Source organism: Bos indicus x Bos taurus, chromosome 5, assembly GCF_003369695.1.
Source record: "Bos indicus x Bos taurus breed Angus x Brahman F1 hybrid chromosome 5, Bos_hybrid_MaternalHap_v2.0, whole genome shotgun sequence".
NCBI lineage: Eukaryota > Metazoa > Chordata > Mammalia > Artiodactyla > Bovidae > Bos > Bos indicus x Bos taurus.
This window is the reverse complement of record NC_040080.1, coordinates 71,532,204-72,108,919: the sequence shown is the minus strand read 5'-3', so window position 1 is coordinate 72,108,919 and position 576,716 is coordinate 71,532,204. Positions and strand designations below refer to the sequence as shown.

The 576,716-nt window shown below is 39.9% G+C and overlaps 3 protein-coding genes, 1 long non-coding RNA gene, 1 other non-coding gene and 1 pseudogene across 8 annotated transcripts; 3 read left to right on the top strand and 3 right to left on the bottom strand.

Annotated features, from left to right (window-relative positions):
• Positions 1-3,128: 3,128 nt before the first annotated feature.
• Positions 3,129-11,573, top strand: LOC113892939. Its single transcript, XR_003511176.1, has 4 exons — positions 3,129-3,416; positions 5,913-6,028; positions 7,302-7,392; positions 10,489-11,573. It is a non-coding gene; the product is annotated as an uncharacterized LOC113892939 (long non-coding RNA).
• Positions 11,574-126,723: 115,150 nt separating this feature from the next.
• MSRB3 (methionine sulfoxide reductase B3) lies at positions 126,724-309,132 on the bottom strand. Of its 4 annotated transcripts, none has more exons than XM_027542452.1 (7): positions 308,956-309,132; positions 268,465-268,591; positions 249,007-249,115; positions 247,317-247,394; positions 204,971-204,999; positions 139,666-139,763; positions 126,724-129,773 (listed from the first exon to the last, which is right to left on the bottom strand). In XM_027542452.1, the coding sequence occupies exons 2-7, from the start codon at positions 268,538-268,540 to the stop codon at positions 129,609-129,611; spliced, it is 555 nt and encodes a 184-aa protein (XP_027398253.1). In that variant the 5' UTR covers positions 268,541-268,591; positions 308,956-309,132; the 3' UTR covers positions 126,724-129,608. The 4 variants fall into 4 exon arrangements, with proteins under 4 accessions (XP_027398253.1, XP_027398254.1, XP_027398255.1 ...); XM_027542453.1 differs by lacking the exon at positions 308,956-309,132 and adding an exon at positions 308,551-308,646; XM_027542454.1 differs by lacking the exon at positions 308,956-309,132 and adding an exon at positions 308,269-308,600.
• Positions 309,133-328,215: 19,083 nt separating this feature from the next.
• On the bottom strand, positions 328,216-331,635 carry LOC113892936 (annotated as a pseudogene).
• A 5,713-nt stretch (positions 331,636-337,348) lies between these two features.
• LEMD3 (LEM domain containing 3) lies at positions 337,349-410,946 on the bottom strand. Its single transcript, XM_027542449.1, has 13 exons — positions 409,381-410,946; positions 373,161-373,198; positions 369,044-369,110; positions 366,710-366,777; positions 349,003-349,082; positions 348,773-348,918; positions 347,555-347,656; positions 347,346-347,448; positions 346,490-346,668; positions 341,856-341,937; positions 339,937-340,042; positions 339,758-339,836; positions 337,349-339,540 (listed from the first exon to the last, which is right to left on the bottom strand). Exons 1-13 carry the CDS (start codon positions 410,906-410,908, stop codon positions 339,377-339,379), a joined length of 2,742 nt encoding a protein of 913 aa, XP_027398250.1. The 5' UTR covers positions 410,909-410,946; the 3' UTR covers positions 337,349-339,376.
• A 73,176-nt stretch (positions 410,947-484,122) lies between these two features.
• Positions 484,123-576,392, top strand: WIF1 (WNT inhibitory factor 1). The gene is made up of 10 exons (XM_027542447.1): positions 484,123-484,597; positions 485,148-485,287; positions 540,710-540,818; positions 553,395-553,535; positions 554,712-554,807; positions 560,656-560,751; positions 565,263-565,358; positions 571,187-571,282; positions 571,793-571,888; positions 575,544-576,392. Exons 1-10 carry the CDS (start codon positions 484,450-484,452, stop codon positions 575,663-575,665), a joined length of 1,140 nt encoding a protein of 379 aa, XP_027398248.1. The 5' UTR covers positions 484,123-484,449; the 3' UTR covers positions 575,666-576,392.
• On the top strand, positions 563,700-563,811 carry LOC113893813. Its single transcript, XR_003511344.1, has one exon. It is a non-coding gene; the product is annotated as a U6 spliceosomal RNA (small nuclear RNA).
• Positions 576,393-576,716: the final 324 nt, after the last annotated feature.

Below are 576,716 nucleotides of genomic sequence, written 5' to 3'. Positions count from 1 at the left end.
TTTATGATATTGTCTTTATCCATTTTACTTATACATATGCCATAAACCCCATAGCACATTACTGTAATTTTTGTTTAAATCATAAAATATTTTTAAGGAATTTAATAATAAAAAATAAGTCATATATTTTCTCATAATTTCCATGTATGGTTCTCTTCATTCTTTTTCAGTTCAGTTCAGTTGCTCTGACGTGTCCGACTCTTTGCAACCCCATGAATTGCAGCACGCCAGGCCTCCCTGTCCAACACCATCTCCCAGAGTTCACTCAAACTCACGTCCATCAAGTCAGTGATGCCATCCAGCCATCTTATATTCTGTCGTCCCCTTCTCCTCCTGCCCCCAATCCCTCCCAGCATCAGAGTCTTTTCCAGTGAGTCAACTCTTCTCATGAGGTGGCCAAAGTACTGGAGTTTCAGCTTTAGCATCATTCCTTCCAAAGAACACCCAGGACTGATCTCCTTTAGAATGGACTAGTTGGATCTCCTTGCAGTCCAAGGGACTCTCAAGAGTCTTCTCCAACACCACAGTTCAAAAGCATCAATTCTTTGGCACTCAGCTTTCTTTATAGTCCAACTCTCACATCCATACATGACCACAGGAAAAACCATAGCCTTGACTAGATGGACCTCTGTTGGCAAAGTAATGTCTCTGCTATCTAGGTTGGTCATAACTTTCCTTCCAAGGAGTAAGCGTCTTTTAATTTCATGGCTGCAATCACCATCCACAGTGATTTTGGAGCCCCCAAAAATAAATTTCTTTTTAGTAAATCCAAATTTTCATCTGGTAACATTTTCCTTCTGCTTGAAGACTGTCCTTTAGCATTTCTTATACTGAGGAGCTGCTGGTGATAAATTCCTTCAGCTTTTGTGTGATTGAAAAAGTTTTTTTCTCCCCTCCCCCACAGTCCTTCCATCTTGGCAGTCACAAATCTGTTCTCTGTGTTTGTGAGTGTTTTTGTTTCATAGATATGTTCATTTGTGTCATATTTTAGACTCCACATGTAAGTGATATCATATGGTATTTGTCTTTCTCTTTCTGACTTACTTTGCTTAGTACGATAATCTCTAGTTGTATCCATGTTGCAGCAAATGGCATTATTTTGTTCTTTTTTATGGCTGAGTAGTATTCCACTATATATAAGTACCACATCGTCTTTATCCATTCATCTGTTGATGGACATTTAGGTTGCTTCCATGTCTTGGCCATTGTAAGTAGTGCTGCTGTGAACATAGAGGTGCATGTATCTTTTCAAATTATATTTTTTATCTGGATATATGCCAAGGAGTGGGATTCCTAGGTCATATGGCAACTTGCTCTTTTGTTTTTTGAGGAACCTCCATACTGTTTTCCATAGTGGTTGCACCAATATACATTCTCACCAATAGTGTAAGAGGGTTTAGTTATTTCTCCTTCAGTATTTTGAAGATGTTTCTCTATTGTCATCTTGCTTCTACTGTGCCAGATAATTTGCTATCTTTCTTATTTTTGTTCTTCTGTATATAATGTGTAGTTTTTCTGGAGCTGTTTTTAAGATTTTTCTACTTATCATTGCTTTTGAGAAATTTGATTACCATATGTCTTGGTATAGTTTTCTTTTTTAATTTATTTTTAATTGGAGGATAACTGCTTTATAATATTTTTACCAATACAATTGGTAACAAATTACAATACAGTGGTACAGTACAATACAACAAATTACAATACAAACCAATTACAACATTGGTTTCTACCATACATCAACATGAATCAGCCATAGGGATACATATGTCCCCTCCCTCTTGAACCTCCCTCCCGCCTCCCACCCCATCCCACCCCTCTACGTTGTCACAGAGCACCAGATTTGAGCTCCCTGCATCAATACAGCAAATTCCCACTGGCTGTCTATTTTACGTATGGTAATGTATATGTTTCAATGCTACTCTCTCGATTCATCTCACCCTTTCCTTTCCCCAGGAAATGGTGAAGGACAGGGAAGCCTGGCAGGCTGCAGTACACGGGGTCGCAAAGAGTCAGACACCACTGAGTGACTGAACAACAACAACGCCTTCCCCCATTGTGTGTTTTCTTTATGTTTCTTGTGCTTGAAGTTCATTGGGATTTTCAGATAGGTAGTTTTCAGATGTCATCAAATTTGGAATTTTCCAGTCATTTCCTCAACTATATTTTTTCTCTCACCAACCTCTCATTTGGGGACTCAGGTTACAGTATATTAGGATGTTAAAAGTTGTCTCAAAGCTACTGAAGCTCATCATTTTCATTTTGCATTTCATCTCATATTGCTTCTATTGCTATGTTTACAAATTCACTAATTTTTTCATCTGTAATATCTAATCTACTATTAATTCTATCCAGTGAATTTTTTTATCTCAGACATTGTAGCTTTTAGCTTGAGTTATTCGATTTTTTGCATTGTTTTTCATATGTTCTATATCTCTATTTGGGGGCTTTCAGAATATAGCTAAAATAATTCTTTTCATGTCTGTTTCTGCTGATTCTAATATCTGTTTCAGTTCTATGTAGGTTTTCATTGATTGATTATTCTCCTTATTATAGGTTACATTTTTCTGCTTCTTAGGATAGTCTATTATTCTTTTATTGGATGCCAGACATTGTGAATTTTACCTTGCTGGCTCCTGCATATTTCTGTATACCTATAAATATTCTTCAGCTTTGTTCTCATATGCAGCTGAGTTTCTTGGAAAAATTTTGATCCTATTGGGCCTTGCTTTTTAAGACTTGTTAGCCTAGACTAGCGCTGCATTTAATCTTGCTCATGTGTCCCTTAGTACTGAGGCAAGACTCTTCTAAACACTCTATACCCAATATCTCATGAATTTTGACATTTTACAGTCGGCCTGGTGGGAACGGACACTACTGCTGGTCCTTTGTGAGTGCTGAATGCTGTGCTTAGTTGTTCAATCATGTCAGACTCTTTGTGACCCCATGAACTGTAGCCCGCCAGGCTCTATCCATGGGATTCTCCTGGCAGCAATACTGGAGTGGGTTGCCAGGCCCTCCTCCAGGGGATCTTCCCAACCCAAGAATCGAACCTGTCTGCCACATTGTAGGCAGATTCTTTACTGTCTGAGCCACCAGGGAAGCCCAAGAATACTGGAATGGGTAGCCTATCCCTTCTTCAGGGGATCTTCCTGACCCAGGAATCAAACTAGAGTCTCCTGCATTGCAGGCAGATCCTTTATTGGCTAAGCTACCAGGGTAGCCCAAGTGTTGAATACTTTTTTGTTAATGTTTTCTCCAACCTTGGACAGTTTTCTCATATACGTAAGCCGATCAGTCTCTGCTAAATGGTCAAAAGGAACCCTCCGCACATCTTCAGAGTTCGTCTGTATGCAGCTTTCTCCTCTGAACCAGGTACTTTGTCCTCCAAATTCAAGCTGCCTTGGCAGTTGTTTAAGGTAAGAAGGTAAATTTGATCCGTGTTATTCCATCTTGGTCACAAATAGAAGTCAACGGTTTATTTTTAAATTACTTCAAACATACAGAAACATTTCAAGACATGTATAGAGAACTCCCACATTCTCTTTACTCAGAGTTCCAAATTATTAATATTTTATCACCTTTATTCCGCCTCTCTCTTTACACACACATACATATCTAATTTTGTCATTATTCTTTTTTAAACCATTTAAGCAGTAACTGCAGAGCTGATGATTCATCACTCTCACTTCCCCCAGTTTCTATCTTTCCAAAACAAACAGTCTTCTACACAACCAAAGTACAGCCAAGCTCAGAAAGCAATATCAGTACAATACAATTCTATCAATACAAAACAATCAATACTATCATCCAGTTCATAGAACACTCTTAAGTTTTTCCAACTGTGCCAGTAACATCTGTTTTTTTATGGTCCAGTAGCCAAACCAAGATCATTTAATTGTCATAGATTTCCAATATCACTCAATCTGGAGTAGTGGTTTTTTTTTTTTTTTTTTTTTAGTCTTTCCATCTTTTCAGTCTGTATGTATTTCTCTACCTAAGTTTGTCTCACGTCCAGAATCAGGTCATGTTTTCTTTGCAGGAAAATGATATGATATTATGTTTTCTTGAGACTTCTCAGTTCAGTTCAGTCACTCAGTCATGTCCCACTCTTTGCCACCTCATGGACTACAACACGCCAGGCTTCCCTGTCCATCACCAACTCCCAGAGCTTGCTCAAACTCATGTCCGCCGAGTAGGTAATGCCACCCAACCATTTCATCCTCTGTCATCCCCTTCTCCTCCTGCCTTCAATCTTTCCCAGCATCTTCTCAGGAAACATAAAATTCACCATTTTCCCACTTGTAAGTGATCAGCATATTGTGGGGAAATATTTTGAGACTGCACCAATATAATTCTTAATCAAAATTTCACCCACCAGCCTTGCCCCCTATGGGTGACTCATGCTGAATCCATAGAACCTGGTCTTAACATGTAATTCATTTGGTTTTCCAAAGGCGTCAGCTATCCCGACAGAAGTTCAGATATTCCCGCAGTAACAGTTCTAATCTCTGTTGAAAACCGATATCAAAAGGGAAACCATACCTACCTTAGAGAAGTAGTTCTCTTCATTGAACAATCTATCCATCCAAGTACCAATCAATACATCACCCATTCATTGTATTGAGTGGGTATCGATGGTACTTTTACATGGTGCCAGGTTGTGGACATACACAACAACAAAAGCCCCAAACCATAAAACACAGTGCTAATATCTAATAAGTTCCTGGTTTTCATAGCAAAATAATGTCAACAAATAGTTACAACTCAGTGTGATTATAATACAAAAAAATACTTAGTATTATTCCCTTGTGGCTCAGTGATAAGGAATCTGCCTGCCAATGCAGGAGACATTGATTCAATCTCTGGGTTGGGAAGATTCCCTGGAAGAGGAAATGACAATCCACTCCAGTATTGTTGCCCGAAAAATCCCATGGACAGAGGATCCTGGTGGGTTACAGTCCATGAGGTCGCAAAAGAGTCAGAGATGACTGAGCAACTGAGTATGCAGGCAGGTATAAAATATGGTTTCCTAGAGAGGTCATATTGGTCCTTTAAGGTGAGTAGGCAATGGCACCCCACTCCAGTACTCCTGCCTGAAAAATCCCACGGACGGAGAAGCCTGGTGGGCCGCACTCCATGGGGTCGCTAAGAGTCGGACACGACTGAGAGACTTCACTTTCACTTTTCACTTTCATGCATTGGAGAAGGAAATGGCAAACTACTCCAGTGTTCTTGCCTGGAGAATCCTAGGGGTGGTGGAGCCTGGTGGGCTGCTCTCTATGAGGTCGCACAGAGTTGGACATGACTGAATCGACTTAGCAGCAGCAGCAAGGAGTCTAGATTTTATTCACTAGGGGTTCCCACTTTGAGTGCAGATTCCTGGAACCCATCCTCAAGTTATTTAAATTAGAATCTCTAAGGAAAATCTGGGAATCTGTATTTTAACAAGCACCTTAAGTTTGTAGGTCACTGCTATAAGTCAGAGGAAGCTACTGAATGCTTTAAAATAGAGTGAAATAATCAGATTTGTGTTCAGAAAGATCATTCTGGGACTCATGGATGATGTCTTGAAAAGGGGTGCAGGCTGAAAGGGTAATCCAGACACTAAGATGCTCCAAAGTGAATTGTTAGATTATAGTAGCCAACAAGACTTGTCAAAGTGTCCCATTCTTGTACACATTTATCACTCCATGTTAGGTTGCAGGAGTTGGGGGCATATGATTGCTTGGCACTTGACATCTATTCCATTCCCCTTTTAGTGTAGTGGCTTTCAAACTTATTTTAAACTCAACCCCCAGTGAGAAAATATTTTACTTTGCAATGCATACATCTGTGTGTATGGCACAAAACAGAAATTACCCTAGGTTGATGCCCTCTGAAAATGTTATTCTGCTGTATTTTATTTTTTTCAGTGCTTTCATGATTCACTAACGATGAGTCCTGATCCCCAAAGTGAAAGCCGTTGCTGTATAACAATGCTGGAAAGCGAAAGACTACATTTTCCCACCCACTTCAGCTGAAGTTCCAGGTATTTCCAGTTCTGCAAACCCAATGTCCTCGTGTTGCTTTTGCTATTTCTGCTGCCAAGCATGCCGTGGAAGTGTTTGGTCTTTCTTGGCAATGCCAGCAGAGGTTTAGTCACTAGCACAGGTGCCTTTCATTGGTATTATGAAGGGGAAAAAAAGGGTTATCAATTTTTGCTGGTGAAGTTTGTATCAGGCATAGAATGGTTCTGGGATCCGCAACATTCATGACTTTATAAGCATAAGTAAGTAAGTGTCAGTCATTCAGTCATGTCAAACTCTTTGCGACCCCACAGACTGTAGCCCACAAAGCTGCTCTGTCCATGGGATTCTGCAGGCAAGAATACTGGAGTGGGTAGTCCTTCCCTTCTCCAGGGATCAAACTTGAGTCTCCTACTTGCAGGCATATTCTTTACCATCTGAGCCACGAGGGAACCCCCTTATAAGCATGGGACCTTCTTAATTAGGACAATTTCTGATTACAGTGGCTTCAAGGTCAAGGCGGTGATGACGTAGGGTGGGAGGCTGAGAAGTTTTGAGTGGTAGGAGCTGCTTGGGTGCCCAGTACTGTGGTATGGCTGGAGAGAGGGGAGGGAGGTTTCTAAAAGGTCCCCCTAGAGACTGTTTTGTCTGCCCGTCAAGTGATCTATATGCTGCATAAAATCTGCAGTAAATCTCCACCTAGATAGGATTCTATTCTCTGCAACAGAACTCTGGACACAGTCTCACTGAGGTACTAGTGAAGTCCTAAGTCATGGAGTCTTAGGACTTGCCTAAATCTTCACCTGTCAAACTTAATCTGGGTCCAGCCACAAAAATGAATGAAGGACAATTACATCTAGCAGCATGGGCCAATCAGAAACATAAAGTTGAATAAAAATAGCAAAACACATAAGCCTATAGTTCTGTTTATACAAAATTTAGAAAATAGGCAACTTAAACCACAGTGCTTAGAGATGTGTATTTAAGGAACAGATCTCTAGAAAAAGATGTGTTTACCATAAAAATCAGATTGTTAGGTAATCAGTAAAGGTCATGGAGAGACTTCTGAGGTGCTGGCTATGTCCTATTTTTTACCTAAATGGTGATTTTGCATGTATTTGACTTATGTACCTTTTGGTATGCAAATTATATTTGCCATTCTCTCACACTTATAAAAATTGCAACAATAGCAAAGATTTTAATTGTAATGCATGCAATTTATGGTCATCCAGTCCATTCACACAATTTATGATCACCCAATCCATCTACTCATCTGATGCTTGAATGTCCCCACAGCCTTTTCTGTCCTCTGATTGACCCCTTCTGAAGAATTGGAGTCACGCAGTTGTCACTCATGAGAGAGGTAACACACTCAGGCAAATAACAGGTGAGCCTCTTAGCTTTATTGTCATGTTCCTGTGACTGTCCGCTATTGTTCCTCAGTTCCCAACTGCCGAGTCATTGAAGACCATATTTAAAGACTGCAAGAGGGTCCTCAAAACTAACATTGAATCTTAACATTCTCAGGATGTAACTTCCCTCTCTCTGACCCTTGGGTAACGTAGCTTGTTTTATTGTAAGAACCAAGACAGCAATGATCAATACCATAGCAGAAAAAGAGATACATTACATATGGGTTACCTTGAAGTATGAGTTGCTTTCTTTCTCAAATGGGCTGTTAAGTTTTGGGAAGGAGGATTGGGAGAGCAGAAATGACAGGTGAGACTGGAAAGAAAACTCCCCTGTAGCCTTATTTTATATTTTCGGGCTTTACAAGATGAACTGGTGAGTTTAGTAGATACAAGACAACTTGGTATTGGAGTGAAATGACCATCCTGTAAGGGAAAAGTCACAATATGAAGGTTTCCACTTCTCCAGTCTTCAAAGAGAGATACGGTATATCTGGGATGGAGGGTGGGGGACTAATGTTGTCAGGATTAAATGTTAATACCTGAAATCTTCTTCATCAAAAGATGTCATGTTGACTTCAAAGAATACACATGTCTTACAAGTTGAACTTTCTGTTTTTAAAGAAACATGGCCTCTGCAGAAAACTTTTCCAAAAGTTTTTCACCTTTTCCTGGTGCTTCATAACACTTTAAAGATTTTTCAGCTAAATGAGATTTCCAAACAAATGGACATGATACACAAGGATAATATGTCTTTTTGTTTGTCCAGTAAATATTTGTTGAGTTAGTCACAGTGAACAAATGAAAAGAAATTATAAAAGAATAAGTCACTATTACAAATTAGGTAGCTCTTTTTGATACAAAGTTACCCATTTTCAAGAGGATGATTTCTGAGAATTATAGGTAATGATTCTATTATGACAAAAATGTAGAGCTGCCTTTCTACTCTGCAGGCAAAGGAAAGTTGAAAAGTAAAGCCATTATCTGGATAATTCAGACAAGAAACTATTGAGGGAAAGGAGGCCCTTTTTTTCCTGGCCCAAATTCATTTGAGCCATCCAATAACATGACCCACTAGAGTGGAATTTGGCATTCGAGAGGCTTGTCTTGGCTCATGTCCAGTGGGGTTGAGTTACTGAATTCTTTAAAGGACATTGTTCAAACATGGTCTCCCGTGTAACTGGGTTCTAAGGCATGAGCTGAAAGAACCTTGACCCTATCACATGACTCCAGAGTATTCATCCATTGGATCAAATTATGCAGAAAATCACTCTCATTCCAGTTCACCTTTCCAGGTTAGACAGAAGCAAAGTGGATTGCCCAAGATTTGCTCCACAATAGTTACACGCGAATACTTGAAAGCTCTGCCTGAAAAGTGTGTTGATAAATATGATCCCTATTCCTAGATGGCATCAATAGAAGCAAATGGGTCAAAGGTGGCGGTTACTTGGCAATTCCCCATTCCCTACCCCTGCCTGCCACATTCTCAGTTCTTCGGAACACACCTTTGATTACTGAAAAAATTGTATCGATTTCATGAATGGTAGAAATCACAACAGTTGAGCTGCCTGCCCTTCCAACCTCCTTTCATGACTCTAATGTGCTCCCTAAACATTTAGTTAACAACTGGAAAAAAACAAAATATGAGGATGTCTCGCTGAGAGTGACTATGTTGCAGAAACAGCAACTGTGACCTTTTGCTTGCTTTCCTTTGCTGGCCATGTCTGAGCAAGGCTTTTTGTAAGATGACCTGGGGTTGGGCATTCTGCCCATGCGCACACCTGGCAGCTCGAATCCTCCTATCCTTGGGAACTTGGATACATGCTGAGTTCCCATTTTCTTTGACTGCAAAACAGACAAGGACCAGCTGGTTGATGCTGACACGGCTCACATGACTGGCGGGAACACTACTTAAGTGTTCGGTGTTTGCTCTCTATTTATCAATAGGGAGATATTTCTCTGAGAAAAGCGTATCCTTTGTCTTCTGATGGAAAGTTTGTCCTTCCAATGGGGAATGATCTAGAAAGCAAACAAACTGATCATTCATTTCCCATGTATGAGTCCCATGTGTAAGTTTTCATTTTAAAGGTTTGAATCCAAATATAAGAAATGAACTGTGGCCCTAGAAATACCAGATACTTAACTTCTTTCCCATAGCAATATGATTTTTAATAGCTGAATATGCCATCTCTCCTTGAGCAGGTTGCTTTTATCACCAGTTTAAAGTATACGTTATTGTTATAAATACTATTAATTATTTGAAGATAATATCACCCTGGAAATAATTTTTAACGTCCTCAGTCTCAAGGTATAAAATAATGCATTGCTGGGTTTAGTATGTTCTTTTAGGCAAAGTGCTTTCCTATGTGGCTACATGGACCTAGCTTGAGCCTGCAGACTCTGGGAGACAGAAAAGTGGAAAATCAGACACTAATAAAGTATAGAGAAGGGTCTTCTGATTTTCTAACATTATGTTGGATAATATAAAAAATGTAATTTTTTTATACCTCTACCTAAAATTAAAAACTCCCAAGCGCTCCTTATGCTCCTCCTGTTTTTTTCCTTCTTCTTTGCCTCCTTCTCTTCTCTTTTCTTATTCTTTTTGGTTTTGTTAGATCGAATGTCAGGAGCTCTTTGAATTATTCATGTTACTCTGGTTAATGCTGGATTCATATTCATCCAGAGAAGCTTATTTTTGCTTAAGTTTTCCAACCATGAAACTAATAGAGCATAATGGAAATGTAACTGATACTTAGCTATTGTCCTGGAAATAGATCCCATTACAATTATATGTAAGAAATATTTAAAAATAACTGTAAAACAGGAGGAATATTTATGCTCTTCTGAAGATGAATAGACTTATTTATAGGTGGAGAGACATTCCATAAGATAAGCTAAAATTAATCATATTGCTGAAGTTTTCAAAGAGGTCAGAGTCCAAATTAAATATAGAAGGGCAAACCGGTTTCTTCCTCTTGCGTATTTTAATGAAGACTAGAGAGGCTGGAGAAATATTTATATTCTTTTATTCATATTTTCAGGATTGCCTCATGTCTCGATTTTTTTTTTTCCAGATCTTTCATTTAAGTGACGGTACTTCAAAGTGAATATGGGTATTCTCAACTCCTCATATCTTAAAAAAGAAAAAAAAAGGAAGAATTAATGGGACTGGAAATTTTAAAACAACAGATGTACTAAAAGTGTGATTAGTGCCTGAGTTAGACATACGGGGGAGTGCCACCACTTTATGTAGCTTTGGCTGAGTGCTGATTGTATCATAGAGGAACTGGAGCCCCAGAGTCACGCTGAGACCATCTCTAGGAAATGACTGCTGATTTCCCTTGGAGTGCAAGAGATAAGGAGCTGTTTCTCTCTAAACATAGCTCTCTGACTGCTTTGTGGTTAACTAGATGCACTGCTAAGAATTGTGGGTAATTCATTGAAGGATGAATATTGAAACGTGCTGTGTGGTGAGGGAGGAAATCCTGCTCCCAAACCCTGGCTGCATTACTCTGAAGGAGCAGAGAAGTAGAGAGGGACCAGCTCTCTACATCCTCCACTAAGGGGCCGACACACGTAAGCTGAACTCCAGAATGCAAGGTCAGAAAGAGACTCCCAGTAGTACCACTTGGGCTAAAGTGACATTTCTTCCATCTGGCCCCAGTTATTGTTTTTTTTTTTTTTTGTCCTCCACAGAGCTACATACTTCAGTCATGACGCCTTAAGCAAGAAAACAACTTCTTCAGACAGTGGCTGAGATAAGAAAGACAAGGCAAAGCTTAGTCCCGAGTACAATGGTGTGCATGTTGATATCACTGAGTTATGAACTATTTCCTTTTAATCCAGTTTCAAAAGATAACTTCCTCCATATGCAATTAATTCCACATATAACTACAAGGAACTGCATATTTTCGAACAGTTGTGTCATCATTATGAATGTTTAAACAATCTCTGTGGTCTCTTTCCCACAAACTGATTTAACATGTATATAAAGAGGCTTTTGAAATGAGCACTTTACATTTGCTTCTCAAACTTCAGCGTCTGTTTTTAGTAAATATTGAAGATGAAACTTCCCCCATTCATGCCTGGAGCACTGGCCAATTGCAACTCAGGAATGCAGTTCTCGGGCTTTTCATGAATAAAATTCTCTGGTTGTGAACCTAGTCTTTCTCAAGCTGTGTCAACAGGACCAAAACTGAATGGATGTGGAATAAAGCACTCATGGCAGTTGGCTGAGCTGGCCACAGATTATCCTAATTAATATCAAGAGAGTATGAGCTACACAGACCTGTTCAAGTCCTGACTCTGTGCTGTAGATGGGGGACTATGCATCCCAAGGTGTGTCCAAAGCGGTCCCAGTTCACTCTTAGCGCTCCAGTGTAACTATAAATAGTGGCCCTTTCAAAAATGCCCCAGTTCGGGACATTCCTAGTGGTCCAGTGGTTGGGAATCCGCCTGCCGGTGCAGGGAAGATGGGTTTGATCCCTGGTCCGGGAAGATCCCAGATGCCGCAGGGCAACTAAGCCCTGCGTGGGCCACAACTGAAGTCTGAACACCCTAGAGCCTGTGCTCCGAGAGAGAAGCCACCGCAATGAGAAGCCTGCACATCTCAACTAGAGGGTAACCTCTTCTCATCACAACTAGAGAAAGTCTGCATAGAGCAACAAAGACATAAAAAAATGTCCAAGTTTAAACTAGAATGTACATGATCACCCTACTGTTGGAAACACCCGCTTTAGGTCTCTGTATTCTTGCTTTTCATGAGTGCAGCAATACGTGTTGGGGTTTCCCAAGAGCTGGTGGTAAAGAATCTCCCTGCCAATGAGAAGATACAAGAGACGTAGGCTCTATCCCTGGGTTAGGAAGATCCCCCAGAGTAGGAAATGGCAACCCCCTCCAGTATTCTTGCTTGGGAAATTCCATAAACAGAGGAACCTGGTGGCCTGCAGTCCACGGGGCCACAGGGAGTCGGACATGACTGAATGACTAAGCACAATATGTTTTGGGTCCTAGAGATCCATTTTATTGGCCAAAATCATCAAAACTGATCATGAAACTTACTTAGAGTTAATTAAAACACAACTATACATGTAACAATAATTTATTGGCAGATTAATGTGTCATTTTTCTCCCCACATATTTGTTTTGTCTTTTCTCATTTTAAGTAGGAACCAGTCCCTCGTGTGCTTCCTTGCCTCAGGGATTTTTGCAGGATGGAAGACAGAAGCCCCTGAGGAGTCTGCGGTTCTTCCTATCTTTTTGTAAATGCCTACAGCCGTTGAGAAAATAACACGTCCTCCAGACTCTGAGAAAGAGGACGAAGCACTGGATGACAGAGAGTCAGAGACAGAAGTTCTTCTTAAGGTGGTAGAGGGAAACAGGACGGCAGGCTGTGCTGAGAAGGTGAGCAGAGGAGGTGGTGACTTAAACCCACAGCAGGGTCAGCTATGTAATTTGGGGGATCCAGTGCAAAATGAAACATGGCGGTTCTTGTCCAAATATCAAGATGGCAACCACAGAGCATTAAAACAAATCCAGGGCTCTTCTGAGTTCAGGGCCCTGTGAAATGACACAGTCACATGGCCACCATGCAGCTAGCCCTTCCCAGAGGAGATGACTTCTTGATGTGCCTAGAGGGAGGTACCCGCTACAAAGCCCCCTACTCACAAATGGCACCACCAAAACCCAGGGCCCCAGTGTGAGCATCACAGAGTGATGCCAGTGATACCTTAAAAGACTGGAGATCAGAGGCTCTTCCTCAATTGTCTTCACTGCAAGTAAACCCGGGAGAAGGCAATGGCACCCCACTTCAGTACTCTTGCCTGGAAAATCCCATGGACGGAGGAGCCTGGTGGGCTGTGGTCCATGGGGTCGCTGAGAGTCGGACACTACTGAGCGACTTCACTTTCACTTTTCACTTTCATGCATTGGAGAAGGAAATGGCAACCCACTCCAGTGTTCTTGCCTGGAGAATCCCAGGGACAGGGGAGCCTGGTGGGCTGCCGTCTATGGAGTCACACAGAGTCCGACACGACTGAAGTGACTTAGCAGCAGCAGCAGCAAGTAAACCCTCTGGTTTCTGGTGTGACTCTTGAAAGGAGATGGGGTTCCTGACAAGGATGAGATGGACATTCTTGACATCTTAGAGAAGCATGGCAGTTGAGAGTCAGAAAACTAACCCAATTTAAAGAAAAAAAGAAACTGATATGTTTTGCACACGTCAGTTTGTGTACTAAAATTTATTTTACATATGCTTTTACAAATATTCAAGTTTATAAAACCAAATGTTTAATATAAGATCCACATTGTAAATATTCGTTTGGAAGTTTTTTCTGCATGGACTAGAATGACTGGGCTTCTTAAAATATAAGTCCATAAAGTGGAGAAAGATACCTACTTTCTTGGTGAACCTTCCTGAAATACCCACAGACTTCTTTCACCACAGCAAGGACCTTTGATCTGCATTTAAAATTCAGATTGTTTATCTCAGACATTTTCCTTATCCATTTCGTGTGCAAAAATGCTCTGAGTGTCACTGAAGGGTAGTTTCTATGGAATGAGAAGTTCATAGTTTGGGTTCACTGATAGCATATGTGCACATCTTATTTATGGCAGTAAATTTTTTTTTTCTAAAAAGTTGTGATTCTCTGTAATAGTGTGTGATATTTGAGCAAGTTACTTAATGTGCTGGCCTTATCTGTAAAATGAAAATCATACTCACCTCTTGGGATGCTGTCAGGACTCATGCCAGATGACAGAGCCAGCACCCAGCACAGATGAAATGCTAAACGGTTGCTGAATCTTGGACATGACTCTGCCATGTTAATCACATAATAGTCACCCAGTTTCTAGTTTATGGGTTACACCAAGCTTTTTATTGTCGTTGTTGCTGTTTTTTTCCTGGTTGTAAATTACAGAACTTCTATCCACCATGCTGCTGCTGCTAAGTCACTTCAGTCGTGTCTGACTCTGTGCAACCCCATAGACGGCAGCCCACCAGGCTCCCCCGTCCCTGGGATTCTCCAGGCAAGAACACTGGAGTGGGTTGCCATTTCCTTCTCCAATGCATGAAAGTGAAAAGTCAAAGTGAAGTCGCTCAGTTGTGGCCGACTCTTTGCAACCCCATGAACTGCAGCCTACCGGGCTCCTCCGTCCACGGGATTTTCCAGGGAAGAGTATTGGAGTGGGGTGCCATTGCCTTCTCCACCATGAAGTTCTGGAAATTTTTGTGTTTTAACATTAAGATAGTTGTCTTCTCCCCCAAAATACAAGTTAGCACCCATCTCCTTGGATGCCCGTGGACCACAGACTATTTCATGCCTCTGCCAGCTCCTTTTGGCCTTGGGCAGATATTGAATCATTGAGGATTAGAATCAAAAAGGATGAGAGATCATAGCCTTCAGGAGTGACTTACAAACTCCTGGGGGCGCCCAAGGGGCTCTCAAGTACATGTGGTCCCTGACACCACCTCCCTACTTGCCAGAGGAAACTCCAAATGTATCTGTTTTATATATTGTCCATCTAAGTAAGAGTTTATTTAACAAAAGGGCACAGCTAAAAAATAAAATAAAAAGACCCTTTGAAAATAGCAGATCTGGTCCAACCCCTGCAGTTTAGAGCTGATGGAATTTAGAACTAGAAGATTGTTTTAACCAATATCACACAGCCAGTTTGTGGTAGAGCCAGGAGTACACCGAGGTCAGCTCCCAAGCCCATGCAGTTTTCATTCTAGCAGGCTGCCTCTTGAGGAAAGATGGAGCTGACACCACAGATGTTGTAGGGTCAAGATTTACATCTTACAAATCAGATGTACCAAAACAGTAGCTTATTTGTTTTCTATAACTGATTTAATCTTACGCTGAAGCTCTCGGTCCTACAGACAGCAGAAATAAACTTGCTGAACAGCCTCTTCCAGGGTGAAAAAAAGAAGCGGTGCTGAATTCACACAGTTCAACCATTGAAATTCCCTATCAGAGCCAATTCTCTGCCTTCTAAGCTTCTCCCTCCTTTGTTCTCAAGATGGCATCTGGATGAAGGAGAAGTTTATGGGCCCTCATGGAGCCGAAGCAGGGATGTGTAACTCACAGGTTGTCTTTCTCTGTAGGCTCCTGATATTCTACAACTGAGGTATGAGTCCTCTCAGTATCTGGGCATCAGCCTCTTTGGGCATGTAACCTTCCTACATGTGCTGTGTAAGTGTTTGCAGCTGGTGTAATTTGCGGTCTGCTCTCTCCGCATGGGCAATCTATGGTGATAGCTCCCAGGGAGCTAGGCCATCCCTCCCTGGGAAAATTCTAACCAGGGTACCAGTGCCATGGGAAGGCCATCATCTGAGAGGAACTGACTGCTGTTCACGGAAGTTCTTCTTTATCAGACACCTAAACAACTGAAAATTAACTAGAGTTTTGAATACCTTCCTTCTTCTCTTAACTTTCTTGTTGAAGTAAAAAAATTTAAAGCAGACACAAAATTACTTTTAAACCTTGGTCTTCTTGTTAAAGACAGCAGGGTAAAAACACATTAGCCATTCCTCTTCCTAAAAAGCCAACCAAAACAATAAATGGAACAAAAATAGAAGGAAAAAAATCTTCCTATCATGAATGAAGCAAGGAAACAGCTACAGTCCCAAACCACAAACTATGAAGAACACCTGCCAAATATTATGGGCATGGATGGAGCCGAAGGAGGCCCTTAATGCTGACAAATACCTCCTTGGATCTCAGACAGGATCTATATTTCTCTAAAATTAAGTGAGGCAGCCCTAAGAAGTCAAACCAATGATCCTTTGCTTAGAGAGAGGAAGTTAAACATATGAATGAGAGGAGAAATGGGGATTGCCTAGAAGAGATACTGAGTTTTCAGGGCTACAAATTTTTCGCTTCTTTGCACTCTTCTGAATTTGGGGGCAAATTTTTATAAGTAGTTCTGACCAAAACAATAGCCATTCTAACACTAAGTAAAAGCTAAAAAGAAAACAACAAAAAACCAGTGCAACTGGTTATTGACTTTGTGTGAAAGGGTTCATGGATAATTAACTGCTACCTCAGAATTCTTCTTCGGGTATAGTCTTTATTGTACTATTTTAATAGGTTATTGAGTGTAAAAAGATAAATCAGATCCAGAGTCTGGAAGAAGAGGGGAATATAGAGTAAAGGCCAAATTGTTCTGCATTCAAATATGGGCATATTTAGTAGGGTCTGTTTGAGCCGATTACTCCTGAGAAGTAAGCAGGAAGAGAAGGAGTGAGGGTCCCAAGAAACAGTGGGAGGGGAGGAGGAAGTTAGTATTAGAACCTGAATTAGCCGAAATGGCCAAGTCTCTCTAGCCTTGAGAATGCTGAGGTTTTTAAGTTATTTACATTACTTTGAAAAAGACTTGGCTTCCCTCTGCCTTCTGTTACACCCACAAAGGTCTTGGTTTTTATTTACTTATTCGATTGAGTCAGTTGATTGGTTGGGTAGATATTAAGGGAACCAAAGGAATGAGACAGCTCTTCCGTGTTGGAGATGATCCCCAGAAGCAGAAGCTGTCAATCAGAGCTCATTAGGGAAACCACAAGCCCCTCCTACCTCCAACCCCAGCACATCACTGCCCAGTTCAACTCCTTCCCCACAGCTTCAAAGCGGATTGAGCCACTTTCATATGTACCTCAACTGTCCTCTAAATTAACTATGCCGTAAGATTTGGGTTAGAAAGGAAAAGGATGGGGCCACTTTGATAGAGTCCAAGTAGGAGGGCATGATAAGAAAGCAGCTGAGAGGGGCAAACAGAACAGAGAGATCAACATGGTTTCTGTTCACAGGTTACTATTCCACATCTTGAATGGCCACTCGTATCCTACCTACATGTGTGCATGCTCGGGCACTTCAGTTGTGTCCAACTCTTTGAGACCTTGTGGACTATAGCTCGCCAGGCTCCTCTGTCCATGGGATTCTCCAGACAAGAAAACTGGATTGGGTTGCCATGTCCTCCTCCAGAGGATCTTTTCAACCTGGGGACTGAACCCACATCTCCTGCATTGGCAGGCAATTCTTTTACCCACTGAGCCACCTGGGAATACTCATCTTATCTACAACCCACCCTAGTTCTCTCTAGACCACTTCTCTTCTCATCAACCACATGTTAAGCAAATCCAACAGAAGGCAAAGAGGATAACACAATGATTCTTACCATTAATATATCTGGAGCCCCTTCTAGAACTCAGTCCTTGTTAATATAACTGAACAATATTTTAAGTCCAGAACACATTCCTTCTCCTTCTAGGGTCTTTCTTCCTCTGATGAATCTTCTATTTAAAATAGTAAGGGCTTCTAATAATACTTTTTTTGAAAACTGTTATTTACTGAAATCTGAAGTCTCAAAGACAAGTCATCTTCCAACACACTTGTTTTACAATGGTGGAGAAGAAGAGACAGGATAACCAAGACTTATGAAACTTTCAGTTTAAAAAATAGAAGAATAAGAATTACTCAGAGGTCATTGCGTGCATGCTCACTCGCTTCAGTCGGGTCTGACTCTTTGCAACCCTATTGACTATAGCCTGCCAGGTCCTCTGTCTATGGGATTATCCAGGCAAGAATACTGGAGTGGGTTGCCATGCCTCTCCAGGGGATCTTACTGACCTAGAGATCAAAGCCACATCTCCAGCATCCTCTGCATCACAGGTGGATTCTTTACCACTGAGCCACCAGGGAAGACCTCAGTGGTCATTAAGCAGTAGCAAATACCAGATCCTGCTGAATAGAGAGAGCAATGGCTCCCAATCTAGGCACTTACTTGGTTGGTGGTCCTAGAAGCTGCCCTCTAGGGTAATCTTTTTGCAAATTATCCCACATGAATTCATCCTGGGTAAATAATAAAGGACTTCCCTGGTGGATCAGTGGTAAAGAATCCATCTGCCAATGCAGGAGACGCAGCTTCAAACCCTGGGTTAGGAAGATCCCTTGAAGAAGGAAATGGCAACCCACTACAGTATTCTTGCCTGGGAAATCCCATGGACAGAAGAATCTGGCAGGCTACAGTCCATGGGGTTGCAAAGAGTCAGACACGACTCAGCAACTGAACAGCAACAACAAGTAATAAAGAGCATAGCTTTCATGGGGGGTGTATAGATTTCATAGACTTCTTCCTGTTGGTGTGGACCTAGAGGCCTGGGATTTGTTTTCAAGATAAAATCATAGATGTTTGCCAGGCAGTCTTGAAGCATCTTTGACAATGTGGTTTCCTAAATATCTCAGTTGGCTTTTTTCTCCTTGTTCCTCATCAGTGGCAAGTACGTGTAGACAATGGCCAAAGATCCTGTGTGAACAGTCTTTAAACTCGAAGATTTCCTCCTTTTCCTTCTGACATTAGTCATCTGTCCTTTCCTAGTCCGTCTTCAATGCCCACTTCAAAACAATTTGAAATCATAGCTTCCTATGGTGAGACATCCCCTGAACTTGAAGTTTTCCAATGAGTCTCAACAAGGTGTCTTACAGAAAGCTGTTAATTAATGGGAGAAAAAGCATGGGTCTTACTAAGGTGACTACTTTGGAATCAGGGTTTCTAATTGCTTCTCTGGGGCATGAAGAAGCAGTTCTCTTTGTCACCTTTGAAAGCTCCACATCACAAGGCTCTATCTCGGTTGTGGTCACAGTTAGCGGGCCCCTAATCTTAGTCCTTGATGCATAACAAAGACACCTTGCTTCCTCTGCCCAATTGCACCCTCCACCCCTAAGCCCAATTCCACAATTTAGAGTCTGATAGATCCTGCTTTCATGGGCCAATTTTTTAAAATTCGTTTCCTTCTTTCTTTTCTCTTCTTTTGTTCTTTCTTTTTTTAAAGTTGCAAACTATAGAACCATTCACACTGGTTTAAGCAGCAATTATTAAGAGTTATTAGTAGCTCGGTGACTCTTTGGGAAGTCTGGAGGAAAAGAAGCACAAGGCTAGGCTCCTCAGAACACAGAAGTGACCTGGTGAGGATGCTCCTGCCGCCACTGCTCTTTGCTGCCACTTTCGCCGGCAGCATGGATGTACAGTGCTCAGAATCGACTGTTTCCTTCAGGGGCTGACATCCAAACCAGAGTTTAACGCGGGTGCTCTTGACTGGTGAATCTCAGCCGCATGCTTGCTCCCCAGCTGTGAGAGATGCTGGGAATTTCTTTCCTGGGAAAGTAAGACGAACAATCAGGGAAACTATGAACACCATAGAGCAAGGGTTTAACAGAATGACAGCTACCTGCAAAAGAAGACTTTTTCCTTTCCTTTTTTTTTTAATGGCTATGCTGGGTCTTCATTGCTGCACTCTGGCTTTCTCTAGTTGCAGCGAGTGGTGGCTACTCTCTGTGGCAGTGCATGGGCTTCTCACTGCGGTGGCTTCTCTTGCGGTGGTGCACAGGCCCTAGAGCACTCAGGCTTCAGCAGTTGTGGTGCCTAGGCTTAGTTGCCCTATGGTATGTGGGACCTTCCCAGAACAGGCATCAAACAACTGTCCCCCACACTGGCCCACAGATTCTTAACCAGTGGACCACCAGAGAAGCCCCAAGAAGACTTTTTTCCTAATGAGCAATTTGCTCCTAACAGTCCCTGAAAGAGTCAAGCTTTAGAGACACTACATACTATAGAAAGTGATGGTGGAGCCAGAGGCTGCAACAGGGTTTGGTTGAAGACAACTGGAGGGTAGATCTCTGGGTTTCCTCATCCACGCCTATGCAGCCAGGCATTTATACTTCCACCTGTTCCTCCCTCCGCTCTGCTTAGAGGACTAGAAGTTTCTTCTCTGTTAAAGCTCCAGACTCAGTATTCCAGGCCTCAGGGAGGGTAGGGACAAGGTGCTTGCCTAAAAAAAGAAATTAAATTCTGCTTGCTTTCTAAGTGTGGAAATAACCTGCTTTCAAAACCCCAAGTGATGCTTTCAATGATCTCTAACTATACCCTGGCAGCAGGCATTCTGGGAAACTTCACTCAGCCCCAGGTAGTTTTGTTGGGTCGGGAAAGGAGAATGGGTTGTGCTGACCATCTACTTCCGTGCTCAGACCATGTTGGGAAGGTGGTCTCATCCTCTTCTCTTCTCCCCAGAATCTTTGTGTTGTTGTTGTTAGTCCTGCTATCTTGTTCCTCAGCATCCTATGAGGCTCCCAAGAATGTCCTGGACAAGTTGAGGAACAGGGTGAGTCTTAATCATCTCTAGCTTAAGAAATGAGAGAGATGGTGTCTGAGTTATATTTGGTTTTGTTCCCATCACAGGTGACCTGGACATCATAGAAAGACACAGCTAGATGATCAAGCACCATATCTAATAGCTAAAACAAGCACATTTTTATTCCTAACTAAAATTTTGACTTTTATGATAGAGAAAAGATGGCTTTCCCAAGTTCAAGTGCCTGGGAGGCTGACGCCACATGCCATCTGCTGGTGTTACGCTGCATCGCTCCACAGTGACTCCAGAGGCCAAGAAAGAACAAAGGGAACCCTCGTCTCCTCTAGAGAGAGGGGCTTCCATGGGTCCCCTGCTACAGGCTTTTGACATGAACAAGTCCAGAACACAACCTTGAGAAGAATGAGGAAGATAAGGACTATTCTACCTTGGCTCGTATCTCAAAATTATCATCATTCATGTAAAGTTCACAACCACAAAGACATTCCTACTTATTTTCTCAGGTGTTGCAAAGCTTTGACATGGGATGAAAATATCACTCCTAGAGGTATAAACTAGACTGATTCAGAGTGCCCTGATTTTCTCAACAGCCCTCCTCTCGTACATTATGGCATCATCTTAAGGAATTGAGTCTCAGTCTCTGCACCAGCCCCAAGTGTGGCAAGATTTCATCCCACTTGACGATCTTCCTTGGGCTCCAGTCCCTGTTCACTGCCAGGGCTGGGGGGAGGCAGGATGCAACAGCTGCCAGAAAGCAGATAACGCAACTCACACCTTTTTCCATAGAAAATATCACGAAATAGTCTTAACTAATGGATGCCAATTCAATTTTACTTTTTCCCTTGTTCCTTGTATTAATCAAAGTTAGATTATTTGCACAACACAGGTCTGGCCATCTCCATGGTGTGCCTGGTATGGAGGCCCCCAGAAATGACCTTGAATAGTGACAGAAGATTTACTATCAGGGTTTACTCTTCACCTTTTATAAACCAAAACACACATAAACAAGTTTCCCTCACAGGGAACGCATTCATATTTGAGGCAACAATTCAGTCAAATGAGTGGCAGGCAAATAACACGGTTATCCTTACATATAAAATTATACTTAAGTGCAACCACTGTTTGAAAGTTGTAGCACCAAACAGTATTTTCATAGAGCCCATGATTCCAGAAGCCAGGTCCATCAGGCTAGAAATGAAGGACGTTTCTGAGTCTTACTCATCCAGGGCACTTTGACAGCGCGTGTGCACTGGCTGGTATAAAACTAAAATATCCAATGGACTCTTTCCCTGACATTTTGCACAATGAATACAGTGAGCTACTGATCAACGACACAGTTGACTTGGCACAGGCCTTGACTGTTCCCTGGAAGGACAGGCAGGTCTAGATAACACCACCAGAAGGCTTGGGAGTTGGTGGAGAGGGCGGTGGAATGCAGGTGGTGGAACATGGGTCGTTTCCAATCCTCCGCAAGGCACTGATGGAACATTCCACTGGCCAGCATCTTTGGTCCACGCTGAATATATGGCCACCCTAATAGCCAAGAAGCAGATCCCAAATTCTTAGGTCAGGTTTTACATTTACATTTCAGCCTCCAGGTACATGGAGAAGATAGGTGGGGTGGAGAGGTCTTGGAATGAGTTGGATATCCTGAAAGCTGAGTTCCAGACCCAGGGTTGCCAACAACTAGCTGAGAACTTTGAAAGTCAATCTACCTTCCCAAGCTCCCATTTTCTCATCTTCCACTCCCTACTCTTACTTTCTTCTCATTTCTCCCTGCCTACCCCTTTGTTCTTTATGAACTGGGTAAGGGAATGGCGAGCAGCCGCAGTTTTGTGAGCTCTCTCCTTGAGGGAGGGAGCCCTTAGCTCATGTTCCATGGAGCAACTTTGAAATACACATGCCTGGCCCTCCCCATCCCTGAGTTCTGGCCAGCTCATCATTTGTCCCCTCCTTTTTCATGGTTTTCCTTTCTGCCTCCCTTGTTTTCTTTCCTCTCCATCTCTGTCTATATCAGCAACCTCCTTTTCCTAGTATCTAACCAATCTTTCAATTCTGTTTCACTTCATTGGCCTAAGAGGCTATGCTCCCCTGGCAATGGGTGATTTCTTTTAAAAAATATTGTGTGTATGGGTAGCGAACTTACCACAGAAATTTTATAAGGTGTAGAAAAGCACATAATCATAATGACGACGAGGAGAAGGAAGACAGCTAAATTCACGAGCACTTGCTCTTCACCAGGCAAAATTGTGTATTCATTCATTCATTTAATACTTAACGAACCCTACAAGATAGGTACTATTATTATCTTCATTTTGCAGAAAAGGAAACAGTGGCACAGAGAGAAGTTAAGCGACATAAAAGAGAAAGCTAAGGGACTTCCCTTGTGGTCCAGTGATTAAGAATCTGCCCTGCAGTGCAGGGGACAAGGGTTCAATCCTTAGTCTGGGAACTAAGACCCCTCGTGCCGTGGAGCAATTAAGCCTGGGCACTGCAACTATGGAGCCCACGCACCACAAGGGAAGTTCCCACAACCAAACAAATGTTTTAAAAAGAGAGAGGGAGAAAGCTAAAAATTACCCGTAAGGTCATGCTGAGAATAACTATATATAACCAACATGGGATCCTTATTTCTGAATGAACAGAAGGCTACTTGCCTCATACATGCATTTATTCTTTCAAACACCATTTTGCTACAACTGCTGTGGGGCCAGGGGTGGATTGAAGGATTTTTCTGGTAACTGCTTTTGAGGTATGGCCTTTTGTCAAAGAATGCAGGGGAACTTCCGGCCAGTGGAAGAAGTAGGCTGAAATCCGCCACCCATCCTACATCCTTATTCCCAGATCCAGCCATACCAGAGACAAAAATGCAAACAAGAACCTCAGGTTTTGTCAAGAGCCAGCTTTGGAAGTGAGAGTATTAAAAATAAAACCCGCAAAGCAGCCGCTACTTCTGCTTGGAAGCAGTCATTTCAATGACTGACATATGTCCTAGAGGAACAAGTGTCATCTTACTAATGGGCTCTCATTAGTAGTGGCAGCAACTATAAAACACATACACACCATGCCCGTTTAATGACATGGGAAAGTGCTCATGATGTATTAGAGGAGAAAAGAAAACCACAAAACAGAACGTGTGTGTGGTGTGATGGCAAACATTGTTCCAAAAAAAAGGGGGGGCGCCATATGCATTGAAAAAGTACAGGAAATTTTTTTGGAAAACAAACAACTTAGTAATCCTGCCTAAAGAAAGTTTATAGGAGATTTTCTTTTCTTTCAAAGAGCATGTATAGAAAAGAAAGTCAATAATATTTTTTTAAAGCTGTACAAGTTGATTAACAGCTGAAAGTCAACAAATTATATTCAGGTGTAATTCAGAGTTTAAAAAGAACTCTTTAAACTCTGAATTGTATTTTAAAAGGGAAGAAAAATAATATTTACTTGCTAAGCATTGTGTCCTAACTTGCTTGGAGCAAGCTTCATAAGGCTTTGTAAAATCAGCAGTCTATTGTTTCGGGAACACTAAGTGACCAAGGTCATATGACTTTTATGGGGTAGAATGTCTAACTTCAGCTTACTCCCAAACTTGCACTGTTCTCTGGGACAATGGAGTTCCACCATCTCATTTTCTAACACAAGCATAATAACATACATTCATCTGTAGCTCTTTGAACCAATGGTGGAGAGTCCTAACAGGAAGGGAGGCAGGAGGTGCATCTCAGAATATGCTGAAGGCTCCGAGGTGATCAGGATATGTTCTTACTCCACCCTCTGTACTCCAAGAGTGCAGTATTATCAGGTGGTGTTGGGGCACTGAGTCAGCAACGTGATTACAGGATGGTGAGAAGGCCCATCACAGCAGCAGCATACCTCTCCAGAGACATCCTTTGGCTTAAGATTCTTTGTGCCTTTAACTAAAATTCAAATGTATCTGAGTACAAAATCACTTTACACCGTATTAATCCTGAGGATAAGTGGTTGTCCACTTCACTCCCAAGTGGACAAGAAAATGATTCTGAACACCCAGAGAAAGATACACAGAAAGCAGGAAGGGTATAGAAAAACCACTAGAATCTCCACGCCCTTCTTCATGGTCCTGCCTGCCAATGGCTGGCCTTGATTATAATATTTAGGTTTCTGTGTTTATAGCCTGTCAAGGGAAAGCAGAATATCACATTCTATCAAGTCACTTGAAAAGAACCACTGATTTACAACTCCAAGGCACTAACAGCGTGTTTGATTTAAAGGAGTGTATCTATGTAACTGTAATAAACACACCACACTCCAGAAAGTCTGCAGATAGCTTTTCTCTGAGTAAATGGCAAAGAAGAACCAGAACTTGTTTATATTTCTTCCCTTTCCTACGGGTTATCAGGGCCTTTTTCATCACCTTAGAGGAAAAACAAATGATCAAAAGATGGATGACCCCTCATCCCTTCCATATCTACTTCTTGGTATGTCAAAAAGCTTTCTAGCAAGTCACTGGCAAGCTAATTATTTTCCTCTAATCAATCAGCTATTTTAATGATGTGTGACACTCCTGATCTATCAGTACCATTAAGATAACGTCTGCTGTGTTGGTCTGCAGCTAGGTTACAGATGCTTCACTAGCCAGCATGGACCCTCCAAAAATCCAAACTTATGTTCTGGGTATACACTCCAGGGCCTCAAGAAGGAAGAAAATCAGACCCGGACTCAATGTCTAGGTGGAACTGATTTGAGGAATTACTGAAATGCAAGGCTGCCCCTAAAGCCGACCACAGAACTTGAAATTTCCACTCGTTCCTCTTGAGTTTTTTCTTGGTTTTCAGAAGTCATTGTTAAAATTTGAAAAACAAACTTCCTTGACCACAGCTAGGTGTTACCGTCAGAAATCTTTTGTCAGGACAATTGTCTATAGCAGAGAGCAAAGATGCAAGCAGAAAGCTCTGGAATAGTCTAGTGTCCCAGCTCCACCGCTGAAGGGAGATAAGAACAGACTGGGAGAACAGGAGGGTCCTTCGGAAGGGGGTGGGAGAGAGAGCATTAGAGGAAGCAGCGAAACCCTGACCTGAGTACATGAGAACAAACTGAGTTTGGCTGCTCAGGAGGCCTCCAGCCGGCCCTCCAGCCCCTCGGGTACTAAGCAGGGGCCGCCCCTCTTTCTCAAGGACCCGAGGTCACAGCTGTGGGCCGAGCATAGGTCTCCGCGTGGCAGGCAGGGGAGGAAGGAGGCTGGCTGCGGCCTTCCGACAGCCTCACCCCGGGTGGCCTCTCCTGCTTCTCACTTTCTCTGCGGCTTCCGAGGCACCTCCAGCAATCTCAAGGAATCAGATGGGGCAGTCGCTGGTCTCGGTCTCCCCAGCTGACAGTGGCCCCAGCCAGATGTTGCACCGGAAGCCTTCACACCCCTCTCCCATTAGGCAGTAATGGCGCCCGGGCTGCAGGGGGAGGGGCGCCGGGCAGCCGGGCCCCAGCTGGCAAGCAGCTTTTGTTCTGGATGACTTCAGCTTGAAAATCTGCCTTAAGAATGTTCTCCTCTCAAAGGAAGGGGAAACCCTAGCGAGGCATGGACACAGGCTGCTTTCACCTCTGAATGGGGCCGGTTGAGGGGTGGGGAATGGGGGAGGGGTATCCCATCCTCTCTGTTCATAGACAGCCCTTTGTTCAGCAGGAGAAACGGACTTCGGACATCACCACCAGCTCTGCCGCTTGGCAGGAGTCAGCAGGACTGGCCGGCTTTCTCCTCACCCCTTCTCTTTCTATGGAGTGTATAAAAATCTGTAGGTTCCTCACAAGTGTGTATCATGTGACTATGGCATTCCACATGCTGGTGCTGGAGATGCAAAGAGGAATAAACCCTGCTTCCTGTCCTCAGAGAGTTCCCTCTGGGGGAGAGGGGTCCAGAAATATAAACTTGCAATCACAGTGTGGTGTCATAAACACAAATAGAGATCTGTATGGGTAGCGAGGAGACACAAGAGAGACGAGAGATAGCATCACAGAAGAAGAAAGGGTGGTGTTGGATCTTGAAGCAGAATAAGTAGGAGCCTAGAGATCAGGTGAGGGTGAAAGGCCGTCCTAACAGAAGGACCTGAGTGTGCAAAGGCGCTGGGGCCCAGGGAAATTGTGGCCTAAATCATTGCCTGTGTGCTCAGTAAGAATTAAGAGGAAAAGAAATTTAAACACTAATTTATCCCTTTGATAGATATTTGTTAGTTGCCATCATATGTTTCTGTATAAGTGGTAAAGAGCCTGCCCACAATGCAGGAGAGGCAAGAAAAGCAGGTTCCATCCCTGGATGGGGAAGATCCCCTGGAGAAGGAAATGGCAACCTGTTTCAGTATTCTTGCCTGGACAATGTCATGGACAGAGGAGCCTGGTGGGCTGCAGTCCATGGGGTCACAAAGAGTCAGACATGACTTAGGGACTGAGCACACGCACATAGTATGTTTCAAGCAGTAGCACATGGTGAGTAAACATAAGTGGATTTGGTTCTCCTGGATTTTAAGGTTTAGTCGTGCAAATATGCAAGCACATAAATTACAAACAAGAACAGCAGCTTTGAAGAAAGTACCTAGAATGCTACAGGAGAGAAAAAGAAAACAGGAGTAGGTTTGCTTTAAGTGGGATGCTAGGGAGGACTCTTGGAGTTATGGGGGAGAATCATCCAGAGAGGAAAGAGCCTATGCAAAGGTCCTGTGGCAGAAAGAAGCTTGAGAATATGGGAAAGTCAACAAGGCCAGTATGAATGAAAGGCAGGGACAGAAGGAAAGGGTGGGAGACAACTTTGACGAGATCTGAGGGCCCAGATCATGAAGGGTCTTTTGGGTCAAAACAAAGGGTTTGTGGTTTCTTCCAAGTGCAAGAAGGCACAAAATAATAAACAGGAGAGAGACATAATCCTAATTTAGCTGGTAAAAAAAACGACAAAACAAAATCAAGAATGAAAATTAGGAGGTCAATAAGAAAGCCTTTGCCCATGGTCCAGTAAGTGTCTGGGAGAAATGGATGAACTTATGATATTAATTTGTCATTTTGGTTATCTTTCCTGTCTCACAATACTTCCTCTCTTTTGAATGGTAGAATTTAAGCACCTCTGAGAATAGTCTTATATTCCATTTGCCTTTATCATTCCATGTAACAAGTGTTTGACACATGTCCTTGATCTAGCAAAGAAAGAAGACTCCGGTCCAGTGGCCTTTCATCCTAGGAAACTGGGAGCTTCTCTGGCCTCCTTTGTCCATTGTCCATGTCCAGTCCTGTCCAGAATACCTACTTCAGGCTGATTTTAGAGAACTGGGCCTGGAGAAGAGAAGCTGAGGCCAGTCTCCCTCCTCCCAAACACAAAGTCTTCACTAAATCCTGTTCTTCATTAGTGTTTTCTTGCTTCCTGGGGTCTGGGGAGAAGATGCTCTCACGGCCAGTTTGTAGCAGGTATTTCTGCAGGTGACACCCTTGGCATCTTTCTGGCATATGTTACATTCCTTTGTCTCCATTTGTGACTTTGAGGTCTATCAGATTATCCCACTACTGCAGCTCCAGGAGTGGAAGGGCATGTGCACAGGAGAAGATAAAAATGCTCAGATTGGCTTATAGTTTAGAACCTGCCTGCTCCCAAAAATTCTTGAGAGAAGCCTAAGTCATACTCAGGATCCTTATTTAGTCTTTAAAAAGTCTCCATACAGCCTTCCCTTTTTAGAAATATGAAGATTTATGTCATAGTCTCTTTTACCAAACTTCTTCAGGCCTTCACTATGCTTTGCAGTAATTGGAACACAGTCGAGCCATGTGTGGGTATGTGTGGGGGTGTGTGTGTGCAATCTCCAATATGAAACAGTAGAATTTATAATGCACTTCCCCATGTATTTCTCAGTACTTACTGCAATCCCATTATACAGGTGAAAAACTTGAGTCTCAGAGAGGTCAAGCTATTTGGTGAAGGGCATTCAACTTATAAATTCCAAGAAAATAGAATCTGTGTCTGCACTGTTCTCTTTTAAATTTCCAGAACCTAGCACAGTGCCTGACACAGGGTAGATTTTTAATAAGTATTTGTTGAATTAATGATACCTTGACAAAGTTGAGATTAAAATTTGAAATTCCAGTGTCTCTATTTACTATGAATTGATTTCCTCTGATAACATATTGGGTTGACCTACAGAAATCTAAACAAACAAAAGCACTTACTGAACTCTGTCTTGCAGCTTAGAAGCATTTTTGTGTAACACACATCAAAGTCCTGCCACATATGAGTGAGTCTACCCATTTGGCATATTGTAAGCTGATTGAGGCCATGCAGCAAGAAATTCTCAGATTAGGGTTTCTCACTGTGTATTGACTCTATGACCCTTCAAGACTATTTGGTGGGCTTTTAATGCCAAAATGGAGGTTTAATGTAAGTAAGTGTCTCTGACTGGGCTTCCATGTGATGCTAGTAGTAATCTGCCTGCCAATGCAGGAAACACAAGAGGCTTGGGTTTGATGCCTGGGTCGGGAAGACCCCCTGGAGGAGGGAATGGCAATCCACTCCACTATTCTTGTCTGGAGAATCCCATGGACAGAGAAGACTACAGTCCATAGGATTGCAAAGAGTTGGACACGACTGAAGCAACTTTGCACACCAGCACAAGTGTCTCTGATAAGGGCTTCCCAGGTGGCACTAGTGGTAGAGAACCCACCTGCCAATGCAGGAGATGTAAGAGACACGAGTTCCAGCAAGGGTTAGAAAGATCCCCTGGAGAAGGGCATGGCAAACCCCTCCAGTATTCTTGCCTAGAGAATCCCAGGGATAGAGGAGCCTGGTGGTCTACAGTCCACAGGGTCACAAAGAGATACAACTGAAAGCAACTGAGCACACACACACACACACAAATGTGTGTGTGTGTCTGATAAGCTCTATGCCTCCACAGTCTACATGGCTTCCAAGCAAGAAAGGAAAGACAGGTCACAAGAAGTTGTGCTCCTCATTGCAGGGGAACAGCAAGAGCTTACTAGAATTTCTAACTGGCTTGGAATGTTAACAGGAAAACTTGGTCAAATAATTCTTTCAGATCTTTCTACTCAAGAAATCTCTGAGCAGCCTGCTGGTTAGTTGACTAGTTTTTTCATTTATTTCTGAGGGATGAGAGAAGGTTGACTGCACAGCTTTGCTGATGTGTGGCTGGGAGCTGTCAGACACACTGCATCCAAGCCTTGGCCTTTGGTATAAATATGATCTACTTCATGATTGAGTTGTCCTCAGAGAATTCTGAGTCCCAAGCCATCTTTTTGCCCCTTTCCCCCACTAATATTCTTGGTAAATACAAATAGAGTGGTTTTATAAACACTCTTTTAATAAACCAGAGAAATGGAGCCAAGACTAGCATCCACAATCCTGCTTTCGGGAACAGGCCCCCTTCCCTCAGATCATTATTCCTTGTGCAAATACCACAATCAGTTCAACAGACTTGCTGGTGTGGTCAAATAAAATGGTAAAATACAAAATAAAAAACCTTTTGTATGGAGGAATGAATGAAGTAAAATAATTCTTCTGCCAGCTCAAATACATCTAAACATTTCTAGAGTTCCATGACCTTCAAAATAAAGATGAATTTGTAAAGATCAGCAGTGACAGCCTTGGGAAGTAGAGAAGGATAGCAGAGCCCAGCCAAGCTTTTAATGAAGGAAAAAGAATTCAACCATTGAGAATTCAGGGGCCCCAAATCTTGTATATAGCAATTGAATATAATGTAAGTTTCCCATATCCTCTGGCTACCACTGTGCCCTCACTTGAAAAAGGCCAAGTTTATTCACGAGAATGAAAATCATATGCTAACTATGTAAATTATGAAATAAAATATATATAATTAATTTAAATTATGAAATAAAATATATAAAACAAATATATACACATGTAATGATAAAGATATTTAATGAGATAATATACAATAAAAATGTTAATGTATACATATACATATACATATATGTATAATAGTTAAACAAGAACTATTTTTTTTTCCTTTTTTTAAATTTATTTTATTTTTTACTTTACAATATTGTATTGGTTTTGCCATACATCAACAGGCATCTGCCACGGGTGTATACGTGTTCCCCATCCTGAACCCCCCTCCCAACCTCCCTCCCCATACCATCCCTCTGGATCATCCCAGTGCACCAGCCCCAAGCTTCCTGTATCCTGCATCGAACCTGGACTGGCGATTCGATTCTTATATGATATTATACATGTTTTAATGCCATTCTCCCAAATCATCCCCCCTCCCAACAGAGTCCAAAAGACTGTTCTATACATCTGTGTCTCTTTTGCTGTCTCCATACAGGGTTGTCGTTACCATCTTTCTAAATTCCATATATATGTGCTAGTATACTGTATTGGTGTTTTTCTTTCTGGCTTACTTCAATCTGTATAATAGGCTCCAGTTTCATCCACCTCATTAGAACTGATTCAAATGTATTCTTTTTAATGGCTGAGTAATACTCCATTGTGTATATGTACCACAGCTTTCTTATCCATTCATCTGCAGATGGACATCTAGGTTGCTTCCATGTCCTGGCTATTATAAACAGTGCTGTGATGAACATTGGGGTACACATGTCTCTTTCAATTCTGGTTTCCTCGGTGTGTATGCCCAGCAGTGGGATTGCTGGGTCACATAGGCAAAACACTCTCCAACATACATCACAGCAGGATCCTCTATGACCCACCTCCCAGAATATTGGAAATAAAAGCAAAAATAAACAAACGGGATCTAATTAAAATTAAAAGCTTCTGCACAACAAAGGAAACTATAAGCAAGGTGAAAAGACAGCCTTCAGAATGGGAGAAAATAATAGCAAATGAAGCAACTGACAAGCAACTAATCTCAAAAATATACAAGCAACTTCTGCAGCTCAATTCCAGAAAAATAAACGACCCAATCAAAAAATGGGCCAAAGAACTAAATAGACATTTCTCCAAAGAAGATATACAGATGGCTAACAAACACATGAAAAGATGCTCAACATCACTCATTATCAGAGAAATGCAAATCAAAACCACAATGAGGTACCATTTCATGCCAGTCAGAACAGCTGCGATCCAAAAGTCTACAAGCAATAAATGCTGGAGAGGATGTGGAGGAAAGGGAACCCTCTTACACTGTTGCTGGGAATGCAAACTAGTACAGCCACTATGGAGAACAGTGTGGAGATTCCTTAAAAAACTGGAAAAGAACTATTTTTTGAAAGCAAGAAATAATGATGGTAAATGTACATTTAACCCTTACTATGTGCCAGGCACTCCTCTCAGGATTTCATATATATTAACTTATTTGATGTTCACAAAATCTCTGTGAGGATACAATTATAATCCGTATTTTACAGTTGAGGAAACTAAGGCACAAAGAATTAAGTAACTTGCCCTGCAGCTAGTAAATGGCAGAGCTATTTTAATTTCAAGTTGTCAGGATCTAGACTACTCAAAAAAAAGAGCTCAAAGTAGAAGTTGAAGACAGAATTTTCCATGGGCATCAGTTCAGTTCAGTCACTCAGTTGTGTCTGACTCTTTGCAACCCCATGGACTGCAGCACACCAGGCTTCCCTGTCCATCAGCAACTCCCAGAGCCTACTCAAACTCATGTCCATTGTGTCGGTGATGCCATCCAACCATCTCATCCTCTGGCGTCCCCTTCTCCTCCTGCCCTCAATCCCTCCCAGCATCAGGCTCTTTTCCAATGAGTCAGTTCTTCACATCAGGTAGTCAAAGTATTGGAGTTTCAGCTTCAGAATCAGTCCTTCCAATGAATATTGGGACAGATTTCCTTTAGGATGGATTGGTTGGATCTCCTTGCAGTCCAAGGGACTCTCAAGAGTCTGCTCCAATACCACGGTTCAAAAGCATCAATTCTTTGGTGCTCAGCTTTCTTTATGGTCCAACTCTCATATCCATACATGACTACTGGAAAAACCATAGCTTTGACTAGATGCCTCTTTGTTGGTAAAGAAATGGGCATGTTGAGGCTGAAATATGCCAGGGCTTGAGGAAGTATTGGTTCTACAAGACAAGTGCTGAAATCACCCACCCCTCCCTTTGTCCTATAAAGCTGAATCCAAAATCATGCCTAGAGTCAGACACTGAGACATTTTGTCTTGATGTAGCACTAGGAAACTCTGCCTACTGGTTAGAGATATGGCACTAAAAGGGGGAGGGGCTTCCCAGGTGGTGCCAGAGGCAAAGACCCACCTGCCAATGCAGGAGACATGAGAGACTTGGGTTTAATGCCTGGGTTGGGAAGATCCCCTAGAGGAGGGCACGGCAACCCACTCCAGTATTCTTGCCTGAAGTATCCCCAAGGATAAAGGAACCTGGTGTGCTACAGTCCATAGGGTTGCATAGAGTCAGACACAACTGAAATGCCTTAGCATGCATGCACACACTAAAGAGGGGAGAAGTCACTTGAAAGAAACAGATCCAGGACCACTCTGTCCAGGAGAGAGCTCTGAGTCCACACTACTTGCATAAAATGGGAATGGGAAATTAACATAAAAACTAGTCTGCAAGCAAACTTTGGGCTTCCCCAGAGAGATGCCTCACATAAGACACAACTCTCTGTAAACATAAGCTTAGAAGCACATGGGAAATAAACTCCCATGAAAGACAGTGAGAAGATCTATAAGAAAAGTGACAGCTGAGCAAAATCTGAAAGAGGTTTTCAACCAGAATTTTTTCAAAATATTCAAGAGAACAGGAAAGAAACACGCAAAAAAGAAATATTTTGGATAAAATAATGGGAGAATTTCTAAAAAGAGGCAAATTTGTATTTTAGTTATGAAACACAAAGTCCTTTAAAAAGCCTTAATACATGAGTAAAACAGGAAAGTAGGGCTGAGAAGAAAATTAATACGTTACAGATAGATGTGAGGAAATCACTCAGGATACAGTTCAAAGAGATAAAGAGATGGAGTTCATAAAAGAAAAGATAAAGGAGATGGAGATAGAATGAGAAGCCCCACATGTGGAAGAGAGGTATGAGAGGAAAAGGTGGCAAAATATTTTTGTACATAAAGAAAATTGTGAATCCTTACGTTGAAAAAGAATATGGAGTCCAAATACAATAATTAAATAAAAATTCACACTTAAATGCATATTACTGAAATAACTTTACATAAAAATAAAGTCTCCCTAGAGAAAAGGCATATTACCTTAAAAGAAATGCTAATCAGTTTAACAGCTGATTTATCATCATCAATAATGGATTCCAGAAGACAATGGATTAATATCTTCTGTGTACTGATGGGACACAGTTGTTAATTCAGCTTTTTACAACCTGTTAAGATATCACTCTTTAATGATAGCAAAATAAACATCTTTTCAGACTTCCAAAAACGAAAAGAGTTTACTGCTAATACTTCACTGAAAGAATTGCCAAATGATATACTTCAGTAGGAAAAAAAAATTTTGAGTAAGACGCAAGAAGATTGGTAAATGAAGAAATAAGCAAAACATATCACAAAATTTAAATAAGTATTTTCAGTGAGAATACATTGCTCTGGATCACTTTGGAATTAGGGAGTTCTGAATGGCACCCTACTCCAGTACTCTTGCCTGGAGAATCCCATGGATGGGGGAGCCTGGTGGGCTGTAGTCCATGGGGTCGCTAAGAGTCGGACACGACTGAGCGACTTCACTTTCACTTTCACTTTCACTTTCACTTTCATGCACTGGAGAAGGAAATGGCAACCCACTTCAGTGTTCTTGCCTGGAGAATCCCAGGGACGGGGGAGCCTGGTGGGCTGCCATCTATGGGGTCGCACAGAGTCAGACACGACTGAAGCGACTTAGCAGCAACAGCAGAGGTCTAATTCAGGAGAAAAATAAACATTGATAAACTCTACACTTTGAAAATTGTGTCATAAATGTAACTATAAAGTATGCTAATTGAACAAGACGATATTTTCAAGTCAGTTTAGTAATTATTAAATCCCTTGAGATGTTTTTTAAAAGTACAGATTCTCAAGCTCCCTTCACAATTCTAGCAGTGTTTCTGGAGGGGAACCTTTGCTTCTGTATTTTTTCAAAGCTCCCCAGCTAATTTCTCTGGGGAATCATAGTTGTTTCTAACTAGCTCAGTAGGACACAGCCTCTAGGTTCTCGCTCCTTAGATTTCCAAGATGGAGAGACAAGCTATGAGCCAGAACTCATTGGAAAAACCAAAGTACCATAAGAAGAAACCCCTGAAAAATGTCCTGGGATCATAATGGGAAAAGTCTCTTTATTCTCCCTGGCATGTAATGTTTTTCCAGGTGATTGGTTTAAGGAGGTAATTTAGTAGATCCTGGTAATTGGAAACAAATTATTTTGAAGTGATGATTTAAATTGTACATTGGCAGGAATTGACTATTTAGGCATAATGAGTTTAATTGAGTGTCAGGAAGTGCTTTTTACAATGATGTAATAACTGTCCGCATTCTGTTTGCAAAGCAGGGAGCTTTAAATGTTTGAGGAGATTGAACAGTGCCACTTGTGAGAAAGTGCCTTTTAAAAGTGTGTAAACATTATTAGCACCTTCTTTAGCCTGGTAAATTCTGGCTGTGACTGAAATAGGATCTCACCAAAATCCTTGATTTGAGGTCTCATGATCTGTTTCTGGGTGCTTCCCAGATGATGCAGTGGTAAAGAATTTGCCTGCCAATGCAGGAGACGTGGGTTCGATCCCTGGGTCAGGAAGGTACTCTAGAGGAGAAAATGACAACCAACTCCAGAATTCTTTCCTGGAAAATTCTATCTACAGAGGAGCCTGGCAGGCCACAGTCCATGGGGTCGCAAAGAGTTGAACACAGCTGAGCACACACTACACACGCATTATCTGTTTCTGAAGAATATTCATCAGTGAGGCTCAGCTCCACAAACTCAGCAATGTGTATAAAAACCCAAAGTCTAGGGAAATAAAAATTCACTTCTTTTTCTAACACTTGCTATACTGAATTCGGGGGTTTTAAAAAAGGTGTGTTGTGTGTTATATCAAAGCCCTCCCGCTTTGTTTGAAGTCTTTAGGGTATGAGAACAGTTGGAATTTAGAAATCATGACCTTCACCAATAGAGTTTAGCACACCTGAGATTAAGCAGAATTCTCCCTCAGTTTTTCCCATTGACAGCAACCCTAAAAAGTATGATTCTGTATCTCAGTCATGTGGATTGCTGTCACTCCTCTGAGCCGCTTTCCTCTGTTAGCCTGTGAATGCCTCAAGAGCAAGGTCTGGCCAATCAGGCAATCTCCAGGTCTAGCCATGTCCTGGCACAAATAGGTACCCAGTATATTTTTGTTTTTAATTGACTGACTGAATGAATAAAAGAAGTCATTGAGGTCAGGGCACTTATCATCATCTCAGAAAAACATTTCCTCCCCTTTTCAGTGGCCCTCTGCCCCAGGTAACCTGGGCTAACTGAGGACTTGGTTCACATAGATCTGTACTTTCCAATATGGTAGCCACATGTGGCTATTTACATTTACATTGATTCAAATTAGATTAGATGGCAGTTCCTCAGACACACTAGCCACAGATTAAGTGCTCAATAACTTTTGAAGTGTGGTGTTGGAGAAGACTCTTGAGAGTCCCTTGGACTGCAAGGAGATCCAACCAGTCCATTCTGAAGGAGATCAGCCCTGGGATTTCTTTGGAAGGAATGATGCTGAAGCTGAAACTCCAGTACTTTGGCCACCTCATGCGAAGAGTTGACTCATTGGAAAAGACTCTGATGCTGGGAGGGATTGGGGGCAGGAGGAGAAGGGGACGCCAGTGGATGAGATGGCTGGATGGCATCACTGACTCGATGGATGTGAGTCTGAGTGAACTCGGGAGTTGGTGATGGACAGGGAGGCCTGGCGTGCTGCGATTCATGGGGTCGAAAAGAGTCAGACACGACTGAGCGACTGATCTGATCTGATCTGAACTTTATATGCCTAAAGGCTACCATCTCGGACAGCATAGCTATAGTGCTATCTGTCACTGTAGAAAGTTGAGCTGGACAGAGTTAGTATAGATGCACCCTTAGCTGGGGCCTCTGGAGCTCTATACCATCTCGTATTTAATGAGTTAACAGTGTGAACTGGGCAAACCACTCAGGTTCACATGAGCTCTCTACTGTCTTTGCTTGAAGCATCCTTCCCTTATGGGGTAGTCTAGTTAATTACTTCTCATCTTCCAGGTCTAATAGACCCAGCTAAGTCAAGGCCTCTCATGGTACTTGTGCAGTTTCTCATCAAGGTTAACATTTTATTATATTATGTTATATATATATAGGCATGCTGTTATTCATGGGGTCGCAAAGAGTCGGACACGACTGAGCGACTGAACTGAACTGATACATATACTAGTGAAAAAGTAGTGAAAGTGTTAGTCACTCATTCATGTCTAACTCTTTCGACCCCGTGGACTGTGGCCCACCAGGCTCCTCTGTCCATGGATTTCTCCAGGCAAGAATACTGGAATGGGTAGCCATTCCCTTTTCCAGGGGATCTTCCCGACCCAAGGATCAAACCCAAGTCTCCCACATTACAGGCAGATTCTTTTCTGTCTGAGCCATCAGAGAAGCCCTGTGCGTGTGCGTGTGTGTGTGCGTGTGTGTGTATGTGTACGCACACGTGTGTGTGCATGTGTGTATGTGTGTATATATATTTAATTCTTTTTATCACTTTTAAAACCCAAAACACTTTTACATTTTTGTGATTTCCCACATTAATTAATGAATACCTCTCACAACAAACTATCAGCTCTAGGAGGACAGAAACAAGTCTGAATTTGTTCAGCATTGTACCTTCAGTGCCTAGCAAAGTGAGTGACACATAGTAAGCATGTGATGTTCTTGGAACAAAATCAGTGAATGAACCATCAGTTTCACCACTGCAACTGGTCGGTGCTCTGTTGGCCTGGTACTCAGGTAAGAAGCACAGATATGGCCATGTCTGTTTTTCACAGCCATCATCCCTTTGATGGTAAAGGATATTCATTCTGGTTCATTGTTGGCTGGGCTAAATATTTTCATCATCACCTCTGGCGTTTCGCCAGCACAATTTAGACTTTTGAGGTGAATATACTGTACCAGTTGAATACCCATGAGCATTTCATTGAGGATTTGAGGCAGGCACTATCAACTTTTCTATAGAAAAGCCACTCACCCAGTGTCTCCATCAAGTTAAAAAACCCTGTACTGTTTTCTGGACAGTAACTCTTCTCTAGGAAAACTGCCACCTCCAGGGTTTAATATCCAGACCAACTCTCAGGATTATAGATAGGAAGTTAGAAAACACACAGGTCAATGCTCCAAAATTTTAGCCACATTTTCCCTAAGTGCTTCAAAGGTTTGCAACTGTCCGGGCAATCCTGAGCACCACCCTAGAACTCTTTCATCCACTGAACTGTTTCAGTGAAAACTTGAGGAAGTGGGGGCAGTTCCAGCTGAGTCTCCCCTGAAGTGGTTCAGGTCAACACAGACCACAGCCATCAAATACAGGCAGACCAAAACAGCAACAAAAGAGCCGCCCACTCGGGCTCCTGTGAGCCTTCACGTCTGAGTTCATGTGGCTTTCACTCAGAAACGGAAGTGGAAAACCAAATAAAGTCAACTCCATGGAGGTCCTGGGGACTTAACACTGAGCAGCCACACAAATACCAGAGTGATGCATCATGATTCATGTTCTTACAATAAATGCCTAAGAAAGTCATAAGGATTTGGCACTTACTATACAGCACTGGCAAGACAGCTCAAAGGTTTCTGCCTGTTGTAAAGTGTAGCCTGGGACATTTTCTCCCATTGAGCAATATGCATTAGCAATGTTATCTCTAGTAGCATAGGAGTTACTCATAAAGCTTTATTAAGTGATGTCAAGACTTTTTTTGTTCATGTTCTTTTCTGTCCTGGGAGAGGCTTTATAAAAGACACTAAGTTGTTGTTTTTCCCAATGAGTCCATACCAGCCCAATATTTGAAGATGAAACACATACCTAGAGGATTAACAATCAGGAATCATTGACCTAATACTGTTTATACTTATAGAATAGACTCTGGAGAAGAAACAAGTTAAAGCAAAGAGCATTCCTATAGAGTAAATTCCTATATTGCCCTTTAGGAAATCATGAAAAGAAGAAAGAAAAAAGACCAGGTGGTTCTCTGGGCCCTCACAAGTCTGGGAAAGGGTGTGATGCTTCACCAGGAAAGGGGATTTCCATTCAGAAAAACAAAATTAACAGCACTGCATCTCCATGGTGGCTCAGGCAGCTAGTGGCCCAGCCAGCACATCCACTGGGGTCAGCAATAAGGTGGGCACATCACTGTTGGCAAATCAGTTGTGTGATGATCTGTGTGGCTCATTAAGGCAGCTGAAATAGATAGGGAAGGTGCAGGCCATTTGTCTAGTACACCGAATGGACACCTTACTGGCGTGACGGTGGACAGAAGAGTAGGAAGGGACCTTGGGAAGAATTAGTCTCCTCTGCCCTCCTGTTTGATATGAAAGGAAGCCAGACAACATCTCCAATAATTTTCTATACCAATAGTCTCAAGCAACATGAGTCAGAGAGGAGATCAAGGGGACAAGGGACTCACTGGCAGGGCAACAGCTGCCCACAGCTGTGGAAGGCCTTCCAGCATCTCTCCTCAGGCCCCTCGACTTCCTTGTGGTTTCTCTTGCCTCTAGGTCCTTGCACAAGTGGTTCCTTTTGCTTAGGACCCTCTCCCTCCCCACCTCTCGTCAACCTGCCTAACTAACTCCTCCTTATCCTTGCAAGCACTTCCACCTGCCAAGAAGCCCTCCCTGACTAGGCAAGTTTAGGTTAGCTGCTTCTGCTCTGGCTTGCCCCACTGGGGTGACTGACCTCCACTGTTTTCCTGGGATGTGTGACTTTTAGTGCTGAAGTCAAGACATTCACCCTGCCTCCCATGCTCCCTGTGCTTACCTTCCCCACAGTGGGGAGCATTCTACTATAACTGTTTGCTTACTTGTAGCACTAGATGCTGTCAGTTCCCTGAAAGCAGGCATAGGGCTGTTCATCTCTGTAATCCTGCAGCATACCCAGCACAGGTCTGGCACATGGCAAATATTAAAAACCATAACTGGAATAGGTGCATGCATGTGTGCTAAGTCACTTCAGTCGTGTCCAACTCTTTGCAATCACATGGACTGTAGCCACCAGGCTTCTCTGTCCATGGGATTCTCCAGGCAAAAATACTGGAGTCAGTTGTCCTTCCCTTCTCCAGGGGATCTTCCTAACCCAGGGATGGAACCTGTGTCTCTTACCTGTCCTGCCTTGCAGGTGGGTTGTTTACCACTGAGCCCCTGGGGAAGCCCGAATGGACTAGGTACGTAGTGCTGAATGAATGAATGTAAAATCGACATTCTTTTTCATCTGTTTCCTGCAGGCTTCTCAACCCTTTCTTGAACCAGTGTGTGGATCCTGAGATTTGCTCTGCTGCCTCCACTGCCAGAACCCAGAGCAGCTAACGTATGTTTGGCGGAGGTTCCTGCATACAGATCAGGACACTTTTCCTTGCTGCTCCGGTCACCGTTTACCTTTAGTTACTGTCATAAAGGGGCTGCCCAGGTGGCTCGGTGATAAAGAATCTGCCTATCAATGCAAGAGACCCAAGAGACTTGGGTTTGATCCCTAAATCCAGAAGATCCCCTGGAGTAGGAAATGGCAACTTGCTCCAGTGTTCTTGTCTGGAAATTCCCATGGACAGAGGAGCCTGCCAGGCCCCAGTCCATGGGGTCACAAAGGGTCAGACGTGACTGAGTGACTGAGCATACACCCACTGACATAAAGACCCTAAGGCCTAGGAAATATATTTTTGTTATTGTTCATTTCATTGAGAGTTTACGTGTCAAGCACTATGCTTTGCTCTTTCATTCATTTTCAGAGTTAATATTCAAAATAGCCCTCAAGGTTTTAGCCCTACAAGCACTACAATTGCCACCATTTCCCAAATGAGGGCCTTGAAGCTCAGAGGAGTTAAGTAACTTGCCCCAAATGCCACAGTTGGTTACAGGTGACTTGAGGCTAGAACCCAAGTCAGGAGTTTTTGTTTTTAACCACTGCCTTATACTGCCAGAAGCTGTCTGCGGTATTGGAGGGAGGCAAGCTGGAGGACATTGCCATCAAGTTCATAGCACACAAACTGTAGCCAGGGACACATGGGGCTTTTGTCCCTTACCCACAAACCATCCTGAGCCTGGACGCTTCTGGGGGAAAGGAAGCATATGTCACTGAATTTCAGGGAAAACGGACCCAGTGGTTTTGTTAAAGGGCTGAAAATAGCTGATAAAAAAAGATGGCTTGCAAACTCTTTGTGGGATAAATGAAAAGCCAAGTTCAAGAGGGGCAGAACTATTGTACAAGGTAACAGAGCCAGACAGTGGCAACACCAGACCTGAAACCTTAATCTCTGACTTCCTGTCCGTGTCGGCTCCCCACTTTCTTCCCCCATTCTATGACTGTTAAAACACACAAGTCTCTCTCCACCACATTCCTTGGATTTTAAAGCCACTGCTCCTGCTGTCGTCCCTGCCCAATCCTAATACTTTTTTCTTTCTTTTTTAACATTTGAGGAAGAAAGTGTTATGGTTAACAGCATTTGAATTCCACAGTGTCACTGTAACATGTAATAAATACTTTTTATTATTTATTACCAAAATGCTTCAGGGCCGTGGAAGACTGAAAGCTCTTCTATTCCTTCTGACGCAGTTCCAACAAGTTTGCTCCAGTCACTGGCTGGGGTGGGGCTGACGCGGCTAGACTTGGTGATTTAATCTTCGCAGTGCCACAGGCTGTATCTGTACAATGATGCTAGAGCTGTAGGTGACTGGAAGCTTTATTTTAGCTCAATTTTTGCAGCCCTGAGAATGGCGGGTTCTTAGAAACATCTATGCAGCCACCCAGGACCACCTGAATGAACTCATGGGGAAACTATTCCAAGAGGCTGGGTCACCCCAGAGTCCACAGGAATCAGAGTTCTGTCCCAGGGTAAGGGCAGCAGAAAACACTGTATATTCAAAGCCAGTCAGGCAAACTAACTTTGGGGATATTTTAGGTACTTAAAAAAAACAGGCACAGAGTTTTTTTAAAAAAAGACCAGAGACTATAAGCCTTTCACACACCACCCCCACCATCTTCCATACCTGCAACCCAGGAATTTTGCTTGCACTAAAAAGACATCTTCCAAGAGGACCTATGAACTTAAAACAAATGCTGTTTAATTTGCTCTTCATTAGGGGTGTATCTGGATTGATTTATTGTGCCCTTCTGACCCTACGTCTTTGGAACAGCATTCCTTCACGATTAAACAGGGAAAGGATTCAGGCAGGACTTTCAGGGATCAGCGTAGAAGGCTACAAGGATACTTCAAATAGCTCCGTATCAGGTAACCCAAAGGAAACACTCTCGACCCAAGTCAGCATTGAATGCACGTGAGCCAGACAAGAGTTTGCAAGTTTTTTGACCCAGGTTTCCCTAGCCTTTCCTAAGGGATGTGGCCAGCACAGACCACTATTATCCAGATTATGGGCTTTTGAGTACTTCCACATTCAGGATATTCTGAGATTGCCTAACCACATACAATTGATCACAGAAATTGCAATCCCTTTTGATCCCAAGGAAGTCAGCTCTTCCTGGTAACTACTCAGCAGCAGAAAAAAAAAAAGGGGGTGGGGGGGAGAAGAAAGATAAAAAAGAGAGAGAGAAGGAAAAAGAAAAAGTAAAGGGGAGGGTGTCGTGCACCAGGAGAATAAATTTCTCCTGGCAGCTCAATAGGCCAGTGGTAATCAGAAAATGAGAAAAACCTTGTAAAGTGCTAAGAAGAGTGGGGCGACAGCAATTGCCCTTTAGAAATGAGATCAACAGCCTCTCTTGTGGGTGGCACAAGTATAATTACAGCAATTAAGAGGAAAGACTACAGTCCTTTTTTGCTCTTAATGTGTAAACAAACGATTTAGGAACTTGTAAGCCAGAGAGAATTGGTACATAGCTTAATTCTATCTACTACTGTGGCTCTCCTGGCTTTAATTGGCTTCCAGGAAAATTTCAAGGGCTGAGGCCTTTGTGGTTGTGGTTTTAAATGTACACATTTACCTGGAGCTGGGGTGGAGGAAGGGGGAGAGAAGGGCTTCCACTGGCTATGCAACTCCCTACCAGCCCGTGAACCCCCAGGCTACCCATCCAGAGTGTCCAGGATGTGTGAAGCCCTGGAGGGAAAGAGATCCAGGCTGAGGGCATCCTGTGTTCTGGACTTCTTGGGAGGCCCTGAAAACTGTGTACTCCCCTCTGGAGCAGCCACAGTGGCATCTGTTGGGTTGTTTAGCAAGCATCCTAATTCTGTTTTGTGTTCCTGTTGAAGCCCAAGGGCCACAGAAGAAATAAAGAGTCTGGAGCAGTGGGTTGGGCTGGGAAGTGGCTCATTTTCTGTGGTTTGGGGGCGACCAGGAAGCCTCAGAACCAGCCTCTTCAAGAAGGGGCTACCCTCCTACCATTTTGCGAGTAGCTGGTTTCCCTAAGGATTGCTTAGGATGGATTAATGCAGCTAAATAAATGAATCTCTGGCTATTGACCATGGAACTCAGCTACAAGGAATCACTGCTGTGAAAAGCAACTTGATTACAAATCAAGTCCTGACAATTCTGTGGAGGATGACTGCCTACCTCTCCCTAAAGAATTTGGTGCATGCTCCACAGTCTAACTGTAAGCCGGACCATCCTAAACATAGCCTCCAAATATACTGACAATCTAGCCAGCTGTTTTTTCATGATGCAATAATGGGCCAGCAGGCAGAAAATTAATTTTATTGATAGAGATTTAGTTCTTCGATTTAAGAATTGCTCTTTTGAAATAGAAATGGTTTTTCTCCAAAATTTAGTATACATGCAAAATGAGAGGATCTTTCCTCAAGTCTGATACAGAAAATGTACTGGGAGAGTGGAGCCCTCCTGCGAGCTCCTGTGGGCTATTTGGATCAAGAACCAGGAAGCTGCCTGCCTCTCTCTGTCTCATATACGTGGGTCAGAGCTCTCTTGTTATTCTGGGCTGCCTTCCATGATAGACAACAGGATGCTCTCACCCCTCCTTCATAACTTCACAGAGCCCACCTGAAGTTCCTCTTGATGATTTGAAAGGAACTACAGTCAACCACCCTGGAGGAGGCAATAGCAACCCACTCCAGTACTTTTGCCTGGAAAATCCCATTGGTGGAGGAGCCTGGTAGGCTGCAGTCCATGAGGTCATGAAGTGTCGGACACGACTGAGCGACTTCACTTTGACTTTTCACTTTCATGCATTGGAGAAGGAAATGGCAACCCTCTCCAGTGTTCTTGCCTGGACAATCCCAGGGATGGGGGAGCCTAGTTGGCTGCTGTCTATAGGGTCGCACAGAGATGGACATGACTGAAGCGACTTAGCAACAGCAGCAGCAGCAGAGTCAACCAGGGGCTTCCCTGGTGACTCAGCAGTAAAGAATCTGCCTACAGTGTAAAAGACCCGGGTTCGATCCCTGGGTCAGGAAGATCCCCTGGAGGAGGGTATGGCAACCCACTCCAGTATTCTTGCCTAGAGAATCCCATGGACAGAGGAGTCTGGTGGGCTGCAGTCCATAAAGTTGCCCAGAGTTGAACATGACCAAAGCAACTAAGCGGCAGCAGAGTCAACCAGGAGAGCTGGTGGAAGCTGGAAGACAGCTTTCTGGATTGAGTTTGAGGCCAAGTCAGCAGAGCCCACCAGAAGGTTCAGCAGAGTGGGTGTGACCATTTTGTCTCCACCATGGGACCATTTTTTACTGCTTCTGAAAGCCTAGGCCCAGAGTGAGGATGAGCAGCTCAGAGGAAAAAGAAACCAGAGGCCCTGTAGGAACTCACCCATAACAAGAAAGTTCTGTCTATGCGGTGGTTTTTCCCTCCATCACATTCATGAACACTCAGCTGTTTCCCTGACCAATCAGTTAATTATCATAGTTGTCACTCTCTGCCAGCAATGCCTCTGTGCTGGTGGGTGTGGTGGGAGATGTTGGAGGATATGGGCTTTGCATGCTCCTAGCTGCCCCATCCTACGCCCCCACCACTATTCCTTCTTTCTTTCCTGGCTGGTGTTACCCTCAGACTCTTGCCATTTAAGCCTTCCTGGCTTCATATTCTTTGTCGCATTTGTTCAGCATCATTCAGTTGAGAAGTCTTGATGTCTTTGAATGCTCAGTGTCCTTCCTCCATTGAAGCTTCCTAATTCTGTGACCGTGGAAATGTCCTTAACATCTCTCCACCTTGGTAAATGGTGCTAATTTACACCATGAGGATGCTAATAACCCTCGCTGGGTTATTGAGAGTCAAACTGAGGGTGTTAAATGAAATAATGTATATAAAACACAAGTCAATACAAGTTTAACACAAGTAAACACTCACTGCACGGTGGTTACTAGAATTCATATTAATTCATACTCGACTTTCTGTCTGTTTCTTCTGAAAATAATACATTTGTGGGAAGATTCTGGGATTATGATTACCCTAAAAAGAGACCATCCTTTTCCTTAAAAGATATTGAGCAGATCTGCCTTGATTTTTATCAGGTGCTTCCTCCAAGAGTCCTTTACATTTCTAACTGATTGAAGGCATTCACCTTATACAAACTGTAAGAAAGAAACAGAGCAGGTGGCGGGGAGGATATTTGTGAAAGGTCTCCACCAAGTGTTAGAAAGAAAAAGAGGTGGAAATAATAGAAGAAAGTGGGGTCGCTCAGTGGTGTTTGACTCTTTGTGACCCCATGGACTATTGCCTACCAGGCTCCTCCATCCATGGGATTTTCCAGGCAAGAGTACTGGAGTGGGTTGCCATTTCCTTCACCAGGGGATCTTCCTGACCCAGGGATCAAACCCGAGTATCCCAAATTGTAGGCAGACACTTTACCGTCTGAGCCACTGGGGACGTGACAATAGAAGGAAAGCAGAAGAAAATTGCAGATGCAGCTTAGAAGACATGTGGAGCCAAAGGGCTTTGAGTGGAGAGCCTATATAGGGGTTGGGGATCTCAGAAACCATCTACAGAACTTTTCTGTAGGATTGACCAGGGTCCATGCCCAAGGTGTGCTCTCTGCCCAGGAGTGGAGAGCCCAGTGGGAGGACTCTTGTCTTCAAAATTTACTCTGAGGTCTGGTGCAAAGCTGAGTTCCGTGACCTCCGGAGCACACTATAAGCTTTTGGCTTTAGGTTGACCTGCACTTCATCCAGCAGAAGAGTACTTAATACAATGTGATGGGACAAAGCTATTTAGTGTCAGGCTTTTGACAGATCTTTCCATTTTGAAGCCTGGGTTTGAGCCAGGGCCAGAAGAAAAAATAGTTGTTGGGTGGGGATCATGCGATGAGGGAGTGGGAACTGGGGCTGCAATTCTTGGTTCTACTACCAACTCCTTGTGGGAGAGTGAAACTCTCAGAGTCCCTATTTCTGATGGCAAAGCTAGAGAGAAAAATCTTTAACAGCCATTAAAAGCCTGACCATTCCAAATGGTTTATGATGATTTTTCTGGGAAAATAATGTACAATCAAAATAACATGAGAGAATCAATGGGAAAATGCAGAAGTACACAAGATTTCTACATCCCCAACACTGTATAATGTCACATCACATCATGGAGAAGAAAATAGAATAATGTGTCTCTGGAGAGTTTAACCACATCTCAAGCCTTTTTGTCCCATGAATACAAATGTTTATATTGTATAGTCAAAGTGCCATATTAGGAGATTGCTTTTCTGCAAGTTTTTCTCAACTGGGTTATTGGCAAATTGGTCCAAAATGATAAGAAAAAAATTATTTCCATGGTTCTCTGAAGTTTCCTTATGCCTCTGGGTTCCCATCTCCTTAATGTTCAGGCTAGATGGGGTATCTGAATAATGCTTAGCCTTTATGGGAACACAGTTGCAGGAGTAGCCATGGGACTAGCAAGCAATATCTGTGGCAGGTCTGGGCATAAAAGCTTCCAACCCGTTAGATGGAATGATCAAGCCACATAGTAGGGGGACACACAGGGAAAAGAGGCCTCTTGACACTGGCTTAAACAAGTCATCCATCCATGAGTTGGCCAGTGACTTAGGTCCCACTCAGGAACAAGCTCTACACAACATGCAGAATTTTCCAGTGAACATCTCAATGACCAGAAATTAAAAAGATTGTTCAGAGTCAATTAAGGAAAACCCTCCTCTGGGTTTAAACCATCTCCACTGTACATCAGCTGCATCATCTCTGACAAGTTACTAGGTCTCGGTTTCCCTGTATGTAAAATAGAGACTATGGTACTTATCTCATCAAGTTACTTTAAAGATTAAATGAGTTAATACATATTAATATAATGCGATCCCACTACTGGGCATATACCCTCAGGAAACCATAATTGAAAAAGACACATGTACTCCATTGTTCACTGCAGCACTATTTACAATTGCTAGGGCATGAAAGCAATCTACTAAAGGATGTCCAGTGACAGATAAATGGGTAAAGAAGTTGTGCTACATATATACAATGGAATATGGCTCAGCTAGAATAAGGAATGCATTTGAGTCAGTTCTAATGAGGTAGATGAACCTAGAGCCTATTATACAGAGTGAAGTAAGTCAGAAAGAAAACGACAAATATCATGTATGAATGCATATACATGGACTCTAGAAAGATGGTACTGGTGAGCCTATTTGCAGGGCAGCAAAGGAAACACAGACAAAAAGAACAGACTTTTGGTCACAGTGGGGGAGGGGGAGGGGGAGGGGTGAAGACTAGACAGGGTGGTATTGAAACATACGCATTACCATATATAAAACAGCTAGCCAGTGGGAATTTGCTGTATGATGCAGGGACCCCAAAGCTGGTGTTCTGTGATAATCTAGAGATGTGGGATGGGGAGGGAAATGGGAGGGAGGATTAAGAAGGAGGGGCCATGTGTATGCCTATGGCTGATTCACGTTGGTGTATAGCAGAAACCATCACTACGCTGTAAAGTAATTATCTTCCAATTAACAATAAAATAAAACAAGTACTTTTGTATGGTGAGAAATGGTTACTGGACTTGTGGTGGTGACCATTTCATATGTATTTGATTATTGAATCACTATATTGTACAACTGAACCTAATGTAATACTGGACATCAACTATACTTCAATGAAGTACTTCATTTAAGAAAAGAAAAAATATTTATATAAAGCACTGATAACAGTGACTATCCCTTGTAATGGTGACTTGCCCATAATAAACACTCCATAAATGTTAGGTATTGTTACTATTATTATTTTTACAATTAATATTAGTATTATTCTTACAAGAGAATATTGGCTTGTTTTCTAAAATGTCTAAAGGTATATGTTTAAGAACCTTAAATTGGGTAGTCTATTGCAAAACTGTGAAATAGGTGAAGGGCTCTCTGGGTCCCCTTCCTTGGGGCCAAGTTCTGTTATTCATCAGAGACCCTTGACAAGACTCTCAAATATCTTTAAGCCTCTCATGGCCCAGCGCGCTCCCTTCACCCTAATTTCACACTCTACCACCAACAACTACCACACACAAACACACACATGCACTTATTGACATAACCCCCAAGGCCTTGGGTCTTCACCTGACCTGACCAACTTTGGGATTCAAAGAATTAGGGCACTGTTCTTCATGGGACAGCCCCTGCATTCCTATGACTAAAGGCTGTTACATGTACAAACATCTCCCACCTTTCCAACCTCAAGGGGACAGAAGGGATGGACTGGCCTCCAGACTGTCTCACGGCTTAGGCTACAGCTGCTTTTCCTGGAAACTGCCACGTTTTCCTCTACTAATAGAGAACGAACAAGGTGAGTCAGGGCCATAGTCCTCAGCATGACAAAATCCCTGCTTCATCCTTCTGGTTCATTCCCCTTTGCTCCTTCGTACTTATGAGACTTTGCACACAATACTTCTTACACCCAGAACTGCTCTTCTCAGACTCCTCTGCCTGCCAAACTCTACTCAAAAGTCCCCTCATTTGCTGTACTTCCCTAGACTTCCTTGGATTAGAGATAGACACTTGCTTCAGTTGTGTCTGCCTCTTTGCACCCCCAGGTTCCTCTGTTCAGGGGATTTTCCAGGCAAGAATACTGGAGAGGGTTGCCTTGCCCTTCTCCAGGGGATCTCCCAACCCAGGGATGGAACCCACGTCTCCTACATCTCCTACATTGACAGGCAAGTCCTTTACCACTAGCACCATCTGGGAAGCCCTTTGCTCCCATAGCACTTATTCATCCCTGTGTTTGTTTTCCCAACCAGACCACTTCTCCATGCTGTTTTCAAAACCCCACATACCTACCAAAAGCATAGCAGATGCTTTCCAGGGGTTAATCCCTTTTTTGTTTTGTTTTGTTTTGAAACAGTTGTTTGGAGTTCAGAATTCAGATCTTCATTTTCGGCAGGATTATAATGTCTTCTAACCAGTCCCTCAGCTTCTAGTCCATGCTTGCCGCCCAATTGTGTTATTTCAGTGTTTAAAAAGCATCAGTGGCCCCACTTTGTCTACAGACTGAAGTCTGAACTCCACAGTTTTGGTGTTCAGAGCTTCACCCTATCTTTCTAGCCTCCCTCCCACCATTCCCCATGGGGCATCCTAAGCTTAAGCCATCTGGAATACTCGGCGGTTCTTTCCCCTCTGTGGATTCGCTTGTGCCTACTGACTACAATTGCCTGGTCTCTTTCCTCTACTGGGCCAGCTCCTATGCAGCCTTCAAAGCCCTAGTGGAATTTAATCTCCTATAAGAAATTTTCTCTTGCCCTCTCTCAGCAGCACCAGGTGCTTCCTCCTCTCGGTTTTTATGACCCGTTGTGCACACCTCAGTGATATGCAGTTGTGTCCGCTATTTATGCGCCCCAACTTCTTCAGGCTGGAGACCTTGAGGTCTCATTTTCATCCCTTTTCTCTGGGTTTTCAATTCTTGAGAAGCTCCTGGTCTCTATAAAGGGTGCCCACTGGAGCTGTGTGTGCCCAGCCTGTGTGATCATTTGCAGAAGCTCCTAGTAATAGGGGCCTTCCTGGCGCCTCCACAAGCATCACAAGGATGCACCTCTGCTTTGTGTAAGAGAGCTGATCTGTGCAGACTACAAGAACATAATGACATTCTGACCATCCAACTCTCACTTTCAAGTGACATGACATTTTAGTGACTACAGGCTGGAAATTAACTCAGCCAAATTAAACTTCTTCTACTCTTCCCTATTACGTGTTTTATTTTAAAAGTCTTTTACTCACTCACCATCTTACCCACCTCCAAATGACTTTGTCCTACACTTTTGGTGGAGTAGGGGAAGAATTTTTCCTTCATAAAAACGTATGTGCATCGATGACTCACTCATGGGCTGGTGAGTTCTGTCAGGTCAGGTGAATCTGTTGCTCTTTTGAGTTCATTCATTCAGAAAACCCAAATCCATGTAGGCAGGCACTATGCTGGGGGCTGGAGCCAGAGATGCAGACATCTTCCATTTCCTTGATGATCCTCACTGCTGTGGGTTTCCTTCTGGCTGCTGTAGATCCTCCCATCCCTTTAGGACAGCTGTGATGTTTAATGTATAGTAAGTGTCTCTGATAAGGGCTTCCCAGGTGGGGCTAGTAAAGAACCCGCTTGCCAATGTAGGAGATATAAGAGACATGGGTTTGATCCCTGGTCAGGAAGATTCCCTGGAGAAGGGCATGGCAACCCCCTCCAGTATTCTTGCCTGGGAAATCCCATGGACAGAGGAGGCTGGCAGGCTGCAGTCCATAGGGTCACAAACAGTCAGACACTACTGAGCTGACTTAGCATGCATGCATGCATAGAGCTCTCTGACACTGAAGAATACATCTGTGAACCTGGACCAGATGATCTTTAAGATGTTGTCCATTTCTCTGCATAAGTCTGTACTTTTGTGGGGTGATTCACAGAGCTAACTCCTCTACTGAGTCATAAACTCCTAGAAAGAAGAGATGTGTCTCAGACCTCTTTGACACTTTCAAGGTATTTTGTACATAGGATATACTCAGTAATTTTTGATTGAATGGAAATATAAATAGGCAATGACAGAGGAAATAATAAATAGGAAAATAGATTCACATTTGAATTTCATCTTTTTGCCAAGCTAGTGAAAGGACTGATGCTGAAGCTGAAGCTCTAATACTTTGGCCACCTGATATGAAGAGCCAACTCATTGAAAAAGACCCTGATGCTGGGAAAGATTGAGGGCAAGAGGAGAAGCGAATGACCGAAGAAGAGATGGTTGGATGGCATCATCGATTCAATGGACATGAGTTTGAGCAAACTCTAGGCATTAGTGAAGGACAGGGAAGCTTGGTGTGCTGCAGTACATTGGGTCACAAAGAGTCGGACACGACTTGGTGACTGAACAACAAGCACTATAATATTGACCATTCCACTCCACTTTTACAGTGGAGGATGCCAGCAGCCTTGGGAATGACAGGCTGACTCCTAATTGGCTATTGCAGGATCTAATTAGCTGAATGCCTAAGAGAGCCTTTACTTCCAATCAAGCTGACAGTGGTAGGAAGTGGTTTAAACAAAATTGACTGAAGAGTGGATTCAAAACACAAAAAATCCTGCTCTTGCCCATCAGGTCCTGCATAATGTGGGCTGTCCCTATCTCTTAAGCCCCATCTGAGCCACTTTCTCTCCACTTTGCTGTTCCTTCTGTCTGGAACTCTGTTCCCCCATCTCTGCTTAGACATCTCTCTATCCTCCAGGATGCTGTTTCAGTGTCTCTTCCATGGAACTTACTTGAGCCCCTCATTCTAAGTCTAGCTCCCATTACTCCCCCTCTTATATAGCATTTATTTACTTTAGTTTTTGAGATTGTTTAGGCTTCCCTGGTGGATCAGTGGTAAAGAACTCATCTGCTAATGCAGGAGACTCAAGAAATGCAGGTTTGATCCCTGGATCAGGAAGATCCCAGTAGGGCATGGCAACCCACTCCAGTATTCTTCCCTGGAAAATCCCATGGTCAACAGGGTCACAGTCAGTCAGACATGACTGAAGCTGTTGAGCACGGCTCAGCAATCTCTGTCTTTTCCACTAGACTATAATCTTCTTGAGGGCAGGAAGTGTATCTGTTTTGTCCAGGGTTATCTCTCTAGCACCTGGTACAATACCTGGTGAACACAGACACGAAACAAGTAAACAGCAATGGCTTTTATTTTAAAGTATTTCACGTGTGTCCAGCATCGTGTTAGCCACAAGCAATTGGTAAGTTTCTCAGGTCACTGAAGCAAAAAAAAAAAAAATCTTTCCCTGAAACGAATTTCTCTTTTAAACCCAGCAGCCGAGCCCCCGCTGCCTGTCAAACATGGCTGCATACGCCAGATTGACTAAAACCAGATGTCCTGCAGGGCCCTGTTTAACACCGTTTCCAATAGGATATGAATCAGACAAGATACCATCAACCAAGCATTCAGTCAGGAAACAGGACCCTGGTAAACCTTTCACAGTGACCCGCCTTACACCGCCAGGATCCAGCCCTACTGACAGCATCTATTATAAGGCTGAGGAATGGGACACACGAAAGCCCACAGAATGTGCGCCGGAGCCAGGCGGCAGGCAGCCACGGGAAGTGCGCTAAGTGTGGAAATTCCCTTCAAGCTTTTCAAGCAGCTCGAAACCATGAGCTAAGAAGGGACTTCAAAATGCCAAAGACAAATTCCACTTTCCTTTTACTCGGCTCTGAGTCTTTCCATTCCAAACACAGCCCCACCGGTTGGAGCCACTTCATGAATGTGGGATTGTTAGGGTCGGTCCAGAGCCTCGCCACTATTTTTCTTAGGTTAAAACACACCACACAATTTGGCATACATGTTCTCTTTCATTTGCCCTGAAGAAATCAATATCCCATTCTGGGGTTACCAGCTGTGGTTCCCATACACCCTTAAGCAGAGCTGCTTTATTTTATAGTTGCTGACATTCTTCTTTGGAGCCCGAAACTTTCTCTCTGGTCCAAGTTTGAAGATGGGCTTATTATGTCGGATGCTTTGATGAGGTTCTTCTTTATCTACACGGCTTCCCCAGTGACTCAGATGGTAAAGAATCCGCCTGCAATGCAGGAGACCCGGGTTCAATCCCTGGGTCAGAAAGATTCCCTGGAAAAGGGAATGGCAACCCAGTCCAATGTTCTTGCCTGGAGAATTCCATGGACAGAGGAGCTTGGTGGGCACAACTGAACAATTAATACACACTTTATTGATCTGCAGTTAACAAGGACTTATCATAGGAACCAAGCTTCCACCTCCACTCACTTTTTTCTGTCTTGAAACAAGTTCTATATAGGCAGAATACTGTTTGTTTTATAAATTTAAGGAAATTGAGGGGGTTTTTTTTGTTCCTGGCTCCGTGGTTAGCTATTGGCTCAAGGGGAAGTTACTTCTCAAAGTGTCAATTTCTTTATCTGGAAAATGGAAACAATATCTCTACATACTTCATAGAACTGTCATAAGATTAAAAAAACAAAAAGAATGGATATATGTATACATATAGCTGATTCACTTTGCTGTACAGCGGAAACTAACACAACATTTATAGCAACTATCTCTGATAAAAATTAATTTTAAAAAATAAGCTGCAAATAAGGTATTAGCTCACTGCCTACATGTAGTATGATAGATTAAAAATGGTTTCAGTTTTTTTTTTTTTTTTTTGCTATTCTTTCCATTGAGAGGTGGAATGTAATTGCTCTCTCTTTGGATATGGGCTGGTGTTAGGAACATGCTTGATGTGGTGGAATTGATATTCTAAAACTTGCGTGGTTGAATCATAAGAAACCTTCCAACTTCTGTCTAGCCTCTTGGAAAATGCATTCTGGGGGAAGCCAGCTCTCATGGAAGAGATCCAACTGCCCTAAGACCTCCATGCTGTAAGGAAACCCAAGCTAGCCTCCATGAAGTGGCTATGGAGAGAGTAAGATGCCTAGCCAGTCCCTGCTCTTTTCGCTAGTCTGGCCCTAGCACCTGTCATGAAAGTGAAAAATATTTCAGGTCCAGAAGATATAACTTGGAAAAATACCAAGGAACTCAGGCAAGTTTCAGAACAAACTTCCAGACGCATGGCCCCAGGCAAACCAACCGTTCTCTAGCCATTCGAGCCACCCTACTGAGGCCCCAGTCAACATGGAACAGAAACAAAAGCTATGGAGCTGCCTTCATAGAGCCCGGTCAAAATTCCTGATTTGTAAAATTGTGGGGCTTCATAGCACCAAGTTTGGGCATGATTTATTGGGCAATAATAGAAAATCAAGAAGAATTGACCCCAAGTTGCTCCAATAAATTCTGAATTTTGTAGGACACATGCTTCTTGAAGGTATATGGTGCTAGAAGGATTACAAAATAACAGGAAAGGATACACCCTAGAGAGACAGATACAATCCCAAATGCCCTGAAAGTACTTGGCATTTCACAAGTAGTCAATCAATATTCCCTTCCAGAATGAATGACAGACATCATATGTATATTCAGAATGTCTACTTCACCCCTAGATTATTTTTTCTAATAGATTTTGTTATGGAACAGAACAAAAGTCTTTAAAATTAGTAAGATAATACAGGAGACTTTCCTCCCAAATTAAACATTGGGTTGACTGTTCAAATACTTAAGCCATTTCCTGTAGTTAAGAAGTCCCTCTCCTTTGCCATTCAGTTCAGTTCAGTTCAGTTCAGTTTAGTAGTTCAGTCATGTCCGACTCTTTGCAACCCCATGAACCACAGCATGCCGGGCCTCCCTGTCCATCACCAATTCCCGGAGTCCACCCAAATCCATGTCCATTGAGTTGGTGATGCCATCCAACCATCTCATCCTCTGTCATCCCCTTCTCCTCCTGCCCTCAATCTTTCCCAGCATCAGGCTCTTTTCAAATGAGTCAGCTCTTTACATCAGGTAGCCAAAGTATTGGAGTTTCAGCTTCAACATCAGTCCTTCTAATGAACACCCAGGACAGGTCTCCTTTAGGATGGATTGGTTGGATCTCCTTGCAGTCCAAGGGACTCTCAAGAGTCTTCTCCAACACCACAGTTCAAAAGCATCAATTCTTCGGCGCTCAGCCTTCTTCACAGTCCAACTCCCACATCCATACATGACCACAGGAAAAACCATAGCCTTGACTAGACAAACCTTTGTTGGCAAAGTAATGTCTCTGCTTTTTAATATGCTATCTAGGTTGGTCATAACTTTCCTTCCAAGGAGTAAGCGGTTTTTAATTTCATGGCTACAATCACCATCTGCAGTGATTTTGGAGCCCAGAAAAATAAAGTTAGCCACTGTTTCCGCTGCTTCTCCATCTATTTGCCATGAAGTGATGGGACTGGATGCCACGATCTTAGTTTTCTGAACGTTGAGCTTTAAGCCAACTTTTTCACTCTCCTCTTTCACTTTGCCATTGGGAGTAGCTAATTAAATTAATGAGTGAAACTGAAAATGTTAGTCACACAGTCCTGTCTGACTCTTTTCGAGCCCATGGACTACAGCCCACCAGGCTCCTCTGTCCATGGAATTCTCCAGGTAAGCATACAGGATTGGGTAGCCATTTGCTTCTCCAGGGGATCTTCCTGACCCAAGGACTGAACCTGGGTCTCCAGCAGTACAGGCAGTTTCTTTACTATCTGAGCCACCAGGGAAGCTCAGTTAATGAATATGTGAATTTTTACTTTGTACCAGGCATGACTGTAGATGCTAGAGATACAGTAGTGAACAAACAAAAATTACTACCTGTCTCTTGGAGCTAACCTTCTAGCTGGGAGAAACAATGAATGAAAAAGTCTTGTGTGTGCTTCTGAGGGTTAGGGAGAAAAACAGTTCATGCAAGGAGGATAAGTGCTAAGAAGAGCTAAGAACTGCTCTTGTTAAAAGGCTGGAGAGTGAAAACCTCACAGATGGAAGGTGACATTTCAGCAGAGACTAAAGCCAGTGAGGGAGTGAGTCATGTGGCTACTCAAAGGGGAGGGTACCAGGCAGAGGGAACAGAGCATGTAAAGGTTTGTTTAAAAAAGGATCAGATGAGCCATGAGCCCAAAGTGCTGAGCATCTCAGGGAGAGGGCTAGGGATGAAGTCAGAGAGGTGACTGGGAATTGCCACACACCCTGAAGCACTTTATGGATCATTTTAAAGACTTGAGTTTTTATTCTGAAATATGGAGAACCATTAGAAGGTACTGGACAGGGAAACAATGGCTTTTGAATGTTTGTTTTAAGGGAATCCCTATGGATGCTGAGTGGAGAACAAGCTAGTGGGAAGTGGGCAAGAACAGAAGCAAAAAGTTCAGTTGGGAAACTCTTGCTATGATCTTGGTGAGAGCTGATGGTGACTTGGTGGTGAGAGAGTTGAGGAACAGAGGTCTGGACCATGGGAGCCCCAACTCTGACTCAGGTGAACTGAAACCAAGGGGAGCATCTCTGTCTTTGAAACACTTACCTCCTTGGAGTCTTAAAGATGGAGAAGAAGCAACGCTGCAGACACTTCCGCTTCCTTTGAGAGCTGTGCAAAATTATATAACACTCTCACACATCTCCCATCTTTGAAGCAGATACGGGTGTGATTGAGTTTTTTCTTTAACAACCCCTCAAGAACTTTTCACATGCCAGTAAGGAGAGTCCTATTCAAAGTCATCCTAGGAGGCTTCACAATTTCCAGTTACGTCTCTATCACTAAAAACATGTTGGACATGCATACTATTTTGAAATCCCCTTCTGGACTGATATATGAACCTCAAAGAAGTCAGCCTCATTACTATATAAATGATACTTTTTTAAAACTTAAAATAGAATTCCATAGTTTCATCACTCATCTCCCTTTTGAGACTTAGCTCCTTTTTTTTTGGTTTCCATCTGTTGCAAAAGCTTGCTTCCTCTGCTCTTTTCTACCACTTCAGCACATCCATATTTTTTTTAAGTTTTGAAAAATTGAGTTAATTGTCTCCCTATAACCTAGTGTAGTACCTGGTATAAAACCAGCATCTAAATGAATACTTAATGAATAAATGAGATAGCAAATGGATTTTTTTTTTATAGCATTTCATGTGTGTGCAACAGTGTGCTAGTTTTTAAAAATTAAGTTGGATCACATGGACAAATTCTGGGGAAAGTGGCTGGCTAGAAGGTGAGGAGAGAAGAAAGTGGAAAGTGGAGTACTAATGGGTGAAAAAGTAGGGGACTTGAATTTTCTGTCCTCTTAGATCTGGGGTGTGAAGCAAGGGAATTACCACCTGGACGGCCAAGGTTCTGGCAAAATATAGCCCCATCTTATAGTAAAAACAAACTCTTCTACTTCCTCCCACTGGTTGGGTTTTAGCTATAGAACAAGAATAAAGAAAAAATAGGAAAATGGTCATTTCTGGCAGGTAGTACAGATGGGCAAGCTATACAAGGGCCTCAGCTTCACCGCTTGATAGAGGTTACTTACCAAAGGGACTATCTGTGGGTGGGCTGCCTGAAGGAATGTCAGTATCAGTGACAGCAGGGCAGTGAGTCAAGACTGCTGGCCCAGGGCTGGCATAATAGGGATATGGGACATTCTGCTTCTCTACTGCTGCGTGACTAACGATCCCAAAATGCATAAGTTTAAAACAATAATACATGTTTCTCATGGTTTTGTGAGGCTGCTAGCTGCAGTTGGGTGGTTCTCACTTGGAGTATCTCACTCATGCTGGATGAGACTTCTTTAAAGTCTCAATGGACTGGACATCTGAGAAAGTCCATTCACATGGCTGGAATTGATGCAGGCCGTTGGCTGGAAGCTCAGTTGGGGACTGTCCACTGGAGTACGTGACCTCCACATGGCTTATACTTCTCATCAAGTGGTGGCTGAGTTCCTAGAAGAGACATCCTATGGGGAGGTAATCCAAGACGCAGAAGGTAGAAGCTGCCAGTTCTCTCAAAGCTAGGTACAGAATTAGTGCAATGTCACCTTTGATGTGTTCTGTTGGTCCAAGCAACCACAAGTCAGCCCAGATTTTAGCAGATGGAAGACAGACATTGCTTCTTTTTAAAAATTCCTTTAATTAATTGATTTATTTTGGCTGCACTGGGTCTTCGGTGCTGCACACAGGTTTTCTCTAGTTGCGGCGAGTGGAGGCTACTCTCTAGTTAGTGCATGGGCTTCTCATTGGTGGCTTCTCTTGCAGAGCACAGGCTCTAGGTGCACGAGCTTCAGCAGTTGGCAGCACACGGACTCAGTAGTTGTGGCACACAGGCTTAGTTGCCACATAGCATGTAGAATCTTTCTAGACCAGGGATGGAATCTGTATTCCCTGCATTGACAGGCGGATCTTAACCACTGGACCACCAGGGACGTCCGTAACTTCACTTCTTAATGGCGGAGTTGAAATAGCATAAAAGGAGAGAAGGAACTGATGGCATGGGTCTTGAATAAGCTACACATGGAGTATCTCCACAGAGTATCTTCTAGATTCAGTGAGACCCACTGGGCTACTGTTGAATGGATTAGAATTGGTTGCCAGACAACTCAAGAGTTATGGAGAAAAACATGGATGAATAATTAAAATAAGCCTATTTGTAAAAACTCATCTCCACTCTCCTGTCTCTCCACCCCAATGTTTCTCTTCACTTGCTAAATGGACACCTGGAGGCAGAATGTGGTGGTTCAGACTTCTAGCAAAGTGGCTGGTGGAGCTGAGCTATGGAGTAATGGGCTTATGTCATTGTCTTATCATTAAACTATTTCCCCAGGCTGGTAGGGCCTGGAAAATTACCCATTACACATAAGTAAAAATTCAGATTCAAATGATCAGGGTTTACCCATCATCAGGGCAATTCAAAAGAACATGCTGTAGGTTTGAAGACAATTTCCAGAGAGACCTGCATTCTCAGAATGCTTTCAGTAATGGCAAAATCACTTGAATAAGCGGCTGACCTCCTCCCCGGGGGACCATGCTCATTAAGATGTATGCGTCCAGGACTGTTAAAATTCCAACTCATTACCTAATAGTTGCACCTTATGCACTTGGATACCTCTGAAAATGCTTCCAGCCCTTCCACTTCAATCATAATAACCAACTGACAGTCTCTTATACCTTTGAGAAGCTTTAAGAGAATCCTGCTGCGGCCAAGTTTAAAATGAAAAGGAGAAAAAACAAGGACAAAATCTGGATAAGCCTCTCTATTCATTTTCTTTGAGTTAATCTAAGATGCATGATGAATGAATTCTTTCCAGCTTTGAGGTCAGTGCTCATGTCTTCATTATTATTTTCTCTCATTGATTTCTGCATTCACCAGGGAAAACTATAATCCAACCTCAGGAACAGTTCCAGAGCCCAAGCCAACAGTGCCTTGGAGGCAGCATCAACCAACATTCACTGGGGGCAAGAGGAGAAGGGGACGACAAAGGATGAGATGGCTGGATGGCATCACTGACTTGATGGACGTGAGTCTGGGTGAACTCTGGGAGTTGGTGATGGACAGGGAGGCCTGGTGTGCTGCAATTCATGGGGTCGAAAAGAGTCGGATACGACTGAGCGACTGGTCTGATCTGATCTGATCTGAATGCTATCCCTTCAGGATCAAACTCAAGCATCCTTTTCACTGAGTAAGTGAAAGTCGCTCAGTCATGTCTGACTCTTTGCAACCCCATGGACTATAGCCTGCCAGGCTCCTCTGTCCATGGAATTCTCTAGGTCAGAATACTGGAGTGGGTAACCATTTCCTTCTCCAGGAGATCTTCCCAACCCAGGGATCGAACCCAGGTCCCCTGCATTTCAGGTGGATTCTTTACCATCTGAACCACCAGGGAAGCCCCCTTTTCATTGAAATCTTCCTCTAATCCTTTTTTTCCTGTGGTAGAGTCAAATCTTTTGCATCAGCATGCTCCCTTTACTTTTCTATTAGAGCCTTTGACTCTTTCTTTTCCTTATATTTAACTCTTTGCTTTTTCTCTTTCTCTTTTACTAAATTTTGAGCATCTTGATATTAGGGACCACACTGCATTCATTTCCAAATAGGAAAAGGAGTACGTCAAAGCTGTATATTGTCACCCTGCTTATTTAACTTATATGCAGAGTACATCATGAGAAACGCTGGGCTGGCTGAAGCACAAGCTGGAATCAAGATTGCTGGGAGAAATATCAATAACCTCAAATATGCAGATGACACCACCTTTATGGCAGAAAGTGAAGAAGAACTAAAGAGTCTCTTGAGGAAAGTGAAAGAGGAGAGTGAAAAAGTTGGCTTAAAGCTCAACATTAAGAAAACTAAGATCATGGCATCTGATCCCATCACTTTATAGCAAATAGATGGGGAAACAGTGGAAACAGTGGCAGATTTTATTTTGGGGGACTCCAAAATCACTGCAGATGGTGACCGCAGCCATGAAATTAAAAGATGCTTACTCCTTGGAAGGAAAGTTATGACAAACTAGACAGCATATTAAAAAGCAGAGACATTACTTTGCCAACAAAGGTCCATCTAGTCAAGACTATGGTTTTTCCAGTAGTCATGTATGGATGTGAGAGTTGGACTATAAAGAAAGCTGAGAGGCGAAGAATTGATGCTTTTGAGCTGTGGTGTTGGACAAGACTCTTGAGAGTCCATTGGACTGCAAGAAGATCCAACCACTCCATCCTAAAGGAAATTAGTCCTGAATGTTCATTGGAAGGACAGATGTTGAAGCTGCAACTCCAATACTTTGGCCACCTGAGTTGACTCATTTGAAAAGAGCCTGATGCTGGGAAAGACTGAAGGTGGGAGGAGAAGGGGATGACAGAGGATGAGATGGTTGGATGGCATCACTGACTCAATGGACATGAGTTTGGGTAAACTCCAGGGGTTGGTGATGGACAGGGAGGACTAGCGTGCTACAGTCCATGAGGTTGCAAAGAGTCAGACACAACTGAGCAACTGAACTGAACTGAACTGAACTGCATTCATCTTTCGGTACTCAGAAACTAGCGCAGTGCCTGACATCTGGTGAAGCACTCAGTCAGTGTTTGCTGAGTAAATAAATGTGGGGGGTGGTTCTACAGTAAATTTGCCAACAAAGTGCATACAGAAGCTCCTTAAATGGAAAGGTGAGTTTAATTATAACTGGACTAAAACAGACCTGACTTTGAGGAGGTTGCACTCAAGAAGATAAGATTTGTATGCAAATAATTATCATCCTAAGCAGGGCAAGATATGCTATAGAGAAAGCAGGCTGGCTTGTGAGATTTGAATTTCAGGGCCAGTTCAGTGTCTGAGCAACGGGTAATACCTTCTGTTTTCCATTCAGTTATTTATTGATCACCTTCTATAAACATGTATACCCATCCCTTCCCTCACTAAAGAACTTGAATTTGTTTATGAAAACACTTCCATTAAATGAAAAACTGTTAAATGCCAAAATAGTTCCATTAATAGTAAAGGAGGGGACACCCCTGGTGATCTAGTGGCTAAGATTCCTCATTCCCAAGGCAGGGGGTTCAGGTTCCATTCCTGATCAGGGAACTAGATCCCACATGCTGCAATAAGGATAGAAGACCCCACATATGGCAACTGAGACCTGGCATAGCCAAATAAATACATAAATAAAAATAATTTTTAAAATATATTAGAGGGAAAAATTATTATGTCTTTTACTTCTATCAGATATACCAAAAATTTTGCCCAGATATTAATACTTGCAATTGAACAATGAAAAGACATGTTTATAAGTAATATAAGAAATAAAGGACATTTAATTTGAGGTGCTCGTAAGTTATCCAAGTGGAGAAGTGAAGTAAAATGTTGGATAGGTTTATACGGAGCACAGAGGGCATAATATAGAAACCTGGGAGGCATCTTCATGAACACAAGATAAGATACATTTTGGCTGTGTGGTTTGGAAAGAGGAAGAGCCCATAACTCACTGGGCATATTATGGAGAATTCATGGAGGAAACAGGGGCATTGGGGCTGCCATCTCAAAGGGAATTCCACCAGTGGGGATACTGGAGGAAGCTCAGAGTTACAGTTTGAAGAATCTCTTGGGAGTCCACAGCATTGATATATTGAAGGATGAGGATGAGGGGACAGTGATACTGACAGCTGAACTGGGAAAGAAAGTGCATCTCCTACATATCTTGTACAGGGAGCTGAAAAGAACATGGTAAACCGGACTGGGAGGAAGACAAAGGAGTCAAAGGAAATTGAAGCTTTGATTCCACAAGTGAAAAAGGGTGTGAGCTTCTGTTGGTTTGTGGAGGGGAGGGCAGAAGAGATGGGGAAAGGTGATGAGTATAAAGGGGTTTTCCCGGTGCCTCAGAGGTAAAGAATTTACCTGGAATGCACGAGACACAGGAGACATGGATTTGATCCCTGGGTTGCGAAGATCCCCTAGAGGAGGAAATGGCTGGATTTGATCCCTGGGTTGCGAAGATCCCCTAGAGGAGGAAATGGCAACCCACTCCAGTATTCTTGCCTGGAGAATCCCGAGGATAGAGAAGCCTGGCGGGCTACAGTCCATGGGGTTGCAAAGAGTTGGACACGACTGAGCGACTGAGCATGCGGGGCGCACATGTGACCATGGTGAGCATAGAATGCCAGCAAGATACCCAGAGAGAAATGCCCATTTCTGCTCCTCTAGAAAGAAAATTGAAGTTCAGATTAGGGCTTCTGTTACGTAAGGATATTCCTAATGGTAATTGGAAAAGACATGGTTAGGAGAAGAGCGAGAAGAAAAAGCATAGGTCTTCCCCAAGCTAGTGCTGAGGGGCAGGGCAGTCACTCAGACCCACAGAGCACAATGCACACCTCTCGGTGGGTCCCTGTTGCTCTCCATTCTCAGGACCTCGTTCTCCTCATGCCTATAAAGCACTCAGTGAACTAAAGAATTCCCCTGAAAGGTGACTGTGTCTCCCAGAGTCCTCCCTCCTTAGCTGTGGCTTCTGCTGTTGTCCCCCTGAAGACCCCAGGGTCGCCCTCTGCCCTTTCAGCATCACTGCTTCTCACAGTGGGTGTAGATTCTCTCTGAGTTGCTTCCCTCAGCATGAATGAGGGTGGGGACACTTGTTCTCTAATTTAGACCCCAATTCTCTCCTGTCTTTCATCTTGGCTATTTGTACTACTCCTGTAAGTACTGGCCATATAGGAGTGGGGTAGAGGAGGCTCCATAAATTATGGCGGGAGAGAGGCATAAGGTCATATGAGGTGCACTGGCCACATTGGTCTCCCCTCAGTTCAGTTCAGTTCAGTTCAGTCGCTCAGTTGTGTCCGACTCTTTGCAACCCCATGAATCGCAGCACGCCAGGCCTCCCTGTCCATCACCAACTCCTGGAGTTCACCCAGACTCACATCCATCGAGTCAGTGATGCCATCCAGCCATCTCATCCTCTGTCATCCCCTTCTCCTCCTGCCCCCAACCCCTCCCAGCATTAGAGTCTTTTCCAATGAGTCAACTCTTCGCATGAGGTGGCCAAAGTACTAGAGTTTCAGCTTTAGCATCATTCCTTCCAAAGAAATCCCAGGGCTGATCTCCTTCAGAATGGACTGGTTGGATCTCCTTGCAGTCCAAGGGACTCTCAAGAGTCTTCTCCAACACCACAGTTCAGAAGCATCAATTCTTCAGCGCTCAGCCTTTTCACAGTCCAACTCTCACATCCATACATGACCACAGGAAAAACCATAGCCTTGACTAGACGAACCTTTGTTGGCAAAGTAATGTCTCTGCTTTTGAATATGTTATCTAGGTTGGTCATAACTTTCCTTCCAAGGAGTGTCTTTTAATTTCATGGCTGCAGTCACCATCTGCAGTGATTTTGGAGCCCCAAAAAATAAAGTCTGACACTGTTTCCACTGTTTCCCCATCTATTTCCCATGAATTGATGGGACCGGATGCCATGATCTTTGTTTTCTGAATGTTGAGCTTTAAGCCAACTCAGGGACACTGAAAAGAGGCACGTGCAGTAAGTGTGTACATTTTGGGGAAAGATTTATGCTTAATAACCTCACACATTTCTTTTAAAAAAGAAGTTTTATTTAGTTACATATTTTAAAAATTTTGGCTACATGTGGCATGTGGGATCTTTGTTCCCCAAACAGGGATTGAACTTACACTGCCCTGCATTGGAAGGCAAAGTCTTCACCACTGGACCACTGGGGAAGTCCACCCCACACATTTCTGTTGCTTATGTTAAAATGAAAAAGAAAACGTTTTAGCAGGAAATGTGCCTGTTCAGTATGTCAAAAAACACCAGAGTGAATAAACTAATTCCAAGAAATGTTTCACTTAAGGGAGATGGTTTGGGCAGTAAGATACCATGGGCCCTGCCTTGGGCATTGGTTCACTCCCAGCAGACATGGTTTGCTGTAATGTAGTATCTGTCATGGTCTGACTGGATTTGTCCCCAGGAAAGTGACTGCATCGTCACATCACACCTTGCAAGTTAAAATTACTCGTGCTTCTTGCTTCTGACCCAGGGCCAGTGAAGCCTTCCTTTCCAGCCATGTCAAGATGTGAGTTTGAGGTATCATTCAGGCTTTTCTCACAAATTCCCATTTCAGGTTTCTCAAGGGGTAAAACCAAGGTTTCATATAAGTTGCTGTTTAGGTCATAGTCCTTAAGCACATCCCTCTTCTTGCCTCATTTTTCTTCCCTTTTGGACTGCAGTGCGACTGGTCTACTTTAATCCTTATCAGATGGCCTATCTTCATTTTCAGTTCCTGAGAAATAACTTGCCTCGTTCTCCAATAGCATTTGTGCCTTAAAATCGAAGGTGCAAAAGTGTATCTTTCTCAACCTTTGCGTGAGGCTCCTGGGACCTGCGTTCTTTGGACCATTCTTCCTCATCTTACATGACCATCTTGCATCGTGGTAAGCCCAGCTTTCTGCTTTTCCTCAGGCCTCACCTCCCCAGCTCTCTCTCCCACAGTCAGAGATTGATTCCCAGTTCTGGGAAAGAAAAACACCATCATTCCCTGCTCACCACTCTGTGCTACGGCTGAGAGCAGAGTGGGCCTTGATCCTTTCCCCAAGGAAGGGGGGAAGGAGGAGTCGCAATATTGTGCTCAGGCTGCCGTCTGGAGTATCACAGGTTGGCAGCCTCCACCAAGAGCAAATTATCGTCTCACAGTTCTGAGGCTAGGCATCCAAGATCAAGGCGTGGGCAGGGCTGTTTCCTTGTGAGGGTCTCGATGGAAGGCTCTGTTCCAGACCTCTCTCCCTAGTGTAGAGATGGTCATCTTGCCCCAGGACTCTTTGCATTGTCTTTTCTCTTGCCATGTCTTTATATCTAATTTCCTCTTTTCATAAGGACTCAGTCATACTAGATTGGGTCCCACCCAGATGACCTCCCTTTCACTTGATTTCCCCCATAAAGACCCTCACTCCAAATAAAGTCACATTTTGAGGTACTAGGGTTTAGGACTTCAGTGTATGAAGTTGGGGTGTTGAGGGAACACCATTCCATCCATAGCAGATCCCCATTTGACCATGAAGGCTGGATCTGGGGTCAGGCTGACCCTGAGTAAGAATCGATACCACCTCCAGGGTGAGCAACTCGAGTGTGGGTCGCTGTTCCCTGGTGGTCTCTCAAACTAGGCTCAAACTAGGCTTACTGGTCTGACAGTTGCCTTCCGGTATAGACAAGCTCAAGTCATAGTGTCTCTTTCAACTTGGCAAGGTGGAATATTTCTCAGCTCTGTGGAGAATTACTGCTACTTTACAGCCACTGTAAGAGGCAGTGAGAGAGGAGGGAGAAAACTCACAGAAGGATGTGATGCTGTACGTCTTTTGGGCTCCTGTTCTTCCTTCTCATTCACTCCTCGGGTCACACCACAGATAAAGGTGAGAGCATGGAGTGTGTGTCTTTCGCCTGAGTTTAATTATCCTTTAATGAAGACTTCCTTGTCGATCCCCATGCACTCCCACAACCTTGGCAGAATAAAGTACTTCCTCTCATGGATACCTGCATTTCTTTATTTGAATATTCACCATATTACTATGATTATTTGTGTATGTGTCTTTCAACACACACTGTCAGCCCATTCAGGACTCTATTACAAAAATTCCATAGACTGGATGGCTACAGAGATTTATTTCTCACAGTTCTGGAAAATTGGCAAATTCCAGATCAAGGCGCCAAGAGAGTCCATGTCTGGTGAGGACCCACTTCCTGGTTTGTAGATGACCTTCTTGTCACTGCATCCTCACTTGCAAAAGAAGCAAGGAGCTCCCTGGGATCTCTCTCTTTAAAAAAAATTTTTTTTTTTTTTTTACTTTTTTCTTTGGCTTTGCTGGGTCTTGGTTGCAGCACATGGGAATCTTCACTGTGTCACGTGGGTTATTTTGATGCAGTCCCTGCAGGCTCAGTAGTAGTGGCACACAGACCCAGTTGCCTTGAGGCATGTGCGATCTTAGTTCCCCTGCCAGGCATAGAACCTGTGTCCCCTGCACTGCAAGGTAGATTCTCAACCACTGGACCACCAGGCAAGTGGTCCCATGAGGTGGAGCCCTCATGACCTAATCACCGTATGCAAACACTGTCACACTGGGGATTAGGTTTCAACACAGGAACTGAGGGAGATACAAACATTCAGTTTACAGCACTCTTTGCCTACCTAGTCAATGTTTCTAAGGTTAAGTGACAAAGTGAAAAAATGTCCATAATCAGAGAAGTTGGCTTACTTGCAACTTCTATACTAGTACTGTGATGTAGAGCTTCAGACATGTAACATATTACTGCAGTTACTGGAGGAAACGTCTGTGGGAGAAAACAGGTTCAAGGGTGAGCAGAAAAGGCAGAGAGAACCTTCAGACCTAATGCAGGTCTGACCCCTGTGAGGGAGACCAGATGGGAGCATCTGAGGGAGCAGCCCCATTCCCAGGAAGACTGAGCCAGACTCAACTCCTGGGGCATCCTTGAGCTAAAGGTGCTGTTCAAGGAATCCCAGGCCTCTCAAGAGGAGGCTGTACCAGCATCTCTGCTAGGCTCCAACGACAGCTTGGAGGACCTGGGGGAAGTGTGGCCTTGGGGCCAGCCCAGCACCACCAAGGATTTAGAGCCCTGCAGCTGGGACTGTCCACTGTGTATACTTTAAACTTTCTGCATATGATATTTTAACATATTGAAAACCTTTTTCTGACTGGAGACAGACTGCTCCTCCAACGGCTAGGCAAGTCTAAGAGACAGTAAAGAACTAGGCCCTGACCTAGACAGTTCTTTCCATCCTGTCTTCGGTTGCTTGACCAGAAACCAGCTGTTCCCTGGGACACTTCGTGGCCTGCAATAACTCCCTTTCTAGGACCTGCTGTGTTCTCTTGTGCCTCTTCTGAGTCCTACTGGAATCTGCACCTGACTACCCGTCACACGAGAGAACACAGGACAGTCCATTGCTGTTGCAGGAGGTCTGAGAGGCACTGCTTCACGGCAGCCACAATACAGAGCAATCATAATTAGCAAGTATTGGCATGTGCTGTATGATCAGTCGAGTCCAACTCTTTGCGACCCCGTGGGATTCTCCAGGCCAGAATACTGAAGCGGGTTGCCTTTTCCTTCTCCAGTCAATCTTCCTGACCCAGGAATCCAGCCCAAGTCTGTTGTGTCTCCTGCATCGGCCGGCAGGCTCTTCACCACTGCACCACCGTGTCTCGGCACTGGGTTGTGTTTTCTGTGCTCTATCCCATTACTGCTGACAACAAGGCTGTGCGGTAACCTCAGTGCACAGAGGAGGAGGTAGGGGCCTTAGAGTTTACATCTTCCCTCCACGCTTACTCCACCGAGCTGGCCAGAACCCAGCTGGTATCCATGAGTCACTCAACTCCGATGCCAGAAACAAATACCCTGCATCGAGTTTCAGCGTCCCCCACAGCAGCAGCCCCGGCTCTGGACACACAGGATCCTTCAGTGGCTCAGCCTAGACCTGAAGGTGAGCACACATAACCTTCTGTGTCTGTGCACATTTGCTCTTTCCTCAGAACCAGCCTTCTGAAGTCTACCGACAGAGTGTGCGCTGCTGCCTGGGCTAACAGGAGTTAGCTTTATGTGACAGGAAGACTAATATCGGCCCCGAGCCATGTGCTGCTGGCGACCGAGTGTGGATGCTCTTTGTTAAGCTCCCGGGGTCTGGAAGGAAGCAGCTATGCTCTTGTTTAATTCCATATGAGCAGCTTTTTTATTTTTACAAATAGTCCTCTTGCTGTTAGGGAGTGAGTGAGCGACATAAATCATCATCATGTCTCTGGCAGCCAGAATTTCTTGGGCATGGTCCTCATTAAAGTCTTTAGTTGCAGGGTTCCTGGAGACCTTCCTTTGATACCTAAAAACATCAAACTGAAAAAACCATGGTGAGGAGGAGGAGGAAAGGGGTGTGGGGGGAGGACAGGGTGAAGCTCATGAGGACCCCAGAATTGCAGTCGGGAAATGGCACAGACAAACGAGAGTGATTCTTATTCATGGCTACAAAAAAAAAAAAAGAGGCAGGAGCAGAGCAGCAAAAGCAATAAAACTTCCCTGCTGAACAGAATCCAATATGCCCGTACAAAGAAGGGAGACAGCTACACAGGCGGGAAGGGTGGCTTCTCTGAGGCAATTCACGAAAAAAAAAAAAAAGGAAAGTTCTCCGAGCCTTTTCCTCCCCAGACTTCAGCCCAGCGGGCTGTGGCAATCAATGAACTAGCCTTTTCCTAAGGCCTTGTCTCCCTGCTGGGCGGGAATCCAATCCCCGGGCAAAGGTCACTGGGAATACCATCATGCTGTTGGCAGTGGCTGTTCATTCACAAAATGAGCTCCTTTGTGATAAAAGGAGGGAGAGCAGACCCGGGGTTTGTGTGCATTCCAAGCTGGTGGAGGAGAGCTGCCAGCACGCTAGGTCAGTGGGAACCCAGCAGCACACGCATCTCAGTTTACACGATTGATGTGGCCCTGCAGAACCATGCACATGGAATTCCTATAAATCAAGTCGCATTTTAAATGCACTCGGGGAGCTGGCCGTTTAAAGGGACCCTGCAGTGCATCTTTGGGAAAAGTGAAAAATCACTGCTGAACGGATCCATCTTGCCATGAGGTAACAAATATTTATTGAGTGCTTATCATGTGCCAGGCCTAGCTCTAGGTGCCATGAGATTTCTTTCAGTGGTGGTGGTTGGGGGTGTGAGTTGGGGGTGGTTGGGGGTGTGAGCTGGGGGTCCCTGAGCTTAAGAAAAACCTCTGGGAGGGTGGTTGTTGGTTTTGGTTAAAACGGTGGGAGCTGAGTACAGAAGGAGGAGGAGAGGTTGCAGCTGGAGCCACATCCTGTCCCTGCCGGAAGGCATCCACCAGGCAATCTCCCTTTGAGCGACTGGGCAATATTTCTCATTAATGAAGACAAGCCAAGCTCATTGTCTGTTTAAGGCCCAAAGCAAGAGGTTATGGCCAGAGGTTCAGTGAAAGGATCAGGGCTTCCTATTAGAAAATATAATCAGAAAATAGAATGAAGTTTCCAAATCAATATCTACCCATGTTAGAGACAGTCATCTGTCTCTATGGTTCTTTAAAAGAAACTCAGTGTCAAGCTTATTCATCCTAAGATCTTGTATATATCAAGTGTGGTGTTACAACCTGAGTCAAATCGTATCTCCAAGACATACAAGTAAGTTCTAGACTCAAACATTTGGGAAATATAATGTCCTTGCAAACAGAACCTAAAATAATTGAGGCTGGGGCGGGGAGGAGGGGAACATTTGCAGGAATGCAGATTCCACCTGGAGTTTAAAAGAGCATAAATTCCGGTGTTAGACAGCCCGCACTAGAATCCCAGTTCTAGCATGTAGTTATATGACCTTGGGAAAGTAATTTATCCACTCTATGTTTTGGTTTGCTTCTCTGTGAAATGAGGATAAAAAATAAAGTCTACTTCACAGGATATCTGTGAGGATGAAAGGAAAAGTGACTTTACCGACTCCTCTGGTGGCACAGTAGATAAGAATGTACCTGCCACTGCAGAAGACACGGGTTCAATCCCTGGTCCGGGAAGATCCCACAGGCCACAGGCTAACTAAGCCCGTGTGCCACAACTGCTGAGCCTGTGTGCTGCAAATACTGAAGCTCGCACACCTAGAACCTGTGCTCCACAAGAGAATCCACCACAATGAGAAAACTAAGTATCACAACGAAGAGTAGCCCCAACTCAGCGCAACTAGAGAAAGCCTGCACGAAGCAACAAAGGCCCAACGTAGTCAAAAATAAATAAAGTAAATAGATAAATAAAAGTGATATGCAAAAGAGAGAAGCATTTAAAGAAAAGGGACTTTATGTGTACAGACTTAGAAGAATACCTAATGTATAGTACATGCTCAATAAAGTTAGTTATTGTGATGTTGGAGTTCATTTAAAAAACAAACCCTGAACATATATTGCATGGTTTAATGCCGGGGTCCTGCCCCGGCTGATCCAGGGTATTCGAAGCGGGGACGGCGTCGGCGACCTATTTATTTAAATATTTTATCAAAGATATAAAGAGTAATAGGATGAGGATAGCTCAGTAGGAAAATTCAGTGGAGAAAAGAGGCTGAGTAGCTTGGTTTACGCGGGAGACCAATAAAACTTCAAGACAAGAAGCTTGCACCACTTACGTAGGCCGCAGGCGTCCTTCCATTCTCCCGAAGGAGAGGAGACACTGAGGCCTCCCCGGTCGGATCTTAGAAGCCCAGGCATAATTAGTAAGCATGGTGGGTTCCTCGCTCCAGATGGAGACTCAGCCAGAGTGAGAGAGAGAGAGTGACATGGGGAGACCAGTATTTCGAGAAACTGATCCCAATTCTTTATTTTCCATGGTCTACTTTTATACACTGAGATGTTATGCAAAAGTCACGTGGGGTCAGCAGTCCTGACTTTTATCAAAGTCAGGTGCTTCATACAAATGTATACAGAGGTCTTAGGGGTGTTACATCATCTTCTGGCCAGGGGGGCCTGCTGACAATTTACGACCCTCTCCTTGTGACAGCGGTCAGTCAACCAGGACACTTATTTCTCCAGGGCTGATTATTCTCAAAACAGACGCCACCCAAATAAAGTTACATTCCTACAGGGTGAGGGTGTAGTGGGTTTTAGTTAAGGAAAGAATTTACTTAGCCTAAGGTCTAACGTGATTAATATCAAAGGTTAATACTTATTTCTTCTATATATTCATTAATGTGTGTAAGGGCAGGGGATGTGGAGACTTAGCAACAAACTGGCTCAACAAATGAAAAACCCTTCACCAACACAATTTCTAATTAGCCCATTATACTTATACTAATAGTTTTCTAACTTTTCTAAGGAACCTGTTTTTAGAAGGTTTAAAGCATCTCGTGCCTCTCAAGGTTGGGAGGCTGTGAGGAATCACCTGTGGCCGGATGAGCCTGTCAGGCAGGCTAGAGAACCTTCAGAGGAGTTTGTAGGTTAAAACACTCTTATCACGCCCAGGAATTATTATTAACTGGAGCTCTAGATTAACTCCTTCTCCGAAAGAGGTGGTGGGGGACAGCCCCCCGTAAAGTCAGAGATGTAGGTGAGAGCACAAAGTAGTAAAGTAGGCAGGCTCTGGTTATGGGGGTAGATGCTTGAGGATTTCCAGGGGGACTCCTGAGGCTCGATCCCGCCTTTGCGTATGTCGAGCCTCCTTCCTCATGACCTTTGTCACGGGCGGAGTACCTCACTCTGGCCCCCAACAGTTTAAGAGATCCAACTTCTTGGCAGTAGCTGATTTTCAGAGGATGCGGCATCATTAAGAAGGGACTTTACATGCTCTAAAGTCTTACCACTATTAGGAGCACACTGTTTGCCTCCAAAGGGAAAGAACACTGAGCAAGCCATGTAGACCTTTGCAGACATTATTCTGAGAAGTATCCTTGGCATTTGGAATGGAAAGGGATCTTTGGGTCTAATCTCTTAATCTCTAAAGAGGAAAAGCAAAAAAAAAAAAAAAAAGACTCAGATGCAGCAAGAGGGTATACATCTTCTTGATTTAAAAAAAAAAAGAGAGACAAAAATTTGACTCTCTGACCTTCCCACCTAGGATGCATGCTTCCCAGTGGCAGTTTGAAACTTCTTAGAGAGCTTCCCAGGTGTAATCTATCAGCCCCCAGACTCACAGAGGGCAGATAGAGACCAAAGAAAGAGGCAGACCACTCCACGTTTGTATGTGACAGGTTTAACAAGAAAAGGAACTTATGAGACTTGTCTCACATGGCTGCAAAATGAATAGATCTCTGCATCTGCCCACCAAAATCTTAAAGGTTTATATAGAGGCCTTAACTGGACTCAGTCACGTAGACCATCCAGATGGTCTCAAAACCACATTTTTATGTCAAGGCTGTGTCCTTGGGGCAGCTTCTGGGAATAGGGAAGGTAAGAAGTACACATACTCCAAGGACAGAGGAGGGATTGGGGAACCACCAATTACCTACATCCAGCTTGTGGGTCAACCAGTGGTCATGTCTTCCAGATGACCTCCACCAATGCCCCGTAAGAAAGGAATATTATCACCTTTCTTGTGGTAAGTAGCATGGGGGAGGTGGGAGGAGAATCATAGTATACCTTGTCCAGATAGAAAGAAAGGCAGATAAGGTTTAGTGAGAGGGTTCTTGTTTTTATGGGTAAGAGTTTATTCCAAAGTTCTAAGGAGGGATAATGCATGCTCTAAAGTCTTACACTATTAGAAGCACATTATTTGCTTCTAAGGAGACAGTTGGCAGTAACCATGTCCTCATCTGACAAAAGCTGCGAAGAATACAGTGAGAAGTGTGGGTGCTGCTGACATGGTGCTGGCCTTTCCCACGCCTGGAGGAAACTTGTCACCGGACAGACCCAGCTAACACTCGTGGCGGTTATACCATACCGGGGGATGGTAATTAGCATGGATGAGAGATTCACTGTGGGACATGCCTGCAACGGCACACCAGCTCTCCTCGTACGGACCATTACAGAGGTGGGATTGTTGCAACTCAACCTGAGCCTCTTACCATGAGCAGGGAAGATTTAGGGGAAATAAATCTGCACTGCCAAGTGGTTGTGGATTTACCACGAGCGGAAAGAATTCTTTTTACCTATAGCAACTCTGTAGGCTGCACATGCTCCCCAGATGCCATCTCCTTAAATGTTCTTTATTAAAATGGAATGTACTGAGATAATGTCTCTTGGAACCTCTCAGGCAGAGCACAGATCCCAGGGAATTCCCAGAGACCTCCCCTTCCATCTGGGCAGGATCCATGCTCCCTCAAGGAATCTCCCTCTCAGGTTCTAAAACATGTCTTCCCCAGCTCTGAAGCAGAGACTTGACCTCATTCACAACCAATGGCAAAGTCATCTCTGTCCCAGGGCTCCCCCAGCATTTTTTCCAATCACGCCCCCTCTTAATGTCCTCCCCCTCCAATGGCCTAGGAGCCACTGGTGAAGTACCCCAGCTACCCGTAGCCACATTTGAAAGTTAAAGCCACAGCATTCAAGGTACAATAAGCCAAAAAAGCCATCTCAAGTGAAAATAGAAATAAATAAATAAGGCTTGGGCCACCTGATTTCAGAGTAAGATAAAATCAGAGTCCGGATGACAACATCAAGAATTGGATAGACAAAAGCACAGTGCAATTCAAAACTATAAGGGATAAAACTTCAAATGCCACAGAAGGCAAGCAGGAAAGCAGGGAGCCTCCGCTTATGGGACCACTAGGAGGTGGCCAGCGTAACAATGGAAACAGAGAGAGGGTAAATCATATTGATTTCCCTCCCCCCGCAGAATGATCCATGTAGGGAAGCTTTAAAGGTGGAAAAGTACAGCCACATATCTGAAAGATGCACTGGGCCAGGGAGGTAGTTTGGTAGTGAAATGTGGCTTTGAAATTCTTTGGGTTGATATTCAAAGAATGAAAGTCAAAGGCCAAGCTGCGGGGTGGGTGTCAGTCCTGACCTTCTTGTTAACCAGAAGCAGGAGGGCAAAACTTCCTGAGGTGCCCAGAGGGACCCTAGCATTCTGCAGAAGCATGGACATCCATGGATTGAATTCAAGGTTCCAAATTTCCAGAAAACCAGTCTGAGCCCTGCACTAGAAGGCGCATGGTTGTTCTCTGGATTCTTGTCTTCATTTTCACTCTGCCTGCAGGAAGAGCAATGAGCCCACTGGCCTGGTGACAAGGGACTCAGTGCCTCTTCTCTCTGCATGGAGAAGAAATCCTAAGAAGGAGTTTGGGTATCAAATGGGGTGGACTTGACTCAGGGAAGAAATACAAATGAGGTCTGGAAATACCACTGGACTGCAAACTTTTGAAAAATAAGGGTGATGTCATTCTCATTTTTTATGCCCTTGCTGGGCTTGGCTTAGAGTTCATATTCTGTGGGGAGCTATTAAATTGAATGGGTCTTAGAGACAGTCCCTCTAAGGTTGGAATCTATCTTTGCACTTATTCGTGGTTTAGGCACGCTTGTTCAAATCTCTGAGCCTCAACTTTCTCATCTTCAAAGTAACAACAATGATCACTGCACAGAGTCGCAATGAGGATGATACAGGATTTTGTAGTTTGGCACACGGAAAACTCAGCAAAAGGTAGCCTTCATTATCGTCATCCTCTCCTAGTTCTCAGCTCAAGTCTGTCAGGGATATATTTGTAGATAGTGACTGATATTTCTGTCCACCTGTTCCGTATGTAATAACAGCAGTGACTATCAAGCCTCACCCCATCTGCCCAGCTGAGTTCTAGAAAGGATTTCCTCCTCTCCCAGGCTGCTACTGTCTGAAATGCCCACGCCTTCTCCCTGTTCCTGTCTTGCCTTCTCTCTCCACCGTGGACTGTTGTCTGAAACATCCACGCCTTCTCCCTGTTGGTGTCTTGTCATCTCTCTCCACTGTGGACTGCAGAGCTGCCTAGGAGTCCTGCTCCTGCAGCCCACGCCCACTAGGGGGCAAGACTGGCTGCAAAGGGGAAGGGAGGGACGAAAAGTGCTGGGAGCCGTTAATCCCAGCCCAAGTCCCTCTTCCACACCTTCCATGTCAAAGAGCTTCCAGAGACTCCCAGGCCTGCGTGCTGGTTTCTCTCCCCCCTTCATGCCCACATGCCCATCCACTCCTATGAGGAAAAGCCCAGAAGTCAAGCCCATCTGGGTTTTCCCCTCCCCAGTCCTGCACACCACTGCATGCCTTCACACCTCTAGAACCCACTGTGATTCCCCAGGTAGCTTTCCTCCTTCCTGAGGGAATCTGGGTGAAAAAGAGAAGGGAGTGGGCTTGAGGAAGAAGGCTTCTTAAGCTTTGTCTGCTTCCTATTTTTGTTACAAAGGGTACAGGCTTAATTGCTTCAGTTCTATCTGACTCTTTGAGACCCCCTGGACTGTAGCCCACCAGGCTCCTCTGTCCATGGGATTCTCCAGGCAAGAATACTGGCGTGGGTAGCTAGCTGTTCTGTTCTCCAGAGGATCTTCCTGACTCAGGGATAGAACCCGCATCTCTTACAAACCCTTACAAGAGCTCATCAGTGAGTAGCATTGGCCTTGTCAGGGAGGAGAGACTGAGAGAAAGCAGGACACCAGCTTCTGTTTATCTTCGAGACAGAGTTGGTTGAGCAGCGCCAAGGATATCCTACCAGAGCAGCAGCTGGGGACAAAACAAAGAGGAGCAGGGGCTTCATTCCTTGTGATCTTGTTGCTGTTGTTGCTCAGTCACTCAGTCGTGTCCAACTCTTTGTGACCCCATGGACTGCAGCATGTCAGGCTTCCCAGTCCTTCCCCATCAGAGTTTGCTCAAACTCAAATCCATTGAGTCGATGATGCCATCCAACCATCTCATCCTCGGTCACAATATTGAGGAGAAGGGAAAGCAGAAGACAAGGACTGAGCAGGACATTCACTTAGGCAGAATTCTCCTCACCTCTCCCCACCCACCGCCATCTTTGCCCCATTGGAGTTCCACTAATCAAAGCCCTTACATTCACCACTTGTGGCCTCTGGGCTGACAGTCCCCAGTCTCATCATCCAGTGAGATGCATCAAGAAAGGAGAGAGAAAGGCTGTCCATCTCATTGCCTGGCCAAGGTTGGGAGGCTGCAAGGGTAAAACATACGTTTCTCTCACCCAGGTTGAGCTCAGGAACATATTTGCCAAGGAGTTATCGGGAGTCACAGTAATTAAGCTCAATGATTAGGATCCCAAGAGCCTAGAAACCTGAGTGTGCTTGAAACAGCATGTACCCTTAAGAACAAACAAAGCCCAGAAACCTGTGCGATATCATATTTTCTGTTATAATAGTAACAATCACATGGAAAAGAAGACCTATCTACCAAATTTGGGGTAAGACTAGAATGAACAATGTCTTTCATAAGAACAGACACAAAAATAAGCTCAAAATGGACTAAAGACCTAAATGTGAGACTGGACTCTTTCATCCCCTCATGTATGCAAAGTTATAACCAATCTTTCATTTACTCTGCACCAAGTGCTCTGAGTTCTTTGTAAAACACTGTTGTGCTGAAAGGACTGAACAATGTAACCTGGGCCATCATCTGCTTCTGGATAAGACTTTTCTCAAGTTATTCCAGCAATCAGTTCAGTTCAGCCACTCAGTGTGTCCAGCTCTTTGTGACCCCATGAACCGCAGCACGCTGGGCCTCCTTGTCCATCACCAATTCCCGGAGTTCACTCAAATTCATGTCCATTGAGTTGGTGATGCCATCCAACCATCTCATCCTCTGTCATCCCCTTCTCCTCCTGCCCTCAATCTTTCCCAGCATCAGGGTCTTTTCAAATGAGTCAGCTCTTCACATCAGGTGGCCAAAGTATTGGATTTTCAGCTTCAACATCAGTCCTTCCAATGAACTCGCAGGACTGATCTCCTTTAGGATGCAGTCCAAGGGACTCTCAAGAGTCTTCTCCAACACCACAGTTCAAAAGCATCAATTCTTCGGCGTTCAGCTTTCTTCACAGTCCAACTCTCACATCCATACATGACCAGTGGAAAAACCATAGCCTTGACTAGATGGACTTTTGTTGACAAAGTAATGTCTCTGCTTTTTAATATGCTGTCTAGGTTGGTCATTACTTTCCTTCCAAGGAGTAGAGTCTTTTAATTTCATGGCTGCAATCACCATCTGCAGTGATTTTGAAGCCCAGAAAAATAAAGTCAGCCACTGTTTCCACTGTTCCCCCATCTATTTCCCATGAAGTGATGGGACTGGATGCCATGATCTTAGTTTTCTGGATGTTGAGCTTTAAGCCAACTTTTTCACTCTCCCCTTTCACTTTCATTGAGAGGCACAGCGGCTGCCATGGCGCAGGAGTGTGGCCGAGAGGAGCTATCCCACATCAGAGGTAAGGAGCAGCGGCTGCGCTTTGCTGGAGCAGCCATGAGGAGAGACCCCATGTCCAAGGTAAGAGAAACCCAAGTAAGAAGGTAGGCACTGAGAGAGGGGATCAGAGGGCAGACGGACTGAAACTACAATCACAGACAACTAGCCAATCTGATCACATGGACCACAGCCTTGTCTAACTCAATGAAACTAAGCCATGCCATATGGGGCCACCCAAGATGGCTGGGTCATGGTGGAGAGGTCTGACAGAATGTGGTCCACTGGAGAAAGGAATGGCAAACCAGTATTCTTGCCTTGAGAACCCCATGAACAGTATGAAAAGACAGAAAGATAAGATATTGAAAGATGAACTGCCCAGGTCAGTAGGTGCCCAATATCCTACTGCAGATCAGTGGAGAAATAACTCCAGAAAGAATGAAGGGATGGAGCCAAAGCAAAAACAACACCCAGTTGTGAATGGGACTGGTGATGGAAGCAGGGTTTGATGCTGTAAAGAGCAATATTGCATAGGAACCTGGAATGTTAGGTCCATGAATCAAGGCAAATTGGAAGTGGTCAAACATGAGATGACAAGAGTGAACATCGACATTCTAGGAATCAGTGAAGTAAGATGGACTGGAATTGGTGAATTTAACTCAGATGACCATTATATCTACTACTGTGGGCAGGAATCCCTTAGGAGAAACAGAGTAGCCATCATAGTCAACAAGAGTCCAAAATACAGTACTTGGATGCAATCTTAAAAATGACAGAATGATCTCTGTTCGTTTCCAATGCAAACCATTCCAGCAATAGATTTATTTAAATCTTGCTCTAAATAGAAACATTCGATTGTGCTCAAGACTGTTGAAGCTGCAATGAAATATTTTAGGGCAGGGAAATGGATTCAAATCTGAGCTTTGCCATGTACCAGCTCTGTGATTCTGGGCAGTTTAGTCACCCACTCTGTGCCTCAGTTTCCTCAGCTGTCAAATAAGGCTCTGGTGAGGATTGAGGTATTGTATGTCAAGTTCTTAGAATAGTGTCTGGCTTAGTGATGATTAATACTACTAATTTACACTGTGTGTGTGTGTTAGTTACTCAGCTGTGTCCGACTCTTTGTGACCCCATGGACTGTAGCCCGCCAGGCTCCTCTGTCCTTGGAATTCCCCAGGCATAAATACTGGAGTGGGTTGCTATTCTCTTTTCCAGGGGCTATCTTACTCTACCCTGAAGGAAATGTAGTAGTCTCAGTATTTCCAGAAAGCAGTATAGCAATGTTTATCAAGAACCTTAAAGCTTACCATTTGTCACAATGATTCTAATTTCTAGAAATCCACCCTAAAAAAATAACTGGGGATGCAGGCACACACATAGATACGATAGCCATTGCAGTGTGAATTACCATACATAGCCAGATACCAGGAGTTGCTGTATACCAAGTCCAACACCGGGGAACCTGTTAAATAGAAGTATATCAATTGGATAGGTTATTTGCATAGTTACTAAATCTCATGTTTTCAAAGAATACTTATTTAATGTCATGGGAGATAATGATGAATTTAAAAAAGGAAAGAGCAAAATAAAAGATAGTTTCATTACATAACCTACAATGACAGACCTTGGTTATAGTTACCAGGCAAGGGCTAGTGGCCATATGTTTGTTTTTTTTGGACAGAGCTGAACTAATGGTCAGAGGAGAATTCTTTACAATATGTACATTCAGTCTAACAGAGTAGACAGAGGACTGGCAGATGACTGCAAGGATCATACTAACATACTCATGAGTCCTTAGCTAAGTCCATGCTCTTAGACAACAAGTAAAAGGTGTAGAGAGATCATACGATGTCCTCAGAGTAACTCTGAGACTCTCCTGGCTCGTGGGAAAACATGCTATGATCAACTAGTGAAGTCTGTCGTTGACTCAGGAGGGTGTGTGCAATACATATAATATTTGCCATCCCTGATACTGGTGATAAGGTGGCCAAGGAATCAAAGAATGATAATTTTATCCAAGAAAAATGTCAAAGAAGTTTCCAGATTCTTAATGAAATTGGTCTAGAATCTTTAACTTGAAAATATATAACATGTCACACCAAAACATGGGCAGCAACCAGAAAGGCTTGATTGAAAGAAAAACGGAAGAGCCAAGCAGGTTAGACTGGAGATAGGAAGTGGAGGACTAGACCACATAATTCACTCCATTTGTTGGGAGGTTGTGAAAAGCCAGGGCCTGCGGTGATGTTGGTCAGGGCTCAGGAGGGTGCTGATACCAGGAGTCAAAGCAAGGATTATCAAGCATTCTTCAGCACTGGGAGCATTTAATCTTCCCAACTCCCTTATATGGTAGAAACTGTGTTTCCTATTTTACCAATGAGGAAAGTGAGGCTCAAAGATTTTTAAGGTCACCCCGTTAGAAATTGCAGAACTCTCTTTAGTCACAGGTCTGTCAGATGCCAAGAACTAGGAGGTTTATCCAAGAAGCCCCTACCCCAGCTCTCTCTGACAGGAAGGTAAAACCTGCTACATTGTGGATTATGGAAGGATCTTTCCATGGGATAAAAACCAAGGAAAAAGATCAAAGATCAAAAATTCCCAGCTTGACTGTTTCTCCAATTTGCTCTCATACTGTATTTCTTTTCTTTTTTTTGGCTGTGCTGGGTCTTTGTTGCTGTGCACAGGCTTTCTCTAGTTGTGATGAGCGGGGGATACTCTGCTGCGGTGCATGGGCTTTTCTTGTTGAGGAGCCTGGGCTCTAAGTGTGCAGGCTTTGGTGGTTGCAGCCCTATAGCATGGGCTCAGTAGTCATGGCACACAATCATAGTTGCCCCTTGGCATGTGGTATCTTCCCAGACCAGGGACTGAATGCTTGTCCCCTGCATTGGCAGGTGGTTTCTTAACCACTGGACCACCAAGGAAGTCCCTCACATTGTATTTCATTATCAATTATCTAATTTGGCTGAATCAATTAAATAATAAATTTCAAATAGCCACACACGGATCTAAACAATATTTAATCTTCAAAACCACCCAAATAGGTATTGCCATTCTGTCAATTGTGCAAATGAGGAACACACATACAATAGTCTTTTGCAAAAGGCACTGGGGCGCAATGACGGTGAAGAATGTCCTGGAAGGGTTTATCCTCTAGGGTGGGAGGTGAAGTGTGTACTGAGAACGTCAGAGAGGGGGCGGGTGGTGGCGGGGGCGAGCCTTCTGTGCTTGCAGGTGCTAAACAAGCCGAGGATAGACCCAAGACCTGACCCAGCCCGAGGCTCTTCTCACCACGGACTCAGCAGCAGGGTCGCCAAAGGCCAAATCCAATTCAGTAAACACAGACTTCTGGGAAGCAAGTGCGCTTGCTTTCCTTCGGTGTCAGCTGGAGGTTGCATTTGCCTTGAGCACTAAAACATTCTGCAGAGAGGCCAAGTGCAGAAATCTGTGTCTGAGATTTTCTACTTTTACAAGAAGAATGACCATGTGGGGCGCTCAGCCAAGGTCAACCTAGAATTGGAAGGCTGAGCCCAGGCTCAGCAGAGCCAGAGCCAAGGTGGAAAGCTCCAGGCGCTGGGAGGGCAGGGACGGGGCGGCTAGAGTAAAGGGCCAAGTGTGGGAATGTTTATTGAAAAGAACGTGCTGGGGAGAACCCAGCCCTCACACCTCAGGGACTGGGGAGCTGGCCGTCTGGAGCGGAGAGCCCTGCCAGATAAGTTCAGCCATTTCCACTTCATAAAGTTCGTGGTACAAAAATGAATGGCAAACCCAGCTATGAATGTGATTTCTGAAAGGAGATTATTGAAAAGATAGTTTCAGTTTTTCAGATTTCTCTTCTGGTGGTCAGGAGCAGGGAAGTAGGGAGAAAATTTCCAGGACACTTGCAGACATCCCCGTCCCATTCCAGAAACCACGATGTCCTCACTGCAGGACGAGGGGGCACCACATCTTCCAAGGTTTTTCAAGAGAAGGAGAGGGCTGAAACCTGGGCCAAAATGAACCCACGAGTCTGGATCTGGTTGCCAGAAGACAGTGGGAAAATGGCAAGGGTGATCCTGAAATTATATGACCCCAATTTGCCCTCCGGGTGATGGAACTTCAAGGCTTACATTAGACAGGCAGCTCAAGGAAGAGATACACTGATTACATATCTAATTTGCTGTCACTATCCTCATGACATCACTGTGGCTTTCTCAGATTACTCTTGACCCTGAATACCCAAATCTATTTTCCCTGATGAGTTGGTTTGAATTTTTTTCTTGGCACTGGTTTCAGTTTCTTACTTCCTGTCAGCCTCACTTCTTAGATCTTTGCTGGTGTTTTTGGTGTCTCCGAAACTCCCAAATGTACAGAAACTTTTTCTAGACTGCAGTCTTCTGGTCTTCCTCTCTCCTGATCACTCAGATGATATATCAAATCGTCTGGCATGGCTGCTTCTGGATATATATAGCTCAGCTTTTCCCCCCTTGATCTTTCTCACTGTGTTCAGGGCTAGGGTAAAGTGAAGTCATCACAATTGCTCTTTCAAGCTTAAGGAATTTGATAAATGAAGTCGTGTGGGGTCCTGGCAGGCGATGTGCTTAAGCAAAGTACAATGACCATCTGTGGACCAGTCTCCTTATCCCTTTATTATGGCACATACTCAAGTTCAAGTTGCTTTGTGAAACTTCTTTGTGTGTCTCTCTCTTTTTGTATTTCAGCTTTATACAATTATTCCCAAATCTTGCAAACTGACAGTGAGGGAGAGTAATCTGAAAAGACTGCTCAACTTCAGTCTTTTGAACATTTGCACCATCGCTGCATTTTTCTAATTTCCTGGCATCTCCTCTATTCTCTTGGACTTTTCAAAAACAATTGTAAGAGGATGAATAAAGATAATAACGGTTTCCACCAATACTCTTGAACCATCCTTTGGATTTTCTATTTTCGGACATTTTAGATTTTAAAAATTCATACAACATCTAGCAATGTTTCCAAAAGAAAGACACACAAAGACCTAATGAAGAGCAAGAAACAGGTATAGATGCGTATATTGTTTCTAAATATAGAGGCTAATGACTGGAGGGAAAAAGAAAGTAAATTAATTAATTATCCTTATGTTTATAATTACAGAATTGATTTTGGCCACTACATCAGATTGAGAAACAAAATAAAGTCAAATGTTAAAATTTTTGTTTCAAAGAAAATGTCCTGTCTTATTATCTAGAGAGTACCCCTTTTTTCTCCATCCCTGAGGCCCTTTTCCCTCTTGTGATAAATATAAATCTGTTCTGATCTTAATTGCTCCAGCGAAGTCTGTTTCAATCAGCAGAGGAGACATAGGTTCCAGAGCTGCAGAAGGTGTCCTACTGCTTCATGGCATAACTGGTCACCAGCCAAGTTTGCTGCAGTGAGTGACTAAGACATGCATTGTCATCTCTGTGGAACTGTGCTCCTTTGAAGTGGCAGTTCTGCTACTACCCACAAAAGCTTTGTGGGCTCAAGTGCTGTTTTTATAAACTGAAACATTTTTCCCTTTGCCAGGGAAAGCCAGAACTGCTTTTTGTTTTCCACTGAAATTTCTCTGAATTAACAAGTTAATTTGGGGAGAATTAACATCTTTTCAATACTGAATCTTCCCATGGAAGAATATGATATTATCTCAATCTATTTAAGGTTTCTAATGCATGGAAAATCCCATGGACGGAGGAGCCTGGTAGGCTGCAGTCCATGGGGTCGCTAAGAGTCAGACACGACTGAGCGACTTCACTTTCACTTTTCACTTTCATGCATTGGAGAAGGAAATGGCAACCCACTCCAGTGTTCTTGCCTGGAGAATCCCAGGGACGGGGGAGCCTGGTGGGCTGCCGTCTGTGGGGTCACACAGACTCGGACATGACTGAAGTGACTTAGCAGCAGCAGCAGCAGTATATGCTTTAGTAAAGTATTATAGTTTTCTTCACGTAGGTCTTCTGCATTTATTGTTAGATTTGTTCCTATGTGCTTTGTTTTTGTTGCTTTTGTGAATATGGTCTTTGTTTCCTTTATAGTCTCTAAGTGAACATCACTATACATCAGATCTTTTATATCTGACTACCTTGCTGAGCTATTTTATTTTTAGTTCTAGTGGTTTTTCACTTGAACTTCTCAGATATTCTATATAGATAGTGTTCTCTTCATTTCCATCTCTCTACATTTTTTTTCTTATCTTATTGCAATAGCTGGGACCTTCACCACTATGTGGCATCTTGCAGTGATAGCTGGCATCATTGCCTTATTTCTGCATCTAGGGGTCTACTTTAGTATTTCACCAGCAACCATATTATTTGCTGTAGTTTTATGGTAAAAATTTTCTATGGGGTTTTGAGAGAGAGATTTTCTATCCCAAGTTTGTTAGGATTTCTTACCAGGAAATATGTTGAGATTTATTAAATGCAAAATCTCATGAAATACAGGGTTTTCATAACAATTGTTGATAATTCAAAATAAAGCTTATCTTACTACAGTTTTTTTAATGTTTTTACAACCTTTCCAAATTGATCAGTAATTGTAGCAAAATATCTATAAATTAATGTCCTTCTTGGGGAAAGTAGACCTTTTTAATCCTATTTTAGAGTTGTTAGCAGGGCATAATGAATAATATGAATCACTGTCTTATATGACATCCATGATAACAGAGTCATATTTTTAAGATAGTTAAAATTGTGAATACTAAAATTCAAATTATAGGTGTTATTTCATGTTCTGATGAAAACAATCTCAAATCCTATATTTAAAAATCTAATCAGTTTCTTCATTCTGAGTCTTGAAATTCTTTCTCCTTTCACAATATATCTTGTCTCCCTCAAACTCTTAACTCCCCAATTCCAAAAAAAGACCGGCTAGAAAGAAAATTTCAGTTCTCCTTTATACCTAAAAATCATACTTCACTTAAAACAAACAATTGGTAAAAATCCAGACCCAACGGGGATGGAACACTCAACAGCTTTGCCTTTCATGTGGAGAAGAGGGAAATAGGCTGTTACAGAATGGGGACCAATATTAGCCAATGTCTGGAAATGTCAAAACGATTAACATGAAATACTAAACTCATGTGAAATCAGTGGTCTAATGGTGTAACTCCTGAATGCTCTCTGTACCATATTGCACACCAGGATTAAGAAAACAGCCCTCGAGTGTTTCACAATAGTGCCCTCTTCACAGCTGACCCAGTGTGCTTTCCAAAGTCCTTAATTCTGCCACTTTCAGCATCCCTGTCTCTGAGGATTTATGATGTGTTGCCAATATTATTACTTTCCCTGCTTCCACCCCTTCCACCCCAAATATTTCAGGCATTGTAAGTAACACATTTCCACATAAGAGCGCTGAAAAGTCAAGAAGCAGAATTTCTCAGCAAGAAGAGCTGTAAGAAAAGGGGCTCCCCCTTTGCATTCTAAGCTGACATACACTATTCTAAGCTCTGTACACTATTGAGAAAGATGGAAGAGGGAACAAGGATATCCTAAGGAAAGATAAGGATGCTTAAGAGAGGAAACTGGCCTTCATTTCCCAATATGGTGAACATCAGGTCAGCTCTGGGAGCAACAGACCTCCCTTGATTGCCTTAGCAAGAACTGAATGTCTATACCTCTAGGCCTGTGGGATTCTCGGCAGCATGAAAGCTTTATTCCCAAACATCATCACTGTGAAGACTGTACACTGGAGAAGCAACCAGTCCTTCTAGTCTCCCATCACTTTGGTAAGAAGTAATGATTGACATTATGACATGGCTTTTCATGACAAATTTCCTCTGACTCTCCTAGAATTGAACTACTATTATCATATTATCACTTATTTTCTCTCTGAATACACGTGCGCATGCACACACACACATACCCACACCCCTCAGGCTCTTTTGTACCCTTTCCATATTAAACAAATGCTTGTTGGCTGGCTGACTTGTGACTCCCTTGTTGATAACGCAAAGCAAAAGTAGATCAAATAATGGCTGCTGGGTAATACTGTACTCTCACCTGTTAGATAATTTCAGCCAGAGACCATTCTAGTCCCTGCATCTAACTGTGGCCTTTGTAGTGGATGCTCTGTTGCCATACCCAATCATTGTTGTTCAATTACAAAGTCATGTCCGACTCTTTGTGACCCCATAAACTGCAGCATACCAAGCTTCCCTGTTCTTCACTATCTCCCAGAGTTTGCTCGAACTCATATTCATTGAGTCAGTGATGCCATCCTACCATCTTATCTTCTGTCACCTCCTTCTCCTCCTGCCCCCAATCTTTTCCAGCATCAGGGTCTTTTCCAACAAGTCAGCTCTTTGCATCAGGTGACCAAAGTATTGGAGCTTCAGCATCAGCCTTTCCAGTGAATATTCAGGGTTGATTTCCTTTAGGATTGATTGGGTTTGATCTCCTTGCAGTCCAAGAGACTCTCAGACTATCAGACTATCATCTATCCCCTTTAGGACCAAGCCTCTCAACCTCTCTGCTGCCACTCACAGCTGAGTGTCTCTCCAGGACCTGCATTCAGCTAAAGGGAACTGCCTCACTCAAGGTTACAATGCCTCTCTGAGGCCAGCACATATCCAATGCCTGGTCAATGGGGTGGATACAAAGGTCTGGCTCCCTCGCCTCCATGGGAACAAGTCTGAGAGGCCAGCCCAGCTCCAGGGCTCCCATGAGGCCTCCTGAGGTCTCTGCTGCAAGATGCATTGGAACTCAGTTTTTCCCTTTGCCTCATTCTGTTTCTCTTACTTCCTCCCAGATATTGATCCTGCAAATAAATTTCCCCACCATTCACCTGCATAAAAATCTCCGTTTCAGAATATGTGTTCCAAGAAACTAAGCCCCTTCCTCCATTTGTTATTTGATTTCTAATTTTCTATCTGCTTTTTGCTTCTTTCTATAAGCAGATATCTCTATGATACGTGTATATATTGTATGTTTGCGTTGTAAGGGCACTTAGGTCCTTTTAACATTTAGTATGTATCTAGTTGAATCAGGGGGTTTCCCAGGTGGTGCTAGTAGTAAAGAACCCACCTGACAGTACAGGAGACATAAGAGAGGCAGGTTCAATCCCTGGGTCGGGAGGATCCCTTGGAGGAGGGTATGGCAACCAATCCAGTATTCTTACCTGGAGAATCCTGTGAACAGAGAAGCCTGGTGGACTACAGTCCATAGGGTTGCAAAGAGTTGGGCATGACTGAAGCGATTTAGCAGCAGCAGTCAAATCAGGACCCAATTCCAATGACAAAAATCTGATCTGAGATAGCTTAAGCAAAAGAGGTATTTTGGGCTTACTGAATGGGAAAGTTTCAGAAGTCACCTGGATCTAGGAACAGCTTGATCAGGGATTTCAAATGAGGTTACCAGGACTCACTGTATTTTTCTCACTGTGTCTTTTAGCCCTGTCACTGCCATGTTGGCCTCTCTCTGACAAAGTCACTGTTGGTTAAGTATTATCACGAGGATGCTGCTGCACAGGCAACAACAAAATATCAAAGGCAGTCAGCAACAAGCATTTCCTTCTCACACATCCACAGGTCAGCTGATGTCACCTGGGCTTAGTCACCCCCTTCGCATGTCAGTTGAGTTAGATTCTAGAGGCTCTGCTTCACATGGAGTCCAGCTAAGCTTGGGTCCTCCATGCAGGCTGGGGATGTATATTGAGGCTGGGTTGAGAGGGCAGCCGCTACCTGGGAGATTCTTCTCGTGGCCACAGTGGATGCACCAAGAGCCAGCACAACCTCACAAGCCCATTTCAAGCCTCTGCTTGTGTTATCTCTGCTAACGTCTCATTGGCCAAAGCAAGTCACGTGGCTGAACCCAAATTCAAGGGCTGGCTACCCACTGTGAGGCAAGTCACCTGGCCAACCTGGACCTTACTGCTCTGAAGGAGTATACGCCTCTCATCAAATTCGGAGCGGTGAGAATTTGTACAAGTTTGTGTGCTCAATGCGCAGTGAGGCCAAACAAATCAGAATGTCAGTGTCTGGAGCAGGAAAAGGTTTATTACAGGGCCATGCAAGGAGACAGGTGGCTCATGCCCTAAAAAACCCAGAGCTCTCTGAAGGGCTTTGGCAAAGCATTTTTAAATGCCAGGTGAGGGAGGCAGGGTCCCAGTGCATGTAATCAGCTCCTGGACAATTTTCTGGCTGGTGGTGAGGGAACAGGGTGTTGTCAGTAGGGGTTAACTTTATCAGTCCTTAGGCTCCAGTGAACGTGAGGGCTGTGTGCTTATGGTCATCAAGTAGTTAACATCTTTCCATTTGGTGGGTTTTTTTCACATCTGTAAAACCACTCAGGAAATGTGCATCGGATACTGTTATCTAGATATTTCAGAGAGGGTATGAGGAAAGGCCTGTCCTGGGAAGGCCCGATATGGTCCTGCTTGGTTACAGGAGGAGTGTAAATGCTGGAATAATTATCAAGTAGAGTCTCCTTCCGCCATCACAGTCCCAACATAAATGCAATCTCTTCAGTATCATTCTTAAGTTCAGGTCCAAGGAGAAGAATGCCTTCCTCAAGTCCAACAAAAGTCTCCCCTTCTTACTGGCCCAGCTACATCCTCACCCATCCCAGTTACTGTGACAAACAGGATCACTTGCCTTGACTTGAGTTGGGAAGTGAATCACCTTGTTCAACTTGCACAGGATAAATTCTACAGCAAGAAACAAAGACAGTGTTATAAGAATGGGCATCAGAGGATCCTGGTCTGTAAGAAGCTACATGACCACTCTGGGGACCCTACCCCTCCCACCCCTCCCCACCCCCCAATTCTTTCTTCTCCTGCTCTTACTCTCAGTGCTGGGGCTTTTTCTCATGAGCTAGCATCCAGGACACTTCCTGTTTCTCTCTTGGGTTTCCTTTGGCCTCTGGAGTGCTGGATCCAGTCTCCATCAAGCTTGCCTTCCTGGCTGCCTTCTATAAACACGTTCAAAATTGCCCTTCCTCCTAGGCTTTCTCCCCCAGAGGATCAGTCTCAAAACACCTATTTCTCTATGGGTCCCTGCTCTGGCTGCTGCCCTCTCCCCGCACCCCAGGATCAAAGACCTCATTGGCATCACCCTCCTCTCCCTGGGTCATTTGACGCCCCCCTACCCTCCCGCCTCAGCCAGGGGATGCAACCTGCCAAGCCACAAGCTGGCCACCCTGACAGCCAAGTCATTGGACCTGATGGATCTCATGTGGCTGCCCTGGGGCCTCTCTCAGGTCTGTTCTACGGGGAAGAGATTTATTTCCCTGAAGTTTCAGGGCAGGAAAAGACTCACTTCCTGGAGGCATGCCAAGAAGGAGGCAATCCACCCAGGAAACAAACAAGACCCTTTTCTCTATAGTCTTTCCTTCTTCCCCGCGTCAAAACCTCCCTGCTCCCCCTGAGTGAAAGGAGAGCTGTCAGGATCAAAGCCCCGGTCTTTGTGATGAACTGCTGCTGGCAGGACTCCGCACAGGAAGGACTGTCAGTGCTTTTAACTCCTTCTTACCCACTGTGCGCTGGCTGCATTCACAAGACTTCTGGAGTCACGTTTCAGTCAATGAAACATCTTTTATGAGCAGAGAGCCATGCCAACTGGAAAGTTTGAAAGAATAATTAAGGATTCAAAAGGCAACAAAATCTGCCCTGGAGTATTTCTTGATCTCTTCAATTGCTTTATAGTAGATGATCTAACGTATTTGCCCCAGGAGAGTATAAAGACTAAGAACACGGGTTTTGGAGGCAGGCTGGTTGTGTTCTTTCTCTCTTCCATCTCTCTCTAGCTGGAAGACCTTGAATAAGCTATTGAGCCTTTCTGTACCTCGGTTTCCTTGTCTGTAAAATAGAGATAAGAATTACACAGATCTCATGATGTGGTTGGAAGGAATAAATCAGATAATACCTATGATTCACTTAACCTAGTGTCTAACATATAGTACAGGCATCAGGTGGCACAGTGGTAAGGAATCTGCCTACCAATGCAGGAGACTCAAGAGACAAAGACTTCGATTGCTAGGTCAGGTGGATCCCCTGGAGTAGGAAATGGCAACCCACTCCAGTATTCCTGCCTGGAAAACTCCATGGACAGAGGAGCCTAGCGGGCTATGGTCCATAGGGTTGCAAAGAGTTGGACACGACCAAGTATGCACACATGTACAGGTATCATTAACTTTCACTGTGGTTATCCCTATTACTAGTTTTATTATTCCAAAGGCAGAAAAGAGGCCATACTCACAGTTGCTGAGAGTCAAGTGTCTTAAGTTACAAGACATGCTCTGCATAATTAAAAGTCACACAGCCTCAGAGGCTCTGAATTTTCAGGTTCTATTAAATAAGCATGTCACAGAATCTTTGCCACACCTCCTAAGACAACAAAATGTTATCATTTTCCAAAGGAAAAGAAGCCACAGACTACAATTATTGAGCAATCTTATGGGCAGAACTGGGAGCAAGATTACATCATGGGGACTTCCCTAGTGGTCCAGCTGCTGAGACTTCACCTTCCAAAGCAGGGGTGCAGGTCCAACTCCTGATCAGGGAGCTAATATCCCACGTATTTTGTGGCCAGAAAACCAAAATGTAAAACAGGAGCAACACTGTAACCATTTCAATAAATACTTTAAAAAACAGTCCACATCATGGACCAGTCCCAGACCTTTTATTTTCTAAATACCTTCTAATACAACAGTGAACAATAGAGATTTGCAAACCCATGAAGGAAACCTTATCTATATGTCTATGTCTGTGGTGAGTGCTCAAAAATGTAACTAAAACACCCTGGAGAATTTTGCAACTCAGTGCTTGCTAGACTGGGCTTCCCCGGTGGCTTGGTGGTAGAGAATCCTGCATGGACAGAGGAGCTTGGCAATCTACAGTTCATAGAGTCACAAAAAATCAGACAGGACTGAAGCAACTTAGTACGCACGTACTTGTTAGACTCCATACTTCCTTATAGATCCTTTAAAGTCTTCATTATGGAACCCGTCTTAGGTTACTTCTAATGAATGGTGGAATTGTTGAGAAAACATCCAGTGCTTTTGAGATTCTAGATGATTCCAATGAATTATAAATAAGAATGGGTCTGACAGATCTCATGCAGCTGCCCTGGGGACTTTGGTAGTTCGGTCCTGGTGATTTTCAAGACAGTTCAGTTCAGTTCAGTTCAGTTGCTCAGTCGTGTCCGACTCTTTGCGACTCCATGAATCGCAGCACGCCAGGCCTCCCTGTCCATCACCATCTCCCGGAGTTCACTCAAACTCGTGTCCATCACTTCCGGTCAAATAAATTTTTATTATACTCAACTGGGGTTCTATCCATGAAAACTTCCTGATACCCACCGCCATCACCCAACCTGAATCTGGAGCCGCTGTAAATCCTAACACTCCAGCCAAGGATGGCCACAGTGCCTAAGGAAACTACAGTGAAGCCCATGTTACTTGTGGTTTATTTTCCTAGAGACATATTAAGGAGAAACAGGATGACTTCAAGAAATAAACGGTTAAATGTACAGAGTGAAAAAAAAAAAAAAAAAACTTAGTTTTAATTACAGTCTAGACTGCCTATCTTGGCAACCATCTCACCCAATACAGAGTAATTTGTGGAAAAGTGGCGTCTGGAAGATGGCAACAAATGAGAAGTAGCCTGTCTTACTGCCGTGTAGGAAACCCACTTCCTCTCCACTTACTGAGTAAAGCCAGGTAGACAGAAGATTTAAATACTGAGATAAGGCTCTTATCTAAAAATCCAGTAGAAAGGGCAATAATAGTACTTCCGTATTCTTTGTCCCTATGATATTTCTATGAAAGAGAGAACGTTGATCATTACTGGACTTAAAATGCTATCAACTGGAATAATAATCTTTGTTGGTTGTGAGGAAACACCAGATAACTATACTCTAAGACCTTCCAATTCTCTCTGATGCAAATGAGTTTTAAAATGTTAGAGAATAAAAACAGTTGGCCTATTTAAAGAATTTTGGCGGAAAGTCAGTTTCAAAAAAAATCTGTGATCTTTTAGGTTTGAGCCAAATCGGCATTGAGAAGAGGGACATGAGGAAAATGAATGATACCAATGGTTACCTAGAAAAGTCTTTTCTCACTAAAATGAAGGAAGAAGATGAGGTGGGGGAGGGAGGAGGAGGAGAGGGAAATGGAGTACAAGAAGAGAAAGAGAAGAGAGAAGGGGCAGAGGAGGACATAAGTAGCTTTCTTTCTCTGTCTGACTCTCACTGGGCATAACTTCCTAGGAACATTCATGTTACCACATGACTTTCTTCTTTCTTGTGGCTGAGTTATGTATCTATGTTTATTGATCTATCCCTATCTCCTTCTATATATCAGAGAACTTTCAAGAGATCAAAGTGCAAAATAATTTGTGACTTGTGAGGCATTTTCTAAATCCCAAAGCAGGACCATCTCACCTGTGTGTAAGAAAGGTTCAGTTCAAAATATACATGGACCCCAATGTTCATGGCAGCACTCTTCACAATAGCCAAGACATGGAAGCAACGTAAATGTCCATTGACAGGTGAATGGATAAAATATATATATGTATAATATATATACATTTTATGGCTGAGTAATATTTCATTAAATATGTAATGGAATATATATATATCAGATCAGATCAGATCCATCATTCAGTCATGTCCGACTCTTTGGGACCCCATGGACTGCAGTACATCAGGCTTCCTGTCCAATATATATAGAGAAAATGGAATATTACTTTATAAAATATTACATACATTACTCCATTATATAGGTAATGGGATATATATAATGGAATATATGTATAATGGGATATTACTACAATTGTATATATATTATAATTATATATATAATGGAATATTACTCAGTCATAAAAAATGAAACAATGCCATTTGTAGCAACATGGATGCACCTAGAGATTATCATGTTAATGAAGCAAGCCAGACAGAGACAGATATCATATCATTTATACATGGAATCTAAAAAAATGATACAAATGAACTTTTATACAAAATAGAAACAGACCCAAATAGAAAACAAATTTATGGTTACCAAAATGGAAAGAGGGGGAGGGATACATTAAGAATTTAGGATTGACATATATGAACTGCTGCTGCTGCTAAGTCGCTTCAGTCGTGTCTGACTCTGTGCGACCCCATAGACGGCGGCCCACCAGGCTCCCCCGTCCCTGGGATTCTCCAGGCAAGAACACTGGAGTGGGTTGCCATTTCCTTCTCCAATGCATGAAAGTGAAAAGTGAAAGTGAAGTCGCTCAGTCGTGTCTGACTCTTAGCGACCCCATGGACTGCAGCCCACCAGGCTCCTCTGTCCATGGGATTTTTCCAGGCAAGAGTACTGGAGTGGGTTGCCATTGCCTTCTCCATATATGAACTACTATATATAAAATAGATAACCAACCAGGACCTACTTGTATAGCACAGAGAACTCTACTCCATATATAGTAATAATCTATAACAGAAAAGAATCTGAAAAAGAATCACTTTGCTGTACACCTGACACTAACACAATTGTAAATCAACTACATTTCAATAAAAGTTAAAGTTTTAAAAAAGCCTTAGTTGTGGTTCATCCTTGAGACAAAAACGGAAGAAATTTGGGTCAGATTATAAAACTGTAAAGAGTAATACCAAAGCAACATACTGTGTCTATTCTTCTGCAGTTCTTTAACCTTTGTTCTTACTTGTTATTTTGTTTTTCCTTCATGTTTCCTAAGGTGAATGTGCATGGGTACTAAGTCACTTCAGTTGTATTTGATTCTTTGATATTCTATGGACTGTAGCCCACCATTCTCCTCCGTCCATGGGGATTCTCCAGGCAGAATACTGGAGTGGGTTGCTATTATCTCCTCCAGGGGATCTTCCTGACCCACAGATAGAACCCACAGCTGTTATGTCTCCTGCATTGGCAGGTGGGCTCATCACTACCAGCACCACTGGGAAGCCCCTCCTACAGTGAATAGCTAATATATGAAACAGTGGCCACTAGCATGAAACCTAGGGCCAGTCATTTCCCCTCTTTGTCATGTATCAGTTCATTTCAGTTCGGTTCAGTCGCTCAGTCACGTCCGACTCTTTGCAACCCCATGAATCACAGCACGCCAGGCCTCCCGGTCCATCACCAACTCCTGGAGTTCACCCAAACTCAGGTGCATCGAGTCGGTGATGCCATCCAGCCATCTCATCCTCTGTCGTCCCCTTTTCCTCCTGCCCCCAATCCCTCCCAGCATCAGAGTCTTTTCCAATGAGTCAACTCTTCACATGAGGTGGCCAAAGTATTGGAGTTTCAGTCTCAGCATCAGTCCTTCCAATGAACACCTAGGACTGGTCTCCTTTAGTATGGACTGGTTGGATCTCCTTGCAGTCCAAGGGACTCTCAAGAGTCTTTTCCAACACCACAGTTTAAAAGCATCAATTTTTCGGTGCTCAGCTTTTTTCACAGTCCAACTCTCACATCCATATATGATCACTGGAAAAACCATAGCCTTGACTAGACGGACCTTTGTTGGCAAAGTAATGTCTGTGCTTTTGAATATGCTATCTAGCTTGGTCATAAAACACAGAGGCAAATGGGTATGTCTCCCTTAACATGATGTAGTTCTCAAGTTGCTATCTTCTTGCTTAAGGAGAAGGAGGCTTTAGCGTAGGGGAAAGAGCAAAGACTCTGGAATCGGTGAGACCTGGTTAGCTCTGGGACTTGTGGCAAGGTACATAGTCTCTCTGGGCCTCAGTTTCTTCACCTGTGAGATGAAGACAATTATGTTGGCCTTATAGGATAGTGTTCAGGGTAAAATGAATGAATGCATATTAAGTTCCCAGCAGACTGCCTTTTGTACCAGAAACCTATATTGATCGCATAGAGCTAAACTCACATTCGGAAAAGGCAATGGCACCCTACTCCAGTACTCTTGCCTGAAAAATCCCATGGGTGGAGGAGCCTGGTAGGCTGCAGTCCATGGGGTCACGAAGAGTCAGATATGACTGAGCGACTTCACTTTCACTTTTCCCTTTCATGCATTGGAGAAGGAAATGGCAACCCACTCCAGTATTCTTGCCTGGAGAATCCCAGGGACGGGGGAGCCTAATGGGCTCCTGTCTATGGGGTCGCACAGAGTCGGACATGACTGAAGCGACTTAGCTGCAGCAAACTCACATTTAATGAAAGTCAAAGGAAACATGTACGTGTGTGCCCATGCACATGTGTGCAAATGTATGTGCCTGCATGTGCACACTTACTGGAAAAATCTAGGGTCTATAGCATGGGACCTGGCCTGGGAAAGAGGAGTAGTGGGTTGGAACACAGGGAGCCAGAAAAGAAATTGCTGATTTCTGAACTGCGTTTGGTAATTGGAGAAAATCAATTTCCGTAGATTTAAAAAATAAAGGGGAGGCATCTATTTTTGAAGCTATACTTTCTACTGAAGTGTAACATACACATAGAAAAGTTAATGATTCATGCCTACATGCATGCTCAGTCGCTTAGTTGTGTCCAACTTTCTGGGATCCCATGGACTGTAGCCCACCAGGTTCCTCTGCTCATGGGATTATCCTGGCAATAATACTGGAGTGGGTTGCTGATGTTTTCTTCTCCAGGGGATCTTCCTGACCCAGGGATCAAACCCATGTCTCCTGCATTACAGCTGAATTCTTTACCATTGAGCCACTGGGAAAATGATTCATAAGTCCTTGGTTCAAAGAATTTTCACAGACTAGGCATAACTATTTATGCAGCAAGCAACCAAGAAACAGCATTTTTAGCACCCACACAAGCTCCCTTGTGGCGGTTTAGTCGTTAAGTCGTGTCCAGCTCTTTGTGACCCCATGGATTGTTGCCCGCCAGGCTCCTCTATAGGATTTTCCAGGCAAGAATACTGGTGTGGGCTGCCATTTCCTTCTCCAGGGGATCTTCCCAACCCAGGGATAGAACCTGGGTCTCCTGCACCGTAGGCAGATTCTTTACCAACTGAGCCCAAGCTCCCTGTGACCCCCTCCTATTTGCTCACTAACCATCACCACACCCCCCACCAATGGGAACCTCCTGTATGATTCCTAGCACAAAGATTACTTGGCTTGTTTTTGAACTTTCTATAAATGAAATTGTGTAGTATGCACTCTGGCTTGTTTCTCTGAATATTGTATTTGGAAGGTTCATCTCTGTTGCTGTGTGCAGTTATGATTTGTTCATTCTCAGTACTGATTTGTTCATACTCACTGTATGGATATTCTTCAGTTTCTCTACTCATTCCACTCTTGCTGCTAGGAACGTGCCAGTCTTTTGGTGAACACCTCTGCCAAGGGTATAACTAAGAGTACAATAGCTGGGCCATAAGGTGTGCATCCGTTAAGCTCTTGTGTGTGCATGCTCAGTCCCTCAGTCGTGTCTGACTTTTTGCCACCCCATGGACTGTAGCCTGCCAGGCTCCTCTGTCCATGGAATTTTCCAGGCAAGAATAATGGAGTGGGTTGCCATGTCCTCCTATAGGGGATCTTTTTGACCCAGGGATCAAACCCACGTCTCTTATGTCTCCTGCACTGGCAAGGTGAATTCTCTACTCCTGAGCCACCTGGGAAGCCCTCAGGTCTTGTAGATACTGCTGGTTTCCTAAGGTGGCTGTACCAATTCACTCTTCCACTCGCAGCATAGGAAAGTTCCAGCACCTAATTTTAAGAAACCAAAACTGAAAAAAAACCCATACCTTGGCTTCTTGTGGTGTTGGATTTGGTGAGGAATTACAAACAACTTCTCTTCCCATTTTCCACTTTGCTCGCTGTGCAATGCGACAACACACAGACCTGCACCACAGATCTTCCCACACACCCTCTGGCGTACTCTCTGCCTGTGAGTGTTTCTGATGTGTCCCTCTCCGCTTTCCTAAAACTGAAAGCCCTTTTTGGCAACCAATGCAAGCTGATGATCCACACTGACAATCAGGTTTAAAACACCTTATACATACACAGGGGATCCCCTCATAGCTCAGTAGGTAAAGAATCTGAGGCCAAGCGGGAGACCCGGGTTTGATCCCTTGGGTTGGGAAGATCCCCTGGAGAAGGAAATGGCAAACCACTCCAGTATTCTTGCTTGGGAAATCCCATGCACAGAGGAGCCTGGTGGGCTACAGTCCATGAGGTCACAAAATTCGGACACGATTTAGCGACTAAACAACCACCATCATATATACACAGGGTGGAAATGACCTTGCACAAAGGCACTATTAATAAATATTTGTGGAATAAAGGCATTTACAGGACAATTTCACACCAAGTACAATGAACTTTACCAATGGAGAATGAATTTTTGGTTCAAAGTCTCCCCTCCCTCAGCCACAATTTCTGTTTATATAGAGAATCATGGGCTTTACTATTACTGTAGTCTCCACGGAGCTCAAGCACGACCCCAAATCTACTCCTTGTTGGCTGTGTAGGAAGTGCTGAAACAACCATCCCTCCCTCCCCCATCAGATTCTAGCTCCTGGAGAAATAGTGACGTCAAAGCATGAAGCTGACACTGCCTAATTGTCTCCGAGCAGGGAAGTCTGAATGGTCCCATTTGAATCTCTCACTTTCATGTGGCAATGGGAAAAGCAGGCCATTTGCGCATGACGGATAGAGTGCAAGGCTCGCTGTAAATGTTGTTTATATTGCCTGGGGCAGATCAAATGACTTGAAGGATTAACATATCAGAATAAAAAGACTCAGATGCATGAGGAAAAGCCAGAAAACCCCACTCCCCTCAACACTGAGTCATTTTTCGACAGATTCAACTTGGCAAAAAAAAAAAAAAATTATGTTGGTATATAGTCCCTGCTCTGTTATAGGAGACTTTGTTTGGAAGCAAAATGTAAAAAGGCAATTGTGGCACAAAACCATTAAAGCCCAGCTCTGATTCTCTTCCTCTGTCTACTCTTTCAGAGACCTCCAAGCCTGAGCGACTTTGCAGACAGAGTTGTGCCCAGAAGTAGGTCTTCTCCCAGCCTGTTTCTTTTCTTTTTCTGTTCTCAAGGAGGTAGGCACCCAGAGCTAGTACCAAGTCTTTCTAATTTTTAGCATCACATGCAGTGATGAATTCGTTACTGAGTAACTTATATATTCCTGCCATTTACACATCCTCAGATAACTACTGGGAGAATGCAAGGATCACCTGGGTGGATCATTTCTGGAAAATCGGCTTTATTTTATATATTCCACTTGTCTGCCATACCCAAGCAGTCAGTCCCAAGTCTAGTATTTATGTTCTCTTTCACATCCCCGTGTCATATTACAAGTAGCACTAAATTCCTATTGCTGCCTTTCGGGGTGGGAGTTATAGTATTTTTCCAGCACTGTTTATTTTAAATTTCAAGTTATTATTGTTATTTCTTCTTGGTGGTTAAAAGTCCAATTGGAAAGATTTTCCAAGAGCCTGAGAATTCCTGAGAAACCCTGACAATATTCAGCATTCATGATTACCTAGACAGACATATTTTATGAAAATTGCATTGCCTTTGAATGCCTTCCTGTGAATGAGCTCAAATGTTGGGATTCCGTTAGATTGGATTTCAGAACATATTTAACATATTTCCATCTGGTAACCTTGGGATGTCTCTCAATAAAAGTGATTATGGAAGGATTGTTATTTGGTATAAAAACATTTGCTCAGGATGGACTAGGCTTCCTGAAAATATGGCTGACCAATTTTTGTTGTTCTGAATTAGGTGGGTTTTTTTTTTCACCACCACTTTGAAATATTTCACTGTAAAACTCTTCCTATCCTAACTCAAATAAAGCTGGCAATTTTCCCTCAGAATTTTAAGAACTCAAATTAAGTCACATCTACAAAAATATTTTTATTAGTGGGAAGCCCAAGTTTCCCATATTCAATAAATATAGTGATGCTTGTATAGTTTCTTATTTCTTAGGCTGGTGATCCAAGGAGCCAAGACTGGGAACACTCCTTAAAATTTAATTTTTTTAATGATGGACTTCATCTTAAAAGGATATTAAGCTTTTTTCTTTCAAGTGCCCGTGAAATTTCTTAAATAATTTTTGACAGTTACATCAAAAAAGCACTTCAGTTCAGTTCAGTTCAGTCACTCAGTTGTGTCTGACTCTTTGCGACCCCATGAATCGCAGCATGCCAGGCCTCCCTGTCCATCACCAACTCCCGGAGTTCACTCAAACTCACGTCCATCGAGTCGGTGATGCCATCCAGCCATCTCATCCTCTGTCATCCCCTTCTCCTCCTGCCCCCAATCCCTCCCAGCATCAGAGTCTTTTCCAATGAGTCAACTCTTCGCATGAGGTGGCCAAAGTACTGGAGTTTCAGCTTTAGCATCATTCCCTCCAAAGAACACTCAGGTCTGATCTCCTTCAGAATGGACTGGTTGGATCTCCTTGCAGTCCAAGGGACTCTCAAGAGTCTTCTCCAACACCACAGTTCAAAAGCATCAATTCTTTGGTGTTCAGCCTTCTTCACAGTCCAACTCTCACATCCATACATGACCAGTGGAAAAATCATAGCCTTGACTAGACGGACCTTTTTTGGCAAAGTAATGTCTCTGCTTTTCAATACGCTATCTAGGTTGGTCATAACTTTCCTTCCAAGGAATAAGCGTCTTTTAATTTCATGGCTGCAGTCACCATCTGCAGTGGTTTTGGAGCCCAAAATAATAAAGTCTGACACCGTTTCCACTGTTTCCCCATCTATTTGCCATGAAATGATGGGACCAGATGCCATGATCTTCGTTTTCTGAATGTTGAGCTTTAAGCCAACTTTTTCACTCTCCTCTTTCACTTAGGAATAGGCAAAGGAAACAACACTAATGATTCAATCTTTTGTGCAAGGGGAGAAGCATTAACATGAAGAAGTAAAGTCAAATTCAAGGGCAAGACAAGGATAAATGGCATAAAATCCTGGAGAGATAAGAACTTATAGAAAGCATCAATATTCATTCAAGGCAAATGTGAAAATCTTTACCCACATGTATCTCTTTAGAGATGAAAAAAAAAAAAAAGTCATGAAGACAGTAATTGTAGAGTAATTCCATGAAGGACTGATGTTTGTTCTGGCTTCCTTTCTGAAGCTCTGTCTCCATTGGTGTCTAGTGTTGACTGGCGGAGAAGGCAATGGCACCCCACTTCAGTACTTTTGCCTAGAAAATCCCATGGACGGAGGAGCCTAGTAGGCTGCAGTCCATGGGGTCGATAGAGTCAGACACGACTGAGCGACTTCACTTTCACTTTTCCCTTTCATGCATTGGAGAAGGAAATGGTAACCCACTCCAGTGTTCTTGCCTGGAGAATCCCAGGGACGGGGGAGCCTGGTGGGCTGCCGTCTATGGGGTTGCACAGAGTCAGACACGACTGAAGTGACTCAGCAGCAGCAGCAGCAGCAGCAGCAGTGTTGACTGGCACTGGCAACCCACTTCAGTACTCTTGTCTGGAAAATCCCATGGACATAGGAGCCTGGTAGGTTGCAGTCCATTGGGTTACTAAGAGTCGGACAGGACTGAACGACTTCACTTTCACTTTTCACTTTCATGCATTGGAGAAGGAAATGGCATCCCACTCCAGTATTCTTGTCTGGAGAATCCCAGGGACGGGGGAGCCTAGTGGGCTGCCATCTATGGGGTCGCACAGAGTTGGACACGACTGAAGCGACTTAGCAGCAGCAGCAGCAGCAGTGTTGACTGCTGATCCAAAAGTATAAAATCTAATCTATGAAATCCAAAGCATCTCCTCTTATTTGACCAGCTACTTACCTCTCACTGGAAAGGATCCCAAAGTTGAAGATACTCTTTCAAAATATGAACTGTGTGGAAGTTATAATAATTCTTTTAAGCTATGTGAGCAATCAGTTTTAAAGGACTTTTTCGTTAAAGCAGAGTTTTGAAGATGGCAGAGTAATGCACATTCCACCTCTTCTTTGTCTTAAAAATTGCATTAAAAGGAAAAGAAAAACAAAACACAGGAAAACAAAGACTCCATCTTCAATGAACTAGAAGACATATGCAACCATAAATCACAATATATGAAGACTGAAAGTGGATGGAGAAAAGTTAAGTGACACAGTGAGTGGAAGAAAGTCAAACTTAAGGATCCTCAGAAAGAGATATTGATTAAAGCTGTCCTAAAAGAAAAGACACAGGAATTCAAAGTTCCAGGTACACCAGATGGGATTATTCTTACTCACAGAGGAGAATGGGGTGACAGGGAAATTGGTTAAGAGACTAAGCAGGAAGAGATTCCTGCTTCTAGCAGTATGGCAGACTTGATTATACAATACAGTTCCCTCCTGCCAAAATGCAATTAGAGCCTGGATAAACTACAACAAAGATCATTTTAACACATTTTGGGATTACTAAAAAGTAAGACAAATCTCCAGCTTCCTTCCCTGTACCTTCCTCTGAGGGAGAAATATAAAGGCTAGCTGAAATATGAGTACAGCACCACAAAAGTAAACTTCAATCAGTTTATTCCTGAGTTGTCTGCCTGGGATCGTGGCAGCAAAAGTGTCAGCACCTGAGTTGGGGTTGGGAGCCTCACCGTGGCCCCGTGTCAAGATGGGAGAGGTGAGCATAAGGTCTGTCGATTGATCCGGGACTGGGAAAGTACACACATGGCCCCAGCTTTGTGTAAATTCTCTCTGAAAGAAAGCATCCTGTAACTCCCAAAGAATACATTCTGTAAAAGGTATGAGTGCACAATCCAAAACGAACCAAACAAAATGGAAAGAAGCCACTTATAAGAGATGACTACAGGACTTCCCTAGCGACCCAGTGATAGACAGTCCGCCTGCCAATGAAGGGGACACAGTTTCAACCCCTAGTTCAAGAAAATTCCACATGCTGAGGGGCAACTAAGCCCATGCACCGCGACTACTGAAGCCCCCATGCCTAGAGCAGTGCTGCACACGAGACGTCCTTGCACCGCAGCTAGAGAGTAGCGCCTACTCATCAAAACTAAGGGAAGACCAAGCCCAGCAGCAAAGATCCAGCACACCCAAAGAAATAAATGAATTTAAAAAAGAGGTGGCTGAAGCAATCTCAGATTTAGACCCTAAGAATCTCAGATTTTGGAATTACCAGTTATAGAGTATGAAATAACCAAATAGACAAAATATGAAAGATTTTGAAATTTTTTTTCTGACTTTTTTGAAAAAAGTCAAGGATAAGAGACTACCAAATATTGCTGACCATGTTTGAAGAGTGAGCAAAAGAACTCTTGGAATTGAAATATAGAAGCATTGATATTTTAAACTAAGTGAATGAGTTTACCAACAAATGAGACTCAACTAAGCAAAGAATTAGAGAATGGAAAGATAAAGCTGAATCTATTACCCATAATGCAGCACAGAGGCAAGGAATTAGAAAATATAAAAGGATAATTAAGAAATATGGAGAGTCAGAAAGACTTATATATATATAATTGTAAACCAAGGTTAAAAAGTAATAGAGAGGGACCATGCAAACAGATAAAGGAGGAGAATGTTCCAGAACTGATGGAAGAGACCAATCCACAAATGTAAGAAAAATATTGTACAAGTAGGATTTGAAAAAAATGTAGTGGGGAAGAATTTTGAGGAAAAAAGAAATATTATAAGCACCCATAGGACTTTAGAGATTATCACATTAAGTGAAGTCAGAAAGGGAAAGACAAATACCATAGGATATCACTTATATGTAGAATCTGAAATATGACACAAGTGAACAGAACTACAAAACAAAAATAGACTCCCAGACATAAGAACAGACGTGTGGTTGCCAAGAAGGTTGGGTGGGGGAGGGATGGATTGGGAGTTTGGGGTTAGCTGATGCAAACTATTATGTATAGAACAGATAAACAACAAGGTCCTACTATATTGCCACACAAGGAACCATATCCAATATCCTATGATAAACCAAATGGAAAAGAATATTAAAAAGGATATATATATATATATATGTATAACAGAATCACTTTGCTCTACAACAGAAACTAACACAACATTGTAAATCAACTACAATTTAAAAAAAAGTTGTGGGGGGAGGGGTGTGGAAAGCACAGAATTAGGACAGCTAGTAACTCTTACCCTTAAAGCCCTGCACAGTGGTATAGAGTCAATTATCCTGTTTCTTTGTAGCTCATTGTGTCATGTGAATTCACTTAGGTGAGGCTTAGTAGGAAAGCTGATCATGGTCAAGGTCCAGGTTGTACTCTCTACTATATATTTACTGGAAATACAGCTGACCATTTGATAGTCCCAAAATAATAATAATAATAATAATTAGGACAGCTATAAAAGGGAAAATAATATGCCCAAAGTGCTGAGAGAAAATAACTGCTAAATTAAAATTGCATACCAGACTTCCTGGTGGTACAGTGGATAAGAATCCACTTACCAGTGCAGGGGACATGGGTTCGACCCCTGGTTGGGGAAGATCCTACATGCTAAGGAGCAACTAAGCCTATGCACCACAACTGCTGAGCACATGCTCTAGAGCCCATGAGCTGCAGCTGCGGAGCCCATGCACCCCAGCTACTGAAGCTTGTGCACCGTAGAGCCCATGCTCCACAACAAGAGAAGAAACTGCAGTGAGAAGCCTGCTCCAGTGCAGCAACCAAGACCCAGCACAGCCAAAAATAAATAAACAAAATAATTTTTTAAAAAAACTATGTATCAAGAGAAACAACTATAAAAAAAAGAGAGAAACAACTTGGAGAATGAGAATAATCATTTTTGTTTTTGTTTCAGATAAACAACAACAAAAAAGAGACAGGATTTATCTTCAAAAGACACTGACCAGAGAATCTTTTAAAGAATGAGCTTCAGGAATAAGAAAAAATTGGCTTGGAAGAAGAGTTGAGGAAATAAGAGAGAACTGTGAACAAAGAAATTTGTAAACATGTAGGCAAGTCATCATTACCTCTAGGTATAATCAGTAAGTCAGCATAAATAATAATATTGTGAGATGAACAAAGTGACAAAACTAAAATAATCTATCAAGGGTATCTAAGTTGGAAAGTGAACAATTAATGTCAAAGTAGACTAAAGTTGTTGAATTATTCAGATACTAAAAAACTTAGATGCTGTTAAGTTAACCATGCATGGTAAATTTCAATGGTAACATTTTATAAAGAGAGTTTATGACTTCCAAACTAATAGAAAAAGCAAGTGAAAAAAACAAACAAAAATCAATGTAAAGAGAAAAATAAAATCATAGAATAAGCAGGGAAAATAGCAAGCATAAGATGGGCATAAACAAATCCAAACACAGCAATAATTTCAATCTTTGTGTGTGTGTATGTGTGTGTATATATATATGTATAACGTATATATACATGTAAACTCACCAGTTAAAAGAGATTATAAGATTGTATTTTAAAAAAGAAAATTCCACTATATATTGTTTAAAAGAGAACCACTGAAACATAAAGTAACAAGATCAATGCAAAAATGCACATTCAAAATATATATGCTAAACAACGAAAGTTGGAGATGCTATACTTTTTTTTTATTCATAAAGCTCTATTTATTCATTTTATATTTACATAAACCATCCATTAAATGGTACTTTGGGGGAGCCTTTCTTGATTGCCTGCCCTTACCTTGTTTTATTTACCATAGGGCCTTATAGGAGATAGAAATTTTATTTATAGCACTTGTTCCACTTTATGTATTTACCTGCTTTGTAAATGTTACTCTCTATACAAAATTAGAAAATATAGTTAAATGAAAACAGAAAAAATTCTGTTCCCTCTTATAGAATGCTTTATTGTGTGGCACCCTTGAGCTAAAGGGTCACTTGGGGAGATTTCTGGTCCCTAGATTAGGTCTCTCTTTAAAATGTTTCTTTTTTTTTTTTTTGTATTTCTTAGGTACCCAATCTAATTTTATTTTATCTTTAAACTTTACAATATTGTATTAGTTTTGCCAAATATTGAAATGGATCCGCCACAGGTATAATGTGTTCCCCATCCTGAACCCTCCTCCCTCCTCCCTCCCCATACCCTCCCTCTGGGTCATCCCGATGCTATACTTTTTACCAAGCAAAATATATACTCATTAAAACCATTATTTGGGATCAAGAAGATCACTACATACTGATAATATTTAATTCATCTGGCAGAAATAATTATTCCAAACTTGCATTACCCAAAATTATCAAAATATACAAAATTCAAAAAGATTGAAGTACAGAGATATTGTCAAATCTGCAATTGCATTGGAGATTTCAAAGTATCTTTGTCCATTATTTTAGGTCAAGCAGACAAAAAACGTGGTGAAAATATAGAATTGAATGATGTAATTAATAACTTTCACACAACAGAACTAGCAGTTAGAAAGCACATGGTTTTCTCAGGCACACAGGAAACATTTATAAAAACTGGTCACATTCAAGGCTATAAAACACACCTCAGCAAATTTTAAAGAATAGTTATCATACAGGCTTTGGTTTCTGACCACAACAAAATTAAAATAAATGAGAAATAAATGATTCATAAATCAAAGAGGCAAACATAATAGAAATTTTTAAAATAGAAGTGAATGATAATAAACTTATTACACATAAAAAAATTGTAGGATTCAGGGAAAATACTATTTGGAGGGAAAATTATAATAGAAAAGCAGAAAGGAAATTAGAAAGTTAAGCATCCAATTTAAGAAGTTAGGAAAAAGCACCCATATAAAGCAGAATGAAAGAGATAATACAAAATAAGAGCAGGAATGTCATAAACAGAAAACAAAGATACAACACAGAAGATTGCCAAAACCAAAACTTGGTTGTTTCAAAACATAAAATCTTTCGTATTTTAGTCAAGAAAAAAAGAAGCCACAATTAAAATACAACAGGAGTGAAAAGGAATACATAAATACAGACAAGGCAGACACTAAAAGGATTAGTGAACATTATGAACAACTTGATATCTATAAATTTAAATACATAGTTACAATGAAGAGATTCTCAGAAAAATTGAGCTTAATAAAAATGAAATCAGGAAGTAGAAAGTCTGAAGGGTTCTATAACCACTGAAGAAATAAAATAAGTAGTTAAAACAATTCCACAAAGAAAACATTAGGCCCAAATGTTATTACAGGTGAACTCTACCAAACTATCACAGAACAAATCATTCCAATCTATTACAAACTCTTCTGGAAAAATTGAAAAGAATTGGAAATACCCTAACTGTATAAGATCTGTAAACTGTAATGCCCAAAGCAGTTAAGGACAGAATAAACAGGAAAAACTACAGGATACTTTCACACATAAACCCAGAGGTCAAAACCCCAAAATACTGAGGAACCAATTCTGTCAAACTGAGTTTATCTTAGAAACAAAAGAATGGTTTAATGTTGGAAATCCTATACATGTAAATTGCCAAAAGAGTATATTTAAAACCAAAAATGATACTATAATTTTAATAGATGCAGAAAAAGGATTGAATAAATTTCAGCACCAATTCATGATAAAAACTGGTAGCAAACAGAGTAGAAGAGAATATGCTTAACTTGACAATCACCAAAACCTACAACAGTAGCACTCTTAGAGAAGAAAAGTAGCAATCATTTACTTTTAAATCAGGATCAAGATGAAATTTCTCTAACACTATGAAGTTCAGTTATGTACTTGGCATTCTTATCAATACAGTAAAGTAAGAAAAGAAAAAAAAAGTGACGACATGGAAGAGAGACGGGCTAAGACCATGCTCACACCTGAACAATGTCTCCTTTCAGCTTCAGAATACAACAGCACACAAAGAAACGATAAGGAACTGAAAATAACTACCTGCATGTGCAGTTGGGGCAAATTATGAATAACAAGTTACAAAAAGGCCAAAACCCAACCACCACTTCTCAGGGGCCAGGAGCAGGATACTGGGCATGATCCCTGCACGCAGCTCCACCAAGGGAAGGGGGTGGCTGCAGACCACCTAAGCTGCCCCTCCTCTGGCCCAACCCACCAGGTGTCCCCACGCTCACCCCATTTAAGGGAGCAACTTGCTCCCCTCACGGAGCGAGCAAGTGAGCTGTTAACTTGTTTCCGATCCCTTGTGCCTTGTCTGAATTTCTCATCTGGCCTCTTATCAATTTCTACTAATTGAAGAGTCCAAGAACCAGGGTCTGTAACAGAAGAAAGGATTGATAAATCTGACTACATTAAAATTGATAATAACTGCTCACCAGAGAAAAATTTTAAAATTCACCATGAAGAAGGTGTAAAGATCAGCAACAAACTGGGAGGAAGATTGCCACACATATAAGAAAGAGATTAATATTTAAAATGCAGAAAAATACAAGTAAAATTTTTTTTTAATAGCCAAGGGAAAAATGATCAAACTTCATGGCCAAGTGTTTCTCCTGGCAGAGGAACCCATGGCCATCACATAAGAAACGAGGCTCTGCATCATCATTAATGAAGAAGCTTCAAATGTAACCTGTGACGATTTACACACACTAAAGAAGGCAATGGCACCCCACTCTAGTACGCTTGCCTGGAAAATCCCATGGATGGAGGAGCCTGGTGGGCTGCAGTCCATGGGGTCCCTAAGAGTCGGACATGACTGAGCCACTTCACTTTCACTTTTCACTTTCATGTGTTGGAGAAGGAAATGGCAACCCACTCCAGTGTTGTGGCCTGGAGAATCTCAAGGATGGGGGAGCCTGGTGGGCTGCCGTCTATGGGGTTGCACAGAGTAGAACACGACTGAAGTGACATAGCAGCAGCAGATTGGCAAAAAGGAAGAAGTTCAATCACACAAAGCATTGACAAGAGGACAGGGATTTCTATATATTGCTGGTGGAAGTATACATTGGTATAACTATGGAAAATTATTTTGCCATCTTCTTATAAAATTGAAAACGCACATATACTATGACTCAGAAGCTTCATTCCTAGGGATATGCCCTAGAGAAATTCTTGCACATTGTGGTAGACAAAATAATGGTCCCTCCTCGAAGATGTCCACCTCCTAATTTCCAGCACCTGCGAATATACTGTCTTACATGGCAAACAGGACTTGGCAGATGTGATTAGGGTTAAGGATCCTGAGATGGGGAGATTATCTTGGATTATCTGGATGAGCCCAGTGTAATGACACCGGGTCCCTTGGGAGCTGAGAGCCTTTCCCAGAAACTGTGGTCAAAGAAATGGCAGTATAAGAAATACATATAGAGTGGAGAAGTAAAAGTATTTTTTAATTAGCAGTGATTTTTCTTAGAGAAATGAGAAGATATTGCTTTTTTAAAACAACAAGAAAAGGATGCTATATTTTAAAAAAGCAACCAGAGAATAAGAGCTCTTAGAAATGAAATATATGAAAGGTAAATTTTTCAGTAAAGTGGTTGTAAAGAAATGTAAGAAAATTTCCTAGAAAGGAGAACAAAAGTGATGGAAAAGAGAAGAAAAAGAAATCAATCTAAGAAGTGCAACCTTTAACAGAAATTACAAAAAAGAAAGGAAAAATAAAAAATGAACACAGAGACACAACAAAGGACACAAGCAAAGGAATGAGGAGAAAATCTCTTGGAGCACAAGACACACCATTCTAGGCTGAAAAGACCCCTCAAATTCCCAGAAAGACGAGTGGGGGAAGACTCTCTCTGGGGCATATTATCTTTTTCAAACTCTAGAGGCAAAGCGCATATCCAAAAGATTAGAATCTCCATGGGATATCTCAACAGAAATCTTGGAATACAGAAGTCAACAGAGCAATGTCTCCAAATATAAAGAGAAAGTGACTTTCACCCTGAAAGTCTAGACTCTGCCAAAATACAAATAAAGTGTGAGAGCAGAAGAGGGCTATTTTCAAAACATACCGTGACTCAAAAGTTTAATGTTTTCATAGGAATACAGAGGAGATCTGCTCTACTGAAACAAGGACACAAATGAAAGGATTCAAAGGATGCGGCACAAGGAAAGGGTGATGGGCATCCTCAGGATGATGACAAAGTAAGGATCTAGGGCATCAGCAGTGCTGAAGATCGAGGGAGCAAGCAGTCCAAACTGGTACAGGGAATTCTAGAGTCGCATGTGCCTATACTTTGTGTGTGGGTGTTTGTGTGTATGGTGGACTCTAGTATTGATATTTCTAGGAGTAAAATGTACTATGTATTATCTGACATTCTTGGGAGAGACAAACATTATTTTAAAAGTCATTTTACAAAGTAGTTGGAAGACGTAGGAAGGCTTAACTAGAGTCTAAGTGAAAAAAGGACATAAATGAACATGTGAACACACGAGACAATGGTTAACTCCAAGGAAAACCAAGTCATACAGAAAAAGAAATACAATAATAGTATACTACTGGGCTCAACACTAAATAATTCTTTTCATTATTATAATAAAGAAGACCCTAAATGGCTATCACCAAAACTCATGATAAAACTACGTTGGATGGATGAGGAGAGAGAAAAGAGGGAAGTAAGAGAGTTAATATATCAATAAATGATGCCTAGAATTAATTAATTAATGGCAGCGTGGAATATTCCTGGAGGAGGGCATAACAACCCACTCCAGTATTCTCGCCTGGAGAATCCCATGGACAGAGGAACCTGACAGGCTACGGTCCATGAAGTTGCGAAGAGTTGGATACAACTGAAGAGACTTAGCACACACGCACAACATGGGATATTATTTCAAAACAGAGATACAATGTCAGGAGAAACAGCAAGCAGAGTTAAAACTGACTGTCTGTGGAATAGGATCCAACGGGAGGAAGGGTCACAGGCTCTTTTTGCTATGTCTTCGGCACTGTTTCACTTTTTAAATTTGTGCATATATTTCTTTAATTTGAAAAATATTTTAAAAATACATTATATAGAGGCTAAGTCACAATATAGTACAGACATACCTTGGAGATATTGTGCGTTTGGTTCTAGACTAACACAATAAAATGAATATGACGATAAAGTGAAGCTCAAGAATTTTTGGTTTCCTGGTGCATATAAAACCTGTGTTTATACTATACTGTAGTCTATTAAGTATGCAATAGCATTATGTCCAGAAAAACTAAATACCTTAAATAGGGTATTTAAAAATACCTTATTGCTTAAAAAATGCTAATCAGCATCTGAGCCTTCAGTGAGTTATGGTCTTTCTGCTGGGAGAGGGCTTGAAATACTGTGAGAATTACCAAAATGTGACATAGACACACACAGTGAACAAATACTGTAGAAAAATGGCGCTGATAGATTTTCTGTAGATTGCCATAAATACACGATTGCCATAAACCTTCAATTTGTGGGGGAAAAAATGCAGTATCTGCTAAGCATGATAAAGCAAAGCCAGATAAAATGAGGTATGCCTGTAATTAAGGTTCAGGGGTATTAAGCAACTTTCTTAAGATGATGGCCAGAAAACAGGATGGCCAGAACATACTGTGTCTTCTATTGGTCTTGACTGACTCTACTAATGGCTGGAATTTTTCGTGTTATCTTATACCCATTTCTTTTGGTAAGGCCTGCTCACACTGGTTCTAGCTGTGGTCATGTAACTTGCTTTTGCCAAAGGAATAGTAACAAATGACACAAGCAGAAGTTTGAAAAAGCACCTGCACATTTCTGCTTTTTCTCTTAAACCCCTGTCACCACCAGGAGAACATGCCAAGGCCAACCAATTGGAGATGAGAGATGCATGCAGGAGAGCCAAGGTGTCCCAGGAAGGGCCATGTTAGAGCAGCCAATCCTTAGCCAGCCCTCTAGTTGACCATGGATATGTGGCATAAGACTCAGGAAAGATGCTGAGTCTTAAGTTAAACAACGAGGAGGCAAGTGCTAACCAAACGACTCCAACTACTGAAAGTGAAACTTTCAGGGGCTTCCCAGATGGTGCTAGTGGTAAAGAACTCATCTGCTAAGGCAGGAGACATAGAGATGCGTGTTCAAAACCTGGAGGAGGGCATGGCAACCCACTCCAGTATCCTTGCCTGGAGAATCCCACAGACATGGGAACCTGGTGGGCTACAGTCCATAGGGTTGCAAAGAGTTGGACACGACTAAAGTGACTTAGAAGGCACATGCATGTGTACTCAATAAATATCTGTTTTACTTTTTTCCCTTTCTTCTCTACACTTAAAACAGCTTGTAAAAGAGCTTTTAATACTTTTACCAAACTTTCTGAGAGTCATAGAACAGTTGGAATTTTCCAATTAGTTATTAGGATCAATTTGCATGGTTTCCACTTGTTCGGTGATTTCTGTGGCCTCACGTTATCTCGGAAAGTAAGGACAACCTATCTGATGGAGGGACTGGTGCTGGTGTCCTCACTAGGTTCACAGGATCGATGGTCACGTGTCACACACAGTGTCAGGGGGAAATGGGCGGGGGAGGGCGGGGGTTTTCACCTCTAGAGTTCCTAGAGGCACACTCATGTGCTACTAGAAAATTTGTGGATAATCCATAGGTAAAGAAATGAGCCCTTGGAGTACTGACAAGTGCCTTCAGATAATTTCCGCAACTAAAGGGCAGACTGAAGATAATAAAAATGTAATGCCAAACGCACCACCAGTAAATGACAGAGATGCCAATTCTGATTGGAGCTCTGTGTCAGCCACATTTTGAGGTAAAAGCAAAGATGAGATCTATCAAGAAGTCAGCAAAAAATGAGAGGTGATGAGGCTGAGTAGACGAAATATCAGTTTATACCCACTGCGGTTATCAGTGAACTTGCTTTAGGTGGATATGGTGTCTTGAGTTAATAGCAGCTGATAGTATGAGACCATCACAGTGAGCTCAACATGAAGTTACCAAATGCTCAGAACAGGAAAGCAAATTTTACGATTTTTTTTCAGTGCTGTTTAGCAGCACATAATACTCAATACACTATCAATCTTCCGTAAATGTAATGATTCGTGTTAGTAAACCATGAAAGGCCACACACCAGTTGTTTTTCCTGCCTTGATGAAAGTACCCAAAGTAATATGAAAAGAAGATGGTAACAAACTAAAATATACTTACAGAAAGAAAAATGTCATTGGAAGATGCAGAGAAAATACGTTGAAAATGTGAAGAAACAAAAGTCATTAGACAAACTACATAGCTTTTGTAGTTTACTTTGTAGTAAAAAAAAAAATAGAATACTTTTACTGCAGTAAAAGTCTCAGTCACGTCTCAGGTTATGGTATTTGCTAGGTTTTGTTTCAATAATGGAGAACTACTGTCTTGGGAGTCCAAAAAGGAAAGATGGATATAACTGATTTAATAAACATAATGTTATGGTTGCAGCACTTGGATGCAATTTCAAAAACAACAGAATGATCTCTGCTCATTTCCAAGGCAAACCATTCAATATCACAGTAATCCAAGTCTATGCCCCAACCAGTAACGCTGAAGAAGCTGATGTTGAACGGTTCTATGAAGACCTATAAGACTTTTTAGAACTAACACCCAAAAAAGATGTCCTTTTCATTATAGGGGACTAGAATGCAAAAGTAGGAAGTCAAGAAACACCTGGAGTAACAGGCAAATTTGGCCTTGGAGTATGGAATGAAGCAGGACAAAGGCTAATAGAGTTTGCCAAGAGAACGCAGTGGTCATAGCAAACACCCTCTTCCAACAACACAAGAGAAGACTCTACATATGGACATCACCAGACGGTCAACACCGAAATCAGATTGATTATATTCTTTGCAGCCAAAGATGGAGAAGCTCTATAGAGTCAGCAAAAACAAGACAGGAGATGACTGTGGCTCAGATCAGGAACTCCTTATTGCCAAATTCAGACTTACATTGAAGAAAGTAGGGAAAACAACTAGACCATTCAGGTATGACCTAAATCAAATCCCTTATGATTATACAGTGGAAATGAGAAATAGATTTAAGGGACTAGACCTGATAGATAGAGTGCCTGATGAACTATGGATGGAGGTTCATGACATTGTACAGGAGACAGGGATCAAGACCATCCCCATGGAAAAGAAATGCAAAAAAGCAAAATGGCTGTCTGAGGAGGCTTTACAAATATCTGTGAAAAGAAGAGAAGTGAAAAGCAAAGGAGAAAAGGAAAGATATTCCCATTTGAATGCAGAGTTCCAAAGAATAGCAAGGAGAAATAAGAAAGCCTTCCTCAGTGATCAGTGCAAAGAAATAGAGGAAAACAACAGAATGGGAAAGACTAGAGATCTCTTAAAAAAAATTAGAGATACCAAGGGAAAATTTCATGCAAAGATGGGCTCGATAAAGGACAGAAATGGTATGGACCTAACAGAAGCAGAAGATATTAAGAAGAGGAGGCAAGAATACACAGAAGAACTGTACAAAAAAGATCTTCATGACCCAGATAATCACGATGGTGTGATCACTGACCTAGAGCTAGACATCCTGGAATGTGAAGTCAAGTGGGCCTTAGAAAGCATCACTATGAACAAAGCTAGTGGAGGTGATGGAATTCCAGTTGAGCTATTTCAAATCCTGACAGATGATGCTGTGAAAGTGCTGCACTCAATATGCCAGCAAATTTGGAAAACTCAGCAGTGGCCACAGGACTGGAAAAGGTCAGATTTCATTCTAATCCCAAAGAAGAAGAAGTCGCTCAGTTGTGTGACCCCATGGACTGTAGCCCACCAGGCTCCTCAGTCCATGGGATTTTCCAGGCATGAATACTGGAGGGGGTTGCCATTTCCTTCTCCAGGGGATCTTCCCGACCCAGGGATCAAACCCAAGTCTCCCGCATTGTAGGCAGACGTTTCACCGTCCAAGGTACCAGGGAAGCCCACATCCCAAAGAAAGGCACTGCCAAAGAATGCTCAAACTACCGCACAATTGGACTCATCTCACACACTAGTAAAGTAATGCTCAAAATTCTCCAAGCTAGGCTTTAGCAATACATGAGCCGTGAACTTCCAGATGTTCAAGCTGGTTTTAGAAAAGGCAGAGGAACCAGAGATCAAATTGCCAACATCTGCTGGATCATCGAAAAAGCAAGAGAGTTCCAGAAAAACATCTATTTCTGCTTTATTGACTATGCCAAAGCCTTTGACTGTGTGGATCACAATGAACTGTGGACAATTCCGAAAGAGATGGGAATACCAGACCACCTGACCTGCCTCTTGAGAAACCTATATGCAGGTCAGGAAGCTACAGTTAGAACTGGATATGGAACAACAGACTGGTTCCAAATAGGAAAAGGAGTACGTCAAGGCTGTATATTGTTATTTAACTTATATGCAGAGTATATCATGAGAAACACTGGGCTGGAAGAAGCACAAGCTGGAATCAAGATTGCCAGGAGAAATATCAATAACCTCAGATATGCAGATGACACCACCCTTATGGCAGAAAGTGAAGACGAACTAAAAAGCCTCTTGATCTATAGTGATGGATGTACATAATTTAAAAGTAAATGTAGGTATTTCCCTGGTGGTCTAGTGGTTAAGACTCTGCGCTCCCCATGCAGGGGAGGTTTGATCCCTGATCAGGGAATTAGATCCCACATGATACAGCTAAGAGTTTTCATGCCATGACTAAGTCCCAATGCAGCCAAATAAATACATAATTTTTTTAAAGTAAATGTATAAACTAGGTGTGAAAGCTCAAGGATTTTATTTGTAGAACTGCAGGATCAAAAAGTCTCCGTTTAAGAGGATGAATTTTGCAGTCAAATCGGGCTTCCCCAGGTGGCCATAGTGGTAAAGAACCCGCTTGCCAATGCAGGAGATGTAAGAGACTCGGGTTTGATCTCTGGGTCAGGAAGATCCTCTGGAGGAGTGTGCGGCAACCCACTCCAGTATTCTTGCCTGGAAAATCCAGTGGGCAGAGGAGCCTGGTAGCCTACAGTCCATGGGGCGCAAAGAGTTGTACACGACTGAAGTGACTTAGCACACATGCATGGCCTTGTCTTTGCCCTGATGCCCTGATGCTTCCTAGATGTATAATCATGGTGAAGTTATTCAACCTCCATTGCCTCAGTTTCCTCATTTGTAAAATAAAGATAAAAATATTACCTACTTCAAGGCGGGAGATAGGCATTGTGCTGTGCTCCGTCGCTCAGTCATGTCTGATTCTTTGCGACCCCAAGACTCTAGCCCACCAGGCTCCTCTGTCCATGGGATTTTCCAGGCAAGAATGTTGCAGTGGGTTGCCACTCCCTTCTTCAGACAGGAAATAGGTAAGTGAAAACAAAATGTCATGTTGCCTGCATAGTCTATATTTTATTTTCCTATTTGGAAGGAGACAGGAGTTCAAAACACATTTGTCTATTATAAGAAACAATAAAACAATATACACAGGACAATGAATGGGAGCTTGCAGGAAGCGGCAAGGTTTGCGGCCAACTGGAAATGTCATGCTGACTTCAAGTACTCAGCTGAGACTCAGCACTATCTGACAACTTCCCAGAATTGCCATTTGTCCCTCTATTCAAAAGCACAGTAAATGCTGAGTTTTTATGTGAGATCTCCTGATTTTAAATATTGGTGAAGATATATTTTTGTGTTTTATAAAGGTGTCGGCAAAGAAAACACACCTTCAGCCTCTCATCTGTGACTTCTCTCTTTCTCAGAAGATCAGGTGAGATAGTGAATTTTAACACTAAGTCAACCTCTAATAAATTCTGTGGGGGTGGGGTAGGCCGTTGCTGTTATCTGTCAGATTTAACTCCTAGAAGGATCATGACAAAAGAGGTTTGGTTGGTGACATGAGTATTGCCCAGAAGACAGACCTAGGTGGAGTGTTAGAAGAAAAGATGGGGAAAGGCAAATAAATCGAAGAGAAAAATAAAGAAGGAACTTAGCCATCTGTTTCACTTAGAGTGAGTCTAACTATCTTTTGTTCCAGGCATTGAAACTACTAAAATGATTTATCCAAAGCATCTGTCCTCAAGTGGAGCTCCAAATCTGGTGAGGGGACAATTATTCAATATGATGAACTCAAGAATCAAGATACAGACAAATGATAATGGGAATCCATTTGTGCTAATGGAGGAGAGGAAATTGGGAATGGACTTCATAAAAGAGATGCTATGCCTGGATTTGAAGGATGACTCAAGTCTACCACTCAGAAAAGGCAGGAAGGATATTTCAGGCAGAAAAATGAGTGCCACGCAAAAGTGGCAAGAAGTCGACAGTAGCTGTGGGTGGGAGTGAGGGAGGGGAGGTGAGAGAGGAGACGGAAGGGGCAGCTTGTACCCAGATTGTGAAGGGCTCTTTTAGGCGTTACTACAGAGTGTTTGCACTGCATTCTAGAGTGGATGCAGCCAGATGACCAGATTTACACTTTCCAAAGATCACCGGCTGCATTGTGGCATCTGGAAGGAAGGGAAGGAGCCTGGAGACAGGAAGCCACTTTGACAACTGCTGCAGTGGTTCAGATGAGCTCACGATGGTCTGCCCTCAAGCACGGGGAGTAGAACATAGGTGGAAGCAGATACAAAGACTTCGCAGGGGCTGTTTCCTCTTCACACGCTCTGGGCATGGAAGCAGTAGAAATGACAATAGAGATCTCTTTTAAGAACTCCTCCGTTTTAAAAAAAAATATTATTTTTATTTATTTATGTATGTGGCTATGCTGGGTCTTAGCTACAGCATGTGGGATCTTTAGTGGCAGCATATGAACTCTTCATTATTGTATATTGGATCTAGTTCACTGATCAGGGATGGAACCATGGCCCCTACATTGGGAGCTCAGGGTATTAGCCACTGGACTGCTCTCTTCCTCCTCTTCTTCCTTATGGTTTTCTCTCTCCGTATATAAATATATATGTATACATTTGATACATTTTATATATATATATATATATATATATATATATACACACACACACATATACATTTCATGGTTGGATGATTTCACAAACTCAAAGGACATGAGTTTGAGCAAGCTCCAGGAGACGGTGAAGGACAGGGAAGCCTGGCATGTTGCAGTCCATGGGGTCACAAAGAGTCGGACATGACTAAGCAACTGGAAAACAACAACAATACATATACATAACAGATATATCATGTACGTCATATATCACATATCATGTATCATATGTGTTATATACCATATATGAGCATTTGGATATATGAATTTTTACCAATGACAAATGTTTTTAAAAGAACAGGAGAGGTAAATGAAAAAGAATCATATCATGAAATGATCTTGGAAAACCACTACTTCTCAGTGGAAACAGAAGCTTGTATGAAAGAGTCAGAGCTCCTTTAAGTCCCTTACTAATTGTCTCATGTCCTCTTGTTTCTCTGGTTGACCTTGTTTTCTTCTTATCTATGCGAAATGCCACATATTTTTCAAAACTCAGCTTACGTTTCATGTCCAAATGAAGTTTTCCTTGACTGCCACCCACTCTGTTACATCCCTTTCAATGGCACAATTCATTCTTCTCCCAGAGGAGTTCTCACAATGTTTAATTCACACTTTCACCTTATGCAACATTCCAGTATGATGTGTAATTAGCTGCATGTCTGTTTTTCCAACTAACTGTAAGCATCACATCTTACTCAGTTTTAGGTTTCCTGGCACAGGGCTTGGTACCCCAGCAAGTGCTCAATCAAAATGTGTTGAGTGGATGAATCCTGTACAAGGGGGAGAAGCAGGAAACAGGAAAATAGTAAGGTTTTTTTGTGATGATGTTACTTGGTAAGAAAGTCTGTGAAAGTACCTAGTGGGGAAAAGATATTTGCAAAATTTTGACATGACCGGCAATACATATTAGGATTCTGGGATTTGATACTAAGAAAAAAATGTCAGTGGGAGACTTGAAGAAATCTTTAAATTTTTTCCTTAAAATCTCCTTGCCTTTTCCCTCAGGGCATAAATTGAAACTTTGGGTATAGAGAACCAGGAACCCAACTGGCCATGTGTGGGGAAAAGGCCCCTCCTATGTAATTGGATGTTAAAAAGAGGAAAATTTCTTTTCGTCAGGCACAGGATTTTGGCTGAAGTTCAGCCACATACCTATTCTAAGTTGAATTTGGGTATAGCCCTAATAATTACAGTTACTCTTTAGAAAAAGAGCCCAAGAGGTTTACCTGGAGATTTTTTCCAGATGTAAGCAGGTATGTGAGACACGCAATAATGAAGATGTAAACCGGATGAGGCCATTTTGTGCCCCACAGTCTTCTCTCCAATCGCACGAATGCTGAGAGATGTTCCCCAGCAATCACCAGGATGATGCAACGCAGCCATCTAACAAACACCAGATGCCTGACTCGCCTTACAAGCGGTAGTGTTAAAGCAAAGGTGGGGGGCAGGGGGGGGGTGGCGAAACACCAAGTTTGAATGCCTTTGCAGTTATCAATCTGTCATGAACTGTAATCAAACAGAAACAAACCTCTTGTTTCCGTCAGTTCTTGGGACAGGTCCATCATATGCCCTGCAGACCTGCTCTGGGTGTGGTTAGAGCACTCAGGAATCTGTCCCCCTCCTATACAGTCTCCAACTGCAGAGTCTCACTGACTCAGCGACATCAGTGAGGAAGTCCCATCTCCACTCCCCCATCCTGGGCTCCACATCTTTCTAGACGAGGAGAGATTAACTGGATCAGTGATGCCAGAAATGAAATATTTTGGTCAAATGCATCTTTAAAATCACCTGTATTCTTCCTTTTTTCCCATATGGATCCAAAGAGTGGTTTTTTTTTCTGAAGTAGTAAAAGATATGATTTGGACTATTAAGGGGGGAAAAAAAAGAAATTTTCCATCACTGAAGTGTAAAGAAAATTAAGGTGTACAATGTTATTTAGTTCTCTCTGAGATAAGGCAGTCACACAGCGGAATATATTTTGGAAGGGCAAATTTTACAATTAATTTAAAATAAATAAAAAATGATATAACCACACTTTTACCCTTGTGTAATACCTGCCTTATTGAACTGAACACTATCCAGGTGGCCAGGGTCTACAGTGGAGGCAGTTCAGTGCAGAGTAGGGAGCACAGCCTTGGAAGCTTTTGAACAAACTTGAACTTCAATTTGAGCTTGGTTGTGTAAGTTAGGGGCTTCCCAGGTGGTGCTAGTGGTAAAGAACCCACTTGCCAATGCAGGAGACTCAAGAGACATCGGTTGGATCCCTGAGTTGAGAAGATCTCCTGGAGGAGAGCATGGCAACCCACTGCAGTATTCTTGCATGGAGAATTCCATGACCCGAGGAGCCTGGTGGTCTACAGTCCATAGGGTCACAAAGAGTGTTGGAGAACACTCTTGAGAGTCCCTTAGACTGCAAGGAGATCCAAACAGTCAATCCTAAAGGAAATCAGCCCTAAACATTCATTGGAAGGACTGATGCTGAAGCTGAAACTCCAATACTCTGGCCACCTGATGCGAAGAACCAACTCATTGGAAAAGACCCTGATGCTGGGAAAGATTGAAGGTGGGAGGAGAAGGGGACAACAGAGGATAAGATGGTTGGATGGTATCACTGACTCGATGGACATGAGTTTGAGTAAACTCAGGGAGTTGGTGATGGACAGGGAGGCCTGGTGTGCTGCAGTCCATGGAGTCACAAAGTCAGATACAACTGAGCAACTGAACTGAACTGAACTTATAGAAATTGCTTAATATCTTTAAGGTAAAAAGAAGCCCCATGGTGAGATCAAAGGCCTTGGGAATAAAGCTTCAGGCAACCTCATCTTAACTCTTAAGACTCCCTTCTACCTCTCTGTAGTGAAAACCCTGACAGTGGCTTTTCTTTTTCTAATGCAAGTGCTGACAGAAGTTTCAATCACTAAGGCATCCAGTGTACTTGAAGGAAGGCTATCTCGAACAAACACACGCAGCCACACGAGGAGTCAGGACACAGGCACCTCCCTAATCCCCATCAGGAAGCACCTTTGTTTTAGACATCTTGGTGGATTTAGATAACTGGCCACTTGGGTCACTTTTTCTTTTTCTCTTTTTCCATGTTTTAAATTCCAGCTGTTACGTTTTAAACTTGCCAATAAAGAGAGAGCCCATCAAACACTAAGTTTCCATCCTCAACTCCAAGAAAAACAGAATCCCAGGCCATGCTCTCTCTCTCTCTCTCTCCCTTCAACACCAATGTGCATAAGTGTCCTCCATGCCTCAAGACCAAGGAAAGCTAAGGAGGGTGGTTGGATAACAAGGCTACGGTCACTGCCCCAAAAGAAGCTCTGGACTAAAGGCATGAGGAAAGGATTTCAGTAAGTAAGGAGGGCAGAAGACCTCTTCCTGCAACTGCTGAGTCAGTGAGTTGTTCCCAGATTGTCCTAACCTACAAGACTGAAACAGTCTTGGAACTGGAAACCAACGGCACCACCAGAGGGAAAATACCTCAGAGGCCTATGGTTTCTGTGCCCCTGCTTTACTTGCTGCTGTAATTTTTTGTCCCCATGACCCAATGGGATATCATGGTCCCTGATACCATATTGCTAAAAAATTAAATGGACAAATACAAGTGTTGTGAACATCTAGTGCCAGCACCTCCTAAGAACCCTGAGGCTCCAGGGTTGGAGAACACCAGCTCCTTGAAAAATGCAAAAAACCCATGGAAGCCTCGTGAGTGTTGCTCAGTGCTGGGGCACACCAACATGCCAAGACTCTGGTATTACACTCCAGAGGCCGAGAAGACTCTGTATGTTGTACTAGTGGGTATAGATTCAATCCTCGAGCCATGCATTGGGACATCCTGGTGAAGAGCGGCCACCTGCAAAGAGGTGGATTCCTGTGAAAGTGAAAGTCTCTCAGTTGTGTCCAACTCTTTGCAACCCCATGGACTATACAATTCATGGAATTCTCCAGGTCAGAATACTGGAGTGGGTAGCCGTTCCCTTCTCCAGGGGATCTTCCCAACCCAGGTTTCAAACCCAGGTATCCCGCATTGCAGGCGGATTCTTTACCAGCCAAGCCACCAGGTTTCCTGTACCAACACATAAGATTAAGGTGATGGGAGAAAACCAGGAAGTGGAAGCTGGAATCAGAAATTCTACCTCAACTGAAATGCAAAATTTCTTCAGACAGCAGGAAGGAGAGAGGGGTACTAATTGGCTACTGTGGGTTTTCTTATTTGTTTGCAATGGGCTCTGAATTGTTTGTTACTCATGGCTGCTGACAAAGGTCCGCATAGTCAAAGCTATGGTTTTTCCAGTAGTCGTGTACAGATGTGAGAGTTGGACCATAAAGAAGGCTGAGCGCTGAAGAATTGATGCTTTGGAACTGTGGTGCTAGAGAAGACTCTTGAGAGTCCCTTGGACAGCAAGGAGATCAATCCTAAAGGAAATCTCCTGAATGTTCATTGGAAGGACTGATGCTGAAGCTAAAGCTCCAATCCTTTGGCCACCTGATGTGAAGAGCCAACTCATTAGAAAAGACCCTGATGCTGGGAAAGATTGAAGGCAGGAGGAGAAGGGGCTGACAGAGGATGAAATGTTGGATGGCATCACCGACTCAGTGGACATGAGTTTGAGAAAACTCTGGGAGATAGTGAAAGACAAGGAAGCCTGGCGTGCTGCAGTCCAGGAGGTTGCAAAGAGTCGGACATGACTGAGCGACTGAACAATGAACAACAACAAGGCCTTGGTGCCCCCACTACCCACCTGCTTCTAGACAGGCACATGCACACTGCCACCCCCACACCCTCACTCACAACAACTGCCTGCCAAGCATCCTGCTCCTGGTTGTGACCACCATCAAATGTCACCCTGAAAAGCAGGCTGGGTGTTCATCTTCATCTTCCAACATGGCCCAGTTCCCACAAGCATGAGCAGACACTCTTCAGTGCCACACTTTTAAGGACTGAGAAGAGGAAAATCTTGATCAGAAAGGCACCCTGCGGCTTCCCTGGCGTCCAGTGGTTAAGTCTTCACCTTCCAATGCAGGGGGTAAGGGTTCCATTCCCGGTTGGGGAGCTAAGATCCCACATGCCTGGTGGCCAAAAAACCAAAACATAAAACAGAAGCAATATTGCAACAAATTCAATAAAAGACTTTAAAAAGATCCACACATATTAAAAAAAAAAATCTTAAAAAAAAAGGGGGAGAGGGCACCCAAAGTGCAGAAAGCGACTCTTCAGCTCTGAGCTGGAGCAGCCGAGGCCTCAGGGGCTCTGCCCTGTGCTCTGGAACATCCTGGAAAGTTGCTGGGGAGGCAAGGAGGCCACATCTGGCTCATCAGAGGGCGTGGTCACCACACTTCACACGCAGCCTCACCAAGAAACCAAGGATGCATGCTGCTGCCTCATCGCCTGTGACTTTTCTAAGGAGCCCCACTGGTGGCACCTGCTCACTGCACGTTTTCAGATAAAAATACCTGAACAAGCTGTCCAGCTGGTTCCAGAGCTCCCAGTCAAGCTAACACTCACAAAGGAGCTTGCAAAGTTCTCTGCAAGCTTCCCCTCATTCTTCCTTAGTTGTCCACTCCTCCCCTGGGCGCCTCATGAGATGCGGGGAGGAGCTTGAACTAGAAGCCAGGGCTCACGAGGTGTCCCTGTGCCTGTGGAGAAGCTGACAGGACTATCGAAGCCTCTAGTGAGAAGGAAGAGGGAAATTACAAGGCCAAGGCCCTAGAGCCATGATATCTGTGTCAGGGTCTTTCCTCTCCTCATTGGCATATTTACGGCCTGGGGCTGGGCCATCCTTGCATCAGTGATCATTGTTAAAGCTCACAGTTAATGGAAAACATTAAGACTTAGTGCAAAGTTGGCATGAGCCATTGGGTTCGCTGGGCTTCCTTGTGGCTCAGTGGTAAAAAATCGGTGTAATGCAGGAGACATTGGTTTCATCTCTGGGTAGGGAAGCTCTCCTGGAGGAAGGCACTGGCAACCCACTCCAGTATTCTTGCCTGGAGAATTCCATGGACAGAGAAGCCTGGCAGGCTATAGTCTATGGGGTTGCAAAGAGCTGGACAAGACTGAAGCGACGGCACCCACTTACCATGGGTTCATCATTTTCTTGGCCATACTGACCCAAATGATCCCCTTCTTCATTTCTGGTCTTGCAGGGGGGGTCCCCCTTGACCTTGAGTCCAGAGAATTACTATTACAAAGGACTCTCTAATTACAGGGCAGCAGTTGCTACATTTTATTGAGACTGCCATCACCATCCAAAAGGCAGTAAAACTCCTAGGAGAAAATTTATGATCTTTGTCTCCTGAAGACATATAGCTTACTGTGTCTTTGAAATGTAAACACCTCAGGAGGCAATTGCGACTCTGCACACAATCACCTGAGACTTAAGCAAAGTGGACTAGGTTTGGTGCGAGGAGAAATCGGCCTTTTAAAATACAAAATGCTGTAAAAGCTCTCTGTCCCAAACCTAGCCCACAGCCTCAAGATGACTTGTCAAGGACAAATATAAATCTTAAAAATCTTTTCCACAAATATTAGTAAAAACTTCAGCCATTGAAGCAGGTAACCTTAAATTGTTCTGCCAATTTGGATTCAACTATTATTTATGACCTAGTGAGTTTTATGTTGTTGTACATGATTCATGGCTAAAATCTTGGAACAGAAGTTACAGGGTCTCTGTATCTGTCTGCATGTTTATGTATGTCTACAGATGTATGTTATGTTTATATGATTTTTTCTCTTTCTATCTGCAGATGACATTGCCAACATTAATTTATAAAAGCGTGTATATGTGTGTGTGTGTGTGTGCTCAGTCATGTCCAGCTCTTTGAGACTCTTTGGACTCAGCCCACCAGGCTCCTCTGTCCACGGGATTCTGCGGGCAGGAATACTCGAGTGGGTTGCCATTTCCTCCTCCAGGGGATCTACCCCACCAAGGGATCAAACCCACACGTCTCCTGTGTCTCCTGCACTGACAGGCAGAGTCCTTACCACTGTGCCACCTGGGAAGCCCATAATTTGTAAAAGAGCTCTACTTAATTGGCTTAAAAATAGGCACTTATGAATTGAGTATTCCTAAAACTCAGTAATGGAGAAACTAACCAAAATGTTCTTCAAATTCACATGATCTGGAGTAATCTTTGATAAATAATTCTAGTTTAAATTTGCTCTAATTAAAATAGGTATATCTTTAGAGTTATCAGCATTAAATTTAATTCGGATAAACAACTTTTGTCCTACCAGGGTTTACGATTCAAACAAATTTATGTCAATGCTTACAAAATTTGTCAGCAAGAAATGTAGCTGGGTATAATGGCCATCTGTCTAATGAAAGTTCCTTAATAGTCTAAACATCATTGTTGGGAGAAAATAATTTAGATGTATGTAATTGAAATAAAAATGTAGGTCAACTTTTTAGCAATAATCATGTCTTATAGAATTTCTACTTAAAAATAACTTCCCAAATCTCTTTGGTAACTTGAAACTTCAGAGTTTTGCTAAGTTAAATGAAATGATGGGAATTCATTGAATGTCTTGATCATTTCCAAATAAGAAAAAATACTGAAACAATGTTAATTACTAACCAATTCTAAGGTTTACCTACTTTTGACCTCTTACTACAGTGGAACCAAAGATATTTGAGTCTCTTAGTAAACTTGGCTTTCATCACATTGAAAAATTGTTCTATGAGATAATGTATGCTTTTAAAGGGGCTTCCCTGTTGACTCATGGTAAAGAATCTGTCTGCAATGCAGGAGATCTGGGTTCGATCCCTAGGTTGAGAAGATCCTCCAGAGAAGGGAATGGCTACCCACTCCAGTATTCCTACCTGGAAGATTCTATGCACAGAGGAGCCTGACCTATTCTCAGGACTCAGAGACCTGGTTCAATGAGATATGGAGCAACCTACCAACTCAGGGCTTCTCTCATAGCTCAGTTGGTAAAGAATCCACCTGCAATGCAGGAGACCCCAGTTCAATTCCTGGGCTGGGAAGATCTGCTGGAGAAGGGCTATGCTACCCACTCCAGTATTCTGGCCTGGAGAATTCCAGGGACTATAGTCCAGGGGATTGCAAAGAGTCAGACGTGTCTGAGCGACTTTCACTTTCACCAACTCAGGACAGGCTCAAACTTTTTTACACCAGATGGCCCAAGATGTTAAAATATTCCACAATCTTACCAAATCTTTGAACAGATTTCCAGGGCTCCTGAGATCCCTGATCTATTTTCAGGACTGGACCTTTCAAGTTTAGGGCAACAGGTACCTACAGGATTTCACACTACTGCCTATATAATTATTCTAGTTTTTGCTACTATAATCCAATTTACATGTGCAATTTCTATTTACAACATGCCCTACACCTGAATTTTAGCATATCAGCTACCTAGGCCTTTAATGTCCTCACCGTTGACTAGAATGCCTGGAATCACGGGGTAGGTTGTAATATAAGCGCTGACAGTTGGCTTTTCTTTTGCAACGTAAATGTCTGATTTAAGCTTCCATTGCCAAGGCATCCACTTCAAAGAGGGCTGGGTTGAATAAACATTTTGGCAGTCACATGACTGAAGAGCCAGGACAGGGGAACTCTTCCTCCCCACCCCTTCCGTCATCTCCCTCCCCTTGCCCTGACCCAGGCTCCTTTGCTCTAGAGATCCTGATTGATTTAGATAACTGGCCACTTGGGCCACTTGTTTTTTCTTTTTTTTCCCATCTTTAAATTCTAGCTCTTACATTTTAAATTCACCAGTAAAGAGTGAGCCCATGAAGCCCTAGGGTTCCACCCTCAATCCAATATAAAAGCAGAACCCCAGGTTGTGCTCACTCATTCTTTCTCTACTGTCCCAGGGCATGCCTGGTATTCTCCAGGGCTCATAAATAATACACTTTTTGCTTCAAACTTTCCAGGCGGTTATTGCTGAGGGCGTCTTGTAACCATAATAAGAACCACAAGGGTCTGGCCAGGTTTGGAAAAGGGAGATGTCTGTGGGAAACTTACTAGGGCCCAGGTGAGTGACTCTAGGCATTTCCAGCTGATAGGATTATCACTGATAGCCCTGCCTTCGCAACATTCTCTTACTTTGCTTTCTAGTTATTTTGACACCTTTCTACTCCCTTATCTTTTCAGAACAGTGCTGAGGTAAGTACTTAAAAATTACTGACTTGTCCTGCTGTTCATTCCTGAAAATCTGTCTGGTTCCTGACCAGCCTGGATTGTAAGGGTGAGTGTGTGTGTTTGCTGGGAATGGTGGTGGTGGTGACCCTGCAGGGAGGGGAATTGCAAACCTTGAAATAAAAATGAGGTTCTCTAGCATCCAGAATTTGACAATGGTGTGATTCCGTAAACCAATCTAAAAATTAGGGTAAGTCTCAGGTAGGCCTGAGGATCTGATTTGGTTCCTAAATCTCTAGTCTCCTTATCCTATCATAGTTCCATAAATGCCCCTTACTTGCATGATGAATTTGTAGAGTAGCTTGGTTTAGAACCTATAATCACCTTTGGCCAATCCCTTTCCAGGTTGGTCCAGGACAAGGCTAGCCTCTGGGAGGTATTGGATAGGAAGAGTTCTTTCCAGACGATTCTTTTATGTGGCATTTCTTCAGGTCTCACATTAAAATGGTTAAATTTCTATCACTTATGTAATACACAATAAACACTGGTAAGATGTCATTACAGGATGCTTGTAAGCCTGTCCCAAGACTTTTTTTTTTAACCAGCATCTTCTAGAAATCATTTCATTGTTAAGATCTGGATAACAGCGGCAGTTTTCTGATAAAAAGGAGTCACAATTTGGGTATATGGCACTTTAGTAAAAATCTCCTCTAATGGATTAAAAAAGTGATGATGAAAGAAATGGGAACGGTCATGATGTAAATTTATGCAGTGACATCTGTCCTCTAGTTCTTGGAATTGCTGAGATGAACCCTGCCATGTTCTAAAGAGGCAGCGGTGAGCACCACTGGGCAGTCTAAGGTTAACTCAGATATGTGAACAAGAGCTAAGGTGGTGCTGATTGATGAGAACCAGTTAGTCTTCCAGAACAAGACAGATGAGCAGTGAAGAACAGGAATAGCAGAAAGACATGAAGTTTTGGGAAAAGTGACCCACTTCTACAGGGAGATAACCAGTGATGACAAAATAAGCCATTTTGGAGGGTCAGATAGAAATGCCTTTAGAATTAATGCTAAATGATGTTTTTTCATGGGAAGTTCCAAGGCAGTGGTTCTTAAACTTGAACAAACTCCAGAATAACAAGGACAGCTGCTAACGCATAGCTTGATAAGGCCCTACCAGAATTTCTGATGCAGTGAGCACGGGAGAAAGCCTGAAAACTCAGATTTATAGCAAGTTCCCAGGTGATGCTGATGCTGTCATCTGGGGACCACACTTCTCAGGACCACACCTGAGAAGTGTTGTTCTCAGGTACACTACATGAAATTGCTGGCCTGTGAATTTTAGGATCCCAGGAGTATGACTCTTAAAGAACTGGCTGAAAAACAAAAGTCCTCATCACCTCAATTCTCCTCTCAAAATGAACAAATCAACACAACGAACCAAAAAATTAAACTAAAAACTTTTAATAACAAATAATACTATATTAAAACTCTTCTGTTAGAGATATTTAAAAGTGAATCATCTGTGAGCAGTGGGGAAATACCCCTAATATATCTCCCTGGAAACCAGTCCTTGATGACAGGGTAAGTCTCCTGTCAATTTCTTTAACAGAAGCCCAGGCATCGACACGGTGTCATTCCTGCATTTTCAGCTATAGAGTTATCGTGATGCAACTTTCCAGAGTCCATGTCTTAAGCACAAAAATACATACAAGCCGCTGAAGATTCTGCAGAGGTGAGGTAAAGGCAGAATAATTCTGTAAATGTTTCCCTTCTCTCCAACCTTTTGGATCCCAGGAGGCCTCTCTTGGGGCCTGAGGTATGGAGAGCAGACTAGACCCTACTCTCAGAGCCCGCTTATGAAGGTCACACCAGATAAAGGCCCTCTCTACAAAGAGACACATCAGCTGGGTAAGAAGGTAAACAGAGCAGCCTGTGGCAAGCTCCAATGGGTGGTCTATGCATCTATGATAAAAATAAGAGAAGTCTTTAGGAATCAGAGTCGGACACGACTGAGCGAATTCACTTTCACTTCACTTTCACTTAGGAATCAGAGAGGAAAACATTTTTATAAAGAAATTTTATTGAATAATTTCCATATACAATAAACATAGGAAAATGGTTTTTAATGAAAATTTCATGTCATTTTTCAAAAGTTTTGAATTGCTTAGAGAAATATTATTACAAAGCTGTCTAAGGCAAAAGTAGTATTTGACTCTCAGAAAAAATGCTAATCCCTTTCATCATATTCTGTATTTTAAAGCAAGGCATATTCAATTCAATGAACATGGAGACTTTCAAATTGCTATGTCATTTGCATTTAGTTTAAATTTATCTATAAAGTGAAAAGTTTGAACACATAGAAATGTCCCCTAGTACAATATGAATTTTTGCCTTCTTCAGATCCATTCTACCTAAGTGTATGGACATAACTTTTTTGCACATCAGCAAAGAAACCTGCGTCTCCTAATGGTATAGGGAGGGTCTGAGTGCAGAGAGGGAAAGTCCCATGCATTTCCTATGTTAAATGGTATAACTCCTGCAGATCACATACACCTCACCATATTGACTCAGTTCATTGCACTCCATATCCTGCAAAAATAAATCTAGTGCTCGACAGCTGACATTATTGCTCACTTACATTTTAGTAATATATTTCTTTAACATAAGACAGAAATATACTGAAATTCGATACCACTTAAACTCAAAAGCAACCTGAAATTAAACCACAGGCATACACCCCACTTTCTTTTTGCAATGGAGGTTGCATTTTTCTTAAAGTTGATGCTGGAAAATGTGGTAGAAGAAAACTGGCTTTTCTTGAAACAAAGACCAAGCATTAGAAGATGAGCTTTTTGAGGGGAATGTTAAGCCCTACAATAAAACTGGAGGAACAATGAAAATCCAGAGTCTCTGTGGAGAGGGAGAAGCCCCTCGTTTATCTTCCTTGTCTACCCCAACACTGTGGCTTGTGTCCAGCAGACCCCAGGGCAGGCCACCACGTAAGGCAGGGAGCCAGTCAAGAAGTGCTGTGTGAGCCTCCAAAGGATGGACCACATGAGGGACAGACATCTCCTGGGAGACCTGTTTCTTTAGGGGTCCTTGGGTTGCTGGGAAAGCTGGGACTCTTCCTGTGAGGTCAGAAAAGACTTCTAGGATAGTCTAGACGCTGAGGCTTCAAGGGTTTTAAATTCAGTGTCTCAGGGGAGTGAAACCTGTGAACTCCAGAGTGACCCCAGGACCTGAGGTGCCACATCTGGGAGCCGAGGGAGGAAGAGCACGATGGGCCTGGAATGGCAAAGGTGTGGCCCGAGTGACAGTGAAGATCACAGGAGGTCAGGGCCTCACCAGGTGGCATGTGGAGACACAGAAGGATGTGGGCATGACCGCACTGACACTTGGATTGATCACAACTTTTCATTTTAGTTTCTCTTCATTTCTTTAAGATTGTCACGTGTTTCTGTTTCTTATTTTTGGTCTTGGTGCTGATAAGGAAAGATGTCAGTTTTCATAAGCTTTCAAAAATTTACAAAATATTATTTTTTAAAAGCTATACTTTGGGCTTAGCACTAAGGCTACAAACACAATATATATCAGTCATATACTGTACCTTCACACCTGGCGGCAATACCAGTGCGTATCACCATTGCTCAGAGCCATAAAAACCTTACTGTGCTCAATGACATCCATCCCACCAGACTCAATGTTATACAGCAACCGAGCCGAGCCAAGCTTCTTAGAGTAAAACCAGCCATCTTGCTACAAAGAAAAATTTCTGGCTCTTGGCCCAACTGTTTCCATACCAATCAGCTAAGTCAACCCCCTCTCTGCTTCTTTCCATTTCAAATGCCTGGGCTTCGGCCTTTGAGGCAATTAGAACCAGATCAGTTTAATTTTACAACACTGATCTTAATTGTACAGCAATACAGTAATTTTCCCCTGAGAGTGTCAATTATTTTACAAATATTCTAAGTCCGCATTTATACATAAAGAATAGACATGGAGAGGCTGAACAAATAGCTTGTCCCTTGTCACACAGCAGATTAGTGTCAAGGGTGGGACGTGAGCTCCCGGCTGTTTCTGTTTTAAGCCCCAACATCCTCTAGGAGGTCACCTGGCCCTGTGCACAAGGTCCCCACCCCCGCCCCTGCCAGGCTCTGCTGGTGACCTGTGGTCAGCTCTTCTGCAGGGCTCTGGACATCTAGCCCCCAGGCTTCCTCCTCAGCCTTCTCTGCTTTCGCTCTTATTCTGTTGCCTTAATGAAGTGTGTTGTTCCCAATATTTTATTTTACATGGGGAATTCACCAAAATGCTCTTCCAGCTGCAGCTGGTATTAGGTGTGGAGGAACAGACTTACAAAAGGCAATGGCAGGCATTCTTCTTTTGTGAACTTTGGACAAAATGGGGCTCAACATTTTACAGTTATCTTACATTCTGATGTTTTCAAGGAAAAAATAAAAATAAAGGCCTAATCATGAGGTAATGTTTACTTCTCTGCCACAACACTCAGGGCGCCCCCTCAGATCTGGCAACAATTTAACATAAGGAAAGACTTTAGACCTTCACACCCTTTTAGTGAGAATAAACGACCTTAGCTCAAACTTTCCACAAAGCTGAAAGGTCTCCTAAGACATCACTCCATCCTTATCTTAGGTGGATCTGCACAAATGCCTCCAGGCCATGTGTCTCGCAGGTCTCAACATCCCCATCACCCCTCAGCCCTGGTCTCAGCTTTGCAGAGCAGACCTTGATTTTCTTGTCTGAAGACCGAGTACCTTCTGCCTCTTAAGCAAGGGGGGGGGGGGGGGGGGGGGGGGCGGAAATAAAAGAAAGCAAAGGAAGCTATGTGGGCGAAGAAAATAATGCCAAATGCTACCCAAGTGGCTTGTAAAGAAGGTTCACGAAGCTATCTCTGAGTTCACTCAAGATCTGCAGTTCCCCATCTAGTCAACAGCAAAATGCATGGATGGCCAGGGCCTCTGTTTAAGCAAGAAGAAAAATACCAATAGCATAAAACTGCCCTTCTAGTTTTGAAAAAATAGATCTGAGAGTAACGCTATGGGATTCGCTTTAATAAGCTGTGCATTAAGTACACTTGTTTCTTCTGTCGCCGCCTCTGGCTGCATCTCTACAGCTCCGTCTTGTCACCGGGGGCCGGGCTGCCCCCCGCGCTGTCCCCCTGGGCGCCACTGCTCTCTGCAGGGCTGAAAGACAAGGATGCCGAGTTTATGCAGTATCTTTTGCCGGTTGGACGAGGTCCATCGTCGAAAATGTGCCCAAGGTGAGCACCGCACTGCAACAGAAGAGCAAACTGTAGGTCAGCAGTGTGTACAACGCAGGCTTTGAGGGAACTTGCAGTCAGCGGTTTAAATGGATGACCGGCCTGTAGAGAAATGATGGAAACCATCGTGGATGATTTCTAATCTGCCTGTCAATAGCTACAAAGATGGTTTCTGGCAGGCTTTGCACCACATGCTGAGAATAAAAAACACTAGAATTGTGCATATCAGAAATCATTTAGGAGCCACTGTATTTTTTGATCTGTGAAGCCGCTCAGCCAGCTGAAAAATGACTGCAGTAATTTTATGAATTGAGTTGACCCTTGATGTTCCCTTGTAAGAAACATGGCAGAATAAAATCTCCACCCGCTCCCACCCACCCACTCCACCTGCCCCCCGCCCCCGGCATTGCTTTTGGCTTTGGATGGGTGGGTTTCAGGTATGCAGAAGTCCACTGTAAAAGATACTGTGTAACTGGCCATGACGGAGGTGTTGTTTGCTTTCATGGGCAGTAAAACTTAACATCAGAAAAGCATTGGATGTTCTTGGAACCCAGTAAAGCAATGGCAGGGCGCAACAGATTTATGTTATGGTCGCCAGGACTGCAGAGTGGCGAATGGAAATGTCACTAGTCCTTGCAATCCTTTTTTCTGGCCTCGGATAGGTGGGTACCAGGCGGGTTGCTTTCCTGCACGAACTGGATCATGTGGAGAAGAAACAAGCTGTCGAGCTCAATCCATGCTACTGACTATCCCCAGAGGGGAAGGAGAAGAGGCGGAGAGTCCAGACAGAGGCAAAAGGAGGGATGGTTGGTTATGATGGCGCTTAGGAGAAATCCAGCCCAGAGAAAGTGTCTCCAAATAGGCTGGCTCACCAGTCTGCTGCTGAGTGCAGCTCCAGGAGACAAGTGCACAGGTCACACTAACTACCTCCCATCCTTCTCAGCAGGGACAGGGTAAAGGGTATGGAGATATTGGTGTTGCTGCTGCTAAGCTGCTTCAGTCGTGTCGGACTCTGTGTGACCCCATAGACGGCAGCCCACCAGGACGTTAGCACGCCACATTTAAAGAGGCTACAAAAACATATCGTTTGTCATGTAACAAAGAAATCAAAGCCTGGGGCAAGTGATCCCCATTTATTCATTCCACAAATATTTATGGAGCACCCACTTTATGTCAGGTACTGTCCCAGACTCCAGAGGTACAGGCAGTGGCCTCATGGAACTTACATTCCACTGGTAGAGACAGAAAACACAAAGGTAATAAGGAGCTGTAGGCATAGCAGGTGGAAATAAACACTAAGGAGCAAACAAACAGCAAACCAACCAACCCACAGAAACTAAGACAGAGAGAAAGCGATGCAGACTGTCAGACTGGGAGCTGGCGCTCCAGGTGAGGTGGTCAGCGGCAGTTCTCCCAGGGCAACTCTGGGATAAGAACCTGGAGGGAGTGAAGAAGCAGATCTAGGGGAGCACATTTCCAGCAGATGGAGGAGTCAAGATTTAGGGAAGAACATGCGAGAAGAGGCATAGAGACGATTTATTAATTCTTTTCACTGTGCTCATTTGGTGTATAAAACACTTATAAACTGCAGGGAAAGAAAGAAGGGCTTGACAAGGGAATGGGGTTTTCTGTCCCTCCATACCAAATGGAGACGATGAGAGAGAAGTGAAGGACGGGGCTTATTACAACGGAAAGGACTAGAATCTCAGTTTCCCCACTGAAAGCACTAAGCTCCATTCTCGAGGGCTCGCTATTATTAATAAACAGCACAAATAGCAACTTCGACTCTATGGCACTTCCATGTTAAAAGTGCATTCTTATTTTACTGCCAACATACTGTGTCAGCTTATTAAAGAACTAAAAATGAACCCTGAACTGATTTGATCTATTGCCTGGAAAATATGAAACAGGCCTAAAAAACAAATCTTGCATTATTTTTCCACATTTTATGCAGGTTTAGGTAATATCAAGGCTGACAGCTCAGATTGCTTTTCCTTTCTATAAACAATTGAGGCCAAATTTTCAGGCATCAGCAGCTAAGATGCACCAGTGAAAATACATATGCTTACCCAATGGACACAGGAAAGCACCTATTTCTGCCTGCCAGAACAGTCAGTGTGCAGGCCAACAGGAACCGGTGCTCTCGGCGACCAGTATGTGTGCACAATTACTGATCTCACGTGCAGCTCCAGCACTTTGATCACTTGGCATCTGAGAGGTGGAGTTTTCACATAAAAGCCTCAGATAGATTTTTTTTTTTTTTTAATGAGAGAATACAGTTATCTGGGCAAAAATAAATGATAGCACCTTTATTAATCATCTCAAGCATATTTAGCGAATGGTTCTATTTATCTTACTTCAAAAATAAAGCATAGCAACGGTATACTTAAAGCCATTTTGTAGTATTTAGTGCCCAGGTCATTCATCCCCCAAATTAGAGTAATTTAATCTATTGGATTTGAGTTCGTTATCAGCCTGCAGTTTCAGTTGCTAAATCTGACACTAGTCTTTTGGTTAAACAGTAAGAAAAATACAGATTCTAGATGTCCCTAATCCAGGCAAGAGAAAACGGGAGGGAGATGAGGAGGAGAAATTATAATTGGGAAAAGGCAACAAAAATCATTCGCAAACAACTGTATGGGTTGGCGATGGGATGGGGTAGGGAAATCCTCAGAAAAGATGTGGGTCCCCTAAAAACAAGAGTGATTGCTTCATCATGCTTGCACAAGATGTTCTGGAAGATTCACTCCAGGCTCACATAAGTGAGGGAGGAGCAGTACAGTGTGGTGTTAGTCGCTCAGTCGTGTCCAACTATTGGGAACCCATGGACTGTAGCCCACCAGGCTCCTCTAGCCATGGGATTCTCTAGGCAAGAATACTGGAGTGGGTCACCATTTCCTTCTCCAGAGGATCTTTCCAGCCCAGGGGTTGAACCCAGGTCTCCTGTACTCCAGGCAGATTTTTTACGGTTTGAGCCAGCTGGAGGGAAGAGCAAGGTGTTCATTTATATCTGTGCGACCACATACATGAGCCTTCCTGGTGGCTGAGTTTGTAAAGACTCTGCCTGCAATGCAGGAAACCTGGGTTAGATCCCTGGGTAGGGAAGATCCCCTGGAGAAGGAAATGGCAACCCACTCCAGTGTTCTTGCCTGGGAAAATCCCACAGACAGAGGAGCTTGGCGGGCTACAGTCCATGGGGTCATAAGAGTTGGACATGAATTAGAAACTGAACTACCACTGACCACACACGTGCCCATCTGGCTGCCTGTAAAGTTGTAAGACCACTTGTCTGGAAGAAGCCTAACCACACGGTACCATTTCTGCTTCCTCCCAGGAACACCCAGTCTCCCATAAATGTTTAGCTCAATTCAGTTGCTCAGTCGTGTCTGACTCTTTGTGACCCCATGGACTGCAGCATGCCAGGCCTCCCTGTCCATCACCTACTCCCGGAGCTTATTCAAACTCATGTCCATTGAGTCAGTGATGCCATCCAAACATCTTCATCCTCTGTCATCCCCTTTTCATTCTGCCTTCAATCTTTCCCAGCATCAGGGTTTTTTCCAATGAGTTGGATCTTCTCATCAGGTGGCCAAAGTATTGGAGCTTCAGCATCAGTCCTTCCAATGAATATTCAGGACTGATTTCCTTTAGGATTGATTGGTTTGATCTCCTTGCAGTCCAAAAGACTAGTACTCAATTTCTTTTAAAAGTGCACAAACCCTGAAGGCTCCTCCCTGAGGGGAACGCACATGGAGCCCATTCTTTCCACCTTCTACCCCTGGCGGAAGGCTGGGATGATGAATGAAAGTTGTCAGTGACGCACTGTTTCTTTAGCTGCCTGCGAGCTCTGCCTCCCCTGCCCCAGCCAACTGGCAATGTGTTGGGCTCTCTCAGCACACCTGGTTGTAACTGAAACAAACTGGTTGCCCGATGAAGAAATCTCTGAAACCTGCTGTTAATGATTTATTTCAGGGTAGAATCTTCGGCGTGCATTTTGAAAGTTGTTTTAAGGTAGTTATGTATTTCTTTCATTTATAGGTAAAATACAAACTATGGCAGAATATTCTAGCTCTCATTCTGAGGAAGCATGAGATAAGCATTGTTCAAAAGAAAAATTTTAAATTCCCACAGGAATCCTTTATCACCTAAGCCTCTCACTCAGAAAAACTGGCAACTAAAGAACCTGCAGAGAACAAAAGGAAAGGACGCCCACCCCACCCCCCACATCCAAAAAAAGTGATTGGGCATCAAATTTAACATAATTCCTTAAAATCTGACTGCAATTCTCAATTGTGTGCATAAGAAACACAAATAGTACATTGAACCCAGTTACATATTTCTGCACTGATGTATTTCCAACTGTCTTAGAGGGTTTTCTCCCAGCTATTCCTAGGATGTTTTAGGCTTTATTGTTGTCATTTTCTCTTAAGTGTTTGATCTACAAGATGAAGTGGTTTCAAAGCCGGGCTTTTACACTTGGGTGCATGGGGCAGGATGGGAAGGAGAAAAGAGTTTTAAGAAGAAAAGCAATTGACTTTGCCAGTAGTATCCTGTTTTCTCCCACTGTTATTGAAGACACTTGTGCGTAAGTAGGGCTCTTTTCTTCTGTGCTTGTGATATTAATCTTTTGCCAAGGAAAGGATTGTGAAGTCACCAGTTTAGCATTATGATTTTACTGAAAGATCAAGAAAAAGAGAGGGGGCTGTGAGTCTGAAACCCTATTGTAACACATGGGTATCTTTAATCATCAGCAATATATGAGTTGTCATCTGCAAAAGATTAATAAGGTTTGGAGTTTTACCCAAAACTGCTCAACTCTTGAAAAATACTTTGTGTTGGTGGATATTTACCTTTCTGTTGATTTGGCTGACTTAGAACAAATTAATACTGATCTAAAACAAACTAAGGGACTCTACTATAGATTCAAACAGTAATAGCTACAGTCATAAACAGAGTCCAGCTTGGGTAAACTCAGGGTTCTGGTGGTTTCCTCAAAGATTATTACAAAATGTTCAGTGATTTATTGGTCTCCCATTTGCTGCAGATGTAGAAATTCGATCTAAAGAAGGAAGAATTCCCCAAGTATTTCCAGGAGGGACTTATCTTGCTGAACTACAGTTTATATCATGCAAATCTTACCTCTTTCCACTGAATTTAAATTCCTGACAATGTTGCTAAACAGGCTGGGGTTGGAGGTTTAGGGAGAAGCTGTCAAGCAATTATTGATAGTCATCAGTGAAACTGGATTAGAAGCAACATATTTTTATCACTAGCTAAAAATGTAAGTTATATAAAATGGAGGAAAATTCTTTATAACTGAGAATTGTTAGGAAATTGTTACAGCCAGGGGGGAGATACCTACCTATGCCCACCCCAAAGTGGGCAGATTTAAGATAAAGTTCCACTTTGGAAGAGATAAGTGGAGTATAATTCCTTAACTTAGAAGATAGAATGGTGAAACAGAACAGGTATAGTTGCAATGAACATCAGAATATAAAGGATAACCAGTTTCCTTCAGAAGCAGGAATCCTGATGAAGGAAATAAAGAAGCTCTACTACCCTTGCTTATTTTCTGTGTTGTTAACTTAAAGATCAGGTCCTTCTAAAAAATCACTGAGAAGCACAGAGATTCTTTTAGAAGGACCTGACTGTATTATTTCTCTGGAAAGTGGTTACTGTACTGAATAAATCTTAATTTTCTCAATAAAAATTTTACTAAAATATCACAACCTAAGATGTCACTGGACACATGGAAAAGCCACAATGTAGTATAAAGAGGCGGGAGGCATGGCTCCCAATGTGTTTGTCATTTCTACCCAAATAGGGGGCTTTAGGGGAGCCTGGTGGGCTGCCGTCTATGGGGTGGCACAGAGTCGGACATGACTGAAATGACTTAGCAGCAGCACCAGCAGCTGCTGGCTCAGACGGTAAAGAATCTACCTGTAATTCAGGAGACCCAGGTTCAATCCCTGGGTCAGGAAGACTCCCCTGGAGAAGGGCACAGCAACCCACTCTAGTTTTCTTGGTTGGAGAATCCCAAGGACAGAGGGACCTGGCGGGCTACAGTCTATAGGGTCGCCAAGAGTCAGACACTACTGAAGCAACTTAACATGCATGCATGCACCCAAATATGAGGCTTAACTGCATGGTGTGATTCATATAACAATGAAGAAGGGAGAGGGGAGGAAGAGTAAGGAGGATGAGGGAGGGGAGAAAAAGGAGAAGAGGAAGAAGAATTCTAAGTACTAAAGCAAGAATTAGAGACCCATAGACCAAAAAAATCACCATATTGCCTTGCAGGCAAGTTGAATCTACTGGTTTTATCCACAGAAGCTCAGTTTATTGGTGTTAAGTTGGCAGTAAAAGGGTCTTCTTGTTTAGATGCTCCATCTTTACCATAAAGAAAGAAGCATTCCACATAACATGTCCAACTGAAAATGTCTCTAAGCTACTGAAAACAACTAACAGATTTGTCATAACACAAACTCCTTTGATGCAATTCAGTCCAGAGAAATGACAAGCCATGTAAACTCAAAACACAAGAGTTTTATTAAGAGGAGAAGCAAATTAGATAAGTTACCATGTCAACATCCAAAAGTTAAAAAAAAAAAAAATGGGATAAGTTGCAAGTAGAAGACTACATAAACTGAAAGAATAAAAGATAAAAGAAGATAAACCGATAGTGAAAAACAGTATTAAGGATGAGAAACCAGGAAGTAAAATACAAGCAGTTTCTCTAGTATGCTGCTGCTGCTGCTAAGTCGCTTCAGTCGTGTCCGACTTTGTGCGACCCCATAGACAGCAGCCCACCAGGCTCCGCCGTCCCTGGGATTCTCCAGGCAAGAACACTGGAGTAGGTTGCCATTTCCTTCTCCAATGCATGAAAGTGAAAAGTGAAAGTGAAGTCGCTCAGTCGTGTCCGACCCTTAGCGATCCCATGGACTGCAGCCTACCAGGCACCTCCGTCCATGGGAGTTTCCAGGCAAGAGTACTGGAGTGGGTTGCCATTGCCTTCTCCATTCTCTAGTAAGGAAAGCATTAAATCAGTTCCCCGCCCCCCTCCCCACCATGTCAAGATAAAAAGGATGAATGAGAAAATAGAAAAGAGAAAACTAAAGAAAAATGTAAAACAAAAGAAAAATAAATTTATGTGTCAAGCACAAATTAAAAGACAAAGAAACTGAAAGGAAAGATACACACTTTTGGCTTAGTGAGCTATTAGCCCAAAGTGGGGCAGACAGGCCCACTCTGTCCACATGGGGAAGATTCCAGCAAACATATTCTTTGGGGCTGGAACCTGATTATTTTCTATGTGGCACTTACTTCCCAAAGCATGCACTTTTGCACATGCATTAATGGAACAAATTTCCCTCCCTTTCTCTCCACATTTAAGAAAGAAACGGAACAAATATCCCTTGCTCTTTTCTGTAAATTTAAGACTTTTATTTAAGAAAGGGTCAAGCACTTTCTGGGCTTTCCAGGTGGCTCAGTGGTAAAGAATCCCCTTGCCAATGCAGGAAGCAAAAGAAACATGAGTTCGATCCCTGGGTCTGGAAGATCCCCAGGAGGAGGAAATAGTAACCCACTCCAGTATTCTTGCCTGGGACAATCCCATGGACAGAGGAGCCTGGCTACCATCTATGGGGTCATATAGAGTTGGACACAACTGACCACACACACATCACGCATCGTCAGCAAGATGCACTTTCTTACGTGAGAAATAAAGGTGGTGGAAAAAGAGGCTGAAAAGGAGTATCAGTGCTTTACCCAACTGCACCCAAAGAACAGTAACAGTCACTAGGCCTTTAACCAAGGGCTGAGAGCTATGCCCGGGTTAGTGTGGTGTCTGTTATGAGTGTTGCCTAATTTGGGCACAGTTTGTGGTTTCATTCCTCTTTGGTCCCTGCAAGACACCTTCCTAAGGGTCTTATCTTGACTCCTACTGATGTCACCTCAGTGGCTGGCACAGAGAAATGAGGAAGTGTATTCCAACTGTGAATTTTAAGAATTAGTCACAAAGACTTCAGAGAGTAGGCCCTGAAGGAAAGTTACTATCTTATGCCCCACTTTTTCTGTCCCTTTTCATATAATTTTCATAGAACTCAATGTTTGAAAATAGGTTCTGAGTGAAAAGAAAAGGAGCAGTCATACAACAGCCTTTAAGGCAGCTTAAAAATCTAAAGGGAAAAAAAAAAAAAAAACACCCACAACCATTAGCCTTAAGGGAGGTTTACTAAATACTATGTACCTAAGTTATAAATGACTATGTACCATCCCATCTCACTTTTTTGTCAAATGTTTTAGATTCCTGGGTAGATGTTTGCAATTTGCTTTTGTGGAAGTTATGAAAATAAACATTCAATTGAATCCAGAACTGAATTGAACTAACTGCTGGGGGATCATCGGATTTGTTTTTTTCTTATTTCAACATGACTTTTTATGGTGCTTGTATCTATCTACTTATCTATCCATTTGAGCACCATAAAAAGCTCTGGAGCTAAATGCCCACACTCAAATCTCAGTTCAATCTATGAATATTTATACAAGTGTAACTGTACTTCTTGTACCTCAGTTTCCTCCACTGTAAGAGAGACAGAAACATTATCTACTCAGAAGGTTACTGTGAGCATTTACCTGGGGAGCTTTTAAGAAGGTTGATGTTCAGACCTCACCCAGACCAATTAAATTAGAAATCTCTGAGGGTGAGACCCAGAATCAAAAAGTACCACTTTCTCACTTACACTCAGATCTGAGAAATGAGGGTGAATTGAAAATGTGACTTAGATAAGATATAAAGCCTACTTTTTCAAGGGAGAGAGTGGTCCTCATACTTAGAATACAGTTCACTTGCCAGCTTTACTTTAAAAAAAATAAAATAAAATAGAAATTCATCAGATGGTTAGGTTCAAACCAATCTTCCTCCCTACTTGGTAGTAAATATGCCACCTCCTCCCTAAAACTCCTGTGGCTGAAGAACAGGGTTAAAGGGCAGGTGGAAGAATGCTGAGGGAGGCTCACGTGGCAATCCCTCTGCCCTCACAGCTGCCTGACGGTGCCCCTCCACCTCTAATTTGTACAAGAGACAGCCCCCAGCAACGCACTCTAGCATCAGTGCGCTTCGGTACCACAGCACTCAGACTTTCCATTTCACTTATGTAAAGCAAAGTAGAGCAGGATGACCTACTCTGGACTAGAATGTGCAGTTGCTCTAGTTCTATGTACAAGAATGTTCTGGCCATGTCTTTGGGTTTAAGTTCAAGTTTCTTGATGACAGATTAACTATATTTTTCCCTCCTCCTCAACACATGTTCATTTCCCCCTTAGATCCGGCACTGATTCAGTCAGAGGAGAGTGAAAGGAACATCCTTAGAAATGAGGATAGGAGACTTATAGAAGAAATTATTTTCTCGCACGTTCTCTCTCTGCCCTCGCACAGCCTGCCACTAAACTTCCTCTTCCTACTGCTGTTCTCCAACTTCCCTCCTCACATCCATCCAAGGAGAGACGTTTTTGGGGTCTTTGTTGACCATGTTGGGATCGTTACCATTAGAGGTATGATGACTGAACAATGAGTACACATAGAGAGAAAATGTCAGGTCACGTGAAGTCACGTAATGAAATCTTCATTCAATTCCCCACTGTATTGAGTCAATGAGAAGAATTTTTCCTACCAATGATTTTGTTTACTAGCGTTGAAGCCAATGACTGACATTTAATAGGACTTGCTAAACTCCTCAAGACTGAGATATCATTAGGACTTGATAGAGACCTCATTGTGCTTGTCTGTCGCTTTTGTGATGGGTCAGTTGGCCTTAGTTACTACATTTAGCACAACCAGGAGTCTTGGCAGTGTTTGCAAAGCAGAATGAGCAACATTTGGGGTTTTTAGGTGGGGTACACTGACCTGAGAGCAGCTGGTCTCCACCCTGTGCATCCCATAGGAAAAGTCGTCTGTGAATGTGATCGCATCAGAATTGATCACGTCGTGGAATGAAGGCCAACCTGGGGCAGAGCACACACAAGAACCGAAACAGAGAGAGATACAACCATGGGTTAGAATGCCATTCTAAAAGGAATACTAAGCACAGAAAGGAAATCTTTAGTATATAAATCATGCTTAATTTTTTCAACCTGAGAAAAGAAAGGCCGAAGACTGAAGGTTAAAGTATTTTGCAAAAATGCAACTATTTTTAAGAATAACATTTTCCTCACATCCAGATTACAGTTGCATTGAGATTTATGTTTTGTGAGACTCTCTTAGAACACCCAGTAGTTTTGAGCACATCCCCAAACTTACAAAGCTCTCTTTCACCACTTCCACTTCTTGTTCTTATCTTCAGAGTCACTGGGCATAGCTCGGAAGCACTATGAGTTTTACAGTGTGATTTTTAAAATTTTTTTTCCAAAACACAATCCAACTGGTCTGGCTGTTAACTTTAACTATTCCATATTTCTTTAGGAACCGTACTTTTTTAGTACTTAGTTTGGATAGTTAAGGGCTTCCGTGGTGACTCAGATGGTAAAGAATCTGCCTGCAATGCAGGAGACCTAGATTTGATCCCTAGGTCAGGAAGATCCCCTGGAGAAGTGAATGACTTAACCACTCCAGTATTCTTGCCTGGAGAATTTCATGAACAGGAGTCTGGTGGGCTACAATCCATGGGGTCACAAAGAGTTGGACACAACTGAGCAACTAACACTTGGATAGTTAAAATATATGTTTTTTAAATTCTGTTGTTTCCATCTTAATATAATTTCTTAGGAGAAGACTCTTGAGAGTCCCTTGGACAGCAAGATGAAACCAGTCAATCCAAAAGGAAATCAACCCTGAATAATCACTGGAAGGACTGATGTTGAAGCTGAAGCTTTGAAGCCAATCCTTTGGCTACCTGATTCGAAGAGCTAACTCACTGGAAAAGACCCTAATCCTGGGAAATACTGAGGGCAGTAGGAGAAGGGGGCGACAGAGGATGAGATGGTTGGATGGCATCACCAACTCAACGGACATGAGTTTCAGCAAATTCCAGGAGGATAGTGAAGGACAGGGAAGCCTGGCATCCTGCAGTCCATGGGTTCAAAAAGAGTCAGGCATGACTTAGCGACTGAACAACAGGAAGTAGTCTGGAAAGCACAGGTGCTATCTATTGATGGGCAAGAGGCGTGCTCACTTCATAGGACAGTTACAGAGCAGTATTCCTCAGGAATCTCCAGGTAGCACCTTCTCTCAAACAGCATCTTGTTCCAATTTTCATTTATTCTAGTGATTTTTAAAATATGCACACAGCTTTAAAAAACTCAGTGGTAAGTAGACCTTAAGATTGTACACATGTTTATGGGTGTACCCAGGTTTTACGTTCAGTACTTATGGGCTTGTTTTTACATGTTTCCAGAAAATATGTCTGGAGTTACTGAGCTGAAGTCTGTATTCCTAAAATGATGAAAGAGGTGCAATGTTGCTGAATTGCTTGTGCAATTCTTTTCCAGAAGCGAAATTTTTCCTGTAGAAAGGAGGAAGCCCATTGAAAGCAGAGTACTTTGTGTTAATACACCTATTTAAAGAAAACAGAATGCAAGTTTCAACAATATGATTTCCAGTCTCAAAACAAATTAGCTCAGACCAGGTTTTTATACTAAATTCCCCCAAGCTCCCCACCCCGCACTCCCCTCATGCAACAGTACAGCTTTCATAGTGCTAGATTTAACACCTGGAGTTTAAACACTTTCCAATTCCTTGATTTTAATTCAAGATGGCTACAAATCACAAAGAAAACCTTAACTTAGTAGATATAGGCTAATAATCCATAAAACCTAATTATGCTAAGAAACATCAGTATCCTTAAGAAAACTCATTTCTCCCCATTTTCTAAATTCCAGAGGGACTCTCAACATATTCTGGGCTACACTATTTGGTTTTTAATGATTACTTGACGCATTTCAGTGCTCTTCTTTGTTTAACGACAGAAGCACCAATCAGTTCAGTTCAGTCGCTCAGTCATGACCGACTCTTTGCGACCCCATGTCTGCAGCACGCCAGGCCACCAATACTAAAGAGAAACTTAGTGGTAATGTTTTAAAGTGAAAGTGAAGTGGTGCCCAACTCTTTGCAACTCTATGGACTGTAGCCTGCCAGGCTCCTCCATCCATGGGATTTTCCAGGCAAGAATACTGGAGTGGGTTGCCATTTCCTTCTCCAGGGGATCTTCCCAACCCAGGGATTGACCTCGGGTCTCCTGCATTGCAGGCAGACTCAACCATCTTAACCACCAGAATCCCAAAGTTTTAAGACATTGAAAAATAATTTATCTATGAAAAGAAAGAGAACATTCTGGTTTTTGTTGAAAACCTTCCATGTCTTAACTTGTTTGATTCCAGTTTATAGCAAATAATATTATGAGGAGACATATTTGATTCAGCAATAAACAGGTAAAGATTCAGGAGGTTTTGTTTTTTTAAAGAATTTACCATAAAGCTACCACCCTCCCCCACTGCACACATTTTCCTATTTCTAGAATTTAAAATAGATCCAGGGAAATATATATGTATTTCCCATGCTTACCCCTGTGTTTTGTGTATACTTATCTTGTTCTACTCATCACACTAGATTTGTGATTTGTTTTCATGCTTTCTCCCTGCTTAGGTGGTGAGCATCTTGAAGGTAATTGACTTCAGTATATTCAGAGCTTCCCATGATATACAGTACAGAGGTACAGGTGAGATGTATATTAAACTGATTTTCAATTTGGCTTATAGAAGAAAGCGGAATGAATATTAATAGAACATCATAGAGTCCACAAGAGGAGAGAACATAATCATACTCCTTTACAAAAGCAGATTAAGGAATATCAGTTCTAATTTCTCACTGGACTATCCAATTTGGCTCAATTTCTATAATTAAGCCTCTCCATCCAGGTGAAATATCCTTATTATTTATTTAAGGTGGTAAAAACACATAACGATCATCTAGGTTACTTACTTTACTGGGTTGTGCAGGGAGAGGGTTGGGGAGCAGAAGGAATAGTTATTTGCCAACCTTACTCAGGCAGGAAGTGGCAAAGCCAAAACTAGAATCTGTCTTAATCTACAGCTGATTTAGTCTAGGCGCTCTACTTAAGCTCCACTTTCTTCCTCAGTGAAGGGCTGAGAGGTCAATCATTTAAACACTCTAGCAGGAAGGAAGTTGTAGGTTTTAAGAATTATGTTTACTACCAGTCTGGATTAGTTGATAGATACACTGTTGCACTTAAGAGCTGCTAGGTGGAAGGGAATAGTGAATGGGTACCCTGCTGCTGCTGCTGCTAAGTCACTTCAGTGGTGTCCGACTCTGTGTGACCCCATAGACGGCAGCCCACAAGGCTCCCCCATCCCTGGGATTCTCCAGGCAAGAACACTGGAGTGGGTTGCCATTTCCTTCTCCAATGCATGAAAGGGAAAAGTGAAAGTGAAGTCGCTCAGTCCTGTCCGACTCTTAGCGACCCCATGGACTGTGGCCCACCAGGCTCCTCCGTCCATGGGATTTTCCAGGCAAGAGTGCTGGAGTGGGGTGCCATTGCCTTCTCCGGGGTACCCTGCTAGACAATACCAATTCCCGCACCTTCTAAAGACCAAACTGTTTAAAGGGAAAGTCCAAGAGTAATGATGTAAATGATCTCATCTAGTTTGGGATATAGGTAAGATTTTTATTCATTTATCTAAAACAGCCAGGAAGACTTAAAAACTCACCTTTAGGCAATAATATGGAGAAAACGATATGCTTTATTTGGGGTTTATTCATTCCAATTTTTTTCTAATAATTGTGAATCACTGCCTACTAAAGATTTTGGGGAGGGGAGAGAACTGCTTTCAAATGAGCTATGAAACCATACAGCTATACATTTTGCTTTCATGAATTAAATATTTATAGAATTTTCCAAAAGACTATTTAAGAGTTGAGCAGGGTGATCTGGAGTGACATGGAGCACAGGTTCTCAAAAGACTTCAATGTTTCTGGGAACACTGTTGACACTTGAATAGTCTTTGTTATTTACCATGGTGCTATCTAAACATTGGAAAAGACACTAGACATCCTCAAACTCACAGTGTCCCTTTGCACTGTAGAAGAAATACAGCTTTCAAGCAGGAATATTGGACATGTCACCCACATCTTTATTGGTGGAGACTGACAGAGGCACGTTGAAGTCTGTAACTGTATATGATGGAACATATTTCAAAAGAGAATCACCAGTCAACTTCATCAGTAAGGTGAACAAAAGAGCACGTTGAGCCCTTTTGCTGTGTCTCTCAGAACAAGCAAGCTCTATAGAAAGAGAATCCATTAGAAAGGTAAGTCCTATTGACAATCAAACTAAGAAGGACCTTCACCCAAGAATAAATCGTCTTATGGCAGAGAAGCCACAGTGATGACAGCACTTTGAAAGCAGAATTCCCTCATCATGTGAAAGTATTTAAAGGAGGAACTCTTCATGCTGTAAAAATCCTCAAAGGAAACCCTGCCCCCACTCCTAATAATAAGGAGAGTGCTTCAAAGGGTGATAGGCAAAGACTGAAGCAATCTGGGTCTTGTTGAGAAAATTATCTTGAGCAAAAGAGGGGGGATGTGTTTTTGTCAGTTTTGACATTAAAGACAGATCATCCATCCTCCTTTCTCTAGGATTTCCCTTTTGGTCTTCTCATCTAACAAAACAGTATTTGTTTTGGATGCATTCCATATACTTTTTAAAAGAAAAGTCATGTGAAAACCTGTATAAACAGAGTTGACTCACCCTATCCCCAGTACATCCTTTTGTTTCTATTCAAAGCATTTGGATATGGGCTGATTATCATTTTATTTCCAAGACCATAAACTGTACCTTTTAGATATTAGCCTGTTAATATCAAGAACAACTTATATTCAATAAATAATGCTCCTTTCTAAGAATTCTCCTTTCTTAATAGCAAGTAACTACAAGTACTACACTTTATACCGACAAATTGGAATATGACAGTTCTGCTTCAATTTTATCCAAACATCAGGCCAAATTAATCTGCAGACATAACTTGGTGTCTATGGTATATGCTGGTATAATGTGATGCAAATCCAGGATATGTTCATTTACATCTCGAATGTAAGAGTAAGTGATCTAGTTTATTAACAGTAGGTCATTGGTGCTTGCTACCACCTACACTAGAGTGGATTTATTTTAGATTGCAGTAGGAAGAATGATTCCTGCTGACTCGTAATGTAACTTAACAAAGCTGCTTTAAGTCTACTTGAACCTGGAATTTTATAGTGATACAGCTCTCCAAAAGTAGTGTACTGTTCACAGATTTAAAATGTTTCATTCCAACTGCCCCCTGAGAAAAACTTCCTTAGCTCTCTCTTCCAACCTTTTCCTCCTTCCTCTCAAATATCTTCAAAACAAGTTGTTAAAACTAGCAACAGATTATAAACAAGCTGAAGCCAATTCCATCTGTACCATGTCTAGAAAAAGTGGCCCTCATTCCTTTACTGTTAATTTAACAAGGATAGCTATACAGCTTCCTCTTCCCCTACCCCCTCCCTCAACACCCAGATAAGATTAGAAACCTCAGTAAATTAGCTACATGACCCATCAGTAGAACACAGCAGAAACTATCCATGACCAAGGATACATTGAATTGAAATGTAATGACAAGTATTTTGTTATCTTCAAATGCAAAAATAAGGCCACTTGGGCTTGAGTGATAGTTTAATAATGATGATATATATTTGAGCATGGTTTTGGTGAGAAAAGTTGGAGATCTGGATATATAATTTTCTGTGGATAGCAATTCTCACAGCTCTATAATTGTAGGACCGTATTTCAAAACTTGTAGCTTTTAGTTTCTCTGAAACCAGAAACTATTAACCTCACTGACCAATATTTACCTTACTAGCTATCTCAAGCCAAATAATAAAACTCTCTATGGAGACCTCCTAATAACAAAAATTGTTTGAAGCTTAGAGTTCTGATTCTTGCCCAGTTATTCGCTTCAGTTGATACTTAAGGTATAACCTGAATAACATTTTTAAAAGGATGATTCTCTATTCCCCCTCAAAGACCCAAAAGTTTAATCAACCAAATGCATGCATGTAGCAGAAGATCAAAAGTGCAAGATGACTCAGTGAAATGTTCCCTTTAAATTCTCCCCACCTTGTAGACAATCATGTTTAACAGGCTTTCTATTTATTTCTACAAAATATGCATATGCTATCTGATCCCTTCATTTTAAATCTGTGCTGTCCAATACAGTAGTAGCCAGGAACATGTCACAAGTCAAATTACAATTAATTAAAATTAAATAAAATTTAAATTTCAGTTTCTTTGTCACACTAACCACAGTTCAAGTTCTCAACAGTTACATGTAGTTAATGGTGATGACACTGGACAACACAGATACAGATATAGAATAGTTCCACCATTATTTTCCACAAATAGAAAACATTTCACCATTGAACAGTGCTGTTTATGAACTATAAATGGATTTTCTTGTGAATTATGATTTAGTATTCATATTTACACTATCTCCCCTTCCTTCCCCCTTCTAATTTTTACAGTTACATTCCTTTTATTGATAATTCTTTTAAAACCTTGTTTGGTAACGTCTGCTTCTTGAACTAGAATGTAAATTGAATAAAGGCAGGGAGTTTGTTCACCTCTGTATTGCTAATTTGGAGAAGGCAGTGGCACCCCACTCCAGTACTCTTGCCTGGAAAATCCCATGGACGGAGGAGCCTGGTAGGCTGTAGTCCATGGGGTTGCTAAGAGTTGGACACAACTGAGTGACTTCACTTTCACTTTTCCCTTTCATGCATTGGAGAAGGAAATGGCAACCCACTCCAGTGTTCTTGCCTGGAGAATCCCAGGGACGGGGGAGCCTGGTGGGCTGCCGTCTATGGGGTCGCACAGAGTCGGACACGACTGAAGCGACTTAGCAGCAGCAGCAGTATTGCTAATTGGGCTTCCCAGCTGGCGCTAGTGGTAAAGAACCCGCCTGCCAGTGCAGGAGACACGGGTTTGATCCCTGTGTCGAGAAGATCCCCTGGAGAAGGGCACAGCAGCCTGCTTCTAGTATTCTTGCCTGGACAATCCCATGGATAGAGAAGCCTGGTGGGCTACAGTCCATAGGGTCCCAAAGAGTCGGACACGACTGAAGTGACTTAGCTGCCGCTGCTGCTGCTAAGTCACTTCAGTCGTGTCTGACTCTCTGCGACCCCATAGACAGCAGCCTACCAGGCTCCCCCGTCCCTGGGATTCTCCAGGCAAGAACACTGGAGTGGGTTGCCATTTCCTTCTCCAATGCGTGGAAGTGAAAAGTGAAAGTGAAGTCGCTCTGTTGTGTCCGACCCTCAGGGACCCCATGGACTGCAGCCTTCCAGGCTCCTCCATCCATGGTATTTTCCAGGCAAGAGTACTGGAGTGGGGTACCATTGCCTTCTCCAAAGAGACTTAGCACGTATTGCCAATTACTTAAAATAGTGCCTTCAACATAAGAATGTTAAATAAAAGCTATGTAACGATTGAATGAATGCACGACTAGCCTATAACTTAATACTGTTTGGTTCTCCTTAGTGCTCTGATCCTCCCTCCACCTACTCTTTCCTGCCTTTCCAGTGCCTAATCTTAATTAAGTCTTCCATGTTTTTATAGATTAATCCTAAGAGTTGAAAATAAGCAAGCAGTCTGTATATTATTAAGACTATACATGTATTGCTTACTGCAGAGCTGAAGTGTTGTGGAATTATCTTTCCTTCTGGATGGTCCAATTGTCATAATCTCAGAATACTTAAAATCAAACATTTTCCTGTTTTTACATTGCATTTAACGTTTTACATGTTAAAAGGCATGTCACGTTTTCTTCTTTCTTTTAGACTGTGATTTTCATTATACAATTGTACAAAATTTTTCTGTAATTCAGCATTTCAATTTTTGAATTTTTAATTACAAATATTTAAAACACATGCAAAAGTTTACAGAATATAGTAGGCATCCACGATTTAACAGATATTATCCAGATTTGATAGATAATAATAATAAAAAAATTTGCTTCAACTTTTCTCTTTTTCTAACAGAATGAAACGTTACAATTACAGCCAGATCTGCCTCCAACCTTCTTCCCTACTCCTATACATCTTGGTACCTGGAAAATACATGCCTGGAAAATTCCATGGACAGAGGGGCCTGGCAGGTACAGTCCAGGGGTTGCAAAGAGTCAGACACTACTGAGCCACTGAGCAGCCCCCCAACACATGTTCTGATTCATTTTCTGCAATGTAATATCCATAAACAATATACAACGTTCTAAATGTTTAATGATTTATATGCTGCTAAGTCACTTCAGTTGTGTCCGACTCTGTGCGACCCCATAGACGGCAGCCCACCAGGCTCCGCCGTCCCTGGGATTCTCCAGGCAAGAACACTGGAGTGGGTTGCCATTTCCTTCTCCAATGCATGAAAGTGAAAAGTGAAAGTGAAGTCTCTCAGTCGTGTCCAACTCTTAGCGACCCCATGGACTGCAGCCTACCAGGCTCCTCCACCCATGGGATTTTCCAGGCAAGAGTACTGGACTGGGGTGCCATTGCTTTCTCCGAATGATTTATATAAATGACATCAAATCATAGGTACCTTCTGGCAAATTATTTTTTCACATTTTCCTGGCCTCCAGTTATTTTGTTTGTTTTTACATTTTGTGTGTGTGTGTTTTTTTTTTAACAGCATCATCTTATTTTTATATATGAAGTATTTCAAATATCCCTGATAATATAAATTAGTGGGTTGTTTTATTTTAGCTTTTCTATTATTTTCTAAAATGTCTCTGCTTTCTCTAGGGTAATTGTTCTCTCTATCTTGGCTTTTGTCTTTCATGCTCTTGGTTTTCTTGGTATATTGATGGTGATCTTTGGCTGTTTCTCTGTGAGAATGGAGGTCTGGGTCAGTTATCTTCTGCAGCTATACTCTGCAAGGTCCTCTGCTTTTAGGTACACTACAGGTTTGTTTCCTTACTAGTCTTAACTCTGAATAGAAAAGCTGAGTGGGAGCTCTGTGAACATGGCTATCATTTGCTGATACCCAAGAATGTGTTAGTCCTAGGGTTCCCTTGAATAGCTGACTGAAGAATGATTCATTTTGGAGCACAACACCTCAACAACAGCACCAGTTCTCCCAGACAGGCTGTTTAATATCTGAAGAGAGGACTTTTCCAGGTTTTCTCTTTTTCCATGTGACTAACTGATAATCTGTCAGTCTAAATATGAAAGCGGGGAAGATGTGAAGCTGGTCTAGCTGTTCTTTAGACTTTCAGTTCAACATCTTGTTGTCAGTCCCGTTTGCCTCTTGATAATTCTGCCGGGCATCTCAAAACAACTCTAGCACATATTCTGGGTTGTATCTTTCTTTAATCAACCATACCCATTAATGCATTTCCTCCCATTTTTTTCCCCTTGGGAAAACTGGTTATAATTTCTTGTCTGCTCAAGATCCCGTTACTCCCCCACCCCCAATCTAACTCTCTTTGCAACAGGTTTCTTTTCCTATTTAACTTCTCCTCCCTCTTCTCCTCCTCCTCTTTCTTCTGTTTTTTAAAATTGTCACTTTAAAGAGGTTTCTTGGGAGACAGGAAAACAAACTTGTATGTTCAGTCTATCATCATGAACAAGAGGCTGAGATTCTTTTTAATAAACAAAATCACTGCAGATGGTGACTGGAGCCATGTAATTAAAAGATGCTTGCTCCTTGGAAGAAAAGCTATGACCAACCTAGACAGCATATTAAAAAGCAGAAACATCATTTTGCCAACAAAGGTCCATATAGTCAGAGCAATGGTTTTTCCAGTAGTCATGTACGGATGTGAGAGTTGGACCATAAAGAAGGCTGAGTGCCAAAGAACTGATGCTTTCAAACTGTGGTGCTGGAGAAGACTCTTGAGAGTCCCTTGGACAGCAAGGAGATCAAACCATTCAATCCTAAAGGAAATCAACCTTGAATATTCACTGGAAGGATTGAAGCTGAAGCTCCAATCCTTTGGCTACCTGATGTGAAGAGCTGACCCATTGGAAAAGGCCCTGATGCTGAGAAAGATTGAGGGTAGGAGGAGAAGTGGGTGACAGAGGATGAGATGGTTGGATGGCATTACTGACTCAATGGACATGAGTTTCAGCAAACTCTGAGAGATAGTGAAGGACAGGGAAACCTGGCATGCTACAGTCCAAGGGGTAGGAAAGAGTCAGACCTGACTTAGCGACTGAATAACAAATGCTCAGTCTATCATCAAGAAGCTGAGATTTTTTTTAATAGACTGCAGATTTTAGTGTCTTGATCTAATAGTTTATGGAAAGAAGCAACAGATTCCAGGCATTATAATTTTTTCCACTAATCACAATTATATTATTTTTTACCTTACTGATAAAAAAATACCAAAATTAATGTAAGGTTTAGCAGCTTTAACTGGTTCAGATTTGACTCTGGCTAAAATGTGATTATGGGCTAACTAGATGAGATTAGCACTTCCTTCATGACCTCTGCAGTGCCCTCTGGGTTTAGAATCAAGGCAGGCAGGATAGTCTCCTCCCTGACCAGTTCAGTGGAAAGAAATTTCTTAGACTACTTTTCAACTTTATATTTGCTTAATGTGGTTTGAGAATTTCTTGTGTTTTGGCCCTCCTGCCATAGCAAATTTAAGGACAAGCATCCCCCATATGCTGATGACATGATTTCATTATTGTAAACAAGCAATAGTCTCAAGAGGCAAACTCTCAAGTGGCAAACTCTCAAGTAAATGGTTTTAATAGTAAGTATGACAAAAATAAAACCATCGGTTTTGGCAAACATTTTCCCTATGCTTCATTCAGCTTTAATGAGTGGTACCTCAAGCAAAAATGATACTTAAAGCAAGGAGTTTAGAATATATATAAAATTAGAATCAATCTATAGATTCTAAAAATCAATGAAGATAATGATAAATGAAAGTGAAAATGTTAGTTGCTTAGTCGTGTCTGACTCATTGTGACCCCAGGGACTGTAGCCTGCCAGGCTCCTCTGTCCATGGGGTTCTCCAGGCAAGGACACTGGAGTGGGTAACCATTTCCTTCTCCAGGGGATCTTCCTAACCTAGGGATCAAACCCAGGTCTCTGGCATTGTTGGCAGATTCTTTACCGTGTGAGCCACCAGGGAAGCCCATGAATATAAATAATGCTAATAAAATGTAAACACAATGTACTATAGCTCAGCTGGTAAAGAACCAACCTGCTAATGCAGGAGACACAAGAGACATGAGTTTGATCCCTGGGTCAGGAAGATCCCCTGGAGAAGAAAATGGCAACCTACACCAGTATTCTTGCCTAGAAAATTCCATGGACAGAGGAGGCTGGCAGGCTATAGTCCATGGTGTCACAAAGAGTCAGACATGACTGAGTGTGCATGCACATATGCACACAAAGTACAGTTCAAACATGAATTTTATTTTTGTTACTAGTTACCTTGCTTTTCTGTCTTGTTGTCAAGTAACCCAATAGCTCTAAATGGCAGTGGCACTCTTGCTGGGACACTGAATGGCACGATGATGGGGAATCACATAAAGACTACATGATCAGATTTGTGTTTTAGGAAGATGGCTCTGAAAGCAGGCTGGATAAAAAGGAAGATGAAAGCAGGTCTCCCAGAAGAAGACTATGTACAGGAATAGAAGTTCTAAATGAAGACGATTGCAATGGGATTGGGGATCAGGAGAGCGATCATAGAGACTGAGATTGGGGATCAGGAGAGCGATCATAGAGAGACTGAGAGAGCACAGTTCTGATTGTGGTGACTGGGGTACCTGTGGGGGAGTGAAGGAGAAGGGCAGGGTCAGATTATGATTAGATTTCCAGCTTGTATGACCAGTTGGACCATGCCCATCATGCATGTTTTCAGGGAAAATAACAAAATCAGTCTAGTGTGAAACTACCTAGGAGGCAGAGAAATATGTGGGCTCAGAAGTGAGACCCTGGCTAAAGATACAGATGTGAAAGTCTGCAGAGCACAGAAGACAGTGAGACTAGAATGAGGTTTGGAAGAAGGAGAATAGGGTAGCCGTGGAGAACCACACAGGTATTTAAACGGTGAGCTGAAGAATGAGTCGGCAAAGGAAAATAGAAGAGGGTGTTCCAGAAAACAGGAGGAGGACAAGGGCACCAAGACAAAGTTAGATAATAAAGCGAAAACTGTTCAAGGCTGGAGGGCAGACAGTAGTGACAGAATCTACAGAAAGGACCAGTCAAGTAAAATCTGAGAGGAGATTGCTGAACTCAATAATTAGGAGGTCTGAGGAACTTGAGGAAGAGACATTTCAATGCGATGATGACAGAAGCTGAACTCCGTTGGGCTGAACAGCATATGTGAAGTGGAGAAAGTGAACAGACTGCTTTTTACAAAGCCTGGCAGGGAAGGAAGGTAAGCCAGGTTGATGGCTAGAGGAGAGCATAATGACATTTGTGCTAAAATATTTGGGTTCTTGGGGTCCCTCCTACTGATTCCACCTTTTTGTTTTTCTAAGGTGTTTAATATCTTACACTATTACTTTTTTATGGAGTTTTTGCAATAAAATAAGTGATATGAAAAATATTTAGACATGCTAAAAAATCTTAAGCATTACTCAACTGCTCCTTAGCTTTCTGAACAGAAGTTGTATTTGAAGAAAGGCTAAAAGACTAAAATAGAATTCCATCCCCAGAATTGTTTTATCTTTATTTTTCAAGTTGTCTGTTGTTGTTTCGCTCCTAATATCTTTTGGTCTACCAAACTGAAAGTTATAAGTTTGAGTTTTAAATGACCATGGCAATCTGTCCTGCTTTTCTGGCACAGTAGTAGGTACTCACTAAATATGGATGAATAAATGAATCCAGAGCTTTAATTCTAGGTCAAGTTTCACTGTCAAAGATGTTCACAGCACCCAGTACTTTTTCTTCAAAGCATGTATCATGGTTTGTGACTATTTATTTTTGTGTGGGTAATTTTTGATTACTGTTTACTTCTTCTACTAAGCTCCATGTGAATATGACCGCTTTCTTTACTATTATATCCTCAACACATAGCTCATAGAAATATCTGTTGAATGAATTAATAAAGAAAATATCAGCACAAATTCATTATTTAACAACAAAATTGGACTGAATTAAAGGATTATTACTTAGTGTGGACCTGCCTATCACTATGCTGATCAGAAAAAAAAAAAGATGAAGAGTTTCTACTATTTTGTTTTAGGCAATTTTTTTACAAATATCAAACTTAATATGATAATTTTCCTGCCTATCAATAGTGCATTTCCTCAAACTGATTACTAATAATCTCATATGTAGAAGCCACATAGCCTTGTCACCTGTAAGGATTTCAGGCATTGGCATCTGTGAAAGGACAACATGACTAAAAATTGTCAAGAACACTGAGGTGTCCTTTGGGCAGCATGAACATCTGGTATCTGTTCTCTTTGGAGATTAATAATGTAGCTGTACTGCAGCAGCCTTCACTAATTCCTTTGAGCCCCACACAGCATTTTTAAATGGTTCCAAACACACAAGATCTCTAATTGGTGTGGATTTCATCCACAGTTTCCTTACAGTCACAAAACATCTCAGAAACTCCTAAGCAGGAATTGACAGAGGAAGGCTTCCCTGTGCCCCTTTGTGAAGGCAGCTATTAATAATTTTTTTCAGGTTCAATAAAATTACTAAGCTCAAACCGTTTCAACCAAAAAACCGGGGAGAGGGACTTTTATTCTCCCTGGCCTGAACACTGTCTCTTGCTACTTTAAATCACAGTTAATGTTTTAAAAAATATATCTTACACATAAGTCAGTCGTCGACCTTTAGCATCAAAGGCTCTGAGCAACATGGCATGTAGCGGCCTGACCTTTAGCCATAATTTCTAAGTGCCATTAAAAAATGTCTCTCAAACTAGTTTTGAATTTAGTGTTGACCTAGTAACCTTGATCCCCAAACATTCAACTTTAGATGATTATTTTATTTTGTTCCAAAAGCTCTTCAGTCCAGTGAAGGCATCCATTAGGAAGCTTCACAAAGAGTTTCGAGTTTGCTTAGAATTTATTAGCTACATCGAACAGGAAGATGGTGATTTGGGTTGCTTGCTGAGTGAAGATTATTTACTGTGCTTAACTGACCTTAAGAATTCCAGGAGGGATACAGAATGGGGAAATTCAAAGAAATACAGATTCTATTCTCAGCGACAGGCAATCCAGACTAACAGTGAAATAATGTTCCATTCAACTGCGGTAGTGAATTGAGCCTATTCACTATATAGCATCTCTGGGGGCTGTCAGACTATCACTTACATTCTTCAGTTGGGTACCTATCCAAAATTTTAGACTATTTCCTCTAAATATATGTGCCTGATAAAAATGTAAGATTACTTCTAAGAGGAAGTTAGGTCTTGAACTTATTTTTCTTTTCTAACTTTTCTCCTGATGCTTTTCTCTAACTAAACTCTCTCTAAGCTTCTGAACAGGCTTTAGATCTTTATTCTATTATTACTTTTAGTAACAACAATATGAAATAAAATATTTCCTTGTTTTCATAAATCTATGATCCTTTGCTCCTCTATATCACCTTTTTATGACATGTCAAAACTCAGTTCACCTACCACAATTTAAATTTCTGACAACCCATCTTGAAAGAATATTTTGAAACAGAACAGATTGCTCAGAAAAGCTATTAAAGACAAATAATCCAGAACAAAATGATTACTTAGAGTTGTTTACATGACAAAAGATGTTTTTTCCTTTGTAGCAGACACATAGCAAAATTGAAACAATTTATCAAACACTGTATATTTCCTAACATATTAAAATTTTAAAATAAATAACATCAAAAAGACAGGAAGCAAAATACATCAAATCAAGACATACTCTGATAATTATTCATTCTTTTAAAAATTCTTTAAGGAAATCTTTTGCCAATACCAAATCCCCATTATCTAGCTTTTCCTTTTCTTATATTTAATCATGTTCCAAAAAACTATATAACTTACTCTTTATAATAAGTTTTGTTATGTTTTGTTTTTTTCTTGTCTGTATTCAGCCAGCTAGAATGTAAGCTCCCTATGTGTAAAGATAACTGTTTTGTTCCCAATGCATTCAAAGCTCCTAGAAGGATGCCTGAGATTTAATAAATTTTGGTTTAATGAACTTTCTATATATATTCTTGTTACTCTGAAAATCTTAGATTTAAAAATAATTCTTGCTTTGGTTTTAAAATACACAGCACCTGAAGTCTTTGTTATAGAATTAGTTATAGGGCTTCCCCAATAGCTCAGCAGGTGAAGAATCTGCCTGCAATGCAGGAGATACAGGTTCAATCCCTAGGTTGGGAAAATCCTCTAGAAGAGGAAATGGCTACCCACTCTTGCCTAAAAAATCCCACGGACAGGGGAACTTGGTGGGCTACAGTGCAAAGAGTCACAAAGAGTCAAACACTACTGAGTCCACACACAATACAAATACGTAGAATCTCTAGGTCACTTGATATGAGGCACAGTCAGCTCCTGGTCCTGTTTTTGCTGACTGTATAGAGCTTCTCCATCTTCAGCTGCAAAGAATATAATCAATCTGATTTCGGTATTGACTATCTGGTGATGTCCATGTGTAGAGTCTTCTCTTGTGTTGTTGGAAGAGGGTGTTTGCTATGACCAGTGCATTCTCTTGGCAGAACTCTATTAGCCTTTGCCCTGCTTCATTCTGTACGCCAAGGCCAAACTTGCCTGTTACTCCAGGTATCTCTTGACTTCCTACTTTTGCATTCCAGTCCCCTATAATGAAAAGGACATTTGTTTTTGGTGTTAGTTCTAGAAGGTCTTGTAAGTCATAAAACCGTTCAACTCCAGCTTCTTCAGCATTAGTGGTTGGGGCGTAGACTTGGATTATTGTGATACTGAATGGTTTGCCTTGGAAATGAACAGAGATCATTCTGTCATTTCTGAGATTGCACCCAAGTACCTCATTTTGGACTCTTTTGTTGACTATGAGGGCTACTCCATTTTCTTCTAAGGGATTCTTGCCCACAGTAGTAGATACTAGGGTCATCTGAATTAAATTTGCCCATTCCAGTCCATTTTAGTTCGCTGATTCCTAAAATGTCGACGTTCATTCTTGCCATCTCCTGTTTGACCACTTTCAATTTACCTTGATTCAGGGACCTAACATTCCAGGTTCCTATGCAATACTATTCTTCACAGCATCAGACTTTACTTTCATCACCAGTCACATCCACAACTGGGCATTGTTTCACTTTGGCTCCTTCTCTTCATTCTTTCTGGAGTTACATCTCCACTCTTCTCCAGTAGCATATTGGGCACCTACTGACCTGAGGAGTTCATCTTTCAGTGTCATATCATTTTGCCTTTTCATACTGTTCATAGGGTTCTCAAGGTAAGAGTACTGAAGTAGTTTGCCATTCCCTTCTCCAGTGGACCACATTTTTTTTCAGAACTCTCCACCATGACCATCAATCTTGGGTGGCCCTATATGCCATGGCTCATAATTTCATTGAGTTCATTCATTCTCCTTATTGCAAAATTCAGACTTACATTGAAGATAGTATGGAAAACCACCAGACCATTCAGGTATGACCTAAATCAATTCCTTTATGATTATACAGTAGAAGTGACTAATAGATTCAAGGCATTAGATCTGATAGACAGAGTGCCTGAATAACTATCAACAGAGGTTCCTGACATTGTACAGGAAGCAGAGATCAAGACCATCCCCAAGAAAAACAAAGGCAAAAAGGCAAAATGGTTGTCTGAGGAGGCCTTACAAATAGCTGTGAAAAGAAGAGAAGTGAAAGGCAAAGGAGAAAAGGAAAGATTTACCCATCTGAATGCAGAGTTCTGAAGAATAGCAAGGAGAGATAAGAAAACCTTCCTCAGCAAAATAGAGGAAAATAAAAAATGGGAAAGACTAGAGATCTCTTTCAGAAAATTAGAGATACCAAGGGAAAAGTTCATGCAAAGATGGGCACAATAAAGGACAGAAACAGTATTGACCTAACAGAAGTAGAAGATATTAAGAAGTGCCAAGAATACACAGAAGAACTATGCAAAAAATACCTTATTGACCCAGATCACACAATGGTGTGGTCACTCACCTAGAGCCAGACATCCTGGAATGTGAAGTCAAGTGGGCCTTAGGAAGCATCACTATGAACAAAGCTAGTGGAGGTGATGGAATTCCAGCTGAGCTATTTCAAATCCTAAAAGATGATACTGTGAAAGTGCTGCATTCAATATGCCAGCAAATTTTGGAAAACTTGGCAGTGGCCACAGGACTGGAAAAGGTCCGTTTTCATTCCAGTCCCAAAGAAAGGCAGTGTTAAAGAATGCTCAAACTACTACACAGTTGCACTCATCTCATACGCTAGTAACGTAATGCTCAAAATTCTCCAAGCCAGGCTTCAGCAATACATGAACCGTGAACTTCCAGATGTTCAAGCTGGATTTAGAAAAGGCAGAGGAACCAGAGATCAAATTGCCAACATGCATTGGATCATAGAAAAATCAAGAGTTCCAGAAAAGGCTTTGGACTATGCCAAAGCCTTTGACTGCATGGATCACAGCAAACTGTGGAAAATTCTTGAAGAGATGGGAATATAGACTACCTTACCTGCCTCCTGAGAAATCTGTGTGCAGGTCACAAAGCAACAGTTAGAATAAGACATTGAACAATGGACTGGTTCCAAATTAGGAAAGGAGTATGTCAAGGCTGTATATTTTCACCCTGCTTATTTAACTTATATGCAGAGTATATCATGCAAAATGCTGGGCTGGAAGAAGCACAAGCTGGAATCAAGAATGCTAGGAAAAATACAATAGCATCATATATGCAGATGATGCCACCCTTATGGCAGAAAGTGAAGAGGAACTGAAGAGCCTCTTGAATAAAGTGAAAGAGGAGAGTGAAAAAGTTGGCTTAAAGCTCAACATTCAAAAAGTGAAGATCATGGCATCAAGTCCCGTCACTTCATACTGAATAGATGGGGAAACAATGGAAACAGTGAGAGACTTCATTTTCTTGGGCTCCAAAATCACTGCAGATGGTGACTACAGCCATGAAATTAAAAGATGCTTGCTTCTTGGAAGGAAGACTATGACCAATCTAGACAGCCTATTAAAAAGCAGAGACATTACTTTGCTGACAAGGGTCTGTCTAGTCAAAGCTATGGTTTTTCCAGTAGTCATGTATGGATGTGACAGTTGGACTATAAAGAAAGCTGAGGGCCAAAGAATTGATGCTTTTGAACTGTGATGTTGGAGCATACTCTTGAGAGTCCCTTGGACTTCAAGGAGATCCAACCAGTCCATCCTAAAGGAAATCAGTCCTGAATATTCATTGGAAGGACTGATGCTGAAGCTGAAGCTCCAAAACTTTGGCCACCTGATGTGAAGAACCAACTCACTGGAAAAGACCCTGATACTGGGAAAGATTGAAGGCAGGAGGTGAAGGGGACGACAGAGGATGAGATGGTTGAATGGCATCACTGACTTGATGGACATGAGTTTGAGCAAGCTCCTGGAGTTGGTGATGGAAGGGAAGCCTGGCATGCTGCAGTCCATAGGGTCACAGGGTTGGACATGACTGAGTGACTAAACTGAACCGCACTAGGTCACTTACCAATGTTTAGTGAAGATTTTGATAACTGGCTGACAGTTTTCTCTCCACTCCCAACTGCTACCTATATTCTAGGGACCTCTATGAAGGCAACCCACCTAATAGTCCTCATATTAACAGCACGTTAGTATCTCAGAAAGCCGAAACTCATCTAGTCCATAGAGCCAAGATCCTATATTCAGCAAGAGCCATGGGTACAAATTGAAAACCTTCAGTGGCTTTGATTCTGACCATTGACAGGTTAATGCATTAAAAAATTAGAAGTCATCACATGAAGAATATTGAACTTCAGATACATGAATTTGGCTAGAAAGGATTGTGGTACTGCACACATATTTTAATTTGGCACTGGATCATCCTAACAAAAAAATAAATGGGGAAAATTCCATAAAGATACAAGCACATCCATAGTATATTCCAAGGGCTATAGGTTGATACAGCATTCTGTCAGCTGTGTGTGCAGTAACATTTAAGCCCTTCCTCACTAAACCAGTTGTAAATGATGCAAAGTGCAGTTGCAAAAGTTGGTTACTTAGTGTTGAACAAACATTACATAAATATTTGTTGAATAAGTGAACCAAATTGAAGATGAAGAAAGTATTAACAAAATTGTGAAAATGATATCACACTAAATCAATGTATATATTTATGACATTTTGATAAAGGTCATCTCTCACTTGTTTATTGTTGCTTATGTCCCTAAACCAGAATATAGCATTCCATGGATTACTATCTCGTGAGGGTATGTCATGGCAACCTATGTAATTTCTTTCGATTTTTTTCTGTTGCTGCTGCTGCTAAGTCACTTCAGTCGTGTCTGACTCTGTATGACCCCATAGACAGCAGCCACCAGGCTCCCCCGTCCCTGGGATTCTCCAGGCAAGAACACTGGAGTGGGTTGCCATTTCCTTCTCCAGTGAATGAAAGTGAAAAGTGAAAGTAAAGTCGCTTCAGTCGTGTCCGACTCTTAGCGACCCCATGGACTGTAGCTTACCAGGCTCCCCCGTCCCTGGGATTCTCCAGGCAAGAACAGGGTTGCCATTTCCTTCTCCAATGCATGAAAGTGAAAAGTGAAAGTAAAGTCGATTCAGTCGTGTCCGACTCTTTGCGATCCCATGGACTGCAGCCCACCAGGCTCTGCCATCCATGGGATTTCCAGGCAAAGTACTGGAGTGGGGTGCCATTGCCTTCTCCGCTTGGGTAGCATAATATTTTAGAAGGTGTGGTCGGCATCCAAAGACATAAAGCACTCAACCATGTACTACTAAAGTCTCAACCATGTATTATTAAATAATTACCAAAATTATGGTCTTAAAGGCTATATAAAAATAAATTTTAATTGGATTTCCTGTATTAGAAAACTCCCTTGGGAAATTTCGCCAAGGTCTGGTGCTATATAAAAGGTCTTTTAAAATCACCTCCTTTGATTTGAGGTTCAATCAAGAACCAGTATAATAGCTCCTTGACAATTAATAGTTTTTATTTTTGTGCTTTTTTATTTGTAATAGCTCTTCTACACAAATAATTTTTACCTCTCAATTTCAACTCTTTGCCTAATTCCAGGTATCGCCCTGGGTCTCTAGCCTCCAAGATATCTTAATGTTATTACTTTTTAATGCTTTGTTGCCTGGCTCCTATTACTTTTCTATTTTAATTTTTTTTGAAGTATAGTTGATTGACATGTTGTGTTAGTTTCAGGTGTACAGCAAAGTGAATCAGTTATACATACACACAGATCCACTCTTTTTTAGATTCTTTTACCACATAGGCCAGTACAGAGTTTTGAGCAGTGTCCCCTGTGCTATACAGTAGGTCCTTACTGCATATCTACTTTATACCTAGTAGCATGTCCTATTGGAGAAGGAAATGGCACCCCACTCCAGTGTTCTTGCCTGGAGAATCCCAGGGACGGGGAGCCTGGTGGGCTGCCGTCTATGGGGTCTCGAAGAGTCCGACACGACTGAAGTGATTCAGCAGCAGGAGCAGCGGCAGCAGTGTGTCCTACTGGGGCTTCTTGGGCGGTGCAGTGGTAAAGAATCACCTGCCAATGCAGGAGACGTAGGAGACATGGGTTTGATCCCTGGCTTGGGAAGATTCCCTGGAGTAGGAGAGTTCCATAGACAGAGGTGCCTAGAGGGCTACCATCTACAGGGTTGCAGAGTCAGACACGACTGAGGGACTGAGCATGCAGGTAGTGTGTCCTATTACTTTTTAAACATGTCATGCATACATTTATTAACCATATACAAATGCATAAATGTGAATATATCCTACATACTTTTAAGTGCAACCTTTTTCCCTCTATTTTCTTGGTCCCTTTCCTCATCCTGCAGGAAATCTATGTTAACAACCTAATAAGGATTGTGGCACAGTTTTGTCCATGTTCTTACAGCTTCACAAAATCATATCTACACACATAAACAGAAATGATCTAGTAGCTGCATCATATTCCACTTTGCAACCAGCCTGCAAATGACAAGAATGACTTTGCTTCCCACAAAGTCTACACCGAATTGTCTCTGAGGCAGCCTAGAGAGTTGTCGAGTTGAGACAGTCTGTGACAGAATATAACTAGTGATGAAAAGAAATAAAATAGTAAGAAGCTACAAACATTTCCTGAAAGCCAAATAGTCCACGTTCTACCAGATGATTAATGATTTTTGTAAATGTTTTTTTCAATAAGAAATATTATATGTGTAAAACCCAGAGCTGCATGTCACATGTGCAATGCACTTAAAAAAAAATAAAAACTTTGGAAATGATGAAATGATAATGTAACACCCAAAGCAGGGATTCTTATGCTTTTTTTTTTTGGTCCCATGGGCTTTTTGGAAGTCTGGTGAAGCTATGGACCATTCAGGATAATGTTTTTAAATGCATGAGAAGGAATACATGGGATTACAGAAAAGAAACCACTTTTAAACAGAATTATCAAAATACCAGGAAAAAAAAACAAATTTCCGATTTAGTAATAAATGTATCTTTTCATTAATGAGTAGAATTTTTTTCTTTCACTTGAAGTATAGTTGATTTATAATATTGTATTAGTTTCAGGTTGTACAGCAAAATGATAGAATCATTTTGACTAAGTAGGATGTATTAAGTAGAAAAAGCATGGAATTTGGTGTTTAATTTACACACACACACACACAAAATTGGGTTCAATCCTAGCTCTGCAATTAACTATCTGTGGAATCTCTGATAAGTAAATACAACCTCACTGAGCCTCATTTTCTTCTTCTGTAATTTGAAATAGGAATCTACTTCCTGAGATTTATTGGGGATTATTGAATAATGAATGAAATATCTGGATCCCCTCTAGAAAACGATTAATCTAAATGTACATACCAAAACTTCAGGATTTCACAGACCTTGAGTTACTAACCATGCTTTATCTTTTACTGCCACCTTGATAAATTGCTTTCTTATCAGAGACCTTTACCCTTTAGAGAAGGAATCTTGCCTGAAAGCCCATCAACACTTTCCTACAAACTTTCACAAATGTTACCAAAATCTTTCAAAGCACGTTGCAGGAAGCATAATGACCTGAACCTGGCTCATCATGTACTGTAACACTATACTTCTATGAATGGACTGGGGTAGACATTCGAAGAAACTTGACGTACTATTCCTTATTCAAAATCGATATTGTTCAGGCTGTAACTATAATGAAGTAGTATGACCAAATCTGAATTTACCATCCAGAGAAAGATGTGGATAAATGAAAAAGATTCAGAAGATAGTCACAAATACAAAAAAGAGTTTTTAAAAATGGCCTGTACAAATGGTTAAAGAAACAAGTACCTGGATTATGTTGTCTGGCAAAGAGAAAGCTAAAGAGTAAACACAAAATAGTCATGAAATATGTAAAAACATTTTAAAATATAGATTTGGTCTTGACAGAAGGATAAAGAAAAAAGCAACAAAAATTTTAAACAGGAAAGTGCAAAGAGTCAGAAAGAGTTCCTTACCTTATTTTATAAAATGAAAGTAACTGTATTGAAACAACAAATCAGAGGCTTGACTTACACATACTTTCCTGCCTCTGATGATGGCATCACCATTGTTGCGCTCCCACACCTGCTAAGTCGCTTCAGTCGTGTCTGACTCTGTGCGACCCCATAGATGGCAGCCCACCAGGCTCCCTGGTCCCTGGGATTCTCCAGGCAAGAACACTGGAGTGGGTTGCCATTTCCTTCTCCAATGCATTAAAGTGAAAAGTGAAAGTGAAGTCGCTCAGGCGTATCCGACTCTTAGTGACCCCATGGACTGCAGCCCACCAGGCTCCTCCGTCCATGGGATTTTCCAGGCAAGAGTACTGGAGTGCGGTGCCATTGCCTTCTCCGGCTCCCACATCTACTTAGTCATTAATGACCATGATTATTACGATTTTTAATTTCCATCCCTTCTTCTCCACCCCTCATTCACCATCAAAATATCTGTTTTCTATCTAGATAACATTTAATTGGACTACCAGACAGAAGACTCTCCCTGCCCAAATCACTTCCCAATTCAATTTGTTGTTACTCTATTTACTATCTCATTTATGGAAAAGATGAGGAGTATTTTCATGGTTGCATCAATACACCCAAGCTCATTACCACTTTTTTCTTTCATTCATACACTTTCACTTAACTGGAATTTTGCTATCTCTAAATCCCAACCATTTGCTAAAACCTTGTTGAAGTCCTGTATGTTCCCTGAAGGGTTATATAATTATTCCCCACTATTTCTGAATGTCTACAGTATTAGACAACCTGAAACCTACTCAATGACACTTTAAATTACTCTCTGTTGTTTTATTATGTTTAGGCTTATCTTCCCAACCAGATATTAAGCTACTTGCAGGGTAGGCTTCCCTGGTGGCTCAGATGGTAAAGAATCTGCCTGCGATGTGGGAGACCCGGCCTTGATCCCCAGGTTGGGAAGATCCTCTGGAGAAGGGAATGGCAACCCACTCCAGGATTCTTGCCTGGAGAATTTCATGGACAGAGGAGCAGAGTTGGACACGACTGAGAAGCTGACACACACACACACACACAGTAGACTACATTTTAAGTTTTCTGAATATTGGACAGAGGTTGTTCTAAAGAATATACTAGAATAGAGTCCAGAGGGCAGATCTAAGCCAAATCCGAGAGAAGATACCCAGAGTCAGGATAGAAAGATCACAGTAGGAATGCCAATTCCAAAGAAGCAGGATGGAAGTCAGAGGATAGAGCCAAGAGCTTGAAGTCAGATGTTGACATGGATGTATAGGTCCAGCTCCCAGGTGTACTAGACAGTAAGGATCCATTTGTCCAATTTTCGAAAAAGAAGAGTGGACCCCACACACTGTAAATATGTAGCCTTTAAACCAAAGAAGGTTCCACATGACTGGGCTGCAAGGTTAATTTGACCATACGTAGAAAAGTTAACACCTTAAAGAGCAATGATTCTCCACTACTGAAGATTTTCAGAAGAATATGTCAGACTTTGAAAGGAATGTAGGGAAATGATCAAGTTTCTCCCTGCAGATAAAGTAACCCAGAAAGCCTGAGATGCGGCATCTAGCTAGGCACCAGGGCAACACAAGTCTAGTGGATCTGCTGTTGGGCTGCAGTGTATGGATCCAAGAGAATGTCTTATAGAGAAACAAAAGCAAAGGCCACAAAGTAGACTCTGGTCAAGGAAGCAGCGTAGAGGCAGAAGAAGATTTCCTTCTGTAGAAATCCCGTGAAATAAGTTTATGAAAGAGCAAAGAGTATTTTTTCAGTCAGGAAAACTATCAGCATCATAGAACAACCTTTGAGAAGCATTATCAGTAAAGCAGCAGTGTGATAACATTCAGACATGCCTTCCAAAACACCCCAGAGACAGTGCCCAGGTCTACAGGCTGTGTGTGAGGGGTGGAAGTGTGCGGCCAGGATCTCGTTCAGCATACAATGGGTAAAGACAGGACCGACACCAGAACTACTGAAGTTTGACCTTAAAGACTTCTGCTGAGGGCAACTGCAACTCGGAGAACCATTCTATTACCAGGCCAGTAATCCAGCACGCTGAAGGAACAGGTGTTACAGGCTGTCCTCACTGGGGACATTTGACTCTGTATACCTTTCCCTGTGTTTGGCAAACGCCAAGGAATATCTTTTCCACATGTAATTTAATCTTTGGCCTGGCCTCCTTTCCAAGTATATGATGGAACAACGTCTGGCGTCCATCTGGTTACTATCTACCACCTGGCCCTGCAAGGACAAATCCAAATCCTGACCTATCTTGTGTGATGATAACTGCCTTTAGACTTCTCCACTCAATTGCTTCTCAATATAAATAGTTTTTCCACAGTGGTGACAGGATTTCCAAAATGGAAAGCTCCCCAACTGTCCCCAGCACTAGCCTGGCCTCTAAGCTCCAGACTCTCCAATGTCTGAAGTATTGGGTTCTGACAGGATCACCCTAACTTACAACTATACCACTTTCTCATGAGGGAGAATGACAAATCTTCCCTTAACAGCGTCCACAGTCACATCCTAATCTTCCTTATCTGGTAGTAATTCTCAGTGTTTAAAAACTTCTTTCACATTGCTTTGGTGATCTTAATTAGACTTTAGTAGAGTATAGGAGGAACGGATGTCTTTTCTTCTTGCCACTGTACCTTAAAGTCTAACTTTCTCCTCTTTAATCTCTAGTTATGATGGTTTGAAGAAAATTCTTGTATAGGACTTTGTAAAATAACTACTATTAAATAAAAGTTATGGCAAATTACATTAGATAATATGTATTAACACACTGTAATATTGTGATTTATAACAGTATAAATAACAATCCCATGTCTCCTGTGTCTCCTTCATTGCCACTGAGCCATCATGGAAGCTTGAAGTGTTAGCTGCTCTGTTGTGTCTGACTCTTTGCAACCCTATGGACTGAAGCCCTTCAGGCTACTTTGTCCAAGGAATTCTCCAGGCAAGAATACTGGAGTGGGTAGACATTCCCTTTTGCAGGAGATCTTCCCAACCCAGAGATCAAATGCAGGTGTCTTGCATTGTAGGCAGATTCTTTACCATCTGAGCCACCAGGGAGGCCCTATTAATATTTATAATAATATAAATATATGAACCTATGTGGCCTTTCCCTGCAACACATTCACATATGCTGTAGTGGTAGATTAGATAATTATTAACTGCACAATGGGACTCTAGCAATGTGTCAGTACCTTTTGACTTTTATAATCGTTTTTCTGTAAGGGGTCAATACATGAAGTGGGGGCTAGACTGTGATATTGTGAATTATACTTGGTCTTTGTTCCCTTCCTGGCAAACCTAAAACCCTTGGAATTTCCTAAGTGATCAGAGCAACAAAGGTGTCTTTTGTCATTCCTAACAAGCCCCTTTCGACCAACCACCCCTGAGTTTATGTTAATACCGTGACTTTTTAAGGCTGTGGGTTGGTTGCCAAGGGAAATCAACCACGTGATGAGAGGATTAGCCTCCTTCCCCAACCTCCTGGGGCTTCCCTGGTGGCTCAGATGGTAAAAGAATCTTCCTGCAAGGCAGGAGACACTGGTTCGAAACCTGGGTTGGGCAGATCCCCTGGAGTGGGCATGGCAACCTACTCCAGTATTCTTGCCTGGAGAATCCCATGGACAGAGGAGCCTGGCAGGCTACAGTCCAGAGGGTCGCAGAGTCAGACACAACTAAAGAACTTAGCATGCATGCACTCATGCACCCCAACCTCCTGGGTGAAAAGAGGGGCTGAAGATTGAGCTCCATAAAAAACCCAAAAGGATGGGATCAGAGAACTTACAAGTGATTAACAGGTAGAACTGCTAGGAGAGCGGTGCTTAAGGAGAAGGCATGGAAACCCTGTACCAACTTCCCACATAACTGCCATGTGCATCTCCTCCATCTAGCTGGACCTGAGTTATATCCTTTCACAGCAAACTGATAATCTACTCAGCAAATGGCTTTTCTGAACTGTGTGAGCTGCCCTAGCATATTAATCAAACCTGAGCGAGAAGTCTTGGGAACCTTCGATTTATAGTCATAGGTCAGTCATCAGTACAAATAACAACCCAGCCTTGCAACTGAAGTAGAAGGTGGATGCTTGTCTTGTGGGGCTGAGCCCTCAATGGGCCTGTGGGCTCTGACACTGTGTGTGTGTGTGTGTGTGTGTGTGTGTGTGTGTGTGTGTGTTAAGACATTTCAGTCGTGTCTGACTCTTTGCAACCCCATAAACTGTAGCCCACCAGGCTCCTCTGTCCATGGCATTCTTTAGGCAAGACCATTGGAGTGGGTTGCCATGTTCCCCTCCAGGGTATCTTCCCAACCCAGGGATCGAAACCATGCTTCTTATGTTTCCTGCATTGGCAGGCAGTTCTTTACCACTAGCGCCACCTGGAAAGCCCAAGCTCTGACACTACCTCCTGGTAAACACTGTTAGAATTGAGTTAAACTGTCGGACACCCAGCTGGTGTTTCAGAATTGCTTGATGTGTGGAAAACCCACACGCCTGGTATCAGAATTGAAGTAGTGCTATAATAGAATATTAAGAGTAGAGGACACACACACAGGAGTGTGTTTTTCCTCTACATTTATTTTGTTGTTCAGTCACTCAGTCATGTCTGACTCTTTGCAACCCCATGTGTTGCAGCATGCCAGACTTCCCTGTCCTTCACTATCTCCTGGAGTTTGCTCAAATTCATGTCCATTGAGTCAGTGATGCCATCCAACTGTCTCATCCTCTGCCACCCCCTTCTCCTCCTGCCCTCAGTCTTTCCCAACATCAAGGTCTTTTCCAGTGAGTCAGCTCTGTGCATCAGGGGGCCAAAGGATTGGAGTTTCAGCTTCAGCATCAGTCCTTCCAATGAATATTCAGGGTTGATCTCCTTTAGGACTGACTGGTTGGATCTCCTTGCTATCCAAGGGACTCTCAAGAGTCTTCTCCAGCACCACAGTTCCAAAGCATCAGTTCTTTGGTGCTCAGCCTTCTTCATGATCCAACTCTCACATCCATACATGACTACTGGAAAAACCATAGCTTTGACTATACAGACCTTTGTCGGCAATATGATGTCTCTGCTTTTTAATGTGCTGTCTAGATTTGTCATAGTTTTCCTTCCAAGGAGCAAGGGTCTTTTAATTTCATAGCTGCAGTGACCATGTGCAGAGATTTTGGAACTCAAGAAAATAATATTTTATATACATTTATATACACACAATTACTGAGATAAAATATACATAATATAAAATTTACCACTTTAATCATTTTTAGGTGTACAGTTCAGTGCCACTAAGTATATCCACATTGTTGAGCAATCATCACCACTGTCTGTCTCCCAGAACCTTTCCACTTCTCAGACTGAGACTCTGTACCATTTAAACAACTCCCCTCTCTCCCTGCTTGCCCATCTGTTAATCACCATTCTTTCTCTCTCTGTGACTCTAGGTCTTTGTGAATTTGACTATTCTAGGTACCTCGTATACGTGTAACCATATGTTTGTTCTTTTGTGTCCCCATTCTAAAAGAGATCAGTCCTCGGTGTTCATTGGAAGGACTGATGCTGAGGCTGAAACTCCATACTTTGGCCACCTCATGCAAAGAGTTGACTCATTGGAAAAGACTCTGATGCTGGGAGGGATTGGGGGCAGGAGGAGAAGGGGACGACAGAGGATGAGATGGCTGGATGGCATCACCGACTCAATGGACATGATTTTGGGTGAACTCCAGGAGCTGGTGATGGACAGGGAGGCCTGGTGTGCTGCAGTTTATGGGGTCGCAAAGAGTCGGACATGACTGAGCGACTGAACTGAACTGATAATGTATTTAAGATTTATCCATATTGTCGCATGTATCAGATTTCATTCCTCTTTAAGACTAAGATTCCAATTCGGGTATATACCACGTATATCCATTCTCCCTTCAGTGGACTTTTGAGTTGTTTCCTCCTTTTGGCTATTGTGAATAGTGCTGCTATGAACGTGGATGTACAAACATCTGTTCAATTCTCTGTTTTCAGTGCTTTTGAGTACATGCCCAGAAGTGGAATTGCTATGTTTAATCTTTGAGGAACTTCCATACAGTTTTCTACACTGGGTGCACCATTTTACATTCTCATCAACAATGTTCAGGCGTTCTAACTTCTCCACATCTTCTCCAACACTTGCTATTTTCTATTTTTTTTTTTTAATAATGGCCATCTTAATGCGCTCCAAATAGATTTTTTACTGAGTCATTCTCATATTCACCAATCTCCTTATCTCAAATTTATTTAAGAAAGGGTGAGGTGAGCAATAAATGTTTGGACAAAGCCCTTTTTCACGGTATGAAAATACCCACACTGGCCATCAAACATGTAGTCCTAGCATCGTTAGCAAAATACAACTGTTAAGCCAGCAAGCTCCAACCGAGGCATCACTGAGTGGCACAGATCTGCCTCTAACTGTTAGAGGAAACAGCTATTAAAGAGGCACAGATCTGCCTCTAACTGTTAGAGGAAACAGCTATTAAAGAAAGGCCACACAAGGGGGTGGGCAAGGGCTACAGTGCCAGACGTCTTTGTTCCTGTCCTTACCTGCTAAGAAAGGTGTGAGTCAGTTCAGTTACCTAAATCGGGGTCAGAAGAGCCAGAGGAAAATACAGATGAAGAAAGGAATTAACTGTTTTAAATGTCAGTTTGTGTTAACATACATCTCTAAAACCCCCATTTCAGTTCTCTTATTTTACTGTGGAAACATCAAGCTTTTAACCATTTTTTTTTTTTTGGAATCCATTCATCTTTCCTTACCACAAAACTGTCCTGTGCCAGAATCTGGTTCTTTTCTCATGGGTCTAACATTTCAGCTTGTTATAAACAGCATATGGATATAGATTATGCAATGATAATGTGTGCTACATTCCAAGGACTTATATTTTCACATATAGTGAACAGAAAGTAATTACTGCATTGACTTTTTTCTCTGCTCTAAAAATAAGTAATATACTAATCAACCAAGTAAAACATTTATCTGATTTGTATATTCTTTTATCTTCTTTTATTGATTTAAAAATTTTGAAAGCCCTTTGCTGAAAAATGAGAAAGTAGCCATAAAGCAAATATTATATAAGATCCTAACTTTTTGGATAAAATTCTAAATTTGTTTTAACGACACCAAACATACTGATATCTAATAAAAGACTTCCTAGTAATCAACTACTGAATAATTTATTTGTTAGAGTCAATGTTCTACAAGCCTTCCACTTTGTTTGTCCTAGGCTAGATGAATCTTGCCAAATGGTATATCCAGATGGACTTCAGTCTCCTCCGTGCTTGCTCAGCTGCCATTTATTATCAGAACGCAGTTAGGCATTATCTTTTAAAACACACAAAGACATGCACATGCAGATGAAGCTCTTCACATAAGCAAAGTGTGTATTAGCAATAATCAGTAAGGATTTCTAAAACTCACATGTCAAAAAGGATCATCTTCACTTCCCTGGACCTTTTAAATGGGAACACACAAGGATTCTGGCTTTCCACTATAACCTCACTTTCACCTTCTTCAAAAAGAGCTTAAAAAAAAAAAAAAAAAAAAAAGAGGAGGAAAAGGGATATCCAAAGGCATTTCTCATCAATTGCTAAATGGTCCTATATATTTGTAACCCTATCTCCTTTTCCTTTACACCAAGTGAGTGATGAAAACCTGATGGGACAGGCCAGCAACGCACTAATATCCAGTCGCTGGAGGAAATTCACGGAAAGAAACAAAAACAGGCCTGCGTGGGCACAAAAGGCTGGGAACCGACTGCATAAGCACAAGTGAAAGTATCTCCATCGTGAAAGGAAGAGGTTAAAAAATGTAAGGAAATTTCTGAATAAAATCACCAGAACTAAGGCAGTGAAAGGGATTCATTTTTCAATTTTCTTGAAAAACAGGACTCAATCTGTGACCCGGCGTCCCAGGTATTACATACAGACCTCAAGAACACAGTCATTTAGAAAGTAACTGCTTCAAGGAGTCCCGCTACAACTACAAAGACGCGAAATTCCAGGCAGACACAGGAAATTCTTTGGGGAATAAAAGAATTTTATGACTCATAAGATTAAAATCTCCTGAATACTCACTGAAGTAATCTAATGATGTACTGTCACCAGGAAAGGAGTTTGATAAATTTATGTGTTGCGCATGGAAATCTTAAGCAAGACAGAAAAGTGAACAAATTTGAACCTATATTCATTTATAATTTTTCCTTTCAGGGTAAAACTACTAATAAGTTCAAGGATACCAGAATTTCTTATAGGGTCTAACATTTTATAGAATGCCACATTTTTAAGTACTGGGATTTTTAAGCAAAATTTTATATCCTTTAAAAAAAAAAAATCTCTATCTTACTCAAGTCAGCCCAGAAATAGGCCCAGGATTCAAATGTGGGTCATTTGGAAGGTTCTTTGTCTTCAAATTTAATACAATTTGAAAGAAGTTGTAAGAGTTGAAGGTAAAGGCATGAGCCAGATGCCAGTGGGGAAGAAAGAAGGAGGTTGGGTTTTCCTGGGGAGATCAACAACTACAAAAACCAGACATGGCATTATTTCCCTGACTCTAGACAATCCTCAGGCACAGAAGAAAATCAGCCTCCAGGAGCCTATCCTTACCTTAAAACATTTTCCATTTTTTCCTAACTTTATTCTAACTCAAAATTTTGCCTGTTCTGTAGGAAATCCCCTTCTGGTAACAGGTTGTAAAAATAAAGCAAGCAATGAAAGCCCTCTGTTTAATCTTTCCCAGGGACAAACACAGTATAATGTACAATATGTAACTATGAGTTAGATTGCAAATTACTTTAATTTGGTCTCGTGTTTAGCTTCACCTCTGAAATATCAGTCTGCATCCTTCTATTTTGGTTTGATTCTATAGTCCACTTTAAGCAGTAAATGTTTACATTAAAAGGACAAGAGAATGTGTGATGTATTTTAACTGTCAAGAGTGTTGTGAACAGCGGCAGCTGGAAGAATGTGTAGTCCGCTTCACTACTATCCTGAAGCCTTTTAGAGACTTCAGATCAGCAGTTACTTCCTTCATTGCTCATTAATATGAGCAATTGTTTTAATAAAACAAAAACAATTCCATTGCCATCTCTGAAAAGTGTAGTAAGATTTCTAGAGTTCACGCGTGATCTCTGCACTGGCTTCTACACTAACTTTCTGCTAGGGTGGAGAGTGAACTGGTTACGGAGTTTTTCTTTCCTTTTCCATGTTGCTGGTTCAGATGAAGACAAAAGCCAGGAACAAATGCAAGGATCCCCATCCTTGGTATTACTTAGAAATCTCTGACCCGTGCTTGGTCCTGTTCCTCTGTAATCACTGTTAACATCATCCTGAATTCATTGTGATATGACTCCCATCAAAGGCCAGCTCAGAAGACGAAACATTGGAGCCAAGTTGATTCCTGTAATGTTTCCAGATCTGGTGAAATTCCATAAATAAAACCAAGGAGAGATATGTTTAACATGCTTATAGCAGTGATTTGGGGCCTGGTGGGAACAGTGCTGGGGAGAAGTGCATCCTAAGGCTATGTCGGAAAATGAAGAAGACCAATACAGTTGTTGTCCAGTCACTAAGTCATGTCCAACTCTTTGCAACCCCATGGACTGCAGCACTCCAGGCTTCCCTCTCCTCCACTCTCTCCTGGAGTTTGCTCAAATTCAAGTCCATCAAGTCTGTTGATGCTATCTAACCATCTCATCCTCTGCCGCCCCCCTCTCCAATACAGTGCCTGTGCATAATTAGACCAGACCTGACACATTCAATTAGAGATATTTCAAGGTAGACAAAAGTGTACATTATCCAACTCCCACCCACCTCTCTCTTTTTTTTGGCTGCACCGCACAGCTTATAGGAAGGCATTGAAAGCCCAGATTCCTCACCACTATGCCACCGGGGAACTCCAAACACATCTTGAACCACTCTCCACATTGTGTTCCAACCACATTGGTCTTCTTTCAGTTTCCCTAACATATCAAATTCATTGCTTATTATATTTGCTTTCTCCTCTGCTTAGAACATTCCCTTAAACTCTTTGTTTGGACTCTCATACTTCAGACCTTAGCTCAAATATCTCCTCCTTAGTGAGGCTTTCCTAGAAATCCTATTTAAATTAGTGCCTCCTTCCCTACATCACCATTCCCTACCATGTGATCCTTCCCATTTCCTCTGCTCTTCTTATCAGATGTCATCATGTTTATTGGTTTACTGGTTTAGTGCCAGACACATATACACACTAGAATGTAAATGCCTGAAGATCAGGAGCCCTGCCTGTCTGTTTACCACTCTTCCTCTTGTTGCTAAAGCAGTAAATATTTAGTGAATGGATGTGTTTACCACTTTACCAGAGGCTGAGGGTAAAATACCATGAAAAGACGTAGATTCATCCTCAAAAACCTTATAAAGAGACTGGAGACTGGCAAGTAATCATAATAAAGTAAGATAATGCTTTTATAGAAGCACAAAAGTCTAGTAGAAATAGCCTTCCTTCATATGCCTATCTTACTGGGAAATAAAAAGTCTATTCCAAGGGAGTGCAGTGGGTGTGCAAAGGCCCAGAAACAGCCATGTGCATGCGTGTGTGCTAAGTCCCTTCAGTTATGTGTAACTCTTTACAACCCCTGTGGACTGAAGCCTGCCAGGCTACTCTGTCCATATAGGATTCTCCAGACATGAATACTGCCTTCCTCCAGGGGATCTTCCTGACCCAGGGATCGAAACTGCGTCTCTTATATCTCCTGCAGTGGCAGGAGGGTTCTTTACCACTAGTGTCGCCTGGGAAGCCCAGAAACAGCCAAAACAGCACATAATTCCATTCTGTGAGAATCAGTTCAGGTTTTATAAGATATAAATTGTTAGGGGTGAGAGTGGGGAGAGAAGAATGTCACCTTGGACAGAGAGGGATCCAGGCCATGTAAGACCTTCCTTGTATGCACGGAAGAGAGATTTCATTCTACAGCCAGTGGAAAGCCATTGAATACTCTGCGCAGAGGGGTGACATGGCAGATTTACATTTTAGAAAAAATATCTGATAACACATTTAGGTGATTTAGAAAATCAAATTATGGACAGATAGGAAAGGGATAGCCAACAGAGTTCCACAATAAATAGGCACCAGAAATAGGAAGAGGGATTCAATGGCAGGAAAAGCTGAGACAAATCTTGCCGAATACTTAGCTTGTCTCTGAGTGGCTTTATAGGCTGTGACATTCATCCGCAGAGCAGCCCTCAATGCAGGTTCCGGATAATAGTGCCTATCTTAAGAAGGGTTATAGGGACTGAGCTAGACACTGGATAGGAAGCTCTTCTTTCATTTTCAGGTATTTAATGGTCCCAGACTTTCTCTCTCCTGAATACCAGCAGGATTTAGAGGCAGAATGCTGCTAACGAACAAGGAATTCTGTTTCACGGCTGTGTGGACATTCCTCATCTTTTAGACCCCAATTCTCTAGCTCCAGTGCCAGTGTATTCAGGTAGACTGCACAGCATCATGTATGCAGGGTCTAAACGTAGAGTCAAGAGGACTGAAGTATTACAAGGCCAAGCACAGGAAGACGAGCGAAACACAGGGTATGGCAGTGGCTTCAGGTAATTGAGTTTGCAAAACCATAGGGGGTTAAACGGAGAAGGCACTGGCACCCCACTCCAGTACTCTTGCCTGGAAAATCCCATGGACGGAGGAGCCTGGTAGGCTGCAGTCCATGGGGTCGGTAAGAGTCGGACACGACTGAGCAACTTAACTTTGACTTTTCACTTTCATGCATTGGAGAAGGCAATGGCAACCCACTCCAGTACTCTTGCCTGGAAAATCCCATGGACAGAGGAGCCTGGTAGGCTGCAGTCCATGGGGTCGCTAGGAGTCGGACACGACTGAGTGACTTCACTTTCACTTTTCACTTTCATGCATTGGAGAAGGAAATGGCAACCCACTCCAGTGTTCTTGCCTGGAGAATCCCAGGGAAGGGGGAGCCTGGTGGGCTGCCATCTATGGGGTCGCACAGAGTCGGACACGACTAAAGCAACTTAGCAGCAGCAACAGCAGGACCTTCACTGAGTCTCATTCTATTTCTTGGGAATATTCTCATTCAAGCCTTCCCCTCCCTTGCCTACATCTCTCCTACTCGTCCTCCAGGTTTCAGTTTAAAGCCAGAGACCTTCCTTGACCTGTTACTCTGAGCTTGCCTTAAATGTGGACAGAAAGAGGGCCAGATCATGAAAGCCTTTCCATTTTATGCCAAGATGGAAAGAGATGTCACCTTGTAGCCAAAGGGAAGCCATTGAAAACATCTGGGTAAAAGGATGATATAATCAGATTTGCTAGTTCCAAAAATCTCATATCTCCTCTTTGGAATCATATTTAAAGAACCCATCCAGTTAGGGCAGGGCCTGAGTCAACGTTCCACCATACATATTAAGTGCCCAATCCGTTAGAACATTTGATGTTTAAAAGAAAGAATTAATGTGTAAATAAAGCATGGTCTGATATTTGAACAAATGTGCCTAGTCTGGAAGGTAGGGAAAAGGGCATTTTAGAAATTTAAAGAGACATTTGTTATTGCTTCATCACTAAGTCATGTCCGACTCTTTGCAACCCCATGGACTGTAGCTTACCAGGTCCTCTGTTCATGAGATCTTCCAAAGCAAGACTATTGGACTGGGTTGTCATTTTCTTCTCCAAAAGAGACATCAATAGATGAGAAACTGTCAGGTGCTACTTAGCAGATACAGAGCACTAAATTCCTCAAAAGGAGTGGGTACCAGTATCAGTGTAATTAAACAGAGCTAGCTGTACTCTTAATAATGTCGCTTAATGAAAAGGCACAGTCATTGAAACATCATTTTCAATCCCATTAAGCCTATCCAGTTAATTAGGATGCTTTTGGGCTACCTGGGGGCTTCCCTTGTGGCTCAGCTGGTCAAGAATCCGTCTGCAATCCAGGAGACCCCGGTTTGATTCCTGGGTTGGGTAGATCTGCTGGAGAAGGGAAAGGCTACCCACTCCAGTATTCTTGCTTGGAGAATTCTATGAACTGTATAGTCCATGGGGTCGCAAAGAGTCAGACAGGACTGAGTGACTTTCACTTTCACTTTGGGCTACTTAGAAACCTTTGAACACAGCATACAATCTCAAAGCCCACAGTAAGCAGAACGAAGAACACAGGTAAAGGCAGAATCAAGTAACCACTTATTCTTCTACTGAGGCTGCAAGATGAAAAAACACATAACATATTTTAGGTACGAGGGAGGCTATTGAACATTTTCAGTGAGAGGAAACTCGCTAATTTTTTTTTTTTTTCTCATTAGCTTCAGTGATGTCTCATCGGCCTGCTCCTAAATTGATGACACTTGTTTAAAGGAAATCTGCCAAATTACTGGATAGGAATAAATGGAAAGGGCTGAGCCTCTCTCTCTCTCTCTCTCTCTCTCTCTCTCTCTCTCACACACACACACACACACACACACTAACAATAGTGACTATGACATTCAAATTAAAAGGCTTTGGAATTGAATGAAAATATGATTACAGTAATGGTATCATGAACACAGCCCCGAATTCTAAACTAGGTTCTTCCACATGAGATCTTGGGGAATCCACGTGCTGCCTCTCTAAGTGTGTAACGTTTTTAAATGAGTGTTGGATTACACCATCTTTAATGTTCCTTTTTCAGATGCTAACACTCTGTTCTTATAAAATCAAATCATGACAAATCACATCCTCTGTTTTATGTATATGTATATGCCCTGGTGGCTCAGATGATAAAGAATCCCACCTGCAATGTTGGAGACCTGGGTTCGATCCCTGGGTTGGGAAGATCCCCTGGAGAAGGGAAAGGCTACCCACTCCAGTATTCTTGCCTGGAGAATCCCCATGGACAGCGAAGCCTGACAGGCTACAGTCCATGGGGTCCCAAAGAGTCAGACACAACTGAGTGACTTTCACTCACTCATATGCATACATGTACTGTATATTACATATGTTATATATTTAGTGTATATTAACTATAAATGTGGGGCTTCCCAGGTGGCGCTAGTGGTAAAGAATCCACCTGTCAATGCAGGAGACACAAGAGACTCAGGTTCAATCCCTGGGTCAGGAAGTTCCCCTGGAGAAGGAAATGGCAACCCACTCCAGTATCCTTGCCTGGGAAATTCCATGGACACAGGAGCCTGGTAGGCTACAGACCAAGGGGCTGCAAAGAATCAGACACAACTGAGCAAGTGAACACACACAAATATAAATATACATGTAGACACAAAATATATATTATAAATAATCTAGTTTACAATGACATAAGCAATAGATTATGGTGTAGCAATAATTCTTTCTTCCCTTTCATTAATAATCATATACATATATTCTGCCTTTCTAAAAGGCATGTATGTTTGAATATTTGAAAACCAGAAATAGTTAAATATCTTTTAAGGGGAATTTTGTGAGAAGTTAAGCATTTGCTAATCTAATGATCAAAACGATATAGTGATCCTCACAAATTTTTCAAAGGTAAAAGAGTACAAAATTTGCACTCATTTGTGCATGTGGGATTTTAAGAAGGAGATCTGAGAATCACGGGTAGCATGTGTACAAAGGTTACACTGGTAACCATAGAGAGGACATATTTTATTTAACCACAGAATAGACAGTTACATAAAACTTATACTAAAAGAAACAATACAAGTAAGATTTCCCTGTGGAAAGCTCATGTTCCCATTCCTCCAAGCATTTGGGAGAGATTTTTTAAAACATCACTAATAAAAAAGAATTAAAGCCTCCATGGCATATCCAGAGCTAGGAACACCCATTTGTTCACTAGATATATCTTTTACTTGTATAAATGCCATTATTAGGTAAGTAGGAAAAACAGACTTAAACGCAGTATACACTGTATCTGAAAATAGTACTCTGTGTGGCTGAACTGTATTTATTTGAAAAGCCCAGTTAATTGAAAACCTACACAATGAGTAACCAAAAAATTCCCAAGTTGCTGAAACAAAATGAGAATGAGGTCTGAATATCAAATATGCTACAAAAGGGAGGGGAGGTCCCAATGGCAGCAGTTCTAACAAACAGGACCCAAATGCCACAGTGTAAAAAGGTCTCCAGCAAGTTCACCTGTGGGAAAGGTTAAAACCAGACAGGGCAGCAAATACAACTCTTACATTCATTCATTCCAAATTAATCTCTTTATCTCTACTTAGCTCATTTGTTAAAAAGGACACAAATAGTAACAGTTAGAAATGATCAGTGTTTAGTAAATTATGACAAGTATTAGCTAAGCTCTTTGGGTCATTTCCTGGCTTTCCTAGTGGCTCAGATGGTAAAGTGTCTGCCTGCAATGTGGGAGACCCAGGTTCAATCCCTGGATTGGGAAGATCCCCTGGAGAAGGAAACGGCAATCCACTCCAGTATTTTTGCCTGGGAAATCCCATAGATGGAGGAGCCTGGTAGGCTACAGTCATGGGGTCGCAAAGAGTCAGAATGAGTGACTTCACTTCATGCTTTAGTTTGAGCCACCAGGGAAGCCCCACCATAGTTTGGCCCCAGGTAAATAACAGGGAAAAGCAAAGGAGAAAAGGAAAGATATAAACATCTGAATGCAGAGTCCCAAAGAATAGCAAGAAGAGATAAGAAAGCCTTCTTCAGCGATCAATGCAAAGAAATAGAGGAAAACAACAGAATGGGAAAGATTAGAGATCTCTTCAAGAAAATCAGAGATACCAAAGGAACATTTCATGCAAAGATGGGCTTGATAAAGGACAGAAATGATATGGACCTAACAGAAACAGAAGATATTAAGAAGAGATGGCAAGAATACACAGAATAACTGTACAAAAAAGATCTTCACGACCAAGATAATCATGATGGTGTGATCACTGACCTAGAGCCAGACATCCTGGAATGTGAAGTCAAGTGGGCCTTAGAAAGCATCACTATGAACAAAGCTAGTGGAGGTGATGGAATTCCAGTTGAGCTATTCCAAATCCTGAAAGATGATGCTGTGAAAGAACTGCACTCAATATGCCAGCAAATTTGGAAAACTCAGCAGTGGCCACAGGACTGGAAAAGGTCAGTTTTCATTCCAATCCCAAAGAAAGGCAATGCCAAAGAATGCTCAAACTACCGCACAATTGCACTCATCTCACATGCTAGTAAAGTAATGCTCAAAATTCTCCAAGCCAGGCTTCAGCAATACGTGAACCGTGAACCTCCTGATGTTCAAGCTGGTTTTAGAAAAGGCAGAGGAACCAGAGATCAAATTGCCAACATTGGCTGGATCATGGAAAAAGCAAGAGAGTTCCAGAAAAACATCTATTTCTGCTTTATTGACTATGCCAAAGCCTTTGACTGTGTGGATCACAATAAACTGTGGAAAATTCTTCAAGAGATGGGAATACCAGACCACCTGATCTGCCTCTTGAGAAATTTGTATGCAGGTCAGGAAGCAGCAGTTAGAACTGGACATGGAACAACTTCCAAATCAGGAAAGGAGTATGTCAAGGCTGTATATTGTCACCCTGCTTATTTAACTTATATGCAGAGTACATCACGAGACATGCTGGACTGGAAGAAACACAAGCTGGAATCAAGATTGCTGGGAGAAATATCAGTCACCTCAGATATGCAGATGACACCACCCTTATGGCAGAAAGTGAAGAGGAACTCAAAAGCCTCTTGATGAAAGTGAAAGTGGAGAGTGAAAAAGTTGGCTTAAAGCTCAACATTCAGAAAACGAAGATCATGGCATCTGGTCCCATCACTTCACGGGAAATAGATGTGGAAACAGTGGAAACAGTGTCAGACTTTATTTTTCTGGGCTCCAAAATCACTGCAGATGGTGACTGCAGCCATAAAATTAAAAGACGCTTACTCCTTGGAAGGAAAGTTATGACCAACCTAGATAGCATATTGAAAAACAGAGACATTACTTTGCCAACAAAGGTTCGTCTAGTCAAGGCTATGGTTTTTCCTGTGGTCATGTATGGATGTGAGAGCTGGACTGTGAAGAAAGCTGAGCGCCGAAGAATTGATGCTTTTGAACTGTGGTGTTGCAGAAGACTCTTGAGAGTCCCTTGGACTGCAAGGAGATCCAACCAGTCCATTCTGAAGGAGATCAGCCCTGGGATTTCTTTGGAAGGAATGATGCTAAAGCTGAAACTCCAGTACTTTGGCCACCTCATGCGAAGAGTTGATTCATTGGAAAAGACTCTGATGCTGGGAGGGATTGGGGGCAAGAGGAGAAGGGGATGACAGAGGATGAGATGGCTGGATGGCATCACTGACTCGATGGACGTGAATCTCAGTGAACTCTGGGAGTTGGTGATGGACAGGGAGGCCTGGTGTGCTACGATTCGTGGGGTTGCAAAGACTGAGTGACTGATCTAATCTGATCTGATCTGAAATAACAGGGAGGGAACACAGCTCCATCCATCAACAGAAAATTGGATTAAAGAGTTACTGAGCATGGCCCCATCAATCAGGACAAGACACAGTTTCCCCCTCAGTCAGTCTCTCAGGAAGCTTCCGTAAGCCTCTTATCCTTATCCCTCAGAGGGCAGACAGACTGGAAACCACAATCACAGAAAACTAACCAATCTGATCACATGGACCACAGCCTTGTCTAACTCAATGAAACTATAACCCATGCCGTGTAGGGTCACCCAAGATGGATGGGTCATGGTGGAGAGTTCTGAAAAAATGTGGTCCACTGGAGAAGGGAATGGCAAACCATTTCAGTATTCTATCCTGGAGAACCCCATGAACAGTATGAAAAGGCAAAAAGATAGGACACTGAAAGATGAACTCCCCAGGTTGGTAGGTGCCCAACATGCTACTGGAGATCAGGGGAGAAATAACTCCATAAAGAATGAAGAGATGGAGCCAAAGCAAAAATAACACCCAGTTGTGGATGTGACTGGTGATAGAAGCAAATTCCGATGCAGTAAAGAGCAATATTGCTCTTTAGGTCCATGAATCAAGGCAAATTGAAAGTGGCCAAACAGGAGATGGCAAGAGGGAACATCGACATTTTAGGAATCAGCGAACTAAAATGGACTGGAATGCGTGAATTTAACTCAGATGACCATGAAATCTACTACTGTGGGCAAGAATCCCTTAGAAGAAATGGAGTAGCCATCATAGTCGACAAGAGTCCAAAATGCAGTACTTGGGTGCAATCTTAAAAATGACATAATGATCTCTGTTTGTTTCCAAGGCAACCCATTCAATATCAGAGCAATCCAAGTCTATGCGCAGACCAGTAATGCTGAAGAAGCTGAAGTTGAACAGTCTATGAAGACCTACAAGACCTTCTAGAACTAACACACAAAAAAGATGTCCTTTTCATTATAGGGGACTGGAATGCAAAAGTAGGAAGTCAGGAAACACCTGGAGTAACAGGCAAATTTGGCCTTGGAGTACAGAAAGAAGCAGGGCAAAGGCTAATAAAATTTTACACTGGTCATAGAAAAAACCCTCTTCCAACAACACAAGAGAAGACTCTACACATGGACATCACAGATGGTCAATACCAAAATCAGACTGATTATATTCTTTGCAGCCAAAGATGGAGAAGCTCTATACAGTTAGCAAAAATAAGACTGGGAGCTGGCTATGGCTCAGATTATGAACTCCTTATTGTCAAATTCAGACTTAAATTGAAGAAAGTAGAGAAAACCACTAGACCATTCAGGTATGACCTAAATCAAATCCCTTACAATTATACAGTGGAACTGAGAAATAGATTCAAGCGATTAGATCTGATAAAGTGCCTGATGAACTGTGGACAGAAGTTTGTGGCATTGTATAAGAGGTAGGGATCAAGACCATGCCCAAGAAAAAGAAATGCAAAAAAGCAAAATGGTTGTCTCAGGAGGCCTTACAAATAGCTGTGAAAAGAAGAGAAGTGAAAGGCAAAGGAAAAAAAGGAAAAATACACCCACTTGAATGCAGAGCTCCAAAGAATAGCAAGGACAGATAAGAAAGCCTTCCTCAGTGATCAATGCAAAGAACTAGAGGAAAACAATAGAAAGGGAAAGACTAGAGATCTCTTCCAGAAAATTAGAGATACCAAGGGAACATTTCATAAACAGATGGGCACAATAAAGGACAGAAATGGTAGGGACCTAACAGAAGCAGAAGATATTAAGAAGCAGCATATTGGCAAGAATACACAGAAGAACTATACAAAAACAATCTTCACGACCCAGATAATCACGATGGTATGATCACTCACCTAGAGCCAGACATCCTGGAATGTGAAGTCAAATGGGCCTTAGGAAGTATCTCTATGAACCAAGCTAGTGGAGGTGATGGAATTCCAGCTGAGCTATTTCAAATCCTAAAAGATGATGCTGTGAAAGTGCTGCACTCATTGTGTCAGCAAATTTGGAAAACTCAGCAGTGGCCATGGTACTGGAAAAGGCGCGTTTTCATTCCAATCCCAACGAAAGGCAATGCCAAAGGATGTTCAAACTACCACACAATTGCCCTTGTGTCACATGCTAGTAACATAACACTCAAAATTCTCTAAGCTAGGCTTCAACAGTATGTGAACCATGAACTTCCAGATGTTCAAGCTGGTTTTAGAAAAGGTAGAGGAACCAGAGATCAAATTGCCAACATCGGCTGGATCATCAAAAAAGCAAGAGAGTTCCAGAAAAACGTCTATTTCTGCTTTACTGACTATACCAAAGGCTTTGACTGTGTGGATCACAATAAACTGTGGAAAATTCTGAAAGAGATGGGAATACCAGACCACCTGACCTGCCTCCTGAGAAATCTGTATGCAGGTCAGGAAGCAACAGTTAGAACTGGACATGGAACAACAGACTGGTTCCAAATCGGGAAAGGAGTATGTCAAGGCTGAATATTGTCATCCTGATTATTTAACTTATATGCAGAGTACATCATGAGAAATGCTGGGCTGGATGAAGCACAAGCTGCAATCAAGATTGCCGGGAGAAATATCAATACCTTCAGATATGCCGATGACACCACCCTTATGGCAGAAATTGAAGAAGAACTAAAGAGCCTCTTGATGAAAGTGAAAGAGGGGAGTGAAAAAGTTGGCTTAAAACTCAACATTCAGAAAACGAAGATCATGGTATCTGGTCTCATCACTTCATGGCAAATAGATGAGGAAACAGTGACAGACTTTATTTGGGGGGGGGGGGGGCTCCAAAATCACTGCAGATGGTGATTGCAACCATGAAATTAAAAGGTGCTTGCTCCTTGGAAGAAAAGTTATGACCAACCAAGACAGCATATTAAAAAGCAGAGACATTATTTTGCCAACAAAGTTCCGTCTGGTCAAAGCATGTATGGATGTGAGAGTTGGACTATAAAGAAAGCTGAGCACCGAAGAATTTATGCTTTTGAACTGTGGTGTTGGAGCATACTCTTGAGAGTTCCTTGGACTGCAAGGAGGTCCAACCAGTCCATCCTAAAGGTGATCAGTCCTGAGTGTTCATTCGAAGGACTGATGTTGAAGCTGAAACTCCAATACTTTGGCCACCTGACGCAAAGAACTGACTCATTTGAAAAGACTCTGATACTGGGAAAGATTGAAGGCAGGAGGAGAAGGGGACGACAGAGGATGAGATGGTTAGATGGCATCACCGACTCAATGGACATGAGTTTGAATAAACTCCGGGAGCTGGTGATGGACAGCGAGGCCTGGCGTGCTACAGTCCATGGGATCACAAAGAGTCAGACACAATGAGTGACTGAATTGAACTGAACTGTGCGTTCTAAGTCACTGAATAAGATGGCAAACCTCAAAAGAGTTCTTAACATGAGAAAGAAAAACTGAAGCTTTGAAGAAGGTAATGAGGATTGTTACCTTCTGACATTGTTACAACTGACATTGCCTTGAGGGGTGGAGGAAAAACTGCAGTTGCAAGAAGAACCTTGGGACAGAGCCAAATCTCAAAGCAAGAAAATGAAGGAGACATTTTCTGAAGAGACTTGAAGATAAATTAGAATGTATTCATAATGGAATGAGAGTTCCAAAGAACAAAGTAAAAATGGTTACAAGGTTAGCAAGAAAGAATCATGAATAATAGGCTACAGAAGAATACAGAAGTAAGAGAGGAGCACCGTGGATGATTAAGCATAGTGAGAGGGTGAGACTTCTGCAAGGCACATTTTGCTGGAGACGCAACATCATACCTATCAATTTTCCCATAACAAGAAAAACATTCAAAAAGACATGGCCTCAGATGGGTCATTAACAACACTATTTACTGGGAGGAAGGAATCAACCCTTAAGAACACACTGAATTAATAATCAGGGTAGAAGAATAGAGGGCTGTATGCTTTGTGCTACTGCTCTCTTATTTTTTGCCCACAATATTCAAATAAAAAGGTTTTTCTTGTTTTTATAAAAGGTTACTCCATCCACTTAAATTATGCAAGTGGTTTTAGATAAATCAGTCATTAATTCCTCAAAATTAATCTGATTTCATTAATCTGAGCCATTTTATGATAACATGGAAATGGGCCATCAGATAACGTGGTAAAATCCAGGCAGTGCAAAAGGAATCTGGTGGAAGAGTCATGTGGAAACTCCAGCTCATGCCTCCCTCTCTCCCAAGCCTGTGTACTCACACTGACCCGGAAAAGTCACTCAGCTACAGTGAAGTAGAGGGTAGAGAAAGGGGCTTTATCTAATTCATTGACCTAAGGACAGCACCATTTTCTAATGGACGCAAAGGTATTGTATAAAGTAAATATACAAATAATCCAAAAGATAAAAACTAATAATAATCTGTTAAATATGTGAATTAATGTTTTCTGAATTTTTTCAACAAGAGTAAAAGTTAACATTTTCCCAGAGAAATGAAAAATCATATTATCAGTCTACCTTCTTAGTCTGAGTCACTAAAATTAATTATTCAATTTATAGCTCAGTCACATTCAAAAATACTTCCATTATATTTTTATAGGATAGGGTGTGAAGAACAATTTTCTTAACATAAGCCCAAAGTAAACATTATAAAAGAAAAGACTGACATGTTACTAATAAAATTTTTTAAATTTCTGTAGAGAAAAAAAATCTTAAACATCAAGCAATCAATTGGGAGAAATATTAAATGCATTACCCTTTTAATAATCAGCAATAGCATCACTAATGTGTACCTAACACTTGATGAGGGATTTAACTATATATTATTTTATTTAGTCTTCATAACATTGACATAGGTATTATAAGTATTCTTGTTTTACAAATGAAGAAACTAGGCTGAGAGAGATTATATTACTTGCCCCAAAATACACAAAGCTTAAAAGGCAAAGCCGGGATATAAATGATGGTCTGTCTGACTCAAGCCCTGCTCTTACTTCCAGCCATACACACAGACACACAGATACACACACACACACACAGTTAATAAACAATTCAGAAGAGAATTATAAATGATAAATAATACATAAGAAGAAGAATGTTCACTCTCTCTAGACATTAGAAATGTAAATTAAAACAATGAGATCCTACTTTTCACCTATCGGATTAGTAAAGAAAATAGGAAGATGGTAATACTCAAGAGTTGGCCAATGTAACCAGAAAAAGATAATACTTTATACAACTGGTGAGACTATAAACTGGTACAGTTTTTCTGGAAGGCTAGTTTCCAGGAAAACTAAGTCTTTAAAATGTGCAGACTATTCAGCCTTTATTTTCATGTATTTTATTTTTATTTATTCACACTGCCACATTTTTCCTCTACCTCCCTTTGTTCTTTGCCCTTCATTTTCAAACTATATTCTTTGTTGTGTCAAACTAACTCCCTGAATGCTTTTAAAATGAGATACCAATGCTGCACTATAATCCTGTCATCCATTAGCTCTACAGTAGCCTTACACAAATAAACCCAAAAGTAGGAACAATGAAATGAGGCTGAAAAATATCAGAAAATACAGTCTACATTAAAATCACATGTATCTGCAAAATAGATAGTTCCTTCACTTCCAACAAAACTGACGTGAAAGTTCTTTGCCACGTTAATCTTTGTGAAGTAAAAAACGCAAAGTGAAACCCTCTCGTCTCTTGAATTACTGTAACATGTTGTTAACTTAGCTAAGTTAACTTAGCTAAGTTGTTAACTTAGCTAACTCAAAAATAGATAATGGTATTTTAAAAGTTGTACAACTTGTGTTCCAATCTGATTAAAGATGATAATAACAGATCTTTAAATTTTACTTTACATATATTTAATTTTAAAATATTCTTAAAACAAAACTCCAGAGTTATAAAGGCAAATTTAAACTATAACATGAACAAATGCATATTTTAATACATTTTACCAAGTATTGTATGTAGTATGTTCCACATGGAACATCCTGGGTATTTGTTGGAAACATACTGGGTATCAATACTGCGTATTTGTTGCATAGAAAAGATGCTTATTAACTATTTATTGAAGTACATATTTTTAACTGTATGATATGTAACAAGTCCTTTTTTCCTCCAAGAGAAAAATTCTTAGCAAATAAGTTATAATTAATTTTAAATCACACCTTTAAAAACATTCAGCATATAAAAGAAAAATAAAAAGTCTACTCTTAATGGAAGCACACGCAAAGATCTTAGAACCACGTACATTCTCCTCATCAACTTCCTAACTTGAAAAACTGCACAATGCAGTCTCTGCCTTGAATCCTTTCTGATATCAGATGTGTGAATAAATAATCAACATATAAAGTACCTCACATAATTTGCTATCTAGAACCATTTCTGAAAGAATACCTAAAGGAGTTCTATAGCAAAATGAAAACAGATATAAGAAAGATCAGGACCCAAGAAACAGTAATGAGTAAAATAAACAGGTAAAATTAAATAGTTAATTCTAAATAGCAGTTCACAACATGGCTGTAACACTTAATAAAATTCTTCAGAAATGGTTTTTAAGAAAGTAAAGACATAATGAAAAATATTACAAAAATTCCAGATTGAAGGCAGCTTAAGGACACAGGTATGTGTGTTTGTGTGTTAGTTGCTTAGTCATGTCCAGTTCTTTGTGATCCCGTAAGTCGGTAGCCATTCCCTTCTCCAGGGGATCTTCCTGAACCAGGGATGAACCTGGGTTTCCCACAATGTAGGCAGATTCTTTACCATCTGAGCCACCAGGAAAGCTCCTAAGGGCACGGAGGTCAGAGACAAATCAAAAGTACTAAAGTACCTACATTGGGAGGACCAGATGGAGGTTTTAGAATTTAACACACTCCCTATATTAACAAAGAACACAAAGTCAAATAGGCTTCTTAAAGTTAACTGGTAGACAGATAAATATAAACTTACGTCTAACTTTTAACGAGAAGTTTTTTAAAAGGAGTAAAAATGTAGTTAATCCAACCAAAGAGGGAAAGGAGAGAAAAGGACAAGGACAATGGTGTAATAAAAAGAAGACAAGATGTCAGCAACAATACCAAATATATTGGTTTGCATAATAAATGTGGTCAGCCAAATATAAGCCATTAAAGACTAATCATTTGGCATTAGTTTAGTAGACATTTATTCAGTCATCACTTGTGACCTATTTGTGCTTTGTGCCGGGGATAAATATAACAGAAGAATTAAACAGGGGCTCTAACCCCAAAGACTCTATAGGATAGGAAGTTAAAGTTATTATATTCCATTTTGTGGAATTTCAAATTAGAAATAATTAAAACAAATTACCATATTTTTTCCTATATGGGATTATAAATTCATATACATGGTTTTAAAAAAAATTGTACTATGATATCGGATTAAAAATTAGCTTCAGATTTGATCAGAAATCAATGTATGTTTTTATAAAAATGGTATACCAGTGGTGACAGAAATTAAGAAACACAGAAACAGTGTAGGGATGGGGGTGACATGATTGCCTTAAGTAGACACAATCAGAAAAATTTATCCAGTTTTTAAGAGGACTTAATACTGGTTCATATAGCTTGCAACATATTTTTGCTTTGGTCTTATCCATCCTCCTCCTTTTCCCACCAAACACAACTTCTATCACTATGCTTTCAAAAGACAGACTGATGTGTTTGTTTAAGATGTATGGTATCTTTAGACCAAACAGACGTTTTTCCATTTGCCATTTTATGTAGTATTTACACATAACCTCAGTGAAGGAGCAAAATGAGGGATTAAAAAGACTTCCTCTAGGTAAATATGACAGAGGCTGAATACACATCATTATCTCTGGATAAAAAAGACAGAACAACTACAATCAATGGGCAAAACTCCAAAATTAATAGTTATATTTGCCACCTATTTATATACATAGAAAACATTTATAGTTAAACCCTCTAAAATAACTTATTTGCAAATGATGAAGGTCTGCCTAGTTGTAAAAGTAAACGCAAAAATTACATATTGACTGAAATGCTACCCTGCCTAACTGAAAACAAAAATCCTAGTTCTTTTATGCTGAACTTAACCTAATAAATATTAACACTTCAAAGGATGTATTCAAGAGTAGCACAAAAGCTATATTTTAGTTGAAATTTCTTTTTAATTTATGCTGTTTTGGCTAAAAAGCAAGTACAATTTGATAAGGTAAAACACAACTTCCAGTGGATTATATTATGAATGATATATTTTTCCTGTAATATTTTACTGGTTATAAATTTTAGAGTAGAAGCTTAAGATAGTGGTCATTAAAAACAGAATGTGAAAATATTTTAATCATATTCGGTCATTAATCATGTCATTTTTACCAGATTTCCCTGCTAAGTTATTTGAAACAGATTAAAACATTTGCTAAACCATAGCTTTCCTGTTTCTGAACATCCCATATACAACCATTCTATTAACTCAGTGAGAAATGCAGGTAACAGATAAATGTAGATGCTTTCATTTTTTGGTTACGTAGACCCATGACTTGTTTGCTGACACAACATATATATCAAAATTCATATGAATTGGGAAAATATCTTCTTGAAAAATCATGCCAAAAAAGAAAGATTATTAAATCTAGCAGTAAGAAGAATAAATCATAAGAGAAAGTTACCATCAATCATTTGATAAAAGTAAGACATGGTATCTTTCAGATTTCTAATAGATAAATCTGAAGTATTTTGAAAGAACAGAAAAAAGTTACTTTTTAATAAACTGGTTATAAGATAAAGATGAGAATTAGTTTAACTGCTTTTCAAACTGGGGAATTTCTAAAAGGTAATTAAAAAAAATAATAGCTAAGACAGGATTTCTACAAAACAAATTAGTCTTTTGAAAAACCATAAAAATATTTCCTTTAAAATTGGTTATAAAATAGAGAGTAGAATTAACCACGTGAAAATACGCATGGTTGTCTTTAAATGTTGTTTTTAAACGTCTTCCTCAAATCTAGTGTCATGCCTATTAAGTAATAAAATATTAAGCTGCATATCTTTAAATTTAAAATAATCCTACTAACAAAGCATCTTTGTTCATTTCTATAATTTCCTACTTCAGGAAAACACATACATTTATCATTACTTTGTTGTCACCCTTACCACTGAGAAGTTTACAAATACTAAAACATTGTGATCAGTAACTAGCTGTTGAATTAATAGTTAAATCAGTCGCATAATTAAACTGACACTGGGATCTGTGATTTTTTTTTCCTTAGGTATGTGCAGGCGCACAAACAAAATAATCAAAAGCCTCTCCCCCTTGGCCTTGTTAACTATAAAACAAACAGGTAGCAGAGAGAGGTGACTGTTGCCTGTTTATCATAGTCATGTAAGAATATCCTAACAGTAGTTTATAGTTAATTTCTACACTGAAAGTTGTTTCTGTTAGACACTAAATTATCTTGAAATAATTTACAAATAGCTTGGTTAAGGCAACATGAAAGCTTTATCTGAGTATAATCAACAATTTTGGAATCGAGTGTGGTTACATTAAACTTCCAAGGGAGGCTTCCCAGGTGGCGCTAGTGGTCAAGAATCCGCCTGCCAATGCAGGAGATACAAGACAGGCGTTAGATTCCTGGGTCAGAGAACCCCTGGAGGAGGGCATGGCAACCCACTCCAGAGAATCCCCGTGGACAGAGGAGTCTGGCAGGCTACAGTTCAGAGGGTCACAAAGAGTCAGACACGACTGAAGCAACTTAGCACGCATACACATTAAACTTCCAAACTGACAAAATGGTATTCACTTGACACTAATATTTTCCCTTTCATTCATTCATTCATTTACAAAAAAATACGAATCATTTTAACAAAACATTTATGAAATTTCTGTATTTTGACATGACTGTATTCTCATAAAATTTTATAAAATCCTCAGGTTACATAAAATGCATGCTAATTACCCAGAAAATTTGGGAAGGGGGAATTGTATTTCATCATGGATGAATTTCACATAATTTTAAAACTAGATTTGCGGGGAAATTTTAAATTCTTGTATATATAAACACACATACTTGAAACTAAAGGCAATTTTAAGTTGTAGTATGCAGTATTCTTCTACAATCTTAAAAAACATAAAATCATACAGCTAGAAAAATAAATATATTAGTACAATACTTAGAATTTAAAAACCAACAAATGTCTAAATGAATAAATCAGCAAAAGACACGTATCTAGACAATATTTTAAGAAGTACTGCTAACTAAGAAACAAGGCATGATAAAAAAATAAATTGAGTACATTTTCATATAGTATAATTTAAAAGGCAAAAATATAGATAAAAATTAACATAAAGCAAGCCACAAAATGTGACAAATTTGAAGAAATTCCTACGAAGTCAACTCTAATGTATCACATTTGAATGAGTTTCAATGCCCCTTTCATTTGTATAGTAAAAGTATCTTTTACTTTAGTATGCAGCAACCCAGGGGGAAATTGACTTCATTTTGATAAAATATTGTAGCATAGAAATGAATTTAAATCCAATATGTTATCAGGATAATATCTCAAACTCTATTTTTCATTGATTGGGGAGCCTGGGGCTTACTAATTTGATAAACTCTAAAACTTAAGTCTTTGCATTGCTGTTTTGTGTTGCTATGTTCTGTTGTAAAATATATTAGTTGCTAGCAAATTTTCTTGTTATTTACATCTCTCACCTTCTATATAATGGCCTTCCATCAATATCATGAATGATTTGGATGCAAGGTAGTTTATAGGTACATTTTTTGAAGAAAAATATGATTTTTATAAGTGGTAAATATTCTGCATTATCTTGTAAGTGACAAAAATACTTCCCTTTGCAAAACTCAACATTATTCCATTTATCATTCATTCATTCATCACTTATTCAACAAATCTTACCCCGTACTACTGTGTAAAAACATACTGTTGAATAAGTATATCTTTAGTGTATATCAATTAAATATCTTTAATTTCAACAAAGGGCCTCTCTGGTGGTTCAGATGGTAAAGATTCAGCCTGCAATGCGGGAGACCTGGGTTTGATCTCTGGGTTGGTAAGATCCCCTGGAGGAGGGCATGGCAACCCACTCCAGTATTGTTGCCTGGAGAATCCCCATGGACAGAGGAGCCTGGCAGGTTACAGTCCATGGGGTCGCCAAAAGTCAGACACGACTAAGCAACTAAGCACAGCACAGCACAATTTCAGCAAAAACAAAAAAGCAGTACAACTAAACTGGTAGGTTACTAATTTGCAGTATTTGAATACCAAATAGGCCATCTGACCACTTAAGTGATACATGTATTTGAATCTCCAAAATATATATATTGAAAATGCACTAAAATCCACTAAAAGTGGTCATCAAGCAAAAATTTACTTTTAATTTGTTCTTCTTTGATTTCTATCCAGGAAAATTAATTCAAAAATCAAAATAACCTCTTGGAAAATGTTCTTTCCTATAGTATAGTTCTATAATACAAAAGACAAGACCAAACATTTTTTGAGACATAAAAAGAACTAAAAAGTCATTGTCATTTTAAATTATTTTAATATCAATTTTGATATAATAAGCAAGTGATTTTAGCTTGCTTATTACTACATTTGTACTTATTCCTTAAAATATTTCATACTGTAAAATATCCAGTCTTTTGAACCTTAGTCTACTCATTTATAAAATGGAAATAATTATTAGAATTCTTATAGATTAAATAAGTTAGTAAATATAGAGCACTAAGTACAATGTGTCACACAGCAATATAAAAGCAGAGTTAGCAATTGTTACTATTATTATTATCCACATAATTCGGTCCAAATTCTTTAATCTAACAGACTCTCAAGTATACCATTAGACCTCAACAAAAGTCCTCCAGTTCTGGCAAGTTGGTTTACTTACTGTTCCTCAAATATATTTTGTACCTTCACTTCTGTGTCTGCCTTCAACTGACTTATTATTTAAAATGATCTCCCTCTTTATTTCATGGCAAACAGATGGGGAAACAGTGGAAACAGTGGCTGACTTTATTTTGGGGGGCTCCAAAATCACTGCAGATGGTGATTGTAGCCATGAAATTAAAAGACATTTACTCCTTGGAAGGAAAGTTATGACCAACCTAGATAGCATATTAAAAAGCAGAGACATTACTTTGCCAACAAAGTTCCATCTAGTCAAGGCTATGGTTTTTCCAGTGGTCATGTATGGATGTGAGAGTTGGACTGTGAAGAAAGCTGAGCACCGAAGAGTTGATGCTTTTGAACTGTGGTGTTGGAGAAGACTCTTGAGAGTCCCTTGGACTGCAAGAAGATCCAACCAGTCCATTCTGAAGGAGATCAGTCCTGGGTGTTCTTTGGAAGGAATGATGCTGAAGCTGAAACTCCAATACTTTGGCCACCTGATGCGAAGAGCTGACTCATTGGAAAAGACCCTGATGCTGGGAAAGATTGAGGGCAGGAGGAGAAGGGGACGACAGAGGATGAGATGGCTGGATGGTGATTCGATGGACATGAGTTTGGGTAAGCTCTGGGAGCTGGTGATGGACAAGGAAGCCTGGAATACTGCACCCATGGGGTTACAATGTGTTGGACACAACTGAGCAGCTGAATTGAGAACTTTGAGGGAGAACCATTCCCTCTGGGCAAGGCCTGAAAACAGAAATGGCAGGTCTGTGATCCGAGACCAAGAGGGCACCACGGGCCTGGCTGCCCAGACATGCGCGGGGCATGCAGCAGTCCAGCAACACTGATGATGAACGAGGCCCACTGCCCCACTATCTGCCCCTGCAGGTCACTTCCCATCCCACCTCTTGAATTGCACATCTGAAAAATGTGGATACTCTTTCTTCGCAAGGGCTCTTAGGAGCCACCATCTATGTAAACATTACTATGAAAACATCTATGTAAACATTACATGTGGAGAGCTGACTCATTTGAGAAGACCCTGATGTTGGGAAAGATTGAGGGCAGGAAGAGAAGGGGATGACAGAGGATGAGATGGTTGGATGGCATCACAGACTCAATGGACATGGGTTTGGGTAGACTCCGGCAGTTAGTGATGGACAGGGAAGCCTGATGTGCTGCGGTTCTTGGGGTCAAAAAGAGTCAGACACTACTGAGCGACTGAACTGACTGACTGGCTTTATTTCTATCTAAACTCTAGCCTTAAAGACCCAAGTCTTGCCTTCAACATGGAACCTCCCTGATCAATCACCATAGCCTAAAGTAATCCGCCTTCTTCTAAATTCTACTATGACTCTATTACTGGAACCACTCATATTGTCCTACACCTACAGATACCTTAGTGTGTGTGTATATGTATCTTATCTCTCCAGTTAGATTATAAGCTCCATGAGGGCAGGAACTGTCACACTCATATATCCGCCACCATGTCTTAGGTATAGTAAGTGCTCTACATGCACATATGATTTGACTGATGATGCAGAATCAATGCAAAAGCGTCTACATACTGGCTCAATGCATTAACAACAGTAATCTGGACCTGAGAATGTTTAGAAACAAGAGACTACACACAGCCAACACAACTGCATGAATGGTAGCCAGAACTGGGCCAAAATAAGCTTCCCAACTTATACTACTCGGTAATAGCTCCTGGTACTTAGAAATAACATGTAGGCATACATGCTCAGTGACTTAGACATGTCCAACTCTTTGCAACCCCACGGACTGCCAGGCTTCTCTGTCCATGGGATTTTCCCAGCAAGAATACTGGAGTGGGTTGCCATTTCCTTCTCCAGGGGATCTTCCCAACCCAGGGATCGAACCCATGTCTCCTGCGTCTCCTGCATTAGCAGGTGGATTCTTTACCACTGAGCCATATGGGAAGCCCATAGAAATAACATGGGTAAATCTCAAAAACATAGTATAGAGAAAAGATATCAATGGGCTTCCAAAGTGGTGCTAGTGGTAAAGAGCCCACCTGCTAAGCAGAAACATAAGAGATGAGGGTTCAGTTGCAAACAGTTGGACGTGACTGAAGCGACTTAGCACACATGCATGCATCACATGCAAGACTACGCACTGTATGATTCCATTTTATATGAAGCTAGAGAATAGACATCTAATCAATGATAACTGAAGTCAGAATAGTGGTTCCCTCTGGGGAGTAGTTACTGACTGAAGGAAAACATGAGGGAACATTCTAGGGTAAAGGAAATGGCCTCTATCTTGGCCTATATATTGACGTTGGTCTATATCTTTATTTTAGTATGCTGAAGTGGTGAGTTAAACCATTAAAATTTTAATATACGCTTCAATAGCTAAAAAACATTTAAATTGTAAATTTTAAGTTCTAAAGCTACTACCCATGGTCTCCTGCTCCAAGAACTTGGAAACAAAGTCTTAAGTAGCAGATTTGTAGTATGTTTGCCAAGTCTAATGGCAAAACTATCTTCTGTATGGATGCATGAGCAGATGGATGGATGAAGTTGAAGCCAATGAGAGCCAAATAAAGTCTCAATGGCCAGGACCATTCCTATTTTGAGACAGATAATTCATGGTACCTTTAACTCATAAAGCTAAACATTCAATTTGTCTGTTTTCAAACTTTGTTCTTGTCAACCACAAATTGGCACTTGCCATGAGTGCTTGCCACCTGCCTCCACAGGGATTAAATCATGTGCTGCTGCAGCTGCTGACGTTCAACACCCTTTGAAGGAGTTCAGGGTAAGAGCAGAAATGAGGCACTCTGTGCTCAGAGAAAAACTGGTAGGACAGGTCTTCAGAAAGTTAGATATTCTCAGGAGCTGATTTTATGAGCCCAATTCTTCATATCTAGAAAAGCACTAAAATCCTTCATGGTGACGACTATTTCTTGTGACTAGCAAAAGCTTCACAGGACCAGCAGAAACTTTCTACAAAACAAACAAACAAAAAGTGCTTGATTGCATGTATTTCCCCTTTACCAAAATCATAATATATATGTCCTTTCCCCCTAGGTCCTGGGAATAGTCTCTCAGAGCTATCTGAGCTATCTGTCTCCTGGGCTGCAGTCCTCATAGTGCCCCAAATAAAGCTTAACTCGCAACTCTTAGGTTGTGCATTGTTTTTAAGTTGACATTCTTCTGTGTGCAACAGGGTAACTTTCTGGACATGATCTGACTCCCTATGTAGGTCTGCCTTTAGGGTGATAATATATAATAGTAAGGAAATTTCAGGCCCAACATGAATGATTTATTTTGACAAATTGATAAAGTGAGTTCATATGGTAATTTTGCGAGTTATAGAGCTTGACTAGAGAAAAAAGGCAATGATCGTACAGATGTAAGTATTCTGAGCTATGTGAAAATTAGACTTCTCATTGTAAACAAATATATCTGAATTTTAGTTTCATTCATCCATCTTTGGGGTTTGTCCACATGAGTCCATCCCTGGGAGCTATTGAAATATCTACGTTTCTGAGTCTAAAATTTTAAGACTAGATACTGGAAAACAGAAAATTCACCAAGGCAACTGATACTAATATTTCAGGCCTCTTGGGAAACTGCCAGGAACATTTTCAGTGGCCTACTAATGGCCACATTGTAATCATTTATAAATCTGTACTATACTTGGTATTTTTAAGGTGTGTTTATAAACATATTATGTTTAATTTGAAAAAAGATTAAATTTGATAATATATAATAGTATACATAGTAATTATATAAAACAAAAAGCTAATAATAGAAAACTTTAAAACAAAAGTTGCTCATTAAAATAACTATCTTATGATCTAACAAAAAGGACACAGTTCTTGCAACTTGAAGACCTGAAGTTCAGTCCTAGATTAGCCAATTACCACTTATGTGGACTTAAGCAACTCAGTAAACCTTACTGTATCTCAGAAAGGTAAAAATATCCCTTTGTATCTTACAAAGATTTTTGTGAGTCTCAAACGATAAGATTAATTAGATGCTTTTCAAATGGTAAAGCATTATGTAATATAAATATTTCTATCATCATATATCCATTAATATCACATCTGAAGTTAGGTTACCAAATGATGCAACTACATAGAAGGAATTGGATTCACTTAAAAATATAATCACGCTAACTCTATAAAATATTTTTACTAAATAACTGATATGCAGATGACACCACCCTTATGGCAGAAAGTGAAGAGGAACTCAAAAGTCTCTTGATGAAAGTGAAAGAGGAGAGTGAAAAAGTTGGCTTAAAGTTCAACATTCAGAAAACGAAGATCATGGCATCTGGTCCCATCACTTCATGGGAAATAGATGGGGAAACAGAGGAAACAGTGTCAGACTTTATTTTGGGGGGCTCCAAAATCACTGCAGATGGTGATTGCAGCCATGAAATTAAAAGACACTTACTCCTTGGAAGGAAAGTTATGACCAACCTAGTAGCATATTCAAAAGCAGAGACATTACTTTGCCAACAAAGGTCCATCTAGTCAAGGCTATGGTTTTTCCTGTGGTCATGTATGGGTGTGAGAGTTGGACTGTGAAGAAGGCTGAGTGCCGAAGAATTGATGCTTTTGAACTGTGGTGTTGGAGAAGACTCTTGAGAGTCCCTTGGACTGCAAGGAGATCCAACCAGTCCATTCTGAAGGAGATAGACCTGGGATTTCTTTGGAAGGAATGATGCTAAAGCTGAAACTCCAGTACTTTGGCCACTTCATGCGAAGAGTTGACTCATTGGAAAAGACTCTGATGCTGGGAGGGATTGGGGGCGGGAGGATAAGGGGACGACAGAGGATGAGATGGCTGGATGGCATCACTGACTTGATGGACATGAGTCTGAGTGAACTCCAGGAGTTGGTGATGGACAGGGAGGCCTGGCGTGCTGTGATTCATGGGGTCGCAAAGAGTCGGACACGACTGAGCGACTGAACTGAACTGAACTGAAGGACATAAAGTTCTCCTGTGATAGATTCAATTTGGGGCCTCTATTATTCTTCCCTTCCTATCTCTACAGCCTTCACCATGTGATTCGACAGTTCTGCCCACTAGAGGGATGACAGAATACTTAACACCACATGACAAGTGAGAAGAACATGCTCTTTCCATTTCTTTCCTTTTGGCTTGAACATCCTCGTGCTTGGTCAATGGGATACTACCAGATCTGCTGCAGAGACTTGAAATGTGCTTGCACAGTGGGGCTTGCCTTCTCTTTTACCATTAATGATAAGACTTGTGAAGCAGACCTGAACCTAACCTGTGACTAGTTTATGTCAACCAACTCCCACCCAAGCCGTAGATGTGTGAGCACAAATAAACTACTGTTGCTTTAAGTCACTGCTTCTTATGGTATCCTTTCACACTTTGTTACTGTGACGATCACTAACTGACGGGCCCAGTGATCACACAGAACATAGTATACTATATTTGTAAGATCATTAGTTTAAAGGATCATCTTTAGGTTACTGGTGGCTCAGAGGTTAAAGCGTCTGCCTCCAATGTGGGAGACCTGGGTTCAATCCCTGGGTCAGGAGGATCCCCTGGAGAAGAAAATGGTAACCCACTCCAGTATTCTTGCCTGGAGAATCCCATGGACAGACAAGCCTGGTCGGCTACAGTCCACGGGGTTGCAAAGAGTCAGACACAACTGAGCGACTTCACTTTCTTTCTTTCTTTAGGTTATTAACAGATAATGTAATCCATAGCCATTAATTTTATCATTTAATCAGAAGTAATCAGTGACTACTAACTTTTACCAGGGAATATTCTAGGCACTGGGCTATTCAGGGTATGGAACATTAGCTTCCCGAATAAACAATGGCAAAATCTTAGTGGCCTATTACAGTAAAAGTTTATTTCCCTCTACATAAAGGCCAATGAAGATGTTCCTGGATGAAGAGCTCTCCTGAGTGGATCTCTTCCAAGTATGACTCAGGAACCAAGACTCTTTCCATACTGTGATGCCATCATGTTCAACATATACCCCTGATGTCACCTCAGAAGGGGAAGTGAGATGTGGGAAAGCTTATTGGATACTTAATCCACTTAGCCCAGAAATGACATATACTCCACTGGGAGAATTAGTCATATGTCCCCACACAGATGCAAAGGGGCTGGAAACTGTAATCTCTGGCTGAGAAGCCACTTTCCAGCAACAACTCTACACCATGAAAGGGGAGGATAAATCTTCGGTCGTTAGTTAAGCATTTCGATCACAGCTGGAAAACAGAACAAAGACTCCCAATCTCATTGCATTTTTGTTTATTAACTAATTATCTCACACCAGATACCAAATTTGTAAAGGTGAATAAGACATGATTCTTGCCTTCAAAAAAAGTCATAGACTTGGAGAGAAAGAGGGATCCACACAAATAATTATAGCAGATAATAAATGCTATAGTAAATATAAATACAAGATCCAGTGTTTGTACAGTGGAAGGGATGATGAATTTCTGGGGAGGTGTTAAGGAAGACTATATTTAATTGAGGGAGTGATGCCTGAGCTGAGCCTTAAAAGGCAAATAGAATCTTGCCAGACAGATGGAGAAGTAGGGGAGGATGCTAAGTGGAGAAAACAAAGGTTTGCATCATATAATGGGGCAGAGCCTTTTTCCTGATAAAGTTATGGTATCAAGGGCAAGAGGGAAGAGGAAAACACTTGTATTTACAATGGTAAAACAGCTTCTTGCTTCACATATAAATTTGGAATAACATAAGTTTCTTAACTGGGCTTCCTTGTTGGCTCAGCAGTAAAGAATCTGCCTGCCATTACAGGAGATATAAGAGATGCAGGTTCAATCCCTAGACTGTGAAGATCCTCTGGAGATGGAAATAGCAGCGCACTCCAGTATTCTTGCCTGGAGAATCCCATTGACAGAGGGGCCTAGTGGGCTACGGTCCATGGAGTTGCAAAGAGTCAGACACGACTTAGCAGCTGAACAACAACAAGAAGTTTACTAATTAGAGCAGCTTTCATTTCAACGAGCACTGCTCTGGAATAATGTTCTCTACAGAAGGACAAGTGCAATCTGTGACCTGAGCAAGATGGCAAGTACCAGAATATATAGAGTACCTAGAGCAGACAACACAGAGATGGTGATACTTAAGGAGGCAGAATTCAGGAGAAAAAACACTGAATGACAAATTATCTCTCCTCTCAAAGTCTTTGTCAGGTAGAATAAAACAAACAGATAATGGTAAAAATGATGAATTGGGTTGATCTAATAATTATGTATCACACTCCTTATGTTGCAGAGAATATAGTTTTCAAATCACCCACAGAAGAGTTATAAAAATTAAACACCAACTAGGCCCCAAGATAAAAATCTAGTAAGTACAGAACGATAAACTTAGTAAAAAAGTAATAAGGTCACATTCTTTGACCACCAAAGCAATGAAACTGAAAATTACTAAACAAAAGTAGCAAGTAGAAAGTTTGGAAGTTCAAAAAAACACTTTCCTAAATAATCAGTGTGTCCAAAAGAAAATCAAAACGGCAGCTACTTAAAATATGATTTAAAAAAATCTCGGAGTCAGTTAAAGCTTTGATGAAGGAAATTTATGGTTTTAAATGCTTTAATTGCAAATTAGAAGGAATGAAAGCACAAAATTTAAGTCTATGACATAATGATTATACATGAAATCCAAGAAAACCAATTGAAAATTATTAGAAGTAAAGAGAGATAAATCTTCACTCAGATTTATCTGCTCCAGCACCTCAGTACTTTGCCACCAGGCCCAACTGCTTCCTGGTCTCTAGTCTGTAAAAGGTAAATGAAGGGCTATGTCCCCTCTAAGTGATTCCACACAATCCCATGAGATTGTTACAGAGGAGGTTGCCTGATTTTCCAGGCCAACCTTGAATATGATCCAGTAAAAGAACGAATTAAAAAATAAATAAAAGTGAAGAGAATGGTATTCACAAACATTTGTCATTGTTCTCTTCTAAGTTAATCTCTCTTAATGATAATCAAATGTGAAATGTCACTCCTTATTAAAAGCTATAGAAAAACTAAACACTAGCCATTAGCATTATTAGGTTGTTCTCTTAAAAGTGTTTTCTTTAAGGTAGAAAGCAGTGAGATGCTTTGAACAAAGTAAAGAAAGGTAAATTTAACAAAATTTAAAATATATTAGCTTATATCTAAATATCAAGTGTTCTTTAGCACACCATCTGGATCTAAATTTAACCTCGGTAGCCCTTCTCAGCTAAATATGCAAAGAAATTCATGTGAATTTGTATAACAGACCAACCAGCTAAGAGTCTATGAGAGAAGGAATTGTATCCCCTCTGCTCAGAGGTAGAGTATCAGCATCTGGCATGTAGTATGCCTAATAAATATATGTTGAATGATGCCCAAAGACAGACTTCAATATTCTTACAGAGATTTATATTTTATTTCCTGGCTCTTCACTGTAAAGAGAACCTCAAAAATAAGAAATCTAAGATAACAAATAGATTTGTAGGAGTAAAATGATATTGTCAACATATTCTCATATTTATAAGATCTGAAAATGCTTTCCTTATTAATATTTCTTGAGAAAGGCTTACTATGTTAGGCAGATTGTCTCATTTGCTAATAAACTTTCAAAATTCTAGTTCTATATTCAAATTCCCTATTTTCCTTAATTTAGTGACCACTGTTAACAGCCCACTCTATTTTTCACCACCCATATGTTTTTGCCTCCAGCTTTAACTGCTTATATTCTTTGATTTCCTTTCCCTGGTGTAGACTCCTTTTCAACTACAGATCTTAAAAGCGACACTAGCCGCTTTGTGTTCCCTGGAGCTTTTGAGGGTTTTTGGGTTTTTTTTCCTCTCTCTCTCTTTCAGGATAATTATATTCTGTTGTGCCTTTTATTATCGTGTCTTTTAGGATCTCCTAACCTTGTACACTCTTGGACTTTATTTAATAGTGAGCTCTCTCCTCCACTCTCCACACTAAACCATGCTCATTAGGTTTCTTAACCCTCCACAATTTGCTTCCATGAAATCTTATACCTTTGAGTCGCTGTGTTCTATGAGCCCATTTCCTTAGTACTGCTATTCCGAGCAGTCCAGAATCAACAACCACTAAACATAAGCTTATTCACTTGCTCAGCCAACATGACTCTACAGGAAAAAAAAAAATCTTTGTTTTGAATGTTTATGGACCATGAAACTATACCATTTAACTTGGTATTTCATTTTCTCACCCAAACACTGCCTGAGAAGGTGAGGACCACAAAATGTAAGACTCTGGGAAGTCCTTACCATACAGTTTTTAACTTATAGGTTTCATGTTCTTCTTGGTCAAAAAACTATTTTAATAGAACAGAAATAACAATATCCTGATGTTATGTAGTAGCTAGTAAATTCTAACTATATCTTTTCCTCATACCCAGAATTCAGGAGATGAGAAAAAACATCTTTTTCCAGTTATTCTGCCAGAGCTCTGCTTTTCCAAACGGGTTGTTTTTTAAAAGACATGCTCACGTCACTGAAATTTGACTACACAGCCAACTTTGATCTTTTCAGCAATGCATTCTTTGCTTTGTCTTCGGTTCTGCTCATCACTGGCACCTTTGCTGATAGGTATGTACGGAAAGGCCAAGAGAGCATACAGTCTGGGTTTTGTTTTAAGAAGGACTTGGGTTAAATTTTTAAAAAACGACAACAACACACAAGACAAAACCCAACCAAACTTGGTAGTGAATTGAAAGAGTTAATGAAGTTTCCAAAGGTGCCTAGCTTATTCAAGCAAAGTTTACACTTCAGCCCTGTGCATGTTAACTTGTGATTCTCCCCATCCAGATGATAGAAAGCAAAGCCAGTAAGGTCTTTATTTAATTGGTTTGCATCCACACACTGACCTCCAGGGCTCTGTTGACATAGCCTATCACACAATATGCTCCACAGTTCTCTGCCTCTTTCAAAAGCATGTTTCTCCTGAGGTTTGATATATGGCTTTCATGTTTAATCACTACACGAAACTCAGTGTTCTGCTTCCTCCAGCATCAACTAACTTCCCTTCTTGGGAGGTGGGGAGAAGAGCACTGCCTCTTGCTACTTCTGAACATAAAAGGAAGTCTGTTTTACTCTATTAGTAAAATCACCAACTACTCAGGATCATAGACAAGCAACATTAGTACATTAACTAGGAAACAGTATTAAAATGGAACCCTTAAAACTCCTTTAGAAACAAGGTAGGCTGATTGTTCTCAATTGGCAAAGCTCACCTTTAGGTCACTGGGTTATAAACAGAAATGGGGGTTAAACAGGATACAACTCGGTACATAGAGGACACAGCTAGACGGTAGCTAAAGTTTGCATCAAATTAGTCTTGAGAACAGAACAATTCTGGGGTTCTCAGATTAGAATTAATTCAGCACCTTCTGATTTTTTCTTAACCTTCACCACATGAATAGAACTTCCAAAATCTCCAACTGAATGTGGACACGGTAATGTCAAGATCCTTTCCATAAGAATTCGTATGTGACTCAAATTTCTGAGATAAATGAAAACCTCAGAAAAATAACTGACTTATTTCAATAAGTCAACACAATTCATAATTTTCAGGTTTTAAAAATCACATGAAATGTATTTCACTTTAAGATAATTCAAGCAAAAACAGAAAACTGAAACAAAAGGCAAAGTATTGATAACAGTAAAAGCTAGATGATGAATGCGTATGTGCTTACTATACTATACCCTCTATTTTTATATACAGTTGAAACTTTTTCATTTAAAAATTTTTTAAACTTTAAATGTGCAAAGTTGTTTGTGAATCTGCTTTCATAGAAAAAATCTATACAACTTTGATAAGAAAAAATTAAAACACTTCCTAGGCTGATCATTTAAAAAGTGACATTTTATATATATATTTAAAAAGTGACATTTTTCACCATGTTCTGACAATGAAAACTTTCCTTCCTTCCTTCTGAATCTCACTCTACAGCCTGAAACTCATTTATACAAACTGCAAATATGCAGTAAGCTGCATAAGTTGGGTGCTTTACTTGAAGGACCCAAATAAACTGTACACACACACGCACACACACACATATATATATATATTTTTTTTTACTTTGAAATTCTTTCCTTTATGGCTAGTCATTGACCACACTATTTATTTTTTTAAGAGCTTTTCTTTTTCTTAGTAAGATCAGCATCTTCCTTCATTTAAAAATCTTACTTTGTCAGGAACACTGTTACAGTTGTATACAACATTAAACAGAGCTAGTTTACTTTCTGTATTTGATGAACAATAGAGAACCTGAACCTATTAAAGTCATATATTTAATTGTTCCAACATGCTACCTTATTCTAACCAAGGTTCGCATGTTATAGAATGCCAAAGAATACATTTCTAGCTTTCTTTGTCATGATCCCTTCTTTTGATATTAAGCTAAAAGAATTTATAAGAAAAAAAAGAATTACCTGATTCTTAACTTGAAACCATCTGAATTCTTTCCATGACATATTTAGATTCAAAATTAAAAGAAAAAATAAACATTTAATCATATTCCCTGTAAGATTTTTCAGAGCACAAAACTTTGGAGCTTTCAGAGACAGGCAGATGTTGTGCATGAAACATGTTTAAAAAAAATTAAGACTTAGAAAAAATAAGAATCATGAACAAAATCTTTGGTCACAAGAGTGAAAGATGTGTGCCTGTACAGATGTTATAACTATTTTCATGATAAATACTAACCTTCACTACAGGAATTTAGCAGCACACTTTAATTTGGATTTGAAAATTTAACATAAATTTTCTAACTTTGACAATAGCTGCCTAATATTTCAGTTTTATACACTATTTCCAGGTTTTGCCTTCAAAATGAACCTAGTGGACTTTTTCATTTTTAAAAGTTATATTCCAGATCCTGTAGGCTAAACCCAGTTTTTGACTTGATTTTTAAGGGATTTGACCATAATCAACGGGATTTTTAGTAAGTATTTGATGGCTGATTGGCAATGATAAAAAGGCAGTTTTATGTAAAAATTAATCCTCACTTTTTTCCATTTCTCTTTTATTATATTTGAATATTTAAACTATTTAAAAATGACAAAGACTTTTTACCCTATTTTGAATATTTTACCCTATTTTACTCCTATGAATCAATTAAAAAAAAGGTCAAAAGAATGGATACCATGCCATCATGCCTTTAGTCTCCACATCATCAACACTGTAAACCAGAAATGTTTACCTTCTATTATCACTGTCACATGTGACTCAGAAGCTCAAGAGCACACAGAATGGAAAGATTTCTGATATCACAGTTCTTAAATTGGGTGAAGTTGTTAACGCACACGTACAGATGTCATATTTAAAGGGTCTCACGCCAAGTTGAACAAATTCATTAAGCCATACAATAAAAGATACAGTTTTTGAAGAAGAAAAACATATCAGCTCCTTAACATCACCCTCAAAAAGTACAGTCCTTGGTTCCTTTGTGAACATAACAAACAAAAGCTTTTTTTAAAGTTAAAACATACTGGACTCAAACCAGAGTAAGAATGTTACTTTTAAATTCAATGAGTTATATATTTTTCTGCAAATTATTTTCTTCTGGAATTGAAAATTAATGTTTATCTATTAATACTTCGATAAAAGGCATAATTCCTTTGTACTGAACATGAGGTAATTTTGGTCCTTTAATCGTAAACACCGTCAGAAACTCTGGAGCACGAAAATCTCAGCTAGTGACATGAGGACACAGTCAAGTGTAAGGATTATATAGCTATATTCATGCTTAATGAGAAGAAAACACCCAGTGAGGCTGACATGCCACTGTTTGTGAGAATGTAAACTTTGTCTTGACAGAGCCGAAACGATGACTTAAGGTGACCTTCGTTTCCCATCACCCACATCCCTGGCAAAACAAATTTTAACAAATGAATAAGTCATAGACAAATCTCTATTTCTACTGGCTAAAACCCTTCACAGTTTGCTGGATTAAATGTATCTATTACCCATATGTGATGACAAGTCACTTGCAGAGAGCCTTCAAATTATTCAGGATTTTTGTCCACTGAGAGAATAACATTCTGTTTTTAGCAATGAGTATCTATGACCTTCACCTTTGCTTTTAAAACGAAACTCTGCAGATAGAGAGCCTTTAGTACTTATTTCAGAACCATCGAGAATCCCAAAGTGAACATCTTAATAACTTATGATTCCAAACAGTCAATAGTCCTGCTTTGAGGTGGGGTTCATGTTTTGAAAAGAGACTGCCTAGTCTGTTTAAAATCAAAATGGTTCTTGATCTGATGAATTACTCCTCAGAGAATAATGTAAATAAAATATACTCAGAATAACATTATTAATATAAACATACCTGAACCGGAGTCAAATTTGGTTTCTGACCTGCAAAGGGAAAGAAATTTTTTACAATATAAAACTTGCTTATTAAACAGTAACTTAAGAAGGGGGAAAGATGTAATAGTTACAGATTTCAGTACATTGGTCTACAAGTAAGATAGCTTTTTAAAATGTAAATACATATTTATTTTAACCATTTTAAGTGCATGTATAACCTTAGGTCCTCTAAACATGTATATATCCATAGAGATGGCACAGTATGGAAAAGATATTAACTTTTCAGCATTTTTTTGAGAGAGAAAGAGAATAAATTTTGTAAAACAAAAAAAAAAAGGCAGCTAACCTTTACAGATTAACTTTTCAGTAATATATAAAGCAACTTAAAAAACTCTCAAATTTTAAATTATTCTTTTTACTTATTATTAAAGATTTTCAATTATTCAAAATCAAGTAATTTTTCACTAAGTTCTTCACAGAGTAAATGAACCTAGTAACCCCATACATTTAATAAGAAGGAGAAAAAAAAATCTGAGCCCTTGTGGGAACATGATGTTTCAGATATAGGTTAATACTGGTTGTAAATTCAGAAGCCTTTGAAGCTCTCAGTCTGGCTGTGGGAAAACTTCTGTTGGGTAATTACTCTCAAGATGCTGCTGATGTGCTGTCAAGCAGAATTAACCCTGTGACTAGGCCTATCTACACAAGCTACTATAAGACAGCATTGTCTATATCTAGCTCTCAAACCAATTAGTGGGCATGCTCCAGTTGGATTTATATCACACATTAACAATCAATAGTATATATGTTCACAGCTGCCACAGCAAGATACAAGAACCGACCAGCAGGAGTCCTGTTAAAGGATGTTACATTGACAGAGAAGTTTTTTTTTTTTTTTCCTGAGGAAATGTAGTTAACTAAGTGGGAAAGGAGATTTCTTTGAAATTACGCCAGGGTACCAAAGCACTTTTGGAAGTGGTGGCTTTCTTTACCTAAATTAGCTTCAAGAAAAGTCATCAAAGGAGGAAAGGGGAAAGGATAAGCAAGAAGCAGGTTCCTTTGACATAAAAATTCGTTTTCTCAAGTATTCCCAAATAAAGTTTCAGCTGAGCCTTCAACAAAGTCAATAATCATAAACACAAAAAAAGGATTATTACAACCATGGTTATCAACAGCCACCGCTGTAATCCAGGCTCGTATCTGTCTCAAACCCTGGCCCCACTGTCGTCCTCAGCTCGATCCTTTTCTCAGGTGCCCCTGATTCCTGTTTCAGGTGCAAACCTTCTTTTACCTTTTGTCCTCTCCTCTTCTGGAAAGTCTGGCGTCATGCCCACTTTGTTTCCCACATCTCTGGGCATAACTCTAAACGGCAACACTCACCACACGTTGTCCTGCTGGTCTCCTTGCCTGTCTTCTCCACTAGACTATGCCTTACTAGAGTGCTCGGCCACAGCATCGGCCTACTGCCTGGTGCATATGCCTATAACGGGAAATGTCTGTATGTCAACAAATGTCTATAAAGGGAAATCCCTGCCTCCCCATGCATCCTGTGTAAGAGGTGCTCCTCCTGCTAACATTACCTACACTCATGTCCGAAAGGGCACTCTGTCATCTCCCCTGAAACCAGGCTACAGCAATTGCTCCTTCTTCCTGTTAAATCTTCAATATCTGAGTCTCCCCAGGTTCCTCCTCCCTTATGTATAGAAGAGCTCCAGAATTAACTTAAAACCCTCCTTCAAACCTGTGTCATATTCTTGTTATCCCTTTTTCTTCCTGGCTTTACAAGTGAGTATACTGAGAGGATAGACTCTAACCTTTACTGCACATCTTCTTTTCCTCACCTCCCAACATAGTTCCTCTGTGAACCACGAGGATCTGTCCTTGCTAAGTTTTCTCAATGGCTTCCTAATACCCAACAGCCCTGTTACAGTCCCCACTTTACTAAGCCTCTCTCCCACTAAAATCCTGCCTGAACATTGTGCTGTGACCTCAAATGCCACACATACTAAACTGAATTCATTTTCTTTTCCCACAAATATAATTCTCCTGCTCTATTTCCTATCCTTTTGAGCCAGAAATGATGATGCTATTCTAGTTTTCTTCTGTACCCCCAATATCTAACTAGTCACCCAAACCTGTTGATTGTACTACCTTCCCCCTCCTCTCTATCCTCATTCTTACCACCTTTAGGCCTATCTAGGGCTTCCCTGGTGGCTCAGAAGGTAAAGAATCTACCTGCCATGTGGGAGACCAGAGTTTGATCCCTGGGTCAGGAAGATCCCCTGGAGAAGAGAAAAGCAACCCACTCCAGTATTCTTGCCTGAAGAATTCCATGGACAGAGGAGTTTTGCCAGCTATAGTCCATCGGGTTGCAAACAGTCGGACACGACTGAGCAACCAACACTTTGGCTCAACAATCTCATAACCAGTATCCCGCCTCTCTTCCAACCCATCATCTAATCAGCTGCCAGGTGTTTTCCAAACATTAATCTGATCACATTATCACCACCACCCAACAACTGTGCAGAGTTTTTCCAAACTTAAATCACAAGTTGACCCATGAGTGGATTATACAATTAATTTAGTGGATTATGATTAGTATTTTTTTTAATGAAGTAGAACAGAGATAGATGCATCCCATATTGAGAGCATGTGCAGTTTTGTATAACTTTAAGGTAGAAGTGCATGCATTTGTGTGTGTGTGTGTGTGTGTGTGTGTGTGTGTTTTCACGCATATGCATACTAGCCAGTTACTAGCCTTACAAACAGAGAAGGCAATGGCACCCCACTCCAGTACTCTTGCCTGGAAAACCTCATGGACGGAGGAGCCTGGTAGGCTGCAGTCCATGGGGCCACTAAGTCGGACACGACTGAGCGACTTCACTTTCACTTTTCACTTTCATGCATTGGAGAAGGAAATGGCAACCCGCTCCAGTGTTCTTGCCTGGAGAATCCCAGGGACGGTGGAGCCTGATGGGCTGCCGTCATGGGGTTGCACAGAGTCGGACACGACTGAAGCGACTTGGCAGTAGCAGTAGCAGCCTTATAAATGAGCAAAGAACATCTGCTCTGGCCTTCCTCTGGCTGCACTCTCCTCTCCACCAGGCAAGGAGTCTCTTATTCCCCTGGAAGCTCCAAGTACCAAAGTCCTCAGCATTTTCGGCCCAAATCGCCCTGAGCTGACTTCTTCAGCCTATGTGGATCTTTTACAGCCAACTTGTGCTACTACTGTGTGTGTGTCTCCAGCTCAAGCAGAGGCCAAAGGCTGCTCCTTGAAGGATGGAGTTTGAACCTGAGGGCAGAAGGAAGGGGAAACAAAGAGGGCAGAGCAAAATGCTTTTCCTATTCTTCCACATTCCTGCTCAGAGAATTCTTCATTCAAACCCTCCTGTGAGAGTGGACAGCTGGGAGGATCAAGAAGCCAGGGGTTGCCCCTTAGGCCAGACTGTCACGGTCTTGATGGCCTTGGAACTGGGGGCCTGGCTGGTGGGAATGGAGAGTGGGGAGGAGTATAGACCCTGTGGCAGAAAAGAAAGAGTCTCTCCCTCAATGAAGAAGAAAAGAAAGGTTTTTCTCTTACGGATTGCATAACCATTGGAAGAGAAGGTTGAGGGAAGCTTCTCCTCCCCTCCCACTCGGCCTGGTTACCATTACCTCTGCATTTTCCCAGTCTGAATAACAGTCTTTTGGTGGAAGACAAGTTTATTTAAAATCTCCTCTATCCTAGGGCTTCCCTGCCAGTCCAGTGGTTAAAAACCCGCACTTCCATTGCTGAGGCACAGGTTCAATCCCTGGTCAGGGAACTAAGATCCTGCATGCCCCATAGCTATAAAATAAATAAATAAAAATAAACTTAGTAAAATAAAATTTTCACTTTTTTCAATTACTTGATATCAGTGATTCTACACACCGTTTTCACTGTTTTTGTTACAAGGTTTATCTGTCAAGGTAGGTTAGCAAACTTTTCTAACAGTTTATTTCCTTGACTTATAACTTTTAAATAATTAGCTGTATTGTATCCCCACTTGTTCTCCTGCCCAGACCCTGCATATGTTGGGGCCAGGCCTAGTAATGAGCCATCATGTAGAAAAGTATGTCTTACAATGGGTCACAGACAAAAACACTGAAAAACGACTGACCTAAGGACACCAAGTTCACCCTCCTCTGCATGGGGTATAAGGGGCCCACCATGACCTGGTTCTCCTGTCCCACCTGTAATCTTGCCTCAAATCCACCTCTAAACTGTAGCCTTCACTCTCACAGAATCCAACAATTGCCGTATTATTTCACAGCCTTCATCCAGTATCCTCAGTTTAGAACACCTTTCCTCCAGCTCATCACTGACAAATGTTTACTCCACAGACTCGCCTCAGTCCCGGCAGCAGCCTGCCTGCCTCTGTCTCCTCCCAGAGGTTCTTGCTTACCTTAGTAACTCCATGGTTTGGGTCCTGACATAGCAAACTGCGTGCCCCACCCCCCGCCCCCCCTGCTATGTGGCACTGACACCAAGCCCAGAAGGTTCTCTTCATGTTCCCAGCACTGAGCACAGCATCTGGTATTTAACAGTCATTAAATAGGTGTAGCAGGGGACTTCTCTGGTGGTCCAGTGGTTAGGACTCCATACTTCCACTGAAGGGACGCTGGTCTGATCCCTGGTCAGGGAACTAAGGTCTGCTATGCCAAAAAAAAAAAAAAATTCTTGAACTGAATAAAAATGAAAATACAACATATCAACTTTAAAATTATATGGGAAAAGTGACAATTTTTTAAATGTGTAGCAGGAATTAACACTTGAACAAATGAATCTGTAAATTAACAGAGGGCCAAAAACAAGATATAGTAACCAAAAACTCTATAAAATGCCTCATTTGCAATATGAAAAATCATGTCAGAAACTGTTATCTCCAGACCATTTTATCTCCTTCAGAGAAAGCTGGTCAACATGCAAAAAATACACATAATGTACAGAAACATTTTCACAAACTAATTAATGACTTTAAGTATCAGCTTAAAAAAATACTTTCAGAATTCTCAGGCACAGTACTGCACCTTCAAAAAGCCACAACTGGGACTTCCCTGGTGGTTCAATGGCTAAGACTTGAACTCCCAATGCAGTGGGCCTGGGTTCAATCCCTGGTCAGGGAACTAGATCCCACATTCCAAAACTTGAGATTCCGAGTTCTATAACTAAGACCTGACACAGCCAAATAAATAAATAAAAATAAATATTTTTAAAAATCCACAACTATTCTAATAATAATTAAAATATGATAATAAAAGTGACCACTATCAGTTTTGGGGTTAGAGAAAACTGGTTAATTTAATTTCTATTGAATTTTACATATACACATACATACACAGAGAAACAAAGCACTCCTCTATCATACTATGGACTCTGATCACCTCTACTCATAAATCCTCTTTAAGAAAGTAAATAAAATATAAACTGTGACATTGTACAGGAGACAGGGATCAAGACCATCCCCAAGAAAAAGAAATGCAAAAAAGCAAAATGGCTGTCTGAGGAGGCCTTACAAAGAGCTATGAAAAGAAGAGAAGCAAAAGGCAAAGGAAAAAAGGAAAGATACACCCATTTGAATGCAGAGTTCCAAAGAATAGCAAGAAAAGATAAGCCTTCCTCAGTGCTCAGTGCAAAGAAACAGAGGAAAACAAAAGAATGGGAAAGACTAGAGATCTCTTCATGAAAATTAGAGATATCAAGGGAACATTTCATGCAAAGATGGGCTTGATAAAGGACAGAAATGGTATGGACCTAACAGAAGCAGAAGATATTAAGAAGAGGTGGCAAGAATACACAGAACTATACAAAAAAGATCTTTACGACCCAGATAATCACGCTGGTGTGATCACTTACCTAGAGCCAGACATCCTGGAATGGGAAGTCAAGTGGGCCTCAGGAAATATCACTATGAACAAAGCTAGTCAAGGTGATGGAATTCCAGTTGAGCTATTTAAGATGATGCTGTGAAAGTGCTGCACCCAATATGTCAACAAATATGGAAAACTCAGCAGTGGCCACAGGACTGGAAAAGGTCCATTTTCATTTCAATCCCAAAGAAAGGCAATGCCAAAGAATGCTCAAGTTACCACAGAATTGCACTCATCTCACACGCTAGTAAAGTAATGCTCAAAATCCCCCAAGCCAGGCTTCAACAGTACGTGAACCGTGAACTTTCAGATGTTCAAGCTGGTTTTAGAAAAGGTAGAGGAACCAGAGATCAAATTGCCAACATCCGCTGGATCATCAAAAAAGCAAGAGAGTTCCAGAAAAACATCTATTTCTGCTTTATTGACTATGCTAAAGGCTTTGACTATGTGGATCACAACAAACTGTGGAAAATTCTTCAAGAGATGAGAATACCAGACCACCTGACCTGCCTCTTGAGAAATTTGTATGCAGGTCAGGAAGCAACAGTTAGAACTGGACATGGAACAACAGACTGGTTCCAAATAGGAAAAGGAGTATGTCAAGGCTATATATTATCACCCTGCTTATTTAACTTATATGCAGAGTACTTCATGAGAAACACTGGACTGGATGAAGCACAAGCTGGAATCAAAACTGCTGGGAGAAATATCAATAACCTCAGATAGATGACACCACCGTTATGGCAGAAAGCAAAGAACTAAAGAGCTTCTTGATAAAAGTGAAAGAAGAGAGTGAAAATGTTGGCTTAAAACACAACATTCAGAAAACTAAGATCATGGCATCTGGTCTCATCATTTCACGGCAAACAGATGGGGCAACAGTGGAAACAGTGACAGACTTTATTTTCTTGGGCTCCAAAATCACTGAAGATGGTGACTGCAGCCATGAAATTAAAAAAGATGCTTACTCCTTGGAAGGAAAGTTATGACCAACCTAGACAGCATATTCAAAAGCAGAGACATTATTTTGCCAACAAAGGTCTGTCTAGTCAAAGCTATGTTTTTTCCAGTAGTCATGTACAGATGTAAGAGTTGGACTATAAAGAAAGCTGAGTGCCGAAGAATTGATGCTTTTGAACTGTGGTGCTGGAGAAGACTCTTGAGAGTCCCTTGGACTGCAAGGAGAGCCAACCAGTCCATCCTAAAGGAGACCAGTCCTGAATATTTATTGGAAGGACAGATGCTGAAGCTGAAACTCCAATACTTTGGCCACCTGATGCAAACAACTGACTCATTTAAAAAGACCCTGATGCTGGGAAAGATTGAAGGTGGGAGGAGAAGGGTACAACAGCAAATGAGATGGTTGGATGGCATCACCGACTCAATGACATGAATTTGAGTAAACTCCAAGAGTTGGTGATGGACAGGGAGGCCTGGAGTGCTGTGATTCATGGGGTTGCAAAGAGTCAGACACGACTGAGTGTCTGAACTGACTGACTGACTGAAAATATAGATAGGAACAAAAAAATGGCAAGTGTGAAAAAAGAACTCACATAAATACATATAATACAGGAAAGACAAAGAGGGGTGTTCATTCATTCATTCCAAACACATTCCTTATGTGCTTATTTTCATTCATATACTATCCTGCATGGTAGGAATACAAAGATGTATAAAGTAAGGTTGTATGAGGTATAAGATACATGAATATAATCGTGTTTCCACAGAGACACATTTCACTCCTTGATACTCCTAAGTATCCTTAGATACTTATATCTAAGCTTAAAGCTATTCAACCAGAAAGACGGTGAATATAGCCCCAACGTTGCTATCATCCAGCATCCATTCTCCACTTTATTATTTTGGAAATAGAATCTCTGAGTTTTAGATGGGCACATGGCTACTGAGGTAAGACAATTTTTCTACACTATTTCCCACTTCTCTTATAGCTAGTTTTGACCATGGAACTAAGTTCGTGTCAAAAGATGCAAGGAGAAGAATTATGAGTTATGCCATTGAAGCGAAATTCTGCACCTCTTCCCACTGGCAGAAGCATCGATTGTTTCCTGGAGCTAAAGCAGCCATTCCTCGATCATGAGAGAAGCGGATAGTGGCGCACCAGCCTTTGGCTGATGGTACACACACTGGCAGCACCATATCAATCCCAAACGATTACCGTGTTTAAGCCATTATTATTTTGGAGTCTTGTCAGAGCAGTTGTAATAGTATCACACTAAAAAAAAACAAAAAAAAAAGCCTTAAACTAAAACTTTTGAATTTTTAAACCTAAAATGTTTTTATGAATTTTAAAACCATAAAAGGCAGATGCTAGGAAAATTTAAGTATCATTATTGTTTTTTAAATAATTAAAATAAATAACATATGCATTCTTTTGATAATAAAGTTGTAGATTTTCAAAAGAAGGCAGTTTTAGTCATAGATTAGAGCTCTATAGTCCTGAACAAGTTTATAAAATGACTGTTCTCTATTTACAGGAAATAACCCAGTATCTGGGCTTCCGTGGTGGCTCATTGTTAAAAAATTTGCCTGTAATGCAGGAGATGCAGGAGATGCCAGTTTGATCCCTGGGTCAGGAAGATCCCCTGGAGGAAGGCATGGTAACCCACTTCAAGACAATATACTCTTGCCTGGAGAATCCCAAGGACAGAGGAGCCTGGCAGGCCAAGGTCCATAGGGTTGCAAAGAGTTGGGCATGACTGAGTGACTGAGCACACACAACCCAGTATCTATGAAAGCTCTATGTGTATTGAAGTCAAGTTATTTTATTATTTAAAAATTTTTACTGTCTCTTATGAGGAATCCATCAAAGTCTCCACTGCTCTTTGCTTACTTTCAATTGTATTGAAAAAATTTAAATGGGACTCATGGAAGTATGAACTACAAGTTAATGAAGTCAATGTTTCAAAAGGTTTCAGACATGTAAAATGAGGATGCTGTTCATATTATTTTTAATGGGTGTCAACTAAAGATTGTAGCTGCAAAAGTTATTAGAGGGAAGGAATAGGAGGGGCACACTGATTTTTGCCTGGGTATTTTACACGGCAACTCCATACCAAGGATTTTCCAGGACAATCGAAGTCTAATAACCCATCCTGTTGTCCCTCATAAAATACAGACATCAGAAATTCCAATATTTCAGGATCCTACTTATAAGTCTAAGAATTTCTTCTTACCCCTACAAGTAATTCAAAGGCTTTCCTCAGACCAGAGGCTAGTAATAGTGGCAGTGAATATTTATGCTCCTCTTTCAGTTACATAAACACAGTATGCTTCCTCTCCTTGGAAAGCTCTCTCTTCCTCCCCCTCATCCACTCCAGTATCTCTTAACCCCTCCGCCTACTTAACTCCTAAAACTTTCTCCATTATTAGCTTAATTATCAGTTCTTTGAAGACAAGTGGCCAGACTAGATTAAATCCCTAGAGCTTCTATTTTTACAGCACCAGTCACTCCTTTGCACTCATCAGAGTTGTAATTCATTCTACCTTTGTTCATGGAGTTATTTGATCACACTAAAAGAGTTCGATAATTGTGGCGGACACAACCAGTTATGTATGTAATTGCCAGTCGCCCTCTTCTCTGATAACAGAGTTGAAGTTTTTGAAGGGTGCTAAAAATGTGACCACCTCAGGACTGAATCATTATTAGGTTTAGCCAACTGTGGCAATTCTAAACTCCTTCTGTCAGGGACTGGTTCAAGGACAGGCGTGGAGGCCAGCTGTGAGCAGTGACAGGTGCAGCGAAGCCTGCGCAGGATACTTCTTGGTTAGGTTTTCCCTCATGAGAAGGACTGGGGTGATTTAGGGAGAGAGCCCCTTTCCTACACTCTCCCTGCTTCCTGCCTTTGAAGTTATTATGTGAGGATATGACACTTAGAATTGCTGTAGCAACCCTGTAACCAGGAGGAAAAGACCAAGAAAATTGTAGAAATGCCAAGCCAGAACTCTGATGTCACTCCGATTTCAAAACAGTCTTTCTCTAGAGTTCCTGCTGAGTTAGAAAGCCAAGTTGGGCATTGCGAGGCCATTTTTGTGTGGGTATTTCTGTTACTTTTAACCCAACATATTCTAACTGATATTGCTACCATAGCAGTACTAGGTCATGAACTATCTACTTACTGTGTTTAAAGCTTAGGCCTCTATGTTATATTTTGATATATTTTTTTATATTTTGATAACAATGATGCTATAAAACACAAAAAACAGATAATATGCAGAAAGAAAACAAAATGAACTTAAATGTTTAAAGACATGTTAGCTACCACAACTAAAAACAAAGAGATAAAAATAAAAGGTACCCACTAACTACATGCCTAATTTTTTCAACTAAAAAAAATATAAATTAAGAAACCAGAAATTTAGAAATTAAACTTGTAATCATGAGCAGAAGGGTAAGATAGTTCCTCCTACCTTGTTGTTAGAAGATCTCTGATGTGAGCCTGTTACTGAGAATGCTCAGGCTGACTGCAGCTACAATTCTTCATTTATCACTCTCACTGAGCACTGTAATTACTGCAGACAACACAGCTGTATAAATTCCTACTCCCCATGACACAGTTCTGCTTCCACTGGTACTGTTTTTGTCTCTCATCTTAACCAGATCTTAGCATTTTCACTGGGATCACTGCCTCCTTGGTAACCTGGAGACTTTACAAAGCAGTAATATAGTCTATGAAGTGCTTAATACTGAGGTACCAATAATGGGAAAGGTAGCCAATGGAGACAGACAGATCAGAGCCCAGTTCCAGGTCTTCCACTTTCTATCGTATGTGATTTTCAAGAAGTTCATCACACTCTACATCTTGCTTTCACTAACTACAGAATGGCAGCAATGTATCTACACTTTAAAAAGTTTTGTATAGGTTAGATGGGGCTACCCTGGTGGCTCAGACAGTAAATAATCTGCCTGCAGATTCTGGAGGCAGGATACCTGGGTTTGATCCCTGGGTCTGGAAGATCCCTGGAGAAGGGAATGGCTACCCACTCCAGTATTCTTGCCTGCAGAATTCCATGGACAGAGGAGCCTGGTGGGCTACAATCCATGGGGTCACAAAGAGTTGGACATGACTGAGCAACTAACACATACATAGGTTAAATGATACGATACTATAAAATGCCTAGGTCAGGTCCTAGCATGTATGAAAATCTGAAAAAAGGTAGCAATAAGGGGCCTTTCCTGATGGTACAGTGGATAAGAATCTGCCTGCCAGTGTAGGCAGATCGAACACAAGTTCGATCCCTGGACCAGGAAGATCCCACGTGCTTTGGAGCAACTAAGCCCGTGAGCCACAACTACTGAGCCTGCATTCGAGCCTGTGTGCTGCAACTACTGAAGTCTGTGCACTTAGAGCCCATGCTCGCAACAAGAGAAGCCACCACAGTGAGACCAGGCACCACAACAAAGAGCAGCCCCACCACAGAGAAAGCCCATGCCCAGCAACAAAGACCCAGCGGAGCAAAAATAGAGTAAATAAAATTTTTTAAAAAAGAAGTCTAAATTTAAAACTTAAAAAATGGTAGCAATAGTATTAAAGCTTGTGGCTACAAGTACAAATAGTATTTTAACAAGTAAAAACAAAATACTATACTATAAAAAGAAAGAATGCATTATGCTGATAGATGGGCTTCCCTGGTGGCTCAGCAGTAAAGAATCTGCCTGCAATGCAATAGCCACAGGAGACAAGGGTTCGATCCCTGGGTTGGGAAGATCCCTTGGAGAAGGGATAGGCTCCCCATTCCAATATTCATGGGTTTCCCTAGTGGCTCATACAGTAAAGAATCTGCCTGCAATGCAGGAGACCGGTGTTTGATCCCTGGGTTGGGAAGACCCCCTGGAGGAGGGCATGGCAACCCACTCCAGTATTCTTGCCTGCAGAATCCCATGAACAGAAGAGCCTAGTGGGCTAAAGTCCATAGGGTTGCAAAGAGTCGGACACAACTAAAGCGACATAGTAGCACACACGTACTCTGATAGATATCTTACTTGGGATTTTAATATGAGTGCCAACACCATGTAGAAAAAAATGAGAAAACAGCAATAAAAATAACTGAAGAAACTGGAAATATTTAAGAGGAAAGATAATGGAAAATAATATAAATGACTTAATTACACAATATAGAAATTGTGTGTGTGTGTGTGTGTGTGTGTTTGCTCAGTCACTCAATCATGTTAACTCTTTGCAGTCCCATGGAGACTACAGCCTGCCAGGCTCCTCTGTCCATGGAATTTTCCATTAGCTGGAAATAAAGATGGGTTGCCATTTCCTACTCCAAGTGATCTTCCAGACCCAGGGATCAAATCCGCGTCTCTTGTATCTCCTTCACTGGCAGATGGGTTCTTTACCACTAGCACCACCTAGGAAGCCCTACAGAAATCTCGCATGCATGCATGCTAAGTCGCTTCAGTCGTGTCTGACTCTTGGCGATCTTATGGACCATAGCCTGCCAGGCTCCTCTGTCCATGGGATCTTCCAGGCAAGAATACTGGAATGGGTTGCCATGCCCTTCTCCAGGAGATCTTCCCGACCCAGCAATTGAACCTAAAATCGAACCTAAAATTGAATCTTCTGCGTTTCCTACACTAGCAGGTGGGTTCTTTACCACTAGCACCACCTGGGAAACCCTGTAGAAATCTTATTTGTCCTTAAAACACAAATACACCATTCTCTAACTAAAAGAGCTGCACAGTGCACTTGAGAGCATACTGGAATACGAATCAGTATTGGATGCTAGTTGGATGCTAGTTCAGCAACCAAGAGGTCATTTAACTTATGAGCTGTATTTTTTTTTTATTAGTAAAACAAGACATTTAAAATGAATCAATGCTGCTCCACACAAACTACCCCATGGAGAGGTAAGCTATCTAAATTTTCCTGCAGTTTCCAAGAATGAAAAAGAAAAGAAAAGGGAGAGAAGAGAGGGTGGAGGAAAAGTGAGTATGAGGTGATAAAAATTTACCTCTTAGAACTTGAACCTGCAGATGAATAAGACTGAAAAAAACAATTGTTAAGGTCGTTTTGGCTCCCCAGGTTCTATAATTTTCTCTAGGCCATATTGATAACTGCCTTATTTGAATTTCAATATCATTTCCTGTCTGTATGATTTCTAGTACTTAATCATTTAAAATAATCTGTTTCTTGTGTATATTTATATCTGTAGAGAGAACATTGGAGAAGGAAATGGCAACCCACTCCAGTGTTCTTGCCTGGAGAATCCCAGGGATGGGGGTGCCTGGTGGGCTGCCGTCTATGGGGTCACACAGAGTTGGACACGGCTGATGCGACTTAGCAACAGCAGCAGAGAGAACAAAGCTTTTAAAGTAAAGATCCTTTAGCTATTGAGAATAAATTCAAAACACTTAAAGTAATAATCAGGGTTAAGGAGAACAGAATATACTTTCACATTAGAAGCAGAATTGTGTCCTCCCAAATTTCATCTGTTGAAGTTTTAAATCCTAGTAATTCAGAATGTGAGTAAATTTGGAAATAGGGCTTTTAAAGAAGTAATTGAGTTAAAATGAAGTCATTCAAGTGGGCCCTAATCCAGTATGACTGGTGCTCTTATGAGAAAAGGAAATTAGGGCACAGGCACACACACAGGGAAGACCACGTGAAGACAGCCACCCACAAGTCAAAGAGAGGAACTGCAAGGGCACCAGCCCTTCTGACACCTGGATCGCAGACTTCTGGCCTCCAGGACAGTGAAACAATACATTTCTGTTGTTCAAACCTCCATCTGCGGTACTTTGTTATGGCAACACTAGCCAACTTCTACATCTCATTTCTTCTTCTGTCAGCCATTTAGCAACCCGAGACTTCCAATAAAAGCCCCAAACCCAGAAATCAGCTGGAAATAAAAGTGTCTACGGATTTTATACACTTTAACCCATTTCAGGTACAAAATATATTTGATTTACATATTCTTCCTTAGTATTTTTAACCATATTCTGCCAAAGTGTTTTACTGCATTGTGACCATTGGGCAGCTGCTTCTTCACATGAGCAGAGACCACCGGTAAGAACAGCAGAAGATGATAATCAATGGGCTCTTTGTCTTTTTATGTCACTGTGGAAGGATGATTCCAATGGTTCTGCTTGGTCCTTTGACACTGATGCTGTATACGTCCTTGTTATATGCTCTCTGGAGCATGAGGTAGACTTGGGGGGGTGGGTAGTAAAGTTTATTGCTCTACCTCAGTTTTACATATAATATTTGTTTTCTTAGTTTCCCTGGAAATTTTCTTTTCTATCCTAGGTTGTAATGAGAAAAAGAATGATAGAATTTTGTGGCTAGCAGATTAGTGACAGACACAATAACTGACAGATCCTAAAACTTTAGAGAGACAACAAAAGACACTCAAATAAGAGCAATCCACGGTTGACTTGTATAGAGGCAAAGACTCTAGACATATCAATGGCCTCTGAGAAGATCAACTGTAGATGGATGAAAAGACAAAAGGGGATCAACCTCTACACTTTACAGAATTCTATAGGAGTTCTTTATAGGCCAAGCTATATAGTTCATTAGAACCTAACTGCATTGTTGTTTTATAACAGCTTTAGTTATTAAAAATATTTTAAAATTTGAGTAATATTAAGTGATAGCTATAAGTCATAAAATAATCATTTAAATTTCTGTTTAGTAAGACATGTGAGTATGTTATTTCATAGAATTATATCTTAAAAATCACTAGTTAATAATCTCAGGTTTAAAATAGATGTTTTAGTTGTCTAAGCAATAAGTTAATCCAAAGCCCTTCATTTCTTAGATATCACTGTACACAAACAGAAGAAGCAACACAAAATTGGAAGAGAAAAACCTAAATTAAGAATAAAGAGATCATGGAGAAAAAGATCTGATTTCCAATCTTAAGTTTACTCCCTGTTTCTACAAAATTCTGAAATAAGTCATTAGAATTTAAAAAGTCAGTTATGTTTTCCATTTGTAAAGACAGTATCTGCTACTCAATTATTGGGTGTGAGATCAGCTACAAGGATGTATTGTACAACACAAAGAATATAACCAATATGTTGTATTAACTGTAAATGAAATGTAACCTTTAAAAATTGCATAATTTTATAAAGTAATAATACCTGCTACTCCATACAGTTCTTTGGAACCAAATTAATAATGTATGAAGCATAGGAAAATATTATAGGAATGAATTTTCCTTGAGGATTTTAGGATTACACAATTCAGTAACTAAACTGAGCATAGGAACTAATTTTCATTAAGAATCTTAAATTCATCCATCATTTCACTTTAAAAAAATTAGCATTTCTAGTTGGAGAAATTAAAACTCAAGGAAAACTTTCAAGGGAAAAATGGATGATAAAACCATTGATTCTTTTTTCCATTCATTCACTAAACGTATTTATTGAGCACTGACCATGTACAGGTATTGGTCTAGGCTCTGGGATACAGCAGAGACTAAGAGAGACAAAGTTCTTGCTCTCATGGAGCTCATATTCTGGTAAACAGAGTCAGATAGCAAACAACTACACAAGTTAGATAATTTTTCATACAGGCTGAAATAAAGTGTCTTCTGTAGTAAAATCTAGTGGGTGTGGGGTAGAGTTTAGGGGTGAGGTTGGGGGAACTATTTTAAATAAAGTGGTCAGACCTAGAGATTGTCATACTGAGGGAAATAAGTCAGACAGAGAAGAAATTTCAAATGACATTCCTTATATGTGGAATCTGAAAAGAAATGATACAGGTGAACTTACTTACAAAGCAGAAAGAGACTCATGGACTTAGAGAACAAACGTGGTTGCCAGGGACGGGGAAAGACAAGGGGAAGGGATAGATAGGGAGTTTGGGATGGACATGAACACACTGCTGTATTTAAAATGGATAACCAGCAAGGTCCTACTCTATAATACAAGGAACTCTGCTTAGTATTATGCGGCAGCCTGGATGGGAGAGGAGTTTAGGGGAGAATGGATACATGTATATGTATGGCTGAATTCCTTTGCTGTTCACCTAAAACTATCACAACATTGTTAATAGGCTATACCCCAATACAAAATCAAAAGCTTTTTAAAAACGAAAATGAAGTAATAAATAAAGTGGTCATAGATACGCTTTAGAAGGATAGGACATTTCTGCTGACACCTAAAGAATGACAAAGAGCCCACACACAATGGAGATGCAAAATGGAATCTTTAGTAGAGATTCCAAAGGAAAGGGCCAATGCAAAAACCAAGCTTGGCATGAAGAAGGAGAAGGAGAAGGAGGGGGAGAGAAAGAGGAATGGGAGGAGACTGTATCTAGAAAGAAGTGAATAAAAGAGAGAACAGCAAGAGAGGAAAGCAGAGTAGATGAGAGCCAGGTCACGACTTTAAAAGCCATTATAAGAAACTGATTTTTGAAGATACAATGATAAATCTTCTGCATTATAAAAGAACAAATTAAAATCTGATTTAAATTATTTAAATCCTCACCCTGCTATGTGAGGACTTCCCTGGTAGCTCAGCTGGTAAAGAATCCGCCTGCAATGCAGGAGACCCCAGTTCAATTCCTGGGTCAGGAAAATACCCTGGAGAAGGGATAGGCTACCCACTCCAGTATTCTTGGGCTTCTCTGGTGGCTCAGATGGTGAAGAATCCTCCTTTACCTCCTTTATGAACCCGGGAGACCTGGGTTCAATCCTGGCTTGGGAAGATCCCCTGGAGGAGGGCATGGCAACCCATTCCAGTATTCTTGCCTGGAGAATCCCATGGACAGAGGAGCCTGGCAGGCTACAGTCCATGGGGTGGCAAAGAGTTGGACACCACTGAGTGACTAAGCACACTGACATGAAGAATTAACAACAATGGAAAAACAACCAAAGCAGAGAATCCACCTAGCACCGAGATCTTGGTTTTTAATACCATTCTCTAATAAAAGGAACTAGGACCCCTTGGAGAAATGGCTGATTCTAGGACTGGGGCAGAAAATGTATAAGATAAGCCAGGAACATCAAGTAGTGCCAGAGAGGAAGGAAGGGCTTGAAAATAAACAAGCAAAGAAACAAAAAGCCCTACATTAATGGAGATATGTAAAAGGGATATAGAAGCCATCTCAAAGGCTCCCAATAGCCAAAATTGGAACAAAAATGAGCAACAAAATAACCCAAAGTATAAAATAAATATCCATGAGTCTATATTGATATAAACAAATGATTAAATAAAAAATTAGGGAAAAAGGTGCAGATCTCACTTGCAGGAGAATTCCAAATAATTTACCCATCAAGATGGGAAGCATAACTCTTTACTCTTTAACTGTGAGCTGTGCATAATGTCTTCCTTCCAAAGGGGACAATATGAGAAGGGGGAAACAAAGAGTAACTTCACATGGGGGGGAACCCCATAAATACTCCTCAGCCAAGTGACCAAGTTCAGTATAAAAAGAACAGTGTCATGTTGATAGTATGCACCCTTAAAATGAGGTAATGAAACTCTCTCTTCACTTCTGTGATCCTTCCCTAAACCCATAACCTCCATATAATCATTAGAAATGGAGACAGGAATGGCAACCTACTCCAGTATTCTTGCTTGGAGAACTCCATGGACAGAGGAGTCTGGTGGGCTACAGTTCATGGGATCGCAAAGAGTTGGACATGACTGAGTAACTAACACAACAACACAATCATTAGGAAAACATAAGAAAAACAAATCCCAACAGAGAGGCAGCCTACAAAAGACCTGACCAACAGTCCTTAAAATTATAAAAGTCACCATATGACCCAGCAATCCCACTACTGGGCATAAACCCTGAGAAAACCACAATTCTAAAAGACACATGTACTCCAATGTTCATTGCAGCACTATTTACAACAGCTAGGACATGGAAGCAACCTAGATGTTCATTAAAAGATGAATGGATAAAGAAGATGTGGCATAACTATACAATAGAATATTATTCAGCCATAAAAAGGTATAAATTTGAGTTAGTTGTAGTGAGGTGGATGAACCTAGAGCCTGAATATACAGAGTGAAGTCAGAAAAAGAAAAACAAATATCAGGTATTAATGCATATATATATGGAATCTAGAAAAATAGTACTGATGAATCTATTTGCAGGGAAGGAATGGAGGTACCCCGTGGAGGAAGGAGAGAGTAGAACAAATTGAGAAAATAGCATTGACATACGTACACTATCGTATAAAATAGGTAGCTAGTGGGAAGCTGCTATACAACAGACAGCCCAGCTTGGCACTCTGTGATGATCTAGACGGCTGGGAAGAAGTCGGAGAGGGAGGCTCAAGAGGAAGGAGATATATATAATTACAACTGACTCACATTGTTGTATGGCAGAAACCAACATAACAATGTAAAACAATTATCTTCAATGTAAAAAAGTACAAATCCTGCAAAAAATGAATAAATAACAATAAAATTTTGAAGGTCATCAAAAATAAGGAAAGTCTGAGAAACTATCAGAGTAAAAGGAAGCCTAAGGAGACCTGATAACTAAGTGTTATGTAGTACCTTAATAGGATCCTGAAACAGACAAAGAACATAAGGGGCAAAATAAAGAAATCTGAATAAAATTAGCTAATAAAAATATATCAGTATTAGTTCATGTATTATAACAAGCATACTAAACAAATGTGAGATATCCATAGGGGAAACTGAATAAGGGAGTACATGGGAACTCCATACAATCGCCTCAATTTTTCTGCAAATCTAAAACTGTTCAAATTTGGCAAAACTAATACAATTATGTAAAGTTTAAAAATTAAATAAAATTTTAAAAAAAAGTCTATTTAGGAAAAAAAAAGCAAAGAGACCATCACATTAATTTAGGTCAAAGATTATAAAGATGATGATGAAGCAGTGGATATGGTGAGGGGTCAGATTCAGAACACATTTTGAAAGTGCACAGCACAAAATATGTCGATAGATTAGATATGGGGGTGAGGAAAAGAGGAATCAGGAATGACTCTTGGGTTTTTTGCTCAAGTATGTATGGATGTGAGAGTTGGACTATAAAGAAAGCTGAGCGCCAGAAAATTGATGCTTTTGAATGGTGGTGTTGGAGAAGACTCTTGAGAGTCCCTTGGACTGCAAGGAGATCCAACCAGTCCATCCTTAAGAAAATCAGTCCTGAGTGTTCATTAGAAGGACTGATGTTGAAGCTGAAACTCCAATACTTTGGCCACCTGATGCAAAGAACTGACTCATTTGAAAAGACTCTGATGCTGGGAAAGATTGAGGGCCCGAGGAGACAGGGACGACAGAGGATGAGATGGTTGGATGGCATCACCGACTCAATGGACATGAGTTTGGGTTAACTCCGGGAGTTGGTTAGGGACAGGGAGGCCTGGCGTGCTGCGGTTCAGGGGGTCTCAAAGAATCAGACACGACTGAGCGACTGAACTGAACTGATCTGGATAATGAATAGTACCTTTACTTAGCATATGGGGGGAAATGAAAGAAAAATAGATTGTGCTGCTTCTGAGTCATTTTGCTACCTCAATTTTTTGCTAATTAATTCCCGATTTATTCTTGTGAGGTGGTTGAATCAATAAGAAAATTTCAAGCTGTATGGTCCTACATGGGATCCCAGATTAGTATAATTTTTTAATATTTTTTAATCTCAAAGATACTACAAGAATGCTTTATAATAGAAAAGTATATAACTGCCTTAAAAAGAGATGATGCAAAATATTTCTTGACCTTATTTGGAGACAAAAATTCATATTAAATCACCAGTTCCCAAAGTCCACAGCGATGAGTCTGGAAAATGTATGATTATATCAAGCTTTTAAATAGCACAGGTTAATCTGGAAATCTATACTCTCAAATTCTCCAGATAATTGTGACAACCACTGACCTGGATGGCATAAAATAAAGAAAAAGTTTTCCTATTTAAAATAACAAAGCATCCCAAGTTCCTAATTATGTAGAATTGTGTCTATTAGTAATTTCCAAAAAAAGTTTTTGCCCAATAAGGAAGTAAAAAAAAATCCCCATCACATTGTGTAAACTCCCACCTTCCACCTTCCAGATTGTTGTGCATCACTTTATAAAGTTATCTGTGAAGCACTGAAGTAAGTGCCAAACAAGTAAAAGATCTGTCAGAAAAGATCTAATCCCACAGCAAAAAATGACACATTAACCACTTTCTTGGTGAACTTCTTAAAAACATTTGATGTCAAAGCTATTGTTTCTGGCCAGATGAATCAAATGATAAAACTTTCGGTTGTATGGTTTACTCAGACTAGCCTAGCAAATCATCTAGAAAGATTAAACACTAAAAAGATGTGTCTTGTGTGGTCAGTAAGTTTACATTCCATTAAACCCCCCAAGCAAAAATAATACGAAAGACAAAGATTCAATATCAAGAAGCTTTCCTTTGAGTCCGGAAACCATGAACTGAAGTTTACTAGAAGATCTGAATTTTCATTCAGTCATAGTCAAGAGTATTTATGGAGTGCTCACTATGTGCAAAGCACTCTATTTGAAGGAAGAGGTCTCGTTTAAAGTAGCCATAATTCAGCCCATAAAGCCCTTTATAGCTAAAGATCAACAGTTGGAACCTCAAGCAGGAGCAAGTGCGTAGCTGGTTCATACTGAAGGATGCAAATGTAATTTGGTCAGTGCTGCTCAGTTTAAGTTGAATGGGCCTTTGCAGTTTGTGTAAATTCCACTTTCTGGGTGGTCTTCCAGAGCAATCTCAAAGAGGGCACACCACAGAGGTACTGGAGTTAATTTATGCTTATGTAGACTATGAGTCATGCAACAGCCATTAACACTATATACTTAAGTGAGTACATAGAAGTAAAATGTGCAAATCTCCAGCAACATAAGGCCGACTTTCCTTAGGGCAAAAAAATAATTGCAACTGGAATGACCACTAAAAAACAAATCTAGACACAAACGAACAAAAGTATAGTTTGTTCCAAGTACAATACGAGATAATAAAGACAGAAATAGCAGAAGGAATCTTAGGTTACAGCCAGCTAATCCATGATCATGAAATAAAGGAATAATAAGTCAACGTCTGTTTTGATGTTGACTCTCCCTTCCTTTGTCCACTCACTGGTGGTGGCGCAATGCAGTAAGTGTTCAAAGAGTGGAAACAACAGCAACAGTAATAAGAACTGCCATGAGTGGAGCTCTGACTCCACGGCAAGCATGGTTAACACTTACACACAAGCAAAGAACCCAGCTACTCCCCAAAATTGAACACTAAAAACTTATCTCATAGATGGATATTAATCTAAAAATTTTTATTTTACTTCTTGCCCAGAAATAGAAGGGGAAAAGTTAATCTTTTCTAAAGTTTATTCTACCTGTTCTTTAAATCTTTTTCCCTTGTTTCTAATACCTTAAATAGATCCCACTTTACAACTTTATGCAATTTATAAAAAAAAAAAAAATTTCCCTTCAGTTTGTTTTCCATCCAGTCACAAGAGATTGGCCTCAAATTCCTATTTTAACTATAATGACACAGCTATGATGACTGTGTTTTGGGGGATTATTCCAACTTCAAAAATTTTGCTGTATCTCCACGTCAGCTTGTGGTTTGAAAACACCAGATTGCATCCTAAAATCTTCACAATCTTCTTTTCATTACCAGGTCTACCAAACTTGTTTTCTAATACCACCAAACCCCAAGGGAACTCTCCTCAATACTCTGTAATGGCCTACATGGGACAAGAATCTTTAAAAAGTAGAGTGGACATTGGTGTGTGTGTGTATATACGTACATACATACATATATATACATATATGATTCACTTTGCTCTACACCTGAAACTAACACACCAAGAATTTTTTTTTTTTAATTGCCAAACCCAATGACTAATTCGTATTCTTCTGAGTCTCAGCACTACTTCACAGTCTAGTTCATGTCTCCTATAATATCTATATATCCAACTTTGGCCTGCATACTAAACTTAAACATCTTCTTATCTACTTTGGCATTTCCCTGTGTGTGTTATCAGTAATGTTGGCCTCACTGTAAGTTTCTCAATTAAGAAAAGATTTCGTGGTCAGAAGTTTTCAAAAAATACTACATACAACATTCTACTCCTAAAGCTCTACAATGAACACGAGTGAATTGAGCACTCCTTGATTTTTATAGTAAAGCAACCATTTGACTCATTTTCACTCAGTGTTTTCCAATAAGCAATCTTGTTTCACTCATCAAAAGAACTCTCTTAAAAATTTTTTTCATTGAACACATTAACATATCGTGGAGCTCCTATAATGTAGGAATAGTATTCTGATTAAACAGATACTCTGTAGAACATACTTTGGGGAATACTGATGCACCTGAAATTATAGATTAAAACCTGAAATCCATCAGGCTTCCAAAACTGCATTCATCATCTTTCTTCCCAAGCCAGGTGTTAAACATCAAATTAATCTTTCAGTTCAGTTCAGTTCAGTTGCTCAGTCCTGTCCGACTCTGCGACCCCATGAATCGCGGCACGCCAGGCCTCCCTGTCCATCACCAACTCCCGGAGTTCACTCAGACTCACGTCCATCGAGTCAGTGATGCCATCCAGCCATCTCATCTTCTGTTGTCCCCTTCTCCTCCTGCCCCCAATCCCTCCCAGCATCAGAGTCTTTTCCAATGAGTCAACTCTTCGCATGAGGTGGCCAAAGTACTGGAGTTTCAGCTTTAGCATCATTCCTTCCAAGGAAATCCCAGGGCTGATCTCCTTCAGAATGGACTGCTTGGATCTCCTTGCAGTCCAAGGGTCTCTCAAGAGTCTTCTCCAACCCCACAGTTCAAAAGCATCAATTCTTCGGCGCTCAGCTTTCTTCACAGTCCAACTCTCACATCCATACATGACCACTGGAAAAACCATAGCCTTGACCAGATGACCTTTGTTGGCAAAGTAATGTCTCTGCTTTTCAATATGCTGTCTAGGTTGGTCATAACTTTTCTTCCAAGGAGTAAGTGTCTTTTAATTTCATGGCTGCAATCACCATCTGCAGTGATTTTGGAGCCCAGAAAAATAAAGTCTGACACTGTTTCCCCATCTATTTCCCATGAAGTGATGGGACTAGATGCCATGCTCTTCGTTTTCTGAATGTTGAGCTTTAAGCCAACTTTTTCACTCTCCATTTTCACTTTCATCAAGAGGCTTTTGAGTTCCTCTTCACTTTCTGCCATAAGGGTGGTGTCATCTGCATATCTGAGGTGATTGATATTTCTCCTGGCAATCTTGATTCCAGCTTGTGTTTCTTCCAGTGCAGCATTTCTCATGATGTACTCTGCATATAAGTTAAATAAGCAGGGTGACAATATACAGCCTTGACGTCCTCCTTTTCCTATTTGGAACCAGTTTGTTGTTCCATGTCCAGTTCTAACTGTTGCTTCCTGACCTGCATACAGATTTCTCAAGAGGCAGATCAGGTGGTCTGGTATTCCCATCTCTTTCAGAATTGTCCACAGTTTATTGTGATCCACACAGTCAAAGGCTTTGGCATAGTCAATAAAGTAGAAATAGATGTTTTTCTGGAACTCTCTTGCTTTTTTGATGATCCAGTGGATGTTAGCAATTTGATCTCTGGTTCCTCTGCCTTTTCTAAAACCAGCTTGAACATCTGGAAGTTCACGGTTCACATATTGCTGAAGCCTGGCTTGGAGAATTTTGAGCATTACTTTACTAGTGTGGGAGATGAGTGCAATTGTGCGGTAGTTTAACAGCTAAAGACTTTCGCCAATCTCACAATTCAGACAGTTGATAAATCTTTTCAGCTCTTACTGTCTGTTGTCTGTAGTGTTTTTCCCCTCCCTTACATCATCCTATTGATGTCACCCTAAGGCAAATCTTTTACCAAGCGTAAGAATAAGAGGATAGCTTTAAAAAAAATAATCCAGGCTCCATCGCAAACTTGTTAAATCAGAATTTTGAGGAGAGAGGCTTGGAATCTGTGCTTTTAATGGACAGCCAGATTTGCAAATTGCTAAATTAGACCATGGGTTTCCCTGTTAGCTCAGCTGGTAAAGAATTTGCCTGCAATGCAGGAGACCTGGGTTCCATTTCCATCCCTGGGTTGGGAAGATCTCCAGGAGAAGGGAATGGCAACCCACTCCAGTATTCTTGCCTGGAAAATTCCATGGACAGAGGAATGTGGAGGGCTATCGACAGAGGAACCTGGTGGGCTATCGTCCATGGGGTTGCAAAGAGTCAGACATGACTGAGCAACTTAACAAACACACACACAAAGTAGACCATGGGCTTCCCAGATAGCACTAGTGGTAAAGAATCTGCCTGCCAATGCAGGAGACATAAGAGACATGGGTTCGATCCCTAGGTTGGGAATATCCCCTGGAGGAGGGCAAGGCAACCCACTCCAGTATTCTTGCCTGGAGGACCCCATGGACAGAGGAGCCTGGTGGGCTACAGTCCATAGGGTCACAAAGAGTAAGACATGACTAAAGTGACTTAGCATGCACATGCATGCAAAGTAGACCAATAACTTTCCATGACTCTTACCCTCTGCCTAAACTAAGCATTTTTCAGTTCTCTCCCCTCATCTCTTCAAGTGACATGATTTGAGTCTTGTAACCATCAATAATCTCAGATATGCAGATGACACCACCCTTATAGCAGAAAGTAAAGAGAAACTAAAGACTCTCTTGTTGAAAGTGAAAGAGGAGAGTGAAAAAGTTGGCTTAAAACTCAACATTCTGAAAACTAAGATCATGGCATCTGGTCCCATCACTTCATGGGAAATAGATGGGGAAACAATGGAAACAGTGACAAGGCTTTATTTTGGGGGGCTCCAAAATCATTGAAGATGCTAACTGCAAGCCATGAAATTAAAAGATGCTTACTCCTTGGAAGAAAAGTTATGACCAACCTAGACAGCATATTAAAAAGCAGAGATATTACTTTGCCAACAAAGGTCCATCTAATCAAAGCTATGGTTTTTCTAGTGGTCATGTATGGATGTGAGAGTTGGACTACAACAAAAGGTGAATGCCGAAGAATTGATGCTTTTGTGGTGTTGGAGAAGACTCTTGAGAGTCCCTTGGACTGCAAGGAGATCCAACCAGTCCATCCTAAAGGAAATCAGTCCTGAATATCCACTGGAAGGACTGATGCTGAAGCTGAAACTCCAATACTTTGGCCACCTGATGTGAAGAACTGACTCATTGGAAAAGAGCCTGATGCCAGAAAAGATTGAAGGCAGGAGGAGAAGGGGATGACAGAGGATGAGATGGTTGGATGGCATCACCGACTCAATGGACATGGGTTTGGGTAAACCCTGGGAGTTGGTGATGGACAGGGAAGCCTGGCGTGCTGCAGTCCCTGGGGTCGCAAAGAGTTGGACATGACTGAGTGACTAAACTGAACTGAACCACCAGTTGCTCTTCTCTGAATGTGGTCCATTTTGTCTATAAACCTTTTAAAGCAAGAGTTTTATACTGAACCACAGAGTATAGTCTGGCCAACTTGTGAGATAATGGGACTCAGTTCAGTTCAGTTGTTCAGTCATATTTGACTCTTTGCAACCCCATGAATCACAGCACGCCAGGCCTCCCTGTCCATCACCAACTCCCGGAGTTCACTCAGACTCACGTCCATCGAGTCAGTGATGCCATCCAGCCATCTCATCCTCTGTCATCCCCTTCTCCTCCCACCCCCAATCCCTCCCAGCATCAGAGTCTTTTCCAATGAGTCAACTCTTCGCATGAGGTGGCCAAAGTACTGGAGTTTCAGCTTTAGCATCATTCTTTCCAAGGAAATCCCAGGGCTGATCTCCTTCAGAATGGACTGGTTGGATCTCCTGCAGTCCAAGGGACTTTCAAGAGTCTTCTCCAACATCACAGTTCAAAAGCATCAATTCTTCGGCGCTCAGCTTTCTTCACAGTCCAACTCTCCTATCCATACATGACTACTGGAAAAACCATAGCCTTGACTAGACGGACCTTTGTTGGCAAAGTAACGTCTCTGCTTTTCAATATGCTGTCTAGGTTGGTCATATCTTTTCTTCCAAGGAGTAAGCGTCTTTTAATTTCATGGCTGCAGTCACCATCTGCAGTGATTTTGGAGCCCAGAAAAATAAAGTCTGACACTGTTTCCCCATCTATTTCCCATGAAGTGATGGGACTAGACGCCATGATCTTTGTTTTCTGAATGTTGAGCTTTAAGCCAACTTTTTCACTCTCCACTTTAATGGGACTATCAATTATCTATTGTCTCCTGCATTTCTCTAGATCTGCCTTTATGCTGGACAAATACAATCATCTCCATGCTCTGCAGGAAATTGCTACTTGTTAGAATCAACTCTGATCTGTAATAACTACCAGAATATGAATCACCCAGCAAACAGATATAACTTTGGAGAATTTTAAAGCATGACTTACCTAAAAGACCTTCTGATCTCTGTTCTAAATTAAGTGGCATGCCTCCCTTTCTCTACTGAACTTTAGGTCTGAAAGCCACAATTTATGTCAATCCTTATAATATTTTCAAATCAGTGCTCCACATTTACAGACTGTTTTTTCCACTTATAAAACATTTCAACATTATTTACTTAATCCCCTCAAAAGTTCTTGTGACATGGGTCTTATCCTCATCTTACAAATGAGGAAATTAAGGCTCAAAGAGGTTAAGTAGCTTATTCAAAATCACACACAGTAAGTGAGGAAAGTTGTGACTTTAACCTCGTGTCTTGCACTTTAATCATACCTTTCTCCACTTTAAAATCCAAGTATAGTCACTTGGTCATCACCAGAAAATTAGCACCAATTAACACCAGAGTGTGATAGCTACCAGATGGTGAATTACTAAGCAAAAAGAGCCATCACCTAGAATCTGGGGAGGCATTATAACATAATACAGGAGCTAAGGAGTGGTCTCTTTGGGGTAAGGCAGCCCTGAACTGGGGTCCTAGCTCCATCTCTGACTGTCAGTGTTACCTTGAGTAAATTACATGTCCTTTGTGAGCTTTAATTTTCTGTTTCCGTTACAAAGAATAAAGGGGATAATTTTCTTTAAAGGGCTTACTGTAATGTTGGCAGGTGGTAAGTCTTCATTCTTTTTTTTTAATTTTTAAAACCCTAAATCAAACACAATAAACAGTTTACTGAAATAAATCTGTTCAGGATACAAACCTTCTGACTTTGGTGTTCCATCCTTCATCAGTTACCTCCAGATGTCTAGAAATAGGGCTATGTGAAGACGATGGGAAGATGGAAGACAGTCACAAGGAGGGAGAGAGTTTGAAATGATGCTTGAAGTGGAAGCCCAGAGAAGGTATGCAAATAAAGGGTAGAGCTAAGTGTAAGCTCTCAGTGACTGCCTCCCCTTGGTTATCATCACCACCAATCACTCAGGGATAGAAGAGAGAGAAAAAAGAAGCAACAACTTACAAAAGAAGGCCATAAGTCAGTATCTACTTGAGATGGGAATAAATTATTAAATGGACATACTTTATATTAAACTTATAATTTAATCACATTCATACAGAATGTGAAATGACATTCCACTTCATTCTTTCAAATTATCACTGGAAAAAGGTAAACTTGGAAATAAAAAGATAACTAGTAAGGACCTACTGTATACCACAGGGAACTCTACTCAATACTCAGTAATGGCCTAGGTGGGAAAAGACTCTAAAAAGAAAGTGGGTATATGTATATGTATAACTGATGCACTTCGCTGTACAGCAAAAACTAACACAATATTGGCAATCAACTATACTCCAATAAAAGCTTTCTAAAGGATAAAGGTTAAAAAAAGAAAAATCATCAAACCTATGTTCAACAGACATAAATAAATAAATAAATTGGTGTTTGTAACATTGAGTAAAGGTAATATTAAAATAATATTTTTCTTATTGCTCCCCCCAAAATATGTATCTTTTTAAAAGAATTAAAAGAGTAGATAAGCACACAAAAAAGTCACCTACAATCCAACCACACAGATAACTACTGTTAACATTTAGTATATAGCCTTCTAAACTATTTTCATATATATGGAAATATATGTATTTTACAAACGTGGGGTCATATATAATTATTGATTTTAAACTTCTAAGTTTGTTTAAACTTCTTTCCAGATCACCAAATATTGTTTTGCAATACTAGTTGAAATGCCATACACATTTTCCCAGATACTTCATTTAGTTAGCCCCCTATTTTAGATATTTTAAGTATCTTTTTTTACTACCACAAAAAGAGTGATTAAAAGCATTCTTGTAGCTATATCATTGTGCATAAACATGACTGTCCAGCATTAATTCCTAGAAGTGTATTTGCTAGATTAATGGCATGCAGACTACAAAGACTTTTGACATAACTTATTAAACTATCCAGAAAGTTACTAGCAGTGCTAATTTCCCAGACCTTGACCATCACTGGATTTGATGATACTTGAAATGTTCACTAATTTGATATATAAAAAACTATTCCTCCTTTTATTCCTTTTTAAAAATTACTAACAAGTGAATAATTTTTGCCTATACTTATTACCTATATTTCTTATTTTGAAAAATATCTGTTTATATCTTCTGCCCATCTTTTCAATGTTTGTCTTTCTTAATTGATTTGAATATTAATTTTCTATTTGTCACATGGATTGTCTATATAATTTTTTCCAGTTTGTTTACCAGTTTTTAAAGTATGATTTTGATTTATAGAAATGTAAAATATTTAGGTAATCTAACTTAATATTATATACTTTTTCTTTTTGATTTCTGCTTTGGGAATCTGGTTTAGAAAAGCTTACTTCACCCAAATGTTATACCGATTTCCTACTTACAGTTTCCCCTAGAACTTGTATGGTCTTACTACTAATATTTAAAGTTTTTATTCATCATAGACTTCATTGGATAAGATATATTTATAAGATACTGGGTTGTAAGATATGGAGGGTGGGAGTCTAAATTTAGTTTTTAAATACTTTGTTGGTTGCCCCAACACTATTTATATATGTATTTCATTGATTCTATTTGGCACTTTTTATTCCATACATGTTAACATCTCTGAAACCTGAATGTGTCTGTAATAAACATTTCACAACCTACTTGGCAAGTTTTTTCTTTTCTTAGTGCTACTTGAAATAATAATAAATCCTTTAATTAAGGGCTTCTTAGATTTGACAACCATAGTATTTCCTTCTAATATTTCACTGTTTCTTTTTTAATTAAAGAATGCACTTGGAATTTTATAAAAATCTCTCCTGGGAATATACTAAAAATTTCCATAAGCTATTCTGGTACTGAACTATTCATACATTCCTAAGCTAAGCCCTACTTTACCATGGCATATTACTCACTCAACACAGTGTTGGTCCTTATATCTACTTTCATAAATAAGATCAGTCTATAGTTTTCCTTTGTAATGTCTCTGTCACATCTTGGTTTTAGAGGTATGTTCAGTTCAGTTCAGTTGCTCAGTCTTTGAGACCCCATGAATCGCAGCACGCCAGGCCTCCCTGTCCATCACCAACTCCCGGAGTTCACCCAAACTCATGTGCATCGAGTCGGTGATGCCATCCAGCCATCTCATCCTCCACCATCCCCTTCTCCTCCTGCCCCCAATCCTAGAGGTATGTTATCTTTGTCAAAGAAGTTGATAAGCTTTCTTCTATTTTCTGTGATTGACACAGTTTATACTAGCATAGGGATGATTTTTTTTTCTGTAAAAGTCTAAGCTGGTTTGTGATAACTCTTGATTGGTTATAGAGTTACTGGTCAATTCATTTATAATTCTTCTTTAGTCAAATTTTTATTTTTAGAAAACTATGCTGAGATTTTAAATTCATGAGAATAGGGTTTTACATAGTATTCTCTTACATTTTCTGTATCTGATTTTATCCCATTTTCATTCCTAGTGTTTTGACATTCCTATGTTCCTTTCTTGTTTCTTTTCTATTTGGCTTGATAGAAATAGTTCTCTTCATTGGTCTTTTCAAAGATCAACTTTTTGGATTTACTTAATTCTAATATTTTATTTTTCAAGTTAATTTATCTAAGTGCTTTTAATATCTTCTGTTTGCCTCTGATTTTCCACCTGATTGCCTATGATGTGCCTACATGTGGCTTTCTTTAAATTCCTCCTGCTTCAGTTTTGTAGCATTGTTTGAATCTGTGACCTGAGTTTTTTCCTCAGTTTGACAAAATTCTTGACTATCATGTCCTTCAAATGTTGCTTCTTTCCCATTATCTTTTTCTTCCCTTTCTGTGGTTCTAATATATTTGGAAAAGACTCTGATGCTGGGAGGGATTGGGGGCAGGAGGAGAAGGGGACGACAGAGGATGAGATGGCTGGATGGCATCACTGACTCCATGGACAAGAGTTTGGGTGAACTCTGGGAGTTGGTGACGGACAGGGAGGCCTGGCGTGCTGAATTCATGGGGTCACAAAGAGTCGGAAACGACTGAGCAACTGAACTGAACTGAACTGAATATATTAAACCTGAAACTGTGTATCTTATATTACCTTACCAATACCTTTTCATATTTCTAGCTCTCTTGGCTTGTCTGAATCTATCTACTTACCTGTTTTCTGTTCATTAGCCCTGCATTCTTCTATGTCTCATACGATATTAAATTCATCTCATGTGTTTCTATTTCAGTTATTGCATTTTCAGACCTAGAACTATTTTATTCTTAACAACAGATTTCTGTTCTCTGGTGAAATTCTCCATCTTGCAATCTATTTTCATAAATATATTAATCACAGCTATTTTAAATCTGTGCCTGATGACTTGACTATCTGGATATCTGAGCCATTTACAGACCTGTTTCTTCTGTCAGTTTATTTCCCTTGGTCCTTTACTTTGGTATGCCTGGTAATTTTTGATGAATGCCAGACATTGTGTATGAAAAATTGGACTCTGAATGATGATGATGTAATCTTCTACAGAGGGTTTATCCTATTCTCTGATAGGCAGCTGGAATGGGGTGGGGAAGGGGGAAAGATTAACTTAATCTAATCAGGGACTGAACTCAGTTGGGGTTGGGTTGCAGTTTTTGATAAATTTGGTCTACCTTTGATTTGCCCCATTATACTGGTGTGCTAAAGCTCAAAAAAGACTATTGTTATAATTTTTAAAACTTTGGGATATAGTTGCTGAACATAAACAATATTAAAAACCAATTATATAAATTTAGAATTAAATTATAAACAAAGATAATACATATTCAAAATTCACCTCTTCTAAATTTTCAACTAAATTTAACTATTGTTCTATGCTATTTACATCTGTGTATTTGTATTATAAAAATACTGTATAATGATGTTACTACACATCTCTTGTCAACTCCACATTCAGTAATATGAGAGTTGTAACTTGAAATAGCCTAAGGTGGAAGTATCTGCACCACAAGAATCAGCAAGCCCTACCAATCAGGGTTTATCATTTTGTAGATTGTTTGGACCAGCTGTTCTCAACTGTTGGTAATTGTGGCTGCCCACCCCCACCCCAGGGTATTTGACAATTCTTGGGATTATATTTGTCATGATGGTGGGGAGGGGGTGGGAGAAAAAGAGGGACAAGAGCTACAGCTATCTGGTGGGTAGAGAATAAGGATGGCCTAAACATCCAAAAATGTATAGGGCAGCCCCCTATGACCAGGTATTATCCAGCCCAAACGTCAATAGTACTAAGGCTAAGAAATCCTAGTCTCCTGGCATTTCTGCTTCTAAACATCTGGAATCTTTACCTTTCTCCCATTGCCTAGAACTGGCAAACGCCTTTGAGGAAAGAAGTGAGCATTTTATCCCAGTTTATTTTGTTGTTCCTACTGTAATTTTTCTAGTGTTTTGAGTCACTATTTAGTTCAGTTGTTTTTAATCCTTCTTATATTCAATAAACATGTTTTGACTACATTTGATATCACTTTTGGTAGCTGACCTTGTCTATTTTCACTTTCTGCTCTTTTCAGTGTTCCTTGTAAAAGGTCCCAGCCCTGTCCATCTCTGCCTTAGTTGGAATAGGTGCATCTTTGCAGTTGCAAGCAGTGCTACTGTTGAAAGAAGCATCCACTAAAATTAAGTTCCCTGAGAGGTCTCTAGATGTTAGCTTGAAAAGTGTGGCAGGGGGTAACAATTTAGAGACTCCAAGTTTTTATTTATACTTCTACCATTCCAGTATCAACTTGAATCATTTAACTCTGCTGTTACTCTTGATTTACTGGAACTAAAGCCATTTATTTAATAAATAATTTAAGTAGCCAGGCTATGTAGCATCTTAGGTCAGTTGGTAAAGAATCCACCTGCAGTGCAGGAGACCTGGAGTCAATCCCTGGGTTGAGAAGATCTCTGGAGAAGGGAAAGGCTACCCATTCCAGTATTCTGGCCTGGAGAATTTAATGGACTGTATAGTCCATGGGGTTGAAAAGAGTCAGACACTACTGAGCGACTTTCACTTTCATACCCCTGCACAGGGTGCAGATGTTAGCTGCAAAAGTCCTACATCATGACCTCTTCTCTCTAGAGGTTTCTAGATTTGTTAGGGACAGACTTGTAAGTAACTAATGTATTAAAACTCTCAGTTACTTCATCTAAGTTCCATTATTTGGGGAATTTAGAATCCACATTAAATTATTGGATAGAAACTGACTTAATTTTAGATTTGTATGCTACTTATATTTTACCATGTAAAATTTTAAAGCTGCAGTCTTCACAAACCTTATTTATATTTATATCTTTATATCTTTTTAAAGTATCTAAAAATTGGAAAAAAAAAATCTTTTGACCTCGCTGCACAGCATGTGGGATCTTAGTTCCCCAAGCAGGAATTGAATCTGCACACCCTGCATTGGCAGCATGGGGGGTCCTAACCACTGGACCACCAGCGAAGTCCCTTAACTATTTTCTAAATTGAAGTATAGTTATTTTACAATGTTGTGTTAGTTTCAGATATATGGCAAAGTGTATCAGTTATACATATATGTACATATGTTTGTTCTTCAGAATCTTTTTCATTATAGGTTATTAGGACTATAGTTCCTCATGGGTCCTTACGGTTTATCTAGTTTATATATAATAGTATGTATATGTTAATCCCAAACTCCTAATTTACCTCTCCCCATCACTATCCCCTTTGGTAAACATGAATTTCTTTGCTTTCTGGGTCTGTGAGTCTATTTCTGCTTTGTAAATAAGTTCATTTGTATCTTTTTCTTAGATTCTACATGTAAGTGATATCATGATATTCATCTTTCTCTGACTTATTTCACTTAATAATCTCTAGGTCCTCCATGTTGCTGCATATGGCATGTCATTCTTTTTATGGCTAACTAATATTCCATTGTATATATGTGCCACATCTTTATCTGTTCATCTGTCTATGGACATTTAGGTTGTTTCTATGTCTTGGCTATTGTAAACAGTGCTGTTATGAACACTGGGGTTCATGCATCTTTTCTAATTATAGTTTTGTCTGGATATATGCCCAGGAGCAGGATTGCAGGATCATATGGTAACTATTTTTAGTTTTTTTGGGAATCTCCATACTGTTTCCCACAGTGCCTGCACCAACAGTGTAGGAGGGTGCCCTTTTCTCCACACCCTCTCCAGCATTTATTATTTGTAGACTTTGATGATGGCCAGTCTGACAGGTATGAGGTGATACCTCATTGCAGTTTTGATTTGCATTTCTCTACTGACTGCTGATATTGAGCATCTTTTCAAGTGCCTGTTGGTCATCTGTATATCTTATTTGGAAAAATGTCTATTCTTTTATCAGGTTGTTTGCCTTTTTGCAAGCCAGATGAGTTGTTCTTTATATCTTTTATAGCATGTTTATGTGTTTATTTCATTTGGTACAGAAGTACTATCAGTTAGAAAGGGCTAATGTTATTCTTACCATTTTACAGATGAGAAAAATGAGGTGGAATGTTTAAGTAACTTGCTCATGGTTATGCAGTTAAGTCCATGCCGGAACTTCATAAAACTTTATTTCCGCTTGGTACTCTGGATAGCTTCTGCACTTTTCTTTGATAATATTATGTGGTGGGTCACTTATCCATGTATAAGACACACTGAAGACATGTATCTGAGTGAAAATTTATGCAATTCTCATTGAACTGATGACCATGTTTTGAAAAAAGTATTATTCATTTATAAGAAGAGCAGCTTTGTGGACTGCCTCAGAAGTACTGGCTAAAACTTGTACATTATAAACTGTCTTCAAATAATTTCAAAGTCTGTGAATGGGAATAACAGATGTTCATTAATTTTCTGATGTATTTTCATATAATTAGGATAAATTTACATGAATTATAGTTTTTAGAGTTTTGCCTATTATGTTTCCCAATTTATTATGCATTCTAATTCACTAAGAAAAAACTAATCTATTTCTGTCTACATTGGAAAAATTAAACAACTAGGATTTAGTTAAAGAAATAGAAGGCAAGATTACCTTTCCCCATTTTTCCCCATTCCAAGATACACAGACAGTGCTATACCCAATGTCAACTATCCAAAGATTTTATGTGTAATTATCACTTCAATTTTTCTATATGTGTCTATGTAGTTTTTAATTAGAGAAATGCAGTTACAATTATCTTTGCATATTGTCAGACTTTGAATCATGCCTTACTCTAGTTTTCAAGTTTCTCAAACTGGAGTTGTTCTTTATGTTATGCTATGCTTTTATGATTTTACTATTTATGCTTTTCTTTTGATGGTTTAATGAATCAGGTTTAATTAGTCAGAAAAACTAACAATATTTTTCTCTCGCTATCTTTGCCAGTAATTCCATGAAGTACTTTTCTTTCATTCTAGCTGTGGTCTTGCCCTGAGGTTTCAGGTGATTTGAAGACAGAACAGTAATTCTCTACATTACAGATGCTTTCCCTGTATATCATTGTATGTATGGACAAGACAGAAAGGATCAATGGGATGAGAGAAGTCAATTTGGTATTCTCTTCAAAATAATATATGAGTTATTTAGATATAACAAAAGTTTAAATCACTACTCAGAAATCTAGTTCATTTCATAATGGTTTCACCATACTGGAGAGCTTACTTTGTTAAAGGATTTAGAATGAGGTGAAGGGCAATTCAGGTCTTTTAAATTCAAGTTAAATGTACTTTGTTAAAGGTTAAGAAACATTTGCTAGAATTATGAACAATTTCCAGCTAGAGTTCCATAAAAAGAAAGCTTGAAGTTAAATTCATGCTACTCTTCCTGGTAGAATTCCATAGTGACTGGAATGGTTTATGAGTAGATATCATATGGATAGGAAAAGAATTGGAAGAATGGAATTTGAATAGAAAGTAAGGATGAAAAACTCCTTCATTCTTCCCCTATCTCCTCCCACTCTGTGCTTCCAACACACACACACACACACACACACACACACACCACTCTATCAGAAGAGGGAAAACTTATGTTGAAAGTCTCCTTTAGTAATAATAAATGGAATAGAATAGTTGAATAAATTGTGTGTGGTACTGAACTGGAATTTCTTCAGTGAAATGGCTTATGTTCTTAGAGAGCTGAAAAAAGGCTTAAATCTTCTAGTAGCCTGGAATAAGATTGCACAGGAGGCGCATGTGAAATGCAGCATGTGTGAACAGTTTTGCCGCAGAGTCCCATCTGAAACAGCAACATAGCTGGAGCAGTGACTCACCACACTAACATCTACTGTTAACAGACAGACGCTCTCTAGTAAAGCCTGCACTTTCTCATGTTAGAAGGAGCTTCTTAGACTGTTGTGATGGTATGATATGTTCCTCAAACTCGGTCAGGCCACTTGAATTTAACATTGTTGAATACTTGCCATATACTTGGCATTTTTCTTACACCTGTTTGGTTTTATTTTCCCCACTTTATAGGTGATGAATTTGAGGTCACACATCTGGCTTGGTATTCAATTCAACCCATCAACTGATTTTAGCCCGTGCTTGTTCTGATTGTCTGATAAAAATGAAGATATAAAGAAATTTCAAGATAGAAGGAAAGACATTTAAAAGAGCTCATGTCAGGTGGCCTCAATTTTCTCAGAAATATAGGGACAGAATTTAAAACAGAAAAGTGATAAAAAAAATTTGGAACACAGTTCCTTGAGAAACTGTAACGGGGGGTTAGTAGTGAAAATAAAATGACTTTCCAGTTTTAATAACTAGAATCCAGCCCAGAAATCCAACTGCTGCCCTACTTCTCAGATGGTAAATGGCCCGATGGCTTCCTAAACACTGGCTACATCTTCCTGCTCAGACTCCAAGGGACTTCCCTGAGGATAGCCACCAGCCTGAAGCTGAGTTCTTCTTAATGGCCTGCCATGATGCATCTGCTTATTTTGATTCAGCCCTCCCTGATGCCGGGAAAGATTGAGGGCAGGAGGAGAACAGGACGACAGAGGGTGAGTTGGCATCATAGACTGAATGGATGTGAGCTTGGGCAAACTCCAGGAGATGGTGAAGGACAGGAAAGCCTGGCGTGCTGCAGTCCACGTAGCAGCAAAGAGTTGGACACGACTGAGCGACTGAACAAGACAACAGCCCTCCCCAGATTGGAAGAGTCTTCAATTTTCAACTTAAATACTATGACAAAGGCAGATTTTTCAAGGAATTGAGGTGTGTGTGTATGTATGTGTGTTGCATTTGTTCAAGTATGCCGAGTAAACTAATCAGATATGAGTGATCAAAATAAAATTTTAAAATTCATTTTCCTATAATTAACTTTGTTCTTTCCTAAAAGTTTGAGTATTACTGTTTTGAATCCATGTACACCATCTGTATGTTCTTCACAAGATACTTATCCTCTCAGTTTCTTCATCTATAAAATGTTTTGCTGTGAAGACTGAGTTAAATACAAAGCACTTAGAACCATAATAAGCAAGAAGTAAGTGCTATGTACTCTTGATTATTATTTACTATTATTATTATCCTCATCATTAGTGAACCTGTGTAAAATGAGCTATTAATTCAGTGCAAGGCCTTATTAGTAAACATGTAGAAAATAAAAACTGTCTTATGTGGCTCCTGAAAACCTTAAAATTATTAGGAGCTGATTAATATGGTTAACATTGAGGTTTATCAGCTGACAAGGAAAAACGTTCCCACTGAAGCTACTAAACCCCTGTTTTCTTTTCTTTTCAGCTCCAGAAATCTATCTTGTGAACTGTTCTGGCTTAATTCCCATTTTCATCATGCGTTTGTCTTATTCAAAGTCTTTCCACAGTCTATCTCACAAACTTCAGACATGCCTCTGATCAACAAACAAATATTTGGTGGCTATTTTATGCCAGAGGCTAGAGATATAAATAGATATAAATAGCGCTTCCCTTGTAGTTCAGTTGGTAAAGATCTGTCTGCAACACAGGAGACCCAGGTTTAATCCCTGGGTTGGGAAGATCCTCTGGGAAAGGAAATGGCAACCTCCTCCAGTATTCTTGCCTGGAGAATCCCATGGACAGAGGAGCCTGGCGGGGTACAGTCCACAGGGTCGCAAGAGTCAGACACAACTTAGCGACTAAACCACCAGAGATATAAATACGACTAAGGCATGGCCTTGCAACTGTGGAGTTTACTTACTAGTGAGCAGACAGGCACATAAACAGATAATTACAAAACAAAGTGGGACTTCCCAGGTGGCGCTAGTGGTAGAGAACCCGCCTGCCAATGCAAGAGACCTGAGACACAGATTCAATCCCTGGGTCAGGAAGATCCCCCAGAGGAGGGCATGGCAACCCACACCAGGGTTCTTGCCTTGGAGAATCCCACGGACAGTAGAGCCTGGAGGACTTCAGTCCACGGGGTTGCAAAGAGTCGGACACGACTGAACAACTTAGCATGCACTCACGCACAGAACAAAGCAGAAAGTGCAATGAAGGAAATGCATGCATACAAGGTGCTATGGGAGCAGAGATGAAGAACACCAGAGTTCACCCTGGAAAGCTCAGATTTGGCTTCTGGAGGAAAGGATGCCAAGGCTTAAAGAATTTCAAGCAGAAACTTAAAAGGCTTCGCTGGGATCCCAAGGCTTCCTTATTTGCTCCTTTTAACCCTCTAGACATTTCACCATTACTCCCAACATAACTCACCTCCCAACTCCTTCTGTACCAGTCTCAGAACTGTTTCCTTGAAAAACCCAGTTTTGATCCTATCTCTAATTCCTTACCTCGTATGGCATTCTCTATCAGATGTTCTCTGCCTGGTGGTGTGTTCTCATCTCCTCCATGAAAACAGACCCTACTGGAATACAGTCACATACTCTCCTATTACTCACGAAAGCACTTCAAACAGGTATGTGCAGATTAATGTTGTTTCTCCACAGTTTGTCATTATTTATTGTTTATCATATCACACCAACAAAACTATAAATACATTAAGGAAAAAAAGTGTTCACAAATTTATTTTGTTTCACAATACCTGGCAAAGTGTGAGCAAAATCCAAGATGTCAAAAATACTTTCTGAATTAAATTATTTCACCAATGCCTTTTATGGTTTATCTGATGTGCAATAAATTCATTTTATGAAAGTTTAGAAGTTCAAATAGCCAGAGAAGAGAACATTCTTACTTCTGTCAGTTAATTTACTAACTGAAAGTCAGTAGTACTATATGAGAAATAAACTTAGCTTGGTAGAATTTGTGAATGTGAAGAAAACGTGAACCATGGAATAAATTACGCAGTTGGTTTATAAAGCAGCCTGTGAATAACGTTCTTGTACTTGGTAAGCAGTAAAAAAGCAGTATATTGTTGAGAGGGAATGTACTTAGGGGAGAGTACAAGTTTTGAATGGCCTTTTATGTAAGGAAGTATTTTATATATACATATATATATCAGTCAAGTAAATGAAGAGAATTATACATATATGTGAATGTGGGCACATACACACACAAAATGAGTGTGAGTAAGGTAACAGAAATGGCAGTTGGAAAAACAACCTTTTCATACTGCTAATGATTTTAAACTCAGCACTTCCTTCTTATTACTTTTTATTTATCTGTTTTCCTCCCATTGTTTTTTGTCCTATTGTTCCTCTATTTAGTCTTTTCTGCCGAATTTTCTCTCCTCACTCCCTCCTAACAAAACCTCCACACACTTTCTCATTCACACTCATACTAACCCAAGTTAATTGTTCCCACACTTTGTGTTCAAAGTATGAAACCAGCTATATCAAGAGGGGGTCTGACAGTGAAGCCATTAATTCACTAGACTACTGAGTGGCTTTCAAACTTTTGCTCACGAATCCCTAAAAGAATTTTGAATAAAACAGCGACTCTGTGCCAGTTATCAATACATTGCCTGTCACCTCTAAATGTATCTTCTTCACCTGCTTTGCTAAAATGGAGCTGGGACCTTTAAATATTTTTTTTTATTTGTCAGCCAACACGATATTAAACTTTGTCAGTAGAGGACACAGGAGAAGGATACAGGAGAAGGAGGTTTTTCCTTCTTGGTTTCAGTATGCTTTCCAAACAGGCTCCTGCAGAGCCCGCTGCCTCCCTGGCATGTGGCTCACGTGGTGCATGGAGTGTCCCGTATTTGCAGGCCCTAGCAATGGGGACAGCTTCCCCAGCACCCAACTCCCTGGTATACACAGCCTCTCTGGTTGCCGACACTTTGAGCCACGCTGCTTCTCTGGCGATGGCTCCTGTGACTCCAGTATCTCCTCTGCAGCAAGGTGCTGGTTTCAGGGCACGGGGATGAGCAGCGCCTGGTGGCCAGCAGCCTGCCCTGGCACCTCCCTCAGGTAGTTTTGGAGTGGAGGGCCCCCAGTGAGACACTTCCCTGCAAAGAGCTTTCCCCAGCACCCCAGAAAGGAGGTATCCAGTAAATTCCAGGAGGCAGATTCCCAGAAAGTTGCACCATCGTAGCCCCATAGTGACTCCTGGGCCATCAGCCCCTGGAAACAGGGGCAGTTTGCAGGGGAAGCTTTCCCTTGAGGTCTGTCTCAGCCCTAGGGGTCATGGTCACTTCCTATATTTGCTGTCTCTATATTCTTCAGAATTTCTATTTGCTTCTTACCTACCAATCCCTCATCACCACCATTCTCTGTCACATGTAGTCATTCTCTGTATTAGACTTTCCTGTTCAAATTATTGTGTGGCTTCTGTATCCAGATTGGGTGCTGACTGATACACACTTCCTCATACATTTTAATGTGATAGCTAAAATTTCTTACCAAGAAGTTAAATAATTGAAAAAAGATAAATTATCTGGTGTTCTGAATATAGATATTCTTAAAATATATTTTTGTCAAAACCGTAGAGTGATGTATCTAGATCAGTTAACGAATGGAGAAGACTACTGTATAACCTGATTGCAAACTGTCTCAAGTAAATCGGATTTATTTCCTGTACACACATATATACACAAAGACTTTCATCTAAAAATTTTGAACAAATATGTCCGTACATGTTTTCATGACACACATCTCACTTATGACTGGTAGAACATGGATAGACAGACAGACAGATGGAGCGATAGATAACAGACAGCTGGCAGGCAGACTGAGTATCTCCAAGATGAAATACTGTTTCAATACTTTTTTTTTTTTAACCAGTTCAATACTTCTCAATGTTTTATTTTTGGGTTTTTTTTTTTTTTTTTTTTTGGTTTTTTGGCCTTGCTTTCAAGGGTCTTTCCAGAAGTAATGCATTCTTGAACTGTCGTTTTGCTCAATGCCTTAGAGATTTTTACCCTGTGATGATAAATCATAGTAAGCATTGGGATGGGTGGAAGCTATGCCATCCTTTGTGAAGTGGGAGAAGGGGAACCATGACAGAGGAGATTGGAAGGACGAGGTGGCAGACTACAGACTCCCTCAGTAACAGACAGCAGTTTCAAGAAAATGCTTGCATAGGGCTGAGGATCAGAAAATTGCTTCCCTCAAAGCTGTTCATGCCCTGTGGACACCCAGGGTACAAGTTTTCCAGTATGAAGAAAGCAGCGCCAGACCAAAGAACTACTGCATTCTATACTGAAGGCCAAAGAGAGATATTGTTCCCCCTAAAACTGACAAGAAACCAAGTGGGACAAGTTCAGCATTTTTTTTTTCATGTAATGCAGACTAAAAATATTAAATTATATTCCATAAAAATTTAGAAACTAAAAGCTTTCCTTACAAGAATGCTAAAGTTTCCTTTAGAGTCAGTATCACATCAAATATGAAACTCCTGAACCCCACCAGTACCTATGGTTGAATAAAGGTCTTGCTTTTACTATTTGTGACTCAAGATGTCACATGGCTTAAATCCTTCATTTACAGTGGCTCTGTTTCTTATTTAAAACAGTGAGTTTTCCTTAGATCCACTACTTCACTGCATCATATAATAAGGAAAGAAATGAAGAATCTTAAACAAAAGCAAAGGAGATGTGGCCAATTTTTACCATTTGGGATATTAACAAGTTTAACATGTCTCGGCAACTATCTTAAGTGTTATATCAACTATTATGACACAAACTAAAGGTGTTGAAATATAAAGACGTGTGTTTTCTGAGAGGAAATGGGTGACAATTTGAAGGGCTGGTTTTTTTTAACAGAATGAATAAATACATAAGAATTCAGAACAGATTCTCAACCAATACTAATGTGCAATAAGGTTTATGCAAGTTAAGAAAGATTTTAAACTCAAAAAAAATTTTTTTAAGGAAACTACTGTTTCCTGTTATTTCTGGAAAATCTATAAATGCTAGTGTTTTCAAAAGGAAACATTTGCGAGGAGATATTAAGTATGTTTTACAAGCTACACATATCAGATTCTTGTTTGTGCATTTCCCCTAAGAAATTTGTAATTCTGTTTTAAATAAATGACACTTACTCGCAATTAAAGTTTCTTTTTATTCCCCTAAATCAGCATCTCCATGGGGAGTATGGGGCTCCTAGGATTTTTTTCTTCCTAAATAAATACATTTTTAATAAAGAGTTTTCTTTCTTGGATAACATCCATAATCTCTAGAATACAATGTCTGACTTAACTATTCCATTAAAAAAGAAAATCTATGTACTGCCTGTTTTATAGTAATCTATTGGGATCTTTAAAATAAAAGATTTTCAATCAATGCAAAACTTTAAACTCAGAGTATGTAATTTACTTACATATGTATAAATATTTGTTATAATTCCCACTTGACTGTCAATAAAGGTATTGCCCTTTACTGCAGAAGTGTGAATAATCCAGTTGGTGGATAATATTCAATCTGAAGGATGCATGTAAAGAACTTCCAATATGGTCCAATAAATAAATTTAGGGCCATCACTTGGTGATAGAAAAATAAATAAATATAGACATTTTTATGTTCACCAAAATCTCTTTCATAGCTCTGCTAAGCACCTTGGTTACTGAGATGAACAAGTTAATGCTAGGTATTTTAAAAGATTCGAGTAACAAGAAATCAGCCAAACTGATTTCTACCGAACTGGTAATTTATTATGAAAGCCAATAATTACTTTTGTTTTGTGGTGGGGGGTCAGGGAGTAGAAAAATTAGAAATAAGAAAATTTAGGAATGGGAAGATCGAATGTGAACAGGCAAAATCAAGCTCGTTACCATCTGTGATTTGCTCACATCCTTAGGTTTTTAATATACTTACTTAAACAACGGAGTTCCACAAACAACACATTTGTATATTCCAGGATCTTTGTGATGTGTATATTCTCCTTCGAAGGCACTGATACACAATAAACAGAGAATAAAAAAAATTAAACAAAGTTAGCATTATTTCTTATAGAACGTATTTGCTTAAAATATATTTCTCTAATAAATCTTTCAAGGGCTTTTTGTTTTAAAATGAGAACAGACCAAACATATGGAAATCTGAACATTACTAATGTATTTCAAATCTGTATAATAAAATGTGCATATAACTACTACAAACTAATACAGGTTAAATTTTTAAAAAAATCAAGCCGTCTAGTCATGTAATGCTTAGAAACTTTTTTTCCTATTAAAAAAAAAGCTTGTAGTTCAGATTCACAGAGAAAAACATTATTACATGAGATTTCTGCTCCTCTACAGTGTCCAAGAATGTATACCAGAAAATACAGAAGGGTTCAACACTTCAAGTGGAAGGAGTCTTGTTTTCTGGTTTGAAAAGGAATATTGCAGCTTTAAGGGAATATTTTTCTAAGTTAACAATCTTAAAGGCTAGGAGGTCATTCAGCTAATACAAATCAGCTGTGCTAGCCCAACAAAAAGTCTATGTGCTCTGCAGCTTGTTTTTATTATCCTTTCACCCTCTTTATGAGGTCCAATTTTTTATAAACAGAATTTTTAAGAATGACCTAATCTCTAGTTGTTTGTGTGCATTAAATCATTTTGCTAGTCATGTACACAACAGGACGAGTGGACGTCTCGGGCGAGACCCGAGTCCATCTCTAGCTCCTTGCGGGGTGAGGGTGGACTTTGTCAGAGATTCAACATTTGGTCAAGTCAGTAAACAGTATATACTGTGACAGGAAGAGAGTGTTGCCTATTAACAAAGACCCCATGTGTGGTAAAGAGCTCTTTCAGTTCATGAATGAAAACAAGAAGTTACATCATTAATAAATTTGGATCAGAGGTAAGTTACGGCCTTATGCCAAGCTCCATGGTATAAATTAGACAACAGAATGGTCAGACTCTGGCAAGTTACCTTTGAGCTGGAATCAGCTGAGAGAGACTTTATTCACCAAAAACAGTCTTGGAAGTGAACAAACTCTTTTTTCAGAACTTAGGGCGAACTTCCAAGGACCAAAGCCATGTGAGGGCAGTTATTGAAAATTTTTGACATTCCAACCACAAATGAGCCAATAAATACTTTCTCCACATGTGCTTCAAAAAGAAATTGGAGTGGGGTAGAAAGGAACTAAATTATGCTACCTTCTTTTTGCAGCCAAAACATCTATACTTACAATGGCCACCTTCAAATTTTCAGCATCCTGGCAAAGTGCCATTCCCTCATGGTTTTGCTTACTGTGATGTCTTCCCAAAAAATGTACCTAAATCGCTATTACTTCCACACATTTTGTAGTAAACTAAAAACAGGCCCTTAACAAAAGCCTTGTGACTTTACAAAAGATAGAGTGTTCATTAAATGGGGGAAAGAATAAATAAAACTTAGTCTTAATCTAAACAATACCATTTTCAACCTTTTCAAGGATACTAATTTGTAGACTTTAGCAAATAAGTGCAGAATCCTTTGAATTAAATGGCAAGGGAGAGGATTCAAAGGTTGGAGCAGGGGTACAGACGATGAAGAAAACTAGCTCTTGCCTAATGACATGCTCGTAAGCTTGCCTTACCTTTCGGTCCCTTTCTCCTGAGTGACATGGTATTGCAGGGGTGTTAGCCGCTTCCTCAGTTCCTGCTGGGAAAAGACCACCTTACAGTTCTTTTTATCCCTACATGACCCTGGAAAAAGAGAGGATATGGGAGAAGGAGGACTTTTAGCTTCAATCCTAAATAATTGCTTTGGCTGACCGCCACAACACAGCTTCTGCTGTCACTTGTCAATGACCAGAGCAGTCCCTAACACACTCGACAAACTTACCTGAACTGCAGTTACTTCTCTCAATTTAGAAAGAAAGGTACTCAATATTCAAGAGATTCCACTGGTGCACTAATGATGTGCTACAGCCAAAGCTGCTAGCACGAGACAGTAAAAACCCATTGAACATTCACAAAATGGGAATACATCCTTTATGTCTTCCAATACCTTGAATTTTTTTTACAAACAAATTCAAAAAGCATAACTATTTATAAGCATTTCTGCTGTATGTATAAGATGATGGGCATATTATGTTAAACAGTAACTCTCCATTCAATTAGTAGAAGAGCTTGAAACCGTCCTCCTTCAATTTCCATCCTGGGTGATTTAAATACTATCCTAGTTATTTACGGAACCTGAGAGATGCATTTTTCCACAACTAGGAATTGCGATTCTTTGTGATTCTGTTGGGGCTTCCCCAGTGGCTCAGCTGGTAAAGAATCTGCTGGAATGCAGGAGACAGAGGAGACGGGAGTTCGATCCCTGAGTTGGGAATATCCCCTGGAGAAGGGAAGGGCTACCCACTCCAGTATTCTTCCTGAAAAATTCCATGAACAGAGAAGCTTGGAGGGCTACAGTCCATAGGGTTGCAGAGTCGGAAAAACTGAAGCAAATGAGCACAGCACAGTCGTTCTGTCAGAGGCCTCACCGGGTTCTGAAGAGTCCTTTAAAATAAATATCTCTTGCAAGACTGTATCTTACCGTGTTTAAATGGGCAAGAAACTTGTAACAGACTCCAGAAGAAGGCATGTATACTAATATAGTTTCAAGAAGTTCCAAAAAAAGAGTGAGAAAAATAAGGAAGGTGGGAAAGACAAAGAAAAGAAAATTGGATTTTATTTATGGACCTATATTTTCCTTTTGTAAAGTATACCTAGGAAGACTTCACTGATTAAATGCATTTCAATGGTAAAATAATTTTAATGTGATTCTAATAACAATGTTAGCTTTTATTTCAACTTATATAGTCTGCAGTAAAATGTCCAGACAACACCTGCTTATATGTGTTATTCTGTCTTACCTGAACAAATGACTGAAGAGAAATACAGTCAGTCCTCTGTATCCGTGGGTTTCACAACTACAAACTCAACCAAACACGATGGAAAATATTCACCAGCCCCCTAAAATTCCAGAAAGTGCCAAAATGCAAACCTTGAGTTTGCCATGCTAAAGCAACTATTAATACAGCATTTACATTGCATTAGGTATTATTACAAGCAATCTAAAGATGATTTAAAGTATAAAGGAAGATGTGCATAGGTTATATGTAAATACTATGCCAATTTACATAAGGAACCTGAGAATCCTCAGATTTTGGTAACTGCAATCCCCCATGAATACTGAGGGATACCTTTAACTACAGACATGGCAACCCTTACTCAACGCAGTAAAGTTGCTTTTCTTTGCTTTTGCATCACAGGGTGAAAGAGGCATGCAGATGGCCCTACGTGCAAAAAATTTCTTACCATGTTTTGAAGTTACTAAGAGAAAGCTTGCTTAAGTTTCCAGAATAGTAAAAACTTCTTTGGAAACCTAAAAAAAAATATGATTGAGGAGTAAAAATGCTTCCTACTCCTTTTACTTTAAGGCACCTAGTGTCATAGTATATGAGATCACTGGAATTATAACAAGAGACAATTAACTAACCACTGACCCTGACTCCTCAGAAGAAGGATATCAGCTTCCAGAATCAGGGCCACCAGGACAGAGTGACTGATTCTCTATGAGAAAATATGGAGGCAGGAAAAGAGCAAACCAGAGGCAAACGGAAAAGCACACCTCGGAGCAGGCCTGTGGGTTGTCAAACAGCACCTCTTCCGACCTTCCACAGAGCATGGTTGGTGCTGCTCTGGCCTGAAAAGAGCCATAGGAATGAATAGCCGCCATGTCACTCACCTCACTGGACCCCCTATTACACCAGGCTTTATCCAAATACCTACTACTTACACTTTTTATATCTTCTAAGAGACAGACAGAAATGTTTCCTGAGAAATGTCTGTCTGATCAGAACAAGCCTCTCCACAGCTTGAAAGCAGAACTGGCTGTGAGAGGTGAGTCTCCACTCAATTCGCTACAGACATCTTAAAAGGTGTTTTTTGTTTCTGTTTCTTTATATGTTGGAAGGGTTGTATCTTTGTTGATTTTGTCCAGAAAAATTCATTAATTGCAAACCTAATATGACAAAAATATCTTGGTTAAAATTATTCTTTGCAGTGGCACAGATAATTAAACTCTGTACAGTTAAACAATTCTGAAACAATTCTGTCCAAAATATTTTTGTTAATATATGTTCATTCATACAAAAAGACCAATTGTGTTCCCAAAGTTGAGAGAACTAAGCTACCCATCTGTATGTCATTTAGTACAAGAGAAGCAACTGCAGGTTTAAATTACATGGTATTGGATTGCAATTTCCTAACATTGGATGCTTTTCTGCTTTTTTACCTTGAGTCATTTACTAAGGAGTGTTCATAAAAAGTAGCTTAAAGCACAGATGCTTGCAAATCGTTTAGGCAAAGATGTTTCTCTCTTTTTCATTCTCCTTCTCTCCAAAAATCTCTCTTTTCTGAAGAAAAAGAATAAAACTGTTGGTCAGTATTGACGAACCATGTCAAGTATTTGTACAAGGAGAGAAGGTAAAATTGAAAACATCTGATTGAAGTAAATAATACAAACATAAAAGCTTTGCTGGTGAATGAAGGGTATTGAAAAGACTTTATTTCATAGATTAGAAATTACTTTTGATCTAAACATTCTTAAAAGCAGATTGTTTTCCACTATGAACCATCTCATTAGTCGTGCTACAGAGACCTCATTTTAATGGCAAGCTTTGAAAGCGTGCTGCTGTACTCTTTTGTTAGGCTCCGTCTTATTTTGAGGGGTGGGGGGCGGGGGTAAAGATTTCATTCCAGCTTTCTTTGTTTGTCTTTCAAGAACCACTAAAGCAGTATTCACACAAATTTTGTAGGAATGTGCCCTATGTCATAGCCTACAAATTATTTGGTTTTGGTGCACTTAAAGGTCATCTTCCAAATTAACAAAATTTTCCTACATCCTGGCTTTTCAACCTTAAATATAAATATTGTTTCCTAACTGTAAGTGAGGTTTGTTCTTTAAGAAATGCTAGTGTTTATTTAAAGTTGTCAAACTTTGTACATTTTTATTCTTTGGTCATACTATGTTCTCAAAATAATTAGGCTTTTAAAGTGTGCCTAATAGCAAAAGGAAGTGTGTGTGGACTAGAAACAACTATTGTGATTTAATACGAAACAATGAGAAGTTAGTCAAATTTTAATAAATTTCTTGCCACATAGTTTAATAATAATATGCTTTCCTGGACAGTTGAAAGCTATACTCTTACATTAGCCCTCCTCGCATCATAACCAAAACCTGGCATATATAAACACAGAAAGGCTTCACTTTTGTCTCTAATTTTCCTTCTCCCTATCAGACTCACTTTTCTAAAGTCATGTGGTGCCACTGTTAATTTCGAAGAAATCATTTCATTTTGAAATTCTAGAATAATTCATTGGATGGTTTCCCTTTACTATCTTCACTTAGGTACTGTAATTTTCTTATTACACAGGGTAATTTAACATTAGCATTATATGACATCTGTTCAATGACCCCTAAATTGACTTAGAAGTATGTTAGGAAAAGATTTTTCTCTTTATTTAAATGCTTAATAGAGTACTTTGAAGCCACGAGTGTGTGTATCTATATACAAGCAACACAAAGCATACCTGCCAGGGCGATATTGCTACCTTGGTATTTGATCAAAACGTCATTCCTTACGGAGGAAGTTTGGTATATATCAGATCCACCTTGAACCCAATCCAAGGGCATTTATTTGCTAAAATATGCCCAAAGTCTCTTTTTATATCAAAGCTTGTTCCATATGGTTGCCTTGAATCCAGTATTGACTTGAATCAGAGTTCACTTCCTGCCTCTGCTTCCTCGTCATGGGACCTTAGACAAATGGGTCTCTCTCTACGTACTACTACCCTCAGAAGTCTGCTATGAGAATCACAACAATTAGCAGTTAACAAACACTGTCTAAACAAATACAGTATTAAATTATCATTTTGATTACAGTGAATTCTGAAGTTAAAACTGTACTTTAGAAAATAACCAGATCAGGCATTTCAGTGTGCTAAAATATTTTATTGATAATTATTTTTCTAAAATGATTCTCTTGAGATAGTATTTTCCTCACAAGTTCTCTTTAAAAATGATTCGAACAAGAATTGGAAGAAGAAAAGAAAATTAAAATTTGAGTAACTACTCTGTGCCAGTCATATTTCCAGGCACTTTCTCATAACTACATTTAATCCTCTCAATAATGCTAGGAGGTAGATGTCAAGTCCATTTTACAGATACAGAAACTGAGGCTCAGAGAGGTTATAACATAACTTACTAAGGACAAACAGCAAAAAGATATACTGACTCAAATCTCAGGCTGTCAGAGTACAAAACCCATGGAAAAATTAAGCTACAAATTTCTTCTTTCTTCCTAAATTATATGATAACTTTCAACTTGAAAACTATCACTAACAACTAAAAATAACGAGAGGAAAGTAATGATCCCTGTAATACATCCAGAAAGTAAAAACATTTACCTATTAGCCAATGTCTGTTTTACCTGGGTTCACTCCTTCAGCAGAGGGTCAGTGACAAGGTTCAAATGGGATTCTCACAATGTCTATAAAATGTTGAAAGGCTTTTAAAATTCTTGTTAAGAAGTAAATCAAATCTGTAACCTAAATCTTAGGGCACTTTTAAGATATAAATCTTATATTTCAGTGTGAAAAATCAAAACAAAACAAAATCTAAAGATTCTATAATTTTAATTTTGGTCCTAGGATCAGAAAAAAATAAAACTATTATTTTCCCAATATAGTAAGTGAATTAGAGATGATAAGACTATCTTATTTTCCTTTGAGAAAAGCTTATGTTGAAATATCTTGCCACTGTATTTAAAAATGGTATATTTCAATTTTCACTATAAATTATAATTTTTAGTCGGTTATTAGTCTGTCATTTTGGAAAGTTCAAGAAACTTTTATTCCAGATGTAGTAGTGTTAGGAATTTCTAAATAAGTGTGCATTTATAAAAGCCAAGTCTAGCCCATTTTTACAATAGAATATAAAATTATACACCATGAACCATTTTTCCTTGTGTTTTGTTTTGCATTCTAGTAATTTAATAAAGGTTTTTTAAAAAATGCATAACACAAGAAAGAAAAGCTCCATGCTTGTAAAAGAATGCTCAATTCTTTTGATTTTTTTTCTTTCAGCATGGACCTATAAAGGAAAAACGTTCCTGAGAAGAACATACCATCTAAAACATCATGACACTGGCTTCAGATCTGGGGTTTCCATGAAACCAGGGCTGCAGGGCTTACTTTGAGGACCACCGATACGACGTTTTTCTTACTGGTTTTTTAAGTCATCAAAATTGTTAAGCGTTTACAGAGTACTCGGCTAAGTAAAATACTCATTCATTCAACAATTACTTACTGAGCACCTACTCATGTGCACTCAGTCATATCTGACTCTTTGCCACTCTGTGGACTGTAGCTCGCCAGATACCTCTGTCCATGGGATTCTCTAGGCAACAATATTGGAGTGGGTTGCCATTTCCTTCTCCAGGGGATCTTCCTGACTTAGGGATCGACACTTGGCAGGTAGATTCTTTACCACTGCCCTACCTGGGAAGCCCTGCTGCTGCTGCTGCTGCTGCTGCTAAGTCGCTTCAGTAGTGTCTGACTTTGTGCAACCCCATAGACGGCAGCCCACCAGGCTCCCCCGTCCCTGGGATTCTCCAGTCAAGAACACTGGAGTGGGTTGCCATTTCCTTCTCCAGGGAAGCCCTGAGCACCTACTATATTCTGGCATTATTCTAGGCACTTAAGATATATCTGTGAGCAAAATCAAGATCCTTTCATGGAGCTGCCATCCCAGCAGGGGTAGAAAACAGATAAAATACAATGAAAATAAATAAGAAAATTATATAGCCTCTCAGAAGGTGGTAAGTATACAGGATGGGGAACAAAAGGTAAAACTGAGCAGAGCAAAGAAGACTGGGAGTGCTAGAAGTAAGGGCTATAACCTTAAATAGAATGGTCAAGGTAAGCCTCACAGAGGTAACATTTGAGCCCAGCCCTGAAGGAGGAGAAGTTGTCTGTGTTACTATCTGAAGGAAGAGCTTCCTGAACACCTGGGGAAAACAGCCAATGTGAGAGACTGTTGTTGTTGTTCACTCAGTCATGTCCAGCTCTTTGTGACTCCATGGACTGGAGCATGCCAGGCCTCCCTGTCCCTCACTATCTGTAAGATATGTAAGAGATGAATACACTAAAAAGTTCTAGTCCAGTGGTAGAGATGGAGACAAGTAACTACAAAGCAAATACTAAAACTTGAATATGAATAGTGTAGATAGTTCAGTCGCTCAGTCGTGTCCAACTCTTTGTGACCCCATGTACTGCAGCATGCCAGGCTTCCCTGTCTATCACTAACTCCCAGAGTTTACTCAAACTCATGTCCATTGAGTCGGTGATGTCATCCAACCACCTCACCCTCTGTCATCCCCTTCTCCTCCCGCCTTCAATCTTTCCCAGCATCAGGGTCTTTTCAAATGAGATATTTCTTCGCATCAGGTGGCCAAAATGTAGATAAGCAACAACAACAAAAAGAATATACTTTTTATCTGGAAATTTACAACTGCAATATTTTAGAACAGATGTTGTCTGACATGACCTTTCTTTCTTCCTTTTAGCGAAGTGAAATCCTTTTAGCCAAATGCTATACTCAAAATAGCTCTCAGAGAGTATTTGGTTGAACGCTGAGCACAGAATCAAGAGTGCAGCCTCTGCTAGTTTGCTCTGTGTATTTAATGTCATCCCTTTCAGACTATCGATCATCACTCCCAACCTGGAGTCATGTGCAAGATACTCAGTAGATGTTCTTTGGTGATGAATTTTTGACAGGCCTAGAGAACAAAATCCTTTGGCCAAACATTTACCCCTAGGAAACATTTCAATAAATCTCCCCTTCAAAGTAATCTTATAGGTGGTAGCAGGAAACATCTATAACTAAAGAAAGTATAAAATTAGTACCTTGACTTAGTTTTCATTTTTTTAAAACATCCTTAATTTTTACACTCAGGTTCAGTTTAATTTTGTCAGTCTGCCACATCCTAAATATAACACAAAGAAAACCAAAAAACCCTCTAAGTCACAGGAATCACAAGGTAAAGAGCTTTTTCTTTTCTATATGTGAGAAAAGGCATATCTTTATTTCTCATAGTAATAATCGCATTTCATGCCTTCTTGCTGTTTTTCTATTATACTTCACATAAGACAGTTCTACAGATCAGTTTCAGCTCTGTTCTACTGACGCATGCACAGAGTTCTAATTAACATCAATGGACATTATAAGCATGCCAAGGCAACACAGCATTTTAAACTTCTTGAATTAAACAAGACCATATGTTTTAGTGGTGCATAGTTGAATGATAAAATTGGTCTTCTGGTTTCTATACTGAAGGTTTGAATAGATAAACTAAGAAAATATTTTCAAGGAAGTTTTCCTTCCAAGCCTACATATCCCTCTAAATTCATCCCTACTCTGATCTTTCATCTGAATATCCTCAGTACTAGTGTATTTACTCTGCAGGGTACTATTTACATGAGCTAATATAATATTTTGCAATTATTCTCAAATATCTTCAGTTGTTTCTGCTTTATTTTCCCAGATTATAAATTCTTTGAACACATAAACTGTTGAGCCTAATATTAATTCATACTTTCTGAAACTATTTATTAAACATCTACAGTGAAGTAAGAACTGTGATGAGCACTGGAAAATTAAAAATGAGTAAGTCAAGGTTACTGCCCCTAGGGGAACACATATTGTAGCAGTAAAGATAAGAAAAACAATCAATACAATGTGCAGTCGTATAGGAAAAATACATGTAAAGTTTTGTGTCAAGAGAGTTAACAAAGAAGACATTAATACTGTTAAACTTTGCCCACCAACATTGACTATGTCCGATTATAACTGGGATATAGAAAATTCACATTATTTGTAGAAACAGCATCTACAGGGTCAGCGGACCAAAGGAGATTCAAATAGGGAAGAGAATGCTATGTAAACAAGCTGATAGATGTAGTGTGATCAAATACACACAATGTCAAGATGGTAATCAGAGTCTTTCATGTCAGTGGGATTAGCTAATTTAACAAAGTAAAATAGCCAGAATAAAATGTATATTCTGATTTGGAAGAGGAAAAATTGGGCAGCGGAGAAATAAGGCAGTTTTAAAATTAAAAGGGAAATATGTCAATGTTTTCTCACTGCAAGTCAATAGGAGTAAATGTACCTCCCACAACATCGAAAGTCTATTAACATGATTTCAAATTCTAGCCTTTAATAGTAAATAATCTGTAAGACTGCATGATTTTCCTGAGAGGAGACAATGGAGAGCTTTACCACTACATTTATCCGATGATAAATTAACCTGAATGAACTCTGTAAAATACAAACCACATTTTACATTTCTATCCTTTATTTTCAGGTTACAAAGTTTTAATTGTTGAATTCATGTGTAGTAATCATTTTATCACTGTTCTCTAAGTGTATTAAAATGAACTAAAGAGTACTTATCAATTCTTCCAAATGTAATGCCAATACCAAGAGCAATGACTTTTGTATTAATGTGGACCGTGAAGACTAGAGTTCAGGGAAATATTTCAAACATGTGTTGATCCAGAAAGCACTTTCTTACTTGCAAAGTATCTGAGTAAAAAGAGAATTTTGAAAGGCACGGCCATCATCAAGTGACAATAGTGGAAGAGAAAGTTACTTAACTTCAAGTCTAACTGATTGCAAGTGAAACGTCTGACAAAGTTAGCGTTCCCTGGTTTTAATATTTGTTTCCAGTATGGGTCTTCAGTAGAACATCATAGCCGGTATAGAAAAAAAAAATTAAAAACAGACAGGCTCATTTCCATTCTACATTTCACATGCAATCAAAAAGACTTGCAAAAAATAGTTTTCTCTCCCATCCTCCCTCATCATCTTGGGAGCACAGATTGAGAGGGGAAGATGAGAGTAACCCCAGCCACAAAAAGGATGGAGAGGAGCCCTCTCTTAGACTACCATGCAGAATTTTATTTCCATATAACATCAAGTATACTTTTTTACAAAGAAACTAAAATCTACATTGTCTAAGAGCTCAGCTTTGAAAACGTCTAAAATTACATTATCGCCCAAATCAAATTTAAAATCTAGATTAATTAAGTTCAATGGACAGATAAGTCTGCAATTGTCACTCGATGAACAGCTAAATCTGAGTCTAGCTCTACATGTATACAGTCCAGAAAAATCTAAGAGATTCTGGAGAAAAAAAAGAGTCAAAAAATTTACAGTTTTCTTTATCAGCCAGATAACTAAAGTAAAGGCATAAGACTTCTTCTGAATTATTCAATATCTCCTTAAGGAACAGGGGGATAATTTCAATAATCTTTGCATCCCCAGAACCTTACACTGTGCCCAGAGAAGAGTAAGTACTAAATAAGTACATGTTGTATTTAAATATTTATTCAACTTTCCATTTTAATTATTGCTATTTAAATTTCCTTCCTAAAGATGTTTTCTAAATGACAGCTCTGGCTGTTTCTTAGAACTTAGTTTAAAATCTGAAATAATATTTGCTCAATAAACCAATGAAATTTTTTAAAAAATAAATAATGGACTAAATTTTTTCTTAATTACTACTCTGAATCTCTTATTACCTCTGTAGAGTTCCACTCTCAAGTCTTTTATTATGACTAATATTCCATTAATTCTCTGGATTTAAGACTCTGAGATTACTTAATCCAGCATTCCGCAAAACATACCATGTGAAACACAGGCTCTGGAAAAAAAAAAAATGCTTACAGGTAGTTCCTGTTGTGGGGTGAGAGAAGTTTCCACAGTCAAACCAGATTAGGAAAATCTAGGTTACATGGGCTTTAAAGAAGAGTTCGTCCAGACTTTCTTATGCCAACGTCCATTATTGAATATGTGGTATTTTGACACACCACTATTTTACGCTCCACTAGAAAGGTAGAAAAGAGTTGTCAATCAAACCAGAGCAATACTTCCTTATCGAAATGATCTGCATGCTGCATCCTCATTACCAAGATGGTGAAATGTGAAAACAGGTCATCTTAGATGTGGCAGCATGCAGTTTCTCCATATGATGATGGAATCAGTTATATAGGCTATTAGTAGAACAAGTGTTCATAATTCAGGAATTTATAAACTTCTAGTCCAAAGCCCTCATGAGGAAGAAAACTAAGGCCCAAAGATGTTGCATGACCTGGTCACACACCTGGCTAATGAGAGCAAGCTCCTGTCTGCAGCTTTCCTCCTCTAATTTATTCATTCATTATATTCCTCTCTTGAACCAGAGCTCTGTTGTACACATGCCCATCTCTCACTAACCGATGTGCCCACAGTCTGTTCCCACTCTCCATGCCGCCACCCTCTCCTCGTACAATCTCCTGCTAATTATAACTCCATCTGCTGCATTCCTTCAATATCCCCCAAAAGAAGTGCCACTGCTTCAAATCCTAATCTAAGAAGTTCGTCAGCCATTCTGGGCAGAAAGATGCACAATGCTTTTCTTATTTCTTCTGCTCCTTCCTTCAGTAGTAAAGCAAAGGAGGAAATGTTTATATATAATCATAAAAACATGAAATATATAACTCCCTTTATTCTATAGATAACAAAATTTGGGCCCAAAGTAGCCATCTTTCCAAGAATATATATTCCTTAAAAACAGAGCTCACATTACTTACTATATGGCATTATTTTGATACATAAGATGATGTTACTTATTCATCACCATTCATTCATTCAACAAATATTTACTGAGTACCTATTCAATTAGTGACAGATGACTGAAGTCTAGTTGCTAAGATGGCATAGTGAACTAAACACACAAAAAAATGTCTACCTTGCCAGAGCTTACTATGCAGGAACTATGGGTTTTCCTGTAATAGAAATAGATTTTGATGATCAAACCTATCAACTTTCCCAGACTTATTTGATGTCCCACCCCTGCCTTTTTATATTTTTCCAGTTTATTCTCCCTTATGGCCAGGGATTAAAGTTGCACAGAATGAATTTCTGGGAAATGTCAAGTAATGTTAACACTTGAAGGTAATATCTAATTGTGAACAATTTGACAAGGATGTATTTCGTTCTAAGTTTACAGATGAGGAATAGGAATAAAAGGTACAAAACAGATTCTGGGGCCAGAAGGCAAGTTGGTGGTAAAAACAAACTAGTAAATGCAGATAGGGCTTCCCTGGTGGCTCAGCTGGTAAATGCAGATTATGCCTCCAAACTCATTCTTCATCAATACCAAAAACAGGATAGCAAACTCAGAAACTTGCTGTGATGTTATCTAAAATTTGCATAAGAAATATTGATCAAAATGGAATATACTATGAACAGCTGTGCCATTCTGTGAGCCACTATGCATTTCTGTAACAAAACTAAATCTTAAAAACTATAGCTATAAAATTTGGGGTTTTATTTGCTTGCTTAAAATTTAAGTAATCTAGCAAGTTAGATTAGCAGTACATTCTTAATTTGCAATTATGTGGTTGACTACAATAAACATATCTACTGTTGAAGGAAATGCTTACCATAGTAGTAACCAAGTAAATTTAAATTCTATAAATGCATATCTCTTAAAAGTCACCTAAATAACTGATATCTTTGTCATTTCATGGTAATTTTTATAACATGCATTCTAAAGTGACTAATACAATTGCAAATATACTAAATGTAAAAGAGAGAGAAAAACCAAGAGAATTAAAATAAACGGGGATTTTAAATTTTCAAAGGGTTGATTTCAAATGCAAAGGCACAAAAATTGAGATAATTTGCCACTGCATCTCAATAAAATCTATTCAAAGCATTTTAAGTTAAAATATATCTAGCAGAAGCAGCCATTAGAGATTCAATCTCTAAATAAAATGTTTAGGATGAAGCTATAAACTAGAAAAGACTGACGATGAAAATTCATCAAGTATCTAGCCATGTATTAGTAACTCCTTGTGAACTGTCATTCACATCCCATTCTTCATTAAACACGTATTTGCTGAAAGCAAAAGATGGCTTGTTTTAATAAATCTTTCTATGACCTGTTAGGTAAATTTTTGTGAACATGTTTAGATAAACATCTAATAATTCTACCTATATGATTCCCAAAAGTCTGTGTTGTCTCAATAAACTAGTAAAATTATCATTTGTTTTCAGAACTTAAAATATTTCATATTCAGTGGTCATTGTTAAACAATTTCTCAAAATTAAAACTCTTTTTTACTCTTTTTTATGGATTTTGTTACATATTTTATAATTATTAATTGGGTGAATAATTTATTCTATATTTTAAAAAAATTAACAAATTCCACATTTAACAAACCATATGCCCAACACCTTATTCATACATATGCATTTATTGTTCTATAGCAATTTAGCCTCATGCACAAATGATTTTTAAAACTCATCTAGTAATTAGATGCTGTACAGCAATTTTTCAACATTAACTAATACTTTATTATATCACGGAGTTATTAAAACACTTTGTTTTAGTAAAGAATATAGCTGTATTCGAGTACTCATCAACATTTTAAATATAATTTTTCTTAGCTTCCAAAAATATTTTCATTCATGCAAGAAAGGACTCATGCTTAACAGTCAACATGTTAAATTAATAACATTTTCAAGATTCTATAAAAATTCAAAACATAGCAAAACAAAATGTGAAATTTTCTTTAATTCTTGGGTGGTCTGCTGAAGAAAATTTAGCTATATATAAAACCATAAATTACTGTTAAATCAGCTATTTGGATACAAGATAAGTTAATTTATGAAAACGTGTTTTAGTTTATAGAAAGTCTACACATGAAAGACAATTTCGATGAGATGTCCAAGCACAAGGGAGTTGGAAGCCTGTTGAAAATGGAAAAAGGTTTTGCACTCTACAAATATTGTTTGAACATAATATAAGCAGAAAAAATTTGTGGTTTGTAAATCCATGTGTTCTTAACTGAATATTTTTGACATACTTTTGTTTAAGTTTTCACAATGCACCTATGTGCTAATGATATCAATAGCCTTTCAAGCTGTGAAAGAATGTAAGCCTAGTGCCATCTACTGGGAAGAGTGGATGCCATTCAATCAATTAATTGCAAATTTTGTGAATTAGGGGAGCTGAAATCTGAATGTCTTTTTTTTTTTTAAAGAACTCTTTGTTCCTTTAAAAAAAAAAAATAGCCCTCCACAAGGCACTTTCAATTTAATCGAATTAAATTAGGTAAGATGAACATGTAAGAATGTGAAGCCAGAGAATAGAGAGCATTAAACTGAACTCGTGGGAGAAAATTTCATTGGTGACATCAATACAGAAATTAGAAATAATGCGTTCTGATTAGAGTTTTTGTATTGGTTTCAAGTGTATCCTTTAGAAGACAGGTTCTGAATCTGTGGTCAAAGAGCCCTCAATTACAAGTATCAGAGTATCTAATAAAAAAAAATCTTGAAACTATATGAAAACTTGCATAGGTGCACATATGTTTCTTCTAGGTGAACATATGTTTCTTTTCTTCTGGAGAAGAAAAGTCATAACTTTAATTTAAAAAAAAATTTTTTTTAGATTAAAGATGGTTCACGTTTTCAAGATCCAAAATGGTTAAAAAATAAAAATAATACAGAAAGCCAATCTATTCGGTAGGTGAGTAGCACACCACTGAGTTCAATTATTTCTTTACAGTAAATACAAAGATAACATCAGATGCTATAATGAAATATTGCCAGCTCAGACTTGAATAATAGTACTTTTTACTTATGGACATTGCTTTGGTGCATATATGTACTACTTTCTCTTTACAAATGCAGAACTTAAAGCCCAACAGACAATATTAATTTGTTCCAGAGAAAAGCGACCAAAAGAACCAGAGTTCTTACTTCTCATGGTAAGTATTTGCTGTTGTTTATTTGCAAACTCGTGTCCGACACTTTTGCAACCCCATGGACTGTAGGTTATAATATGTACTTATTATATCATGGGTTATAATATGTACTTATTCATAATATGTATAATTTGTACTTATCATATGTACTTATTCCCTTCCTCAAACAGTTTATCACCAAAACTCAAATTGCTGGAGAGAAAAAGTAAAAGAAATTTTGGATAATATACTTTGAATCTGTGTTACCATTTTTTATTGTTATTTGTTTGGCTACAATGTGATTTATACCTAAGAAATCTACCTATTGTATTAACGCATACAGTGAGAAAAGAGAAATTGGTTTTTTTATAATATTTTCAAAAGGCACTCAAACTATGAACTTTAATTTAACCTTCCCATTAGATTTATTTGAGGCCGAAATAGTCTCAGATAAATTTGTCCTCTCTGTTATAGCTATCACTTCACCTACATGTAAACTTTCCAAATGTTTATTCATTCATTTAACAAATATTTATTAAGTGCCAGGCACTGTGCTAAGCTCTGGAGCCACAGGCCCCTGATTCTTGGAGAGCCCTACTTAACCAAATGATAGTCCAACTTACAAACACCATTTGCAAAGTATCTGTCTTTAAGACTTCTAATTTCTACATTAGAATATTATGACATAACACCTTTACAAACTGCCATGTGGCTGTTCAATTCATGGACTGTTAAACACGCCAGTAAAGTCTATAAGAGTAACAACCACATATTACGTGTATGATGTTGGAGAAAAGCATAATTTATCACTGCAATTAGTACTACTTAGACAAATACTCTCATTTGGCTGAAAACTACCATGATATCTAGTCTAAGTTACAATTTGACTTAATTTTTATCAAGCACTGAAACTATATGTAAAATTGTGCTTCCTAACCCTTGCTAAGATAACCCCTTCCGTCCTGATTTAGAGGCAAGGAATTCTTATGTTCAAACATGGAAAATATTTCTGTCTTCCCACCACAACCAAGCAGATTTTTCTGTAAATTCCCAGCCATTAATTAGTACCGACTCTTAAGATCTGATTAACCCAAAGCCAAGTAAAAACAATGACAGTTCATAAAATCACAGAATTTCAAAACTGAAAAGATTTTCTAATTTAAATTTCTCATTTTAAAAATAAAGACTAAGATCTGAAGAGGTTTACTGGTATGTTCAAGGTCACACAAGTTAATGATAGAGCTGTGGTTAGTTCTCTGACTCCTATTCCAGTGCTCTTTTTCAATACATAAAAGAAACTGTTATAGGAAATTAAGAAGAGCTCTGAGAGAAAAAAAATTACCTTTAATTACAAACATGAGCAAACCATAACTCAGATGCACTTAATAAGCTCTAAATTGAAATTATGCCTATTTAAAAATAAGAAGAAAAGGAAGTCAAAGCTGAAAAATGATAGATCAGCCTTCTGGGATATGGCCTTCATACAGGTCAATCCAGTTATAATCAACTTTAAGAGCCTGCTCCAATTATTTTTCAGTTCTGGAATTATTTCGTATTGAATAATACCTAAAATTAGTAGGGTACTGGCTAGGGAGCAGAAGTCTTTTTGATTTACAGAGATTTTTGTTGTAATGGGTTTTGACCAGGGAACAGTAAATTAAAGCAAGACGTCAAACTTTTACCTTAATTTCCTTTATCTCCAAATTTGGCCTCTTCCCTCTCTACTTGAATAAAGTAATGAAGGCTAGAATTCCCATTTCAATTTCATTTTCCTTTTTCAAAATTTAAATTGTTTGTTTCACATTATTGTTGAACTTAGCAGTGTCTTCAACATATCTCCTTTTCTAAGAGTAAAATTCTGTGAATTTGAGCAGACTCTGGGAGATAGTGAAGGACAGGGAAGGCTGGCATGCTGCCGTCCATGGGGTCGCAAAGAGTCGGACATGACTGAACAACAACAAGAGTAAAATTCTGTTAGAGAAATGGACGGTAACAAAGATTTTGCTGACACTGAAGTTATAAAATATGTGCGCACTGGAAATTTCATAACACTTTAAAAAGTACAAGGTCCTTGAATGGCTGAGCAATTATGGAATACCACTCTACCAAATCATTTATCAAAGTAAAATAGGTTTACAAGCCCTAAGAAAAAAAGACCGAGTCCCTCTGAGCATCCTTTAGTACTAGACGGCACCCCACTCCAGTACTCTTGCCTGGAAAATCCCATGGATGGAGGAGCCTGGTAGGCTGCAGTCCATGGGGTCTCGAAGAGTCGAACACAACTGGCGACTTCACTTTCACTTTTCACTTTCATGCATTGGAGAAGGAAATGGCAACCCACTCCAGTATTCTTGCCTGGAGAATCTCAGGGATGGGGGAGCCTGGTGGGCTGCCATCTATGGGGTCGCACAGAGTCGGACACGACTGAAGTGACGTAGCAGCAGCAGCAGCAGCAAGAATAAAAGAAATGTGTTGTATGTTTACAGTACTTGAATTCTGGTTCAGTGGGATGTATGAGTAAAATAAAGAGGTCAAAACAACAAACATCTGAATAAACATGGTTATTTCTCAAATATAAAGTGCATTTGTGGCTCCGATCAAAGTAAAAAGAGTTAAGTGCAATATGGGATGTATTGAAATATTTTTTAAAGTCTATTTTACTAGAAAAACAGAAAAAATATATATCTATATTGATACAGATGTCTACAGTGACCTAGTGAACATTATACACAATGCTTACTATATGTCAGCCACTGTTGAAAGCATTTTTCACATCCTAAGCTATTTTGTTCTCACAGCAACCCTTTCAGGTGAGTACTATTATTATCCCCATTTTACAAACAAGGAAGTCAAGGCACGCAGCCAGTTAAGTGGCAAAGCTAGAATTTAGATGTGTGGAATTCCAGAATTTGTGTGCTTAAGCATTGTGCTATAATGGTTACTTCTTAAAAATTATCATCTTTGTTGAATTTATCTTTGAATCATGTGGATATCAAAATTTAAAGACACATATTTTGATTAAACAGTTTCATTATGAAACCTCTTAACTCTATAACTGTCATATCTCAAGTGATACCATGTTAATTAATAAGTTTCCATAAATACTTAGCCTCCTTGGTGTATGACAAACTAATGTTACAAGAACTGTGCTAGTGCTTTCCTACCTGGGTTTTTTTCCCAGTGGAAAACATGGTTACATATTAAATAACTTGCATACTCCAATTATTATGTGCATGTGTACTCAGCTGCTCAGTTGAGTCTGACTCTTGTGACCCCCATGGACTGTAGCCCACCAGAGGTCTGTCCATGGGATTCCCCAGGCAAGAATGCTGGAGCAGGTGGCCGTTTCCTCCTCCAGGGGATCTTCCCGACCCAGGAATTATTCTATGTAGTTCATAGTCATGGAAAAGTTTCACATAGCACAGAAACTACACTGGTTGATGCTCTCCCTCCAGCTTACATACAATAAAAGAAATAAAACTTGTCAGTTCTATAACTTGAATTTTTCTCTTATCCATCCCCCTTCTTCGCACACGTACTGTAACAATCATTGTTAAGGTTCTCCATGCTCCATGAGTCCCTCCAGCCTCAAGCTCTTCCAACATGCTGAGTGGCAGCAGTACAGGAACATGGCAGGTTGGGAAGCAAAGGTGTCAGGAAGAGTGGTTATGGACTCCAAGCATTAAACTTTATTGACCTCTCAACACTCACAGACATAAAAGCTATTTTTTGAAACAGACAGTGTTTACTATTCAACTATAGCTTTAAGACAAAAGCCTTATCCTCATTTCTAATTAAGCGGCCATCTCAATCTTCTCTTAGAAATATCTGGAACCAGCACTGACCGTCCATCATACTAAATCAATAAATCTTTTATGCAAATCAAGTCATTTTACTCTCCCTTCATCCCTTCCCTAAGATTTAAAATTTTAAAAACATCATATAGGGCACTTTACAATTTGTCTACCTTTCTTTCTTATCTCTTCTAACTTGCCCTCACCCACCCAAGCAAGCCACATTAAATAACTTGTATTTCTTTGAACATACTTTGCCTTTTCAGGTCTTCATGTATTTCCCACACTACTTCATATGTCAGAAACGTCCTTCCCCCTACTTGGACATCTGGCTAACTCTTGCTCACAGTCTGAGATTCAACTTAAGCATATCCTACATGAAGCCTTCCTTTAACTTCAGAGACTTCCCTCCCTTCCAAAAATCTCTTCCCCTAAGCAAAGAGCTAGGACCATCGTCTGCATTCCCCTAACATCCAAGGCATAAATACTTTAGTCTTATCACCATATGGTTCAATGGTCTTTACACAGTTTCAGCTCCATCTTGTGCTTGTTAAAGAAATTGGCTTGATCTTATTTATCATTGTATCCTCACTGCTTCACACAATGCCTGGCACTCATAGCTAATATTCAATGAATATTTAATGAGTTAGAATGAAATTCTCTATATAATACAGTAATAGAGAAAACTAAAAGAAAAGTAATATTGATAATAACGTTCACAGAAAATATCTGGCCATTGTGATTTTCATAACAAAATTATAATGTTAAACACAGGCAAATAGTAAAATTTTGGACTTTTATGTCTCTCTTGTTTAAATGCTTAAAATCACATTTTTAAAAAGACTGGTTGGTGGTTCTAATTTAAGAACCAGTTAATACATGCTACAGTAATTCTCTCTATTTGGTCCTTGTTAAATAGAACATCTTTTCTTTGCAAGTACAATAACTAACTTTATTACACTAAAGTTGTTCATGTTAATTTTCTTTCTTTCCTAAAGGAATGACCACATGTGGAATGAAAAGCATTTTTATTATCCTTTAACAAGATGAATGTCCTATTTTGTGTGATTTGGGGTGGTTTCTTATCAAGACTGCCAGCCTCTTATGAACATCATGATTTTCAGATGTGTAGTGTGCATTAAAGAATAAGAAGATATCATGAAATATTAGTGACAATTATATACTAAGCAAGGAAACTGGACAATGTTTCCAAGGGTTGTAAGGATTGTGGAAATGAATGTTACTCTAAGTAGAGTGGTGATTTATAACCAATTTCCGTCTTCAAATTAGGGCCCAAGTAAAAGAAAACGAAATTTAGCAAAGCATTGTGGTGTATCATTTCCTGCAGCAGAAACACCCCCACCCCGGCCCAGTGCCCTCACTTAGAACAGCACAAGGAGCAGCAACCTGAGGGAAGCCCACAGGCTCGCAGGGCAACTGGCTGGCTCTTTGTCACCAAATGCAGCAGGTTGAATGCAGACATCACTGTGATATCTTCACCAACAAAACGAGAGGCAAAGAACAGGGGCAAGAGCTGAGCAGGAGAAAAAAAGAAAACAAAAACAAATTAAAACATCACAAATGTTAAACACGTCCACTGCACAATTGATGTTACGGTTTTATCCGGAACTGAACACACACAGTGCTAATACATTGCAAATGCCTATTTTTCAGATGGTGAGCTTACTTTCAACCCAGGCTTATTTATATCTTATGAATAAAATACACACTATATAATAGTGTAATGTGTGAACACGTTTTGCAAGAGGTTGGAAAAAGAGACAAAGTTTAAAACAGTTGAAAGGAATTAACATTTACTGACTTCATACCAAGTGACAGGAACTGGCTGGGGCCAAATACACATATATTGTGTCATTTAATTCCTAGAATAAACCTAGGAGGTAGGTTTTATCACCCAATGTATATGTGAGGAAGCAAAGGCTCAAAGGTCCACGGGCACAAAGCAAACAGCCAGTGGGGGGAAAATAAAATTAAAAAGCCTTGTTCTATCCAGCTACAAAGTCCCCCTCTCTCCTCACACCACTTTGCCTTCTTCCAGCAATTATTTGCAAATCTGGAGAAGACTGCAAAATCCTGTAAGATTAACAGATTTCTTTTGTTAGAGTTTCATACTTTTAAAAAATAGAGAGCCAAATAACCTAAGGACAACTAGGAGGCTTCACTGTAGAAACAGCGTTACGTTTGAAGACGACATATCAACTACGAATTTTCATTTGATTCTATGATCTATGATTTCTAGATCAATTCTGTAACCAATGTTCACAACCTAGCCTTAAAGGGGGTAAAAATAATTTTTAAAGTTTTCGGAAATGAATCATGTGGAACTGTGTGAATGTTAAACTTTAAAGAAAAGTTGTTAGGATTTTCTTTAAAGTTTTAGACAATCTTTCAGTTGGTAAAGATTAACTTCAAATGAAGGTGGAAATACTGGATGAATAGAAACTTCCCATATTTTATTTAAAATTAACATTACAAGTGCCCTTAACCACTAAATGTCCAAAAATGGATATAAAATTAATGTCTCGTTCATTTCCTGACCCTCTCACCCCCCACTTCTTCTCCCCCCAAATAAAAGTCTGTTCCTGGTCTCTCCTGACCTCCTCAAAGAACAAACACATAATAAACAGTAATATATTTGACCAAATCACTCTGGAGTATATCTGACAGAAATCTGCTTGTATTAACATGCCTGAACTCTGACTTCTCCAAACTAAACTCACTACAAAACCAAAACATTTTTGTGTTACTAACTGGAGACAAAAAGGAGGAAGAGGGAAGGTAAGTATCACAATGCACAGCCTGAAAGAACCATTAAACATAAATAAACATGTCATTTGCACGAGTGACTGCAGAGCAGGGGAAAGAGAGCATTCCTTTGGAGCAGACTACTGACTAATAAAAGATCAAAGGTCTATACCTCACAACACTATAAATAAAAATGTATTTTTTCCCTGTGACCTTCGCTGTGAGGAGTAAAGTGTGCACGGTGAATGTAATTACTTAGCAAAGCTGCAGCCTCATTGTGCTCCTGCAGTTGACCATAAAACGTCTTCCTATTCTGTTTCATCAACTGCTGTACCAGGCGGCCTGCGCGCCTACCGATGGCCACAGCCATCTGGCTTGTGTCAAAGCCAGCGCACAGGAAGAAAGGGAGTGATGTCACTCTGCAGGTCAGGCAAAGAACAAAGATGCATTCTATAATTAAAAGCTGAGGGCCTCAAATACCGGGGGCCCTTCAGCATGATATGACGGCGTGATTTAATGTTCTGACGCTTGCCTTTATTTCTACCCAAAAAGCCAGGGCTCCATCTAGTGGCAAATTAGTTTTGCCCAGTTTTCTTTAAAAGGGAACCCATCTGAGTTAGCATCCAACAAAACAGAGCAACAAAGTGACTACTTTCCGAGCAATCTAGCCTTTTTAACAAAAAGTACAGTTTGTCACAGTGCCCTCTGTCCTCAAGTCCTACAAAGCATGCCCTTTCACAGCTTAGGATTGTGAGGATAACAGCCAAAGCAGCTAATTTTGCAAAAATGCACCATGTACTACAGTCTACCCTGAAAAAAATGTAGCTGAGATGGAAAGTGAGAAACGCTTCTAGAGAACGGATACATGCCTCTGGATGCCTTGGTGAAATCAAACTCATAATGTTGTACTCCAGGAAACAAAAGTATCCTAGTTAATATGGCTCTAAATGTGACACCAGGAGCAACTCATCTATAGAACAGAAAATGGAATATTTTTATGGTGAAACAATGTAACAAATTTAGTTTAAACTAATGTTTTCCACTTAGTTTCTCTTAGTTTATGCTTGCAATACATGAAGTAAAATACGTTGACAAACCAGTCTAAACTGCAGAATACACTGAATGAAAGACGTGATATCATAATGGATGGGTAGGATCTATGAGATCAGACTGCCTGGGTTTGAAGCCTGGTCCTGCCCCTAAGGAGTGGTGTCACCTTGGCAAAGTGGCTTACCCTCTCAATGCCTCCGTTTCCTCAACTCTAAAATAACAATTAAATCAGTTAATTGGTTAGAACCACTTGGAACAACTCCTGGCACATAGTTTATGCTCACAAACATTAGCTCTTACTAGTGTTTATCTATTTATTTATTTTTTAATATTTATTTATTTGGCTGCATTGGGTCTTAGTTGTAGCACACAGGATCTTCAGTCTTCACAGCAGCATGTGAGACCTTTTTAGTTGCAGCATGTGGGATCTAGTTCCCTGACCAGGAATCGAACCCCAGGCCCCCTGCATTGGGAGCTCAAAGTGTTAGCCACTGGACCACAGGGAAGTCCCATCTTACTACTAGCATTTAAATGTACAAATATTTGTTTTTATTTTAAAATTATATGAATTAGAAATTTCTAACAGTCCATTTATATCCAATCCTATTGAGCCTTAGTAGGCCATTCTCCAAACATTGATTCTGATTTAGGCCAGAAAACTTACTACTCTTGGATTGATTTCCATGGTAGGATAAAGATATTCTAAGCTTGGCAGCTGAGGAAACCCTTGCCATATGACAGGCAGTATTCTAAGCACTTCGCATTTATTAGCTCTTTAATCCTCAGGACATTAAAAGGTACATATTATCATTTTCCCACTTTTAGATATAGAGATTGAGGCATAAGGAGGTTAAGGAATTTACCTAAGATCTCCTGGCTGGTAAGAAGCAGAGCCCTTAAGTCACTGGACTGAATGATTTAACAGATTTGAATCCAAGCCATCTAGTTCAAAGCCAGTGCTCTTGACCACTATAATTGGCAATGGAAAGTTTAAGGTTGTTACCAATTCACTCTACATACTCTGACTCTATGTTCTCCTAATAGACAATGTGGCTAATAATAAATACTTAATAAAGATTCATTTAATTCAAAAAGAGGAACTAAATGATTTAGTTCCAGCGAAGAGGAACTAAAGAGCCTCTTGATGAAAGTAAAAGAGAGAGAAAAAGCTGGCTTAAAACTCAACATTCAAAAAAGTAAGATCACAGCATCCAGTCCTATCACTTCACGGCAAATAGATGGGGAAACAGAGGAAACAGTGACAGACTTTATTTTCTTGGGCTCCAAAATCACTGCAGATGGTGACTGCAGCCATGATATTAAAAGACACTTGCTCCTTGGAAGAAAAGCTATGACAAACCTAGACAGCATATTAAAAGCAGAGACATTACTTTGCCAACAAAGGCCCGTCTAGTCAAAGCTATGGTTTTCCAAGTAGTCATGTATGGATGTGAGAGTTGGACCATAAAGAAAGCTGATCTTGAAAGAATTGATGCTTTTGAACTGTGGTGTTGGAGAAGACTCTTGAGAGTCCCTTGGATTTCAAGGAGATCCAACCCGTCCATCCTAAGGGAGACCAATCCTGGGTATTCGTTGGAAGGACTGATGTTGAAGCTGAAACTCCAATACTTTGGCCACCAGATGTGAAGAGCTGACTGATTTGAAAAGACCCTGATGCTGGGAAAGATTGAAGGCAAAAGGAGAAGGGGACAACAGAGGATAATATGGTTTGATGGTATCACCGACTTGATGGACGTGAGTTTGAGCAAGCTCCAGGAGTTGGTGATAGATAGGCTTCCCTGTCTTAGCAACTGAACTGAATTCAAGAAGATTATTTGAAGACTCTATTGACTTTGAGTGAAAAAAGTACAGAGTTAAGGAAGTAAAAAGCCTGAGACATACTCAGACATCTAGATTTAATTTTTCTGTCCCACCACATGTAACTTCTCTTTCCCCTTCATCTTCAAATTTTTTCTCTACACTCTTTTGATATACCTTTAGGATATATAGCATAGAGAAGCTCAGGATTGAGTCCACTTGCATCTACTAAACCTTCAATATGTTGATGATACGGTACTTCTGACAAACCAACACTTACTCTCCACACTGCTGCTGCTGCTGCTAAGTCGCTTCAGTCGTGTCTGACTCTGTGCGACCCCATAGACGGCAGCCCACCAGGCTCCCGCGTCCCTGGGATTCTCCAGGCAAGAACACTGGAGTGGGTTGCCATCTCCTTCTCCAATGCGTGAAAGTGAAAAGTGAAAGTGAAGTCCCTCAGTCGTATCCAACCCTCAGCGACCCCATGGACTGCAGCCTTCCAGGCTCTTCCATCCGTGGGATTTTTCTAGGCAAGAGTACTGGAGTGGGGTGCCACTGCCTTCTCCACTCTCCACACTATCTCCCTCCCAAATATTCACGTTTCAATCAGCCTGCCTTTTCCCATTGTGCCCCTTAAGCTGCCTGGACGAAGACCCTAGCCAGAAACAATCCTAGTCCAAAAAGAGGCAAAAGAAACACATTCTTTGAGTGATGACAATATTTGGGAAAAGAATTAGCATTAAACACCCCTTACACTGCCCGGTGGTCCAGTGGGTACAATTCCATGCTCCCAATATGAGGGGCCCAGGTTAGATCCCTGACTGGAGAACTAGGTCCCACATGCTGCAACTAAGAGTTTGTGTGCTGCACCTAAAAAGATTCCTCATGCTGCAACTAAGACTCAGCACAGCTAAATAAATAAATAACATTCCCTGGAAATCAATACTGAGCAAAGACTGATCTCAACTGGCCTTGGCCTACAGTAGCTTGGAGCAGGGCAAGGTTTAGTAGATGCAAGTGGACTCAATCCTGAGCTTCTCTACGCTATATATCCTAAAGGTATATCAAAAGAGTGTTCCCAGCCAGAGGGTCTGGGTCACAGTGGTGAAAGCACCAGATCCTAGCCACTAGGCCAGTGGTCAATGACAAGGGCCCTGGCCTTTGGCTTTGCAGAAAAGAATTTCCACAAAGATAGAAAGTAGTGAAGCAAGTAAATTATTTATTAAGAGGTAAAAAAAAAAAAAAAGAATATGGTACATGTGGATAGACACAGGGGCGGACTGAGAGAGAGAGAGAGCCGCTGAGTTGCCCCCTTGAGGCAGTTTGAATTACTTTTATGGGGCATGTCTGTGTCTCTTTTGACCAATCATGTTGATGTGCCTGGGTCACAGTCAATACCTGGTATATCTCAGGATCCTCACACGTGTACTCCTAACCAAGACGGATTCTACCAAAGAGGCCTGTGGGTAGCCTGGCATTAGTTAGCATCATTCCCCTTTGACCTCCAAGGACATTTTCTGTGCATGTGTAGTCAGGGAGGTCTCCTGATTTCAAGAATGAGAAACATGTGGTCTGCACAGGGCCCAGGCTCCTCCCTTAATTATCCTCCTATTCTCATCTTGGAGTTTCAGTCCATAGGGAATGAATCTCCAATCGCTTTACTCTGGGGGGTGGTACCGTGGGCGGGGCAGCAGTGGCATCTATCTCCTGCCTCAAGACCACCCAGAAAATCTACAGCTCCTCAAGTTTATCCTCAACTTCCTCACTTTTATATTGCTTTTTGTTTGTCTTTTACGTATTTTGAATTGGAGGATAATTGCTTCACAATGTCTTATTGGTTTCTGCAGTACAGCCATGTGAATCAGCCATATTGTACTGTTTTTGTCTCAAATAATTTCACAGGTGAATAACATTTATAGATAACCAACATGTTCTTTTTAAATGCTAGACACAATGTACACATCTTTCTAATCTCTCATAATATCTAGTACATCACTTTGGAGTTATTTAGTGTGTAAAAATAGGGGTTGAACGATACCTAATGAGTAGTGTGACCCTGTGTGTTGAGAACAGAATTAGATTGCACAATTGTCTGTAATTTTCTGCTTGAAACTTTTTAATGATTCCTTTCTGCATGTTGCAGGGTTTCCCAAACCCTGTTCTGAGAACAAGCGTTACCCCTTCAGACAAAATTAGTAGTGGAAATGCTACCTAATAGGAAGGGCCTGAGAGGTTTCACAATAAATACACCTGTCTCAGCTGATGCCTTTCAAATGGTTTTGACCTTACAAAACCCCTTTCTTTCCTATCACCAGCCCACAGAACACATTCTGGTAAATCCTTTGGATCATGTCCAAATTACTGAACAAAGCATCCAAAGTTCTACATCTAGCTGCTGCCTAACCTTCAGCCTTTTCTCTTGCCATACTCCACATCCCACCCCACCCCACGTTCCTGCCATACCAATATACTCATTTGTTGTTCAGTCGCTAAATTGTTTTCGACTCTTTGCAACCCCACGGACTGCAGCACGCCAGGCTTCCCTGTTGTCCACTATCTCCTGGACTTTGCTCAAACTCATGTCTATTGAGTCGGTGATGCTATCTTACCAGCACATCCTCTGCCGCCCTCTCCTCCTTTTGCCTTCATTCTTTTCCAGCATCAGGGTCTTTTCCAATGAGTCAGCTCTTTGCATCAGGTGGCCAACAATAACTTTCCGCAAACAGGTTTGCTCTTTCCTACTTCCACTTCCAAATCTTTCTTCATTCCATATTCTTCTCTCCTTTCCCCACTCTCAACTCCCACCCCTTCTAACTTCTCCTGTTTGAGTCCCCAGCGAAGCACTAAGCATTCTGTCACATCCCTTACTAACAATTTTTAGGGCACTGATTTGCTCACACCCCGCTCTTCTAGATTATAAACCTCTTAAGCGTAGAGACAGTTTCTTTTTCATCTTTGTATCCCTAGTACCTGGCACCTAACAGCCATTCATGTGTTGAGTGGAAGAATGATTATATAAATAACTGACTATGGAAATGGTTGTTCAGGATCATCACTTCCCACCCTGCTATCTCTGCCATCTCAACTGTTTAATGGTGCTTAAAGGTAAGAATCTGAACTAAGATCAGTTGATTCCTCCATGGCAATTAGAAGTATCTGTGAAGAGGTAGAAAGTTGAAAGTGCCATCTGACTTGAGATCTGAAGATAATTCAAATGCCCTATTTTGGTCAAAAATGTTTACTTCTCCATCTTTTATTATCCCTAGAACTCCAACATCCAAAAATTTGACAAACATTAGTTTGTTAGTTTTTTGGTTTGGGTTTATTTTTATTTCCTTTTACTTTTTTTCTTGCAATTGAACAATCATCTGCCAAAGAGAGATGATATAAACGGGAAAGCAGGGAACTCACACAGTTAATAATTAACTCCAAAATAAATGAGCTGATTGTGCTAGTGGATTTAAAAAGTCAAACCTAAAGGTCAAATCTCTTCCAATAAATGCCAAAAGAATGTCTACAGCAGTGGTTTTCCATGAGTTAGTAAAATGTTCCCCCCAAAACTTCAAGAGCCAACAGAAAGTTGACAAATTTTAATTTTGTCAAGAAAGAACAAAAAGCCCCAAACTCTAATCTCACCATAATTTCAGAAAAGAAAGATTATATGGACACCAAGAACTCAGAAAGCAACCTCAAGATAAAGAATGTTCTTTTGAATAATACAGTTAAGTTTTGAGGAAAAACATTTCATTGTTGCTATTATTCTCATTTCTTAGGAAAAGAAGAAACTTCATCATGGGCCAGCATGTGGAAACCACTAATCTAAATGTCTACAATAAAGTTCTATACTTGGCACCATGGCATCACCCACTCAATGGACATGGTTTGGATGGACTCCGGGTGTTGGTGATAGACAGGGAGGCCTGGCGTGCTGCCTGTTCATGGGGCTGCAAAGAGTTGGACACGACTGAGCGACTGAACTGAACTGAGTATTTGCTGAATGAATTGATCAACCCATCGTTTACTTCTCAAAAGTAACATGCCTAATTAGCTAGAATCTAGAATCAGGCATTTCTTTTGTTAAGCAGAGATCTTTTTGTATTTGTTATAAGAAACAATAGAAGCCCAGCTATCAGAATCTTCAACCTTCCAAACCATTTAGAGATAACACTTTTAAGATACCAAGTCTTAGTCAGCTCACCTGTATAAATTCCTACCACATGGAAAACAATGTATTAACAGTTGATGAATACACAAAGATATATGCTGTCAAAAAACATATTAGCCTAGATGGAACCAAAAGATATGTACTCAATGCCTTTACTGAGGCAGAAATAAAGTACATGGAGTTTCAGAGGAAGGACAATTTCTTCCAGCTTAGGGGGCTTACCCTGGTGGATCAGAGGGTAAAGTATCTGCCTGAAATGCGGGAGACCCGGGTTCAATCCCTGAATTGGAAAGATCCCTGGAGAAGGAAACAGCAACCCACCCTAGTACTCTTGCCTGGAAAATCCCACAGACGGAGAAGCCTGGTAGGCTACAGTCCATGCGGTTGTAAAGAGTCAGACATGACTGAGCGACTTCACTTTTACTTTCACTTTAGGGGGAGGGAGTGGCAGGGTTATGAGGGGTTGGGAACCAAAGAAAAGTTACATAAAGAAGAATATTTTATTTAATATCTCCAGGATTAGCCATTTTTTAATTTTTTGATCTTAGCGTCCCTTTACACTCCTATGTAAAAAGGACCGCAAATGCCTTTTGTTTCTGTAGTTACACCCATCAATATTTACTACATTAGAATTAAAACAGCCACTTAAAAGTATTTGTTTATTCCATTTAGAATAACAAAAATAAAAATAACAACACTACACATTACCAACTGACATTTTCAGTGAAAAATAACTAGATTAGCCAAAACAAACAAATAAATATTTAAAGGGAAAAGCTTTACATTTTTCTCAAGTCAATCTGTCTAATGTCTGGCTTAACAGAAAATAGCTGGATTCTCATCTCTGCTTCTGCATTTAATCTATTGTGATATGTTGTTTTGGTTGAAGTATAAGTAAGCGTTAGTCATGCCCGACTCTTTGGGACCCCATTGATTGCAACCCACCAGGCTCCTCTTTTCCAGGAAAGGATTCTGGAGTGGGTTGCCATTTCCTTCTCCAGGGGATTTTCCCAACCCAGGGATCGAACGCAGGTTTCCTGCACTGCAGGCAGATTCTTTACTGACTGAGCTACAAGGTTGAAGTATATGTGTGAATAAAATCTCACCTCACTCAGATAAGCAGTTGGAAAACAGAGGAATATTTCAGATAACTACAGATATGCTTCTTTGGTATTAACACCAAAATTCAACAATGACAGTCTGAAACTACGTATTATCAGTGAACTTTTCATACTATTACATTAAAATTCATTGGTCTATTTTGCATTTTGACTGGATCTTTTAACTGTGTATGATTTTGTAACATCGCACACTGTTAATTTAGAAAACAATGGTTCATTTGGGTTATGCATATCTTTCACATGTTGACACATTTTGCTTTTAGTATCAAAAATCATAATCGTTAATAGTCACCACTGATTTTGTCAGGTACATCTTTAAATGTTGAGAAGCTGTCAAGCTCACAGTGGCAGATACATGTTTTCCAGAATTCTATTTTTTAACTTGAAAGCTCAGCTTTTATCATTGCCAACAAATACAGTTAGTTGTTTTCCTTAAAGTGACAGAATCACTTTGTTCATTTTTGAGAAAATATCTGCCAAATATCCAATTTATCTAGTTTTTTTTTTAATTTATTTGGCTGCACTGAGTCTTAGTTGAGGCAGGCAGAATCTTTAGCTGTGACATGAGAACTCTTAGTTCTGGCACAGGGGATCTAGTTCCCCGACCATGGAAACCAGGTCCCCTACATTGGGAGCACAGAGAATTAGTCACTGGACCACCAGGGAAATCCCCAAATATCCAACTTTAAATAACCATAGGCTTCAGTAGTTCAGAGGGTCAAGAATCCACCTGCCAATGCAGGAGACATAAGAAACGCAGGTTTGATCCCTGAGTCGGGAAGATCCCCTGGAGAAAGGAATAGCAACCCACTCCAGTATTATTGCCTAGAGTATCCTATGGACAGAGGAGCCTGGCGGGCTACAGTCCATGGGGTTGCAGAATTGGACATGACTGAGCAACTAACTCACACACACAATTCATCTTTTGGTCATTCTGTCAAGTGAAATGGTGTTTCAAACAATCACACCCCAGTACTCTTCCTGGAGACAACTTTGCATTGTGGAAGCACTTTATAAAAATGTATTTTTTGTTTTTTCACACAAAATATTAAAAAGATATGCACTCAAGATCTAGATTTAATAAAAGTTATATAAATTTTACTAGTTCATCAAAAACATTCTTAAGTGAAAATGGCCTTTTCTCCTATGTGCATGTTAGTGAAGAATGGAATGACTACTAATAATATTTGTTTCCACTGCCTCACTTTATGCTAAAACACCAGCAGTTTCTACTGCTCTTGCAACATCAACCCAAATGTCAACACAGTGAAAAAAGAAAATAACGTCAGCATTAGTATGAAAATAGTTTTGACTTCATGAATCCTTTGAAAGGCTCTCAGATTCCAGGGATCCTTAGTCCACACCTTGAGAGGTGCTGGTCTAACCCTCTGGTTGACACATAGAAAGCCCAGAAAATGTTTCATGAGCGTTTGGGTTATTTTATGTTTTATTTTTATTATTTATTTGGCTGTGGTGGGCCTTAGTTGCAGCATGTGGGATCTAGTTCCCTGATCAGGGATTGAACCCAGGTCCCCTGCACTGGGAGCATAGAGTCTTAGCCACTGGATCACTAGGGACGTCCCCATAAGCACTTGCTGAATAAGTGAACAGGGAACAGAGAACTACATTTATAATGTAACCCATGTTGTTTAGAAAAAACAAGTGGTTAGAAAATAATGCCAGTAGTATTTAGACCTCTTGCTACTTCTAAGGTAATTAGTTCATTTCCCACTTCATCTAGTCTATGGACAAAATGCAAATATAAAATTTTGAGTTATTTTATCAAATTGAGGAGGACAGTTATGACAGATTTCTGAAAGTAACAATCAGAACACTACAGCCCAATTTCCTCAGCACCACTCCTTGCAATATAAAAGTATACGTCCTGCTAAGGGATAAGAAAACAAACTGTGAATTACTGCTATGTCCAGAAAAAGGAAAATTAATTTGTTGATAAGCTCCAGTCAATACTTTAGCCACCTGATACGAAGAGCCAACTCATTGGAAAAGACCCTGATGCTGGGAAAGACTGAAGGCAGGAGAAGAAGGAGGCAACAGAAGATGAGATGGTTGGATGGCATCACTGACTCAATGGACATGAGTTTGAGCAGACTCCAGGAGATAGTCAAGGACAGGGAAGGCTGGCGTGGTGCAGTCCATGGGGTCCCAAAGAGCCGGACATGACTGAGCAACTGAGCAACAGCAACAGTATTTATTGAACCCGTATCATGTACATGGCACTATTAATTCATGTACTGCTAGTAGAATAATCAAGGAATTAGAACTTTCAGAAATACTTGAGAATAACAGAATTGTTATCATTAAGTAAGTTTAGAACTAGAAAAATTCTTGATGAACACCTAATGCAGAGATTTTTGAACATGAAATTACCACTCAACACAGGTAAAATAATTAGTTGAAAGGCGTATCACAACAAATTTGTTTAAAATTGTCTTTAGATGCTGAAGTGTGAGGATAAGGGTTTTTTGTTGTGTTGATGTTGTTGTTTTAAGGATAAGGTTTTTAAGAAAACAACTAGGATATATTTAGAGTTATCTCTTTAATAATGTCACTTTCCTTCACTTGTTTTCTGAAGTGTTTTCTTCAGAAACTAGAACTAGCACCAGGAATGTGCAGCTTGGACCATCTGCTCCTCAGTCCATAAGTATCATCTGTATATGACTACATGAGGATGTTGCTCATGAAATATCATCCATCATGGGGATCTCAGTGGAAGAAAAGTGGGAAAAACAATGAGTTGATCCAAAGCTCTTATTTTGTCAACAGCAAAACAGAGATAAACAGACCTAGCACAGGTCAGAAAGTCATTTGGGAAAACATTAAGCTAAAACTCCTTTTATGCACACGTTGTGACATCTACAGTTTCCTTTTTAATCAGTTCACACAAAAAGTAAGAAAAGGACATAAAGAATTGTACCTAATACTGACAACACAAGGGTTACTCTGTGTCCATTAAGAAGGTATACCAATGGTATAATTAAAATAGAATTATGTATATAAGTCCATCTTCTGATGTTACTTTTAACTCTACTAAATGCTATCTTTTTACAAGGATTCCTGTTTTGTAGTCCATGGAATTCTCCAGGGCAGAATACTGGAGTGGGTTGCCGTATTCTCCTCCAGGGGATCTTTCCAACCCCGTGATCGAACCCAGATCTCCTGCACTGCAGGCAGATTCTTTACCGTCTGAGCCACCAGCGAAGCCCAAGAATACTGGAGTGGGTAACCTATCCCTTCTTCAGTGGATCTTCCCAACCCAGGAATTGAACCAGGGTCTCCTGCATCGCACGTGAATTCTTTACCAGATGAGCTACCAGGGAAGCCCAGATATAAGTCCATCTTCTGATGTTACTTTTAAGTCTACTAAATGCTATCTTTTTACAAGGATTCCTGTTTTGTAGTCCATGGAATTCTCCAGGGCAGAATACTGGAGTGGGTTGCCGTATTCTCCTCCAGGGGATCTTTCCAACCCCGTGATCGAACCCAGATCTCCTGCACTGCAGGCAGATTCTTTACCGTCTGAGCCACCAGCGAAGCCCAAGAATACTGGAGTGGGTAACCTATCCCTTCTTCAGTGGATCTTCCCAACCCAGGAATTGAACCAGGGTCTCCTGCATCGCACGTGAATTCTTTACCAGATGAGCTACCAGGGAAGCCCAGATATAAGTCCATCTTCTGATGTTACTTTTAACTCTACTAAATGCTATCTTTTTTCCCAGGATTCCTGTTTTGTAGTCATCTAGTCAAATGCAGGTGTTCATTCATTCTCACATTAATCTATTCTTAATATTTATTTAATTTGGCTGCACTAGGGACCTTCGTTGCATCACGTGGGATCTTTCGCTGTGGCGCACCAATTCTCTAGTTGAGGCACACGGATCAGTCGTTGCACCACAGAGGCTCAGTTGCATCATGCAGACTTAGTTGCCCTGCTGCATGTGGGGTCTTAGTTCCCCAACCAGGGATCAAACTCAGGTCCCCTGCATTGCAAGGCAGATTCTTAACCACTGGGTCATCAGGGAAGTCCCTCACATTAATCTTTTAAAACTTCTATCACCAATACCTTTTTCTTCTAAATTATACATTGATTTCACAGTCCACAGCATCTACATTACATGTGTTTCACCTAAAAAGCTTTTCTTCATATTTAAAAAGTGCCAACAGAAAAGCAAAACCCACATAAACAAATCACTTTTGATTACTGTTAAAAAATACCTTCAGAATTTTTCAGTCTTTTTGACTGTTTCATTTTGTTGTGTTTATGTAATAGTTTTGCTTTTCTAGTACTTGAGTTCAAATTTAAACCTTCTCACCAACTAGCTAGGTTTCATTTGACAAGGTTTACTCTGAGCTATGAAAGTCTCATTTGTAAGTCTGGAATTTATAATAGTTTCCTCACAAAACTGCTACTAGAGAAGCGCCTGGCACACACAAGTTCATGTCCATGTCTGTATCTAATATCATTTAATCTTCACATCAACCCTGAGGTAGGCATTCCTATATGTGGTAGTCATTAGTGATATTTCCACAACACTCTGAATCTCCATTTTCCAGGTACCTTCTAGGCCCCTGTGGTTGCATGAGATTGTGTCACTAGTCCTGGGGAGGAAGTTGTGAACAGAAATGATACCATGTGCCACTTCTAAGACAGATCACTTAATTGCTGGCGTGAAGCTCTCCAGAACTCTCTTTCTCTCCAACAGTGATCAGCAATGTTCTATAATTAGATGATGGCTGCTCCATTAACCACAATCCTGGAGTAGGAGACGTGGAGCAGAGTTCCCATCTGACAGACAATGAACAGGCAATACAAGCAAGAAATAAAATTTCAGTGGCTGAAGCCACTGGGATCTGGGGATTATGTGTTCCAGCAGAAACTAAGGTTCAGAAAATAACCTGCTTGAGGTCATATGGTCAGTACTGAAGACAGAATTTGAGCTGAAGTCTATTTTAATCTTTCGTAGTACATTAAACATTCCTCAAGGGCAGGGACTCTTATTTCCCAGATAGCTGTCCTTGTTTAGAAAAACAACAGGGTCTGAAGGCTGGGAAGTCCAATGCCAAAGACAATGAGACCACTCTGAAAAGACCAAGGTCTTCCTCTCATCAGTCACCCCTTCTATTTCTAGATACCCCAAAGAGAGTCAGAAGATATGGCTCTCTTCTCATATTCAGACATAAAGAATAGGAGAAAGCTACTTCACTTTGGATCTTCTGGAGCTAACAAATAAGTCCCAACCCTTCAAGAACTAGAGGTTTTCCTCACAATTTTTGCCATATCCTCATAACCCCTCTGCCTTATTATTTTACTTAATATTTTATGTAAGTTGAGTTTAGCTTTTTCCTATGTGGTAATATATGTGGAATCCCAAGTCTGATGTGTAAGCTGTATTTTAACTAATATCTATTAAAATAAATATACTGCTATTGGAAAAAAAGAATTAAAAATTTCACTCATGTGTAAACTGACTGAGTAGCTCCTGATCACAGCAAAATGACTGCTTATGAAGATTTTATTTTCTGGAGTGACTGAAAGCTCCCTGGCCACTAACCAGGTCTGCTGAAGCTTCTTACTCATTTAACAAGTCAGTGCCCAGACACAGACCTTAGAAATATAGTGTCCTGATCACAAGAGAAGACTCTACACATGGACATCACCAGATGGTCAACACTGAAATCAGACTGATTATATTCTTTGCAGCCAAAGATGAAGAAGCTCTATACAGTCAGCAAAAACAAGACCAGGAGCTGACTGTGGCTCAGATCATGAACTCCTTATGCCAAATTCAGACTTAAATTGAAGAAAGTAGGGAAAACCACTAGACCATTTAGGTATGATCTAAATCAAATCCCTTACAATTATACAGTGGAAGTGAGAAATAGATTTAAGGGAATACATCTGACAGACAGAGTGCCTGATGAACTATGGACAGAGGTTTGTGACATTGTACAGGAGACAGGGATCAAGACCATCCCCATGGAAAAGAAATGCAAAAAAGCAAAATGGTTGTCTGAGGAGCCCTTACAAATAGCTGTGAAAAGAAGAGAAGCGAAAGCAAAGGAGAAAAGGAAAGATATTTCCATTTGAATGCAGAGTTCCAAAGAATAGCAAGGAGAAATAAGAAAGCCTTCCTCAGTGATCAATGCAAAGAAATAGAGGAAAACAACTAGAGATCTCTTCGAGAAAATGAGAGATACCAAGGGAACATTTCATGCAAAGATGGGCTTGAAAAAGGACAGAAAAGGTATGGACCTAACAGAAGCAGAAGATATTAAGAAGAGGTGGCAAGATTACACAGAAGAACTGTACAAAAAAATCTTCACGACCCAGATAATCACAATGGTGTGATCACTCACCTAGAGCTAGACATCCTGGAAGGTGAAGTGCGCCTTAGAAAGCATCACTACGAACAAAGCTAGTGGAGGTGATGGAATTCCAGTTGAGCTATTTCAAATCCTGAAAGATGATGCTGTGAAAATGCTGCACTCAATATGCCAGCAAATTTGGAAAACTCAGCAGTGGCCACAGGACTGGAAAAGGTCCATTTTCATTCCAATCCCAAAGAAAGGCAATTCCAAAGAATGTTCAAACTACCGCACAATTGCACTCATCTCACACGCCAGTAAAGTAATGCTAAAAAATTCCCCAAGCCAGGCTTCAGCAATACGTGAATGGTGAACTTCCAGATGTTCAAGCTGGATTTAGAAAAGGCAGAGGAACCAGAGATCAAATTGCCAACATCTGCTGGATCATCAAAAAAGCAAGAGAGTTCCAGAAAAACATCTACTTCTGCTTTATTGACTATGCCACAGCCTTTGACTGTGTGGATCACAATAAACTGTGGAAAATTCTGAAAGAGATGGAAATACCAGACCATTTGACCTGCCTCCTGAGAAATCTGTATGCAGGTCAGGAAGCAACAGTTAGAACTGGACATGGAACAACAGACTGGTTCCAAATCAGGAAAGGAGTATGTCAAGGCTGTATATTGTCACCCTGTTTATTTAACTTATATGCAGAGTACATCATGAGAAACGCTGGGCTGGAAGAAGCACAAGCTGGAATCAAGATTGCCGGGAGAAATATCAATAACCTCAGATATGCAGATGACACCACCCTTTTGGCAGAAAGTGAAGAGGAACTAAAAAGCCTCTTGATGAAAGTGGAAAGTCAAAAAGTTGGCTTAAAGCTCAACATTCAGAAAACGAAGATCATGGCATCTGGTCCCATCACTTCATGGGAAATAGATGGGGAAACAGTGTCAAACTTTATTTTTGGGGGCTCCAAAATCACAGCAGATGGTGACTGCAGCCATGAAATTAAAAGACGCTTACTCCTTGAAAGGAAAGTTATGACCAACCTAGATAGAATATTAAAAAGCAGAGATATTACTTTGCCACCAAAGGTCCGTGTAGTCAAGGCTATGGTTTTTCCAATGGTCATCTATGGATGTGAGAGTTGGACTGTGAAGAAGGCTGAGCACCGAAGAATTGATGCTTTTGAACTGTGGTGTTGGAGAAGACTCTTAAGAGTCCCTTGGACTGCAAGGAGATCCAACCAGTCCATTCTGAAGGAGATCAGCCCTGGGACTTCTTTGGAAGGAATGATGCTAAAGCTGAAACTCCAGTACTTTGGCCACCTCATGCGAAGAGTTGACTCATTGGAAAAGACTCTGATGCTGGGAGGGATTGGGGGCAGGAGGAGAAGGGGATGACAGAGGATGAGATGGCTGGATGGCATCACTGACTCGATGGACGTGAGTTTGAGTGAACTCCAGGAGCTGGTGTTGGACAGGGAGGCCTGGCGTGCTGCGATTCATGGGGTCGCAAAGAGTCGGACACGACTGAGCGACTGAACTGAACTCAACTGAACTAGGACTCTCATCTTATGAAGCAGAAAATTCAGAGATACTAACTAGACTGCAAAATACTAACTGGTCCCTTAGAATCCATCCTCCCTTCTTCCCATGAGTAACAAAAACTTCTGAAATTTTATATTTCTCTGCCTCCTCTGTAGCTAATTGTGAATATGATACTAAGCTCTAGCCAATGCAATTATGTGTGATCTTTCAAGTCACCTCCTTTAAAGACAAAGTCACTTGCTTTAGACTTCTTCTTCCTCTTGTTGTTGTTCAGTCGTTACGTTGTGCCCGACTCTTTTGGACCCCATGGACTTCTTCCTCCCCTGGGAAAAGGCAAAAACTGCGGCAGCACACTTGAACCCTGGGATGGAAGCTACTTAATGAGAAAGGCAGACTTAACAGGCCATGAAGCAAAGCTACCTACTCACCAACTCAGCCTTGGGCTACTAGCTACCTTAGGCTATCATTGGGGAGAAAGAGAAACTTCTACTTATGTCTGTCACTCTGCCTGGAATCGCTTTGTCACAACAGCTTGTCATGTGGCTACATCAAAAGTTGATGAGCAAACATATTATTTAATGTTACAAAAGTGAACAATAGTGGTTCCCTTGTGGCTCAGTTGGTAAAGAATTTGCCTGCAATGCAGGAGACCTGGGTTTGATTTCTGGGTCGGGAAGTTCCCCTGGAGAAGGAAATGGCAACCCACTCCAGTATTCTTGCCTGGAGAATTCCATGGACAGAGGAGCCTGGCGGGCTATAGTTCATGGGATCGTAAGAGTCAGACATGACTTAGCGACTAAACCACCACCACCACCAAATGAACAATAAGGGAATTTTAAAAATCAACAAAACAATAAACAATGGTAGACATAAGGGAGAAGAAAGAGCATATAAATACTTGTTTTTTATAACTGTATATTATCTGAAATTGATGAATCAGAAATAGTGCTCTAACTTTACTGACCAAAACTAGGAGATTGACAGAAGAATGATTTTAGAACATTGCTTCAAAAGAGTGAAGCAAAGATGAGAAGAGAGAGAATTGGAGGCTGTTGCTTTTCACCTGAAGTTCCCTCTCATCAAGAACCATGTGCAAAGACAAAAATAAAACAAACTTAGGCATGTAAAAAAGATGCAGTGCCTCAGTGGACCATTTCATCTAAAGAAAAACTTGCTATTACAGGCTGACCAAATCCTGCCCTACCCTTGTGACTCCAAACTACAGTTATTATCTATTGCTGTCATGTCCGACTCTGTGATGTCATGGACTGCCGCACACCAGGCTCCTCTGTGCTCCACTATCCCCTGAAGTTTGCTCAGTTTCATGTCCATTGAGTTGGTGATGCTATCCAACCAATTCATCCTCTGCTGCCCCTTTCTCCTTTGCCTTCAATCTTTCCCAGCATCAGTGTCTTTTCCAATGACTCAACTCTTTACATCAAGCTGCCAGAGTATTGGAGGTTCAGCTTCACCATCGGTCCTTCCAAGGAATATTCAGGGTTGGTTTCCTTTAGGATTGACTGGTTTGCTCTCCTTGCAGTCTAAAGGACTCGCAAGAGTCTTCTCCAACACCACAGTTCAAGAGCATCAATTCTTCAGCAATCAGCCTTCTTTATGGTCCAACTCTCACATGACTACTTGAAAAACTATAGCTTTGACTATACAGTTATCTGTATCTATCACTAAAAGACTGTTTTTAATGAGTTTAATATAAGTCCTAAAAATATGTAAATCATGCTTCAAATATTTAAATTAGAACTTTGCCACCATTCCTGGAATAGAAAGTTTTAGCACTGGAAACTGCCAATGTTTGCTCTTGTATCAGAATTTTAGCATCCCTCCCCTCTAAGTTTACTTTCTGTTGCAGAAAGTAAGAATTTGCTCATGATAGTATGCCTTGTGCCTTGTATCTGATAAAGCAGATAAAGGACAAGTTTTATGAAAATGTAGTCCTATTCCACTGAAAGATAAATCTTAATGCCTTCATCAACTATCTTTTAACACTATGCTGAACTTGGGAGAAAGGTGAAGCCCTAAATGAGACCATAAAGTGAAAGATATTAAATATTTTGCATTATGTTGTTTCTACTTTGTCCTCAATGGTTTTTCTTCATTAATTTTAGATGGTATTTCATGTGCACCTTAAACTATTTATCATCTCCAAAACTCAATTTGTTTCCTTCTTCACCAATTTATTATTTTTTCTGTATTCCTGATTCTGTTAAAAAGTACTCCCATTCCATACAACCACTAAACCCCAAATTTGAGAGTCATCCTCAGTCATTTTCTACTTTAATTTTTTTATACTTAATCAACACCAAGTACCACCAACTTTATTTCCAAGATATTGCTCAAATATATTCTTTCCATCTTTCATCTAGAATATGGTCTTCCTGCCTCTACCCTGACTCCTGGTCACATCCATCCTCCATTCTGCTGCAGGCATAATGTAAACTCACTCTGACCACGTCAGAACTCCGCTTATTGTGCTTCCACAGTTATCAACAACCATGAGGAAAACACAACCAACCTATTCTGGCATTCAAGACCTATCAGATTCATTTCTCTTCCTATCTTAACTTCAGACCCCAACACTCACTGGACATTATACAATCCATTAACTCTTTTATCCCTTACTTTATCTCTAGTCCTCACCAGTGTCTAACCTTTAATAAGCACTCAAAAAGCATTTGTTGAGTGAATGAATGAATAGATTCTCTTTTGATAATAGTCAGCCATTTATTGTTTCCTACAAACTCTTCCATCCTCACTATACCACTTATATTTTCCATACCATATAAAGAATGAACTTTTCTTTTTTAACCTTCAAGACCAGTTTAGATATCATCTGCCCTAGGAAACATTTTTTCACAGCTATTCCTCTCACCTTTCTCCCCAACCATGCCATTAGAAAGTGAATCAATTCTGCTTCTAATACTTCCTACCTCAGTACCTCTATTATTGCAAGTTAGAATTTTAGACATGTACACACTCCACTTAAAAATTCCTTGAGAGTAGTCAGCAGGATTCACGTCTGTAAAATAAAGACTCAATAAACATTTTCACAGAACTGAACTCAAATATCACTTCCTCTGTTTCCCCCCATCTCTGTTCATAACCCTAACTCTAACCCTAACCCATTCCCTAATAGGGAATGTCCCAATTCCTCCAGGATAGAGTCCTATACTATACCCAGGCAGTGCAGTATACAGGAAAGGGTCAGAACTGGAGTTAACTTCTGACTCTCTCTCTTAACCAGCTGATAAATCTTGAGCAAATTAGTTACCTGTCTCTGATTCCTAACCTGTGTAACATAGATCATATCACTTATTTCACTAAATTTCAGAAGGATTAAGTGAGATAATATTTTTGAAAATAACTAGAAGACTGCTCAGTGAATTTTACTTCCCTTACTGAGAAGGAAAAGCAAGAAGAAGTCTAAGATACCATGTAGAGACACAGAATGAGAGAGAGTGCATGTGTGAATGAGTATGACTGTGTTCATGTGTATGCCTGCGTCTGTGTGTCTGTGTTGGAGGGTTTAATTAGTTCAATTTTGGACAGGGGAAGAGTAAGGTGATTGTTTAATATACAACTTAGATAAGATTAATTTAAGATTAATTTTTCTACTTCAGTAATTATAGTTTAATGATTGTCAAAAAATCATTATTTCTGACCAAAAGGAAAAACCTCGTTTTGCAATCAACTGTTTCAGTCGATTACATAGAGTGATATAACTTTATCCATGCATGAGGCAAATGTAATAATAAAACAGGAATTTGACAAAGTAAACTTTATTATTGTTCAGTCGCTCAATTGTGTCTGACTCTTTGTGACCCCATGGACTGCAGCACGCCAGGCTTTGGTCAACTCTAATTTGAACATAGCAGTTATAAAATATTGCTGGAATTCAATTAAAACTGCCATTCTTACTCAGAGATAAAACTATTCTAGGACTTATAACTAATTTTGCATCATGACCCTGAAAAGTATCTACAACATCAGAGGTATTGAATTCCCAGTAGTAATCTTGTGACTGATATTGGTTTGTCATCTGGGAGGTGAGAATTCTACCACTGAAGCACCAAAGCCTTTGACTTGTTACCTGAATGCCAATAAATTCCATTGTTCCCAGGTTTTTCTTCCATAGGGAATGCTAGCAGTATTTTATGTTCCATAATTGCAGTACTAATTGCATTCAGATTATTCTATGAGCAACTTCCAGCCTTCTAATTATGCTTTTTTTGGTTTCAATTAAATGCTGTTTTGCAAGGGAAGGTTAACACATTATATACAACAGTCTGTATTTCTCTCAGGTAATAAGAGAGCTCAGGAAACATGCATGCATATATTTTTCCCTACCGAAAAAAGAAAAAAAAAAGACATCAACTCATGGATAGACTCTAGCCAAATGGCACATGAATCAAAATATCCTTAAGAATGACGAGTTAAGGGATAAATGCCATAATCACTGAAGGCAGTAGATGTTATTATATAATTAAATGAAAAAGATTAAAATAAAAATCCTTAAGAGATCATGTAATATAAAAATAATAGCAACAATCGTGTAGATCTATAGGTACCACTTTAGTTAACAAAAGCAGAGAAGGAAAAAAATAAAAGATTCCAAAATTCTTCCTGTATAAAAGAGCCAAATGTTACCGAATCTTACTTTTTTTAATTTAATGATTAGATTAGTTCAGGTTCAATAATGTTTTTAAACACTTGTTCAAGGTTGTGGAACCTAAAATATGATGTCACTCTTTCAAATCCCTATGAAAGATAAAAGCAAATAAAACACAGAAACCATATGCCAAAGACTGAAAATCAAGGGGAAAAGTTCATAAAAAAGGTATAAAACAGTAAGACAAGGAATGTCATCAGATACATCCACGATAACAAAATATAAATGATTTAAATGCACCTGCTAAAAAGTGACTCTCAGGTAGAGTTACAAAGCAAAGAAACAATATAATGCAAACAAAAAAGAAAAGAAGCAGAGAGAAAAAAGAGAGATTGCACACATGCACACATACATGTGCAAAAGTGAGTCCACATGTACACAAAGGCAAAGGTGGCGACATAAAAAATATCTTTCAAAAAAGAACTCACTCATCTTCTTCCTCAATCAGATTCCAACCACTTCCCACTGAAATGGTAAGCAGAATACAAAAATAGAGCAAAATCTATACCAGCCCTGGAAACTAAAATACGATAAATTTGTATAAGATAAAGTACAGAGGATGTTTTTTAAAAAAAGGCCAACTCCTAACTCATCTATGTGCAAACATTGTTCCTGCAAGTTAGTGAAGGAGAATCCAGGAGTCTAAGAAGGAGGAGCCAAGGCCAGAGAACAGGTAGGTGGGAGGCAATGAGAGCTTGATATTGGGCACAGGGTCTGCCCAGACCCAACAGGTCACCTCGGCAAGCACTTTTGACACTGAAAGCCACACTCACAGGGGCTCTGTGGCGATGCTCAAGTCTAGCATTCCAAGGATTTGGGAAGCACTGTCAAGGCTGACTTTTGAAAGAGACAGTGAAGCCTGAGAAATATTCAGAACACTGCCTGAAAATTCTGATGTCACTTTAATCCTAGAAAAGAAACTAACCCTAAGGCAACACTTCTCGCTACGGCCACCTCCGGTTCTGATGCTGCTTCCTTACTCGCTAGCTGACATCCCTGGAGTCTGAAAGTTAAACTGCTGTACACTAAACTTTTGTCTTCTTCCCTTTTATCACCTTGAAAGATTTAAGAAAAACACACCAAACTCGGACAGAAGCCTCTCTCACTCACTAGCAAGCCCACACCGTATTCATGTTACTCTATTTAACAAACAGATGCTGGGAACAAAGTGAGGAATGAGAGACCATGGTCTCTGCCACCAAGAAGCTTACATATTTGTGAGAAAGATACTATTAGCAAGTGCAATAAAGATCATGGAGAGGCAAAAGGGGAATAAAGATCCTATATAACAGAAGGAAGAAGTCTAGTTTGAGAGGCATAAGAAAGCCAACCTGCAGGTAGTGATATTTAAACTAAGAATAAAGGATAAGGCTGGGTTGCCCAAATTAAGAATGAGGAAAGAAGTGTACCAGACAAAGAAAAAGATGAGCAGGAACCCTGAGGTTAAAGTGAGTGTAGCCCACTGAAGGTTATGAAAGAAAAGCAGTGTGGCTAGAAGGTGTAAGTGAGGAACAGATGGATGAGATGATGAGGCTGATGAGGTAAGCAGAAGAAATCCTGAAGCTATTATAACAATTTGGAACTTTATCCTAAAAAGAAAAAGAAGTAACTGAAGGAGAGTAACATGATCAGATCTTCAAATTTAAAAGAATGCCATGGCTAAAAGGCGGGAAATGGATGGGAGTGGCATCAGAACAGAGGTAGTGAGCCTAATTGCGAAGCTATTGCAGAAAAATCCACACAAACCATTGACAGGGTATGAGACAAGAAATAAATTTAATAAGACTCCAGTTCTGGCTTAAGCAACTGCGCACATGGTAATACCATCTACTAAGGTAAGGGACAAGGTGGGAGATGTAACCTTGGGAGACGTACCTGTAATAATAAATGTTTAACCTATTAAAGGTACACACAACCAACCAAAAGGAGATGAGATAGAAACAAGCGGATATACAGGACTGTAGCTTAGATGCAGCGGAGAAGGCAATGGCACCCCACTCCAGTACTCTTGCCTGGAAAATCCCAGGGACGGGGGAGCCTGGTGGGCTGCAGTCCATGGGGTCGCTAAGAGTCGGACACGACTGAGCGACTTCACTTCCACTTTTCACTTTCATGCATTGGAGAAGGAAATGGCAACCCACTCCAGTGTTCTTGCCTGGAGAATCCCAGGGACGGGGGAGCCTGGTGGGCTGCTGTCTATGGGGTCGCACAGAGTCGGACACGACTGAAGCGACTTAGCAGCAGCAGCATAGATGCAGAGCTAGGTTGTTGGTAAACTTAGGGGGAACTGACTCATCAGATGGAACTGAAGCCATGGAGTAAATAAGATTGCCTAAGAAAATGTGTAAAATGAGAAAACAAAATATCAGAGCCCTGAGGAACTTCAACATCCAGAGGTGAGCTGGAAGAGAAAGAACTAGCAAAGAAGACCAAGAAAGAGCAGTGGCCAAAGAAGGCAGAGGTCAAGGAGAGTATTGTTCCAGAACGACAGCGGTGATGATGAGATTAGGATGGTGATGAGGTTGCTAGCTAACATTTACTGTGAACTAAGTCTGTGGAAGACTCTGCACTAAGTAACTCATATATGCTATCTCATCTAATAATTTCAATAGTCCATGTGGTAGGAATACTTCTATCCTCAATCTACAAGAGAAGAAACTGAGGCACAGATCATTTAATTAATTTGCCTAAGATCATATGGGCTTCCTTGGTCGCTCAGACAGTAAAGAATCTGCCTGCAATGCAGGAGGCCTGGGTTCAATTCCTAGGTCAGGAAGATCCCCTGGAGAAGGGAATGGCTACCCACACCAGTATTCTTGCCTAGAGAATTCCATGGACAGAGGAGCTTGGTGAGCTACTGTCAATGGGGTCGCAAAGAGTCAAATACAACTAAGCATCTAACACTCTCTTTTTTTTCAAATCATACATCTAACAATAACAGTGTTAGAAGCTAAGAGAAAAGACTATTTCTAGGAGTGTTGTTGTGCAGTCGCTCAGTTCTGTCTGACTCTTTGCAACCCCATGGACTGCAGCACACCAGGCCTCCCTGTCCTTCACCATCTCCCAGAGCTTGCTCAAACTCGTCCATTGAGTCAGTGATACCTTACAACCATCTCTTCCTCTTTTGTTCCCTTATCCTCCTACCTTCAGTCTTTCCCAGCATCAAGGTCTTTTCCAATGAGTCAGCTCTTCCCATCAGATGGCCACAGTATTGGAGCTTCCACTTTAGCATTAGTCCTTCCAATGAATATTCAGGACTGATTTCCTTTAGGATGAACTAGTTTGACCTCCTTGCAGTCCAAGGAACTCTCAAGAGTCTTCTCCAACACCACAGTTCAAAAGCATCAATTCTTCGGCACTCAGCTTTCTTTATAGTCCAACTCTCACATCCATATGTGACTACTAGAAAAACCAAAGCTTTGACTAGACGGACCTTTGTTGGCAAAGTAATGTCTCTGCTTTTTCATATGCTATCTAGGTTTGTCATAGCGTTTCTAGGAATGAGTGGTCAGTATACCAAATTCACTGAAGGAAGATAGGGAGACCACTGGATTTAGTGGTATGGACACCATTAGTGGCTTCAATCAAAGCAGTTTCAATGGAATAGCTTGGATGTTTCTTCATTTTCTTAGACTCTGTAGCCAATCCATCAGCAACCTATCACTTCCACCACCAGCACCCTGGTCCAAACCGTTATCAACTCCTCTCTGAACCACTGAACTAGCCCTAATGGTTGACCTGCTTCCACACTTGGTCCCTGCAAATCATTCTCCACATAGCAGCCAGAATGACTACTTTAAAGTACATATTAGATATGGTCACTGCCTGCCCAAAAGCCCTTAATGGCTTCAATCACAAAGAACAGTGTCTCAACTCCTCACAATGGTGTAAAAGCCCCATGTGATCTGGCCCTCCCCCTTTGCCCTTAAAAAAAAAGATGTCCTTTTCATTACAGGGGACTGGAATGCAAAAGTAGGAAGTCAAGAAATACATGAAGTAACAGGCAAATTTGGCCTTGGAGTACAGAATGAAGCAGGGCGAAGGATAATAGAGTTTTCCCAAGAGAATACACTGGTCATAGCAAACACCCTCTTCCAACAACACAAGAGAAGACTCTACACATGGATATCACCAGATGGTCAATACCAAAATCAGACTGATTATATTCTTTGCAGCCAAAGATGGAGAAACTCTATACAGTCAGCAAAAACACGACTGGGAGCTGACTGTGGCTCAGATCATGAACTCCTTATTGTCAAATTCAGACTTAAATTGAAGAAAGTAGGGAAAGCCTCTAGACCATTCAGATATGACCTAAATCAAATCCCTTATGATTATAAAGTAGAAGTGAGAAATAAATTCAAGGAATTAGATCTGATTGACAGAGTGCCTGAAGAACTATTGTTGGAGGTTCATGGCATTGTACAGGAGACAGTGATCAAGACCATCCCCAAGAAAAAGAAATGGCAAAAACGCAAAATGGTTGTCTGAGGAGGCCTTACAAATAGCTGTGAAAAGAAGAAAAGCAAAAGGCAAAGGAGAAAAGGAAAGATATACCCATTTGAATGCAGAGTTTCAAAGAATAGCAATGAGAGATAAGAAAGCCTTCCTCAGTGATCAATGCAAAGAAATAGAGGAAAACAAAAGAATGGGACAGACCAGAGATCTCTTCAAGAAAATGAGAGATACCAAGGGAACATTTCATGCAAAGATGGGCTTGAAAAAGGACAGAAATGGTATGGGCCTAACAGAAGCAGAAGATATTAAGAAGAGGTGGCAAGAATACACAGAAGCACTGTACAAAAAAGATCTTCATGACCCAGATAATCACGATGGTGTGATCACTCACCTAGAGCCAGACATCCTAGTATGTGAAGTCAAGTGGGCCTTAGGAAGCATCACTACAAACAAAGCTAGTGAAGGTGATGGAATTCCAGTTGAGCTATTTCAAATCCTAAAAGATGATGCTGTGCAAGTGCTGTGCTCAATATGCCAGCAAATTTGGAAAACTCAGCAGTGGCCACAGGACTGGAAAAGGTCCGTTTTCATTTCAATCCCAAAGAAAGGCAATGCCAAAGAATGCTCAAACTACCGCACAATTGCACTCATCTCACACGCTAGTAAAGTAATGCTCAAAAATCTCCAAGCCAGGCTTCAAAAGTACGTGGACCAAGAACTGCCAGATGTTCAAGCTGGATTTAGAAAAGGCAGAGGAACCAGAGATCAAATTGCCAACATCTGTTGGATCATCGAAAAAACAAGAGAGTTCCAGAAAAACATCTATTTCTGCTTTATTGACTATGCCACAGCCTTTGACTGTGTGGATCACAACAAACTGTGGAAAATTCTTTAAGAGATGGGAATGTCAGATCACATGACCTGCCTTCTGAGAAATTTGTATGCAGGTCAAGAAGCAACAGTTAGAACTGGACAACAGACTGGTTCCAAATCGGGAAAGGAGTATGTCAAGGCTGTATATTGTCACCCTGCTTATTTAACTGATACGCAGAGTACATCATGAGAAACGCTGGACTGGATGAAGCACAAGCTGGAATAAAGATTGCCAGGAGGAATATCAATAACCTCAGATACGCCCATGACACCACACTTATGGTAGAAAGCAAAGAAGAACTAAAGAGCCTCTTGATGAAAGTGAAAGAGGAGAGTGGAAAAGTTGGCTTAAAACTCCACATTCAGAAAACTAAGTCATGGCATCTGGTCCCATCACTTCATGGCAAATAGATGGGGAAACAGTGGAAACAGTGACAGACTTTATTTTGGGGGCTCCAAAATCACAGCAGATGGTGACTGCAGCCATGAAATTAAAAGACACTTGCTTCTTGGAAGAAAAGTTATGACCAACCTAGTCATCATATTAAAAAGCAGAGACATTACATTGCCAACAAAGGTCTGTCTAGTCAAAGCTTTGGTTTTTCCAGTAGTCACATGTGGATATGAGAATTGGACTATAAAGAAAGCTGAGCGCCGAAGAATTGATGCTTTTGTACTATGGTGTTGGAGAAGACTCTTGAGAGTTCCTTGGACTGCAAGGAGATCCAACCAGTCCATCCTAAAGGAATCAGTCCTGAATATTCATTGGAAGGACTGATGCTGAAGCTGAAACTCCAATACTTTGGCCACCTGATGCAAAGAACTGACTCATTTGAAAAGACCCTGATGCTGGGAAAGATTGAAGGCGGTAAAAGGGGACAACAGAGGATGAGATGGTTAGATGGCATACCAGCTCATTGGAGATGAGTTTTAGTAAACTCCAGGAGTTGGTGATGGACAGGGAGGCCTGGTGTGCTGCAGTCCATGGGGTTGCAAAGAGTCGGATTCGACTGAGTGATTGAACCGAACTGAACTTTGCCTGTAACTCTAACCATTCTCCCTCTTGCATCTACCATAAGATGGTCTTCTTTCTGTTACAGGCCATCCTGGTTCCAAACTAAAAATGAAAGTCCCTAGTCTCTCTGGTTCATCCTACATCCTCAGATACTAGGTTAGTTAGTGCCTGACGTGTAACATGTGTTCAGTCATATTTTTGGATAGATGGCAGAGAAATAGTGACAGCAAGCATATAAATACCTTGTAAAACTACTTGGTCTCAGAGGATGACAAGTTGAGTACGCTTTTTTTTTTTTTTTTTTAAGATGAGAGAAATTTGAGCATGTGAGAGATGCAGTTCGATCCCTGGGTTAGGAAGATCCTCTAGAGGCGGGCACAGCAACCCACTCCAGTATTCTTGCCTGGACAATCCCATGGACAGAAGACCCTTGCAGGCTACAGTCCATAGGGTCACATAGAGTCAGACACAACTGAAGCGACTTAGCACACACACAAATAAGAGATATTAGATTATCCAAGAGCTTCCAGGTGGTGCGAGGGGTAAACAATCTGCCTACAATGCAGGAGATGGAAGAGATGTGGGTTCAACACCTGGGTGGGGAAGATCTCCTGGAGGACGAAATGGCAACTCACTCCAGTATTATTACCTGGAAAATTCCATGGACAGAGGAACTGGCAGCACTACAGTCCATGGGGTTGCAAAGAATGGGACACAACTGAGTAAGCACACCATCCAAAGGAGGCATAAAATCACAGAATATAAGAGAAAATTAATTAATTTAGGAAAAAATTACAACTATACCTAAAAAGTAATCATTCAAAGGGATTTTATCTCTCTATGCCAAAGTTTTTTGGTCTATAATTTAAGGGGTTGGGAACAATCAGCAATTTCCAATCACTATCTAGAACTTCCCTTCAATTATTTTCCCTCATGATCCCTCTTGGTTATTTCACACTTGGTTATACCACAGACACAGGAAGTTCTGATTAGCAATTATATATGTCTGATTACTAAAATAATCATACTTAACATAACAGCTTAGTTGGGAAATCGAAAGCTCAGGAAATTTGAGTGATTCATATAAGGTCACTCATATTTTTTAAAAGCAGATGCCATTGTCTTAATATGAAGAAACTGGCCCAAATTAGCACAGGGAATCAATGGTATCAATTCCAAACCACATACAGAAAGTGCAGAACTGAAAGATTTTTGAAGAATATGAAGAAGGCATAGTTTTTTCCTTCTAGTTAGAAAAAAAGAGCAATAATAAATCCCAGGAAATTGGAGGGAAAAAAGCACACCTGTGTAACAAAGTCACAGTATAGGGACTTCCCTGGTGGTCCAGTGGCTAAGACTCTGCACTCCCTGAATGCAGGGGGCCTGAGCTCAGTTCCACACGCCGCAGCTAAGACACGGCGCAGCCAAATAAATAAATACAAGTCACGGTCTAACCATGAAGCAGATTAAATTGGCATGACTTTAAGCAACTGGACTGTACAGGAGAACCAATCTGACGTCTCACTATGGCGATTCTTTTCTGAATGTCACAGAAATGCTGTAATACCCTAAAAAGTTAAATGAGAAAAAATGTAAGTAAAGGAAAAGCCTACAGGAGGAGTGAGTCAGAACAGTATACAATGAAGAGGATGGACTCTGGAGCCAGACTGCCTGAATTCAAAGGATTTAATGTCTCTGTGCTTCAGACCCTAATCTTAACATATGAACTATCGTAATATTTTATCTCCTTGATAAAGTTACCATGAGCATTAAATGAGTTAATATATGTAAATAGCACATAGTGAAACTAGTGCCTGGCACACAGTAACATTTGTATGTATTTGCTATTATTATTATCGTTACTATTATTTAATATATGGAGGATGAAATATAAAAGCAATGGGACAAAATACAAAGATTTGATTCACAGGAAAACACAAGAGCCCTAATGGATAAAAGTTCAAGGAGTGGAAATAAATGAAACAAAGAAAAACATATAGATAATGAAAGAAAAGGTAATCTCTAAAAATGAGTTATATACACCAATATGGATAACACAAATATAATGTCACAATACCATTGATGTAGGGTTCCAATATGTGCAAAACTGAACAATAAAATATGTAGGGAAATATCCACAGTAAAGCTATAAAGAGATCAAGAGTTTATTAGTTATTTGTGTTAAGTGATAACCACAAAATACATGACTGTGAGCAATTCTAGGCTAAGGGAAGATGGGCCTGGTGAAGGTCACACAGGCAACTTCAACACTCCATTCCTGAAGCTGAGTAGGGTACCCAAACTTTTAAAAATTATTCTTTATGTCTTGTATAGATGTTATTTGTGTGTGTGTGAAATATTTTACAATAAAAAGAGCAAACATTTAGTAACACATTTTAAACGCAGGAGAAGATACTTTTTTTTAACCTCTCAAATTAGTTGTTTCTTTTTCTTTAAAAAGCTCAATGGAAGAGATTTTCTTCTTTAATGATAAGATCAAACTAACTAAATTAAACAGTTAAATATATTTCTAGGATGGTCAAAGGTAAATTCCACCAGCAGTGTACCCTGACAAAAGAGGACTCTTCCTAACTGAGATACATCTCCAAGCCTAAATAAACAATTCTTAGCTGTACATTTAGAAAAACCAATGTAATTTCTCATGTTTAATGCCATTACTTTAGATGGGACAGTTATTAATAATATGATGTTTCTAATACATTGCAACCTATCCTCTAAATAAATACTAAATCTTTAAAAAGGTTATGTAATTTTGCTATGGATCAAATCACTGGGCACAGTAGTTTACAAGGTTCAAATAGGATCTTAGTCTCAGAATAACCTTTATATTTAGTTCCACAAAATAGCTTGAACCAAGTATAACAAGACAATACATAATTTTGTGTAATTTATTAATCATGTCACTTCTGTTAAAAAGTATGAAAGCTACTTGAAGACTTTTAGACAAGCCATAGATTACAGAATCTTAATGCAAAAGCAATATCAGGTATTATCCATCCAAAATTTGTTCATTTTACAGGTATGAAAACTGAGGCATAGGAAGCTAAAATGCCTTAGATAAGAACAGGACCAGGAAACCCAGCCTTTCTAGTTGCTATCCAGTGACTATGCTGACTCCCTCGGGACATGAGCATACACACAAGAATGCAGATATGTCAATGAGTCTGCAATGTTTCAACTGATCCTGCACAAAGGTCAACACCCTCTGCCTTCAACCCATCTTTCCGGCCCTTCTGACTAGAAGGCATGTTCACACACCAAGAAACCAGGAACAGGGCCGACAGTGCGTGAACTCCTTCACGCTCAGTCCTGTGAGCCCAGAGCCCCAGAACCTTCCTTGTGGTCCCTTACCCACATCAGTTCTTTTGGACTGTGCACCTTCCCTTATTTCACTCCACTAATCTAAGACAAAAGAAACACCTACCTACAATAGTCACTAGGGATCTCTCCCAACCCCAAGCAAGCTTGGATGCTCTGTGAACCAAACACAAGGGAAGCAAAAGAAACGAAATAATAATGGTAAATTCAGGGTTCTTGGATTTATATAAGGGCTGTCCTGATATTTGTTAAGGGCTCTAACATGTAGCATGGGTTTATTTTCAATGTTGCCTTAACATATGTACTGAAGGATTGATTTTGTTTTGTTTGGATTTTCATTTTTGCTTTAAATAAAATAACTAACCCAATAAACTATAAAATTTCACAGTGTAATTTATAGTAATAGAAGACAGTCATGCCATGGCCATGACAGACTGCAGAAAAGTACTTCATACAAATCATATACTAATTTTTATCTCTATAGTAACAGATCATAGCCCTAAAAATGATGCTCATATACCGGAAAATTTAATTTTTAAAAAAGTGTTCATGTACTAATCCCTGAGACTATTTAATAGCCCGGCTTTAGCATAAGGTACATTGCCTAGCATAAAGCAGGCAACTACAGTTGAAAGAAGATGTTGAGAAGGAGTTTTCCTTTCATTGAAAAGTTTGGCTATGGCTCACATTTTCAAGCAGAAGTCTCCCCCACATTCTGAAGTGAGACGACAATGAGTTGCTGAAAGTTGAGACCAGAGCCTCCTTGAGAGTATCCATAAAGCAGGAAATAGTGTTGTCTATAGACTTGTGAGTCATAATTTCCACATATGTGTACTTTCCAAACATATGATACTGCATCTATATTTTAAAATATTCAAAATTTTACAGTGGCTGTTTGTTAGTATATATTTTCTCAGTCAATACTACTAAAACTACACTGCTAGCATTTCTGAAATGAGTTAGAAATTACTCTTAGTACTTGGACATAAACATGTCACTTTAGACAAGCATTATGAGCAATGTACTATTTTTAGAAACAGAACCAGGACAGACAGTTGGTCAGGAACTAGGCCTTGAGAACACACTTCCTGAACCAGCACTGTTTCTCTACTTCCCCTGCAGTCATCTCCATACTCTACAAACCTCTCTACCTACAGTCAGTGCACATAAGTCTTCTCAATGAAGTAAATTCCCTCCACTTTCCTTAAAGAAGTCGAGTATCAAGAAACTGTCTCACAGTTTACAAACCAGCACACATCTGGGCAATCTGAGTACACAAATGCCAGGTCACACCTCTGCTCCAGGCTCCCCCAGCCAAGCATCAGAGTCAGGGTATAGTGGCCAGGGAAGTCAACTCAAGTGTTCAAGAACCTTGTAGGTGACACTTGAAAAGAGAAGCAAAGTATTCTGTAAGAAAGCAGGAGGGATGTGATTTATTATAAATTATTTTCCTAGAGATTGGGAAAAGAGTACATCAAAGCTGTATATTGTCACCCTGCTTATGTAACATATATGTAGAGTACATCATTCGAAATGCTGGGCTGGATGACTCACAAGCTAGAATCAAGACTGCCAGCAGAAATATCAACAACTTCAGATATGCAGATGATACCACTTTAATGGCAGATAGTGAAGAGGAACTAAAGAGCCTCTTGATGAAAGTGAAAGAGGAGAGTGAAAAAGCTGGCTTAAAATTCAACATTCAAAAAACAAAAGTGATGGCATCTGGTCACATCACTACATGGCAAATAGATGGGGAAAAAGTGGAAACAGTGTCAGATTTCATTTTCTTGGGCTCCAAAATCACTGTGGATGGTGACTGCAGCCACAAAATTAAAAGATGCTTGTTCCTTGAAAGAAAAGCTATGGCAAACCTAAACAGTGTATTAAAAAGCAGAGATATCACTTTGCTGACAAAGGTCCATATAGTCAAAGCTATGGTTTCTCCAGTAGTCACGTACGGATGTGAGAGTTGGACCATAAAGAAGGCTGAGCACTGAAGAACTGATGCTTTTGAATTGTGGTGCTGGAGAAGACTCTTGAGAGTCCCTTGGACAACAAGGAGCTCCAATTAGTCAATCCTAAAGGAAATCAATCCTGAATATTCATTGGAAGGACTGATGCTGAAGCTGCAACACTTGGGCCACCTGATGAGAAGCGCAGATTCACTGGAAAAGACCCTGGTGGTGGGAATGATAGAGGGCAAGAGGAGAAGGGAGTAACAGAGGATGAGATGGTTGGATGGCATCATACACTGAATGGACAAGACTTTGAGCAATCTCAGGGAGACAGTGAGGACAGGGAAGCCTGTCGTGCTGCAGTTCATGGTGCGGCAAAGAGTCGGACACCATTTAGCGACTGAACAACAACAAGGAAATTGTCAGTAATTATTGTATAAATAAAAATCTAAGCATGGCAATAAAAAATGCCCATAAAGAGACTTACCTGGTGGTCCAGTGGTTAAGAAACCACCTTGCCAATGCAAGGGACAGTGGTTTGATCCATGGTCTGGGAAGACCCCATATGCTGCTGGGCAACTAAGTCCATGTACCACAACTAATGAAGCAATTATTGAAGCCCACACACCCTAGAGCCCATGCTCCACAGTAAGAAAAGCCATCGCAGTGAGAAGCCTGCAACTGCAATGAAGACTAGCCCCCACTCTCTGCAACTAGGGAAAGCTCGTGCACAGCAACGAGGACCCAGCACAGCCATAAACAAACAGGAAAAATCATTTTTTAATTGCCCATAAAGAACAACAACAAACCAAGAGTCCTCCATCTGGTGGGAATCACATCTGCTTCATATTCTTGGGGAAGGTGAAGGGAGGAACTGGGAGGAGACTTAGCAGAACCTGTGTTCAAGGCCAACTGAACAACTTGGAAGAAGCTCAAAGTCCAGAGGAACAAGGCTTGGTGATGATGAAGACTTTTAAGGAGTTAGTTCCCTAGCTTAAAAAAAGATAAGAAGCCACTGAAGGAAATTAAGCAAAGATGTAGCAGCAACAATTTTGCAGTTTAGGAAGGTCATCCTAGCTGCGGTATCCTTTCCTCAATGTTTCCCAGGCACTGTTTGTGGAGGGAGAAGATGTCACGTACCCTAAACAAGGAATGCTCATAAACAGGATGCCATATGCTGATGAGGCATTTTCAGTCGGATCAAACTGTATCTTCTTTACAGCGCTTTTCCTGTGCCTTTGTTCTTGCTCCAGTCAACAAACGTTTCTTCTCCCCTTTATTTTTAACCTTCCTTACTCACACATGTTTTATCTACAGTTCTGGTCTCTTCAAGCTTCAGTCTCACATTTCTAATTCTACCACACACTTCCACATGAATAGTCCACCAGTGCCTCAAATACAATAGATCTAAAACACAACTTATTTTTTTACCCCCACCTACCAACCTGCCCCAAGTTCACTCCTCCTAATCGCCCAGGCTTCACATTTTACCATCGTCTTTTATTCATCCCTCTCTTTTCCCCTCTGTTTATTCCCACATCCAACTAATTGTTTCTTTCTGTCTAATTCACTTCAGCCACGCTTCTCCAATCCTATTGGCACTCCTGGCTTATGTCTTCATTCTCTAACAAAAACTCTTGTAACCTTCCCTTATTAGTCCAGTGGTTTCCTTCCCAATTCAATTCATCCTCTGGATAATTAGATGATAATATATCCTATAATTCAACTCTGATTACGACATTTCCAGGACCAAAAATAACTTAAACCTCATAGCCTACTAACTAAGTTCAAATTTCCTAGACTAGCATTAAAGCCTTCCGTGTTCTAGGCCAAACCTAATTTTCCATCTTTGTGCTTTATTTTCTCTCTATGCCCCCTCATATATGCTCCAGTTGTGTCCTACTCCTGGTCAATCTGACCTGGGAAATATTGGGTACTCAACAAAAGCTGATTTCCTTCCATAAAAGTCTCCTTCCCCATGCCATCTCAATTTATAGGAAAACATTCCATCATTCTGAATAATTGATTCTCACACAGAAAATTAACATATTCATGGAAAATCCTGTAAAACCTAGAAAACAGACAGGAACCTTGCCAAAGACAAGCAGTATGACTGAGCTGCAATGTCAAAAGAAAAAGGTAGTGACAAGCAGGATGCCATAGAAGTTTCAGAACATTTGAAAAGTTAGAAGCATTACATGTGGGACAATGGATGCTAACAGTCTACCAGAGTCCTTCAAGATGATTCATTGGTCTCATAGAACTTATAATCCCCCGAAGAAGATTCATACATGTGGACTTCATAATGCCAGGTAGTAAAATCTTGCTCCAGCCAAGGTACAAAATGTCTTAGAAGCATTTAAAAAAAGGAGAAATTCTAAGAGATTAAGAAAGCTTCATAAAATACCACGCAACAGAGGCTGTAAGGACTTCAACAAATCTTGAGAAAAAGGTATTCCAGGCAGCAGAAATGGTCTAAAGGAAAGGTAGAGGTGGAAAATGCTACAAGTGTGAGAAATAGGAAACCAACTGATGAACCCTGGGCCCCTAAACTATTACTATTTTGAATGTCTCTAATGACCACTTACACAGTTTTAATGAATTAGGAGTGTATGAGCTATTTGAGCTCAGGGTTTTACTTCAATGAATTCCTGAAAACAGGCAGATGATTATCTGCAAGATGGATTAGTCGTTATTAAACAGGATTTTCACAGCTCTGTTGGATCCTAAACTGCGTCATAATCCCTGAGTGTGGTGTTGCACTCAGTTTACTCCCAGAGGCTGGCTCTTCGGCATTCCTGCAGTAGTATGAATGAAAAGCTCGAACATCTTGGAATCCCATTGAAGGTGACACGCTTCTACACACACATTGCAATCAAGGAAAAATTATACATACATTTTAAGGACTAGTAACCTTGTAATATAAAGTTTAAAAATGCAAAGTCAAACCATGTAAATGCTTGCATAGTACAAAGAAGTCTACAATTAGAAGAGACTGTAGAGAAAATCTAGATTAACCATGTGACCCAAACTACGTCTATATAGCTATTCCAGGAATTTGGAATCAGGGCTCATTGATTCAGTGTCTCCCTGTGCTTGGCACTGAGGGACACCTACATATCCAGAAACCACTGAGCACCCACATATGACTGTGAACACAGCCGGGGAAAGATCTCGCACAGAGAGATCAATGAAGCTAAGAAAGGCAAAGACTAGAGACAGAGGAAGTTTCAGGTTTTCCATTCCTAGTCCCTAATAAGGTCTGTGTGCATTTGACTTCCATCACATTCCAATCTTTCTTGTTCCTAAAACTAGTTCAAGTTCACCACTGTTACTTGGAACAGAAGCTTAAATGAGGCAATAACCAAAATCCTTCATAAGGTCAATTGGCTGATTTATTACTGAGCTACCTTTTCTATACTTTCTTCTCATTTGTATTTCCTTTAAAAGCCATAACTACGACTTTGGTATATTATAGAGACAAATATGTGAACAGGGATCCAGGACTGTGTTAAGTATTTTTAAAAAGAAAATCCATCATCTCCAGGAAGGAGAAAATGTAGGAGTCTTCAAGGTAAAGCCTTGAGGTATCTGCATAGCAATCAGGGATGCTAACAACTGGTAAATTTTTTTAAAACTTTTTATCTTGTATTGGGGTATAGCCCGTTAACAATGTGATCATTTCAGTTGAACAGTGAAGGGATTCAGTCATACATATACATGTATCCATTCTCCCCCAAACTCCCCTCTCATCCAAGCTACCACATAACACTGAGCAGAGTTCCCTGTGCTACACAGTAGGTCCTTGTTGATTATCAATTTAAAATATAGCAGTGTGTACATGTCCATCCCGAACTCCCTAACTAGTCCCTTCCCTCAATCTTTCCCCCGGCAACCATAAGTTCGTTCTCTAAATCTGTGAGTAACAACTGATAATGTAAAGAATTATCTGATTACTCTCCTACCCAAAGCCAATATAATTCTGAATAAACCAGATGAGTAGATCCCATTCAGTCTCCTCTGAGGCATGAGAAAAAGGTCATAACTGAGCACAGGGCATTTCATCTGGAATGCCCCGAGTGACTAGCCACAGTTCTCCCAACCATGCAAAGAGGTCTGGGTGCTCTCCAGTGATATCCCTGACCCAGACCAAATTTCAACACTGAGTACCAAAACATCTTAGGGCCTGCTTTAACTACTGACCCTATGACATAACCAGCACTTTCTACTATTAGATAAGGGGAAGAAAGTAACAGAAGGTTAATAACATGGCACTCTTTTCAGGTGTATACGTCTATGTGATGGGGCAAGTATCAAGATTTTCCTGAGACAGATCCCGTCTCCCCAAAGCTGGATCCACACCCAACAGATTTGACTACAAGGAGACCAGTTAAACATGTAGAGCAAGTCAGAGTTGACAATCAGAAGCCTGGACCAATCTAGTGGGTGGCTCTGCAGGTTTATATAAACAAAAACAATCCTGGAGGATCCTGGAGTTGGAAGGGACATAGAGACTTATGCACAAATTCATCATTTTACAGAGAAGGAAGCTAAACATTGAAACCAAATTCATCAAACAAATCCCTAAATACAGTAATACAGGTGAGATGAAAATCCAAGGGACTGTGACCAGATTGTGACAGAACCAAAAAAGATTATTTCCTAAAGTTTCTCTAATGGTTGAAAATTTATTTTTAATTATAAAAGAAATACTGTATTAGAAAAATCTATGAAAACTACTGTTGGGATATTTTTTTGGATATTCTTATTACTTAAGTTTAGCAAAACGGTTTCTGACCAAATGGGTTAACATTTCAGTTAAGGTATTAGACCAAGCACCTTTAAAAGTCAAAAAACTGTGTGTTGATTCAAAAACCTATCTGATGTTGTATATTTGCAGCCTTGGCAGATAGGCAGTTTAGGCACTGTGACAAAACTCTAAATGGCAGAGAGTTGCTTATTTTAATACATATTAAAAAAAAAAATCCAGACATTCACGTAGGGCCCTAATAAAAGTCACCAGAAATTAGACTTATATGTCAGCTGGGACCAAAATTAAAAGAATAAATGTTTAAATGGTCCAAATATAAACTTGGTTTTCAAAATTACTGGCAAGGGGCCATAGTACTCTGGGTTTCAGTCTTCAAGGGCTGCTTGACCACAAGTATTAAGTCAACACATAACTGAGGGGAAAAAAAACAACATATACTGTCTGGAAGTACAATCTACCCTTTATCTGCAGCACAGTATATTTTAGAAGACCGCCGATAAAATGTGAAGATAGAACCTGTTGTGTCCCCCAAGAAGTGCTAGTAAAGTTACTTTTAAAGTGTAAATTTGTTAAAAATAGGTCTTTTTTAAAAAAACAATATTAATCAGAAGCAAACATGAAATTGATATTATTTAAATTAACACCAATAATCTGCACACACTAAATATTTTTTAAATCGCCTATCCATTTTATAAATTACATGAATCCTAAAGATTATTTTATAGACAAAAGTAACTTAAAAATCTACTTTGCCACCACCACTGCAAATGGAAATAGGAAGCAAAAGACCAGAGGGTGTTGAATATAATCTATACTTAGTAGAGTCAGTTTTCAACTAATTTATAAGTCTTAGGTGTTAGCCATATCTTATTTTGACAGTTTAGATTATTGGTGGCAAAAACAAGAGCAAACTAAAATTTCCGAAGAAATCTCAACTCTGAGAAGTTATATTTTCTGTTCTTCCATTCCAGATAACATTAGGCATCGAGAAGTTTTGATGACTATATACTCATCACAAATATAAAGGTTCCTGCAACTTGACATTTACCTTAAACTCTACATTTGTACTTTCAAATAATTACTTTTTATAATAATCTTATTCCACATTATTTAGAGAAAACTATCTTTAAAAATCGTCCTGTTAAGACTGCAAAATTACCTCGCTTGATAGCTTGTAGTCCTAAACCAAGTAAGGCAGGAATGGCACCTTTCGATCTTTTATAGCTGTAAACAGCCCAGGGTGAAACTTACAAACCAGACTCCGATGCCCTTTTTTTCCGCTCAAAAACAAAACAAAACAAAACTGGTACCTGGAAAACTCGGGATTTTGTTCAGTTTTGGCCTATTAGACACCAGCCGGGCCCGCGGGAGCCTGACCCCGCGGCGAGGGCGGCGGTGCGCTTCTGGGTGCGCCGCTTGTCGCCACGCGCCCGCCGCTCCTGGCGCTGTCCCCCTACTCGCCAGGCTCCCCGGCGCCCCTCCCGGACGCGCGGCGGGAGGCACGGGCCTGGATGGCCGTTCCCACGCGCCCGGGCCCGTTATCTCAGCGGCTGCTGCGCAGGAGTACCCCCCGGCCCCCGACACACACACACCTCTGCGCGGGGCAGGGGACTCCGAGGTGGTCCCCGCCGCGGACCCGCGCCCTCCGGAGCCTGAGGCGGCGTCCCTTCCCCAGCCGCCCTGCCAAGCCCCTCCCTCGGGGGCCCACGTCGGTCCAGAGCCTCCCTCCGGCTCAGGTTCGCTCCCGGGACGGGATAAGGTGTCAGCGACGCTGCCAGACGCCTCCCGTCGGCGGGGGCGAAGCCAGCCCTGACCTCCTTCTATCCGCCTCGCACCACCCGCGCCCCTCTTGGGCTCAGGAGAGGGGGGCTCCCGGCAGGAGGCTGAAGGGGGCGCTGCCGGCGCTCGCAGGGGAGCGGAGGTCGGGGTCACATCTGAACTCGGCAGGGTCCGGGCGTGAGGGCAGACAAGGGGTGGGGGAGCGAGCCCCAACTCACCGGACTGCACTGCTCCCCGGGCCGCAGCCGCGGCCAGGCAGAGGCTGAGGCAGAGGCAGAGCAAAAAGGGGCGCGGGAGGGTCCGCCGCGGGCTCATGGAAGTGCCAGGGAGCCGCCGCCGCCGCCGCCGCCGGCGCCGCTGTCCGAGCCTCCCTCCCTTCCTCCCCGGCTCCGGGCGACGGACGGGGCGGCGGGAGGCATGACGGGAAATTCCTGGGCACGGGCAGCCGAGTCCAAATATGAGCAAAGGAGACGAGCGAGGGAGGACCGCGGAGCTCGCCCGCCGCGGACGGTGCCCGCTGCCCGGGCCTCGGCAGCGGCCAGCTCCCTCCCTTCTCTGAATCCTCCTCCTCCACGGCTGCCGCCCCAAGGCCGCCGGCCGCCGGCCGCGGAGCGCGACCGGAGGTGCCCTCTGCCAGAAGTCATCCCTTTCCAGTGTTGGGGCCCAAGAGCAGAGCGGAGCACGGGTCCCGCCTAAGACCCCTGAATTAAAAGAGAGAAGAACCATCACGAGGAGACCCGACAGCTAGCCAGGGACCCGCGGGAAGGTGTCTAAGGAGTTTAAGGAGACTCCTGCGATGCGCCCCAATCAATTGCGAGCTCTGGGAGTAAAGGGATAAAAATATTTGGCAAGTGCTTCTCTTGAGTGTGGGGGGAGGCTAGAGCATAGCTGTCAGTTATGCACACACTCAGGCGCGCCATCCTACACAGAACGAACAAGCATTATTGATCTAACACACAAAACCAGCCCTCTGCATCCCAGCTGAGTGGGACCTTTACACCAGGGTGTGTGTATGGGTGTGTGTGTGCCTCGCGCTTCAGTTCAGTTCAGTTCAGTCGCTCAGTCGTGTCAGACTCTGCGACCCCATGAATCGCAGCACGCCAGGCCTCCCTGTCCATCACCAACTCCCGGAATTCACTCAGACTCACGTCCATCGAGTCAGTGATGCCGTCCAGCCATCTCATCCTCTGTCGTCCCCTTCTCTTGCCCCCAGTCCCTCCCAGCATCAGAGTCTTTTCTAATGAGTCAACTCTTCGCATGAGGTGGCCAAAGTACTGGAGTCTCAGCTTTAGCATCATTCCTTCCAAAGAAATCCCAGGGCTGATCTTCTTCAGAATGGACTGGTTGGATCTCCTTGCAGTCCAAGGGACTCTCAAGAGTCTTAGCGAGAGTTAAAAACGGGCTCTTCCCAAACTTGTATTTGAATACCATATATGGTCTTCAACCTCTTTACACTAGTTTTGTATTTCTTTCAACTTATCTGAAGGGTAGTGTTGAAATTTATTCAAAAGGTACTACCTTTATTCAAAAGTGTCAAGCCCAGTGTTTAATAATAGGCCTAAGCCAATAGTGGCTTGACTTTTCTTTGGCACTGATTACTGCCAGCAATCAAGGCCAAATGACCTTAGCTTTACAAGAGGACATAATGATGTCTAATTACTTCTTTTTTTTTTTTTTTTACACTGGCACTAATGGGACAGGCCCTGAAGATGTAGGATTATGTAATTATTTATAACCATTGTGATATGCTACAGAAATGATTAACTGATGGAAAATACTTAAGGGGTAAAAGTCAAACAGATTTAGAGGGTGGATTACTCTAACATGACCTAAAGTACAGTAATTTGTACATCACACTATTTGTTTGAAAATGCTATATTTGAAAATTAGAAACTTTATTTCAAAACAAATTCAGTTCTGGCATAGTATTAAGGCCCTGTATGCCAAAAACCAATCCACTGGCAAGTGGTTCCCCTTAAATCATCTGGTACTGAGAAACACCACATCCCATGAGTTATTCCTGGAAAATGGGCAGATTTCATCCTTAATGTACTAGCAGTGATAATGAGATGAAGGTCAGATAACCTAAGTAAACTAACAGTAAATAAACTGTAAAACAGTATATTAGGGATTTAAAGGACACATGGTATTATTCAATTTAAGTATCTAGAAGTGGGGTATCCGAAGGGGAATATTCAGGAAACTCTTTAAGTTTCCCTCCCTTTCCTCTTTTTTATATATTTTGTATTATATAAGCACTTCTCGTTTCATATTCACTTTTTATTTCCCCCACAGCCTGTTAGTGCAGGAGATACAAGAGACATGGGTTTGATCCCTGGATTGGGAATATCGCCTGGAGAAGGGAATAGCAACCCTCTCCAGTATTCTTACCGAGAAAATCCCATGGGCAGATGAGCCTGGCAGCTACAATCCATAGGGTCACAAAGTCAGATACAACTGAAGTGACTTAGCACACACCCCCCACAACATGTAGTATAATTCTTTGCCCATAGTTTAAATGTTTGTTTAAAAACAAAAGTAAAATGAGCACATTTTGTAGACTGATGTACAGGAGCTCCCTAAGTGTAGAGAAAAGCTTGTTTCAAGGGATTGTAATAATTTTGTCTATATTTAAAATATTTTAGTTGACCTTAAGCACAAAATTACATAAAATTACAAAGAATGCAGTATAACACTGCCTGTTACTATAAGTGGAGGGTTGATTAATTCTGTCAACTGCTGACTTGACAGAGATATTAGCAGCTGTTCTAAAAGCTTGAATAAATACATTAAAGAGGAAAGGAAAGAACAGAAGTTCCTGAGTACATAGTAAGTGCCTGTCACTGTGCTAGTTGTTTTACACACGGCATTTTATTTAAATCTTCCAAATATCTTTGAGCTTTTTATTTTTTGTCCCTATTTTACAGATAAGAAGAGGCATAGATAAGTAAATTATGCTATCAGGAAGGGATAAAGTAGTATTGGAATTCAAATCTCATTCCAAAGGCTGCATATACTCTTTCTACTCTTCTAATCTGCCCCATTTTCTCTACATTAGGGGGGAAAAAAAAATGAGGTTTTCAAAAACTGTATTCATTGAGTTCTTGTGGTTTTAAGTAACTAGTGTGCACTCAGGTTACCTCAAGTAACAAGGGTAAAGAAAACATGTGGAAATAAGGCCAGAGACTTAACCGGCTTGTCAGGTCATCCTTTGTGAGCCTGGGGTGGGGGCCTGTGCCTTTGATGGGTACCAGAAACAGGAAACTTACCGCCCTCTGGCCACACTCCTATGAGTTTTGTAGTTTAAATCATCTATTTCCCAACAGTTTCTCTGTTACTATAATCTTAATGACGATCATGTTAATATATGACTTTAAACTATGTTTGCTTTTGATATGTGCAGGGCCCTGTGGGGGCTCCTGGGCACAGGCCTTTGTGTCCAGTGTTTCTTTGATTATAGGAAACAGCCTTCATTCACCCTCTGTGACCTTCCCTGAGTTCCAATGGGCATACCCAAGCAGTTTTTAACTAGGGAAGGGAGAGGATAGTTGACCAAGGAGAAACAAACTGTCAAGAGCAGCCTTGGAGCAAGGTCCTGGGTCCCCATCAATACACACAACAATATCTCTGAGCTGTTTTGCAGATACGGAAACCCCCTCCAGGTGGGAAAAGTTGAGGATTAACAATGGTATATTGCCCACAAGCATGTAGACCCCAGACCAGTTGGACCTGAAGGTTGACAATGTGGACTCTACTTAACTCACCACCAACCCATCAGAAGAAGGTCTACGAGCTGATCACACCCTCTTTGCACAATTACTATAAAAACTTACCACAGTCTTCCTCAAATTGGGACACTTGGTTTGAGGGCATAGGCCTGCTGTGTCCCCCTTCACCTGGCAAAGAAATCTGCTTAGTCACTCAGTTGTGTCCGACTCTTTTGTGAGCCCATGGACCGTAGCCCACCAGGCTCCTCTGTCCGTTGGATTTTCCAGACAAGAGTACTGGGGTGGGTTGCCCTTTCCTTCTCCAGATTTTCCCGACCCAGGGCTCAAACGTGCATCTCCTGCATGTGTCTCCTACACCGCAGGCAGATTCTTTACCACTGTGCACTCTAGATACTCTTTGTAACCCTCTCCCCAAACTCTGTTTTCGAGATTTGATTCCACACTATGTACAGAGAAGCTGAGCTTTCGGCATCACTTTTAAGACAAAACTCTCAGAGGAGGTAACTGCTTCCTCTATTTATTATGTATATATTACAGGGGTGCCTCACGCACCCCAGTGGTGTGCTAGTAAATATTTAACAACCAGATCTGGAGGAAGGAAGCCTGAATTGTGCAAAAGCCAATTTATGTGGATGTCAATACTCCCAGCAATCTGAGTCTCTGGAGTCAAAGCTGAGAAGAGATGTGCTCAACCAGCTCTTCGCCCGCATGAGCCAGCCCATCTCGCCACTCCCCAACTCCTTGTTAATGTCTTCCAAACACAGCAAAATTCAAGTTATACAATCACAGATCCTTCTGCTCCTGCTCCCACTGTTAGTCGCTCAGTCGTGTCCAACTCTCTGCCACCCCATGGATTGTAGCTGGCCAGGCTCCTCTGTCCATGGCATTCTCCAGGCAAGAATATTGGAGTGGGTTGCCATTCCCTTCTCCAGGGGATCTTCCCAACCCAGCGACTGAACCCAGGTTTCCCACATTGCCGGCAGATTCTTTACCATCTGAGTCACCAGGGAAGCCCACTACCAGCTGCCAGTTCTCTAGAGCTCATAATCAAATGCCCTGGAGGGGAGAGTTTGATTCTATCACTACTGTCTCTCTTGGGGAAAGCTCTTGTATGAGGTTATCTCATAAGCCACTGAGCCAGGTGCCCCTCCTACTTCTTCAGCTGTCGCTAAGATGGAAGGCTCAGAGGGGACATGGCATGGTCACCTGTTCTGAAGAAACAGACTGGCGACTTCCCTGGTGATCCATGGTTAAGAATCCACCTTCCAATACAGGGAGTGCAGGTTTAGTCCTCGGTCAGGGAACTAAGATCCCACATGCTGAGGGGCAACTAAGCCTGTGGGCTCTTGAGCCCACATGACATAACTAGAGAAAAGCCCAAGCACCACAGCTGAGACCCAACATGGCCAAAAGGAAGAAGGAAGCAGACTGTGTTGCTGCCTTTTTAGGGGGTTGAATCTGGGGCAGCCTCTTGAAAAGGAGTCTGTAAGCACGGCAGGCATTCAAGCTACAATCTCTCTGACGTACTGTTCTCACCTCTTTAATGAAATGCCCTCAGCCATTCTGCAAAGCTTTGAGACAGCCCCCACATCATATACCCAAAAGAACATCTTGGGTAGACGCAAACAGAAAATGGACACATTCAACCTAATATTATTCAAAAGTCCCAGGCAGGGTGAGAAACCTAGTTAGCTCAATTCAATGAGCATTTATCAAATATATTATTTATCAACTATATTATCCATATAGTCAAAGTTATGGTTTTTCCAGTAGTCACGTACAGATGTGAGAGTTGGACCATAAAGAAAGGCTGAATGCTGAAGAATTGAAGCTTTCAAACTGTGGTGCTGGAGAAGACTCTTGAGAGTCCCTTGGACACCGAGGAGAGGAAACCAGCCCATCCTAAAGGAAATCAACCCTGAATATTTATTGAAAGGACTGATGCTGAAGCTGAAGCTCCAGCACTTTGGCCACCTGATGGGAAGAACTGACTCATTAGAAAAGACCTTGATGCTGGGAAAAATTGAGGGCAGGAGGAGAAGGGGCTGACAGAGGATGAGATGGTTGGATGACATCACTGACTCAATGGACATGAATTTGAGCAAACTCCGGAAGATAGTGATGGACAGGGAAGCATGGCCTACTGCAGTCCATGGGGTCGCAGAGTTGGATACAACTTAGACTGAACAGCAACAGTTGTTCTAAACCACTAACGATCAATTGGAAAGTAAGGAAATTACTTCATAGGAGGGTGTAACAGACTCCCCAGAAGAAACTTCACTCAATCTAAACTCGCAATATTCTGCTTTCTTATCTTGCAAAGTAGAATGCTGTCACTCTCAGCCTTGCTGAGAAGTTTTACACTCTTAGCCCTGATGAGAAGTTTTACATGGAAGTATGCCCCCATGCCTCAAGATGTTGCAGTGGGAAAAGAGTTGAGAACTCTTCTCAGCAATGTGAAGGACACAGACTCAATGCTGACTGGCTAAGGGAGACACCAAACATTTTCTTAGATTCTGAGGAAGGATTCCCACTTCCACGACACCCTCCCAGCCCCCAGTCATCAAAGGCACTAAAACGACAAGAACTCTTAGACAGAAGACTGAGTTAAAGTGGGTATTTTCCTTCTTCTCTTGGTAAAATGGTTTGCCTGCATCTGAAACGGTATTTGTAAATTGTTCCCATTGAGGCCATCCCTTTCTCTGATTAATTCTGAAGAGATCTGAAGAATGCATTCCCATGATTAATGTGCTGCCCGAATCTATCAGCTTTGGCTGTGGATACGCTACAACAAGTAATAAATATTTAACAACAAGACTTTCAATATTGTAGAGAATTAAGCAATCCTCTCTAGACGAGCAAAGCGTCTTGGCTTTTGGCAAGATTGTATCACATAAAGCAGCATATGCAAAGTCAACTACACACACAGAATAAGGAGGCCGGAAGAGAGGGACAAACTTTTTAGTTGGTACAGGAAGATTCTGACAGGAGACTTGCTCCTGCTTTTTCACTCAGCCTGTTCCTGAGTGCTTCTGATATCCAAGGCACCTCACCCCATGGGTGTGTGTCCAGTGTTCAAAGGTGTGGTGTTTTCCACACAACTTACCCCTAACCAGCACTTTGATGTGTTGTTCATCCAAAGTGGCTCCAACAGAAGGTAGAGGAAACCCTGGCTATGTTGGGCTTCCTGGGAAATGGTATTTTGCCCTCCAAAACGGTGCTACATTCCAGGGTTTTCTGCAGTAGTTTTACCTTTGCCATTAAAGCTTCTGGGACAGTGGGTAAGTTACTTAATTACTCTAAGCCTTGATATTCTTTTTTCTCTGTGTAATGGAAAAATAAAGATACCTACCACATGATGTTTAGCCCTTAGCCTCATGCTAGCAAATGGTAAACCCTTAATAAATATCAATGTAGTACTAATGTTATTAACTTCTGTAGTTGCTCACTAACCTTCAGTTACCACAAAGCCACTCTGCCTTTAAGCCTTATCTAATATGATTTCCTCTGAAATGACTCATAGTTTCTCTTCCCAGCTGAGAGTCCTACATTTGTATCCATAATCACCTCTTAAGGAAGTCTGTTCAGATTTAGTAATCCTGTCAACACATATTTTCTTCAAATTTACATTTTATATTCATACCCAAGGTTACTAATAATAACTATGTTTTCAAATATATTTTTAACTTTCTCAATAAGATTAGAAGGCTACACAGGATTCCTCAAACTGTTTTGTGAAAACCAGTTTTAGAATTGCCATCAAAAAATATAATACATTTTTAAAAATAGCTTCAACACAGGAAAATCATCTTTGCATTCATTCATTCATTCAACAAACGTTTATTGAATGCTTTTTATATGCTGGATAGACAATAAACAAGATAAACCAGTAAAATATTTAGTATGCTAGTGATAAACTGCCAATAAGAGAAATAAGGCAGGAAAGGTTGCTGAAAGTGTTGGCATTGTAACATTAAAGACATGGAAGAAAAAGGAAGCCGTGTGTGTGGTGTCTGGGAGAGGGGAAATGGCATGTGAGAAGGCCATGTCCACAGCAGAGTCAGGCCTGCCTCATAGGAGGACCATCCAGGAGAAAAGGCTGCCAAGGAGTGTAGGGGGAAAGTTAGAAAACGTGGCCTGAGAGGGAACTATGTAGGATCTTTTGAGTCCTTGCAAGGACTTTGGCTTTTATTGTGAGTGAGAAGGGAAGCTACTGTAGGGTTTTGAGTTTTGAAATGATCTGACGTCCTTTGGCTGTCCTGTTAAGGAGTGCAGAGACAGAAAGGGGAGCAGTTAGGAGGGTCCTGATAATAATCCAGGCAAGAGGTGATGGTGATTTGGGAGTAGGGAGGAAGCAGTGAAAGTGGTGAAGAGTGATCTGGTCTCAGAGAAATCTGGATAGAGGAGGCCACAAGATTTGCTGACAGACCGAGTGTAGATTGTGAAAGAAAGAGCAGTTGAGAATGCCTCTATACTTTTTTCCTTTTTTGGCTGAGCGTTGTGGAATTACCATTTCCTAAACTATGGATGACCTAGAAGGAGGTGGTGGGGTGGTATATTAAATGCTCGGTTTTGGGCATGTTAAGTTGGAAATGCCTGTTAGACACAGAAGACTATGTTCATCTAGAGCAGTAAATATGAAAATTGCATTTATAGGAGAATGTCTGGGCTGCAGGTAGCATAGAGAACAACTATGAGAGATCATGAGAAGTCCCCAGACTGATTTTTTTTTTAAGCCAGCAGAACCACTAAGAAGGTGAGGCTTGGGACATCCCTGGAGGTCCAGTGGTTAAGACTCCAACCTCCCTATTTAGCGGGGCATGGGTTCGATTCCTGGTCAGGGAACTATGATCCCACAAGCTGCACTCCTGGCCAAAAGAGAGAAAAGAAAAAAGTAAGTGAGGCTGTTAAAGAGGTAGCAGAAAAATAAATACCATAAAGAGACCTAGGAGGCAACAGAAGCTTTTCTTTTTTTTTTCTCTTTCTTCAATTTATATGCTTAGAATATATTATTTGTGGAAAAGGACAAAAATTTAGAACCAAAATAGATGAATCACCATATAAAGTTATATCCTTTTTATGCTTGAGTAAACTGAAGCGACTTAGCAGCAGCAGCAGCAGCAAACATAAAATCTTAAAGATGATTTTATTTTGTGACTTATAAATCGACTCTGAAACCTACCCTGAAAAATAGTCTCTAGATTTCTGAGGAATCGCAGCTCTGGAATACAAGTACTGCTGTGACCACACTGTAAAGTTAGTGCTATAGGCCAAATGGTCAAACCCCCCATCTTTGTGACGTGTGAAGGACAGCTAAATGATAAGCCTACCACACAGCTCGGGGAATAACGACATCTCTTTAGAGACGGAGAGGAAGTTTTGTGAGGCTCAACAATATACAAAGTGGCTTTAAAACTGTTGTTTAAAATATTGTACAAAGTTTTTAAAGCTGTACTGCTCTACTTAGTCACTCAGTCATGTACGATTCTGCGACCCTTCGGACTGTAGCCCATCAGAGTCCGCTGTCCATGGGCTTTTCCAGCCAAGAATGCTGGAGTGGGTTGCCATTTTCCTCCTCCAGGGGATCTTCCTGTCCCAGGGCTTCGAACCCTGTGCCTCCTGCATTGCAGGTGGATTCTTTACCCATTGAACCATCCGGGAAGCCATTTTTAAAGCTGGTGATCTAAAAGTGGAAAGAGAAACAAACTTGCAGTTGGCAGATTTCTCCTCAAACCCTGGCTGTGCCACATGACAGTTGTGCAGGACTTAACAGTTCACATCTCTGGGATTTGGTTACTTTATCTTTAAAATGAAGTAATCCCTGCTCTGCCTATTCTGCAAAATGCTGGTGGAAGTCGAATGATTTAACAAGGGAGATTTTAACACGCTGATGTCTAAAGCAAAAGTCATGACTGAGGCAAGGTGCATTTTTCTAAATTTATCCACTTTTGCTTCTTTGTATAAGCCACAGTTCTCTACCTAGCCTGAATATACCACATTCAGATCCCAATTGAAAAAATAAAAGATCCTCTAAGGAAAATGCATATACCCACAAACCCACATAGTTTGGTATGCGATTAATTGTACACTGACTGAAAATCAGGGTTTTTTAAAAAATCTTTTTACTTTTTATTGGAGTTTAGCCAATTAACAATTGTTGTGATACTTTCAGGTGAACAGCAAAGGGATTCAGCCATACATATACATGTTTCCATTCTCCCCCAACCCCAACTCCCCTTCATCCAGGCTGCCACATACCACTGGGCAGAGCTCCATGTGCTCTACAGTAGGTCCTTGTTGGTTATCCATTTTAAATATAGCAGTGGATACAAGTCCATCCAAAACTCCCTAACTATCCCTTCTCCTCATCCTTCTCCCTGGCAAACATAAGTTCATTCTCTGTGAGTCTATTTCTTTTTATTATCATTTCTTTTAGAAAATCACTTTGGAAAGAAACAGGAGTCATTGTGATTTCTTATGTGGAAGAGAAACCTAATGAAAGTAGCATCTAAAAAACTTTTAGTGTGTAGCAGGCTATGGGATAGATCAGTAGAGGAGAGCAGTGTTGGGAAGGCAACCCAGGCAGATGCAGAAACCCAAGCTTGAGGTAATGAGAGCCCCTAGTCTAAGACGGTAGCTGTGAGACGAGAGATGAACAAGGAGATATGATAAGAAAAGAAGTGCCAGATAAAAAAACACAGGATGCCCAGATTTTTGAATTCTAGATAAACACCAAATAATTGTTTAGTATATCCTAAATATTCCATGGCACATACTTACACTAAAACATTATTCATGGTTTATCTGAAATTCCATTTTAACTATGCATCCTTTATTTTTATTTGCTATGTCTGGCAATCTTAGAGAGAAACTGGTGAACTTATTGCTACCCTAATCCCCATGTTTCTGAGGCATATTCTGAAACAACAACAAAAACTTGGGCAGCGTGACCACTATGAAATGAAGAGAGTCATATAGAGCTAGTTCCAGCTGCTCTACAGATCCTAAAGAGATCAATAAATATATGAAACGGTTCGTTACAGACCTATTTGTTTTCCAGACAGGAAAGTTACTAATATTGTGGCTATACTCTATTCTCAATATATGAGTTTTGTACTATGCAGTACAATCTATGTGAATGTGTACGCACATGTGTGTGTGTTTAAGGTACGGGCTAATCAGCGAAACAGCCACAGGCTTACAGTTGCCCTGGAGAGAACATTGAATAAGAAACGTGAATTGGAGAACCGACAGTCCATCCATCATTTCCTGAACCCACAGTCCATCCATCATCTCCTACACACACACACACACACACAACCATGTGCACGTGAGACTGGGCCAGGGAGTTTTTCCCTATGCAGCCCAAACCCCTGGTCTGTCTTGACTGGACAGTGTGTGGTATGAGTGGGAAGGAAGAAGTTTAGACAACAAGGTCCCTTTCAAGTAAAAGTAGGAACAGTTGAAAGATTCAAAGCAGGAAATCTATTTGAAGTGGTGTTACAAACCCAAAGCCAGGAGCATTCAAGGTGACTTTCTCCATCTAAAAGCTTAAGACCTCTAAGGTTTTCTCTCCTGGGTAATGCAGGTGAAAATCCAAAACAGAGCTGCCGAAGTTTAACCCTTCTCTCTCCTACTTTGTAATTTTGTCCTGAAATTATCTTTACTAGGTCCTAGTGTCTCACTCTGTGGAGGCTGAAAAGTCATGATAGCAAGGAGAAAGAGGTCTGGTTTCAATCCACTTTTGCAGATATGGGGCAGACTAGGATTCACAACTGATGATCAACAGTACCCAAGAACGGCCCCCCGTGAAACTGGAGACCACAAAAAGCCCACAGCCCATACCTCTGGAGAGCGTTTTGGAGAAGACAGGTGGAGGCAAATAAGGCCAAACCTCATGACTGGTCCATGACTGCCCCTGAGCAAAAGTGAGTCTTGCAAATTTGGGAGTAATAGAGGCAGGATTTGGATATCGACTGAACTCTTATCAGTGATAGAGAACTTAGAAAAGGAGCCTAGATTCTTCTTTTGTGATCCCCCATGGTGTGATGAATGCTCAGTAAATGTTGTTGACTGATTCTTTTTAAACTGGGCCTGGGAGGAGGAGTTTGAGGTTTGAAGGGGAAGATTGGAGACAGTTAAGGAAGAATTCATGTACATTCAACTCCTATAGAAAAAACAAAAAGCAGCCTTTCCAGGTTGCTCAGTGGTAAAAGAATCTGCCTGCCAATGCAGGAGACGTGGGTTCAATCCCTGGGTCGGGACAATCCCCTGGAGTAGGAAATGGCAACCCAATCCAGTATTCTTGCCTGGATATCCCATGGACAGAGGAGCCTGGTGGGTCCATAGGGTTGCAAAGAGTGGGACACAACTGAACACAGCACAGCAGCAGTGGGGGGTGGGGGGCTGGGGGAGCAAACGCAAGGTTTAGAAGGGGAAGTTGGGGGATGATTAAGGAAGAATTAAGTGTGTTCAACTCTCACAAAGAAAACAAATTGACCAAATGAAAACTATTAGCCACTTAACTTTACACAGTTGTGTAAAAAGAAAAAGAAAAAAATTTAGTTCCTTCTAAGGCAATGGCAACCCACTCCAGTACTCTTGCCTGGAAAATCCCATGGACGGAGGAGCCTGGTGGGCTGCAGTCTGTGGGGTCACTAGGAGTCGGACACGACTGAGTGACTTCACTTTCCCTTTTCACTTTCATGCATTGGAGAAGGAAATGGCAACCCACTCCAGTGTTCTTGTCTGGAGAATCCCAGGGACAGGAGAGCCTGGTGGGCTGCCATCTATGGGGTCGCACAGAGTTGGACATGACTGAAGCAACTTAGCATGCATGCATGCATGCACTGGAGAAGGAAATGGCAACACACTCCAGTATTCTTGCCCGGAGAATCCCAGGGACAGAGGAGCCTGGTGGACTGCCGTCTATGGGGTCGCACAGAGTTGGACACGACTGAAGTGACTTAGCAGTAGCAAAAACCATTATACGTATGTGTGTGTGTGTGTGTGTATGGATATATTGCTGCCTCATCTTGGTTGCGTTTGCAGTGTCCTTCACTGCAGTGGGCACAGGGACTATCTAGTTGGGCCTTGAAGCTCTGGAGCCAGGCTCAGGAGTTGCAGTGTGTGGGCTTAGTTGCTTTGTAGCATGTGGGGTCTTAGTTCCCCAGAGACTGCACCTATGTTCCCTGCATTGCAAGGCAGATACTTAACCACTGGATCACCAGGGAAGTCCCATAAAAACCATTTTATTCAGTTCCCACTGGTAACAATTACAACTGGGATTACAAGTAAAAATGGCTAGCATTAATGAAAACATGTATCACAACCGTAGCTCTGAAAACTCAAGATATTTAGTGGAAAGAACTCCTAAAGATACATCTGAGTGTTTAAAGTAAAAGCAAAACATGAACAAAAACATTTTCCAAAGGAATCAAATGAGGCTCAGCTAATTTCATGTCACTTAACATCAATAAGGAAAAATACATTGAAAAATCTATACATTATGTAAGCAATGATCTTATTAGTATAACAAAGAATGAAATAGCTCTTAACTATTTTCAACTTTGCCTCTAAAATTCCTTTCATCTGATGGCAGAACATATTATTTCCTGTTCTTATTATACTCTGTGGGAAGTAGCACACCCATTTTAATGTCACTTTTCCCCTGTATCAACATTTATGGGAGGAATTATTTTTGTGCTCTCAAGGTTGATATCTCAGATCCAGAAGTCATGTGGCAATGGATCTCAAACTTAAATATGAGAATACCTGGAGAACTTGTTACTATCCTGAGAGCTCTCCTACATACAGTGATTCAGGTCTGGTGAGGGATTCAGAAATCTGCATTTCTAACAAGCATCCCAAATGATTCTAAGACAGGTCTTCCATAGATCTTGCCCTGATTTAAGCAACCAGAGTAATTTTCGTGTCTACTTTCCAACTGCAGAGGATAAGTTTTAAACTCTTATTTTCTATATGCCCATAAGAGGTGGAAAGATTACAGGAAAATACATGAGTATAAATAACACATCTTTCATGACCTTTACAGGGAACTCAAATAACTGTAATTTTTGATTTACAATAAGTTTTGAAATGAGGCACTTCAAGATTCTGAGTTGCTTCATGAGTCATCAGTGATTAATCTTTCCATAGTTTTAACCCTGTGAATTTTTTTTTTTGAAAACTGGTTATTTTTGAATCAGGTTCTAGCTCCTAGGTGAGTGGAATATTAAAATTTTCAAGGCATATCTTTAAAAATTACTCCAGGTAAATAGTAATTTTCTTACCAATTTCTCGAATATTAGAATATGATATACTTTATGATGTACAGTTCACCCGTGAATCACACAGGTTTTGGGTGGTGATCCTCTGTGCAGTCAAAAATACAAGTATAACTTATAATCAACCCTACCTATATTTGATTCCTCAGTATCTGTGGTTTTGCATTGGCCAATTTAACCTGTCATGAATCAGGTAGTACTGTAGTTCTTACTATTGAAAAAAATCTGAGCATAAGTGGACCCATGCAGTTCAAATCCATATGAAAGTTCAACTGAACTTTATTTTTTTCTACATACAATGAAAATAGCATACTTCTACAAACATGTAAATTTCATAGGGTAATATTTATTCCACTTATCTTCATATATAAGGTTCTGTTTTATAACCCAGTAATATATTTATTTATTTATTTATTTCTGGGTGTGCCGGGTCTTCGTTACTGCTCACAGAACTTCTCTAGTTGCAGTGCACAGGCTCCTCACTGTGGTGGCTTTTCTTGGATCAGGGCACAGGCACTGGGGGCACGAACTTCAGTAATTGCAGCACGTGGTCTCAGTTGTGGCCCAGACTTAGTTGCTCCAGAGCATGTGGAGTTCCCCTGGACCAGGGATAAAACCTGTGATCCCTGCATTGGCAGGTAGATTCCTATCCACTGGGCCACCAGGGAAGTCCCTAAATAGTGTTTTAAGTATATTCAGCTGCCTTTGGGGAAAACCAAGGAAAGTGATTTTGATTTTTCCATGTTATTAAAGCATGGTGGGAGGCTTCCCAGGTGGCTCAGTGGTGAAGAATTTGCCTGCCAATGCAGGAGACACAGGTTCGATCCCTGGGTCAGGAAGATCCCTTGAAGGGGGAAATGGTAATCCACTCCTGTATTCTTGCTTGGAGAATCCAATGGACAGAGGAACCTGGCAGGCTACAGTCCATGGGGTCACAAGAGTCAGACATGACTTAGCAACTAAACAACAACCAGTGGTTAGAACTCCATGTATACACTGCTGAAGGGCACAGGTTCAATCCCTGGTTGAGGAAATGAGGTCCCACAAGCTGGACAGTGTAGCCAAAAAAAAAAAAGAGAAAACAACCCTTTCTCAAACATTCTTTCCTGCTTCATAGTACCTCCTGTGTTAATGTCTGTGTTTGCCACTGTCTTACAGATTGTCATTCAAAAATACAATGCAAGTGCAATGAAAATTGACTATGAAGAGAACTTGCAAGTCTCACAAAATATGTAGCATTTCATGAAATTGATATAGATGATGGGAAACTGTTCAAGCCATGAGCAGAGCCATAGACTGTGTCAATCAGTCCAACTAGCTATTAAAGTTGACAAGAACAAAAGGTCAAAGATACAAGATTTGACTAGAAGATACTCTTACAAAAATGGATGAAATCTGGGATGTTTTGTAAAATGATTCAATTATGGAACAGCCAACATGAAGTGAAGATTATCATTCCATGTTTCTAATGGTTTTGTCAAAAAACATTTCTAAGAGTTAAAATATAAGTTAACTATAAGAAAGTAAGGTTTTTTTGTAGTCTTAGCAAAAAATTTCAAGTTAAAAGTTCTAGTGAAACTACTTATGAAAATTTGGTCCCCCTTAAATACATTTACGGAGAAGGCAATGGCACCCCACTCAAGTACTCTTGCCTGGAAAATTCCATGGATGAAGGAGCCTGGTAGGCTGTAGTCCATGGGGTCCCTAAGAGTCAGATACGACTGAGCAACTTCACTTTCACTTTTCACTTTCATGCATTGGAGAAGGAAATGGCAACCTACTCCAGTGTTCTTGCCTGGAGAATCCCAGGGGTGGGAGAGCCTGGTGGGCTGACATCTATGGGGTCACACAGAGTCGGACACGACTGAAGTGACTTAGCAGCAGCAGCAGCAGCATCAAATAGATTTAAGTGACATTCTAGTATCAGTTATGCACTGATAAGTACCTGTTTCAAAGCATTAGTTGTCTGACTATATAACTGTGTAACAATGTTAACACAGATTTAATTTTAACATCTGATGCCAATCTCTCCTTATTAATCATATTTTAATTCAATAATTTAATATCTTTGTTATTCCTTCCAGCTGATTTTCTATAAATTCATTTACAATCCCAAGACATTAATTTACTAGTAAAGTAATTGTGGTTTTGGACCATGAATTTTAAATCATTATAACTAGGCTCAAACACATCTTTATTAATCAAAATGGGAAGCATTACAATCAACACATTTTTGCTAATGAGAAATAAGTTTATTTCTGTGCATAAAAATCTGTGCTTCGGGATTCAACGAACCCTTGGAAAGCATTTTCTGCCTCCTGCTGGTTGTGGATGGAGAAGGCAATGGCACCCCACTCCAGTACTCTTGCCTGGAAAATCCCATGGACAGAGGAGCCTGGTAGGCTGCAGTCCATGGGGTCGCTAAGGGTTGGACACGACTGAGTGACTTCACTTTCACTTTTCACTTTCATGCATTGGAGAAGGAAATGGCAACCCACTCCAGTGTTCTTGCCTGGAGAATCCCAGGGACGGGGAAGCCTGGTGGGCTGCCGTCTATGGGGTCGCACAGAGTCAGACACGACTGAAGCAACTTAGCAACAGCAGCAGCAGCAGCTGGTTGTGGAAGCATTTTCCCTCCAAAAAGTTGTTGAGATGCTTGAAGAAGTGGTAGTCAGTTGGTGAGAGGTCAGGTCTACGGTGAATGAGGCAGAACTTTGTAGCCCAATTAGTTCAACTTTTGAAGCACTGGTTGTATGATGTGTGGTAGGGTGCTGTTGCTGTTGTGGAGAAGAATTGGGTCCTTTTTGTTGACCAATGCTGGCTGCAAGTGTTGCAGTTTTGGTGTATCTCACTGATTTGCTGAGCATACTTCTCAGAGGTAATGGTTTCGCCAGGATTCAGAAAGCTGTAGTGGATCAGACAGTCTGCAGACCACCAGTGACCATAACCTTTTTATGGTGCAAGTTTGGCTTTGGGAAGTGCTTTGGAGCTTCTTCTTGGTCCAATCACTGAGTGGTTTGGCATTGGTTGTTGTATAAAATCCACTTTCTGTCCCATGTCACAATCAGATCAAGAAATGGTTCATTGCTGTTGCACAGAGTAAGAGTAGATAACACTTCAAAACAACAATTTTTTTAATTTTTGGTCAGCTCACACAGGACCCACTTACTGAGCTTTTTCAACTTTCCAATTTGCATCAAATGCTGAATGACTGTAGAATACTCGATGTTGAGTTCTTTGTTAACTTCTCTCTCTCAATTGGTCATTGTCAACTTCCAATGGACAGCCACTGTACTCCTTGTCTTCAAGGCTCTTGTCTCCTTTGCTAAACTTGAACCACACTGCATTGTATGTTCGTTAGCAGTTCCTGGGCCAAATGTATTGTTTATGTTGTGAGTTATCTCCGGTGCTTTATGACACATTTTGAACTCAAATAAGAAAATCGCTCAAATTCGCTTTTTGTCTTTTGCTTTTAGACATCATTTCCCTAGTCTAAAACAAATATAAAATAAACAGCAATAAGTCATTAGCAAAAAAACATGAAGCAAGAAATGTTCAATAAAATGATGTATAAAATAACCACATTTAAGAATGTATCCGAATACATTCTTAAATGGCACTGTTGAACAGCAAAGTTCAACAATGCAAAACCACAATTACTTTTGCACCAACCCAATAAATCTATGGAAACCTTTACTGGAATTGCATTAAACTTTTTCACTACTTTAGGAAGAATTAGGGAGCCTATTTGCTATATTCAGTCTTTCTATCAAGGAAAGATGATTATCTCCATTTATTTTCTTTGATCTGTTTTAGAAAAGTTTTCCTCACATGTCTCATACATTATTTGTTGAATTAAACTGTGGAAAAGTCTTAGAGATGGGAATACCAGACCACCTGACCTGCCTCCTGAGAAATCTGTATGCAGGTCAAGAAGCAACAGTTAGAACTGGACATGGAACAACAGAATGGTTCCAAGTATGTCAAGGCTGTATATTGTCACCCTGATTATTTAACTTATATGCAGAGTACATCATGAGAAATGCTGAACTGGATGAAGCACAAACTGGAATCAAGATTGCCAGTAGAAATAACAATAACCTCAGATATGCAGATGACACCACACTTATACCAGAAAGTGAAGAAGAACTAAACAGCCTCTTGAGGAAAGTGAAAGAGGAGAGTGAAAAAGTTGGCTTAAAACTCCACATTCAGAAAACTAAGATCACGGCATTGGTCCCATCACTTCATGGTAAATAGATGGGGAAACAATGCAAACAGTGACAGACTTTACTTCTTTGGGCTCCAAAATCACCGCAGATGGTGACCACAGCCATGAAATTAAAAGACACTTGCTCCTTGAAAGAAAAGTTATGATAAACCTAGACAGCATATTAAAAAGTAGACATTACTTTGAGAACAAAGGTCTGTCTAGTCAAAGCTATGGTTTTCCCAGTAGTCATGTACTGATGTGAGAGTTGGACTATAAAGAAAGCTGAGTGCCAAAGAATTAATGCTTCTGAACTGTGATGTTGAAGACTCCTGAAATTCCCTTCGACAGCAAGGAGATCCAACCAGTCCATCGTAAAGGAAATCAGTCCTGAATATTCATTGGAAGGACTGATGCTGAAGCTGAAACTCTAATACTTTGACACCTGATGCAAAGAACTGACTCATTGGAAAAGACCCTGATACTGGGGAATACTGAAGGCAGAAGAGGATGAAAGAGGATGAGATGGTTGGATGGCATCACCGACTCAATGGACATGAGTTTGAGTAAACTCCAGGAGTTGGTGATGGACAGGGAGGCCTGGCGTGCTGCAGTCCACGGGGTTGAAAGAGTTGGATATTACTGAGAGACTGAACTGAACTAAGTCACCTGAAGTGGTATCTGTTGCACTTACATACTCATTAACATAAATGGCTGAACAAATTCATTTTAATGGATATTCAATCCACTAAAAAAACTCAATATCCCACATAGGTAGTCACTTCAACATAGCCTCATGTCAACTCCCACACCAAAAGAGTACTTTATTTTGTAAATTTTGACCCATTGTCACTTCCATGTTATGGTCTTTTCAGCTGTCAAGTGTGCAAGGTGAAGAAAAAATTTAATTATACAGGGATTGCACCTGGAAAATAAATTTCTTAAACTCCATATGTACTTTGTAAAACTGCTGGGTTCCAAGCCCATCTATGAACTCCCTGGCTACCAGTATCATGTGCAGCATACTAAAGCTACACTATCTCAATAGCTTATTGATTCTGTATAGATCCAGCAATCAATATGTCAACTTGTAACAGACTGCATACTTTTAACTGAACATGGCAAAATATTTACTGTCTTGAACTTTACATCATTTGATGTCAAACAACGAGGCAAATCCCAAAAGTACATACAAAAAACAGCCTTGTACTTACAAAAGATTGTTTCCCATACTGATTAATCCAGGCAGCTAACTCATTTGTTTACGTAATTTTATTGAAGAAAAATAAATCAGTTTCTAGCAGAGCTAATAGCTGGTCACTCCTCCATTGACAACTTGCATCATTTATTCTCTGCTATATTAAACAGTATACTGGAAGATAGATTAACTAGTAACTCCAAGCCTCCTAACAATTTAAATGAAAATAACAAAATGTTCTGAGACCTTATTTTGGAATACAAAGGGTGTTTGACTTCTAATTTCCATTCTCTGTAGAACCAGAACTGGTCATTCCTTTATTGACATACATAAAATACATCACATTTTCTGTTCTGCTGATACTATAAATTCAATACCAATTCTGTAGCCACATCAGTTATGAGCATAAAGTATACCATGTAACCTCAAATCTCTAACAGTGGAAGGCTTAAACAAGAATGGATGCTGCTAAATAATGCTGCTTCCTTTGATGTGACAACTCAGCATCCATCTTCCTCCCTCTTAGATGATTCTTCAGCATGTAAGAGCAGTGAGGAATGGTTTTAGTCTCATAACCAAGTTAGAGTGAAGACATTGGCCACATAATACACATGCTCCATTTTTTAAAAAATTCTGAATCTTGGGCAACTGTTTTCTTATAACTACTTTACAGTTTCTAAAAGCAGTTATTGTTCAAAGCTGGAAGAACTTAAGTCTTCTCAGATGACCATGTGAATGAATGAAGGGAGGTAAATAAAAAATAAAATTAAAAAAGATGAGGTCTGATAGGGGAGCAGCCAGATAAGAAAATCAAAAAAGGAATAGTAATTTAAAGTTTACTCCAGTTATAATGCAGGTTATTCTGACTTTAAGGTAGCATCACACAGCATACTTCTGAGTCCATTCCTGAGATATTCTGTTGTACTTATCTCCGTCTGTTTTATAGATCCGGGCAATCTCTGGCACTAGGGAGTCATATGGGTTTGGATCCCATAGCAGTGAACAAATGGATAAAAGAACTTTAGAAATAGTTAAAGCAGGAGACCACTGTGATCTTAGAATATCAAGACAAATGCTGTCATTACTATTAATATTTGGATGATAAATTCTTATTGTAAATGCAACCTTAGGTGGTTTGAAGGGGTAGTCTGAAGGAAAATGAATACACCACCTTGACATGGGCTGTCATTAGGTCCCATAATTATGGCTTGCCTATGAACATACCATCCCCAACTGGACCTGCAGAACATTGTGCTGGAGGGTCACGGGCCAAATTACTAAGTTTCTTATTAATCTGTTTCAGCACCATAGTCTGTGCTTTTTGTCTGGCTCCTATCTCGGTGTGTGCTTGAAGGTCCGGCCAAAACTCTTGATGATCCCAGTGGCTGGGAAGGATTGTCTCTTCATCTCACACCGGCTCTGCCAGACATAGGCGCAGAGGGGCCGGGGACTCCCTCACACTGTGGACTCGGCCTCCGCCCCGTGGGGCAGCTGGTGCCTCCCTGGCTCTATGGGGGTCTAAACACTCACTTTTACTGTCAACTAATTTTCAGCACGAGTGACAAGATAATTCAAGAGGAGCAAAGAACAGTCTTTTCAACAAATGTTGCCAGGACATCCAAAACAGATATTCACATATATAACAATGAAGCTGGACCCCTACCCTCTCATTGTATGTAAAACGTAGCTCAAAATGGATCAGTGACCTAAACATGACAGGAAAAATAAAAAAACTCTTAGAAGAAAACAAATTATCATGATCTAGGATTATACAAAGGCTTAGGCAACAAAACACAAGCAACAACAATGACAAAATAGTAAATTGGACTTCATCAAACGTAAAGATCTAGGCCCGGGAACAGAATTCCAGACAAAACAAGTATGAAGGCCCGAAGGTAAGCTGTGTATCAGAGGGGGAGAAAGTAAACCAGAATGAGTGGAGAAAGCTGAGGCATGATAGGAGAAATAGTTGAAAAGATGGGCATAGTCCAGTATATAGAGGGCCTTGAAGGCCATGATAAAATAAATGGATTTTATTTGAAATGCAGTGGGAATCATTGCAAGATTTTGTTTTAGGGAATGTCATGTTCTGATACATGTTTCTGAAGACAACTTTGATTCCTGCATGTCACATTAACTGTTGCTGGGCAGGGAACAAGGAAACCAGCTTAGGAAGCTTTTATAGCCATCCAGGCAAGACATAAATGATGGCATCAAGAGAATGGATAGACAGGAGATTAGATAGATATGGAAGAGCTGAAAAGACTAACTGAATGTGGTAATTGAGGAAGAAAAGAGGAAATAAAGGATAACTCTTAGGTTTTCAGTTTAAGATGTATGTAATTTATGGAGAAAGGAAAGACTAGAATAATAAGTTTGGAGGCAGTTAGGCATGGAAATCAGTGTTTTGTTTTGGTATGTAAAAGGTGAAAAACCTTTAGTCATCCAAATGGAGATATCAAGTACTGAGCTGAAAAAACAAGTCTAGACCTAGGGGAGGAGTCAAGGCTGCAGATAAAAATTTGTGTCATTTATTAGGCCCATGTAGGACTATCTTGGAGAAGGAAATGGCAACCCACTCCAATATTCTTGCCAGGAGAATCCCATGGACAGAGGAGCCTGGTAGGCTACAGTCCATGGGGTTGTAAGAGTCGGACACGTATTAGTAACTAAACCATAAAACAGGACTATTTAGAGCAAGTATCTAGATAGAGAATAGCAGAGGAGCTTACACTATGGCCCAGGGCACTGTAATATTAAAAGACTGAGTAAAGGGGATGGAGCTGGCAGAGGAGACTGAAAAAGAGTAACCAGTTAAGTAGGAGAAAAAAAACAGTAACAGAATTGTGGTGTGTGAAAGGATACTCAGAAATATTTAATTAGTTACTTATATGCAGATTTAGTCACATGAGGTAATCAAAAACTTATCAAAGCATAAAAAAAGACAAAAAAATGTGCAAAATGTGGGGAAAGGGAGGGAACAAATTGCAGACAGTTTAGAAACAGTTAAGTCTTGTTTATACAGTTTTTTAATAAACTGATTAATTGGCAGCTAGACTGTCTTTGAGCAGGCTGACTTTATCATAAAAGAAAACTGTTTCAGTTTATGGCTTTGCCAGAGCCTTGAGAGCGTCACTGTAGAACACACTGATGGGCTTTGTGATTTTTCAGTCTAGTCCCTTAGTTGTAAATCATTTCCTCATCAGTTGTAAATCATTTCCTCATCAGGAGTACTCAAGTGTCATGGGAAAAAAATATTAAAAAGTATTTCAAAAAGAATATGGAAGCCAAAAATCATAATCAGAAGGTACAAATTAATCTCACAAAGGGTACCTTTAGATCAATGGTTCTCAAACTTCGGTATGCCACCAGCATCATCTGGAGGATTTATTAAAACAGAGTGAGTAAAAGTCACTCAGTCGTGTTCAACTCTTTGTGACCCAAATTCTCCAGGCCAGAATACTGAAGTGGGTAGCCTTTCCCTTCTCCAGGGGATATTCTTAAACCAGGGATCAAACCCAGGTCTCCCTCATTGCAGGCAGATTCTTTAACACCTGAGCCACAAGGGAAGCCCTTAAAACAGAGTACCAGGCCCCAACTCAAAATTTCTGATTCAGTGTCTAGAGTGGGGCCCCAAATCTGCTTGGACTAACACAAGTAATGTTTATACTGCTAATTGAAGAATCATATTTCTTGAGTCTCAATGACCTAGAAGACTTGAATGCATGCAGCTGGAAACATGTCCAAGAAGAAATGTTCATAACTACCTTGATTATAATAATAAAAAAACTAAAAATAATCTAAATGTCCATAGTTGAATGGATAAATCATGGTATGCATTTTGTAATAGAATGCTATATAGCCATGACGATGAGTGATAGCTACATGCATCTATACAGATGAATCTCAAAAACGAAGTTGAGCAAAAACAGTCACTAAAGTATACATATAATTTGATTCTATTCACAGAAAAGCCAAAAGCAGGAAATACTGTACTTATAGAGACACATAAACATGTGGTAAACTTATAATGAAAAATAAAAGATTTATTGATACAAAATTCAGACAGTTGTCATCCGGAAGTTAGGAAAGATAGAGAAGTATTAAAGACACTGCTGCTGCTCCTGCTGCTGCTAAGTCGCTCAGTCGTGTCCAGCTCTTCACGACCCCATGGACTGCAGCCTACCAGGCTCCTCCATCTATGGGATTTTCCAGGCAAGAGTACTGGAGTGGGTTGCCATTGCCTTCTCCTAGACACTGAGGCACTTCAAAGTTAATGTTCTACTTTTTAAATGATGTTGTACTTCAAAATGTAAGTAAAATATACACTTCCTAAGTGAAAGTCAAAGTGTTAAGTCGCTTGGTCATGTCTCTTTGTGACCCCATGGACTGTAGCTTGCCAGCTGTCCATGAGGATTCTCCAGGCAAGAATACAAGAGTGGGTAGCTATTTCCTTCTCCAGGGGACCTTCCCAACCCAGGGATCGAATCCACATCTCCTGCATTGCAGAGCCACCAGGGAAGCCTTCATATATATTCTAGTGTGTGTGAATTGCTTCGTAATAAAAATTTTTAAGTAAAATCAGAGGTAATGATCAGCTGTATTAGTTAGTGCTGAGTTCAAGAAAGGTGAGGACATAGAAATGACTCTAGAATTTGGTAAAAGGAAGTTTGTGGTGATCCCTAAAGAGTGATTTCAGAGGGGTAATAAGGACAGAATCCAAACTACAACAGATTAATGAATATTAGAACACAAGACAGAAACTGCCAAAACCACAAGACAAGTGAAATCAAATACTTCAGGAATGCAAAGGATAGAAATTAGTTCCAACCCAAGGGCAAAAAATAACACTTCCTGGAAGAGGAGCAACATTTGAGTATATAGAAGGAAATGAAGCATGTTTCAGGCAAAAAGAATAGCACCAATGCCAGTAAAGTCAGCATCAAGCAAAAGTTAAGTACGAAGGGGAAGGGCAAGCAGTGCAGTTTAGCTGTAGCACAGTGGCTGGCTGAGTACTAGGATTTAGCTAGGAACGTACAGGTTGTCTAAACTGGCACTGTCTACATGGTAATCACTGGCTACATGTAGCTACTGAGCACTTAGGATGTGGCTGGGACAACTGAAGAACTGAAGTTTTTAATTTGAATTAATGTAAATTTAACAACTGATACCTGATTTAGTTATAGGAACATTTTTAAGTCTCTTTGGAAGAAACTGGGTATATGAATAAACTTTTCAAACTGCAGATTTTATGAAACCTAAATATAGATCAAACGTTTTCAGTGAAAATGTAGCATCTGAAAGATGGGCTATAAATAAGGTGACCATCTGTACAAGTTTTAGTACTGTAAGTTATACAACACAGGGTCACCCTAGCTGTAGACATAATCTATATTCTAGATGTCAAAGCACGTAAAAAATAATTAATAAAAACTTTTATTACATATTGAGATCATAATATCCTGGATATATAAGGTTAAATAAAATGTATTAAGATTAATCTCACCTGTTTTTTTACTTTCTACAATGTGGCCATCAGAAATTTTAAAATTATACATGGTTGACATTATATTAAGTATCATACAGCACTGGTCTAGAGAAAGACAGGCCAACTTGAGCTTTAGCTATTACTCAGTAGTAAATAAAGTCAATGAAATCTCAAAATATCCACATTAATTTTTTTTTAAGTAAAAGGAAGTATTGTAGCACTTGGAACTATTAAACTAAAACTGCCCTTTAAAGTTATGTTTTTTAATTAGCTCAATAAATCAAAGGAGAAATGAAGTCACCAAGGGAAAAAAAATGGTTTTCAGGTCTATAAAACCTGACTAGCTTACAAAGGCTTTATAAGGGTATAATATACAGCAACAAACGAGTTCTTGGTCATGAGTGCGTGGCAAACTATTTACAAACAATCCTATTTAAAAACCAACTTTTGTATTTATTCCTTCTTTCAATAGTCATAGGTTTACAGATATACTCAACATCTCATTTTCTACAATCAGGAAAATGTTCAATCACTCTTAGACAATCATAGACAATGCTAGAACCTTGTGGAAGTTAACAATTCTGTTTTTTGGAGAGAGTCTCAAGGGTGATAGATTGTCCCTGTCACCTTTCCTCCAACAGCGTCCTACACTAGAAAAAGAAAAGTCAGAAGGACTATTTAGCCTAACTCTTACAATTCTGGAAAGTCTTATCTAGTATCCTGACTAGCATCTGGCTCCCCTCCCCGCATCCCCATCCATAATTAGGGAATGTCAACACCATCTAACCGGTTGCCCAAGCTAGAAATGTGTTATACCAAATTTCTCTTTCAACATCACTCCATTCAAAGACCTTTTCAAATTCTACCCTCTTAATTTGTTTCAGAATTTTAATATCTCACCCCAACCCAAACTGCCACAGAAGGGTCAAATAGCTATATATGGCAGAATTGGGATTAAACGAAAGTTCTGTCTCTATATGGACTCCCTCTCTCTCTCGGTCATCTAATTCACCTCTGTGGTTTTAACTTGCAAATTGTATCTATCTCCAGCTCAGATTTTTCTCAGAATACCTCAGAATTGAAAATCTAATCACCTACTAGGGATGTCCACCTGGATATTCCATAGCCATCCCAATCTCAACATATCAAAAAATTCAATTAATCATCTTTCCCATCCAATTTCTCACTTATCACCTATTCTCCAAATATTGGATTAGAATTCCTATATTAGAAAACTGGACACCAATTTCTCTCTCAATATCCAATTAAGTCCTTCCCATTTTATCTCTTGGATATTTTTCAAATCCTTTCTCCATTTTTCAGCCCAACAAATCCTCAGCCGATCTCCCTTTAACGACCTTCATCCAAATTCATAATATAACCTGCGTGTTCCATGAACTGACCATCACCTACCTTTCATGTCTCTATATAGTCTTGTACTCAGTAATTCCACCATGAGAAACTGTGTGAGGTTTATACACGCACTAGGTTGTTTCTCTTCAATCTGTCTTTTTCATGTGTTCTCTTGCCTTGTTCAGTCGCTCAGTTGTGTCCGACTCTGCGAGCCCATGGAATGCAGCACGCCAGGCTTCCCTGTCCTTCACCACCTCCCAGAGTTTGCTCAAATTCATGTCCATTGAGTCAGTGTTGCCATCCAACCATTTTATCCTCTGTCGCCCCATTCTCCTCCTGCCTTCGATCTTTCCCAGCATAAGGGTCTTTTCCAATGAGTTGACTCTTTGCATCAGGTGGCCAAAGTATTGGAGCTTCAGCTTCAGCATCAGTCCTTCCAATGAATATTCAGGAATTATTTCCTTTAGGATTGACTGGTTTGTATAACTGAATCATTTTGCTGTACACCTGAAACACAATGACGTAAATCAACTATAATTTTAAAAATGAACAATTTTTGCCTTTTTCAGTTGCTGTTTTCTTATCTCTGGGCTAGCTATCTTTTTAGTAAAATTCCTAAGCCAAATAGATTTTGAATTTGTCTGTTGTATAATGATGTATAATAAAGCTGCTGCATTGTTATTGAATATTCAGGGCTAATTTCCTTTAGGATTGACTGGTTTGATCTTCTTGCAGTCCAAGGGGCTCTTAAGAGTCTTCTCCAACACCACAGTTCAAAAGCATCAATTCTTCTGTGCTCAGCCTTCTTTATGGTCCAACTCTCACATCAATACATGACTACTGGAAAAACCATAGCTTTCACTATATGGATCTTTCTATACCTAGATGGCCTTCTTTCCAACTTTAAGGAGCATGTGCAGGTCTCCAATGTCCACCTATGCAAGAAACAGTAAATCTAAAGTACTCAGGTTCTACTGGTTTTAAAGTCTAAGAATCAACAAAATGAGTCTCTCCTGCTGCCCTAAGCAGAGATTCTTAGGTATAGAAATCTACCATCAGGATGTATTTCTAGTCATAAAGTTTCTCCAGTGAGACTTAAAGGGAGTAGCTAGTCATGCTCACTAGGCCAGTAGAATGAGCGTTATGGACAGTTTCTTTAGACCACATCTAATGGTTTCTAATTTTCAATTAAATACCTGTTCTTGAACACCCTTTTCAAGAGTGGCTGCCAAAACTCTGCTTGATTTACATTCTTTGTTGAGTCATCTGAAGAAGTGACTTGATGAGATAAGTCTAGGGAAAAAGGGTGAAGCCGCCATGTAGGTGACCTATAGTAATGTAATGTCACCAGGAGCAAGGAATGAAAATTGTAAGGTCAATATGATTAAAGGAAATGTTCTGGGCATATGATACTTCAAGACATTGTTCACTTGGAAATTACAACTTGTCATCCAAATAGTGAATAGCACACAAAATATAACAAAGTTCAATAAGAGGCTTCAATATTCACAAGGATATTCAAGAATCTGCACACCAGTGAGCATGAAAATGGATTTTGTAGTAACTCAGGTTCCACACATTAATTTTTATGAGCTCATCACAAGAATAGAAGCTTCCCTGAGAGCTCAGGTGAAAAGAGACGTATCACTGTATCTATACTAATTCAAAAGTGTCTAATGTTATTAATACTTGATCTGTCCTGGTATCTTTTCCAACTATTAAGATACATAAGGTACCTCTCTATACTCCCAGAATTTATTCTGCTTTCTTCACTCACTGTATTTTCAACAGTACCTTTTAAGTAAGCTGTCTATGTTCTTCCTCTAGATTATGACCATCTTGAAGATTGTGTCATGTCTTTTTCATCTTTGTACTCCTAACAAATAACAGTGCCTGACATTTGTTAGCAATCAATAAAATTCTACCAACTAAATCTTCTTTTTACTTGATTAAACCATCTAAAAATCTAAAGGAACGCTACTCAAAGTAGCAAGACCACAGACTATTTATGATAAAGTGTTTGAGCCAGAATGTATGAAAGAATGGCTTCCTTTTTTGAGCAAGTCTTGCTATGAAAAAATGTTTAGCTAAACCAAGCAGTGCTATCTGATCTATATTCTTGCCCCACTTTGAGCCAAACACTTGAAAGTTAGACAAAGATATTTTCATAAAGAAAATTAACTTTATGGATGAAAGTTAAAATTAACTTTCATCCACTTTTATAGCATATGTATATTTACAAATACCCAAAAAGATTAAAAATAAAGGGATCTACTTTCACTGGTTAAAAATAATATAATAAACACACAGAGCACTTAAAAAAATTTTTTTAAAAGCCAAGACACATTAAAAAAAACCTAATAAATTTTTAATTAGAATTTTTTTCCTTTTTTTAAACAGGACAAGTAACAGATTACATCAAACTTCAGAACTTTTCAAATATCTAGTTATTATACACATTCCCATCTGTCTTGCAGGGAGGGATCTTGGTCGGCTTAACAGTTTCAGGTAAAATAAGCTGCATAATAGTATATATTACAATAATAAGTGTACAATGCTTACATGGAATATGTTTTAGAAGCAAGAAAAAGATGCATATGCATTGAAAGGCGACCTCTTAAAATGCCACAACTATTTTTTTACATTCACTCTTGTAACAGGTCACAAGATGGGGTCACTAAGCTCAGATAAATCACTGTGATGCACATAAAATACAGAAAGATTGGTTATTATATATATTATATATATATTTATATTTTCACACGTTAGCATCTGAGACATACACTGAGAATTTAAAATTTATTCTCTTCAGGTAACAAATCATTTTTTATTCTTCATAAACATGGTGCCCACAAAAGCACAAAGGTAAGGCACAATAAGGTTTTCTGTTACAGAACAGTGTGCATCATGTTTACTTAACCAGGAAACGTGCATTAACTGTGCAAGTTCATGCTGCAAACCTAACACATATACAATTTTAAATAAAAGGAAACTGAGCTTTAAACAAAATCAAGATTGGTACAATTTCAGCTTTTTCACATATTCATTTGGACTGACAATGATATATCAACAGGTTATTTTTAAAAAGCCAATTGCTACAAGTAAACTTTGCTCCATAACTATTTTAATCTGAAATCATAAACCATAATAAAGTAACTTTACTGAAACAAAGTAAATACCCAGGCACAAAGTGACCATCACTCGTGCATTTAATATACTGCGACCTTTCATAACCCAAAATTGCAAACGGAATTTTTCAAATACACATTTTGCTGCGACAATGTGCCCTGTTTTAAACTTGACATACAACAGGGAAGCTAACATTTCATTAAATTATAAATAGATTGGGAAAATGACTTAATCCCAGCGGTACTATGTCATAGCCCTAGTATTTATAATAAATACAGCTTTTCACAAAATAGTTTCCCAATATCTGCCAATTGCTTTTTTATTGCTCACATAAATTTGAATCTATTACAACTGATATTGGAACTTTCACACAAAATCATACTCAGACATTTTTATATAAAACCTATAAAAGTTATTTTAAACTTGTATCTAATACTTCCAGGTGTTCGGCTGTTTGATCTGTATGATAGTATAGCCATATGTATATATGTGTGTGTATATATACACATATACACATACACACATATATATATACATACACACATATATACACATACATATATATACACACATTAGATTATGAATAAAATAGGAAGCTTATTTTACTGCTTTAATGCAGACATCCTCACAAAACAGACTACTTTGGCCGTCACCAGCATTTATACATATATACAAAAGCCAGTTTAAGTACATGAACATCCACTTACACTTTTATGTAACCACTAAACCCGAACTGATTTTCCCATATTCCAGCTGTAGCAAATGAATCTCTTACAAGCAATAGAAACCTAAGGTTAAATTGGGAAATTAACAGTTTTACCACATTAGCCTGTAAGGAACTATTTAGGTGACTGAATACAAAAATTCACAATATCAGTTTACAGGAAATTATGGAAAAACAAGAAGCCTTTTCCCCATGCTTTTGTGTGGTTATTCAAACACTTCTTGGTGCAAAAATACAACCATCACATTTGAAAATGCTTAATAAGGTCAATGTTCCTCATGCAAAACTTTTAAGTGCATTGGCTTAACTGAACTCCAAAAACTGAACAAAACAATTACTCTATCTACTCAGCATTGCTGCCTCACTGCTAAGTCCCTTTGGAACCTTAAGATTTCTGGAACGTTCAAATAGAGCTGTATTCAATAAAAATATTACATACAAAAAGCATTTAAAAAGGGAGACAGGAAGCCAAACAGGAATTTTCCTACTGTAAAGAACAGTCTTAGGAGTGGAAGAAGTCTTTTCAGGAACCTCCTTGAGAATTGGCTAGGCCAGTCCGAAGACGAAGATGAGACATAGAGTTCATATGTTTATTTGATGGCTTCAAGGGAGTGTTGCAAGTAAGAGCCTGGGGAAAGCGATGGTGATATCTATCTAGTCGTAAATATTTTACTGTAACCAATTTCCCTGTTGTAAGATAAAAATAATATTTTAGATCTGTATGAATGTGCTTAATATTAATAGAAAACAAACCGTGGTAAAAGATAAATGAACACAAATAAAATAATTAAAATTATTACTCTACAAATGATAACCTAAGATTCTTTAATTTAAAATCTGGTGGAATTTAACAGTAAGCCATAATTTATCTTTTCAAAATGTTTGTAGTATTCGAATTTCTTACCATCAAACCAAGAGCCATGCAATGCCTTAAAAGCTTTCCCAGCATATTCTGGAGACAGACATTTAACATATACACAACCCTGTAATATTTTAAAAAGAAAACAAAAAGGAAGAAAGAAATAGTCTTAGTTTAATAGCAACAATTCAAAATGTAGAATTCAATGGTGAAAGTTACTTTACCTCACGAGAGTTCTTGTCTACTGCAATGTGAACAATGCCATCATTATCACTGCATTTTTCTAAAATTGCTTCTTGAATTGCCAAATGCCACTGATCCCCTATTTCCCTAAAAAATTAATGAAAACAAAAATCAACAGCCATATTCTTACTTAGAAAGAAGTTTTCTGTCTCTTCAACGAGTGCATGCTAAGTTGCTTCAGTTGTGTCTGACTCTGCAACCCCATGGACCGTAGCCTGGCGGGCTCCTCTGTCCATGGGATTCTCCAGGCAAGAATACTGGAGTGGGTTGCCATGCCCTCCTCCAAGGGATCCTTCTGACCCAGGGATTGAACCTGCGTCTCTTATGTCTCCTGCATTGGCAGGTGGGTTCTTTACCACTAGCATCACCACATACCTAACTAGAATCAGGACAGCTTAAAAACCATATATTGTAAAAAACTAATAGTATATAAATGCTTGTTACTAGCAGTAGGTAGATTTAAAAATGTTGGCATTCAGAAGTCCCAGCTATGTTCTCACTTTCCAGTGTAAGATTGTACAAGCTGAGGCACTGAAGGATCAGCCTACCATAGCAAGAAGGATCAGCCTACCACAGGAAGAAGGATCAGCCTACCATAGCAAGATAAATATGTTTTCAATTTTATGTTTAAAATCCTTTGCACTTACAGTCATTTCTCTTTTCTATCTAAACAAGTGTTAACAAACACTTCAATGAGTTGTGATAAACTTATAAAAGTATTATTTTTTAATGACATTTTCAAATTCCTAACTTAAGGAAAATTCTTAGTAAATATTATATTCTGAGCTTTTTTCCCCAAAATATTAGAAACTTTATACAGGACAAACATTTTGCAAAAATAAGTCACTTTACTATTATGAAAGAGGTTCTGTTATAGTAACACACATTTGTCTTTCTTGTGAGATACAGACGGTGGGGCAGAGGAAAAGGCCATTCCACTTCAAATCATAAATCTTCATCTCAGGTAATAAAATACTGGGCTGGCATAGACTTCCTAATCTCTAAGGTATAGGGTGAGACTCCCAGTAGAGGGATCACCACACTGTTGTTTCTACCTCTGCAAAATGAAGGGGGTGTGTGTTGTGTGTGTGTATGCTGACAGTGCTTTTCACATTAACAATTTCACCATTACTTAATCTACCATATCAACTATTTCTTGAAATAAATGAGTTATCAGATGGGAATTATGCATATTTTATATATATTACAATTTCCACTATCAGCTTTTAAAAAAAAACCCAGAATTTGATTTGTCCTATTACTGGACAGATAAGCAGTCACCTCTAGGAAGCAAATTCTAAAGATTATTACAGCTTATATGTAAAATATTATGGATTTTAAAGAAGTAACTTTTAACTATACTATATTCTGGAATGCACGTGTCACTGTAATTATATAGAAAAGTTTCTCAAATGGTAACTGGACATAAAAGTTCCTCAAATATTGCAATGACAGGTAGACAAATCTTATAGAAAGGAGGGTATGTACCTTTCGTAGAAAACTTTTTATAAGGGTTTGGAAATTTTAAGACAGCAGATATGTTTATTTATATTGCCTACAGAGGCAAAGAGTGGTGGCAAACATGACATACATTTAATAAAGGATACTGTTGATTATCATCGTATCTGTCATTAATCTGATTCAAGCATCTGTCTTCTATAAGGGATTCACAGTAAATACAAAGATTTTAAACAGTTTTTCAAGTCATTATACACCTGTGTCTTTTGGGAAAACTTTGTTTCAAATTTAAAAAGAAGAATTGGGAAAACCATAACATTTTGGTAGTTAATATTTAGAAGTAAAGGAGATTTTTCAATTATAGACACAGCATTATAAGACTATCATGTATTTTTCATCCAAATATTAAAAAATTGCATGTACCTTTTGTCATAATACTTACATAACTGGATCAAACATATTTCGAATCTTCAGACATGGTGTCAAACTATTTGGTGGTGAATTTCTTCTATCTAAATGAAATGCTATAAAAAAACAAATTAGTTTTACTATTTTCCAGTGTTCCATTTTATTGAAAGGTATTCAGTCACTGAGTTCATTCAAAAAATATTCATTGCATGCTTTTACTATGAGCTAGATCCCTGGATCAAGGTGAATAAGACACACACAGTCACAAGACAGACACAGAGTCACTGATCTCACACTTTACAGTGGGGGAGACAGATGAAAAACAGTATCAACAAAGAAATTATAACTGTGGCAAATTCTAAGAAAGAAGGGTATAGAAAGCTGTCAATGTACTTAAGCCCATCTGTGAATATCAGATAACACTGAGGAGGGTGTACCTATGATTGATACTTGTTGATGTATGACAGAAAACCACAAAACTCTATAAAGCAATTATCTTTCAATTAAAAAAGAAAAAATTTATGCTGAAACCTAAAGAATAAACAGAGACAGAATAAAGAGAGGTGTAAAGGACATCTAAAGCAAAGGTGACAGCTTATACAAAGCCCAAGGCAAGAAGGAACTTGATATATTCAAATAACTAAAAGACAGTCACTGTGACTAGAGATGGAACAACAGAAAGATAAACCTGAGGAAGATGCTGGATTACGGAGGACTATGTAAGCCACATTAAAGTCCTTGGACATTACCATAAGAGCAATGGGAATCCACTCAAATGTTTTAAGGACAGGAATAGTAAGACGGGATCTCTTAAAATTTTTAAATAGACTGTTATGTGGAAAATAGATGGAGGTAAAAAATGAATGCAAGGAGACCAGTTAGAGGTTATTACGTTGTCCAAGAGGAGATGATGGCAATGTGGATAAGACAGGTCAATGATGAAGATGGAAATAAGTGGACAGAATCAGTCAAATCTATTATGGAACAGATTTGACATGACTTGTTTAATGACCGCACATGTAGGGACTCAGGGAGAGATTAAGGATGACTCCCAGGTTTTTGACAGAACCGACTGAAGAGGGGACGGTATCATTAATTAAACAGGACACTGGAGGAGAGGTCAGTTTGGAGAGAGATGACATTATGTGCGCGCATGTATTGAAAGTCTGGCGCTTCTTAGTAGTACAGAAGACAAGTACACAGCTGTGTATAAAAATCTGAAAGTCAAAACAGAAGACTTAGTGCATGATATAAAATTGAAAGTTATCAACATATATATAGCAAATGAAGTTGCAGCATAGGATCATTTGAGACCAGGAGAAGATAAAAGATGGCCTGGAAAGACTTAAATACTTAGAGGTCCAGGAAAATTTGGAAAAAAAGAATTAAGAAATGCTAAGAAGTAGGATGAAAACCAGAAGCAAGTGGCAACCACAAAACAAGAAAGTACCAAGGCAGGTTCAATTGTGAATACTGCTAAGTAAAATAAGGACAAGAAAGAAAAATGTCCATTGAAATTAGCAACATCAAAGTCTGAGAGCTATTTCCTTGAAATGATGGGGATGGGTAACAGACTGAAGTCAGCTAAAGAATAAATGGGGAGAAGGCAATGGCACCCCACTCCAGTACTCTTGCCTGGAAAATCCCAGGGATGGGGGAGCCTGGTGGGCTGCCGTCTACAGGGTAGCACAGAGTTGGACACGACTGAAGCAACTTAGCAGCAAAGAATAAATGGGAGGTGAAAAAGTAAAGACAGTGAGTAAACTGTTTAATGCTGTTTGGCTATATGCAGGTAGAGACACAGGGTGACAGCTACAGGACAATGTATAGTGCAACAATGTGTTTTAAAGATGAGACTACAGTATGTTTCAGTGCTAATGAAAAGATCCAGGAGAGGCAGGAATTTAAAACACAGTAAGGGAAGATATGGGAGAAGACTAGAGGGAATGAGATCCAGAGGGATCCTCTAAAAAGAAGGGCTGGGTCCCTGTTAAGTGAGAAAGCTCCTTGATTGCAACAGGAGGTGAGGATGAGCATGTCTGTATGTTAGTTGCTCAGTCATGTCTGACTCTTTGCAACACCATGGACTCTACAGCCTGCCAGGATCCTTTGTCCGTGGAATTCTCCAGGAAAGAATACTGGAGTGGGCTGCCAGTTCCTTCTCCAGGCAATCTTCCCAACCCAAGGATCAAACCCAGGTCTCCCACAGTACACAGATTCTTTACCATCTGAGCTACCAGGATAGGACAGATTCTGGTAATTCTATGGATTTGGTGGTGGAAATTTGAGGCAGGTACAATCCAATTGCTTCTATTTGAATCATCAACTGAGAATCAGAAGACAGAGAACAGCAAAGGTTTGAAAAGAGGGGATGAGATCTAAAACTGCTATTGAGTAGAATAGGAAACTGAAGTGACTAGCAAAAAATGGTAAGAACAAGAAAGGCAAGTAGTACTAACAACCTACTTGCAGTTAATTATTTATAAAGGTGCCAGTCTGCCAAGTGGTTATGACTTTCCTTGCTCTGCTCAGTCATTAGCATACAGACAAGCAGAGATAAACAGTTCCATCCTTGGTTGGAATTTACCAGGGTAAGATTAAGGACAGGTGATGACATAAGGGTACTAGCAAGAGAGTGACTGAAAAGATGGACCAAGGAAACTAAGATGGACAGGAAAAGAAGTAAAGATAGGAGAAAGGCTAAAGGAACTGGAGAAAGAATGTGCACTGAAGAATCAGAGATTCTGGAGTTCCCAAATACATGAAGCAGGAAGGCTGAAAGGATGAGTTCAAGACAAAAACCAGAGTGTATCAATTAAAGTTTTCAGAAGTGTCAGTAATAAGAAACATCTGGAGTATGAATATTCGACCAGTGTTTGACATGGGATGGAGGTATAGTCACTAGATATGAAAATCTTTGCCAAATCTCACATCAAGAAGGTTTATGAACCTCTAGTACCTTCCGAACTTCTCTAGCAGTATATAGATTCTGTTCTTAGATGACCTTTTAGCTGCAGACAGTCTGACTTCCTTGAAATTCTAATAATGACCTAGGTTAGCAGGGGTTCAACCAGAAAAAACAGAAACATTCATATCACCTTATTTTAGCCTACACCCAAGACTCCAGAAAATAAAAGACCTGGAAGAAACTATCCCTGGCCAATTCTAGTCAGAAAGTAGTTCAAAAGATCAAACTGATTGATCTAACTAAACTCTAATTCCCATGGCTATGTAAAGATACAGTAGCTACTGAATGATACATTTTAAATACCTCAGGAGCTACCTTTGGGTCCTTTAAATGAATGCTGTTTATTCCAAACATGACATTTGTCAGAAGCATAGAGAATTCTTGTGCTTCCCAGCAGATAGTGTTTAATTTTTAACTGGTGCTTTAAAATACCTTTCGACATACTAATATTATCATCAATTTCTTATTTAAGTACTATTTAGAAACTGAACTAAAAATTCAGTAAGGTTGACTATTTAACAGTTACTTGGGGAAAGTACCATTAAATGACAATAGCCTGCAGTGGTAGTGAACTCAAAAGACTACTGTAACTATTATACCAACTCTTCAGACACGCACCATTTTGTTATTTAGCCACAACACTCGGTTTTGGGATATCTCACTTCACTGACCAGGGATTGATCCTGGACCACGGCAGTGAAAGCCTGAAATGCTAACCAGGGAACTCCCCAGCATGCACCCTTTAAAACAAATAGTTAATGGTTTAGTGTCATCTTGGCAACAAAGCTTCATTTTTATGCCACGATTACGGAACCTATTATTCAAGGTCTTTGAAAGTGAAACTCAATTAGAGAAAAAAGGGAGAGATTGCATTTTATTTCAATTTCAAAACAATTAACTTACCTTTCCCATATAGTCTAAGTATAGCAAGCATTGATAAATATGCTTTCTATCCAACAAGATTAAAAGAAACTCAACTCACTACTAGTTCTGAAATACAAATTAAACTAGCCATGAGATTTCTTTTTGCAATTAACCATTAATACACAAAAAATTCAAATGTGCTAACAGTTATTACTTGTAGAGGTTTAGGTACATAAGGCAACCAAACACCAAATCCTCCTATAAACTTGTATCTGTTTTTGCAACTATACAAACATTAAGAAAAATATGGAAAGACACCCACAAAAGTGACTTGGCATGAGATATGCAAGTATCGCATTGGTGAAAGACTCTTAATGAAAAAGGCAAGCAAAAATAGAAAAAAAGAGAAGTTAAAAAGTTATGATTTCACTTACATATGTTTTAAATATAAAATAAATATATACTTGTGCATATATAAACATGTATATATAAATAAGAAATATATAAATTATATATTACAAATTATCTGCACAAAAAATATCAGGGGAAAAGAATGCAGTTAGATCTTTACTACTAGGTTGCTTTTAGTAAGTGAAAGAGAAAAAAATCAAAGTAATGTATCTAGTACTATATCACTGTGAAGACAAACCACGTTATTTGTATTAGCACACAGAAAAGTGGGAGGACAGTAAGAAGCTAACACTGACTCCTTCTATGGGATGGAGCTGGAAGGGAGCTTTGCCATCATATATCTTTCAGTTGTACTATTTTAAACACATAAGAATTTTATATTTGAAAAAACTATCTATATTTTTTTGTTGTTTAAGCATACATACCTTGACCTTGCCACACTTTAGAAGGTATTACTAATATTTTGTCACAGGAGGCAGAAGGCTGGATCCACCGCCAAACTAGAAAGTCTGCACCACCTATTCTTCGTGTTTCTGTGCGAACTCTAGACTCATTAGCAGCAAGGAAGTCAACAGCTCTATCCCAGACTTTCTTCATTTTCTTCCTATCATTTGAAGGAAAATGACAAATTTACTATCATCTTTGTTTGTCATCTTTTTCAAATATTAGTAACTGAAGGTAGTAGTTGTTATTCTTAATTAGGGCTGTTCTTATCAATGCTTATGCAGTTTTTCCCAAAAAGATTAAGGTGCCTGAAATTCCCATCAAATTTATCATATTTGGATGTCCAGAGGTGGAACAATGCATTGGTATTTTCCCCTCTCAAAAGCTCTACTGATGATTCTGATATGCTGCTACACATCTTACACAGGGTAAGAACACTGCTTTAGGATGTGACATCATCTTTTACTTTCAAGAAGTTGTTGTTGAATTCTTTTATTTAAAAAGCTTCATTAACAACAAAATAAAGTATTTTAAAACATTAGTAAAACATCACTGGCTACTGTCTGTCTCTGTTTATTTATCAGGATATAATTGAAGGAAATAAAGTAGAGACTTTTAAAAAGTAAGAAAAGTATGCTTAGAAATCCAGTTGTCTATTATGCCACTTAAAATCAGGCCGATAATAGATGAAAGCTTAGAAAAGAGTTTAAAGTACAAAAAGACACCTGTATAGTAAAAACAGCTATTGTTGAGAAGGGTCATAACTCTCAATGCAATTTTCATGACCGCAGAAGGTAACATTCTGATTTACTTCAACTCATAATGCTTTGAACACACCTGTCATGAGGCTGTATTAAAGAATCTCGCACATGGGGAATAGGCATGTAAGGCTGTAAATCTTTATTTTCCTGGCAAGCTTCATTATGACTTCGTAAAACATCTGAAAGTAAATCAAAAAAATTTATAAAGAAAACAACTATTGGACACCAGTAATTTATCACATGATGAGTATTCTAAAATAGTTCAGATTTTTACAAATACTGTACCTATAATCTTTACCACCATATCATACATCTGCCTTGTTTCCTCTTCTTCTTTTGTCCAGCGATATTTCATGTAACGCAGAACGACACAAACCATCACTACACCTGTAATATTTACATATATTGTGTTTTAAAATTGTGGTCAGTGGCATTCAGTAATATTTGTTGCAACCTGAAACAACCGTCAGTTGTTAAATCTGGTGTAACAAAGTGGAAGGAAAAAAAGCCATTTTGACAGTTTCTATAGGTGATTATTTTAACTGCCATAATGGGATAGTGGAATAAGTCTTCAAGACAGTGGTTTGATTTAGCTATATAATAAAATTAAATATAAAAATTTAATATTAAACATTTCCCAGTGTGTCACTTAATCTTTCCAGAAAAAAATTTCTTCCTTAGGTTGACAACTGAACATTTAAATTCCATTTTTTTTTTCTGAATACAAAGTAACATGCTTCACAAACCTTTTTCTTTGCAGCATTAAGCTACTAGAAAAGTGAGTCTTATGAGACTGTAAACATTTAATTTTAAGCAAACTAAATTATTTTTAAAGGACTTGGGTAGAAAAGAGAAGAAATTTCTAGTAGTCACATAAAATTAAGAGGCCTGAATGAAAATTTTAATTTGGATAAATAATATTTTTAAAATTAAAAATAATTTTTAAAAAGTTAATTTCTAACTCAGTATTTAAAAAACAAGCTAATTTTTGTATCTTCCTGCTCTGTTTCCTAAAGTGGATTTCTATCTATGCACTGTATTTGCTTTTTCTGTAACATTCATATGACAAAGTCTGATTCCTACTTCTCATAGCACTGTTTCCTAAGCCCTTAGATTGATACTGACATTGTGTATGTGTTAGTCCCTTCAGTTGTGTACAACTTCTTGCAACCCAATGGATTATAGCCACCAGGCTCCTCTGTCCATGGGATTTCCCAGACAAGAATACTGCAGTGGGTTGCCATCCCCTTTTCCAGGGGATTTTTTCACCCAGGGATCAAACCTGGGTCTCCTGCACTACAAGCAGATTCTTTACCATCAGAGCCACCGGGAAAGCCAACCGACATTATAAAAACCCTCAATATTACTATATCTTAGTGAAGACTTCTGGATGCGCTTTATAATGACAACTATTACAGAAGTATATTCTCAACCCTGGCATTTGATGAAATACACATGCAAAAATCTAGACTACAATGTATCTTTCTCATTCTCACAACTTACCTAAGCATAACAACAATAACCTGTGGGTGACAGTAACAAAAGCACGTCGAAAACGACACCAGAAGGACATCTGTGGTCTTGTGGATTGTAAAAACTGAACATCAACTATATCTGTCAATTCTTCCTCAGGGCCATAACCAACACACCTATGCAAAAATAATCAAGGGAGAATTTAGTTAAAATCACTGCTTAGACTACAAAATAAACAAAGTAGAAACCAAATCCTTTACCTTATCCCAACATCTTTTCCATTTTCAAAAATCCACTTTAATGAGATGTTAAATGTATCTTCATATTCAGGACCTAAATCCTAATAAGAAAAATAAAGAAAATAACCTTAATAATTCACATTCACTTGATTTTATGTGTAAGCTGTCCTATAAATAACATACCTTATATAACACTTTAAACTATATAATAAAAATGTATTATTCAATACAGAAAAATGAAAAGAAATAAAAGAAAAAAGTCACCATTTCCCCACCACCCTAAGATAACCACTGTTAACATTTTGCTATGCTTTTTCATTTTTTATTTAAAAAATAAATCTAGATTGTTTTTAAAATTTGCTTTTCAAGTATCATCATGATAAGAGTGAATTAGTCACTTTTTCTTTTTAATGGAATGCTATTTGTAGATGAACAAAATGGCAAATTACTTAGACTCGGGTTTCACAGCCATTTTCTCAACAAGTGAATGAATATGCCCATCAGTTTCAGAGAAACAACTGATTGTGTTATTCACAATAAAATTAAAGCTTTCAAATGAAGTGAAAAGCAGAATTTTTAAAACTTACATCCATTATTATGAGCTTAACAATTTCAGTGCTTAAAAAACTTTTGAAATGAGACTGTGCTGTGATATTTACAAATGTGACTTTAGAGTACAGCATATTAAAATGTGTCAACATTATGAAGATTCGAATAACTAGTGACCCAATATTTTCCAAATGACCAATCACAAGCTATAAAATATTGTGTAGGTAAAAGATCCATTCTAACTGTAAAACAGACGAAAAGGCCTTAGTATGAAAAGTTCACTGTCATGGCTTTAAATTCTATACTACACTAATCTTTAAGAAACTATTACTTGTAGAGTTTTGATGCTATATCAAAGAAGAGTTATCTATCTGACTTGAGAATTAAAATACTTTCCCCTGTTTTTTTGACTACCTATCTGTGTGAGGCTAGATTTTTGTGATGTACTTCAACCAAAACACCATCACAATGGATTGAACACTGAAGCAGATATGAGAATTCAGTTGTCTTTTATTAACCTGGACATTTAAGAGAGTTGCAAAAATGTAAACCGATGCCACTTCTCACTAAATGTTTTTACTTTGGAAACTAGTATTTTTCATAAAACACACTATTTATGCTAACATGTAATAAAGTCATTATTCTTATTTTAAATGAATAAGTAAACTTTAAAATGTTGCTTTAATTTCTAATATGGCAAATACATATCTAAATAAATAAATACATACATATATATTCTACAAACAAATGCCATTTAGGATCATCGGTAATTTTAGGATTACAAAAGGATCCTGAAACCTGAAAGTTTAAGAAGTGCTATGCATAAGTGGATTATGTATTTTTTAAATCAAAATATTAAAAACGAAAGTGGTGTTGTATTATACAAACTGTTTTTCTACTTGCTTTTTTCACAGAATGAACTGGTGTTGTCAATGTATATCAGTATAAATATTCATGAGACAACTCCAATTTTTTCCAGTACAACAGTATTCTATTGTGTGGTTATTTTACACCATCATCCTCTCACTAATGAACATGAAATGGTTTCAATTATTTGAGTATAACAAATAATACTGTAATAAACATCCTTAAAAATTCTTTCATTCAAAATATTTATTGAGGGCCCACTACGTGCCAGGTACTGTTCTAGGACCTAGAAATGTAGCACTAAGCAAAAAGCCAAAATTCTCCATGCTCATGGGAACTTGTATTCTATTCAAAAGTATGTCTTTATATACTTTTGGAAGTGCAAAAAAATGAATTTCTAAAAGTAGAAATAGACACAAGAAGTCACTTTATAAAATTCTTTAAAAATATTTATATGTAATAGCTACTGCATTTTAACAACAGATTCTTCAACAGCATTGGAAATTACAATGTTCTCATTTGATCAGTTTACTTTCTAATGTTATTTTAATATATCAAATTTGAAAGTATAATAAAGAATTTTATGAAGCAAAACTAATCTTGCTAGGCATCATTACTTATGTGTAACTACTGCCAGGGTTTTCAGATGCTAACGATAACCTATAGGCTATTTTTTTTTAAGTGTGATAATTTCAGCATTATTTATAAATACCAAAAAATTTGTAGTCAATGTTAGCATTTAATGATTAAAAGATGACTTATATATGAGATCACTTCTGTTGGATATTATTAAATTAGAAATAATCATGACAAGAGCTAAATAGCTATATACTTTAAAAAGTAAAATACAGCATTCAACTATTACTATGAAAGATATACAATCATGTGAATAAGAACTAGAAAATAAGAAAAAGTAAATTTTGTTTAGTATTGCTTCAAAAAGTTATGCAATTATAAAAGATAAGTTCAGGCAATTTCTGCCTTTTTTAAAAATTTTTTTATTGAAGGATAATTGCTTTACAGAATTTTGTTGTTTTCTGTCAACCTCGATATGAATCAGCCACAGGTATACATATCCCTCCCTTTTGAACCTCCCTCCCAATAATTACTGTTTTAATTTTTGTAAGTAGACAGCAGAAATCACCTTGCATATAACTAAAAAATCAAACAGAACTCATATTCACTTACTCTAAATTAGAGAAGATTAAAGCTTTGATGAAGAAACATCAAGAGAACGTATTTCTGGTTATATTGCATGGATGAGCACAAGCAATACAAGATTTTGAAAACTCCATACAACAATATTAACATGGGAAAGACTAGAGATCTCGTCAAGAAAATTAGAGATACCAAGGGAACATTTCATGCAAAGATGGGCACAATAAAGGACAAAAATGGTATGAAACTAACAGAAGCAGAAGATATTAAGAAGAGGTGGCAACAATACACAGAAGAACTATACAAAAAAGATCTTCACGACCCAGATAATCATGATGGTGTGATCACTCACCTACAGCCAGACATCCTGGAATGCAAAGTCAAGTGGGCTTTAGGAAGCATCCCTACAAACAAAGCTAGTGGAGGTGATGGAATTCCACTTGAGCAACTTCAAATCCTAAAAGATGATGCTGTAAAAGTGCTTCACTCAATATGCCAGCAAATTTGGAAAACTCAGCAGTGGCCACAGGACTGGAAAAGGTCAGTTTTCATCCCAATCCCAAAGAAAGGCAATGCCAAAGAATGCTCAAACTACCACACAACTGCACTCATCTCACACTCTAGCAAAGTAATGCTCAAAAATCTTCAAGCCAGGCTTCAATAGCATGTGAACTGTGAATTTCCAGATCTTCAAGCCATATTTAGAAAAGGCAGAGGAACCAGAGATCAAATTGCCAACATCCACTGGATCATTGAAAAAGCAAGAGAGTTCCAGAAAAATATCTACTGCTTTATTGACTATGCCAAAGCCTTTGACTGTGTGGTTCACAACAAACTGTGGAAAATTCTTAAAGAGATGGGAATACCAGACCACCTGACCTGTCTGCCTCCTGAGAAATCTGTATGCAGGTCAAGAAGCAACAGTTAGAACTGGACATGGAACAACTAACCAGTTCCAAATCGGGAAAGGAGTATGTTAAGGCTGTATATTGTCACCCTGATTACTACACTTATATGCAGAGTACATCATGAGAAACATTGGACTGGATGAAGAACAAGCTGGAATCAAGATTGCCAGGAGAAATATCAATAACCTCAGATATGCAAATGACACCACCCTTATGGCAAAAAGTGAAGAAGAACTAAAGAGCCTCTTGACGAAAGTGAAAGAGAAGAGTGAAAAAGTTGGCATAAAACTTAACATTCAGAAAACTAGATCACGGCATCTGGTCCCATCACTTCATGGTAAATAGATGGGGAAACAATGGAAACAATGCCAGAATTTGTTTTTGGGGATCCAAAATCTTTGAAGATGGTGACTACAGCCATGAAATTAAAAGATGCTTGCTCCCTGGAAGAAAAGTTATGACCAACCTAGACAGCATATTAAAAAGCAGAGATATTACTTTGCCAAAAAAAGCCATTCTAGTCAAGGTTATTGTTTTTCCAGTAGTTATGTACGGATGTGAGAGTTGGACTATAAAGAAAGGTGAGAAGAATTGATGCTTTTGAACTGTAGTGTTGGAAAAGACTCTTTAGAGTCTCTTGGACTGCAAGGAGATCCAAGCAGTCCATCCTAAAGGATCAGTCCTGAATATTCATTGGAAGGAATGATGCTGAAACTCCAATACTTTGGCCACATGATGCAAAAAACTGACTCATTTGAAAAGATTCTGATGCTGGGAAAGATTGAAAGCAGGAGGAGCAAGGGACGACAGAGGATGAGATGGTTGGATGGCATCACTGACTCAATGGACATGAGTTTAAGTAAACTCCGGGAGTTGGTGATGGGATAGGGAGGCCTGGTGTGCTGCAGTCCATGGGGTAACAAAGAGTCGGACACGACTGAGTGACTGAACTGAACTGACACAGAGCTGAAGACCTGTGTTAATTCCTGTTTGCAATATATTGGTTTTTGAAAAGGATTTTGTACTCATTTAGTTCTTTTCAAAGACTGTATCCTTCAAAGACACAAACAAGATTCCACCCTTGAAAGATGTGGATATTTTAAAAATCAATGAAGTACATACATTGTATTTAACTTGTATTTACATACACATTTTTCAGTTTCTATTCAATGCAATATGCAGTATTTTATGACATTTTTTCATTACTATACAGAACGTGAAAAATTAGACTAAACATATTTCAAGTAATGCAAAATTAAATGAATTTCCAAGTTTACTTGCTGTGTAATTTAAATATAAAAATGGAGGCTAAAGATTATAAATAGCATGACTGCTCTTATTAATTATCATTAAAAATAAACATAATGGTTCAAATTAACAAGGACAGCTACTCTAATAAGTTAAATATGTGGAAGAACAAAGAACTTAACACTTCTAGTTATAAAACAGCAGAAGCATAGAAAAAGGTATCTGTTGTTATTTTTCCATTTTCTGTTCTCCTTTCCTATGTAAATACCCTTCGATATCCAACCACTACTTGCAACACAACAGAACCATGGAATGTTCCTTTATGAATAAACATTTTAAAAAACAAATGATAATTTATTTAAAATTCCCATTAAAGATTTAACAGAGTTTGAGTTCTTAAATAAACCATTACTTCCACAAATATTTGACATAGTACATGGAGTTCTATAGTATCATAACGGAGAAGGCAATGGCACCCCACTCCAGTACTCTTGCCTGGAAAATCCCATGGATGGAGGAGCCTGGTAGGCTGCAGTCCATGGGGTCACTAAGAGTCAGACACACTGAGCAACTTCACTTTCAGTTTTCACTTTCATGCATTGGAGAAGGAAATGGCAACCCACTCCAGTGTTCTTGCCTGGAGAATCCCAGGGACAGGGGAGCCTGGTGGGCTGCCATCTATGGGGTCGCACAGAGTCGGACACGACTGAAGCGACTTAGCAGTAGCAGCAGCAGCAGTATCATAAAATGGAATTTTTGTAGAAGTAAAAGTTGAATTTTTTTTCTGGCATATGCGAATTAAACAGTTCATGCTAACGCTGCAGCACACAGCATCTACCTGATTTTAAGTCTGAAGTGCTTTATTCACTTGTTGGAGCCACCTGGAAAACTGTAATGCAAGGGGTATGCCAATTTTTTAGCAAAGGGCAGACAGTAAATATTTTCAGCTTTGCAACATATACACTTCTTGTCTCTGTCACTTACATATTTTTAATGCAACCTTTAAAAATGTTGTAAAACCTCAGCAGGCCATACAAAACCAGGCTCATGAGCTGCAGTTTGCCAATCCTCGAGGTAAGGCATTCCTGTATCATAAAACACCCATTTTCAAATAACTGATGATAAAACTCAAGAGGAAACAAAGTTTTTAATTTTTAAAGTAGGTCTATTATTAACATAATTACTTGTTACTATTTATTTATAAGCAACAGCTCAGCTAACACACTGCTGACAGCATCACAGAAATCTTTCTAAATTGAAAGGAAGTTTTCCCAAATCTTTAACAAATTAAAACTATTTTAATACACTGTAATTGATCCCCAATTACAAATTTACCTTATTTTCAAAATAACTAGCCGAAATGTGTAATTTAAAAACCCATATCAGATGCTTTGAACTTGGATTACAGTTTCAAAGCACAAAAATAATACTGCTTCATGGAAAAGATTCAGTTCATTAAAGAAAGCAACAAAACACATGGAGGGGAAAAGATAGTGGTACAGGGAAAAGTTAAGCCAACATTAATAATCTACCAGATAAAGTTCACAAATGGATAATTTGCATGACACTAATAGCTATGTGGCTTTAGTGAATATTCTGGTGGCTCAGTGGTAAAGAATCTACCTGCAACGAAGGAGACACTCTGCATCGGAAAGATAGCCTGGAGAAGGAAATGGCACCCCACTCCAATATTCTTGCCTGGAAAATCCCATGGACAGAGGAGCCTACTGGGCTATAGTTCATGGAGTCTCAAAAGAGTCAGACATGATTTAGGGGCTAAACAATACACACTAGATGCTACCTTTAAATTACGTAAAATATGACACACAGAAATCAACAGTGAGTATGATTTAGTTCTTAATGTTTCAGTGGAAAGTTGATCTTTTACTTCCAGGAATAATGGAAAGAATATGGTCTTTAGAATCCAAGAGGCCTGGAATCAGATCATGACTCCACTACTGAATTGCTGTATGTATAACCATAAGAGGACATTAAGAGAAAATAAGTCATGTAGGCAGATGCATATACTTTGTTCACATCTTCAGATTCTGAACCCTATTCAGTGTCAGTCTCTTGACCACTCAGTATGAGGTATGGGTTATAAACCCAGCTCTTCCATCTAAGAGGCAGAATAGTATAGTGAAAAGAGCAGATATTTTGATTCTATTCACAGTTCCATCACTTACTAGCTGGATGACCTACTTATTAAACCCCTCTGAGCACCAAAGAATTGATGCTTTTGAATTGTGGTGTTGGAGAAGACTCTTGAGAGTCCCTTGGACTGCAAGGAGATCCAACCAGTCCATTCTGAAGGAGATCAGCCCTGGGATTTCTTTGGAAGGAATGATGCTGAAGCTGAAACTCCAGTACTTTGGCCACCTCATGCGAAGAGTTGACTCATTGGAAAAGACTCTGATGCTGGGAGGGATTGGGGGCAGGAGGAGAAGGGGATGACAGAGGATGAGATGGCTGGATGGCATCACCGACTCGATGGACGTGAGTCTGAGTGAACTCTGGGAGTTGGTGATGGACAGGGAGGTCTGGCGTGCTGCAATTCATGGGATCGCAAAGAGTCAGACATGACTGAGCGACTGAACTGAACTGAACTGAACTAAGCTTTATTTTCTTTATAAAGGTGAGTCTGAAACCACCTACCTTGTTGCATCACTGTGAAATCAAAGGTAACATACAGAAAGTACCAAGACAAATTATACTTGAAATACTATAACCATTATGAAAGGTATTAATTCATTCTATTTTTTAGGATATTTATTTTTCCACAAAGACACAATCTTATTAAGTGATTAACATTCCAAGTTAGTCCATAAAAATTTATTCAGCCCATAATTTGGCATATTTGCAATCTTCTTTCCTATTATATTCTTCACAAATCTTAAAACATATTGTGTTTAAAATTAAACAGGTCTTAAAAGTGACCTAGGAAATGAACCACCATTCATTTCATCATTCTATTGCTATGCTAACATACAAAGCTCCTATCATTTAACTTTGCATCTGTCTTTTCATGAAAATAATAGTGCCACGTATTTCCTGAATGTTCCACCAGAGGGACCTCTTAACTTTTCACAAATCAAAACTAGATTTCAACCTCAAAAATGAGGAATAAAAAGCCCAAGAAAAACACTAGGAGTAAGAAAAAATGTTACATTTATTTAAATTAATTGTCACATTTATTTAAATTTTCTTTGAAGAAGAAAGTGTGAGAAATAAAAAAAATGGAATATAAAGACTCAAAGTGAAAAAAGTTTTTACTGAGGCTTATTCACTCATTTTGGGCTTCCCTGGTGGCTCGATGGTAAAGAATCTACCTGCCAGTGCAGGAGACCTAGGTTCAATCCCTGGGTCGGAAAGATCCCCTGGAGAAGGAAATGACAACCCACTCCAGCATTCTTGACTGGGAAATCCCATGGACAGAGAACCCTGGTGGGCTACAGTCCATGGGGTCACAAAAGAGTTGGAGGTGACTTAGGAACTAAACCATTCATTCCTTTTATTCAATCAAACATTTACTTAAAATGCACCAGACGCTGGGGGAAAATTAGCTTACAGCATAGGAGTTCTACATATTCTCTAGCTCATTTATTCCTGAATGCAAAAACTTAATTGTGTTGCAGGTGAAACCATGGTACAAGCACATAAAAGGTACAATAGGTCTCTCTCCAGAAGCAGAAAGCCTACGATATACATATGGTTGTCTCTGTTTGATATCAGAATTGTAGTGGGATTCTTCCATATTTATGTTAGAACTTGGGTAAAATAAAATAGGTTGTGCTAAAATTATCATAACAAATTAGAAAGTAATTTGGCAACATATTTCAAAAGTATTAACAAAAGTTCTTTGAATAAGTGATTTCCTTTCTAGGACTAAGGAAACAAGGAAATAATCACAAAATCAAATACTATAATGCAAAATTAGCATGCTTTCATAATACTGAAATCCCATAACCCAGGAGAATAAAAACATGTAAAGAAATATTATTCAGTAATAAAGAGGAACAGTTTTTAAAAGCCTGAACAATGACATGGGAAAATGCTAACAACTTTAAGGAAAAAATATCAGTATTTATAACATTTATACTGATACTAATTTCAGGGGGGAAATGTAAGACTAGAGAAACATGGACCAAAATGAGTGGCTAACTTTAGGTGGTGAATCTGAAATGCAGTTTTCCTTTTATTTTCTATATGAGTTAAATCATAAGCATGGGGTAATGTTATATTGAAAAGAAAAAAAAAAAAGAAGAAGAAGCCTATTAAAAACAGCACCTACACCTTTATCTAGACCATAAAACTTTATTTTTTTTGAAAAATTCCTGTTTAAGGTTTTTGTTTTAGTAGCAGTCCAAACTGCATCTTTGGTACAAGTCGTATCAGATTTCACAGCAACTGAAAATCTGAAAATGAAAACTCCAAAAAGAATACACACACACACACCCCTAAATGTATAACAAAAAGGATATTATCTCCAGAAAGTAACTTCATTTAACGAATTAAGAAATTAATCCAAAATCTTTTGTAAAAAGACACATTATATGTTCTACTAAATTTCTTCTTTAAAAAGGCAAAACCTAATCTGAAACAAAAAACAGTTCCAGAGAAAAGATATGAAGATCTTTTAAGACTGGAATTCACTATCATCATTTTTTAAAAAAAACCTCAATACAGACAGTTCTCTACTCAACTCATGAAGGAGTGCTTCTAGTAACTTCTTTGCTGCCAGATTTTAATAGAAGTAATTCTTTTGTACCCACTGCTGCTTGGCTTAGATTTCAATTGTCCCAACTCTGGTTCTATGTCCCTTCTTTTTCACCTTATCCAGTCAAATGGCTGGATAAGAAAAAGATGAAGCCTTATCCTGTCCCCAAGCCCTATCCCATCCATTTAGTCCTTCCTTCGAACACAATTCAGTAGAGTTAAAGAATCTCAGGGTTCTTGTGAAAAGTAACTTAATCCTATCCCAGGAATTTATGACCGACAATAGCACATGTCTGATATCTGTGCCATTACCACTCTGAGAGAGTCAAGTGAAGTGAAAGTTGCTCAGCCATGTCTGACTCTTTGCAACCCCATGGACTATACAGTCCATGGAATTCTCCAGGCCAGAATACTGGAGTGGGTAGCCTTTCCCTTCTCCCGGGGATCTTCCCAACCCAGGGACTGAACCCAGGTCTCCCGCACTGCAGGAAGATTCTTTACCAGCGGAGCGACAAGGGAAGCCCAAGCCACAAGGCAAGCCAAGAGAGAGTCAACTGGGGGGAAAAAAAGGGGAAACCAAGAGGGACTCATTGGTTGGGATCAGTTTTTCCTACTGCTAAAAGTAAAAACTTTCACTTGCTTTGGATCCCCATATGTTCTGCCCTTTTCCTGGACTATTTGACTCTATGTTCCCTTTAGCCTACTCAATCCAATCCTATCTTTGCCTTTACCTGAATAATTCATCTAGCAATTCTTCTACTCTTTAAGACACAGCCTTGTAATTATAAGTTCTCCTTATTTAGACCTTTTTGGATCCTGATCCTCCAGCTATCCAAACTATTAGCTACTACACTCTCCACAGGTTCACCTGTCATTAATGTTGTCATCTAGGCCACAACTGAAAACGAAGGAGAGAATGAGGTTGACAGACAAAATCTGCAGCATGTTAAAGAAAACTCTCTCCAGAATGACACTGGTTTAGTTAGGAAACACACAAAAAAAGAAATAAATTTTAATGGAAGTTAGTATAACCATCAGGAACTGAACTAGGTACTTTCTACTTTCACTTACATTCTCCCAACAACTCTGACAGTCATTAATAACAACGGTCCCATTTTCACACTGAGACACAGGTACAGAGAAGTACAGGGACTTTACCAGGACACAAAGCTTCTACACGCCAGTGCTACAATTTGAATCAACATCTACTCCTCATCGTACTATACTGCCTTCACATCTTCTGTGTTATCTACATGTAAGTTATGAATTAAGTTAAAAACTGAGTCCATATTTCTCTTTTTTGACAAACATATCATGGGAGATTGCCACCAAAACCTTGCTGAAAGCTTTAGAACAATACAATATTCTAAATTTAAAAACAAAAAAGAGGGGGTGACGTCAGCAAAACAGCTGAATAGGAAGGCCCTGATCCTCCTTCCCTGCTAGAGACACAAATTCAACAATACACAGGTTAATTCCCTTTGTATGATAAGAAACCCAGAAACCAGTTAAGAGGTTCTTGCATCCCAAACAAGTACAAAACCAGCTGCATGAAAGTAGGAAAATTTGTAACACTCACATACTGGAGCCCCTGCCTCTGGCACAGCATAATGTGATGGGGAGAAAATTCCCAATTCCTGGCTTCTCCTTGAGCAGGGAAAGAGAAGACTGGAGTATTTATCTAAATGTTCAGATTTTTGGGGGGCCACCAGAGGGATGGGCGGAGAAGGCAATGGCACCCCACTCTGGTACTCTTGCCTGGAAAATCCCATGGACAGATTTTCCATGAGCCTGGAAGGCTGCAGTCCATGGGGTCGCTGAGGGTCACTGAGCGACTTCACTTTCACTTTTCACTTTCATGCACTGGAGAAGGAAATGGCAACCCACTCCAGTGTTCTTGCCTGGAGAATGCCAGGGATGGGGGAGCCTGGTGGGCTGCCGCCTATGGGGTTGCACAGAGTCAGACACGACTGAAGCGACTTAGCAGTAGCAGACGGATGGGGTTCTGTCGTGCTTGAATCTAAGCACTAATAGGTCAAAGGGCACCAGGCTGGGGACCACCAAGAACAAAGGCCATGAATTAGCACACACTCACTTGCCACTGACCCTGCCTGCAGCTCAGTGCAAAGTAAGTGTTAGAAAACCCCCAACTCCTCATTGCTCCCTGAGGAGGGAAAGAGCTGGAACGTGTGTCCAATGTTTCAGTTTTTCAAGGAGCTACCCAAAGGACTGGTTTCTGTATTACCTGTTTCAAAATACCGAGACCTGACATGGGCTAGATGCCTGAAATAAAAAGGAGCGGGACAGCTTGCTGTTGCTCTAGAGGACCCGCAGTACAGCAGACAGGCACTGGAGGGAGCAAGAGACTATAAGCTCCTATAAAAAGATTTTGTTCAAATTTCACAGAATTTTATATTAGTGCCCATTATTTGTTTTCATACTTCATTCAAGATCCCACACTGCATTAGCTGCACTGAGCGGCTTTAGCTGCATGCAACAAATTTTGATAATTCTCTTTTCACTTTTATTCTGTCATGCATGTTTTCTAATTTTCCTTGATGTGGGGCTTCCCGGTGGCTCAGATGGTAAAGAATCCGTCTGCAAGGCAGGAGACCTGTGCTTGATCCCTGGGTCGGGAGGATTCCCTGGAGAAGGAAATGGCTACCCACTCTAGTATTCTTGACTGGAGAATCCCATGGACAGAGAAGCCTGGCGGGCTATAGTCCATGGGGGTTGCAAAGAGTCGGACACAACTCTTTTCTTGTTATGGCTTTTAAATGATACTCTTTTAAATGACACATCCATCATTTAAAAGTGGACATTACCAAATACATGGGATTTTTAAAGTATCTTTGGTATTAAATTCTTATTCTGATATTAACTTCTCATTTAAATGCTCTCTTCTCTGCAATCGCCCTCTGCACTTTTTCAGTCTTCTAACTTTATCGAGACTTTCAATGGCTAAGTCAAAGATTTCTCTTGGTATATGTCACATTGCACTTGAAAATACGTGCTGCTGCTGCTGCTACGTGGGTTATTTTTAAATATCTTTTGACAGATTTCTAACATAATTCCATGGTGATAAGAGAACAGACTCTGTATTTCAATACCTTCAGACCATGAAATTTTTATACTTCGTTTTACGTTCCTGGATATGTTCCAGTGTCTCCTGATTTATAATCAATGGGAACCTGAATAGAATTTGTATCCCACTTCTGTGTGAAAATTATATAAATCTTAATTATGTTGAATTGGTTCACAGTGCTTTCCAGATCTACTATACCCTTCTACTTTTCTGTCTACTCATTCTATTATTAACTTTTGAGAGTCTGATACTGAAACTCCAACTAAAAATTTATGTACTTAAAAAATAATTGCAATATATAGTGAAACTATTAAAAAAAAAAAAAAAAGAAACCTGTAAAACCTCTCTAGTTGGGAATATATACCCACAAGTCCACAATAAAGATTTGAGGAGACCCTAGCGTATCTGAGATCACCGGTAAAGGTCTTCCCCTGCATGAAGGCAGTTCTTAAAGACTGGGAGATGTGGCTGTGTTTTCAAATGGAATATCCCAAAACAAAGTAGCAAGACACACAAAAAGAAACAAGGAAACAGGGCCCAACTAAAACAACAAAATAAATCTCCAGAGACTGACCCTAAAGAAACTGAGGTATATGAATTATCCAATAAAAATTTCATAGTAAACTGGCATAAAGATGCTCACTGAGCTCAGAAAACAACATATAAGTAAGATGAGAATATCAAGAGAGAGAAAATACTAAAAAGAACCAACAGGAACTCTGGAGCTGAAGAATACAACTGAATTGAAAAATTCACAGCATGTGTTCAACAGCAGTCTTAAATCCATCAGAACAAAGAATCGAGGAACTAAAAGATAAGTCATTTAGAATTACCCAGTTGGAGGAAGAAAAAAGAATGAAGAAGAGTGAAGAAAGCTTAAGGGACTTACGGAACATCATCAATTGGACCAATACACACATTATGAAGTCCCAGAAGGAGAGGAGTGAAAGGAGCAGAAAGCTTATTTCAAGAAATAATAACCAAAACTTTACAATTTGGGGAAAGAAATGGACATTCAGATGTAAGAAACCCAACAGCTTCTTATGGGATACAGCAAAAGCAGTTCTAACAGAGAATTTCACTACGGTAAATGCCTACATTAAAAAAGAAAGATCTCAAATAACCCATCTCTACACCTCAGAGAACTAGAAAAAGAATAAATTAAGCCCAAAGTTAGCAGAAGGAAACAATAGGAATTAGAGCAGAAACAAAATAGAAAATAGGACAAAAAAACAACAAAACAAAGATGTGGTTTTTTAAAAGATAAGCGAAATTGACAAACCCTTAGTTAATAAAAAGAGAAAGAGACTCAAACAAAATCAGAAATGAAAGAAGAAGGGGCCTTACTGCTGGCTCAGTAGTAAAGAATTCATCTGCCAATGCAGGAGACATGCACTGGTTCAATCTCTGAACCAGGAAGATCCCGCATCTGCAGAGCAACTAAGCAGTGCACCACAACTACTGCGCCCTTGTGCTGCCACTACCGAAGCCCACTCTGCAATGAGAAGCCTCTGCGATGAGAAGCCCGTGTACACCAAAACTAGAGAGCAGACCCTGCTCGCTGCAACTAGAGAAAAGCGCGCCGAGCAACGAAGACCCAGCAAAGCCAAAAAAAATAATAATAATTTTTTTTTAAGAGAAATGAAAGAGATGTTTAAGATTGATGTCAGAGAAATACAAAGGATTTTAAGAGTCTACTATGCACAATTATTTGTCAACAAACTAGATAACAGAAAAAAATGGATAAATTCCTAGAAACATATAACCTATCAAGACTAAATAACGAAGAAAAGGTCTGAACGGATCTATAACTAGTACAGAAACTGAATCAGTAACTGAATCAGTAAAAGCCTCCCAACAAAGAAAAGTTTGGGATTCAATGGCTTCTCTGGAGAATTCTGCCAAATATTTTTTTAAAAATTAACATTTAGCCTTCTCAAAGTCCTCCAAAAACTTAACAAGGAAGGAACACTTTCACACTCATTTTATGAGGCCACCATTACTCTGACATCAAAAATGCTTCAAGAACGGAAATACAGATCAATATCCCTGATGAATATAGACACAAATCCTCAACAAACTATTAGCAAAGTGAATTAAATAGCATATTATAAGGATCAAAAGTGGGGTTTATTCCAAGAATGAAAGGACAAACACACAAAAGCCAATCAATGTAATACATCACATTAACAGAAGGAAAAATCATATGATAATTTCAATACAGGAAGAGCATTTGACAAAATTCAATACCTTAAGTGATTAAAAACACATGATAGACTAGGAAGAGAAGCAAATTACCTCAAAACAATAAAGGCCATATATGAAAAGCTGATGACTAATATATTTTTAATCATGAAAAACTGAGGTTTTTCCTTGGAGACCAAGAATAAGGCAAAGATGTCCACTGTTGTCATTTCTATTCAATACAGTAGAGCAGTTAGGTGAGAAAAGAAAATAAATGGCATACAAATTTGAAGTGAAGAAGTAAAATTCTATCTGTTTGCAGATAACATGATTGTGTACATAGAAGGCCCTACAGACTCCACCAAAAAAAAAAACCCCAAAATGTTAGAACTTAAATATATTCAGCAAAGGTGTGGGACCAAAGGAAAAAAAAAAAAAATACAAAAAGAAGTTGCATTTCTACACATAAAAATGAACAACCAGAAAATTTTAAAATTTCATCTACAAAAAGCATCAAAAAGAATAAAATACTTAGGAATAAACATTATCTAGAAGGTAACAGACTTACACACTAAAAACTACAAAGCACTGCTAAAAGAAATTTCAAGACACAAATAAATGAAAAGGCATCCTGGGTTCGTGAACTGGAAGACTTAATTAAAATGTCCATACTACCCAAAGCAATCTACAGATTCAATGCAATTCCCATCAAAATTTCAGTAGCAGTTTTTTTTTTTTCCCCCCAGAAATAGAAAGATCAATACTATAATTCATATGGACCTACAAAGAATCCCAAATAGCCAAAATAATATTAAGCAAGAAGAACAAAAGTAGAGGCCCCATATTTCTGATTTCAAAGCATATCATAAAGTTACAGTAATCAAACAGTATGGTGCTGGCATCAAGACAGACATATAGACCAATGGAATAAAATGGAGACACACTCAGATTGATGGTCAACTGATTTCAACAAGTGTGCTAAGAACACACAATAGGAAAAGGATAGTTTCTTCAAAAAACAGTACTGATAAAACTGGATTTCCACATGTAAATGAATGAAACTGAAACCTTATCATACACTACACGAAAATCAACTCAAAATGGAGTGAAGACTTAAACATAAGACATGAAACTATAAAACTTTTAGAAGAAAATTTAGGGAAATACTTCATGATATTGGTCTTAGTAATGATTTTTAAATTATGATTTGACAACGATTTTCTGGATATAACACCAAAAGCACAGGTAACCAAAGCAAAAAGAGACAAGTGGGACATCATCAAACTAAAATGCTTCCACACAGCAAAGGAAACAATCAACAGGGTATAAACACAATTTGTGGAATGGGAGAAAACATTTACAAACCATCTGATAAGGGTTAATAACCAAAAATAAATAAGGAACTTCAACAGGTATATGAAAAGATGCTTGACATCACTAACCAGGGAAATGCAAATCAAAACCACTATGAGATATCACTTTACACCTGTTAGGATGGCCGTTATTAAAAAAACCAACCAAAACCAAAAGAAAACAGAAGTATTCAAGGATATGGAGAAAAGGGAATCCTTGTAACCTATGGGCTTCCAAGGTGGCGCTAGTGGCAAAGAATCCACCTGTCAATGCAGAAGATGTAAGAGATGCAGGTTCAATCCCTGGGTTGGGAAGATCCCCTGGAGGAGGACATGGCACCCCACTCCAGTATTCTTGCCGAGAGAATCCCATGGACAGAGGAGCCTGGCAGGCTACAGTCCATGGGGTTGTAAAGAGTCCGACACGACAGAGTGTCTGAGCACACACGCACATTGTAAACAGTTGGTGGGAATGTAAAATGGTGCAGCCACTAAGAAAATCAGTATGGAAGTTAATAAAAAAATTAAAAATAGAACTATTACATGTTCCAGCAATCTCACTTTTGGGTATTTATCAGAAGAATTGAAAACACGATCTAAGAGATAATTTGCACTCCTATGTTCACTGCAGTATTATTCACAATAGTCAAGAAGTGGAAACAGCTAAATGCCTACCAACATATCAATGGATACAGAAAATGTGAGGTATATACAGTAGAATATTATTCAACTTTTAAAAAAAAAGGAAATTCTGCCATCTATTACAACGTGAATGAACCTTGAGAGCATTGTGTTAAATGACATTAGCCAGTTACAGAAAGACAAATACTGCATGATTCCATTTATATGAGGTATCTACCATAGTCAAGCTCATAGAAGCAGAAAGTGGTATGGTGGTGGCTAGGGACTAGGAGAAGGAAAAGGGGAGTTGCTGTGCAACGGGTACACAGATTCAGTAATGCAAGATGAAAAAGCCTGAGAGATCTGCTGCACAATGACATATACATAGTCAACAATACCGTGCACTTTATGGTAGATTTCATATTATGTGTTTTTTACCACAATTACAATGAAGTTTGTATGACATGACCTGTTCTCAATGAATGGATGCCAAGTTTTAGGGATTAGTATTTCCATATGCAAGTACTCACATCTTTACGGAACTGGACTAACATCAAGCTCCCTAGTATGATTTTCAATATCCACTCTCCCCTCTTTAGCAATCAGAGTGACACGTCTCCATTTTAACCTTCTAGTACTTTTCCTTTAAGATTTCCTAAACATTATTCACAGTCGTATAGAAAAATGTATCTGCAAGTTCTCTTAGAACCATGAAATGAAATTATCGCAGGGCAGAAGGACTGAAATAAATGACAATGGTTAGATGTTTACTTGCTTTCTTATGTACTACTTACCTATCTCAATTTCTTTCTCATCAATGGTGTTTGCACCCTTTCCAAACTACTGTGCATTCTCTCATAATAGAGTACTTTAAAACAGCTGAGTAATTCTGCTTTCTCTATCTGGTCACATTACACCGAACAGCAGGCCCAAACTTTTAACAGTAAAAGTAATCAAATGCATCAGATGGTAAATATAAATTGTAATAATTTATATTAACTTTAGGAATAGAGCTGTTAAAATTCTAATTCACTGCTTACTTTCAAATATGCAGCTGCCTCTTGGACAGAAAGTGTTCTCTGACTAGAACTGCCACATTCATGATCTCCTGAAAAGATTAGCATATTAATTTTGAATCAGTACTATGTTAAACAAAAGAAAACAAATATAATTAATCAAAACAGTTTTATAAAATACACAATTATAGACTGTATTATTATCATCGGTAAAGAAAGAAGGCAAACACTCTTGTCTAGAAAAAACTTACAATAGGCAATGTAAACAAGTATTTTTACATAAACCACAACCTTTATATGCATTTCAATCTACATAGAAATGTACCTTCCTTTTATATTCCTAATGAAATTGTTAGCCAGGGGTAAGAACCAAGTAGTGCTCACTGATGCCTATTCATAGGTATTGGTGCAAAGAAAGCCCTCTATGGATATATTTTTCAATGGGGAAAATTCATTGTGCTAACTTGTACATCTATTACTAAAGCTAATAATTCAAGACTCAAGTAATCTGAATTAAAATGTCCATTTTGGAGTATTACTAAGCCTACTTTTAGCAAGGCGTGTGCAAAACTTAAAAAAACATTATAACACAGATCAACAGGGAAATTAGATAGAAGCTTCTAGCTATAATCAGGTGTACTACATACAAAAGTTTGGAAAACTACATTTTCCTTTTCTCATACCTATTTATAAGAGAATCCAAAGCTTTATTCACCCCACCAGGCACTCTATGGTTATGAGATATCAATTATCCTTACAGTGAACTTCAATTTTGTTTCTCCTACTATTTCTTTAAAGTACTTAAAAAAAAACTTTTTTAACATAAAAGTATAATAGTTAAAGTAGAAATTTTGGCAAATTTTTTTATCATAAAAGCAACCATATTCCAACTTTATAAATTTTGTTCCAGATTTTAATGGTCATAGTTGTAAAACGAGAATACCTATTAGATGAACCAAAAAAAGTCTTCAAACTTTATAATCTATCCTCAGAGATCCAATTCTACAGATCTATAGTAGGGGCTGGCAAACCCAAAGACCAACTGTGCCCTACCACCAGTTTTTAATAAATGAAGTTTTATTGGAACACAGCCACATTCATTCACTTATGTATTATCTATGGCTGCTTTCATGCTCTAACAGCAGAACTGAGTAGCTGTGACAGAGACAGTCTAGCCCACAAAGCCTAAAAATTTACTATCTGGCCCCTTCACAGATAAAAAGTTTGCAGACCCCTGCTCTACAGGAAGGAATCTGTATCTTTAAAAGCACTCCAGATTATGTTGATCTAATACACTTCATAAAAAACTGCTATAGAGACAACTGTAGAAGCTTGTATTATAGGAGCAATATCAGGAATTCCATGTAGATTAAATACTCTATTTCTGGGTGCTACAGCTACCAAATTAATGTCATTAGTTTGCAGCATATGTATGTTAACAGTCCATCAGTCAATGCAAAAAATGCTTTTAATGATATATACAGAATTATTAGCCAAAAACACTGACCAGAATTAAAGAACTAACTTCCTCCTCCCAAAAAAAAACCTTGGTGAGAGGATGGGGAACTATCCGGATTCTAAATGCCTCTACTGGACCAGAGAAGTTCCACATTTACCTACTGGCCTTCTACAAATGATCTGGTTTCTACAAAAGGACTCACTACATACAAAAGTTTGTAAAATTACATTTTGCTTTCCTTGTAACTGTTTATAGTAAGAGAATCCAAAGTCACTTCTTTCAGATTATATGTAAAATAAGTGAAACAACTTAAAAGATAATAAATGACAAGGTGGCTACTATAGCTTACCGATGCTAAACTTGATGCCAATTCACTTCTCTTGTTCTAATTGCAGATATGCTGCATACCTAAGAATTTTCAGATTTACTTAGAGAAGAATATGAGGAAAATGCAACGTGTCAGGAGAAAGAAATTCTGTAATCTATTTACCTTATCCAAAGAAATGACACCTATACCTTCACCAAAAGAAAATCTGTACTTTTATATTAGATCTATGATTTTAGTTAATTTGTTGTTTACTCAATTCAATTGATATACAAGCTTTCAGAATTCTGTTACTATCAGTGCAGTAAAAAAGTGTTAACTTATATAATATAGTATATATCTATATTTCATTGTATACATATGTCAGGCAGGATAAAGGCCTTGATTAAACATATCTATACAAATAAAAACCCATTCCCTACAGGGAGTAAAAACTTATAAAGAGAAAATATCCACATGTATGTAATATAACAACACTGAACTTAGGAAAAACCATTTCTATTGATATCACATGCTACATATACAAATTAATCTTCAAAACATTTTTACATACTATGAATGTTGAGACAATTACCTGCAAGCTGTGCCAATCGATCATGAAGCTTGTATAAAGTGTTCATCATAAGATTTTTCTTACTTTCCTAAATTTAAAAGAAAAACATTATAAAATACCTGATCCTAAGGGAATATGCACCAAATAATAATCTTTGTTTGAAAAGAAAAACATTAAGTAAATTTAAAAATCACAGAAGCTACATAATATAAAAGACAAATTCATATTTAACCAATGGCTACCATATTTTAAAGAAACCTTAACCTAAGAATCTAAACTATCTAAATATTCTACTTTCTTGAGGATGATTGGGATATTGTACTAACCTTAGTGCCAGAAAAGTTCTCCTACATAACAACCCCCCCCCAATCAAAGCAATGCTCCCAATTCCCCTCTATACAATGCATACTTATGCATATTGACTGTTTTCTTCATGTTTTGTTTTAACCTGACAACCACATAATGTCAACCAACCTGACATTTTTGATTAACCCTCAAACCACTCCGAGGCTCCCAAAGTGGTCATGCATACGTTTATGAACCATTAAAGTGAAAGAAACATTTAATAAGCATCTACAACCCTGAATATTCACGGGAAGGACCGATGCTGAAGCTGAATCTCCAACACTTTGGCCACCTAACATGAAGAGCCAACTCACTGAAAAAGACCCTGATGCTGGGAAAGACTGGAGGCAGGAATAGAGGGGGACAGAGGACAAGATGGTTGGATGGATCACCAACTCAATGGATGTGAGTTTCAGCAAGCTCCAGGAGATGGTGAAGGACAGGGAAGCCTGGCATGCTGCAGTCTATAGGGTAGCAAAGAGTTGGACACAACTGAGTGACTGAACAACAACTGGGAGTTAAGAACTGTTCTCAGAAAAGCGAGAAATCCACACCAACAAGATGATTCCTGTTCTTAAGGGCAGAAAACATACTAAATGTTATAGTTGCAAACAAAGTACAATGTAAATACAGAAGACAGAGGGGTGGAAAGATCCATTTATGGAAGAGGGAATATCTGAACTGAGCTTCACAGAAAGAATAGAATTGACCAGCATTCCAAGCAGAAGGCACAGCATAGGCCTGAAAGCGTAAATGCTTTGGTTATATTTCTTACATAACCAGTAGCCAACTTTGACTCAGCAAACTCCTGGAAAAGTAGTTTGGAATCAATAGCTAGAGAACCCTAGATACCAAGAAAAAGAGTTTGACTTCATCCTGAACATTTAGGAGAAGAAAAGTTAAACAGAAATATGTGTCAGGAATATTATTCTGACCATATGAAAGGAAACCAGAGTGGAGACTTCTGCAACACCTAAGCACCCTCTCAAGAAGGCTAAAGCACTGAGACCTCAATTTAAGAGTAATCACAATTAACAGAGATGGACATAAACAATGGAGCAGGGTGAGTTAGAAGAGGGGATAAGAATAGCTTATCAAACTATTTGAAATAAATGCATGATTCATGAGAGGTTATGTCTTTATGATTTCCTTTCTCCCGAAGTTTCTGACGAAATAGGATTATTGGATAAATGTGACCAGGAACAAATTCATACAGGATATAAAAAGCTAGGAAAGTAAAGTTCATATGCCCAATGACATGTAATCACATCCATTTATTTTCACGCTGTATGTTCAAGGACAGAAGAGACAAGTTTGCACACTATACATGGCATACTTTTGTCAATGAAGCTTTAATGAGTGACAGGAGGAAGAAGAAAATTCATCAGAGGTGCCGCAATCCTACTAGCAGAGTCCCAGGTTTTATGTGAGATGGTTCATAGAGACAAAGATAGGTGACAATCCTTCAGCATTACTTGCTTTCCAAGTAGCAAGTAGCAAACTACTCACTTTTCCCGTTTGCTTTTTCACTCCCTCAACTCTATCTCAATCAGATTCTGAATCAAGTCAGTCCTTATGAAATAAGATTAGAAATCCAAACTGTAAAAATCAGACATCAAAAAGTAACTGCAGGGACTGAAATACAGGATTCTGAAAGCTACGCATCTGTGATAGATTAAACCACAAAATCACTTTTAATAAATATGTTCAATATAATAAGATGAGGTTTCCCACTGATTGCGTAGATTACAGACTTGATATATAAAACCAAGGTAAATCTGACTAAGCTTTGGAGCTGAGCATTTTCAGTCTCTTTCCTCTCTTATCTGGAAAAGAGAGTGATTTCCTTTTTGTTTTACATGTCTTGATCATGCCCCTCTCCACACCCCTTTCAAAATCAAAACTAAAGCCAAATATTTGACACCGTCCTCTGTGATTATATCTTTAATGAACATCAGAGGCCTGGGAATAAACATCATCTTTTCATTCAGATCTGTTAACGCTGGACTAGACAAGTAGAAAAAATAACAAAACTTAATCATACGTAACTGGATCTCATACTGGATAATATATATGCTATTACAGTCTCTTACAAAGAATTTAAACACCCCAAAATCTCAACTATAATTTTTTCAAGAATTATTTTTCCAGTGGCAACTCATTCAAAATGACCATCTATATTACTACAAGGGTGTCAAGTGCCATCCAAATGATCAACTAAATTATGATCTAAATAGTTTTTATGGAATATTTTATTAATGGAAACAAATTAACTTTGAAGAGCAGAAAGGCTTTGGTTCAATAATCTTTAGCACCATTATGCTAAACTATAGGTAAACCTGAAAGGTCTGTATATTAAATTCCAAAGTTACTTTCTTAGAGAAACTTATATTGGCTTATAGTTTCATTATTAACTTCCTCCATTCTGCTTTTCAAACTCTCTTCTAATTCTTGGCTTGAAATGTGTCTACTGATCACCCTGAAAACAAATTAAAGATCTACAAATAAATCCATATTTAAAGTAAGCTTTCAAAAGTAACCTTTCATTAGCAAAAATAATTTTTAATTTGAAATACTAATAGCTACCTTCTAATTGTGTATTTTGGTAAGCTCCAGATTTTTTTTTAGTCATATAAATCATTCTCTGAAGCAAATCTCATTCTCTGAATCATTCTGATTCATAGGAGGAAAAGTCAAACTATAGGGTGACGCCACCAAATTTTCTCATATAGTGTCACCTTTAAATATTCCCATCTCTATTTCAGCCAACTGTCTCAAGGATATTTTCTGTATTTGTATCAAGTCCTTAATTAAATGATAATAATGGATTTTAATTACTTAGCACAGTGCCTCGCACAGAATGAACACTCAAGTGACTAGCCATTATCTTCATTATAATTATTACTATTATTCAGAGGTTAGGAACTTCAGGTTCCTCCAAGTGGAAAATTATACAGAAGAAAATAAAGTCTTGCATTTTCAACATTCAGTGAGTATACACTGCAAATTTAAACTACGATGCCATAGCAATGATAATATCATAACCGATCAAGTCAACTTAAAAAAAAAAAAAAAGTATCGTCACAATAAAATACTACTGAAAATAATCAATACTAACAATCTAAAGTAACAATCTATGGATCTGACTTCACATTATCACATATCCTTTAGCACAACAATGTTTTCCATACAGGTCTATCTATATTACTCTCAGTTCCTATAATAATAAAACAAAAAAAACCACAACTAATTGTGTATTATAATATAAACTTAAATATCACAACCTTTGTATTGCCTATAATGATGAGGGGCAAGTGAAAAATATTTCCATGTAACACTTAGGTTAAAATTAATATTATAAATCCTTTAAAAAGAAAAAGAATCGTAAACAGGTTGCATAAGACTCTAAATCCTTTGCTTCCTGACAGTTGAAAAGGCCTGCCAATGAGCAAAAAATCCAAAGAGAACAAAAGAAGAGCAAAATCTGCGAGAGTATCCAACAACTAAGAAAACACACACACACTTTGAAGGCTAAGACCAGATCCCCAGGTGACATGCCAGTGCCATTTTACCTTGCGATTGGCTTTTATCTTTAAATGATAAACAGTTCTGCTCTTTGGAGAAAATCTGTGTCAGATTTAATTATATTATAGAAAAGGAATACTCAAAAATAAGAGAATTTATTGCCTCAGCATAAAAGAACGTTTAAAATTCCTATTGTCAGTTGATATTCATCCTAATACTTTTATCATAAAAAACATGACATAAAGTATCAGTATTAAGATTTACTTACTTGCATGTCTCCAAATGTTTCATCAAAGGGGTTTTTTACTATCAAGGAAAGAAAAAAAGAGAACTGTTAGTATCATTTAAGAATAACAATCCCCCTAACCAAGCCCTGAGAAATGCTAAAATGTACTCTGCTAAAACTGAATGTAAACATGCAAACAAAATATAAACAAATTGATGATAACAAAGGTTAGAGAACTACTTTTTCAGACTTACTATATTTACCATTCTCACTATGATTTTGTAGTTTGCTCTATAATAATTAAGAGTAGGTGCTCTGGTCTCAGACTTGGTTCCAGCCCTAGCTCCATTGCTTGCTAGCAACGTGACCTTGAACTACTATCTACTTAGGCACTTTAAGCTGTAGTTTCCTCTTCTATAAGGGAAGGATGTAATGACACCTACTTTATACAGTTGTTAGGATTAAATGAGATAAATCATATAAAATGCTTGATACAGTGTCAAACACTTAATACATGTTACCTATGATCATTACTATTAGTGACTTTATTTTGGCTCCTTAACTTGGTTTCTCTTCAAAATATAAAAGTCAGTTACTACTAGAGGAAATATGCAAGATGCTTTAAAACTGAGTAATTCATTTAGAATTCTTACTTCCAATGATTAAAAGACAAACCTGCCTAGTCCTTGCTAACATCTGGAAAAGTGTCAAGAAACATACACACACATCAAAATAGCTAAGAATTAGGTGTCAATACTAAACAACTTTTTTCTAATATATATTATAAATAAAGGATTTACCATTTTCCATTCAACCTCCCTATATCCATCCTTCCCCAAAAGATTCAAACAAGTTTATGGCTGAATATTATATAGCACTTTTCTAGTTATTATTTAGAATCTCCTCCTTACCCTCTACTTTAAAATTATATGCAAAAATATTCAAAGCTTTCAGATACCTGGATCTCTGTAAGTCAGGACACAACTAAGACTATCTGAGCCTACAAAGCTGTTCACACTGACCAGGTTTCCTTTCTGAGGTGCTTTTCTATTTTTATTTGAGAAAACAGGAAGTCCCATAGGAACCAGGAACTACTTGATTCTAAGAAAGTTCATGTGTGAGACCAGTTTAAATAAAAAAATACAATTTAAAAAGGGGGAGAAACATATTCTGCTATCATCTTAAAAGGATTTGATAATGAATTTTCAGACAGCATTTTTCTATAAAGCAATAAGGTTTTCATGCCAAGAAAAATTTTTTAAAAACAAAAAATCAAAAGTACTCAATAGGAAAATAGGAAGGATAATACAACTTAACGATTAAATAAAATGTTAAGAATCAGAACATGCTTGGACTGAAAAGATCCTTTTTAATACACTAATTTTTATTAATGTAAAATTTAAATAATTTAAAATAAAGCCATATTTAGTTCAATATACTACCAAAAATGCTCTGTCAATCTACTTAAATTGGTCAAATGATTCTAAAAAAACAAATAGTTTCTTTGCTGTCTATATGGGGTCGCAAAGAATCAGACACAACTGAGCGACTGAACTGAACTGAAAAGAAATTCTAAAAAACATTAAAACATGCAATTCTAAAATATAGATTTTAATATTTATGAAGAAAAGCCATGAGAGGACCACTTTCTGACTGTTTATGCATTTGTTTCTGTCAAGATTACTAAATGGAAACTAGCTCTTCAAGTATCTCTATGCAAATATTACTGTAGATTATGGATGTTCTCCCACTAGATTGCTCTGCTGTGATTTTCTCACAAGGGATCATGTATATTCAGGTTTGTATGCTCAGAGTCAAGCATAGTATTGAGCAAACAGTTAGTGCTTGAAAAGTGCTGTTTGAGCTGTCTAGGCTAAATCTGCCCTTCTTTATTCAATGCTGTGTGTTAACATAGAAGCAGAAGCGTTAAATTTTGTAGGAAGCTGGAAAAGGGTACGTCTGAGCAACTGGGAAGGGAGATGTATAGAATGACAATAAGAAAGCCAAAGAGCAGAACAATAATTCTGTTGAAAAACACTGCTCTGCCAGTTGTTTCTTTCTAGGTTTCGGCCTCTTATCTAGCACACTTGGCTAGCTGAGAGTATGCCATATTTAAAAGGCCAACAATATACACACCTACTGCTAAAAATTAAAGCAAAATGTTCCCTGACTTCCGTGAAAACTGTCACATACTAAGTCAACAGACAGACCTACTAAATTAACAAACAAAAGTAAACACAGTCTTGAGGTTAAGATTCGAAAGGAAACTCCATTTAAAAACAGCAGTTTTAACAAAGCAAAAGCATTTCTATGCATCTAAGTTTTATCCCCCCAAATCATTTCAGTATTTCTGAAACTACATCAGTACTTTTTCTCTCACCCACATTACCTATGACCATAGAAGGATAAAAAACATCCTGTTATCCCTAGTGAAAACATTCCTCCCTCCCCTGCTAATTAGGCCATTGTAGAGAAGAAACCATATTCCAAAAGCAATTCACAGGAAAACAAAAAACTGTCACCTCATTTTCTAGCCTCTTTTCTAAGGATGGAAACTGAGAGTAAATTATAGTTATTGCTTTGTTGGTGTTGTTTACTCACTTAGTCATGTCCGACTCTTTACGACTCTATGGACTGTAAGCCCTCCAGGCTCCTCTGTCCATGGGATTTTCCAAGCAAGAATACTGGAGAGAGTTGCTATTTCCTTCTCTAGGGGATCTTCCTGATCCAGGGATCGAACCTGCATCACCTGCATTGTCAAGTGGATTCTTTACCACTCAGCCACTAGGGAAGCCCTCATCACTTATCCTAAAGCAATGACAATAACAAGTTGGTATTTCAAACACTGTCCTCCTATATCCCATACATCCCAAACAGCGTCTCATTTCTGCTTTTTCTCAAATTCTCCTGTTGTGGCCATTTTTCCTTCATTTTTCTTGTTCAGATTATTTCAAACCTCAAATACATCAAATTTTTCTTTATAAATGTCCTTAAAATTTTGACTTCTCTTCTTCTGACTGTCCTACCAAAAATCAGTCTTAAAAATATGTCTTTAATTATACTAAAGACTCTTCAAAATCATTCAATCATTTCCCATCACATTTTGCTGTGATGGGAAATGACTGATTAGATTCAATCATTTGAATGTGATGGGAAATTTGCTGTGATGGGAAATGATTGATTAGATTCACAAGGAACTAATTCAAATCTTGTGATATTTTCCTACTTACAAGACATACTGTTGACTCCCCTTCTTTAAACATCTTTCTCTCACATAAATTTCAAAAATGTTACTAGTTTTACTGACCCTTTCTAAACAAGTGTAAACCTTTTCCATTCTCTTAGGGTGAGATCAAATTTGTCAATCATTATGAATTCTCAGATAAAAAAGGGGAAAAATGAAGTATATTACAAATGTAGGTTTTTTTTAGACATAATGCTATTACACATTTTTTAGACAGTATAGTGTAAGTGTAACTCTTATAGGCACTGGGAAACAAAAATTTCCTGTGACTCCCCTTATTGTAATATTCACTTTATTACAGTAAGTCTGGAACCAAACCCACAGTATCTCTGAGGCATGTCTATATTTGCAAAGTACATGTTTAATGTTAACCAAATGAACTGATGCTTTCCTCAGGAAGGCCCTGTTTTGGTCATTCAATGGCACTAAAGGAAAGAAAAGTCTACAGTGACCAAAGTTCTTTTACAACTCAGAAAGAAAGAAAAAGTTTATTCATTTAATAAGTATTTCCTGTCTAGTTTGCACTAGGCACTGGTAGTGTGGTAGTGAATAAAAAAAAATATATCTGCCCTCAAGGAGTCTATATTTTATAAGGATTAGAAGAGACAATGAGCAAATGCACTTTTTACATGTCAAACGATTCTAAGTGCTTTGGAAATAAAACAGTAGGAATGGCACTTGCCATGTGAGGGAACTTCTATACTGTTTTCCCTAATGCCTGCACCAATTTTTACATTCCCACCAACAGGGTACAAGAGTTCCCTTTTCTCCTCTTTCCTCAGATTGCACTGGAGTAGAAACCCGAGAGAGCTGAGGGAACAAGCCACATGGATACCTGAAGGAAGAGGTTTACAGACAGAAAGAAGTCCGCAGGCTGTGAAGTGGTAGCATGTCAGTCATATTACTCCTGGAAATAGAGCTGTGTGGATGAGAGAGCAAATAGCAAGAAATGAAGTCAAAGATTATTTAAGGGAATTAATAGATAAGATAATATAGGATTTTGAAGATTTTTTATCTATTAATCTGAGCAAGAAATCTCTGAGAATAGGAAGCATGCTACCTGGCTTACACTTTAAAAGAAAGACACATGTAGTAAGTGACAGGTCACTCTCTCGAAATAATACATTCAGGGTACTTTCCTCCTGCTTCCTCTACATCAGCACAGACAGTTTCATTCAGCCCCAACATTTTTCTGTTCTAAATAGTTGAAACTACTATTACAAGCCATATAAAAATATTCTGCCAGGAAGAACTGAACAGACATTTTTCTAAAGACGACATACAAATGGCCAAGAGGTATATGAAAAGGTGTTCGACATCACTAACTATTAGGGAATTGGAAATCAAAACCACAGTGAGATATCACCTCACACCTGTTAAAATGGCTATCCTTAAAAAGATGAGGTAAATTTGGTGAGAATGGGGAGAAAAGGGAAGCTTTATACACTGTTGGTAGGAATGTAAATTGGTACAGTCACTGTGGAAAACAGTATAGAAGTTCCTCAAAAAATTAAAAACAGAGCTACCATATGATCCAGCAAATCTATGAGGTATACATCCAAAAGAAATGAAAACATGATCTCAAAGAGAGATCTGCACCCTTATATTCATCACAGCATTATTTGTAATAGCCAAGATATGGGAACAACCTGTCATTGGGTGAATGGATGAAGATGATGCAGTACGTATGTACAAATGGAGTATTATTCAGTCATGAGAAAGAAGGAAATCTTGCCATTTGCAATAACATAGATGGACCTTAAGGGCATTGTGCTAAGTGAAATAATTCAGACAGAGAAAGACAAATACAATATGATATAACTTATCTGTGGAATCTAAAAAAGCCAAACTCAGAGAACCAGAGAGTAGAGTGGTGGTTACCAGGGGATGGGCAGTGGGGGTAATGGGAGAAATACGGATCAAAGGGTAAACTTCTAGTTGCAAGATTGGCAAATTCTGGGAGTTTAATGTTCAGCACAGTGATTATAGCTAACAATACTGTTAAAAACTTGCAGGCTGCTAAGAGCAATAGATATTAAATATTCTCACCACAAAAAAGAAATGATACAATTCTGTGACAGGCTGGAAGTGGTGGCTAATGCTAAGGTGGTAATAATTTTGCAATATATAAATTTACCAAATTGACATACTTGCACACCTTAAACTTATACAATGTTGTATGTCAATTATATCTGAGTAAAGGTGGAAAAAAATTTCTGCCAGAAAGGCTCTGTACTTTTTATCTTTCTGATCCTCTCAATGTTTTTCCTGCTCCTTCATTCTGTCTTTAAGGTCGTTTGCAGCTCTCCTACAGTCATGAAGGATGCCTAACACTGCAGTTTATCAGGACCTTCCTCTTCTCAGAACCTCTACGTATTTACTCTCAGTATCCCTACTATCTTATATTATAACTTAACTATCAGTTTTTGTTTCCTCCACCAAGACTGCAAAATCTCTACCTGCCTTGCAGATATTGTGTACTAATATATGCCGAAAGAACAGAAGCCTGAAGGCATAGTGCAGCCTCCTACAACAGCTTCCCTAAAGCTAAAGAAGTACTACAATCCTGCTCACTCCTCAAGATTCTCCTTCGAATAAAAAGGAAGTGGACAGGGAGGCCTGGCGTGCTGTGATTCATGGGGTCGCAAAGAGTCGGACACGACTGAGTAACTGAACTGAACTGAATATTTCTTAAATTCTTGATATGTTCCAGGAATACTGATGCCACGCTTTTAGGAAGTAGCTTATTTCTCCTTATATCACTATTTTACAGCAGGTATTACCCCTATTTTATGGACAGAGAAACTGATGCATGATTAGGTTAAATTGCTTCCTTCAGGTAAATGCTGTTTAAAGAGGTAGGATTCAAACCTAAGTCTGACTTCAAAGCCTACTTTCTTTTCAGAAAAGAAAAGGCAACTACAGAAAAGAAAATATTTGTTCTAGTCAGTTTACGGAAAACATTCTTCTCTAGAACTTTCAGATTTGGAATCATTAAACTTTAATCTCCTTACGTAATGCATGAAAATTGCCTAAAATGGGGATAGAGAGGAAAAGACACTGCTTTAGGGAAAATACACTGATGTCTCTTAAGATGATAAAAACTTCAAAACCAAGTTCTCTAAACTGTAGTCTAGGAAAAGATTTCCCATGATATATCAAAACATAAAGTATTCGACAACCACCATGGGCAGCACTGACCATTCCCCTTCTCTCTGCTGTCGCAGCACTTTGTTCTCAAGGCTGCTATAAAGCTTACCATGAGGCATCTGCTTAAAAAAAAAAATCATAATTTTCTGATTTAGAACCATACCACATCTAAATAATATTTTGGCTTCATCTGCTATCTAAGACTCTCACAAGCATATATTAAGTGCTTACTAGGTGCCAGGCATTATGCGTGTTGCAACAGATTAAAAAATGAAAATATATATATAAGCTCTGTCTTCAAGAAGTTCAGTCTGGAGGTCAGTAACTCTGCAGACATGCTCTTTCAAAGGTAAAGGCAGTCTCTTGTAATTCTAAAACTCTGACCTTAAGGCTAGGTTTTTAGTTTTTGGAAACTTCAAGTATCTAGACAATTAAATTCAGCTGCTTAAATGACCAATTATCTCTCTGAGCTGTACCTAGTTATAAACAGACATTCAAACTCTCAAATCCCATCTTCTAGTATTAACATTTAAACAGAGCATAATTAAATGTGAAGAAGTGGGGGAGTGGGGGAGTGGTGGGTGGGTGGGAGGGCAAATGTTTCCAACAGCTGCAGAACACGGCACCTGTGTGGCAAGCACTTCTGCATTTCACTGCCACCAGACTGATCTAAAAATGGACATGGTGAACAAGGCAGTGCATTCTTTCCCAACACGGCACTGCTGCCCATTTGTTCTCTGAGAGCTCACCTATTGTTCCATGGCTCCATTAAATATACGGACATTTTAAAGCTCAGGAACAGCTCACTTCAAATGTACTTAGTAAATTACTGTGAATATTGAGATTCAATCTGCAATCACAATAGGCAGAATTTTATGGACGAGAACTGTCTACTCTAAAATTTGCCTAAGACAAACTCTTGTATCACCATGTTCTACTCATAAATAACCTTTCCATATTAAGCCTACCTATCTATCTGGATTTACAGAGGTACAGACCTAGATTGGGATAATCAGTGAAAGAAACGAGAACGGCAAAAACACAGATGCTTCTCCACTTTTCATATCTTATATAAGACTCCCAGCTTTTCAATTGCCCTGTTCTGAGAGGCCAACGATCCTGTGCTACTTCCAAATAAGTTTTCTTAAAGAATAAGAAATGTACACGGTGACTCTATAAAATAAAAAAGGCTTTAAATGTGATTATCAAAGTACCAAGAATATAATGAAAACTGAAACAATGTATTCAGAGAAATAAAAGGTCAAAGTCAAAATTAAATTGGCAATAGTCTTATTATTTGATTGATTCCCACTCTTCACCCTTATATGCTAAGAACCATTATGATCTCTTTCAAACTTATGGTCATTTGAAAGTCTCACATTTGCTCACCATAAAAATGAAGACTCCCTTGGAAAAAATTGACAACAGACTATAATTAAAATTTTTATTAAAATTTTATTTAATCTTCATCCAAGCACTAGGGTTAGTCCTGCAGTCGTCTCTTGACTCTTTGGGACCCCATGGACTGGAGCCTACCAGGCTCCTCTGTCCATGCGATTCTCCAGACAAGAAGACTGGAGTGGGTGGCCTTTTCCTTCTCCAGTCATCTAAGCACTGATTTTACATTATAATTGTAACTCAAGTTTAGGATCTCTGTAACAAAAGCTGTAAGAAAGACTTTTAACTATAGACCATTCAACAAGTATTAGTGGGGCATATTTTACACACCATGCTATGAAAACATGTTGCTTACGTAGTAGTGAAGATAAATGAGTATCTATGATATAACAAATACCTTAGAATTTAGTATAGAGTGCTTTAAGAATTCAGGAAGGGACAAATAATTTCTGTGTAAAGTACACCCGAGGTTTCAAAATAAACCAAAAGTAATAAAATGGAATGAACTACTAGAAAATGCAACATTAATGTACCTCAAAAAGATCATGCTGAGTGAAAAAGCCTCACAAAAGAGTATTCTATGAATCCACTTATATGAAGTTTTAGAATAAGCAAAATAAATCTATGGTGAAAACAACAGAACAGTGACAGTGTACTGACTGGGCAGGAGGAAGAAGAGGTGAAGGTAATGTTCTATATCTCAGGGGTTTATGTTACATGACTACATGTGTTCCTTGAAACTCATCTGATGGTACCTTAAAGATTTGTGCATTTGACTACATGCAAATTTTACCTAAAAAGAAAAAGAACCTCACTCTTAATTACTAACATTCATGAAGTATGTAAGGGTGGAATATTCTAATATCTTCAATTTACTTAGAAATATTTTTTAAAAAGAACGGTGAATGATGAATAAGATACATAGTAAAGCAAATACAGAAAATGTAAACTGTAGAATCTACAGTGCTCACAGCACAATCTTTCAATCTCCTGTTTGAAATGTTTCATAAAAAAATACTAGAGGAGAAAAAGTATAAAAAACAAAACAATAAGTATTTGTTAATGGTGGTTGTTGTTTAGTCGCTAAGTCATGTCCAGCTCTTTCAAAACCCTGTGGACTGTGGCCCACCAGGATCCTCTGTCCATGGGATTCTCCAGGCAAGAATACTGGAGTGGGCAGGCATTTCCTTCTCCAGGACATCTTCCCTACCCAAAGATGGAACTCCCATCTTCTGTACTGGCAGGCAGATTCTTTACCACTGAGCCACCAGGGAAGCCCCATTCATTAATGTTGCTAAAATCCTACCAGAAAACTGGTAAAAGACCACTTCAATTCCTAGATACATTAGGTTAAAACCCCAATTGTAATAGTTGCAGCTCATTGTACAAAAAAATTTTTTTTCCTTCTTCCAAGTTAGTCTAAATTCTTAACAAATTGAAAACTGAAAAGTTCCTCTTATGCAAAAAGCTAGAAGAGTTACTGGAATCTAAGAGTTTTTTTGTTTTGTTTTAGAAAGACCTGGCTACTATAGTCTTATTTTTAAAAATTCATATAATTTATATTTACAGATAAGATTTTATCCTATTTTACTAAAATAGTGTGAGAAACTTGGCATATAAGGAAGTAGCAAAATGTAGGCGTTTTTATCTAGTAACTTTTAAAAAGTAAATGTTTACAAATATTCAAAACTATTTTCTAATACATTTAACCTCCTGAGCTGGAGGTAGTTCATCTACCAATGATTTTACAAAACTGGCTTCATGTATCTAAAATAATGACAAATTAGAAAATTAGATCACTAGCACATCAAAACATTACACATTCCTTCTAAAAATTAATTCTGATATCTTAATAGAGTATCCATATCTTAAAGAAGAATATCTGAGTTACTGATGACTGAATCTGACTAGCAAATAAAATTGAAGTTCCCACTCAAAAAATGTTTAATATAAAAGAAGACTCAGACTTACAGAAAATACCAACAGCTTACTCTAAAATAAAATACAAACAAATGAATTTTTCCCCACCCCAACACCGGGTCTTAGAGGTTCAAAACCAAAGAGACCGATCAGGCTACTGCCACCATCTAGTTCTGTCAGATAAAGACACTTCTGTAGTTTACCCAATGTTGGGAAGAAAGGCCATATAAGAACACATTCAAATAAAGACAATATATCTATTTAAATTATGGGACTTTATCTTACTATACTGCTTAAGGTCCAAAAATTTTGAGTGATCTGCTTTTTCAGTACTTTCAAAGTCTTTTCCTGAAAACTATTTTGCATATATGCCAGTTAAAGAATTATGCTACTGCATGGTGACAAATGAACAGAAAAATAAAAGTCAACCTACAAAGGTTAGAAACAAACCTATAAATAATAACAAGCATCTGTGCAACAGATATCTTGGCACCCAAAGGAATTTATGTTAATACAATACTGTAATTTATTAAACATGGTGACAGCTCACTGTATTAAGAGATTTTAAACATTAACTGTTATACACTAGAGACTGGCTATAACACTTCCTCAAGGTTTACGTTGCCAAGAATAAAAACTGTATTATAAAGAGGCTGTTCTAAAAGAATATTGCTAAAAGAGAATTTAGAAATCCAAAAGGAATCTGTGATACACTGTACAACCCATCTCCAGCACAATGCAATAAAACAACATGCATTTGCCATACAACTAAATTCATGAGGTTTTCCTTCTACTTAGGGTTTCCCTTGTGACTCCATACAGAAATCTGCCTGTAATGCGGGAGACCCAAGTTTGATCCCTGGGTTGGGAAGATCCCGTGGAGAAGGAAATGGCAACCCATGCCAGTATTCCTGCCTGGAGAATCCCATGGACAGAGGAGCCTGCTGGTCTACAGTCCATGGTGTTGCAGAGTTGGACACTGAGTGACTAACACTTTCCTTCTACTTAGTAACATTCTCAGTCACAATGCATGGTTAGTTTTGAGCAGCAAGGAGACATTATTCAAATAAGAAAGCTGGAGAGAGAAAAGCTGCAGTACAATGAGAAAGTGAATAAAACTGAAAAAAAAAAAAAACCCCAAAATAGTTATTATTCCATGCATTAAACAGAGACAACGGAAAGGGGCATTATATGCAAAGACAAAGCACAGCGATTAAAGCATGACCAAAACTAACATATAAACTGAATTTGGAACTAACAGGAAAAAAACAAAAACCCCTCAACACCGACTTTATGAGCAATGTGCTCAAACGTTACATCTTGCCTTTTAGCTCTGGAAGAAAGCAGATGAAATTGAAGTCATTTGGCAAACAGAGGAATTTAAATATGGAATTTAAGTATGTCATCATTAGATCAAAAAAAAAAGAAAAACATTCAATAAAACAAAATGTAAGCAGTTCTGACGTGGTAAAAACTTTTTTGTTGGTAAAAATATATGAAACCTTGAGAGTAAAACTCATGCTTGAACACAATGAACAGAAGTACAACATTTGCTGGAATCATCAGATTTTCACCTAATGTTTACTTTTAACTCCTACTTGTAGTAGAGAGAGAATACAAATAAATGTGTGAACATGAACAATCACTTAGAAAAAAAATAAAGCATGCAATTCCCAACAACCAATCTACCCTGATACAGTCAAAACACATGTGCTCTAGACAAAGCCTAAGATGGGAGATACGACACTGCCACTCCCTCAGCTGCTCTCAGTTTCCACGTGGCTCTCATAATTAGGAATACTTTAAGCACGGAGTATGATTTTAATGTTTAAAGATGTACTATGGCCTGGAAAATCCCACGGACGGAGGAGCCTGGAAGGCTGCAGTCCATGGGGTCCCTGAGGGTCGGACACAACTAAGCGACTTCACTTTCACTTTTCACTTTCATGCCTTAGAGAAGGAAATGGCAACCCACTCCAGTGTTCTTGCCTGGAGAATCCCAGGGACGGGGAAGCCTGGTGGGCTGCCATCTATGGGGTCGCACAGAGTCAGACATGACTGAAGTGACTTAGCAGCATCATGGACCTTAGAGCTCCACCATGTACTAAAACAGTTCATTCCTACACTGGATGAAAAAAAACAAAAAACACAAAACTGGCCTTTTAGAGAAACCACATAGCAGCCTCTAGATCTAGAGGACTTTTCAATGGCATTTCTGAACACACTTAAATTTTGCTAATTTAAGCTCTGACTTCAAAAAACCTAACTTCATAGGGCTACTATATACTACAGCTGAAAATTCAAACTTGTCAGTAACAAAACAATTTTCTGAACCAAGAAAATAAAACTAATGCTCTCATACTCATTTAGTAAACATTTCAAGGTATCTTAAAATTCCCAAATTATGACCAATTCTAAGCTTACTTCCCCACATACTATCTCTTATTTGTTAAATTCTCTTCAATGAATATTTTTGAGCAATCAAAAAACCAGATGCTAAGGAATACAAAGATGAAAACTCATAGTACCTTCCTCAGAGCAGCTTACAGTGCAGTGATTCTCACTACTTTGGAGGGTCAGAGACCCTTGAGAAATTGCCAAAATCTATGGACCCTATTCCGAGAAAAATGAATACACATTCAAAATTTGCATCTAATTTCAAGTTTACCTGGAATCCACTTATGGCTTCTTTAAGGTTCAGAGACCAGAGGGGGTTAAGAACTCCTGGTCTAGTAGAATATAAAACTTTTGGGGGAGGGGGAGCTGGTGAAGACAGTTTCAAATGAAATCCAGGTAGACAGTACTGTACAAGGACAAAGATCCCATGCCAGAAGTCAGATTCTCTGTACTGAAATCTTGGTTCTACTACTTACTAACTTTAGACAAGTTTCATAACCTCCCTAAGCCTCAGTTTTTTAATCTAATGGGAATGATTAAATGATTAAAGCCACCACCTGGCTCTCAGGATTGTTTTAAGAAGTAAGTGAAATAACTGCATGCAGTACAGACCCAGAGTACCTTGACCTGAATTAAATTCCAAAGTCTTTACAGTCCAAGTCCACAGACACCCTGAGTAAACCTCCAGTTTAAGACTCTTGAGAGATGAACTAAAACATCTTCTCCCAAATCCCACTGTCCAAAGCAGCCAGTGACTTCTAAGTCCTTTAAACTCTAAGGTGATTGTATAAGACAAAAATGTTGACTTTTTTCATCTACTTTTATTCATTCAGTGGAAAATTCCTTCCCTTAGAATCAAAATTTATTAACAAAAATAGGCCCCCTCCCCAAAAAAGTATGGCAACAAATCTGTAATAAACTGGTAGGAAAAAAGTCTTATAAATTAAAGCACAAGATTACACATATATTTACATTCATGTTATGTCTGTTCTAGTTAGCAAACTGACTTGCCAGAAATTTGATTTACTATTTTAAGTTGTTTCTCAACCCCTGCAAATGTATACTCTACAAGCTTTAATCTTGCTTTAAAACATCAAAATCCATATCACCATGTATTTACAAAATCCATTACAAAATTATCAAAAAAGAATTTTAAAGAAAGGAGGTATTTCCTTAAAATAAATAAAATTAAATAAGCAATCTAAACTAACCCCCTCCCCACAAAAAAAGAGAGACATTACTTTGCCAACAAAGGTCCATCTAGTCAAAACTATGGTTTTTCCAGTAGTCATGAATGATGTGAGAGCTGAACCATAAAGAAAGCTGAGCGCTGAAGAACTGATGCTTTTGGACTGCGGTGTTGGAGAAGACTGCAAGGGGATTAAACTAGTCAATCCTAAAGGAAATCAATCCTGACTGAATATTCATTGGAAGGACTGATGCTGAAGCTGAAGTTCCAATACTTTGGCCACCTGAAGTGAAGAAATGACCCATTGGAAAAGACCCTACTGCTGGGAAAGACTGAAGGCAGGAGGAGAAGGGGACAATAGAGGATAAGATGGTTGGATACCATCACCAACTCGATGGACATGAGTTTGAGCAAGCTCCGGGAGTTACTGATGGACAGAGAAGCCTGGTGTGCTGCAGTCCATGGGGTCGCAATGAGTCAGACATGACTGAGTGACTGAACTGATTGAAACAAACCCAACAGAATGCTGTACCACTATTTCTTTAAATGTATGTGGACTGATATTCTGCCTACAATAAAATTTAGGCAATGACCCTAAATCATTCTATTTCTCTCATTTTCTAGCTCAAATACTACAGAATTTTCTTATAAAGGCACTAAATATTTTCAAAGTAATTGGGTGGTATCTTTATTCTTTTTCCTTCTTGGGTGACACAATATTAATATAATTTATAACTTTAATATATTAATTTCAACCTACTAACATTTTTAAATTCAAATTACAGGACTTCTTTGGTGGCAGACGATGAGAGTCCACCTACCAGTGCAGGGGGACACAGGGGTGTTTGATCCGTGCTCTGGGAGGATTCCACATGCCAAGGAGCAACTAAGCCCATGCACCACAACTACTGAGCCTGTGCTCTAGAGCCTGGGAGGTGCCAACTACTGGGCCTGTGTGCCGCAACTACTGGAGCCTGCATGCTCTAGAGCCAGTGCTCTGCAATGAGAAGGCACTGCAGTGAGAAGCCCATGAGCCGCAATTAAGACCAATCCCCACCTGTTGCAACTAGAGAAAACCCACACAAAGCAATCCAGTGCAGCCAAAAATAATTTTTTAATCTAAAATTACAAATTAAATTTTTATAATTTAAATAAAAACTTCCTCAAGTAATGCTTACTTCTGAAATCATGTCATTTAGATGAATGAAAAATAACTCTTCACACTGAAAGGCAGTGAGGTAAAATGAAAAAGAAAAATCTCTGGAGCAAGGAATACTCGCTCCAAAATTTATGACTTGGGACCTTCGGCAGGTCACCCTCTTTGAGACTCTATCTAGCAAACTAACATAAAATGGGATGGTTTCTGATTATGCTTAGCAATGTGGGGAGAAAAGAGATTAATAAATCTTAGCTTTTTCATTTTTTTCCCAATCCTAGTATGAAATAAAAAAAAATAGACGGCACTCAGTTTACAAAATAACACAATACGCCACTACTCCATTCCTCACTTGTCTATGCCCTGGAGCTACTGGGAAGAAATGACGGTCCTCAGAAACTCTTAAATTAGAAAGAGACAAAATAGAAGACCCCCAAGTTAAGGCTTTCTGCCCAAAACCCCCTTACCTGAATTTTATACTAAATGCCAAAAATTTCGCTAATCAGAGAGAAAATCTGGGTTAATAAAGATCTTGTATTTAAAGCAGAATCACCTCTGAGAAGATTAAAGGGATTTTACCAGTTGAAGGTTGGCAAGCTAGTCATTCATTCAAATATTACAGCTGATTTCCCATTATTCACTATGGTTGCCTTGAAAACAAATTCTAAAATATAACCAGTGTATATAATTTCCTTATACCATGTTTTAAGCAATGTTTCTTTACAAGTAAAAGGATTTCATTTACATCAAGATATTCAGATCCCCAAGGTAGTATTTTTAGTATTTACACACTAAGAAAATATGACAAAATTCTATCATGAATATGTAATTTTTTATATTCTAATCATGGTAGTATTGATACACAGTTAAAAATAACAGCACAATATGAGAAGGGCAAATCATCTGTTAGGTCATCAGACAATACCTTGTAATGGGTGGTGTTCCCAAATGTTCTCGGCCCATTAAGTTGAGAACTACTGAGCTAAATTCTGACTGAAAAATGGAGGCAACCCAACTACAACACATATAAGAATGAAGGATGATTTAGAGAAACAGGATTAAGTTCTGATTCCATACTGGCTCAATTCTCACTAAAGATCATCACATTATCAAGTTTTATCAAAATCATATTTTTATTATCAGAATTCTATAATATTGTGAATTAATTCAATCAAATGAATTTCTCTTATCATTTAGCTGAAAATCTGAACTCAGAAAATCAGAGTTGCAATTTCTTAAAAAGGAAAGAGGGAATGGGAGAGAAATGCAATACAGTAAAATAGTTAGGGGGTGAGCTTTCAATTCATACTTCCACAGTTCAACCAACAACCTAACTCTCTAACTCCTCTCTCTGACCTGCAATCTTGGACTAAGTGATTAGCCTAGTCCTCCATTACAAATTCTTCATTTGTCAAAATATGTAAACTGCTTAAGATTTAAATGCTTAAGTGTAAACATTTATGTTTATAGTTGCCAAACACCCAATAACTGGACCTACTATTTATTACAGGGCATTATGCTACATGAAATCAATCAAAGACAAATTCTGTATGATCTCACTTGTATGTGGAATCTAAATAAACAAACAAACAAAACGTATAGACACCGAACAGACTGGTGGCAGCCAGAGGCAGGGGGTAGGGCAGTGGGGGAAATGGGTGAAGGTGGTCAGAAGGTACAAATTTCCAGTTATAAGTCCTGGGGGTGTCATCGACAGTGTGGTGACTATAGTTAATAATACTGCACTGTATACTTAAAGCTGCTAAGATAGTAACTCCTAAAAGTTCTCACCACAAGGAAAAAACTGTAACTATATATGGTGATGGATGTTAACTAAACTTAGTGATTATCACTTCACAAAACATACATATATCAAATCATTATGTATTAATAGCATACCTTAAACTAATACACTAAGTCAATTATACCTCAATTTAAAAAAAGAAAGAAAAAATCTGAAGTACTGAGCACTTAGATGTTTAACCAAGATTATAGCAGAATAGCAAGAAGCTTAGGCCAGCATTAGAACAGGAATTAAGAGAACGAAAAGAAAATACAAAAAGCCAAAAATAAACTTGCTGTCTCCTAATGCAACTCCCACAGAACATGCCCATATTCTAAGGACCTAAAACTTATACCAATACTGAAGGTAAGTTATGACCAACCTAGACAACATATTAAAAAGGAGAGACACTACTTTGCCAACAAAGGTCTGTCTAGTCAAGGCAGTTTTTCCAGTAGTCATGTATGAATCTGAGAGTTGGACTATAAAGAAAGCTGAGCATCAAAGAATTGATGCTTTTGAACTGTGGTGTTGGAGAAGACTCTTGAGAGTGCCTTGGATTGCAAGGAGATTCAACCAGTACATTCTAAAGGAGATCAGTCCTGGGTGTTCATTGGAAGACCTGACGTTGAAGCTTAAGCTCCAATACTTTGGCCACCTGATGCGAAGAGCTAACTCATTCCCCTGATGCTGGTAAAGACTGAAGGCAGGAGGAGAAGGGGACGACAGAGGATGAGATAGCTGGATGGCATCACCAACTCAATGGACATGGGTTTGGGTAGATTCCAGCAGTTGGTCATGGACAGGCACGCCTGGCGTGCTGCAGTTCATGGGGTAGCAAAGAGTGAGACATGACTGAGCGACTGAACTGAACTGATACACGTGCTAAAACAGGATATATACTTTGCCAAATTCAGACTTAAATTGAAGAAAGTAGGGAAAACCACTAGACCATTCAGGTATGACCTAAATCAAATCCCTTATGATTATACAGTGGAAGTGAGAAATAGATTTAAGGGCCTAGATCTGATAGATAGAGTGCCTGATGAACTATGGACTGAGGTTCGTGACATTGTACAGGAGACAGGGATCAAGACCATTCCCATAGAAAAGAAATGCAAAAAAGCAAAATGGCTGTCTGGGGAGGCCTTACAAATAGCTGTGAAAAGAAGAGAAGCAAAAAGCAAAGGAGAAAAGGAAAGATATAAACATCTGAATGCAGAGTTCCAAAGAATAGCAAGAAGAGATAAGAAAGCCTTCTTCAGCGATAAATGCAAGGAAATAGAGGAAAACAACAGAATGGGAAAGACTAGGGATCTCTTCAAGAAAATCAGAAATACCAAAGGAACATTTCATGCAAAGATGAGCTCGATAAAGGACAGAAATGGTATGGACCTAACAGAAGCAGAAGATATTAAGAAGAGATGGCAAGAATACACAGAATAACTGTAAAAAAAAAAGATCTGCATGACCCAGATAATCACGATGGTGTGATCACTGACCTAGAGCCAGACATCCTGAAATGTGAAGTCAAGTAGGCCTTAGAAAGCATCACTATGAACAAAGCTAGTGGAGGTGATGGAATTCCAGTTGAGCTATTCCAAATCCTGAAGATGATGCTGTTAAAGTGCTGCATTCAATATGCCAGCAAATTTGGAAAACTCAGCAGTGGCCACAGGACTGGAAAAGGTCCGTTTTCATTCCAATCCCAAAGAAAGGCAATGCCAAAGAGTGCTCAAACTACCGCACAATTGCACTCATCTCACACGCTAGTAAAGTAATGCTCAAAATTCTCCAAGCTAGGCTTCAGCAATATGTGAACGTGAACTTCCTAATGTTCAAGCTGGTTTTAGAAAAGGCAGAGGAACCAGAGACCAAATTGTCAACATCTGCTGGATCACAGAAAAAGCAGGAGAGTTCCAGAAAAACATCTATTTCTGCTTTATTGACTATGCCAAAGCCTTTGACTGTGTGGATCACAATAAACTGTGGAAAATTCTTCAAGAGATGGGAATACCAGACCACCTGATCTGCCTCTTGAGAAATTTGTATGCAGGAAGCAACAGTTAGAACTGGACATGGAACAACAGACTGGTTCCAAATAGGAAAAGAAGTTCGTCAAGGCTGTATATTGTCACCCTGTTTATTTAACTTATATGCAGAGTACATCATGAGAAACGCTGGACTGGAAGAAACACAAACTGGAATCAAGATTGCCAGGAGAAATATCGATAACCTCAGATATGCAGATGACACCACCCTTATGGCAGAAAGTGAAGAACTAAAAAGCCTCTTGATGAAAGTGAAAGTGGAGAGTGAGAAACTTGGCTTAAAGCTCAACATTCAGAAAACGAAGATCATGGCATCCAGTTCCACCACTTCATGGGAAACAGATGGGGAAACAGGGTCAGACTTTATTTTTCTGGGCTCCAAAATCACTGCAGATGGTGACTACAGCCATGAAATTAAAAGACGCTTACTCCTTGGAAGGAAAGTTATGACCAACCTAGATAGCATATTGAAAAGCAGAGACATTACTTTGCCAACAAAGGTTCGTCTAGTCAAGGCTATGGTTTTTCCTGTGGTCATGTATGGATGTGAGAGTTGGACTGTGGAGAAGGCTGAGTGCCGAAGAATTGATGCTTTTGAACTGTGGTGTTGGAGAAGACTCTTGAGAGTCCCTTGGACTGCAAGGAGATCCAACCAGTCCATTCTGAAGGAGATCAGCCCTGGGATTTCTTTGGAAGGAATGATGCTAAAGCTGAAATTCCAGTACTTTGGCCACCTCATGCAAAGAGTTGATCCATTGGAAAAGACTCTGATGCTAGGAGGGATTGGGGGCAGGAGGAGAAGGGGATGACAGAGGATGAGATGGCTGGATGGCATCACCGACTCGATGGATGTGAGTCTGAGTGAACTCCGGGAGTTGGTGATGGACAGGGAGGCCTGGTGTGCTGCGATTCATGGGGTCGCAAAGAGTCGGACACGACTGAGCGACTGATCTGATCTGATCTGATGTACAATATTATATAGTTGATGTAAAATATTATATAAGTTACAGGTATACAATATAGTAATCCACAATTTTTAAAGGTTATACTCCATGTATAGTTATTATAAAACACTGGCTATATTCCCTGTGTTGTACAATATATCCTTGTAGCTTATTTTATACGTAACAGTTTGTACCTCTTAATCCCTTACCTCTTTGTTGCTCCTCTCCCCTTTCCTGTCTCTACCTCCCCCAAGGTAACCATTAGTTTGCTCACTGTATTTGTTAGACTGTTTCTTTTTTCTTACATTCACTAGTTTGTTGTTGTTTTTTTTACATTCCACATACAAATGATATCATAGAATTGCCTTTGTCTGACTTATTTCACTTAGCATAATACCCTACAATCCATTCATGTTGTTGCAAAAGGCAAAACTTTGTTGCTTTTTTATGCCTGAGTACTATTCCATTGTGTGTGTGTGCACATCTGTGTATATACACATCTTTATCCACTCATCTGTCATGGACACTTAGGCTGCTTATCTTGGCAACTATAAATAAAGCTGCTATGAACCCTGGAGTGCATGTATCTTTTGTAAAATGACATGGTTTTAAATAACTTTCTATGGGCTAGCCTGGAAACTTAAAACAGTGCAGTTAGACATCTTTCAAGTTTAAACAACTATTTTACACATGATTTCGAAGACAACCATTCAAAAATCATAGACTGTTCATTTTTCCTTCTAGAAGCAAACAACTTGCCTTTATGAGCAAACATTAGGTATTCAAATTCATTAAATGTTAAGTGTAAATTCACCATAAAATAACACCATGCAAAAGAACTGAGATGTTTTATAAACCAAAGAGCGTGATGAATAAGACCACCCCTAATCTTTCTCAGTTTAAGGTCAAATTCAGTTTAGTTTAAGGTCAAGAAGCAACAGTTAGAACAGATATGGAACGACAGACTGGTTCCAAACCGGGAAAGGAGTACATCAAGGTTGTATTCTGTCACCCTGCTTATTTAACTTATATGCAGAGTGCATCATGCGAAATGCCAGGCTGGATGAAGCACAAGCTGGAATCAATATTACCAGGAGAAATATCAATAACCTCGGATATGCAGATGACACCACCCTATGGCAGAAAGCAAAGAACTAAAGAGGCTCTTGATGAAAATGAAAGAGGAGTGTGGAAAAAAGCTGGCTTAAAACTCAACATTCAGAAAACTAAGATCATGGCATCTGGTCCCATCACTTCATGGCAAGTAGGTGGGAAAACAACGGAAACAGTGACAAACTTTATTTTCTTGGGCTCCAAAGTCACTGCAGATGGTGACTGCAGCCATGAAATTAAAAGATGCGTGCTCCCTGGAAGAAAAGTTATGAAAAACCTAGACAGCATATTAAAAAGCAGAGACATTATTTTGCCAATAAAGGTCCATCTAGTCAAAGCTACGGTTTTTCCAGTAGTTATGTACGGGTGTGAGAGTTGGACCATAAAGAAAGCTGAGTGCCGAAGAATTGGTGCTTTGAACTGTGATGTTAGAGAAGACTCTTGAGAGTCCCTTGGACTGCAAGGAGATCTAACCAGTCCATCCAAAAAGAAATCAGTTCTGAATATTCATTGGAAGGACTGATGGTGACACTGAAACTCCAATACTTTGGCCATCTGATGTGAAGAACTGACTCATTGGAAAAGACCCTGATGCTGGGAAAGGTGGTAGGAGAAGGGACAAAACAGGATGAGATGGCTGGATGGCATCACTGACTTGATGGACATGAGTTAGAGCAAGCTTAGGGAGTTGTTGATGGACAGGAAAGCCTGGCGTGCTGCAGTCCATGGGGTCACAAAGAGTTGGACACAACTGAATGACTGAACTGACTGACTGAAATCTTTCTCAAACTAAAGTACTAAAACCTATAAATTTTTTTTTACCACAACAAAAGTTTTATTAATTATTTCTATTTTCATTTTTCTCAACAGTAGCTGACTTTTTCCTTATCTCCCAAAACAGTCATGTGCCAGAATCAAAATGTCATTTTTTTCCTCCTACATGTCTAGTTTGAAGAGCTATACAAAGCAGTTTACAACAGGAAATGGTGAAAAGAATATAAAGAATATTCCCCAAAAGAAATATAAGGAAGAATTTAGGGGATACCGATTCCATTTTAGGTTAAACTAAAATGATCTGTATTTATACTTTAAAATAAGGATTAATTAAATCAAGTCACTGCAGTGAATCAAAAATGACTGAGCAGTGGAAGAAGTGAATCTCACTCACCAACCTGCCTTAGGCAAGTGACTATGCTTTACAACAGTGCAATACAGTGAAAAGGACGAGGATTTTAGGGTCAGACTTGGTTTTAAATCCCTGCTGTCCTACATGTTTGACCCTAGACTTTAAATTAATATCTCTTATACCTCATTGTATCTACAAAATGAGACAGCAAAGCTACATCATGAAGTTATTATAAAGATTAAGTGAAAATATTATAGACAAGACAATGCAAGGCACATTATTAAGATTCAAAAATTAGCAGTTGTTAGATCTTATTATACCAACATAACTCCGTAACTCAGGGCAGTCTAGACCTGTGCTATTCTACATAGTAGCCACTTGCCACCTGTGCGACTGACCACTTGAAATTTAGCTAGTCTGAACTGAGACAGTGTGAGTATAAAATCAGCTATTAGTGCCATACATTCTTATATAGAAAGAATGCAAAATATCTAATTTTTAAACTGACTACATTGAAATGATAATATTCTAGATTACCAGATTAAGTAAACCTGTCTTACATCTTAATGTTGCTACTAGAAAAACTAAAATTACATATGGCTTAAAATTACATAATGGCTTATACTACGTTTCTGAGACAGTTCTGGTCTAAAACCATATCTCTGATACAATTTCAAATGCAAAATGGGATGAAAATTTCATTATGTTCTACATATGAACTAACTAGGAGACCAAAGATCCTAATGCACTTTAAATTCCTTATTAAATCAGCATGATGTTGTTTATCAAATTCATTTTATTATTTTATACCCCCCAATCTCTTCATTACTCCCTGTTCAATCTACTGCCTATTCATAGGGGCACACCTCATCTTTCCACTTTAGTAGTAACAGTACTCACAGTATCCTATCTTACAAACTAGCTGAAGAACAGCATGTGACAGGCCATTCTTCCCTACCAGCTCCAAGTACTGTCTGTTCTTCAGATAATGTTAACAGAAGCTTACTTTGCTGCTAAGTCGCTTCAGTCGTGTCCAACTCTGTGCGACCCCATAGACGGCATCCCATCAGGCTCCCCCGTCCCTGGGATGCTCCAGGCAAGAACACTGGAGTGAGTTGCCATTTCCTTCTCCAATGCATGAAAGTGAAAACTGAAAGTGAAGTCGCTCAGTTGTGTCCGACTCTTAGCGACCCCATGGACTGCAGCCTTCCAGGCTCCTCCGTCCATGGGATTTTCCAGGCAAGAGCACTGGAGTGGAGTGACATTGCCTTCTCCGAAGCTTACTCTAAGACCCATCTATACTTCTAAGAGACGTTTTTCTGTTTCAAATTCACTACTATATTTTGGATTAAAGCACCCCATCTTTCCTATCAGCAAATCTAACGGTCAAGGAGGCTAAAATCTAATTTCAAACTGTTTCATAACCTATTAAATTAATATAACTGTAAAGATAAGGGGCTTCCCTGATGGTGGCAGAAAGCAAAGAGGAACTAAAGAGCCTCTTGAAGAGGATGAAAGAGGAGAGTGAAAAAGCTGGCTTAAAACTCAACATTCAAAAAAAAAGATCATGCCATCCAGTCCAATCACTTCATGGCAAATAGATGGGGAAAAAGTGTAAACAGTGACCGATTTTATTTTCTTGGGCTCCAAAATCACTGCGGACAGTTGACTGAGGCCACAAAAGACGCTTGTTCCTTGGAAGAAAATCTATGACCAATCTAGACAGCATATTAAAAAGCAAAGACATCACTTTGCTGAAAAAGGTATGTATATTCAAAGCTATGGTTTTTCCAGTAGCCATTTATGGATTTGAGAGTTGATGCTTTCAAACTGTGGTGTTGGAGAAGGCTCATGAGAGTCCTTTGTACAGCAGGGAGATCAAATCAGTCAATCCTAAAGGAAATCAACCCCGAATATTCACTGGAAGGACTGATGCTAAAGCTCCAATACTTCAGTTACTTGATGTAAAGAGCCGACTCATTGGAAAAGACCCTGATGTTTGGAAAGACTGAAGGCAAAAGGAGAAGAGGGCGACAGAATGAGATGGTTGGATGGCATCAATGACTCAATGGACATAAGTCTGAGCAAACTTTGGGAGATAGTGAAGGACAGGGAAGCCTGGCGTGCTGCAGTTCATGGAGTCGAAAAGAGTCCCATGTGACTTGGCGACGGAACAACAAAGTTAAGAAAATTCTTTTTCAGCACCTAGAAATAAGGCACTAATTAGGTAATAGAAAAAGATGACTCCTTTTATCTACTCGGACAGTTTGAGAGACAGCTTAAAAAATTCTGATAGGTGCTATAAATTTAACCAACTCTTCTATTACTTATTAACATCATAATGGGAGAAGGCAATGGCACCCCACTCCAGTACTCTTGCCTGGAAAATCCCATGGATGGAGGAGCCTGGTGGGTTTCAGTCCATGGGGTCGCTAAGAGTTGGACTTCACTTTCACGCATTGGAGAAGGAAATGGCAACCCCCTCCAGCGTTCTTGCCTGGAGAATCCCAGGGATGGCAGAGCCTGGTCAGCTGCCGTCTATGGGGTCACACAGAGTCGGAAACGACTGAAGCAACTTAGCAGTAGCAGGACATGTCATAGTGCTGAACACAAGCTGCTTAAACTACTATTGTTGGGAAATTCTAACTTATGACATGAAAAATAGCAGGAGAGGGTGGGACAGATTAAGAAAGTAGTGTGGACATATACAGACTGCCATGTGTAAAATCGATGGCTAGCAGGAAGCTGCTATATAACACAGGAAGCCCAGCCTGGCACTCTGTGACGATCTCAAGGGGTGGGATGAGGGCTCAAAATCTTTCTTGAGATACAGACATACACGCACAGAGTTATGACTGATTCGCGTTGTTATATGGAGGAAACCAATACAACACTGTAAAGCAATTATCCTCCAATTAAAAAAATAAAAGGTAACATAGTTATACATCACTTCTAATTTCTAGAAAGCATTTCCACAAACATCACATCGGTGCCCTACAAAAGTCATGGCTGTAAGTAAAGTTGATTTTACTATCCCCTCATTTGACAGATGCAAAAATCAACGCCCAGAGGTTACGAGTGACTTACCTGCCCCAATAAAGTTATTACGTGAGAAAAGATACATTAAGAAAATCTACTGCTTCCCAGTGGCTAAGATTGTGGACTCTTAAGTCAGATCATGGGTTCAAATGCTGGCTTGAAAACTTAGTTGGTGGTGGGATCTTAACACAAGGCAAATCTAACCATTTTCCCTCTGTATTTCAATTTCCCCATGGAGATAAATATTAATAGCTCCCTTCATGTAAATTAAGATAAACTGCTTGAATACAGAAAGTTCTTAGTAAACACTTTTATCATGTAAGGCTTTACAATCCAAATGAAGGGAGATTTAAAGATGACATTTAAAAAAAACAAAACTTTTGTTGTAAGAATACTTCTAGAACATCTTGAACCACAGTCGTAAACGCTTCAAGTTGGTAACATTTTCATTTTGGATAAATTCATTCTTCTTATCTCTTTTTTACTTTTAACATTTTTTTATTTTTAATTGGAAGATAATCACTTTACGACATTGTTTCCACCGCATAATAAAACGTGAACCAGCCCTAACTATACACATATCCCCTCCTTGATCCTCCCTTCCACTCCCCCAATCCCACCCCTCCAGGTCATCAGAGTACCAGGCCTAGCTCCCTGTGCTATTCAGCAACTTCTTACAAGCTATACACTTTATTACTTCTAAAGTCCTGTAAGAAATGAAACTATTTCTTTTGTGGTAAACTTTATCACAGGGAGTATTCAAATTTGCAGAAAATAAGTTTTAAAGTCATCTTTTCCAAGTTACAATATACAAATCTGAAACAATGATGCACTAGGTAGTACATAAATTTAGGAGAAGATACTGCAAGGGGAGAGGAGGAAGGTGGTGTGTTGGGAAAATGGATCACTCCTACAGTTCTACAAAACATATACTCATCCTCTAGAATCACATCTGTTCAGTTCAGTTCAGTTCAGTCACTCAGTCGTGTCCGACTCTTTGCGACCCCATGAACTGCAGCACACCAGGCCTCCCTGTCCATCACCAACTCCCGAGTTCACTCAGACTCACATCCATCGAGTCAGTGATGCCATCCAGCCATCTCATCCTCTGTCGTCCCCTTCTCCTCCTGCCCCCAATCCCTCCCAGTATCAGAGTCTTTTCCAATGGGTCAACTCTTCGCATGAGGTGGCCAAAGTACTGGAGTTTCAGCTTTAGCATCATTCCTTCCAAAGAACACCCAGGACTGATCTCCTTTAGAATGGACTGGTTGGAGGTGCCCAATAAATAATTTATGAGTGAGTAAATGGATGATTGACTAGGAGAAACAATGTTTCTTCAAGTGAACTAATTCAAGAAAGCAAGCATTTGTGATACCTTAATAGGTATGGCTCATAATGTAAAGCGTCTGTCTACCATGTGGGAGACCTGGGTTTGGTCCCGGGGTCGGGAAGATCCCCGGGAGAAGGAAATGGCAGCCCACTCCAGTACTATTGCCTGGAAAACCCCATGGACAGATGAGCCTGGTAGGCTACAGTCCATGGGGTCGCAAAGAGTCGGACACGACTGAGCGACTCCACTTCCACTTTAATAGGTATCCTTAATCTAGGAAGTCATTACTAAGGCTGAGCAAGGTTCTAAGCCACACCCCAGGTACTAGAAGAAACAGATAGCCTATAAATTTCCCTCTGCCAATTAATTTCAATTACTTTCTTTATATGTAAATTTTAAAAATTATACCTAGGTGAATTCCTACAGAGCAAAAGTTTCCTTTGTAAGTACAAAGTGCTTTTTGGAATAGCCACAATTAGCAAATTCCTTTTGTACATATATACATGTAAAAGAGGTCTCAAACTGCAAAATAAAATTGATGTTCCATGTGTTAAAATGCGCATTGCCCCTAAAGGATTTTTTCCCCATTCATGTATATTCAAGACAGGGAAGCAATTTTGTTGGTACATTCTTCATCACTTGTCACTAACTTGCAAAGTTTTACACCCAAGCCTTATTTCTAAATATTAACTTGCCATTTGATATCAATACAGCTATAAAAATGAATGCATAAGTCACTGTGCAAAAACATTCTAAGCAAAAAACTATGGACACAGAGCAGTAACTCTGCTATCAAGACAAAACAATTGGCGTAACTTTGAACTCTATGTGTGTGCTCAGTCACTCAGTCATGTCCAAGTCCTTGAGACCCCATGGATTGTGGCCCACCAGGCTCCTCTGTCCATGGGATTTTCCAGGCAAGAATACTGGAGTGGGTTGCCATTTCCTCTATCTGAACCCAGAGATGGAACTTGCTCTGCTGCATCTCCTGTATTGGCAGGGTGGTTCTTTACCACTGAGCCACCTGGGAAGCCTCCTTAAAATCTATACCTCTAAAAAAAAAAAAAAAAAAAAAAAATCTATACCTCTAGAATAAAGAAAAACAATTAAGACCTTGTAAAAGTAATAATGATGGTTTCTATAAGATAGACTTGTTACTTTATTTTCAGATATTTCTACCTGTTGGTATAAATTTTTATAATCCTTTTAAAAAGGTAATTCCTTAGAAATGTATTTTCAAAAGAATAAGATAAAACATGTAAAACCTAACCATAAAAATGTTCGATAAAAACTAAAACCTAAACACTTCCCCCTTAAAAACTACTTTTCAGAGTGACGTTAATGAAGAATATTAACTAGATCAAGTTTTGTTTTGTTTTTTAAACTACCACTTGTGAGATTCAGGTTAAAACATACATTCTTAAAACAGCAAAATCCAAATACACTGCTACCAGTTCACTTTAAAATCTGTTAAAAATAAATTCTGAGTATGAAAGTCAAAGTCTAAAGCTATGAGACAATAACTGTTTTAATAATTTATACAATTAGTATGGGCTTGGTTCCCAAATTAAATAGTTGCAATTCTGCATGTATACTTAATACAGGATAAGAATAAAGATACACGATTAGTAATATAGTTTTCATAAAGAAGCTACTATTACTTGCCTACCAAATATTTTAAAGATTACTTCAGTTTTAAACTCTTATAAACTAGATAAATATCTCTTTGCACTGATGTTATAACCTCTTTGGTCAAAGGTTCCTTTCACTTAAATAAAACACTTCTCAGCAAGAAGTTATTTTAAGACTTCATAACTCTACTGAGAAATAATGAAAATATCTAATTTTTTAAAAATCCCGGAAATTCTAGAATGCTTCATTCTCACTGAAATAAATTATAAGCATAGGAAAATACATACAAAGCTCTTTTAAAAGGTGCAAATGAGAGAACAAATGTATTATACTTAAAAGATTTTTACATCTTGAAAATGAACAATGGAAAACTTAAGTTTTAAAGTGGTAATACAAATCAGAGGACCACTTTCCCCACCACTTTTGAAACTAGGTCAATCTTTCAAGAATTAGAAATAGTATCATATACTTATGGTTTTATATATTATGTAACTTGTATTATATTGCAGCAGACTGCCCTCCTTATACATCAGTGAATTGATTAATCTAAAATCTAAGGAAGGATAAATGGTTCCACACCATTCCTAAATGTCAAGTGAGTAAAAATTTGTAATTTCTTGTCCTAATGAAGTTTCACAGATTACCCTTGGCACTCTAGGATTTCATGTATTAAGCTGCTTCACCTATCCACATCTTTGATAATTGTCTAGATAAAAACAATAGTAGAGGACATATACAGAGCCTTTATGTACTTACACACATTAAAAGGCAATCTAGCAGAGTGGTTAAGGGCCACTATCTGGATCTAAACACTGCCTCTGCACTCATGACGCCAGGCAAATTACGTAACTTCTGTGTCTCAGTTTCCCTATCGACAAAATCAGATAAATACCTGCATCATGAAGATTACATAACAATTATAATTGTTTAGGTTCAGTGCCTGGCACAAAGTGCTACATTAAGGATTAGCTATTATTATTACTATGTGTCATGTACTGAGCCAAGTACTTTACAGGCATTATTTCATTTAATTCTCACAACTCTATTTTACAGGTGAGAAAATTGAGGTTTAAAGTGGTTCAGCAACTTGCTTTCAATAAAAAAGCTACCAAGAGGAAAGGCCCAAATTCAAACCCAGGTTTCTTTCTTAATGATCCAAGCCCTGATATTTATGCCAGTGTTTCAAACTAGACTCCATGAATATATTCATAGGGAATTTACAAGTTTTCTGATGATTTGTATTTTAAATTATGCTAGAGATAATTTTCAGATAAAAGACATTTTATACAGTAGATTTTAATTTCTCAAATCATCAAACTGAGGTATACAAACCGCTGGTTTTCCCATGAATGTTCTTGGAAGTTTAAGAATTTTTTTCTTACAAAGTGGTCAACTTTTAAAAACTTCAAGCTCACTCAGCTTTCATTCTTCAAGACTGAGAGCAACAAATAATTTTCAAAATTCTTTATACCTATTTTATTACAGATACAAAGTTTTAGATATTTTGGCTAGTCAAACTGCTCGAAAAAGTAAAAATATAATTTAAAAAAACTACGGTACCCTTTGTAGCACTTGATTTTGTCTTGAAAAAGAAAAACCCATATTAAAAAAAAAGAAACAAATATTAAAAAGTTATCTATTCCTTTAATAAACAGCACTTTACTTTCACATTATGTACCACTCTCTCATCTTTATTCCAATTGTGTAACTACAATAGCCTACTGGTTATTTCCACTTGAATAACTCAAAAAATAAGCTTCAAATAAACTAATTTTCTCTATGCCACCTTTCCCCCCCAAAATCCCTTTTCAGCATCTCTAATCCCCATCAAGACTGTATATTGTCACCCTGCTTATTTAACTTATATGCAGAGTACATCATGAGAAACGCTGGGCTGGAAGAAGCACAAGCTGGAATCAAGATTGCTGGGAGAAATACCAATAACCTCAGATATGCAGATGACATCACCCTTATGGTAGAAAGTGAAGAGGAACTCAAAAGTCTCTTAATGAAAGTGAAAGTGGAGAGTGAAAAAGTTGGCTTAAAGCTCAACATTCAGAAAACGAAGATCATGGCATCTGGTCCTATCACTTCATGGCAAATAGATGGGGAAACAGTGGCTAACTTTATTTTGGGGGGCTCCAAAATCACTGCAGATGGTGAGTGCAGCCATGAAATTAAGACACTTACTCCTTGGAAGGAAAGTTATGACCAACCTAGACAGCATATTCAAAAGCAGAGACATTACTTTGCTAACAAAGGTCTGTCTAGTCAAGGCTATGGTTTTTCCAGTGGTCATGTATGGATGTGAGAGTTGGACTGTGACGGAAGATGAGTGCCGAAGAATTGATGCTTTTGAACTGTGGTGTTGGAGAAGACTCTTGAGAGTTCCTTGGACTGCAAGGAGATCCAACCAGTCCATTCTAAAGGAGATCAGTCCTGGGTGATCTTTGGAAGGACTCATGCTAAAGCTGAAACTCCAATACCTTGGCCACCTCGTGTGAAGAGTTGACTCATTGGAAAAGACCCTGATGCCAGGAGGGATTGGGGGCAGGAGGAGAAGGGGATGACAGAGGATGAGATGGCTGGATGGCATCAGCAACTCGATGCACATGAGTTTGAGTGAACTCCGGGAGTTGGTGATAGACAGGGAGGCCTGGCGTGCTGCAATTCATGGGGTTGCAAAGTCGGACGCGACTGAGCAACTGAACTGAACTAAATCCCCGTCAATGGTATTACTGTTCTTTCAGTCATCCAGGCTCATGACCCTGTGGTCAAGCGAGAGAGGAGGAATTCAAACACAGAACTGAGTGAAAAGCCTGTACCAGTGTACTCAATTCCTCCTGTAGAAACATTATCTCAAGGAGCTGTAATCTATGTGGCACAGTGGGCATACACAATTATAAACGCTGAAATAAATGATATGAAGAATGGGAAAGATCTTATTTGAGCAGCAAATGATGAGCCAAACTCCAGGATAAGGAGGATAAGGAGTCAAGAGTAGACAGAGGTGAGAAATTAGAAAGTTCCAGTTTTCCAGAAAGTAAAGTGTGGTAAGAGGGACTATTAGGAAATGAAGTAAGAAAAAGCAGGAATACTTAGATCATGAACAGTTTAGCCAAGGAGTTTAGATTTCATCTAATGAGTAAGGGAAAGCCACTGAGTAATTTTAAGCATGAATGAAATATTACATTTTTTTTTAGAAATAATCCTCTGGCACTGAAAAGTTGACTGGAAAAGCTACAGTCCAGAAGCATAGACAACTATTAGGAAACTGCTAGAACAGTTCAGGCAAGACAGTGGGGAATGAGGAGAAAGAGACTGATTCAAAACACAGGTAGGAGGTAGAACTTCAGGATTTGGTAACAAGTTAGACGGTGATTTGAGTTTGGAAGCGAGATGGAGGAAAGGAAGGAATGGAGGCAAATTTAAGATTTTTAGCTTTAAGTTCTGGGTGGATGGAAATGCACCATGTTATTAAATACAAATGTTAACTAAAACAGGGAACAAAGCAGGAGAAACAAAGTAAAAGAATGAAAGCTGACAAGGACAGATGCTGTTGTTATTTCTGGTACATCCAGAAAAAACTCTCTAATAAATGATTAAGTCAAGAACCCAGAAGAGAGAAATCTAAGGCAAAAAATATAAAATTGGGAGGTATTAGCCAGGAGAAACTAGGCAAACTGCAAAAGAATAAGACCACCAATATTTAAAATATAGGCAGACAAATAAATGAAAAGTAGGAAAGAGTGGTGTTACAGAAGTTTGGGAAGGAGACAGTTTCATGAAAAGTGAATTGTCGATGTATTGAATGTATCAAAGAGGTGAACTTTAAACCTTTTGGATTTGACAACTGAGTAACTGAGGCAAACAGTGAGGTTACAGAGGGAATGGAGGGTAAAGAAAGCTAAACTAGGACTTCTTTGTGGCACAGAGAATGAGAATCAGTCTGCGGACGCAGGGGACACAGGTTCGATCTCTGGTCTGGGAGGATTCCACAAACACAGAGCAATTAAGCCCACGAGATGTAATTACTGAGCCTGTGCGCTGCAACCACTGAAGCCCATACGCCCTAGGAACAGTGCTCCACAAGAGAAGCCACTGCAATGAGCAACCCTGATCGCTGCAACTCGAAGAAGATGCCATAGCAGCAAAGACCTAGCATGGTCAAAAATACATAAATAATTTTTTTTTAAAGTTTACAAATAATAAATGCTGAAGAGGGTGTGAAGCAAAAAAAAAAACTAGATGGAGGCTGAGTGAATGGTAGGGGAGGAAAGAGACATTAATCTTGGCTGAGAAGGAGTAAGAGCTAGAGAACAGGGTTAAATAGCATTTTCAGGATGGCAGAGATTTTAGCATTTTTATAGAATTAGATGGAAAAGGAAACGGCAACCCACTCAGTCTTCTTGCCTGAGAAATCCCAAGGACAGAAAAGCCTAGCGGGCTACAGTTCATGGGGTCGAAAAAGAGATGGACACAATATGGTGACTAAGCAGCAGCAAAGGGTTAGAAAGGGACAAGTGAAGTGTGAGATTTTTAAATTATGGCTTTGTACTTAAGCTTACTATAAGGAAAGTTAACCATGATACAATATTAAGTGAAAAAATAAGCTGAAGAATATGTACAGTATGATGTCACTTCTATGCCTTCAAGTTAGTATCATTACTCTCACGTTAGCAACTATCACTAACTGAAATTATCATTTGTTCACGTCTCCATCTCCCCAACCCCACTAGAATGTAAACTCTATGAGAGGAGAGATTTCATCTGCCTTGTTCTCCACATATCCCTGCAGCTTCAAATATTGTTTGGCACATAACAGGCACTCTACTGTTCAATGAAAATGTCTGTGTGCACACACTCATGTACATATGTATGCATATATTGATATTTACATGCAAAGCATTAAGAAAGTTCTAATTTATTATTTGAATTTATGCCAGGGTTGAGTGTGAGACTAGGGGGTGAGGCATACAATACTGATTCATTTTTTGCTTCATAGATCTCAGTTCAAATTTTCTACGAAAATCATGTCTCTTGTAACTGAAAAACAACTTTTAAATAATGATCGTATGAGCCTAAGAAAGTTAATCTATTCTGCCTTTCTATTTTCTTTTGGTGGGTTGTCATGATCTAATGTGACTTCAAGCTGATCCTTGAGTTGTTTTGGTAAGGCAGTTCAAAATCAGAATCTTAAAACTTAGAGCTAGAAAGAACATAGACATTATCTAAGGCAACCCCCGAATTTTACATATGAGAAAGCAGAGACTCAGAGTAACTTAATTACTAAATCTAGGGTACTGATAAGTTTTTAAAGAAAAGGGCTAATCTACTATATGTTATACATAATTTAAAAGATAAGTAATAAAAGCTCGCTAAAGCTTCCTCTCACATTTAACGTACAATCTTCTGGTAAAATTATTACTCAAAGTAAACTATTTCCATAAGCACACAGGTTGATCAACGAAACCTACAGTTAAGCACTGACTAACCATTATACTGTGACAAAGGATTCAGAATACATAAATATAGGGAGTGAAGTTACTCACCGTTAGGTGTGCACACTAACTGAACTAACAGGCACCTTCTTTCTACCAGTATATACAGTAGGTCAAGTATATAATACATTTAAGGATTCATCACATTTTGACTCAAATTTCTATATCAATATCTATAATATGTATTTCACAGAATTCAATAAAAATTAAATGTTGAATAGGCAAGAAATACTCTAGTAAATATAAAAAAAATGACAACCATTTCTCTTCACATATATACTGTAGTTTACCAGGAATACAACTGCTGTCCAAACTTTTGAATATCACTTTACATTTGTTTACAAACTGTGTCATTTGATCCTCACAACTGTGACATACAGCATAAACTGTTTTTCCCATTTAATATGTAAGAAAACAAGGCTCAGGGTTAACTTGATTAAGGTCATTCTGACAAGTCCTAAGACCTGGATTCTCTGTCTCTTAGCTACTGTTCTTTCCACCCCCCAGGCTACCTTACATTTACCACTTATTAAAGTGCAAACTACTTTATAATTTCCTTCCTTCCACACAGGTGAAAGTGACTGGCAGTTACCTAAGCCCTAGCAATCCTATCCCTTTCTAGTCCATTTAAAATTTTCGTGCCTAAGAAAATATTAGTCATTCATCTTAACAGTGACAAGAAAGATGTGTAAGTCACTTTAGTTGAGAATTGTGCACCTTTCATACAGAAATTCTGTATGAAATCCTACCAAGTATTCAATTATTTTCTTAATTCTAATAAAAGTATCCTCTAATTTAGAAAGCTTTCTATAAATAATACCCAAAGTAGGATGGGCATAATAGTTGAAAAAAAATCTGAAACCAAATCTTAGTCCTGTCACTCACTAGCTGTTTAACTGTGGGTACATTTCTTAGCTTCTTTGAGTCTCACTGTCCTCACCTATAAAGTGAGGATGACACCATCTGCCTCTGTGTTTGCTGGGCAGATTCAGCAATAATACTTGCAAACCCTTTATTTCTTAAAAAAGGGCCAGTTCACAGACCAGACCAGTTCCATTGCAGAAACAAGCATGCAGATAGGTACTGCTCATAGGTAATGTCATTTATGTGAATTTCACTAGTGTAACTTCTAGATACTAGACTTTATTTCTTGTCTATCTCTGTAATATCTGGGGTAGGACTCTATATATATATCCCTCTTGCTTCCAGGGCACCTTAACGTGAGTGCTGGATTTCAGTCCTCTTCTAATCCCTCTATAGTTAAGGACTGTCATAATCTATTATTTGACTATCTTAGAATTGACTATATCCAAACAGAGGCTTACACTATTTTCACTACACTCTTTAAGTCTGCTAACTGCATCTTTTGACTATTTTGAAATAAAACTAATTATTTTGAACTAGGAAGTCAATTTTATAAATACAAACCATGACAGTGAATTCATGTTGAGTGAAAAGGGTAGAAAGTTTCAGGGAGTGGGGTACAAGAGAGAAGGACCTAACATTGAGAACTTACCTATTCAGCAGTACATCTTTCTAAATGTACTGCTGAATCTAACAAAATGTTACATTTTGTAGTATTATGTGTGACGCTGCTGCTGCTGCTGCTAAGTCGCTTCAGTCGTGTCCAACTCTGTGTGACCCCATAGACAGAAGCCCACGAGGCTCCCCTGTCCCTGGGATTCTCCAAGCAAGAACACTGGAGTGGGTTGCCATTTCCTTCTCCAATGCATGAAAGTGAAAACTGAAATTGAAGTCACTCAGTTGTGTCCGACTCTTAGCGCCCCCATGGACTGCAGTCCACCAGGCTCCTCTGTCTATGGGATTTTCCAGCCAAGAGTACTGGAGTGGGTTGCCACTGCCTTCTCCGAAGTATACACGTAGATATCTCTAATTTCTTTAAAGTACATCTAAAGTACATCTTACTAAATTTACATTCTTTTAATCTTCCCAGGCATCATTCTTATCCAGATTAGCATCATTTTACAGATTATGTCAGGGAAGCTCACACTCTAGCTCACTCCCCCTTGCTCAAATCAAGGCCTTTCCTCCTCCTCTTGTAACCTCTGCCCAGAATGCTCTCCTGTCTAATACAAGGCTGTCGTCTTATCCTGCTTCAGGTCTCATTTCACCAAGTTCCCACCATCACCATGTCTAGAGTGGCGGTGTAGTCGCTAAGCTGTGTCGGACTCTTGCGATCCCGAAGACTGTAGCCTGTCAGGCTCCTCTGCCCATGGGATTCTCCAGGCAAGAATACTGGAGTGGGTTGCCACTTCCTTCTCCAGGGGACCTTCCTGACCCAGGAATCGAACCCATGTCTCCTGCATTGCAGGCAGATTATTTACCAACTGAGCTATGAGGGAAGCCCTATATAGTAGAGCCCTGTCTATAGTACAGTACACCAATTACACCATCCTTACATCCTTCATAGAACATAAAGTGATCAGTATTCATCTTCTTCCTGTGTTGAAGGGCAGGGACACCTTGACTTAACCACTGCTGTATCCTGAGTGCTCAATACAGATGATGCTGGCTTAATGAATGAGTGAATGTGACTGCCCACAGCCATTCAGCAAAGCAAAAGGCAGGGCCTGGAGACCAATCCAAATTAAGGTGACTGCAAACCCCTGCACTGCCATTCCACTACTTTTTTCCACTGGTGGAAGTGGAGCTGCTCTGGGCTGGGAAATCAATCAGTTTAGAAGCATGCCTTCTGACTTTCTGCATTCATTCACTTTAAAGAAATTAGAGATACCTACACATATACTTAATCCTACAAAATATAACACTGCAATATTACAAAATATTTAACTACAGTTTCAAGAGATCTTACACTGCCTTTCAGAACAACTCAATTTGAAAAAAACAAAAAAACCCACTGCCTTTATGATTCCTGAACAGTCAAAATAACTTCAAATTTTGAGTAACTGGACTGGTATCTCCACATATGGTTACTACTTAAAGCCCAAAGAAAATTTAAGTCACACATTTTTAATGCTCTCTACTAACAGGCTTGCTTATAATATTTTGTTCTTTTAGAAGATGTTTTGAATTCCCCAATACATCATACAGAAAAATTTTAAAACCAGCCACAGGGTTATCATTCTTATCACGATAACCATATTCTTTCTTAAAGAAAGATAACACGAATGCCCTCAATGTGTTGTGTTGCACTATTAAACCATGTGCTTGCAGGTTGAAGTCACCTCGGGTAAAATGCCCAGTGCGGCTAGAGCCGGCCACTAACAGCATTCCCTTTGTTGCCTTCACCACGGGGTTGAATACTTACTGCCAAGTCCTCCATCCTCGGATACTCCTGTCCCTCTCATGCCTAGGTAAGTCAGTCCCAAAATGAGGAAAAATAGGCACGCAGCAGTTAAGAGAAACATGGACAAATAGTGGGCACTGAAACCCCCCGTTGGGGACACCTCCTCCCGTTTAAATTGTTGGAGAAGTTCCTCCTCGGGTTCGGAAAGCTTCGGTTTGTTGTATGTGTTCTTCAGGTAGGTATGATTGGAGCCTGTATGATTGGAGTGATTGATCCTGAGTGAACTCGAGGCGGCCACCGCCGCGCTGGGAGGGAGGCTGTTGGGAAAAATCCTGGGGGAGTCCACGCCGAAGGCCCCGCCGCCGATATGATTATTGGTTTTAAGAAGGGAGCCTGTGGACGAATCCAGGGTTGAGTCCATGTCCGCGAGTGGCGGCGGCAGGAGAGGGGTTAGTTTCTTAGCGTTAACGCGGTATCTAGGAATGGGGCTGGAGTCCAGCGGATCACACCCTCCTCCCTGCTCCGCCGCCGCCGCCGCCGACTCCTCGAGGTTTCGGCTTCTGTCTAGACTCCCGGCGGCCGCCGCCCTGTCATTCATCGCGATTCCTCCCCCTCCCTGAACTGAGGTCTCCAGCCGGCCGCCGGCCGATTTCGCAGGCAGCGGCGAGAGAGGCTTACTGTGGCCCCGCCTGGGCCGATGCCGAGAAAGGGTGTCGTCCTTCAATACCTGTCTGCTGGAGGCCACGTCGTCGTCCTCCTCTTCCTCCGAGTCCGAATAGTTTTCCCGGCAGCTGTAGGGCAGAAGCCGGCTGCCATTCACGGTCCGGCCGGACCACAGCGGCTCCTCGGCCTCCGGGTCCCTGTCCTCGCCGTCTTCCCCCTCCTGCTCCTCGTCGTCCGCCGCCCCATCTCTCCCCGACGGGCTCTGCAGCTCGGGGGCCGCCGGCCTCCTGGCCCCCCACCACGAGTGGGGCTTCCTCCGCTCGGCCGAGTTGCTGTTAGTCACCTCGCTGGCGGCCAGGGGCGCCGACGGCGGTTTGAGCCCGCGATACTGGAGCGGAGCCCGGTCTTTTCTCCCGCCGCCGCCGCCGGCCTGGTCCCGGGGACTGGCCTCCACGTCCGACTCGTCCGAGCTGAAGCCCAGCAGTACTTTGCTGCCAGCCGTGAGGGTGGCCGAGGCGCCCCCAGGCCCTCCCAAGGGGGTCTCCGGACCCGAAGCCGAAACCCGGCCCAGGCCCCCAGGAGTCCGTAAGAAGGAGAGGTCGCCGGAGACCGGCCGGACCCCCATCCCCACGGCCGCCGCCGCTGGTCCGGCGGCGGCGACCGTGGCGGCTGCCGTGTTATTGTTATTACTGTTCCGCGTCTTGGTGCCGCGGCCCCCGGACCGGTGCTGCTGCTGCTCTTCCTCTCGAAGCTTCTTCAGCTTCTTGAGGTAGACCGGGCGGGTGCTCTCCGTCACTGGGCCAGGAGATAGGCCGTAACGGCGGAGCTGAGAGAAAAGCTCCTCATCCGAGAGCTGCTGAGGCGCCGAAGCCGCTGCCGCCGCCATTTTCTCTCCAGGGTGTTTTACAAGCTCCGCGCTACCGGAAGTGACGCGCCGCCCTAGACCCTGAACTAGACCGGGCTGCGTCGCCCTCCCAGCGCCACGGGCGCCTTGGCCAATGGGAGGCACGGGAGGAGCTCACCTGAGCGGGAAAGGGCCACCTGAGCCGCGCGCGGCTTCAGCGGCCGAAAGTTTTTCTGCGCTTGCATCTCGGGGTGTCTCCTTCTCCGTCTGTTCTCCGCCCTGCCCTTCTCAGCGCCTTTCCCGGGAGTTGCCTCTTGCCAAGCCACACCTTGACCTCTTCTTTCCAGGTTCCTGCCACCGGGCAGTAATAATTGAAGGGAAATCTGCCTTGAAGTTCTTGGCATTAATTTTCTTTTCATCCAGATTCCCGCTGCCAAGGGGAGCCTAGAGACTTAAAGAAATCTTGATGGCAAGGTGATTGGCAAATTTCCCTGAGCCCTGGTGCTCTTTTCACTTTGTCTTTCCGCTTGACTCACCAAAAAAAAAAAAAGTTTCTCTCGCGGCTCATTTTGAGAAGCAGCTCCTCTAATGTTTCAAGGAAAAGATACAGAGTAAACCAGCCCCAATACAGTTTTCTTCAAGAGTAATGCTTATTGATTCCCGAGTTAGTTGTAAGGTATCATCATTTTTTCGCTTTTAAAATCTGATAACCTTGATATAGGTCGTCATTTGGGGAATTGAAAGAGCCAATCACATTATATGACTGAAGAAACAAAAATGTTCCATCTTGCTTATTTTCTTCTTGGAACCTTTCCAACCTATAGTTATTTGTTTATTAGTGATTATTTTTATGCATTTGTCTTCCTATTTATTTATTGTCTTGTGCCTTTAAACTGTAGGTTTTATGAACAGAGGAACCTTGCTTCATTCACCCCATTAGTGCCTGAGAGTAGAAATTCAGTAGATACTTGTCAAACTAATTTAATGCATTGCAAAGCTAAGACAGTGTGAGATGAATATTTTCACATGAGCATAGTGGCAGAAGAGAAGAAACCATACACAGTCAAAAAACGGAATCACTTAAGACCTGGATATCCAACCCTCTCATTTACAGAATAGGAAATGATTCTCAGAGAGATGAGATTTGCCCTGTTTGGTAAAGAACATTTCCCTTTTCCTCTAACCCTGGCAGATTGACACTTCTTGAATACTCAAACCCTAGCACCTGACCTGCCTCTTGAGAAACCTATATGCAGGTCAGGAAGCAGCAGTTAGAACTGGACATGGAACAACAAACTGGTTCCAAATAGGAAAAGGAGGACGTCAAGGCTGTATACTTTCACCCTGCTTATTTAACTTATATGCAGAGTACATCATGAGAAACGCTGGGCTGGAAGAAGCACAAGCTGGAATCAAGATTGCTGGGAGAAATATCAATAACCTCAGATATGCAGATGACACCACCCTTGTGGCAGAAAGTGAAGAGGAACTCAAAAGCCTCTTGATGAAAGTGAAAGAGGAGAGTGAAAAAGTTGGCTTAAAGCTCAACATTCAGAAAACGAAGATCATGGCATCCGGTCCCATCACTTCATGGGAAATAGATGGGGAAACAGTGGAAACAGTGTCAGACTTTATTTTTCTGGGCTCCAAAATCACTGCAGATGGTGAGTGCAGCCATGAAATTAAAAGATGCTTACTCCTTGGAAGGAAAGTTATGACCAACCTAGATAGCATATTCAAAAGCAGAGACATTACTTTGCCAGCAAAGGTCCATCTAGTCCAGGCTATGGTTTTTCCAGTGGTCATGTATGGATGTGAGAATGGTACTGTGAAGAAGGCTGAGCGCCGAAGAATTGATGCTTTTGAAGTGTAGTGTTGGAGAAGACTCTTGAGAGTCCCTTGGACTGCAAGGAGATCCAACCAGTCCATCCTAAAGATCAGTCCTAGGTGTACTTTGGAAGGAATGATGCTAAAGCTGAAACTCCAGTACTTTGGCCATCTCATGCAAAGAGTTGACTCATTGGAAAAGACTCTGATGCTGGGAGGGCTTGGGGGCAGGAGGAGAAGGGGACGACAGAGGATGAGATGGCTGGATGGCATCACTGACTTGATGGACGTGAGTCTGAGTGAACTCCGGGAGTTGGTGATGGGCAGGGAGGCCTGGCATGCTGCGGTTCATGGGGTTGCAAAGAGTTGGACACGGCTGAGAGACTGAACTGAACTGAACTGAGCAGCTATGTGGCAGCATCTACCACAGTATCTGACACACCATGATATCTTCATCAAATGAATTATTTTGCCCTGTTACATTATACACATCTGAACAGGAAAATATTCGTCAAAAGTATACATACTAGTTTTTGACATCCTGAATCCAACAGCAGAATAATACTCAGTAATCTATATTTTTTACTTTTGCCATCTCCTCAAAAATACTCTCACATGGACAGGCACTTCCTAGTCATTCATTAGAGGACTTTAAAATCCATAAATGTTCCTGAATTCTATGACTGTTAAGTACTTTAAAGAGGGTTTGACATAGAAAAGTTTAGCCACTTATAATGATAATGACCCAAAATTTATTACCATAATTGTCTGGGTGGGGAATCAAATGATTACAGACATACTAGACCTATGTCTCACAATAGCAGAGTGGTTAAGCTGTGAGTCTGAAGTTAAGCAAAACTGTATATAGACCGAGTCCTGTCACGAACTTTCAACATTTGTTCCACACCCTACTGGCTCTTCAGGTAGGAATCACAGAAGTCAGCCTCGGATTTTCAGGAATCTTTAAATATTCTCCTATAAGGATTGTCAGACTATATATATATTTCTGCCTGTGGCTTTGGTCAAATTATTTAATCTTTCTGAGTCGTAATTTCTATATTAACAAAAGAGAAATGATAAACCTTCCTCAGAAAGCTATTTTTAGGATTAAATGAAAATATGTCTGCTTAATTCTTAGCACCACACCTAACACAAGGTACACTCATATGTTAGCCAATAATGTACAGCCAAGCATTGTGTGTGTATTTGGTAAGCATGGATTCTGAGACAGAACTCCATGTAACAGCAATTAAAGAAAATACCATCACCAGATGGTCAATATCAAAATCCAATTGATTTTATTCTTTGCAGCCAAAGATGGAGAAGTTCTATACAGTCAGCCAAAACAAGACCAGGAGCTGACTGTAGTTCAGATCATGAATTCCTTATTGCCAAATTAAGACTTAAACTGAAGAAAGTAGGGAAAACCACTAGACCACTCAGGTATGACCTAAATCAAATCCATTATGATTATACAGTGGAAGTGACACATAGTTTCAAGGGATTAGATCTGATAGACAGAGTGCCTAAAGAACTATGGACGGAGGTTCATGACATTATACAGGAGGCAGGGATCAAGACCATCCCCAAGGAAAAGAAATGGCAGAAGGCAAAATGCTTGTCTGAGGAGGCCTCACAAATAGCTGTAAATAAAGAGAAGCAAAAGGCAAAGGAGAAAAGGAAAGGTATACCCATCTGCATGTAGAGTTCCAAAGAATAGCAAGGAGAGATAAGAAAGCCTTCCTTAGCAATCATTGCAAAGAAACAGAGGAAAACAATAAAATGGGAAAGATTAGAGATCTCTTCAAGAAAATTAGAGACACCAAGGGAAAATTTCAAGCAAAGATAGGCACAATAAAGGACAGAAATGGTATGGACCTAATAGAAACAGAAGATATTAAGAAGAGGTGGCAAGCGTACACAGAAAAACTAATCAAAAAAGGTCTTCATGACCCAGATAATCATGATGATGTGATCACCAACCCAGAGCCAGACATCCTGGAATGCCAAGTCAAGTGGGCCTTAGGAAGCATCACTATGAACAAAGCTAGTGCAGGTGATGGAATCCCAGTTGAGCTATTTCAAATCCTGAAAGATGATACTGTGAAAGTGTTGCACTCAATATGCCAGTATATTTGGAAAACTCAGTGGGCACAGGACTGGAAAAGATCAGTGTTCATTCCAATCCCAAAGAAAGGCAATGAGCCAAAGAATGCTCAAACTACCGCACAATTGCACTCATCTCACACACTAGTAAAGTAATGCTTAAAATTCTCTAAGCCAGGCTTCAAGAGTACGTGAACCGTGAACTTCCAGATGTTCAAGCTGGATTTAGAAAAGGCAGAGGAACCAGAGGTCGAATTGCCAGCATCCATTGGATCATCAAAAAAGCAAGAGAGTTCCAGAAAAATGTCTATTTCTGCTTTATTGACTATGCCAAAGCCTTTCACTGTGTGGATCACAATAAACTATGGAAAATTCTGAAAGATATGGGAATACCAGACCACCTGACCTGCCTCTTGAGAAACCTGTATGCAGGTCAGGAAGCAACAGTTAGAACTGGACATGGAACAACAGACTGGTTCCAAATTGGTAAGTATACATCAAGGCTGTATTGTTATTTAACTTACATGCAGAGTACATCATGAGAAAAACTGGGGTGGATGAAGCACAAGCTGGAATCAGGATTGTTGGGAGAAATATCAATAACCTCAGATATGCACACGACACCACACTTATGACAGAAAGCAAAGAAGAACTAAAGAGCCTCTTGATGAAAGTGAAAGAGAAGAGTGAAAAAGCTGGCTTAAAACTCAACATTCTGAAAACTAAGATCATGGCATCTGGTCTCATCACTTCATGGCAAATAGATGGGGAAACAGTGACAGACTTTATTTTGGGGGGCTCCAAAATCACTGCAGGTGGTGACTGCAGCTATGAAATTAAAAGACGCTTGCTCCTTGGAAGAAAAGTTATGACCAACCTAGACAGCATATTAAATAGCAGAAACATTACCTTGCCAACAGAGGTCTGTCTAGTCAAAGCTATGGTTTTTCCAGTAGTCGTGTATGGATGTGAGAATTGGACTGTAAAGAAAGCTGAGCACCGAAGAACTGATGTTTTTGAACTGTTCTGTTGGAGAAGACTGTTGAGAGTCCTTGGACTGCAACGAGATCCAATCAGTCCATCCTCAAGGAGGTCAGTCCTGAATGTTCATTGGAAGGACTGCTGCTGAAGCTGAAACCCGAATACTTTGGCCACCTGATGTGAAGAACGGACTCATTTGAAAAGACCCTGATTCTAGGAAAGATTGAAGGCACAAGGAGAAGGGGACGACAGAGGATGAAATGGTTGGATGGCATCACTGACTCAATGGATGTGAGTTTGAGTGAACTTCGGGAGTTGGCGATGGACAGGTAGGCCTGGCATGCTTCAGTCCATGGGGTTGCAAAGAGTCGGACAGGACTGAGCAACTGAACTGAACTGAATTGAAACACTGCACAGACAGAAATAGAAATGATGAATCTTTGCCCAGGGTGTTAAATAATCACATTTAGTGCTTAAGGAAGACGAAGGAATTTGGCAACCATAGTCCTTAGTCATTTCAGCCCTTGGGGCATAAAGTTTGGAATGATCTAGGAACCAAAGGTCTGGAGTCTCCAAGTTATGTGACATAAGGAAATCTCAGATTCTCAGAACCTCAATTATTTTCTAAAATGTTGATAATATAGTCTATCCTTGGGTACACAAATAATATTTGATAAGTATTTGTTAAGAATAATTAATGAATATTGTATATGAAAATGCTATTCAAATATGTTGTTTGTTTGTTAGGTATTATACCCAGATATTCATAAGAATGAAAACTATGATTGGTATAAACTTTATACTTTACAAAGAGTTTTTATATACATAGTCCCATGGCCTCTACTAGAAACCTTTCCTCCTTCACGATACTGAGGGCATGATTTATTACATGGAACTACTGTGGGTTTATAATTACCCTTTGTTTGAGCAGATCTAAAATTTCTCAGGAGAACCTTCGCTGACTCAGCACTGTCGCTACTCACTTCAACATTCTCCTCATTTACCAATGGTTCTTACTCTTGCTTCCAGATTGGCTAACTTAGCACAGGCTCTAAATTAGCAAACTGCACCCACATACTCTACAGGGAGTGCAGTCTCAAACTCACTCCTGCTCTACAGCTTCCAAAATTTTGACTAAAGGAAAATTTATGAAGTATTACAGAAGAATTGATAATCTATCTCTTCCTCTATATATTTTTAGTAGTTTAATATGTTTTAATATGCCTTAAGCCTGCTTGTCAGAGACCAGTGTAGCTTGAGCCACATTACTAACACCGTACTCCCCCTGGTTCCCAGGAACATACGTTTTGCCGTATTTCTTTTAATAATCATGACATTAGCCTATATTGAAGGACCTTCTGAAGAATGATGACACATTATGTTCAGTGATATTGCTAGGGTTTATTTCCTTAGAGAGTGTCCTTTCTGACCTCAATATTATCAGCAGTTGCAATTTTCCAGACAACTCATTTGTTTCAGTTTTGGATTTTGCTTTATTTATTTATTATTATTATTTTATTGAAATGAAATTCATGGAACATAAAATTGACCATGTAAAAGTATACAATTGGTTGCATTTCATACATTTACAAAGTTGTGCAGCCATCACCTCTACCTAGTTCCAAAAAATTTTCAACACTCCCAAAGGAGACCCCATACCCATTATGGAGGCATTCTCTATTTCTTCCCCTCTTCAGCTCCCTGGCAACCTAATCTTCTTCCTTACTCTATGGATTTAACTCCTCTGGATATTTCATATAAATGGACTCATACAATAATGTGACATTTTGCATCTGACTCTTTTCATTTAGCATTTTGAGATTCAGCAAGAGGTCACATGTATCCAACACTTTGTTTCTTTTTATGGCTGAATAGTATTTCCTAGTATGGATATACCACATTTTGTTTATCTGTCATCCACTGATAGAAATTTTGATTGTCTCTACTTGTTGGTTATTGTGACTACTACTGCCATCAATATTAAGTATCTGCTTGAATACCTCTTTCAGTTATTTTGGGTATGTACCTAAGAATTTCATTTCATATGGTAATTCTGTGTTTCACTTTTTGAGGAATTGGAAAACTACAAATTTGCTTTTCGCCTTGTGTATGGCCACTGTTTGTCTGCTGTTGTTGTTGCTGTTGTTTAGTCAGAGTCATGTCTGACTCTTTTGCAACTCCGTGGACTGAAGCCTGCCAGGCTCCTCTCTCCCTTGGATTTCCCAGGCAAAAATACTGGATTAGATTGCCATTTCCTTCTCCAGGGACTCTTCCTGACCCAGGGATCAAACCCACTTCTCCTCAATTGGCAGGCAGATTATTTACCACCGAGCCAGCAGGGAAGCCTGTTTGTTGGTTTGCTGACTTGCCATTGTTTCCCTCTTTGATATGATAGCTAGGAAGTTCAGACTCAAATTTATGTCCCAACCATAGCAAGTGTTTGACACTGTTTCCACTGTTTCCCCATCTATTTCCCATGAAGTGATGGGACCAGATGCCATGATCTTAGTTTTCTGAATGTTAAGCTTTAAGCCAACTTTTTCACTCTCCTCTTTCACTTTCATCAAGAGGCTTTTTAGTTCCTCTTCACTTTCTGCCATAAGTGTCGTGTCATCTGCATATCTGAGGTTATTTATCAATAATATCTTTGGAAAATTCTTCAAGAGATGGGAATACCAGACCACCTGATCTGCCTCTTGAGAAATTTGAATGCAAGTCAGGAAGCAACAGTTAAAACTGGACATGGAACAACAGACTGGTTCCAAATAGGAAAAGAAGTTCGTCAAGGCTGTATATTGTCACCCTGTTTATTTAACTTATATGCAGAGTACATCATGAGAAATGCTGGACTGGAAGAAACACAAGCTGGAATCAAGATTGCCGGGAGAAATATCAATAACCTCAGATATGCAGATGACACCACCCTTATGGCAGAAAGTGAAGAGGAACTCAAAAGCCTCTTGATGAAAGTGAAAGTGGAGAGTGAAAAAGCTGGCTTAAAGCTCAGCATTCAGAAAACAAAGATCATGGCATCCATTCCCACTACTTCATGGGAAATAGATGGGGAAACAGTGGAAACAGTGTCAGACTTTATTTTTCTGGGCTCCAAAATCACTGCAGATGGTGACTACAGCCATGAAATTAAAAGATGCTTACTCCTTGGAAGGAAAGTTATGACCAACCTAGATAGCATATTCAAAAGCAGAGACATTACTTTGCCAACAAAGGTTCGTCTAGTCAAGGCTATGGTTTTTCCTGTGGTCATATATGGATGTGAGAGTTGGACTGTGAAGAAGGCTGAGTGCCGAAGAATTGATGCTTTTGAAGTGTAGTGTTGGAGAAGACTCTTGAGAGTCCCTTGGACTGCAAGGAGATCCAACCAGTCCATTCTGAAGGAGATTGGTCCTGGGATTTCTTTGGAAGGAATGATGCTAAAGCTGAAACTCCAGTACTTTGGCCACCTCATGCAAAGAGTTGACTCATTGGAAAAGACTCTGATGCTGGGAGGGATTGGGGGCAGGAGGAGAAGGGGACGACAGAGGATGAGATGGCTGGATGGCATCACTGACTCGATGGACGTGAGTCTGAGTGAACTCCGGGAGTTGGTGATGGACAGGGAGGCCTGGCGTGCTGCGATTCATGGGGTCACAAAGAGTTGGACACGACTGAGCGACTGATCTGATCTGATCTGATCTGATCATACAATTCCTTGGACAATCCAAAGGGTAGAGTCTATTAGTTTTCATCTTTTACGAATAAAAAAACTGACATTAGAAAAGTTTCTTGACTCAAGTCTAAAGAGCCAGACAGAGAACTGAAACCCATGGCCTCAGAATCCAAATTTCATGTTCTTTCCAGTACAGCACACAACCTCTTGAATACTTTTCTTAAATCATACAGTAATATGTGTGGAAATAAACTTAGTTCCCACTTTCCTCACCCATCCTAAAGAGAAAGGAGTATGTAATGAGGTGAGGAAGAGGACAAAAGCTTTTACAGTTAACCTATTCCTTAGTTTAATTGCTACCTGCAACAATTGGAAAGAAAACTCAGAAATAAAAAAAGCTTATTATTTCATTTAACTTCTTAGCAGATCAAAGAAGTAACACAATATTATAATGATGTTATCACTTAACTTCTCTTAAAGTGCCTCAAGGATGTCTTTGACTTACAAAGTTCCTAATGTTTTTCTTTTTAATTGATCAATTTTATTCAACTCTAACAGTGCTTCTAAGGAAGAAGCCAGAATAAACCGGCTGAAAATACAACATGGTATTGAGAAATGTTAGATAAAATTCTTATCCTATGTTATTGTGAGAATTAGCCAAGAAAGTTTCATAGAAAGAGCATCTGTTTTAATTTGCTGTATATAACTCAAACAGGTGATGAATGCTCATACAACTCAAGTAAACAACATACATATGATTGATAATTATAATCTACCCTGTGCAAGAAGGTGAATTGCTAAATCATGTACAAGGAGTCATAGAGAGTGTTTCATATTAATATGCGATAGACATAGGTCTCAACGTGAGGAGATTTGAGGTCTATTCCAGTTCTGCAGTTAATTAATTGTAGTAATATTCTATATTTTCATATTATCTCATAATCAAGACAGCCTTTTCATGATCTCATTTGATCTTTTTGCCAACACTAACAGGCAAGCATTATTATCCTGTTTCTATGGATGCGAAAACTAAGGCTCAAGAAAGTTTGATAATTTGTGCTTAATGAGAGTTTACTAGCTGATATCCAAAATCATTCCTAGATTGTCTCACCCTGAGTTCACTGTTTTTTCCAGTGCACCACAATGCCTCACATGAGAAGATTGTACTTCACAGAGGAAATCATTCAACCGTTTTTCATTTAGTTTGTTCATCTGTAAAATGAAGTAAGAATACTTGACCATTAAGATCTCTTACAAGTTCCAAACTTTCTGAAAGTACTTTCATATAGTACTTCTTCTTGTGCATTTACGTTAGACTTATTCATATACTTGGTTTATTTCTCCCTCTGTGTTCTTTGAGATAAGGATCTGTGTCTGAATGAAATTTCCATCCTTCCAAGGGCCTGGCTTATTAAGTGATACCACATGTCACAAAATAGTATTAGAAAGACTATGAGGTGGCACACAAAGAAGAAATACATTAGATATAAGACTCCTATAGAATTAGCTAGAACTAGGAGAGAAGTGTGAATCTACAAATTCAGCATGAAGTTTAAGAAATACACCTACAAAGAGGCTCGTGACCCAGGCTACTCTAGAGATTTGGTTTCCTTAAGCAGCAAAAGGCATCTTAACACCAAGGTTTTCTGCCTCATGTCATATAAACAATGGTGTAAAGAGATCTGAATAGCTCAGTTTATGATTATCCAATTTTTCTACTAAATCGTTACTTTGTGTTATATTGATTGTGATACAAGAACTTGATTGGAGACAGGCACAGAAAATCATCAAGTCTGTATTTTATAATACTTTCAAACTTTTGGTTATGTATCCTTTGATATTTCTTATCCATTCTTTCCAGAAGTTTAAGCCTGGACAGAGTGGGTAGCAGAGGGAGAAGACCACTTTTGATTTCTGTCAATGGGATGGAAAGCTTTGTCTCCCATCACTCATGACAGAAACTTGCTCCTGGCTTCTGCTTGCCTCTAAATAAGAACATTTCTGCCCACCCGAACAAGAGGAATGTTTCTGAATGGTGTGTGTTCTTTCATTGTGCGTTTGGCCCCTGAAGAACAGGTCCACAGCGATGTTCACTGGGCTCCCCTCTCTGCTGTCAGGCTTGAAACTTCTGTCCAGATAAAGTTGGGGCATCAGGCTCACTTCATTCTTCCCTCCTTTCTCAGTGACCAGTGTCCTTCATTGCCTGATATACAATGTCTTGAAACTGTTTCAGTTTATTTTCAGTTGTTTCAGGTCAGAGGATAAATCTAATCTTTGTTACTCCATTTTGAAGAGAAGGAGAACTCCTCGTACATGGGGTTTAACATACTAATCTCTCTATATTTCTTACATGTTTGAAATTCTCCAAAATAAAAAGAATATTTTAAAAAGGTAAAGACCTCATGCGTGGTAGTAAGAAGGTTTTTGAAGGAAAACAGTGTTGTATAATGGGAATTTTATTTAATTGTATTATACATAAAGATGGAAAGATTATCTCCTTTAGCCTCCCAAGAATTTTTCATTAAAGTATACATAACTAATTTTTTTGTTTTCATATACAAAAAGAATTATATTGTGAACATCTCTGCCCATATTACCTCCTTCAAATACCCATTTTGCTGTCTGAATTTGGTATTTAGCATTCTCATGCATCTTCCCTTTCTTCTTGCTCTTTTCTCTGTCTCTGTCTTTCTCTATATACATATAATATATATACAATATATATATCATAATATCTATAAAGTATGTTTAAGCTATTTTAAAATTTTATATATGTATAAAATATGTTTTCTTCTGAACCTACATTTTTATTGAGGTATAGTTGATTTACAATGTTATGTTAATTTCTGCTGTTCAGAAAAATGATTCAGTTATACATATATATATATATATATTGTTTTTCATTATGATTTATCACAGGGTATTGAATATAGTTCCCTGTGCTATGCAGTAAGACCTTGTTTATCCATTCTGTATATAAAAGTTGCATCTACTAACCCCAAATTCCCATCTGTCCCTCTCCCGCCTCTCCTTCCCCCTGGCAACCACAAGTCGGTCCCCCATGTCTGTGAGTCTGTTTCCGTTGCGTAGATGGTTTCGTTTGTGTCATATTTTAAATTCCACATATAAGAGATATCATCTGGTCTTTCTCTTTCTGACTTACTTCACTTAGTATGATAATTTCCAAGTCCATCTAGGTAGCTGCAAATGGCATTTCATTCTTTTTTATGACTAAGTAGTATTCCATTCCATAAATGTACCACAGCTTCTCTGTCTATTCATCTGTCCACGAACATTTAGGTTGCTTCCATGTCTTAGTTATTGTCAATAATGCTGCTATGAACATAGGGGTGCATGTATCTTTTTGAATTATAGTTTTGTCCGGATACATGCCCAGGAGTGAGACTGCAGGATCATATGTCAACTCTAGTTTCAGTTTTTTGAGGAATCTCCATGCTGTTTGCCATAGTGGCTGCATCAACTTATATTCCCACCAGCAGTGTTCGAGGGTTCCCTTTTCTCCACACTGTCTCCAGCATTTGCTATTTCTAGACTTTTTAACGATGGCCATTTGAGATGGTGTGAGGTGTTACCTCATTGCTGTTTTAATTTGCATTTCTCTAATAAGTATAAGAAATTTATTATTTCTCAAATTACTTCTCTAATAATTAGCAAAGTTAAGTATCTTTTCATGTGTCTGTTGGCCATATGTGTGTCGTCTTTGGAGAAATGTCTGTTTAGGTCTTCTGCTCATTTTTTGATTGGGGTTTTATTGTGTTTTATGAACTATTTGTATATTTTTGGAAATTAAACCCTTGGTTGCATCATTTGCAGATAATTTCTCCCAGACCCATAGGTATCTTTTCATTTGTTTACAGTTTCCTTTGCTGTATAAAAGCTTATAAGTTTTGTTACATTTGTTTATTTTTGCTTTTGTTTCTATTGCCTTGGGAGACTGACCTAAGAAAATACTGCTACACTTTATGTCAGAGAATTTTTGCCTATGCTCTCTTCTAGGAGTTTTATGGTGTCATATCTTATAAAGTCTTTAAGCCACTTTGAGTTTACTTGTGTATGGTATGAGGATGTGTTCTAAGTTCATTGATTTACATGTAGCTGTGCAACTTTCCCATCATTTCATGCTGAAGAGACTGTCTTTTTTCTCTTGTATATTCTCTGCAACTTATTTTTTTTGATCAATACCTTATTTGTGCAGTTCAGATGTATATAGCTCCAATTCAGTCATTTTCACTATATCAATTCAATGAATGGCATGCCTACTTTTTAGGTGCTAAAAGCAAATATTTTGTCGTCTCTAGTTAAGACTGCAGGATTTGTTCATTGACTTGTTCAACAAATATTTATTGAGTTCTTATTGTAGGCCAAACATTGTTCAAGGGGATGGAGACACTACAATGAACAAAATAATATCATGGACCTTACATTTTAGCTCAAGAAGATAGACATTAACAAATAACACGTAATGTGTCAGTTAATGAACGGTGCTAAGAAGAAAAACAAAGCAAGGTAAATGGGATGGGGAGTAAAGGTCATAGGTGGGGGACGCTATCTCCTGTGGGTGGTTAGGAAGACCTTTCCCATAAAGGGCCATTTGTGTAGGCATCTGAAGAGAATGGCAAGGGCAAAAACCAGAGTGGGAATACGCAAGGCGGGATCCTGCTTTCACAGAAAGGCTGATGAACAGACGGGAGGTTTTGAGGAATGGAGCAACATAATCTAATTTACATTTAAGACCTGTTATGTTTGGAATAGATTTTAGGAGGGGAAAGAGAAAGAAAAAGAGATAAGTTAGGAGGCTACAGCAAAAATTCAGGTGAAAAAGGTTATGGTTTGGAACAGAGCAGTAGTGTGAGAAAGTAAGAAGCATTTGGATTCTGAACATATTTTAAGGGTAGAGCTAAGCAGGATTTACTTACAAGTTGGATGTTGGATCTGAGAAAAAGGAATCAAGACTGACTCCAACTTTTGGGGATGGAGTATCCAGAAGAAAGGAGTTGCTATTTACTGAGATGTACCTACCTGGAGATATAATAAGTTTTGGGGAGAGTCAAGAGATTCATTTGGATATGTTATATTTCAGTTCAGTTCAGAAGCTCTGTCATGTTCGTCTCTTTCTGACCCCATGGACTGCCACACACCAGGATTCCCTGTCCATCACCAACTCCCAGAGCTTGCTCAAACTCATGTCTATTGAGTCAGTGATGCCATCCAACTATCTCATCCTCTATCATCCCCTTCTCCTCCTGCTTTCAATCTTTGCCAGAATCAGGGTCTTTTCTGGTAAGTCAGTTCTTACCATCAGGTGACCAAAGTATTGGAGTTTCAGCTTCAGCATCAGTCCTTCCAGTGAATATTCAGGATTGATTTCCTTTAGGATTGAGTGGTTTGATCTCCTTGCAGTTCAAGGGACTCTCAAGAGTCTTCTCTAACACCACAGTTCAAAAGCATCAATTCTTTAGTGCTCAGCTTTCTTTATCGTCTAACTCTCACAACCATACATTACTACTGGAAAACCATAGCTTTGACTAGATGGACCTTTATTGGCAAAGTAATGTCTCTGCTTTTTAATATGCTGTCTAGGTTTGTCATAGCTTTTCTTCCAAGGAGCAAGTGTCTTTTAATTTCATGGCTGCAGTCACCATCTGCAGTGATTTTGGAGCCTAAGAAAATAAAGTCTGTCATTATTTCCATTATTTCCATTGCCTGTCTGTTTGCCTGTGAAGTGATGGGAACAGATGCCACGATCTTAGTTTTCAGAATGTTGAGTTTTAAGCCAGCTTTTTCACTTTCCTCTCACTTTCATCAAGAGGCTCTTTAGTTCCTCTTTGCTTTCTGCCAGGAGGGTGGTGTCATGTGCATATCTGAGGTTATTGATATTTCTCCTGGCAATCTTGATTCCAGCTTATGCTTCATCTAGCCTGCCGTTTCTCATGATGTACTCTACATAGAAGTTAAATAAGCATGGTGGCAATATACAGCCTTGACGGACTCCTTTCCCAATTTGGAACCAGTCTGTTGTTCCATATCCAGTTCTAACCATGGCTTCTTGACCTGCATACAGATTTCTCAGGAATCAAGTAACATGGTCTGGTATTCCCATCTCTTTAAGAAAATTTCCCACAGTTTGTTGTGATCAACACAGTCAAAGGCTTTAGCATAGTCAATGAAACAGAAGTAGATATTTTTCTGGAATTGCCCTGATTTTTCTATGATCCAGTGGATGTTGGCAATTTGATCCCTGGTTCCTTGGCTTTGGCCTTTTCCAAATTCATCTTGAACATCTGGAAGTTCTCAGTTCATGTACTGTTGATGCCTAGCTTGGAGAATTTTGAGTATTACTTTGCTAGTGTGTGAGATGAGTGCAATTGTGTGGTAGTTTGAACATTTTTTGGCATTGCCTTTCTTTGGATTGGAATGAAAACTGACCTTTTCCAGTCCTGTGGTCTCTGCTGAGTTTTCCAGATTTGCTGCCATATTGAGTGCAGCACTTCCACAGCATCATCTTTTAGGATTTTAAATAGCTCAGCTAGAATTCCATCACGTCCACTAGCTTTGTTCATAGTGATACTTCCTAAGGCCCACTTGACTTTGCATTCCAGGGTGTCTGACTCTAGGTGAGTGATCACACCATCATGATTATCCAGGTCATTAGATCTTTTTTATATGGTTGTTCTGTGTATTCTTGCCACTTCTTCTTAATATCATCTGCTTCTGTTAAATCCATACCATTTCTGTCCTTTTTCAAGCCCATCTTTGCATGAAATGTTCCCTTGGTATCTCTAATTTTCTTGAAGAGATCTCTAATCTTTCCCATTTTATTATTTTCTTCTATTTGTTTGCATTGATCACTGAGGAAGGCTTTCTTATCTCTCCTTGCTATTCTTTGGAATTCTGCATTCAGATGGGTATATCTTTCCTTTTCCTTTTGCCCTTAGCTTCTCTTCTTTTCTCAGCTGTTTGTAAGGCCTCCTCAGACAACCATTTTGCCTTTTTGCATTTCTTTTTCTTGGGGATGTTTTTGATCACTGCCTTCTGTAGAATGTTATGAACCTCTGTAACATATTATGTTTGGGACTTCCAAATGGAAGAGTCTAATAAGCAGATGTATTACAGGAGTCTGGGCTAAAGTTATAAATATAAGTATCAGCAACATATGGATGGAATTCACAGCCACGGAAAATAACTACACAGAAACAAGAGAAGATAAGAGAACTGAGCCCTGAAGTATTCCAACATTTAGGGAAAGAGAAGATAACATGAAACCAACAGAGAGGAGACTGAAAGAGGCTCGTGTTATGTGAGATAGAAAAAAACTTAAGAAAGTGATGTCTGGGAAGGTGCTAAGCCACATTTCTGAAGATTCTCCTCATCTACTCTCCCTGTGGATAATAGGCTCTTCCAATGAAGGCCTAAAGTTGATTATTCCCCAGAAGTTAAGGAACTCAATATATGCCTGTAAATTAAAAACTAATAAGTGTTTATAAAGTTTCATACAGTAGTGGGATTATGAATAATATAATATTAATTTTTCTTTACTCACTTTAAATGCTCAATTGCATATTTAACAAAAATAAACTTCATAAAAGAATCTGAGGTAATGTCCCAAGTCATCTTTCTCTTCTTCGTTCATATTAACGTTCCCTTCTTAGCATTTTGACTTTCTTGTGTAAAAGTCCAAGTGGTGCATTTTTTCTAAAGGAAAGAAGTAATTGATGGCTAATGTCTGAAACATTTAAACTTCATATAAAAGTTAACTGTTTTTATTTAAATAAGATGTATTATTGTTATTAAAGTCTGTAGTACCCATGGGTTTTGGGTGGGGTCTGAGCTACAAAACTCACATTCAGTAACTGGAAAATTCTTTCTAGTTTAGCTCAAGTGGTTCTTTAATTACTTACCTAAACTTTTTGGTTTCAGTTTGGTGTTTTGGAACTCTTTTAAAAAGCCTTTAGCTCTTACAGGCACTGCACCTCTACTCCTGTTTGAAATGCAGCAAAAGTATCTCAATCATAAAAGCCACCAGACATGTACCTTAATGAAGACAAATGTGCAAATAAGATTTGTGTTATTCTTGAATGTGGGCCAGCATGACAGATTTTCAAAAATTTAAAAGCTGAGAGGGATCTTAGAAAGTATGTAGGCAAATCCTATTGTTTTTAAGTTAAGAAAATAAAGCTTAGAAGGTTATATTATTTGTCCAAGGTGCCTCAGCTAGTTAGTGAGAAAATGAAGGTTAGAACCCAGGCATCCTAACATCAGACCAGCTCTCAGTACTATATAGCTGTATTTTAAGGGGGGAAAAATAACAGGATAAGAGAAGAAGCTTATTTAATTGTACCTGGTTAAGGATCTTTGGCCATTTTTCTTATTTTACATCAGTACTGCTTTGGCACTTCCAAGCTGTCACTGAACAACCGTATTGAATAGCAAAAGCAAGTTATCATTCTCATTTTATATAGGTGATGAAATTGAGGCATAGAGTTTCATTTACTTCTCCAAGATCACAAAGCTAGAAAATGTGCTAGTACCTAGGTCTTCTGAATTTATTTACTTTTTCTTTCTATACTATAATTAATCATATCAGAAGAATCGTTTAAAAGATCTCAGAATATAATCTCAGCAAAAAAGAAAAAAGAAAAAACAATCCCTTTGTGTTGCATACCAGTTGGAAGACAAGGGGACAGGGTGATGATGGAAAATGTAATGGCTGAAAAAATAGTAACAACTAACAGTGTTGCCATAGTAGCAAAACTGAGCAATTAGAAGCATTGATGCAAATGTCTTTGAACAAAAAGAATCAAATTCTGTGAAAGAAGTAATTTTTGATCAGTCCTTACATTGTTTCAAAATACCTACTGCACAGAGGCAAAGATGAGTAGATTTGAATTAACTTCAATTTCTGGGTGAACAAAAATGGGAATTTTTGTTCATTAAAAACAGAATGCAACTCAGTGTTATGACATGGCTTCCAAAACAGCTATTGTAATCCTACATGACAGTGATAAAAGGATGTATGGAGTAAGCTGTGTGGGTTATACTAAAACTGGATCACCATATTAATCATGGTGCCAGATTTTAGAAAGGACACTAAACACCTAAAATTTGTGTGAGAGGATGACCAGAATGAAAGTCTGGAAACTATTTGAGCCATTGAGGAACTTTTGAGGAACTAGAGCACTAATCTGAAAATAAGAATTAAGAGTTCCTTAAATTTATTCATTCATTCAACAAAAACTTATTGACTACCTACTGTATGTCAGGATAGGGCCTTTTAGTGAAGTCACTCAGTCGTGTCCAACTCTTTTGACCCCATGGACTGTAGTCTGCCAGGATCCTCTGTCCATGAGATTTTCCAGGCAAGAATACTGGAGTGGGTTGCTATTTTCTTCCCCAGGAGATCTTCCCAACCCAGGGATTGAACCCAGGTCTCCTGCATTGTAGGCACACACTACCATCTGAGCCACCAGGACTTCAAGATTTTGGCCAGTTTCTACATGAGTTGGGGAGCCATGTGGAGGATTTTTTTAAATTGGAGTGTAAGTGCTTTACAGTGTTGTGTTAGTTTCTGCTGTACAACATCACGAATCAGCTATATGCATACATATATCCCCCTCCTCTTCAGCCTCCCTCCCACCCTTCCATTCCGCTGCTCTAGGTCATCACAGAGCAGAGAACTGAGCTTAGATAGAAGAGTGACTGTATCTCATGTGTTTTTCAGGCATATTTGTGGGAGTTCTACTGTGAGTAGGCTGTTGCCGGTGGGGCCAGGGTGGAGGCATGGAGGCAAAACAGGTTATTGAAATAATCAGGCAAGAGGTGATGTTGTTTGGACCAGGGTGGTGGCAGTGCAGGAAAAGAGAAGTGATTGAATTTTGGGTATGTTTTGAATTGGAGATATATTTCATGTACATGAAGGTTTTTTTTTAGGTTAAACTTAATTTAAACCCCTCTGTCTCCAGAAGGTAGCACCAGGATCTTTGGATGGTGTTGGAAGGGAAAATGGGAACAGGAGAAGGGAACAAGACAGTTGGCAGACTTTCAGTGGCAAGAGAGGAAGTGAGTGGGGGGTGGGCTGAGCTGGAAATGAGTCTCTTCCTCTCCCTCTAATGTCATAGTATTTTGACACAGTGTCACAGAGGGAGACAATATTCATAACTGTCAGAAATATTATAGAATTTCTAAAAGTTCATGAAATTAGCGATATAAATTTCAAAGCATAAAACTGCTGTTATATTTGTTCTGTAATAGTGTAAAAACAATACATTTTTACAAAAAAGGAGATCAAAGAAAGACTATGACCCACCACTTTCTTAAAGAGTCACTTGGGATTACTACTAGCAAGTTATCTACATGACCATTACCACCCACATGCCCATTCATCCCACAGTCATTTTATGCACTCAACAACTGTGAAACACAAGAAGTAACTAATAGAGAAATTCCCCAGATGTCCAATGGTTAGGACTTGGTGCTGTTACTGTCCTGGCCCAGGTTCAGGCCCTGGGTGGGGAACTAATATCCCATAAGTCTCAAAGAATGTGACCCCAAAAAAAGGTAACTAATAGAAAAATGAACAGCAAGGATAATATAGACAATTATTTCTACCTTGAAATGGTCTGATGTAAAATTAATTGAAATTGGACTCATAGGACATGAATACCATACCTATGCCTCTGGGAGAAGAAGAATTGAAATGTGAGCTGCAGGCTAGTCTAACATAAAAACAAAGGAGGATTCTAGTAAAAGTATCATAAAAATTGACTTTTTTTTTTTTAATTGAAGTGTAGTTGATTTACAATGTTGTGTTCATTTCTGGTATAAGGAAAGTGATTGTTTTGTATTTATATATATACTTCTTGTGCTATATGGTAGGACCTTGTTGTTTACCTATTTCATTTATAATAGTTTGTATCTGCTAATCCTCTTTTGGCCATCTGTATGTATTCTTTGCGGAGAAGGCAATGGCAACCCACTCCAGTACTCTGGCCTGGAAAATCCCCGAGCCTGGTAGGCTGCAGTCCATGGGGTCGCTAAGAGTCGGACATGACTGAGCGACTTCACTTTCACTTTACACTTTCATGCATTGGAGAAGGAAATGGCAGCCCACTCCAGTGTTCTTGCCTGGAGAATCCCAGGGACGGAGGAGCCTGGTGGGCTGCCGTCTATGGGGTCGCACAGAGTCAGACACGACTGAAGCGACTTAGCAGTAGCAGCAGCAGCAGCAGCATGTATTCTTTGCAGAAATATCTATTTAGGTCTTCTGCACATTTTTTTTCCCTGGGTTGTTTGTTCTTTGTGTGTATGAGCTGTTTTTCTATTTTGGAAATTAACCCCTTATCAGTTGTATCATTTGCAAATATTTTTTTTCCAGTCTGTAACTTGTCTTTTTGTTTATTTATAGTTTCCTTTGCAAAAGCTAATAAATTTGTTTAGGTCCCATTCATTTATTTTTGTTTTTATTTCTATTGCTTTGGGAAACTGACTTAAGAAAACATTATTACAGTTTTATGTCAGAGAATATTTTGCCTATGTTTTCCCTTGGAATTTTATGGTGTCATTCTTATGTTTAAATTTTTAAGCCATTTTGAGTTTATTTTTGTGTATGGTGTGAGGGAATGTTCTAACTGATTTACTGTTACCCAACTTTTCCAACACTATTGCTGAATAAACTGTCATTTCTCCACTGTATATTCTTGCCTCCTTTGTCAAAGATTAATTGACTCTAGGTGTGTGGGTTTATTTTTGGGTTCTCTATTGTGTGCCATTGATCCATATGTCTATTTTTGTGCCAATACAAGGCTGTTTTGACTGCTGTAGCTTTGTAGTAGTATCTGAAGTCTGGGAGGGTTATTCCTCCAGTTTTGTTCTTTTTCCTTAGAATTCCTTTGGCAATTCTGGGTCTTTTATAGTTCTATATAAATATTAGGATTATTTGTTCTAGTTCTGTGAAAAATGTCATGGATAATTTGATAGATATCACCTACTTTGGGTAGTGTAGCTATTTTAACAATATTAACTCTTCCAATCTAAGTGCATAGGATAGCTATCCATTTAAATCATCTTAAGTTTCCCTTATCAATGTTTTATTTTTTTTTTTTTTTATTCTTCCAATTTTATTTTATTTTTAAACTTTACATAATTGTATTAGTTATAGTTCTTAGCATATAATCGTTTCCCTTCCTTGGTCAGGTTTTTTCCTAAGTACTTTTTAATGCAGTTTTAAAAGGGATTACTTTTGTATTAGTGAACCTATTTACAAAACAGAAATAAGATCGCAGATATAGAAAACAAACTTATGGTTACCAAGGAGAAAAGGGAAGTGAGAGGGATAAATTGGGAGATTGGGATTGACATATGCACACCATTATATATAAAATCAGATCAGATCAGATCAGTTGCTCAGTCATGTCAGACTCTTTGTGACCCCATGAATCGCAGCACGCCAGGTCTCCCTGTCCATCACCAACTCCCGAGTTCACTGAGACTCACGTCCATCGAGTCGGTGATGCCATCCAGCCATCTCATCCTTTGTCGTCCCCTTCTCCTCCAGGCCCCAATCCCTCCCAGCATCAGAGTCTTTTCCAATGAGTCAACTCTTCGCATGAGGTGGCCAAAGTACTGGAGTTTCAGCTTCAGCATCATTCCTTCCAAAGAAATCCCAGGGCTGATCTCCTTCAGAATGGACTGGTTGGATCTCCTTGCAGTCCAAGGGACTCTCAACAGTCTTCTCCAACACCACAGTTCAAAAGCATCAATTCTTCAGCGCTCAGCCTTCTTCACAGTCCAACTCTCACATCCATACACAACCACAGGAAAAACCATAGCCTTGACTAGACGAACCTTTGTTGGCAAAGTAATGTCTCTGCTTTTGAACATGCTATCTAGATTGGTCATAACTTTCCTTCCAAGGAGTAAGCGTCTTTTAATTTCATGGCTGTAGTCACCATCTGCAGTGATTTTGGAGCCCAGAAAAATAAAGTCTGACACTATTTCCACTGTTTCCCCATCTATTTCCCATGAAGTGATGGGACCAGATGCCATGGTCTTTGTTTTCTGAATGTTGAGTTTTAAGCCAACTTTTTCACTCTCCACTTTCACTTTCATCAAGAGGCTTTTGAGTTCCTCTTCACTTTCTGCCATAAGGGTGATGTCATCTGCATATCTGAGGTTATTGATATTTCTCCTGACAATCTTGATTCCAGTTTGTGTTTCTTCCAGTCCAGCGTTTCTCATGATGTACTCTGCATATAAGTTAAATAAACAGGGTGACAATACACAGCCTTGACGTACTCCTTTTCCTATTTGGAACCAGTCTGTTGTTCCATGTCCAGTTCTAACTGTTGCTTCCTGATCTGCATACATATTTCTCAAGAGGCAGATCAGGTGGTCTGGTATTCCCATCTCTTGAAGAATTTTCCACAGTTTATTGTGATCCACACAGTCAAAGGCTTTGGCATAGTCAAGAAAGCAGAAATAGATGTTTTTCTGGAACTCTCTTGCTTTTTCCATGATCCAGCAGATGTTGGCAATTTGGTCTCTGGTTCCTCTGCCTTTTCTAAATATAAAATAGGATTACTAATAAGAACCTACTATATAGCACAGGGAACTCTACTCAATACTCCATAGTGACCTATATGGGAGTAGAATATAAAAAAGAGTAGATATATGTATAACTGATTCACTTTGCTGTACAGAAGAAACTAACACAACATTGTAAATTACCTATACTCCAAAAAAATTTAATTAAAAAAAAATAAAAGGGACTGTTTTTCTTTTACTCTTCCTTTCTGATATTTCATTGTTATATAAAGAAGTGCAAATAATTTCTATATGTTAAACTTGTATCCTACCTTGCTGTAGGATACAGCAAGTAGTTTTGTATGGAGTCTTTAGGATTTTCTATATGTAGTATCACATCATCTGCATATAATGACAATTTTACCTCTTCCCTCTCAATTTGGATACCTTTTATTTCTGTTTCTTGTTTGGTTACTGTGGCTAGGGTTTCCAATCCTATGATGAGTAGAAGCAGTGAGAGTGGGCCTTCTTGTCTTATTCCAGGTTTAGTGGGAAGGTTTTCAGCTTTTTACCATCGAGTATTATATTGGCTGTGGGTTTGTCATAAAGGACTTTTATCATGTTGAGATATGTTCCCTCTGTACTTTGGGAAGAAATTTTATTATGAATGGATATTCAATTTTATCAAGTGCTTTCTCTGCATCTACTGAGATTATCATGTGGTTTTGTCTTTTGTTGATGTGGTGCATCCCATTGATTGATTTATATACCTTGAACAATCCTTGTGACGCTGGGATGAATTCTACTTGATCTTGATGTATGATCATTTTTATGTGTTGTTGGAGTTCAGTTACTAATATTTTGTTGAGAATTTTTGCATCTATATTCATCAAAGATATTGGCCTGTCATGTTCTTTTTGACAGTGTCTTTGTCTAGTTTCATGGGAAATAGATGGGGAAACAGTGGAAATAGTGTCAGACTTTATTTTTCTGGGTTCCAAAATCACTGCAGATGGTGACTGCAGCCATGAAATTAAAAGACACTTACTCCTTGGAAGGAAAGTTATGACCAACCTAGATAGCATGTTCAAAAGCAGAGACATTACTTTGCCAACAAAGGTTCATCTAGTCAAGGCTAGGGTTTTTCCTGTGGTCATGTATGGATGTGAGAGTTGGACTGTGAAGAAGGCTGAGCGCTGAAGAATTGATGCTTTTGAACTGTGGTGTTGGAGAAGACTGTTGAGAGTCCCTTGGACTGCAAGGAGATCCAACCAGTCCATTCTGAAGGAGATCAGCCCTGGGATTTCTTTGGAAGGAATGATGCTGAAGCTGAAACTCCAGTACTTTGGCCACCTCATGCGAAGAGTTGACTCATTGGAAAAGACTGATGCTGGGAGGGATTGGGGGCAGGAGGAGAAGGGGATGACAGAGGATGAGATGGCTGGATGGCATCACCAACTCGTTGGACGTGAGTCTGAGTGAACTCCGGGAGTTGGTGATGGACAGGGAGGCCTGGCATGCTGCGATTCATGGGGTCGCAAAGAGTCGGACACAACTGAGCAGCTGATCTGATCTGGTCTTGTCTAGTTTTGGTATCAGGATCATGGTGGCTTCATAAAATGACTTTGGGAATATTTCCTCCTCTTCAATCTTTTGGAAGAATTTGAGAAGGTTTAGTATAAGTTCTTCTTTGTATATTTAGTAGAATTCTCCAGCAAAGCCATCTGGTCCTTGACTTTTGTTTACAAGGAGTTTTTTTTTTTTAATAATTGGTGGATGTTTGACACCTTACAAGTATTCTTAGTAATTGATAAAAATAATTTGGTATTGTAATATAATCCAGTTTATGATTCAGTCAGTAATTTTAAGTTAAGCCTTATCACCGATACATGTTTCTATATAATCAGAATTATGTTGTTAATGTAAGAGATAGTTTATTGATTCTGTGTGTATCTTCTATGTGCCAGGCAATGTATAAGGGGTTTAATGCTGAATAAGACTAATTGTACCCTATCCTCAAGTAATTTATATTTTTGTCCAGTGGTTCTTAAATGTTAATGTACTTGAAAATCACCTAGAGAATTTATTTAAAATGCAGATAGATGGGCAGCTCCTTCCAATCCTGCCCCTGCAGAAATGCTGATTTGGTAGTTTGGAGTGAATCCAAAGAATCCATCTCCATTTTAAACAAGCTTCCCAGTTGATTCTAATGCAGGAGGTCTATAGACATCCTGCCTGTGACAGGGAGTGAGGAGAAACGGGATAGGTCTCTGTCAGCCTCTCGGGGGCAACATCTGGTCAGTATGACTATTTACCAACAAGCTGGTGTCCTTTGGTGAGAAATATTATTCTTAGTGAGTAGGGAATGTGGCCTTCCCTAGTGGCTCAGAGGGAAAGAATTTGCCTGCCAATGCAGGAGACACAGAAATTGTGGGTTCAATCCCTGGCAGTATTCTTGCCTGGAAATTTCCATGGACAGAGGGGCCCGGCAGGCTGCAGTTCAAGGGGTTGCAAAGAGTCAGACGTGACTGACCAGACACACACATACACATACATGCATACACACAGGAAATCTTGGATGCGTCTTAAAAAAGGATAACTTCCAATTCCCAGACTACAATTTTTCAAAATGTCTGACCATGTGGGGAGCATTTGCCATCAAACGCACACTGGACCAATCAGTCGGTTTGCCAGTCACTCCCAGCTGCACCTTCTACCTTGACCTGCCACATCCACTGCCTGCAGAGGGATATACACTTAACCTGTCCCCACCTCTTCCCTAGCTAATTTGACTCAGGATGAATACCTAATTCAAAGTCAGCCAGTCCACTGGCAGGTCAGAGAGCACATTTTTCTTTCCTTGGATAATCTGACATAGATTTTAGTCACTTGATTGTAGGTTAAGCTAAAAGGTCACGAGCAGTCAATGTGAGATGATTGAACACAAACCTAAGAGGAATAGACACAAGAATATGTGTAGAAAATAGCAGTGAAGCCACAAGAGAGACACAAATATGAAAGAAAACACTTGACCCCTGAGAGATGCAAAGAATAACCACAGTTCCTGACTTCCCATTTCCCTGCTCCAATTCTCCTGGACCCAGTTCTAATTCATGCTCTTAGTGTCTTGAAGTTTCTTTGTACTCTTTCAATAAAACTAATTTTTTTGAGTCAGCCACAGTGGGTTCTATCTATTGCAACCAAATTGTCCCTAAGTGAAGCAGAGACAACACTTAAGGGGAAAAAAACTATCCACTCATTCATATATAGTGTTTTGGTTAGAGATTTGAATCATAAGCAACAGAAACAAACACTGAAAGATAATTAAACCATTGAGAGGCTATTGCAGCACTTAGCCTTGAGATTAGAGAACCAGTTTCTGAAATGAACAATAACCAAGGTAACACTAATTGATGTGGAAGCTGAAATGCAGCCACTGTCTCATAACTGCAAAGTGCAGTTGGCTCACTACCTCTCCTCTGTGTTGAATGATGTCTATTTTTTAAAATTCATTCCACATTCTAAGATTTAAAAACTGAAGAGAAAGTGTGTAGTACCAAACCTAGGATGCATCCATATACTACTTTTATAAGGGTGAAGAAAGGAAGGATTTGCCCTTTGTTTCCAAAGTGGGAGGCAAGCAGACAGGTTTTTTCTTCTGAAAACCATACACCATGGAAGAAATATGATTTCCTAAAAGGGAATTGAGGCTTTCTGTGAGTGGAAATGGCTATCAGAGATACTTTGAAATAGAGATAAGTAGCAAGAGACTTTGTGCTTGCCCTCAGACAGAAAACTTACAGAGAAATGATGTGGTATTTGACATTAAAAACAGAATTCCATTGATTGTTCTGATGATTAGGAAAGTGTAATAGCCAGGCTTGTGAAATAGTGAACTATCACTCTATTCAAGCAAGGGTGGTATAATCATTAGTCAGTAACATGGAGGGGATTTCTAAATTGGATGACGAATGGGCTCAATGACGTGTTTGACTACTTAAGTGTTTGACTACTTAATGGTCTATGAAGAAAAATGCATTTAAAGCTATATATCTATTTCATATCTTGAGGGTAATGAGTACCACACATATACTAAATACCTTATGAAGTAGCTTTGCCTTTTATTCACCTTGAAATTATTCTTTTAAGCTTTAAACTGCTCTGCTTATTGCCTTGTCCCTGCATCTCTCTAATTGTCATCACTGAGATGTCTTCACCGTGAGATAAAGGTGTCATCCTGCCCAGCAAATTAGGATCAGACTTCTTCCTAGGCATAGGAAATGGCAGGAGCCACAAAAGCCCCAGGAGGGGTTTACCGACTGAACACATAGGCTGTCCTGAAGTTGATTCTGATCGCCCGATAACTAGGGTAGCATGTTGTTTTCTTGTGATGGAGACTGTGTCTGGCACACCTGTCTCTTTCAGGAACTTAATTTCTGTCCCTGAACTGACTGTTTATTTTCACATCTGGTTGCTTAAACCTTTGTTGAATGTCTCCTAACTGTGTGTATCACAGTGCTAGAAAGAGATGCCATCTGAAGTATTTTAAGCAGAAAGGGATTTGTGATAGAGAAGTAGATCATTTTAAAAAATGATCTTTTCCAGTGAGTGGGCTCTTTGCATCAGGTGGCCAAAGTATAGGAGCTTCAGCCTCAACATCAGCCCTTCCAATGAATATTCAGTGTTGATTTCTTTTAGGATTGACTGGTTTGATCTCCTTGCCGTCCAAGGAACTTTCAAGAGTCTTCTCCAGCACCACAGTTCGAAAGCATCAATTCTTCAGTGCTCAACCTTCTTTATGGTCCAACTCTCACATCCGTACATGACTACTGGAAACGTCATAGCTTGGACTGTATGGACCTTTTTCAGCAAAGTGATGTATCTGCTTTTTAATACACTGTCTAGGCTTGTCAGACACCAGTCACATGTCCAGGTTGTTACCTGTACTTCTGGCCAACTGGCTATAGATCAGAGGTTTCTGGGACCCCCCTCCCTGTGTTTGATTAATTTACTAGAGCAGCTCATGGAACTCAAAGAAATATTTTACTTACTAGATTGCCAGTTTATTATAGTAGGATATAACTCAACAGCCAGATGGAAGAGATGCACTGGGCAGGGCACGGAGCTTTTATGCCCTGCCCAGCTGCTCAGTTCTCCCAGTACCTCCATGTTCCCCAACCCAGAAGCTCCCAAACCCTGTGCTTTGGGTTTTTATGGAGGCTTCATTGATTGATTAAATCACTGATGATTGATTCAACCTCCAGTCCTTCTGCCTTCTCCTGACGTGGACGGAAAGTTCCAATCCATTAATCACTTCACTGATTCCTCTGGTGACCAGTCCTGACTTTTAGGTAAGTTAGGAGTATTCCAAAGATCACCTCATCAAAATAACAAAAGACACCTTTATCACTCTCCACACTTAAGTAATTTGAAGGGTTATAGGAATGCCGTGCCAGAATTATGTATTTTTTACTATAAATCATAATATCACCAAGATACAAAGTTACAGTAAGCAATACAAGTGTGGTATCCATATAAGAGATACAAATCAATGGAACAGAACAGTGGTTCCAGAAATGGACCCGCACAAACTGCCAGTTGATTCTCCAGAAAGGTGTCAAGGTAATTCAGCAGGGGAAAGGAGACTGTTCTCAAAATGATGACGGAGCAACTTCAATTCATAGGAGGAAATGAATTCCAATCTTTCCTCACACTGTATACAAAAATGAACCTAAATGGATCACAAGCATAAAAACTAAAAGCATAGTATTTCTAGAAGAAAACGTAGGAAAATATCTTCTTGATTTTTACATATACAAAAATTTCCTAGACAAGATACTGCATAGTATTTAAGATGCAAAGGGATTTGGAGTCAGGTAGACTCTAGTTCTGCCACTGATAATATTTAAGCCTTAACTTATTTTATTACTCAAATAAGTTTCCTCTTCACTAAGGCTTTTTGTAATGATTAAATGAAATATATGAAGTATTTATTATACTGCTTATTGTGTACAGAGCTTCCCTGGTGGCTCAGATGGTAAAGAATCTGCCTGCAATGCGGGATACCCAGGTTGGATCCCTGCAGTGGGAAGATCTACTGGAGAAGGAAAGGGTGTACAATACACCCACAAAATGATACCTAATAATATAAACAAAGGTGGAAGTCTCATTCAAGGACTTTTGTACAGTTTATCTAGATTCTAACCTAATTCTGCAATTTGCAAGCAAACTGATAACAATTTGCAATTTGTAGCAAGTTAATGCTGAGGCTTATATTTCTTAAACTAGAGTTCCTAAAGTAATGGTCATTAAGAAAAATGGTTGCCGAGGTCCAGCCCCGGCTGATCCAGGGTATTCGAAGGGGAGACGGCGTCGGTGACCTATTCAAATGTTAATTAGAGATATAAAGAGTAATAGAATGAGGATAGCTCAGTGGGAAAATTCAGTGGAGAAAAGAGGCTGAGTAGCTTGGTTTACGCGGAAAATCAATATAACCTGTGACACCAGGTTAGCTCTGACCACGGAGGCCGCAGGCGCCCTCTCGAATAGCGGAAGGTGCCCCACCTTAGACACCTTCTCGAGTGGGTCTTAGAAGCCCAGGCAAATAAATGGTCGCAGAGGACCTCCGCGCTCCAGATGGAGACTTCAGCCAGAATGTGAAAAGAAAGAATGACATGGGGAGACCAAGCTCTGGTGAGCAAGGCCCGTAGCTTTATTTTCAACAGGGGCTTTTATACCCTAAGTTACACATAGAGGATATTAGGGGATGCAAAGTCAGCAGTTTTTGATCCTTATCAAAAACCAGGGTTTCTTTCCTGCAAATTTATCGTATACAAATGGTTTAGGTGATTTACATCATCTTCTGGCCAGAAGGCCTATTAACATTTTATGACTCTTGACAAAGACTTATCAACAAAGACTTATTTTCTCTAAGAGTAATTATTTTAAGGTTTGGCGCCATCTTCCGAAGATAAAATTGCATTCCTATAGGGCGGGTGTGTAATGGGTTTACAACAAAGGAAAGAATTTATTACCTTAAGGGTTTAAATTTACTAACACCAAGGCCACTACTTATTTTTTCTACATACCAACTATATTAATTAATACACATTCAAGGATACAATACAGGGGATGTGGAAACTTGGCAGCAAGCATTGGCTCATCAATGAAATCTTTTACTAGTTTTATTCTGACAGTTTCTAACTCTCTGAGAGGCTCTAATCTATTTGAATATCTTAAGCTTCCTGTGCCTCTCGAGGCTGGGAGACTGTAAACAATCATATGCATAGCTGTAGTAGTCCAGGTAAACTTATCAGGCGAGTTAGAGAGCTATCTGAGGGGTTTGGATTTAAACACTCCTAATTGCCCAGGAACTTTATTAATTGGAGCTGTAAGTTAACTCTTTGTCAGAGAGAGTGAGATGGTGGTGGAAGACAGCCCCCAGTAAAGTCAGAGGTGAGAGCACAAAGCAATAAAGTAGGCAGACTCTGGTTTTTTGGGGGTAGATGCTCGAGAATATCCAGGGGGATTCCTGAGGCTCTATCCCGCCTTTGCGTATGCCGAGCCTCCTTCCTCATGACCTTTGTCACGAGTGGAATGCCTCACCGGCTCCCGGCAAATGGTAAATTGAATGTCATTAAAACTAAAATATTCTGCTCTTTGAAGACCGCATTTAATAAAATGAAAAGGCAAACCACATACTGGGAGAAAATATTCACAATACATATATCTGATAAAGAACATGTATCTCAAAGACTTATAATTCAGTAAGAAGACAAAGAACCCAATTTAAACATGGGCAGAGTATTTGAGTAGACACTTCTCAAAAGAAGATATAAAAATGGGCAATGAACACATGGCAGTATGTACAACATCACTAGTTATTTGAGTTATTTGCTGATTAAAGCAAATTAAAACACAGTAAAATACAACAGCATACCTACTAGAATGGCTAAAATTCAAAAAGGTGATAACACCAAGTGTTGACAAGAATGTGGAACAACCAATGCTTTCACACATTGCTGGTGAGAATATAAAATGGTACACTCACTTTGGATAACAATCTGGCAGTTTCTCATAAGGTCAAACATAAACTCACCATGTAATCTAGCAATTCCACTCCTGGATATTTGCCCAATTAAAAAAGAAACATATCCACTCAAAGATTTAAATATGAATCTTAATACCTAACAATACACTTAAATAAATGTATTTTATTATATGTAAATATCAACAAAATTGATCTAAACTGTAGAAATCCAAACCATATACATATCTCTAAATGGAAAATCTAATTCCCAGTTTATATTCTCCCTGCCCCAGGAGCACATAACCATAATCTATTTTCCCACACTGATAACCTGAAACTGCAGATGATAAATCCTTTAGAATTATGTTCCATTTGCTACTCAAAAAGAGATATCTAACTGGCTCGCATGACCCAGATATTAGTGACTTGTCTGAAATGCTAACTTTTAAAGGGCAAACAAATGAAGAGTAACCAAAATAAAAGATGGAGAAGGAAGAGGAAAACCTGTTTTCAGAGGAAGGAAGTGTTAGTCACTTAGTCATGTCTGACTCTTTGTGACCCCATGGACTGTAGCTACCAGCCTCCTCTGTCCATGGGATTCTCCAGGCAAGAAGACTGGTGTGGGTAGCCATTCCCTTCTCCAGGGGATCTTCCTGATTCATGGGTTGAACTTGGGTCTCCTGCATTGCAGGAAGATTCTTTACCATCTGAACCACCAGAGAAGTAAAGGAAATAACATTTCCAGCTCCTGCAGGGCCTCTCTCTCTTTCTCCTCCCCATCCCAGCCCCCACTGAATGGTACTGTCTCCACTTTCTGAGTCAAAACGTTGAGAGCAATTTCTGGTTTCTCCTTACCCTGACCATCATAATCGTTTACAGGTCACTTGGTAAGTCCTTTGTAATAGTTCCTTCATCAGCATCCTTTCCCTCCTGTCCATTACTTATGCCATTTTAGTCCAATTGACCTTTTCCTACTCTAAGTAGATGAGTTAGGTCCTTACCTCTAGGCTCTCCTTCCAATCCAACCTACTTGCTGCTCTGCAGTTAATTTCCCTGAAACACATGTCTATGATAGTGCCCACAACATCAAGCACAAACAGTAAGAAAAAAACAAAAACAAAAATTCATGGTTTGCTTACTAAATAAAATTTCAATACTAGCATTCAAGGTCCTCCAGAATTGAGTTGCAATCCGCATTCCTAGACCTGTATTCCATTATTTTCTTACATCTACTCAGGCTGTGCAGTGTAGTGTGTGAAAGCTGTTATTATCTCCATGTTAACAAAAATAACACAGAGAGTCAAATATTTCTAAATAAACTGTGTGTAAGGGTTAACTTCTGGCACTTCATCAAATATTCAGAAAGACCTCTATTCACAGGTGTTTCTGTGGCCTGGTTTTCTTGCAGAGTACATGTTTCATTCAGGTCTACCACCATAAAAAATGATGGGTGCCTTCTCATGTGTTGTGCAAAGACATGCTTAACTAGTTCATTCTCTAAGCAAAGATTTACATATAGTAAATAGCCTTTTATATTTGAACAAGTCTTTGTTTTACATAGTCTGCTCAAGAAACATTGGTCATGCTTTCAAAATAATTTTTTTCTGTCTTAAAGAATACAGTCTTTATTAAATTTAATAAATATTCATTGAATAAATTAATAAATATTCATTGAACTCTGTGAAATATGCTGTACTAAAAAGGGCCTTCATAAAATTAAAAGATAAACAGGACAAAAACTCTTAAACACTTAAAATCCAGTAAGAGGTCAAGATAACAAATTCTGAAAATCTTTTAAGAAAAATATTTTCATCACTAACATACAGAATGCTATAGTGGCTTAAAGAAAGAACAAGTTATAGCTGGTGCACAAATCAAGGCTTATTTTGGCAAGGGTGATATTTGACAAAGTCCTGGAAGGAAGGATAGCTAGGGTTTGATAGGCAGAGATGATTCAAGAATACTTTCTAGGCAGAAGAAATATCAAGGATAAATATCAGAGAATTGAGAAAGTGTTTGGGTTATCGGGTAGGAACCAGTGTGCCAGGTCAACTGAGCCATAGTGTCCATAAAGCGGGAAGTTGGTGATATAGGTTAGACTCATGTCAGTAGAAAGTCTGGCTGAGGGGTTTAGACTTATGTTCAAAGCAAAGAACCTGTTGTTGTTTAGTCTCTAAGTTGTGTCTGACTCTTTGTGACTCCATGGCTGTAGCCCACCAGGGTCCTCTGTCCATGGGATTTCCCAGGCAAGAATACTGAAGTGGGTTGCCATTTCCTTCTCCAGAGGATCTTCCTGATCCAGGGATCAAACCTGCATCTTCTACATTATAGGTGGACCCTTTACCACTGAGCTACCTGGGAAGCCCCGAGGAACCTGTTGTGTGTGCTAGTTGCTTAGTTGTGTCCGACTCTTTGCGACCCCGTGGACTATAGCCTGCCAGGCTCCTCTATCCATGGGATTCTTCAGGCAAGAATACTGGAGTGAGTTACCCTTCCCTTTTCCAGGGGATCTTCCCAACCCAAGGATCAAACCTGGGTCTCCTGCATTATAGGCAGATTCTTTACTGTCTGAGCTACCAGGGAACCTGTTAGGTAACACATAAGAAATGTGTGAATGGCATGTTTGAAGAGGATACTCTATAAGGATAGCAGAAGAGAGAAGAAACTGGAAAATTAGGAGGAAAACTAGGAGTCTAGTTCAATTCTGTAAAAGGTAATACATTGGAAGGAGGGAGTCAGAAAGGTAAGCACAAGTGGCATTTTAAAAAGTCTTAACAGGACTTGGCAGTGTATTGAAATTAAAGGAGGACAAGGAAGAAGACTAACATGGACTGAGAAGCTGCATGATCTTGGCATTGGGCTCAACTATCTTGATGAAGGATTCGGGCAAGAGGATCAACAAAGCTTTCCAGATTAGGGAATGAGGAGAATGCTTGTTCCATTAGCTGGAATTGGGAAATTAGGAGGTAGTTTAATTTGGATATGTTGAGCTTGAGGTTCTGGTGGAATATTTAAGTGATGATTTGTATGAGAAATTGAAAATAAGACAAGGGAGCCCAAGAGCGGTGACCAGGTAGGTGACATCGGTTTGGAAATCATCCAGGTAGTTGAGACAGTGAAAGCTGAGGATTCAGTTCAGTCAGTTCGGTTGTGTCCGACTCTAGGCGACACCATGGACTGCAGCATGCCAGGTCTCCCTATCCATCACCAACTCCCTGAGTGCTCAAACTCATGTCTATTGAGTTGGTGGTACCATCCAACCATCTCATCCTCTGTTGTCCCCTTCTCCTCCTGCCTTCAATCTTTCCCAGGATCAGGGTCTTTTCCAATGAATTGGTTCTTCACATCAGGTGGCTAAAGTATTGGCTCCTCAGGTTCAACATCAGTCCTTCCAATGAATATTCAGGACTGATTTCCTTTAGGATTGACTGGTTTGATCTCATTGCAGTTCAATGGACTCTCAAGAGTCTTCTCTAGCACACAGTTCAAAAGCATCAATTCTTCTGCTCTCAGCTTTATGGTTCAACTCTCACAGGAAAAACTATAGCTTTGACTAGATGGACCTTTGTCAGCAAAGTAATGTCTCTGCTTTTTAATATGCTGTCTAGGTTGGTTATGACTTTTCTTCCAAGGAGCAAGCATCTTTTAATTTCATGGCTGCATTCACCATCTGCAGTGATTTTGGAGCCCAAGAAAATAAAACCTGTCAGTGTTTCCATTGTTTCCCCATGTGTTTGCCATTAAGTGATGGGACTGGATGCCATGATCTTCATTTTTTGAATGTTGAGTTTTAAGCGAGCTTTTTCACTCTCCTCTTTCACTTTCATCAGGAGGCCCTTAGTTCCTCTTCACTTTCTGCCATAAGGGTGATATCATCTGCATATCTGAGGTTATTGATATTTCTCCTGGCAATCTTGATTCCAGCTTGTGCTTCATCCAACCTGACATTTCTCATAATGTACTCTGCATAGAAATTAAATAAGCAGAGTAACAATTTACAGCCTTGATGTACTCCTTTCCCAATTCAGAACCAGTCTGTTGTTCCATGTCCAGTTCTAACTGTTGCTTCTTGATCTCCATAAAGGTTTCTCAGGAGGCAGGTAAGCTGGTCTGGTATTCCCATCTCTTTCAGAATTTTCCACAGTTTGCTGTGATCCACACAGCCAAAGGCTTTGGCATAGTCAATAAAGCAGAAGTATATGTTTTTCTGGAATTCTCTTGCTTTTTCTGTGATCTAACAGATGTTGGCAATTTGATCTTTGGTTCCTCTGCCTTTTCTAAATCCAGCTTGAACATCTGGAAGTTCTTGGTTCATGTACTGTTGAAGCCTAGCCTTGAGAATTTTGAGCATTATTTTGCTAGCGTCTGAGATGAGCGCAGAGAGAAAGGGGCTCTGTGTGGAGTGTTGATAAAACCTCTTCATCACTGCAAATACCGTTGAATGATTAGTGTATGCCAAGCATCACTTTTCATGCGTTAGTTCATTTATCACAATAAAGGAATCTGTAAACTTTATCACGGATTAATTATAATTAATTCATTATTAATACACAAAGTAAAAAATTAATTTTCCAGAAGTAAAATCTCAGATGATTTCAAGATGTCAGGTACTGCAGAGGGGGCCATAAAACTGGATTTATTTTCTACTGGAATCTGAGTCTTTGACTTTTTACTAAGAGAATTAAATTCATTTGCATTTATAATCATAAATCTTACATGTATATTTGTTTGAAGATTTAGAAATTCATCTTGAATTAACTTAGGCAAAATGAAAATGCATTGGCTCCTGTAACCAGAAGGGACAAGAGTGCAGCTAGAGACGCCCTGAATCAGAGACTTGAGGCTCCAAGATCCTCTTGCTTTGCTTTCCTTCTTTGCCTCTCTTACTGTCCATACATACCTCTCCACCCATCTTCCCAACTTTATCCTCAAAGTTAAAAAAAAAAAAAACAACCCTCATGCACAACTCCTGAACAAACCCTGGAAAAGGAGTATGATGTTCAGGGCTGGGTGGTGAGTGGATGGGGATGGCGAGGTTCTAGGACTGATTTAGCTTAAGTCAGATATTCACGTCTACATAATTAGACCAGGTACATAACATCATGTAAAACAATGTTTTTTCATCTGTAGTGTATGGATAGAGTGGGGATGGCAGATGAGGTTCTTTGCTCAGAAAAATGCATGGGTTCTGGGCAGAAAAAGAGGTAAATGACCATCTTAATTGTTAGAAAAAGCCAAAGGTCTTATTTTATAGTTCCTAAGTTTTAATCCCTTTCCTCTTTTAGACATGGATGGTTAGTTTGTTCTTATAGTCTGAGATAATTAGGAAGGAAGGCATCCTGTTTCAATTAAACCATTCTTAGACTTTTGCCATCTAATTATTAAAATCAAGAGCAACATAAGAACTGTACTCCCCATTATTAAGGATGCAAAACCCAGGGCTCTGATTTCCTTTGGTGAAGCTTCTCCTTTCTCTCCTGTGCTTTCTTTTTTTTTTTCCTTTTGGGCGGGGTGGAGCAGGGAAGGTTATTTTAGATTGTAGTCAAAAATTACATCATTATCTTTATATTAAATAGTATAAATCACCTGTTTCAAGTAACTAATTTTATTTCAAATTTATACACTATTTGTAAAAATTCAACTTCTCTCTAGGTATTTAATTTACCTTATTGATTACCCTAATTCCTTTAGCCATCACTTTTATTTTCTTGAATCTAAATTTTTATTAATATGTTGGGATTCTGAAGCAAGCCTTTAGGGCATTTGTTTGGAAAGACAATATGACTTCTATGTTCTTGGATACCTAAAAGTCATTCTATGCCTTTCCTATCTGATAATAAATGGCATAGGTAGCTCAGAGTGGATGGAAAGTCAGTGCCTTTAGTTACTGAGCCATGGTCACTGTGGCAACAAGTAATGAGCAAGAACAAGCTTATTTCATATTTCAAGTCTACTTCACAGATAGGCAGGACTATTTTGTTTCTTAACAAAATCTGACTATATCTTTTATTTTACCATATGTTCATAGACAAGTTTTCTCATATAAGTTTTTTTCCTGGTTAACTAGGAGGCAATTTGGGAGAGATTCTTCATTGTGCCTTTTCTCACAATTTTAGGCAGAAGGTAGACTGCTGGGAGAAATATCAACAACCTCAGATATGCAGATGACACCACCCTTATGGCAGAAAGTGAAGAGGAACTCAAAAGCCTCTTGATGAAAGTGAAAGTGGAGAGTGAAAAAGTTGGCTTAAAGCTCAGCATTCAGAAAACGAAGATCATGGCATCTGGTCCCATCACTTCATGGGAAATAGATGGGGAAAGAGTGGAAACAATGTCAGACTTTATTTTTTGGGGCTCCAGAATCACTGCAGATGGTGACTGCAGCCATGAAATTAAAAGATGCTTACTCCTTGGAAGGAAAGTTATGACCAACCTAGATAGCATATTGAAAAGCAGAGACATTACTTTGCCAACAAAGGTTCGTCTAGTCAAGGCTATGGTTTTTCCTGTGGTCATGTATGGATGTGAGAGTTGGACTGTGAAGAAGGCTGAGCACCGAAGAATTGATGCTTTTGAACTGTGGTGTTGGAGAAGACTCTTGAGAGTCCCTTGGACTGCAAGGAGATCCAAACAGTCCATTCTGAAGGAGATCAGCCCTGGGATTTCTTTGGAAGGAATGATGCTGAAGCTGAAACTCCAGTACTTTGGCCACCTCATGCGAAGAGTTGACTCATTGGAAAAGACTCTGATGCTGGGAGGGATTGGGGGCAGGAGGAGAAGGGGATGACAGAGGATGAGATGGCTGGATGGCATCACTGACTCGATGGACGTGAGTTTGAGTGAACTCCGGGAGCTGGTGTTGGACAGGGAGGCCTGGCGTGCTGTGATTCATGGGGAAGCAAAGAGTCGGACACGACTGAGTGACTGAACTGAACTGAAACTGAAGAATAGTACTGTGGTTCTGCAGCTGGGTTTGGCAGCTTCAGAATCTGAGCAAAGAAAAGACATTAGGGATTCCTAAAGTTGAGGTCTGGCCAAACAGACTATGGCATAAATTTATGTAGTGATGAAAGAGTTCAGTCTAGTGGATATGGAGATAAATGAAGTTCCAGCCAGCAGATATTATGAAGGAGCAGGGAAAAGTAAAACTTGAATTTATTATTTGGACAAATAGGCTTGTGTGCATGTGTAGTTGCTCTGTTGTGTCTGACTCTTTGTAACCCCATGGACTATAGCCCGCCAGGCTCCTTTGTCCATGGAATTTTCCAGGCAGGAATACTGGAATGGGTTGCCATTTCCTACTCCAGGGGATCCTTCTGACCCAAGGATCAAACCTACGTCTCTTGCACTTCCTGCATTGGCAGGCAGATTCTTTACACTGCACCACTTGGGAAGCCCAGGAGGTTCAATAGGAGTGAAAGAAACGGATGATTAGAATGATGTGATCAGAACTGAAATGGCAGAATTGAAAATCTCATTGCATCTTAGTTGCTCATATTCTTTTTAATTCAGAGTTTCAGGTTTATCCTACATTCATATTTTATTTGAACCCCATAGTCATTAACAGTTTGATGATACCAGTTCATTGTTGGGTTGTCTTTCCTCCAGTTGTATAATTTTTAAAGTAATTTTTTTCTCTGACTCATACAAATTTGAATTGCTTATTTTTCTATAAGCTAGATTCCTAAGCAGCCTTTCCAGTTTTCTTCATGGAAACATATCTTTGTTAAGAATCAGGGATGAGATACGCATTTTCCCATCTATGAAAAATGCCTCCTCTGTTTTAACTATCCTCCGGTTTTGAATTTTCATTCTCAGTATAACTAATATGCCAAAACTTTGGTAATTATGCATGTGCAGGGAGAACAATGTGTACATCTGTTTTGAAGCGGAGAAGAATTAAAAGGATAGACTAATGTTAACTCCAGCTTAGTAAACACATACTTGCTATGCATGCCACAGAGCATTCAGAATGATGAAAAAGCTCTTCCTGATTCCCTGATTACATAATTGAGCTTTATAATTTATGTTCTACTACATACTCTGCAAAAGATTTCATGGACTGCTTGATTGTGGTTGTGACAAAACCTAAAATCACACTCTAGTGTTTTAATCACAAATGGTGGTTTTCCCACTATTCCACATTGATCTTGTGTCTTTTTAAAAACTATTATTGAAGTATAGTTGATTTACAATGCTCTTGTTAATTTTTTCTGTACAGCAAAGTGATTCAGTTATACATATATAAACTCTTTTTCAGATTCTTTCCTGCTATGGTTTATCACAGGATACTGAATATAGTTCCCTGTGCTATACAGTAGGACTTTGTTGTTTATTCATTCTGGATATTATAGCTTGTATCTGCTAGTCCCAAACTCCCAATCCTTCCCTCCCCTAGCCCTGGCAACTACAGGTCTGTTCTCTATGTCTCTGAATCTGTTTCTGTTTCATAGATGTGTTCATTAGTGTCATATTTTAGATTCCACATGTACGTGATACCATATGGCATTTGTCTTTCTCTTTCAAACTTACTTCACTTGGTATGCTAACCTCAACAGGCTCATTCATGTTGCTGCAAATGACATTGTTTCATTCTTTTTTATGAGTAATATTTCATTGTATATGTATACCACATCTTCTTTATCCATTCATCTGTTGATGGACATTTAGGTTGCTTCCATGTCTTGGCTGTTGTGAATTACGCTACTGTGAGCATAGGGGTGCATGTGTCTTTTCAAATTATAGTTTGGATATGCCCATGAATGGGATTGCTGGATCCTATGGCAACTCTAGTTTTAATTTTTTGAGGAAACTTCACACTGTTTTCCCTAGTGGCCACACCAATATACATTCCCACCAGCAGTGTAGGAAGTTCCTTTTTCTCCACACCCTCCCCAGCATCATTATTTGTAGACTATTTTATGATGGCCATTCTGATTGGTGTGAGGTGGTAACTCATTGTAGTTTTGATACGCATTTAGAAAATTAAAGGCACATATATTTTCATGTGCCTATTGGCCATCTGTTTGTTTTCTTTGGAGAAATGTCTATTTAGGTCTTCTGTCCCATCTTTGAATTGGGTTGCTTGGTTTTTTGTTATGGAGTTTTATGAACTGTTTGTGTATTTTGAAAATTAAACCCTTGTCAGTCGCATCATGACAGATGCATGTCAGATGGCATCACCAACTCAATGGGTATGAGTTTGAGTAAACTCTAGAAGTTGGTGATGAACAGGGAGGCCTGGCGTGCTGCAGTCCATGGGGTTGTGAAGAGTCGTACATTACTGAGCCACTGAACTGAACTGAACTGAGTCACATCATTTGCAAATATTTTCTCCATCTGTAGGTTGTTTTTTCATTTTGTTTATGGTATAAAAGTTGTAAAAAAAGCTTATAAGTTAAGTCCCATTTGTTTATTTTTGTTTATTTGTGTCTTATGTGCCTTCCAAGACTGTTACTTCCTTGAGGGAAGGTACTCAGTAAAACTGTGGATTAAATTTGTCTGAATCCACGTGTTTAAAATAAAGAAAGAGGTTGTGACATGAAGAGTTGGTTCCTATTCCTTTATATTTAAGTACATTTTAATTTCATTAATTAAATATAAAATTTAAATCAATTAAGTATAATATTTATATTTATGTAATATTAAGTATGGTTTTAATTCTGAAGCCAACTGGAAATGAAGGAAGAAAATGTTAATTGGAGTTACTTCTGGATTCAAAATGCTCAATCAGAAAAATACAAATAATACTGGTGAATCGAATCCTCCTTCAGTAAACTATTCTCTCTTCAACTTCATTTCAATTTGAACCTATATAAGCACATCCACACAAGATTATAAAAATTGTGGACATTCACTGAATATGGTTTTATATCTTATTCTCACTTAAACATTGCATCATGAGCATTCCCTACGTTAGCCGATACAGTTATACAGCTAGCTGTTCATAACTACCTCATATCCCATCTTTCCCCTATTGTTGGCTATGCACCTTGTTTCTAATATTTCTGCTATTGTAAATTATGCTGCAGAGAACACTTTTGCTCAAAAGTCTGTCTGCACCTCTGATTATTTCTCAAGGGTAAATCCTTATATCAGCCGGGGTTTTAGCAGGAAATTGATGACCTATTCCAAATGTTTAATTCAAGAGAGCTTCATGAAAGGACTGATGATTACTAGAGGTGTGGGCAGGGTTAAAACTGGAAATAGAACTGCCTTATGATCCAGCAATCCCACTGCTGGGCATACACACTGAGGAAACCAGAAGAGAAAGAGACACGTGTACCCCAATGTTCATCACAGCACTGTTTATAATAGCCAGGACATGGAAGCAACCTAGATGTCCATCAGCAGATGAATGGATAAGAAAGCTGTGGTACATATACACAATGGAGTATTACTCAGCCATTAAAAAGAATACATTTGAATCAGTTCTAATGAGATGGATAAAACTGGAACCTATTATACAGAGTGAAGTAAGCCAGAAAGAAAAACACCAATACAGTATACTAACACATATATATGGAATTTAGAAAGATGGTAACAATAACCCTGTGTACGAGACAGCAAAAGAGACACCGATGTATAGATCAGTCTTATGGACTCTGTGGGAGAGGGAGAGGGTGGGGAGATTTGGGAGAATAGCATTGAAACATGTATAATATCATGTATGAAACGAGTCGCCAGTCCAGGTTCGATGCACGGTACTGGATGCTTGGGGCTGGTGCACTGGGACGACCCAGAGGGAGGGTAGGGGAGAGAGGAGGGAGGTGGGTTCAGGATGGGGAACGCGGGTATACCTGTGGCAGATTCATTTCGATATTTGGCAAAACTAATACAATATTGTAAAGTTTAAAAATAAAATAAAATTAAAAAAAAAATAAAGGAATCAACAAGGAATGGTGAAGCACTCAGGAATTGGCAAACACACCCTTCCCATCCCTAGCCCAAGAGAGAAAAGGGCCACATTTTTACTGGCTCACAAAGAAAGTCTCAACCAAGCAATTAGAGCTGCCCCACAGGAAACCATGACCTTAAATCTGTACTTCTCAAAGTGTGGTCCCCAGATCAGCAGTATCAGCAACACCTGGAAATCTATAAGAAATGCAAATTCTCAGGCCCTTCCCCATTCTACCAATTTGGAAACAAGGCCTCCAAATGATTCTGATTCTCTGAAGTTTGAGAACCACTGGCTTACAGAACAAAGTTGTTCACAAAGCCATGGCAGGAGGGAGGGATCAAGTGATGGGAGGTAAATGTCCTCAGATTTCCTCTGCTTTTCTGCTCTCTCTTCTCCTTCACTGGCTAGACCCAACTAGAAGCTAAAGAGCAAGGGAGCGCAGGGATCTTTCTGTGGACAACATGTAGTAGAACCAAGAATGGTGGAATGGTGACATGGAGGAACAGAAAGAGAAAAACCAGCCACTCCCTAAACCTGAACCACTGGAGAAAAGAATGTAAACATTTTTATACCTTTTAATGTTGTTATTGTTTAGTCACTAAGTTGTACCTGATGATTTTGTGACCACATGGACTGTAGCCCTCCAGGCTCCTCTGTTCATGGGATTTCCCAGGCAAGAATACTGGAAAGGGTTGCCAATTCTTTCTCCGGGGGATCTTCCCAACCCAGGGATCGAACCTGCTTATCCTGAATTGGCAGGTGGATTCTTTACTGCTGAGTTACCAGGGACGCCCCATACCTTTTAATACATGATAGCAAATTTTTTTTTTTTTTTTTGGTAAAGTACTCATAAATAAACACCTCTACCAGCACTGCCTCTCTAGTGGAACTCTTGCTAACTTTGAATATGAAATTTTTAAAAGAGTTCCAGTTGTGGTTTTTTGGCCATGGGGCATGTGGGATCTTAGTTCCTGGACCAGCATCCAACCTGTGCCCTCCAGCATTGGAATTGTGGAGTCTTAACCACTGTACCCGGAGAAGGCAATGGCACCCCACTCCAATACTCTTGCCTGGAAAATCCCATGGACAGAGGAGCCTGGTGGGCTCCTCCATGGGGTCCATGGGGTCGCTAAGAGTCGGACACGACTGAGTGACTTCACTTTCACTTTTTGCTTTCATTCACTGGAGAAGGAAATGGCAACCCACTCCAGTGTTCTTGCCTGGAGAATCCCAGGGACGGCAGAGCCTGGTGGGCTGCCGTCTATGGGGTCGCACAGAGTCGGACACGACTGAAGCGACTTAGCAGCAGCAGCAACCACTGTACCACCCGAGAAGTCCCCTGTTCAGGTTTTATAAATTAAAATAGTGTCTTAGTCTTGTTTTAATTTGCATTTTCTCCTTAAAAATGAGATAATTTTTTAAAAATATGTTTTTTACCATTTGTATTCTTCCTGGTTATTATCTAGTTATGTTCTTTGCCCACTTTTCCATTAGGAAATCTTCTAGTTCGATAGTTCTTTTTCAATAGGAAGATGATTTTTACTCTCTCTGTCATATTTGTCCTGGGTATATTTCTCAGTTTGTTATTTGTCTTTTATTTTGGATACATGGATACATGGAAATTTTACATAGTCAAATGTATTAATCTTATTCTTTATGATATATTCTTTGGCTTGATTAGCTCTTTAAAAATGATTTGTTTGAATTGTGATAATGACGGATAAGTTGGCTTCTTTATCAGATTCTTATCACTGCAGTAACAAATTGCCTCATAATTAGTGGCTTAAAAATGATACAAATCTATTATTTTATAGTTCTGAGGGTCAGAAATCCAAAAGGGGTCTTACTGGGTTAAAATGAAGGTGTAGGCAAGGCTGTGTTGTGTCTGGCGGTTGAAGAGGGAAAATCATTTTCTGGCCTCTTTGAGCTCCTAAAGGATACCTGCCTTCCTTGGCCTGTGGTTCTCTTCTCCATCTTCAAAGCGCATTACTCAATCCATGCTTCTGTTATTCCATCTCCTCTGTCTCACTCTCCTGCCTCCCACTTTCCCTTAGAAGGACCCTTTGATCACATTGAGACCACCTGGATAATCCACCATAATCTCATCACCTCAAGATCTTTAACTAAATCACATCTGATTTTTTTTTTTTTTTGCCATGTAAGGTAAAGACTCTCCCTGCAATTCAGGAGACCTGGGTTCAATCCTTGGGTTGGGAAGATCCCCTGGAGAAGGGAATGGCAATCCACTCCAGGATTCTTGGAGAATTCCATGGACAGAGGAGCCTGGCGGGCTATAGTCTATGGGATCACAAAGAGTCAAACACAACTGAACAACTAACACAACACAAGGTAATATATCCACAGATTCTGGGGATTAGGACACAGAAAATCTTTGGGGTCCGTTTTTTTGCCTACCTCAGTTCCCACCACCCCATTCTTTTAATAGCATGGTCCAGTGTAGAAACCTACCTAGGTACACTGCCCTTGCTGCTGCTGCTGCTAAGTCGCTTCAGTCGTGTCCGACTCTGTGCAACCCCATACATGGCGGCCCACCAGGCTCCCCCGACCCTGGGATTCTCCAGGCAAGAACACTGGAGTGGGTTGCCATTTCCTTCTCCAATGCATGAAAGGGAAAAGTGAAAGTGAAGTCGCTCAGTCGTGTCTGACTCTTCATGACCCCATGGTCTGCAGCCTACCAGGCTCCTCTGTCCATGGGATTTTCCAGGCAAGAGTACTGGAGTGGGGTGCCATTGCCTTCTCCAACACTGCCCTTACTCTCCTTCAAAAAATATTTTTCAAGCCTGCTTACCAGGTTCAAATTACCTTTTTGTTCAAAAACTGTTTTATTATCCCCTTTCTGTTTTAAATCACCCACAGAATATTAAAGTACCTTGTTGACTGTGGCAATTTTCTCCATAACCCAAAGAGCAGTTTCAGTCACCAAATTCCACTTATTCATAGCTAGTTTTATTTCAGACTTACCATTTGGCTGAATCCCATGAGCTGTATTGAATGTCTAAAGTGAAATTTATTTGTGAAGCCAAACATCTGCCAGGTGTTGCACTGTCTCTTATACTTATGGTCACTTCCAATTTCCATCACACTAAAAGCATAAAAAGTCATTTTTACAGGAGTCCATCATATTCCAATATTCACGATTTAAGAAGTAAATCACTATTCATGGGAACGAAAGTTTCCTTTTTTACCTACTTAACACTGTGCCTAGTTTTGGGGATATAAACAAAAATAGGACATCATCTTTGCCCTCAAGGGCAAGGGGGAAACGTTCCAATCATATTTTTAAAATCAGAAATGAAATCAGAAGGTCATATGTTTGCCTTTTTTCTTAAGCTCATTGAGCTCTTAGATTCCATGTGGTGTGTATGTATTTGTATATGTTCATTTATATAGGTACTGTATATTCTGAAAAGAGAATGCTGCTGCTGCTGCTAAGTCACTTCAGTCATGTCCGACTCTGTGTGATCCCATAGACGGCAGCCCACCAGGCTCCCTGGGGCCTAGGATTCTCCAGGCAAGAACACTGGAGTGGGTTGCCATTTCCTTCTCCAATGCACGAAAGTGAAAAGTGAAAGTGAAGTCGCTCAGTCGTGTCCGACCCTCAGCGATTCCATGGACTGCAGCCTACCAGGCTCCTCTGTCCATGGGATTTTCCAGGCAGGAGTACTGGAGTGGGGTGCCATTGCCTTCTCCGAAAAGAGAATACGGTGTAGTAAATAAGACACGGGATCAAATCTTTGCTCTACTGTTTATTTGCTCCATGATCTTATATGACTCATTTAACTATGAGCCTTAGTTTCCGTATTTGTAAAATGTAGACAAGAGTACCCACCTCACCGGACTTTGTAAGGATTAAATGAGATAACATGTAAAGCACGTAGAAGAGCCTGGCCAATAAGTCAATCCTCAAATGTGCTGGGTGGAGTCAGAATGTAAAGGAGGGATGGTTTCCTTATATTGCAGAGTGATTAAGCGCAAACACTCTGGAATCAGGCTAGTTGTTTTAAAATCCCAGCTGTCACTGTCATTAACTAGCTGTGTGACTTTGACTGTCAAGTGGAAGCAATCATCATCATCATTATTAGAGAGCTCACCAAGATTATGAGTTAAATACACTAACACATGTAGAATGCTTACAAGCGTGCTTGACACCTGGTAAATGCCATATAATTGTTGGCTATAATTCTATATCTCTCTAAACTTTTAGTTCCTCAAAATAAAATGCTACAGATATATTAGCTATATTAACTAATACACTTCTATTAATTATATTAACTAAACTTATGGTTTCTTAGTATAAGGTATTACGGCTTCTATTATAATGTAATAAAAAGACCAGTCTAATGGGTTGACCCACATTTATAAACACATCTGAATGAACAAGGCACTATTGCTGTGAGCTAGTGTCTTTCTCTGTGAAATGGTCACACTAATCTCTGCCTAACACAAGATTCTTTTATCATTAACTAAGACACAAGGTATCACAGATGACCTGGGTTTGAATCCCGATTACTGGAGATTTTACCTTGGATAGTCATTAACCTCTCTCTTTCCCTTCATTGTATATACATTTTTTTCATTGAGAGAAATTATTTCTACAGCCCTCCCCATAATTCTTGCCAAGGTGGGGGAGAGCTGTTTTCACTTAGGAAAATATCTTAACAATAAGTGGGAAGTGCAAATGGGATCACAGAGCATATACTGAAAGAGGAAATTTTACCTGAACTGTGCGTAGTGGAGAAACAAACAGCTGAGAGGTGAGGGAGAATGTATGGGAGGGAAGAGAAGAAAAAAGAGTGAGAAGACAAGGCTGGAACCTGGGGAGAAAGCTTGCCAGTGGGAACGGTAAGGTGAACAAATAAAAAACGTGACGGAAGGGGGATGTCTAAGTTTGTGTTTGCATGTCTTTGATTTAACCCCCCTTTTCCAGGATTTCACCAAAATCTCACCTGTCTGTACTTATATGTGAGTGAGTGGTTGGGTCATAAAGAAAAGACCAGCATGGACAGTGAGGTCTACCCTAGAGTTACTTTTTCTGATTTTTATGTGAGGCTAAGAGCGTCACGTGACAATGACAAGTGATTTGAAGTTTCAGGTGGCAGGGAGGAGTAAAAAATCCTTGGTGGCCCAGAGAAGTATCTCTCCTATACCATGTTACAGGAAGGTGGCCTTAGAAGGAGGGAGGCTGTGGAAAGAATTACAGATATCTTCTTCCTAATGTTATGGTAATGGTTAACTGTAAAATACCGGGTTGGCTGAAAAGTATGTTCAGGTATTTCTGTAACTTTTTGGCCAACCAATATGTCACACTTACGGTTCTTGTGATGTGTGCTGTGCTGTTTCGATCAGTCGTGTCTGACTCTTTGCAACCCCATGGACTGTGGCCCACCAGGCTCCTCTGCCCATGCAGATTCTCCAGGCAAGAATACTGGAGTGGGTTGCCATGCCCTCATCCAGGGGATCTTCCCCACCCAGGGGTCAAACCCAGGTCTCCTGCATTACCGTCTGAGCTGCCTGGGAAGTCCTGGGGGTCATATATAAGGCCTTTTATTTTCTCTTTCTCTCTCTTAATTGATTTAACAAATATGCATAGAGTGCTAAATAAGTGCCAGGCATTCTCCCAGGTCCTGGGAATATAGTAGTGAACAGAACAGATTAAGCTTGCAGAACTTAGTTTTGGGGAGTGTAGAGATGAGAGAGTGTATAAAGTACATAAGATATGTCAGATGGCGAGAAAGACTACCAATCATAATAAAGCAGGGAGGGGAGATGAAAATGTTGGAGCAGGGTGGAGGAGAGTATGGTTTTAAATAGGAGGGATAGGAAACTTCAATGCAAAGATGAGTTTGAGCAAAGGCCTAAAGGAGGTGAGGGAGCAAGCCTGTCTGGGAGAAAAATATTTCAGGTGGAGAGAATAGTAGATACACAGGCCTTGAGTAGGGAATGTGATGGATGGCCAGAAAGTTGGTGAGGAGCCTGTGTGGCTAGAGTGAAATGATCTAGGGAAGACTTGTAGAAGTCAGAGAGGTAGAGAGTTTATGTGTGGGGACAGGCATAGGTTCCACACACTGACTGCACATTGGAATCACCATGAAAGCCCCAGCTTGATGCTGCCAGTCCTGATGTATTTGGGCTTGGTTAGAACCTTAGCATGGGTAGGTTTCCAAAGAGCTCCATGAGAGTCTAATGAGATAGGAAGCAGATGCCCACCCCGTCCCCCATCCCAACCCCTGACAGGGTAAAGCAATTGAGGCGATTCATTCCCTATTGACTGAAACTGCAAGACAAGAATAGCAGGACAATTAAGGGAGGAGGCTAGGCTTCCTCAGAGTCAGGAGACCTCGTTGACCACACATGTACAGAAAAGGCTTCTTGGAGGCCACAGGGGAGTTATGTCAAGGGATGTTCTACCCAGACACCTTTTCAATAAAATCCATCTTGGCTAAAAGATGTGTGCACAGACATGGGAGGATCCCAAGATATACCAACTATGGACTATGAACCAGGCAAATCAACATGATTGGTTAAAAGAAACCCAGAAGAAATGCCCCATAAAAGTAATTCAAACTGCTATGAGGGCGCGACTCAGTAACTCTCTCTCTCCCTGAGACCCTTGTGTGTCTATCCATATGTACTGTCCTTTTTTTCCCTCTTAATAAATACTCGCTTCACTACTTTCTATCTTTGTGGAAATTCTTTTCTGCAAGGCTGAAGACCAGGGCCCTTGTCACTGGTCTAGTGGCTAGGATCTGGTGCTTTTACCACAGTAACCTGGCCTCCATCTCTGCCTGGGAACTCAAACCCTGCTCCATGGCCACTCGAGATCACTAATATGCAGCCAGGATTGACAACCACTAATGTGAACAATGTAAGCAACTTCTTACATTCTTCATGAGAGGGAAGGGAGCAGCAGGGTGAATTGTATATTCTGATTTAAACTTTAAGAATCCCTGTCTTGAAAATGTATGCCATCCAGTTATATTCAATGTATCTTTTAAACCACTTGAAATCTCTCTTGCAGTCACATGGATGAATCTAGAGTCAGACAGAGAAGAAATATCATATAAATCCCTCACGTGGAATCTAAAATGTTACAAATGAAGTTACATACAAAACAGAAAGAGATTCACAGATTTAGAGAGTGAATTTATGGTTGCAGGGCAGGGTAAGGGCTGTTTGGGGAAAGGATGAGGGAAGGGATAGTTAGGGAGTCTGGGATGGACATGTACACACTGCTATATTTAAAATGGAAAACCAATAAGAATGTACTATACAGCACATGGAACTCTACTCAATGTTATGTGGCAGTCTGGATGGAAGGGGAGTTTGGGGGAGAATGGATACATGTATATGTATAGCTGACTCCCTTCACTGTTCACCTGAAGCTATCACAACATTGTTAATGGGCTATGCTGCTGCTGCTGCTGCTGCTGCTAAGTTGCTTCAGTCGTGTCGGACTCTATGCGACCCCAGAGACGGCAGCCCACCAGGCTCCCCCGTCCCTGGGATTCTCCAGGCAAGAACACTGGAGTGGGTTGCCATTGTCTTCTCCGGTTAATGGGCTATACCCTAATACAAAATAAAAAGATGGTTTATTTTTTTTTAAGTTTTCTTTTTAAAAATCTTTTTGAAACCTATGCATGCCTGCATTCTCAGTCATGTCTAACTCTGTGTGACCCCATGAACTGTAGCCCACCAGGCCCCTCTGTCCATGGAATTCTCCAGACAAGGATACTGGAGGGGTTGCCATTCCCTCCTCCAGGAAATCTTCCCTACTCAGGGATTGAACCCAGGTCTCCTATATTGCAGGCAGATTCTTTCCTGACTGAGCCACCACGGAAGCCCTGTATATAAGTATGGCGTTATAAAAATAGAAGGTATCAATATTATAACAAAAAATGCTTCATGTTTAAGGTGTATTTTGGTAAAATTTCTGTTAAACATTATCTTTCAGTTTCTGTTGGAAGTTTATTGAATCTTACCTAGTGAATTAGGGAAGAATATGCGTAGACTTCTGTATATGAGAAGCACAGCTTATCTACAAAATCTTGTCTGAGATTGGAAATTATGCTTATCTGTGACAAACTGAAACTCTAGTAAGGATGGTAAATAACAATGGAGAAGATGGAAGTTAAATGACAAAATCTTTTTAAACTGGGCTAAATGCCATGGATGGCTATTCTCTGTGAAATGGTTTATTGTCCTGTCAATTATATGCCATTTTCAATCTGGCAGTTTTCAAATTGCTTCTCTTTTTTGCAAAAAAAAGAAGAGAAAAGAAAAATTATTCTGTTAATAATGGAAAACATTCTTTTCTGTTCGGGAGTGTTTGAGAAAAGTAGCTATAAAATGTGAATTGCAATACAGTGTTCCAAATATGTAGTAACTGTGGGAACTCTATAAAACTGAAATCCACCCACAGCCTTCCAGAACCTAATAGCCACATCTACCAGGGGAATTATTAACCTTCTCTAATACTCCTGTGGGTGCTTGTATATTTAGTCATGGACTATAGCCCACCAGGCTCCTCTGTTCATGGGATTCTCCAGGCAAGAATACTGGAGTGGGTTGCCATTTCCTTCTCCAGGGGATCTTCCTGACCCAGGGATCAAACTTGGGCTTCCTGCATTGCAGGCTGACTCTTTGCAGTCTGAGCCACCAGGGAAGATCTTAAGTATGATTTCAAAATATGTATTACTTTAATTTCTCTTAAAATGATTATAATAGAAAAAAGAAAAAGTAGGTTTCTATGATACTAAGGCTGGTAATGCAAACCCACAGCATAAGCTATTTTTATTTCAAAATGGGTAAGTGAAATAAGGATGAGTATATTCAGTCTATACAGAAAAAAAATTTTTTTGTTTTAACACATGTTTCTCATCTTTCAATTTTTAATGTTATGTTATGAAAAATGCCAAGCATTTTCAAAACTAAAGAGAATAGTATAATGAACTGGCATATATCCATCACCCAACTTCAACAATTATCTCTGCTTATATTCCTCGTCTTGAAGTCAGTTTTCTCTGACGCTAATAATGCCTCTATTTCTTATGACTAATGTTTGATTGATATACATTTTTCATTTTTTCTATCCTTTTACTTTTAACCTACCTGAGTTTTTATATTTAAAACACTTTTTTTTCGTAAGCAGCATTGTTGAGTCTTCCTTTTTTAAAATCCAGTCTGACAATCTCTGCTATTTAAATGGGTATTTAGACTTTTTATAGTTAATGTGATTAAAGATATAGTTAGCTTTGTGCTGTGCTTAGTTGCCCAATTGTGTATGACTCTTTGCAACCCTGTGAACGATAGCCTGCCAGGCTCCTTTGTCCATGGAATTTTCCAGGAAGTTTGTTATTTCCTATTCCAAGGCATCTTCCCAAACCAGGGATCGAAACCACGTCTCTTGTGTCCCCTGCATTGACAGGTAGATTCTTTTCTTATCACTGCACCGCCTGGGAAAGCCCCTTAAGTTAGTTTTAAGTCTACCATTTTGCTATTTGTTTTCTACTTATTATATCTATTCTGTTTTCATTTCTCCCCTCTTTTAGATTATTTCTAGTATTCTATCTCCACTATTATTTTATTAACTGTACCTCTTTGTTTTATTTATTTTTTACTGTTTTTCCTAGGATGTACAACATTCATCTATAACTAAGCACAGTCTACCTTCAAATAATACTTACCTCTCCATGTATGCTAAAGAAAGTAATAAGACTATACTTCAGTTTCTTTCCTCTCATTCTTTGTGCTATTGCTGTCATACGTCTTACTTTTATATATTATAAACTTTGCAATACTTTATTACTATTTTTGCTTCAAAGAGTCAGTTGCTTTAAAGGAAATTTTTAAAAGAGAAAAGATTATTTTGTATTTATCCTCATATTTAGCTTTTCTGATTTCCATCTTATATAATCTTCCTTTTGTATTTTTTGTGTCAGATTTTTGATGACAAGTTTTCTCAACTATTGTTTAAAAAGTTTTTGTTTCATTTTAATTTATTAAAGAACATTTCCAATGAATATAGCATTCTAGGTTGGTGTTGTTTTCAGCACTGTAAAATCCGTTCTCTTCTAGCTTGAATTGTTTCTAAAAAGAAGCCTTAAGCTTATTCCTCTATAAGTAATGTGTCTTTTACTCTCTGCCTTCTTTAAAGTTTCTTCTCTTTATCACGTGGTTTCAGCAGTTTGGTTAAGATGTGCTTTAGTGCAGTTTTCTCTGTTCATCTTGCTTGGGATTTGTTGAGCTTCTTGAATCTGCTCATTTACAGTTTTCATCTAATTTGGAAATATTTTAGACATTCTTTTTTCAAATAGTTTTTTCTTCCTCCTTTCCCTATGTCTTTCTGAAACTTTAGTTACATATATGTAAGTCTGCTTAATATTGTTCTACAGACATTGAGGCTGTATTTTGTTTCAGTCTTTTTCCTTTGTGTTTCAGTTTAGAAAATTTCTAGTGCTATGTCAAGTTTATAGAAAACTACTATAATGTCTAATCTGATTTGAAGCCTATTCAGTGAATTTTTTTATTTTAGATATTGCACTTCTCAGTGTATTAGTTCCAGTTGTATCATTTTTATAGCTGCCATCTCTTGCCTCATTATATTTATGTTTTCCTTTAAACCCTTGAGCATGTTTAAAGTAGGTGCTTAAAAGTAGTTATCTGTGAATTTCATCATTTCTTACTCTTCTTCTATTGATTCATTTGTCTTCTAGATTATGTATTACCTTCTCCTGCTTCTTCACACATCTAGTAATTTTTTTATTGGATGCTGGACATTATGAATTTCAGGTTTTAAATGTCAGGATTTAAAAAAAAATTTTTTTAAGGGTTGAGTCTTGTTTTTGAAGAGAGTTAACTTGCAGGTTAGTTCAATCCATTTGAATCTTGTTGTTAAGCTTCATTAGAGTGGAAAATGAAAGTGAAAGTTGCTCAGTCGTGTCCAACTCTTTGTGACCCCATGGACTATACAGTCCATGGAATTCTCCAGGCCAGAATACTGGAGTGGGTAGCCTTTCCCTTCTCCAGGGGATCTTCCCAACCCAGGGATCAAACCCAAGTCTCCTGCATTGCAGGCAGATTCTTTACCAGCTGAGCCACAAGGGAAGCCATTAGAGTAGATCTGGAGTAATATGCATTCTAGAGCTAGTTTAACCCCACCATTAAAGGATTATCCTTCTGGCACCAAGTGCTTCAAGTGTTCAGTGAAGTCTCTACAATTTGGTTGATTGGAGCTCAAATATCTCCCTGCTCTGCATCAGCTCTGGGAACTTTTAAGGTTATTGCTTCTGAGTAGATCCTTAACCAGCCTTGTGAAGTTACTCCCTGTGGATTTTCAGCTTAATAAGGGAACTTCTTGGAGAAGGTGATGGCATCCCACTCCAGTACTCTTGCCTGGAAAATCCCATGGACGGAGGAGCCTGGTGGGCTGCAGTCCATGGGGTTGCTACAAGTCGGACACAACTGAGCGACTTCACTTTCACTTTTCACTTTCATATATTGGAGAAGAAAATGGCAACCCACTCCAGTGTTCTTGCCTGGAGAATCCCAGGGATGGAGGAGCCTGGTTTGCGGCCATCTATGGGGTCCACAGAGTCGGACACGACTGAAGCAACATAGCAGCAGCAGCAAGGGAACTTCTGCAAACATTTCTTGAGCTTCCTCCCAACCCCACAATCTCTCTTCTAAGTTCTTTGCTTCACAAATTCCATCTGCCTTGATCTCCCCATCTCTGTTTCCCCAGAGACTAACTTGCTCTGCTTGAATTCCCTTTCTCTACTCCATAGTCAGGAAAGTGCCTTCAGAAAAACATCCAGAGCGATCTTGGGCTTTCTTTTCTTTTAGGGCTTACAAACTTAACAATTCCTATCATTCAATGTCTTAAAACAGTTGCTTCTTATATTTTGTCCACTTTCCTCGTTCTTTGCAAAAGAAGGACAAGTCTAGCACCAGTTACTTCATCATAGCAGCAGAGGAAGTTTCAGTTCCAATAATTATCTACTCACAGCCAATTGTGTTTCATCTATACCTCTATCTCCACTGCCACCCCTCCAATTTTCAATTGATGATGAATGGGACAATCACAACTACAATTTTGAGTAAATATAACAGGAGTGCCACTTGAAGGTTGATGATGTACCACTATAATAGATACTGTAATAGAATGTATGGTATCAGCATTGGAGGCTTCATCTTGCCTTCAAACCCATGGTTCAACTTATGGTCAATAAAGTACAGTTTGGTTTTTACAATTTTTTAATCATTTGACTTCACACTCAATCCCAGTGTCAATTATTGTAAGCAAATTTAATGAAGTGACATTTATTTGATTCTTCTTTTAGAAAGCCAACATGCTGAAAATGAATTACAGATTCTTAGCACAGGTATCAATTAATGATTATCTGAACCATATATCCTTATTACATATTCATATAACTTAATTGGTTAAATCATTAGATAAGAAAATGTAAAAAGCTAGTAATTCATCATTTTGACATCTATTATTTGAATATTATCCAAATTAAGGCATTTATTAATGTTCCTTCCTTAACTGTTTTAATCACCTACAATAAGTGAACTAAACATTTCTACATGTTAAAATTTCCCAAAGCAGTTTCAGAAGGCTGAAGAATAAATACTGTAAATGGCAAAAGGTCTTTAACACCCCAATCCAAACATTGACTAATTGTAAACACCTTATAAAAATACAAGAGACTTGTATTTTCTCTTGTAGAAGTAATATTATAGCACACTTTTCTTCTAGCAAAAAAAAGATTTTTTGTTTTTTGCTTTCTTAGTAAACTCATGAGGTTGTATAATGTGAGTCCTAGTAATTTATTTTATTTTAGTTTAGAGTTGTAACATAGCAGTGAGTGGAAAAGCTGAAGAATTCACAGCATTTTTCCACTGAAGCACAAAACTAGTGAGGCTGTATAATGTAGTAAATTATCACTAGAATTAAGTGGCTAGATTTTAATCCTAACTGCCAATAACTTGCCAGCTTTGATTGAGATGTAGTTCATTCACTGTCATGAGTCCTATAAAGAGGAGTTTATATCTCTGCACATATCTGACACTATGCAGAAGACTGAGGAGAATGAGGAGTTTAGTCACTAGAGATGTGAACTGTGGAAACTTAGATACGATCAGGGTGTCTATGGCTTAGTTCAGTGGTTCTCAACACTAAGACCCAACATTGCCATTTTGGTTGTTTATTTTCTGTGCTTTGTTTGTGGTTTTCTCCCCCCAGTTTTTAAACATTTAAAAATACACATACAGTAAAATTCAACCTTTTTTGGTATGCATGTCTGAGTTTTAACAAATGCATGCAGTCATATAGTAGTCTCTACCACAGTCAAGAATCAAAACAGTTAACTTTGTCCCCAAGAAGTTCCCTCTTGATGCCCGGTTGTAATTAAACCTTTCTTGGAACCCCTAGCCTCTGGCAACCATTGATGTATCCCCGATTTTTAGAATGTCACATAAATAGAATTACATAATATATAGCGTGCTGCTGCTGATGCTAAGTTGCTTCAGTCGTGTCCAACTCTGTGCGACTCCATAGAGGGCAGCCCACCAGGCTCCCCTGTCCCTGGGATTCTCCAGGCAAGAACACTGGAGTGGGTTGCCATTTCCTTCTCCAGTGCATGAAAGTGAAAAGTGAAAGTGAAGTCGCTCAGTCGTGTCTGACTCTTAGCGACCCCATGGACTGCAGCCTACCAGGCTCCTCCATCCATGGGATTTGCCAGGCAAGACTACTGGAGTGGGCTGCCACTGCCTTCTCCAATATATAGCCTAGACTGACACAAAGTTGCCTTTTTATTGGGTCTGCCAAAATGTTCATTCAGGTTTTTCTGTAACATCTTATGGAAAAACCCAGTGAACTTTTGGCCAATCCAATGTTTTAGATATTTTGTTATTCTTACATTATGATCCTTAAATAAAATCCAAATGGATGTTTGCATCTACTTTAATGAAAAGTTTGGTTTTAAGGGAAATAAGAAGATAAGAAGGTATTATATATAAAAATATAGGGAAATGAAAAAAGCAGAGGTGTTATGTGATTTTTCCAAAAGGTGAATAATTCTTGGTAAAGATCCAAACAAAACCAAATACAGTGTTACTTTTCACAGAATCTCACTACTCCCAGTAGTTGCACTTCTGGAAATTCAGTGTATATTAAAACTGTATGTTTATATGTAGAATGGAGCTAGGTTTCTCGGTTCAGATAATTATAAGAGGCTTTCATCTACGTGAAACTCCAATGCAGTCATCAAAAATACGTAGACTCTGGGACAGTTCATGTGTCGTTGGGTCTTGTGCATAGCAAGACATCTGCTATCCCTGCTCACACCCTTTAAGAGCCCAAAGTGCCCTCCAACTGTTGTAATAACCAAAAGCTTCCCCACGAGGCATTTCTAAAATGCCTCCCAGTGGATGGCAGTGGAGACTCACTGGCCAAGATTAAGTAACTCATGCCAGCCAAGACTCTCAGTGGAGATACCCATTCACAGATCTTCTGATTACCAGGTGAATTCTGCATATACCTTCATACTAGGAAAGGGAAGTCTTAGAGTGCTGACTTTTATATACTAGTTTCCAAAAATAGATTCCCCATGTTAGAGATTAACAGATTATCATTTTGGTTTATCCCAGTTCTGTTTTGAGTTTGTTTAGCCTGAAACAGTCTCTGAAAACCTGATCAACTTGAAAGTGACAAAATTAATTTCCTATTTCGTACCTAACTCTGCCAAAGTATTTTTCCTTCAATAGGTCTTACTTTCACAATTAGTTAATCTCCCTTGAAAATTTTGAATGTGTCCTGGCTGCGATCCAAAAGTCTACAAATAATAAATGCTGGAGAGGGTGTGGAGAAAAGGGAACCCTCTTACACTGTTGGTGGGAATGCAAACTAGTACAGCCACTATGGAGAACAGTGTGGAGATTCCTTAAAAAACTGGAAATAGAACTGCCTTATGATCCAGCAATCCCACTGCTGGGCATACACACTGAGGAAACCAGAAGGGAAAGAGACACGTGTACCCCAATGTTCATCGCAGCACTGTTTATAATAGCCAGGACATGGAAGCAACCTAGATGTCCATCAGCAGATGAATGGATAAGAAAGCTGTGGTACATATACACAATGGAGTATTACTCAGTCATTAAAAAGAATACATTTGAATCAGTTCTAATGAGGTGGATGAAACTGGAGCCTATTATACAGAGTGAAGTAAGCCAGAAGGACAAACACCAATACAGTATACTAAGGCATATATATGGAATTTAGAAAGATGGTAACGATAACCCTGTATACGAGACAGCAAAAGAGACACTGATGTATAGAACAGGCTTATGGACTCTGTGGGAGAGGGAGAGGGTGAGAAGATTTGGGAGAATGGCATTGAAACATGTGAAATGTCATGTATGAAACGAGATGCCAGTCCAGGTTCAATGCACGATGCTGGATGCTTGGGACTGGTGCACTGGGACGACCCAGAGGGATGGTATGGGGAGGGAGGAGGGAGGAGGGTTCAGGATGGATTTTCTTTTAAAAATTTAGAAAAAAAAAAAACTTCACAAGTGCATATTTTTTAAGGTTACTACATGCAAAAATCTGTTTTGCCTTAGTTGTTGTTTAGTCAATAAGTCGTGTCTGACTATTTTGCGACTCCATGAACTCTAACCCGCCAGGCTCCTCTGTCCATGGGATTTTCCCAGGCAAGAATACTGGAATGGGTTGCCATTCCCTTTTCCAGGGGGTCTTCCTGACCCAGGGATCAAACCCACATCTCCTGCTTGGCAGGCAAATTCTTTACCACTGAGCCACCTGGGAAACCCAATTTTTTTTTTTTTTTGCCTTAGTATATTACATAAATGAAGCCAGTCACATAAACTGGCACTGTTTGATTGTGATTATTTCCATGAATGGAAAGAAAAGGTGTTATGTTCAAATGATCCAGAGAAAAATGCCTCAAGAAACTTGAGTATTCTCAGGAATGAATGCAAGAGAGAATTCAACCCTTATTATGGTTTTAAACAAGGCAACTTCCACAATATATTTTATAAAAGCCTTGGTAAATGTTTTTTAATTATGAAGAGAGTTTTTTCTTAGGTGAGAAGTGTTTTTAGAGTCATGATGTTTTCTGAGATACTAGTTGATGCTGCTAAGTTCTTGCAGATTCTGAAGCTAGACCTGTGTCCCCATTGTCTATTAATGGTAATGTTTTTATTGCAATAACCAAAGGGCAGAGCAAAGTTTCTTCTTGGGGCCCAAATTATATAGCTTCATATACATTAGTGATAAATATTCAAGACATTTATGCCATTAGAATAACCTCTGTTGAGAGTAAAGTTTTGCAGACAGTCTGTAGTAACTTGGAAGAAGCTAGTAATTTACAGGAGAGAGCCATTTGGATCCAAATATTTTATTAAATCTTGCCATGTATATTTTACAGATGCTCACGAAATACCTATTATATTTCAGAGACTTTAAAGCCAGAAACATTCCTTAAACTAAATCTGAGTTGAAGTAGCTACTCAAACAAAGCATCCTCAAATATTCAGTTGATGGGTGTAGGGAAGGGAGGACTCTGTCCTGTTTCCACAATCTGTATTTTTTCCATTACTCCACATTGCCTCCCAAGTAGTACTAAGGTGAAATTTTGTGGGACTATAAATATATTGTAAACAAGGCTCCACTCAGCATTCAGTCCCTTGGTATTCTTGCATAAATGAGAACAGTCTTTGTAAAACCTGATTTTAATCAAGCTTGTTGATAGCTAACCTCAAATGATGCTATTGCAGACTCTCAAATAGTCGTTATTTGCAGAGGCACATGACATTTTGATTCAATCTCTTTGCTTGGGGCAAAAAAACCCATTAAATATTTTTCAAACCAGTGAAATAGCTTTACTGCTTTTTCTTATTAATACACCTTTATTGTAAAGGTCCTAGATAATAGAACTAAACAAGATAAAGAAGAAAGTGAAAATCTGTGATGAAGTAATCATTTAATCACTGTTAACATAAGTAGTGTCCAGATATACACAAATATGTTAACATGCATAGACATATTTTAAACCATTCTATAATTATACTGTTGAGAATACCATGATCACCCATGCTTTTTTCATTTAAAATAATGAGTACTTCTTTTTATGTCAACAAATTCCATTAGACCCCCTTTTTTTGGCCACACCACCCACGGCATGCAGATCTTTGTTCTCCCACCAGGGATGGAACCCATGCAGGGAAAGCATGGAGCCTTAACCACTGGACCTCTAGAGAAATCCCAGACCCCATTTTAACTTGCACCAAAGGAGTCTACTGTGTGGTCATTTGTTCAGTTTTAATGAAAATTATTTCTAGTTCTTTAATATAGTAAAGTTAATCAAGAACATTTGTGTTCATGTATGTCTCATTCCTATCTAGTTATTTCATCAATTCTCAGAAGTAAAAATTTTTGTTAAAAGAATATGCCTATCTAAAACGTTAATGTGCTCATTACATGCAGAGTCTAAAAAGACATATGTGTGAAATCTAAAAAGACAATACAAAGGAACTTATTTACAAAATAGAACAGACTCACAGACTTAGAAAACAAACTTACGGTTTTTGGGGCAGGGGAAGAATGCGGGGAAGGGATAGTTGAGTTTGGGAGGGACATATACACTCTGCTATATTTAAATTGGGTAACCGACTTCACTTTCACTTTTCACTTTCATCAACTGGAGAAGGAAATGGCAACCCACTCCAGTGTTCTTGCCTGGAAAATCCCAGGGACGGGGGAGCCTGGTGGGCTGCCGTCTATGGGGTCACACAGAGTCGGACACGACTGAAATGACTTAGCAGCAGCAGCAACCAACAAAAACCATGTATAGCACATGTTCCATATATAGCACATGGAACTCTCCTCAATGTTATGTGCCAGCCTGGATGGGAGAGGGGTTTGGGGGAGAATGGATACATGTATATATATGTGGCTGTCCCTTCACTGTTCACCTGAAACTATCACAACGTTGTTTTGTTTTGTTTTAGCTGGAGGCTAATTACAATTTTGTCACCACAATTTTTGCCATACATCGACATGAATCAGCCACGGGTTTTTTTGGCTATACCCTAGTACAAAATGTTTTTCGTGTTAAAAAAAAAATTAAAAAAGAAAAAAATTTGATGTGATCATTATATGTGGAATCTAAAAAGACATGATACAAATGAACTTATCTGCAAAATAGTAACAGAGTCACAGACTTAGAGAACAAACTTACCGTTGCCAGGGTGGGAGCTAATGGGGGGAGGGGATAGTTAGGGAGTTTGGGACGGACATGTACACACTGCTGTATTTTAAATGGATAACCAACAAGGACTTACTGTACAGCACAGAGAACTCTACCCAATGTTATGTGACAGCCTGAATGGTAGGGAGTTTGAGGGAGAATGGATCCATGCATGTTATGGCTGAGTCCCTTTGCTATTCACGTGAAACTATCACAACATTGTTAACTGGCCATACTCACATACAAAATTAAAAGTTTAAATAAATAAATAAACGTTGATATGAGATACCATATAACTCTCTGGAAAGACTGCACCAACTCCTAACCCTTGCAACAGAGAATGCTATCAATCATTTCCATCTTTTCTTTCAGTTCAGTTCAGTTCAGTTCAGTCGCTCAGTCACGTCCGACTCTTTGCGACCCCATGAATCGCAGCACGCCAGGCCACCCTGTCCATCACCAACTCCCGAGTTCACTCAGACTCACGTCCATCAAGTCAGTGATGCCATCCAGCCATCTCATCCTCTGTCGTCCCCTTCTCCTCCTGCCCCCAATCCCTCCCAGCATCAGAGTCTTTTCCAATGAGTCAACTCTTCGCATGAGGTGGCCAAAGTACTGTAGTTTCAGCTTTAGCATCATTCCTTCCAAAGAAATCCCAGGACTGATCTCCTTCAGAATTGACTGTTTGGATCACCTTGCAGTCCAAGGGACTCTCAAGAGTCTTCTCCTACACCACAGTTCAAAAGCATCAATCCTTCCTCGCTCAGCTTTCTTCACAGTCCAACTCTCACATCCATACATGACCACAGGAAAAACCATAGCCTTGACTAGATGGACCGTTGTTGGCAAAGTAACGTCTCTGCTTTTGAATATGCTATCTAGGTTGGTCATAACCTTTCTTCCAAGGAGTAAGCGTCTTTTAATTTCATGGCTGCAGTCACCATCTGCAGTGATTTTGGAGCCCAAAAAAATAGTCTAACACTGTTTCCCCTGTTTCCCCATCTATTTCCCATGAAGTGATGTGACCAGATGCCATGATATTCGTTTTCTGAATGTTGAGTTTTAAGCCAACTTTTTCACTCTCCTCTTTCACCTTCATCAAGAGGCTTTTTAGTTCCTCTTCACTTTCTGCCATAAGGGTGGTGTCATCTGCATATCTGAGGTTATTGAGATTTCTCCCGGCAATCTTGATTCCAGCTTGTGCTTCTTCCAGTCCAGTGTTTCTCATGATGTACTCTGCATAGAAGTTAAACAAGCAGGGTGACAACATACAGCCTTGACGTACTCCATTTCCTATTTGGAACCAGACTGTTGTTCCATGTCCAGTTCTAACTGTTGCTTCCTGACCTGCATACAGGTTTCTCAAGAGGCAGGTCAGGTGGTCTGGTATTCCCATCTCTTGAAGAATTTTCCACAGTTGATTGTGATCCACACAGTCAAAGGCGTCAGCAAAGTCAATAAAGCAGAAATAGATGTTTTTCTGGAACTCTCTTGCTTTTTCCATGATCCAGCAGATGTTGGCAATTTGGTCTCTGGTTCCTCTGACTTTTCTTTTTTTATTATTATTATCATTTTTTTAAATTTTATTTAACTTTACAATATTGTATTTGTTTTGCCATATATTCCTCTGACTTTTCTAAAACCAGCTTGAACATCTGGAAGTTCACAGTTCACATATTGTTGAAGCCTAGCTTGGAGAATTTTGAGCATTACTTTCCTGGCGTTTGAGATGAGTGCAATTGTGCGGTAGTTTGAGCATTCTTTGGCATTGCCTTTCTTTGGGGTTGGAATGAAAACTGACCTTTTCCAGTCTGGTTAAAGAGAATATCTCATTGTTTTTATTTGCATTTCTGCAATTACCAGCAAAGTTAGATATCTTAAAATGCTAAACTGCTGCTGCTGCTGCTGCTAAGTCGCTTCAGTCGTGTCCGACTCTGTGCGACCCCATAGACAGCAGCCCACCAGGCTCCCCCATCCCTGGGATTCTCCAGGCAAGAACACTGGAGTGGGTTGCCATTTCCTTCTCCAAGGCATGAAAGTGAAAATGAAAGTGAAGTCGCTTAGTCGTGTCCGACTCTTAGCGACCCCATGGACTACAGCCTACCAGGCTTCTCTGCCCATGGGATTTTCCAGGCAAGAGTACTGGAGTGGGTTGCCATTGCCTTCTCCAAAATGCTAAACTACTATAGTTTAAAAAAAAAAAATGTTATTGAAGTTTAGTTGACTTACAATGTTGTGTTAATTTCTGCTGTACAACAAAGTGATTCGTTACACATACATATCTATATTCTTTTTCATATTCTTTTCTATTGTGGATTATCGCAGCATATTGAATATAGTTCCCTGTGCTATACAATAGGACCTCATTGTTTATCCACTCTATATATAATAATTTGCATTAGCAAATCCCAAACTCCTAATCCGTCCCCTCCCCTCCCCTCCCCCTTGGCAACCATAAGACTGTTCTCTGTGTTTGTGAGTCTGTTTCTAGTTTGTAGATATGTTCATTTGTGTCATATTTTAGATTCTATATAGAAGCAATATCGTATGATATTTGTCTTTCTCTGTCTTACTTCACTTAGTATGATAATCTCTAGGTCCATTCATGTTGCAAATAGCATTATTTCATTCTTTTTATGGCTGAGTAATATTCCATCATGTGTGAATATTTTGGTTGGTTCCATGTCTTTAAATGGCCATAGTGTTTAATTTATTTGTATGTGTATGTCAATTCTCTGGAGTTTTGCCCGTATTTGCCATTTTTCTATTGGAAAGTCATCACTTTTTAAAATTTTGGCAAGAATTGTCTTTGTTAAGGATTTATGTATATGGGAGTTGAACTATAAAGAAAGCTGAGTGCCAAAAATTGATGCTTTTGAACTGTGGTGTTGGAGAAGACTTTTGAGAGTCCCTTTGACTACACGGAGATCCAAGCAGTCCATCCTAAAGAAGATCAGTCCTGGGTGTTCATTGGAAGGACTGATGCTGAAGCTGAAACTCCAATACTTTGGTCACCTGATGCGAAGAACTGACTCATTCGAAAAGACCCTGTTGCTGGGAAAGATTGAAGGCAGAAGGGGATGACAGAGGATGAGATGGTTGAATGGCATCACCAACTCGATGGACATGAGTCTGAGCAAGCTCCAGGAGTTGGTGCTGGACAGGGAAGCCTGGTGTGCTGCAGTCCATGAGGTCGCAAAGAGTCGGACATGACTGAGTGACTGAACTGAACTGAAGGATTTTAACCAAGCATTTCCCTCAGGATATCATTTACCTTTTAATATTATTTCTTATATCCCTGAGATATAGATATAGATATGATTATATATATATATATGAATATAAATATATATATGTATGTATCTACATAGGTAAAGATACATATATATATCTTATATATGTATCTTTCATACATATATATGATATATATCCATGTATATCTTTACAGTGTTAGTTTAGAAAGATTGCCAAATGCTCACCTATATTTTTTTCTAGAATGTTTGCAAACTATCAGACCCAAGATCTTCTTTTCCCAAGTGGTGTGCAAACTAGATGTCTTCACCCATCCTGTCAGTTCTTTGCCATCCCCCAACCTTACTAAACAGAAAGACTCAAGGAAGGAAGGAGTGAGGATTATCTTGTGGGGGTAACTGTACCATTCTTAGTAGTTCTACAACAGCCCTCTCAAAAGGATGAGTGAAAGTGGTACGTTTGCTTCTGCTCTAGGCAAAATGGCCTCATCAAAGTTCTATGTCAAAACTGTTCTGCTTTCTTTTTTTTTTGAGGCTCATTCTGAAAAAAAGCTCCTTCATGTAGTATTTGTTACCCATGGAATTTTCTGTTGCTTCAGGAGTCTGTATTCTAGGATGCCTGTGTCTGTGATGACTTTCAGATGAGATTAGAATTCATAAGATTAGCAAATAAACTGGAAAGAAGAATCAAGGGAGGAAGGTTCATAGTGCTCTGGAGACTTCAGAGATCAGTGATCACAAGAAAATCCTCCCAGTCCTCTGTCCTGAGAACAGCCTGAGACGTACAGGTGAGGGCAGGCAGGCACCTTAGTGATTCAGGCCACTGCTGCTGGAGCTCCTACAATACTAGCTATGAGTAGGGCTTTGCAGATTACGAAGTGCTTTCACATGAACTATGTAGTTATTGTCGAAACAACATATTTGTGTTCTGTCGTCCTTCTCAGCTCTCTGTCTCTTGCCTGAGAAAGTTACATTCCTGGATGGGTCCAATCTCTCTGTCCATCTCAAATTCAACTCCCAGCTCCGACTTCAGACCCCAGTGCCTTCCTTCCTGTCATGATTTCTCATACAGGATGTGTCTTCACAGACTGGGTGGAGTTGTAACTAGGAGTTTCACTGGGACCTGCTTCTTTAATAATTTAAAAGGCCATAGTCATGAGCTCTATGTGACATGAACACAGACTTGGGAATTAAACTTTCCTGAGGTTGTTTGGCTTGGTGGAGTTTTCACTGCTTGACCTTATACAAGTTACCTAACCTCATTGAGCCTCTTCTATAAACATGCACAGTGACTCCCTGACAGAACTTTTGTGAGGAGTAAATTAATAAAACAAATGCTTCATACATAGAAGTGGCTAACGTGACAGTTAGTGTCCTCCATTTCTTTCACAAGAATCCATAGCTACTGTTTCAGCAATAATTTTCAATATTTAAGTAACTTTTTGGTTGTAGAAATGTTAGAACATAACAATAAGCAAATAAAATTAAAACAAGCAAAAAGAAGAAAGGAAAAATAAGTGGAGAAAATAAAAACTTGAGAGAGCTACTATTAACATTTTAAGATTACATTAAATATATTCACATTGAAAGTAAAAGTTGCTTAATCATGTCTGGCTCTTTGTGACTTCATGGACTGTCCATGGAATCCTCCAGGCCAGAATACTGGAGTGGGTAGCTGTTGCCTTCACCAGGGGATCTTCCCAACCCAGGGGTTGAACCCTGGTCTCCCTCATTGCAGGCAGATTCTTTACCAGCTGAGCCACCAGGGAAGCCCAAGAATATTAGAGTGGGTGGCCTATCCCTTCTCCAGTGGATCTTCCCCACCAGGAATCGAACCAGGGTCTCCTGCGTTGCAGGTGGATTCTTTACCAGCTGAGCCACCATATTCACATTATGGTGCAGTTATTACCACTGTCCACCTCCAGAACTTTTCATCATCCCAGACTGAAATTTTGTACCCGTTAAACTGGAATATCCCCTGGAGAAGGGAATGGCAAGCCACTCCGGTATTCTTGCCTGGAAAATTCCATGGACAGAGGAGCCTGGTGGGTTACAGTCCATGGGGTCACAAAGAGTCAGACACGACTGAAGGGACTTAGCACCCATGTGTGTATTCTGCTAAATATTTTATAATTTTGTTTTTATATGATAATTCTTAGTAAATGTTTTATTGAAATATACACATAGAAAAGGGCACAAATCATAAGTATTCAATTTAACAAATTTTTACAAAATGAACATTCCCATGTAGCTAACATCCAGATCAAGAAACAAAACATTAGCAACACCCTGAAGCACCTTTTATAGCCACTTCCAATCATTACCCGCTTCCAAAGTCAATCCCTTCACTATTTTGACTTCTAGTATCATGGATAGTGTTTCCTATTTTGAGATTTTTAGTAAATGGAATCATGCAGTATGCACCCTTTGGGCTTATTTAGCTCAACCTGAGGTCTTCAGGAGTCATCTGTGTTGCATGTAATTGTTGTTCAGTCGCTCAGTCGTGTCCAACTCTTTGTGACCCCATGGACTGCAGCACACCAGGCTTCCCTGTCATTCACTATCTCCTAGAGTTTGCTCAAACTCATATCCATTGAATCAGCAATGCCATACAACCATCTCATTCTCTGTCGTCCCCTTCTCCTGCCTTCAATCTTTCCCAGAATCAGGTCTTTTCCTATGAGTTGGTTCTTCGCATCAGATGGCCAAAGGATTGGAGCTTTGGCTTTAGCATCAGTCCTTCCGATGAATTCAGGACTGATTTCCTTAGGATTTATTGGTTTGATCTCCTTGCAGACAAAGGGACTCTCAAGAGTCCTCTCCAACACCATTGTTTGAAAGCATGAATTCTTCGGCACTCAGCCTTCCTTATGGTCCACACGTCACATCTCACGTCTGTACATGACTACTGGAAAAACCATAGCTTTGACTATATGGACCTTTGTCGACAAAGTAATGTCTCTGCTTTTTATACGCTGTCTAGGTTTGTCATAGCTTTTTTCCAAGGAGCAAGTATCTTTATTTCATGACTGCAGTCACAGTCCGCAGTGATTTTGGAGCCCAAGAAAATAAAGTCTGTCACGGTTTCCATTTTTTATCCATCTGTTTGCCATGAAGTGATGGGACCAATGTCATGATCTCAGTTTGCATATTCTCATTGCTGTGTAAGTCGTCCACTGTACCAATAATAATAGCTGATTAATTCATTCCACTGTTGATATTTGAGTTGTTTTCACTTAGGGGCCAAGATAAATAGAGCATGCCTTTTTTTACTATTAGTATTTATTTGTTTACTTGGCCACACCGTGCCTTGTGGCATGTAGGAGCTTGATCAGGGATGGAACCCACGCCCCTGTAGTGGAAGCTCAGAGTCTTAACCACTGGGCCACCAGGAAAGTCCAGAATACTGCATGTCTTTGGATGAATAGGTGCACATTTTTTTTGTTGTTGGGCTTCTCCATAGAAGTGCAATCACTGAGCCTTACTAGTATTTCCAGTTTTCCAAAATAATTGTACTAATTTATACTTTCACCAGCAATATATGTTTCACTTCTTCACCAGCTTCACATAGTCTTTTTTTTTTTTCTTCATTTTAACCATTCTGATGACATGAATTGGTTTCACTGTAGTTTTGATTCCGTGATTGCTAATGAAGTTCAGCAGTTTCTCTTGTGTTAATTGGCCATTTAGGTATGCTCTTTTATGAAGTGCTTATTCAAGCCTTCTGACCATTTTTCTACTGGATTGTTTGACCTTTTTCTTACTAATTTATAGAACTTGTTTACATATTCTGGATAAGAGTCATATATGCCCAAGTACCTTATCTCACTTTATAGCTTGTCTTTTCACTCTCAGTGCTATCCTTTGATTAAAAAATACTTCTTAATTTTAATATCACCCAATTTACCAATTTTTTTCTTTTATGATTAGTGTTCGTGTCCTGATGAAACTTCAATATTTTTTTATTTCTTAAAAATGTTTAAGCTTATTTAATTTAATGCAGTTGCCATATAATAAACTGCACATATTTAAAGTGTATATGATTTGTTCAACTTCTGGGAGTGATGGTTAATGGATGTTATCTTGACTGATAATAAGTTCATGGTTGAATTCACAGGTCAGAATTTAACAGTTCAGTAATAATTCATCTTACTAATTCATCTTATTCAAATTTGTTTTCCATTTCTCTACTACTGGATAATGCAGTTGTTTTCCTTTTATTCTCTATCATAAAAAATAGCACGGTTAGTACCAATTTTCTAGATATAGAATCTAGACAAATGGTACTGATGAACCTAGTAGAGAACAGAGTTGTGAACACAGTGGGAAAGGTAAGGGTGGGACGAATTGAGAAAGTAGCGTCGACATGTATTCACTATCATGTGTGAAACAGAGAGCTAGTGGGAAGCTGCTGTGTGACACAGGGAGCCCAGCCTGGTGCTCTGCGACGACCTGGAGCGGTGGGATGCAAGGAGGGGAGGGAGGCTGCAAAGGGAGGGGATATATGTGTGTGTGTGTGTATATATATGTAATTATGATTGATTCACACTGTTGTATGGCAGAAACCAACACAACATTGTGAAGCAATTTTCCACCAATTAAAACATTTTTAAAAAGTAAAAAACAAAAAAGCAATGTTAAATGTCATAGGGATGAAACAGCATGGATGAAGAGAAAATAATGGGTATGGTTCGTGGAAGACAAGATATGCTAGGTTGCTTGGCAGTGCTATCATGGGAGGGAAGGAGAGCAGGAGTGTTACATGCGATGGTGAGGAATCCTCAGGCTGTGCTGTGCTTCAATAATGAGCTGTCAGGTGTTGTGATGTACAGTTCTTAAGTGATAAAGTATGCAAGCAATGTCATAAGAGGTGCTGGCTCAGCGTGGTGACAGCTGCCTATTTCAAGAGAAACTCACTGAAGCAGGAGAGAAACAACCTTTCTTCTTCAAAATGCTTTTTAATTACAAGAGCATCTGCCCATTAAAAAAAAATATCAGAAAATATGCATAAAGTGAAAATCATTCCCTAGTCCAAGTCTCACTCCTCATAGGTAACCCCTGGAAATATTTTGGTGTGTAATCTTTTAGATATTTTCCATGTTTGATTTTATATGCACATTAACTTGATAGATACCGTGTTTGGTTTTTAAAACAGGACTGCATTAAAATAATGCTTGGTGCAACATGGATGGACTCAGAGATTGCCATAGTGAGTGAAGTAAGACAAGGAGAAATATTATATGCTATTATATGTGGGATCTAAAAAAGGGTACGAACAGTCATGGCTGGTTAGCTAGCTGGTTAGAGCACGGTGCTAATTTAAAAAAGGTACAAACAGAAATAGAGTTGCAGATGTTGAAAAAAAAAAAACTTATGGTTATCAGGAGGTAAGGGAAGGAGGGATAAATTAGGAGACTGGGATTGGCATATACACACTACTATATATAAAACAGATAACTAATAAAGACCTACTGTAGAGCACAAGGAACTCAGTGCTCTAGAATGGCTTGTATGGGAAAAGAATCTAAAAAATAGTGGATGTATATATATGTACGACTGAGTCACTTTGCTGTACATCTGAAACTAACATAACATTGTAAACCAACTATATGTCAATAAACATTTTTTAAAAATAATGCTTGGCAACTTGCCCTCTTCACTTACAATCTTGTGGCTCCCTTTCCAGACCAGTGTGCTGCAGGGGTGCCTGCTCCCCATTCTCCAAATGCAGCTCACAGTGCAGCTGATATGCCCTATTCTCGGTCCTAATCCCTGTGGTCACCAAAATACTCTGGCTGAGACCACAAGGCAGAGTGGCCAGCAGGAGAGTTGTGTCCGACTCTTTGCGACCCCATGGACTGTAGCCCACCATGCTCCTCTGTCCATGGGATTCCCCAGGTAAGAATACTTAAGTGGGTTGCCATGCCCTCCTCCAGGGGATCTTCCTGACACAGGGATCAAATCAGTGTCTCTGAGTCTCCTGCATTGGCAGGGAGATTCCTTACTGCTGAGCCATCGGGGAAGCCCTTGAGGACAGTGTGTCTCCATAAATTGTTGAGAATTCTTCTCAGCACAGTTTCCATAACCAACTCCTATTTACCCTTTTGGCTTCATCCATCCCTCTCTCCCCAACTCCAGGCTCATCACACTGCAGGTCGGTACCTGCAGGGCCTGGATCGTACCATTCTTTCTCTCATCTCTTGGATCTTGCTACTGCTGGACATCGTTTGTCCCAGTCTGCATTAGGGAACTTTTATCGAAGTCCCAAACTACCCTGTGCACAAACCCGTCACAGTGCTTATTCTTCCCTATTGTTCATTAACAATCTCCCCTGTTAGACTGAGTTCAAAAGCCGGGGCTGTCTTTTCACGTGCCTTTCTATCCCCTCTACCTGTACAGTGCATACATCACACACTGTTTTTTGAATGAATGAACTAAAAAACTTTCAGAATCCCAGATATGAGATTTCTCCTTTGAATTTCCGATCCTGTCTCATCAATAATCACTGTATGTTGCCTTGAATTATGGTTACTGAATCCTTATCTTACTCGTTTTAATAGCCCCAGTGGTCTTTGAGGGCTGGGATTGTGTTTTGTCTCTTATGTAGTTTCATGATATTTTTCATTGCCTTTGTCTTTCCTGTTGCTTCCAGGACAGTTTCTTACACAAAATAGGCTTTAATAAATATATGTTGAATGCGTACACGAGTGAACACATACATGAAGCTGCCCACAAATGTAATTGACGAGAGTGAGTTACACAAGGAAAGCAAGGATAGCGGACTAGAAAATACATGGTAGAGTTTTCAAACTAAATGAAGTTGACTTGTAATACCTCCTAGCACATTACTTCCAGAATTTTATCATGTGCCAATAAATATTGTTACATTACATTTTTATTTGAGCAGAGAAATCTTAAAATATGACTTTTTTTCTGAGTGAAAAAGCCTCCGTGCTCTTTAACATCAGAAGAAAATCCAGCCTGATTCAATCTTAGATGGACCTTCTTCCCCCAAAATACACCCTCTTACTCTTGAAAAATAGCTGACTAGCGTATAACATCTGCTCCTTCCTCCCCTTCAAAAACCAAAAGAAAGCAAATCCAGTATTTTTAAATAACACTTTTCTCTACCATAAAATGTAATTTCTCCAAGTGTCCACTGCTGGGGAGAAGTAAACAGAGAAAAAAATTCCTTACAGCTGTATATATCACCAGTATCACCAGTACCAGAATCAACTGTTGCACAAGAACCTCCCTCAGAAGAAGTTGAGTTAGGAGGGAATTTAGTGCCTCTTTTTCTCTACCAAAAAGTAAATTTTTTGAAGGATATTTACCAATTACTATTTGATTAGAACAGCCTGTAGAGGGCGTCCTTACATTAAGAGCTAGAGGGGTTAGAGCACTATTGAGGGAAAAAAATACTTTCAACTAAAACTGCACCTTTCTGGAGTAAAGAAAATGTCTACTGTGTTGTGAAATTATTATCTTTGGGGAACAATCGGCATTACAATGCTAAAGTGCTTTAAGTATTGCTGAATGTATATGAATGCATTACATAAATGAATATTCACTGAAATAAAAAAACAGTGAAATCTTTGAATAGATGTGAATTTTATTGTAAAGGTAGAACAGCTGTGAAGGTTTGGTTGCAAACAGACTTAATCATGATTTACTTGTCAGTGTGAGGTATAGTGGTTAAGAGAATAGGCTTTGAAATCAGAGTGACTGGGATTTGAACCCTGACTCTACCACTGACCAGGTAAGTAACCATAGTTAGCACTGGGTAACCACAGTCAGCTAACTTACTGGACCTTTATGAGCCTGGTTTCTCCATCAGTAACGTGGGAATAATAATATCACCTACCTATTTAAAAGTGTTGTGAGAAGTAAGCTCTTAAAGTACTTTTACAATTAAGAAGTTCAAATCCATTGGAGATTTCTTGTTGTTAGGGAAATTAAAATGGAGGAAGTCTTGTTTTGGCTTCAGAAGCAGGAGAGCAGGTTCTGACCTGCTTCTGACTGGCCTGGACACTGCCTAGATTCTGTGCCTATCTGCAAACACAAGTCAGGCAGCACTGTAGATTAAAAAAAAGGAGGTGGGTCTGGAATTCTTGAGCTCCTGAGGGTCTGGCCAGCATCCCCACACCCCAACCCCAGATCTAACAAAATCCTATGACTCACAAGATAAACAGCATTGTAAAAGTTTAAAAAAGAACCAGGGCTGCACTTTTGTGTGCAAATTGATGATATGTTTGTAGCCCAGGATTGTAAGTGGGAGCCCTGGAAACTGTAATTTGAAGTCTCACCCATGGGGTGGACGCATTGCCCAGGACCTTTTCCCAAATGGGACTCCAGATTGCTATTAATGAGGGACTTCCTAGGGCTGTTCAAGCCTGGATGTTGGTTGGCGCAATTTGGTGATATATGTGCTTTTACTTTTCTTTATTCTTTTCAGTTCAGTTGCTCAGCCATATCCAAATCTTTGCTACCCCATGGACTGCAGCACACCAGGCTTCCCTGTCCAGCACCAACTCCTAGAGCTTGCTCAAACTCATGTCCATTGAGTCAGTGATACCATCCAACCATCTTATCCTCTGTCTTCCCCTTCTCCTGCCTTCAATTTTTCCCAGCATCAGGGTCTTTTCCAATGAGTCAGTTCTTCGCATCAGGTGGCCAAAGTACTGGAGTTTCAACTTCAGCTTCAGTCCTTTCGGTGAATATTCAGGACTGATTTCCTTTAGGGTTGACTAGTTTGATCTCCTTGTGGTCCAAGGGACTCTCAAGAGTCTTCTCCAACACCACAGTTTAAAAGCATCAATTCTTCTGTGCTCAGCTTTCTTTATGGTCCAACTCTCACATCCATACATGACTGCTGGAAAAACCATAGCTTTCACTAGAAGGATCTTTGTCTTTTCTTTTAATGACTGTATAATTGAAATGAAGGCAATTAATCCTCGATTAAATATTGAAATTGTTTATTGTGTGACCAGTGGTTTCTTTTGTTAACAAATCCTTCAAACCTAAAATGAAAGCAAAACTTTCATCAAAACACTTGTTCTTTTTGAAGTGAACAGTTGTACCACTGAAAATATTTCATAATTAGAAATGCATATGCTTTAGTAACTCATGACCCAATACTTAATGCATGCACCTGTTCCACTTCAGGTTTGTTCTCTCACTTTGTACCTGTGTGCTCAGTAATGTCCGACTCTTTGTGACCCCCTGGACTGTTGACCACCAGGCTCCTCTGTCCATGGGATTTCCCAGGCAAGAATACTGGAGTGGGTTGCCATTTCCTTCTCCAGAGGATCTTCCTGACCCAGGAATGGAACCCATGCCTCTCCTGCACTGACAGGCGGATTCTTTACCATTAAGCCACCAGGGAAGCCCCTCCCCACAAGGGATTGAGTCAAACAATATGCCAAACCCCACAGGCTCAATCCTTGGGACATCTGTTGCAGCATTTGGATGCCAAAAAACAGAGAAGTAAACAACCTTATTCTGAGTCTGAAATCTAAGTTAAACAAAAGAAGAAACCCCCTTTTGCTTCCGTTTTCATCACACACCCAAGGGATTTGGCAGGGGGGCAAATTAAATCCCTACTGGGGTTTAATGGGTGTAGCTGGCCAGAGACCATTGCCAGCCAACTACTCTTCCCGTATGCAAGGCCAGAGCCTTGGCTTGCTCTAAAGCGCCTGAGATTTCAGTACCAGCGCGGCGCGCCTCCAAATTTCTCGATATACCCGCAACTATGAAGATAGTCGGAGAAGGCAGTGGCACCCTACTCCAGTACTCCTGCCTGGAAAATCCCATGGACGGAGGAGCCTGGTGGGCTACAGTCCATGGAATCGCTGAGGGTCGGACACGACTCAGTGACTTCACTTTCACTTTTCACTTTCATGCATTGGAGAAGGAGATGGCAACCCACTCCAGTGTTCTTGCCTGGAGAATCCCAGGGACGGGGGAGCCTGGTGGGCTGCCGTCTATGGGGTCACACAGAGTCAGACACGACTGAAGTGACTTAGCAGCAACATGAAGATAGTCATGACTTTTTGAGCCCGACCCCAGCACGTTAGGCAAGCCTGTCATCCAGAGCTCAGGGTGCTGCCGGTGAGCAGGGAGAAGAGCGTCCCCAGCTGTAAAAAGCATTCTCCGCAGTGTCAGACAAGCGAGGAGTGAAAGCCCCATGCCCTGGTCAGCCCCAGCGCCAGCAACCAGGGCACTTCTGGACAGTGGACTCTCGGGTTTTAAATAGATGGGAATGCGCCAAGTGTTTGCAGAGTGAAGAATGACAGGGGCGGAATATGGGAGAAGTGGGACAGTGAGAAAAGTGGAGGAATAGGAGCCTTCACTTAACACCGGGGTACCAATGGAACTTATCATTATTATTATCGTCTGGGTTCAGTCAAGCCTTAATAAGTCAATTCACCGCATTTCCCTCCGTTCATGCCTCATCTGGCCAGAGGCAGCGCAAGTGACGTCCCAGGGGTCCCTTGGAGCGCCCTTTTCCGCGTCTGCTCCCAAGCGGCGCACGGCGGGTGGACTAGGTCTCCGGGATTCCGCGCCTCCCCACCCCCGCGCGTCCCCCCAGCGCCCCCCAGTGGCGACCGACTGGGCACCGTCACTCATTGCTCGCACCGCACTGGCGCCTGCCCTTCCTGCTCTAACTCTCCCGCTATATTTAACCCTCTGACCGTTGTGTCTCCTTCGGCGGGCTGGCATCTCCTGCTTTGCCAGTCTTGCGCCTCCGCTCCCTCCTCTCCCACCTGCTCCCCGTTCCCTTGTCCCGCTCTCTCCAGTTCTTCTCCCTCCTCCTACTACTCCTCCAGCACACCCAGGCTCACTCGTACCAGAGCCAAGAGGCTACACGCCCAGCCGTCTACGCGGGGAACTGCTCCGGCTGGGAGACAACTTAAGGGCGGCAGGTTGGGTAGGTGCGGGAGGAGTTTCAGCTGCGAGAACCACGATCCAGGAGGTCCGGAGTAGCATGGCCCGGAAAAGCGCCTTCCCTGCCGGCGCGCTCTGGCTCTGGAGCATCCTCCCGTGCCTGCTGGTGTTGCGAGCGGAGGTCGGGCAGCAGCCGGAGGAAAGCCTGTACCTGTGGATCGACGCTCACCAGGCGAGAGTGCTCATAGGTAAGATTTCGCGGGAGCTTCTACTTCTTCCCAAATGCCTGGGTCTTCACGCCCTGCAGCTCTTCTATTAAAGGAGAGATACATGCATTTAGAATGTTTTTTAAACTTAATTTCCAAGGAAGATTGTCCCCTTTTTAGTTAGTTGCGTGTTTGCTAAGCCCCTTCAGTCGTGTCGGACTCTTTGCGATCCTATGGACTATCGCTTTTCCATCTAAAAGCGTTTAAGCTTTTCTCTCCGTAAATCTAAGCTGTTCTAATGTTCTGATCATGCTGTTGTTGGTTTCTACAATCCAGCGTTTTTCAGTGGACCGAGCATGTGTTGGCACCAGTTTACTCCACAGTTCACTCCGTTTCACTGAAAGCATGTCTTTGCCATCATTCTTATCATCCACAGGAAGATTAATTGGTACTTGAAGGCAGGTGCTTTGTGAAAAGAAATGACCCATTACTAATTCTTCGGTGTTCTTTTGGCACGCAAGTTCTGATTTGGATTCTTCTAAGTTCAGCTAGTTTGATAGCTTTATTTCTTTGTGTGTGTTTTTTAAACCAGGACTTGAAGAAGATATCTTGATTGTTTCAGAGGGGAAAATGGCCCCCTTTACACATGATTTCAGAAGAGCACAGCAGAGAATGCCAGCTATTCCTGTCAATATCCATTCTATGAATTTCACCTGGCAAGCTGCAGGGCAGGTGAGTCCTGTTAACCAGAAAGGCTGGAGAAAATCACCCTATAATATTTCCAGCACCTGATGGCAGATAGAAATAAGGCGATATAACATGTAGTCGGCTATATTTTTCTTTTTTACAATTTTCAAGAGTGATTTCTCATCTGATCTCCAAAGCAAATAAAGAGTTAACTCCCATTTATTTAAATATGTCACATAAATTGAAGATTCCCAAAAGAAAGAGCTAGGCAAAGTGCCTAAGATCACTATTTTGATAAGTCTCAGTGTCTTCAGACTGCTGGAAATATAATGACCTCAAATAGCAGCATGACTTTTTTCTGTGCTCATTGACTTTAAAATTTAACATAATACTTAAAAGTCTCTTTTCCCCATAGTATCGATATATACCAACCAACCACCTGTGACATTGTTTACACTTTAAAACAGTTTTTAAAGTCTGTAAGTACTTTTGATATTGTGCCTTTGAAAAAATGACATATTGAGTGTTATTCACTAATGATAACACTATGTATTTCTAGTACAAGTTCACAGACTCAAAGTGTCATACAAGAATGTTTGTAAAATATTGGAAGCTATTGGTTTTTTAATACCTTCACATGAAAAAGAAAGCTACACTGTATTTTTATGAAGAAGCATTCCTTTTATTTCTTAGCATATTAGCATCTTTTTTTATGTTTCAGTATTAAATGACCTGTATTTTGGAAAAGAAAGGGAAGATAAAATGTAAGCTTAGTTTCTTTTGTTCAATTGGAGAATTTACTCTAGAGGACAAATGGTAAGTTAATAAATTCTTCTGCTCATTAGTGGGTAAAATGTGTCTACTTATGAAAATCATTGTAATTAAAATCACATTTTAGGTCTTTTTATTCTAAAGCTGCTTAAATGGCTATTTTCATAAAGAATGTGATCCAGAAAACACTTTATAAAAAGTAGTTACTTTGAATTGAGACACCACTTTGGTTCTCTCTAATTACCTGCTGTAGTATAGGCATGATTATTTAAGCTGCCTTTTCCACAGGTCTGTTCTCTCATTTTTCCTTTCAACTCTAGATCCTTCAACACTTACATTGTCATACAGGAATAGATGTTTTGGGTCCAGAGTTCCTAACAGGAGGGTCATCTATTCTCATACCCCCATTTTGCAGATAAGCTCACTGAAGCTCCTACTGCTCTCTGAGGAGGGTATTCCTTCCTTCCCCCACTACAGTTTCCTCTTCATAGATACTTTATGGACAGCTAATCTTGAATTATTGTGAAACCCAGTGATAAATCAATGAATGGCCTTTTATTGTCACCTTTTATTTTTCACCTGAATCTATTGTGTTTGACCACTTGTCAGCTGGGATCAATATTGATTCTGTGATTTTAAAAAGGAACATTTTCTTTATTTATCCTTCTATAGATTTGTAAGAACCATTAGGGACTTCCCTTGTGTGTCAGTGGTAAGAAACCTACCTGTCAACGTGGGATACAAGGGTTTGATCCCTGGGCTGGGAAGACCCCCTGGAGGAGAAAATGGTAACCCATTCAAGTATCCTTGCCTAGGAAATCCCATGAACAGAGGAGCCTGGCAGGCTACAGTCTATGGGGGTCAAAAAAAGAGTCGGACACAACTTAGTGACCAAACAACAGCAAAGAACCGTTAGTTTGACTTGCACCCCTCCCTAGCTGACAGTGTTCAGTAACTTCAGGCAAAGTAGAAAATATTAGTAGCTCTGGCTAGTTGATTTGATTGGTTTATCAATCTATTTATTTTTCCTATGAGTTTGTCTTCCGAAGAATGGAACTTGAAGCAAAGGCTTAAATTCCATGCTCTCTCCCCTTTGCAAACGTTGGCATATTGTTGAGTACAAAATGGATTGCATATCCAAGAATCTGAGGAATATTTCTTGTAGAGGATTAGAGAGGGTGGTGGAACTGGCATGTAGATGAAGCTTCGAGAGTCTTTTTCTCTCTGGTTTAGTTGTTGATTCCTCTTGTGGATTATGCTGGCCAATGTTAGCACCTCAGTTCAGTTTGCTCTAGATTGGTTACCACAGGTAACTGTGTGAAATCTGTTATGTTTCCTTTTTGGAGGAGTGGGGGATACTGAGAAAGGGGAAAGGATCTACATGATGCCAAACAGCAAGATGTTTTAAAATATTATTTAGATGTGACTAATGCCAATAAAGTTCTGTGATTCCAGCACCATAATTTTTGAAATGCATGGAAATTTTGAATATGGAAAAAATATGACTTCAATACCAAAAAATACTCTAAGACTTTAGAAAGGCAACTTTGGCTAAATCCAAACCACATCAAAGCATCTACATGGAAAAATGAAGAGTTCCTTCCATTATCTAATTATTTCATTCAAAATGTCAAACATTTAGGGATTTCAGCACAAGCAAGACACATGGCTTATTAATGAAAATTTAATCTTAAATATTAAATGTTTCAGTAACCATGGAAAATTAAAAATTTTAGGATTGAAGATCCAGTAGGTGTTATCTACTTCCAATAAAGTATTTGTTCACTAACCCATGCTATTCTTGGGGCCATTTAAAATGACTTTCATGTTTGACTCCAAACAAATGCAAATAAAAATTACAGTGAGATTCGTATTCTCACACTACGTTGGTCAAGTTTTTAAAAGTATTTTTAGTTTGTGGAGGATTATCCTTACTGATTTGTTTCTGATGCATGTTAGCTTTTCTGTAGGGCAATTTGACTCTGATGGCAAAAGAATTGACATGGATCATTTGACTAGGATATTTTACTCCCAGAGATTCATCTTGAGAAAATAATCATGGATACGAATAAAGTTTTTGGTGCCAGCCTGTTTGTGGTCATGCTATTAATAAAAGGAAAAAAATGGGCAACCTAGAAGTCTCTGATAATGGCAAGAAGCATTAATAAAAATATCTAGATATCTACTCAATGCCATGGAAAGATGTTCATGACAAATTATGCAATAGCCTATAATAGTATATTCTGTTTAGTTTCATTACAGAATATATGGACAGTTATAGGAAAACATGTCTGATAAATGTCTAATCCTCCAAGGTGTTAACATTAGTTATATCTACCTTTTGGTTTTGGTTTTCTATGTTTTGGTTTATCTATGTTTTGGTTTTTCCACAGTGAATGTGTTTTGATTTGTAATTTTAAAAATTATTTTACATTAAACGTATGTAAAAAGTTATACTTCAGAATCTAAAACTGGATGATGTACTGTATTATAAATAGTTTACTTATATTTTTATCCAGTTTCATTTTTGCACTGCAGATCACTCAACAAAATGGTAAAATGGCTGATCTTAACCTATGGATCCCAAAGAATTTGCTTATGTATAGTCCTCACTGACTATTTTTTTGTGAAATCTTCAAAAGTCTGCTTTGCTAAACTTTCCTGCCTGAAATCAGATTCCTTGACCTCTTCCTCTCTCTTAAAAATTCTGTCTCTACTTGATTGCCCATTTAAAATATTCATTCATTTTCTGACATGCACCTTCTCAAGGCTTTTAGATTAGAGAATTTCTACTAAAGAGGCTTAAGCTTAAAAGATTGGGATAATTAAAGGGAAAATAGTCTTTATTACTGTATATAACTTTTAATAGTTGATATTTTTCAATAAGGCATTCTTTATTCTAATTTTTCCCTAAATTTGAGACAAGTAGAGGCCAAGAGCAACTATTTTGGTTTTCTACACTACACATTAATTAAACATTTTATTTGGAAAATAACCCTTTCTAAACCAAAAGGCTTTCAAATAAAACTTTAATGAGAAGTTTTGTTAGACAAATCTGAATTCTAATACTGAGACACCACTCTTGATTTCCATATGAATAAATTTGGTGTCAGGCCAAATATTTTATTTCTAGAAATCATATAAATAGATCTTTGTTTATAAAGATTATATAGACTTGATCTTAATCACTTTACTATATTCTATCACTTGCAGAAGGATGCTAAGGTACTGTGACTCTGGTCCCTAGTTAATAGGGCATCCCTTTTTCTGCTGGCTTCTGGTAGCAGTGATGATGAATTTATGCTGAGCCATCTATGCTAGTTTTCCTATCTTCTTACGACCAAATGCCTGTACTTTGTGATGTTTGGCAAGGGTTGGAATGAAATTGGTGTCTATGGAAGAGAAATCTTCTGGATGAAGATAATGGGCCAATATTAACTTTAAGTCCATCACCTGAATTATTAAGCAAGCTCTGATGATCTGTACCAACAGGTCCAGATCTTAGAGTAAGCTTTATGTCATGTATCGTTGTTGTTTAGTTGCTGAGTCGTGTCCGACTCTTAAAAACCCAAGGGCTATCCATGGGATTTCCCAGGCAAGAACACAGGAGTTGGTTGCCATTTCCTTCTCCAGGGGATCTTCCCAACCCAGGAATTGAACCGGAGGTTCCTGCCGCTTCTCCTACATTGCAAGCAGGCTCTTTACCACTGAGTCACCAGGAAAGCCTGGTATAGTAGTCATGTATAGTGGTCATAATTCTTGCAACCTCTAGAAGTCACTAATATATATATATATTCATTTTTCTCAGTTTTAGGATGTTTAAAAACAAAAGTTTAGAACATTGCTGTGGATACAGGAAAGGAAGAACATTTTACCTGCTGCCCTGGGGAAATGGGTGGACATGTGTATGGTGTGGAAAATTTACTTTATTGGGTTAAACTGCAGGAACATGCTTCTTTGTTCAATGTGTGGTCATTGAAAATAGAAAATAGTAGATATGCTGAAGATACAGTGTATAAAGTGAAATATCTTCCAAAATGTAAGGTTAAATATAAATGTGTTCATAACTTTTATTAGCTCTCTACAATTAAAAAAACTTCTTGAATTACTGAAAACTGCCAGAATAGCAATAATACAAAGCCAACTATAAGGAAAGACTGAGACTTTTGCCTAGATTGTTGTGTCTTTGTAAATGATTCCAGTTAGCACCCAAATTTAGCCTTTTTTGGTTGTTTTTAAGTGAAGCATTGTTGTTTTATTATAGAATGTTGTGTTATTTTATATGTACAACAAGGTGGTTCAGTTATACATATATATATTATTTTTTAGATGGTTCAGTTATACATGTATATATATTTTTTGAAGATTCTTTTCTATTATAGATTACAAACTATTGAATATAGTTCCCTGTGCTATACAGTAGGTCCTTGTTTTTTATTTTATATGTAATAGTGTGTAATGTAATGCACGTGCATGCATAATGTGTATCTTTGGGATCTCATGGACTATAGCCCACCAGGCTCCTCTGTCCATGGGATTTTCCAGGCAAGAATACTGGAGCGGGTTGCCATTTCCTTCTCCAGGAGATTTTCCTGACATAGAGATCAAACCTGTGTCTCCTTTATTGGCAAGCAGATTCTTTACCTCTGTGCCACCTGGAAAGCCTGTATATGTGTATTTGTATCCAAACTCAGATTTAAAATGAAGAAAGTACCATTGAGGGGAAAAAAAAGTCAGAAACAGACCATTTTGCTGACAACTGACTCACATTTTTGCTAGGTTTTTTTTTTTAATAGGATCACTCTACTGACAGGTATCTATAAAAGCAACTGGATCATCCCCTAGAGAGCTTGTTCTGCAATATGGTGGTTGATATGATGTAACACTGGGCCCCTTAATTTGGTTGCAATTCCAAGTCTCAAATTTCCCCTTGGACTGGTTGTGTTAAGAAGACCTGTATTAAAATGGTATTTTCTTTCCTTTCTCCCCTTGACCAAAATCAACGAAAAACAATAGAGAGTGAATTTTCATTTAAATACTTCCTCTCGCTCTTCAAAGCAACTGCCAAATGCCCTTAAACACCTCCTCCCAACTCTGAAGTTATGGTAGTGCTTATTGTCATTAGTTAAATCCTTCAATGTGTACTGTCCACATTTTTTTCCTGATGGAGTTATGATTGTGTTGGTGGTTACAACCCAAGTAGTTTATCCCTTTGCACCCTTGGAGTTTGCAGTGGTTTTATGTCACCAAATGAAGGAAATGCCTCGATTTTTGATCCCTGTTTCATGGTTTCCAAGTGAGAATGTGGAAACGTTTACATACTGTGGGCATGATTTCTTCTTTTAAAAAAGAAGGTACTCATATCAAAAGCACAACTTTAAACCTTTAGTGTTTAGATTCTGCTGCATTGTGGTATTTTGCATTGTGGTGTTGTGGACGTGCCACCAGGGATCAAAGAGTAATTCTGCAGAGGGCCCATTTCATTAAGCAAGCAGGCATGTGCCAGCCATCTGTTGTATCCACTGATAGAAAACAGCAGTAAGTTTCTCAAACTTTTGCCAGGGAAAAAAAAGAGACTTTATAGCTTAGAGGAGATGAGTTGCAAGGTACCTTGTAAGCCTCGTCTGGTTCTAGAGTGATTTATATGGCATAAATGTAAACCCTGCTGGGTCTTCCTCACACAGTGGTGTCAACATACATAAACAAACCTTTTGCTGTTATCCTCTATGTTTATTCCTGACTTTTAAATGTTTGCACCAATAGAAATCTTTTAACTTGTTGTGGTGAGGTGGAAAGAAATGATGTTCGATAAAGCATTTTTTTTTTTTTAATCAAGACTTTATTGAATATATGTTACACAGCATTCTTTAACATTTAGGTCTCAGCATAGTTGTTTTGGATTAAACTCATTTAACTTAAATGTCCCTGATGAGTAGGATGAGTGTTGTAAGGAAAGAATTTGAGGATTGAAGAGCGTACAGGAAGGGAGACACCTTCCATAGCCCGAGAGTGGACTTTCGTCTAACACTCTGAAATGAATTGTCTCCAAGGAAACACTTGCTGTCAAAGCAAGAGACTACTGGGAAGGGGTGCCTGGGTGGAGAGCAGTAGGGTAAGGGAACCCAGGAGGACTGCTCTGCCATATGGCTCACTGTCTTGGGTTTTATGGTGATGGGATTAGTTTCTGGGTTTTCTCTAGCCAGTCATTCTGACTGAGAGTTCTTTCTCATGCCCCATGCATTGCTCAGCCAAGAGGGATTCCAGCGAGGAGGGTTCTGGGAAGTTGGTAGGACATGTGGCGTCTCCTTTTGACCTTTCCCAAATTCTTCCGGTTGGTGGTGGCTTGTTAGTTCCATGTTCCTTACCAGACCTCCTGTTATAAGATGACTCATGCAGATAGTTACTATGGTGCCTAACCGGGGTGGATAAGTTTCTGTCAGTGTTTCCCCTAACAAGAATGTAGTGAAAATGCTCTTCATCTTTCAGCCACATCTCTGGAAGAAGTATTATCAGATCAGGGCTTCTTTTGCTGCAGTTTTTTAGCCAGCTTTCTCCATTTGCCAGCCTGGGATGAACTTGGTTACATTCCCTTGAACACTTCGTGGATGAGGAGTTGTTCTCCCATGCAGTGTTTCTCTCTGCCACTGGCACTCAGTCAGTGAACAGATACGGACACTCAGTCAGTCACTGGAGCATACAAAGAGGAGTAAACATGGTCCCTGCCCTCAGGGAGCCCATAGTCTAGGAAACAAATATCCATCACACCCAGGCAAATGAGGTTAGAAAGTCTAGGGCTGGCTGAGAGCACAAAGAAGGCCACCCCTTTCCCTGTCTGGAGGAGGAAGGGAGCCAGGAGCTGAGCAGGTGACTTCCGAATTAATTCCTGCAGGATAAGTAAGCTTTCACCAGACCAGCAAGAGAAGAAAGTGCTTTTCAAGTGAAGAGCTCAGGCTGTTCAAGGGCGTGGAGGTCTTAAAGGGGAAGGCATCTTTTAGGTGATCACAGTGGACCTTGTATCTTATCTGAGAGGTTATGGAAATTCAGTAAAGGAGATGTCAAGGTCAAACAATGGACAAGGGTTTTGGGGGAGAAGAAGGTACAAACAATTTAAGGAGGTTTCTCTCTTTTCTACCATGAACAGAATGGACTCAAACATTTTGCAGCTTTGTCCCAGGGACATATTAAGTAAATCTGGTTTCTCTGTTAAGTAGACAGTGGCTTTTCTTTTTTAAAATTTATTTGAGTACAGTTGATTTACAGTGTTGTATTAATTTCTGCTGTACAGCAAAGTGACTCAGATATACATATACACAGATATACACACATTCTTTTTCATTTTCATTTATGGTTTATCACAGATATGAAATATAGTTCCCTGTGCTATATAGTAGGGCCTCGTTGTTTATCGTTTCTATACATAATAGTTTGCATTTGCGAATCCCAAACTCCTAAAACATCCCTTCCCCAAACCCTCTCCCCCTTGGCAACCACAAGCCTGTGGTTTCATGTTTGCAACCTCTGTGTCTGCATGTTTCATAGATAAATTAATTTATGTCATATTTTAGATTATGTGACAATGGCTTTTCTACAACTATAATTTAGCTCTTGTTTTTCTTACTAAACTTTTGAAAGTTTGTGATGATTAGTCTCAGCTCCAGGTTAAATTTTTTTAGGTGATTAGAGCATAGAACTATTAAAGAAAACCACTTTATATAAAAAAAATCACTTTATGTGAGTGCATAGGAAAACAATTTGCTGATGGAATCTAGAGCTTTGCACTTACTGTAGAAGGATGCTTAAGTAAAGAAAATAATGTTCAAAGAGGAATTGACTTAGCATTCTCAACTCTTATATTACATTTCTAATTATTAAGAAAAACTTTCCAAGTATCAAGAAAAAGTATGATAAAGATAATAGGAATTATACTTGGCAGGTGATCTTGCAGTTGAAATGATAAGAAGTTGAACAGTGTAAATGGATGAATTCAAACTATGCCTGCTTCTTCAAGTATTTGATTTTCTTTCAAAACCTATGAGTTAAAACTCTAGGATCAAGGAACAAATGTCTCTGCCTCTGAGAGATACATTTTATCTTCTTTTTAGATTTTATGGATGAATCTGATGAAAGACACTTGGAAAATATCAGGCATTTTTGAAACCTATTCACCTGAACAAATCTCCCAGGCAGCAGTGTGTTGTGGGCCTGGGACAAAGCGACATATTTAGGGAGTGAATTCTTAGCTGACAGTGAGATAAAGGACATGAACCCAGTCCCTGCTTAGCTGCTCTTGGCCAGAACTCAGATCATGCCTTGGGTACAAAACATAATCAAGAACCCAGTCCCATATGGCTGGTTCATGTTGATGTATGGCAGAAACCAACACAATATTGTAAAGCAGTTATCCTTCAATTAAAAGTAAATGTTTCTTAAAAAAAAAAAAACTAAAAAGACAATCAGAATAAAACAACAAAGACAAAAAAACCAAAAGAACCCAATCCCTGCCCTTGAGAAAACTAGAAGCCAACAAGAGAGGCAGCTATATGGAGACAGATCATTTTAAGAATTCCTGGTAAGTAGTGTTGTAGAAGCCGGAAAAGGCAATGGCACCCCACTCCAGTACTCCTGCCTGGAAAATCCCATGGATGGAGGAGCCTGGAAGGCTGCAGTCCATGGGGTCACTAAGGGTCGGACATGACCGAGCAACTTCACTTTCACTTTTCACTTTCATGCATTGGAGAAGGAAATGGCAACCCACTCCAGTGTTCTTGCCTGGAGAATCCCAGGGACGGGGGAGCCTGGTGGGCTGCCATCTATGGGGTCGCACAGAGTCGGACACGACTGAAGCGACTTAGCAGCAGCAGCAGCAGTGTTGTAGAAGTACTGAAGCATTCCCAGGTTAGAATGAGAGCACACAGGAGAAAGATCTCTGGCCCTGAGTCTGAACTGGACAAGCACAAATGTGGAAGAGGGGATGATTTTCAGGGAAAGGAGACAACGTAAAGCAAGGCATAGAGACCAGGCATACATTATCTGGGGAACTAGTACTTTGGTGTGGCTGGAGTGTATGTGCAAGGTAGGCAGTGGAGAGGAAGGCAGGGGCTAGGTCTCCACAACTTCATCCTTCATGTCAAGGCACCTGAAACTTACTCTCTAGGTAATGTTGAGTCAATCCATGAAAAAGTATGAAACAGAGTACAATAGAATCTGCCTGCAATGCAGGAGACACCGGTTAGATTCCTGGGTTGGGAAGATCCCCTGGAGAAGGAAATGGCAACCCACTCCTGTATTCTTGCCTGGAGAATCCCATGTACAGAGGAGCCTGGCAGGCTTCAGTCCATGGGGTCGCAAGGGTCAGCCACGACTTAGTGACTAACCCACTGGAGTATGACAGAGGCAGAGTTAGAATTTAGATCATCCTGTCAGCAGAATGGGGGATGCCTCTGAGCCGGGTGTTTCTATATAGCGTTATAGAAAACCCAAACAAACTTTTTGGCCAAACCACTGTTCATTTTTAATTATTTGACTCTCCCCATCAATGTTCATGACAGCAAGGACTTTGACCTATTTGCCATACAATTCTAGGTCCTGGAACAGCTCCTAACACACAATGCTGCTGCTGCTAAGTCACGTCAGTCGTGTCCAACTCTGTGCAACCCCACAGATGGCAGCCCGCCAGGCTCCTGTTCTTGGGATTCTCCAGGCAACAATACTGGAGTGGGTTGCCGTTTCCTTCTCCAGTGAATGAAAGTGAAAAGTGAAAGTGAAGTCGCTCAGTCGTGTCTGACTCTTTATGACCCCATGGACTGTGGCCTACCACGCTCCTCCATCCATGGGATTTTTCAGGCAAGAGTGCTGGAGTGGGTTGCCATTGCCTTCTCCGGACACACAATAGGGAATCAATAATGAACTGTTGAATGACTGAATACATTATTGTTCCCATTTGAGAGAGAAAACAACTGAGAAGAGCAAAGGAGGAACAAGTGAAGGGTGACAGAACTGGGATTTAAACCTAGACAGGTGGGATCTAGAGTCCTTGCACTCCAGTGTGTAATTGCTCAGTCATATCCGACTCTCTCCAGCCCCATGGACTGTAGCCCACCAGGCTCCTCTCTGTCCATGGGATTCTCCAGGCAAGAATACTGGAGTAGGTTGCCATTTCCTTCTCTAGGGGATCTTCCCAACCCAGGGATCAAACCCATGTCTCTTCCATCTACTGCACTGGCAGATGAGTTCTTTACCCCTGAGCCACTTGGGAAGTCCTGTCCTTACTCTGATTCATGCTAAATAGGTATATGAACACAGAGCGAGCTCTGGGAACACAGAGGAGGAAGCAGCTAGCTTTGGCTGAGGAAGTAGGGGAAGGCTTCCCTAGAGAAGATCTAATAATCAAAGTGGGGCTTGAAGAATGTGCATGAGGGGTTAAATCCTCTGAGATGGGAGCAAGGCACAGGAAGGAAGATACCACAGGCAGAGGCAAAAAAAAGTTGTGAAAATGCATTGTGGGCAAGGCTAATGGTACCTGAGACTGAGGCTAGATGAGTGGAAGGGAGAATATTGGGGGTTCTGGAAGAGAGGAGATGAAGAAATGATGCTGGACACTTGGTAAGGGTCAGATGGAGAAACACTAGAACCTGCAGAAAGGTCACTTGACCAGTTCTTATATCTATACAAAAAGCTGTTGGGTTACCTCTAAACTCCTTCCAAATTCTGAACTATTAGTATTCTATACCTTAATATTAAAATATCTTTAATCATTTAATATTAATGGTAATATCTTTATATAAACTGAAATGTCTCTATATTTTTTAAATCAAAGCAGAAAAATTCTTCCTCCAGAATTATCTCATTGTCAATGTTAAAAAGATTCACCTCAGAATCTTTTCTTTTTTATCCTATGTTAATAGTAACAGACAATACTTAATAAGTCATACTCGGGACGGGGTGCTTTTCTGAGCACTTTACAGATACTATCTCATCAGATCCTCATAACAATCCTAGGGTAGGTACTATTTTTATGTCCACTACGTAGATGAGGAAACCAGGGCATAAGAAAGTCAAATTCCTTGCCCAAGACTACACAACTAAGAACACTTATATACACATTTATATACTTAAGAGATATTTGATAATTTTTGGAATATCTCCTCATGCCAAAAAATAGCCATTCAAACAATACTTATCAATGTTTACATGGCCTAGGTTCTGAGAATACAAATTTTGATTGATCTACCTGCCTTCTAGGAATTCATCAGCTGGTGGTAAAGACTGGCATCAGAAAGGCCATTATGTCTTGGGGCAATCCAAGTGCTGAGTGCTAAAGAACTTCCACACATAGAGCGTTTTAGAAGAAAATGAGTTTATTAAGGATGAAGAGCAGAGATAAAGGGGTATTATGAGCACAGTGGGTGACCTCCTCATAGGCAGGGAGAGTCAACAGTTTTCGTGGATTAATAGCCAATTTTTATAGCCTCAAGACAAAGAAAATCCCTGCCGGAAGGTTAGTGTTAGGTGATTGGTTAGAGTGCCCTAAGGTGTTTACTGGAGTGGGCATCTTTGCCTAATTTGGAGTCGGGAAGCTTATTAGTGATGACCACTGTCTTTTGGCCACGGTTACAAAGGGGCTCAAATGTCTTTGGTTCTGGGCTCCACTTCTGTGGCATTGGTACAAGACCTCTCACCTGTTGCCTGGGGGCAGGACTCAACATTCTGGGACTGCCCTGGGGGTCCAGTGGCTAAGACTCCAGGCTCCCAAGGCAGGGGGCTTGAGTTTGAGCCCTGGTCAGGGAACTAGATCCCCATGTGCCACAACTAACAGTTTTCATCCCACAACTAAAAGATCCCACATGCTGTAGCTAAGACCTGGTGCAGCCAAATAAATAAATATTTTTAAAAAAAATTAAAAAAAAGCAATCGTAATCATTGTGGTAAGTTCTTGGGCTACCACGTTAAGTTGGACGAGGTTTTTCACTGCTTGAGGGAATCTGACCAAAGCGTCAAGTTCAACCTGACTAAGCTGAAATCCAGCCCATATTTCACTTGTCAAGTCTTACAGCCTGACACAGAGCTGCCCCTGCCCAGAGGGGACACTTCTACCTAATTTGCACAGAGCTTTCCTATGGGCTAGCTGTTGCCCCTATTAAATGCCCTAAGGAAAGTGCTAGGGGAATATAAAACCAGAGGATCTTGCCATTGATCAGGTAAATTTGCAGTTGCTTATCTTCTGGGGTAAACAGCACAGCGGCGGTACCGTCTAAACTGGGTCACAAACTGTTCAGTGGGCCGACAGTGACCAAAGCAGATGGGGCTAGGATGGGCATTCTAGGTGTACTGAATGACCTGTGGGAAGGCACACAGGATTGAGAATCAGCGGAGCGGCTGGAGAAAGACAATTTGTCCAGAATTGTTAGGGTTTCTAGAACAGAATATCTCAAAAAGTAAGTGTGAGAAGATTATGATGACTACTGTATGCCACTGTTGGCTTGTCTTATAAAAGTGGCAAGCCATTGAAAGTTTAAAAGTAGATGATGATGTATCTGTATGGAGGATAATTTTGGTGGCAGATGAAGGGTAGATGAGGTAGCTGACTGAGGACAGGAGCAAATTAGGAAGTTATTTAAGATGCCACAAGAGGTGGCAAGGATGTGAACCAAAGCAGGTAATTGGGAGAAGGAGGGAGGAAATAGAAAGATACCACTGATGGGTCTCTTTCAGTATAATTGGCAGAACTTATTGAAAGTAGGTATCCTGGAAATGGGGGAATAGAGGGTGACTTACATGGTTAGGAAGATAGGTCTTAACTGGTAAACTAATTACAGAACAGTTTGAGGCACAACGATAGTAGGGTTCATTTGGAAATTGCTGAAGATGAAATTTCTGCTGAACATCTCATATGGCAAAGTCTGAGATTTGAAAACTAGAGTCTGCATTTGAAAACTAGAGTCTAAAGCTAAAACATGAGGTATAGAATAGAAATACTGATTTTGGACACTTTGGATCCTTCTTGTCTTCCTCTCTTCGTTCCTTCTTTTGATCTCAACTCAATAAATACTTATTGAGGGACTACCTAATGACAAAGCATGTGTTGAATGCTAAAAAAATGAAATGTAAATTGTATATGATGCTTGCTTTCAGTTCAATTCAGTTCAGTCACTCAGTCGTGTCCGACTCTTTGCAACCCCATGAATTGCAGCATGCCAGGCCTCCCTGTCCATCACCAAGTCCTGGAGTTCACCCAAACTCATGTCCATTGAGTCGGTGATGCCATCCAGCCATCTCATCCTCTATCGTCCCCTTCTCCTCCTGCCCCCAATCCTTCCCAGCATCAGAGTCTTTTCCAATGAGTCAACTCTTCGCATGAGGTGGCCTAAGTATTGGAGTTTAAGCATTACCATCAGTCCTTCCAAAGAACACCCAGGACTGATCTCCTTTAGGATGGACCGGTTGGATCTCCTTGCAGTCCAAGGGGCGCTCAAGAGTCTCTTCCAACACCACAGCTTGCTTTCAAGGAGACTACAATTTATTACAGAAGCAGATAGGAACCAAAATAGCAATAATACAGTAACAACCACGTTTTAAATGCAGAATGAACAAGATGCTATGAAAGTACAGAAGAGGGCGCATTACCTCTGCTGGGGGAGGAGTGAATTATCAGCATAGGGGCCCTGTGTTCTTCAAGACCTAGCCTATGACCTGTGAGACTAAGATATGTGCATTTGGAATGGCTTCTCTGCTTGACTTCATGACTTATGTCCTTAAGATAATTTGGCCTAATGTAGTCTGCCTTCCACTTGCCATATATATTAAATATATATATATATTTTTGGAAATGAATATTACAAATGTCACTATATTACTAGGGGATAGAGTCAGCTCTCCCAAAGGAAACTATCTGTGGGAGCTGAACATTGGCCTGAATAAACTGCCAATGTAGGACTTGTTAGGATGCCTCGTTTCCAAGGGCTGTTTCAGTACTGGTCATGGATGCACCACTGGGAGAATTCACAAGTCAAGTAGGACATCTAATTAAGGCAATAACCAGGTGGATCTCCAACAGACGTATAAAAGTATTCTATTATTTATTTTGCATTTGAGTACTTAGTGAAGCCATTTGATTCCTATCATTTGTAAGTTCAATCAATATTCTTATTTCCAGTTGGATCTGATTAGGATATTTCAGATTGTATTATATTGCACTTATACCAGTAGCCAGCAGATGGCAATGTAAAGGTTACTTCTTTGTGGAGTTTTCCACTCCAGCATTTTTAAAGGCTGTAGGGGTGCTCTCTCTCTCACAGAGACCTGTTTGTGGGTACTGTGATCTTTATGTAACTCATTTCATTAGACCATTCATATATTCAGTGTTAGAAAACAACTTTCCCAAATTCAGTGTCCCTGTAAACATTAAAACTCATCAGATGTTTGAGAACTCATCCTAAATAACTAAAAATGTGAATGATTGCATGATACACTGATTACCCATTTCTTCCTTTTAAACAACTGCTCAGTTTCAGACAGGAGTCAAGCTTAAGGTTATCTCTCCATGTTCATCCAGTTTTTTTTCTTTGGTTTCTATGTAAAGGTCACGGACTAGCAGAGTTGAAAGCGATCTCAGAGCTCATCTACCCCATGAATCCCAACCTTTCTTTGAAGCATCCATGATCATGATCACACAGCCTCTAGCTGAACATGCTCAGTGGCAGTGAACTTATTATGGCAGAATTTATTTAGTGATTTTGATCGTGGTAATCATAGAAAGTTGCTCTTCCTAATGGTCCAAAACATGTCTTCCTGTTGTAACTTTAATATTCCAAGACTCCACCAGTCTGTGCACTCACATTTGGTGAGTGCTACTTTGCATTTGTACCCTTAAATTTACTGACTTGTCCCCTCCATTGCTGATGTAGGGCCTCTGGTTCATTTACTCCTACTTCTTCTCTAGCAAAGACCAACTATTTCTGTGAGTTCTTAGAAAGGCTATACCCATTCCATCCTGGAGGGGACTGTCTTGACCTCTGCTGCTGCAGTGAGGCGCTGAGAGAAGCCGCCTCCTCAGGTCCAGGTTCAGCCTCTCCTTGCTTCCTAAGCTATACAAACTCAAGAGGCCAAGCTGGGCTATATTTTTCACAAGCCTTACAGCCTCAAAGCAGCTTGGTGTTCTGTGCAAAAATAAGTCTGCCCCTGTCCAAAGTTTAGCACTGAAGTCTGTCATTTGATACCTAATGCAGTACAGCTAAGACCCTGACCCCAACTGAAGACATCAATATTGAGTTCCTGCAACCCATGTCATTTAGAGTCTTATTTTACAAGGCAAATAACAAATCATCTAAGTCAAGACCTATTTCAAATGCCAAATAGAACTTGACTCCAGACTAGCTGTCTTTGGTTCTCAAAGTTTGATTATTAAACTAATCTGATTTCTTGGATACCCACAGGCTTGAGTTTGGAGAATTATCATTGCATGTCCTATGGTGTCTAGAGTTTGAGGAAACATTTACTTGTTAATGGAAGGAGAGTGTATAAATTAGTACAGCTCTCGAGCTAGTGATAAAGAACCTGCCTGCCAATGCAGGAGACATAAGAGATGTGGGTTCAGTCCTTGGGTCAGGAAGATCCTCTGGAGAAGGAAATGGCAACCCACTCCAGTATTCTTGCCTGGAAAATCCCATGGACAGAGGAGCCTGGCAGGCTACAGACTGTAGAGTCACAAAGAGTCGGACACAACTGAAGCAACTTAGCACAACATGCTCCTAAATTGAGGTAAGACATTGCTCTATCATCCCATTAATAGCAATGATGCCTTTCTTTATTGCACTTAATAGTTTAAAACACATTTTCATTTATATGATCTCATTAGGTTCATTCAGTCCTTCCAATAACTGTGAAAAAAGTCATGCATTAATGTAACTGCACATAACTAAATATGAGAGATAACTGTAATTTACAGGGAGTAACCTTTAGTCAAAAGTAAAATAATTCAAGCCTAATCTTGAATAGCTATGCATTTTTCTATAATGCACAGATTTGTGTGTTTGTGATTTTGTGGAAAGGCTTTAGGATCTGTGCAGTAGAATACTGTTTAAATTATAAGGAAATATTTTCCATGGAAAATATAAGTGGGTTATCATTCCATTCCATAGTAAGCATAGAAATAATTACCTTTCATCTGTTTTCCTTTTTAAAATATTAATTTATTTGGCCATGCTGGGCCTTAGCTGTGGCATGCATGATCTTTAGTGGCAGATGTGGGATCTAGTTTCGTCACCAAGAATCGAGCCTCAGCCTCCTGCATCGGGAGCATGGAGTCTCAACCAATGGACAACCAGGGAATTCCCCCAGATCTGTTTTCTTTTGGTAGTCCAGATATTTTTTGCTTTCAATTCCTCAAGAAATTCTGCCTACCCAAGATGTTTCCAGAATGGTGTTTACATGATTCTGGAAAGTTGTTTCATAATATAAACACTTCAGTTTAAGAAAGGTAATTGAATCTGCCCTTTTGAGTGGAGCATAGAGCCAGGACGAGGGCGAGACTGGCAAGGCTTCCAGGGTGCTTGTTGAACCTGGAAGTGAGCGCCTCTGTAAATCCGTGATCCGGGTGTCTTGCTTACCTCTCCCTAGTCCAGGTCCTCAACATACTGAAGAATATGATGTATACTGGTTTATTTTATGTGTCAGCTGACCAGGCCACAGAGCACCCAGACATTTGATCAAATATTATTCTTGCTTTATCGGTGAAGTTGTTTTGGATGAGATTGACATTCGAATTGGTAGACTAAGGGCCAATGTGGGTGGGCCTCACCCAATCAGTTGAAGATCTGAATAGAACAAGAAGGTTGACCCTCTTAGGAGCGAGAAGGGAGAACTCCGCCTACCTGCTGCCTTCATTCAGAAAGAATGGCTCTTCTTGGGCCTTGAGCCTGCCTTCTTTCAGACTGGAATGTATACCACTGATGCTCCTCATTCTCAGGCCTTTGGATTCTGATTGGAATAGCACCACGATCTCTCCTCAGTCTCCAGCTTGCTAACTATCAGCCTCCATGATTATATGAACCAATTCGTTATAGCCAGTCAATCTATTTATCCCTTGGTTTCTTTTCTCTGGAGAAATCTAACACATCTAGTTTTCCATGTCAGCTGCCTAACAGTGGGAGAAGTTACCATCAAAATGAGACAAATGAAAACCTCGGCCAAATCCTGATAGACTTAAACTCTTGGGGCCTTCATTTCTTCAAGTACTAAAAGAAAAGAATGAATTTACTTTGTACCGTGGCAGCAAAATGCAGTTGCATAATGTGTACAAAGTACTTGACACGTAGTAGACACTGAAAAAGTAAGGCCTTTTCTTCCCTTTGTATTAATGAGCTGTTAGTGCTAAATGGGAGCCATGAAGCCAAAGGAAGGTAGTCAGCCAGATCCCAGGCAGTGAGCGTGCTGGCAGGGTGCCCAGATTCCACCCCAAGCCATGGCAGCTCACTCTCTGAACTCAAGAGTGTCACACTGAGCCGGCCTCCGGAGACCTGGCTTCCGGCCTGGTCCCCACACCATTTATCTGGTTCCTCAGACAAGTATTTCATTTTCTTTCTCATCTGTAAAATAAGAGTTCCTTTCAGTTCTAAAATGTCTGTGATTTATTATTCATCATTACCATTTCTGCATTGTTCTTAGCTTTATGTCTGAATTCAAATCACAGGAAGAAAAAAACAGTTTGGACTGTTCAGTTAATTGTAACAACAACAAAAATAAATTTTAAGCAGAATTAACTTTTCAAAATCCTGTTTGCCTTCAGAATGCGGATCAAATCTCCTAAAATCTATTTTAGACAACTTTTCTCTGGTTTTCTTATTAGCTTGATTTTAGCCTATTCAGTTTGACTAATAAACTGAGAGCTAAACTCAGAGGCAGGTAAGACAGGGCAGCTATAGTATTACTATTGATTATCCTTTAAGAGCTTCTCCAAATCATAACATTTATTCCTGGCTTGGCTGTTTACAAAGAATAGAGAATCAACTCAGATCTTGTCTCACTGTTACAAATTGAGATTTTTTTTTTTCTTTGCAAACTGTCTTTATAGTAATTATAACTTGCAAAACCCAATACTCAGGAACATAAACTAGGCTTCATTAGAGTTTGTAGTACTTAATTTCCTGGGTGTAACTATTTCTTTTTATGAATGCTTATAGTTTTCTTTTAACTTCATTATGTTTTTCCATCATAAACTAGTACACTCTACATTTTTTTGGAAAATACAGAAAAAGAGAAAGAAGAATAGGGAAGTCATGTATGGTTAACTTATGTTAAGAAATGTTAATATTTTGGTGTTTTTTATAGAACATACTTATGGCTACTAAGTGGGGAAGGAATGGGATGAATAGGGAGATTGGGACTGACATATATACACTGCTGCTGCTGCTGCTAATTCGTTTCAGTCTTGTCCGACTCTGTGTGACCCCATAGACAGCAGCCCACCAGGCTTCCCTGTCCCTGGGATTCTCTAGGCAAGAACACTGGAGTGGGTTGCCATTTCCTTCTCCAGTGAATGAAAGTGAAAAGTGAAAGTGAAGTCGCCCAGTCATATCCGACTCTTAGCGACCCCATAGACGGCAGCCCACCAGGCTCCCCCATCCCTGGGATTCTCCTATGTATAAAATCGATAACTAATGAGAACCTACTGTATAGCACAGAGAACTCTACTCAATGCTCTCTGGTGACCTAAATGGGAAGTAAATCCAAAAAGGAGGAATATATGTATACGTACAGCTGATTCAGTTTGCTGTACAGCAGAAACTAACACACCGTTGTAAAGCAACTATACTCCAATAAAAACTAATAAAAAATATTTTGGTTTTTTTTCATCTAGTTCTTTGCACTGAAGTAACAATTTATGTCCTTATTTGTTTGTTGTTGGGCTTCCCTGGTGGCTCAGCTGGTAAAGAATCCACCCACAATGTGGGAGACCTGGGTTCGATCCCTGGGTTGGGAAGATCCCCTGGAGAAGGGAAAGGCTACCCACTCTAGTATTCTGGTCTGGAGAATTCCACGGACTGCATAGTCCATGGGGTCACAAAGAGTCGGACAGGACTAAGCGACTTTCACTTGTTTGTTGTTTGCTTAAGGACAAGTGGGAGCAGTTTCACATGTTATTATGTTTGTTCTCTGGTTTATTTAAATATTCTCCTGTTTTGATTATGTCTCTAGATAGTTTTTCACTATATAAATTACTCTGTGAAGGGCATCTTGATGCATAAAAGTTTTTCCATATTAGGATTAATAGTATGAATAAAACTGTCCCTTAGGACTGAATTCCACAAGTGGAATTCTGTGTCAGAGCAACTGGAATATCCTTGGACAGGCTCTTGGCACATACACTGTGGCTGTGGATGGAAGACAGCACTTGTCATAGCTACACATTTCAAACACAATTAGGCAAGGGTGTCCTTTTCAGTGTCCTTTTGTGGCGTATTTCTAAACCTCCAAATGAAGTTTTCTAAATGGTACTGATGGAGGTTGATTTTAGCCTGCATTTTGCTAAGTTCTAACCAATTCACCTCAGCGGGAATTTCCTACTGTAGGGGGCAGTGGGGGAGCAGTAAGCAACTCTCCTTTCCACACAGGGATGTGAAGCCCTCCAAGGTCAACACCGCCTCATAGGGGTGGTTATTAACTGTGGAAATAGCTCTTCAGATAGATATTAATTAAAATTATACTTCTAATCTAAAAATAATGCCAAAGAATGCTCAAACTACCACACAATTGCACTCATCTCATACGCTAGTAAAGTAATGCTCAAAATTCTCCAAGCCAGGCTTCAGCAATACGTGAACCATGAACTTCCAGATGTTCAAACTGGATTTAGAAAAGGCAGAGGAACCAGAGATCAAATTGCCAACATCTGCTGGATCATCAAAAAGGCAAGAAAGTTCCAGAAAAACATCTATTTCTGCTTTATTGACTATGCCAAAGCCTTTGATTGTGTGGATCACAATAAACTGGAAAATTCTGAAAGAGATGGGAATACCAGACCGCCTGACCTGCCTCTTGAGAAACCTATATGCAGGTCAGGAAGCAACAGTTAGAACTGGATATAGAACAACAGACTGGTTCCAAATAGGAAAAGGAGTACGTCAAGGCTGTATATTGTCACCCTGCTTAACTTCTATGCAGAATACATCATGAGAAATGCTGGGCTGGAAGAAGCACAAGATGGAATCAAGATTGCCGGGAGAAATATCAATCACCTCAGATATGCAGGTGACACCACCCTTATGGCAGAAAGTGAAGAGGAACTAAAAAGCCTCTTGATGAAAGTGAAAGAGGAGAGTGAAAAAGTTGGCTTAAAGCTCTATATTCAGAAAGCAAAGATCATGGCATCTGGTCCCATCACTTCATGGGAAATAGATGGGGAAACAGTGGAAACAGTGTCAGACTTTATGACACTGAAATTAAAAGACATGAAAATTAAAAGACGCCTACTCCTTGGAAGGAAAGTTATGACCAATGGAGATAGCATATTAAAAAGCAGAGATACTACTTTGCCAACAAAGGTCCGTCTGATCAAGGCTCTGGTTTTTCCAGTGGTCATGTATGGATGTGAGAGTTGGACTGTGAAGAAGGCTGAGCACCAAAGAATTGATGCTTTTGGACTGTGGTGTTGGAGAAGACTCTTGAGAGTCCCTTGGACTGCAAGGAGATCCAACCAGTCCATCCTAAAGGAGATCAGTCCTGGGTGTTCATTGGAAGGACTGATGCTGAGGCTGAAACTTCAATACTTTGGCCACCTCATGCGAAGAGTTGACTCAATGGAAAAGACCCAGATGCTGGGAGGGATTGGGGGCAGGAGGAGAAGGGTATGACAGAGGATGAGATGGCTGGATGGCATCACCAACTTGACACACATGAGTTTGGGTGAACTCTGGGAGTTAGTGATGGACAGGGTGGCCTGGCGTGCTGCGATTCATGGGGTCGCAAAGAGTCGGACACAACTGAGTGACTGAAGTGAACTGAATCTAAAAACACAAAACTAGTAGGTAATTTCTAAAGAATAAACCAGGTAATTCCTTTAACATAGCAACAAAGCACATTTTCTATGAATTTTCAGTGACTATGAATAAATATTTATGAGTTTCTCTGCCTGTTTCATATAGATATTTAGAAATATTTATCCAAAAATATTTTGAAATAGTGATTGGAATATTTATTTTTGCATGTATACTCATTACATTTTTTTCTAAACAGATATTAAGTAATTTTTTCTCCCAACACTCTGTGGTAAAGTTTTGTCACTTTTGATTGGGACAAGGTAGAGGGGAATTAGCAAGTAGATCAACTTCAAAGCTTAGAGAGTTACTATCATTAGTAGCTAGAAGATAGCACTTTCTACAAGGAAGAATGTCATAGTTTGCTGCTGCTACTGCTGCTGCTGCCACTAAGTCACTTCAGTCGTGTCCGACTCTGTGTGACCCCATAGATGGCAGCCCACCAGACTCCCCTGTCCCTGGGATTCTCCAGACAAGAACACTGGAGTGGGTTGCCATTTCCTTCTCTAGTGCATGAAAGTGAAAAGTGAAAGTGAAGTCACTCAGTCGTGTCCGACCCTCAGGGACCCCATGGACTGCAGCCTACCAGGCTCCTCCATCCATGGGATTTTCCAGGCAGGAGTACTGGAGTGGGGTGCCATTGCCTTCTCCGCATAGTTTGCTATATTTATCAAAATAAGGGAACCCTGGTTTGATTCCTGGGTTGAAATATCCACTGGAGAAGGAATAGGCTACCCACTCCCATATTCTTGGGCTTCCCTTATGGCTCAGCTGGTAAAGAATCTACCTGTAATGTGGGAGACCTGGGTTCGATCCCTGGGTTGGGAAGATCCCCTGGAAAAGAGAAAGGTTACCCAGTCCATTATTCAGGCCTGGAGAATTCCATGGACTATATCCATGGGGTTGCAAAGAGTTGGACACAACTGGGCGATTTTCACTTCACTTCACTATGGGTGTTTGGTAACAGAGAAGACAAAGTAAATTTGCTTATCAGAGCTGAACATCCAAGTGGGTAGAAGGGGAAAGAGTGGAAGGGGGAGTATTTAAGAGAAAGTGCTCGGGCAGCTAAAGAACTGGTTTCACTTGATTCAGCAGTCTTGATATCTGAGTAAATACTCTGCATGTTAGCCTTTAAAGCGTGTTAACTTCTGCTGAATGTGCTCTCTGTGGAATACAATGTTCAGGGGGGAACTAAAACCTGGTAGGTAGATTCAAATAATGATTTATAAACTGCTGGCCTCTCTGTTGTGAGCATCTTCTGCAGCCACTTCGAAGGCAGGAGCTCTTCCCATGCTTCTCTGAGATCTCCTATGTGAACACATGATGAACAGAAGAGAAATGGGCATAAGCGTTCTCAGCCACCCCATTGGCTCCCTCGTTCTAAGTCATCTATTTACTTGCTTATCAAAATGTGTCTCTGCACTTTGAAGAACCCAGACATTGATAAAGACAAAAATGTGCGAACAAGGATGTCTGTGTGTCAAATATCCATGTCTCCATACACTCTGCAAGGATGACTCTAATGAATCATGAGTCTCCAATCACTAAGAGCACAGAGCTGATATGCCATGGCTTTAACATTGAGAACTATTTTTTAAAAACATATATATATATATATATATCAAATTTTTAAACTTTATATTATATATTGGAGCATAGCCGATTAACAATGTTGTGATAGTTTCAGGTGGACAGCAAAGGGAATCAGCCATACATATACATGTATCCATTCTCCCCAAACTCCCCTCCCATCCAGGCTGCCTATAACACTGAGCAACATTCCCTGTGCTACACAGTAGGACCTTGTTGGTTTATATTTTAAATATAGCAGTGTGTGCATGTTGATCACAATCTCCGTAACTATCCCTTCCCCACCACCCCCCATCCTTCCCCTGGTAACTGTAAGTTCAAGAACTAACTCTTCACTGAGCCCAGTTCTCCATCTAGTTATCTATGCAGGATGAACTACAAGAACACATGGTGAACAGAAGAGAAATGGCCAAGTGTTCAGACTCTAGGTTCAACCCTGGAAGAATTTGTCAAGAACTGCCTCCACCTAGAATGATAAACTCTTAAAAGAGAAGGAATCTTAAAGATTCCTCAGACACCTTATTTTTCTGATGAGAAAATTCAAGACCAGAGATGATGACTGACTTTCTGAGGATCACAGAGAAAGCTAGCCACAGAGCTGGCCAAAGAGCACACATCTGCTGACAGCCAGAGCAGAGCTTTCCACTTTGTTTCACTCTGAATCTTTCAGCTGTGAAAAGGTGTAGTAGCATCACCACATCACAATTCAATGGTCCCGTAAAATGTGGAAGGAAAGAATTGCCTACAATTTTTCTGCCGGGATGGAGTCAAGAAAATCTGTTGATCTGTTCTTTTTTTTTTTTGTCATTCTCATCAATTTTATTTATTTATTTTTTTTTGCTTTTTATTGATTAATTTTTAATTAAAATTATTGGAATATAGTTGATTTACAATATTGTGTTAGTTTCTGCTGTACATCACAGTGAATCAGTTATACATATACATATATCTACTCTTTTAAAGATTCTTTTCCTACATAGGCCATTACAGAATATTGAGTAGCTCCCTATGTTATACAACATATTTTTATTTGTAATATATTTTGTATATAGTAGCGTGTATGTGTCAATCCCAATTTCCCAATTTATCCCTCCCCCTTTCTCCCCGGTAACCATAAGTTTGTTTTCTACACCTGCAACTTTGTTATCCAGTCCAATAAACACACACACATACACACACACACTTTAAAGTTCAATTTGGGGGCAGCAGTTGGATGGAATCCTTACAGATGCTGCTCAGCTCTGGCCATCGTATGTTTCATCCAACACAGTGCCTAGGACACGGTGGATATTTAATGATGGCAGTCCCCCAAATCCTAGGCTAGTATCAGTGTGGGTTTTTCCCCTTTCATTTCAACGTTAGCATCATGGAAATGGTTGTTAGGGAGGCAGTGTGATATCATGGAAAACATGCTGGTCCAGTTCTGCCAGTGCTGACCTTGGAAATATAACCTAACCTCTATGACCTTCAATTTCCCCACATGATCTCCTGGCATTCTTCCAGCTCAAAGCTACCATGTTCTACCATTTTACCTTAGAGGGGGCGCTTTATGAAGACTGACCTGTTTACAGAGCTCTCTGAGATCCTGAATTGTGGAGATTCCAACAGCATCAAAAGAAACTATAGATAAAGGTTTTTCAATGAGAGCTGAAAAGTTTTTAGTAGTCAGATCATATATATCTTTAAACATAGCACTGTTTTTACTTGACTTTGAAAGGCAAAGGATTGGCTTTGTCTTTTGTCCACTGCCTAAGAAGGAAGAAAGTCATCATGTCAGCACAACGTGTAGTGACCCTTATGTTCTGTTGTCCTTCTCTCATTTCATTTTAGAATGTTGGCTTTTCCTGGGGCTAAATTCTTTCCCCTAGAAGCCACCAATCTTAGAATTACAGCCTCTCCCCTTTTCCTTCCTTCTTCCATTTAATAAACATGATTTCCCCCCATGGTACTAGAACTTCTGTTACTTTCATTTCCTCTAATAGTATGAAAAGTGATACGGCTCAACCAAAGCAAATTGAGGGAAAACACTCGGGACAGAAATATAAGGGATAATGCCAAGATGACTCTAAAAAAAAAAGCTGATGGAAAGAGTTCTGTGGGAGTGAGATAACTTAGAAATAAATGTATGGGAGGATTTTTTTTCCCAGAATAAAGCAGTTTTGGGGGGCTCAGGAAGAGTAGCATGAACAAATGACAAAGTTTGGGAGTGGAAAAAGTCGAAACAAGAAGGAGCCAGTGCACCAGTCCAGACAGGAGTGGGGAGGAAATGTTGACAGAGAAGCTGCTTGTGAACAAAGACACTTTCAAGGTCAGCCATAGCTTAGCAGAGCTGGAAGGGAGCTCAGCCTCTCACAGGAAGCATTGCAGCGTGAATCTTCAAGTGCCTCTGTAAGAACTCCCCCATCATTTTGGCTATCCAGACTTTCATCATATTGATGGCCCACACTTCCTATCCATCCAGAATCTCACTTACTACAATGAAATCTCACTTCTTTTTGTTGTACCCTTAAGGACAGCCATTTAGAAAAAAGTCACTGACATCAGAGACTAGTTTCCCATACTGATATGTAAAAAGAAAGAAAGAAAAAAAGCCTTGTAAGAATTAAAGACAAAAAACAAAATTAGAAAAGTAATACTTAATTTTCAAAAGCAGCTTTCATAAGCCATTTTAAATAGCTTTAGTAAGCTTTTTGTATGTTTCTCTGAAATTTTGGATTCATATAATTTAAATAAATAGTAGTATTATATTTAATGCATGGCACGAAAGGATTTTTGCACACAATAGGTTTCATAATCAAGTTGACCTTTTGTATAGCATGAAATTGCTTACTCAAATTCAGGTTGTGATAAGCTATGATTTTCTAGATTGATTTGCCTAGTTTCAATTGCCCCATTATGCTTTAGTGGTTGGCATATTTTATTCTAGTTTTAATAATGTTTTATTTAATTTAACCAATTAAAATAGGTTAAGATGTGGACACTTCTGTCCTGCAGTGTGTTAAAATCTACTTGATTTAAGAAAGTCTACAGCTGTTGTGAGCAACTTCACATTTTGTTTCTAAAAGAATAAGAATATCTAAGTGGTTGGTTTTCCAAGATCAGTTTGAGTGAAACACCAGTGTGCAGACTAGCCTTCTATAGGTTTATGCTTTGGGCATACCTCTTAGTTTGATTGTGTCACCATTCCATAGCATGATAGAAAGGCTAGATGTCCCAGTTGTGGGAAGGAATCCATAGTGATTCTGAAATAAAAGTAGACTCTCTCCATCGTTTCCTGTGCTCTCTCTAAAGGAAAATCATCAGTTAAGTCAGGCACTATTTGTGCCTTGTGACTCTACGTTGATGTCTAGCTTATCCCTTTAGCTATTAAAAGAGAGATATTGATGCTGATCTGCTTGTAATTTCCAGAGCCATTCTTTTTTTCCCCTCCTGAAAGGGTCTTAGCTACAGCATATGGGATCTTTTAGTTAACTGTGAGTTGTGGCACATGGGGATCTAGTTCCTTGACCAGGGCTCAAACCCAAGCCCCCTGCCTTGGGAGCGTGGAGTCTTAGCCACTGGACCACCAGGGCAGTCCCAGGATGTTGAGTCCTGCTCCCAGGCAACCGGTGAGAGGTCTTGTACCAATGCCACAGAAGGGGAGCCCAGAACCAAGGACATTTTTGAAGTTAATCGAGCCCCTCCTGAATTTTTAATTTCCACACATTCACGCAAATCATGATTCAGATCATATAAGCTCTGCTGATTTGCATACATACAGTTTTCCTATTGGTCTGTCTTTTCCTCCTTATGTAACCTGTTATCCTCTGTCACAACTGGGGACTGATCTCAGCAAGGCTGCAATGAGAGGGGGCGTGAAGCGACATCTTAATTCCCTACCCAGGAATTGAACCTGGACCAAAATAAGCTCACTGATATTTTCTTAAAAAAAAAAAATCAAACTGAAGAAGTTAAAAGCCGGATCCTTCTTCCATTGATGTTATGGCCTGCTTTGATCATCCCTTTCTGTATGTGTGTGCATGCACAAGATATTTGAATTTACTTTTATAAAATGACATTAAACCATTTAAAAGAGATTTGCTAAACAATTATGGTCTCAGCCTTTAGGAATTGTAATCAAATAGAGGAGATATAAAGCCAGATATCATATTTCTTCGTAGATGGGTACAATGAATGCATTGTGAGTTAGTAATTCAAATTTTAATTTGAAAGCTAGTAACATTTGCAAGTGGAGACATTCTATACAATAGCAGTAGAGTTACAAAGATTTAGCAGTGCTATTTTGAACTAAGGCATCTAATGGCATATATACATTTGCTAGGAAATAGATTTGGCAACTTTAAAATATATTGCAAAAGGAAAAAAATCGTGGTTACTGGTAATGAAACTGAATAGGTGACACTGGGCCGGGGTAGTAATAGTTTTGAGGAAGGGGCCAACATGCAAAAACAACTCCTGTGACGTGTCCTCTCTTTGCCATTGCTTTTGGCTTTATATTCTCATTTCTCTTTAAAGATCTGATGTTTAGTCCAAAAAGGTAGGACTGATCTTTGGATATCTTTTATTCTGTCATCAAGTGTTCCTTCAATTTAGACTTCCTTGTCCCCTTACATAGATCAGAAAACTCTGGATTTGTTTTGTTTGTATTTAACTCCCATGGCTCTGGATTAGGTACTTTCCTTTCCAAATCTTCTCTCATTTGCTACTGCCCTTCCACCCAAAGTGAAGCTAGTGAAGCTACACTGAACACCCACATTTTAAAATTTAGTAATAATGTAATTTAGCTTAATGAGAGAGAGCTAGAAGTAAATATAAATCTTAGATACTATAAATAATGACATAATGGCTTCCTTGCCAAGTCCAGGTTATTTGAGAACTTCACATGAGAGTATGCCTTTTGCTGAATGAATAGAGTTTGCATTTATGTTTTAACAGTGATTTGTTGGAGAAGACTTTTATTCCCCTGATAATATTTTTTTCAAAGCACACAAGCCATGCAATTAAGTAAAAAGTTATTGGCTTTGATTTAATTGCTTTACACAAATGAGTGTCTGTTGGATTTGGAGGAAGTAGCCTTTTAAGCTTTCCCCAAATTCCTACCCGCTAGGTACCCACACCCTAGTTTAAGGGCCCAGAGAGTTCAAGGCTGAACTCTTTTCGGTAGCTGTGAAAAGTTTCATAGCCTTTTAAAAAAGTTCAGCGGCTGTGTTTGGGGAAGAGATACATGTATTATGCAAGACTGCTAGCTAATGCCGAGATTGTAACATATGGAATTCATAAAGGTCCAATTACAGGATCGTCACTGTTTGCCATGGTTGTAACTTATGTAAGTTATTGATTAGACTTTCATGAGATCATAATCAAAAGGTTATTCTTTGGTAATGGTGTGTTAGAAGAGCTTTATCCTGAACTTCAAAGCCATCCTCTGAGCCCCAAGAACAAAGGCTTAGAAGTTTGAACCAGGGCCAGAATCAGTCTATGAGTTAACGATGTCCCAGACCATCAGGGAGCCCAGTGGACTCATCCACGTGTGTGAACTTTCTCTCATCACATCAGATCAACAGTCATCATGGAAAGATGACAGTTGATTCAGCTTTAATGTGCTTTTTTTTTTTTTTTTTTAAATGAATCAGCTTGGCTGACTGTGGAGTCTGCTTGCATTTGCCTCGTAACTGTTTATTTTACCTGTAAAGCACATTCACAGTGCTTGGGAAGACAGTGCTTATCCTTAACTCGGTTTACCTCTCAGAAGAGGAACTACAGTCAGCCACGGTGCTTTTCAAGTTCTAGTTAAGGGCGGGGAGGAATTTTAACTATGAATACATGTTTACTACTACATAGAAATAGGTATTTTGATTACTGAAATGAAAACAGTTTTAGCACTAATCAGAGGACATTTTATTATCCTGTAGATAACTAATCTACAGGAAATAACTTTTAGAAATGAAAAAGCAACTATGTAACATAACAATTAGTAATAAAGGAAGGTTCAGAATGGTGCTAATCTTCTGACGTGTTTTAAGTGGGCAAAATGAGAGGCTGTGTGGTTGGCTTACACTCAAATGGAAAATGCGGTGTCCTGTCTTTGGCTCTTAAAAATCCTTCTGTAAGGATCTAAGGACTTAAAACTATTACAGCAAATAAGCAAAACGCCATAGAGCAGTCTTTTTCACAACAGCACCTCCAAATCTACTATGTGGGCTTCTTTCTCCTAGACCTTTGGACAAATCCTCAGGCAGATCCTGGAATTTTGCTCGTCAGCCAGAGATAATAAAATGTCTTCTGATTAGTGCTAAAACTGTTCTCATTTCAGTAATCAAAATATCCATTTCTGTGTAGTAGTAAACCTGTACTCATAGTTAAAACTCCTCCCCGCCCTTAGCTGGGACCTGAAAGGCACCACGGCTGACTGTTCTCACTAGACCTCCTCCTGGGCTGGATGCCCAGGGTGCAGGTGGGAGGGCCACAAAATAGTGAGACGAGATGCAAGGTAGGGTGTCAGTGTCACCCACGTCAAACACAGTTAACCTCCAGAGGATGGTTAGAGCTGATCTTGTTATTAAGGGCAGTTTTCCTGAGTCCCTCCTCTGGGAGCATCTGGCACCTTTGCCTGTGCCAGGGCAATGCTTTCCGTCCCATCTGGGCTCCCATAATCACAGTGCCCAGTCTGCTCTGGTCTTGCCACATTGGCTTCCGTGCTGTTTCCTGATTGTCCTATGTCCCATCCCGGCCAAGGGATTTGGCGCTCACCATTCCTTGTGCCGGAGAAGGCAATGGGACCCCACTCCAGTACTCTTGCCTGGAAAATCCCATGGACACAGGAGCCTGGTAGGCTGCAGTCCATGGGGTCACTAAGAGTCGGACACGACTGAGCGACTTCACTTTTACTCTTCACTTTCATGCATTGGAGAAGGAAATGGCAACCCACTCCAGTGTTCTTGCCTGGAGAATCCCAGGGACGGGGGAGCCTGGTGGGGTGCTGTCTATGGGGTCGCACAGAGTCGGACACGACTGACGTGACTTAGCAGCAGCAGCAGCATTCCTTGTGCTGGCGTACTCTTCTCCCAGATACTTGTTCAATTATTTACAAGACTTCTCATCCTCATATTCACCTACTTGTATTGATACAGACACTTTTCTGACAAAAACAACAACAGATATATATATATATATAGTACTGGTTTAAGTCAGTAGTATTTATTGCCTATATCATCTACAGTGTTAGACAAGGTAAGAACTACAGAAGTCGTCTTTGCCTCTGTCTTCAAGAAACTACTACTTGACTGAACTTACTTAAGGGTATAAGTATCCACAGGGTGTTGGTTGCATGTGCTGAGTCACTTCGGTCATGTCCGACTTTTTGTGACCCCATGGACTACTACCCACAAGGCTCATCTGCCCATGGGATTTTCCAGGCAAGAATACTAGAGTGGGTTGCCATGCCCTTCTCCAGGGGATCTTCCTGACCCAGGGATTGAACCCACGTCTCTTGTGTCTCTTGCATTGGAAAGTAGGTTCTTTTTCACTAGCACCACCTGGGGAGTATCCAGGAGCCCCCATGAACACCCAAATTGATGATGTTCTACCCATTAGCATATATGATGGCGCAGTGCAATGAACACAGTTGGCCTTCTATATCTGCAGCTTCATCCATTTTCCATCAGTGGTTGGTTGAATCCATGGATGCAAAACCAATGGATGCAGAGTTGATTGTCTTGCTTCTGCTTAAACTAAATGTAATGTTTTCTCCCATACGACCAATTTCCTATATTTCAATTTGAACAGAAGTCACACAACAGATAAAAATGATACTGTGGTTAAATTATACTGTGTGTATATTTCCAAAAGCATGTTTAATTTTCCTAGATCTTGCCTTTTACCTTATGGCTCCATTTCAGCCAACAGCTCTGACGATGGCAAAGGTTTTAAAGTAAATTAATTCTGATTAATTAATAACAAAATCTTCTCCAAATTGAAACATAAACAGAAGAATAGATGATTGTATGTAGCTGATCTTTATTCCTTCCATTTCTCCTTCATCCTGTGAGTTGACTGAGCACTTGCAATGCAGCAGGCACTGCTTGAGGAGGTAGGGATGCAGCAGAGAAGAGAGGTGAAGTGTTGGCCCTCATGGGGCTGACTTTCCATGTGGTGAATAGGAGATATAAAAAGTTTAAGTGGACATAGGTCAAGTAATGATAAGTGTTATGTGGGAAATTATAAGCAGAAAATAAGAATATGCATGGTGGGAGTTGTTATTTCAGAGAGGAGGTATGAGCAAGGTTGCTTGGATGAGATGGCATTTTACTTGAATAAAATTCAGGGTGTAACTGTGTGCATATCTGAGGGGCAAGCACCCTAGCAGAAGGAATAGTTAGTGCCCAGCTCCCCAGGCGGGAAGGTGCCTGGCACGCTAAGGCAGCAGCAAGGAAGCTGGTGTGTCTGGATGAGAGAGGCGGGGGAGCCTTGGTTATGAACATCCAGCCAGAGGGTTAGCACTTGAGAATGAAGTTTCATTGTGTGTGTGTGTGTGTGTGTGTGTGTGTGTGTTTTGCTGTGCCACATATGGGATCTTATTTCCCCAACCAGGGATCGAACCTGTGCCCCCTGTATTGGAAGCACTGGACTGGCAGGGAAACTCTGCTGTATCACTTGGGGTGTGTTATTCTCTGTGAATTGAAGCTTATTCACTCCACACAGATGTCAATATGAGATTTTGTTTTCTTTTTTAAAAAGCTTTTTATTATGGAAAATTTTAAACATATACAAATATAGACAGAATAGTAAAATGAACACCCATGTGTCCATCATCCAAATTCAAGAATTATTAACTTTGGCTGGTCTTGTTTTATCTATACTCTGTACCTACTTCCTCTCCCCATAGCATTTTGAAACAATTTCAGGTGGTATATCACTTCATCCATAAATATTTTAGTATGTTGCTATAAAGATAACTACAATTCCCCTACAAAACTAGTAAAAATAATTCTCTAATATAGACAAACATCTGGTTAGTGTTTACATTTCCTACTATCTCTCAGAAACATCATACATTTTTAAAGATTTCTTTATTTGAATAAGGATCCAGAATAAGGTCCACACATTGTGATTGGTTAAGTCTTTTCAGTTTAGTTCAGTCGCTTAGTCGTGTCCGACTCTTTGCAACCCCATGAACCGCAGCACACCAGGCCTCCCTGTCCATCACCAACTCCTGGAGTCTACCCAAACTCATGTCCATTGAGTTGGTGATGCCATCCAACCATCTCATTCTCTGTCGTCCCCTTCTCCTCCTGCCCTCAGTCTTTCCCACCATCAGGGTCTTTTCAAATGAGTCAGCTCTTTGCATCAAGTGGCCAAAGTATTGGAGTTTCAGCTTCAACATCAGTCCTTCCAATGAACACCCAGGACTGATCTCCTTTAGGATGGACTGATTGGATCTCCTTGCAGTCCAAGGGACTCTCAAGAGTCTTCTCTGATACCACAGTTCAAAAGCATCAATTCTTTGGTGCTCAGCTTTCTTTATAGTCCAACTCTCACAGCATATTAAAAGAACAGAGACATTACTTTGTCAGCAAGGTCCGTCTAGTCAAGGCTATGCTTTTTCTAGTAGTCATGTATGGATGTGAGAGTTGGACTAAGTCTTTTAGGTCTCATGTAATCTGTGTTTGGCCTTCATTGCTCTCCTTTTTTAAATTGCTTCAAATCTTTGTTGAGGAGACTAGGTTTTTGGCCTATAGAGGTTCCCATAACCTAGATTTTGTAGATTACATCTTTGTGGTGTAGTTTCACTTTCTCTTCTGTCTTCTAAATTAATATTTTTTGTAGCTATACCTTAGTGTGTTAAATAGAAACATAATATTCCATTTTACAGATATACTATAATTTGTAGGAAAAAAGTTAAAAAAATTTTATTGTGGTAAACATCACATAAAATATAAAACATCCTATTTTAACCATATCTAAATTAATACTTTGATAAGCATTTCTAACTTGTTTTTAAGCTAAAGAAATAAGGTAATTGCAATTTTGCCATGTATGATAACATGGACTGTAAATGCATGTCTGCAAAAAGCAAAAAAAGGGAAAAGTTTTTAGACTATTTTCTCAGCCACTGCTTCCCTTTTGAACTCTTCTGTCACCTCAGCTCATGGCTGATGTCCTTCAGGATGGTTTGATTTCATTCCTCCCACCCCAACCATCCAGAAACCTCCAGACTGCTTCTTTCTACCTGTGGGTTCTCCCACTGTTTAGAAACTTTTGCTGCCACACCCCATCAATAAGGGACTTGCATAATCCTAATATTTGTTGAATGCTTACTATGTGCCAACATTGGCTACCTACTTTACACATGGTACTTATTTTAATCCTTGCAACTGCTGTGAAGCAGGGGCTGGCCTCCCTCCGGTTCCTCATGCTTGCCAAAGTTCTGTCAGAGCTTCCTCACCTGGCCTTTCCACTGCCGAAAGCGCTGTTCCCTCTTTCAGCTGTTTAACTTCCACTTATGCGGCAGAAGTCAGGCAAGCCTTTCTTGAGCCTCTGTGTGTACGTGCTAAGTCTCTTCAGTCGTGTCCCACTCTGTGCAACCCTCTGGACTGCAGCCTGCCAGGCTCTTCTTCCATGGGATTCTCCAGGCGAGAATACTGGAGTGGGTTGCCATGCCTTCTTTACCACTAGTGCCACCTGGGAAGCCCAGCGAAGTCAAATTACATATTCTCAAAGCACTACACACTTCTACTCTGAAGTACTTTATCACAGTCTTAATTATTTCATCAACTCCCTTCTAGCCTGCAAACTCCATAAGGACAAATACTGGTTTTGTACCTCGGCACTGGAGGCATACACAATGCCCGGTGCCTGGCACACTCAGGAATACGGGTTGAAAGAATAAGAGGCTAAGACTTTGCCCAAGGCCAGCTAGTAAGCACTGGGATGAGAATTCAAGCCAAGTTGGTCTGCTGCTGCGGCGGCTGCTAAGTCGCTTCTCATGTCCGATTCTGTGCGACACCATAGACGGCAGCCAACCAGGCTCCCCCATTCCTGGGATTCTCCAGGCAAGAACACTGGAGTAGGTTGCCATTTCCTTCTCTAGTGCATGAAAGTGAAAAGTCAAAGTCAAGTCACTCAGTCGCGTCCGACTCTTAGCGACCCCATGGACTGCAGCCTACCAGGCTCCTCCGCCCATGGGATTTTCCAAGCAAGAGTACTGGAGTGGGGTGCCATTGCCTTCTCCCAAATTGGTCTGACTGTAGCCCAAATTCACGCCTGCCTCTGGATGATATTATTTGGACTGCTAGCCATCTCCATTGGAGAAGGCAATGGCACCCCACTCCAATACTCTTGCCTGGAAAATCCCATGGACGGAGGGGCCTGGTAGGCTGCAGTCCATGGGGTCACTGAGGGTCAGACACGACTGAGCAACTTCACTTTCACTTTTCACTTTCATGCACTGGAGAAGGAAATGGCAACCCACTCCAGTGTTCTTGCCTGGAGAATCCCAGGGACGGCGGAGCCTGGTGGGCTGCCGTCTATGAGGTCACACAGAGTGGGACACGACTGAAGCGACTTAGCAGCAGCAGAAGCTGTCTCCATGGAGAGTAGGCTCAGAACCAGTGTAGCTGGTGGCCTCACTGTCACCCTTTCCTGCTAAGTTGTGATTGGAATCCCCGTCTACCTCTCTCAGTCAAAGCTTCACAAGTATACTGGGGCTTCTGTTTCCTTTAAAATCAGAAATTTCATGACTTGGACTAGACATAGTAAGACATGATTTACCTATTTTTTTTAAGGATATAACTAATTGGACCTAAGCTTTTGAGCCACAAAAATATATTAGTCACTGGGGATTCAAATAAGAATAGTTTTTGAGCCACAAAAATATATATTGAGTTGGCCAAAAGGTTCATTTGGGTTTTTCTGTAAGATGTTTTGAAAAACTCCAGATGAACTTTTTGGCCAACATAATATTAGTCACTGGGGATTCAAATAAAAATAGACAATAGACAAAGTTCTTGCCACAGAGGAGAGTGGGAAGTCAAGTAAATAGATTGTTAGTATAAATACAATAGTAAAGATAAGGGAAAGTACAGGAAAGATTCATCTGGAATGGAAAAGTTTTACCAAAGAGGTGACATTTTACCTGAGTCTGGAAGGTTAAGTCAAAGTTTGCTTGGTAGACAAAAGTGTGCATGCTCAGTCGCTCAGTCATATCCGACAAGGCAGGTGGTAAACATTTCAAACATAGAGAAGGGAGCAGGGTTTGTGTGAAAGCATGGCAGCTTAATGGACTCAAAACTTGCTGTCACCGGATCAAAGCCTTGTGAGGGAAGACATGAGAGAAGAGCTTGTGGGCAGAGCCTGATGTAAAGCTGTAACTGAACTCCGCCTTGTGATCAGAAATCATTAAGAGTTTTAAGTGGGAACAGTGATGTGGTCCAGCTGGCATGAAAGAGGAAAAAACTGGATGATAATGTGGATTGGAGGGGATAAATCTGGGAGTCATTAATTAATAGAGAGAGAGGTCAGGGACAATTACAGCAGCATGGGTGAGAAGTGTCTGAATTTTGGTAGTAACAGTGGGAAGGAAAAGAAAGGGACAGATCTGAAAAATCAATGAGGATTTGTGGAGGTGATTGGTGAAAGAATAGTTTATAAAGACTAACACATTTATAGGTTGGACAATTGGTTATGGACTTGTTGCTATCTTAAGAAATAAAAGTGAAGAGGTTCTTTGGGAAGATAATGAGTTTGGTTCAAACATGTTAAGTCCAAGGGGAGCTGTCTTGTAGATAGTTGTTGACATGAATCTAGAACTCAGAAGAAGGGTAAAAACTGGAGATAAAAATGTGGAGATCACAGAAACATAGGTGTAAGTTGAAGACAGAGAAACAGATAAGATACCCCAAGAAGAGAGCAAAAGCAGGAAGAGGAGCCCAGAAGTTGTATCCTGGAAACATTCACCTTGAAGGCAGTGATTCTTAACCCTTTTTTGAGTCATGGACTCCTTTAAGAATGTGATAAAAGCTAGGGTCTACTCTCCCCAGAAAAACAGTCATTTTTATGGAAACACAAAAGCTATGGATTCTCTAATGGTGTCTGGGCCCACATCTGAACTCTTCGTCAGGTGCAGTTATAAAAGGAGAAGTATGTGAAGGTCATAGTGAAAGACATCAGAGAAAGAGAGAGAAAAGAGAAAGTGTTGTAATGTATAGGTCAAAAAAAAAAAAGAGAGAGAGAGAGAGAGAGAAAGAGAAATTGATTATAATAAAAAACATTTAAGAGAATATTTTTGTTTGTTCAGTCACTAATTGTTGTTGGACTCTTTGTGACCCCATAGACTGCACCACGCCAGGCTTCCCTGTCCTTCCCTATCTCCCAGAGTTTGTGCAAACTTATATCATTGATTTGGATGCCATCCAACCATGTTATCCTCTATCACCCGCTTCTCCTGCACTCAGTCTTTCCCAGCATCAGGTTGTTTTCCAATAAGTCGGCTCTTCACATCAAGTAGCCAAAGTATTGAAGCTTCAGCATCAGTCCTTCCAGTGAATATTCAGGGTTAATTTACTTTAGGTTTGACTGGTTCGATCTCCTTGCTGTTCAAGGGACCATCAAGAGTCTTCTCAGGACCGCAGTTCAAAAGCATCAATTCTTCAGTGCTCAGCCTTCTTTATGGTCCAACTCTCACATCTGTACATGATTACTAGAAAAGCCATAGCTCTGACTATACAGACCTTTATCAGCAAAGTGATGTCTCTGCTTTTTAATATGCTGCCTAGGTTTGTCATAGTTTTTCTTCCAAGGAGCAAGGTCCAGCTCTCAATGGATTTAACAATTTGGAAGTCATCAGTGATCTTTTAAGAAAGCATGTTGTTAGTAATGAGGGCAAAAGCCATATTGTAGTGAGCAGAAGACTGATGGGCAAGAAAACCAAGCCCATGAGTATAGCCTCCTCTGGCAGCATCATAATGACAGGAAGGAAGAAAGATAGCCTGGTAGAGACAGGGTTGGGTTTTTAACCTTTTCATTACATTAATATAAATGAGAGAAGATGACATTATCGATGCTGCCAGACTCAGGATGTGGGAAGGAAGCAAGATGGAATGTGGGTGTGCCTGTTTGTAGATGGATGGAGGAAAGTGGAGAGTATTCCTGTCTAACAGTCTTGTGGATAAGATATTGTCATCAGTTGAGTGAAGACAGTAGGAATGGGCAGAGGACTTCGAGGAGTCTATGGAATTGTTGTGTGTAGGAGAAGAGATGTTTAAAAGAATTGCTCAGGGGTCCTTGGATACTACTGGAGTTGGCCACATAGACTGAGCCAGTCCTCAGACTATGGACTGTCAGCATCAGTATTCTCCAGGAAATTCCTTTGATTCTGTTTCTTGAAGAGGGATGATTGGTGTATGTATGAGTAACAATTTAAAATAGCAAATATCCAGAGGAGCCTAGAAAATTAGAAAGGCTAATTGTGTTACATGTTCTAGGCAATGGTTTTTCCTGAAGTATAAAAAACACTTATAGTGGTGACTGTTACTCGACTATATAGAGCTTCTCCAGGTTTGGCTGCAAATAATGTAATCAGTCTGATTTCAGTATTGACCATCTGGTGATATGCGTGTGTAGAGTCTTCTCTTGTGCTGTTGGAAGAGGGTATTTGCTATGACCAGTGTGTTCTCTTGGCAAAACTCTATTAGCCTTTGCCCTGCTTCATTTTGTACTCCAAGGTCAAACTTGCCTGTTACTCCAGGTAGTTCTTAACTTTCTACTTTTGCATTCCAGTCCCCTATAATGAAAAGGACATCTTTTTTGGGTGTTAGTTCTAGAAGGTCTTGTAGGTCTTCATAGAACCGTTCAACTTCAGCTTCTTCAGCATTACTGGTCAGGGCACAGACTTGGATTAATGTGACATTGAACGGTTTGCCTTGGAGACGAACAGAGACCGTTCTGTCATTTTTGAGATTGTATCCAAATACTGCATTTTGGACTCTCTTGAGGGCTATGCCATTTCTTCTAAGGGATTCTTGCCCACAGTGGTAGATATAAAGGTCATCTGAGTTAAATTCACCCATTCCAGTCCATTTTAGTTCACTGATTCCTAAAATGTCGATGTTCACTCTTGCCATCTCCTGTTTGGTCACCTCCAATTTACCTTGATTCATGGACCTAACATTCTAGGTTCCTATGCAGTATTGTTCTTTACAACATCACGTTTTTTTTTTTTTTTTTTTTTTTGCTTTGGCTCCATCTCTTCATTCTTTCTGGAGTTATTTCTCCACTCTTCTCCAGGAGCATATTGGGCACTACCGACCTAGGGAGTTCATCTTTCAGTGTCTTATCTTTCAGCAAAAATAAGACCAGGAACTGACTCAGATTATATGGCTCAGATCATGAACTCTGTATTGCCAAATGCAAACTTAAATTGAAGAAAGTAGGGAAAACCACTGACCATTCAGGTATGACCTAAATCAAATCCCTTACGATTATACAATGGAAGTGACAAATAGATTAAAGGGACTAGATCTGATAGACAGAGTGCCTGAAGAGCTATGGATGGAGGTTTCTGACATTGTACAGGAGGCAGTGATCAAGACCATCCCTAAGAAAAAGAAATACAAAAAGGCAAAATGGTTTTTTGAAGAGGCTTTACAAGTAGTGAAAAGAAGAGACGCAAAAGGCAAGGAGAAAAGGAAAGATATACCCATCTGAATGCAGAGTTCCAAAGAATGGCAAGGAGAGATAAGAAAGCTTTCTTAAGTGAACAATGCAAAGAAATACAGGAAAACAATAGAATGGGAAAGACTAGTGATCTCTTCAAGAAAATTAGAGATACCAAGGGAACATTTCATGCAAAGATGGGCTCAATAAAGGACAGAAATGGTAGGGACCTAACAGAAGCTGAAGATATTAAGAAGAGGTGGCAACACTACACAGAAGAACTATGTAAAAAAGATCTTAATGACACAGATAACCATGATGGTGTGATCACTGAGCTAGAGTCAGACATTCTGGAGTGCGAAGTCAAGTGGGCCTTAGGAATCATCACTATGAACAAAGCTAGTGGAGGTGATAGAATTCCAGTTGAGCTATTTCAAATCCTAAAAGATGATGCTGTGAAAGTGCTTCACTCAAGATGCCAGCAAATTTGGAAAACTCAGTAGTGGCCACAGGACTGGAAAAGGTCAGTTTTCATTCCAATCCCAAAGAAAGGCAATGCCAAAGAATGCTCAAACTACCACACAATTGCACTCATCTCACATACTAGCAAAGTAATGTTCAAAATTCTCCAAGCCAGGCTTCAAGAGTACATGAACTGTGAACTTCCAGATGTTCAAGCTGGATTTAGAAAAGGCAGAGGAACCAAAGATCAAATTGCCAACATCCGTTGGATCGTCGAAAAAGCAAGAAGGTTCCAGAAAAACATCTACTTTTGCTTTATTGACTATGCCAAAGCCTTTGACTGTGTGGATCACAATAAACTGGAAAATTCTTAAAGAGATGGGAATATCAGACCACCTCCTGAGAAATCTGTATGCAGGTCAAGAAGCCTCCTGAGAAATCTGTATGCAGGTCAAGAAGCAACAGTTAGAACTAGACATGGAACAACAGACTGGTTCCAAATCAGGAAAGGAGTACATCAAGGCTGTATATTGTCACCCTGTTTATTTCACTTATATGCAGAGTACATCATGGGAAATGCTGGGCTGGATTAAGTACAAGCCAGAATCAAGATTGCCAGGAGAAATATCAATAACCTCAGATATGCAGGTAACACCATTCTTATGGCAGAAAGTGAAAAAGAACTAAAGAGCCTTTTGATAAAAGTGAAAGAGGAGAGTGAAAAAGTTGGCTTAAAACTCAACATTCAAAAAAAAAAAAAACAACTCAACACTCAGAAAACTAAGATTATGGCATCTGGTCCCATCATTTCATGGCAAATAGATGGGGAAACAATGGAAACAGTGACAAACTTTATTTTGGGGGGCTCCAAAATCACTGAAGATGGTGACTATAGCCATGAAATTAAAAGATGCTTGCTCCTTGGAAGAAAAGCTATGACCAACCTAGACAGCATATTAAAAAGCAGAGACATTACTTTGCCAACAAAGGTCCGTCTAGTCAAGGCTATAGTTTTTCCTGTGGTCATGTATGGATGTGAGAGTTGGACTATGAAGAAGGCTGAGCACCGAAGAATTGATGCTTTGGAACTATGGTGTTGGAGAAGACTCTTGAGAGCCCCTTGGACTCCTAGGAGATCCAACCAGTCCACCCTAAAGGCAATCAGTCCTGAATATTCATTGGAAGGACTGATGCTAAAGCTGAAACTCCAATAGTTTGGCCACCTGATGTGAAGAACTGACTCACTGGAAAAGACCCTGATGCTGGGGAAAGATTGAAGGCAGGTAAAGAAGGGGAAGACAGAGGATGAGATGGTTAGATGACATCACCAACTTGATGGACATGAATTTGAGCAAGCTCTGGGAGTTGGTGATGGACAGGGAGGCCTGGCGTGCTGCAGTCCATGGGGTCAGAAAAAGTCAGACACGACTGAGCGACTGAACTGAACTGAACTGATTACTCAACTAGTTCTGTAAATTTTGGCCTCTGTGAATCTAATTATGAGGTTACATATTTTTTTTTTTTTTCTGTTTGGCTCTTAGGTAGGAACAGAACAACTGGGCATTGGAAGATATCTTGTCACATAGTATTCTAGTATATGAAATTGAAATTATATGAATAAAGCAGTCAAATTAAGGCCTATCTCACAGCCGTTACCAAGGTAGTTTGATGCATCTTTTTTAAAACATAAAGTTAAGGGGGAAAGTCTGGTTTTTATGATTTTTATCAAAGAAGTTAATACTGTCCATGTGGATTCAAGAAAAATATATTAAATAATTGAAGAAAATTACCTGAAGCTGAAACTAAGAAAAATAAGACCTGATATTAAATATGGGATAAGCCATCATTGACAATATCTCCCAATATTTCTAAGCCCATTAAAAATTTTAGCGCTTTTTATCAATAGAATGAAATATGTATACCTCTGCTGCTGCTGCTAAGTCTCTTCAGTCGTGTCCGACTCTGTGCGACCCCATAGACGGCAGCCCACCAGGCTCCCCCGTCCCTGGGATTCTCCAGGCAAGAACACTGGAGTGGGTTGCCATTTCCTTCTCCAATGCATGAAAGTGAAAAGTGAAAGTGAAGTCACTTAGTCGTGTCCAACTCTTCGCAACCCCATGGACTGCAGCCTACCAGGCTCCTCCGCCCATGGGATTTTCCAGGCAGTACTGGAGTGGGGTGTCATCGCCTTCTCCGTGTATACCTCTAGAGATAACTATATATTATAAAGAACTCTGGAAGAAACACAATATTGACTTTGCTATGTATAAGTGAAAGTGAAGTCGCTCAGTCGTGTCCGACTCTTTGCGACCCCATGGCCACCAGGCTCCTCTGTCCATGGGATTTTCTAGGCAAGAGTACTGGAGTGAGTTGCCTTTTCCTTCTCCAGGGAACTTCCAGACCCAGGGATCAAACTCAGGTCTCCCGCATTGTAGACAGACGCTTTACTGTCTCAGCCACCAGGGAAGTATATGTATGTGTACTACCCAAATTTATTGGTACATTTTGTAAGTGTCATTATGTCCCCCCAAAATGTGATGTGCTGAAATACACTGCCATGTGAATTGTGTGAAGGAGAGAACAAGGAGATGAGATGCTGATGAAGAATAAATGAGGTCTAAGTGTGATTGCTCAGTTTTTAAATAATTATTAAAGAAATAACTCTTAGTACATTCTCCCCCGCCCTAGCCAATGCATGAATACCCAGTGATGCTTCTGAAGCTTTAACAAAAATATATTCAAATATAAATCCTGAGATGTGGAGGGAAAAATAGAAAAAGTATTCCTTTTTCTTTGTTAGAACTGAACCCTCCCTCTCCCATCTCCTCTAAGACCATTCAGACTGCTTTATTAGCCCTCCCATGGTCTCCAATAACTTTTCTGTCGTAGTACTTGGGAGAAATTGTAGCTGTGCTCCTGAGTTCCTCCACACGGTTTCCCCCCCATACTTATAGACTGTCCCTAGTCTCCAAAGTGCCATCTGCACCTCTTGGAATGATGTTCCTTACCTTACCCCACTCAATATTGCCCCAAACAATCCTCCTTCTTAGGGCCTAATTTTTAGGTTGGCAGTGATCCATAACTTTGCAAATGTTTGAATCAGGGCAAGATTATTCTAAGAAGGAGGTACTTGTCCCAGAAGCCTCGAGGTCAGAGGCCCCACTGCTGCCTGTGATCTCAGAAAGACAGCAGTGAACAGTCCTAAAGTGGGATCTTAGTGCCCAGGAGTTGAAACCTAGATACAAACCAGGAATCCTAGCTGCTAGGCCACGAGGGGCTAGAGGCAAAGTTTCCCTGGCTCTTACCTCCTTTGAAAGCAAGAATGTTTCATAGAGGCAAAAACTGTAAAAACAGGCACAGAGTTTGTCATCAGAGACAGTGTAACATGTGAGAGCACAGAAGCAGTTTGTTTAAGACAGAAGCAAGGCAGAAATACACACCCAGAGAGGAGTGTGGGCATCCTGAATGAGAAGCACAGCTACGTCAGAAGCTAGGCAGAGATGCAGACCCAGACAGAAAGCACATGGGCATCCTCTCTAAAAAGGGGCATGGTAAAGAAGTGATTTAAATCATTTATATAGGATAGTACTTCTGGGTCTTTGTTTACTTTTGGCCAATTAGATTTTTTCCTTACACCTGACTGATTCATAGACCCTGCTCAATACACGTGTGCAACCTTTTGCTAAGACGGTCCCCCTGCAGAGGCCTGTTGGAGTATGTCCACACTTATTATGGGTGGTGACCCTTCCTTTTTTAACCCCCAAGGAGCCTTCCTGCACATGTGCAAGACAGGGAAGTTTTCCTTGACCTCAGGAAAGGTCATCTTATATCTTTAGCAGAGCTCAGCTTCTGCCATTAGCTTTGTCCTTCGAGTGTCTGAATAAGAACAAATCTTCAATTTTATTTCACTTGACAAAGACCAGCTGTTCAGTCTGGGGACCCATCTATTTCTTACCTCACCTCCATTGCTCTTTCCAAGGAAAATTTTGGGAGTCTGATGAATGTGTGCTGAACAGGATTTTCTTTAGAGCCTACATGGTCTATGGTGCTAGTGGTGGTGGTTTAATCACTAAGTTGTGTCCAACTCTTGCAACCCCATGGAACATAGCCTGGGAAGCTTCTCTGTCTGTGGGATTTCCCAGGCAAGAATGCTGGAGTGGGATGCCATTTTCTTCTCCAGGGAATATTCCCGACCCAGGGATCGAACCTAGGTCTCCTACATTGCAGGCATATTCTTTCTACTGACTGAGCCACCAGGGAAGCTGGACATGGTCTTTACGCTGTTATCCATTTTTTCAGTCTTCAAAAGAACTTAAGAAAACCTTTTTTATTGTCTAATGCTTTGCTTTTCTACTTCCTCGTTCAGTTCAGTTCAGTTGCTCAGTCATGTCCGACTCTTTGCAACCCCATGAATCGCAGCACGCCAGGCCTCCCTGTCCATCACCAACTCCCGGAGTTCACTCAGACTCACGTCCATCGAGTCAGTGATGCCATCCAGCCATCTCATCCTCTGTCATCCCCTTCTCCTCCTGCCCCCAATCCCTCCCAGCATCAGAGTCTTTTCCAATGAGTCAACTCTTTAACTGTCCCACAAAAAATACATTAAAAAAAATAAGCAATCCTAACTTTTGGTTTTATCTAATACAAAATAGCAATTTAATTCTCTATTGCATTGCTTTCCTATCTTTAGGACTCTTAAAAGAGAGTGACTAGCCAGGGATTTGTCGGATAACCAGGTCTGTTTTTGGTTTGCATGAGCAAGGATAGTTCCAAACCCTAGGAGGAAAAAATGGAAAATGTCTTAGATATTTCAGATGCATGTGAAGCCAAAGCGTGTGATCTCCTGCCAGTTTTAGTTTACAAAACTCTTGTGGTCCCGGGTGTGTTTACTTGGACTTTAAGTTTTAGTATTACCATTATATTCCAATAACTTCACTCCCTCAACTGGTCCACTGACTGTGGTCTAGTCTAGGGTGTATAAAAAATGATTACTAGAATAGAAGAACTAGGCAAATTGAAATTCTCTTTAAGCCTTGTTAATCTCAGTGTCAATTTCATCCAAGCCAGCGACATGATGAAATAACTACCCTGCATGAGAAGGTGCTTTTTCTTTTTGTTCTTGAAGCAAATTCCTCTTAGGGCCAGTTTCAAAAGAAAGCAGGAAAAAAGTCATTGTTGATATTTTAGTGACATTGCAATTGCATATTGTAATTTACAGAACACAAAGTTTATGTACATTTATACAACTTTACAAATTTGGTAGCTCAGTTGGTAAAGAATCTGCCTGCAATGCGGGAGACCCTGGTTCAATTCCTGGGTCAGGAAGATGCGCTGGCGAAGGGATAGGTTACCCACTCTAGGATTCTGGCCTGGAGAATTCCATGGCCTGTATAGTCCATGGGGTAGCAAAGAGTCGGACACAAATGAGTGAATTTCACAAATTTAATTAACTTTAAAATTTATACAAATTACTTGTCTTTATAATTATACATATGTAACTTATAGGAGAGATGCAAGTAGAAAATATGAACCAGAAGAGCACTGGATAAAGTCATGTTTTAGAACTGGACCTTGTTTATATTATTTGCTTGTATTCTTTCTGGGAGCCTGATTGCCAAGGTTTTGTCCCTAAACAAGCATGAAACAGTTACAAACTATGCCCAGACTGGCTGGCTATCAAATGTCAATGTTTGTTTGATCTTTTCTTCCAAAACCTTCACTATTCTCTATGTATGCTGGGGTGACTGGCCAGACAGCAAAATAAAAGAGACTCTTGCGACCCGTAAAAGTAATTTACCAATTGCCAAAACAGAGAAGCTGCTGCTTGTCAGTAGAATCAGAGGCTAATGCCACTTCACCACAACAGAGTGTTCTGGATGCACTGGGCTTACACATCTGAATGCTTCCTCGTAGGTCATTCATTCATTCAGCAAATATTTAAAGGCTGAGTGAATCTCCAGTAGAGTGCCGGAAAAAAATATAATCCCATTCTTAACACAAAGAATCCAAGATGTACATGAGAATACATGATATACCCATGTGAAAAATTTCTTAATAATATATGGTGGTACATGTTTAAGGGCCAAATTGGTTTAAGTCCTATCACAGGTCAGTATGGGCTTCCCAGTGGCTCAGCAGTAAAGAATCCGCCTGCAGTGCAGGAGCTGCAGGAGAGGCAGGCTTGATCCCTGGGTCAGGAAGATCCTCTGGAGAAGAGCATGGCAACCACTCCAGTATTCTCGCCTGGGAAGTCCTACAGTCAGACGAGCCTGGTGGGCTACAGTCTGACTTGCAAAGAGTCAGACACGACTGAAGCAACTTAGCGCACACACACACACGAGTCAGTGTAAGTGAAAACACTGGAATACAGGCATGGCTCTGGTATGTTCAAAGTAGGCCAGTTGAGCTCCAGCAGCATGTCCCTGTTGAGGAATATTAAAAAATAAGAGAAACATGGAGCCAAATTTTGGAGAGCATTCAAACAGGCCAAAGGCCTTATCCTGGAGATAAGGAGAAACAGGGGAATGGTGATGTGACAAAAGTAATACTAGGTCAAAAAGATACATGCACCCCTGTGTTCATAGCAGCACTGTTTACAATAGCCAGGACATGAAAGTAACCTAGATGTCCAGCAGAGGAGTAAATAAAGATGTGGTACATACATACAACAGAATACTGCTGTTGTTCAGTCGCTCAGTCACATCTGACTCTTTGTGACCCCATGGACTGCAGCACGGCAGGATTCCCTGTCCTTCACCATTTCCCAGAGTTTGTCCAAACTCATGTCCATTGACTGGAGAAGGCAATGGCACCCCACTCCAGTACTCTTGCCTAGAAAATCCCATGGATGGAGGAGCCTGGTAGGCTACAGTCCATGGGGTCGCGAAGAGTCAGACACGACTGAGCAACTTCACTTTTACTTTTCACTCTCATGCACTGGAGAAGGAAATGGCAACCCACTCCAGTATTCTTGCCTGGAGAATCCCAGGGACAGAGGAGCCTGGTGGGCTGCTGTCTATGAGGTCGCACAGGGTCGGACACGACTGAAGCGACTTAGCAGCAGCAGCAGCAGCATGTCCATTGACTCGGTGATGCCATCCCACCATCTCGTCCTCTGTCACCCCCTTCTCCGCCTGCCCTCAATCTTTCCCAGCATCAAGCTCCTTTCCAGTGAATCTGCTCTTCTCATAATGAGGCCAAAGTATTGGAACTTTAGCTTTAGCATCAGTCCTTCCAATGAATATTCAGGATTGATTTCCTTTAGGATTGACTGGTTTGATCTCCTTGCTATCCAAGGGACTCTTGCTATCAAGAGTCTTCTCCAGCACCACGGTTTGAAAGCATCACTTCTTTAGTGCTCAGCCTTCCTTATGGTCTGACCCTCACATCTGTACCACACTACTGGTAAAACTGTAGCTTTGACTATACAGACCTTTGTTGGCAAAATGATGTCTCTGCTTTTTAATACACTCTCTAGGTTTGTCTTAGCTTTTTTTCCAAGGAGCAAGCATCTTTTAATTTCCTGGCTGCTGTCTCTGTCCACAGTGATTTTGGAGCCCAAGAAAATAAAGTGTGTCACTGTTTCCATTTTTCCCTATCTGTTTACTGTGAAGTGATGGGACCAGATTCCATAATCTTTGTTTTTTGAATGTTGAGTTTTAAGCCAGGTTTTCATTCTCCTCTTTCACCTTCAACAACAGCTTTTTAGTTCCTCTTCACTTTCTGCCATTAGAGTGGTATCATCTGCATATCTTAGGTTGTTGATATTTCTTCTGGCAATTTTGATACTAACTTGTGATTTATCCAGCCTGGCATTTCACATGATGTACTCTGTATAGAAGTTAAATAAGCAGGATGACAATATACAGCCTTGATGTACTCCTTTCCCAATTTTGAAACAGTCCATTGTTCCATGTCCAGTTCTAACTGTTGCTTCTTGACTTGCATACAGGTTTCACAGAAGACAGGTAAGGTGGTCTGGTATTCCCAGTGGAAGAGTATTCCACAGTTTGTTGTGATCCACATAGTCAAAGGCTTTAGTATAGTCAATGAAGCAGATGTTTTTCTGGAATTCCCTTGCTTTTTCTAAGATCCAACAGATATTGACAACTTGATCTCTGGTTCCTCTGCCTTTTCTAAATCCAGGGCTTCCTTGGTGGCTCAGATGGTAAAGAATCTGCCTGCAATGCAGGAGACCCGGGTTTGATCCCTGGGTCAAGAAGATCCCCTGAAGAAGGCAATGGCTGACCCACCTCAGTATTCTTGCCTGGAGAATTCCACAGACAGAGGAGCCTGGCAGGCTACAGTTCATGGGGGTCACAAAGAGTCAGACACAACTGAGCAACTAACACAATGGAATATTACTCCACCATAAAAGAGAAAGAACTACTGCCATCTGCAGCAACATGGATGGATCTAGAGAATATTATGCTTAGTGAAGTGAGTGAGAAGAAAAGAAAAATGCTATATGATACCACTTATATGTGGAGTCTGAAAAAATAACACAAATAAGTGTTAATCACTCAGTCATGTCTAACTCTTTGTGACCCCGTGGACTGTAGCCCTCGACTCCTCTGTCCATAGAATTCTCCAGGCAAGAATACTGGGGTGGGTTGCCATTCCCTTCTCCAGAGGATCTTCCCAACCCAGGGATCAAATTCGGGTTTCCTGTATTGTATGTGGATTCTTTACCGTCTGAGCCATCAGGGAAAATTTATGTCCAAAACCAAAACAGACTCACAGATAGAGAAAACAAACTTGTGATTACTAAAAGGCAGAGGGGATTAGGGAAAGGCAAATTAGGAGTTTCAGTTCAGTTCAGTTCAGTCGCTCAGTTGTGTCTGACTCCCTGTAACCCCATGAACCGCAGCACTCCAGGCCTCCCTGTCCATCACCAACTCCCGGAGTTTACCCAAATTCATGTCCACTGAGTCGGTGATGCCATCCAGCCATCTCATCCTCTGTCATCCCCTTCTCCTCCTGCCTGCAATCTTTCCCAACATCAGGGTCTTTTCAAATGAGTCAGCTCTTCGCATCAGGTGGCCAAAGTATTGGAGTTTGAGCTTCAGCATCAATCCTTCCAATGAACACCCAGGACTGATTTCCTTTAGGATGGACTGGTTGGATCTCCTTACAGTCCAGGGGACTCTCAAGAGTCTTCTCCAACACCACAGTTCAAAAGCATCAATTCTTCTGTGCTCAGCTTTCTTCACAGTCCAACTCTCACATCTATATATGACCACTGGAAAAACCATAGCCTTGACTAGATGGACCTTTGTTGGCAAAGTAATGTCTCTGCTTTTTAATATGCTGTCTAGGTTGGTCATAACTTTCCTTCCAAGGAGTAAGCGTCTTTTAATTTCATGGCTGCAGTCACCATCTGCAGTGATTTTGGAGCCCCAAAAAATAAAGTCAGCCACTGTTTCCACATCTATTTGCCATGAAGTGATGGGACCAGATGCCATGATCTTAGTTTTCTTAATGTTGAGTTTTAAGCCAACTTTTTCACTCTCCTCTTTCACTTTCATCAAGAGGCTCTTTAGCTCTTTACTTTCTGCCATAAAGTGTGGTGTCATCTGCATATCTGAGGTTATTGATATTTCTCCTGGCAATCCTGATTCCAGCTTGTGCTTCCTCCAGACCAGCATTTCTCATGATGTACTCTGCATGTAAGTTAAATAAGCAGGGTGACAGTATACAGCCTTGACATACTCCTTTTCCTATTTGGAACCACTCTGTTGTTCCATGTCCAGTTCTAACTGTTCCTTCCTGACCTGCATATAGGTTTCTCAAGAGGCAGGTCAGGTGGTCTGGTATTCCCATCTCTTTCAGAATTTTCCACAATTTATTGTGATCCACACAGTCAAAGGCTTTGGCATAGTCAGATCATGAACTCCTTATTGCCAAAATTCAGACTTAAATTGAAGAAAGTGGGGAAGACCACTAGATAATTCAGGTATGATCTCAATCAAATCCCTTATGATTATAAGGTGGAAGTGAGAAATAGATTTAAGGGACTAGATCTGATAGAATGCCTGATGAACTATGGATGGAGGTTCGTGACAGTGTACAGGAGACAGGGATCAAGACCATCCCCAAGAAAAATTAGGAGTATAGAATTAAGAAATATAAAACTAGTCTATATAAAATAGATGAGCAACAAAGATATACTGGATAGCACTGACAATTATACCCACTATCTTGTAATAGCCTATTATGGAATATAATCTTCAAAAATACTGAATCACTATATGATACACCTGAAAACAACACAATATTGTAAATTATACTTTAATAAAAGGGAAAGGGAAGTCGCTCGGTTGTGTCCGACTCTTCGAGACCCCATGGACTGCAGCCTACCAGGCTCCTCCATCCATGGGATTTTCCAGGCAAGAGTACTGGAGTGGGGTGCCATTGCCTTCTCCGACTTTAATAAAAAAGTGATGTTAAAAAAAAGTGATGTTTCAGTTAGATACATTAGTTTTTGTTATGGCATTAAAGAGGCAGGGAGGGAGGATATTTCAGAAATTTTACAGTAATGCCACCTTGAGGAAATAAAGTCTGAGTTAAGATGGAAGCAATGGGAATGGAAGAGACAGACTCAAAAGAGATTATGGAGAGACAAACGATAAGATTTTGGTGTCTGGCTATCGGAAGAGGCAAGAAATGACAACTCTGAGGTTCAGTACCTTTGTCATGAAAAAATAATAATTCTGTCAACAGAAATTAAGAAATCAGGTGGGGAAGCTGTTTTGGGCAGGTGATGAATGAGGCTCTGTGAGCACAAGCACGGCCATGAGGTGCTGTGAACTATTCACACCGCGCAGCTCGTTGCTCAGGAGCAAAAAGTTCAGTCTGTGAAAGTGCAGGAGTTTTATGGCAGAATATAAAGATTGAAGAGCTGAGGCTTGGGTCCTAATGATTTTTCCGAGATTTTGAGCTGACAGGAGCCTTAATAAGGAAATGCAGGAAAAGCAAGATGTGGGAGAAGAATCAGCAGACTGTCACAGAATCCAGGGACAACGAGTTGTGAATTTGAAGGATGAAATTTTGCAGAGAGGTGACAAGAAGAATGCTGAGGAAGAATGCGAGATCTGGCAATTTGGGGTCTAGACATTCAGGCGTCAGATTATTTGAAGCATTAGGCATGCTTATTCGTTTTGTTTGGAACTTCAACATTGAACTATTTTCCTTTCTTATTTTAGTAGATTTCTTCTTGCCTTTCACATACTGTATAGGAGCTATTTTATATTCCTTTAGTAATTCTCACGCTCAGGGCCTGGCTAATCGGAACATACTTGAATGCTATAATAGTAGTAGGTTTTTGTGAGAATTAAATGAACGGTGACTGGAGTATAGTAAACACTTAGCAAAAATTATTTGTAAAATTGCAAACTTTACAGCACTATATTCTATATTTTTGAATTACTTAAAATTTTAGGGGGGGCAGATACGATGTCTTTACTGTTTTAGTATTTTCCCGTGAATGCTTAGGCCAACATCATAATACGTGAAGTTGAAAGGGGTTTGAGAACCATGGTTTTATGAAGAACCTTTGATTCTTAACTCAGAGGTTCCTGCAATTATTGTGCTTATTAGATTAAGTGTACACCATAAACTCAGAACTTCAAAGGTAAAAAAGAAATACTGGATTCTCTCCATTCCCTCCAATGGTTAATGCAATTCTCTGCTTCCTTTCTCTATGTCTACTCAAAAAAGAGTGCCAGAGTGAAGGCCTTCTGAGTTGTCCCATTTGTATTTTAAATGATGTCTTCATCTCTTCTGGAAGGAACAACCTGAATATTCAGCCAAGTTGCTTGGAAGCAAGTTAAATGGGCTCCAGCACTCCTTCCTTGATAATATTTGGGTGTCTTTTATACTTCTGTATGAAAAGAAAATTTACTGTGTGGCAAACCAGGCCAGCAAGATTTCTCAGCAACTTAATTTAGAAGTGAATTATTCTTCTGAATAGACCCATTCTTTGTTTGAGTACAAGGCAATCTTTTCATGTGATTCCTAAATAAGCACCCTGGTTACCTCTACCTGAGTTTCCACTAGTGTCACTGAGTGTAACAAAATGTACTTTTTCCTAATAGAGGTTTTATGCTCTCCAGCATGCTACCTCCCTATTACAGTTCATACTCTGGGCTCCTTTTATCTTAGTAATAAATCTGAAATTTGTAAGACTTGTTCCCAAACTTTAAAGCTAGCTCTCTGTTCCCTTTGGCATAGAATTTAGGTTTTATTTGCCCCCAAATAAGTTTTTCCAGGAGAGAGTTTGGGACTAAGAATAGTTATTATATTATAAATAAAGTAAAAGCAGAAAGTCCTATCTAGGAGTTATAACATTAATAAATCTATCACTTATTTCATCAACCATTCTCTATGACTTTGAGAGGAGTGTTTAAGCCCTTAATTTAAATGAGGAATTTATTTCATCTCTACTTCATGGTGATGATGATTTATTTGTAAAAACATTTATATGGTATTGGTGGTTTGGATAGATTGCTTTATAATGACAGTGAAACTTTGAAAGAAGTCTGTTTCACTATCAGACAAAGAATTGGTCAATTTCTAAGTGATTTTCAACTTAGAGTTTTTAAGAAGGCAGTGGACATAAACTTCTTTTAAAAACAAATATACCATATATGAAGAAAATTGTTTATTTTAGAGATTAGAGCATCAATATCTCTAAAAAGAAAGCCAAACAAATAAAAATGGGTTTCTCTGGCAACTGTCTTTTGCTGATAAAATCCAAAGAAGAAGCCATTTTAACCAGTTCCTGCTTTGTGATACAGTCTTAGAATTGTAGCAGAAAAGCCATGATGTTTACTGATTCTCAGAGAAATCAAAGGGTCACCCTACTGTGAAATTTGTGATTGATAAGATCAGAGTATTGGTTGGCCAGATGAGTTCATTAAACCCAGCTACATCCTGCAGTGAGGTCATGCCAACGCAAATTATAAACTCTCTGGGACTGAGTATAGCACATTCATGCTTCCCAACCCACCTTACATGATCATACTGAAAAACAGCAACAGGAGGGACTTTCCTGGCAGTCCAGTGGTTAGCAGTCTGCCTTGCAATACAGGGGTCTCGGGTTCAATCCCTGGTCAGGGAACTAAAATCCCACACACCACAGGGCAACTAAGCCTGTGTGCCACAACTACAGAGCCTGTATGTTCTAGATCCCACGTGCTGCGACTACTGAGCCTGCCCGTCACAACAAGAGAGACCACAGGCCACGGGGAAAGATCCTGCAGGATACAACGAAGACCCCACATGCCATAACTAAGACTTGAAGCATGCCAAATGATAATTTAAAAAAAAAATTAAAAAGAAACTGGCAAAGGTTGTGTTTGTTTGTTTGTTATGAAACGATAATAACAGGAGACCCAAAGGCTCTAGGAAGTTACGTTTTTGGACTGGGTGAAATTCTTTCTGTCCCACATTGGGTGAACATCATCAAAAGCTTCTGAAAGAGACATTTAGAAGCTGCTTAGATACTGAGTGTTGTTTTCTTGAAGCACAGTTTCAGGAAGAAGAGCAAGAGATTTGAATACATTGTTACCTGAGCACAGCCATGCTAAATAGAAGCCTAAGAAGAATATTTCGTCTATGATCAGAGATTTATACAAGTAGAGCTGGTGATTATCATCAGCCACACAGAACTGAAAGCAGGGTATATGATTTATGTCTGTTGTTAAATTAGTGTGTTTATTTCACTATGAAAGGCATGGAACCATATGTAGAAAATTTGGGAGAGAGAGAAAAGGCAAAAAATCAGTTATCATCAATCCTATGCAGTCATTCTCTTTAATCTTCATCTCTCATCTTTCATCCTTTTTCTTATTAACCCAAAAAATAATTTTTAAAACTTGCTGAAATTACATTTGTTTTTATAAATGCAATTTTAAAATATATCATCCACATAAACATAGATTTAGTGTATAATGTGATAAAGCTCAAAGGTATAATTATGGAGCAACAAATGATAACATGCGGTATTTGAAGCAATATAGCTTCAAACTGTTTTATTTTCAATAAAACTGAATTGTTTTATTTTCAACATATTTGCACTCTGTTCACTCAACCCTTTTCCAATGTTAAATGTACTACAAATACAAATATTTCGAGTAAGTCTTGGCTTGTAGTATGCCATTTGTGAGTGATGTTTTATTGTTGCTAGTTATTATTACTGTATTTGGTAATATAAATAACCAAAAGTTACTAACTATAAAGGCATACAGCACCAAATCCTTTATAATGCCAACCAAGATATGTTTTAGAACAAAATGTGAAATGATAAATATTATCTAGTAAAGTGTAGAGGGAAGTACAGCTTGTAGAAGTCATTTAAAACACTTGAATTCATGAAATGCCATCTAAGATGTAGCTCACTTTTAATAATCATTGGTTTTCTTGAAGGGACATAATTAATGTTCTTGCTTTCAAAGGGATTCATTCAATTGAATGACCTTTCCTGATGATACTCCTTTCATCAGACTTCTTGCAATTCTCTGCCTTCCCTTAAACAGGGTAGGAATTAACTCTTGATGACTCTTTATCCTCAAGGCCCTCCTAATGAATGAATTTAGTAAAATTAATTCACACAACATTTTTACCCACCCAGGAAACCCTTCACAGTGGTCTTATGGAACCATTGCCACAAGTCAAAGAAACAGTTGCAGTGGAATTTTGGTTAATGAAGGTGCTCTTTTTGACCTGGTAAAACCTTGAAGCGCTTTTCAGCTTGAGACAGGTGTGACAGTATCCCTACAGATTACCTTCTAAGATTAACCTTTTACATTATTTTACTCATGAAGTTCTTAATGCCTAATACATTGATATTGTGACTTAAAGCAGAAAGGTGTATCAGTCTACCATGTATCTCTTATATCTTCCATGTTGGAAAATAAATTTTATAATGCATGTAAATTTTTTATACTGCATGTAAGAAAGGCTGTATTTTTAAAACCTCTTCCTAGCCCATGTTTATGTAATCAGCTTAATTAACCAATCCAAATTCTGGATATCTCTGCAGATAACTGCAGAACCACTTAGTCTGCCTAACTTTTATTTTGGTATCTGTATGATTTATTGATTGTTCTTTATTCCTAAGCAAGAACACATTGTTTCCATTACAAGTCCCTTTAATAACCCAGATGAGAATCAGTTAAGCATCAAAGCTCTACAGTGAGATTATACATTACTACTATCAGTAGTTCGTGGCCATTCAAGTAACAAGAATCAACTTCTCAACTAGATTCAGTGGGAAAGTGAAAATGTTTACAATGTAAAGTTTTATGGCTTATTGTCATATTGCAGAGGTGGTTTTTACATTTTTAGACTTTTTCTCTCCATAATTAAATTGAGATGTTATATAAACCTTCCAAAGGAAATGATACTGAAAAATAAATGTTAACACCAAGATTATATAAACCTTCCAAAGGAAATGATACTGAAAAATAAATGTTAACACCAAGATCATTAAATTTTGGACTTTCATATCTTCTTTTGCACTTAGGTTTTTGCTTTTGTTATCACTTATTTATTATGTCTTTCCAAATTCTGATCAAAAAAGTCACTTCACATTTGAAAAGAATTAAAGAATGACCCAAGAAACAGATGTATTTTATAAGGGCTAGTTGAAGATTGTTTTGACATCAACTATTTCCTTCAGAGCATTTTTCTCAATCCTTTTAAGCTAAAAGGCTACCATGTAAATATCTTGGATATGTGTTATTAATGTTTTGGAAGAATCACTTCTCTCCAAGCAGTCTAATTCTAGAGTTCTAAAACCCAGAAGAGAGAGTTACGCCTATACAATATTATAGGTGTCGTGTGTTCCAGAATTCCGATGGTGAAAAATGTCAGTATTCCATCAGAGGGATGATAAATTGAGAAGTGCCTTCCCACTCTCTGTGGTTTCCATGGTACTGATTGTCAATGCCTTTTGTTGTAGGCAGAATACTTCTATGAATTCCTGTCCTTGCGCTCCTTGGATAAAGGCATCATGGCAGACCCAACTGTCAATGTCCCTCTTCTGGGAACAGTGCCTCACAAGGCATCAGGTGGGTGGTCTTTGCCTCAGAGAAAGGTTTATGCTTAAAATATAATAGTGGTGGGAATACTATTTTAGATCCAAATGTCATCCATCAGAGAGATTACAGGATGTTTTCTTGAAGACAGCTATTGATTTTAGGGCAAATCAGTTGTTATGTCCCAATTTCCTTTGGACAAAAGATTAGGATAGGCGTGAAGAAATGGAAGTTTTAGAATTTCCTAAAAATTCAGTTCATAAATGATTCCAGATTAAAAAAGAAAGTCACTGTATGAAATATACTTGGCCAACAAGTGCTAATTAATGTAATGCATATAAGTGTGGCAAAGATACAAACTAAGTGATTGAGAGGGAATGGGATAAATCAAGAAAAATTTCCCCTAAATGAACATTGTATTAAATAGGAATTCGAAGTAGAGAAGAGAAATGCAAAAGTGGGAGAAAAGGGTTCAGTCTTTCAGACCTAATCATCCTTCTTTGCTTAGAAAGTATAGTATGCAGTTAGGTATTTAGAACTTTTCAGCTCACAAAGCACCAATTCTTACATTATCTAATTCATGTTCTGGGAGAGAGTCAAGGCTTGAATTACATCTCCATTTTAAAAATTAGAAAATCGAGGCTTGTGAGGTTTAACTGACTTTCCCAAAGTCATATATTAGTAGTAAGTGGCAGAGCTGAAACTAGAGCCCAGGTTTTATGACTTTTAGAAAAATACAGAGATCTCTTATGTTAACATGTTCCAATATTTCCTTCTGCCTTGAGTCTATTTTTTTTACATAATTGTAGTAATATTATATATTGTTTTTACATGATGTTTTTCTGGCTTTTAACATTTTACCATAAGCATTTTCCCATGTCATTGCAGATTTTTCCGAAAGTTCTTAATGTGCTTATAATATTCTATTTTATGAACATACCATAATTTATGTTCCCTTATTGTATGTTATGTAGATTGTTTTTAGGGTTTGCATACTAAAAATATCACAGTAACCATTCTTTTTTAAAGTAATAGATGGTCAATACACCACGACTGTCAATATAAGGCCCTGCACAGAATGGGCATTCAAAAAACACTTGTTGGATTAATATGTGTAGCAGAATCTTAAAGTTCATTGCATTATTTTTTTTTTGAAAAAAATATATTTTTTAATTTTATTTTATTTAACTTTATGATATTGTATTGGTTTTGCCATATATCAAAATGAATCTGCCACAGGTATACATGTGTTCCCCATCCTGAACCCTCCTCCCTCCTCCCTCCTCATACCATCCCTCTGGGTTGTCCCAGTGCACCAGCCCCAAGCATCCAGTATCCTGCATCGAACCTGGACTGGCGACTCGTTTCATATATGATATTATACATATTTCAATGCCATTCTCCCAAATCATCCCACCCTCTCCCTCTCCCACAGAGTCCAAAAGACTGTTCTATACATCAGTGTCTCTCTTGCTGTCTCGTATACAGGGTTACTGTTACCATCTTTCTAAATTCCATATATATGCATTAGTATACTGTATTGCTGTTTTTCTTTCTGGCTTACTTCACTCTGTATAATAGGCTCCAGTTTCATCCACCTCATTAGAACTGATTCAAATGTATTCTTTTTAATGGCTGAGTAATACTCCATTGTGTATATGTACCACAGCTTTCTTATCCATTCATCTGTTGATGGGCATCTAGGTTGCCTTCCATGTCCTGGCTGTTATAAACAGTGCTGCAATGAACACTGGGGTACACGTGTCTCTTTCCCTTCTGGTTTCCTCAGTGTGTATGCCCAGCAGTGGGATTGCTGGATCATAAGGCAGTTCTATTTCCAGTTTTTTAAGGAATCTCCACACTGTTCTCCATAGTGGCTGTACTAGTTTGCATTCCCACCAACAGTGTAAGAGGGTTCCCTTTTCTCCACACCCTCTCCAGCATTTATTATTTGTAGACTTTTGGATCGCAGCCATTCTGACTGGTGTGAAATGGTACCTCATAGTGGTTTTGATTTGCATTTCTCTGATAATGAGTGATGTTGAGCATCTTTTCATGTGTTTGTTAGCCATCTGTATGTCTTCTTTGGAAAAATGTCTATTTAGTTCTTTGGCCCATTTTTTGATTGGGTCATTTATTTTTCTGAAATTGAGCTGTAGGAGTTGCTTGTAGATTTTTGAGATTAGTTGTTTGTCTGTTGCTTCATTTGCTATTATTTTCTCCCATTCTGAAGGCTGTCTTTTCACCTTGCTTATAGTTTCCTTTGTTGTGCAGAAGCTTTTAAGTTTAATTAGGTCCCACTTGTTTATTTTTGCTTTTATTTCCAATATTCTGGGAGGTGGGTCATAGAGGATCCTGCTGTGATGTATGTTGGAGAGTGTTTTGCCTATGTTCTCCTCTAGGAGTTTTATAGTTTCTGGTCTTAGGTTTAGATCGTTAATCCATTTTGAGTTTATTTTTGTGTATGGTGTTAGAAAGTGCTCTAGTTTCATTCTTTTACAAGTGGTTGACCAGATTTCCCAGCACCACTTGTTAAAGAGATTGTCTTTAATCCATTGTATATTCTTGCCTCCTTTGTCAAAGATAAGGTGTCCATATGTGCATGGATTTATCTCTGGGCTTTCTATGTTGTTCCATTGATCTATATTTCTGTCTTTGTGCCAGTACCATACTGTCTTGATGACTGTGGCTTTGTAGTAGAGCCTGAAGTCAGGAAGGTTGATTCCTCCAGTTCCATTCTTCTTTCTCAAGATCGCTTTGGCTATTTGAGGTTTTTTGTATTTCCATACAAATTGTGAAATTATTTGTTCTAGCTCTGTGAAGAATACGTTTGGTAGCTTGATAGGGATTGCATTGAATCTATAAATTGCTTTGGGTAGTATACTCATTTTCACTATATTGATTCTTCCAATCCATGAACATGGTATATTTCTCCATCTATTAGTGTCCTCTTTGATTTCTTTCACCAGTGTTTTATAGTTTTCTATATATAGGTCTTTAGTTTCTTTAGGTAGATATATTCCTAAGTATTTTATTCTTTCCGTTGCAATGGTGAATGGAATTGTTTCCTTAATTTCTCTTTCTGTTTTCTCATTATTAGTGTATAGGAATGCAAGGGATTTCTGTGTGTTGATTTTATATCCTGCAACTTTACTATATTCATTGATTAATTCTAGTAATTTTCTGGTGGAGTCTTTAGGGTGTTCTATGTAGAGGATCATGTCATCTTCAAACAGTGAGTTCTCATTATTTTGTTAAAATAGTTTCTTAGAGGTAAAATTATCGTGTCAAAAGATATGAACTTGAACTTTTTATAAGGCTCTTGGAACAAATTGCCAAAATCCCAAATTACTTTCTGCAAAGATTGCACCCATTGGTACCCTGGCTACCAGTGTGGCAGACAGCCTGACTTATTGCAGTCTCATCAACATGGGTTATTAATCATGTTAGCTGTTTAGCTGGCTTAAAAAGTGAAAAGTGGTTTCTCAATGTTCTTTTAATTTGATTTTTTAAATGCCTATTGAGGTAGGAGACTATTTTCTTGTATTAGACAATGTAAAATGTCTGTACATTGTGCTCATTTTTTGTGGTTCTTTTCATTAATTTGCAAAGCTCACTGTGCCGGGGTCCAGCTCCGGTAGATCCAGGGAATTCGAAGGGGAGACGACGTCGGTGATCAGGAAACAATAGCTTAATTAAGTGTTAATTAGAGATATAAAGAGTGGTTAAATAGGGATAGCTCAGTGAAAAAATTCAGTGGAGAAAAGAGGCTGAATAACTTGGTTTACGCGGAAAACCAATAAAACTCCAAGACAAGGAGTTTGCAGGCGTCCTCCCATTCTCCCGAAGTAGAGGAGACACTAAGGCCTCCCCGGTCAGATCTTAGAAGCCCAGGCAAAATTAGTAGGCTTGGCGAGCCTCCATGCTCCAGATGTGAATTCAGCCAGAAGGTGAGAGAAAGAACAACATGGGGAGACCAAGCTTCGGTGAGCAAGGCCCGCACTTTATTTTCCAAAGTAGTTTTTATACCTTAAGTTGTGCATAGAGGATAATGGGGGGAGGGGTAGAGTCATGCAAGGTCAGCAGTCCTTGATCCTTATCGAAGCCAGGCTTTCTTCCTACAAACTTATCATATGCAAAAGTTTAGGTGATTTACATCATCTTCTGGCCAGGAGGCCTGTTAACATTTTATGACCCTTTCTTCAGAAAACTTATTTTTCTCTAAAGGTGATTATTCTAAAGTCAGGCGCCACCCTCTGAAAGCATTAGATAAAGTTGCATTCCTATAGGGCAAAAATGTGGTGGGCTATAACAAGAAAAGAATTAACTCAAGGGTCCAAGGTCACAAACATTAAAGCTACTACTTACATTCCTATACACCAACTATATTAATCAATACACTCCCAGGGACACAGTAGGTAAGGGATATGGAAACTTAGCAGCAGACATTGGCCCAATAAATGAAAACCCTTCACCAATATAATTTCTAATCAACCCACTATACTATACTAATAATCTTCTAACTGCTCAAAGGAATCTGTATTTAGAAAGTTTAGAACATCTCGTGCCTCTCACGGTTGGGAGGCTGTGAACAATCACATGTGGCCGGAAGAACCTGTTCAGGCAGGCTAGAGAACTTCCAAAGGAGTTTGTGAACTAAAACACTCTTGTCACGTCCAGGAACTTTATTAACTGGAGCTGTAAGTTAACTCTTTTTCAGAGAGAGAGAGGTGGTGGGGGACAGTTCCCCATAAAGTCAGAGGTGTAGGTGAGAGCACAAAGCAGTAAAGTAGGCAGACTCTGGTTTTGGGGGTAGATGCTCGAGAATTGCCAGGGGGACTCCTGAGGCTCAATCCCACCTTTGCGTATGCCGAGCCTCCTTCCTCATGACCTTTGCCACAGGCGGAGTTCCTCACGCTGGCTCCCGGCATCACTGTAAAGTATTTGTAGTTTTTTTCAACTTATCATTTATATATTTTTTTTTTTTTGAGGAGGTTTAAAATCCTGTGTGGTCAAAACTATCTTTTCATTTGTGATGGATCGCATTCATTATTTGTAGACTTTAACGATGACCATTCTGACCAATGTGAGGTGGTATAGTTTTGATTTGTGTTTCTCTAATAATTAGTGATGCTGAGCATCTTTTCATGTGCCTGTTGGCTGTTTGTATCTCTTCTTTGGAGAAATATCTGTTTGGATCTTCTGCCTATTTTCTGATTGGGTTGTTCGTTTTTTTGATATTGAGCTGTATGAACCTTTTGCATATTTTGGAGATGAACCTCTTGTCAGTCACATCATTTGTGAATATTGTCTCCTAGTCCATAGGTTGCCCTTTCATTTTGTCTATGGTTTCCTCCCTAGGGAGCTCATTTAAATTGGTGAAACAGGAAATCAGGCACCCTTACAGAGTCCATTTTCAGGTTGTGATTATCTACTACTTCCAAATGTATCTGTATTGATGAATCCCAGCACTGTAAGAGTTGGGGATTAAATAAGCACAGAGTTTTTCTAATTTTCTGGCATAGGCGCCCATGTGAGTATAGACAGGAAGAGTGAATCTGAGTTTCTCGTGGGTCATCACAATGCTGCTGCTATGACTCACGGCCCTCTCAGAGGATTTGCTTCCAATCAAGATGGAAGTTCCCATGAAGGAAAAGGCCTTGGGTTCCGGAGGTACACTCACCTGAGGTTTATAGCCCCAAGGATGTGAATATCCCTTTCCAAATACAGGAAAACCCCAATTCTGCTCAGATGATCATGCTTGTACTATTGCATACCGCTGCATCATGGAGACAAGAAAGTTCTTAGAATATGACCACCAAATTCTTAGAATAGGGCGTTACTCAGTTTTGTGCCATGTCAGTTGATGTTCTTTTTTGGTCAAAGATAATTTTCTATAAAATTTTTCTTGATATTTTTTGATCTTTTAAGAAGTGATCAGGAATAAGATAAATATACAACATGTCTCTCAATTTCCATTTTATATTTTTGAATTTTTCCTGCATCTTTTTCTGTTATTAAAGAACTGCAAACTCATTTAACCCTTTGAAAATGCATTAATTAAATTAATTGCACAGTGACACCTGTTCAACTTAAATTAATCTTGTATCTTTGGATTTCTAATCAAATGCTTGTCTCCAAAATCTTCCCAGCTTTATTAATTTTTTGTGTCTGCTGGAAAAAAAAAAGCTTACTGAAAATCTACTTCTTGGGATGTTGAAACTGTAAGGTTTTGAATATATATTTCAATCAGTTACATTTAGAGAAAACATCATTTACTGATAATTTAGAATCTTTATAAATCAAATGTAGAGGAGAAAGTGGATGATGCATTAGACAAGGTGAGACTAAAAAGAACAAACCTTCTGGGATGAGGCGACTCATGCATATGTATGCATGCACACACACATACACTTTACACAGATAACCTCCCCTCCTTCAGTTCAGGTCAGTTCAGTCGCTCAGTCGTGTCCGACTCTTTGTGACCCCATGAATCACAGCACGCCAGGCCTCCCTGTCCATCACCAACTCCCGGAGTTCACTCAGACTCAAGTCCATTGAGTCAGTGATGCCATCCAGCCATCTCATCCTCTGGCGTTCCCTTCTCCTCCTGCCCTCAATCCCTCCCAGCATCAGAGTCTTTTCCAATGAGTCAGCTCTTCACATGAGGTGGCCAAAGTAGGTTTTTGGAAGCAGGTGTAGGATTTTTTTTTGCAGAAATGCAGGTGCAGGAAGTTTATGGGAATTTTAGTCCATTGCAGGGCATTATTCATTGCCTCATTAAGCTCAGTACCCCCAGCCTGAGCAATGAGGGTAACTTGAATTATTAAAAATTAATCAAATCAGTGTGTCTTGCTCCTAAGCATCCAGGTAGCATTCATTACTCTGCTGGTCTGTTTAATATCTTCAAGCTGCTAAGGTGTTCTTTTCTCCTACAGACTCCTATGTGCCTAAGCATTGCATGAAATAGAAAACTCTTGATCTTTAACAGTTAGGAAGTGCCTGCCTTCTGGCATCAGAAGGGAACAAAAAGAGGAAATACAAACTGGATGGTCCAGTAAAATACCTGAGTTGGATAACAAAAAACATTTTCCATCAAGCCAAGGCTTGGCCTGTTGGAACACTCTGTCTCTGTCATCCCATGAAACCAAGGCAGCAGGAATGTTTCTCAACCAAGACCATCAGGAATCCAATGAGTAGGAACTGTCATATAGGTGTTAATGCTGGGAGGACCATCTTCTTCTCAGTGACCCCTGTTCTGAGCAGAAAGTGAAGCCCAGAGTAGATGCTCAGTAAGTATTGCTGGGAGAATGAATGGCTGTCAGCACAGCGTGGGGCATGGATGACTACTTGTGTTGAATGATTTATATTCATGGAGCAGCATATAATCATGTGATATTGAGGATGAGCTCTGGCCTAGCCTGCCTTTCTCATTTCTTCCTTTGTTGGGAGGCAGTGGCTTGCATGACCAAGGCTGAGGCTGTGTGAGCACTGTGCCTGTCTCAGTGTAGAAGAGCTATTTAATCAGAATAAGTTTGTTGTTTATGTCTATAGAAGAGTTAGTTTGTGTGCAGTTGGTGGCACATCAGGGTGTACTTGAATGCCATGTGAGTTATGTTCAATCTACTTGAGTTTTTCTGAGTTGTTCTAATTTACCCTGGTCTCGATTATACAACCTAGATGGCACTGGAATTCACAACATCTGACCTCATTTCCATCTAGCTTTCAGTAAAAGGGCTCTCTATTCATAGGCTTATTGCTGCAAAAGCACATGGTAACTTTCACGTTTCTGTTATTCCTTGGAAATAGAGAGCCTGTGCTGTTTCTCCCTTTGAGGTCTTTTTCTTTATGCGTGTGTTTTTTCTGAGTGCACATTGTTCATATTGTACTCTGTCTCCCACTGCCTAAGGGGTTTTTCTGTCTCTTTCTGTGTTTGTGTGCAGGTGTGCACATGTATTTGTGCAAGTGTGTGTCTGTGTAAAGGTATATGGATGTCTCCCATAAGGTATATCTTTGTTACTGTCAGTGCCTAGTTTGTGACAATGTACTAAGTGCTGAGGTTATAAAAACACATACCATACGGTCCTTCCCTTTGAAAATCACGTTCTTAGCAAAGGATTTGTTGTTTGTTGTTGTTTAGAGGCTCAGTCATGTCTGACTCTTTTGTGACCCCATGGACTGTAGCCCACCAGGCTTCTCTGTCCATGGGATTTCCCAGGCAAGAATTCTGGAGTGGGTTGCCATTTCCTTCTCCAGGGGATCTTCCTGATCTAGGGATCAAACCTGCATCTCCTGCATTGGCAGGTGGATTCTTTACCACTGAGCCATCTGGGAAGCCTAGCAAGGGTGCATAATCATAATCAAATCATTAGATTATAATGCAGTTGTATACAGAGGTATATGTGAACTGATGTCATCGGCGGCAGCGGGGGATGTTAGGGAAACCTACAGAGAACAAGTGCTCTTTAATTTGGGTTTTGAGAGGTGAGCAGGAGAACATGGGACAGAAAAGAGGAGAAAGAACATTACAGGCAGCAGGATAGGTGTGCAGAGTCAGGTACTGCAGACATGCACCACATGTTTGGGAACTGAAAGAAATCTATTTTGAGTTGAGCACAGGTTATATACAAGTCCCTGAAAATGAGGCTAACTAAAGTCAGATTTTGTTTTCTAAGCAAAATTCTTTGAAATATGTTTAAAAAGGTGTTCAATTATAATTCTTATTACCTGAACGGTCTTACAGGTAAAATTTATAAACAGAAAACAGGACAAGTGGAATTTGCAGAAAAGGAATAAAATTTCTATTTTACATTTCAAAACTGAAAAGTGGGCAAGTGTAATTAGTGCAATTTATACATCTTTCCTTAATTTCTACTTTTACTTTAAAAGTGAATTTATTGAAACTCATAAACTATGTATCTCCTAACCTCTGAACATTGTTTCCTAGTTCCTTTCAAATCATTCTGTACTGAGGTTAACATAACAGTTATGTTTAAATGCCTCCTATATCAAAAGAGGTGAATATATATGGAAAAATATTTTTACCTAGGGTGAGAGGATTTTTCATGTGTTCATCTTTCACTGGAAGTTGAATTTGTCAGGTTGATATTACAAATATATAAATAAAATGAGCAGAATTTTAAACCTAGAGTTTATTAGATCTTTACATGATGAAGATAGAAAATACTTCATATTAATATTCATTGAGCATAATTTTAGATTGGTAAAATAATTCTTTTCTATTGATTTACTCAGAAGATGAAGATGTCACATCTTTAGTTTTCTGCCAAGATTGCCTCAGGTTTTCCTAATCAAAAATATAAAAGACTTTATTTTCCTCTATTTGCATTTGGCATAATTTTGCAGAACTATGCTAGATGTGTGAGTTTTTTTAATGACTTTTTAAAATGAAAGACATGTTTGATGGTGAACAGTAACATTACAGTTTTAACCTTTCAAATGGCAGGTCTTTCCACACCAAAAAAAAAATTTTTTTTAACTACTTTAGTGTAGTATTATTGGTCTTATGGCTAAAGGAGGAGACTGAGGCCTGAGAAGTTTAACTAAACCACGTGATCCATCCAAATCAATGGATCACAGCAAGTGCAATTCTCCACCTGGTCCTTTTTAAGCATTAGACAATATGCTCAGAAGACACTTATGCATCTGTTGTGAAGTTAAAATACAGGCAAATTGAACTTAGGTTATTAAAGTTGAGACCCAAAGAATCTAGTAGTTGCAGACTCAAACATTGCAGCTACTTTGAATTCTAACCAGTCTGTAGCTTTAAACATGTATCAATGTTTGCTTTATTTTTCTAGATGTTTTAAATGATTGAAATATTTAACTGTCACAAAATATCTCCAAAATAAATCATTGAGACCTCGGTGCCACAAAAGCCTGGGGTTTTTGTCTTGTTTGCTAAAGCACCCCCACTGCTTAGAACGGTGTCACATGGTAACATCAGTAAGTATTTACTGAATGGATGAACTCTTTGTGTGTGCTCAGTTGTGTCCAGCTCTGCCATTTCCTACTCCAGGGAATCTTCCTGACCCAGGGATCGAACCTGAGTCTCTTGCTTCTTCTGCGTTGGCAGGCAGATTGTTTACCACTAGTGCCACTGGGAACTGTTTGTATATTGACTCAAATTTGTATTTATCCATTTAAAGGGAAAAATTCATCTTGAAAACTCTAAAGAAGTTACTTATGGCATGTTTTCTTTCTGTTGGACTTTATATCCTCATTTTTCTTCCCTGGAATTGCTCAGAGCCATATTGTTTAGGTGGGACTATTATGGCTCAGATGGTAAAGAATCTGCCTACAATGCAGGAGACCTGGGTTCTGTCCCTGGGTCAGGAAGGTCCCCTGCAGAAGAGAATGGCTACCCACTCCAGTATTCTTGCCTGGAGAATTCCATGGACAGAGGACCCTGGTGGGCTATACTTCATGGGATGGCAAAGAGTCAGATACAACTAATTGACTGACACTCACTCATATTTAAGGCCAGGGAACTCTGTGCATCTTGGTACCTACACTGAACTTAGAGGCTATGTTAACTAATCACACATTTACATGAGAACCTTCCAAATTGTCTAGAAGACCCCCTGATGACTGGAGCATGTGGACATGTAGTCATAACTTAGATTTGTAAATGGTTTGCTTTTAGCACATCTGGAAATATGGACAAACTAGTAATTATTCTCAATGGAATTTCCTATACATATTATAAGACATGTTTTGATATTTGATATCTAAGATATGTTTTGCAACTTGACAATGCTGATAAATAGAAATGATGATGAGTTTGCATACAAGGGTCTTCTCTTCCATACCAAGATTTTGAAAGCTAAAAAAAAACTCTGAAGTGCCTTGAAGAGAATTAGGTGGGCTACAAAGTAGAGGCTCAGTAAGGTCCAAGAAAAAGATAAACCTGAAAGATGTGGTAAGGAAGATTCTGAAAGTTCTATCTTTTAGGTTCTTCCATGTTTTTATGCCTCAGGGCAATTATTGGCCTACCCATCTGCGCAAGAGTCACGAGAAAAACACTTTATATCTGAACAAAGTGAAAATGCATTGTAGCGTTAATGACTGAAGGAAATTACCTGTCAGCTCCTTCACCTCCTTTTGAAATGGAAATACCTACAACGGATTTTAGTGTTTTGTAAACTTACATTTTCATATATAAGATTTCATTCAACCAAGGTTTTCAATGGGGACAATTTTACTTTGGAACTTCAGAAACAATTTTGTTTTTTTCTCTTTTTAGTTCTTTTAAATGGTCCCCACCCCCAACCCCTGCTCCCCATTTAATTGATTATTTGCAATGGTCAGATCTCAAGATTCAGGAAACAAATTCATGTTATTTGGAGAAGGGCACAGTAATGAACACTGACAATGCCAAAGCCTTGAGAGTAGGTTTTCAGTTGCCAAGCATGTTAAGAAGATTTTATGACCAGCTGGTGTGCAGTGCCTTACGGAAAAGAGAAGATCAGTTTCTAGCTCATTTCTTCTTATAAACCTAGGAAGAAGGTTTATAAAAACTAAGAATTTTTCTTGGCATGGTATGATTTTCCCAAGCTTGGCAATAACCATAACCTGCCACACAGAAACAAAATGAAACAATTTCATATGTATGTCTCTTAGTAATATTTCTTCTATTCATAAGGAAGAACTAGAATCTAGTGGATCAGTTTTCCCCAGTGGATATGTGATGATAATCCTGTAGATTTCAGAAATGTTATGTAGTCAGCCTCTCAGCCAATGGCTTGAGCCCATTTCTACCTAATGACTTGTGGGTACTTCACAATTGGTGGCCCTCTCTCCTCCTCTGTACAGCAACACTCTTAGTTCCCACTTTCTGTTGAGTCACACCTAGACACCCCAAGGGATTGTTCATCTCACTGAAAAGGAGGAGCTCCTGTTTAGGAACCTAAACCATTAGTTATAAGTCTATTGTGAGATTATTTCACCACAGCAAACTCTCTTCTAAATCCCTGAGATACGAATACTTCTTAATATTGACAATTAGCCTGAGGAAATACTAACTTCATTAACTCGGTCCAATGACTAGGGTCTAGTCTGAGTTGTGGTGTATTTCCAAAGGAGATATTTTGTCACTTTCAAGCATAGAGAGTAAAAATAAACCAGTAGGGGTGTTGCTTATAGAGCTTTATTTAATGGATTCTGGAATGTTGATTTTTAGCTCTTTTTGAATTATATGGAGGCTGGTAAAGATGCTCATACAGTTTCTTTTCCTAATTAATTAATTAATCTATGCTACCTATTTGCACCTTTACTTTTCAGAGAAAATTTTACCATCTTTTTTTCAAGATGGTACAAGTTCAGACTATGAACAGAATATCTTCAGTTTTATATTAGTAGGGTACAAATTAAGGAGGGTCATTAATTCTTTCTCTACCCAGCATGATGTATATGTTCTGGGGAGAATGCCCAGATAATCAAAATATAGCTCTTACTTTAGTGGAGATACAAGAATGTCAAATAACGGAATGTGAACATTTTTGTTTTGTTCTTTGCTGTCTTACTGAGGTGTCTGTAAAACTGGAATCAACTAGATAAACCGTGTCTCCATACTTCCTTTTTCTTTAGTTGTTCAGGTTGGTTTCCCATGTCTCGGCAAACAAGATGGAGTGGCAGCATTTGAAGTGAATGTGATTGTCATGAATTCTGAAGGCAATACCATCCTGCAGACACCTCAAAATGCCATCTTCTTTAAAACATGTCAACAAGGTAATCAGTGATGGTGATTCTAGAGAAGACATAAAACTTCCAGGTGTGATTTGAACAAAAAAATTGTAGCTAGCTAGCTAGATAATTATTTTGTATAATTATAACCACACCAGTGGGAGGAGGGGCTGCTAAGTGCAGGGTCCAGTAATAGTACTAAGATAGACTTGTTCTCGGAGAAGGCAATGGCACCCCACTCCAGTACTCTTGCCTGGAAAATCCCATGGATGGAGGAGCCAGGTAGGCTGCAGTCCATGGGGTCGCTAGGAGTCGGACATGACTGAGCAACTTCACGTTCACTTTTCACTTTCATGCATTGGAGAAGGAAATGGCAACCCACTCCAGTGTTCTTGCCTGGAGAATCCCAGGGACGGGGGAGCCTGGTAGGCTGCTGTCTATGGGGTTGCACAGAGTCGGACACAACTTAAGTGACTTAGCAGTAGCAGACTTGCTCTACTTTGACCCCACTCAAAATTTTAGGGACTCCAGTACCCTTCAAAATGCTCTGTCTTCCACCTCTTTCTCTCCCTATTCCAGTATAGTCTTGGGAGTCCTCAACCTCATAGCAAGGTCACCAGTCATCACTAGCAACTACCACTACCCATACATGCTGCCAAACACTTGATCCTTTTGACTTTCATGGAAAACAGATCACTGCCATCTCAACAGCAATCTCTGCCAGGCAAAGTCACCTCCCACCACAGCCCGGGTAACCAGGGAAAGGGAAGGCCTGTCCCCTTCCCTATTCTGATATAAGCTCTTCAAGCACAGAATTTTAGCTCTGGAGGCTTTCAGTGCCCTAGGGATGTACCAAAAAGTCATTACCCACTCTGACAATGAATATGGAGGGCAATATCCATTGTTCTATCTCAGTGTGAATTGAAAGTCCAGTGCAGTAAATTGATAGGTGAGATGAAGGAAGAACATAAAGCTTGCTTTGCCTTCTTCCACGAGCCCCTTAACTGTTGAAAGTAGGATTGAGAGAAGCAAAGTCTTACTTTCCTGAAAACTTAAGAAAGTACAAGTGATGTAGAGAGAATGAAGTGGAAATATTGGTATTCAATAGATTACAATCGGTGTGCTGGGGAAAATGTGACCGCTAAACTCCTCGTGCTCCCTGTAATTCACTCACTATGTTTTGAAAAGTGTCTATACAAAGCTTGTTTCTCTTTGGTGAAGCTGAGTGCCCAGGAGGATGCAGAAATGGAGGCTTTTGTAATGAAAGACGGGTCTGCGAATGTCCTGATGGATTCTACGGCCCTCACTGTGAAAAAGGTAAAGAACATGGACAGCCAGCTCCCTGGCTTGCTTCTTAGTGAAATGGGTGTCACACAGGAGCCCCACATGTATTTTTAGCACATCCCCTGAAATTATCTTTCTGGTCACATTATATGGATTCATGCAGCCTTAAAAAGCCACAGGAAAGCTATTGGGAAGTGTTTCTTCTAGGAGTGGTTTTCTGTTAAATCCAATATGTGGTGACAGGCGCAGAAAACTGGTGCAGTGTCGACATTCTTTGTGGCCACTTTACTCTCCTCCATCCCCCTACCCAGGCTCACTGTTATATACACTCTGCTTTGGCACAATCTTACAAAAGTTTTGAGTTTTTCTCCCTCCACTAAAATTGGTTTTAAAAAGAGTATTGTGACCGATTTGAAAGTATCTACTCCAATTAAAAGTAGCTTGAATCACAATTAAGTCTACACCTGAGTTATGAAGGTGCTCTAGGCAAAAAAGGGAGGATGAAGATCATATTTGTGTAGTAAGTATATCTGTTTCAGTGAAATTACTACTAAGAAAGTTATATGAAAAAAAGAGATGAACATGAAAATGTTTACTAATCCCATGACTGGCTGCATGCTTAGTCTTTCAGTTGTGTCCAGCTCTCAACCACAAAGGTATATAAACCACAAGCTCACATAGACTGAATTTATTTAACAAGAATAAGAAAAATATTTTTCATCTTTGAAAAAATAAGAATTTTTCTTGTTTGCATTTATTTTTTTATTTTTTGGATTAAAATATTTGATTTACAATGTTGTTAGCTTCAAGTGTACAGCAAAATGATTCAGTTATTCATACATATATATCCATTTTTTCAGGTTCTTTTCCTTTGTGTGTTATTACAAAATACTGAGTATAGCTTCCTAAGCTACAGTAGGTCCTTGTTGATTATCTGTTCTATACATAGTGGTACAAATATATAAATTCTAAACTCCAAATTTATCCCTCTCTGGGCCTCCTTTCAACCATAAGTTTGCCCTCCATGTCTGTAGGTCTGTTTCTTCTTTGCATATAAGTTCATTTGTATCATGTTTTTAGATTCCATATGATAAGCCATGCCATATGATATTTGTCTTTCCCTTCCTTCACTTAGTATGATAATCTCTAAGTCCATCCATTTTGCTGCAAATGGCATTATTTTATTCTTTTATGCCTGAGTATTTTTCCATTGTGTATATATGCATACCATGTCTTTATTCATCTGTCAATGTACATTTAAGTTACTTCCATGTCTTGGCTATTATATATAGTGCTGCAATGAACACTGGGGTGCATGTATATTTTCAAATTCTGGTTTTCTCTGGATATGCCTAGGAGTGGGATTGTAGGATCATATGGTAACTCTATTTCTAGTTTTTTGGGGAACCTCCATACTGTTCTCCCGGAGAAGGCAATGGCACCCCATTCCAGTACTCTTGCCTGGAAAATCCCATGGACAGAGGAGCCTGGTAGGCTGCAGTCCATGGGTTCGCTAGGAGTTGGACACGACTGAGCAACTTCACGTTCACTTTTCACTTTCATGCATTGGAGAAGGAAATGGCAACCCACTCCAGTGTTCTTGCCTGGAGAATCCCAGGGACAGGAGAGCCTGGTGGACTGCCGTCTCTGGGGTCGCACAGAGTCGGACACAACTGAAGCGATTTAGCAGCAGTAGCATACTGTTCTCCATAGAGACTGCACCAATTTACATTCCCACCAACAGTGTAGGAGAGTTCCTCTTTCTCCAAACCCACTCCAACATTTATTGTTTGTAGAATTTTTGATGATGGCCAGCCTGATCAGTGTGAGGTAATATCTCATTGTAGCTTAGATTTGCATTTCTCTAATAATTAGTGATATTGAGCATCTTTTCATGTGCCTGTTAGTCCTCTATCTCTTCTTTGGAAAAACATCTGTTTAGAACTTCTGCCCATTTTTTGATTAGGTTGTTTGTTCTTTTGATATTGAACTATATGAGCTGTTTGTACACTTTAAAAATTAATCCCTTGTTGGTGACATCATTTGCAAATATTTTCTGCCATTCTGCAGCTTGTCTTCTCATTTTGTTTATGGTTACCTTTACTGTACAAAAGCTTTTAACTTTAAATAGGTCCTATTTGGTTTTGTTTTTATTCCCATTACTCTAGGGGATGAATCCCAAAAGATCTTGCTGCAGTATATGTCAAAGAGTGTTCTGCCTATGCTTTCCTTTAAGAGTATTATAGTATCTGGTCTCATCTTTAGGTCTTCAGTCATTTTGATTTTTATGTTTGTGTGTGTGTGTGGTGTTAGACAATGTTCTAATTTCATCTTTTACATGGAGCTGTCCACTTTTCTCAGGACCACTTATTGAAGAGATCATCTTCTCTCCGTTGCATGGACCTGCCTCCTTTTGTCACAGATGAATTGCCCATAGGTGTGCATAGGTTTATTTCTGGACTTTCTATCATGTTCCATTGATCTCTCTGTCTGGTTTTGTGCAAGTGCCATACTATTTCGATGATTGTAGCCTTGTAGTATAATCTGAAGTCAGGGAGTCTGATTCCTCCAGCTCTGTTTTTCTTTCTCAAGATTTCTTTGGCTGTTCCAAGGGGTCTTTTATGTTTCCATGCAAATTAAAACATTTTTGTCCTAGTTCTGTGAAAAATGCCATTTGTAATTTGATAGGGATTACAGTGAAACTGCTGCACTCAATATGCCAACAAATTTGGAAAACTCAGCAGTGGCCACAGGACTGGAAAAGGTCAGTTTTCATTCCAATCCCAAAGAAAGGCAATGCCAAAGAATGCTCAGACTACCACACAATTGCACGCATCTCACACGCTAGTAAAGGAATGCTCAAAATTCTCCAAGCCAGGCTTCAGCAATACGTGAACCGTGAACTTCCACATGTTCAAGCTGGTTTTAGAAAAGGCAGAAGAACCAGAGATCAAATTGCAAAACATCCGCTGGATCATGGAAAAAGCAAGAGAGTTCCAGAAAAACATCTATTTCTGCTTTATTGAGTATGCCAAAGCCTTTGACTGTGTGGATCATAATAAACTGTGGAAAATTCTTCAAGAGATGGGAATACCAGACCACCTGACCTGCCTCTTGAGAAACCTGTATGCAGGTCAGGAAGCAACAGTTAGAACTGGACACAGAACAACAGACTGGTTCCAAATAGGAAAAAGAGTATGTCAAGGCTGTATATTGTCACCCTGCTTATTTAACTTCTATGCAGAGTACATCATGAGAAATGCTGGGCTGGAAGAAGCACAAGTTGGAATCAAGATTTGCTGGGAGAAATACCTCAGATATGCAGATGACACCACCCTTATGGCAGAAAGTGAAGAGGAACTAAAGAGACCTTTGATGAAAGTGAAAGAGGAGAGTGAAAAAGTTGGCTTAAAGCTCAACATTCAGAAAACAAAGATCATGGCATCCGGTCCCATTGCTTCATGGCAAATAGATGGAGAAACAGTGGAAACAGCGGCAGACTTTATTTTTTGGGGCTCCAAAATCACTGCAGATGGTGACTGCAGCCATGAAATTAAAAGACGCTTACTCCTTGGAAGAAAAGTTATGACCAACCTAGATAGCACGTTAAAAAGCAGAGACATTACTTTGCCAACAAAGGTCCGTCTAGTCAAGGCTATGGTTTTTCCAGTGGTCATGTATGGATGTGAGAGTTGGACTGTGAAGAAAGCTGAGCGCTGAAGAATTGATGCTTTTGAACTGTGGTGTTGGAGAAGACTCTTGAGAGTTCCTTGGACTGCAAGGAGGTCCAACCAGTCCATCCTAAAGGAGATCAGTTCTGGGTGTTCCTTGGAAGGACTGTTGCTAAAGCTGAAACTCTAATACTTTGGCCACCTCATGAGAAGAGTTGACTCATTGGAAAAGACTTTGATGCTGGGAGGGATTGGGGGCAAGAGGAGAAGGGGATGACGGAGGATGAGATGGCTGGATGGCATCACTGACTCGATGCACATGAGTTTGAGTAAACTCCAGGAGTTGCTGATGGACAGGGAGGCCTGGCATGCTGTGATTCATGGGGTCGCAAAGAGTCAGACATGACTGAGTGACTGGACTGAACTGAATAGTGAATTTGTAGACTTCCTTGGATAGTATGGTCATTTTAACAATATTGATTCTTCCAATCTGAGAAGATGGTGTAGCTTTCCATCTGATTGTATCACCTTCAATTTTTTTTTATCAGTGACTTACAGTTTTTTTGAGTATAGATCTTTTATCTTCTCAGATAGCTTTCCTCTTAGGTATTTTATTCTTTTTGATGTGATGGTAAGTGGGATTGTTTCCATGGTGTCCCAAGGCTTGTGTTGGCCTACTTGTTGCAGGTCTGGGGCCCAGTTGGTCCCACCCAGAGTAGGGTCTGGCCTGTTGTGGATAGGCTAGGTCCTCAGACTGAGGGGTTGTGATTTTCTTGCATCTGTTATCTGTCCCTCAGTGGGTGAGGCTGGTCTAGAGGCTTATGTAGGCTTCCTGTTTGGAGGGGCCTTGTGAGTGAAGCTGGGTGTTGGCCCTCTGGTGGGGAGGGCCATGTCAAGGGGTGTCTCTAGCGGTGGCTGATGCTGAGAAAGATTGAGGGCAGGAGGAGAAGGAGACGACAGAGGATGAGATGGTTGGATGGCATCATTGAGATGTAGACATGAGTTTAAACAATCGTGAAGGACAGGGAAGCCTGCTGTGCTGCAGTCCATGGAGTTGCAGTCAGACATGACTTAGTGACTGAACAAGATGAGGTGGCTATGAGGTCCTGAAGTCTTTAGGCAGCCTGTCTGCTGATGAGTAGGCTGTGTTCCTACCCTGTTTATTGTTTGGCCTGAGGTGTACAAGCACTGGATCCTATAGGCTGTTGGGTGGGTTCTGGTCTTGGTGCCAAAATGTTGGCCTGGCCTCCATGAGAGCTCATGCCAGTGAAAATTCCCTGAATCTTCTGACCAGTGTCCTTGTCCCCAGAGTGAGCCACAGCTTCCCCCTGCCTCTCCTGGAGACCCTCCAAGACTAGGTAGGTCTAGCCCAGGTTCCTGTAAAGTCACTACTTTTGCCCTGGGTCTTGGTAACACAAGACCCAGGTATGCCCTCCAAGAGTGGAGTCTCTGCTTCCCGCAGTCCGGTGGAGCTCCTGCACTCAAGTCTACCCTCCTCCTAATGCCAGACCCCCAGACTGGGGAGGCTGATGTGGGACTCAGAGCTCTCACTCCTGTGGGAGAGCTTCTGCAACTGTTGTCAGTTTGCAGGTCACCCACCTAGGGGGTATGGGATTTGACTGTGTAGAGAGTGTGCCCCTCCTGCCGTCTTGTTGTGGTTTGTTCTTTATGTCTTTGTGATGTAGAATATCTTTTTTGGTACGTTCCAGTCTTTTTTTTAATCAATGATTGTTTAGCAGTTGTGATTTTGGTCTTCTCATGAGAGGAAGTGATCTCAAAGTCCTTCTATTCCACCATCTTGTCCTGAGCTCCATCTGGACTGATTTTGAAATTGAAAGGTTGAGGAAATACAGCAGAAAATGATATTTGCAGAAGATAGTTTGAAATTGAAAAATTGAGGAAATAAGGCAGAAAAAGATACTTCTTAAGAAGACCACATCTTACTTAAAATAATGATTCTGGGAAAATTTTAATCAGCCATTCAAGTGGAACAATTCCAAAATTCTCTTCTATGAAATTGGTTAAAAATATAACCTTATTTACTGCACAAAAATAATTTTAATATACCAAACTTCTCTCTTTACAGAGCAACCCCTTTAGAGTCAACCACAAAGCTTGAAAATGTAGACCTGTTATATTATCGACATTTCCAAAATGGTCCTGTTTCTAAAACCCTATTGGCCTTAATTAGAATTCTCTCTCCCCATTAGTCCTTTGCTCACCACGATGCATGAATGGCGGGCTATGTGTTACTCCCGGTTTCTGCATCTGTCCACCTGGATTCTATGGAGTCAATTGCGATAAAGGTAACTTCCTAAGAACAAGGTTCTTTTTACTTTTTTTTTTTTTTTTTACTGGAGGATAATTGCTTTATAATGTTGTGTTGGTTTCTTCTATACAACAAGGTGAATCAGCCATAAGTACACATTCGTCCCCTCCCCCTTGAACCTCCTTCCCAGCCCTCTAGGTCATCATAGAGCACTTGTTTGAGCTCCCTGTGTTATACAGCAACTTCCCACTAGCTACCTATTTTACATATGGTAATATATATGTTTCAATTAAAAGAAGTATATTTACTATATCATCACTCTTCATAACAGCTTTATAAATAGGGTGTATCACTTCGCTGGTTGCTTTAACATTAACTATAAATTTCAGTGTAGCTTAACACAGTACAAGTTTACATTCACTCACAGAATGCTCCAGCGCAGGAACCTGGTCAGTGGGCAAGGCAGTTCTCCATACAGTGACTCAGGGCCCCAGGCACTGATGATCCTGCTGACAGCTTAGGAGCTCTCTGGTTCCAGCAAAGATTGGAATAGGCACTGCTTAAAAAAAAACAAAAAAAGTCCAAAAGTGACCCACAAAACTTTCAACACACATTCCGTGGATAGGAATTAGCCTCATTACCTACCTGGATGCAAGCAGGAGAAATGTCATTCCTGGTTGGACAGCTATCTCCCTTTATGGGAGGGGAGCATGAAGTTTCATGGACAGTTAGCTACTCCTGGCCCATTGCTGTTTTCGTATGTCCCAAATCAGTTTTATGGGTGAGCTTCTAAAACAATCTCTTCCAAATTGCCTGACCTAGAAGTTCACTGATCACCCATTTAATTCTCTGCTCACAGATCACATCCCTGAGAGCATGGGTCCCTCCTTCCTATGAAGCAGCAGCATAGCCAGATTTTACTCTCAGAAAGTAGATTCAAACATGGCTCTAGAGTAGAATGGTGTGATTCATAGTCTTGCAAGACACCTATCTACTTTGCCTGGTTCACATCTTTTATGGAAAAAAATTAACATCTGTAAAGTGTATGATGGAAAAAAATTAACATCCTTAAAGTGTATGTATTTAATGAAATTATCCTTCTGTCAAAAATGCTAATTGTGTGCATTGTTGTTGTTTGGTTGCTTGGTTGTGTCCGACTCTTTTGCAACCCCATGGACTGTAGCCCACCAGGCTCCTCAGTCCATGAGATTCTCCAGGCAAGAACATTGGAGTGGGTTGCCATTTCCTCCTCCATGGATCTTCCCGACCCAGGGACTGACTCACATATCCTACACGGGCAGCCGGGTTCTTTACCACTGAGCCACCAGAAAAGCCAAGTGCATGAGTAGGGCACTATTTTCTAAAATAAATATTGGATTGGCCAAAATAAAATAATGTGCTTATTTTTGAGAAGTGTCTCTTTAGTGATAATACAGATAGCACCAATTAACATCAAAATGAGCAGCTTTTTTAAAATGAAAGAAAAGCTAAAGGAAGGAGCCCTTAGCATGAGTCAGAATAATCATTATGGTTGTCTGTTATTTTGTGATATGCAAAGTACCTTCATACAATTACCTGACTTTAGTTCTAACAATCTTTTGAGATATGTAAATAATTATTCATCATAGTCCCAGATAAGCAAAATAAAGTTTATAGACCTTGAGTAGTTTGACCCAAATTCACATCCTCCACTGTACCGTGTTGCCACTCAGGCTACCTGTTTCAGAACCCGGTTCCTTTACAAGTGACTCTGAGTAGAGAAACCAATCTCTGTGGGCCATGCTTTTCCCAACTGTAAATAGAAATTAAGCCATTGACCCCTGGTTCCCCCATCTCTAAGCTAACTGAGAGCACATGTTCACATCTCTACCTTTTATTTGTAGGTGGTCTTTGAAAACTATAGCATTGGAATGAAAACAACTTTAAAATTTTATAAAGATTAATCACTAATGACACTGATAATAATAGCCAGTGAGTAAAAAATTCTTTCTTGTGCAGCTTCTTTTCATTTGTCTAAATTTAGCATTCAGCCCTTCTGCTACTTCAGAATTGGGCAGAATTTAATTCTAGAAGCAGAATTAAATTCATATTATCTCAAATTTACTAGGCAATAGAGCCAATCCTTCAGAAATTTGGATGAAGAACAAATGTATTATCCAATTTTAAAAGACCATTTATGAGGCTTATTATTGGTGTAGTATGCACAGTGACTGATAATCAACTATAATGTCTTTTTTATGCCAGGGTGTCTCAACACTGCATGGTCCTGTGAAGGAAAATATCTATGTGTATTCCAGTCCTTTTACATTTGTAATATTTTACCTTTCAGATGAAAGATTTTCCTTCTTGTTAGACTCCAGTAACTTTTTCTTATTCTTTTGGAAAGTCTGTTGAAATTCCACTTGGTCTCACTGGAGATCTGGGAACATTAAAAGAAATAATGTTTTTTTACTATCTCAACCAAAAGATGCATTTATTATCCAGGAGGGAGTATAGAGCTTCTGAAAAATGGTTTAATTACTGGCATGGAACTAGACCTTGGCACTACAGATTCAAAGAAACACTAAAGATTAACTTTCATTGGCTCTTGGGACATCTGTTGTAAATGTTAACGGCTGAGTGGTTAAATACCGGCCCAGCAAACCTTCAGCCCCAGTGAAAGTCCTTTGGTGTCTCTGGCTCATTTTCTTAGTCAAGAATCATCGCACAACAGAGATGGAGAGAAGCAATTATGCAATTATTAAGGGTGTGGCCAGATTCAATATTCAGTTTTGTCACATTTGTAATGTGACACATTTGTAATGTTGGTCACATTCTGTAACTTTTGATTAAACTCCCAGGTTCATTGCATTCTACATGTTAGTAAGGATAGTGTCCAGCGAGATCCAGCAAAGTGGACACAGATCCTGATGTTTTCTCATCTCCTATTATCCCCAGGAGAAACAGGGGCAAGTGGGGAGATAAGACATGCTCACAAAAACAACTGTCCTCTGCTCACTTTGGCAATACATGTGATAACATTGGAACAGGACAGAGAAGATTAGCATGGCCCCTGTGTAAGGATGACAGGCAAACTTGTGAAACATTCCATAATAATTCTAGATTATTACAAAAGGTCCTGCCCTAATATTAGCTTCAGTGGCTCAGATGGTAATTGCCTGCAAGGAGGAGACCTGGGTTCGATCCCTGGGTGGGGAAGATACTACCCTGGAGAAGGATGGGAATGGCTACCCTCTCCAATATTCTTGCCTGGAGAATTCCATGACAGAGGAGGCTGGTGAGCTACAGCCTATGCGGTTGTGAAGTCAGACAGCACTGAGCAACACTTCACTTTCAACAATGTTAGCAGCAAGTAACAAAGGAAGTTCAAAAATCGGATTCTCCTAAATCCTAAATCCTGTCCTCCAGTGCTTTTGTTACCCTCTATGACAGGAAACTTGATTTTGCCAAGGCAAGTACAGCATGGCCTTAAGCTAGGAGATGCTTATGATTTTTAACAAAAGTTTTATCATTTAGGAAGCATGATATTCATAGAATATTTTAGTTGGATTTCATTTCCGCAAAGAAAGCACACACTTAGAACTTTTGGAAATCCTTTCTGATTTTCTTCCTGGACGCTTATTCCAGCTCTCATTCACCTACAGCCAATTTTGGCCTGTTTTATATAGGACAAGAACAAAAAGGCCGTGAAACTGGAATAGCTGAGTTCTTATTTTCATCTCCGTTATAGAATGAGCCAACTTGTCTATTTTTAGATACTTGCTCTCCCCCGTTTTCATTTCTGTCCTCCCTCTATTTTAGGTGCCAGTGAGCAGTGAAACTCCAGAAGCTGACTCTAAAAAGGAGGGTTTAGGATGAACTACCAGCAGTATGATTATCACCTGGAAAATCTAGTTTATTGGACTCCCACAGTCACATACCCACTTTCGTCATCCCTCTAGCTCATGCCACTGCCACTTCCCTGCCTACGGGATCTCATAAAGGGGAATAGGCTGCCCTTTCCTGAATATAATTACTCTTTCTTGCAAATGTCATAAAAACTTTTTTTTTCAAAAATTTCTGTTATATAAGATGCATCTCTGTTCCTCTTAATCAGGAAAAAAGTTGCTTTCTCCTCTGTCCAATCCTAATATTTATGACTTCTCTCCCTTTTATCTGCTCCAAAGAAGGTTTTCTCCTTTTATTCTTCATTCATCTTAAATATTTTCTTGGGTTTATAGCATTCTTTTCCTTTTTAAGAGCATAGATATTTACAATAAAATTAAAAAGATATTTGTTTTTACCCACTGTTGCCTTTTTTCACTAAGAGGCAAACAAACCCCTAGAGGTGGGTCTGGTGTCATGTGTGTGGTATCCTGTTATATTGCCTGAATCTGCAAATGATCAAGCAATTGATTACCACTGCTGTCTGGGTAATATGGCTTATTTTATTAAATAAGTAAATGGGCAAGTAGCAGATGCCTAAGAAGTATCACTTAGCCTTAATGAAATGTTGTTGTTAGATTTAAGTGACTATCTAATGCAATACCCTGTTATTCATTCTAACAGCAAATTGCTCAGCCACCTGCTTTAACGGAGGGACCTGTTTCTACCCTGGAAAGTGTATTTGCCCTCCAGGACTAGAGGGAGAGCAGTGTGAAACAAGTGAGTACTGACCTGCATTGTCTTTGTTTGGGGTGGGGAACATGAGCGGCACCATCTGACCCCTTCATTTTATTGATGAGGAATCTGAAGCCCCGAGACAATGAATAGCTCGTCTAAGGTCTCAGGCCAGGGGTTTCTTTTTACTAGATTCAGCCGCCATCCATTTTGGCTAACAGTGGGGTAGAGGAGAGGCATAGATCAGCTCAGCTGACTCATTAAACACTCTCTGACTCGGTTGTGTCTGGTTTGCGCTCTTCACCATGTTGCACTGTTTCTTGTGGAGAGTTCATAGTTTGAGACTAGAAATGTAGACCAGAGCTTAAGGACAGCTGGAATTTGTTCACTTACCTGCAGGCATAGAGTCTTTTTCCCCCACCTCTGGCTTTCTTCTTTCTGTTCACATTTCCCAACTCACTGCCACATTTCCCAACCAGCCAGAGCCTAGTAATCCATCTCAGAGAAAAAGACAGACTCAAGAAAAAGGAGGGAAGTAAGGTAAAGAGCAATAAAAACAAAAGCATCTAATAGCACACACAACAGCGTGAATGAATTGCACAGATGTTATGCTAAGTAAAAGAAGTTAGACACACAAAAATGCATGCTGGACGATTCCATTTTTATGAAGTTCAAGAACAGGCAAAAGTATTAGGAGATCATAGAAACCAGAATAGTGATTGGGAGCACAATAAAACTTTCTGATGTGCCTAAAATGCTCTGTATCTAGATTGAGGAAGTGTCTCTTAAGTGTTTATTTATGGTTGACAAAAAAAAAATAGTTGATCCATAAACTTAAAATCAATGCACATTATGCCTTCTCTAGATGTTTGTCATGCTGTGATACCAAAAAAAAAAAAAAAAAATACAAATTTAAGGGTGGAATGTGGTAGATAATCATTGTTTTGGGAACCAGGATACCAAACTCTTTGCCCTGGCCCTGTTATCTTCCCATCACTGAAGCTCTCTGCTCAACTCAGAAATGAGCCAACCTCACCCTAGATTGCTCTGTGACCCCAAAAACAGATAACACCAAAGCCTGGCTCAGGAAGAAACAAAAGGAATGTGAGTGAGCATGTCCCTACTTTTCTGGAAGTTCTGGAATACGGCATTTTCACCTCCAGCTGTATTATGTCCATAAAACACCACTGTGTTTGCTCTAGCCATAGTTTCTGAAGTTGTAGTGGGTTCAGAATTAAATAATACTGACTTACTATTTTAACTTTCAACCTCTAATTTATTTGTGGGGATTTTTTCACTTTAATGAGTAATAGCTGAAATGACTATTTTTTTTTATAGAGTTCAAATGAAATACTTCTGAAGTTTTCATAGAACATGTAATTTAATTGTCAGGATGTGGTTTCTGTTCTTGTTAATTACCCTGCCCCGATAAAGATATCTCTGAACTAACTCCCCTCAATTTTCTCCACACACTTACACTCAGACTTTGTGTACTTAATTGGTTCATGTTTATGAATCTTTGTTCATGGGTTCCTTTCTCTTCATGGACATATGCTCTTTCATGCCCTTAGGTTTATGACCTTTCCATTGGCAGAGATAATGTTTTCTACTCTTTTTTTTTCCCTAATTGCACCAAAAATGTGGGCCTTTGAAAGTTCTTGATTATTGCCATTACAAGTTATACTCAAATCCTTTTAGGAAATTTTTTTTTCTATCGCCAGAACCATATTACCAGGAAAAATTAAAATCGGCCTTGTATTGAAAAGTGCCTATAGTGTAATAGAGACAAAAAGTTGAATTATATATCTTATTTTTAACATGAGACATAATTCACATACATAAAATTATTTTAAAGCATACAATTGATATTGATTATATTCACAAAGTTGTACAGCATCTACTTCTAGAACATGTTACCATCCCCCAAAGAAACCCTATTCCCATCAGCAGTCACTCCTCATGGTCCTCACCCCAAACCCCTGGAATCCACTAATGTACTTAGATATTGGATATTTCATATAAATAGAATTATACAATATGTGGCCTGCTATGTCTGACTTCTTTCACTTAGCATATTTTCAAGGTTCACCTCTATTGTTACATATATCATTACTTCCTTTTACTTGCTAAATAATATTCCATTGTGTGGATATATCAACGACATTTGGTTTATCCATCCATCAGCTGATGGGCACCTGGGCTGTCCCCACTTTAGGGCTACTGCAAACAGTAGTGCTGCTATGAATATTTGTGTACGAGTTTTTGTGTGAACATGTTTTCAGTTCTCCTGAGTATTCCTAGGAGTGGAATTGCTAGACTATGTGTTAACTCTTTAATTTTTTGAGGAACTGCCAAACTATTTTTCAAAGTGGTTGTACCATTTTACATTCCCACCAGCAATGTACAAGGGTTCCAATTTCTCCATATCCTTACCAGTATTTGTTATTGTCTCTCTTTTTTTTTAGATAAAATATGTATTCTGATGCTATTATCATTTCCCCTGGCCTCTATCAAAGTTGATGGCTTCTCAAACTTCATTCTGACTTGATTGTGAGATATACTTGCAGGTTAACAAACAAGACTATGGTTAGAAGTATCTGGATATTTGTACATATGTTTTTCTTGTTCTTTAAGGTTCATAAACTTTATAAGATTCCTTAATGAGCCTTCAGTTTAAAAAACCAAATTATATGGTACCAAAAGTGGGTTTTTTAATACCTTAATGGGTTTTATTATTGTAATCTATATAAAATGTTTGCCATAAAAAATTAGAATATTGGATAAAACAGTTAAAAATCACTTGTAAAATTCTAAGACTCAGAGATGGTGGTTGTTGGCACTTACGGTAAACCACGTTCATCTTTTCTCTATGTGAAGGATAGTCACAGATTTACCTCCCAGTCTGATGGGTGGAGGAAGTTTAATATCTTTATTTTGTCAATACCTTATCTCACTGTCCTCACTGGTTATAGCTAAAATTTGAATTGTTTAGAATTAGTCAAATCTATTTGTCTTCAGGCAGTGCTTAGTCTCATTTGGGTAAAAATGTGTGATTTCTCACATTGACTCAGGGTTCCACTATCCAATGATAAGAATTTGTTCACAATATAGTTTTAGGAAAAGAAAGTCAATAATAAAGACATTTATAGAATTCTGAACTTTAAAACAGTCATCCCTTCATGATATTTTGGTTCCATGAGGTTTGATCTAGGAATGGCCTTCTAATAGTCACCTGCAAAGAGATTTCTGTTCTGTGATAACCAAGAGAGAACATCTTCCCTGTTGGCTGCAGTAAGCCTCAGGGTCCTCACTTCCCTCTTGCCAAGGGAACAAAAACATCCTTGGGGACAATGAAAAGATTGTCTCTATCAGCCATTCTCTCCATTCTCTCTGTATACTAAGTTCACATCTCCTGGAATATGGGGAACCTTGGACCCCCCAAGTAGTTCACAATATATCCTCTATCTTTTCTGCCATTTAATTATTGTCCCACATCTTGCTTAGTTGAAAAACCCCAGTACATTGCAAAGTATCCAATTTTGAGCATATGATGGGATCAGATGTTCCTTTGACACAAATGGAAATTCAGAGTTAGATATTCCTTTCCTTAAATTGAAGTTGGATCTTGACCACAGAGTAAGTGCTATTCTTTGTGTCCAAACCTAGCAAAAAGGGTTCTTTTGGATTTTAATGGTTGATAGAAAGGTGGCATTCAAGTATTAAGGTTGTTTTAACACCTTTCTGTGAAACATCCCTGTGTCAGAAAAGCCTACAGCTCTAATGGCATTTCAATTTTCTGAGAGACACTAACATCTCAATTGTCTCTCTAATCTCCACAGTGAGATTTATATGTGAGGAAAGTCATTTTGGATAAATAAAAGAAAGTGTTTTTAGCAAAATGATTTTCATATGGGATTCACTACATGTCTGTCAAGCATAATGCTTACCCAGAAAAAACTTCAGCCTCAGGATGGCAAATTCTAGATTGCAAATGCATAGAAGTAAGAAAGAAGAAAAATATGATTTTTACATCTATATCCAGCTCTAAAATCCTGGGATGCAGAGATCTGTGAAAATATCAGCACTCCTCATTTGGCACAGAGATAAAGCATGAAGTATTCTTAGGATCTGAGACATTCCAGGAAAATGCCCAAGTGTGGAATCAAGGACTTTGTGTGCCCCACCTCATGTCCTTCTCAGCCAGCCTTTCCCTCCATCACTGCGATGACCTAATCTGTACAAACACAGTCTGATTGCACCTGAGCTGAGCCACACGTCTCTCGCTTCCCACCAGAGACCCTGAGTACTGAATATAAATAAAAATAAATAAATAAATATATATATATATATATATATATATATATATAAAATCACAACAAACTGTGGAAAATTCTTAAAGAGATGGGAATACCAGAACACTTTACCTGCCTCCTGAGAAACCTATATGTAGGTCAAGAAACAACAGTTAGAACCGGATATGGAACAACAGACTGGTTCCAAATTGGGAAAGGAGTCCGTCAAGGCTATATATTGTCACCCTGCTTATTTAACTTATATGCAGAGTACATCATGAGAAATGCTGGGCTGGAAGAAGCACAAGCTGGAATCAAGATTGCCGGGAGAAATATCAATCACCTCAGATGTGCAGATGACACCATCCTTATGGCAGAAAGTGAAAAGGAACTCAAAAGCCTCTTGATGAAAGTGAAAGAGGAGGGTGGAAAAAGTTGGCTTTTAAAATTCAACATTCAAAAAATGAAGATCATAGCATCCAGTCCCATCGCTTCATGGCAAATAGATGGGGAAACAATGGAAACAGTGAGAGACTTTATTTTCTTGGGCTCCAAAATCACTGCAGATGGTCACCACAGCCATGAAATTAAAAGACACTTGCTCCTTGGAAGAAAAGCTATGACAAACCTAGGCAGCATATTAAAAAGCAGAGACATTACTTTGCCAACAAAGATCTGTATGGTCAGTGCTATAGTTTTCAAGGAGTTGTGTATGGATGTGAGAATTGAACCATAAAGAAAACTGAGCGCTGAAGAACTGATGAACTATGGTGTTGGAGAAGACTCTTGAGAGTCAGACATGACTGAGCAACTGCACATGTATACAGATTATACGTATATAATCTGTAGTCACAGACTAGAAATTCAAGAAAGTGATTCCATGGGGTGACCTTTGGTCAGTGGACACTGGTGCAGATGAATAAACACTCCCCTCTCTCTCCCTTCAGGCAACTTGAAGGAGCAGTCCATCTACCTGACTCCTCAGAAAGATGCTGCAGAATAGAGCCCAGTTGCTGTAGTGATGAACAACCTACAAACATACTTTTGTGTTGGCTTTTTCTCTTCTGCTGTTGACTCTCCCTGCCCTCTATTCCTCATCCCAAGGATCACTTCCCCGAATAAACTCTGCAGGCAGGTCCTGATTTCTGGAGAATCCTAGGCTAAGACAGAAGTCATCGTGTCCAGGTATAGGCCTGCTTTCAGAAATAGTGACATACAAAAATCAGAACTCAGAGGAAAGATCACTTAGGGGGCTATCCATATCTTCACTTTCAATATATCTTGAATTACAAGTTTTTATGAATCAGATAAAACATTGTTTGTCAAAAAAGTGATATAAATACAGCATTTGAACAATACTCATTGTGGAAGATTCATATCCAAAATTATAAAATATGAGCCTATTTGTCCCCAAAACGAAGCTCAAACAGTAACAAAGCCAGGGTTGATCCGAAATAAGTGGAAATAACTGCCACTTAAAAGCCTTGATCCTCTCAAAGCCTTGCGATTCCTTTGAAAAAAATGTAATTGCCTCTGAAAGGAGAACAGAGTTCCTTGCTTATTTGCATTCTTCTATTTCAGGCAAATGCCCACAGCCCTGTCGAAATGGAGGTAAATGCATTGGTAAAAACAAATGCAAGTGCTCCAAAGGTTACCAAGGAGACCTCTGTTCAAAGCGTAAGTACCCTGTACACACAGCCGACCTGTGTTATGGGGTAGTTAAACTAGCAGGGATCTCTTCTCTCTTACTTCCTAACTTCTGTACCTGCTGCATGTTGCCAGGGCATCACAATTAACCTTTCTTCACTGACATTTATGTTTCTTGAGGTAGACCAAAGACATATGAAATCCATGCATGTAAAAAAAAAAAACTTAGACACATTTGCACACACCACCAAACTTTTTAACTATTAGGAGTTTTCTTAAGGAAGATAAACTTCCATTGCCTGGCAGTTTCAAAGTCCTCCGAGTGTCTTTTGTCACTGAGAAACATCAAGTCTAGCTCACTTCCAGGACTGACTCAAAAGAGTCCAAAACTGACTTCTAGCTGGAGACTGACTTAGAAAAACACATGAAGGGATGAAGCCAAAACTAACACATTCGAAAGAACTGCGGGGAAGATAGCTGCGTAATTCTGTTAACCGGTGAAAGCTCAGGAAACTTTCTATTTATCTCCTTTGACTCTAGCTGTCTGCAAACCTGGCTGCGGCACACATGGAACCTGCCACGAACCCAACAAATGCCAGTGTCGGGAAGGCTGGCATGGGAGACACTGCAATAAAAGTGAGTGTGAACTGTCTGGGGAGCCAGACTCTTGCACGTCTATTCCCTGGCTCCAAAGGCCAGGACAGACAAGCCATAACTCAGCTCTGCTTTCCGTTGCATAAAACCAACTTCTCCTCCTCTTCCTGCTCTCTCCACTGGTCCCCACTACCACCAGAACTCTCTAAGCTTTAGAGTGTAGAGGAAAGAAAGCATCGCTGTAAAATACCACCACATCTGTAAAATATCACCACAAATATTTTCCAGGTTAAATTAGTATTCCAGGTTGGTTTGGTAATATGGTATGTTAACTATGATAGAAATGAATAAAAGTAAGATTTCTAAATCAAATGTAGATCAGTAGCTACAAAGTTCTCATGTTATCGTTCAGGATTGATCAAGGAGCATTAGAACATGAGTTTGCTGTGTAAAATCTTTACACTGTGTTGGTTTTGGGATGCTTTAAATAGGTTCTTTCAAGGGAGAGAAAAGGTCTGTGAAGTACAGGAGAGATGTTAACATGGAGTTGTATTTTTTTTCACATTTACTGACCACCAAAAATGGACTATCTCTCCGGGAGTTGGTGATGGACAGGGAGGCCTGGCGTGCTGCGATTCATGGGGTCGCAAAGAGTTGGACACGACTGAGCAACTGATCTGATCTGATCTGATAAGATAATAAACCACTGGTCTATTTTATACACAAAATGAAAGTTAAAGTTGCTAAATTCAATCATTCTGTTTTGATTGATATCGTCTCTGTGCTAAACATGAATCCAGGCACTGGAAACATACCAGTGAACAGACAGAAAAGATCCTTCCTGGTGGTGCCCAGAATCAAGAGAGAGGGGTAGTCGATCAGCAAGTGAAGGAAACAAATAATGCATTTCTGCAGTTTCATCCTGCAGCTTGAACTCTAACTGCTGAGGATGGACCCACTGGCTACTTTCTGTGGGCAAAGGAAGGCTTCATTCAGTCATGCAGCTCCCTTGATTAATACAAGTCCAGATTGTGCCTATCAAGTTGTTTCCAAAATAATGTACACAAAGTGAACAGATCACTTTCATATCAGGTGTTTTTCTAATGGTCTCCAAAGGGTGATGCATATAGCCCAGTGAGTGTGGAATAATCATCTGGGGTGCTAAGGGAAAATATTAGTTCGAAGACATTTAAAAAAATATTTTATGTTCTTTTATTACATTTATGTAGAAATTTTATATGTATAGTTATATATCTCAATCTCTAATTCCTACTTTTTGTACATATTTTATAACACACATTGTACTATTCTGATATGTATAAAACCAGTTATGTGTAGCTTTACATGTTTGTTTGTTTTAAAGTATATTGGTGTCTGGCCTAGGCTACACTGAGCCATTGAGCTGAGTCTTTTTTCCACCATTGCCTTGGCTGGATGGTAGGTTGAATTGGCTTCAGGTGGACATAGCTTAACAAAAAGTGGATTCCTCTGGAAAATGGCTCGTTTACCCAGGTGGAAATGATGGAATGGTACCAAATGGGGCAGAAGGGGACCTTCCTTCAGGTAAAAGACCTATAGACAATTAACCATTCCAAGAAGGCAAGTGAGAGGCCCTCATGCGTGCAGTTTAGGTGAGCAGTTCTGACAGGTCTCCCAGCCCCAGTAGCACTCTCACTTGTAGACTTTGCTGCTGAAAGCTTTTGTCATCTCTGCCGCCTTCAGATTCAGCCATGCATTTCAGATTCAGCCATGCATGTCAAGAAGATGCCTTGGTGCTTGATTAAAATGCAAGCAGGTTTTACAGGAGAGGCCCCCCAGCCATTTTGTACAGTGGCTGAGAGAATCAGGCTGAAAGAATGAGGTTAATTTTGCTTAAAAGGAGATGACAAGGAAGCTGTGAGGCAGAGAGTTCTGCTAAGAACAGATTTCCAGTGAGGCGACACATTGGGAGGTCCCAGGCACCCAGACATCCTAGATGGGAGGAGGACACTGGAGACAGACTTCCTGGCTCAGGCTCTGCCTCACCAGGGAGGTTTGGGCTTCATGGGTGGCAGGGTGAGCAGCAGGGTAGGGATTGTTGGCTCATTGTCTTGGCCGGTCCATGAGCTACTAGCCTACATGCTGACAATTCAAAGAAAAGCATTCAGGAACAAAGCATTCTGTTCTCAGCAGTTACTTAACGGCATGCTTGCATTTAAAAACCACAGGGAACAAATGAAATGCCAAACTTGACTCTAATGCACAGGAAGATGGAGGCAGATTTTTAACTGCTGATCAGTTTTAGGAAATCAGCAGAAGTGAGTCAGTGATCCAGGCATCTTCAGAAGTTCATAAGTAAGGAGAAAAGAAGTCTTGAGTTGTGTAACTCACAACTCACATTGTATTATTGTGTTATACTCCTCTTACGATGAACTGGAAATGCTATCAGTAGACACCCATCTTGACCAAGGCTCACAAAAGCCCACTGAGAAGGAGGCAGTTCAAATCCTAACCCTTCTCTAATATATGTACTGGTGTACTTTTTTTTAAACACTTCTCTTTTCCTGAATTCTTTTAGATTGATTCATTTTTTTAAAACTTTCTATTTTGTATTGGGGTATAGCCAATTAATAAACAATGTTGTGATAGTTTCAGGTGGATAGCAAAGGGACTCTGCTACACATAAATGTAGCCATTCTCCCCCAAACTCACCTTCCATCCAGGCTGCCATATAACATTGAGCAGAGTTCCCTGTGTTATGCAGGCCTTGTTGGTTGTCCATTTCAAACATAGCAGTGTGTACATGTTCATCCCAAACTCCCTAGCTATCCCTTCTACCCATCCTTCTCCTTCACCCCCTGCAACCAGAAGTTCATTCTCTAGGTCTATGAGTCTCTTTCTTTTTTTAAGTAAATTTGTTTGTATCATTTCTTTTTAGATTCCACATATAAGGGATCTCATACAATAATTCACCTTCTCTGTCTGACTTATGGAAGTCTTTAATTCTTATAAAATTCATATTTTGTGTAAATGCAATAGCCATGCCTAATCATGTGATCTTTATGAAGAATGGGAGTTGTTATTATTGAACTGCTGCTGCTGCTACTGCTAAGTCACTTCAGTCGTGTCCGACTCTGTGCGATCCCATAGATGGCAGCCCACCAGGCTCCCCCGTCCCTGGGATTCTCCAGGCAAGAACACTGGAGTGGGTTGCCATTTCCTTCTCCAATGTGTGAAAGTGAAAAGTGAAAGTGAAGTCGCTCAGTCGTGTCCGACTCTTCGAGACCCCATGGACTGCAGTTCAATAATAATGGAGATTGGTTTTGCAAGGCAATGAAAGGATCAATGACAACGTTCTCTGCAGAAAGCACTCCTGCAATGAGACCTCAGTGCTTAATCCTTACGAGCCTTTGGATGGAGAACATCCTTCCATTCAATAACATTCATCCCAAGTTTGCTTCATGCGTGTCATGACCAAAATATATAGTGAATCAGAGATTCAATGGAAGCCAGATTTGATGGAGTTAGTAAAATGAATTTCTTTTAAAAGAGATCTTGAACCTGTAACATCTCATCATTCAGGTAGCTTTTTGTGGTCACTGTGGTCTTTCACTCTGGGTTGGAAAGGGAAAATGGATTTTATTTGAATGGTGAATAATGAATCTGAAGAGCTTGTTTTTGTAGTTTCTTTTCTTTTAAGCTGTGAATAATTTTGCAGGGTATGGAGCCAGCCTCCTGCATACCCTGAGGCCAGCAGGCGCCCAGCTCAGGCAGCACACGCCTTCAGTTAAAAAGGCCGAGGAGCGGCAGGACCCACCTGAATCCAATTACATCTGGTGAACTCCGACATCTGAAACATTTTAAGTTACACCAAGTTCATAGCCTTTGTTAACCTTTCATGTGTTGAATGTTCAAGTAATGTTTATTACAGTTAAGAATACTGGCCTGAATTTTATTAGCTTCATTATAAATCACTGAGCTGATATTTACTCTTCCTTTTAAGTTTTCTAAGTACAGCTGTAGCATGATGGTATAGATTTTCTTGTTTCGGTGCTTTGGGACCAACTTTATGTTATGTCAGTTGTTCAGGTTAAATTTTTGTCTTTTCAGTGTGTACTTGGCAGATAATTTCCAAAAGTACAATGCATTCACGGTATTGAGAGGCTGGGCAACATTAGAGAAGATAAATGGAATAAAAATGCATAAATCACAAGGGTTTGGATGAAGCAGTTAAAAGTGCTGAAGTCTTCGCATTTCAATTTATTTTGTCATGTATTTAGACACTTGTTACATTTTTTGAATTCCCCTTAAACTCATAATACATTTTACCTTACCATGACCTTACCATGATTCCAGAGAATTCAGTATTAAAAAAGAGCGAGAAAGAAATAACACTGTGGTAGTGACATTTAATGATATAATATATTGTAAACACAATAAAATAGGGAATATATGTATGAACTGTTGGCATTGGCTTGAAGCAATATAATATATTGTAAACAAAACACAGCTCTTACATAAACATTTTATACTGTTTGTATAAAATAAAGATGCTGCTTTAGTTTTCTGAGTGTGGTATGGAGTGGTCTTTGCATGTGCTAGTTTATGGAAATAAAGTTGGTTGCAATTGAATAGAAGTTAAAACTTTGCAATATCATAAAAAAGAGAAGATATTCTTTCCCTGACTCTGGACTAGCTCTCCAGCCCCATCTTTCCCTCCCAGTTCTGCCTCTGCTTCAGCCAGGCCACCCTACACTCCTCTGTTGTCAGAGCCTGCAACACTCCTATTTATGTCAGCTCCCAGCTTGTTGTCATTTCTTTCAAGAAATCTTCTCTAACTAGACCATGTTAAATATCCCATTAGTGAAGACTTTCTAATGGTGTGAAAATA

Bases quoted from the DNA above. Each gene is read 5' to 3' on its own strand.
- MSRB3 (XM_027542451.1), bottom strand. From the start codon at position 309,052: ATGAGCCCGCGGCGGACCCTCCCGCGCCCCTTTTTGCTCTGCCTCTGC. The intron at 249,116-308,955 runs GTGAGTTGGGGC...CTCTTTTTCCAG, and splicing joins CCGGGGAGCAGTGCAGTCCG to GGTCATGTAGGGATAAAAAG. The intron at 129,774-139,665 runs GTCAGTGTACCC...CTTCTGTTGCAG, and splicing joins TGGAGACCAGCTGCTCTCAG to TGCGGTGCTCACCTTGGGCA.
- LEMD3 (XM_027542449.1), bottom strand. From the start codon at position 410,908: ATGGCGGCGGCAGCGGCTTCGGCGCCTCAGCAGCTCTCGGATGAGGAG. The intron at 349,083-366,709 runs GTAAGCAGTGAA...TTTTCTTATTAG, and splicing joins AGGCAGCTGCATATTTGAAA to GATTTAGGTCCTGAATATGA. The intron at 341,938-346,489 runs GTATGTATGCTT...GTTTTTTTATAG, and splicing joins TAAAGTGTGGCAAGGTCAAG to CATTTCATTTAGATAGAAGA.
- WIF1 (XM_027542447.1), top strand. From the start codon at position 484,450: ATGGCCCGGAAAAGCGCCTTCCCTGCCGGCGCGCTCTGGCTCTGGAGC. The intron at 554,808-560,655 runs GTAAAGAACATG...TCTCCCCATTAG, and splicing joins CGGCCCTCACTGTGAAAAAG to TCCTTTGCTCACCACGATGC. The intron at 565,359-571,186 runs GTGAGTACTGAC...CTTCTATTTCAG, and splicing joins GGGAGAGCAGTGTGAAACAA to GCAAATGCCCACAGCCCTGT.